The sequence below is a fragment of the Schistocerca nitens genome, chromosome 1 (assembly GCF_023898315.1).
Source record: "Schistocerca nitens isolate TAMUIC-IGC-003100 chromosome 1, iqSchNite1.1, whole genome shotgun sequence".
Classification (NCBI taxonomy): Eukaryota; Metazoa; Arthropoda; class Insecta; order Orthoptera; family Acrididae; genus Schistocerca; species Schistocerca nitens.
The window spans coordinates 944,411,497-944,988,212 of NC_064614.1; the positions used below are offsets into that span (position 1 = coordinate 944,411,497).

Here is a 576,716-nt window from a genome sequence, read left to right on the forward strand (position 1 = left end):
TAGATTTGAATGTCAGGAAGTCGTTTCTGAAAGTATTTGTATGGAGTGTAGCCATGTATGGAAATGAAACGTGGACGATAAATAGTTTAGACAAGAAGAGAATAGGAGCTTTCGAAATGTGGTGCTACAGAAGAATGCTGAAGATTAGATGGGTAGATCACATAACTAATGAGGAGGTATTGAATAGAATTGGGGAGAAGAGGAGCTTGTGGCACAACTTGACTAGAAGAAGGGATCGGTTGGTAGGACATGTTCTGAGACATCGAGGGATCACTAATTTAGTATTGGAGGGCAGCGTGGAGGGTAAAAATCGTAGAGGGAGACCAAGAGATGAATACACTAAGCAGATTCAGAAGGATGTAGGTTGCAGTAGGTACTGGGAGATGAAGAAGTTTGCACAGGATAGGGTAGCATGGAGAGCTGCATCAAACCAGTGTCAGGACTGAAGACCACAACAACAGCCTGGTAGTGCATGAAACTGTCGATATCTACTCGGTGAAATATATGTAAGCCAGAGCTTCACCCGAGTTCTAGACCCGAGATATGAATCGGGTAGGCCGGCCTCAGTGGCCGAGCGGTTCTAGGTGCTTCAGTCCGGAACCACGCGGCTGCTACGGTAGCAGGTTCGAATCCTGCCTCGGGCCTGGATGTGTGTGATGTCCTTAGGTTAGTTAGGTTTCAGTAGCTCTAAGTTCCTGCTGTTAAGTCCCATAGTGCTTAGAGCCATTTGAACCATTTTTTTATGAATCAGGTTCTTTGCTATCGAAAACAGGTGTAAACATTGTTAAAAAAAGTGGAAGCGAAGATTTCCGTAATCAAGAGAAATTCCGTAAGATTCTGACTTACATGTATGAGCTCACTTATCAGTAAGACGTTTCGCCTCCTCTGGCCAGAATATATGCACTGATTCGGTTTGGAAGAGTGTCACAAATCTGGTGCAACTCTCGTGAGACAAACTGGCTCACAAGTGTTGCAGACAGTCCTTGATATCGTGGATAATGGCGCTGGGACGAAGCTGACACCCAAGCTAGTGCTATACATGTCCTATCAGGGACAGATCGAAGGAACTTGCGGGTCACGAAGTATCCCAGTATCATGCATACAGTTCATAAAGACACGTTCCACGTTTGCACGAGCATTGTCATGTTGAAAAATAGTATCTAGGTACTGAAGCATTAGAGGTAACACGCGATGAAGCAAAATGTCCGGGACGTACCGCTGTCCCCCTAGAGTTCCTTCAGTCACTACTAGCCGTGACCAGAAGTCATACGTGTTGGCTCCCTGCAACATGACACCAGTAGAAACACCGGAGTACTTCTCCAAAACGTTGCAAGAATGAGACCTCTCTACGTGTCGCTGCCATACTCGCCTACGATGGGTCGTCCAGGATTTTGCGCTACCGCAGTTCATTTCCGAACAGAGTGCAATGCCTTTCATCAGCAGTCGAAGCTTCCCAGTTACGACACCAGACGCAGCCATTTGTGTTGTGGTGTTTACGGCAGCCTACGCATGGTAAAGTAATTCCCTAGCTCGGCTTCTGCTAGTCCCCGACCTATGGTGTGAGATGTCACAGAATGTTGCGCAGAGTCCATTGCCTGCTCTCGGACTGCTGGCTTTGATGTGAAGATTTGACGTCGTACTTGGTGCACAATAGGTCCCTTGTGGCGCTCAGGCGTGGTCCACTGGTACACTGACGACAAGTATTCTTAACCAAAAAGGTCAATTTTCGATTTATTTTTTATTTGTTAGTACAGCTCATGGACAATAAGTTCCCAAAGTTTCAATGTTGAAATCGCATCCGAAGTGCCTGACAATTAAATAAAAGTTTGGCGCGGCCTCCATGCCACGCCCACGTTTTGAACACCACTTCAATACTAGCTCAGTGAACAACGATTCTGTGTATTACTTTCAACCAAACGTGTGCGGGATACATCTAGAAGGCCGTGATACATACTCTTTGGCTTTATAGATCATCTTTGGCCGATCCTGCACTTCCCAAAAAGTCTGTTCATGGCAAAACCCAAAATCCAAATGAGACTCTAAATTCACTCATGTGGAAACGATGCCCTAAAAACACATTTGCATCTACTACAGTTGTCAGAATTGCAACTTATGATGCAGTTATTGTATTTAATGATGGAAACGTCGGGAGGATGAAGGTATTAGAAAGAATGGGCTTCAAGATAGGAAATTTTACTCAAGACATCCTGAGAAAAATAGATTTACTGCGCGTCTCTGCAGCTGGAAAGTCAGCTGAAGACCTGGTAAAGGAATGAAGACAGACATCAAGAAACCAGAAGAGAAGCCTTGAAGGGAAAGACGACCCAGAGTACAAATGTGGTGCCTTCTGAAGAAGTGACATAGGGAAAAAAGTTAGGTTGAACTTTAAATTGCGTTTCCTGAAAAGTTTGTTTCTTAAAGTTTATGTACCTTTTCCTCAGATTCTATGAATGCTAGAATTAAGAAATTTTGGACACATATTTCTGTAAACGTAATAAACGTTGTCTCAAGAGCAAATTTTGATATTCTGATTGCAAGCTGAGATACGGGGCAAACTGCATGGAATTTTGCATGAATTTAAAATTGTACTTGTGGAATTGTAATTAAAAAATTATGAAAATTCTCCGCTTTGACCTATTCCAAAAACCTCATGAGAGAAGCTTACAACATATAAAGAGATGAAACAGAGAAATTTTTGTAGAAATCTCTTGAATACTTTCTGAGAAAAAGGAACATACATTATTTTTTGAAAATAATGTACATATAATCAAAGGATTTTATATATAAATGTGTTACTTTCAGTCGGCGGGAGTGGCCGAGCCGTTGTAGGCGCTACAGTCAGGAACCACGCGACCGCTACGGTCGCAGGTTCGAATCCTGCCTCGGGCATCGATGTGTGTGATGTCCTTAGGTTAGTTACGTTTAAGTAGTTCTACGTTCTAGGGGACTGATGACCTCAGAAGTTAAGTCCCATAGTGCTCAGAGCCATTTAAACCATTTTTGTTTTCATGTAAAGCGTGGTACAAAATTTATTCCCATATCTCCAAAACTGTGGATTTGGTGCATTTTTGAAATAGTGTGTGTTTATCATCAAACGTCTCCCCTTAAGGCCTTTGGAAAGGCACGGCCGACTTACCCCTGAAAAGACGCACATGGGTAAGGAGTACAGTGCCACGAGAACGCTGACCGGAAATTGTAACGTGTTGAAAGATATGGAGATCAGTACGCCCATGCAACCTCCCCACACCATAACACCTGCACCACCAAACCATGCAAGTTCGACACTGTTCCTGGGTGCATTACTTGTTCCCAACTCTCGCCGTATCAGTGTACGACCCAGACTGAATCTGCTCTCATCCGAGCACGCGTCCCCAATACTCGTTGATCGAGTCTCTCTGCTCTCGGCACAATCGCGATTGATGTTCGGCTGTCAACGGAACACAACATTTTGATCGTCGGGCAGAGAGACCACCCCACCCCCACGCAGATGCCGTGCCACAGCGGTGTGTGAAATTGCGTGCCTTGCAGTACGGTTAATGTGGTTGCAATTGCACCAGCTATTTGACGTGGAGTTCTTCTTGCCTGTTGCACGACTTAGCGGTCACCTGCTGCTGTAGTTGACCGTGACCGACCACGTTCTCTCCTTCGGGCAACACTGCCTGTTGTTCGGAACGGTGCCCATGCACGTGAAACAATGCTGTGAGCAATACCAAACTCCTGGGCGATACTCGTCGATTCTTCCCCATGTGAAGTCATCGAGATATTGTCTCCGGGCCGTGTCGTAATGAAGAACACCACTACAAATGGTTCAAATGGCTCTGAGCACTATGGGACTTAACATCTGTGGTCATCAGTCCCCTAGAACTTAGAACTACTTAAACCTAACTAACCTAAGGACATCACACACATCCATGCCCGAGGCAGGATTCGAACCTGCGACCGTAGCGGTCACGCGGTTCCAGACTGAAGCGCCTTTAACCGCACGGCCACACCGGCCGGCGAACACCACTACAGTTCGTGTTAACTGCTCGCTGACTGACACACACAGTCTTTTCCCTTCCCCTCAAACGTCTCGTGTTGCGAGGCGCTATAGTCACATTGACGTCACGGCGTGTGACGTCCAGTTTTCTGTGCACCGTCCGCCTGCTTATATCGGTGCAAACGTGCTTGCCTCCGAGGCAAGCAGGCCCGGGTTCGATTCCCGGCCGGGTTGAAGATTTTCTCCGCTCATGGACTGGCTGTTGTGTTATCCTCATCATCGGCGGACAAGTCGCCCAATGTGGCGTCAAATGAAATGAGACTAGCTATTGGCGGCCGAACTTCCCGGAATGGGGCCTCCCAGCCAACGATGCCATACGCTCACTTCCATTTTTTTCTGTGCACGACTGGGAATCGTCTAAGAACATGCTCCCGTATTTTCATTAATATTCAGCAAGCAGTTAGTACGTTACCTTACTGTATCTAGTTCGTCCTTAAATTATGCAGAGCAGAGAATTTTACGACCTGTTATTCTGTTGACATGAGTCCACATTAACAATAATTTAGTAAATTTTCCCTGTATTCAATGCATTCCACAGGACGACGGTTCAACTTCCATCCTGATTTACGTTTTCCTTGATTTCCCTAAATAGATTAAGGAAAATGCCGGGATGGTTCGTTTGAAGAGGCACAGCCGACTTACGTTCCCATCCTTTCTTAATCCACGCTAATGAACACGATGTCAACGAGATGTTAAAGACCAACTTCCCTGGCTTTCCAGCTTCGCGTAGTGCAATCGTTACATAGCAAAAGAGAAGCAGAGTGTTTAATCTTTGTCCTATAAGAGCCAAGAAATAAAACTTAAGTATGATATTCGCCCACAGTCATATTCTTCCAGAGAAGAGGCCACAACAAATTAAAAAAAAAAAATTATATGTGCCGTCATTCAGCAGTGAAAGTAACGAGTAACGAATACTTCGTACGGGAATGCACGTTTACAGTACCGAATGCATTCGGTACAAAATTTAGCTGTTACTTTTAAAGCCTTAAGGGGAACTTATCTGTTATTCCACAGTAAAAGCGAAGCCCTACACTACACTGAATACTAGCAAACATATTCTAAAAAAAATGGCTCTGAGCACCATGGGACTCAACTGCTGTGGTCATAAGTCCCCTAGAACTTAGAACTACTTAAACCTAACTAACCTAAGGACAGCACACAACACCCAGCCATCACGAGGCAGAGAAAATCCCTGACCCCGCCGGGAAAACATATTCTCATATTATAGTTTGACACTGTTTTGAAAGCTCTTTATAAATAAGGCAGAAATTTAAGGGGAAGTGTTCTACTGGATCATGTAAGTTTTCATGTTTTTATTAAGAAAAACAGTAGCCGTTCAAATGTGTGTGAATTTCTGAGGGACCAAACTGCTGAGGTCATCGTCCCTAGTCTTCCACACTACTTAAACTAACTTATGGTAAGAACAACACACATATTCATGCCCAAGGGAGGACTCGAACCTCCGGCGGGAGGGGCCGCGAGTTCGAGACATGGCTCCTCAAACCGCGCGGCCACTCCGCGCACAGTAGCCGTACGTAACTGGTTACAAACTGCTTGGGAGCCCGAAAGGACAGAAATAGTCGTCAACGTGGATCAAGGATTCCCTTTCGCTACATAAGACTGGCGGCCCTTTAAAATGGTTCAAATGGCTCTGAGCACGATGGGACTTAACTGCTGAGGTCATCAGTCCCCTAGAACTTAGAACCACTTAAACCTAACTAACCTAAGGACATCACACACATCCATGCCCGAGGCAGGATTCGAACCTGCGACCGTAGCAGTCTCGCGGTTCGAGACTGTAGCGCCTAGAACCGCTCGGCCACTCCAGCCGGCTTGGCGGCCCTTGCCCGTTATTTTGATGTGACAGGAATAAAATGAGTGGACACACATTTATAACCGATTTGCATATGAGTACATAGATAGTACGGTGCCCTGCCACCGTGAGGTATTTCCAGCGGGTCCTTTGGGTCAGCGTCCTCTTCCATTACACACTCCATCTTTGAAGCAACTAAATCCACGACCAAACAAGACCCAGGCTCGTCTGAAGGAGCTGGGCTCTGCATTTTTGTTGTTCTTCTCTTTGGAATACTCTGCTTATACATTCGTGCGCATTTTTTATAATTCTCGTTTTACTTTGATTATACATCGGACAATTATGACCAAACAGGGAAATTTTCAAACATTGCAAATTCACAACAGCTTATCTACTTTTTGAGATTCGTACTCGGTGTCCAGAGTGACGTATAACATGTACACTTCTATTCATAACAAAAGGTCGTGCTGCAGAGTCTGTTGAATAATCTCATGAGATGCGATCCTATTTATTGACATGTGTCGAATTCGCAAAAGTCAAAAATTTTTGCACTACTCTTATCGTGCTCAGTTCGCGATGCTTGGCCATCATCAATGTTAAATTCAGTCTGTTATAAAATTTCGTCATTCCTTTCTCGAGCGAGGCAAAGACGGCAGCACTGTGTCTTAATTTCAACCGAGCTGTCAAAATTTGACCAGAAAGAGGCTCTCATTTGGATGCAATTATTTTTTCTCACACATCGGCATTGATTTTAAAGCCGTTTCCACGTCAACATGGCCTTAATTTTGCTGCAGCATGTCAATATCTCGAAGTACATCTTTGACTGTGCATTAAAGGAGAAATACGAGCTACTTTTGGGCTCTGCAGCATCGTACGGCCAAATGTGTGTCGCCAGCTGCTGTAGCAAGACAGCAGGTTTCTTGAATCGGGGCAAGGCCAGAGACGGTGTACAAGCTTAGTGTGTGGATGGATAGGGAAGGTATTCTATCGAGTTTGTTGCAAGGCAATCGTCCTGGCATTCACCTTAAGCGAATAAGGGAAACCGCGGAAAACTTAAATCTGGATGATGGGGTGAGGATTTCCTACATCACTTAGCCCTTGCTATGCTTTGCCGGAAAGCAGCATAAATTTGCAAAGTTTTACAGTACACATGTGTCGCTTCAACAGGGTTTGTCAAGAATACAGAACGTTCGTAAGTGGAGCTGAACACTTCCGCTCGTTATTACTGCTGGAAACGTGATAGAATGCAATAAGCACTAAAAGGCTTGCATACTTTCGCTGATCGCAGTGGAGACTATGCGAAAAGGTGATAGCATAATTTCTGTCCTGGTGTTAATACCCCATGAATTAAAAACAAAAAGAAGACCGGCTCCAGACGTATCTGTCTAGATCGGGCAGACGCTGCCTGTGATTCATTGCCGGAGGCCGCTCCCCGCCACCAACCGTGTTTACGCGCTGCTGCCTGTTTACACGGTCCGTGTCCCTGGCCGACACGAACGTGTTTGTTTACGCGCCCGCCTGCAGAATGTCCGTCCTGTTCCTAGCGCCTCTGAGAAGCGTGCTTGTTGCTCTTCTGATGACGAGTCTTCACCACATCTCGTCGCGACTCTTTCCCGGTTCGTTAACCGCCGCGCTAACTTTGCTCGTGTCTCACTACCAGCCTGCGACGTCGTCTTATATATATATTTGTACCCGTGGCCAAGCTCAGCTACCGTGGCACCACAAAGCATCGGCACAACTACCATTACGCAGGGTGACAATTATTGAACTATATGAAAGAAACGTAAATTAGTTACAAACTACGGCGTGCACACACTTTATGCAACGTGTAAAAGTCACTACAGATATTCGGATGTAGGTAAAGAGTCGCATGTATTCATATCCGGAGAATATGGTGGCCAATCGAGGCCAATGCCAGTGGCCTCTCGATACACCAGAGTCATAATGCGGCCCCCAAAGTGCTCCTCCAGGACACCAAACTCTCTCCTGCTTCGATGGGGCCGGCTGAAGTGGCCGTGCGGTTCTAGGCGCTGCAGTCTGGAACCGCGAGACCGCTACGGTCGCAGGTTCGAATCCTGCCTCGGGCATGGATGTGTGTGATGTCCTTAGGTTAGTTAGGTTTAACTAGTTGTAAGTTCTAGGGGACTAATGACCTCAGCAGTTGAGTCCCGTAGTGCTCAGAGCCATTTGAACCATTTTTTGCTTCGATGGGATGAACCACGTCGTGTCGAAATTAGGGTAAATTTGGATAATAGGGATAAAATCATCTTCCAAAACCTTCACGTACCGTTCGGTAGTCACCGTGCCATCAAAGAATATCGCAGTGATTATTCCGTGACTGGACATTGCACACCACACAGGCACCCGTTGAGGGTGAAGAGACTTCTCCGTCGTGAAATGCGAATTCTCAGTCCCCCAAAAAAATGGTCCAAATGGCTCTGAGCACTAAGGGGCTTAACATCGGAGATCATAAGTCCCCTAGACTTAGAACGACTTAAACCTAACTAACCTAAGGACATCACACACATCCACGCCCGAGGCAGGATTCGAACCTGCGACTGTGGCGGTCGCACGGTCCCAGACTGAAGCGCCTAGAACCGCTCAGCCACACCGGCCGGCCTCAGTCCCCCAAACTCGCCAATTTTGCTTAACGACGAACCCGTTCAAATGAAAGTGATCATCGTCGTTAAACCGAACCACGCACGCGAATACTAATCCCCATCATGCTCCGCGGCCAACCGTGCAGTTTGAAAGTCCTAACGCAAACCTTTCAGAAGTTACGACGATTTTATTTTATATAGTTCGCCCTGTATATACTACTTTACAAGTACAAATGGTGCCAAGACGCTGTTATATTTATTTTAAATGTACGATAGTAAACATAAGGTTCTTCTAATATAATTGTTTTCTCACAACAACAGAAAAATAATTTACAAAAAGAAGACATTTGCTGTACATATCAAGAAAAGTGTTGGCACACCTACACAAAAATGAAGTTAAAGTCTCTCTAAATCGCGTAACTCAGTTCTTGTGGCCTGTGTGCTTACCGTTGGCACTGATATTAGCTTGCAGACGTCTTGGCATAGAGTGAGCCAAGCTGCGTGTAACATCAGCTGAGATCTTCGACCACACATCTAACAACATCGTCTGAACCTGCTGCATCCCTGTAGAACGAGGTTTTGTATCTAGGTGTGCCCAGCGCTGTTCTGTCGGTTAAGATCAGGGCTCTGTGGTGGACTGAAAATCCTTCTTGGAGCGTTATATAACAACCACTCTCGAGTTCTCCGAGCCGTATGTTTTGGGTTAGTGTCTTATTGACAGTAAAAGACGTTATCAAGACCTAGTTTCTGTGCGCTGCTACGTAAATGGCCTCGCAATAGACCGACGTATTTACAGTGATTTATGACACCTTCAATAATGGCCAAGTCACCAACACCAGAAGATGCTGTGCATCCCCAAACTATTGTTCTTCAACCCCCACGTTTTACTGTAGGTATGACATGGTATGATTGATGCTTTGTATTTGGTTTGCAGCACACTTTTCCCTTTTCATCAGATCCAAACAACTTGGATCGTCAAAAAATAGCACAGTAATCCAAAATTCAATCGATTATTGACATAATCTTTGACGAACTGCAAGCGCTTTCTTCGGTTAACTTCCAAAATAAATGGTTTCTCTCTGGTAGATCTATCATGAACATCTGTGTTCAAGATATTCCTTATAGTTTGAGCACAGTAATCCAAAATTCAATCGATTATTGACATAATCTTTGACGAACTGCAAGCGCTTTCTTCGGTTAACTTCCAAAATAAATGGTTTCTCTCTGGTAGATCTATCACGAACATCTGTGTTCAAGATATTCCTTATAGTTTGAGCACTGACCGGTTTGTAGGACGTTGACTGGATGACCGATACAAACGGCCCTGCACTTTTGGAGGACTGTTTCTGTGCAAGACTAACCACCCTTCGTCGCTCCCCGCATGTAAGAACTCTTGCACGTCCGGATCTGCATTTGCTGTCTGTTGCACCAGTCTCTTGAAACTTCTTCATGACTGCCCGCATTTTTGTGTAATTAACAGAAGTTGCTTAACCAACCTGACGGTAACTCTTACCCTGCGGATGCAATAAAACCGCCTTGTTGCGGAACGACACGGAATGCTCCTTTTCCTTCGGGCTCATCGTGACAAATGAATGCCCCTTACACCGGCCGTCAGGCAAGCGACTGAACCGCTTGTCAACTCCGAGCTAGGCATGGAAAAAACTGACCGCTTAATTTAGTTATGAATAACCGGCATTTTTCGATATTTGTTCGGTCTCGGTTATAACAGATGTTTTCTTGTTTTTTACTAATAACAAGGCCGAAATATCAATGAGCCATATCAGCAATGCTAAAATATTTCATTTCTAAATAAAGTTTTTTTTAAAAAAAAATCGGAGTAGTTTTTACGCGCGAAATTGACATTGGTTTGAAATATTGCGTTATTATTGAAAACAGGAAAAGGAATCAGTGCTATTTTAGTAACAATGTCGACAGAAACAAACAACAAACACATGGCTTAAGAATTTTTACAGGACTGCCGAGACAGTAACGTCCCTGTCACGTGTGACGTGACTTATCGTACACGTGTACGTGCAGTGTGCAAGGTTTGCCTCCACTTCATCTACACCATGTGATCAAAACAATCCAGACATCGGGCTGAAAATGACTTACAAGTTCGTGGCGCCCTCCAACGGGAATTGGTTCAAGTGGCTCTGAGCACTATGGGACTCAACATCTGAGGTCATCACTCCCCTAGAACTTAGAACTACTTAAACCTAACTAAGCTAAGAACATCACACACATCCATGCCCGAGGCAGGATTCGAACCTGCGACCGTACCGGTCGCGCCCAACGGTAATGCTGGAATTCAATATAGTGTTAGTCCAGCCTTAGCCTTGATAACAGGTTCCACTCTCGCAGGAATACGTTCAATCAGGAGCTGGAAGATTTCTTAGGGAATGGCGGCCCATTCTTCACGGAGTGCTGCACTGAGGAGAGGCATCGATGTCGGTCGGTGAGGCCTGGCACGATGTCGGCGTTCCAAAACATCCCACAAGTGTTCCATAGGATTCAGGTCAGGACTCTGTGCAGGCTAGTCCATTATCGGGATGCTATTGTCGTGTATAACGACTGCGCCGCACGCCGTGTATTATGAACAAGTGCTCGATTGTGATGAAAGATGCAATCGCCATCCCCGAATTGCTCTTCAACAGTGGGAAGCTAGAAGGTGCTTAAAACATCGATGTAGGCGTGTGCTGTGATAGTGCCATGCAAAACGGCAAGGGGTGCAAGCTCCCTCCATGAAAAGCATGATCACACCATAATACCACCGCCTCTGAATTTTACTGTTGGCACTACACACGCTGGCAGATAACGTTCACCGTGCATTCGCCATACCCACACCCTGCCATCGGATCGCCACATTGTGTACCGTGGTTCGCCACTCCACACAACGTTTTTCCACTGTTCAATTGTCCAATGTTTACGCTCCTTACACCAAGCAAGGCGTCGATGGGCATTTACCGGCATGATGTGTGGCTTATGAGCAGCCGCTCGACCATGAAATCTAAGTTTTCTCACCTCCCGCCTAACTGTCATAGTACTTGCTGTGGATCCTGATGCATTTTGGAATTCGTGCATGATGGTCTGGATAGATGTCTGCCTCTTACACATTACGATCGTCTCCAACTGTCGGCGGTGCCTGTCAATTAACAGACGAGGTCGGCCCATACGCTTTTGTACTGTACGTGTCCCTTCACGTTTACACTTCACTACCACATCGAAAACAATGGACCTAGGGATGTTTAGTAGTGTGGAAATCTCGCGTACAGGCATGTGACACAAGTGACACCCAATCACCTGACCACGTTCGAAGTCCGTGAGTTCCGCGGAGCGCCCCATTTTGCTCTCTCACGATGTATAATGACTACTTGGGTCACTGATATTGAGTACCTGGCGCTACGTGGGAGCACAATGCACCTAATATGAAAAACATGTGTTTTTGGGGGTGTCCGGATACGTTTGATCACATAGTGTAGCTGCGAGGCTCAGCAAACTGTGGCAGATAAAACATTTTTGATTTTCTCTGTGGTTTCCATTTAGCGATCAATCGTTACTTACTTTGCGAATAGCCCTCGTACAGGTTGACCGCAATTTTTATAGAGGTAGCCCTAGTGGCGTTTACATAAGCCTTTTTGTCCTCTTACAAGGTCGTATTAACGAATTCCATTAAACCTGTTTGATGGCGAAAATACAGGACATTATACCAAAAAATCACCAATAGGCCTATGATATCGTACAAAAAAAATTATATATACGAAGACAGTAACTTGTTCTCGAAAGAACAGTTACTGTTGATGACCGTGCAGCTTTTCCATGGAATAAATGATGACTAACAACCTCAGCTGCCGACAGGTGTTGTTGATATACCATGTAAGCAGGAGATCCCAGGTTCGAGTCCCGGTCGGGGCACACATTTTCAGCTGTCCACATCGAGGTATATCAACAACACCTGTCGGCAGCTGAGGTTGTCAGTTAGTCATCATTTATTCCAAAAAAAATTAGACATAGACCTAAACATGAAGTAGGTCATTTTTAATATCTTTAACTAGCTGTTCGCAATGCTGGACGCACTGTATCGGAAACAAAACATTGAAAATGTGAACATAATAATGAATTAAAATAGAATAATAATAATAATAATTGTGTTAGTATAGGCCCTCAAAATAACAATTTATTGCATTCTCTCGAAGCCCTCTGCTCTGTGAAGGATGCTACATCGGGAACACCATAAGGAAAACTCGGAATGTCGCTTGATGAAATCACGAAAAATATATTTCCTGCAGTTTTCTTGTTGTAATTGAAGTGTTGTGAGAACCTGATATGGTCCGAAAACTGATAAAGAAATTTTAAAAATTGTTTGTGTACAGCTGCTTATACAGTGTAGCCTACCAGGTCGGGTAATGATACCAGTTCACTCTGGTGGCTGCGATTGCTCTCAAATACACTCCTCGGGTTTGCCAGCTGGATAATAATTTGTAAGTCCCAAAGCAGATTGTTACGGTACTTATTCCTGCAAGACGTTATTCCAAAAAAATATGCGACTAACACATTGTTCTGCGACAAACAAGAGAAGTTAATTTGCAGCAGTTTTGCAGGGAAAGCCTGAGAATTCACATACGCAGACATATTTCGAAAGCAGGCGAAGAAATGAAGGACAGCGTGAAAAAGTGGTGAAAAATGGGTGAGTGTTGAAAAACAAAATTACTCGTATTTCGGCGAACTTGTACTATTCTACCCTCCCATCTCTGTAGTAAGTGGTACAGCTGACTCGTCAGCTCCTCTACAGTGCTGATTTGGCAGTAGCTTTGGACAGCCTCAGAAGGGCGGCGGTGAGTCATGGATTTGAATAAGCACTTACCACGAGTGACTACGTTAATGAGGAAGAAGAGAACTTCTCAGAAGCGGCCATCATTTATTTCGGAGTCGGGTGACGGAATTCCGTGAACAGTTCGCCACGCACCGAGAGCCAGAACGTTAGTAGATAGCAGATGCCGGGGAGAAGCGGCGGTTGACGTGGTGACGCAGTAACTCAAATTTGGCTGCTCGCCCGTGTGGCGATTGTTGCTTGGTACCGGCGTGACTCAGACAGCGCGTAAGCTGAGTCCGTATCTTACAATTGTAATCAGGGCCGTACTGAGAGGTGGCGAAATAGGCCACAGCCAATGGCGCCGGCACGGCCACAGGAGGGCGCCGGAACTGAATAAAGAAAGGGGTTCAAACTTGAACGGTGTAACACTTCTGCTGAGAGACTTTTCTGCGGAACGTGGGGCCCTGGCTGGGATAAGCGGCTTTTCACAGCTGGTATACATAAACTCTGTCCGGACAAGCCTCGTATGGTTGACGGTACCGACCGACAGCCGTGTCATCCTCAGCAGACTGGCGTCATCGCATGCAGATATGGAGGGACGTGGGGGCAGCGCACTGCTCTCTCGACGTCAGTTTCCGTGACCAGAAACCACTACTCCTCGGTCAACTAGCTTCTCAACTGGCTTCAAAAGGCTGGCTGGACGCCGCTAGGTCAACAGTGCATGGCTTCCTGGATGGTCACCCATCCACGTGTCAGACATTGCTTAACTTCTGTGATCTGACGAGAATAGGTGCATCCACAGTGGAACGACTGTTGGTCAGGTAGCATACAGGCACACAGAGAATTTGCTTCCTATCTAGCAGTGGAGCACAGCGTGCTGCGGTCTACGATATGTGTTACTATCAATTACTTTAATATATTCTGACAGTTTAAAAAACTACGACCAGTCACATGTTTTTTATTACTCTGCCTTTACTAGTTTCAGGCTGGTATACCAATCTTCAGACGAAGTCTAGGTTAGGTTGGAATGTGACAGTTTGGTTGTGAGTTGACGAAACCAACGAATTTGAAAGCAAAGAATCTGGTTGCTTAACCTGAAGTCTAAGTGAGGTTGGTATGTTTCAGTTGGCGAAGCGAAGCGAACGAACGTAAAATCAAAAAAATTACCGGTATTGTTCTGTTCTTTGTAGAAATGCCAACACACTCCATTCTCGCCCTAGTCCCCTAGAACTTAGAACTACTTAAACCTAACTAACCTAAGGACATCACACACATCCATGCGCGAGGCAGGATCCGAACCTGCGACCATAGCGGTCGCGCGATTCCAGACTGTAGCTCCTAGAACCGCTCGGCCACCGCGGCCGGCTTTCGGTCGGTACGATCTCCTGCGTACATGACAAAGAATTCAAGAATAATCCTTCTATGGCTTGCAATAATATTGTTTGTTGGTCACTGTGCCTATAGACAGGTAACTCTGTGACTCTAAGTTTAATCCTCGTGTAAAAAATAATAATAATAATAATAATAATTCTCTGTCAGTGGTCATCGGTTGCACGAACCAGATTCCTGGTGTCGTAAGACCATTGGAAGTAGGCGCTACTTAAGTGTTAGGTATTCAGTTGTTACTCTAGCGATAATCTTATCTTGAAAAATACGAAGCTGATATTGGTGCTAAATGAAGCAGTGTGGAATTAGTTAACGAAATAGCTGCTTTAAAGTTCCAGAACTGTTGTAGAAGAACACTGACACGGCTTCCCATCTGGATATTTTGGAAGTTTTTTTAAAAGTGTAGGTGAAGCGATGCTTATCCAAATATCGAAATAACTTTGAGGATGTCTATGACAATGCCAGTGTCTGCAGCATCTTGCGAACGCAGTTTCAGCGAATGCAGAGGCTAAACACTACTTGGGGTCGAGTGCTGGTGACGGCAGATTGTCAAATTTGGTTCAAATGGTGCAAATGGCTCTGAGCACTATGGGAGTTAACTTCTGTGGTCATCAGTCCCCTACAACTTAGAACTACTTAAACCTAACTAACCTAAGGACATCACACACATCCATGCCCGAGGCAGGATTCGAACCTGCGACCGTAGCAGTCGCGTGGTTCCGGACTGAGCGCCTTAACCGCGAGACCACCGCGGCCGGCGATTGTCAAATTTACCTATCTCGTTAATAGAATATGATATAGTTTATAAGCTTGACTTCAATGATGTAATCAGTGAGTTTGCTTCGCCAAAAGCAAGGAAATGCAAAGCATAAAAAAATCATTTCCTGGAATGTGGTACTATCTCACCTTTAATTATCACTCTTTTTCGTTTATTTCTAAGTATTAATTTATCCCCTAGTCATAATTTTTGAGGAGCAAATGAAATCCGCTCTTTGATACACGTCACACTTAAGTCAATATACAGTAATTGTCAGTGACAGTAAGATATAGATTTTGTTTTACCTTCAATTTTTAGTAAGCTTATGCTACCTGTAACTTTACCACGATGTTGCATAGACTTTGTGTGAAGTACGTTTCATCACTATAATTCATTTTACTGTTCTTTTTTTATAATGCTTTTTTGTAATTAAAACTACGCAGAAATTTATAAAAATTGCTAGACCTGCGCATAAAAAGTTCCTGAAAGGTAGTTCTACAAAAGAGGCAGATGTGTTTAGCGGCGCATTTTGTAAATTTGTGGTTGCCGTTGCTACTGCAAAGTTACAAGATCGACCTTCCTGCTTCGGTACTTTTATTTTATTTTATCCGCCGTCTTTTTCTCATTACGTGGAACAATATACCAACACGAAGCTGCACCATTTGACTAAAACAAAGCCGGCCGGTGTAGCCGATCGGTTCTAGGCGCTTCAGTCTGGAACCGCGCGACTGCTACGGTCGCAGGTTCGAATCCTGCCTCGGGCATGGATGTGTGTGATGTCCTTAGGTTAGTTAGGTTTAAGTAGTTCTAAGTCTAGGGGAGTGATAACCTCAGATGATAAGTCCCGTAGTGCTCAGAGCCATTTGAACCGTTTTTGACTAGAACGAAAACAACTGCCGATACTGATCCCATGCTCTCTTACCTACTTAGAGTAACACTGTAGCAAACACACAACAATTGTGTTTGATGTACTTTTCCTATTTTATTATGTTTTTGAAGCTGGATCGCAGTACATTTAAACTACCCATTTTCTAATCCTGTAATTTCGTTTGTTTCAGGTGAGCGCAATATCTGCAACTGCTGCCTCGAAAAGATGTCTGCCACCCGACACGTATGTATCATACACCAGCAGAAAAACAAGTCGTTCCATTGTGGAACAAGATTATTATTACAAGTTTGTCACCTTCGAAATAACTAGAAAATTGTCATCATCAGCAGTATCAGACTCAGCAATCGTCAATTTGTGAGCGAAATAGCCAAATTTATGCACATTTACTGTTGCGCCTAGCTGCTGACATGGACGGCCTGCCCGCCAAGCAGATCAGTGCAGCGCGTTGCCAGCAATCATGGCACGCCGCATCAGGAACGCAACCACCCCTTGTCGACGCAGTTTATAATTCTGTCATACTTGAGCAAATTTCACGAGTTGGACAACAGCTTCACGGCACCGCAGACGACTACAGCGTACGTATATATGAAAGCTGCAGCCAGTGGAATTGCTCTCGGACAAAAATGTGTGATACTTGCGCCCGGTCTTCCTGGAAACTACCTGGTTCGACGTCACGGCCTACCTGTTACCCGGAAGCGATGCTCCATCGGAAATGCCGTATGCCTGCAATGAGGCCCTGTCCCAGCCGCGTCGAGGCCGCTGTGCAAATGATCAGCAACATCCTGCTACCGAAAGAAGACCATGAATGGTCGACATAGTGTTCTGCGATAACGCGTGTTGCAGTGGTTTTAGGTGTTTGCATTCTGCTTTTATTTCTTTTATGATGTATCCTCCGCCCTAATATCGTCTTATTCATTGTCACTTTAAAAATTCTTTCTAAGTTATTACTTGCGATATTTTATGATGCATACTGTATCCTTCTAAAACTTATATTAATACACAATTTTATAACGTTCACATACCCTGCACTTGGCAATAATGATACACAGAGTTATACTTACAAAGGAAACTTTTTTGAAGTCACTTAGCGCTGGGAGTGAGAAAAGTATTATTACAGGTTATTTCACCTACATGAACTGTCGGAAAAAATGCAAACCCATCAAGGACAAGGTTATTTTATAGACAAGTGAGGTGACAGTTAGTTCATGATTGTAAGAGAATATTACAACAAATTCAGACAAAGTGAAACACATTTGTCACATAAAAAGGTGTCCAAAGAGTGGTATCAATAGACGCTGTAGTCCCCCAGTGGTGGCAATGCAGGCTTGTATTCTCGCAAGAAAACGATCATAAAGGTGCCGAACGGCATCCTGCGAGAGATTATCCCAAGCGTCTTGCGCCTTTTGATGCAGTTCGGCAATAGTCCTTGCAGGTCCTGGTGAACAAGTAAGTTCCCACTTCATCATGACCTTACGTATTCAGTTGACGAGAGATCTGGCGATCTTGCTCGTCAGGAAAGGTGTTATACACAATGAAGAGCACATTGCGCCCGGCATCAGTATGTGAGCGTGCATTGTCTTGCAGGTCCTGGTGAACAAGTAAGTTCCCACTTCATCATGACCTTACGTATTCAGTTGACGAGAGATCTGGCGATCTTGCTCGTCAGGAAAGGTGTTATACACAATGAAGAGCACATTGCGCCCGACATCAGTATGTGAGCGTGCATTGTCTTGCTGAAAAAGCACAACGCCTTGCTGTCGAAGAAAAGGCAGTAGCATACGGATAACAACCTGTTCAATGTAGTGGGCACTGCTTACTTTGCCCTGCAGGGACAGTAAATGTATCCATGACTTGTAACTGATGCTCCCCCCCCCCTCCCACATTATGAAGCCTGAAATGTGACATGAGTGTCATGGGCGAATGCACTCCGGAACAGGCAGATAAGTAGATATACGGCATACACGTGTACGTCCATCACTAGCATGCAGACAGAACCAACTCTCGTCACTGAAGACAACAGTGTGACATTCCACTCTCCAGTCAAGTCTTTCACGAAACCAGAATAGCCCTGCTTGGCGGTGTCCTGGTGTCCAGTGGCAGTCTGGCCAACAGCATACCTCATCTTAATCCTACTGCAAACAGGTTGTTCCCAGTGGTCCCTGATGACACAGGAGGTAAAACGTGTGCCCGGATTTCGTCCCTGGATCATGATTGGTCGGCCACCGCTGCTCGCACAAGGAGACAGTCTTGACGTGTGTCTGTGATACGCGGACGTCGAGAACCTAATCTATATGTGTGGGATATCCCACAGGCCAATATTGAAAACAGCGACAAATCACCGATACATTGTGCCCAACATGTACAGCAATGCGTCAATACGTCCATCCAGCTGTCGATGATGATGATGATGATGATGATGATGTTTGGTTTGTGGGGCGCTCAACTGCGCGGTTATCAGCGCCCGTACAAATTCCCTCCAATCTCGTCACTTTCGTGAATGATGATGAAATGATGAGGACAACACAAACACCCAGTCATCTCGATGCAGGTGAAAATCCCTGACCCCCTTGGGAATCGAACCCGGGACGCCGTGCTCGGGAAGCGAGAACGCGACCGCGAGACCACGAGCTGCGGACTTCAGCTGTCGATGGCCCACAGTGCGACCCCGTTCAGATGGCTGAAGCTATTCGACAGGAGTATGTGCTCGTCGCTGGGGCATGGCTGCAGCATACGATGAGTGTTGTAAACACTGTCCACCTCTGAATTGCTTGTAGAATCAAACCACAGGGTGCACAGACAGGCCACCTGAACACCACGTGATCGCCGATGACCGTGACAAATCAATTACTAACAATACAACACCTCACTAAGCACAGGCTATGTCCCGGTGCCACTAAATATAGTCCTTGAAGGTGTTGCATTTCTTGCGGCAGCGTGTGTACGTAATCCTGGCCTTTTAATTAATATAACAATGCACCTCATTGACGGGTATGGACCACTTTTTTACTTTACATTTATTGTACAGTATATTCGTTAAATATACGTTAAAGATACGATTTTTAAATTCCGTTCTTTTTATTCTTATATTTTCCGTTCAAATTTATAAAGCAGCATTCGTAAGTGAAAATTTTGCGAATGCGGCTGACAATAAATAAAATAAATTATGATCGCTTCAAATGGTTAAAATTTTGCATTATCGTTATTATCCGAGCACCTCCAGTCCTCTTCATCAGTACACCACGAAACAGACCTCGGCTCTCCTACCTGCGGGTAGGAAGTTGCCGGAACCGCAAGACCGCTACGGTCGCAGGTTCGAATCCTGCCTCGGGCATGGATGTTTGTGATGTCCTTAGGTTAGTTAGGTTTAACTAGTTCTAAGTTCTCGGGGACTAATGACCTCAGCAGTAGAGTCCCATAGTGCTCAGAGCCATTTGAACCATTTTTTAGGAAGTTGCGTAGTTCGGACATTCCCTCGACGCTTTCTGGGTGCCAATTCCACTAAGCGCGGTTCACAGGACACCGTAGTGTACGCGTGCATTTGTTTATCCTTCGCCTCCTTTAAGCCTTTATTTTTTTGGATTCTGATTCACTGAGTAGACTCAGGCACAAGCTATAAGGAGTCTTGGGGAGCCTAAATGTGTACGTAGCAATCTTTCTCACCACTGTGGGGAAACGCTTGCCGTAGGGTCTACGTGGCATCTCGCGTGCCGCCGTTAGCGGAGAGTTTACGGTGAGGCGAGATGAGAGCACCGGTCGGCCGCCGGCAGCTGCGACGTGTCGTGGGCGCGCGGCCGCGTGCAGCGGACGTCCGCAGGCCTCGCTTTACGGCTCCGCAAATAGACCGCCATCTGCAGGGGGCTGCGCCACGTGCCACTGACCGCCGGTGGACAGAAATCACAGGACTGTGGCCGGCAGCTCCTCGCGCCCGTCGCGACAGGGGTTTCGCATCCGATGCGAGAAAGGACGCCACGGTCGTAGGTTCGAATCCTGCCTCGGGCATGAATGTGTGTGATTTCCTTAGGTTAGTTAGGTTTAAGTAGTTCCAAGTTCTAGGGGACTGATCACCTCAGCTGTTAAGTCCCATAGAGCTCAGAGCCATTTGAACCATTTGAACGAGAAAGGAAAAAAATCCGCTGTTTCTTCTCTTGGGTTAGAATATTAGGGAAATACTCTGTTCCGAACTTCACCATAATAAAGGGAAATGTGAACGTATTTCTTGAACGTGATATCGGAAACATTACAGATCGAGGTAAAACTGGTCGATTTGGACCACTGCAGATGGTGTACAACTGGAACTAGGGGGTGAAGTAACTCTCTCCCGCTGACGTAACTCGTAGTAGTGAAGAGGCGCGTATGCGCCACTCATTGGAGAGGGGGCAAAATTGCAGAAAGGAATTGCTGTGTTTCGACGTGACCACACGGTGAATGAAGATGCCCGTCTGCAAGAATGAATTTTCACTCTGCAGTGGCATGTGTGCCACTTTGAAATCGTTAAAAACGAGTGTCGGAACGGTACTCGAACGTGGGACCATAAGTGTATGCTCGAGAATTTCTGCGAAATTTTGAAGGTTGAAAGAGTGGAGATGAGGTACTGGCGTAAGAGAATCTGTGAAGGGGCGTCGTGTGTCGCGATTGTATAGCTCTTGTGAAAGAGCACTTAATCGCAGGTTCGATTTCCCGTCCCTGGCAGACAGTTTTCCTCTGCCGAGCAGTTTCATGCCAGATTTGTCGGTATATCAACGCAGGCCATCCAACGCCTTTACAACGAATGGTGTATCACTCGCCGCAGTTTAATGCGGCGCAATAACAATGGTCGTCAACACATCTCCTAAGATGGCAACAGTGTATTCAGACGTTTGCACGCGTATTTTCCAGGGCTGTGAACTCTATCACCTAGTCACATCTCGACTACCCCATTTAACCACCCGATCATAATTGCACAGAAAATGTCGGGGATTATTTGAGGAGCGCCGGAACAAAACCCGATACATCCACTTTTGCTGTATTCGCGTGTTTGAGCTGTAGGGGGGAGATACGGGAGTAATAATACACGCTGATACAAAATAATTTTCAACACAACACGACATCAAGTGTTTTCTGATGCGTTTCTTCTTTTTATAGCTTGTGGAGCCATTTAGAGATCACTATTTCTTACTTTCTGTATTAACAGCAAATGCGGATTTATCAGTTTTTGTTCCGGCGCTCCTCATTTGGAACTGTGGCTCAGTATTATCAGTCACATCTTCTCAATATGGTACTCAACGCGATCTAACCAACAATGAGCGGCTTCGATTGGAAGTATGATACTTGAAGGAACTAGAGGACTCTTTCTCCGGCGAACTGTGGCGACTTTAGACGGCAGTAGCTTGATGTCTCCTGAGGCTGACAAAGTCTAGTGTGCTTATCTGGCACACAACAGTGTCGAAAACATGGAAACAGGAACCTTGTGAAACCAGAGATACACAACATATAACAGAAACTGCAATTACCCGTTTTTTGTTGTTGTTGTTGTGCTCGTCAATCCGAAGACTGGTGTGATGGAGCTCTTCGTGCTAGTCCAACTTTTCCAAGCCTCTCCACATCTGCGTAGCTACTGCAACATACATCCGATCGGACCAGTTTGTTGTACTCAGGCCTCGGTCCTCGTCTACAATCGTGACACCCCGCACTTCCCATTTTATTATTCCTTGATGGCTTTGATTGTGTTCTATCTCTTCTTTCAGCCGAGCTATGCCACCACTTATTCCCACAAGTCTTCAAACAGCTCGTTAGTGGCTTGGGCTGCTTTCGTGAGAGGTGCATTTTGTTTTGCTACGAACTCAACGGCATTCCCATGCTTAGGCAGTAAACGTGGGGAAAAGTGCGGGAATCCTTCTTTGCTGCCTCGGCCAGGACCTGTAGCCATAGTCTGTCATTGTCTTCTTCCGACATGTTACAAGTGCCAAAAATGTTTCTGTACAGTGTTTATGAATGTTGTCGGTATGTGTTCAATATAGTCTTGTATTCGTGCAGTCGTGTGTGATCGTTGAATGAGAGAAAAGGAAGCGGTGAAATCCAGTGCTGGCACATTGCATACACGACATCATTGTGGCGGCAGCACTTAACGTCCAAGTTTGACAATCGGATGACCATCATAAGCGTAACATACCCTCACTCCATGATACACGGCGGAGAGGCCTGGAACTTTACCCAGGACTTTGGCCCAAAGTGTGGTAGCCACGAAGCGTACGGCACCACAGGTCTCCTTCGCTTGCTGGCCACATATTGACGGTAGGAAAAATTCTTCCTACACTGGGATTCGGGCCGTCTTCCTTCCTGTGGCGCGTCGCCGCACTAGCGATCTCAGAAAGTCGTTTGTACAAAAAAATGGCTCTGAGCACTATGGGACTTAACTTCTGAGGTCACCAGTCCCCTAGAACTTAGAACTACTTAAACCTAACTAACCTAACGACATCACACACATCCATGCCCGAGTCAGGATTCGAACCTGCGACCGTAGCGGTCGCGCGGTTCCAGACTGTAACGCCTAGAACCGCTCGGCCACGCCGGCCGGCAGTCGTTTGTACAACCATTATGTGTGTTACCCTTTCGGTATTTAGCTATATTTATGTATCCTCTGAGGCCCCCCAGAAATAGGAGATCTTAATACCAGGTAGTTACAACTAAAATGCAGAAATTATGATTGCGAGGATTGGTTCGAACGTAGCTACTCACACAGGCCCAGCATGGGTTGTAATTATCATAAGGCAGTGAAACTTGGTAGATATACTAACGCCGGCCGCTGGTGGCCAAGCGGTTCTGGCGCTACAGTCTGGAACCGCGCGACCGCTACGGTCGCAGGTTCGAATCCTGTCTCGGGCATGGATGTGTGTGTTGTCCTTAGGTTAGTTAGGTTTAAGTAGTTCTAAGTTCTAGGGGACTTATGACCTCAGCAGTTGAGTCCCATAGTGCTCAGAGCCATTTGAACCATTTAGGTATACTAACGCGTTAATCCGGAACCGATTTTCTACGGAAAAAATTAGTTCCACTTTTGGCCACCAGGTGCAAATCTACCGCTGTGAATGCAAGAAAGACATGTAGAAATGTTTAAATATGCAATGGTTTAGGAATGCGACGTCAGCATAAATGGTCAAACAAGTAAGAAAGGCATCATGTTGATTTTATTATTAACCGTCGCTCTGACGATTTGTTCAATATGAGCACCGGAGACTCCGACGAGATGGTGTACAGCGCCAGATTTGCACTTGGTGGCCAAAATTGGAACTAATTTCTTCCAGCGTAAATCGGTTCCGCATTAGCGCATTAGTATATCTACCAGTTTTCACTGCCATACGATAATTACAGCTTACACTAGACATCAGTGAGTAGCTGCACTTAAATTATAACTACTCAGTATATTCCCGGCTGCGTTTCGGTTTCATACGTAAGTCAGCCTGACAGGCATGCGTGTTTTAAAGTGTCAGAATCTCCGAAAATGAAGGGAAACTGGTTAGGTCTGTCCTGGAAGGTGAAAATTTGTTTATACAGTTGGAAAATGTACCTGTACATATCATTAGCCACCAGACACTGTTGTACCTTGGAAGAATATCCAGTAATTGGTCAGCGCACGTGATAAAAGTCTTGTGATAGTATTCCAAACAATTCGAGCAAATACCTTGGAAAACTTGTTGCTCTATTTATGTACATACCTCCAACCGAGGCATGTAATCTAACTGCTGCCACCTTCATTTCCGAGATGAATTCTAGATTTCCAATCCAGTTATCAACACCCTGTATTCCACCGCCCGTAGCTGATAATATGGCTTCGGCTGATGGCCTCAGCCATTACTGATGGAGCCACGCCTGCCAGTAACCATTACGAGTATTGCGGCGGCAGTTACGTAGCGTGTACGCGGCTTCGTTACGCAGATAGCTGAGGGACGGTCCAGGCCAGTAATCACGTTCCCGTGGCGCAGTTACGTTACGGAATAATCAGAGCAGCTCATCGCAGGAGCCATAACGATACAGATAACGACGAGGTGAGGAGGTGCTGCTGTTAGGACACCGGTCGCTCATTATTCGGGACTAGGATTCAGATACCATTCGGTGGTCTTCCTAAATCACTTGAGACTAATTGGATGGTTCATTTGAAAAAGACAGGGCCGATAGCCCTCCCGATTCTTCTCCTGTGGGAGCTCATGCTCCGTCTCTAATCTAGATCTACATCTGTACACCGCAAGCCACCCCATGGTGTGTGGCCGAGAATATTTTGAGTACCACCGTCACCTCGCTGTCTACCCTCTTCCTGTCGCGAATCGTCTGCAGGGAGAACGATTGCTGGTAAGCCTCCGTTTGAGACCAAATCTCTCTATTTACACCTTTCTGCTGCTTTCTTGAGATATATATAGGGTGTTACAAAAAGGTACGGCCAAACTTTCAGGGAACATTCCTCACACACGATTATGTTATGTGGACATGTGTCCGGAAACGCTTACTTTCCATGTTAGAGCTCATTTTATTACTTCTCTTCAAATCACATTAATCATGGAATGGAAACATACAGCAACAGAACGTACCAGCGTGACTTCAAACACTTTGTTACAGGAAATGTTCAAAATGTCCTCCATTAGCGAGGATACATGCATCCACCCTACGTCGCATGGAATCCCTGATGCGCTGATGCAGCCGTGGAGAATGGCGTATTGTATCACAGCCGTCCACAATACGAGCACGAAGGATCTCTACATTTGGTACCGGGGTTGCGTAGACAAGAGCTTTCAAATGCCCCCATAAATGAAAGTCAATAGGGTTGAGGTCAGGAGAGCGTGGAGGCCATGGAATTGACCCGCCTCTACCAATCCATCGGTCACCGAATCTGTTGTTGTGAAGCGTACGAACACTTCGACTGAAACGTGCAGGAGCTCCATCGTGCATGAACCACATGTTGTGTCGTACTTGTAAAGGCACATGTTCTAGTAGCACAGGTAGAGTATCCCGTATGAAATCATGATAACGTGCTCCATTGAGCGTAGGTGGAAGAACATGGGGCCCAATCAAGACATCACCAACAATGCCTGCCCAAACGTTCACAGAAAATCTGTGTTGATGACGTGATTGCACAATTGCGTGCGGATTCTCGACAGCCCACACATGTTGATTGTGAAAATTTACAATATGATCACGTTGGAATGAAGCCTCATACGTAAAGGGAACATTTGCACTGAAATGAGGATTGACACATTATTGGATGAACCATTCGCAGAAGTGTATCCTTGGAGGCCAATCAGCTGCTGATAGTGCCTGCACACGCTGTACATGGTACGGAAGCAACTGGTTCTCCCGTAGCACTCTCCATACAGTGACGTGGTCAATGTTACCTTGTACAGCAGCAACTTCTCTGACGCTGACATTTGGGTTATCGTCAACTGCACGAAGAATTGCCTCGTCCATTGCAGGTGTCCTCGTCGTTCTAGGTCTTCCCCAGTCGCGAGTCATAGGCTGGAATGTTCCGTGCTCCCTAAGACGACGATCAATTGCTTCGAACGTCTTCCTGTTGGGACACCTTCGTTCTGGAAATCTGTCTCGATACAAACGTACCGCGCCACGGCTATTGCCCCGTGCTAATCCATACATCAAATGGGCATCTGCCAACTCCGCATTTGTAAACATTGCACCGACTGCAAAACCACGTTCGTGATGAACACTAACCTATTGATGCTACGTACTGATGTGCTTGATGCTAGTACTGTAAAGCAATGAGTAGCATGTCAACACAAGCACCGAAGTCAACATTACCTTCCTTCAATTGGGCCAACTGGTGGTGAATCGAGGAAGTACAGTACATACTAACGAAACTAAAATGAGCTCTAACGTGGAAATTATGCGTTTCCGGACACATGTCCACATAACATCTTTTCTTTATTTGTGGTGAGGAATGTTTCCTGAAAGTTTGGCCGTACCTTTTTGTAACACCTTGTATACAAGGAAGCAACTTACTGGTTGACCCTTAGAGGAACGCAGGCTGTGGGGAATTGTAAGAGTAAATCGCACCGTATGTTGTGTAGTACAAAGAAACTGGTATAGGCATACGTATTCAAACACAAATGTATGTAAACAGGTAGTATACGGCGCTGCGGTCGGCAGCGCCTGTACTGTATAAGACAAGTGTCGGACGCAATTGGTTCAAATGGCTCTGAGCACTATGGGACTCAACTGCTGTGGTTATCAGTCCCCTAGAACTTAGAACTACTTAAACCTAACTAACCTAAGGACATCACACACATCCATGCCCGAGGCAGGATTCGAACCTGCGACCGTAGCAGTCCCACGGTTCCGGACTGCGCGCCTAGAACCGCGAGACCACCGCGGCCGGCCTCGGACGCAATTGTTATATCGGTTACTGCTGGTACAATGGCAGGTTATCAAGTTTTGAGTGAATTTGAACGTGCTGTTATAGTTGGTGCACGAGCGATGGAACATAGCATCTCCGAGGTAGCTCTGAAGTGGGGATTTTCCCGTACGACCATTTAGCGAGTGTACCGTGGATGTCAGGAATCTGGTAAGACATCAAATCTCCGACATTACTGCCGCCAGAATAAGATCCCGCAAGAAAGGGACCAACAACGACTGAAGAAAATCGTTCAACGTGACAGAAGTGCAATGCTTCCGCAAATTGCTGCAGATTTAAATGCTGGGCTATCAACAAGTGTCAACGTGTGAACCATTCAACGATACATCATCGATATGGGCTGTCGGAGCCGCAGGCCAACTCATGTACCCTTGATGACTGCACGATGCAAAGTTATACGCCTCGCCTGGGTCCGTCAACACCGATATTGGACTGTTGATGACAGGAAAGATGTTGCCTGGTCGGACGAGTCTCGTTCAAATTGTATCGAGCGGATGGACGTGTACCGGGTATGAAGACAATCTCATGAATCCATGGACCCTCCATGTCAGCAGGGGACTGTTCAAGTTGGTGGAGTCTCTGTTAATGCTGTGGGGCGTGATGCGTCTAGATACGACAGGTGACACGTACGTAAGCACCCTGTCTGATCGCCTGTATCTATTCATGTCCATTGCGCATTCCGCCGAACTTGGGAAATTCCAGAAGGAGAATGCGACACCCCACACGTCCAAAATTGCTATAGAGTGGTTGCAGGAACACTCTTCTGAGTTTAAACGCTTCCGTTGTCCACCAAACTCCTCAGACATGAACATTATTGAGCATATTTGGAATGCCTTGCAACGTGCTGTGCAGAAGAGTTCTCCACCCCCTCGTGCTCTTACAGGTTTTTGGACAACTCTCCAGCATTCCTGGTGTCAATTCCCTCCAGTACTACTTCAAACATTAGTCGAGTACATACCACGTCGTGTTTCGGCACTTCTGTGTGCTCGCGGGGATCCTATGCGATAATAGGCAGGTGTACGAGTTTCTTTGGTTCTTCAGTGTATAATACTATTATGCTAAGGATATTAGTAACTGACAGTCGTATTTAATTCGTAGTAAGTTGTGTTCGGTTCATTATATGGCGATAGGGATTAGCACTGTTATCAAATAACCACTTACAGAAATGAATGCAGATGGTCTCTTCTTCTGGCATCAGTTGCTTGCATGAACCTGTGTAGTCAAAGAAGTAATGCGTTTACTGTGGCTCGGTGTCCTCAGCTCTTGGAACTTAGAGAAGAATGTTCGTCTGTTGAACATGTCTTGTGATATGAACAAAGAATTTTAGCTGACGGACAAGGTTTGTGACACTCGGAGTTAGTGGAATTACTAGTACGAAGGATTGCGTTATAGATTCTATCCTGGTGAAAGGCGTAGTTTGAACAGCCGAGCAGTGGGTGCTTTAAATCTGCCCGTTCTCAACGGTGGTCTTCGACAAATGGAAAAAATTATAACTTTGATTCTTTGGTGATATGGAGGATAGCACATGTGCCCATTTCCCATTCTTAGTATGACGATGTATGATGTGAATGTTGTAACTCTAAATACTGTGTTCTCCTAGGACTGTATGGTTGAATTGCTACAATATTTTGTCCACTCGTCTGGTAGATTTCCGAGAATAGTTTTTGTTTCTTCATCAGTCTTCTGTCTGGTCTGATATGGCCGATCATGATTTGCTTTCCGGTGCTATCCTCTTCATCGCTTTCATCTAACACCTCAATTATTTGATGCACGTATTCTAATCTCCATCTTCATCCTACAGTTTTTACCCTTTACAGCACCCTCCGGTACCATGGGAGTTACTCCTTGATATTTTAACTCGTCTCCTATCGCGCTTTCCCTTCTTCTTGTCCATGTTATCCATAGGTTCCTTTCCTCCCTATTCTGCGGAGAACTTGCAAATCCCTTATCTTATCATTTGACATAATTTTCATCATCCTTCTTTATCTCCACAGCTCATGCGCTTAGATTCTCTTCTTCTTGCCCATGATTCAGTTCCATAGAATGCTATGCAGCAAACTTACATTCTCGAAAATTTATTCCTAAAATGAAGGCCGATTTTTAATCCTTTGAATACCAATTTTATTCCACAAACATTAATTTATTGTTATTTTAATTAATGTCTTGGTCAGAAGTAACAATATCAAAAGAATATTTCCCGCCGTTCTTTTTGCAGTGGGCTTCGGAGGGTGGGGGGGAGGGGAGGAGGGCAGGAGAGGAGAGGAGATGCAGGATTATTCGTAAGTACCTCCACGATTTCAGATGACGACTGCGCAAAACCTGCAAGACGTACTGAAAACACACACACATCAGTGGACAGTGTGTCTCTCCGAGTTTATAACTCGCACTTCAGGTGCTCGATATGTGCTTCGTTTGTGATACGACAAGCGTCAATTGGTGGGTACAAGTCGTTGACGCAATGTGTCGGGGAAGGCAGCATTGTTTGCGAATCTGGTAATTGGATTGCCTATCTGCAGGTGCGAACTAATTCGATGTGACGATACGGTGACGGGGGTTATACAGTGAAACTTAAGGGCAGCACAACGTACAGATGCAGTCTGTAATTGTATGAATTCCGCTAACAATTAGTTCCCTTTAGAGTGGGATCTGGTAATAACATGCAACAAATTCCATTTGGTTCTCCCACTAGCTATCGCGAAACACATAATGTCTCGTTGGTAGTTAAAGGGTTAACGTAATAGACTTCTTTTTGCCAGGACTGCCCTGTTTGCCCGTGCTAGTCTAAGTCTTTATGTCCTTGTTTCGTCCGTCATGAGCTATTTTGTTTCATCTTCTTTGCGATCCCCAGTTTTAATGTTAAGTTTATCGATAATTCTATCCAAATTCTGTACTCATTAAACTGTTAATCCCATTCAACAGGTCGTGTAAGTCTTCCTCACTCTTGCTGAGAATAGCAATATCATCAGCGAATCTTATCCCCGTTATCATTTCACCCTGAATTTCAATCCTACTCCGGAACCGTTCTTTTGTTTCCTATCTGTTCCATCCCTCATATGCCTCTTTCACTGCAGTAGATAGAAAACATGTATATGACGGACGCACAAAGAGGGGTATCCCTTCTGTGATGTCAGTTTTTGCTGCACGGTCCGGTGTTTCGATGTCTTTGGTCCCATGCTGCCCTCTCACCCAGGGAAGCGGAGCAGACGGCGGTATTGTCCAGCAGGAGCCGGCGCCCTTGGCTGTGACCGCCACCGCCGCCGCCGCCGCCGCCGCTGTCCTGTCTGAGGCGGGCGAGCCCTCCACGTGCCGTTGACCCCGCGCCCGTCACGCCCACGCATCCTGGAAAACCTGCTGCCACCCACCCTGCTGTACTCTCATTGCCGCTCGTAAACAGACCGCAGCTGAGACGAGCAAAGCCATTCACAGCTATCGGAGAGCTGCGTGGAAAACTAAACATCAGTGTTGGCAGTCCGAATTCGCTAGCTCAGTGAAATATAACTCCCCTCCCATAATCGTTAACACACGTTATACATTTCTTGAATGATACCAATTTGTCGCGCTGCCTGTTATTGTTAAGCTTAAAGGGGGACGTTCGTGGAAAACACGCACTATTTGAAAGATGCACCTAAGCTACAATTCTGAAGAGACGGCAATGAAAGTTTGTACCATGCTTTACATGAAATTAATAGATTTATCGTTAAGGTCCTTTAATTAAGTATATGTAACTTCTTATGTAACATTAAAATTTTATTTTCAAAAATGATAGGTGTATCGCTTTCTCAGAAACGTTGGTTTGGGGTTGGGTTGTTTGGGGAAGGAGCCCAGACAGCGAGGCCATCGGTGTCATCGGATTAGGGAAGGACGGGGAAGGAAGTCGCCCGTGCCCTTTGAAAGGAACCATCCCGGCATTTGCCTGGAGCGATTTAGGGAAATCACGGAAAACCTAAATCAAAAAATGGCTCTGAGCACTATGGGACTCAACTGCTGAGGTCATTAGTCCCCTAGAACTTAGAACTAGTTAAACCTAACTAACCTAAGGACAGCACAAACATCCATGCCCGTGGCAGGATTCGAACCTGCGACCGTAGCGGTCTTGCGGTTCCAGACTGCAGCGCCTTTAACCGCACGGCCACTTCGGCCGGCAAAACCTAAATCAGGATGGCCGGACGCGGGATTGAACCTTCGTCCTCCCGAATGCGTTTCTCAGACACGATTCAAAACATATCTACAAAATTTTCTCTGTTCATTCTCATTCATTTAGTAAGGAAGTTCCTCTCATGTGCCTTTTCTCTGTATTGATAGTGAAAATTGTAATTCTGTAAGTATAATATAAAATTTGTACAAAATTCCAAGCACTTCGACCCATATATCAGCTTACACTCAGAATTTCAAAATTTATTCTTGAGGATACATTTCTTCGATTTACAGAATTAAGTATACAAAATTTCACAATTGTAGCCGTCATATATTCCGAGAAAAGCGTACATAAAGTCAAAAATGGATAATTTTCAGGAAATCCAATTTAAAGTTCAACCTAAAGATTTCTTAAGTCGCCTTTGAAGAGGGCCCGAGATTTGTACTTAGGGTCCTCTTGCCCTTTAAGGCTCGTTTCTTGTCTACCGTCTGCTGCCTTTACCAGGCCTTCAACTGACTTTTCAGCTGCAGAGAGGCGCTGTAAATCTATTTTTCTCAAAATGTTTCGAGTGAAATTTCCTATCTTAGAGCCCGCCCATTCTCTCCGTTAGCTTCATCCTCCCTACATCCTCATCATTAACAGTCTAAATTCGCTAGCTCACTGAAATACCTCCATTATAGCTCTCCTCCCATAATCGTTAACACACACTATATCTTTCTTGAATGGTACCAATTTGTAGCATTGCCTGTTACTGTTAAGATTAAGTATCATAAGTTGCAATTCTGACAACTATAACAGATGAAAATGTGGTTTTAGAGCATCGTTTCCACGGGAGTGAATTTAGAGACTCATTTGGGTAGTGGGTTTTGTCATGTACACACTTTTTTAGAAGTTCAAAAAACCTGTAAGGGAGCTTGACAACATCCAGGTTACAATATGGCAGCCTCTTGTTGTGCACGTAGAACTTGTTATCCCTCTGAGCCTGTAGATAGAAGTGTTGTTTCAAAAAGTGGACGTGACATGAAGATCGTGTCATACATTTAATTATTTTTCAGGCACTTCGGATGCGATTTTATCATTGAAACTTTGGGAACTTATTGTGACCTCTAGTAATAGATAAAAAAATAAATTAAAATTTGAAATTTTCGCTCAATTCCATGAACGTCCGCCCTTAAAGCATCCTTTTATTTCAACTTCTTCACTACTGCGTAATTTCGACTGTGTAGCCATTCTCAAGCGTGTGCAATAAGTATCAGATATGCCATAATTAAAATACGAAGGATACAGAAAACATTCCTTGTTTAGTAGACAGGATAAAAAGAGAACGTCCAGAGTAGGTATACAGAAAGGTAGAACGTCATACAATACAATATTTAACTAAATTATCGGTCTTTAGAATTATAGACTTGACACCAGGTCTTACGAAACCAATAGTTACACAGCTATAGTCACAAGTGCAATACTGACCTATGACAGCGACACCTCGTGAGTAACTGGTCAAAGGTAAAACAGAGAAAGAAGTAATTGTTACAATAACATTTTTTTGAAACGCTCGTTTGCACAGTGTACTGCAATTAGATCTATGACAAGACGAGCACAACCTCCCATCTATTTTACTAAGGACACCTACAGTAAGAAGCATCCTGATAGAATGATAAAAATATTAACTAAATAAGACAATATTTTTGAAACATTTTTTGTTTTACGTGGTATGCAGAAACGGAGGCAACACAGGTCCTTGCGCCGTCTCTTTTCTCCTCTTTATCAACAACAATCATGAAAGAACTTCTGGATGACAAACATGAACAATATATATATATATACCCTTACCCGAGGCAGGAATCTCAGCGCAACTAAAATATTGGACACATTGTAAACTGATGTTTTGAAAAATTTAGCGCTCGCCTGAACTGACCCAGAGGAACCGAAACTCATAGTGCGGCGCTAGTTGATTGTTCAGGTGGCAAATAGATGCCTTACACTCAGGCCCAGCCGCGGTCTCTGTTGCACCGCAACTAAGTTTACCGTATTCCAGTCTGCGCCAAGCACGGAGTCTGTAGCCAATGTGTACTATCATTTCCACCTTCTGACAGATGACAATTTTGTAAATTCAAAAACATTCCGAAAATCGTGGGTGTCCAACGGCCAGTGGATAGAAGTGCGTTGTGAATAACGAAGCGAGAGTAACCAATATCAAGTCTCAAAGTGCTGCCGGGGATTATTATCCAGTGTATGTTGTCCAGCTGTTCAACTAGTGAGCGGTAAGATCCTGTCGTAAGGTAGAGGTACAAATAAGTGGTCATATAAACTGATTTAGCCAACCGGCTATTCAAACGCTAGTGTTCCTTCTTGTTAATGTGTTCCCTTGTCTTCATATCACATCCAGAGTAGAAAACTTGTTCTTATTCTCCAGAATTGACCATGTAGGAATTTAATTAAATTTGGCGTTATCCATTTAATTTAGGCTCAGAGGTGCCTCTCAGACAAACGTTGCGTTTCTTCGGGGAATGCTGCATGGCTCTGTAGTTGGATGAGGACATCTTTGTGCGACAAGAGATATTCCGAATATGTAGCTGTACTGTCGATTACAATTTAGTTCACAATAATGGAATTGAGAATATGTCAGTCGTCATAACCAGACGAAATCAGTCGTCTGGCCATAACTGTGGGTTCTTTGATTGCTCATCTGAATGACAACATATGAAATTTAGTTCACTTTATTACATGAATGATGAAAATATTTACTTAACTTGACGCGATCCTTTGGCACAGGAGTGCTCGATAATTTACAACTGTCATTGCCTATTACAGCATCACTAGGTGCGCTAATTGACAAACTGTTCTCTTCAACTACAATGTTCAGCATTTACAAAAGTACATTTCCATCTGAGACTTGAACAATACGGTAGTCCTGTGCGATGGTATTGGCTGTTTCAGCTGAGTTCACAAACTGGGGAAGCGCTTCCGCGCTCGGTTTTAGGGCAAAGACGCTGCTATGCCGAAAGAGACGGTGTGTTTTCTTTCGTCTCTTCCATTCGTCGTCGCAGATTGCCGCGAGACATCGCTAATATCTGTCGTTTCGATGTGCGTTGCCGACTTTGTTGTGATGCCAAGTTCTTTGGACGATACCACATCAACTGTGCATCATTCTGGGAAAACCTCCAATATTATAAGTGGGCTTCTGACATCCCTCTGGCTGCTCTGCTGCATTGTTGTGCGTCTGTTCCATGTCTCAGACGTGTATCTCGCGTAGGGACCATCAGACCAAAATAAAGGCAATATTTGGCTGAATACAAAAGCATACAGAGTAATATACAGAGCTTAGGCAAAATCATGTGAACAGTGGTAGTAATGGGATGGTTGTGTTTTACGGTCAACAGCGCAGATAAGGCACGTGTCGCGCTGGACTGTACGTGTTCAGTACGGACTAGGAATCAGTGCAAGTTCTTTACGAGTAGTGCGCACTTCGTATTTCCATTCAAAGGTCGAGGTTCACGTACAATGAAAGACCTAACGGTAGGAGACGAGATACTGGCAGAAGTAAAGTTGTGAGGACGGGCCGTGAGTCGTGCTTGGGTAGCTCAGATGGTAGAGCACTTGCCCGAGAAAGGCAAAGGTCCGAATTCGAGTCTCGGTCCGGCACACAGTTTTAATGTGCCAGGATGTTTCAGACCCAACAGAGTTCCAAAGAGGGCAGATTGGGGGCCAGTTTAGGTGTAGCATTAGTAGCCAAGACAACCAATTTGTTTCAAGAGCCACTGTTTCACCACCCGTGACAGCCTACACAAAACATGGAAAGACATCATCGCGTAAACATGATAGTGGGTGCAAATCAAAACTAAATGAGAGAGAGATCCTGGTACGCTAACAGGAATTTTGTCAAAATGACACAAAACTATGGCGGCTAAAGTGGCAGCAGAGTTCAAAAATGGCTCTGAGCACTATGGGACTTAACATCTGAGGTCATCAGTCCCCTAGAACTTAGAACTACTTAAACCTGACTAACCTAAGGACACCACACACATCCATGCCCGAGGCAGGATTCGAACCTGCGACCGTAGCGGTCGCGCGGTTCCAGACTGAAGCGCCTAGAACCGCTCGGCCACTCTGGCCGGCAGCAGAGCTCAGTAGCCACCTTAGAGGCCCCGTATCTGTCGACACTGTCCGCCGAGAACTCCGTAAAGCGAATGTTCATGGACGAGTTGCTATACTGAAGCCATTAGTGACGACAACCAACGCAAAGAAGCGTAAAACATGATGGCAGGGGCATAAATCCTGAACGGCTGATCAGTGGAAACACGTCATATTGTCAATCGAGTCAAAGTTTTCATTATTTCCAACATCGGGCCGGGTTTACGTCTCGAGAACGACAAAAGAAGCGTACAATGCTGACAGCTTGATTCCAACGTTTAAGCATGGAGATGGAAGTGTGATGGTGTGGACAGCCATATCATGGTATTATGCTGGCCCCATCATTATTCTCAATAGCCGTGTTACAGCCAACGATTATGTCAGCATTTTATGTGATCAAGTGCGCCCCTGATTCAGATGATGTTCTCAAACAATGACGCCATATTTCAGGACGATAATGCACCCATTCACACAACCAGGAGAGTACAATCGTGGTATGAGGAGCATGCAGCTGAACTACAGCGTCTTCCTTGGCCAGCACAGTTCCCGGACTTGAACATTATCGACCCCATGTGGGCGGTATTGGATCGCAGACCCCGTAGCAGATTTCCGCCTTCCTCGTCACAACAGTAATTGGAAGAGGTTGTGATTGAAGAGTGGCATAACATATCATTGGAGGCTATACAAAAATTATATCCTAGTATTCCAAGACGAATCGCAGCTGTATTACGGGCAAATGGGGGTCCAACCCCTTATTAATAAACCATTCCCAAGTAAGTACAGGTGTTCACATTATTTTGCCTATCCCCTGTATTTCCTCATTCTATAACCACAGGCAATAGGACAGGAGACAGCTAATATTGTAATATTCTTCATCACGCATAGTACAGAATTTGCGTAATATATAAGTACTCATAGATAGTGGGTTTCGTCCTACACTGTAGGTTCCTTCTCGGAAGTTATACCCTCGTTATCAGCTACTTCAATTTCTGTATAACTCGTCTAGTCATCGTTCCAATACTTCGCAGATCAGCTATATAGTGCATGCCTAGGTTTCTTTCTATGCCCATCTCTTGTGTTATAGAAAAGGAGGAACGCAGTTCCTCTATTTCAGTTACCATATGTCGCTTATTTTGTCTAAGGGCTGTGAAACTTGTTCTTGCATCCAGTTGGTTCCATACTCGTAGAAACTTAACTCTGGATTAGCGTTTCACATTCGACACGTTCGAGATTATCAGAGTGAGTAGGCGATGCAGTCTAAATTTTTCTCTTGATAGATAATTTGAACAACTTCTTTTAGTGTGTAGTCATTAGCACACGTGTTTCAGGGATGTTGGGCGTTTTTTCCACTTGAGAACAACGTGGTGATCTTACCGTATTAATCAAGTTGATAGTCTGTGGTACTGACATGTAAATTAAATCACGTCCGCGATATTATTTAACTTTTCTGTTTTCCACTACTGAGCGTTTCCGTCTTAGCTTGTGGGCCAGCCATTCAGTCCGTCCGCCTCTTATACAGGAGACTGGCGAGAGCTGTAACGTAACAGTAGAATCATCAGCGTTTAAGTGAACCTCAAGCAGTGAGGTGGCGCGGTGATCAATGCACTAGACTTTCATTCAGGTGCACTGGAGTTCGAAACCTCGCCCGGCCGTCGATATTGGCATGTACCATCGTTTCCAAAATTGCTCTATCCGAATGGTGAGGTCGTATCTCCGATTTGATGATGGATCGTTTTCTTCTTCATCCTTGCCAGCCGTGAGCTTGCGTTCCATATCTAATAACCGTGACACCAGCATAATACTAAGTTCCACCCTCAGTTGCGTCTGTCACCTAAGTGGACCCGTCTGCTCGACTTGCATCCATCTCGTAGTGAGCGTGACCGGCTGCGTTTTTTCTTCCAGAAGTGTAATTAAGCAGAGCGCGTTGTGAGTCTGCAGTAATTGAATCGGCGGACAATGGCATACAGCGGCCCCTGCATTGTGCCCAAGCGTTAAGCCCAGCCGTCGCTCGTTTTAATCTCCTCCGACGCGGTTTATTAATAAAGATGACACTGCCTCCCGTCTGCTTGGACACCGTGCCAGATTCCTCGGCACTTCATTCATGTCTCACTCGATAACTCCTTTCTCCAACTGAAAACATGCACTCTCCTCTCCATTTCAGCTTGCTTGTTTTCGCATCACACCCTTTAACGGCGTTAACTGAATGGTGAAATAAATGAAAGGAGACGGTAATTGAACCCATACATATTATGAGGATCGATGTACGTATATACACTGATCAGCCAGAACACTATTGTTATAAACACCGTCCAGGCGATAGCAGTGTCACCTGGCGAGGAATGGCTGCTGATCAGAAACACGCCGCGCGAGGTAGCCGCGCCGTCTCAGGCGTCTTGTCACGGTTCGCGAGGCTGCCCCCGTCGGAGGTTCGAGTCCTCCCTCGGTCTTGAGTGTGTGTGCTGTCCTTAGCGGAAGCTAGTTTTAGTTAAATTAAGTGCTGTATAAGCTTAGGGACCGATGACCTTAGCAGTTTGGTCCCATAAGATCTTACCACAAATTGCCAATTTTTTTTCAGAAACACGTATGGTGCATGTAATATTAACGAGCGTGTTGTCCGTGTGTAGAACGGGGAAGGCGTGCGATCTGATTGTCGCCGAGGGCAGATTGTGATGGCCCGGCACGAGCATTTCGGGAACTGCACGAATTGTCAGGAGTTCGAGGATTGCTGTGGTGGATGTCTTCAACACGTGGCGAAACCAAGGTGAAACCACGTCCAGGAGTCGTGGTGTTTGCCGGACACCCCTCATTACAAATGTCGGACGTCGTACGCTGGGTAGACTGGTAAAACAGCACACGTGGCGAGTTGTGGTAGAACGAACACCGGGCTGGGCAGAGTACGAGTTTGTCTGAACACACAGTTCTCCGAACACTCCTAACGATAGACCTCCGCAGCCGACGACTCATGAATGAGCCAATGTTAACACCACGACATCGGCACCTAAGAATGAAATGGGCACGTGACCATCGGCACTGGACGTTGGTACAGTGGCAGAGCGTTTGCATGGTCTGATGAATTCCGATACCTTTTTCATCATGCCGATGGGAGGGCGCGAATCCGTCGTCTTCCAGGGAGACAGCTCGTTGACACCTATACTGCAGGACGGAGACAAGTTGGCTACGGCTCCATTATGCTCTGGGGAACATTCACGTGGGCATCCAGTGGAGATCTTGAAATGCAAGGAGTATCGTATACAGGTTCCAGACCACATACAGCCCTTCATGACGATCATGTTTCCCTTTGGCAGTGGCATTTTTCAGCAAGATAATGCGCCACGTAACATGGCAGGGAGTGTGATGGAGTGGTTCGAGGAATACAGTGGCGAGTTCCAGTTGATGTGCTGGGCCCCCATCTCACCCGATAGAACACATCTGATATGTTACTGATCGTGGCGTCAGAGCTCATCGCCACCTCCCCGGAATTTCCGGAAATTAGGTGACCTGTGTGTGCAGATGTGGTGCAAGCTGCCTCCAGCGACCTATCAAGGCCTCATTGCTGCCATGCGGCGAAGCGTCGCCGCTGTTATCGGTGTCAGAGGTGGGCATATCGGCTAATAGGTCGGTGATGATAATGTTCTGGCTGATCAGTGTATACATGTACTTGTATGGATGGATGTACGTTCCACGTCTCCTTCTAAACCACTGGATCGATTTCAACCAGACTTGGTGCACATGTTACTTACTGTCTGGAAATCATCGCTGTGGGATAATAACCACTTACCTATCGCAAGTGTGGGGGTGAAAAAGTAGAGTATCCCACGGCACGTGAATACCCTTACCTTAGCATCCAATATTTGAGAATGATAGCACTTGCAACAAACTTTGCACATAATTGCAAACATTTACGAAGCTTTTTCTCGCTGACGACCCATACAAAATGATGAAAGGAGAAAATTTCATCGCTTTACTACATTTTCGCTCTTCGTGCAATAAAACTACCGCATGAAGAATGGCGTTTTAATTTATTTCTTAACTAATAACTGTATTCGCGACACTTTTGCACACAGTATTCACATACCCCACTGAATGTACCAGAAAAATTACGTCATTGCACAAAGCGTTCAGGAGATATGACGCCATAAACACTGAGGTGCATGAAAAACTGGGCGCGTCATGAGGACATTTAAATTCATTACTTTGTCGCTACTAATTCTATTTGAAACATTTCCCATAGACACACTCTATAGCTGCCGCTGAATGTACGTACAGAAATATTGTAGGTACAGCTCTTAAATTTTTCTCTTTTACATAGTAATGAAGATAGTAATACCATACGTATAAATCCTGCAACACTTTAGTACACACATTTGTTTAAATGATCTAAATAACGAATCATGAAATGGTTGGAATCTGTAAGTAGATGGTTCAAATGGCTCTGAGCACTATGGGACTTAACTGCTGAGGTCATCAGTCCCCTAGAACTTAGAACTACTTAAATCTAACTAACCTAAGGACGTCACAAACATCCATGCCCGAGGCAGGATTCGAACCTGCGACCGTAGCGGTCGCGCGGTTCCAGACTGCAGCGCCTAGAGCCGCTCGGCCACTCCGGCCGGCTTCTAAGTAGAATTAACCCATATAGGTCAGTTTCAGTTACCCTACTTTTTGTCAATTTTCGTTACTTGTGTACTCGTCCCGTTATATTTAACAATTAGTATTAAAAGTTATCGCTGATTCATAATATTATGACTTCATCATGCGCTATACTCTACTGGATTTAAAGGTTCACTTGTGCTTTTCGTACTCGCATAAACTACGATAATAATTTATTTCAGTCAGGTATACTTCTCTTTTTCTGTTCTTATTTATTTTCGTTATCTTTAATTCTTGTCGATATAATTTGAGAGTGAGGAAATAATCACGTGAACTGCGTTTGTAATTTTATCGTATGCTACATTCGTTTGTTTACGAATATGATCAGTTGCTTTCAGAGATTGCCCCTGTTAGCGTTTCTGCCTTGGGAGTGACGTCATTGCTCAAAGACGACGAGTGGAATCGGACACTAGAATTGACCCGATTACGCTGTTCCCATTGAGACGTTTTACAGGTGGCCGTTACTATAGTTGAACTCAGGCTTTGCTCGAAGTTATCATCGTTGTGCTTACAGAATATCGGGATTTATAAAAGGCTGGGAGAATTAGATGACATTTGCAATAATTATAATGTCTGAGTAAATAAGAGTAGTATGAGGGCAAAATCTTTTTAGATAATTAATTAAAATTTGTAATAAGAGTTACGTGGCTACATCAGTCGTAAAATAGATAGAGTGGCGTTTTTAATATGTCTTTTCCCTGTAACGTGCAATATCAATATTCGTAAAAGATTTGGGAAATAATGTAAAATATGAAAAAAGTGACGGAGCCAATTGGAAGAAAATGAAATACGTAAAATCTAATATGTCCAGTGAAATATTTTTAAAAAATTTGTTATGTAAGCTTATTAAATGAGAATAAGAAAAAACAGTTATCTTCCATTCCATTACTTCTTTCAAAGAGTCAAAAAAGGTTGTTTCGTGAAAATCTAATTGTTCACTTAAAAGAATTAAAGACTTTTTTTCATAAAGTAAGATCGCGTTAGCTGCAGCTGAGGTAATGCTAAAACTGTCGGCTACAAAGAACTGCTTAATTCGTGGCAGTACAGCCACTAGGAGCAGCTATCCTCTTGACAACAAACAGCTGCTCCGCATGTCGCCAGCTCCAGAAAACGGGTAAAACAATACCACTTTCTCATTTAATCTTCGCACATTTTATGCAAGACTAATTCCCTTGACTACTGTGCACGCTTATAATCTTTACAGTGCAATCAATCTGAAGATGGCCTAATGTATGTGCCGAAACCGGACATTTGAAATAAATGATATTTTGTGATCGTAACTTTTCATTCAGAAGTAAAAAAAATTGGTACACATGTTAGTTAATACCCGGAAAGAAATACTGTGGAGGTAGGAGATGGGCAGAGGGAGAGTAAAGGAGGAGATGAGTAGCACAAGACTAAGCCGGGTACTCACCTATTTTATTAATAAAACGGCAGCTGGGTAATGAATGAAAGTGAAGACGTTTTCATAAGAATTCCCTGTCAAAGCGGTACAAATCTAGTGAGTCCAACGTCTGCTTATTTAGAATTCGTAGCACGTACGTGACGTTTCACTTTCGATACACTGAAATCTTACTAATTCGGACTAATGCGATTAGGTCCAGGAAGAATTATTGAAAGCGCGGATTATAGAAATGATTCCTAAAACAGTTGGAGCTATAATTACGAATGTAACACACAGTGTATGTAGTAGTTCAATGAAAGCTAGATGAACTGTCTTTACGGTGGCCAGTATATTGATGGGGATGGATTTCCACAACAAGCCACTTTCATCTGCGTTGTAGACCTGCGCAAAAAAAAAAAAGACCTAAAAGGAGTCTCATTCTTGGAAGTATCGAGGGTCGGGGTTTTCTAACTAGATACAAATTTTGTTTAATACTAACGCATTTAGTGGGAATAAACACTGCTTAGGCGTGTTAGTGCAGCTCGTTGCAACTGATTTAAAAGGCACATTGTGGAAGGCTTGTAATATTTCTTTATATTCGACGAATTATTCTGATACAATTCTACCCTTGAATGACGTTTACTAATTTTCTATCTTCATACTCTCAGAATCCATGCGCAAAGTAGTTTCATACAGTAGCTATGCCATGAGCGCATAATTATTCTTTGTAGTACTCTCTCTGGTGGTTGTTAGAAAAAAGCTTCCGAGATTGTCTTCGTGCCGATTAGCCTGAGCATTGTTTGAAGAATTGTAATCTGAATATTGAGATTTATGACAAAAGATAACTGATACGAAATTGTACGATTAAAAGGGAAATGTATATATCTTGCTCCTTCATACAAAAGGTGTGTAACAATTTACATTATTTGACAATTGAGAATTAATGATATTCATCGATATATTGTGTAGTTGTTAATCAGAAGGGAACTTGCGAAAGACTGGATACGAACCTGCCTTTCATAACCCAAGAGCTCCATTACTTCTTGGGAGTGTTAAACTTCATCAAAGCCAAATATCTGCTTGATCTGAGGTTTCCCGACTGATTATACAACGCTCCCAAAAATACGAGGCATTTTATTTGTACAGATTAGCAGACTGCCGCAAAGCACGAACCTGCAGGGAAGAAGAACCATCGCCTGATTTCATTCTAACAAGTAAAATTTCTGAATCATTTTGAGTGACTGAGTTATGACTGTGTCTCCTATTATGAATGATTGATTGCTCGAACGAATTGAGAACTACATAATTACATAGATAGGAGGAAAAATTACAGGCTCAGTATAACTTTGCGAAAACAGCCTGTAGTTGCTCCTTGTTGTTTCAGTGGGTGGACGCAGTGGGCACTCGCCTGCTCGCTCTTCAGTTTTCCAGGAAACGGACGACGCCACTCAGACGAATTACCGGAGCTCGTAGCTGCTGTTTACTCGCGACGCGTTTACAGCAAGCACCTTGTCAGGTAGTGCTCGAACCAGAGCGGCAGAAGCGTCCCATTACCGTGTCACGTGGAACGGATCGGCGCCAGTGTGGGTGGGACGAGGACAGGCGGCAGCCAGTAATTAGCCGCGGCCGGCCGCCGCGATTGGCAGGAATGGAGGAGGAGTGCCGGCCAGGCGCTTGCAACGCGGCGCCGCTTCCGCCGCCAGCAACAGGTGGCGAATGCAGAGCGCGCCCCGTCTCGCCAGACTTCGCGGAACCGCTGCTCGTGCTGACCTCACCAGAACCGGCCGAATATCGGGTTACTGTGTTCGCGTAAACGCAAAGTACTCGTATTAACGTAGAAGCTCTACGGAGACTTAACAATTCGCGTTATTCAGGTCCTCAGGCGAAAGTTTGTCGGTATAATGTTGAATGTTTGGGTTCTACTTAAGTAGCAGCAAACTAAGGGCTAAACAGTCTCACTTTTTTTCCTTCTACCTGGTCTGCGGCAGCTAACGGCTATTTAGCCATCTAAAGGTGAATAATTGACATGCAGTACAAATGAAACACTGAGGTGACGGAAGTAATGGGATAGCGATATGCGCATACACGGATGACGGTAGTATCGCGCACACAAGGCATAAAATAGCAGTGTATTGGTGCAGCTGTCATTTGTACTCAGGTGATTCACGTGGAAAGGTTCCTGACGTGATTGTGGCCGCGCGACGCTGTAGGCAGTTCACGAATAGCAAGTGGATGGGAGCTCCGCCGTGTTGTGCTGCTTTTAATTCCAAGTCCTTCAGCACGCTTACTGGTCATTTGCAGGGTAAACACATCACTAACGCAGTAACTGCAGCACGTGTTTCCCTTCGGGCTGATGGGCGATCATAGCGGGGCGGGGGCATGCGAGAAGTATTTTTCTCGCACGTTATCGTCCGCAGCTCGTGGTCTAGTGGCTAGCGTTGCTACCTCTGTATCACGGGGTCTCGGGGTCGATTCCCGGCCGATTTGGGGATTTTCTCTGCCCGGTGACTGGGTGTTTGTGTTTTCCTCATCATTTCATCATCATCATCCTTATCATTCGTGGCAGTGCCTAGATTGGACTGTGAAGAAACATGGGACTTTCTACGGCCGCTGATGACCCAGCAGTTGAGCGCCCCACAAACCAAACATCTTCATCATCCCACGTTACAAAAATCTGCCGAGTTAGTGGTTCCTTACCGAACAGTCACGAAACCTATCCATCACCTGTGTCATATTTTTCGTTGTTGTGCTTCCGTTCGTGGATCGACACACTTGTCGTTAAGCAGTCCTCGAAATTGAGGTCGCTAGTATCTGTCATTGTTGTTCACCAACTACGGAAAAATGACCAACAAACTGGTCAACGTACAGAGTTCGTACTCCTCCCTGGACAGTCAAGTGGCAGTCACGTTGCAATTCACATGAGAAACACTGTTGCCATATGAGCGATCTTCCACTGTTACAGATGTAAAGGGACTCTCTGGCCACACGACATATGGCCTGCGAAAAATGCAGTTCTGTTCCCCTTTTGTGCACAATAAAAAACCTAAACTTCGCCGGACCAGGGCATGAAGACCCAACGGTACCGACCGGCCGCCGTGTCACCCTCACCCACAGGCGTCACTGGATGCGGATATGGAGGGGCATGTGGTCAGCACACCGCTCTCCTGGCGGCATGTCAGTTTACGAGACCGGAGCCGCTACTGGTCAATAAAGTTTGCCTGACAATGGCTGAATGCACCCCGCCTGCCAACAGCGCTCGGCAGACCGGATGCTCACGCATTCCAATGCTAGCGCAGCTCGACAGCGCTTAACTTCGGTGATGTGACGGGAACCGGTGCTACCACTGCGGCACGGCCGTTGGCCTTTTGTCCACAGTGCTTCAACGTATTTACTCTGAGGGTGAAAAATCAGTCTCTACACTTCATCAGTCTACTATCCGCTCCGATAGCTGACTGATGTTCTCCTCGACCTAAAGATTTTTACACCCCACTGCTTCGTTCCATATCCAGCAACAATATCGAACTGAGACATCCGTCCAAGCGGTGGCCCACGGTTTGGCGTCATATCCACCAGCCTTTTCTTCCCTCCAACGTGCAGGCAACATGGTACCAAGTCGCAAATGAAAAATTGGCCACAAATCAACGTCTTCACGCCATCGGACTAACGGACTGTCCACTTTGTTCCATTTGCCACCTCATGGATGACGATGTCCATCAACTGACTTGTGCTGCCACCAGTGACGTCTGGAAAATTGCCCGACAGTTCGTTGCCTGTTACCTCCGCGTTCCGCCGGATTCGATTGACCCACGGACTTTTATCCATCCTCAGGATACTTATTTCCCCGCCACCAAAAATCATGCGATTGTATGGGTGAAGGGATGGACGATCACCTACATGTACGTATAATGATGGCGACAAATCACGCCTTGGCTTCTGGCAGTACTTACAAACTGCCCACAGTGAAGTTGAGCACCGACCGCGCTACCGCGCCTTCTTCGCCGATTACCTACATGCGATCTTTACGTCACCCCCGCTCAGTTGGATGGTGCCACACGCCGACAGCACTCCCGGCCCCCCCCCCCCCCTGCTGATATCTGGGACCCCCCGAGCTACTTTCTATATTGTAACCCACAGTGGAGTAGGCGCATGTACACGCGCCTCCTTTCTTTTATGCACTATACCAGAACACACTGGTTTTTCCCCCACTCCACTGTATATTGCTTCACACCTTTTAGCTTACATCAGTATTATTATTCCTTTTTTTCCTACACCTTGTTCATAAAAAAAATTGCTCGCCTTGTACCAGTGTAATGTCTTGTGTTATTTCCGCCTGAAGGATGGCATTTCTGTTGTATTTAACTTTGTACCAATAAAGATCTTTTGTTCATTTACCCTGTTCCTGGTAAAAAAGTTCAAATGGCTCTGAACACTATGTGACTTAACTTCTGTGGTCATCAGTCCCCTAGAACTTAGAACTACTTAAACCTAACTAACCTAAGGACGTCACACACATCCATGCCCTAGGCAGGATTCGAACCTGCGACCGTAGCGGTCGCGTGGTTCCAGACTGTAGCGCCTAGAACCGCTCGTCCACCCCGACCGGCTCCTGGTAAAAAAAAAAAAAAATTTAAAATAAAAATAAATCAAAAAGCTACTTTGAGGGAGGGATTCAGGGTCGGGAGGGGGGAGACATCGCGGCCAGGGCTCGGATTGCGACCCCTGGCCGCCTTGTCTCCACCTACTCATAACGGACCACTATAAACAAAAAAGTGAAAAAAAATTAATTAAAAAATTTAAAAAACATAAAAATATAAAAAATGAAAAAGAAGTTGGTAGGAAAAAAGCCCCACAGTCGTAGGTAGTTGGTCGCTGGAAATAATAATAAAAAGAAAAAAATTGTGGTCAGCATGACGGATTGCCGTCCTACGGTCCGGGGTTCGATTCCCAGCTGGGTCGGGGATTTTCTCCGCTCAGGGACTGGGTGTTATGTTGTCTTCATCATCATTTCATCCCTATCCGGCGCACAGATCGCCCAATGTGGCGTCGAATGTAATAAGACCTGCACCAAGGCGGCCTGACCTGCCCCGCAAGGGGCTTCCCGGCCAATGACGCAAAACGCTCATTTCCACCAGTCATCTGAAAATGTCGACAAATACCCACATTTTATGATTCTGGACGCTTAGTAAACGTTGCAATATTTAAAATTCTCGATTCGAGCATCATCAAATGGTTCAAATGGCTCTGAGCACTATGGGACTCAACTGCTGAGGTCATTAGTCCCCTAGAACTTAGAACTACTTAAACCTAACTAACCTAAGGACATCACAAACATCCATGCCCGAGGCAGGATTCGAACCTGCGACCGTAGCGGTCTTGCGGTTCCAGACTGCAGCGGCTTTAACCGCACGGCCACTTCGGCCGGCTCGAGCATCATCGTGGCAGTAGTTGGCTACAGTGGAAGCTCTCGCCTTTTCCCAGACTGCGAGATTAGCCTAGTTTCGCCGTCAGAAAGCGAGCGTTAATTGCGCAGCTACGCGGAGCAGGTAGTTAGGTTTCCGAACAATGCCGGTGGGTCCCACGGCGTTTGTGGGCGCCGGTCCGCGGACGTGAGTCAGTGGCCGGCAGACGGCAGAGGCGCCGCTGCAGGCTCATCGCGAGAGGAAGTGGCACTTGGCGAGCGGCAGCCGGCAGTCGGAGCCAGCGCCGGCAGCCCCAGTGCAGTGCAGCGGCCGCCGCTGCAGCCAGCCGCCATGATCCGCTCGCTGCGCACCACAGTCCTCCGGAGCAACTCGGACCGCGCCGCCAAGTGGCTGCGACGACAGGTAGGCCGCGGCCACAGCTGCTATAAGGCATCTAGGTCAGGGGTCTCCGAACGTTTCAGTCTGCGGGCCACATTGATTCCTCCACGAAGTCGTAAGGGCCAAGATCTACCTAGTGGGATTAAAGAACCCTAGCACTCCATGATCACCGTAATGTAAGGCTAAAGGAAAGATGAAATCGCAAAAATCTAAGGTTGTGGGAATAGATAGCACTGAAACGACTACGATTTTTATTTATTTACATCGTTTTGATTGGTGGACGTACCTGACCGAATTTCTTACTTATTTTATTCTGGCGAATTTCACCGACAAAAAAGTATGTCACTGCACATTCTTCACGAAAGCTTCCTGCAAAGTTAACGAAATCTCAATCATTTTTAGCAACACTATTACTACAAGACGTTAACAGAGGTAGAGTATGTCAACGCATTGTTATTTCAAGCAGCGCAACAATAAGTTTACTTATGTAGTATTGTAGTGAGTAGCAGAGCCAGAGCATATATTTGAAGGTTCTGTTGCGTGATTGTGTCTATGTTGCGAGTGTCTCACGAGTTTTTTAGTGTCTTATGCGCTTTACTAGTAGGTGTGAGACAATTCAAAGTTTGAATTCGAAGAGACAAGGAAAATCTGAAAATCGAAATACGTAAAGAAAGTGAAACCTTGCTTAAGAAATATCTTCCATAATGATTGATTACTAAGGCTAGTCGTCGAAGTGGCGTCCATCTGAAAGACTTGCACTTGACTCGAGAGTACAATAAAATGCAAAGAATTTTTTTACTTAAAATGTTTTCGCCAAACTAGTCTGTTAACCTTTTATTTTCATTATCGCACGGAGAATGGTCTGTCTGTTTATTGTGGATGGCCACAAGTTTAACCATGACCTTTCGATTTGTAAAGATAGAACTCCGACAATGTCGCGGTGTATTGGTCACGATAGGCATCGAAACTCAATTGCTGGCAGTATAGACACCACCTCAAATATTTGGCGGGCCGGATACCAGGGATGTCCGGCCAGCTAACGCGGGCCGGTTTGCCGGCCCTCGCGGGCCGGTTTCGGCCCGCGGGCCGTAGTTTGGAGACCCCTGATCTAGGTCAACAGGTACAGTCCGCCTTTGTGTATTTTCGAAAGGCGCCATACTCTTCTGGCTGGAGGGAGCACTCCGTCATCAGGCCACATGCGGCCTACCGGGACCATCCGACCGCCGTGTCATCCTCAGGTGAGGATGTGGATAGGAGGGGCGTGTGGCCAGCACACCGCTCTCCCGGTCGTTATGATGGTTTTCTTTGACCGGAGCCGCTACTATTCGGTCGAGTAGCTCCTCAATTGGCATCACGAGGCTGAGTGCACCCCGAAAAATGGCAACAACGCATGGCGGCCCGGATGTTCACCCATTCAAGTGCCGGCCATGCCCGACAGCGCTTAACTTCGGTGATCTGACGGGAACCGGTGTACCCACTGCGACAAGGCTGTTGCCGGCTGGAGGGAGGAATCCTCGAAATATTCCCTGGGTAAGGGTAAGCCGTCTCCACCAGTTCCTGCTTCTAGTAGTGCTAGTCTAGCAGTACGCCATACACTTGCGTTGAAGTCTGCAAGAACAAGAGAGAAGTATTGAAACAGTGAAACGCTTGGTCGGGTCGTGAAGCTTGGTAGGAAAGCACAGGGCGTATACTGAAGTTTTGCTGCCATGGTCTTCAGCCCGAAGACTGGTTTGATGTAGCCGCTTGCTACTCGAATATTGCGACCAACATCGAATTGAACCTATTCATGCCTTAATTAGAATTATACAGGGTGTTACAAAAAGGTATGGCCAAACTTTCAGGAAACATTCCTCACACACAAATAAAGAAAAGATGTTATGTGGACATGTGTCCGGAAACGCTTAATTTCCATGTTAGAGCTCATTTTAGTTTGTTCTTCCACCTACGCTCAATGGAGCACGTTATCATGATTTCATACGGAATACTCTACCTGTGCTGCTAGAACATGTGCCTTTACACGTACGACACAACATGTGGTTCATGCACGATGGAGCTCCCGCACATTTCAATCGAAGTGTTCGTACGCTTCTCAACAACAGATTCGGTGACCGATGGATTGGTAGAGGCGGACCAATTCCATGGCCTCCACGCTCTCCTGACCTCAACCCTCTTGACTTTCATTCATGGGGGCATTTGAAAGCTCTTGTCTACGCAACCCCGGTACCAAATGTAGAGACTCTTCGTGATCGTATTGTGGATGGCTGTGATACAATACGCCATTCTCCAGGGCTGCATCAGTGCATCAGGGATTCAATGCGACGGAGGGTGGATGCATGTATCCTCGCTAACGGAGGACATTTTGAACATTTCCTGTAACAAAGTGTTTGAAGTCACGCTGGTACGTTCTGTTGCTGTGTGTTTCCATTCCATGATTAATGTGATTTGAAGAGAAGTAATAAAATGAGCTCTAACATGGAAAGTAAGCGTTTCCGGACACATGTCCACATAACATATTTTCTTGATTTGTGTGTGAGGAATGTTTCCTGAAAGTTTGGCCGTACCTTTTTGTAACACCCTGTATATTAATACCTTCAGCTGCTGACCGGCGTTGATATATATCAAAGGAGACAGGTGAAAATGTGTGCCCCGGCCGGGACTCGAACCCGGGGTCTCCTGCTTACATGGCAGCCGCTATCTGAGCCCCCGAGGGCACAGTTGATAGTGAAACTGCAGGGACTATCTCTCACACGCCTCCCGCGAGACCCACATTCTCACCTTATATGTCCACACACTACATTCGTAGTGTCCTTGCCGGGGCACACATTTTCACCTGTCCCCGTTGATATTATATCAACGCCCATCAGCAGCTGAAGGTATTAATATATAATTCTAAATTCTTTCTAGACGGCTGCAGGTCATCAATGGTGTCTGTTCTTTCGGGCATGTCCGAAAGAACAGACGCCATATCTATATAAGTATATTCATGCCTTCGTATCGTTATAATATCTCCGCCTCTTCTTTCCCTCCAGACACACTTCGCGCCATTGCCAATTGTGTTACCATTCCTTCTTTTAGTGAAGTTGCCTCATAAATTTCTCTCCGATTCAGTTCTGTATCTGTTCATTACTTAATCGAAATGTCCATCTGATCTATAGCAGTCTTCTATGGTACGCCACATTTCAAACGCTGTTGTTATCTTCTTTTCTGTACTGTTTATCACACACGTTTCATTTCAATGTAAGGCTACACTGAAGGCAAATACTTTCAGAAAACAATTTCTAACACACATAAAGGGTGCTCCATATGAAATGTTTTTCTCTGTAACTTGCAAAATGATAAGTAAAAGGAACGTGTATCTATACTTTCGCTTTCCACCGTAGCGGATGGTGCGAACACAGCCGTCAGATGATTTGCAGTTACAAATAAATACGAGTTCCGAAATCGATTTTGCAGTAAAGAGAATAAGTGAGGTGTTCAAACGAGTGCCCATTTGCAGGGCGAGGTGGCGCAGTGGTTAGCACACTGGACTTGCATTCGGGAGGACGACGGTTCAAACCTACGTCCGGCCACCCTGATTTAGGTTTTCCATGATTTCCCTAAATCACTTCAGGCAAATGCCGGTATGGTTCCTTTGAAAGGGCACGGCCGATTTCCTTTCCTGTCCTTCCCTAATCCGAGCTTCTGGTCCGTCTCTAACGACCTCGTTGTCGATGGGACGTTAAACGCTAATCTCCTCCTCCGAGTGCCCATTTTACTGAATACATCGATGTGTTTGGCGAATATCGAGGCTGTGGCATCATTACAGAATTGTTGGATAAAAATTCACGAACAAGTAACTAAGTGTGCGCAGGTTTATTACTGTGCTGCAGAAGTCAAGATTCTCTCGCGACAGCTATTTTGCGGATTGCTTCACGCAAACGGCATTGAACTTATAGGTAGTGTTGTTTATTGATCGTTCAACCCTTTGGTAAGAAGCCGCAGTGCACCAGGCCTTTGAAATCCAATAACTTTCATATTTGAAGGCACCTGTCGAATTTTTTTCGTTCTTGGCGATCCAGAATGCTGCCACTGCGACGACTGACCGTTAGCTTCGGCATCATATTCGTAAAAGCGCGTTTCATCACGTCCTATTACGAAACGCCTCTGTAGTTCTGCGTCGTGTTGACTTCATGTAGCGTCCCGTTAGCTATATTCATTCGCCGCTGTTTTTGTTCGAAATTGACTCATTTTGGAACAAATTTTGTTGTCACTCTTTTCGTATGCAATACACACGACAGATTTGTGGCATGAACCAGTGGACATGCCTACATCATTACCGACTTCTTTAATTGCGGCTGTGAGATGGTGCGATGATCAAGACTTAAAGAGCACGGTCCGCATACCCATCCGAGGTTTCGGTAAACCATTGGAAGCGCAAGCAAGAGTGATTTCTCCCAGAAGGCCCAGGTCTATTTTCTTCCCCATCTTACCTCTAGTGAACTCCGCGGCGACAATATTTTGATCTTCATCTTTCCTTCCTGAAAACATTACAACACTATTTTTGCCATGCAGTTAACTGTTTTCCTTTCTTATCATTAACCCTGTAACCACTACGACAATACTTTTGCCACGCGGTTAACTACTTATCAGGCAGATGCAATACTTGTTAGAAGCTCAGATGTTGTTAGTACTTTTTTAGTTTATATATTTTTATAATATATTGCATATGCCTGTTTCAGTTGGTAAGGTACCAGACAGATTATTACATTCCGGCGAGAGCCGAAGACATAATTAACGACACACAAAGGTTGCCAAATTTACTTCCATGGCCACACAAGCAGTACTTTTTATGTTTTAAATTTTCGCACATAATAGCTATCAAACTATTTTAAATATTTCCATATATCCATTACGGATGTACCCAAGTAAGTCGCCAATTTTAAATATTACTTTATTTTCTAACTTAAGATCTTACATAACATAATCAGCATTTAGTATCTCTTTCGTATGCTGTTCTGCAGCTACAAATTATATTAAATGGAATGAAATAGTAGTCCACCACAGCTGCATTTTACATCCTTCTTAACTTATTGCCACCGGTTTCGAGCATTGCGGGTTTTCAAGTGGTACCTAAATATAATCAATCTGTTACCAGTACATAAAAACGTATAAATGCGTAACATTTGGCTGTCTTGTAATTTCTTACTTACGCAATAATATCGTGAATGCTATGTTTCAAATAGGATGTAACTTCGTCCTGTATATTTGTAAATGGTGTTTATACTATCGATGTATGTGCCAGAGATACTGTTTCTTTTCAAATACTTATCTTTGATGAACTCTATTTATAGTGCGTAAAAATTAGGATTGTAGTTGTTCTGAGTAATCGGTAATAGATTTGAGTTTTTTCAGGAGTTCTCAATATATTTTTTATTCCTTAGTTCTGTTTGCTCACTTAGGAGGATGTTATTTGCATTTTTTGCCCGACTTGTATAGATTTCTATTTCCTCTAAGATGCTCGTGTAGCTTCCATTTTCGGCTCTCGGAAGAATATAAAGATTAGTACTTATGTCTACCCGACCGCTACGGTCACAGTTCGAATCCTGCCTCGGGCATGGATGTGTGTGATGTCCTTAGGTTAGTTAGGTTTAAGTAGTTCTAAGTTCTAGGGGACTGATGACGTCAGAAGTTAAGTCCCATAGTGCTCAGAGCCATTTGAACCATTTTTATGTTTACCGTGATGTGTTGACTTCGCCGAAGATGCATACTAAACATGGGGACGTTATTTTCACTTTTCTTTATAAACTGTTTGTACCTTATAGTAAATTTTTCTCCTGTTTGTCGGATGTAGAACGTCTCACAGCCACTGCATTTAATTATGTATTTTCCTGATCGGTCGTCTTCCTGAGCTTCGTCTGTTTTGTGTATTATCCTCATTCCTAGTTTATTCTCTGTGAAAAAGCTAATTTTAACATTACTATTACGAAATGTATCACTTATTTTTGCGAAATATTCTCCGTATGTGGTAGTGTAACGTATTTTTCTTTCTTCTTTCTTTATTTTTTCGCTAATGTTACTTTCTCATTTTCGTGTGCATATCTGGCCCTATTTTAATATCTCAGGAGTCTGTGCTCTTATTTCTGTCATACTCGGTGGTAAAGTTGACGCTGTTACGCGTTTTGTTCATTTATAGATGAAATTTGTTGATTTCTACGCTGTTTCCATTAAAAAGAATGAGGGTATCATCAACATAACGTCGCTGATAAGTGAAACTATCAGGCCATTGAATCTGTTCACTAAAAATCTATTTTCTGATTTATCGAAAAAAATATTTCCAGGATTCCTGCAAAACAGCTTCCTACAACCATCCCATCATTATCTGTCCTTCGAAGGACCATTTCTTGGAGAGTGACCAGTTTTATGCTTGGCTAATGGTAGTGGTACCCATTAATTCGACTTATTTTGTAAACCAACAACAAGTAACATAACTCATTATGCCACCCGGCTGCTAGCACGCTAGAACGAGGTATTTTTACGCTATCATAGATCGAGGGGTTAGAGTTCCCCTCACTGAAGAAAATATGAAGACAGAATTGGATATATTTAAAACTGTAGCTGCAAATAACAGCTATTATCATAATACAGTCGATAAAATATACAGAAAGGAAATTAGGGCCAAATGCGGAAACAAATATGTTGAAGTGAGTTCAGTGAAAATAGAAAGAAAGAAAGAAGAAAGAAAAATTCATTACACTACCATGCATGCATGCATGCAAAAAACAGGTAACGCATTTCGTAATACTAATGTTAAAATTGGCTTCTGCACGGAAAATACGAGGTGCATTCAAGTTCTAAGGCCTCCGATTACTTTTCTCCAGACTGGAAAGAGATAGAAACATGCGCATCGTTTTAAAATGAGGCCGCGTTCATTGTCAATACGTCCCAGAGATGGCAGCACCGTACGGCAGATGGAATTTTACCGCCAGCGGCGAGAATGAGAACTGTTTTAAATACTTAAAATGGCGACGTTTTCCTTACTTGAACAGCGTGCAATCATTCGTTTTCTGAATTTGCGTGGTGTGAAACCAATTGAAATTCATCAACAGTTGAAGGAGACATGTGGTGATGGAGTTATGGATGTGTCGAAAGTGCGTTCGTGGGTGCGACAGTTTAATGAAGGCAGAACATCGTGTGACAACAAACCGAAACAACCTCGGGCTCGCACAAGCCGGTCTGACGACATGATCGAGAAAGTGGAGAGAATTGTTTTGGGGGATCGCCGAATGACTGTTGAACAGATCGCCTCCAGAGTTGGCATTTCTGTGTGTTCTGTGCACACAATTCTGCATGACGACCTGAAAATGCGAAAAGTGTCATCCAGGTGGGTGCCACGAATGCTGACGGACGACCACATGGCTGCCCGTGTGGCATGTTGCCAAGCAATGTTGACGCGCAACGACAGCATGAATGGGACTTTCCTTTCGTCGGTTGTGACAATGGATGAGCGTGGATGCCATTTTTCAATCCAGAAACAAAGCGCCAGTCAGCTCAATGGAAGCACACAGATTCACCGCCACCAAAAAAATTTCGGGTAACTGCCAGTGCTGAAAAAATGATGGTGTCCATGTTCTGGGACAGCGAGGGCGTAATCCTTACCCATTGCATTCCAAAGTGCACTACAGTAACAGGTGCATCCTACGAAAATGTTTTGAAGAACAAATTCCTTCCTGCACTGCAGCAAAAACGTCCGGGAAGGGCTGCGCGTGTGCTGTTTCACCAAGACAACGCACCTGTACATCGAGCTAACGTTACGCAACAGTTTCTTCGTGATAACAACTTTGAAGTGATTCCTCATGCTTCCTACTCACCTGACCTGGCTCCTAGTGACTTTTGGCTTTTTCCAACAATGAAAGACACTCTCCGTGGCCGCACATTCCCCCACCGTGCTGCTATTGCCTCAGCGATTTTCCAGTGGTCAAAACAGACTCCTAAATTGACTTCGCCGCTGCCATGGAATCATGGCGTCAGCGTTGTGAAAAGTGTGTACGTCTGCAGGGTGATTACGTCGAGAAGTAAAGCGAGTTTCATCGATTTCGGGTGAGTAGTTAATTAGAAAAAAAAATCGGAGGCCTTAGAACTTGAATGCACCTCGTAAATTAGGAATGAAGATATTAAGCAAGATAGAGAAACTTCAGAAAAACTACCAATCAGGAAAACACAAAATTAAGTGCTGTGACTGTGACATGGTCTACGTCGGACGAACGGGAACAAAATGTACTATAAGATAAAAAGGACAAGTAAATAAAGATGAGAACAAGCTCTTGACGCTCATCTTCGACAAAATCGGCACTCTACAGCAGATTTAAGGACTCATTTTTATATTCTTCAAAGAGCTAAAAAAGGAAGCTACATGGGCATCTTAGAGGAAATAGAAATCTACACACATTTGGCAAGAAATCCAAATAACATCGTAAATGAACAGATAGAACTCAGGAAACAAATGTATTGAGAATTCAAACAAAGTTCTTATCGATGAGAATTAATTCAGAACAAAGCACAATCCTGTTTTTTATTTACATATAAATCGATGTTCATCAAAGATAAAATTCAAAAACAAACCTTATCTCTGACACACATAGCGACCATGTCCAAATATTTTAATAAAAGTACGTCCTGCCTGAAAAATAGCATTTACAATATTATTGCGCAGTAAAAAATAATAATACGACAAAATATTACATACATAGGGATGTATGGAGAGATAATAGGCTGATTATGTTTTGGCATCATGCGCAATGCTCGAAACCTGTAGCAATAAACAAGAAAGATATGAAAAAGAAGCTCTGTCGGACTGTAGCTCAAATACATTTAATCAGCACTTAGCCTGTAACTGCAAATGAAACGGGTTCACAGTTACAGAAAGATACCTTTCGCTAGCAGAAAGTGAGAAATATGTTAGAAAAGTAAGAAATAAATAAGAGCGAGAGAGATAGAGAGATGATGATGATGGCCATGATGAACAATTGGTCCTTCTATGTGCTGACACTTCCCTTGCAATGATTGGGTAATACTAAACAATCGTCCTAGTTACATATTTGATAAACCACACAGAAATTGAAAAAGAACTACAGTAACACCCTTCTAATATAGTAGGATAAAAGCAAGAAAGCCAGGATTCACCTGAGAATGGATGCATGTAAATCGTTTATGGAGGCTAGTGGTAAGTTAACCCGCTGCTCGTCAAAATCTTGTTCCAATCTCGCGACAGGTGCACTAAGAGTTTTCAGTATGCTTTAACGTTGAACGTATAAATTGAAATATTATCTAACTGAAAAGTGTGGCAGCCTTTTTCAGTTGGTCCTTATCGGCAAAAGTTCTATATATGAGGGGAAGGGGGATTCTGTGTTCTGTTGTTGCTATGAGTGGACCAATCAAAAATTATCGGTGAAGGCGTGACCGTTAAGAAACAACTGAAAAGTTTGCTGGAATAATTGCCTGCGACGCTGGCACTGATACCCGTCCACAGCAACAAGTGGAAGGCGAAATGAAACAATGATTTGCATATTAATGGACTAGGAAATTTTTCACAAGGGCTTCTTTAAATATTTATTACTACCTGTGGCTCTGGAGTCGTATTATGATTTAAAGGACTTAAATTCTAGAATACTTTCAGTTACAGAGTGGTTCATACGTTTCGAGGCGGCGAAAAGTGCAGTAACTTGGCCGCATTTTGCATATTATGGCGGGCAGCAAGAAGATGTAAAGAAAATAGGATGTGATGTCTGCGTCCTAAGACAACATTTTCCTCCTGCTGGAACTGATAAATGTGGACTGCGTTTTATTTGAATTTGCAGCGGGTGCTAGTGCATCCGGAGTAAAAAATGGTTCGGAGCATTTTTTTCTGTGAGATTACGTCATCTAATTCAAAGGGATTACATCGTTCTCCCACATTATCGTACTCCCTTCAAGTACATCTATTTTTAGATGACTGTTGTGAGAGTTTTTAGAGTACGTTGTTGTTGTGTGTACTGTTGGTAAAGTAAGTGAGACAGAGAAAGCTACAGTCTATACATATACAGTGGCTGGAATTAAAAGCCCGCATCTCGTGGTCGTGCGGTAGCGTTCTCGCTTCCCACGCTCGGGTTCCCGGGTTCGATTCCCGGCGGGGTCAGGGATTTTCTCTGCCTCGTGATGGCTGGGTGTTGTGTGATGTCCTTAGGTTAGTTAGGTTTACGTAGTTCTAAGTTCTAGGGGACTGATGACCATAGATGTTAAGTCCCATAGTGCTCAGAGCCATTTTTTTGGAATTAAAAATGAGACAGTAAGAGCTATCTATGCAACTGAGTGCCCTTTCACGCCGAGACAGGTATGATTTATGAAGCCCAATAAATCATGTTAATGATAAATGGAGTCCAATTCGCTGTTGCGTGTCAATCGCTTTTTACCGCCTCGCTCCCAAAATATCGCTTATTAGAAGCATATCTCTGTCAATGCGACAACCTAACAATCATTGATGTCAATCACATCCTCTTTCAAACAAATGATACGAGTGAAGCAGAGTTAATATTTTTAAATGAACTCATGAATATCGGTTGCTACCGACCGTTTTGCACTAAGGGATTATTCTTGAAATCTGCCGTATCCATGCATTTATTAACCGTTTCAATTTCAGAGCAAATTTGGTGTTCTATTAACTGTTCTGTTTTTAGTTACATTTATGTAGGCTGGTATGAAATTGTGTAGTAGTGTTTAACTGAACGTCCGATAATAATAGGATAGAATGTCCAAAATAAATCTAAAAGTGTGTTAATAACCGTAACGGTACACTCCAAAGTTAAGAAATGTTATTTCGCTATATTTAGAGAAGCTCCTAACTTATTATAAATAAAAAGTAAGGTATCTTAAATAAAAATAAAACGTCAGAGAAGCACCGAAATCTACGCACTCGAGCGACTGATACATTACTATCATTGGTATCGTGTTTTCTTGCGCGACAAGACACTCTGAAGAGATTTGGACAAACAATAAAAAAAAAATTAAAAACATCTTCGGATCCACTAAACATTAAGGAATTCACCCAGAAAATATCTAATTTTTCAGGGATAGCCAAACTACAGATTTTTTTTTTTTTTCTGGCCCATTTGATATGGAACGACCCGTAGAGGATCTCACTGGCCCGATGCGACTAGCGCCCGAGTGGACAAACGTATTGTTCTTCCGGCCGAGTAGGATCACACAGCCATGTGACGAACCTTGAGTGAGGAAATGGGCTCGTTCGCGTCAAGATAAAGTGTCCATATGGACAGCGAGACATTTCCTGGAACACCACGATCTATCAGCACGATGAATGTTCTCTCGGCTTGTTTTGAAGCCACAACAGAGAGAGGTGCGCCTACAGTGTTGCATCCAGCAATACTGGACTCAGGGGTACCACCATAATATTTTTTTTTTCAGACGATTGCGGTTCTACGCACAGAGCTATGATGGACATGTCCGTGTGTGGAGGCTCTGACGAGAACGAACGTCGGCAGATATCATTCGTCAAAGTCAACCGGGCCCGGTAACTCACCTGATGGTGTTGGGTGCCATTGGTAAACAACACAATAGCCTCCGGTTCGCATGGCCGATGATTTGGACAGCAGTCTTCAGGTATCTGAGATATCAACGAACAGTCACTGTGCTCTGTCTTCAAGGTCTTTCAAACAGACAACGCAAGAGTGCATGTTGCCAGTACTGTCCTGATGTACCTCGTTACACAGCAGTTCGAATGTTGCTTAGCCAACACTTTCTGAAGATCTGTCAGCAACTGAAAACATCTGAGCGTGCCCTGCTGAGAGACTGATTCGCCACTCCTCGCAAGCCACTACGATATATGAAGTCGGTATAGAGTTGAAGTAGCATGGTATGACGCGACCGTATCTGTCATGAAATACGAGTTTGACTCGATACCTAAGAGCGTTAAAGCCGGTTTGCTGCCAGAGGTGGCATCTCCTGTGTTTTAATTTCGCACCTCTGTATACACTCAGGTCAGCTACAAATTATACGCTGTCTCTTCCCACCGCAGACGGCCGCTGTGGCCGAGCGGTTCTAGGCGCTTCAGCCCGCAACCGCGCTGCTGCTACGGTCGCAGGCTCGAATCCTGCCTTGGGCATGGATGTTTGTGATGTCCTTAGGTTAGTTACGTTTAAGTAGTTCTAAGTCTAGGGGACTGATGACCTCAGATGTTAAGTCACATAGTGCTTAGAGCCATCTGAACTATCTTCCCAGCAAACTATACACGCACACTAAGTAAAATTTCGTTATTTGTAGTGTCACCGCCAGACACCACACTTGCTACCACGGTCCGTTAGTATACGTCGGACCCGCGTGTCGCCACTACCAGTGATTGCAGATCGAGCGCCGCCACACGGCAGGTCTAGTCCAGAGAGACTCCCCAGCACTCGCCCCAGTTGTACAGCCGACTTTGCTAGCGATGGTTCACTGTCTACATACGCTCTCATATGCAGAGACGACAGTTTAGCATATCCTTCAGCTACGTCATTTGCTACGACCTAGCAAGGCGCCATATTCAGTAACTATAATTACTTCAAGAATGTATTCTGAACAGATAATAATGTGAATCATGTACCGTCAAGAGCGACGTTCATGATTAATGGGTTGCTTTCTGAATTCTCATTCCTTGTCATGTTCCAGACCTCACGTCAGTATAGTTCTTCCCTCCTCACGCCATCCTGCGTAAGCTAAAACGCGTGCATTTCGGCCTCCACTCGTAACACGGTGTTAGCTCTTCTGCCAACACAAAATGTTGTCCTTTCTGGTGTTGCTGTTTGGGGACCAGGAGTGTAACGTGGAAGAGACGTCAGGAAAGTTGTATGTGCTAAGTGTTAAAAGCACTTTCAGGAAATGTACAGAGAGGCTCAAAACAGGGCCGGCTTGTAGGTCTGGTCTCTTCTCAGCCCGCGGACGTGTGTTTGATTCTCAAGGAGTTCTGCCATCGGAAAAGCGGCCGCTAGGTATGCCCAGCCTTGGCGGAGAGCTGCCCCGTGGGAGCGCTTCCCGCGCCGGCTTGCGCCATTTGTCTGCAAGTGCTCGGTCGCTCCGGGCCCGCAAGAGGATTCGCTTGCTCCAAAAAAGTATCCTGTTGTAAGTGGCGCTTGACTGCCACAGGGGGTATTCCAGCCTCGTGTTTTGGCTATTCTGCGTTTGTTAAGGCCGTGTATGTTATTGCGTAATAATAAAGCGAAGCAAACGCATGATACAGAACAGTAGGCAGAATACGCAATCCAGTGCAAGTTTGCTCCTAGTTAAATCTGCATTCAGCAGACAGTATCTCCTTCGCCGAGTGACATAGTGGCGCACGAGAAACATGTGTTTGAAAAAGTAAAGCCAGCCCGCATCTTGCTCATTGAGTCGTTACACGAACTGTTCCTTTACACTTAGCGGTCGCTGCCAGCCACGTTGTTCTCGGTGGCTGAGCTCGTTACAAGAAAATAAACGGAGAGGTAGCTTCGGCTATGGGAGTGGAAAGCTACCATACGACATCCATAAATATTATAAAAATGGATGTATATCTGTATGTGTCCTGTATGTGTCTGTATGTTTCTCATCTCCTTACAACAGGTACAAATATTCCTTACTATCAGCCCGCATCTCGTGGTCGTGCGGTAGCGTTCTCGCTTCCTACGCCCGGGTTCCCGGGTTCGATTCCGGCGGGGTTAGGGATTTTCTCTGCCTCGTGATGGCTGGGTGTTGTGTGCTGTCCTTAGGTTAGTTAGGTTTAAGTAGTTCTAAGTTCTAGGGGACTTATGACCACAGCAGTTGAGTCCCATAGTGCTCAGAGCCATTTTGAGCCTTACTATCAGGCAAAAATCGCAGTGAGCCCAAGAACCAGTTGCCTATCACAGTTCAGGAGATATGTCGTCATTAACAGTGAGATGCATTAGAAACTGTCGCATTGTGCGTGACGTTTAAAAATTTATTATTTCTTTGCTACTAACTCTATTCGCAACACATTTTGCTAACAGCATCCACATCTGCTGCTGAATGTACCTACACGTGTATATCCTGGTACGACACATAGCTCAGCAGATATGATGTCATAAACAGCAGGATGCGTGAAAAGCTGCCGCATCGTGCATGAAGCTTTAATACATTTATTCTTTACCACTGAGACACTCCTGTAGCCCTGTCACCTTAAGGAAATCCGTGACAATTCGCAGCGGTTTTGACAGCTTTCGACTGCGAAGCTGAAACGGCTGAAGGCGAAGACAATAGCCGTCTGTAGACCTACACTATGTGATCAAAAGTATCCGGACACCTGGCTGTCAATCTCGCGTCCGGCTCTCCTGATTTAGGTTTTCCGTGATTTCCCTAAATCGCTCCAGGCAAATGCCGGCATGGTGCTTCGAAAGGGCACGGCCGACTTCCTTCCCCGTCCCTCCCTAATCCGATGAAACTGATGACCTCGCTGCTTGGTCTCTTCCCCCAAACAACCCAATCCCAACCCAACACCTGGCTTAAGTAGTTCTAAGTTCTAGGGGACTGATGACCTCAGAAATTAAGTCCAATAGTGCTCAGAGCCATTTTTGAGTAGCTATAGTAGTAAGGGCACAATAATTTGCCCCCCCCCCCCCCTCCCCCTCAGTACTGTTTGTTACTCGTTAGCACCAGTCGGAATTCTTTGCGTCGACTTTTCTCTGTTTCAGATTGCTGCCAACATCAGCGACCCCAAAGTTAGGACATTGTAATTGCGTGACGAAGTGTTTTTGTGTTGCCTGTGTGAGCCGGTCAATGATCAATAACTGGAATTGCACTTATATTTAAATGCATTACAGTCAATCTGGGTAACTTTGTACCTCTTTCTCCTATTTTTGTAAATACTGGTCGCAAAGTAGGTTAGGTTAGGTTAGTGGTGTTTAACGTCCCGTCGACAACGAGGTCATTAGGGACGGAGCGCAAGCTCGGGTGAGGGAAGGATGGGGAAGGAAATTGGCCGTGCCCTTTCAAAGGAACCATCCCGGCATTTGCCTGAAACGATTTAGGGAAATCACGGAAAACCTAAATCAGAATGGCCGGAGACGGGATTGAACCGTCGTCCTCCCGAATGCGAGTCCAGTGTGCTAACCACTGCCCCACCTCGCTCGGTACAAAGTAGGAATTACACCTCTTAACAGACAATGTAACATTTCACATCTACAATTACTGAGTGCTGTTGACAGTGACAATGTACGCTAATTATGCTCTATTAGAGTAAAATTTCATTTTTATTACTGGTACATAGTTACACGGTTATTTAGGTCAACCTAAGACTAGTTTTTTTCTGTATCGAACGCGCTGAGTAACTTTACATGCGTCAAAAGGACATAAGCTGTTAATAAGAAGCAAACACAAAATGTTTATTCAGTATTGCAGGTTCAGTTTGAAATAGGGTATTCATATCGACCAGGCATAGTTCGATGTCAGTCATTATCGTTAGAAGCTCTCTTGACAGCCAACGCATTTAAAGAATAATGAGAAGCCTAAAAGTTTGTAGGAACGTGGAAAGACAATTAAAATACGAATTAAAAGTCACAGAGTAGTAGTTTATTTTAGTGTATTTCAGTACAAAATAATGCAAGTAGATGGAGCAGCAGCCATTTGAAACAAGAGTAGTTGATCCTAATTGACTGAATGGAGTAAGAGACACGATCAGAAATGCTTATTAAGTATTTTGATCGTCAATTTTCTTTTGCTCACCACGTTGTACAACAACATCCCTAATTAATTTAATGTTCCTTGCTAGAAATAAATAGCTCATTTGAAGATGACTATCTCTATAATGCGCATTAACGAATCCGTGTTACTTCCGTGTCAATATTTACATCGTAGCAGCTGATTGCTATGAGTCGCGCACGCCCGTGAGTTGCCTTACTGGAAGACAAACAATAAAACGTTCGACGCGTCACATCCTCTAAGCCAACAATTGCCGCGCTGCTTACCGCCCTATCTCTGTGGTAAGCGGCCAACTTTACTTAGGTCATTGCCGAATTCATCAACGCCAGTCAAAATTAAGTACATCATAAAATATTGCAGTCTCTGTCAGTACTCCACTGAGCAAGAAAACTGCAATGTTAAGAAGCTCTTAACGTTAGTTGACGTTTCAGTATTCGACTGTCAGTTGCCAGATGCATATCATTATAAAATGAGGCTGAGAACCGCGGACCGCAGTTTGACGACCACTGGACTAAATATGAGACAGAGACTGCATTCCTGTCATAAATCATTTTTAATCCGAGGACTCCGCTCTTGACCTCCTATTACTATTGTTTCCTCTTGGTCTTTGTTCACAGCTGGCATCCATTTTCCTGAGAGGTTGCGAATGTCTTAAAACGGTATTAGCGACGCTTTCCCAATCCGAAAGCACACAGTCTGCGGAGAAATGGAGCGAGAAGCCACCTTCGCTTTTTCCTCTGTCTCTGAGGTAAATCGGGACTCCCTCGTTACTCTCCAGCGCTCGCGAAACTAGGCCTTGCTTTACTTTTTTCTAGCCAACCACCGGAGAACTGAATACGAGCGAGGCTTCGTACTTTCCCCGCTGCACCAAACAATGATCTGCAGAAATGCAAATGTGTAGACCGCTGCGAAGGAGGCCACAAACCTCCCTCCGTTCCTTTCTTTCTCATGCGCCTTCCGCTGGAAACAATGCAGGCCGCTCTTGCTTCTCGAGAAGTAGGAAAGCGAGTACAAGATAATTATACCCTCTGCTGTTCCGAGCGAACTCGTTCCTCATGCTGTACAAAAGCGAAGTCCTGAACCGTTCGTTGTGAAATCTCCTTGCGAATACTGCTGGAGAGGAAGGACCGAGGACGTGAAATATTAACCTGCACTGCTTGCCCTGTACCGTTAAAATACCCGGTGACCACGACGGAAAGTAGTCTGTAGAGCTCCAGCGCGCCGCGGTATGTTTGTTTTGTGGCTGGGTATCGCGTGACTTTGCTACTGCTGTTGAACACGCTACGGCCTTTCTTCCTCACGTAACTCGTACATCACGGTGTTTAACTCATCTGTAAACAAGACTTCTGCAGCGCATAGCAGGTCGTCTGTTCCTTCGTGAAATCCACGAGAAGGAGAAAATATTCCAGAATAACGAAATAGCGGCTTGAAGCTGTCTCCTTCAATGATTTTTTTTTTTTCCTGTTGTCAGAAGATCACGCCAAAAGTCTGTTAGCAGCGTCGATAAAGAGTCCTCGTCAACAGCAGGATTTTCGAATAAAAAAGAATGTTTGAGTTTAGTCCATATGAGATGATACCTCCGCTTTAATTGGCAAGGAATCATGAACTAACCGTTACGACTGTCAAATCACGCAGAACCTTGTTCAAAAGAACACCTTAGTTGGGAACAGAAATGTGGGTTCTGGCTTGGAGCTTCCAAGAAAAAGCTGAAACCTGCTTCAATAATTTGTCTGAGACGGGTGAACGGCAATTGTGGGTGACGGGTAAGGGTGAGCCCGCCAGTTTGGCCGAGCGGTTCTAGGCGCGTCAGTCTGGAACCGCGCGACCGCTACGGTCGCAGGTTCGAATCCTGCCTCGGGTATGGCTGTGTGTGAGTCCTTAGGTTAGTTAGGTTTAAGTGGTTCTAAGTTCTAGGGGACTGATGACCTCGAATGTTAAGTCCCTTAGTGCTCAGAGCCATTTGAACCATTTTGGTAAGGGTGAAATTTCGTACAGATTTCCCTCGAGCAAGAACTGACAAATTTATGAAGGAAAACTCTGTGACCGCTACTCGCCGTGAAACTCAGTGCCGCCTGGCAATGTTGCCAGTACGGAAAGGTACACTGATGAACCAAAACATTATGGCCACTGACCACCGCGACGCTGGATACCGCCTGCTGCACGTGACGCGGTAACAAAAACATGGAAGCGGAGCAGACGCGCACGGGTTATCACCATCGTGAAGATATGGGCTGAAGATGGGGAAATCCATTGAGATAAGCGACTTTGACAAAGGGCAGATTATTATTACGCAGAGCCTGTGAACGAGTATCTCGAAAACGGCGAAGCTGGTCGAATGTTCACGCGCTACTGTCGTGAGCTTCTACGGAAGGACAGTGAAACTTCCACTAGGCGCTAGATGGTTGGACGTCCACGACTCTTCACAGAACGTGAGGTTCGGAGGATTGTCAGCTCTGTAAAATAGGATAGATGATGATCTGTGGCATCTCTGCCGTCCGACAACATCGTCAATTACGATTGCAGTGGGCACGGAACCATCAGGATTCGACCGTAGACCAATGGAAACGTGTTGGTTCTTCGTCATCGAGGTGTACGGCGGTTGGAAACATGCAGCGAGCCACGGACCCAGGCTGCTGGCAGCAGTATTGTGCTATGGGAGACATTCTCTTTCGCTTCCATGGTACCTGTGGCAGTAATCGAAGACACGCTGACAGCTACGAACCACCCGCAACCCCTTCGTGCTTGACGTCTTCCCCGAAGGCGATGCCGTCTTTCAGCATGGTATAATTGTCCGTGTCTCAGATCCAGGATCGTCCTATAGTGGTTTGAGGAGCATTATAGTGAACTCATGTTGATGTCTCGGCGACCAAATTCGCCTGATATAAATCCTACGGAACCCATCTGGGTCGCTATCGGGCGCCATCACCACGTACACAGATCAGCGGCCCATTATTTACGCGAATTGCATGACCTGTGCGTAGACATCTAATGCTACATAACTCCACAAACCTACTAACAAATTGTCGGATCTCTGATAACAGGATTAGTTACGTATTTCGTTCCAAAGCACAAACAACAGGTGGTAATAACGTTTTGGCTCATCAGTGTATAAGCAGAGCAGAGGCGAATGGATAAACTTCGAGCGACGATACTGTCTGCAAAAGGACAAATCCACTGACATAAGTGACTTCGACAAAGCACAAAATGTTATGGACCGATACCAGCGAACGAACATCTCGGACATGACGGATTTGGTCAGCTGTTCGTGTGCCACTGTCGTGGGCCGCTGTGGAAAGTGATTGAAGGGCGATGAAACCATAAGTAAACAACAAGGTGTTGGACGTCACGAAACATGGAAGTCAGAGGCTTGCGCGGTCTGCAAAGTTCGATAGAAGGCGATATGTGGTAGATCTGTTGAAAAACTACAGCGCTAGTCGAGGCACAGGTGTTTCGGAGCGCAACGTTCCGCGCACATTGTCGAATAAAGAGCTCTGCAGAGGAAAAGCCCATGTCTACCCAACGACCTCATCTTATGACGGCAGTGCGGACGGCATCATCGATCCCGGACGGTGGATTAATGGAATCGTATCGCTTGATCGAATGAATCACGTTTCTTGGCGCATCAGGTCGATGGTCGTGTTCCGATAGGACTTCGTGCCGCGGTGCAAGATCCGAGCCTAGATGATTGTGCATCTGGAAATTAAGAAACGTGATTCATCCGACCTGGTGACAAGTTTCCATTGATTCTGTGGCCCAGTATCGATGATTCTGTGCCCTCTGCAGTCGTAATTGACGATGTCGTTGCATCAACATGGGAATGTGAACTATGTGCTCCGAAACACTTGTGACTGCGTCAGCATTGGACTCTATCGCCACATGTCCACGAGCTCCTCGTTATTTCTTGAGGCTTCGATGCCCACCCAAAACCTCCTCACCTACTCGTGATTTCACCATCCTGCAGTCACTTTTGACAGATGCTCACGACAGTAGACCCTGAACAGCGGACCAGCTACACCGTTTCCACGATGCTCGTTTCCAGGCGCCGCGCCATAGCAATCTGCCCCTTATCAGGGTCGCTTATGTCAGTGAATTTTCCCATTTACGGGCCGTGTCGACGCTTTTATAATTCTCCTTGAGTTTCTGGTCCACTGAGGACACGAATGTCATAGGATGATGCATCTAGCGTAGAGGAGCAATTCGACTTGGCATCGAGTTAACAAGTCGTTGGAAGGGCCCTGCAGAAATATTAAACCATACTGCCTCTATAGCCGTCGATAATTGCGAAAGTGTTGTCGGTGCTTGCTTTTGAACACGAACTGACCTCTCAGGTACGACCCATAAATGTTCGAAGGGCAACCAAATCATTGTCTCGAACTGTCCAGAATGTTCTTCAAACTAATCGCGAACAATTGTGGCCGTCAGTAAAAAATCCGTCATTTTGTTTGGGGACAAGTGGCCTAACACAACCATTTCCAGTCAATGATGAGTTCAGTCGGACTAGGGGACACAGGCCATTCTGTGTAAACACATCCCTCACCATTATGGAGACACCACTAGATTGCATAGTGCCTTGTTAACAACTTGTGTCATTGGTTCAAAATGGTTCAAATGGCTCTAAGCACTATGGGACTTAACATCTGTAATCATCAGTTACCTAGACTTAGAACTACTTAAACCTAACTACCCTAAGGACATCTCACACATCCATGCCCGAGGCAGGATTCGAACCTGCGACCCCAGCAGCAGCGCGGTTCCGGACTAAAGCGCCTAGAACCGCTCGGCCACGGCGTCCGGCAGGTTCCTTGGCTTCGTGGGGTTTCCGCCACACTCGAACTCTACCATCAGCTCTTACCGATTGAAATCGGGACTCATCTGATCAGCCCATGATTTTTCATTAGTATAGGGTCCAACCGATATGGTCAAGAGTCCAGGAGAAGTGCTGCAGGCAATATCGTGCTGTTGACAAAGACACTTGCGTGGTCGTCTGCTGCCGTAGCCCATTAACGCCAAATTCCGCCGCACTGTCCTAGCGCATACGTTCGTCGTACGTCCCACATTGGTCTCTGCGGTTATTTCACGCAATATTGCTCGTCTATTAGCATTGGGTCGTTAAGTGAATGCCGTCGGCCACTGCGTTGTCTTTGGTGAGAGTTAATGTCCCAAATGTATCCTTGGCACCACTCTTGACATTGTGAATCTCGGAATATTGAATTCCCTAACAATTTCCGAAATGGAACGTGTGATGCGTCTAGCTCCAACTACCATTTCGCGTTCAAAGTCTGTTAATTGCCGTCGTGCGGTCGTAATCGCGTTGGAAACCTCTTCACTTGAATCAACAGAGTACAGATGACAGCTCCGCCATTGCACTACCCTTTCATACCTTGTGCACGCAATACTACCGCCAGCCTTATATGAACATGACTTGTCAACTCGGTGTATACTTTGCTTACGGTGTCGCGTGCCTGTAGTACCAAAAGACGGCATTCGGTTTCGCGATGTGCAGTGGTCATACCATACCATTTTGGCACATCGTTGTGGGTACGTAGTTTCATCCAAATACGTGATCCGCAATTGCCGATGTCCCATAGTCGCGGCTGGCATTCCGTGAGCTGCGACGCGGCTGCGGCCAGCCATTTGGCACCTGCGCTGCTGTAGTTGCGGGAGCGGCACGCAGACAGCTTGTCGCCCGCTTCCGGCAGCGATGGCCGAGAGGAAGTCGCTAATTAGAGCCGCCTCTGGCTCTGCTTAATGAGCAAAGAGGGGTTGGGGGGGGGGGGGGGGCTTCTGCACAGTGCGACACTCTCCTCCGCCCGGACGTCTCGCTAGGGAAAATGTCCCGCCAGCTGGCAGTGCTCTCAGCTCTGCTCCGGTGTTTGGCTTCTTCAGCAATTCATTTCGAGCACCGCTAGATAGCTCTGGTGCTGGTAACCGGTGCCGGAATGCGCTCACATCGTGTCACTTCTCAAATCCCGCAAAAGCATATGCCGGATTTATAGTAATCAACAGTTAACTAGTGAAACGGGCAGCAAGAAATGAGCAGCACACCTGTGGAGAGCCTCTCGATCACGGGGTCTCGGGTTTGATTCCCAGCCGGGTTGGGGCTTTTCTGTGCCCAGGGACTGGGTGTTTGTGTTGTCCTCATTATTTCATCATCATTCGTAAGCGTGGCGAGATGGACTGTGTAAAGATTGGGACTTTCTACGGACGCTGGTAACCGCGCAGTTGAACGGCCCACAAATTGAACATCATCACCTGTGGAGAGCAGCAGCTGCAAGCACAATTAAACAAAACGGTACTGAGCTCAAGATTGCCGGAGTACATCGTGCAACAGTGAAAACGGAAATTCCATGAAGCTAGCTAATTCTCGTTAAATCCATTGTGCTGAAAACGAGTGTCACAGAGAAAACAAACTTAGCTCTGGCTTTTGTTTTACAAACATTTTCATCCACACATAAAAAAAAATTGCATCACCTCGGTTCCTAGAGTTCCGGAACCCGTACAGAAAATTGGAATAGAGATCAACATAAACATCATTTCCGCCCTTTTTATTGCTAATGAAAACCACGCAGTGCATGTCTTACGCGACACAGTCCCTCATTCTCATCCGAAACATGTAGGAGACCACTGCATTTGTCTTTCCCAGGGTTCTGGAATGCTTTTAGAGAAAGAGCATAGTCGCAGGGGAAAATTAAACTTGCCTCACTCTACAGCTATAAGTAATTGCATGCAATGCTGTAACTTCATCAACTGGTTCCACTGTCTGGAACATTTGTTACAATGTCGAATCATCTTCAAAGGAGCGTGGTTCTTCCATCACCACCTTCTTCAGATTTATTCTTTATTCTCAATTGTACAGCGCTCCAAGCTTTACCGCTGCAACAATCCTCTCCATCACATCCCCGTTTTCTTTTAACGGGCGCCTGTAAAAATCTTCATCGTCAGCATTCCCGTACCCTGAAATTAACTTTCATACTCAACTACATTTCTATAAAATCATACGTTACCTCTTCCTCTTAAGTCTCCAAATTTGCAGTTACCATTTTGTTCTTCATAGAAAGGCATCAGCAATCTCTTTCAGATATATATATATATATATATATATATATATATATATATATATACAGACGACGAAGTTTTGTAACTGAAACACAAGCCGTTTTCCATTGCGAAGGAAAAAAAATAAAAGAATAAAAAATAAAAATAAAATGAAAACTGCCTACCAAAATGTCGACAGCCCTCGATCAACAGACTTTCCAGAGGAACTATCGTATAAGTGCAACTGCATTTAACTGGTAGCAGCAGCGTCTTGTGGTCGCGGTAAATGGCTTATGTGGATTCCAGTGTAGCTACACGATAAGGCAATGAATGCTGAGATTTGCGTAAGTACAGAACATCTTGAGTGGCAGAAATGCAGTAAGACTAATGCAAGTAGACTAATTTTGGGTTGCAGCAATAAGAAATAAACGTGCTGGCGCCTAAGTCGTGTAAATTGCAATTTTTTAACTTTTCCCCATTTCGTGACTATGAGTTCCTTCCCAGAGACTTCACGTTTCCAGCACTGTTAGTCACATGCTGGTTTCTGTGACACCATTTGTATGACACCTAGCACCACGAGAGCCTCCAAAAATACAACTCAGTTGTTTGGAATCATAAACTGTGCCTGGCTAAAGACAAGAGACAACAAATCAGACTATTTATTGCCGAAAATGCACATCATCATTTGCTTGGTGAAGTAATTTTTAATGACAGGATGGCAGTATCAATTAGAAAAGCGAAAAGATTATGGCAAAGTTCTCTTCTTTTTGTTTCCAAGTAAGCTCAAATGCTTTATTGCTAAAGTGATCCAATAATTTTAAGTCACTTCGCTGCAATGTTTGTTCTTTGTCGTGTGTTTTAATTTTTGTTCAGAACAGTAATTATGCAAAACGCATTATCGAAGATACGTAACTGTACCTGTATATATACGACATTGTAGTGCCTCTGTTATTCTGATTACGATGCAAAGTTCCTTTGGACATACATGTCCAAAGGAACTTTGCATCGTAATCACAATAACGCAGGCACTGCAATATCGTATTTATCTCCGATATCGGGCAAGCGACTTTCGTGTAGAACCTCTGACCTGTGCGGGAATATACATAATACATGCACCAGTACAGGTAGTAGACGCATGCTTGACGACACCTGAGAGTTTGGGTCTAGCATTTAGTGGTGAACGGATAGCCAAACGGTAAGGCGATCGCTCGCGATAAGCGACAAATCCGGGTTCGAGTCTCGGTCCGGCACAAATTTTCATTGTCGTCATTCCATTCTACAGCTGATGGTTTTCCTTATTCGCAATTGCGAATACATTTAATATACGACAGTACCTTGTCTAATTCGTTAGTATTCAGGCATAGATCAATCATTAAGACACTTAGCAGAGTTCTAGAAGACGTGCAACAATATGGAACACAAAGACTCGAAAACAATAACGTCTTAAATAATCGTTAAATAAATTGCGCTTATTATCCGTTTGGATTTTAGACGAGTCGAATATTTGGCACAATCATTTTGTTCTACGATCCTTTTTCTTTTAGGGGTGTATCAAGAGACATGTTTCCAGCACACTCGTAACCCCGAAACCAACCTTGTGGTTGAATTTCCGTTGTGTTCGTGAAATTTTCTAAGCCAAGTCGGTGTTACCGAACACGTGTGCAAAGGAATGATTAGGTTAAGTAGCATTTGAATTACAGCAGATAAAATAATTTGTCGATGAATATCTTACCTAGTTGGATATCTAAGCAACTGGACTAAACTTTTTTTTGTGCTTTTCATTCTCTACACCAAGAGAACTACGATCACTTAAAGATCGTTGGGTTCTTTTCAGCCAAATACAAGGCGAACTGATAATGATTCCATCAGGGAAGTGGGAGGTATTACCTATTTCCAGCGCTCACTTTACAACCAAAGCAGACGTCCTGAAAACTTTGGTCAGAACTGCGGGACTGGAAAATTTTTAATTTATTTTGTTGTTTATTATCTCTGACAAATATTTAAAAAAAGAGTGCCCGTGGACAATTTTAATGCGCTACGCGACGTAAGTGGATAAAAGTTTAACATTTGAGCCTCAGAGCCCTCTACAATGTTAAAAATATGTTAAGAACGTTGACCTCTAACTTCACGCCACATTTGTGCCGTAGACCTAATGCTGCGCTATTTTTTTTTTCCCACGTGTAATTCTCCTTTCGCTCTTTAGCTGAGGGGTCATTGGGTCTACTACACAGAGGGTCCAAATTTGTAACCCTAGTGTTGCCAAAGGAGGGACTGGAAATGACATGTCTCGTGAAAACCTTGGAAGTTACATTCTGGCAAAACAATGGCTCCGTTTTAGAGAATTTTCATTAACGGTTGTGCTGGCTGCACATGTCTTCTATGATGCCATCCAGCGACACCTGAAGTGGTGCGTGAAGGAACAAGAAAACATACAGTCTATACTGTGCATACAGTGGATGGATCTTACGTGTTTTCTCATTTGGTATACGCGATAAATCTAGAGATAATTAATAACAGCAGTCGCCTGGAGCTGTCCTTCCTCGTTAGTCGGTGAGGATTGTCTGCCAGCTATAGCAGTGAGCCTCTGCAGCATTCTGCGGTCGCAGTCGATCAGCGGGCTGACGGCTGCTGCGACCGCATCGACGGCTGCGAGTAATCGAGTTGAGCGCGGCGCGGCCGCAGACAGGCGAGTGTCAGCTGCACAGCGGTGGCGGTCGACCACCGGCCGGTCGATAGCTGTAGCCGGGCGACGCGCTGGGCACCGGCGTGCCTGCACAGCGCGGCTCAACAGCTGGATCGACATTCCAACATGGAAAGCGTGTGGACTCTGGGAAGATCCTCGACTACGTGGCTGATTGGAGTGAGCTTTATTTTCTGATCTGATAATACGAGGGGCGTCTAGTAAGTAATGCGACACATTTTTCCTGAAAGCAGGTTGGTTTTGTTCGGGATCCCAGTACGCCCTATTATTCCCCACTCTTTTGGCTACGAAACCCTATGTTTCAACACAATTTCCATTCACAACGACAGCCCCCGTGATCCTATCGGGGAAAGTGGACCAACACATTGAATCCGAGCCACGTGTCGTAGCTGACGAATCTTCACATCATTGAGAGGTGAAAGTTGCGAACACCATGTGTAGTGCATCTACGTACAGGTAAAGAGTAATGAGACGCGAATATAACGACCGCTGAAAGTGAGAAACGGGGGTTTTGAAATTATTAAATATACTGTTTTCTGTTGATACTATCTGACCGTACTATGCCGGCCGCTGTGGCCGAGCGGTTCTAGGCACTTCAGCCCGGAACCGCCCTGCTGCTATGGTCGCAGGTTCGAATCCTGCCTTGGGCATGGATGTGTGTGATGTCCCTAGGTTAGTTAGGTTTAAGTAGTTCTAAGTCTAGGGGATTGATGACCTCAGATGTTAAGTCCCATAGTGCTTGGAGCCATTTGAATTTTGACCTACTACCGCTAGTGTAAAATATATTACCCCTTTTACTGATACGAACTTGAAGGCAACAGTGCATTTGGGTTGTGAACAAGCGTCAGAGCAGGCTTAGTGGGGAGAGGGATGGGGGACATTTATCGCACTCTCAGCGTGTGCAATGTGGAAAACGCTGTTAGGTCGCCCACACTGCTCAAGTTTAAATCTGAATCAGCACGCAGAAACAGGTGGACCTTGTTTGTGCTTAAATTATATGACACTATAAATATCGACTTTGTTATATTTGTCCGCAGCTCGTGTTCTCGCTTCCCCGGCACGGTGTCCCGGGTTCGATTCCCGGCGGGGTCAGGGATTTCCACCTGCCCCGAAATGACTGGGTGTTGTGTCGTATTCGTCACCATCATTCATCCCATTACAGTCGGAGGAAGGCAACGGCAAACCACCTCAATTAGGACTTTGCGTAGTACGGCTGTGCGGGTCTCCCGCATCTTTCCCCTACGCTCTGTCAAGAAGCATGGGACTTCATTTCCAATGTTGCATTTACGCATACTGTGCACGCTGAAGGAAACAGGAAATATATTGCGATATTGCAGAAAGACTTCGGAGGAATGTAACCATGGTACATGATGACTGGCAGCAGTGATCACGAGAATGTATGTTTGCAAGAGCACCGGTCCCCGGACTGCCATGTGGCTCTATCGAGAGAGAAAGCCATCACGTTCGGCGTATGGCTCGGTCGCATCGTATTGCGTCTGCAGCATCAGTTCGAGCAGCAGTTGACACCACATCGAAACATCGAATTGTTACAAATTGGTTACTTTAAGGGGGGTCGGACGTCAAACGGGCCGACTTGGAGCATGAGAGGCACCACAGGACATTTTAATTTCCACTGTCTATACTTTTACAAATAAATTCATAAAACTTTAACAGCATGACCAGGATGGATTCAGGATTCATACTCATAGCAGTGGAAGCTCAAAAAACGTAACAAAACACATTTTTTTTACATGTGAAATTTTATCATTTTTTCACTTACTACTGGATGCATTTGTTGCTATAGGTACACTTCTCTTCCTAAGTAAGAGAGATTCTTCTATGACTTTTCCACAGCATACAAACCATAGTTACAGGTGTATGAAACTCTAGAAGTTATTTAATTTATGAAAAAATGAATGAACTGTTGCATTTTAAACTTCATGTTTAGAAAAAATTCAAGTTTTATAGTTAATTATCTCAATTTTTTCCACAGTTTTTTAATAGATTTGAAAAATTCTAGAGTTTCGTACAGCTGTAACTACTGTTTGTATGCTATGAAAAATTCATCGAAGAATCTCTCTTATTTAGGAAGAAAAGTGTACCTATAGCAACAAATGCAGCCAGTAATAAGTGAAAAAATGATGAAATTTCACATGTAAGAAAAGGTATTTTGCAACGTTTTTGAACTTCCACTGCGATGAGTGTGCGTCCTCAATCCTTCCTGGTCATGGTGACAAAGTTTTATGAATTTATTTGTAAAAGTATAGACAGTAGAAATTAAAATGTTCTGTAGTGACTCTCCTGCTCCAAGTCGACCCGTTTGATTTCCTACCCCCCTTAAGGACAGCTCCGAGTCAGACCCCTGTAGTGTGCATTGCACTGGCCCCAAACCACCACCATTTGCGACTTCAGTGGAGTCAAGCGAGCTTACTGGAGGACGCGGTGCAGGTCTGTTGTTTTTTCTGATGACAGCTAGTTCTGCCTCTGTGCCAGTAACGGCCGTCTGTTGGTGAGAAGGAGGTCAGTTGGATGAGAATGAGGCCACTTGAGGACCTGCAACCAATCTGTCCGCGTGCTAGACACACGAGACCTACACCTGGAATTATGGTCTGGGGTACGATTTCGTACGAAAAAATAAATGGTTCACGTGGGACTTAACATCTGAGGTCATCAGTCCCCTAGACTTAAAACTAGCCGCGCGGGATTAGCCGAGCGATCTAAGGTGCTGCAGTCATGGACTGTGCGGCTAGTCCCGGCGGAGGTTCGAGTCCTCCCTCGGGCATGGATGTGTCTGTTTGTCCTCAGGATAATTTAGGCTAAATAGTGTGTAAGCTTGGGGACTGATGACCTTAGCAGTTAAGTCCCATAAGATTTCACACACACACACTTAAAACTACTTAAACCTAACTAACCTAAGGGCACCACGTACATCCATGCCCGAGGCAGGATTGGAACCTGCGACCGCAGCAGCAGCGCGGTTCCGCACTGAAGTGCCTAGAACCGCTCGGCCACATAGGCGATTTCGTTCGACAATAGGAGCACTTTTATGGCTATCCCACTCACTCTGACTGCAAATTTGTACGTTAGTCTGGTGATTCGACCTGTCGTGCTGCCATTCATGAGCAGCATAACAGAGGGTGTTTTCCAACAGGATAATGCTTGCCCACATACCGCTGTTGTAACCCAAGCTTTACAGAGTTTCGACATGTTGCCTTGGCATCGGATGATGATCTGCTCGATTGGATGATGTGCTTCAACGTCATCCACAACTAACATTAACCGTCCCCGTATTGACCGACTAAGTGCAATAGGCACGAACTGACATGTACAACATAATCCTTGCACGTTTGCGTGACTGCATTCGGAATTCTGGTGGTTACACCGGTTATTACTGTACCAGCATTTCAAATTTGCAATGGCTTTCTTCGCGCTTACGTTAACATGTTATCTTGCAATGTTAATCACTTAAATATGTTACCTAAATAAATGTATTCCCCGAAATTTCATTACTCTACATTGAGTATAACTCGGTGTTTCGATTTTTTCCGTCAATGTAGTTTTAATAAACAAGAGAATATTCCATAGCTGAGATGTTGCTTCTCCGAACTGCTTTCTCATTCACATATATTCGAGTGAATGTAATAGACTTTTTCTGAAGCTCACTAATTTATATTTGAGAAATAAAATTTGTGGTACAGCTGAGCGAGCTGTTGCGTCGCGTTTAACAAGCAACTCCACTTGGCGTGGTGTGCGCCAACTAACGCCTATTATTGTGCACTATGGGGCTGGCCTTGGACCTAATAAACAGGCCGGCTGTGCACACGCGCGTGCGCCGCAGAACGCGGGTCACGCGTGTTGGCAGCATGCACCTAAATGTATAAGTCACCTCTACAGCTTCCACTAGCCTTTATCGCGGTAGTGGAAAGCTCAAGTCTGATACAGATTTCAGACAAGGTAATTCCTCATCACCAGAACAATTGTCAGCAGTATTCGAAAAACCTTGCAGATATAAATGCATAAAACTGTAGCCACTCACTTTTTTGAAATATTTATGTCACGAACCGGTTTTCGAACCTTTTCAGGCTAATTTTCAGATGGTGTACGGGAAGTTCCATAACTATTTCTAAGCGCAATGCTGGGTGCTGGCTTGCGACAGTATGGGCGGCTTTTGTTGCTAATATCCATCTGTTTCCTTCCATAGTGATAGCCAGTTGGTACCACATCACTCACTTTTACAGAATATGTATGCATGTACTGTGGTGGTAGCCTTTAAATCGGCCGCGGTCCGTTAGTGTACGTCGGTCCCGCGTGTCGCCACTATCAGTGATTACAGACCGAGCGCCGCCACACGGCAGGTCTAGAGACACTCCCTAGCACTCGCCCCAGTTGTACAGCCGACTTTGCTAGCGATGGTTCACTATCTACATACGCTCTCTTTTGCAGAGACGACAGTTTAGCATAGCCTTCAGGTACGCCATTTGCTACGACCTAGCAAGGCGCCATATTCAGTTACTATTAGTACTATCTTCAAGAATGTATTCTGAACAGATAATATAGTGAATCATGTACCGTCAAGAGCGACGTTCATCATTAATAGATTAAAGTTAAGTATCAAACTAATTACGTCCGCTTTCTGAATTCTCATTCCTTGTCATGTTCCAGACCTCACGTCAGTATAGTTCTTCCATCCTCATGCCAGCCTGCGTGAGCTAAAACGCGTGCATTTCGGCCTCCACTCGTAACACAGTGTTGGCTCTTCTGCTAACATAAAATATACACTGTGTTAATGAAACTTTGCCAGCACCCAGCATGTAACAGATGTATAGCGCACTCTGGATGCTGGCGAAGTTTCGTTACCACAGTGTGCAATGATGACAAATATTAAAATCATATAAACTGTCAGCCCTTTTTATTTGTGCGAGCTCCTTGGTACAAATGGCTCTGAGCACTATGGGACTCAACTGCTGAGGTCATCAGTCCCTAGAACTTAGAACTACTTAAACCTAACTAACCTAAGGACATCACACACATCCATGCCCGAGGCAGGATTCGAACCTGCGACCGTAGCGGTCGCGCGGTTCCAGACTGAAGCGCCGCTCGGCCACACCGGCGCGAGCTCCTTCCCCACAGCTGCGTGTTAATGATGTCGCCAGAGCAAGCAGTATTAAATCTTAAATATGTGAGAGACGTGGCGCCAAAACCTACAGGTAACGGGATTTAGGCATTGTAGATAAGTTTCGTAACACTCTCGAGACAGACTGAGACGAAACTACATGCAACAAATGGTGGGAAAACCTCAATTTTTAGCTGAGAACGCAAAAACGAGAAACGAACAAACCCATGAGTCGTCCAACGTTCGCCAGTTGCGAAGTGACATGGAATGGATCGAGGACGTAAGGTAGCTAGTAGGAAAGGCGAATGGCCGCCTTCGGTTTCTTAGTAGAATTCTAGGAAACCGTACCTCACCTATAAAGTAGACCGCGTGCCGAAGGACCACCACCATATCAGGTTAGAAGAACAGATCGAAGCAATTCAGAGGAGTGCTGCTAGATTTGTTGCCGACAAATCCGATCAGCACGCGAGTGCTAATGAAATGCTCCGTGAACTGGAATAGCAATCCTTGGAGGGAAGACGACGTTCTTTTTGCGAAACACTATTGAGAAAGTTTCCGGTACCAGCATTTGCGACAAACGGCAGAACAATTCTACTGCCACCAAACTATATTTCGCGTAAGGACCACTAAGACAGGATACGAGAAATTACGGCTCGTATAGAGATGAACAGTCAATAGTTTTTCCCTCGGATAATTTACGAGTGGAACAGGGCGGGGAGTGATTAGCTGCGAAACAAAGTACCCTCCGTCATAAACCATATTATGACCTCAGTAATATGTTTGCAGATGTAGATTAGGATGTTGGTGGTAATATTTTATTTAGTGTGATGCCTGACGAATTTATTCGTTATGATAGAAAAATAGCACATAACAGCCGTCGTCATCTCTTTGTCTTCACTATTTTTACGAACTCACTGACGCGTCTTCTCTCGCTAGAAAGCTTTTCACAGAACGCTCTGCATATGTCTCTAATGGGAATAGCCAGGAGCGATTCGCCTCCCTGCTGTAGAAAGAATTCTTTAGAGGTTCCGCCATGTCGTAGTGTGCCGTAATAGCACTACGAGGAGGAGGAGAACGACCTGTATTCCTCGTGAAAGCTATGACGCAAATATTGAAATAATATTTATGGCGAGATGACGTAGCTGATACAAAATAAACAGCTTTAACCAAAGTGCCTTGTGTTCGGTTCGTAGAGTGTGCTATCTGAAAATACACGAGCGCTATTCGGAAAGTAGGGTCCGTAGGTCGCGTAATGGGAACCACAGTGAAAATCAAAAATGTTTTATTTGCAACGGTTAGCTACACCTTCCAGCTACTTCTCTGCACAGTCGCCGGTCCGACTTAGAAAACTATCGTAGAATTGTAGCAACTTTCCGATACCCTCGTCGTAGAAGGCAGCTGCTTGTGCTTTCCGACAATTTTCTACGATGGACCACAGATCGTTGTCTGTGCCAAAATGATGCAGTCATCGTAGCCAACGGTTCACTTGAGCAGAGATGAAAATCAGAGGAAACCAAGTTCGAGATGTACTGTGGATGAGCAAACACTTCGCACTGAGAACGCTCCACGAACGCCTTCGTTACTGCTATAGTGAATGGCTAAGAAGTGTTAGAAGAAGGACATGCATAACAGTTAAGTATTGTAGGCTGTATGAAATCAGGCGAAATCTCTCGGTAGGCACACATACTTGGCGAGAGAGGTTGTTTTCTAGGCATCTTTACATGCTCACTGTGCGCTCAGAACTGAAAAGAGCTACGAGGTGCAATCGACGGACATACTAGAGACACTGCCCAACACAGCTGTACAAAGCTTCATCGGATTTTCACTGTGGTTTCTATTTCGCGCCCGATCGGACCTTACTTTCCAAATAGCCCTCGTAGAACGGAGGTTCCCAAAAAGCTGGAGTTCAGCCACAAAAAGAACTTGAGTGGAGGAGCCAATGTGTTTCAGGTATTCGGAGATTAGTCACTCGTACTGTATAACGTATGGCTGGACTACAGTCACGCGAAATCTCTGTTCGTTCACGAAGCCAGTTGATACCGGCGCCCAGATTGCGTCCGTGCTCCTTGACTTCGGTAAGGCGTTAGATATAGTAGCGCACCGTCAACTGATGAACAAAATATGAGCGTACGGAATATCAGACCAGCTTTTCGATAGGACTGAAGGGGTTGTCTAGAAAACAAAACAAAGCATTTCATTATTAACTGGTTGGTTCATTTGGGGAGTGACCTAACAGCGAGGTCATCGGTCCCATCGGATTAGGAAAGGATGGGGAAGGAAGTCGGCCACGCCCTTTCAAAGAAACCAACCCGTCATTTGCCCGAAACGGTGTACGAAAATCACGGAAAACCTAAATCAGGACGACCGGACGCGGGTTTGAACAGTCGACCTCCCGAATGCGAATCCAGCATGCTAACCATTGGGCCACCACGCTCGGTCATTACTAGCTGAAAAGTAACTTTTGGCGTACCCCGAAAGAGTGGTACTGACCAGTATTTTCACAAAGTGTATACCAGGCTGTTCGCAGATGGAACTGCAGCACACGGGAAATTCACAACAGTAAAATTATGTAACGAAATATACGATATTGTGTGAGTACACGATCGTAGGACAATCACTGCGAGCATCTATTGAATACCTGGGAGTTTGCGTACGGATCTGTTTAAAATAGAACCATGTAAAACTAATCGCCGGTAAGACAGATGCCAAACAGATTCGTTTGGGAGAGTTCTCAAGAACTGTGGCCCACGCACGAAGCAGGTAAGTTACTAAATACTCGTTTGCAAGATATCTGAATATTGCTCGTCTATTAGGGACCCTCACCAGACAAGATTGACAGAAGAAACAGGTAAGTTACTAAATACTCGTTTGCAAGATATCTGAATATTGCTCGTCTGTTAGGGACCCTCACCAGACAAGATTGACAGAAGAAACAGAGATGCCAAGAAGAGCAGTGTGTTTCGTCACAGGTTCGCTTAGTAAGAGTGAAAGCGTCACAGAGATGCCCATCTCATTCCAGTGGCAAAATACACAAGAGAGTCGTTGTGTGTGGCGATGTGCTGTATTGTTAATGTACGTTCATACGAGTAGAAGACTCATCCAACATACTGCATCTCCCGCGAATACATCGCGAAAAAACCAAAAAGATAAACTAGAGAGGTTCGAGATCATTCTGAGGCTTACGTGCAGTCGTTCTTTCTGCCCGCCATTCCGAGTGACACAGGAAAGGAGGGATGGTGATACACGAAATACCCTCCACCACACACCATCAAGTGTCTCGCGGAGAGTAGATGTAACGTAAAAACTTGGTGACGCTGCAAAAAAGGGCATCCATGCACATTGCCCAACGGTCATAACGGCAAAATGAGAAAAAATGTGGTTCGCACGGAAGTTGCCGGCAGTCTTTCCTCCTGCCTACCTTCCGCGAATGGAACAGGAAAAGAGGAAAATGGAACTGGTGTACTGCGTGCCCTTGGTCACAAACCGCAAGATGACCTGATGTAGTTGAGGATGTAGCGCGGCTGCCTTATAGTGAAACCTACGAATTTTTACTGGGTAGTGTGTTTTAACTGGTGCTGTCGAAAGTAAGAAAAAAATATTGATTAAAAATGCTCAAATATTTTGTTAAATGATTTGTTTTACTTTAGAAATAAAACAGATTAGAGAAATATTAGACGCGCCTTTGACTGATGCTCATAATCATCCACAGGAAGTGAGGTGCCAATAGAGAGTATAAAGTTCAATGTTTAACTTAGAATTTTAAAGATATATTTCTGATGGGCTGTGTAGAGAATGCAGGGTGCTTTTGTGTGCCCTTTACATATTTTTTTTCATATATGCCTGAAAGTGTACAAAAGTTATCTGTAACAATACAGGGTGATTCAAAAAGAATACCACAACTTTAAAAATTGTGTATTTAATGAAAGAAACATAATATAACATTCTGTTATACATCATTACAAAGAGTATTTAAAAAGGTTTTTTTTCACTCAAAAACAAGTTCAGAGATGTTCAATATGGCCCCCTCCAGACACTCGAGCAATATCAACCCGATACTCCAACTCGTTCCACACTCTCTGTAGCATATCAGGCGTAACAGTTTGGATAGCTGCTGTTTAATACACCACCTATCAGGAGGTTTAACACCATACTTCGTTCGAAATGCACGCTGAACAACTGTCGTCGATTCACTTCTGCCGTACTCAATAACACAAAAAGCTTTCTGTTGAGCGGTCGCCATCTTAGCATCAACTGACGCTGACGCCTAGTCAACAGCGCCTCAAGCGAACAAATGTACAACTAAATGAAACTTTATAGCTCCCTTAATTCGCCGACAGATAGTGCTTAGCTCTGCCTTTTGTCGTTGCAGAGTTTTAAATTCCTAAAGTTGTGGTATTCTTTTTGAATCACCCTGTAGTATCTGACCTGGCAAGACATTTTACCGATTTACTTCACACAGAAATAGTATCTCAAGGACACGGAACAAAAGACTGCATGGTCTACATAGTCCAACTTGCTTACGCCCAGCATAGTGCAGTAACACGACGTGGCGTGAACTCAACAAGTCGTCGAAGCACCCTGCAGAAATACTGACCCGTGCTGCCTCTACAGCCGTGCATAATTGCAAAATTGTTGCCGGTGTAGAATTTTGTTCACAAACTGTCCTCTCGATGATGTCCCATAAATGTTGATGGCATTCATGTCGGGCGATCAGGGTGACCAAGTCGTCCTCTCGAACTGAAACGTTCTTCAAACCAGTTGCGAACAACTGTGGCCTGGTGACAAGACATCATTATTTGAGAAATGTAGTCCGCGAATAGCTGCGAATATTCTCCAAGCAGGCGAACATATCCATTTCCAGTTCAATGATATGTTCAGATGGACCGGAGGATTCAGTCCATTCGATGGAAACACAGCTCACACCATCATATTGCCACCGCCAGCTTGTAAAGTGCCTTGTTAACAACTTGGATACATGGCTTCGTGGGGTCTCGCCTCGCTCGAACCCTACCGACTGATATCGGGACTCATCTGACCAGGCCACGGTTTTCCAGTCGTCCATGTTTCAATTCCATACGTGACTACACTCTATACAAATACTTTCAGAAACGACTTCCTGACACTTAAATCTTTACTCGATGTTAACAAATTTCTCTTCTTCAGAAACGCTTTCCTTGCCATTGCCAGTCTACATTTTATATCCTCTCTACTTCGACCATCATCAGTTATTTTGCTCCCCAAATAGCAAAACTCCTTTACTACTTTAAGTGTCTCATTTCCTAATCTAAATCCCTCAGCATCACCCGACTTAATTCGACTACATTCCATTACACTCGTTTTGCTTCATTAACATAACTCGAAAACAAAAACAAGAAAAAAAACCGTCAAATGTTTTGTACACTAATTTGACTAAAAGTAAGAAATAAAATAGACTAGGAAAACATTTGACGCACTTTTGAATCATGCTCGAAATCATTTACAACAAATTTGGTGCCAATTGAGAATTTAAACATTTTACTTATAATTTTACTCTGAGGTGACAAAAGTCATGGGATAGCTACATGCATGCATATAGATGGCGGCGGTATCACGTGTAAACAAGGCATAAAAGGCCAGTGCGTTGCCGGGGGTGTAATTTGTACTGAGGTGATTCATGTCAAAAAGTTTCCGACGTGAATATGGCCACACGAACGGATTAACTGACTCTGAACGCGCAATGGTGGCTGGAGCTAGACGTATGGGCATTCCATTTCGGAAATCATTACGGAATCCAATATTACCAGATCCACCGTGTTAAAAGAGTGTGCCGAGAAAACCATATTTCATCACGGACAACGGACCAGCTAGCGACATTCACTTAACGACCGAGAGCAGTGGCGTTTACGTAAATTTATCAATGCTAAAAGACAGACAACACTATGTGAAATAATCGTAGAAATCAATGTAGGATGTATGAGAAAAGTGTCCGTTAGGGCAATGCGGCGAAATTTGGCGTTAATTGGATGTGGCAGCAGACGACCGACGCCAATGCTTTTGCTAACAGGACGACATCGCCTGCAGCGCCTCTCGTGGTCTCGTCACCACATCGGTTGGACCCTCAGCAAAGGATCACCAATTTAGTATTGGAGGGCAACGTGGAGGGTAAAAATAGTAGAGCGAGACCAAGAGATGAATACGCTAAGCAGATTCAGAAGGATGTAGGTTGCAGTAGGTACTGGGAGATGAAGAGGCTTGCACAGGATAAAGTGGCATCGAGAGCTGCATCAAACCAGTCTCAGGACTGAAAACCACAACAACAACAACAACATGTTAATAAAGAATGCAAAATAATATTTTAAAATATCGATAATTATTCTAGTATCGTTAAGATTATATAGATGAAGGGAAAATACAAAAGTTTCGATTTATGCTGCGATGTGATAGTTATTTGACACTTTATCGACGTAGGAAGCAGCAGCTGTTCGTGAAACATTTGCATTCTCCTGAAATCATTAATTAAGTCTTTCTTAATTGCCCTCATTACTATCAAGCAAAGCCATTAAATATTCATTTACAGAACTAAACCGCACGCTGGATTATTTGATTCCCTATTTGTCCATTTCCCACTCTTCGTCTGGATAAGAAAAGTTTGACAAAAATACAATGTGTAATTTGTAGGCGGTCTTGTTTCCGAACCTCTCAGGTATTTGATCTTGCATGTCTCCGAGACGGAAGAGTGTTGTTCAGTGTCAAGTGGTCAGAAGTTTCGAGTCGGATACGTGTCCTTGCCATGGGGCAGATACGCCTCACAGCAAATTATGCGACTAAAGTTTAGCCCTTACCCTCTCTCTCCGCAGCACCTTTCCCCGTCCCTCCCCTACCTTCGCAGTCCTTAACCCCGACCAGGCCCTTCATTCCCCCCTTACTTCTCGAATCCCCACCCCTCTGTCCCTCACCCCTATCTGGACAGCACATTCTCATTTTTACGGCCTCCAGGCCGCCGCTATAAATCGAGGCGGTCGCGCCTTTACAGCGGCACAGCCAGACAGACGCCAGTGTGTCGCTGCGCGGCGTGCAGGTCGATAACCGAAGAAGCCCGTCTTCTCGCTCCGGCCAGTCTCTCCTTTCAGGGAGAGACAGAGAGGTGGTGGTCGGTAAATCACCGTCCGTGCCGCACCAGGCTGCCGTAGTTACGGTACCACAGGTTGCACGGGTGATCTCCACTCCCCTGCTCTTCCATTCTCGGGCCTACCGGAGCTTTTCGAGAGGTCCGCATCGGTTACGCTCCTCGTGCAGTGGTTTGGCGTTCTCTGCGTTGAACAGTGAAATATTTTTCGCACTCTTAATGACAATGTCATTGTTCTAATATTATTGACTTTTCCGTACGCTATCTTTCTGATGACCATTCTGTTCAACCAGTATATTGAGGAAGCAATGAAATAATAATGTAGCAAGAAAAATTTTTTTAAAAAATGTTTTGAAGTAAAAATAAAATTGGTGGTGAAAGGATATCAAAGATGAGACTTATTGATGGCATGGCAGTTATCCGGGAAACTGATATAGAATTACAGGACCTGTTGAATGGAACGAAATGTATACTACGCACAGAATACGGCTATAAATAAAAGGAAGACGAAAGAATTGAGGAGCAGGAGAAATAAGATTGCCGACAAACTTAACATCAAAGTTAAGGACCACTTACAGTGTGTATGTGTGTGTGTGTGTGTGGGGGGGGGGGGGTTAGGGTTCCTCAACATCTAGTTTATCAGCACCCATACGAACATTATTAGAAACGAAGGTGGTTAAAGCGTATAAAATGCGATAAAAGTGGCACAATCACATGTGAGATAGCGTTAAAATAGTGAGATGGTATGAAATTTTCAATTGAAACACAATAAGACAGGAGAAAAACTAAAATATATTCACAGGAATATGTGGATGGCTGATCACTTACAAAAAAACAGATGACCCAGCCACTCTGTAAAAACATTAAAATTGTCACCCTAAAATTTTAGGGGATAAGTCAGACATTATACAAAACTTAAAAAGGCGTGCCATATTCATGTCATTGCCATTGCTACTGCGCGGCTGCAGTGCGGGTATATAAGCACCGATATGTAGGCAAGGGACTAGAGTGGCATTCGTGTCTGTCCCACGGTAGTGCAGTAAATGAGGAAATGTGAACTATGGCGACTTTATTACCAAATGCATCCAAAGAGGACCAAAGGGCTGTTATTCTTTTCATGGCTGCCGAAGGACAAAGACCGGTAGACATCCATCGGAGAATGAAGAACGTGCATGGGGCAGCACATCTGACAAAAACCATAGTTGTGGAAACGTCCGGGAAAACAGCGACAACGGGTGCTGCTGTTTCATGATAACACACGTCCCCCCCATATGGCAGATGTCGTAACGCAAAGTTACGCCAACTCAAGTAAGAGCCGCTCGAGCACTCGCCCTATAGTCACGACCTCCACCCATGCGATTATCACGCCTTCGGTACCTTAAATTAAAAAAAAAATAAAAAAAACCTGGAATGGTTGACAATTCCTGTCGGACGAGGATGCGCGGCAGGCAGTTGCGGACGTATTCACGCAGGGGGCATGATGTTTTACCAAACAGGTATCTACAACATAGTGCGCCATTAGATGACTGCCTCAATGCTCATGGCAATCTTACCTCATTGGCCTTACCAATTCTGGACTGTGCGGCATTCGAACGTCCGGTAGAGTAACCCCTAATTAAAAGTAACACCAGAACTAGGGAGCACAAGAAAGGCGTATCTGTGAATGAGAGTTTCGTAGATCTCGCGTGGGGGTGTTGGAAGAGCGTGAGGTCGTCGTGCCAAAGGTCCCGCGTTCAAACCCCACTGATAATTTGTTTTAACTGTTTACTCGTGGAACTGTTATATCGGTTGACATTTTCCTGACATATAAAAGGACTTTTCTGAGTTTGTAGTAAAGTTCTTTTGGCAGTCTGCTTTCGCTTCGTTAGTGGAAAGTAGCAAACCTATAGACTACTTTTGTACAAATAAGTGTGGTGTTCTGTCGAACATGTACGACAGAACAAACATCACTCGCAATGAAGCAGCTAATGCATTTGTAGTTTCACAGAATAAACATAAACAATTGGAACAGTAGAATAAAGAAACAACTGCATCACACGTGCGGAAGTATTAATAGTCCCATCTAACCCTTCCACGTGTAATACAGAAAAAAAATTGTCAGCTTTGAGGTATGAACCCAGGACCCTTGGTACGACGATCTAACGCTCTATCAACTTCCTCACAGAAGCTGTACATATCAGCTACTCATAGTTTTGCTTCTCATGTTTTTGGTAGTTCTGGTGTTACTTTTAATTACCGTCTACGCCCGTTCTGCTGGACGACAGCACATAGTACGAACTAAATAGAAGTTCTAGTTGATACTCTATCGACATACAACGTGTGGTACCGATCTGAGTGTCTGACATCTGGAGGTTTGGGTGTCAGCCACACTTTTGTAATGGATGAAAATTGCTTCACGTTTTTCGATATTACGAGCTTTTCGAAGGCTACAAAGAAGTATATACAAGGTATCATAAATAGGTAATGGTTACATAATGTTACAATGACACTGAAAGGTTATTGAGAATTCTTACCAAATTATAGCCAGCCGCTGTGGCCGAGCGGTTCTAGGCGCTTCAGTCCGGAACCGCGCTGCTGCTACGGTCGCAGGTTCGAATCCTGCCTCGGGCATGGATGTGTGTAATGTCCTTAGGTTAGTTAGGTTTAAGTACTTCTAAGGCTAGGGGACTGATGACCTCAATTGTTAAGTCCCATAGTGCTTAGAGCCATTTGAACCATTTTTGAACCAATCTCATAATATATCTCAGATTAAAATTATTTACAAAGACATGCATCAGACTACAAGTACAAAAAGTTCAGTGATGAAAAAGTAAAATTACTGCACACTGTTCATTAACAGATTACATAGTTCGTCATGCGACGCACATGAGTATCACAGCGCAGAGCAGATACATAGCTGGTGACTTTACTTCTGAGTCGCACACGGACGCAGCCTAGGGTGCAAACATTGAATACAGGAGCTCCTCACGGATACACTACGAACCTAACTGAATTACATAAAATTCAATAAAAGCACTACAATATGCATGTATCCCAACAGATGTATATAAATCTCTATGTATATTTTTATATATACCGTTGTTCACATATAGATGAAATGAAGCGAAGGGAAATAAGAACGAATCATTACGATGACTATGTGTACTGGGATATAAACTGGGGGGGGGGGGAGAGGAGGGGGAACAAGGGCGAAATTTGGGTGGCGGTGAAGTGATAATGGGTATGGAGGATTGTAGAGGGTGAGGGAAACGTCGACAGTAGTGAGGAAGAGGACCGAAGAGCGGGAAGGGCTAAGAGGAAGGGGGAGTTGAGTTTGTTATCAGTTGGGAGCCACTGTAATTCACTTCCGGCTTGCCACCACCCCTCCCATCCCACAGTCTTAAGATTGTTGCGTTGACTTCTTTTATATTGTTTTAAAATTTTCTGGACACATACATAACTAATTGGCGGATTATCGGTACATTATCGCCCTCTTGTGACTGACTTGAATTAACACCAGGTAGCATTACGATCAGTTTGCACTTGGCTGTGGTACACAGCATGTGACGAGGCATAATGTACCCATATGTCAGAATTGTCAATAATATTTTAGCGTGAAGATTATTTATATTTTAAAAATTTGCATGTTTTCTCAATAACTTTAGGAGTGTCATTGTAACATCTACGTAACAATTACCTATTTATGATAACATTGTACATACTTCTTTGCAGCATTCGAAAATGATGAAATATCGAAACCAGTACAGCCATTTTCATCCAATAAAAAAGTTTGGTCGAGACAAGTGGAGTTCCAAGTTGACGACATTAACGGCATATATTGTCAGAGACCACTATCCACGCTTGCATTGCTAGGCAACAACGCACATTACTTTTTTTAACTGTAACGTGGTTCAACCTAGTACCCACTGAGGCCGGTTCCACGGTTCACTTTGTCGAGTAACATGTTGCCACGTACAGATGGTCGTCAGATCTGCACCTAAGCTGCGCAAGGCACCTCATGCCCCAAAATATTTTGTGTACAATTGACACTTCCGCCCATCCTGTTCCAGTGGTGAATGACCCGCGTGGAGAACGATTGGTGTTAAATCTCCTTGTGAGCTCAAATCTATCAAATTTTACCTCAGTGGTCTTTCCGCGAGATATACGTAGAGAGAAGCTCTCGCAATTCTAACAGTACTCGTCTGCGTGGCGCACAATTCATGTCTTGCAGAGTCAGCGACTGGAATTGGCTGAGCATCTCCGTGAGACTTTCGTGTTTACTACCTGAATCTGTGCAGAAACGCCCTGCTCTTCTTTGGATGTTCTCTACATCTTGTATCAATCGTATTTGGTAAGGTACCACGACTATGCGGAGTATTCAAGTATCGTCAAACTAATGTTTAATAAGCTAAATCTTCTGAATCGCATACGTTTCTTGACGATTGTTCCACTGAATCGACAAGACGACAAGTGTCAGGCGCAGTTGTTAGGTCGGCTACGTCTGCTACAATGACAGATTATCAAGATTTGAGTTAGTTTGAACGTGGTGTTATAGACTGCGCGCGAGTGATGGGATACAGCATTCCGAGGTAGCGATGAAGCAGGATTTTCCTGTACGACCATTTCACGAGTGTACCGTGAAAAACAGGAATCCGGTAAAACATCGAATCTCCGACATCGCTGCGGCTGGAAAAAGATCCTGCAAGAACGGGACCAACAACGACTGAAGAGAATCGTTCAACGTGTCAGAAGTACAACCCTTCTGCAGATTGCTGCAGATTTCAGTGCTGGGCCATCAACAAGTGTCAGGGTGCGAACCATTCAACGAAACATCGAGGATATTTTTCTTTCGCAGCCGGAGCTCTATTCGTGTATCCTTGATGACTGCACGACACAAAGTTTTGCACCTCACTTGGGCCCGTCCACACCGACATTGGACTGTTGTCTATTGGAAACATGTGCCCTGGTCGGACGAGCCTCGTTTCAAATTGTATCGAGTGGATGGATGTGTACTGGTTGGAGACACCGTCATGAATCCATGGACCCTGCATGTAAGCTGGGGACTGTTCGAGCTGGTGGAGGCTCTGTAATGGTGTAGGGAGTGTGCAGTTGGAGTGATATGGGACCCCTGATACGTCGAGATACGACTCTGACAGGTGACACGTACGTAAGCATCCTGTTTGATCACCTGCATCCATTCATGTCGATTGTGCACTTCGGCAATTCCAGCAGGACAGTATGCAAGATCCCCCGCTTCTAAACTGCTACTGTTATTACTCAGCTTAGCCGCGAGTCCGTAGAGGGTGGTATATGTGACGTACAGTATAACTGGTCAGCATTATCACCCGGAATTTGCGAGTGTAAGTCGGACCTTCCATTATCCGTCTTGGTGGGTCGTGTCGTCGGATTTCCTCCTACCTATGCGCGGTGCAGCTCTCGTAGATGTCGTCCCGTGCAGATTCTTCATTGGCGCATTGGATATCTCTGTCGGTGGAAGCTAATTATCTGAAATTGCTGTCGATCAACTTTGGTGTATCTATTTACTCAAAATTAACATTCAGAATACCGTAATATCAGTTTTATTCGTATTAGATCAATAATGAAACACTCATGTCACAAACTACTCGTAACCGAGAGCATGGCTACCATCGAACAAGACAGGAAGAGCTCTTAACGCCGACTGCCGACTTTGGAGCGCAGCCCGTATCTCTTACTAGTTTCGTCACAGTTCGTGGATTTCCGATCAAGTTCGTACTTACTAGATATGTATTTGTTAGTGAACGGGTGTGAGTTTTAACGAGGCAAAATTATGATACATAGTTTTAAACATCCAGAGGCTCCTCCTAGTATTCATGTTGTCATAAATGACTTTAATTATTAAATATATATAAACAATATCGGTGACTTTGGCGCCAAGATGGCTGTACTTCCCGTCATGTATATTTCCCAGGCTGACGCTACAGTCCAGCGCCGAGCCCCACCCCACTATGCGCGACATATGGTCGCTTCGTCACCTAGCCAGCCAGCGTGGGAAATGCTCTCCGACTCATGGCCGGCTACGGACTACAGCACTTCCTAAGTATCGTGAATACATCAATAAGAGACAATAATTCATTAAAACTGGTAAAAATGTCTTCCTCACGTAAGATGCACCTTACAAGTACGACACCCTATACGTTCAGGACTGCTGCAGAATGGCTCCAGGAACACTCTTCTGAGTTTAAACACTTCCGCTGGCCACCAAACTCCCCAGATATGAATATTATGGGATGCCTTGCAACGTGCTGTTCAGAAGAGATCAACACCCCCTCGTAGTCTTAACGGATTTATGGACAGCCGTGCAAGATTCATGCTGTCAATTCCCTGCAGCACTATTTGAGACATTAGTGGAGTCCATGCCACGTCGAGTTGCGGCACTTCTGCGTGCTCGCGGGGCCCCTACACGATATTAGTCAGGCGTACCAGTTTCTTTGGCTCTCCAGTGTATATTTATTGTGAACAATAATGGTCCTAAAACAGTCCCTTGAGGTACGGGCGATGTTACCTTCACTCCTGGAGTTTTTTCTCAGTGAAGAACGACTAGCTGCAATAACAAACCATTCTTTCGGCTGCTTTGCGTGCAGCCGTCGTAGAGGTGTTGAACTCCAGCCACGCTTGAGTGTGCTGGCAGGCGATGAAAGCAGGCGAGGAGCTAGCAGCCAGCTCGCGCTCTATTAAAAAGAGCCGCCAGCGAGGGCGTCCGGCACAGTGGGAATGATGACGCGGCCGTGGGCATTAGTATTCCGGGAATGGCGGCGTTACGTCAGAAACGAGGCTCCCTCCCCGCTTCGACCCGCCCGAGCCGCGGCTATAGCTAGCTGTATGCCAAGGCCGGCGCCTTGCGCAAACGCCGGCCGCGGCTGCGGCCGTACATACCGGGCAGCCGCTCCCGCCTCCCTCGCCGGCCGGCCCAGTCCCAGTTTCCGTCCGCCGGTCGTGAGATCATTCCCAAAGCTGGATACTACAGCTACCTGCCCGGCCAGAGATGAAACACGCAGGCTGTGGGCTGCGTAACCTCTCTGAAACAGGCGAAGGACGCCGCGCTGCATTCATAGTTAACGTCGGCTCAGGCGAAAGGCTCTAGCTCGGCGTAGTCTCCGGGACCTCTGATGTGTAGGGTGGATCGGAGGAATGAGGGAGAGTGTCATTGCGCGCAGTTCATACAACAGCCTGTCAGAGCTGTGACAGTTTTGTTTAAAACGGCCACAACGTTAACTACAGCAGTTTTTTAATGTTATGAAATCGAACTTCCTAGCGAAGGCAGCTTTGTATAAAACATTCTCAGTTTACTAGCCGCGTCAAGTCTCGAGCCTTCGACGAAATCCTGAATTGTGTCTGACAGAAACTACTGACTGGCATGGCTGCTGGTGTGGTTACCATGTACAGCCCATACAAGGGCTTGTGATTGGTCGGTCTACGCCATCATTACGACACGCTTCCAGAGTTTGTGTCAGTGTCTGCACTTGTGGCGCCACCGCATTCGTAGGAAAGTAAACGATTCAGCGGCTTTCTCTATCTGACCGTGGAAGCCAGCTCTGGTCTAATAAGGTAAGAAATGAGGAGGTTCTCGGCAGAATCTGCGAGGAGAGAATTATATGGGAAAATCAGCAATAAGAACAAGTGACAGAATGAAAGGATGTGTTCTTAGAAATTTGTGAATAACTTACATTGTGCCTGAGGGAACCGAAGAGGGTACAAACTGTAGGGGAAGGTAGAGACAGGAGCACATCCAACAAGTAACAGAGGACGTTGGCTGCAAGTGCTGCTCTGAGCTGAAGAGTTTGGTACAGGAGAAGATTTCGTGGTGGGCGGCATCAAACCAGACAGTACACTGATTAAATTTGTAGGAGGGCGGAAACATTTACGCGGACGGAAAATGGGATGGAGATACCAGGTGGCCAAGGATCATCAGATACTTGGAGCAAAGGGAACAGAATGTCAAGGACTGAACGCTGTGGAGGAGGCTGCTTGAAGAGGCGTTTAATCGACTCGGTTTGTGGAGCCAGGAGGTTAAGAATGTACAGTGTCTGTATACATACTGGCGCTAGTCAAACGACAGACAAGCATAGTATTATCCTACTGCTAAGGTCATCAGTCCCTAAGCTTACACACTACTTAACCTAAATTATCCTAAGGACAAACACACACACCCATGCCCGAGGTATGACTCGAACCTCCGCCGGAACCAGCCGCACAGTCCATGACTGCAGCGCCTCAGACCGCTCTGCTAATCCCGCGCGGCTACTCATTCACATTCCGTCACTAGTTACATCACACATTCACACACCTCTCTCCCTCTCTCTCTCTCTCTCTCTCTCGTCCTTTCGGCTGACTAGGACACCATAGCGTTAGTTCCGCACATTACCCTCTTCATATTTTCTCATATCTGTGTCTGAGAAACTGAGTCAAAATCGCTCCGTATAAAAAGAAATCTTGAATTCAGGAAGCTGAAACTAGATCAGTATTCCCATCACAGATATCGAGTCTTCAGTTTTCCAGTAACACAAATTACTTTTTACTGTAAAATGACAGAGGCGCTTACATGTTTACAAACACTACTGCGTGCTAAATAATATTTGACTGTATAGGATGCATTATGTAAGAGACATGTTTTAACCAACATTTTAAATATGGTGAATTTAGTGCGCTTTTATTTCCTTGCGCAGTCTGTTATACGGTTTGATTATCTAGGAGAAAATAGTTTTTTCCCCCCTAAACGTAAAGTCAGTTCGTTTCTTGTTCCATGGTCATGGATTCAACTGTTAGTGCCACTATTACTAACGCTTTATTTAACGTGCACAATGCATTCGTTGACGTGCCTACATAATGCGATAGGAATACCTAATTTTTTTAACACGTGGTTATAGCGCGCCAGATTTCTATTTTTGATTATAATTATTGTCTCCCTTTTGAATAATTTATTATTTTGCGCCTGTTCTGTGCATTTGGCCGCCGAAAAGCGATTACTTAGCACGCTAAAATAGTACCGGCGTGTAATGAGAGGAGTTGTAGTGCATTGTTTTCGACACCTCACCCACTGGGCCTGATTTAAATATTTTCAAAATTTACAGACGTATTTCATGTGAACAGCATCTCAGTTTCCCAACAACACCCACTTCCAGTTCAATACGTTATTTAGCGTCCATTGCTACCTCCCTCACACCTCTTACTGAATCTGAGTAGAGAAGCCACTAATGAAGATCTCGTCTGCAGAGAGGTAGCCAAGCACACTTCTACCGCTCTCCGGCAATTACAGTTCATTGGACGTGACAGGAAGAGCTGAACATCCCGCCACTGGTCGGAGAATACGACTGGAAGAACGTGTTCCGCCCTATGAAGCCCACTGGATAAATTAGTCAGATAAGAGCAGCGGCTGCCGGTCGTCCTTAGGGGACGGCGTGCTTGGAGGTTACCGGGGACGTCTTTTATTGGCTCGTCAGCCCACTTTCACCTTCAGAGCAGGTGGCTGGATTCTCGTTCAGTGCTACGAGTCTGTTTGCGTTCTGCCGTCTCGCACAGCTAAAGGCGGGTGCACACTACACCAACAAACGACAACCAATCTCTTCGTTATTAGAATTATATTAATACCGTCAGCTGCGCACGGGCGTTGATATAGATCAACGGGCACAGGTGAAAATGTGTGCCCCGACCGGGACTCGAAGCCGGGATTTCGTGCTTACATGGCAGACCCTCTATCCATCTGAGCCACCGAGGGCACAGATGATAGTGTGACTGCAGGGACTATCTCGCGCACACCTCCCGCGGGACTCACATTCTCATGTCCACTAACTACATTCGTAGTGTCACCACCCCAACACACTCATGACTCGTGGAAGACATTCTTCCAAGTCCCGTAAGAGTTTGGGGAATATATGTGCATCCGCACAGAAGAAGGAGGTCATGGCCGGTATCGCCAGAACTATATACTTATATGGATATGGTGCCTGTTCTTTCGGACCGCTACGGTCGCAGGTTCGAATCCTGCCTCGGGCATGGATATTTGTGATGTCCTTAGGTTAGTTAGGTTTAAGTAGTTCTAAGTTCTAGGGGACTGATGGCCTTAGAAGTTAAGTACCATAGTGCTCAGAGCCATTTGAACCATTTGTTATTAAAATGCTTCTTTTTATTTTATTTATTTATTTATTTATTGTTCCGTGGGACCACATTTAGGAGAAGTCTCCATGGTCATGGAACGAGTCAATACATGAAATTATAACACGATTGTAGAAACAGAATGAAATGAAATATAAGAAACATATTCAGGCGACAAGTCGTTAGTTTTAATAAAGAAAATCAAGAATGTAACACTGGAATTTGCTTAATTTTTTAGCTCTTCCAGGAGCTCCTCGACAGAATAGAAGGAGTGAGCCATGAGGAAACTCTTCAGTTTAGACTTAACAGTGTTTGGGCTACTGCTAAGGTTTTTGAGTTCTTGTGGTAGCTTACTGAAAATGGATGCAGCAGAATGCTGCACTCCTTTCTGCACAAGAGTCAAGGAAGTGCATTCCACATGCAGATTTGATTTCTGCCTAGTATTAACTGAGTGAAAGCTGCTAACTCTTGGGAATAAGCTAATATTGCTAACAACAAACGACAAGGGACCGATGACCATCGCAGTCTGGTCCCTTTAAATCCCACAAACCAACCAACCAACAAACGACATTAAAGAAAATACATACTGTGAGGGCAATGTCAAAATTCCCAGACTATTGAATAGGGGTCGACAAGAGGTTTTCGAACTTACACCATACATAGCTCGAACAGCCCGTTTTTGAGCCAAAAATACCCTTTTTGAATCAGAAGAATTACCCCAAAAAATAATACCATATGACATAAGCGTATGAAAATATGCGAAGTATACTACTTTTCGTGTTGAAATGTCACTTATTTCAGATACTGTTCTAATGGTAAATATAGCGGCATTTAGTTTCTGAACAAGATCCTGAACATGGGCTTTCCACAACAACTTACTATCTATCCATACGCCTAGGAACTTGAACTGTTCCGTCTCGCTTATAACATGCCCATTCTGTCTGATTAAAATGTCAGTTCTTGTTGAATTGTGAGTTAGAAACTGTAAAAACTGAGTCTTACTGTGATTTAGCATCAAATTATTTTCCACAAGCCACGAACTTATATCATGAACTACATTATTTGATAATGTTTCAATATTACACACAAGATCCTTCACTACCAAGGTGGTGTCATCAGCAAACAGAAATATTTTTGAATCACCTGTAATACTAGAAGGCATATCATTTATATAAATAAGAAACAGCAGTGGCCCCAGCACCGACCCTTGGGGAACGCCCCATTTAACAGTGCCCCATTGGGATTGAACATCATTACCACTCTCAATATTGCGGAGGATTACCTTCTGCTTTCTGTTCTTAAAGTAGGAGGCGAACCAATTGTAAGCTACTCCCCTTACTCCAAAATGTTCCAACTTCTGCAGTAATATTTTGTGGTCAACACAGTCAAAAGCCTTCGTTAAATCAAAGAAAACACCTAACGTTCGCAACCTTTTATTTAATCCGTCCAAAACCTCACAGAGAAAAGAGACTATAGCATTTTCAGTTGTTAAGCCATTTCTAAAACCAAACTGTACATTTGACAGCAAATTATGTGAATTTAAATGCTGCAGTAACCTTGTATATACAACCTTCTCGATAACTTTAGCAAACACCGATGGCATAGAAATAGGTCTATAATTGTCAACATTATCCCTGCCTCCCTTTTTATAAAGTGGCTTCACTACCGAGTACTTTAATCGGTCAGGAAACCGACCACTCCTAAAGGAAAAGTTACAGATATGGCTAAGTACTGAGCTAACATACGTGGAACAGTACTTCAGTATTCTGCTAGATACCCAGGCATATCCATGAGAGTTCTTGGTCTTTAGTGATTTAATTATTAACTCAATCTCCCTCTTGTCCGTATCATGGAGGAGCATTTCAGGTAACAGCCTCGGAACACTTTTTTCTAAGAGTGCTATATGATTCCCAGTTGGGACTAGGTTTCTATTTAGTTCACCTGCTATATTCAGAAAGTGATTATTAAGTACTGTACATATATGCGACTTATCAGTAACACGGACATCCCCACTACGCACTGATTCTATATTCTCGACCTGTCTCTGCAGACCAGCCACTTCCTTTACGACTGACCATATGGTTTTAATTTTATCCTGAGACTTAGCTATTCTATCTGCATACCACATACTTTTTGCTTTCCTAATAACTTTTTTAAGCACCTTACAATACTGTTTGTAATGGGCTGCTGCATTTAGATTGTGACTGTTTCTAACGTTTTGATATAATTGCCACTTTGTTTTACAAGATATTCTTATCCCTTTAGTCAGCCACCCAGGCTGCCTGTTTGTGCTAGTACCCTGTTTTGAACGTTCTAACGGAAAGCAACTTTCAAAGAGCACGAGAAAAGTCTTGAGGAAAGCATTATATTTATCGTCTACTGTATCAGCACTATAAACATCTTGCCACTCTTGTTCCTTGATAAGGTTTACCAAAGTCTGTACAGCAACTGGATCAGCTTTCCTAAAAAGTTGGTAACTATATTTAACATGTGTTGCAGCACAAAAATCTTTTAGACTTAAAATTTGTGCATCATGATCTGAAAGGCCATTCACCTTTTTGCTAACAGAATGCCCTTCTAATAATGACGAATGAACAAAAATATTGTCTATGGTTGTTCTACTGTTCCCTTGCACTCTCGTTGGAAAGAATACGGTTTGCATAAGATTATATGAATTAAGGAGGTCTACCAGCATCCTTTTCCTTGCACAATCACTTATACAATTAATATTGAAGTCACCACATATAACTAACTTTTTGTATTTCCTATAAAGTGAACCAAGAACCTCCTCTAGCTTTAGCAAAAATGTTGTGAAATCGGAGTCTGGGGATCTATAAATAACAACAGTAAGAAGTTTAGCTCCACTAAATTTAACCACACCTGCACAACATTCAAACACCTTTTCAGTGCAGTACTTTGAAACATCAATTGACTCAAATGGGATACCGTTTTTCACATACATGGCTACTCCCCCACACCGCAAAGAGCTCCTAGAAAAGCTGCCAGCCAACCTGTATCCTGGTAAAGGAAGCCTCTGAATTATCTCCTTATTTAAGAAGTGTTCAGATATACCAATAATTTCAGAGTCAACATCTATAAGCAGTTCACTAACTTTATCTCTAATACCTTGTATATTTTGATGAAATATACTAATTCCCTCATTAATCGGATACCCAAGCTTTGTAGAAAGTGGTTTCTTTGTTAGAGAGACTTCCCTTAAGCAGGAATACCTATCAGCTGACTTCAATCTAAAAAAGGTACAGCTCTAACACCCACAACTACCGGAATTTTCCCATGAGTGATCCCACCACCCCCACCTATGCTGTCACCTATAAGTTTTGCCAACCTCCCCTTCCCATACCTGTTGAGGTGTAGGCCATGTCTAGTGAAACCCGTCCTGCCGATAGACTCCACCGACACCACTGAAATGTGACTCATGCCTTCTGTCATCAGCGCACCCCCAAGTCTCATGTTATTACGCCTGACGGCTGTATTAAGATGAGGCCGATCGTGACGCTGAAACAGTTCCACGAAATGCACATTCGTGTTGCCAGTCTGAGTGGCTATCTTTTCCAGGTCACCATCTATGTCATACTCCCCATCCCTATCAATACTATTACCAGCCCCACCCACAATCACTACCTGATCCTCTTTAGTAAAATCCCTACATAACCCCCCCCCCCCCCCTATGTTAAAAGTCACCTGAGCCAATCCTGCATTAGGCTTCACAATGCTGGTGACCTGGTACTCACTCCCCAAAACTTCCTGCAACTGCTGGCCTACACCTCTACCAAGAGAACTACCTAACAGCAGAACCTTCTTCTTTCTCTTAGACTTTGCAACTGTCCTAGCCACCGTAACTGCTGAGGTCTGCTGCATACTTCCTACATCTACAGCTACTAGAGATTCCTCTCCACTAGACTCTGACAGTTGGTCATATCTATTACAAACACCAATAGTAAAACTATCTGAAAATCTCATTCTCCTAGCAGATCTCTTGCCAACAGCCAGCTCCCATTCCCCAACACCCTTCTCCCTCCTCATCCTACCTAGCTCCTCCTGTGCGTTTTTCAACTGCACCTGAAGGGCACAGATCTTACGCTCCTGCTCCTCTATCAACTTACTCTTGCTACATAACCTGCAGTTCCAGGAGAGGATCTCACCAGAATGCCCACTGGCTTCCCCACTGCATTCCCCCCAGTGAAAATACTTCGAACAAGTCTCACACCGCAATCCACTGCTCACGAACCTACGGCAAAGCCCACACTTTTCACTCATGGTAAAATTTTACAATTATTGAAACAAGAAAACAACTTTATCTAAGTTCCGCTACTACAATAAGAAGATGTTAAAAACTGACTACAATAATCACAAACTTGCTCTAACAAGGGAAGTAACTACTATTATTGACAGTATTAATCAACAACAAATGAGAATATAACAAAATACTAACACAGAAAGAAAATCAAACGTCTAATGACAGTAACGAAACTGAAAGTAGTTCGCAAAAATTTCTTCTGAAGTTATTTCACCGGAAAACACCAAGAACACCGGTTGAAGACTACTAAAGTTCCTAAATAAACTACTATACACAAACAATTAATTAGTACTTAGCTTTCGATGCGCCGCTACAGCTGCAACTGGTCAGCGCGGAATGTAAACACGGGTAAGAGGTTAAGTTGCTCGATACGAAACACTCACAAATATCAGGCCACAACACCAGAAATGCAGAGGTGAATGAAGAAACCACTAATAAGTCACTTATATAGTAAATATTATCGCAAAAACAGTTAAAATATATATCTGAAACCTAAAAATAGATGAAAACTTAGAGAGCGATCTCACACGCAGTCACGCGCTTATGACGTCACACCAAAGAGTGTTATTTTTCATAACACTATTGACATGGGAGCAATCTCGACAGGTTATTAGAGCTAACTACAATTCCAAATGGCTGAATCCTCGAGTCCCAGCCACCTGGTTTGCTGAGAATGACAGCGCGAACGCCAACGCACTGACGATCAACGTCGGCCGAATACAAAGGCTGCCTTCTTTGGCATAGTGTATAGCTGTCCTAAAAGTGACAAAACAGCACTTTTATTTTTCGCGGGCGTTTTGTTATATACCCCTTAGATATTGTCAAGCACATTCGAACATACATTGTTGCACATGGAAGTGAGACTGTGAAGTGTAGCGGTTTTGAGTGCAGTATGTAATTATTGTTAGTTACCTTTATGTGAATACTTCCGTTATTGTACTAGAAGAGAAAAAAGTGGTCAGCATAATTTCTTTATTTACTTATTTAAATGTTAAGAAGGAAATTCGAATGTAGTTAGTCCACGTATCTCACTTGCGCAGATGTGTAGTAAACTATTTACAGGTACATACTTATATTGGGGGAATATCATACGATGCCACGGACTTATAAAAGGAGGCTTGGTGTTCTTCCGACGTGCAGTTATGACTCTCAGAATCTTGAAAAGGCGGCTGCTGCTATAAGAGCAGGTGGAATTTCGTGCAGAAAGGCATCAAGCAGATTTAAAACACCACGTTCGACAGTAGAGAATAAACACATAACTGAAAGGAAACAGCTAAATAGACAGTTTGTGGGAATGTAACGGAAGTGTGTAGAAAGTAAGTGGAAATCAGGTTTCTCTGTCCATATCAATACAGGCAATTTATGTTTATTTTTCCTGAGATTCCAGATGATGATATCGTAGACTAACATCAAATTGGCCAAGTGTTACAGATTCCCAGAGAAGAAAAGGCTAAGTTTTTATTCAAAAATGTTCAAATGTGTGTGAAATCTTATGGGACTTAACTGCTAAGGTCATCAGTCCCTAAGCTTACATACCACTTAACCTAAATTATCCTAAGGACAAATACACACACCCATCCCCGATCGAGGTCTCGAACCAACGCCTGGACCAGCCGCGCATCCATGACTGCAGCGCCTCAGACCACTCGGCTAAACACGCGCGGCTAAGTTTTTATTCGTAGAGAAGATATTGTAGATTTGTGATTTATGCTATTAGTAGATTGTCAGTATTAATCAAATATTTTCTAAATATGTGTGTCAAAGTTTTTCTGAACATGTGTCTTATGCTTTCTGAACACGTGTAAATTATTTTTTTGCCACGTGTTAAATATTTTCTAAACATGTAAAAAGAATTTCTGAGCATGTGTATTTTATAAAAAATGTGTATTATATAAAAAAATGGAGTAATATGGTACTTTGTATGGAAATTCAATGAACGTCTGAAATTACAGTATCAGACAGGGTAACATTGGACAGTTTTAGCTGTTAGGAACTGGTTACTTAAATAATATTTATCATCATATTCTTTGATTACATAAGTTTTCAGTGTCATCCCAAATCTGTCGCAGTTTTTGTTGCGTGAATTTAGTATTCTTTGTGAAGCTACCTGAAATAATATTAAAATTACGTCTGATGTTACCCCACGTTACGGTATTTGTGTTCAGTTAGCTGCTACCACGCAGGTTGTTGTTATCAGTTAAAGCAAGTTATGTACGACTATTGTTTGAAGTGCGTGAGAGAGCACTAACGGACATTGGAAGATCCACAGAACAGCAGATAAATCAAACTGTGTATTCCTTCTTTCCTGCGACCGGCATCTTTGTCCAGATACGCAAATATCTGAAGCCGCATTCCGAGCAACGTGTCGGTTTGGAACGCTTCACTTGTTATCGTCCGTGGCGCTGCTGCTGCTGACGCAAGCAGGCGTGTCCAGGAAGGGACGCAGGGCGCGGCGCTGAAGGGCTTGAAAGGGCTGGGCAGCTGATAGGACCGACTGGCAGCCGTCGGAAGGGCGAGCCGTCCCCTGATAGCGGTATCTGGCCACAGGGCCGTAGGGCGGGGCAGCAGATGCGAGGGCCGAGCCCTGCGCCGCTACACTGTGCAAACACCACACAGCCTGTCCTCTGTACGGGAGCAATCAGACTGCGGAATATCTAGAGTTGTGGCAGACGCCTTGTGTGTTGAAACTTCCTGGCAGATTAAAACTGTGTGCCCGACCGAGACTCGAACTCGGGACCTTTGCCTTTCGCGGGCAAGTGCTCTACCAACTGAGCTACCGAAGCACGACTCACGCCCGGTACTCACAGCTTCACTTCTGCCAGTACCTCGTCTCCTACCTTCCAAACTTTACAGAAGCTCTCCTGCAAGGCTCGCAGGAGAGCTTCTGTAAAGTTTGGAAGGTAGGAGACGAGGTACTGGCAGAAGTAAAGCTGTGAGTACCGGGCGTGAGTCGTGCTTCGGTAGCTCAGTTGGTAGAGCACTTGCCCGCGAAAGGCAAAGGTCCCGAGTTCGAGTCTCGGTCGGGCACACAGTTTTAATCTGCCAGGAAGTTTCATATCAGCGCACACTCCGCTGCAGAGTGAAATTCTCATTCTGGAAACATCCCCCAGGCTGTGGCTAAGCCATGTCTCCGCAATATCCTTTCTTTCAGGAGTGCTAGTTCTGCAAGGTTCGCAGGAGAGCTTCTGTAAAGTTTGGAAGGTAGGAGACGAGGTACTGGCAGAAGTAAAGCTGTGAGTACCGGGCGTGAGTCGTGCTTCGGTAGCTCAGTTGGTAGAGCACTTGCCCGCGAAAGGCAAAGGTCCCGAGTTCGAGTCTCGGTCGGGCACACAGTTTTAATCTGCCAGGAAGTTTCATATCAGCGCACACTCCGCTGCAGAGTGAAATTCTCATTCTGGAAACATCCCCCAGGCTGTGGCTAAGCCATGTCTCCGCAATATCCTTTCTTTCAGGAGTGCTAGTTCTGCAAGGTTCGCAGGAGAGCTTCTGTAAAGTTTGGAAGGTAGGAGACGAGGTACTGGCAGAAGTAAAGCTGTGAGTACCGGGCGTGAGTCGTGCTTCGGTAGCTCAGTTGGTAGAGCACTTGCCCGCGAAAGGCAAAGGTCCCGAGTTCGAGTCTCGGTCGGGCACACAGTTTTAATCTGCCAGGAAGTTTCATATCAGCGCACACTCCGCTGCAGAGTGAAATTCTCATTCTGCCTTGTGTGTTGTCTACCCGCAAGAGCTGCGCTCTACCAAAACTGCGGTTCAGTATTTGATACACTATACAAAAGACGCAGTAAATGTTAGGAGCAACGGTAGTATTGGTAGGGAAAGTAACATAAATTAATGTGTAAGAAAGAAACTTCTCTCTTTGTTTGCATATAATTAGAACCACACATCATTCAGTAATTGTACTTTGTACCCTTATAGTATATATATCGCATTTTATAGGTAATAAAAATTAGTTCATCGCGTAACTGCTGCGCTTTTATGAAGCGAAAACAGTTAACTTTTGATGCATATACAGTTTACTTGCACAAACGTTGCAGATTTTATATAATTATTGTTGTTAATTTGTAAGGAGTTTTGCTATTTGGAGAGCAAAATAACTCATGATGGTCGACGTAGGGAAGATATAAAATGGCAGGGAAAGCGTTTCTGAAGAAGAGGTATTTGTTAACATCGAGTATAGATTTAAGTGTCAGGAAGTCGTTTCTGAGAGTATTTGTATGGAGTGTAGCCATGTATGGAAGTGAAACGTGGACGATCAATAGTTTGGACAAGAGAAGAATAGAAGCTTTCGAAATGTGGTGCTACAGAAGAATGCTGAAGATTAGATGGGTAGATCACATAACTAATGAGGAGGTATTGAATAGGATTGAGGAGAAGAGGAGTTTGTGGCATAACTTGACTAGAAGAAGGGATCGGTTGGTAGGACATGTTCTGAGGCAACAAGGGATCACCAATTTAGTGTTGGAGGGCAGCGTGGAGGGTAAAAATCGTAGAGCGAGAAGTATTGAAGCGATGTTTGATACACTTTTGTTTTGCGTTTTTTTTATTTTACCTTTTGTCCAGAAAATTGCGTTTTCTAGCGTTACGTGATAAATCTGTATTGTTTTTCTTTATTTTTTCAACAACTCTTTTTCATGATACAAATCAAAAATTTTTGAATAAAACCTGACAATTTCGATTTTGCTATAAATACTGTTTACTTTTAAGTAACAGACAAGAGGATGACTATGGGGATCAAAAATGTTCCTCACGTGAAAAAAACGATCGTTATAAGGTAACATCCGACAGGTATGCAACACACACAATGTGTGAGTGATATGAGTGCAACCTTAATTGAGGAAAGCTGCTAGGAGAACTACCGTAGCCCACGCTTACTTTCCATATTCTACGGTAGTCAACAATAATTTTACAACTCCACTATCCGTAAATTCTGAGTGGCACACAATTTATAGAGATCAGATGTCCTCTACGTTTTATCCACGATGGCTTGGAAACTCGACAGCTGCGTACAGGTTGTCCCAAGTCCTTGGCTTCAAATGGTTCAAATGGCTCTGAGCACTATGGGACTTAACATCTGAGGTCATCAGTCCCCTAGAACTTAGAACTCCTTAAACCTAACTAACCTGAGGACATCACACACACCCATGCCCGAGGCAGGATTCGAACCTACGATCGTAGCGGTCGCGCGGTTCCAGACTGAAGCCCCTGGAACCGGTCGGCCACCCCGGCCGGCGGCAGTCTTCAAAAACAGTTTCTGACACTGATGAACGAAAGTCTAAATGACAAGATTGGTCTTTGTGTTGGGCGGAGACGCGTGAGGGGGAAACGCTGGCGTAATCGGCGCTCGGCGCTACCAACAGAAACGGCAACGTTTAACTTCAGCACGCAGTCTTGACACTACGGCTGCTAAGTCGCTGGCGTTTGCAGAAATGAAAAAACAGCGAAATCTACATGAAGTATTCCAGACAAATCCGATATATGACGAAACTGAACGACGGACTCATCGGTCACCTTCTGTTGTGCGAGTTACCTGCAGTTACCATTGTTAGGAAAGTGGTTACCGCCAAGCGAGAACGTGCATCGTTTTCCGTTCAATTCTTGCTCTAAGGGGGACAAACAGGCCGCCTTCTTGTTGATGTCCAGAATATCTAATAATAAATCAATACTTCAATATACAGCTCTAACACTGTCAGCATATTTACAACGTGCAGCTGATATTTTTGTAGCTGGTACGTCGATACTTTTCCGTCGTAGTATCGATAATGTTTCTCGATATATCAGTGCCGATAATGATACTTTTTAAAATACCTATGTATCAGATTACCGATATTTTTAAAAATATCAACAGTCCTAGAGTGCGTGACTAAGTAGGTGCATAAGTAGGTGCTGTCGTGTATTATAATGTAAAGCGAAAAACACTTTATTTCAACGTACAAACCCAATCTATTGAGGTATTGAAATTGGTGGTTCAGAAACGAACAAAGACGATACAATACAGTGAGAAGTAAAATATGTAGACTTCGTGTACTAGCAAAGTTTATGTGACATTGTGTTAAAAAAAAATCTAAGATTCCAGATAAAGGTTTTGTAATGCAGCAGCAGCAGCACAGGTGTGCATTGGCGCTCTCTCTCTCTCTTTTTCTCCTTTTTTTCAGCTGGGACCACCTACAGTATTATCCACGCCTTAAGAGAGCCTTCCTGGCGCGTGATGTAGGCCGTATGCACGATGTTGCATTAGCGGTTTATGGAAACAGAATAAGCTCTTCTGCAGCTATGGTAGTGTTAGAAGGACTGTGCTGTTATAAACCTAATTGTGGTGAGCTATTAAGTCTTTTTTGGGAAAGCTACGAGTAACTCGTTTTTATCCCAAATGCCCATATGCGTCGTTATAGCTATTTCTACAAAAGAATCGCTTTGTATAGCCCATTGCGATATGAATATTAGAACCTCCATAATCCGTTAATAAAGTCGCACAGAGACAGTACTAATTCCTAGAATACGGCCTCTCAGATAGAGAAGTGTGTGTGTGTGTGTGTGTGTGTGTGTGTGTGTGTGTGTGTGTGTTTGTCAAATTCAAATGGCTCTAAGCACTATGGGAATTAACATCTGAGGTCACAGTCCCCTAGACTTAGAATTACTTAAACCTAACTAACCTAAGGACATCACACACATCCATGCCCGAGGCAGGATTCGAACGTGCGACTGCAGCAGCAGCGCGGTTCCGGACTGAAGCGCCTAGAACCGCTCGGCCACAGCGGGCGGCGTGTGTCTGTCGTGTAGTAAAATGTCACTTCACACTTCCCATAATTCCTTTCCCAGTGAAATGCGAATAGCAAATTTCATTAGCAGTAATTACGAAACCAAAAATGCCAACAATTGTTTAACGCCCATTTGAAGATTAATCTTGTATAACACGAACATGCGATTGTAAACGCATCACTGAAATCAGTCTACAATACCGAGACTCTCATTGAAACGCGTTTATCGGCTTGACCAGCTCTTCAAGCACAAATAAGACTAGCGTTCTCATTAAGATGTTGAGGCGGCCGCCATATTCATCCCCTGGGCTGTCATTCCTCGTTAGTGCGGCAGTGGTTTTGGCGCGTGTGCGCAATGAAGTGCGTGCGGAGCGGTGACCCAGTATCTGCGCGTGGGCCCGCGCCTCTAATTCGCCGTCGCATTCCGGGCACTTGTCGCGTGGCGTCACATCCGGCCGCCGGCCGCTGTGGCAGGACGACACGCCGGCTGCTCCCGAGGGCCTGCCGAGAGACTTCGCCTGATGTCATGCAGCCCACACAACATAACTGTCACGCATTTCCTTCTTCATGCCGATTCTCGACCGCAGTCAGCCGGGACAATGAAGATGCTCCTACAGCGTTATCGATGGGAAGTGTTCGATCACCCACAATACAGCCCGTCGTAATTGGCTCCCTCTGAGTTTCATCTCTGCTCACACGAACCGCTAGATATGAAGACAACGTTTTGGCACAGACAACGAGCTGTAGTCCAGCGTGGGGAATTGGCGGAAAGCACAGGCGACTGTCTTTTATGACGAGGGTGTTGGAAAGCTGGTACAACATTATTACAAATGTCTAAGATGGGGCGGCGACTCTATAGAGATGTAGCTGGAAGATGTAGCTAACTGTCGCAAAACATTTATGATTTGTCACATTGGTACCCATTTCTTGGCAGATTAGACCTTACTTTCTGAATAACCCCGTATAAAAAGAAAGAAGAAAGGAAGGTTAGGGTTTACTGTACTGTCGACAACGAGGTTATTAGAGACGGTTGTATTACTACGGTAGGTATTGTTTGTGCTGCAGAGATCAATGACTTTGTGCCTGCTGACCCCTCGACTCCCTTTATAACCATGAAAAGTACTAAAATCCAATTGCAGTGTCGCTAGTTATTCCAATTCACGCAATAAGTGCGTGTGATCAGAAATCTTCAGCTGTTTAAAGCAGGAGGTAGAGAGCGAGAGAATCATTAACAAGTATTTTCACTTGACTAATTTCTCGTTGTTTATTGTCGATTCTTCCTTTTCTTGGAACAGTAGTGTAGCTTGTTGATACCTTCACGCTTAAGTTGCAAAGAGATGTCTGGGTATGATTTATCCATACATTAAGTCAGCAATACCATGAAGCAGGAAAGTAATTTCTCTTCAAACTTAATTTGTTTTACATTTCGTTGTCTCCAGAGTTTAACACACTCCTTTTGACTCGCCATTACTGCATACAACAGATTTGTTATAAGGATACGATATTGCAGTGCCTGTGGAATGAAGAAGCACGATAATGTCCAAGAAGGAGAGTGACTGCTCCTTCAGACATGCATGCATGTCTGGAAAAAAAAGGTACTGTTCTTTCTGGACGGGAATATACGTAACGTACCAGTGCAAGCCGTGACGCATGGGCGACGCCATATGGAAGTTTGGGTCTGGCAGTGATTCGTACACGGATAGTCGACGCAATTAAGGCAACCGCAAGCGTAAAACAGAAATTCGGGTTCGAGTCCCAGTGCGGCACAAGTTTTCAGTGTTGTCATTCCGATATACAACCCATGGTGGCTCTTATTCGCAGTTGGAATACATTTCCTGTATAACTTGTTATATCTCACTATAAGAATTTCTTTATAATTCCTTTGCACCAAAACGTGACATACACTTCCAGTGGAGAACAACAACGATATAACAATTTCAGTACCAACACACGATTACATAATTGATACAATCAATGCCCTTGACCAAAGAACTGCTTAATATTTCATGGAAACAGTAAGGAATACAGTCTTCTGTTGATTTTGTCTTTTTGAAAAATAGTGGAAAGCGTGAAGTATTAGTATAATTCTAAATCTAAATATCCTCGATTTTAAAAAAATGAACGAAACTGTGAAGTACGTTAGAAATAAAAAATAATTATGTTATTAATAAATCAGTTAATCTTATATCAGCATGATGCTTCATAAGTGTACAATCACGCCGGCCGGATTGGCCGAGCGGTTCTAGGCGCTTCAGTCTGGAATCGTGCGACTGCTACGGTCGCAGGTTCGAATCCTGCCTCGGGCATGGATGTGTGTGATGTCCTTAGGTTAGTTAGGTTTAAGTAGTTCTAAGTTCTAGGGGACTGACGACCTCAGATGTTAAGTCCCATAGTGCTCAGAGCCATTTGAACCATTTGTGCAATCACATCAGAATGAGAGAAAATACACAGTTTGTAATTTCGACCTCTGTGGACCGTGTTCTGAATTGCAATGTATCAGGTTGTGCGGTAGTTGATGAAAAAATAGGTATATTAACCATTTCCATTGCAACATACATCTACAGCTACCCTCTGCAAACTAACGTACGGTTTATCGCGAAGGCTACATAGTGTTTCAGAACCATTTACCTCCTTCCTATTCCATTCATGAATGAACCCCGCCCGGATAGGCGAGCGCGTTAATGCGACGCTTCCGGGTTCGGTGAGAAGAGCTAGTCCCGGATCGAATATGCCTCGGGTATTAACGACGAGGGATGGTGACCCAGCCAGCCTGCATGTGGGTTTTGTGGGTTGTAGGAGTTTTCCCACACCCAGCTACTGGAGATAAATACCTGGCTGGTACGCACGTCCTGTCTCAGTTACGCGCTACGCAAACATTTAGAAAGCGTTTTTACACTTCCACTTGAGATTTGCTCCAGACCCAGACAGATGAGGTACACAGATTCCGTCCCGGGGGGAGTGTTGGCGTCAGGAAGGGCAGCCGGCCAACACTTGTCACTAACACCGCCAGCAGTGGCTAGCACACAGGACTCGCATTCGGGACGGATCAAATCCACGTCCGACCATCCTGATTTGGGTGTACCGTGATTTCCCTAATCGCTCGAGACGGGATGGTTCCTCTGAAAAGGGCACGGCCGATTTCCTTCACCTTCCTTTCGCAATCCGAGTTCTTGCTGCGTCTCGAGTGACTTCGCTGTCGATGGGAAGTTAACTAAACTTCCCTCATCAACATTCTCCAAACCCAGCAATAAGTACCTGACATTGTAAGAAGGACAGCGACCTCTACATCAGTATCAAAAAGCTTCCACAATAGACGTTTTATTGCACGCATCTCACTTCAGACATATCCTGACTGCTAGTTTCAGCAAGGTCATATTGTCATTTTCAGATCATCAGATATGGGACTTGTAAACCCCCTATGCCTGGCACTTTACCATCAGGCCATCGGAAACATGGACGTAAACGCACATAAAATTCACCCCCATGCAACACCAAATACATTAAAATAAAAGCCATACTGTATCAGTAAGGCACAGAGGTACCAAACAAGTCAGAGGAGGGGAATGTGCTTGTATTTAGTGTGGCATGGGAGTGCCTTTTCTGTGACTTTACCTCCATGTTTTCAGCGGCCAGACGGTAGTGTGCCACACGTAGTGACTTTCTAATTCTAGTATCTAATGATCTGAAGATGAAATATAACTGTGCGGAAACTAGCAATCAGGATATGTATCACCTGCGATGTGGTAATAGAAGTTATATTTCGACATCCTTTTTTCACCCATATAACAATGCCGACTTCGTAGAGGAAGGAGGACGTCAAGGTAGTGGAAGAAGAAGAAGAAGATTCCATTCATGAACGGTACGTGGGAGGAAAGGTTACCGGTACGCTTTTGTATAAGCTGGAATTTCTCTAATTTTTGCGTCTTGGTCTTCACGCGAAGTGTACAGGATGTTTCTGGAAGACCAGTAAACATTTTAAGAGCAGCTATTTTTAGCTCAACATGAGAATGATTGCACACTTTTTCAGTCCTCACAAGAAAAAATCAGTGACAGTACCTGGATTCGAATCTTGGTCTACCGCATGGCAGACACGCTTACCACTCAGCGACAGAGGACTACTTCGGACGTTAATAGGATACTTAAGAATAGTCTACGGACGGGGTCTTACCTTGGTGCAGTTTCCTAAATAGAACCAGAATCAGATATTCGTATTATCGGCAGTTTTTCAGCCATTTGATTTGCTATATTGGTTTACGCGTGTAAACTCGAGTGCATTCTCGAGACACTGTCCACGACGCTTTCACCTGGCAAGCATTCGCGTGTCTGCTAGGAGACTTTATTTCCTCTACGGACGAGTGTAGCAATCTTGCGTGGTTTATAGCTCGTAAATCACTTTTATTTCTCACCACAAAAAGCCTTTCACTAATTTTACGCACGGTGGGAAGCACGGAGAGGTAATATTAGCTTCGCTTTTACTTTTCATAAACGTCAGGGCAGTGGACAGTCACTTTTAAGTTGGCTAACCGCGTTACTGATAGCGAAGCGAATGCTGCGCCACAGTCAGCCACACTTCCTTGCGCACGAATAAGTCGGTATTCCTGTTTGTGACAATTTGAGATTTCTACAGGTCAGCTTTAAAATGCCTGCAAATTGTTACCGACTGCTATATACTGAAAAATTGGAATATAATTTTCGAATGCTAAAAGTAGTTGCAAATTGGTGCCTCGCGTCGCAAATGGCCCGTAATGAAGTAAGAACTATGAATATAGTCAATCAATGCCACTCGCAGCTTGTTATTATGGGATATTAAAAAAAAGAGATTAACATATGACACATCATAGCCTACAAAATTTACTTAGCCAACATTGGTCAATTATTATATAGCAGAGAATATCTGTATTACAAGGTTAACTGGTACTTTCCGTAAATTTCCTCTATAGGCTTTACATATTTGATATATAACTGCTCACCATAAAAAGCACTACATGCTCTTATTTTAGGATATTACTTAATTTCTGAATTAGTTTCAGTCGATTAAGAATCTACTAGTCGACACAGATTCAAAATTACTAACTGCAACGGTTACTGTTTATCGATATATAATAGTCGAGCAAAAATAGTCCACAAATAAAATTTCACTCAGAAACAGCAGCCTGTAGTGGTTTTGCGGTGAAATGCTGTTCATCAAGTTAATTGCTGCCTCTTAGATTTACGGACTGAAAAAGAATTGCTTTCAATGTGATTACGTTTCTGCTTACATCAACAGTAACCAAAGAGGAAGAATGTATCCTAAATTGATGAACAGAAACCAAAGAGCAATAACGTAGCCTAAATTGAGAACTTAATACTTGCAAAGAATTTAAGTAAATAATTGTTGTAATTGGTTGCAAGAATATGTTCAGTGCATTGGAAGCAAAAAATGGTTCTGAGCACTATGCGACTCAACTGCTTAGGTCATCAGTCGCCTAGAACTTAGAACTAATTAAACCTAACTAACCTAAGGACATCACACACATCCATGCCCGAGGCAGGATTCGAACCTGCGGCCGTAGCGGTCGCTCGGTTCCAGACTGTAGCGCCTTTAACCGCACGGCCACTCCGGCCGGCCCGGAAGCAATTTTAGTAGAACGTATCACGTAGAACTATGATTTACCAGTGAGTTATTGAAGAGCGATGTGTAATACAGCTAGAGCATTGTGAATTGAAAGTGACAGACTGGAAGGATTCTGCCTCGTGCTTGATGTACCACAGGCCCTAAGAGGGTACTCACGCGCTGCCTAGCGTTAACGCGGTCGTTGATTCGGGTTCGTTCATGAATCGAATAGGAAGGCGGTAAATGAGTCTGAAATACTATGTACCCTCCCCCACACACCGTGGGATTGCTCGCGAAATGCAGCTGTAGGTGTAGGTGCAAATCCGTTGATCTTCGTAGCGCAGTGAACGTCTGCTGTAGCAATACAATGCTGTCAGATGACGGATCGAATCCGCAAAGGGGGTGGGGGACGAGACACGGTGCTTGTCCTCTCCCTTCCTGGAATATGGCGCGCAGGTTTCTTACTTAACACGGAACTTACACACTTCTAGTAATGATTGACTTTATTGTTACTATAATGCCGATTTTGCATTGACGGGTGCAGCGGGAAACAGGAACACGGGGCAGTTCAAAGCGAATAAATATAAGAATCACGCATAAACACCATATTCAAAGTTGTACGGAAAGAAATGAAATTCATTGGCTTTAGTCGAAACCTCGCTAAGTCTGTCTCGTTCGCTGAACACCACCGTGAAGTTAGCTACAGGGCTCCACATCCTACTATGAGGTCTGGGATTGGTAAGCGTCTGAACAGTAACACATGCCTATAAAACCGGATTGTCCCAAAGTCTAATCCAAGTCATCCCACAGCTTCGTCGTTTTAGAATCGCTCAATTTTCGATACTTTCTTAAACAAGTCTTATGATCACCTTCTCCCGACTACGAATACACCAATTCAGCTCCAGAGAGCGTACGAGTTCATCACTCCAGGAGGGCTGCCGGGCCGGCCGCGGTGGTCTAGCGGTTCTAGGCGCGCCGTCCGGAACCGCGCGACTGCTACGGTCGCAGGTTCGAATCCTGCCTCGGGCATGGATGTGTGTGATGTCCTTAGGTTAGTTAGGTTTAAGTAGTTCTAAGTTCTAGGGGACTGATGACCACAGATGTTAAGTCCCATAGTGCTCAGAACCATTTGAACCATTTGAGGGCTGCCGGCTGACTCAGCACCATGATTTTTTTTTTTCCATTTACACATTCGAGCCCATCAGGAGCGCTTCCTTTCATGCCCTTTAGAAGCTTGTCTGCGAAGGGTGTTGGAAAACATTGGGTATCATCTACGGACGGCTGTCATCGCTGAAACAACCTATTTTCGGTTATGTCAGTTTTTATTCACGCTGGTTTAACCTGACTGTTAAAACCGCTCATATTAACCGGTTTCTGAAATAACCGATTTTCTGTTTTTTTTTTATTCCTATTATTTCATGTAGTAAAGTAGAAATCGAACAGATTTTTACTCTGTTCCAAGATACATAGAATCAGAATATTAAATTACATAGGCAAATAAAAGTCTATCCACCGATCGCTGCTTTTCATACTAAAAAGATCACCAATTTCTCCTATTGATTATAATTTTATGGAATCTGTGCTCAAAAATCATGATAACACTGTTTGGGCATTACGAATAGTTACTGCTAAAGGGTGAAAAGTGAGGTTCAAGAACTCTGTTATTCGTGTTAATTTGTCCGTTTTCAAGGGCAACCATCAGATAAAGGAATATTATGTAGACCAGGCAGCAGAACAGCTACTTCCCATTTTTGTTGAATACTATGAATGCGTTGTTGTTAACTTTTTAGTTTATTACTGTTACCATAATTTCCTTTATTTTTCACTATTTCCTAGATATGGCAGACAGTTCTTTAATCTTTTAAAGCAAATGAAGAATCGTACTCCATTGCTACGTCACTTCGTAAAAATATTCCCAGCAATTCTGCAATATAACGGATGTGCGACGACGATAGCGACAAACTACCGTATAGACCAAGTGGGGACAAGTCTCGCACGCTGCACGTACACGCGTGCTTTAAGCCACGACCCACGGCAACAGAGACATTATTCTCTCAGTAACGCTCCACCAATTCTTATGCCATGTGTTTGTTGCTCGTTCCTGTCGGCATTGTTGATAAAATAGCCCTGATCGCTTTTCCCATTTTCTGTAGCAACACAATATTTCAAAGAACACAGATTTTAGAATTGAAGTCACTCCTTAAAAAAAGTACTTAAAAACGAAAACTTTAGCACTGCTGCTAATGCCGACTGATATTTCGTTTATTTACTCGGTTATTAGTAAAACGACAAAAACCCGTGTTACTACTGAGACCAAACAAATACACCAAAACAGCGGTTATTCAGATCTAAAATACCGGTGTCGGTTTCAGCCGGTCGGTTTTTCCCATCCCTGGCATCATGGAGAAATCACTCGACCTTGAGCTGGCCCCGTATGCGCAGTCCAGTGCCCATTCAGAAGGATTAAGGGAAGACTGGCCCTTCACCTAAAGGCTGGAGAAACCTTTTTCCCTGGGGTACAGAGTAGGCACAGAAAGGTGCAGATATGTGCGATCTGGAACTGATATGTTACAGCATGACTGCAGTAGACCTGTCCCACATCCGACCCCCAATTCTCATAGGACACCCCTTAACCTGCTGCATTTTTAATGATACAAGTTTATTTCCTATTTCTCGATTTCGAGGAGTATTTATCGATGGCACTTTTTCTAATTAATTTTGTAGATACCCAACAAGATTTCTTCACTGGGTCTGATTTTGTTTCCATTATCTTCATTTGTATTTATGTTATAGCTTTATTATCTAACTCGTTAGATATTCTGGATGTAAACATCTGAGCATATGATTTCAGGTCGTTAAATTAAAAAGTCAACATCCATACTCGCATCAATAATATCAAAAAACGTACTTTGCTTTGATATGTAAAAGGTAAGAAGATTTAATTTGTATACGCAATCAACTTTCAAAAAATAATGTGTAACTGTCATACGTTTGAGATAGAATACGATTTGCACATTTCTGACAAATCCTTTGGGCACGAAACGTTCTCAGATACACCGAATCAGTTATGTCAAAAATGGTAATTTTAGAATCATGCCCTCACTTGGACGGATTTCTGGTGACAGCCCATGCGGTCTACCTACTTCGGTGTGACTTGCTTCCCACACCACCTCCCACGCAGTCACCTCACAACACTGACAACGTACAGCCAGTGTTTTGCTTCCCACGTACTTTCATTGCTAAATTGTGTCCTTTCCCAGTGTTCTTCAGTGCTGAGTCACGATGGGTACCTGGCACCCATTTTTGTAAAACGCTATTAATGAAGAAAAAGAAAATGGAGATTGTCCTTGGTGACGAACAATTTGGTTGTAGGAAAGGCAAAGGCACCGGAGAAACAGTTCTGATGCAATGTAAACAAAGAGTTAAGAAAAATCAAGACACCTACATTAGATTTGTTGATCGAGAAAAGGCGTTCTATAACGTAGAATAATGCAACACGTTCGAAGTGCTCAGAAAAATACATCTAAGCTTTAGAGAAAGACGGGAAGTATACAGTATGTTCAAGAACCAAGAGAAAAAAAAAAGACAGAACGGAATTCCAAGAACGAAGTGCTATAATTAAAAAGGGTGTAAGACAGGGATGCAGTCTTCCTCCCCAAAATTCTTCTGGATTGTTGACCGCATTGTCAGTAGGCCTATATAAAATTGTCTGATTTTCTGAAATTTTATCGAAGTGACGAAGGCCGTGGAAGCCTACGCTTACATTCCTCCCCTGCTGTTCAGTCTCTACGTCGAAGAAGTAATGACGGAATCAATAAAGGTTCAGGTGCGGCATTGAATATTAACAATAAGATTCGGTGACGACATGCTATCCTCAAGGAAGTCGAAGAGTTACGGAACATACTGAATTAAATGATTGACTTTCTTGTTACTATAACGCCGATTCAGCATTGACGAGTGCAGCGGGAAACAGGAACATGGTACAGTTTAAAGTCAACAAATATAAGAATCGCAAAAAACACCACATTCAAAGTTGAACGAAAGGAAATTAAATTCATCGGCTTTAGTGGCAACGTCAAGTCCGTCTCGTTCACTGAACACCACCGTGCAGTTAGCTACCGGTCTCCACACCCTACTGTGAGGTCTGGGACTGGACTGAGTATGGATCGAGAGTAAACCGGAAACAGACGAAACTAATTAGGAGGAGCAGGAATGAGATTAGTGGTTAACTTGATATCACAATTGCGGAGCACGATGTAGACAAAGAGAACCAATTCTGCTACATTGCGTGTTCCGTAAATCTACCAAGGAATTGTCGAATACATACCAAGTAGAATCGCTGCTGTACTGCTTTGTAAAAGTGGGCCAGTATTGTAGAACCAGTTAGTCATTATATTTTGGCTCAGCATTGTAGGTGGCTAATGGGACTGCAATCACATTTGTGGAAGAGTCCGGCGTGTTCTGATGGTATTGGCCCTTAAGCTGACGATGCTGTTGTGTTCAAGCTCCATCATTCCAGTTGTTTGTTGGTGACAGAGAGCATTGCTGTTAGTCTGTAGCTTACTCCACGCCCCAGGGTGCTTATCAACGTCTCTCTCTTTAACATACCTTGACATGTGGATACCATACCAACGAAGTTTCTTGCTTTTTGTCGCGCTTCACCGCTGTCGTCGGTACTCCTGTTCCCTTTGCGTTGTAATGTTGCCGGTGTGGGGAAAATGTTCCAGTGCGTTGTTGCGCTGGCTGCAACGCGTCCCGAGCTTCCACGGGCTAGCAGAGCGCCGGCTGCGCGCGGCTGTGCATCGCTTTACGAGCGCGCGGTCCCGTTTTACGAGTACGACGCGCTGCCAGCGAAGCACCTTCGACGAGGCACAACCAAGTCAGGCCGCTGACTGGCAGAAAGCCTCCGGATTCAAGGCACCGCTGTTTGCGACTCGTCGGTTTCATCAATCTATTTGCCAGTTTTTGTAATCAATACTAAGAACAAATCGTGAAGTGCTGTATAATTATTCCATAAACTATCAGGTGTATTCAGGTTCCAAGACCTCGTAACTACACTGGCGGAAAATATCCTAACACCAAGAAAGAGTCGTGCGTGAAAAACGAAAATTGATAGGCTTGTTTGTTCATCAGAAATATGATTTTTATGATTTCTCGTTCGATCTGCCAGATACATTTTACAAAGAACATATAATAAATGGCTCTGAGCGCTATGGGACTTAACTGCTGAGATGATCAGTCCCCAAGAACTTAGAACTACTTAAACCTATCTAACCTAAGGACATCACACACATCCATGCCCGAGGCAGGATTCGATCCTGCGACCGTAGCGGTCCCGCGGTTCTAGACTGTAGCGCCTAGAACCGCTCGGCCACCCCGGCCGGCAAGAACAGATAAGATTAATAAAAATCACAATAAACGTTTGAAACTTACAATGTGGAAACAAGTTATATCAGTTATTATATTACAATTATGTCAGGGAAACTACATTATTACATTAAATGGAACAAAAATCACATAAATTGAAGACAATTAATTACACAGTAACATTAAGATTATGGAGCCATTGCCTGGCATTGTCCGTTAACTTGTGGAGCGACATCAGAGAGCCGTCTCTGAAACCATGAATGTTACAAATCAGAAGATGGTCCATTGTTTGTACCTCGCCACAGTCACAACACGAATCGTCTGTATAGCCCCATTTGGTTGTTTGCTGTCTGCATCGTCCAACTCCCGTGCGAAACCGTTTAGAGCCGACCAGTGTTTCCTGTTGAGATTGAAGCCTTCAACCCTTTTGGTTGGGTCGTGGATAAGGTGATGGTTTTCCACGGCGTCTCTTCTCAGAACCTACCATGCCTTCTTCCATTCAGCATCGAGACCCTCTGTGTCCAATGTTCTGCTCCAGACGATAGGTTTCCTGGACTTGAGTCTCGTGGCATATATGGGTAGCCATGGGTTTGCTTCAATTTTTTCTACAATGTCCTGGGTTGCTTTCTCTCTACGTATGGAAGCAGGAGTGATGTTTGCCAGCACCGGAAGCCACTCAACGGGGATTGGCCTGAGAGTGCCGGTGACGGTTCTCAGAGTGGCATTTAGTTGTACATCCACTTTTTGAGAAATATGATGTCCATTCAGATTTCGTGGCAGTGACATAAGAGAGGCGTTAGTGACGCCAGTGTGCGGTAGCAAATCAGTCTTTGAGCTTTAGTTACCTTTGATTTTGGACGTACGGAGTTGCTGGCAGTCAAGACTGTCTTTCAGACGACGAAGACACCACTATCAAAAAAATGGTTCAAATGGCTCTGAGCACTATGGGACTCAACATCTTAGGTCATAAGTCCCCTAGAACTTAGAACTACTTGAACCTAACCAACCTAAGGACATGACACACACCCATGCCCGAGGCAGGATTCGAACCTGCGACCGTAGCAGTCCCGCGGTTCCGGACTGCAGCGCCAGAACCGCTAGACCACCGCGGCCGGCACACCACTATCAACATCTCACTGAGTTTCAACAAGGTCCTATAATAGGACTACGAGAAGCTCGATATTCCTTCCGGGATATTGCAGAAAGACGTGGCAGGAATGTACATGACTGCTGGCAAAGGTGATGCGGAGAATGTACGGTCGCTAGAAGACCGAACTCCCGGACGGCCACGTGGCACTACCGAGAGAGAAGACCACCGTGTTCGGCGTATGGCTCTGGCGCATCTTGCTGCATTTTCAGGAGCAATTTGAGCAGCAGTTGACACGACCTTGACACAACGAACTGTCACCAATCGGTTACTTCAACGGCAGCTCCGAGCCAGACGCCCTGTAGCGTGCGTTCCACTGACCCCAAACTGCCACCATTGGCGACTTCAGTGGTGTCAAGAGAGAGCTCATTGGAGGGCAGAGGGGAGATCTGTTGTGTTTTCTGATGAAAGCTGGTTTGCTTCGGTGTCAGTGATGGCCGAGTGTTGGACAGAAAGAAGCCAAGTGGGCGCCTGCAACCAACCTGTCTGCGACGTAGACAAACTGGACCTGCATCTGGAGTAATGGTGTGGGGTGTTTTTTTAAATGGCAGCAGGAGCACTCTCGTGGTTATCCCACGCACTGTGACTGCAAATTTCTACGTCAGTCTGATGACTCGATCCGTTGTGTTGCCATCCATGAACAGCATACCAGAGGGTGATTTCCAACAGGATAACGCTTGCCCACATACCGCTGTTGTAACCCAACAAGCTGTACAGAGATTCCACATATTACCTTGGCATGATCGATTACTGGATCTGTTTCCAATCGAGCACATATGAGACAACATCGGACGAAAATTACATCGTCATGCACAACCAGCATTAACCGTCCCGGTATTGACCGACCAAGTGCAACATGCATGAAACTCCAGCCCACAAACTGACATCAAACACCTGTATGACACAGTGCATGCACGTCTGCATCTCTGCATTCAACATTCTGGCTGCTACTCGTGTTACTGATATACCAGCATTTCACATTTGCAATGGCTTTTCTCGCGCATGCATTTATCTGTGATGCTGCAACGTTAATCGCTTAAATATGTTACCTAAACAACTGTATTACAGACATTTGATTACTCTGCATTAAGTACTTCTTGTTGTTGGGATTTATTTCCATTAGTGTATATCTCTTGGGACTGTCTGCAGATCGCGGTTGAGTTTAAAAACACGCCGGCCTTCCTTGAATGCGCGTACAGGGGCGGCAGAATCGTACACAGCTCAACTCCAAAATAAATAGAGAGAAAAACGTAAAAAGAGAGACACTAGTTCTGTCACGGTGGTGTCCAAAAATACATTTACTAACCATTTTAAAAAATGCCAGAATTTAAAAGTTCCATTTGCTTATATGTCTTGTGCATATTACATAATATTTTTCATGTAGAAAAAGGGTATTCTCTCTAAATCAATACGAAATGCTGTCTTCATATATCGTTTGACATGACATTGGCATTAATTTACAAATAGCAAGCATTCTGTGCACGATAAATCTTTTGGAATGCTTCCCCAACCCTAGCTTATGCACTGTATCCAATGACTTCGCCATCGACAGGACGTTAAACCCTAGCTTTTTTTCCTTTGCTGAGAAAAACTACACGACCCTTGTAACCTCAGGAATGTTTCTATAAAATATGTGTTTGAAAGGGTGTATGTTGCTCCATATACGAGACCTTCACACTTCCTTTTATATATTTGTTAAATGTACTCAAGATGTTCAACGAGCTGTAGCGTCAGCGTTCAAAACATGCGATCGTCTTCAGTGGGGGTATGTTAGGAAATGCAAGAATATGGACCTTTTGTAATCTCGTAGTTCGTGAAAATAAAATAAGTAGAAGACTATGGAACTGGACAACACGTCGTTGTGTTTGGGAGGAGGGGAAGGAAGGAAAAATCGTACCCTTTACTGTAGAGAATAGAGAACGCATGGTTTCCGTGAAATGTAGCATGTATTGTGACATAAGAAATTTCTGTTGATTTGGACAAGGTAATGTAAAATCGACAACAACATGTTAAGATGGTCTCAGGCGAAAAATCACTAACATAAAAATAATTCATTGTTTACATGCAACTGTGACTGTTCAATTGTTTTTTTGAAAAAATTATAATTACACAATCCTTATTTTTCATTTTCACATTTTTACATATTTTGGTGTGTTTATGCTATCGTCAGCGGTTTTCTTTTTATTTTAATTGACAGCATATTTAGTTGCTCATTGTACTGGCTACGTTGTCTAGAACAGGTGTTATTTGTGTATCCTTTTTCATTTGCAGTATTTCAGAAAAACTGCCATTACTGCGATGTTTACTCATTTTCAATCATGCGTTTCCTATTAATTTTGCGATTGCCTGTGAAAGGGAATGCGTGTTGCATACGATGTCGCCGTTTTATACCACGCAGATTTTACCTTTTTCATTACCTTTAAAATCATGCTTTTCTTAAAATACAAAAAAGGGAACAAAACAAGCTCGGGATGGAGAAAGATGGGTCTGGAACTCGGGAATAGCCAAGTTTATCGAACTCACACAGCATTCACCTTAAATTATTTACGCAAAACCGAACACATAAGAAACAGTAAGTGGGAGTACGTGCAGTTGAGAGGTACCATCTGACAGGGGAGGATATGGAACTAAGACCGGTACCTTTTGAAGGAAATAAGTGTCCAAGGAACAGAAAAGCAACTGGAATCACTCAGCAAAGGAAAGTCCACTGGACCTGACGGGATACCAATTCGATTCTACACAGAGTACGCGAAAGAACTTGCCCCCCTTCTAACAGCCGTGTACCGCAAGTCTCTAGAGGAACGGAGGGTTCCAAATGATTGGAAAAGAGCACAGGTAGTCCCAGTCTCCAAGAAGGGTCGTCGAGCAGATGCGCAAAACTATAGACCTATATCTCTGACGTCGATCTGTTGTAGAATTTTAGAACATGTTTTTTGCTCGAGTATCATGTCGTTTTTGGAAACCCAGAATCTACTATGTAGGAATCAACATGGATTCCGGAAACAGCGATCGTGTGAGACCCAACTCGCTTTATTTGTTCATCAGACCCAGAAAATATTAGATACAGGCTCCCAGGTAGATGCTATTTTTCTTGACTTCCGGAAGGCGTTCGATACAGTTCCGCACTGTCGCCTGATAAACAAAGTAAGAGCCTACGGAATATCAAACCAGCTGTGTGGCTGGATTGAAGAGTTTTTAGCAAACAGAACACAGCATGTTGTTATCAATGGAGAGACGTCTACAGACGTTAAAGTAACCCCTGGCGTGCCACAGGGGAGTGTTATGGGACCATTGCTTTTCACAATATATATAAATGACCTAGTAGATAGTGTCGGAAGTTCCATGCGGCTTTTCGCGGATGATGCTGTAGTATACAGAGAAGTTGCAGCATTAGAAAATTGTAGCGAAATGCAGGAAGATCTGCGGCGGATAGGCACTTTGGTGCAGGGAGTGGTAACTGTCCCTTAACATAGACAAATGTAATGTATTGCGAATACATAGAAAGAAGGATCCTTTATTGTATGATTATATGATAGCGGAACAAACACTGGTAGCAGTTACTTCTGTAAAATATCTGGGAGTATGCGTGCGGAACGATTTGAAGTGGAATGATCATATAAAATTAATTGTTGGTAAGGCGGGTACGAGGTTGAGATTCATTGGGAGAGTGCTTAGAAAATGTAGTCCATCAACAAAGGAGGTGGCTTACAAAACACTAATTCGACCTATACTTGAGTATTGCTCATCAGTGTGGGATCCGTACCAGATCGGGTTGAGGGAGGAGATAGAGAAGATCCAAAGAAGAGCGGCGCGTTTCGTCACAGGGTAATTTGGTAACCGTGATAGCGTTACGGAGATGTTTAATAAACTCAAGTGGCAGACTCTGCAAGAGAGGCGCTCTGCATCGCGGTGTAGCTTGCTCGCCAGGTTACGAGAGGGTGAGTTTCTGGATGAGGTATCGAATATATTGCTTCCCCCTACTTATACCTCCCGTGGAGATCACGAATGTAAAATTAGAGAGATTAGAGCGCGCACGGAGGCTTTCAGACAGTCGTTCTTCCCGCGAACCATACGCGACTGGAACAGGAAAGGGAGGTAATGACGGTGGCACGTAAAGTGCCCTCCGCCACACACCGTTGGGTGGCTTGCGGAGTATAAATGTTGATGTAGATGTAGAAGGACTATAAGTTCAGTTTCACTCATCATGATCTCAATTTCTATCTTATTGTCACTTTCAAGTGAAAGATTTCGTGCTTACACGTTTCTTCCGGCATACTCAAGCCTTTCGCGCTAAACACGGTTCAGTTGTTGTAGCCCAACTACGTTTCTGCGCCATCCTGTTGCTGTATTCCACTACGTGAACACTGACTGTGGCAGCAAACATTTATGTGTGCCAGAAGATCCTTCAATCTTCTTTCTCTTGGCGTAGGCGCGAAATTTTTTGCGTGAAAATTGTCCTGTGCTTGACTTAGCTCCAATGGTAACTGAAATTAAACTGACAGGCAAAAGCAAAAATATTGTCCTTCAGATAGTTCGATGAGGCAGTGAACCGTACTCACGAAAAGATAATCTGAAACTGGTGCTCCTGGAATAACTCAGAATGCATGTAAACACAAAGACATACATAATCTGATTAAGGGCACTAGCAGTAGCAGCCGAAACGGTGGTTCATCATTTTAGAACAGAAGACTTTTATGAAAAAACATGTAGTTGCTTAATAGGACATTTGTTCGTGTATATTCGATGCTGACAGTGTCGTTAAGGTCCTTCTTACTTTCACCTCAGGACACAGAACTAATTGCAGAGGAGATGATGACGAATTTCCTTTGGTCTTATAAGCAAAGAGTGTGACCCAAATTAGACCAATTGTGACAGCAGTTTGCCGCTGTGTATTTCCCAACAGAAGTGGAACACGGAGCTGTTAACACTGGTGACGAGGTCTCTCATCTCTGGGAGAAGTGCACAGTTTATAGAGCAAACGTAAAGCACTGTATAACCCACAGAAAAAGGAAGCAACAGCAGACTGATGTAGATCACTATAAACTTTACGCATTGCTACAAATGTAAAAGTATCGTTTTCCAAGCTCCTATAAAGACAACAAAAAATGGCATTACTCATTCTAATAGTGAAAAGTCGTGAATAATACTGGAATGAGTATGTAATGGAAGAGCACCAAACAACTTATTAAATAGGAAATAGCTCGCTATGGTATGCTCAGTTACTACAAGTCAAGAAAATATCGTAGCACTCACCTCAACTTATCAATACAGGAATTAAGTTCTCTAAAAAAAAGTCTGCGATCATTGCGAATATATTATATTTCATTATTTATAACGACGTTTCTGTTACTACGATCATCAGATCTGTAAAATCGGTTAAAGGAAGATAAGACTGAAAGGTGCGAATTATACATTATCAGGCGACAAAAGATAAAAAAGTAAAAACTTAAAAGCGGAAAAAGAATCAGTCACCAAAACTTGGAACTCGTGAAACGAAGTTCTGCATGCTAGCCGACAGATCGAGCTAGTGCACAATAAGTTGCTTTCATTTCTTCGTGTCATATACATATAAAATGCAAAAATTCGCAAAAAACTCACATTAACTGTTGGAGGGCAATCAAGAAAATGTATATCGCGATGTTTCAACTGAATTTTTTGCTTGATGTTCTCGAATATGTGACTAGTGCTTTAACGATTGCGCTACGTCGATTGGTGGAGATCGTTATGTGTATTACAGTATTACTACTGACATGTAGGCCTATAGCACTCTGGAACACACGTTTTTAATAGGCTCTTGCAATTATTGAAAGTTTCATTCATGAACCGCACGTTAACAAACTTCAGGTTAAGGTTTCCGTCTTGACAGACTGTTGCAGTCCACTTCATGATTAGCCGGCCGCTGTGGCCGAGCGGTTCTTGGCGCTTCAGTGCGGAACCGCATTGTTGCCACGGTCGCAGGTTCGAATCCTGCCTCGAGCATGCATACGTGTGATGTCCTTAGGTTAGTTCGGTTTAAGTAGTTCTAAGTCTAGGGGACTGATGACCTCGGATTTTAAGTCCCATAGTGCTTACGGCCATTTGAACCACTTCATAATTACTTTACATTGCGTTGTAACTGCAACACACTTAAATGAACCAGGAAGTACAGAAATAGGCGACTTGGTTTCAAGCTTATTCACCTGTTCCACACGTCCTGAGCTTTGACAGATTACTCAGTCAGATGCTGAGCTAGCTCCATCAGAATGCCTGGGGCCAACATCTATCTCATTTGGTGCTCATCATATAGCTTTATAATCTGCCTTCAAGTAACAGTGGATAGCAAAATGCAGCTGACAGTGCAGGTACAAGATCACATACAACTAATTATCTTGATTATTTACAGTAAATATACGAAATCGCTAATCGCATTTAGAACTAACGACAAAGTGTCATGATGAAAACAGTTTTCTAAAGTAGTCAGGCTTGTATGTGGGTTATTTTTCTTCATCAGCACCTCTATGACGGCTGTTATGACACATTTCAGGCCAACAAAACAGGGCTCCATCACAATCAATGGAAATCCGCTAACAGACACACTGAGTTTGGCACTAACTGCAGAAGACTTTATACAAAGATGTTCCGTAATCTTGGAAATATTTCAGGTAAATACTCTATGCAAATGTCGGCTAACGAAAGCAAACTAACAGCCTTCTGTCGCAGACTCCTTACTGAACAAAATCTGTGTAAATAAGGGAACCTTAAACACTGAAATAATTTAAATATTTTGGTTTTAACCTAAGATTCATGGCAGATGTAGACAGTTCAGAAGAAAGTTGTGAAATTCAAGAATAATAAACAATGCATTGAATGCAAATCTTGTGAAACACTCGTATCGGCCTATACAATATGTTGGCAAGCTATGTTGTTTGTAATTGTAGCGTGTGATGGACTTCACAATGAAGGGACTAGAGTAAACAGCTAATGACGCCCGTGCGCCAAACAACACGCTACAAAGAATGGGTCGGGGAAAGAAAAGAAGGGCTTCTACGTGGACTTGAAAGTACAACCAGTATTGGTCCTCCTACAATAATATTAAGAAAACTTCGCAACTAAACGCTCAAAACACGACTCTCAGAATCAGTTCTTAAATGGTAAGTTATTCCACAGTTTGGATTACACATTAGAGAACAGATTCCCTTATCATTAGCTTAGTCGGCCAGCTCACAAGTCGGAGAAAGATGATCGCATATTAACAAAACAGTGTGGCGCTCAAATTATCCCACTTAAGCCTTAAGAACACTTTTACTTTCTAAGATACCGCTTCACAATAGGAGCGTGGCTAATGGTGTCCCAACTATCAGCCAGACTGAGGTTACGCAGTGTACCAGTAACACTGATATACATGTCAGTATGTACATGATTTTGCGCTACCGTTTTATCGAAATGGTAACACTGTCATACATAATCGTTGAGCTTGTGATGATTTCTCAGTTGTAACAACGGCGGCAGCAAACATATTCCTTTGTTTTAGGTAACCTGGTTATGGTCGCTTGTATATCGTAATTACATTTGACAGCGGTGGTAGTAAACTTCCTCCTTTGAAACTTCCTGACACATTAAAAATGCCTGCCCTTTCGAGACTCGAAATCGAGACATTTGCCTCTCGTGGCAAGTGCTCTACCGACCGAGCTATCCAAGAACGACTCACGACCGGTCTTCACAGCCTTACCTCAGCCAGTACCTTATCTCCTACCTTCCAAAATTCGTCTCTTGAGTCATGCTTGGGTAGCTCAGTCGATGTAGAACTAGTTTTGCCAATTATTTAGAAGCATTATTCGAAGATCCTCTTGCTACTTGGAGTGTTTCAGGTGCGAGACGGGTAGTATGAAGATAACGTTCAGTTAAAACGCTAAATTTATGCCAGAGGTACTCAGGGGACTATCCTGATATTTATCAAGTAGACACTCTGGATTCACCCACTGGCTCTTTGCAGGCCCCTGTTTTTCTTGTGCTTTCTTACAATGAGCCGGCGATGTACGTCTTGTTTCCCTCTATTTTCTTTTCCGTTAAAAAAAAAAGTCGCTAATGCGCTTGCAAAGGTCCCGAGTTCGAGTTTTAATCTGCCAGGAAGTTTCGTATCAGCGCACTCTCCGTTGCAGAGGGAAAACTTCATTCTAGAAACATCCTCCAGGCAGCAGCTAAACCATGTGTCCTTCCTTCCAGGAGTGCTAGTCTTCCAAGTTTCGCAGGAGAGTTTCTTTGAAGTTCGAAAGGAAGGAGGTGAGGTACTGGAGGGAGTAAAGCTCTGAGGACGGGTCGTGAGTCGTGCTTGGGTAGCTCAGTCGGTAGAGCACTTTGCCGCAAAAGGCTAAGGTCCCCAACTCGAGCCTCGGTCTGGCACACAGTTTTAATCTGGTAGGTAGTTCCATATCAACGCACACTCCTTCGCAGAGGGAAAATTTTGTTCTCCTTTGTTCTGGTATCCTGGTACATTTACCTGTATACCCTAGTCACACCTGACAGCGATGGTAGCAAACATTCTCTATAGTTTTAGGTTGCCTGGTACATTTAAACTTGTACATCTGAATCACGTTTCACTATAAACAACTTACAAGATGGGGAATAACTTGTGGTTTTGTTTTTCATTAATCTGGTTATACATCTGAAATGGCATAATTCGGCCACAAACCATTTATCACAGTTACATAACCATACTGTTAATTTCGTGACGTCTCAGTGTTTAGCCATCAGCAATATGACAAGCGCTGCAGTTGGGTTCCTGGCCAAGGTGCTGCGCACTAGAGTCCCGAGTTGAGCCTCTGACCTGTCCCCCAAGTGCCTCATGGTGCGCAGGCTGCGGCCAGTTACTGCACATCGTGCAGTTTGACCTTGCCCAAGGATGCGTCATATGCAGCGCCCGTCATAATATCGCTCGTCATACGTAAACTAAGTTAAGTGGTAGGAATTAGGATCGTAGCGTGCGATCCTGGTGTGTTTCAGTTTGACGTCCTTCTCCGACCTCCCATCTTCTCATATGATAGAATTTTCTCATTTTGTGAATACTGAAGGAGCAATCTGTTTTACTTGCTAAAAAAACATGCAACGGCCTAGACCGCATAAAATATTTCTTTATTTAAGACAACCGGTTTCGATAGTTTTTGCTGTCATCTTCAGGTCTTAAAACTCGTTTTGTTGTGAAACGTGTACATTTTACGTTGAACCACACGCCAAATTGCCAAGTGGGTAAAAATCAGCTCATTATAAAAGGTATATCAAAATTATTTTAGTTCTGACAAATCTTATATAATGTGCTGTCGAAACCGGTTATCTTAAATTTAAAAAAGAAAATATTTTATGCGATCTAGGCTGCTGAATGTTTTTTAGCAGTCTTCCCATATCTTATCCGGCAGAATCTACACTTTAATGAATGACAGGCATGATGGTTCAGAACCATTCTCGTAGACGACTTCCTTTAGTATTAGCGTTGCTGTCTCGTAAAGCGGAGGACGTGAGTTCGATTCCCACCACATGCACGGATTGGTGGGTATCCCCGAAATACATTTGAATGTAATTCGTAGATCATAGCGAATTCAGGTATCAAATACTTTGTCCTCGGAACTCATCATAATGCGAATCGTAGAAAATGTTGTATTCTAACTTCAGTTCTCGAAGGCTGGCTGCATAGATGTAGGGAAAAATGTGTGTGTGTGTGTGTGTGTGTGAGAGAGAGAGAGAGAGAGAGAGAGAGAGAGAGAGAGAGATTGAGAGGAGGTGGGGTGGAGTAAGGTAAACAAAACCGTTTACAAAATTATTTAAGACGAATGTGCTAAAAACCTGTAAACTTAAAAAGGCGTAAAATGCAAATTCACATAGGCTCACACTCATTCCCATTTTAGTTCACGTTCATCGTTCATCCACACAACCGTGCTCTTACTACCGAAACCATAAACTTGAAATATGCCACATGCTCCAGAACCCACTAATAATTGGATGAAGTAGTAAAGAGAATGTTAAAATGACAGCTCAGGAAAATTGTAGTTGCCTGACAACCTACAAAGTAAATGGCTGAGCCAGCGACCCTAGACCTTTGACACACAGCGTAAACCATGAGTCGAACGTAAAGCACATGTAGCATAACAAATAAATTTAAGGTTGGTTGAATGCCAGACTGTCTCACAAGTAAATATTTACATTCAGGCAACGATAAAGTAACTGCCTAAGGAACATAATACATTGTCCTGTTAACACAATTTTATTGCTTGTTGGTGATTACAGTTTTTTCATTAGTTGTATCCTTCATTACAGAGGAAGTTACGCTGTTGAACTAAACTGCTGTTTATGATACTGTCACATGGAATCCGGAACCAAGTACCATTTACGAGAGCAGGGTCGTCGACGATACTTCACGCTGAAAGCAAGTTTATTAAGCACACTTCGATCTGAACTGCCTGCTTCAGCGGACAGCTCCAATTTATACATATATAGAATTTTCTAAAAAAATCCAGTTTTTCGTAAATGAAAAACTCCAAGTCGTAGAACCCTCAGAAATTACAAATCTTGAGTTACTGCAGGAGATGCGAATCGAACCGGTGACCCCTCCTCGCCAGCCTGTGCACACCTGCATACAGAGCCCACAGGTCACCGTACGGCGAATGACAGAAAGTACATCGTACCACTACTAGTCATTTCCTTTCCTGTTTCACTCGCGAATGAAGCGAGGGAAAAACCATTGATGATTTGCCTGTGTAAGGGGGCTAATTTCTCTTATCTTTCTTCGAGGTCCTTAACACAAGATATACAGTATGTTGTTGGCAGTAGAATCATTCTGCAGTCAGCGCAAATGCCGGTTCTCTGAATTTTCGCAATAGCGTTTCGTGAAGTGAATGTCTTCTTCCTTCCATGAATTCTCATCACAGTTCACGGAGCGTTTTTAACACTCGTGTATTGATCGAACCTACCTCTAGCAAATGCAACAGCACGCTTCTGAATTGCTTCGATGTGTTCCTTTAATCCGACCTGCTGGAGTCCCAAACCCTCAAGCAGTGCTCAAGAATGGGTCACACGAATGTTCTATAGGCGGCCTCCTTGATGAGCTAAACTTTCCTAGAACTTTCGAAGTAAGCTGAAGTCGACCACTCTCTTTTCCTTCAACCGACCTTATGTGTTCGTTCCATTTTATATCTCTTTGTAACTTTACGCCTGTATATTTAATGTATGTGACTGTGTTGTGCCGCACACCACTAATACTATATTCGAACGGCCGTACCACACTTACCTGGGGCACGCCTGACGATGCCCTTTCCTCTGATGTACAGTCACATTTCAGGGCATCTTACTGAGCCGCATTGCCTGAAAGTCTGCGAGCTATTCACCTATCTGACAACATATTCCGCATGCGTTAACAGTTGGCAGTGTGACATCGAGTTACGCTCATACCGGAAATTTAAAAATATGGTTATCTGGCTGTTGCCCATCATCAATGGTTCGCAGGATATAATGCGAGAAAAGAGCAAGCTGAGTTTCACACGAGCGATGCTTCCTAAATAACTAGGTGCTGATTAGTAGACAGGATCTTTCCTGTCTCAAAGAAATTTATTATATTCGAACTCAGAATACGCTCAAGAATTCTGCAGCAATCCGATGTTAAGAATATTGATCTGAAATTTTCCGAATCAGTTCTTTTAATGTAGGGATGCCTACTTCTATGTCTACCATATGGAAGTCTGTAAACGATTGTAAGCCTGTGAGATCATCATATGTGCATGATTTTTTTAAACTTGAAATTTAAAAGTCAGCTTTCTTTTACTGTGTTCTATGGCCACACCAGACTGGTTGACGAGTGACTGGATAAAACCCTTCGACCCACTTAGCGATTTCACGTAGATGCGGAATTTTCTCGGGTGCTCGGCAAGAACTTCCGCTACCGAATGATAGTAGCTGTTGTATACCTCGCGCCTCTATCTTTTTATAGATGCACGTATTTCCACTAACTTTTACCTGTCCACACTTCTGCATTCTTTTTTGGGTCGTCATTACAGAAATCTCTATTTCATCTTTTACCGAATTTTGTTACTAACGCGCGATGATTTTTTTCTATTCTTGGATTAACTTGGCACGTACTTCTCGTAAAGAGCCTGATCTACAATGTTTAAACGTTGCCCATAATTCACCTACCTCAGTTGTATTAGACATACACTGTGTAAGTAGGCTGCTAACGACTGCGTATTTGCTCTTTCCAGTGTAAGAACTCTCTGAGCCTTATTGATGGATTTATTAACTTTAGATGTTACGACGACATCGTGATCACTAATACCTGTCTGTACGGTGACCTCTATTTTTTATTATATATTCGTGTAGTACGTAAAGAAATATGAATGTTTTAGTTGGCCGCTGTATTGGCGCTCGCTGTATTGCAGTAGTTCGAGTAACGAAGATTTTTGTGTGGTAAGTGATTCATGAAAGGTATAGGTTATTGTTACTCAGGGCCATTCTTTTTGCAGTGATTATTGAAAGTCTGATTGCGAGAAGTTTACCAACCGTCATGCTTAATTTTTCAAAGGGGACGTTTCAATATGTGTAAGAACTGTTCGTTAATGACATCGGGACAGATCCGGGTGTGGGAGATGTAATGCGAGATTTGAAGTGTGTCCAAAAGTGGTCTCTTCGTGTCCGCTTCGCGACTGATCAGTCTTCGCTGCCAAGCGGAGGACCCACTTTTGATTTACCGGAACCGTCACGGAATTTACCTTGATAGCTGCATAGAAACTTCGGTAAATAAACTTCGTGAGAACAATTGACAAGCTCCCGAAACGGGAAGAACCGGTTCCCAGTGTGAAAACCGACGTTTATGTCCATATGAGGAATTATAATACTCATCTTCAACACTGCAGTACAACGGTGGTTTAGGTCGGCCCATGGAATGAAGGGGGGAAAAATTAAGATTAATTGTAAAACCTCGTCGACGACTAGCAACACAAGTTTCGGTTGGTCAAGATGGGGAAGTAAGTCGGCTATGACCTTTTTATGTTTTGATATCATTAAATGATTTAATGAAGCTGCGGAAAACTAACGTCAATCCAACTACTTATGCATAGGATTGGAGTGCTGTAAACCCTGTGACACCTGCTTCCGTGCAGAACATACACTAGTGAGCCGCTTAATGGTGTGTTGGTCCACATTCGAAACGCAATACAGCGGCGATTCTGCGTGGCAGGGAGGTATGCGGACCCAATGCTCACTTACAGGTACTGCGTGTCATCCAATACCTGTATCTTACTGGCTTCATTATTCTGTAGGTGCGGAGCTGGCGCCCAATAGCGTTTCAGATGTGTTCAGTCGAGTTCAGTTCACGCGAATTTGTTGGTCAACAAATGAACTTGAATTCACTTTCACGCTAATGAAACCAATGTAGCACGAAAATTCTGACGTACATTTCCCCTACTAGGAGATGCCGTCGCAGTCGGGGAAGATATCCAGCTTGAAGGGATGCAGGTTATCCGTAATAATGTTCACGTTGCTCACAGCTGCCATGGTGCCCTTAACTACCACCACTGATTCCGTGGAAGCTCAACTCAATGTTCTCCATAATACTGCGCGATCGGACTGCGTCCAAGGTACTGTGCCTACCTCGTGCAGCAGTGCACTTGGATGGCGATGTCTCCAGACACGATCATTTCATTATATCGACGTGATATAAATCGAAACGTGATTCAGTGGACCAAGTGATACGTTTCCATTGATTCACGATCCAATCTCGATGGTCCCGTACCCACTGCATTCGTAACTGACGCTGTCGCTGGGTCACCATAGGAACATGTACAGGTCGTCTACCGCGGAGCCTCGTGTTCAACAATGTGCACTGAACGATGTGCTCCGAAACACTTGTGCCTTCAAAAGCGTTGTATTCTGTAGTAAGTCGTCCTGCGGATCGCTGCATATTTTGATTTACAGAGTGGACAAGACGTTCTGTGAGGAGGCGTGTACGTCCAGTGCGTCGTCGCCTACTCGTCGTTTAACGGTCCTTCTTAGACGCTCACGACAGTAGCAAACGTACTTCACCGTGTCAGAGATACTCGTTCCCGCCGGACCGCAACAATCTGCTCTTTGTTAAAACTGCTTAACTCAGTGGGTTTCTCCATTAGCTGTCCGCGTCGTCGCTAGAATGATTCCATATTCGCCTCTGCTCCGCTTGCAAAGGAGGGACGTTTGAAAAGTCCGTGCAAAGTCCAAGAGATGGCACCACCGTCGCGTATCGAGGTCATGTTTAGTTAGTAGCATCTTTGGAAAGAATGCACACCAAGTTTCAGCCATATTGGTCTATTTCTTTGTGTTTGGCATTCGTGTGAATCAAGGAAGTCGAGTGATTGTCAAAAAATGGACGAAGAAGAATTTCGTGTGGTAATTAAACATTACTTTATGAAACGCAAAACGCCTCAAGACACTTAAGAGAAGCTTGATAAACATTACGGTGACTCTGCACCTTCGATTAGAACAGTTTATAAGTGGTTTCAAAATTTTCGGAGTGGCCATATGGACACAAGTGTTGCTGAACGTTCTGGATGCCCTGTGGAGGTTACGACTCCAGAAATCATTTATAAAATCCATGATATGGGTGATGGATGACAGAAGAATTAAGGTGCATGAGATTGCTAGTGCTGTGGGCATCTCGAACGAACGGGTACATAATATTTTGCATAAACATTTGGACATGAGAAAGCTATCCCCAAGATGGGTTCCGCGTTTACTCACACTTGATCAAAAACGGAATCGTGTGAAGTGTTGCAAGGATGGTTTGCAGCTGTTCAGGAAGAATCCGCAGGACTTTATGCGTAGTTTTGTCCCTGAGGATGAAACATGGATAAATTGCTATACGCCTGAGACCAAACAACAATCTAAACAATGGGTTACCAAGGGAGAATCTGCACCAAAAAAGGGGAAGACCAGTCCTTCGGTCGGAAAGGTTATGGGGACTGTGTTTTGGGATTCTCAAGGGATAATCCTCATCGACTATCGGGAAAAGGGTAAAACTATTAGAGGTTCATATTATTCATCGTTATGGGACCGTTTGAAAACCGAGCTGCAAGAAAAACGCTGGCGATTGGACCGGAAAAAAGTCCTTTTCCATCACGACAATGCACAAGCACACACCTGAGCAGTTGTGGTCGCAAAAGTAATGGAAATAGGATTCCAACTCGTTTCACATCCCCCCTATTCTCCAGATTTGTCTCCCTCGGACTACTGTTTGTTTCCCAATTTGAAGAAATGGCTGGCGGTACAAAGACTTTATTCAAACGAGGAGGTGATTGCAGCAACTAGTAGCTATTTTGCAGACTTGGCCAATTCCTATTATTCGGAAGGGATCAACTAATTAGAACAGCGTTGGACGAAGTGTATAAGTCTAAAAGGAAACTATGTCGAAAAATAGAAAAGGTTTACCCCAAACACGTAAGTAGTGTTTATTTTTGCACGGACTTTTCAAACGCCCCTCGTACCTTTCTCATAGCATCACGTGCCCGCTACGCTACCAGGCGGCATCCAATCTCGCGGTGGGCAGTGGCGAGGCCCACAAAAGAGAGGGAGGCCGTGGTGCGTACGTCACACCACGTGACTGCAGGTCTTATGAGTGCAAGCAGCCGTCTCCGGCCGGGAGTGAGCAACTATTTCAGACGAGTTTAATAATTCTTGACTGCGTTTTTAAATGCGTACAAGTTCTCGACAGAACACGACAAAATTAAGACCTTTAGTGGGTACCTTTTCAATTACATGTTCATTTCCTGTTCGCGTTCGCGAAGTGTGGCGAAGCTGACTCGAGGCCTACGAGAAAGACAGGCCGCGGCGCGCACGTCACGAAGGTAGTTCTGAGCTCGCTCGCTCAACTCAGCAAACTACGTTTCTACACCTGTCAACTCGTAACTAGGCGTGTCTGTACAAACGAAAATTGAATCTTCTACTGGAATCCGCTGTTATAGAATCTTATTGTTATTAGTCCTATAATGGTGGGAAGTCCATGGGCCTACTTATAATTTGTTACGGCTGTACTGGCGTACAATAAAATAAAATCATGGTAAAATGATTCAATTGCATAAGGCACCACTTCCAGCATGTAATGAGTACTATTAAGCAGAAGAGACTGAATGCTATAAACAAGCCATTATACCATTTATATCGAGTATTGATCTTAAATTAAATTTTGCTGTGATACTGTTAATCAGTTAAGACTTAATAATAGCAGAGTCCAGTGGAAGATGCAATTCTCGTTAGTACTGACACGCCCAGCTGCGAGTTCAGAGGTTTAGAAACGCATTTTGTGTGCTGAGCTGAGCGAGCGAGCTAGTTCAGACCTACCTTCGTGACGTACGCGCCGCGGCCTGTCTTTCTCGTGGGCCTCGAGCCGACTAGTATGACGTCACAGATTCCTTACAAGGCCTCTATATCTCGTTGGCCCAGGCAATGACCATAATGTTTTGATTCATCAGTAATTATTTGTCAGTCGGCAAGCCAGTGCCTTGCGGGATGACAGCACACTGAATTCATCTTTAGCTTAGTACCTACCAAAGTATTTTTCGTACTGAAGCTTAATGTATTTTCAACCGTGATGATATTATCTGTATGTGAAAGATTTCGCGCCGCAACTGTTTTAGTATTCCATATTACACTGCAGATTCCGTTGTTCCACACATTATACTCATTTCGCACCACTATATTTTCGTGCAAATACCAGTAAAATGACCTTGCAGAATGGGAAACCGTGTCCACAACGAGAAAAATCATCCATTATCTGGAAGATCTAACACAGAGGTCTCGTTGAATAGTAGGCAATTAGAAGAGAATGGAAACGGGTAGGGGGGGAAAGGTTATATCGCAAAGACAAATAAATAAATAATATTTTTCTCGCCCCGTTTTACACTGTCTTTTTACTCGTCAAACTAATCTAGGCGAATTGTACACTGTACTCATAACACAGATAAGGTGATTGTGTCCATTCCGTACTGTGGTGGCAGTCATTGAAGAAGAGTGTATTTTAGTTTCCGCTAATTTAGATTTCATTGAGATTAGCATCTTCCTGCTCTGCTGGTCTGCCCATTCGGTACTGTATTCATTTGTTCCTAACGTAGAGGAGCGATAACAGCTATCACGAGAAAAGGAGATCAGAGCCAATGCGTTTAACTTTTTTGTTTAGAGAAGAGGAAAACAATGACAGTTCCCGAAAATCAGAGGACGTGTGGACGCCGGATAGCTGTGGCAGGGCAGCTAGTGGGGCAGCAGTACTTGCAAGCCGAGCTTCCGACAGCTAACAGTTGCCTAGTGGTGGCAGCAGTTGGCAATTGTCAGATGAGACTGGGCACACACAGTACGTCTCACTGCAGAGTGTCATCAGGAACACTTGGGCAGTGAATGTTATTCGCACTTAATTCAGTTGATCGCTAAGAAAGCCGGTTTACCCTAATGTCAGCGTAGTCATCAAGGTCTGCAAGTGATCTCATCATGAACTTCAGTATCTTCTTCCAAAGGTCGGCAGGTTGACGATCCGGTTCTTTACGCAACAGAATTAATAGTCAGGGCAGTCACAGTCTGGATATATAGTTCTGAAGATAAGACCTCTTCAGCTGCTAGCCTTTTTATTTATAGGAACTGCCGGTTTCGCAGCATTTTAACTGCATCATCTGGTGGAATAAAATCAAGTCATATTCCGAACGAGATTTTATGTCGGACGTCCCCTACTTAGCGAAAAACTGCTGACTATGAACGCTGGCTTATCCCATTCTCTTTTCTCAATCGGAACACAATTTGATTTTATGGCACATGATAATGCAGCTAAAATGCTGCGAAACCGGTCGTACCTATAAGTGAAGGACTTAAAGCAGAAGCGGAACATAACACTGAAAACTTAAACGTGGCTGGATGCACTAAAGAATACCTTCCACCAATCAATCTGTGAGAACGTCATATATCATACAGAAGTCAGTCTTCAGTGTGGCGAGTGGATTAAAAATGTTGAAACTTTCAGTATGATACTGCCTAAGTTCCTAGCTTATTCCGTCTCTAATGACCTCGACGTCGATGAGACGTTAAATTCCCCTCCCTACATTATTTTTGATATAGTAATTAGCGTTTGTCCCAGATTCATCATCTTGAACAGGGCAAATTAAAGTTTTGGAAGAGAGGAGATCTCAATCGTATCTATAAAATTACCATAGTCATTGATATGTTCAGAAACCTTCTTAATGCTGGCGTGCCATTTTAAGCAGATTTTGTGCTTCTGAAATAAGATACTTTTTGTGAACATTTCGAGCAACAATTCATTTCCTTGATTATGAATTTCTTCGATTAATTGGCTTACGAGGAACAGCCATAATACTTTTTGCGATAGTGTTGCATGACTGGACTTTGGGATAATTAATGATCTAGCTGACAAGTATTATTTATTTATTACTAGGTCAGTAACCGACGTTGTCCATTATTCTAGCCGGACTTGATGGCCGAGCGGTTCTAGGCGCTACAGTCTGGAACCGCGCGACCGCTACGGTCGCAGCTTCGAATCCTGCCTCGGGCATGGATGTGTGTGATGTCCTTAGGTTAGTTAGGTTTAAGTAGTTCTAAGTTCTAGGGGACTGATGACCTCAGAAGTTAAGTCCCATAGTGCTCAGAGCCATTTTTTCAACTGTTATCCAATTCTATTAGTATATCTGCTCCTTCCCTTTTCCCTCTGTCCGTCTCCTCCACCACCTCTTCCTCCATCTCCTTCTCTCGGTCTCTCTCTCCAGCTCCTCCTCCCCTCTCTCTCTGTCTGTTTCCTCCTCTTCCGTTTTTCTGTACATTTCCCCCTCCTCCTCTCTATATCCATCTCCTCCTCGTCCTGTACATAAGTGTCCGTCTCCTCTTTCCCCCTCTCTTCCATCTCTCCCTCCTCCCAATCTCTCTACACGTTATCACTCCCACCCCAATAGGATGTTTCTGGTTCTTGCCACCACAGCACTTGTTCCAGATACTAAGTTATATGTGTACCAAGTTTGGCTTAAACCGATCCACGGGCTTAGGAGGAGTTTATTCGCAGCTTTGCCCCATACACACATGTCACACATACTTCACAAGTATTTAACATATTTCACACATTTTGTGAACATTTTTCAAGTGTATCTGTAGCGAATTTCGCCCGGCAGTTTTTTTTTTCCACGCAGCTCAATGTTTGTTGCATCATATGTCCTGAATATTTGTCGTCCAGAGATATAAATTTGTACGTATATTCAGCGGCATATGTGAATACTTTCTGCAAAATATGCTGAGAAGTTAGCAAGAAGTGATAAATTTAAACATCATACATGACGTGGTAGTTTGTCACGCATCTCAGTGTTTATGGCATCATATCTCGTAAACTATTGTTCCGCATACTGTCTGAAAAATGTGTTACGAATACAGTTAATAGTAAAGAAATGACATATTGAAACGTCATTGCTGGTGAGGAAGTTTTACTGCAAGAACATCGAAAATATATTAAGTGTTAAACTTTTTTCCTTTCATCGTGTCATCTAGAAAAAGTTCCGTAAAGGTTTGAAATCATGTGTAAAGTTTGCTGCAAGTCACTGCTCTCATTCTCAGATACTGGATGAATAAAGTCTGATAGGCAGAATGGAAAAACTGGTAGAAGCGGACCTCGGGGAAGATCAGTTTGGATTCCGTAGAAATGTTGGAATACGTGAGGCAATACTAACCTTACGACTTATCTTAGAAGAAAGATTAAGAAAAGGCAAACCTACGTTTCTAGCATTTGTAGACTTAGAGAAAGCTTTTGACAATGTTGACTGGAATACTCTCTTTCACATTCTAAAGGTGGCAGGGGTAAAATACAGGGAGCGAAAGGCTATTTACAATTTGTACAGAAACCAGATGGCAGTTATAAGAGTCGAGGGGCATGAAAGGGAATCAGTGGTTGGGAAAGGAGTGAGACAGGGTTGTAGCCTGTCCCCGATGTTATTCAATCTGTATATTGAGCAAGCAGTAAAGGAAACAAAAGAAAAATTCGGAGTAGGTATTAAAATCCATGGAGAAGAAGTAAAAACTTTGAGGTTCGCCGATGACATTGTAATTCTGTCAGAGACAGCAAAGGACTTGAAAGAGCAGTTGAACGGAATGGACAGTGTCTTGAAAGGAGGATATAAGATGAACATCAACAAAAGCAAAACGAGGATAATGGAATGTAGTCAAGATAAATCGGGTGATGCTGAGGGAATTAGATTAGGAAATGAGACACTTAAAGTAGTAAAGGAGTTTTGCTATTTAGGGAGTAAAATAACTGATGATGGTCGAAGTAGAGAGGATATAAAATGTAGACTGGCAATGGCAAGGAAATCGTTTCTGAAGAAGAGAAATTTGTTAACATCGAGTATAGATTTAAGTGTCAGGAAGTCGTTTCTGAAAGTATTTGTATGGAGTGTAACCATGTATGGAAGTGAAACATGGACGATAACTAGTATGGACAAGAAGAGAATAGAAGCTTTCGAAATGTGGTGCTACAGAAGAATGCTGAAGATAAGGTGGGTAGATCACGTAACTAATGAGGAGGTATTGAATAGGATTGGGGAGAAGAGAAGTTTGTGGCACAACTTGACTAGAAGAAGGGATCGGTTGGTAGGGCATGTTTTGAGGCATCAAGGAATCACAAATTTAGCATTGGAGGGCAGCGTGGAGGGTAAAAATCGTAGAGGGAGACCAAGAGATGAATACACTAAGCAGATTCAGAAGGATGTAAGTTGCAGTAGGTACTGGGAGGTGAAGAAGCTTGCACAGGATAGAGTAGCATGGAGAGCTGCATCAAACCAGTCTCAGGACTGAAGACCACTACAACAACAAGAGGCAGATGGTTCTTACCCTCACAGCGATTCTTTCCAGACAGTAAGTGGTAAGAGTACAAAGTTTGGTTGAAATCGGCCCATTGGTGTAGGAGACGATTGGAACATACACACACACACACACACACACACACGCACACTCACACGCACATACATAAATACATACATACATCCCTCAATTTTTATAGTATGCGTGGATTTAAAGTATGGCTGATATTAGATCACGCAAAAAAAATTTTGCTTTAACGGTACATACGCACTCATATAGCATCATAACTATAAGTTAATTAAATTTACAGTATCGACAAAGCACGGAAAGCCTTCAGACATACCCAACTGCCGAATGTATCTAAGTGTTGTCCTTGTTGCCTTATGCAACTCTTTCAGATTCTCCGGATATGATCATATTTGACACGCACGTATAATATGCTGAACAGTTCGTCGTTCCGCACTGCAGTCACACTTGGGCCATCTTGTTGATTACCATTTGTACACTGAGTCAACACACCTTCTACTATGTATAATTCTGTTGAGCTCTTCAAAACATGGTACCCTGGACGAGATGCAAAAATGGTTCAAATGGCTCTGAGCACTATGGGACTTAACTTCTGAGGTCATCAGTCCCCTAGAACTTAGAACTATTTAAACCTAACTAACCTAAGGACATCACACACATCCATGCACGAGGCAGGATTCGAACCTGCGACCGTAGCAGTCGGGACGAGATGCAGGGCATCTTATGCGGTTGTGGGGTATAATAGTTCTGCCACATTTCTGCCCGTCGGTCTGTTACTATTACTCCGTCGTCTGTCAAAAATGTTGTACCTAATAGAGGTGGAAGCCGGGTGTAAATTCCACTTTTATTAAGTGCAGGAACGTCTTCATGCACTGGAGGATAAGGATTATCAGTTGCTTTTGTTAACTCCTGCTTGAGAGCAGATTCTCGGCGCACAAATGGGAGGGGGAGGAGGTAGCCATGTGGTTGAGACCAAGCAATCGGGAAGTTGGAGCCTTTCTGATTGTTTCTATGAAGATGCAGCGCAATATTCTGCGACAGGATACACCACTCCAACAGCAGAAGTGTTGGAACAGATGAACCACGCGTCGTACCACAAAGGTTCTGCAAGATGTTATTTTTTGTATTTATCTTTGTGACTGTTAGCAAGCACTCTTTAAAGCTGAGCGTCGTGTCAGGAGCGACTCATAGTTAAAATGGAGTTCTGTTATGCCTCAGCTATTCCTTTTTAAAATATACCTTTGTATCTTTGTTCGCGAGTTGTTATTAAGGTACAAACTGGTGACTACTGATTTTGGCAGCACTTGGCTGTAACGTCCAGTTGCGAAAGTATTCGACAATAATTTGAAGGTCTTTAGTCAAGACAGATTCAGTAACGCTCAGAACTTCGTCGCTTCCAGCAAGAGCGCAATCGTGCTGATGATTATTTCAGCATTATTAAGACTTGCACTGCATTAATGGGTAGAGCTGTAACGGACGTAGGATTGTTTTGTTTTGCCTCCTTTCAGATATGTCAACGCGTTTCACTGATCGATGAAGTTCGAGTTAACCATTTACCCAAGTACAAGAAATAATTAAAGACACTGGGTGCAAACGCTGTTATGAGATGGAGTGATTTCCATGGGAAAGGAAATCGATGCGAGCCATATCAAACCCGTCAAAAGATTGATAATTCAGGAAAAACAAACATAAAGAAAGAACAACTGTTAAAGTCTCAGCGTTACTGAAGGTCGTTTTGAGCGATTTTTGTGTGCTACCTTCAGTTCTCAGCGCATGTGATAAGACAGGGGGCCGGTTTGTGGAAAACAGGATCGTTACGGCAATTTGAAATTGAGAGAGGGAGAGGGCGATATATACACGTGCTTATTATAAATCCTTTGTCTCGAAATATTGCACCGAGCGAGGTGGCGCAGTGCCTAGCACACTGGACTCGCATTCGGGAGGACGACGGTTCAGTCCCGGGTCCGGCCATCCTGAGTTGGTTTTCCGTGATTTCCCTAAATCGCTCCAGGCAAATGCCGGGATGGTTCCTTTGAAAGGGCAGGGCCAACTTCCTTCCCTAATCTGATGAGACCGATGACCTCGCTGTTTGGTCTCCTCCCTCAACCAACCGAACCGAACCGAACATATTTCTCTCCTTCGTAAATACTCTGTGTTACCTCAGATGACGCGTCACTGATCTCATTTATACTAAGATTGCAGTACACGCGAGGTGCCTATTTGCTTCCACCGCCCTGAGTGGAATGCGTAAGTTCTAATAAATATTCATCAACCTGCAGTCTTCTATAGTTATTGCCCCCTGCGCAGAAAACAGCACTCAAGTCTTAAATCCTTTATCTTGAGGCTGTAAGAAACTCTTAGCGCGAAACTGATATTACGTGATAATTAAATTTACAATTGGATTGTTTATATGGGTTGTCCCTCACGTTTTATTGGTAAAACACGAGAAACTGCACAAATACATTCCATTTTAGTGTCACAATAATTTCCATTCTTCAACAAAATAATGAACTGCGTATTTTGTAATTACAGCTCCGATATTTACAAATTAGGCATTACTAAATCAAGTCTTATCTGAAACCGCGGCATACAACGTCTGCTCTCTGACACAGCCGAACCAGAGATGATATTTACAAACCATAGATTACTAATAAAGCCTTAACTGACACCGACGGCGGCAGATAACGTGTCTGTCCTTCGACACTGCCGAGTCAACTATATCTTTCGTACAGCAGAACCATTTCTTCCGCCATCCTAGTTAGGTATGATCCGAAGATCACCTAAGTGCTTCGTCTGCCTTTTCGTTTAGCAGTTGTCTATTATTCTGCTGGTTATTAATACTTGTAAAATAATGGAATGATCGCACGCTATTGAGAGACGCTTTAATCTGAAACACAAGAAAAGACGCTGTTTAGTTTGTCTAATATTAACCCTTTCGGGACGCGAGGCCCGTATACGTGGCCCGATTGTCACGTCACACACCCAGCGCTGTATCTGGGGACTGGCTTGCAGTATCGAGACGAGACGGGGTGCATCCTGACAAAAGGTTAATTGTTCTGTCTAATTTCAAGTGGGGATCGTCAACACTTACTTGCTATATGTCATCATAGCAAAGAAAAGAGGAGAGACACCAAAGAGTCATTTGCAGTTTCGGAAGAGTCTCGTACAGGAGCTTGTGGGCGAGGTCAGGGTTCAACCAACCCATCGAGGAACAGGCCACGCTCTGAGCATGGTAACCTACACAGGATGGACGGCCTGTACCATGTTCAGTGATCGTTCCAAGCCAGGAGGGCGAAAACGACCCCCCTTTTTTTGCGAAACTTGTCCGTCCAACCCTTTTCTTCATGTTCCTGAGTGCTTCAACAGGTATCACAAAGTAGCAAAGTACCGAAATCACTTGTAAAATATGGTTGCCTATCGAAAAATCGATATGCCAAACTTGTAAAGTTTGTTTTAAGCAAATTTTATGAAATTTTGTAGTTTATTGACATAAATCAAATTTTTCAACCATCAAAATGAACTTTTTATTTTTCTTCCCACGGACGTCCCATAAGAGAGAAAATTGTATTTTATATGTCGTTTTAAAACTACAACTGATTTTAATATGTCTAATTCAATGCATCAGCTCTCAACTAAAAAAAGAGTAAAAAATCAAATTTTTCGTTTTTTTTTCCTATTTTAACACCACTGCCAAGTCAAAAAGTGCGCGATATGGAATAATGAAAATAGTATGCCAGTAAATAGCGTGTTTCAAGCTTCATTTACAAAAAAAATTACACCGATACGTCAAAAACTGTAGATTTTAAGAGCGACGAAAGAAACCTAAGAGATATGGAACCCGTAAAGCACCGCCGAATTGCTCCGCTTTGGGGAAACGCGCTCCGTCCCGAATCGGTTAATAACAGAAGATCACCATTTTGGCGCACAACTTCCGAATGCAGCAGCCAATCGCGGAAAAGGACCATAATTTATGCAGTCTTTCTTACGATACCCATACCGAACAAACCATTTGTTATCAGTACCTCACACCACATTACGTCATTTTCCCACTGCTGCCTTCTCAACGGCCAGAAATATTACGTCCTTTGCCGCGAGGGGCTCATTAGCCGCAAATGTTGTAGAGCGAGGGATGGGGACAGATGGTGGAAGCTGCGCTGCGGAGACACATTCGACTGCCAGGCTAGGTTCGGCGTGTGGTCTTGCCAGCGCTTTGTTGACGGGCTTTGTAGCGGCGGCACGTGCCGGAAGCGTCCACAATGGGGCAGCCACCGCGGCGTTAATTGGCGACCAACAGACCCTCCGCGGTCCGCCGCAGCCTTTCTGGCAGAGTCGCGCAGCCGCCCCTTCCTTCGTCTGCGGCCCTTGACTGCCGGCCGTGAATCATCAGCTGGAGAGCCCTCGGTCTCGGAAGGGGGGCTAGCAACCGTGTTTGCTGGCTTTGCGTTGCTCTCCTTACTGAATCGTCTGCTTCGATTGCGACGGCAGCGTTGCGCCCTGGGCGACAGTAGGTTGACATCCTGACGCCTTCGGGAAATTATTTCGCAGCCCACGTGCATTACCTCCCATTGTTGTCCACATCATGCCCAGGAACTCTGAGATCGACGGAATTGCACCGACCGTGTTGTTACACATTGATCAGGTATGGAATGGCGTCATGTTGTAAAAGCGTTAGTTAGTTAGTTAGTAACCGTTATGATGTGGAACGTGTCAAGTGCGTAAGAAATGCACACATGAAATGTATGTATATATTAAGCTTAAAATTTTTATTACGTCGTACCCCATTCCCTTAAACGGCACAGAATGCATATATTATACCTATAGGTTTATTTATTACTATTATTCAACAATTCATCTATGTCAAGGAGATGCGATACCAATTTATTCTTAAAACTGTTACTGCTGCCTGTCGGACATTTTATTTCATATGGTGATTCATCGAAAAGTTTTACAGCGGCATATTTTACCCCTTTCTGTGCCAAAGATTAGTAGAAGATAGTGTAAGTATTTTTTTCTTCTGCTATTATAATCAAGAATGTTCAAAATGTTTCAAATGGCTCTGAGCACTGTAGGACGTAACATCTGAGGTCATCAGTCCCCTAGACTTAGAACTACTTAAACCTAACTAACCTAAGGACATCACACACATCCATGCCCGAGGCAGGATTCGAACCTGCGACCGTTGCAGCAGCGTGGTGCCAGACTGAAGCGCCTAGAACCACTCGCTCACAGAGGCCGGCAATCATGAATGTCACTGTTGTTTTTAAACTGGTCCATGTTGTTGTGAACTTTTAAAAAGATGCCTACAAGATGTATGACTATGAGTCCCACACATTATTCTGACCAATTTTTTTGAGCAGTGAATACTTTTTGCCTAAGAGTTGAGTTAACCCAAAACATTATTCCGTATGACATCAGTGAGCGAAAGTATGCAAAGTATGTTAGCTTGCAAATTTCTGTATCCTCAAAATTAGCAATTATTCTGATTGCAAAAGTTCTAGTCGCTTTAAGAGATCCAAAATATGAATTTTCCAAGTAAGATTCTCATTTATATGTACACCCAAAAGCTTAGTATGCTCTACCCTGGCTATTGATTTCTGCTGATGAGTTATATTTTTTGAAGGAACTGTACTCCTGGCAGTAGAAAACTGGATGTACTATTTTTGTTCTTTCTTTCTTTTTTTCGAAACTTCAGAGCAAGCCCATTCGCAGAAAACCAATGAATAACTTTTCCAAACACATTATTTGTATCATTCTCTATTGGAGTTTCTTTTACTGAATTAATAATGATGCTTGTATCGTCAGCAAACAGTGTCCGTTCAGCTTCTTGTTTCAGATAAGAAGGGAGGTCATTCACATATATCAAGAACAGAAGAGGACCCATGATCGAACCCTGTGGAACACCTAATGTAATTTCATCCCAATTAGATGCTGTGGAAAACTTCCTTAAATCACTTAAACCATATATAGAAATTTTTTGCTTCCTGTTCTGTATGTATGACTTAAACCACTCATACGCTGTTCCATTTATACCATAGAATTGTAATTTCTGTAACGTAATATCATGGTTCACTCAATCAAACGGTTCAGATAAGTCACAGAAAATTCCTATTGGTGATATTTTACTATTTAAAGACTCTATTATGTGGGCAGTGAAATTGTATATTGCTGTCTCAGTGGAACAGCATTTTTGAAATCCAAACTGTGATTTACTAAGTATTCCATTACTGCTGCGATGGCTAACCAATCTTGAGTACATTACTTTCTCGACAATTTTTGAAAAATTTCTCCACTGTTTTGTCGCTTTCACGAAGAATACTGTTCTACAGTTACATATACCCGGAGTGTGGTGGAAGGACTCCGTAATAGTATTAACCGTTTTCTGTTGTAACTCCATTCTCGTACTTAACGAGGAGGAAATGAATGTCCATAGGAAGGTTACTTGCATATTGTGCACGCCCATATCAATTCACGTGTTCGCCAATTACAAAACCTCTATCATGCAAAAATTGCTGTGGGTCTAGAAAATACATAACGCCCTGGATATTTAGAATTTAAATATAACCATACTAACTACTTGATCGCGATAGGATGCATAATCTGTTCCACCTCTGCAGTACATGTGTCGTCGTGCAAACATGTTACAGCTCTCAAAAACTAAAAGGCCACACTTCATGATAACACTGGACACTACTGTAACAGACTGAAAACATGGAACTTCTGATCAGGGCTCTTTTTACTCTAAGATCATATCTGGATGCATTTGTGAGATGCACTGGCTGTGTGCATTGAATATCACACATGGACAAAGAGTTTGTAATGGTAGAATAAGTAAAAAGTATTTGAGGGTAGAATATATATGAAGAGATTGATCTTAACTTGCACGGACAACACAATGAGCAAGATGGGCATAATGCAACAAAAACTGTGTCAACAATATAACGAGCCGTCAGCTCAGACCTAGATATGTTTCGGGTAATGCCTGGAATGGACTGGGGACAGCAATTTCAACCCATCAGCCACTAATAACGGCTCTTTAAGACATACGGTAATTTTTTCTCGAATATGCGAGTGGCTGCCAACAGACCTCTCGTAGTACCTCACCGCCTCACAGAGAGAATGTTGCAAACATGAGTGGCAAACAGGGTTGATTATAAAATGGACTTCCTTGCTGTTACGGGAGAGAAGTTCTAATTTTGTCCAGTATTTACCATGTGTATCTTCAGTTTCAAAACACCCACGGGAAGACTGTAGTTCTGACGCAGCCATTGACGAAGCATTATTTTTGGGATATTACGAGGCGTGTTTTTTGAGTAAGGTCCGTTTTGTTGTAGACACTAGTAGTTTAGGCGCATACCACAAGGAGTGCGTGCATCGTGTACCGGCATGCCTCGGGAACAACTGTGCTCAGTGTCAGCTCTGTAGCTAACCTGTACGGTTCTGTTCTATGCTTTGAAAATGTTTAAGACTATTAACTCGCCCGCCGCGTGTGAGGTTCGCTCAGTGATACAGTTTTTTTCAGCAAGGAACCTGTCTGCTGCAGAAATTCATCGACAAATTTGCGAAGTGTACGGTGATACTGTTATGAGTGATAGCAAAGTGCGTTGAATGGGTATGAGAATTTAAAGACGGCCATGACAACGTCCATGATGAGGACCGCTCCGGTCGCCCTTCTTTGATGACAGACGATTTGGTGGCTTCAGTTGAAGCGAGGATTCGTGAGAACAGGCGCTTCACAGTAGCAGGTCTCTCAAACGAATTTCCTGACATGTCGAGATCAGTGCTTTACGAAATTGTTTCTGAACACCTAAAGCTAGGAAACTGTGCTCCAGTTGGGTCCAAAATCTCCTAACAGGGACCACAAAAACCAAAGATTTGAGTGTGCAATGAAGTTCGTGACTCGTTATCAGGAAGAAGTGATTGCTTCTTGAGTTAGATCGTAACTGGAGCCGAAACATGGGTTTCGCATTGTCACGCCCGAATCGAAGCAACGGAACATGGAATGGAGACACACACACTCGCCTGTAAAGGTGAAGGCCAAACAGACTCTGTCCTGGCGCAAAATCATGGCGTCGGTGTTTTGGGATAGGCATGGTGTTTTGTTGGTCGACTTCATGCAATGAGGAACCACTATCAATGCAGAAGCATATTGCCAAACCCTGAGAAAGCTACACAGAGCGATTGAAAACAAAACTTGCGGCATGCTGACAAAGGGAATTGTCCTTCTCCATGACAACGCAAGACCTTACACTGCAGGTCAGATCCGCGATTTATTGGACAGCTTTGACTGGGCAGTTTTAGGCCACCCCCTACAGTCCTGATCTTGCGCAGAGCGATTACCATCCGTTCCTCCACCTCAAACGACGACGTGAAAACGGCAGTGAACTCTTGGTTATAGGAGCAGGCGGCAAGTTTTTATGAAGAGGGTATTTTAAAACTGGTTGAGATGTATGATACGTGTTTGAACAAACTTGGCAACTATGTCGAATAATAGGGTGAAGTATGTACTTTCTGAAAATAAGTTTACTTTTTTGAAATAACCTTTCGTTGTGTACTTATGTTCAAACGGACCTTACTTAAAAAAACACGCCTCGTAAAAATGAGTAAGCAGTCAAAACCGGTACAGCTACTGTGAAATAAACTTTGTAGTGCTAAGCTTTAATTTGTTGTGTAATTTTTTCCAAACCCCTGTTTATGGATCCTAGTCTTATTTCTCGATTGCCCTAACTTTTGGAATCTTAAGTCTTTTGGAACGTAGCACACTAGTCAGTGATAGTGGACGACAAAGTATCTTCGCCGTGTCACGGACACAGAACGCAGATAGAATGCGGACGGAATGAGAACGCGCTAGAAAAGTGCGTGAGCAGTGAGTGACGTGGCGGCGTTTCTGTGTGTTGCAGGCGGACCCCAGTGCGGCGTTCCTGCGCGCAGCCCGAGCTGGTCAACTCGAACGAGTACTCGAACACCTCGACAACGGGGTCGACATCAACACGTCCAACGCGGTGAGTACGCGGGCCGCGCTACGGCGCTACTTCCGTGTCCTTGCTTCGCCTGCGTTTTAACACTTTCCTGCCCGACGGGACTGGAAACCCCGTCCTCTTTCTTTTGTCATGAAGCAACATGGCGTTGGATTCGCGCCTTTGAATTCTGTGGCGGCAGGACCGCCGAGAACCAGCACTGGGCCCAGGACGACGTATCATTGGTCACAGTTTCCAAATATAGCAATCCAATTTTATAGTTATTTTAAAGAAGGTTTAACATGTTTTAAACATAACATAATTGGGGGAGCATTGAAACTACACCTAAATACTCATTAGGATGAAATATAAATTTAATTTCTTATTAAACTGTCAACATATGTTCACAAATTCAATTTATACTATGGTACTACATGTCCCACGAGATAATGCCTGAGGAATTCGAACGGACTAATAGTTAGTTTTTATAGCGTAATAGGCTGAATCAGAGCACGCACTAGTATAAACGCATGTATCGTCGAGTCACAATTAACGCCAAAAGTTCGCTTTCGAGTGTTACAGAGCCCGTAAAGATTAGAGAAAATTATACAGACTGTAATACACTCCTGGAAATGGAAAAAAGAACACATTGACACCGGTGTGTCAGACCCACCATACTTGCTCCGGACACTGCGAGAGGGCTGTACAAGCAATGATCACACGCTCGGCACAGCGGACACACCAGGAACCGCGGTGTTGGCCGTCGAATGGCGCTAGCTGCGCAGCATTTCTGCACCGCCGCCGTCAGTGTCAGCAAGTTTGCCGTGGCATACGGAGCTCCATCGCAGTCTTTAACACTGGTAGCATGCCGCGACAGCGTGGACGTGAACCGTATGTGCAGTTGACGGACTTTGAGCGAGGGCGTATAGTGGGCATGTGGGAGGCCGGGTGGACGTACCGCCGAATTGCTCAACACGTGGGGCGTGAGGTCTCCACAGTACATCGATGTTGTCGCCAGTGGTCGGCGGAAGGTGCACGTGCCCGTCGACCTGGGACCGGACCGCAGCGACGCACGGATGCACGCCAAGACCGTAGGATCCTACGCAGTGCCGTAGGGGACCGCACCGCCACTTCCCAGCAAATTAGGGACACTGTTGCTCCTGGGGTATCGGCGAGGACCATTCGCAACCGTCTCCATGAAGCTGGGCTACGGTCCCGCACACCGTTAGGCCGTCTTCCGCTCACGCCCCAACATCGTGCAGCCCGCCTCCAGTGGTGTCGCGACAGGCGTGAATGGAGGGACGAATGGAGACGTGTCGTCTTCAGCGATGAGAGTCGCTTCTGCCTTGGTGCCAATGATGGTCGTATGCGTGTTTGGCGCCGTGCAGGTGAGCGCCACAATCAGGACTGCATACGACCGAGGCACACAGGGCCAACACCCGGCATCATGGTGTGGGGAGCGATCTCCTACACTGGCCGTACACCACTGGTGATCGTCGAGGGGACACTGAATAGTGCACGGTACATCCAAACCGTCATCGAACCCATCGTTCTACCATTCCTAGACCGGCAAGGGAACTTGCTGTTCCAACAGGACAATGCACGTCCGCATGTATCCCGTGCCACCCAACGTGCTCTAGAAGGTGTAAGTCAACTACCCTGGCCAGCAAAATCTCCGGATCTGTCCCCCATTGAGCATGTTTGGGACTGGATGAAGCGTCGTCTCACGCGGTCTGCACGTCCAGCACGAACACTGGTCCAACTGAGGCGCCAGGTGGAAATGGCATGGCAAGCCGTTCCACAGGACTACATCCAGCATCTCTACGATCGTCTCCATGGGAGAATAGCAGCCTGCATTGCTGCGAAAGGTGGATATACACTGTACTAGTGCCGACATTGTGCATGCTCTGTTGCCTTTGTCTATGTGCCTGTGGTTCTGTCAGTGTGATCATGTGATGTATCTGACCCCAGGAATGTGTCAATAAAGTTTCCCCTTCCTGGGACAATGAATTCACGGTGTTCTTATTTCAATTTCCAGGAGTGTACATCATTGCGTTGTATCTAGCAAGCAGACGCCCCCTGAAGAAATTTCTCGAATTGTTCCGACGCAGAGCAGAAATTTTTTTATCCAGTTGTGTCACAATAGCTGGTCCTAATTTTCTGATGTCTTAGAGGACGAGAACATAAACATTACTTATCAGTAATACAGTGTCTGCAGATGCGACGTTCTCTATACAAAAGTACAAAAGTCATTGCTCATCACGCGGAGCCTAGATGGTTTTCTTTCAGCTGTGGTTCTTACCACTGAGACAATAACCCACCGAAGTTACTTTGTTATAATAAGTCACAGAACATCTTCTGTGAAAATCAAAATATCCACGGGTGTACTGCCGGTCTACAGTGTCCAACGGGCACAATATTTCGGCGATCATACATGTCGCCATCATCAGGTGAACTGACGGACTGAGCTCCTGTGAACGTGCCGGCACGGAGATCCGTACACTATGGCTGCTCAGGGGGAACTGGGTTCGGTCGCGGCGAATCCTGCCTCGGGCATGGGTGTGTGTGATGTCCTTAGGTTAGTTAGGTTTAAGTAGTTCTAAGTTCTAGGGGACTTATGACCTAAGATGTTGTGTCCCATAGTGCTCAGAGCCATTTTTTTTTGTACATTGACTAATGTCTGGTGTCCATAATGCTGCGGTTATGGAGTGCTCCCTCTCTGTCGTTTTACTGTTAAAACCAACTGATTCCTATCCTTGAAACAGTTTTTACCTAAGAGTATGAGATCTGACATAAAATGTTGTACCTGGTATGTTTGTTCAACACTATTTTACCAGGCTGCCAGTCAGTACGATCTTAACATTGCGTGGCACTGCAGTAGCCACTACGCAGTGAACCGCTTATTGTTTGACCTTAAGCTGTGGTTTTAATTTCACTTCATGTTCATTGTTACAGCCAAGTTTAACATGTGAACACGAACATGACTGTTATGAGCATCCGCGAAATCTGGTTAATTCCGTGTGTCGTTTCCATCACAGTAAGTAGTCACAAAGTTGCACTAGCTGGAATGTCAGCACCGCGTGAGATTTTCCTCATCAACATGCCACTCCCTGCGGCGGCTACACTGCTAACCCCTTTGTTCCATGCGCAACACGTTGCTGTAGCTAAAGTAAAAAATAAAAATAATTAAATAAATAAATGCATTTCGGCCGCGACGGCAGCTGCCTGACAATTTCGTGTCATACCGATAACTTGCCGTGGCAGGAATGATGCGTGGAAGTAACACTGTTTCGTGAAACCGCATTACAGTAACACTGTTTTCGTGAAAGCGCTTCACTCATGGCCACTCACCTTCAATCACAGTACAATGAATCAATACACTGGTAATAACACAGCGCTACCAACTACTACTTTGCATATGTTGGCATTTGTTACGCCGACGACCGATTCCGGTATCTACTGATAAATATTGGATCAGAGGCTACTGCCAGACAATAAAAAGTGATTTATCCTTGGCGTTTTGCAGATGTTCACCTTCAGCACAATTCTCATTAAATTCGAAGCAAGCATCAACATCAGTTGAATGACTTCTGTTCCCGCATTGCCATTGGAAACTGTTTATCAGTCAGGCCATAAATGGAAGATATATACAACGGTGAACTTGAAGAGATACATTCATACGAAATGACAATTTAAGAAATAGTAATTATTCCACAGTCACATAAGAGATTTATCTTTACCGTTTTCCACTGCTGCAGCTAGATCATCAGGTGTTTTCCACTGCTGCAGCTAGAGCATCAGGTGATTGGATTTGTCGTTTTGCTTATCACTGTACACTGAGACTGAAACAAATCCGAGGCTGAATGAACTTATCTGACCTTTCTCCCTTTCCTCTTTTTTATTTTCTCTACATTGTCCCAGACTATTGTTTAGATTCTGTAATCTTAATATCACTTAAATCAAGCTTGCACTGTGGCAAACTCTCGAGACGAAATGGAGGCGCTCCGCAGTCAGCTCTTGGTGTCCCTAAGTACAAAACGGTGGGCATTACTTTTACACTGGTGTCCAAAATTAAAGCAACAAACAGAAATTTTGCAAAGTTGCGTTCATTTTGTCACAAAACAGTATAAACAAGTGACAGTAAAGTAGAAACAATGTAAAAAATACAGAACGAAAACAACTGCAACATGCATAAGGACAGACAAATATGTTCTTTGTTTTTTCCAACTTACGGGTTTTAGACACACATTCCGACAACTGGTTAATGTGTTCAGTGTGGAGTGTGACCACCTAGGGCAGCAGTACAGGTCTGACAACGATGGGGCATACTGGAAATGATGTCATCAATCTCATGTTGAGGCAATAACGTCCATTCTTTCTACAGAGCTGCTCGCAAGTCTTGGGTAATGGTTGGTGGGTGCTAACGTGGTGCAACCCGTGTCCCTAGTGCATCCCAAACTTTCTCTATGGGATTCAAATCAGGAGAGCGAGCAGGTCAAGCCATGGATGCAAATTCTTCCGTTTCCAATAAAATATCAACCACCTGTGCTCTATGAGGTCAAGCATTACCGTCCATCAATACGAAGCCTTGGCACTCAGCACCTCGCAACAACCCCACATGAGGTCCAGAGACCACGTCACGATACTTGACAGTAATTAAATCTTGCCGATTCAACCGTACAAGTTCATGAAGAGGTGTTCGAATCGTAAACATAATAGCTGCTCACACCATTATGGAACCTCCTCAATATCGGTCTCTTTCCACAATGTCTGGGTCCTGAATTGTGTTCCACGTTCCCTACAGATGCGAATCCGTCGAGAATCACTCTCTAGGCCAAATCGGGACTCACCTGCGGAAAGATCATTGGCCCACTCTATGATTTCGTCAGTCATACGACCCCACCGCCGCCTGAGAGATCGATCAGCGGGATGCGATTCTCTCGATAAGCGGTACAGAAGAACGGCTGTGCTAGCCAAAGAGTACACAGCCAGTCGCAGTACTTAAGCTCGCTGAGAGGCCACTTCACGTGTAGCAGGAGTGTAGTGCAGTTGTGCCAGTCTACAGTTCGTTACCGCGCTCAGTGGTCAGCCAGCGCCGATGTTAGTCAGTCATCGTCTGCAGCTCAGTCATTGCTGCCATGAAGTCTTTGTAGCCCAGTTCATAGTTAGTCTTCAAATTCACCGGATTCGACATTCAAGATTACGAGAGATTAATTCGTCACTGCAAGGTTTGTGACTTGTAAATTATGTCATTCTACGGACGCTTAGTCTAGTCGCGTCTTCTATAACTGTCAACCAACAGATCATGGACTACAACAAAGGTAAGTAATAAATACTTTCTTATTTTTTACTCCTGCTAATTAATTGTGTTTTCCTGTTGTAGTTACCAAGCAGTCTTGGCATAGTAGAACCCACGTTTCCACCTCCTTGGCTACCTCGTATTGATGGACTCGGTTATGGTGGAAGATCGAGAGCCATCACACTGTTCGACTGTCCAGGTGGCGTGTTGATGACTCCATTCTAGACGTTCCCTTCTGTGAACACGCGACAGAGGTACACATACAAGAGGTCTCCGGCAATAAAGGCCTTTCTGCAGAAACCTTCTGTACCCCGTTTGTCTCGATGCAACACGCCCAGTGGATGCTGCGATGTCGGATGCCAGTTGCCGTGCAGTACTACGGTGATACCGTCGTCCCCTTACAGCCAGATAACGCTCCTGTCTTTCTCATGTCTCACGTGGTTGGCCCAGGCTCTGGTCTTTGGGATACGGTTCCGGTCTCTATAAAATATCGCCACATCCGAAGATCAGCAGAACGATTCGCGTTAAGCCTTCGGGCCATATCAGTTTGCGATGTCCTGCTTCCATTCTTCTTATGTTCCTCCGTCGCAGAGAGTCTGGTAGCCGTCTTCACTGTGCCTTACAGCACCATCTATGACTGTGTGCACAGCGATTATGGGTTTGGACTACGTGGCAAACACTACCTCGTATGACAGGTGCTCTGATGTCATCGCTGGCGTGGTTTTTCGTTAACTGGAATGCTATCTTCCGTGCAGAATATGATAGCACGGGCATCTGTTGACAGTTTGTACGATTATATCGTGAATTAGACACATGGCAGAGAAATAGTGGTTTGTTGCTTTAATTTTGGAAACCAGTGTATATAACTACTCCCCGGTAGATATCCGTTCTGGGCGCAGCTGACGGGTAACAGGTGTGCGCTAGGACGGTGGTTTTTAGAAACAGAAAGAGGAATCTCAGAGACGGCATAGTTACAGTAATTCCTGCAGTACTGGTCGATGCTCTCTGCTGTTGACGCGAAGAGAAATGGAAAATAGTGATGGGAGGATCCAATCGATTTTTTATCTTATTATTTTCGATTGTTTATTGGTCCCAGTTATAATCGCTTTAAAAAATTATATAAAAAAGAGACCTGACAGATAAGAAACAGGGGGAATGAAAATGGGCAAAAATTCACTTTGCCGTATCAGTGACGCTAAAAATTGCAGAAAGTTTTAATGGTAAAATTCCCATTGATTTCAAGTACATGATTAATGAAAACAAAGTGAAACAAGCACCGCTCGGTTAATAGCAATCTCGAGCAACAGCCACGTAACACTAGAAGCGGTACAGCACTGAGCTAATAACGTTGTCGCCATATGGCGTTCATACACAGGATGTAGTAAAAGTCTGGATGCACCCCTAAAAGTGGATCGGTATGAGGCATCATAATAGCGGGTATGGGGTATCTGTAGTTGAGGGCACAACTTGTAGGAGCTAGTCCGACAGCGGCGGCCATCTTGAAATCCGTTATCTGTGATTTGGGTTACGTATTTCAAATGGCACATAATTTTGATCTGCCTCTGTCTCAGGAATAGTCATGTGGTACCTGTTTTTAAGACATTTGTATGTGTGTTGGGCTGAACACCTGTTAAAAGTTTGGGACACTTGCCAGAGTCGACATTATGGCATATGCTATACATGACCTCCATTACGCTGGACACACAATCGAACTCTCTTTTTTTTCCAGTCCTGTTTCACACGTTGCAAGATCTGTGGGTCAACAGAGGCACATGCCTCCTCAGTACGCTGGCAAAGATGGGCTGCATTGTTGGTTTTTACCTCATACACAACTGATTTCGAATGTTCCCACAGATAATGGCTCTGAGTACTATGGGACTCAACTGCTGTGGTCATCAGTCCCCTAGAACTTAGAACTACTTAAACCTAACTAACCTAAGGACATCACACACATCCATGCCCGAGGCAGGATTCGAACCTGCGACCGTAGCAGTCGCACGGTTCCGGACTGCGCGCCTAGAACCGCGAGACCACCGCGGCCGGCCCCACAGATAAAAGGGAAGAAATGTAAGGTCAGGGGAGTGTGGTGACTATTCGATAGGACCCCTCCTATCGATCCAGTGACCTCCAAACTGTTCATCCAGAAACTGACTTCAGTAGCATAGCGGGAGGTGCACCGTCTTGGAAGAATGTTGGAAAATCACCCTACAGATTCAACAGCGTTGGAAGCACATAATCACAGAACATGTTAAGATACCTCTCCCCATTAAAGGTTTCACCAATAAACACCGGACCTATGATTCTTGTGTCCCAAAGCCCACCAAACCATCACTTTTCACCACCAGCACCTTTTCAGGGATTCATCCACGAAGGGTTTGCATCTGACCAGTAACGACGATTCTGTTTGTTTGCTTCTCTTTGCACATAAAAACTACGTTGCACTGATCCAAAGCACATTTTGAATCAGCCGATCAGGGTCATTCTTCGAGAGATGATTTTGCAACTGTAATTTGTGCGGGTGCCATTGATGTGTATGCAAGACATGCAGAAGTGAACGTTGCCTGACACCGGATATTCCTAATTAACTGGTGCTTACTGCGATGCAAACTTCTCACAAACAATGCCACAACTGCTGTTGCAGTTTTCTCATTGGTGACTCTTCTTGGACGTCCACCACATGCCTTGTCCACTACAGAACCTGTCGCACGTATTTTTTTCGAGTAACTTGGATACTGTTTCAGGACATCGGGCATTGAAGTCAGCAGCAATCACTCTGGTACTTCGTCCATCACTCACAAACACAATTTCAATGCGTTCCTACTTTGTGAGTGCCATTGTGACCTGCAAGAATATATAGAATTGATCGCCTCCTTGTAATTTCAAATTTTAACAGATCGTAACTCCTACACAAATAAAGATATCTTAAAACAGATTTCAATTTGTATTCCTGAGAAAGAGGCAGTTCAAAACGATATGCCACATGACCGCTTTCCCATTTGAAGCACGTAACCTAGATTCAGGATGGCGGATTTTAAGAGGACCATTGCTGTCGCCATAGCTCCTATAAGTTGCGGCCCCTCCTACAGATACCCCATACCAGACGCCATTATGGTTCCTCACACCGTTCGACTTTTATAGGGCTGTATCCACACTACACTTAAAACTAGCATATTAGACGGTACTTCGTGCATGCATTCTTTTATCGTTCGTAGGACAGCCAATTTAAAAGTGATTTTCCATGTGCAACCTTATGCTGGTGGAAATGTAACTATATTATTGATGATTCGGCAACACTGATGCGGTAGCGTTCTCGCTTCCCACGCTCGGGTTCCCGGGTTCGATTCCCGGCGGGGTCAGGCATTTTCTCTGCCTCGTGATGGCTGGGTGTTGTGTGCTGTCCTTAGGTTAGTTAGGTTTAAGTAGTTCTAAGTTCTAGGGGACTTATGACCACAGCAGTTGAGTCCCATAGTGCTCAGAGCCATTTGAACCATTTTTTTGGCAACACTGATCTCTATTATCAGCCTTTGAATGATGAATGTTGCCTTCTTTGGACATGTTCAAAACCCATTATGATTCAAAATGTATTTATTTTACAATAGCAGCCCGATATTTTCCAACTGGGCACCCTTTCAGATCCGAACTCTCCCCCCCCCCCCCCCCCCCACCCATCTCCCCCACTCGACGGCCCTCTGCGGCGGCGTATGTCCCCCTATTACAGCACAGGAAAATCTATGGCTGTGATACTTCAGTTTTTCTGCCCACATATGGCAGTAAAAGACAGATTGTCGTATAGAGCCTATATAATACGGAAACCGTAGGTAATATTCACAGGTGGCCGCCATTTTTGCTAGAATTCGTGCGTGAAATATTGTCACGTGCTGACTGTCACAAGACATGGATTTGACACTTGCACCACAGCAGAAATTCGAACTTGTTATTGAGCATGTGGCTACTATACCTTTAATGTGGAGTAAATTAAAGTCTCGCATGAAGCAATGTATATTTATTGCAACTTTTCGGAAAGAAATGGGCAGTCGACCAGGAGACAAACGAGTTTCATTTCTATTGTTTCAAACGCTCTGAAGTGAATTCAGAGGTTTCTTCCTGGATTTTCATTGTTAAAATTAGTAGTCTCTAAGCTTTATGCAGTTTTTCCCTTCCCAGCGTAAAATATTTTAATGACTATGTCTTACATTGGGAAAGCCAGAAAACATAGTTTCGTAATGTTGTTTATTAAGAGTGAAAGTACAACTATATAGTATCTGTTTTGCTGAAACGAAACTCACGTTATTACAAATACTCGCGTTTTTATGTGATTAGTTATTAAACACAACAGATAATTATCAAGATTAATTAATTGACACTTATATTGGATGAATGCAATTAAAATAAAGTAACAAATAATAATACGGGTACAACGAGGATCGAACCACAGAAAGCACTATTTATAGTCTAGAACGCTACTTACTGATCTGCATGCGATTTTGTGATAAATCAGCGGAATGTTTTGTTCAAGAAAGTGCTCAGAAATTTTCGAAGTTGGTTTTTTTATTTCCAAGAGAAGAAATGTGTAGACGTGGCAGGCTATAGACTGATACAGTTTGCCAAGAAGATTTCTTCAACAGCTAGACTTTTTTTACTGTGAATAATGCTGAAGCATCTTAACTACAAAAACGAAAAACATGTGCTAACAACTCAGATCTGCTGTGTGATGCGTACAAATATGTGAAGTTTCAGGTTAGTCACTCCCTCTTGACTGGATACTTTAGAATGCAGCAAGAAGGTACAGATTTTAGACAAGAGTTCGATATTGACAAATTTTTGTTGCGTCTCGTACAAATCGAGGGCATACACTTCGCTTTGCTACAGGATGTGAAACTCCAAGTTGGAAGCACCCGTGAAGAATTGCACGGTCCAACTGATCTATACAGTGGTCTGTAATTTTGATAAGCTATTCTACTCATTACTATTCTTGTGGAACATTAAGGTGCTGTTAAAAACGAATCATTGCGCTAAGAGACATAATTGTGAAGCATTTTCAGCGTAGAAGAATCCGCCCACATTTGATGTTTAGAAGAATAAGATATGCTATTAAAAAAGTTGCACAGAGTCAGTTTACAGGCCAAACGTCATATGTCACAATAACTACGTTGCCACTTGTATTACATGCAGATGGAAAGCAAGAACGACTTAACTTCGCATAGATGAGGGTACTTCGTCTGTTTCCCAGTGTTAATTGTATCTCACCTGTTCATTGCAACTGCTTTCTTCTAGTCTTATTCCGTGGAAATTTGAGCATTCGAAATCCTTCGCTTTTGTTGGAATGTCCGTAAGCAGCAGACTGGCAACGTTTCTGAACGTCTGCAGAATGAAATACAGATGGTCAAATACATATGGTACAAATGATGTCAATCTTACTTCAAAATCTGACCTCGTATTTAAGGTCGTACGCGTAAACTCTACGCAAAAAGCTGTCTGACTAAAGTTCAAACATCGACAACTAGGTCAATACGTATTTAAGGTCTTACGCGTAAACTCTACGCAAAAAGCTGTCTGACTAAAGTTCAAACACCGACAACTAGGTCAATACACAGTAACTCAAGTTCCATGCATCGACATCGGTCTCAAACGCGTAAACATGTCGAGTTTTGTGCTTACGAACTACAATTTGCAGACAGCATTGATTTTCCGTTATCATTTGAAGAAAACTGCTGCAAAATCGCACCGAATGATTGTCGAAGCTTTCTGCTTTAGAGTGGTTCAAAAATTCAAAAGTAGTGATTTTGACGTGAGAAACGACGAGCGCGGGAAACCACCGAAAAAGTTCGAAGACAACGAATTGCAGGCCTTATTGGATGAAGATGATACTCAAACTCAACAGGAACGCGCGGAACAATTGAATGTGACGCAGAAAGCCACTTCTCTACGGTTGAAAGCTATGAGAAAGGTGCAGGAAGTGGGAAAATGGGCTTCTCATGAACTAAACGAAAGACAGCAAGCAAATCGAAAGACCACTTGTGAAATGCTGCTCGCAAGATACAAAAGAAAGTTGTTTCTCCATCGAACAGTGACAGGTGATGAAAAATGGATATGTTTTGAGAATCGTAAGCGTCGTAAATCATGGGTGAAATCAGGAAAACCATTGACATTCACTGCAACACCAAATCGCTTTGGAAAGAAGATAAATGTTCTGTGTTTGGTGGGATCAGAAAGGTGTCATCTATTATGAGCTGCCAGAACACGGTGAAACCGGTAACATTGATCGCAACCAACAGCAAATGATCGACTTAAATCGAGCATTACGTCAAAAACGACCAAATATGGTAAACAGCAACACAGAGTCATATTGCTCCATGATAACGCCCCATCATACACAGCAAAGCGGGTCAGGAAAACAATCGAGGCGTTCAGCTGAGAAATATAGGGCACGTGGCTTATTCTTCAGACTTTGCTCCGTCCGATTATCATGTCTGCATCACCGGGACGCGCTCGTTGAACAGTGCTTCATTTCGTATGAAAATGTACGATAATGTCTCGCTAACTGGTTCGCTTCAAAAGAAGAACCTTTTTTTGCGTGGCATTTATAGCCTGCCGGAGAGGTGGGAGAAATGTATAAAATATTGTTTATCAGTTTCAAACAACAGACGTCTAATTATTGCAACCAAATTCCCGTTTCATAGCTCTGCACCTGGTACAGAGTGCATAGCAAATAACTCAAATACATTGTAATCGTTTCCAACTTCTGAAAGCATTGCGAACATGCGACTCGAAGAGCCCCGTGGCGATTCCATATTTTTGTTTCACATAAACAAGCTGGATTTTTCGGATATTGTTCTGTGGACATTTATACTAGCCAATAATCCGTCAGTGAATTGCTAGATTGTAAATGTATTGCTCGTATTCTACATTATTTAGTTCGCATCCGTTTTTCGTACTTTTTCGCATTTAATAGAGAACTCCATGTTAGCAGCTATAAACAGAATCAGTATTCAACTTTATTACGTCTTGTTATAGAATGAGTATGTATTTCTACTTTGAATGATGTGGCTTCTAGCAATTGAGTATGCTTTGTAGTATTCGTGACAGAGTACTTAGTTATTGTACCAGTTACTATTACGGAGCAAATATATTCTACGTCGAAGTGCACATTTATACTGTCATGAGATTGCACGGCACCGATATGATGTGAACGTACTTCCTCTGTCCTCAATGCTACTGCATTTAGTTAACTCTAGTTGTACAGAATTCACTAGTAGATCCAATGATGAAAGCATGACACTGTGTATTATTTGCTTTTAAGTTTTCATTGGACTGGGAGGCTGACTGAAGTATATTGATTTCTGTTAAAATATATTGTTTTGTAGTACCTGTTACTAACGTGTGAACACATTTGGGTAATTACTGTTTTAGTTTTAGCACTCGAAAGGGAGAATATCTTAGTCAATAAGAATACAAAGCATACTCAGTTGCAAGAAGCAGCACCATTAAAAGCAGAAATACATAAGCCCTACTCATTCCATTACAAGATGTAATATACTTAAATACCAATTCTGTCAAAAGCTATAATATGAAGCTCTACATTAAATGCGAGAACGTACGAAAAATGGATGTGAACTAATAGAAGATAATCCGGTACAACATAAAAGCCGTGGATCGATGGTTCAAATCTCACTTTGATCTCCCATTTTTTCGTTCAGTTTGGAATACCTCTACCTTTTAAATGTAAAATTTATCAATATATGATAATCAACACATATCTAATCATCATATGCAACGAAATATACACGTCGTCTTGTTTCTAATCTTCTTCACGCAATATTCCAGTTTTCAGTGCAAATATAAATTATTAATTAATATTTTATTAAAGATTATTAATAAAGGTTGCTTAAATTAAGAAAGCATAACAAATCAATTTTTAGGGCAAAAATGAAAAATCAGTTACTCTTTATTTGGACATTTGTTTTACAACACAGAAGTGGTCTCACACGAACCAGATTGATTGGCATCATGGCAACACGGAAAACAGTAATTTGCACAGCGTCGAACACACCATATAGACGTCGCACATTTACAGTTGCCACTATACCACTGCAATACAAACCCAAAAGAACTGATCTAGGGCAACATTAACGGATTTGTCGCGAGAAATAGTTAGGCATTTAAGCTAATATATCTATCCAATTACGTTATATTTTCAAGGTGTTTAAACTGCCAGACGTATTGGAATGAATGCACGAAGCGTTGTCACACGTCACTGCCGAACACCGGCGGGATACAGAACGGCACGTCATAAAAGGAAGAGACAATATGACGCAGCGATGCCTTCGTGGATCGTTGTAACAAAAGACAGTTCCAGTGCAGAAATGTATTTTTCAGATATTGGAGGAGCTCAGAGATCACCACACTACTTACTGCAAGTAATGCCTTCAGTGGCCTCAGTGTTTTATTATACGGTGAAATCCTTGCAATACGGTTTTGTCACACATGTCTCCCGCAGAAAAGCTACCATATGTCAGGGCGGATTAACACATTTGCCGAGAGTAGGCTATTCAAATTTTATTGATTGGCGACTCCATGTTGTCTTGTGCACTACGACCAGATAACAGGTATACTTGAAAAAAGAGACAGCATTGGTCGTATATTTTTTACTATTGCAAAATTTCTTGTAATATATTATGATTACTTTCCTACTATAAGCTTGCATGCACGCATGCACCGGTGATGTTATGTTATGAAATTATTCATGTAAGTCACGAAACACACTGAAAAATTGCAGCAAACGACCAGAAAAGTGTGCCAGAGAAATACTCATACTTATTATTTGGTTATGGTAGCGTGATTGCGTTTGTGCTGGCATAAGCAGAGAAAATATGCCATGGTTGAAAGATATTCACTTATCTCCGTGCGCTGCCAACGTTAAGCTGCCCGTAGATGTGAAGTGGTAGTGTACTGTATACATTGTTAAGGGTAATGGTGCTCTTATTGTTGCAAGCAGCAGACGCTGCCTTGTACTTACCACCTCTCAGTTGTACAGCTGTAATGTTGGGGCTAGGCCATTCCCAGCAGCCACCACGCGAATCGTCAAGTTACCGTGGCTAGATGGTATTGGAAATTAAAGGACGCAATCAACCGAGGCGGTTTTTCTTTTCTTTTTGTAGTAAATGTAGGGCGGGACTTGCCCGTTAGCAGTGTTGCCAATTTAGCGACTTTGTCGCTAGAAATGGCGACTTTTTCCATCATCTTAGCGACAAAAAAAACTTTTTAGCGACAAAAATTATTTAGCGACTTATCTGGCGACTTTCGGAGTACTGACGACTTTTGAAGTACTAATCAAAACTATTTTGGGCCAGTATTTTCATTAACAAAACTAAGATTTTAACTATAGAATGGATACGGCACTGACTTGGTTCTGGATTTACTATGTTAAATTAAGTTCTTAGCAGATCATGTAGCATTGTTCAGCATTTAGTAAACCGGAATGTGGGAATTGCCTATAGAGTAAGAAAACCTTGACCATAGAACAATTCATTATTCATCACCCACTAGCCTGTTATCGTCGATAGCGTATCGATCTACAATTCTTCAAGTTTTGAACTCCCTTTATTTTTCGAATTGACAAAAAACATACGTAATATTAAGTATAATAAAATACATTTCTGTCCAGCAACCTCTAATTTTTCAAAATGTTAACTCGCATTCAAACTATTATCACATGCACAGTGGTAACGCAAGAACAATTCGGTAGGGGTATCTCAGACATTATTACGTTTCAAACAAGGAACAATAGGACTGATATAGAGTTATCGAGTGAGTAGATTGTTTCATGACCTCTAGTTCGCCTGAGTTTTAATGTATTTTCAGTGATTATAAATTGGTGAAACTTAAGTTGTGGTGGCTTACATAAAGGATTTACCGCAGAAGAAGAAGCAGTACGCTCAAAAATATCGGGATGCGTGGGAAGCAGAACCTGAATTCAATGGGTTGCTGAAACCAGTCATTGGAGACTTACCCAAGGCCAGATGGCAAGTATGTGCAGCAGAGGTTTATGCTAAATTGTGTGATATTAGAAAGCATTCTAAAACTATTAAGCATAAACAAAAAATTTATTTAAAAAAACACAAACCACTTTACCTATGAAAATTGTTCCGAAAATTACAGTTAGAATAGCAAGCAGAGCGGAAGGTGCCCTTCCTTTATTTATTGCTGAACATTGTTCTATTTTAGCTGTAGATCATTTAGGAATACTGTGCAAGAAGGTGTTTTCCGGTGATGAGGGCGCTATTTCTCAAACTCGCTGTTGTCGAAACTGCAGATGCAAGAAATCCGGCTGCTGTTCTTGTGAATTCTTTGAAAGATTTCAAACTCCCAATCCCTAATATGGTAGGAATTGGCACAGATAATGCTTCTGCAATGGTTGTAATAAACAATGGGCTTTTCGAACAACTGAAGGGAGAATATGGTTTGAGGCATTTGGTATTGATCCGTTGCATTTGTCACTCTCTTCAGCTTGCAGTTTCGCACGCCTAAGTGAATACCATACCTAGAAACATAGAGTTTCTTGTACGGGAAACCTACAATTGGTTCTCCATTTCACCCAAAAGACAAGAGGAATATAAAAAGGTTTATGAGACAGTAAATTGTGGAAAACAGCCACTAAAAATTTTGAAGGTCTGGGCAACACGTTGACTTTCAATTGAACCAGCAATACGATGAATTCTGGAGCAGTGGGAAGAACTAAAGCTACATTTTTCCCTTGCCATGGTTCAAGACAATTGTTACACTGCCGATCTTTTGTACAAGATGTATTGTGGCGACTCAAATCATCTTTACATGTTTTACCTTATACACGCTTTAAAAGACGAAAAAATAGCAATAAAAGCTTTTGAAGGAGAAGACAATGACCTCACTAAATTACTAGATACACTTGTATTTCTCATGCAGTCACTCGGACAAAACAAAGTTTTTCCAACTGTTGATTTGTTGACAACATCAGTTCCAAGCGAATGAATGTACGCAAATCCGAACCTTGGCTTCATGTTTGAACAGAAATTGTCTGAGTCAAGTTTGTCTGAAGAAAATAAAGATTATTTGAAGAAGAGATGCATTCAGTTTAGTCTGAAACTCATAAAAGAAATTCAACAAAGACTGTCAAGTAACGTTACGATCCTGAAAAAAATGTCAATGTCGAATGTTGAAGAAACACTAAAAGTGATAATGCTGTAGCGGATGTAGCCAAAGAATTGGGTTATAGTGGTGATTTCATAGACGGTATGCTGCAAGAATGGCATAATATCAACTTCATTAGGTGGAATAACACTACGAACACTGTTCGATTTTGGAGTGAGGTTTTGCAGTGTAAAAATGCCGTTGGGGAGAATCCTTTTTCTTTGTTTTCACAGCTAGCAATGACTGTTCTATGCCTACCGCAGTCAAATGCAGGAGTGGAAAGAATATTCAGTTCTATGAACATTATAAAAACCAAACAACGTAACAGATTATCGTTAAAGAAAAATAATGCTTTGATCATATTGAGAGACCAGCTGAATAAACAAAATAAAGATTGTGCATCTTTTGACATACCGTCAGACGTATTGGAGCTTATTGGAACGAACAAAAGTTACTCTTTTGCGACAAAACCAGTCGAACTGCAACATCATCTTTTGAGCGACGTTCAACCCTCTACATCAACTACAAATCTGCCAGAGCATGAAACAGAAGAGTTATTCGATCTTCTGAGTGACGACGATGAATACCTCACATACCTGTATGTATATATTATGTAACCTAATTTGAGTTCTTGCTTTCTTTTGTTACAAATATAGTTGTATATTTCTATATATTTGACTACTGTGTTTGAAACAATAATTTATGTGTTGCGTCAATTATGATAACATGTTTAATTAAAGGTTAGCGTATTTTATATGTATGTTGTTGAAAGCGATGCGTCATTTCATTAAGACAATATAGCAATTACATATGAGACAATTTTTAAATTTTTATTAATATTTTATTACCCACCCACCCTCACCCCCACTGGCTAATTGCACCGTTCACAGCACGAAATTTTCAGTACACCCCTACTAAAATCAGTTTTAGCGACTTTCTAGCGACTTTTGATATTGAATCTAGCGACTCGGGATTTTTAGAGTTGGCAACACTGCCCGTTAGTATCGCCGTTCTATATGAGCCGCTGACAAGGGAACCTCCCCATCGCACCCCTCTCAGATTTAGTTATAAGTTGACACAGTGGATAGGCCTTGAAAAACTGAACACATATCAATCGAGAAAACAGGAAGAAGTTGTGTAGAACTATGAAAAAAAATAAGTAAAATGTACAAACTGAGTAGTCCATGCGCAAGATAGGCAACATCAAGGACAGGGTGAGCTCAGGAACGCCGTGGTCCCGTGGTTAGCGTGAGCAGCGGCGGGACGAGAGGTCCTTGGTTAAAGTCTTCCCTCGACTGAAAAGTTTACTTTCTTTATTTTCGCAAAGTTATGATCTGTCCTTTCGTTCATTGACGTCTCTGTTCACTGTAATAAGTTTAGTGTCTGTGTTTTGCGACCGCACCGCAAAACCGTGCGATTAGTAGACGAAAGAAGGCGCCTCTCCAATGGGAACCGAAAACATTTGATCGCAAGGTCATACGTCAACCGATTCCTCCACAGGAAAACACGTAAGATATATTCTATACGACACTGGTGACGACATGTACGTCACATGACAGGAATGTGTTGTCGACCCACCTAACTTGTACACTTCGCGAATGGGTAAAAAGATTCTTCTACCTTGTCCGATTTAGATTTTTTTGTGGATGTGATAATCACTCCCAAAAAAGTGATGAAAACATAAGAGTTTGTCACATAAACTGCAACAAATGAATGCAACAGTTTCACAGTCGCACAGTTTTCCCTGTGCTCTGTCAAAACATTTGTTTTTAACGTTTTCAAATTTTTCCGTTTAGGTGTAGCGTCCTCATACTACGGCGCAGTTACCTCACATCGGACGGACGGACGGACAGATAATAATTGTCTGAAAATAAAAAAAATAAACTTTTCACTCGAGGGAAGACTTGAACCAAGGACCTCTTGTTCCGCAGCTCCTGACGCTAACCACTGGACCACTTTTTCTTGATGTTGCCTATCTTGCGCATGGACTACTCAGTTTGTATGTTTTTCTTATTTTTTTCGTAGTTCCACGCAACTTCTTCCTGTTTTCTCGATTGATCTGTGTTCAGTTTTTCAAGGCCTATCCACTGTGCCAAATTATAACTAAATCTGAGGGGGGTGCGATGGAGAGGTTCCCTTGTGAGAACCAAAGTGGCCTAAGTGAAAAAATTTTAGTTTTTGAGCCATTCAGTTTACTCACAATGCACAGAAATTTGTTGTGGAGAAGTGGTATAACGATAACTCCCACAGGAACCACTTGGAGCTCCAAATGGATTCTTCCTCTCGTAGTCATGTTGTTCTTCATTGTTTTGCGTGTTTATTTACGCTCTAAAATCAAAAAGGTATTGTAGCAGTGCTATAACTATCAGCATTTTTTTCTTTCTTTAGATTTGTTATATACAGATCTCATTAAAGTAGAAATTGTCTTTGTAAGGGAAGTTTACTCTCCATTTTGAAGTCTAGGATGAAGCCTACACGAATCAAGTAGCAATGTCTCACATTAAATACTGAAACCATAAAGTTCATCCCTCTCAACAATGCTGTCCGTCTTGTCGCCGAGACTAAAGGGAAGGACATGATGACACTTCTCCCTTACATCCCTCCGATGCATCATGCTGTCTTCAACCAGCTGACAACTGCAAGTTCGGTTGAGGTATCTGACATGTTGACCCTTTGGCAGAAGAAGATGATGTGGACGGTGAAATCGAGTAAACAGACATACTCAGTTATAAAGCCTCTTGATATATCAACATGACAAGAATTACATTTTAAGAAATTTCGGCATTTAGAAACAACAATTTATGTATAATCCATAGATGAATGCACTGCTGAACTATTGGAGAGCTCGGTAGCTAGCATTCCAGTAATTAACAACAATAAAACAATTATTTTAACTCAGTTTGTGAGAGAAAAGTGCATAATGGGAACAGTAAGAGCAGACTCACATTTATTGTATCACATTATGTTTATGTTTTATAGACAAACTGCATTTATGGGGATTAAAGACAGCGTATTTCTTCTCAGGTATTAACCTTCACCAAAAATGATTATAAGGGGAGTGGTAAAACTCTTGATTTATACCACTTTACTTCTGAGAGGAAAGTGGTACTCCAACTACAAATTTATTGCACTTGTAACAGTACACGTTTCGAAAAATGTGTCGTAACATCTAGCGAAACATGTATCGGCAGTGCTCTATGTGCGGAATGAACACCATAATTAGTCAACACACTAGGTTGATAGTGGACTGTGCAAATGCATATTGCTAAAAAATAGAAAAGAACATTAGTTATTATATGACCACTGAGTAAGGTTCTGTTCAGCAAAATGTAGTGACCAAAAACCGGTTTTAGCAATTTTATTGACGAAACTTTCATAAATGTAGTGAATATTACTGAAAGCAGTTCTGTGATAAGGGAAAACCCTTGATTGGATACAAATATCGGTAACGGGTTTATATAGAAAAGTCACATTTCGTGCCACTGTGGCACAACAAACTTTACAAAAAAATATTCGTTTTAGAGAGATCTTTGCTGCAGTATGTTATTGAAATTACTTATTTTCTTAATACGCTTGTATGAATACGAAAAGCTTTGGTCAGCCAATCACAGCACAGGACATAATGTATAGTCAACCAGTCGTACCAGACCTCGGGCAAAGCAGAAAATCAGTCTGCCACCACAACAGGGCCACCCCCCTTCCACCCTTCCCCCATTCGTTGGTGGTGTGGTGTTGAATCCAAACTGTCACATTCCAACCTAACCTAGGCCTTGGGCTAAGCCACAGATCAGTCTGTCATCACAACCAGGTTTCTTTCAGAAACAGCTAAATATGTGTGACAAGGAAGAATATATACTATGATTGGCTGACGAGATCACATGTCCTATGCTCTGATAATCTGACAGAAAGAAGGTGATTAGAGGAATCACCTTAGAAGCAAATCGAAAAGCCGCCATTCGAATTCAGTGCCTGCAATGATAACTTGCCATATTTTGTGCTTTTCATATTTATACTTGTGTATTACAAAAATATGCAGTTTCAGTAATATACTACATTAACGAGCTCTCTAAAATCCATCATTTTTCGTATAGTTTGTTGTGTTGAAGTAGCAGGGAGTGCACCCTTACCTTAGTATCAACCAGTCAGCAATTCCTGTATTCAGTTACTGGTTATCTTAATTCATCTCATTACTTGTTATTATATCTCTGTTTTGGAAGTGTTCCTTAAGTCCTGGAAGGATGTTTTTTCCCGCCCAGCGTTTCTCACTAGTACTTTGATTCTGATACCATTTTATTATCCGTTTTGCAGAATGGACTAAATGCTCTCCACTTAGCAGCAAAAGATGGCCATTTGGAAATTGTATCAGAGCTACTCAAACGAGGAGCAACTGTTGATGCAGCCACGAAGAAAGGCAACACAGCTCTTCATATCGCATCACTTGGTAAATGTTACTTGGCTCTTAATGAATTAAAATATTCACTCATTGAATAAATTTAACCTTAAAACATTGAGTTACATTTAGTCTAGAGTTTGTAATGTTTTCATATTATCAAATTACCATTTTCATAATTACTACTGTAAATAAGAGAGTAAATATTCCTATCCTATATCTGCACTCTTCACCCTCATACAGTATGTGACATAGGGTACTTAGTGAGCCATAATTATTTTGCCGCCTATCGTGGATGTTGTGCGAGTAAAACACCTGTTGGTACAGCTCTCTGTAACCACAGTTACTGTGATTGTACCATCAGTAACATGAAATGTATGTTGGGGAAGTAATGTTTCAGGCTTTACCTTGGAACATCTCACTTAGAGTGTTAAGAATAAGACTGTATATGATACACTGTCTTTCCTGTAGTATCTATCTCTAATGACCTTGATGTTGATGGGATGTTAAACCCTACTCACCCTTCAACAGTGGAAAATCCGGAATGGGATGTAACAATATTATGAAAAGGGTAGGTGTTACCCACTATATAGCGGAGATTGTGAGTTGCAGATAGGCGCAACAAAAGGACTGTCAGAAAATGAGCTTTCAGCCAAAAAGGCCTTTGTTGGAGATAGAATGTACAAACACACACACACACACACACACACACACACACACACACACACACACATTCTCACGCAAATGCAACTCGCACACCTCTGTGTGTGTGTGTGTTTTACTTAAATTTCCTACGTTGGCTTTCCCTGAATTTGAAGTGGAGCATTTGTAAAAAAGTAAATAAAAAATAGAGATATCTCTTGAAACAATAAGAAACTGCTTGTGAAAGTTGACAGCATGTGAAATTGTAAGGCACTGCTGTATGTTTAGATACTCTCAAAGGGGGAGAAGGGAACAAGAGAAGGCGGTTGTAGTAGCATGGTTTTGCGGTACCATAGGTGTGTCATCTGTGGACCAAAATGCATCAGTAAAATAGAGGTGGGAAAAAATGCAGAGTTTCATGGTAGAAAGTTTCTCCTCTTTTAGGAATCAGGACTTTCTCAAACTCTGTGTGGAGTGCAACACAGCTCTTGACGCAGTTATAGAATTACAGATTCAGCAGTCTGTGTTCATGGCTGCAAAATAATGTGTCAAACTGGGAAACAATGACCATCTAAGTTCTGTCCTAGGTTGTTAAGAGTTCTTTGTACTATCCAATTTGAGGATGTTTTGGGAGGTTTCCCCCAATGATCTCTTTGAATTCTTACCCAGGTAACACTACACACAAATGTCCCTAAAAATCTAGCTTTGGAAAACAATTATTTAAACTTAAATTATGTAAAACAGCTATGAAAAAACTCATTATGTTGATTGATGTGATGTGTGAAGTTTTGTCTTGAAATATAATTTCATGTTGTTGAATCAGAAAGGTGGTATCTATTTTTATAAAATAATACAGAAATATGTACTTTGGTTATATCAGTGAAGTACCTTTTATGTAGCAAAGTAATCTCCCTTCAAAAAATGTTGAGTTAAAACTGTCAACTATTTGCTGTACAATATCTTTAAGTATACTTTCTGTCCAAATTTAGCTCCCAAATTCACAGAATCAGTTATATGAAAACGAAATTTTCAAATCCTGCCACCTCTTGGATAATTTTATTTGGAGCCTCATGGCTGTAAGAATGTATTGTAACAGCAAGAGAAAGAAAAGAGTTAAGAGTTCATATAATATATGCAAGACACTCTGGAAAAGTGTGAGACCCCAGATTTAAAGTGGGTGTTAGCCTTTCAGCACTTTTTTCAACCAATCTTTGCTTTGTGAGCAGAAGAGTTGGTGGTTTGTCAGTGAATGTTCATTATGAAGCTCCCTTAGTTTCTTTTGTTGGAAATATAATATAATGAATGTAATGAAGTGGCTCAGGGTGAAGAACCACTTGTGTATTTGGGGTGGAATGTGGTGGTGAATTGCGGTGAGGGTGCAGGGCATTCATAGCTCAGGAAAACAATATCAAAAAGTAAAATATTTTGTTGACATTCAAGCTATTATACTACTAATACTGCAGCATAGTGGCCGTGCCCCCTTTAGCACCTAGCACGATGGACTTGTGGTGCGCTGTGACAGCCAGTTGTTGACCTAGGAGCAGGCCAGCACATCTGCACCCAGGAATGCTGACACCCAGAAGATCGCTCAACAGTGCACACTCCACTTAGATGCAGCATGGCTACTTGTGGCAGCAATGCAGAAGCCTGCCTGAGCCACAAGATGAACTCTCACCTGCGAGCGAAGGTGCGAGGTGCCAAGCCAGCCCCACCAGCGTAGGAGAGTGGCGGCTGTACTTTATCTGGTCATGATTTACTTGCTGCCCCCCAGGACAGGAATCTGGCTACTGCTGGAGTGAGCCTGGAGGTGGTTCACTGGTAGAAAGGTGCCAAGTTCTGGGAAGAGGACTTGGTGTTGGATGATGATTCGGTGGTTGCAGAGGTCCAAACTCGTGGTGGCTGTTTCCTGGCCATAGCCATCTGGCATCTGTTGTACTCTTCCCATCATAATAGATGCTGTTTGACTGCAGATATCTCTGCTAACATAGATAATTATTTACAGTGGTTAGAAGATCATTTTTTGTGATCATGTTTTATTTGTTATACCTGTCCACCATCCAAAACTTGGTCTGCAAGGAGAGTGGAATTTTCTTTTAAACATATATTTTCCATTCAGATCCATCCATTCTCATTACTATTATTCTTATTTGTTTGTTTCAGCTGGGCAGGAAGAGGTAGTGAAACTGCTGGTTAAGAGTGGAGCTGCAGTCAATGCACAGTCACAGAATGGCTTCACTCCATTGTACATGGCTGCTCAAGAAAATCATGATGGTGTTGTAAAATTCCTTCTAAGCAAAGGAGCCAACCAGAGTCTTGCCACAGAGGTATTCAGCCACAAAAAATACGTATTTTATTTTATTATTATGAGTAATTAATTCTGTACTATTCAAAAGGAAAACAGAAAACAGCTTAATTATTAGCCAGGTGACAACCACTGCTGAACTACTGTCTTCAGATACATGTGTAGGTGATTCTCCAACCTGCTTTCTAATGCCACCTAACCACTTTCCACTAGCCCATCTACTCTGTCTTTTCTTATCTCTTGAAATCCATCAAAGAACTTCCTTGGTCTATTGACCATTCAATATTGACTGTGTATTCCACTCACCTTCATTTAATTTTTACAACAATCATAAGTGCATCTTCCACTGCAGTTTATTTGCTTATCTGTTTGTTTGTTTTCCTGTTTCTTGTTGTAATTGTCAGAGTGCATTTCTCCATTGCATGCTGCTCTGCTCGGCCCTTCAATTTTTGAATGTTTTTCACATTAAAAGGCCATTGTCGCTGCTGTAAATCAAAGTTTGTGACACACACTGATTGTAAACTTTCTGTTTCAGACACAGCAAAGCTTATTTTGAAAGCTGTATAACACTCGAAGTCGTTTTTACTCTTCTGTTATTTTTATTACATCCATCTAAACCTGCTCCAGTTGAACAAACTCATCAACTGACTTCATAGCTGATGTATACTATGGTGGTTATACCTTAATTCAGTCATATTGTCATTGATTTTCAGCTTTACTTTCATATTTAATTTATGAAGGTCTTGATTTCATTGCTGACATTTATCTGCACATGAGGCAAATGGTCCATTGCCATCAGTAAAATGAGGGTGGTTCAGATTTGATTTATTAAAGGACGTTTCTTCTTTATTTTCAAAGTTTAAGGGTCTGAAAACTTCCTTGCATGGCTGAGAATAGTTTTAGTCATAAGGAATTGCATTACCAGACTCTGTTTGCAATTGTGAATTTCATACTCACTTAATGAAGTCTGATGGAACATGTAGCTGGGAGGTATATAATCAATATGCTAACATATTTTGAGCCAGTGTACTTTTTCTCAATGCCTTTAAGTTCAGCCTTTGTTGAATCTCAGTCTAAAGCTTTCTCAAAATCTGTTAATCCAAGGAAAAGCATTAATTGATATTTATTATTCTGTTTTGTAATTTCAGTCATAGCTTGCAAGTGTTCCTTTGTGCTAAATCCTCTTCCAAACACAGCTTGTTCCTTTGATTGGTGATAATTTTAGTGAATATTCTGTACATTACTGAGAGGATGCATATTGTTTCAACCACTATAGTATAACATGTTCTTCCAGCATCCGGTGCTGCCAACTTTTGTTCTTTTCTTTTTCATTTGCCTCTATTATGCCAGTCCTTGTCTGTATTGTTTTGTTCTTGCTACCATCATTATACTATCAGTCTTGTCTTCTTGCTTTGATTCTTCCTGTGAAATTTTGCGGTAAGAGCTACTGCTGTTAGTCTAACTCTGTTTTTGGGAAACTATCTTGTAGGTATGTGGGCAATGATATTCTGGATGTAGGAAATGAAGTAATTTGCTGGAACAGAAATAAAACCTGTCACATGTACATTACAGGATGGTTTCACTCCATTGGCTGTTGCAATGCAGCAGGGCCATGATAAAGTTGTTGCTGTACTTCTTGAGAATGATACAAGGGGTAAAGTGCGCCTCCCTGCCCTTCACATAGCTGCGAAGAAGGATGACTGCAAAGCAGCAGCCCTTCTGTTACAGGTATGATTAATTAGTGTGCTGTAAAAGTAGATGTCATAGATATTTATAAAGGAAATAATATTTTTACGCCCCAAATTCTTGAACCTCAAACATAATTAGATTTGTTGAAAATGTACATGTAAGTTCGATGAACTGTCTTGCCAGGAACTTGTTTATAAATTGCAGAGTAGTCGTGTTCATGTTGAAGTTTTCTCGAAGAGTGTAACAATTTGTCAAGATGTCTGTACGAGAAACTGTACAAACTTGTAAGATATGGTTGAAAATGTTAACTGCTCTACCAGTTTAAGAACACATGTTTTGACTGAGTAGTTACAGTAATATAATAGCTTTATGATAAAATGATAAACACATTATGGGATTTCCTTGAACAGTTTTCGGAGTTTGTTTAGTGGTGAATGTTTGTTAATGGAATTTTAGTATAAACTGTGTGCAGAAAACATTGGTTTAGGTATACTTCATTTTACTACCAAATATAAAAGTTTGAATCATTTCGTGTATTTATATGGCTTTAAAGTTTTGATGTGTTCTGTGTATTAAACTAACTTCATAATTTCAGAACGATCATAATCCTGATGTTACATCCAAAAGTGGATTCACACCACTGCACATTGCAGCTCATTATGGAAATGAAAATATTGCCAACTTGCTGTATGAAAAGGGGGCTGATGTGAACTACTCTGCAAAGGTAAATAATTTGAAATCCCTCCTGAAACCTTTAAGATTGTTACTTTTCCATATGTTATGAAATTGAAGGCAAAAGAAAATCAAGACAGCACTCCTTGCACAGAAGCGAGTAGTTTATTCTAAAACTAAAATTTGATATAAATCTTTGGTGATATTTTGTTTGAGATACTGTTTTCATATTTTATGAAGATTGACTTAAATGTGATGTATCTTCTGTTTCAGCATAACATCACTCCACTTCATGTAGCCTGTAAGTGGGGGAAGATTAATATGGTGTCGCTATTGATCGACAAGGGAGCCAATATTGAAGCAAAAACTAGAGATGGGCTGACACCACTACATTGTGCAGCTAGGTCTGGACATGATCAGGTCGTGGATCTGTTGTTGGAGAACAAAGCTCCTATACGTTCGAAGACTAAGGTGGGTGTCCTGAGGGAAGATACTTTTCATCTTTGTCTGGGAGGTCTAGAAAATACTTATCTACATTGCACTCAAAACATTTTCAAGCTATAAATTTTGTTATTAGCTTTCATCAGGTAGACAAATTTTTATTGAGCATAAAACATCCAAAGCAAACAATTTTATACCTTCACAATACTCTGTTTATGTACTTGAACTAAAAACATGCACCACTTCAGTTTTAAAAAGCCACATAAAATAGCAGTGCAAGTATCACAGAAGGGAAATACTAATTGGAAGTGTGAGTTGAGATAGATGTACAACTACATAAAAGTTGCCAGAAGTTACAGTAAAATTTGATGGCTAGGAGTCTGATTGCAATATACAAGTGTTAGTGTTTTCCTTCAGGTGAGAGTTCCTGCCCAATCTCTGTTCAGGGTTTGAATCTTTGTTTGCAGAAATTAACATGCAACAGCCAAGTTTAACTGTCTATATTGTTTGTAGAGATTGATTACAGAGATTGTATTTGATCATTACTCTTTTATCAACCTAAATTGTCTATTTCTGTTATAATTATTGCGTTTAACTTTGTGCCTGAAAGGTCTCCACCAGAAGAACACAAATTTCAATCCTGAGTGGTATCTTGAAAAGTTGTAGTGGTTCTTGTTTTGTAAGACAGCAATAACAATCAGAAAATTGATGTATTCAGCAGATGCCACTCTAATACAGCCACCCAGTAATTATTCATGCAGAGAATGAAGCAGCAGTCTGTTGACAAGCCCCTGAACGCTGTCCTAAATGGACTGTACCACTAAATTAAATCTATTTTAGTTTACATCTGTTGTTATGTAAGAAGTACACACATTACTGCCGGTACTTATAACAATTACTCAATGTTTATGCTTTAGAACGGTCTTGCACCACTTCATATGGCAGCACAAGGAGATCATGTAGATGCGGCTCGAATCCTCCTATATCATCGGGCTCCTGTGGATGATGTGACTGTGGACTACCTGACAGCATTACATGTTGCTGCGCACTGTGGTCATGTTCGTGTTGCCAAATTGCTTCTAGACCGGAAGGCTGATCCAAATGCCCGTGCCCTTAATGGCTTCACACCACTGCATATTGCATGCAAGAAAAACAGGATAAAACTTGTTGAACTGCTTTTGAAGTACAATGCCTCAATTGAAGCTACAACAGAGGTAATGCTTTTTAGTTCTTTTCGGTACAGGCATATTTCATTTCCTTGAGATGATTTAAAGTTCTAGTTATAAGCAGATTGTCAAGCTTATTATAAAGTGCTCCATTGTTTGTATTTACATTAAAAAGTTCTTTTGTGTATATTTAATTGGAGGTAGATAACTAATATTTGTGCAAATATGGTGTCCCCCCCCACCCCCCACCCCCACCCCACCCCAACAGTGGTCTGAGAAATCATTGGGCAACATATTCAATATTGTAGTCTTAGCAAGGTTGTTTGATGTTTATTATTATCCCAATTTCTCAGATACGAGAGAAGTAAATAGACTTTGTTCTGTCATGTGACAGCAGTTGTAGAACCTGCTAGAAATTTGTGAAATTTTATGTCACCAGCTGCCTGAATAAGAATTAACCATTATTGTGACGATGAAGCTGTACACAGTTTATGGTAAATGATTAACATTGCATTGACGCCAGAGAAGAAGTGATATGAGAAACTTTTAATACACCCACTCAATTAGTTTGTTTGAAATGTTTTTCAAGCGAGAACCAGTTCAATTGAAATTACCCTAGTGTGCACAATTGTAACTAGATACATGGATTTATTGAGTTTGCTATACTTTTCAGTCACCAATAAATAATAGATTATAACTGTATGCAACTGTCAGTATCATACAGTTGACAAATGAGATTTAGGATGAATTTTCTTTTTTGCAACTATATTCGTTGTGCATCAACTGTCACTGTGTGTCATCAAATAATTATCATATAATTTTTATGCATATACACATTGCTCTGATGTTTGAAATTCATTTATTTTTTCCAGTGAATCGAAGCAGAAATTTTTTTTGGCTCTAATTGAGTAATATGTAACTTTTGATCACTATATTTCAGTCTGGTTTGACACCTCTTCATGTGGCAAGTTTCATGGGCTGTATGAATATAGTCATTTATCTTCTACAACATAATGCAAACCCCGATATCCCAACAGTTCGAGGAGAAACTCCTTTGCATCTAGCAGCCAGAGCAAATCAGACTGACATAATCAGGATATTGTTACGGAATGGAGCTCAAGTAGATGCCAAGGCTAGGGTAAGTGTTCAGACAGAGAAGTCCAATCAGTGGACTCGTTTTATGACTGTTTTCACATGTAGTTCACAACACTGACATTATTAACTACAATTTTTTTTTTTTTTTTTTTTTTTTTTGGGCATGTACCCAACTACTTGTGTGGCCTTTACCTCCATGTGTGCTTGGAATCAGTTATATGTTGATGTTCAGTGTTAATGAATTATATTCATTTGACTGTGTTTTTATTAGCTGCTTGATGTAAGTTGTGTGGAAAATATATGTTTGTGTGCAGTCAGTTAGAGATAGGCACTGTGTTGAGAAAGCATGCTCAGGTAGCCACAGGGAATGAAATAGTTCAGTGGATTACCTGACTGAGATGTTGTCACTCCCTGTACCAAGTGTCTATGTGACAATGAGCATACCAGGGGCAAGAAGCACCAATTGATTGTGGATAGGTCACTGGTTTCCAACACATGAATAATTCCCTCTCTGAAGTAATGCCCACAGTGAGATATTAATTTGCCACCATGTCAGAGATACACATTGAGTACCACAATTCATGGAAAAGTGCTCTATCAGTAGGGTTAATTGCCACGGGCACTGAAGTGTTGATTAATAGTGTTGCTACTGACTTGCATATTTTAAAAGCAGATATAGTGGCTACAATACAGCAAACCATTTGCTGCTTAATACTGAACAACAAGCAACTAGTGAGCAGCCATACCACCTAGAACCAACTGCTTACTGTGGGGCATCAAAGAACGGTGCTTCTTCAGAGCTATAATATGCACATGCAGCTGTACAGCTACACTGTCGTAGCTGACTACATTTTGTCAGCACTGCAGCTTGACTGTGAGCTAGCAACATTCTCAGTCTTGTTTACGTGCTTATTAATGACCCAGCACCTCAGCTATTCATTTGGTGACCCCACAGCATGGTTCCATATGTTACATGTCTATGTACGTATTAAGGCATAATAGACTACTTGTAATAGTGGAATATGAATACAAAGGTGTAGTTTCTGCAGGGCAACGATGTCTTCAGTGAATATGATTTTCATTGGATACAAATCAGCTTAAGATTGATTATTTTATGTGGAATGGATGTATCTGCGTGTGTGAAAGGTTATTCACAAATCTTATTTTCTTTATATTTATAGCAACTGGAGTGAATATTTTCTGCATAAAATCATCAGAGTAAGAGAGAATGGTCTTATTGCAATTGAATATTTTTTAATTTTTTATTATTTTTATCTATTTATTTTTATGGAAGAAACAAAACTAAGAGGCTGAAATAACATTTTTGTTTTAGTATACCTGTATTGAAAAAATAATAGTTCCCAACTAGTGTCATTCAAACAGGCAGTTCCTGTGTATGAGTCTTAATGCCCAGAATTGCAACTTCTTAAACTTTTTGCTGAAGTGTTTCACTTCTCTTACCCTTCTCCAGTTTCTTTTTAATTATCCAAAAAGTTCTATTACTGTAGTGATTCATGAACTTAACTCATCAGCTCATTGATATTAGTGTCCATTGTAATGTAGTATGTGTATTTCATTCTTTACGTGAAGATCAGTATCAGTTATTAAATAGTATCAAGATAATCTTTTGACAAAATAAGATAGTAATCAATTCATTTATTCACCACTTTCAGATGATGTTACAATCACTACATAGGATAAGAATCATGATGCCATTCATGTGCACATAGCTGTACTATAGTGTATGTTCATTCATGGTTTTTTTATATGCTGTCCTGATGAATTTTGTAAAATACATAGATAACTTTCAGAATTGTCAACAGAGATAACTTTTATACAGAGTTGAAGTCACAAATTGATGGATGAAGAGGCTGATTTGTTTATCTTTGCTCATCTCCCATCTTTGGAAACAGCTGTGTACTGGTGCTTATAATCCGAAACCTGTGTTGTACAGTAAAAATAATGTTTACAAAAAAGGCTAAAAAGTGTTTTGTGTAGTTAATACAGTATATTTTGTATAATTTATGGTTTCTTTGCTTATCACAATACAGTAATTAGAAATAAATGTCACTTTAATTATTAATTTATCACACAGAAGTTCAGTTATCTAAAAATATGAAATGTTTTACAGAATATAAATTATGCACATTTATTCTGTTTTCAAGAAAAGTGAAACAATCCTTGACCTTTTACAGGAAGAGCAAACTCCACTCCATGTGGCATCACGTCTAGGAAATACTGATATTGTTATGTTGTTACTACAACATGGTGCAGCAGTTGATGCCACTACCAAGGATCTTTACACACCATTACACATCGCAGCAAAAGAGGGTCAGGATGAGGTAGGATGTCCTGATCAGTCCTGTCACAGATTCTATTCATCAGAATGTGGACATAGCTTGTTTACTTTTTTTGTAGGGAAGATATGAATATGGATTTATTATATTATGAGTTGAGGTGTTAATGAAGGCAACAGTGTAATTGGATTGACAGAAAATGAATTATGCTAATTAATAAAAATGCATGAAATAGTAGTTAAAATGGTTTAAATTCAGAGCTCTTTATAAATGTGGAAATTCGTAAGCTTTTAGTTCCTTTTGAATTTTTAATCCTTGTTTTCTCTGTTACATCATGTCATGGGTTTTTCTTTACAGCAGGTCCCCTGTCCCTCATATCTCTTTCTCTTTTACACTCTTAGTCAGTTAATAATAAATTTTAATGAATTGTATTTCTTCACACCAGTCTAATCTTGAACATTAGTCTGACCTTCCCCTTAATTAAATTTTACTTCTCATTATTCTGAAACAAATACAAAGGATGGAAGGAAGATTAGGGTTTTACATCCCGTCGACATTGTGGTCATTCTGGGTAGAGCACAACCATGGAATGTTTCACAGAGTGAAAAGGAAATCAGCTGTCTCCTTTTTAAGGAACCATTAGGGAAATTAGGGAACCATTTAGGGAAATTGTGGAGAATCTAAATCTGGTTGGCTGGATGCAGATTGAACAATTACACTCCTAAAGCAAGTTCAGTGTGCTAAAAACTGCGTCACCTCATTTGGTTCAAAACAAACAGTCAGATCCAGTAAATACTTATTTGGAAACTCTGTTGCAGCTGTTATTCAGGCATGCATTGAGGCCAGCTTTTTTCTTTCTTCCTTTCTTCCCCCCAGCACAGGCTCCTAGCCTCTGCTAATTACTAGGCTCTTCGTCAAAACTTGGGTGATTTTTACAGAACTAGGAGGGGACATACTAGGTCTGTTCTGTCAACGTATCAGGAATTCCAGTAACTGTGTGAGCTAAGTGCACAGATCTAGATAAACAACAAGGGTTTCTTCAAGCTTTGCTATTTAGTGTGTCTTCACGAACTTAGATTCACATGTATTCTGTTATTACAATTACAACTTTTAACCTTCCATACAATGTGCACTTCATTTTTCCACCTCTGCCAGCATTCTGTTCCTTTTTCTACCCATGTCCCCATACCCATTACCCCACGCTCTCTCTCCCTCCCTCCCTCTCTCCCTCCTTCTCTCTCTCCCCCTCCCCTTTCATGGTCACTGTTTGCATATTTATCTCTCATATTGGTCTGTATGGAGTGCTGAGAGAACTGACCAGCAATTTGCGAAACAAAAATTTCATGACAAATATTTTGTGTTGCAGTTAATGCTGTCATCAAAAGTAATTTTAATCAAAATTCATTTTGTATCCTTTGTAGTATGAGGGGTGTTCAAAAGAAATGGTACGAAACAATACTGTAGATATAACTGAAGTTTTTATTCAAAAGTAATCACCGGAGGCCTGAATGCAGGTGTCCCACTGTTTCACGAGCTGAAGGATTTCATGTTCCCAGAATTCTTGTGGCTGTGACGGGAGCCAGTCCTCCATTCTGTCCTTCACTTCATCATCTGTGTTGAAGCACTTCCCTTTGATATGTTTTCTTAGTGGATGAAATACATGTAAGTTTGCAGGGTGATGTGTCCATGCTGTAGGCTGGATGCACAAGCTGCTCCCACTTGAACTTGGCCATTACGTTTCATGTGCACATGGAGACTTGAGGCTGCATGTCATTGTGGAGCAGAATCACTCTATCCAAGCACAGCCCAGGCTGTTTACTCATGATGGACTTGTGTAGCATATGGAGCTTCTCACGGTACACATCACTGTTAATGGTTTTTTTGTGCTCGAGGAATTCGATGAGTATTGCTCCTTGGATGTCAAAAAAGATGGTGAGCATCATGTGGCCTGCTGAGACCAGAGCTTTGAATTTTTTATGGGGAGGTGACGACACTACATTCAAGTCCCTAGATGTCTCACTATGTTACCCCAAAGCAACATATACAAATTTCAACCAATTTGGTTGTATGACATTTCATATCTTTTCATTTGAACACTCCTTATAACTGTCAGTTTTAATAAATATGAAATTTCAGATAAGTATTGTTTTATTGATGTATTTAGATTGTTGCAAGTAATATGTTGAAATAATTCCTTTTTTAAATTAAAAACGTTGTACGTAATCAACATTTACAGTTCCAACACTGTCAATCTGAAAGGAGAAAATATAAAAATGAAGCAGACAAAAGAGCATACAGACAGACATCTAAAAAACAATACAGACAGGAAGTGTAAAATTGCAGACCAGGAATGGCTAGAGGATAAATGCAGATCTGTAGAAGCATGCATGACAATGGAAAAGACAGATGCCATTTACAGGAAAATTAAAGAACAAAGGAGAATCTTTATGAATATTAAAGAGCTCAGAGTGCAAGCTAGTACTGTGCAAAGAAGGGATGGCTGAAAGGCATAAAAAATACAGAGGAAGCAGATGGAAATCATTTGGAAAATATGATACTGTGAAGAAGAATTTAACAGAGCACTGAAAGATCTATTTGAAATGAGGTACCTGGAATGGATAAGATACTCTCTGAGTTTTTGGATCCTTGGGAGAATATAGCATGCAAAACTATTCTGCTTGCTACACAATATGTATGAGACAGATGAAATACCCACAGATTTGAAGACAATTGTAATAATTCCAATTCCAAACGAGGCAGGAGCTGATAGTTGTGAATATTACTGAACGATCATTGTAATACGTCATGGGTGGGAAATACTGACACAACTTATTTACTGAAGAACGGAAAAATTTATTGAAGCTAACCTATGGAAAATGTAGGAACATGGGAGGCAGTACTGGGTCTATGACATACATCTCAAAAGAAAGGCAAACCTAGATATCACATTTGTAGATTTAGAGGAAGATTTTTACAGTGTTGACTGGAACACACTCTTTGAAATTTTGAAGGTAGTAAGAATAAAATAAATGGAGCAAAAGGTTATTTAAAACTACAGAAACCAGACTGCAATTATAATTTTGAAGAAGAGAAGGGAATGACAGAGTTGTGACCTTTCCCTGATGTTATTCAGTCTGTACATGGAGTAGGCTGTGAAGGACACCAAGGAGAAATTGGGAAGAGAATTTTAAAATCCAAGTAAAAAAAAATCAAAATTTTTGCTTTGCCGATTGCATTGTAGTTCTGTAAGAGTCAGTAAAGGATTTAAAAGAGCAGTTGAATGGAGAGGATAGCATTGTGGAAAAAAAATCATCAAAAATAAAACGTGGACAGTGGAGTGTTGGATTAAATCTGGCAATGCTGAGAGAATTACATTAGGAAATGAAGCACTAAAGTTAGTTGAGTGTTCTTATTTGTTCAAGAATGTAGTGACATTGATGAAATAGGAAGGACGTTTAATGCAGACTGGTAATAGCAAGAAAAATATTTCTGAAAATGAGAAGTTTGCTAAAATCTACTATAACATCAAGTGTTAGGACGTTTTTTGGAAGCTATTTGTTTAGGTGAAACATAGAAATAAACAGTTCAGACAAGAAAAGAATTAAAGCCTTAGAAACGTGCTGTTACAAAATAATGCTGAAGATTAGATGGGGAGATGAGATAACTAATGTGGAGGTAGTGAACTGATTTGAGGAAAAAAGACATTTTTACCACAACTTGACTGACAAGGGGGATCATTCGACAGGCATCATGGAATCATCAATTTGGTAATGGAATAGTGGTGGGGCAGGGAATGGAGGGAGAGCAAAATGGATGTAGGTTGCAGGCAAACTAGTCTTCAGACTGACGGCCACAGCAACACTGTCAGTCAATGCCACAATCAGATGTATTTTCCCTTACAGACTAACATGTGTAAGTTATTTTGGGGATGTGTTATTAATATTAGTACTGTTGTTTGTTTCAGGTTGCTTCAGTCTTGCTGGAAAATGGTGCTTCCTTGACAGCAACAACCAAGAAAGGATTTACACCACTGCATCTTGCAGCTAAATATGGAAACCTTAAAGTTGCAAAACTGCTATTACAGAAGGACGCTCCTGTTGATGCTCAGGGGAAGGTATAGCCATAAATTTCTAATGAAACTGTTAAAGCTATATGAAGCTATGTAGTTGTACTCTCTGTGCCAGTCAAAAGGAGTATCTGTTCATACTTCCACAAGAGTGTTGCCATATTTTGTAAAATAAAAAAAAAGGTGTGACTCATTATTTGTTTATAACAGTTTTTCAAAACTAAAGTGCATGTTTATATTACATCACACAAAAAAATCACGTATTTAATAGAGTGCACAAAATATTAATAGTGTGGAAGTAAACATCCAGAGAATACAAAAAGTAAGTATTTATCATTTTCAAGGGCTTGTTAGTCAGATTCAGATTGATTCTAATTGTATTTTAATGAGATTCTAATTGTATTTTAATGAGCTTTTGGCACTTTTTAATAACTGAATATCACTCTTTGCAAATTTAAAAATTTCTAAGCAGGGCATGCTTTCTTAGTTCACTGCCACGTGGATTCTGCCTTAATTAAATCCGTTGAATGCCTGTTTCTTGTGTCGCATCACTTGTTCTCTGGGAATGAAAAGATTCACTCAACAAGGGCTCTGAAGCCAAGGATACTGAACAAACGTCTGACCACTTTGTAAATATTTTATTCATCTTGCTTAGGTATGGAAGAAAAGGTTTTAAGCCAGTTTGCAACATAATAACCATCTTCATTCCCACAGCTGCGAAGGTAATCTCAGTGACTGCTAAGCTCCTCATACAGGTCATCTATAAATATTTTCATTTGGGTGAAACAGTTCTATAGCCTTTGCAAAATGTTTGAGTTCAGTACCTTCCGGTAGAGAAAATGCTGCAAGGGATACGTAGGAGTTGTCCTCTGTCATATCATACGTTTTTTGCAGACACTGAAGCATATTGTTATAAAACCTGTTACGGTCTTCAGTTCCCTTTTCCTGTAATTTCATAGACAATCCATTTAGGAGTTCATTTGCATTGTGCCAAAGAAGTTTTCTTTTCTTCCCTGCTAAATTTTAGAACTGAGAAGTCTAATTTGTTTGTGTGTCTCTAGTAGACTTTACACCTTTCTAGTGTTATACCTACCATTTCCAGCTAACTCCTAATGAACTCCAACATAACCAAAGAAACAATAACAAAAGTTGTTATTCAAGAAGATAAAGTTTAAGATTGTATTTATTCCATAAAATATAATTCATAATAGAATTAAATAAAAAATAAGGACTTACTAACTCTGTGTAAAAAAAATAAATGAAGGAAGAAAATTTTGTAAAAAAAATGGAAGAACGTGTTAAAAATGGAGTGTATGGTAACCCAACTTCATAGTAACAGCTTAAATCAGATTTCTAGAGACAGTGATCTGAATACAATCCTCTCAGTATAATCTACAAGAAGGGCAACAGAAGTGATCAACAAAACTACTGTCCAATATGGTTGACATGCACCTTAAAACTTATTCAGAGCTCAAATATAATTTGAACAGAATGAGCTCTTTTGTGGCATCTAGCTAAGATTTTGCAAAGACCACTCAAGCAAAACCCAACTCACTTGCACTTCATATGATATTCTGAAAGCTATGGATGGAGGCAATCAGGTAGGTAAAGTATTGTACTTCTTAATATCTGAAAGTCAATTGACTGTACGTAAACTACGGTATGATTGTATGGGATAACAAATGAAATTTGTGACTAGATTGAGGATTTTTTGGTTGGGAGAACACAACATAGTATCTACATTGGGGAGTCATCGAGAAATGTAGAAATAACTTCAGGTGTCCCTCATATATCAGTTACCTGGGAGTCAATATTAATAATTATGTCAGACTTTTTGTAGATTGTGGAGTTAGTTATTGTGAATCATATCTTGAAAAGATTTTAATGTGGTTGGAAAATTGGCAGCTTGCTTTAAATGTTCAAAGGTGTAAAATTACACACTTATTCAAAATGAAAGAAAAACTTAATATCCTATGAATACAATTTCAGTGAGTCACAACTGGAATCAGTCAACTCATATAAATATCTGGATGTAACAATTTCTAGGGATATGAGATACAATGATCACATAAGCTCAGTTATAGGTAAAGGCAAGTGGTAGACTATGGGTTGGTTGGTAGGATACTTGGGAAATGCAAAGAGTCTACCAAGGAGATTGCTTCCAAAAGACTCTTGCAATCCATCCTAGAAATTTGCCCAAATGTGTGGGACTAAAAAGTGGTATTGAATGTATACAAATGCACGCAGTATGAACGGTCACAAATTTGTTTGATCCTAGGGTGATCTTCATGAGATGCTGAGAACTTGGATTGGCAGATGCATGAAGGTAGATATCACTTATTTTGCAAGAGCTTACTTACAAAGCATCAAGAAAGAGTATTAAGTGAGGGTTGTAGGAATATACTGCAACACTGATATACAGCTCACATTGGGACTGCAATGACAAGAATAAACTAATTACAGCATGAGACACATTTAAGTAACCATTCTTCCCATGCTCCATGTGAGAACGGCTTGAGAAGGAACATTAATAGAATGGGAAATACCCTTTATCATGCACTGCATAGTTTTTTGCAGAGTATGGGTGTAGATGTATACTGTATCACTGAGCTATCCATTGGTTATAGGTTACTATACTGACATCAGTATTTAAGAGACATATCAAATTCACATACAGAGACTATATTTGCAGCAGTAAGTTAGTCACAAGAAATATATGTTTAGTCATTACTCAGTGAGTAGTGTAATGTAGTACCTCGTGTGCCCTGTGATGGCATCATATTATTTAGTTTCTAATTGAACTTGTTTAAAATAGGATATGTAATAACTGTAGTGATCTACACTAAGTGATCAAAAGAATCTGAACCCCCCCCCCTCCCCCCCAAAGAAAAAAATATGTTTTTCATATTAGGTGCATTGTGCAGCAACCTATTGCCAGATACTCCATATCAGCAACCTCAGTAGTCATCAGACATCATGAGAGAGCAGAATGGGGTGCTCCGCGGAACTCACAGGCTTCTAATGTGGTCAGGTGAATGGGTGTCACTTGTCTCATATGTCTGTATGTGTGATTTCCACACTCCTAAAGATCCCTAGGTCCACTGTTTCCAATGTGATAGTGAAGTGGAAACGTGAAGGGACACGTACAGCACAAAAGTGTACAGGCCGACCTCATCTGTTGACTGACAGAGACCGCCGACAGTTGAAGAGGGTCATAATGTGTAATAGGCAGACATCTGTCAAGACCATCACACAGGAATTCCAAACTACATCAGGATCCACTGCAAGTACTATGACAGGTAGGCAGGAGGTGAGAAAACTTGGATTTCGTGGTTGAGTGGCTGCTCATAAGCCACACATCATGCTGGTAAATGCCAAATGATGCCTCACTTGGTGTAAGGAGTGTAAACATTGGACGAGTGAACAGTGGAAAAATGTTGTGTGGAGCAACGAATCAGTACATAATGTGGCAGTCCGATGGCAGGGTGTGGGTATGTTGAATGCCCGATGAACGTCACCTGTCAGCGTATGTAATGCCAACAGTAAAATTCGGAGATGGTTGTGTTATGGTGTGGTCGTGTTCTTCATGGAAGGGGCTTGCACCCCTTGTTGTTTTGAATGGCACTATCACAGCACAGGCCTACATTGATGTTTTGAGCACCTTCTTGCTTCACACTGTTGAAGAGCAATTCGGGGACGGTGATTGCATCTTTCAACACAATCGAGCACTTGTTCATAGTGCACCGACTGACTTTGATACCTCTCCTCAGTGCAGCACTCCATGAAGAATGGGCTGCCATTCCCAAAGAAACGTTCCAGCACCTGATTGAATGTATTCCTGCAAGAGTGGAAGTTGTCATCAAGGCTAAGTGTGGGCCAACACCATATTGAATTCCAGCATTACCGGTGGAGGGCGCCATGAGCTTGTAAGTCATTTTCAGCCAGGTGTCTGGATACTTTTGATCACATAGCGTAGATTACTAATTGTGGCATTTAGGACAATTTAGTGTGGAAGAAATGAAAGAATGTTATAATGAGGGTAAACTTACTTTAACTGTGTAAAATCTATAGAGGCAAATGTGTTGGCAGTGAGAAAAGATTTACACTTGATCAAACAGCCAAACACCAGCTTAGAGTGATATATTGTATACTTACTGGGTAGTTTCACATATTGTAACATGGCCACAGGCAGTTTGTTGCCAACTTTTCAAATTTGGGCACATAAGCAATTTTTAATACTGTCCTCTCTATGCTTCAAACTAATATCAATTGTTAAAAGTCTTTTTAAAGTGTTACCCAAGGATACAACTGAAACATATCTCTGCATATACTCCAGTCTCGTCCCCTTTGTCCTCTATGAGATGGCTTTGCTTAGAATGTCAGTTAGCTTGCATCATAAATGATATATTCCCTATGTATAAAAGAATTAATGTGTTTTGCAGAATGGTGTTACTCCTCTACATGTCGCAAGCCACTATGATCATCAGAATGTGGCACTACTACTTTTAGACAAGGGTGCTTCTCCTCATGCAACTGCCAAAAATGGACATACTCCACTTCACATAGCTGCGAGAAAAAACCAGGTAATATGCTACTGTAGGCAGATATAAATTATTATTCACTATGGTAGCATTGTTAGAGTATAGTTAGTGTTTGAATGGCACTATCACAGCACAGGCCTACATTGATGTTTTGAGCACCTTCTTGCTTCACACTGTTGAAGAGCAATTCGGGGACGGTGATTGCATCTTTCAACACAATCGAGCACCTGTTAATAGTGCACATTATTAATTATTTGGTATTACATTTTATGATGATAATTTGAAAATGACGCTTTCAGAAGTGTGCTGAGACTAGCTACAAAATGCACTTGCATCCATAATCATATGGACAAGTTGCTTTGTAAGGGAATCACTTTACCAACTATGTTTTTCTACATTTGTTAAGGGTCTGCATTGTTAGGGAAAAAGTCAGATACTTCTCATGACTTCATATTGCAATTTGAAGTATGTATCTTTCATTTAAGAGTAATGTTTTTTTATATTTCTCCATTATTTTACTTTGAGTTTGATGTAAATTAATTGAACATTTTCCCAATTTTTTGTTGAATAATAGAGAAGTGAAACTGACATTTATGTGCAGGCCCTGATTTACTGTTTGATTATAATTGCCCCATTATTTATTATAGTAGTGTATTTCAAAACCAGTCTGGATTGGAAACTGATTAAATCAGAGTAAATATTCCCCGATTGAAGAGGTCAGTGTAGCAAAAAATGTGGCCATTCACCTCACCTACTTTTGGTTCCACTAAGCAATTCTTATGCAGTTTACATTTATACTTTGGTGGTATACACAAAATATCTGTGAGTGTTTATTAGACTGTAATACTGCACATCTTTCATTCAGTTGGATCTAAATTTTTACATTCTCAGGTATTTCATTCTTTTATAAAATTTATGTTCAAAGTCAGGGCATTGATGAGGCTGTTTAGTTTTGTGGAAAATGACAATTCTAATTATTAGTCTGTTGCATGAATGCATGTCATCATTCGCCTTATGAATAAGGTAATGAGTGATCAGTGAAACTATAATATGATACATGGCCACTTATTCATTTTGTTTACAATGACATTATTAATTATTTGGTATTACATTTTATGATGATAATTTGAAAATGACGCTTTCAGAAGTGTGCTGAGACTAGCTACAAAATGCACTTGCATCCATAATCATAATTGTAGTATGTGTTAATACTGTGGTGTTCAGATTGTTGGTTCTTGGTTGTGGAAGATGTGTTTAAGTCAAGTATGTGCTTGCAAAGGAGATGTAGTAGGATACAGTTATTGATCACTGAAATGTGGACCAATGTCATTAGTTAAATTCCAAATCTGTTTATGGAGTTGAGAACTTGTGGCACCACCATTGATGAGTCATTCATCTGAATGGGGCATTAACCTCACCAGCCTCACTGGTGTTAAATGATATTTGATTAGACTGTGTGCTGGCACTGGATTACTCTTTCTCTCTCTTCCTTAAATTTACATCAACTTTCAGAACAAAAGCAATGAGACATTGTACTGCACAGTCTATCATCATAGTCATGCACACAGTGAAGTTACATATATGACATTCTGTCCACAGTTGGCAATAAAGCATGAAAAATCACTTCAGTAGGACCATATTCAGGCAGTAATATTGAGTGTATTAATTAAACAGCCAGTTAATCAATAAAACAGTCAATTAATCAGATTAAAACTGGTTAATCAAAGAGATAAAGTTTGCATATTTTAACTTACCAAGTGTTGGGTTCTTTCTTTATACCTGTATTTCAATGAGATTGCTGCTAAATTAATGCCTTGCTTATTCTCTTTTCACATCTCCTTGGGCTTCCTCACTGTTTAGCATGTTTATACAGCTGAAAGAACCTTCCTATCATCGTCATTTTGGATCATTAAAATTGTTTTTGTTGAGACTGTTCTATACATTGCAACATTTGAGAAAGATCAGAGCAATACTTTATTTCTTCTGTGTTGAATTAGTGTTTACAAACAATTTTTATATCTAACAAGAGAACTAGAGTTATGCATGTATATAGTAGGTATATGTGACATTATCTGAATCCAGTGTAATAGTGTCACCACCTATAGGCCTGTATTGAATCAAGCTTGAAGCAGACAATTTTTAATGAAGGTATGTGCAAAGCTTACACTCTTGTTGCTGTTTTATCTGTCTCACAGTGTAGAAGAATCTATTTAGATGCTATAGTGGATTTGTTGCACTGAATTTAGGGTTCCAGGGAACACAAACTCAGTTAATATATAAAAAAATCTGTTGTTGCACTACACTTTATGTTATGTAAAAGAACCAATAATGAGTTTTCAAAATCTTGTATTATAAATTCATCCTCACTATTTGTTACTACTGTGCTTTCGTTGGGAAGTGTATCTGCAACTTTTAATAATTTTCAGATGGATATTGCGACCACTCTCTTAGAGTATGGTGCCAAGGCAAATGCTGAGTCAAAGGCTGGTTTCACACCCCTTCATTTGGCATCACAGGAAGGCCACACTGATATGGCATCACTGTTGATTGAACATCAGGCTGATCCTAACCACAAAGCCAAGGTACCAGTCACAATTAGTGTAGCTATTATGTTAACATTACTGATGATGTGCAAACACATTTTGTCACTCTTCTTTTTGTTATCAGAATGGTCTCACTCCCCTCCATTTATGTGCCCAAGAAGATAAAGTCAATGTTGCAGCTATATTGGTGAAGAATGGTGCTGAGGTGGATTCTACAACAAAGGTGAGTGGTGATATGAATGATAATTATTAACTCCCTCAAAAGTCAAATTTGTGTCACACATATGTAGTATTTATGCATTAAAACGCGCAAAAGCTTCATGCTATTTTTTATTGTACCACACCACGAGTAGTGTGAAAACAGTTGACTTCATGACAGATGATAGTTTCTGGGCATCTACTGTCAGAATAAAAAAAAGCTCTTGTGACACAAAGCTCAAATGAAAGTTAATACTGGTATTGTATTGTATTTAACATTTTTAAGTGCCTTCAACTGTTTCTTTTCCTTAATTGTCTCTGTCCATCTTTCAGTTCAGTACAGTCCTTTTTGTGCCAAAGTAATATAATGATATTAATGAAGGCAAACGAAATACAGAAATATTAAAGTTATGCAATGAAAAATGCTGTGGGCAGTACTTGCCTTCAGAAACTTCAGTTCTTTGTACAACAAGCAGAAAGAGAGACAGCACCACATAAGGGACACTTAACTTTCAGAGCTTGATTCCATTACTTTGCTTCCTTGAAATGTTGATAAATATTGTTATATTTTGAAGTTGTTTCTTTGGATTTGGCTTTTATATAGGTTCAACACTGCTATTGTTTTCACTTAAGTTTGCTTGTATAGCTTTCTGATATGTAATGCTAACTTCAGTTGGTGATTAACAGCAGATTTAAAAAAAAAATTAAAAAAAGGGGGTACAAGTTAGAACACTGTGAAGACCCCTTGTTGAGGTTACAGTGAAGACTTCAATGGGAGCGAAGGTGGACAGAATGGCTCTCGGTACAAAAGAACTAGTGGAAGAGGCATTGGGATGTAACAAAAGCCACTTTGCATCTGACTTGGATCAAACAGCAATATGATCAACTTCTATTCATCAGCTGCAACCGATACTTAAAATTGTGAAATTAGCCCCTCCAGTGTTAACCACTGAATTTTGTTTATAAACTCAACCTTATAATTCCAGCTACAATAGTAGAGTGGTTTGATAACCACATAATTACCCCAGGAGATAACAAATCTTCTACTGTCATGGCACAACCAGTCTGTCAGATTCTGGGGAGACTACGCTGAGACGTTATGTCCCAAACCAGTGAAAATCGGAGTCCTTTGGCCAACTCAAGCCCAAAATCAAAACTATGTTTGGCACACTCAGCATTTCACTCCTGAAGCCAGGAATGCTCTACAAATGAAGAAAAAGCTTAAAGAACAAACAATTAAAATTTTAGCCATGCAAAACACAAAGCTGCCACTTGAGAACGCCATGGATTTTGGAAATTCCAGACTGTTCAAAATTAAAACAGACAAAATAATCTTTAAAAATACACATGTAGTTGTATTCACAGTTTCACTAGACATTCTGAGATCCATAATGGAATTAAAATTTGTGAACAATGGATTAGTGACAATTTCCTTGAAATATGCTGATAAAATGTACACAGTAATTAATGCACATATGCTGATCAACCAAGAAAAGAACCCAGAAAAAATAAATAAGGCATGGGAGGTGGTAGAAAACACCTCTAAAATTTCACAAAATCATATCAAAATTCTAATAGGCAATTATAGTGCACTGTTAGGGAAAGGGAGAAAATCCATGAAAACAGTTAATGACTTCCCTGTGCACAAATGAACTAGTCAGAATGGTTAGAGACTTGCAGCACTGTGTAGAAATTTCAATGTCAAGATTATGTCAAACCATTTCAAGAAAACCCATAAAAAGTAAAACCATTGTAGTTATGCAAAAATGTTGATGAATTTCAAATTGATCATATACACAATCTCATATCATCATCACATCTTCACGAGGTTTTAACTATACAAATATGCAAACATTACCTAACCCAGGTGAAACCGAAGCTTAAAATTAATGAACCAATCAAATTAAGAAGAAATGATGCTAGGATAGACTGCTTAGTTTTTTGTAGATGATTTGATGATTCTGTCTCAGGATATTGAAACAGTGCAAAACAAAAAACAAATTTAAATTCTTAAAGAAACAGCGGAAAGAGTAAGGCTCTAAGTATGATTTGGGGGGGTGGGGGCGGTGGGGGTGGAGGAGGTCTGTAAAGATCTAGCAGCTACCTGGAACTGAAAATTCTAAAAAACTAAAAACTGAAAAATCGAGAGAGTTTTCCCAAGTCCAGTATTTAGGTAAAAAAGTTCAGGAAACTGGCTTGAAAAAAATTGATTATGAAATTCATTATCTCAAAACAGAAAACTTTCACGCTTACAAAAGACGTCTGTAACAAAAATTTATCTCAAAATACATCAGAGATACTAGAACACACCAGTGTATTCTTACGGGGCTGAAACACTCATTTTTAATAGAAAGCGGGAGACTGAAGTAATCTGAAAGATATAATGAAAAGTTATCAGGAAAATTTTAGGTCCAAATTATGCTGAAGAAGGAACATACAGCTAGGAGGAAATAGACAAATTTAAAATTATACTAACATGTATTCAGTTATGTGAACACACATTTTAAAATTGTTGTGTGTATTAAAAGAAAGAGACCAACCAGGTTAATTAGATGGGTTGTGGAATTCTATGAAACATGCAATGAAGTTATCTGGACATATATAACAGGTCTAGGTGAAACCAAGTTAATTGTTGAATGTTTTTATTAATCACCTGATTCTGCTGTGACAGTTTTTATTGGCATTAGTTGACAGCCGAACTGCACAGACTCCTGAGGTAAACAAAACACTGACTGACTGACCTCTTTGACTGACTTCCCTGCAGCCTCACTGCGTCACTTTAAATACAATTTTTAACCATTGCTACATTGTTAATTTATTACAAAAGTAACTTACAATTAAAAACAATTTCATCTAAACTAACTGCTGTTAAATTTGTACAGAGTATAAAATATAATTTAGAATAACATATTATTTATTATTATTATCTTTGCTCTTTTGTGTGAAAATTGATTTATAGTGTGATTTCAACAATTATTTTGATTTTACTTTAATTTAGTAATTAGTGATTGTACGAATTTTGTTGCTAACATTAGTTCAAAGTATATACATCGTGCTTCACCAGATTACATAAATTAAATTCACACTTGTTGTCTTATGTGCCGGAGCTTTGTAAATTTGGGTAGTGTAACTAACCTACGTAATTTACAAGCACCATTAATTACAATGAATTATGTAAAAATGAATAACGAATTAATTTGCATCGCTGAATGATAATTGTTATTTTCATTTTAGTTGGAATGATGTTTTTTGTGTTAACTAATGTGCCAGTTGCAATTATGCTAATTAGAGGCATTAGTTATTTATGCCAACATTTCCACAGACTCTTAATATTTGTTGCTAAACATTTATTACTTCAATTTTTCGATTTGATATATAATCTGGCATATGTACATAATTTTGTTAAGGAGATCAATCTATTGACAATCATGATAATGTACATCATTCCAGAATATTCTATATATATTTACAGAGAATAATAGGTTTTTTGGCAAATTGAACTGAATGATACACATAAAAGGCCTTAGGGAACAATGAATCGTACAATACATACACGGATGCATATAAAAAAAAAAGTAGTATGAGACACTTCATAATAATCGTGGGAGAGGCTGTAGCATTATAAGTTCTAGAGTCATTCAAAGAATGTCTATGATCAGCAGTGCGTACATACCCAGATCATGCATTACTAGGTGGAGGCAACTCTTAACCTAACGAATATAGACTGGATGTCTAGAGATTCATTGCAGCGGGCTCAGACACAGATATACAAAGTACTTTTGGATACATTTTCTGAAAACTGTCTTGGGCAGCTAGTTCAGCATCCCACATGCAGTCGGGATATCTTAGACCTTCTAGCTACAAATGGGCCACACCTTATCGACAACATCTGTATTGAAATGGGGATTAGTGATCATGATGTCATTATAACAACAATAGTTATGAAAGCTAATAAATCAGTTAAGAAGGCTAAGAGAATGTTGCTACTAGAAAGAGAAAGAAGCAGTTGTCAGCATCTTACTTAAGACAGTGATTTGACATCTCTTAGTTCCAGTAAGATGGATGCAGAGGAATTATGGATGAAGTTTAAATAGATTGTAAATTAGGATCTGGAGAATTATGTGTCTAGTAAGTGGATTAAGGAGTAAAAGAACCATCATGGTCTAATAATGAGGTTCGGAAAATGTTGTGGAAGCAGAGACTGTTGCACTCTTGGTTCAAAAGGGAATGCATAAATGATGACAAGCAAAGGTTGGTAGAGATTTGTGCGACTGTGAAAAGACCTATGCCTGAAGCATACAACTGTTACTGCTGTCATAAATTAGCAGAAGATCTGACAGAGAACCTGAGGAAATTCTGGTCTTGTGTAAAATTGCTAAGTGGGTCTAAGGCCTCCACCCAGTCACTTGTTGGCCAGTCTGGTGTGGCAGTTGAAGATAGCAAAACAAATGCCAAAGTTTTAAATTTCATGTTCAATAAATCGTTCATGCAGGAGAATTGTACAAACATACTATGGTTTGACCATCGAACAGACTCCTGTACGAATGACGTAGTAATGAGCACCCCAGGCATAGAGAAACAACTGAAGGAGTTGAAAACAAATAAGTCACCAGGTCCGGATGTAATCGCAGTTCGGTTTTTCAAAGAGCACTCTATGGCATTGGCCCCTTACTTAGCTTGCATTTATCGCAAATCTCTCACCCAGCATGAAGTCCCAGGCGACTGGAAAAAACTGGAGATGACGTGTATAAGAAGGACAAAAGAATAGATCGGCAACATTACAGATCAATATCCCTAACATTGGTTTGCTGCAGAATCATTGGACATATTCTCAGTTCGAATATAATAAATTTTCTTGAGACTGAGAAGCTTATGTCCATGATGAGCGTGGTTTTAGAAAGCATTGCTTGTGCAATACTCACTTTGGCCTTTTCTCGCATGATGTACTGTGAACTATGGATGAAGGGCAACAGGCAGATCCCATATTTCTAGATTTCTAGAAAGTGTTTGATGCAGTGCCCCATTAAATCTATTAAAGAAACTATGAGCATGTGTAATAGGTTCTCAGATATGTGAGTGGCTCGAAGACTTCTTAAGTTATGGAGCCCAGTATATTGTCTTCAACAGCAAGTGTTCCTCAGAGATAAGGTTTTCATCAAGAGTGCCTAAGGGACGTGTGTTGGACTGCTGCTAGTCTCTACATGTGTAAATGATTTGGCAGCCAGGGTGGGCAGCAATCTGCAGTTTGCTGATCACACTGTGGTGTATGGCAAGGTGTCCAAAGTTGAGTGACTGTGGGAGGAAACAAGATGACACAGACAAAATTTCTAGTTGATGTGATGAATAACAACTGTCTCCAAGTGTAGAAAAATATAAATTAATCCAGATGAGTAGGAAAAACAAATTCGAGTGGATACAGTTTTAGTAGTGTCCTATTTGACACAGTCATGTTGTTTAAATATCAGGGCATGATCTTGCAAAGCAATATTAAATTGGTTGAGCATGTGAGTATTGTGATAGGAAAGGCAAACGGTCGACTTCAGTTTATTGGGAGAATTCTGGGAATGTGTGGGTCATCTGTAAAGGAGACTGCATATAGGACACTAGTGCAACCTGGTCTTGAGTACTGCTCAAGTGTTTGGGATCCATACCGAGCCGGATTAAAGGAACATATCAAAGCAATTCAGAAGCGGGCTTCTGGGTTTGTTACTGGTATGTTCGAACAACACGCAAGTGTTACAGAGATGCTTTGGGAACTCAAATGGGAATCCTGGAGTGAAGGCAATGTTCTTTTCAAGGAATGCTATTGAGAAAATTTAGAGAACCAGAATCTGTAGCTAACTGCAGAACAATTCTGTTGCCTCCAACATATGTTGGGTATAAGGACCATGAAAATAAGATACAATAAATTAACACTCATATGGAGGCATTTAGACAGTCATTTTTCCCTTGTTCTATTTGTGAGTGGATCAGGAAAGGAAATCACTAGTAATGGTATGGGGTACCCTCTGCTATGCATGGTAAGGTGGATTACAAGTGTTGTACAAGTGAGAAAGAGCCCATTCAATGAGAGTTGAAGTGATATGAGCACAGGTAAAAGCTAAAACAAAAGCTTGAAAATTGTGCATCGTATGGTCCAGGAGGGTCCAAACATGAATATCATCTATATATAATTTGAGGATGATCACTATTATTATTATTATTATTATTATTATTATTGTTGTTGTTGTTGTTGTTGGTTTGCTGTTGTGTGTTGTTGCTGTTTTTGTTTGAGTGAGTTTGTTTCTATATTGATTTGCAGGCAGGCTATACCCCTCTCCATGTGGCATCACACTTTGGACAACTCAACATGGTCCGTTTCCTATTGCAACATGGTGCAAATGTGGACAAGAGCACAGCCGTCGGATATACTCCATTGCACCAGGCTGCTCAGCAGGGTCACATGCTTGTTATTACATTACTTCTGGAAAATAAAGCCAAGCCAAATGCTCTCACAAACGTAATACTCTTTTTTACTGATTTTAAATGTTTTGACTAATTTAACTATTCTTGTTCTGTTCATTGTCTTTGAAGTATTAATCTAAATATTTAGTTTTTCTGAACTATGCAAAAAGTATTGACATTGTCCAAAGATACTGACATTGTTTTGAGTAGGTAAGTAGGTCGTCATACAAATGCCTTGATTACAATCACATCATAAGTACAGACTCTTATCTACTCAATCACAGGTCATTTCTGAAGTGTCTGACTCCATTTATCGCTGCACTGATAGCCAAGTACTTGTGAAGTTTTCTGTCAGTGATCACTATCTCCCAGAGTACTTTATCAGCCATTGCGTAAGATGAATTGATGAAGGAATGCTTTGGGTCCTCCCAGAGTACTTTACCAGTTGTCGTGTAAGGTGAATGCACGAAGTGATGGTTTGGGTGGCTATTGGACATCACAGATGATGCTATTTTCTCTATATTGTGGGTAGTCTTCCCCTTGATCATTGCACCACAGAAAATGTGGAGCTTGAAATGATAACTTTTCTTCAAACAATTTCTGGAGCTGTATTTCTACAAGATAGAGCTCATCCACATTCTACAAAGATTGTTCAAGACTTTCTTCTCTGCACAACATATACTGCTTCTTCACTGCCCTGCTCATTCAGCAGACATTTGTACCAACAAAGGCATTTATCTTGAAGCTGAAAATTGAACTAATTTCTGGGGAATATTCTAAGCATATTTGATTTGATGCAATGTGTAAAGGGTTTTGTCATGCCACATGATGTATCTTAATTAAATACTGATCTGAGGCTTGCAACATTCCTTTATTTTTCAACCACATTTCATTACTTTGAGCCACTATGCCTTGTATAATTACTTCATGGTGTTGCAGTTTCACAAACAAAGGCACATAATTCCTTAATTCAGTGAGAGGAATGATAGATTGGATGCAGAAGTTTGAACATTATGGAATTGTCAATAGAAAATTGCAACATATGACAAGGTTTTCTTCTTGTTATTCTATGATAACACTGTCTCTCAGTAATCTAAATTACAATTGTATGACCTATTTCAGACTTTTTTAATTGGTTAATGACAATAATCAGTTGTATTAAGAGAATGTAAAGTTGACTTAGTAATTAATTAAAACACGAAACAAACACATGCCATGTTGCCAGGAACACAGATTACCAAATAATTTATCCTCTGATAATCACCAGAGAATTAAAGATAAAAGCAACAAACTACTGCAAGATGTCAGCACAAAAAACACAGTTGTTCCCAATCATCCCACAAGTTCTGAGATATTAATTGATGAACTCTGAAAGCACCACAGCTTGACTGTACCATTGATGTTTAGTCTTTGGCAGTGTCTTTGTCAAAAAAAAAATCAGTTTCCTGCTTGTCTGTGGTCATGCACTTGCAGCTGAACTTTCTCATATTAATCAGCTCACAAATGTAGTAGTACTGCAAATCAAATTGTATCATTCAAACATGATGCAGGCAGTTGCATCTGCAATCACAGATCACACTTATTGGTTTTTAAAGGTGTTTATCTTACGAATCAGAGCAACCTTGAAGGGTAAATTACTTCTTGAGCAGCAGTTGATAGGCCAAGTTTTCAGCTTCTGTGGTTGTTGGTAGCACTGCCATTTATTGCTGTTCTGAATTCCACGAAATTGTTGCCCCTGCTAACTTAAAAATGAAAGACCATTATTGATAGAGATCTGATACATAATCAGTGTTGGAGAAGCCTTGAATTTCAGTTACTCCACTTTTCAGAAAGTTAGTCCTATGTTGACTTTGCCATTTGAGTATCTCATAATTCATTTGACTGCTTCCCTACGGTTTTTTGATAATTGACATACAACCCATACACAATGTACAATCTCTGGTCTTGTGTCCTAAGCCTAATATAGGAGTGAACCAACGGCTTGCTGGTAAGAAATGTGATGTAGCACGGGTTCTTAGTCAATTTTTCCCCATTTTTGTAACTTCAAACCAGGTTAGAGTGGTTGTGCAACAAGGCTGTAATAGACCTTACCATATTTTGTATGTACACTGGACAGTTACTTTGATCAGTTATTAAAAATGTGCATTTTTCTGTCTCATTTTAGCCTCACACCAAATGAGTTCACCAATGTCTCTCATCTTAAAATTTTCTTTAATTTGTTCTTTAATCCTTTCATCCACTTTTTGTTCTTATTCAGTAAGATGATCTAATCATCTACATAAGTGGCCAGAAAGAGTATATTTTGCATCTTCATTATGCAATAAATATGTGGATCAGATTATGACTTTTTCGTTCATTTTATGTAATGTTACATCTAACTTCTAATACAGAACATGTGAAACCTGTTTCAGACCATAAACTGCCATATTTAGTTTGCAAACCTTCTTCTTCTCTCCCTTCTTCACATGTCCTTCACCTTTATGATTGTAAATTTCTTCATGGAGATTGCCATATAGGAAAAAATTTTGAGCATTAATGTGTTCCATGTGAAGATCAAACTGAGTTGTTGAAGCTAACAAGGTATGAAGTGAAGAATGATGAACACAGGTTAGAACATCTTGTGGTGTCACCGCCAGACACCACACTTGCTAGGTGGTAGCTTAAATCGGCCGCGGTCCATTAGTACATGTCGGACCCGCGTGTCGCCACTGTCAGGATCGCAGACCGAGCACCACCACAAGGCAGGTCTCGAGAGACGTACTAGCACTCGCCCCAGTTGTACGACGACGTTGCTAGCGACTACACGTAGCTACGTTCTTTTCTTTATCACATTCATTACGAATCCTGTTCCAGACTTAACGCCAGACGGCGTGAGTTGACGCGTGCCCTTTCGGCTACTTCACTGTGGACTGGCTGCCTTAACAGTCCACAACACATCTCATCAAAGTAGTTCACACCTGGTTTCTAGGAATAACTTTTTGTGACAATATGAACTGCGTAACAATCATAACAATGATACAAATTGCTGGATGGAGCAAAAGGTAAAATAAGGGAAAGGCAACCACTCGCCTATAGTGGATCAATGCGTGGAGCACAGAAATGTGTAACAGGAAACAGTATTCATACTACTTTTTTACCACTAGCATATATCTACCAATTGCACTCACACACACAACCACACAGTCACCCAGACACAAACACTCCTAGGGTCAATCATACTAGCCATGGGAGTGTGTGTTTGGGTATTTGTGTGGTTGTGTATGAGAATGTGTGTACTGTTCCTAGAAAACAAACTAGTGTGTGAAGACTATTGTAAATGCAATTTTCTGTTGTGTGTTTCTGCTGCTCTATGCATTCATCTGCTACTTGTAACATTCAATATCATTAGTGACCCCCCTCCCATTTTTAGCACCCATTTCTAATTAATTACCTTTCTGTCCAAGTCACATTTTCAAGTAATGACTTACACTAAAGTGCCAGAGAAATTGGTATAGGCATGCGTATTCAAATACAGAGATATGTAAGCAGGCAGAATATGGCGTTGCGATCGGTAGCCCCTATATAAGATGACAAGTGTCTGGCACAGTTGTTAGATTGGTTACTGTTGCTGCAATGGCAGGTTATCAAGATTTAAGTGAGTTTGAATGTGGTGTTATAGTTGGTGCACGAGCGATGGGACACAGCATCTCCAAGACAGCGATGAAGTGGGGATTTTCCCGTACGACCATTTCATGAGTGTACTGTGAATATCAAGGATCCAGTAAAACATCAAATCTTTGATGTCACTGCAGCTGGAAAAAGTTCCTGCAAGAACAGGACCAACAATAACTGACGAGAATCGTCCAGTGTGACAGAAATGTAACCCTTCTGCAAATTGCTGCAGATTTCAATGCTGGACCATCAACAAGTGTCAGCGTGTGAACCATTAAATGAAACATCATCGATATGGACTATAGGAGACCAAGGCCCACTCGTGTACCCTTGATGACTGCATGACACAAAGCTTTATGCCTTGCCTGAACCTGTCAACACTGACATTGGATGGTTGACGACTGGAAACATGTTGCCTGGTCGGATGAGTCTTATTTCAAATTGTATCAAGGGGATGGAGGTGTATGCGTATCGAGACAACCTCATGAATCCATGGACCCTGCATGTCAGCAGGAAACTGTTCAAGCTGGTGGAGGCTCTATAATGGTGTGGGGCATGTGCAGTTTGAGAGATATGGATCCCCTGATACATCTAGATACGACTCTGACATGTGACACGTATGTAAGCAGAACATTGTTGAGCATATCTGGGATGCCTTTAAGCATATGGTTCAGAAGAGATCTCCTCCCCCCTGATACTCTTACGGATTTATGGACAGCGCTGCAGGATTCAATAGTGTCAATTCCCTCCATCACTACTTCAGACATTAGTTGAACCTATGCAAAGTCATGTTGTGACACTTCTGTGTACTTGCAGGCGCTCTACACGATATTAGGCAGGTGTACCAGTTTCTTTAGCTCTTCAGTGTGTATTCATCATTTAAGCCTTGCTTCCATTTTTCACAGTTGCCACAACTCTTCCTTACACAAATTTGGTTCTTGATCTCTAGGGAAACAGCGATATCATTGTTAAAATATTTGGGATTATTTTTTTTTTCTATGATGTGATGATTTTTTAATATCTGGCACCACATCACTGTGATTTTTGACTGGTGTCCCTATTGACATTGACAGTCACTGCCTGCTCAGTGTCACTTTGTGCCAACTCAAGATGACCTAAATTGCAATTTACGTAAGTTGTATTGGTCCTGTTGCTTTTTCAATAATGTTTGTTACTGCTGCCGGTTGAGCACTGCCTGTACCATTATTTTCAGTCTTATTATCTAGAAAATACAAAGCAAAAAAATTGATATATTTGTTAATTGTAAGTTTATTGATATTTGTGATGTCGTGATGTCTTTCACACACTTTTTATTTTGGATTTGTGGTGAACTCTGCATCATAGATCTTTGTATTTGATAAATATGTGTCAGTTAGATGGTATGCTTTAAAACCTTCACAATATTCAGTGAGAGTAAGTTCTTTGTACCTATCTTCTAACTGTGTTCGTTTCTCTTTAGAAACGTGTACAAATGCTTGACATCCAAAGATTCATGAGTGACCCAGGTATATTTGATGACCAATTTCTACTTCTTCGGGAGTAACATTTTGAACAGATTTTGTTGGAGATCGATTTTGCAAATGAGTCCGTGTAAGAGCATCAGCCAAAAACTGTTTGCTCCATTCTGCATCTGCCAGCATTGATCTTATTTTTTTCAGTGCTCATCCTATTCAGCTATCATGCAACTACATTTTGATCTTGTGGGTAGGGGATTGTCATCTCACGTTACAAGACACTCACTTCCTGAATGTCGAAATGACTGAAAGGTATAGTGTCTTCCTCACTTGCCACCCACATGGCCAAAGTGTGCTGACCCGTGCTCACAATTTTCGTGCTAAGTGAAATACTGATAATAGTGAATACATATGTTGCTTTATATAATGTAAATTTTGGTACAGTAAAAGTCAGTACATATTGTTACTATTATAGTTCTTCAATTAATTATATGACATCTTTACTTCTCAATGTTTTGGACCATTGCTTTTATAATGACTTTAATAAGTGAACTGCAATTTTATGTAAGTTGTGATGCAAACAAATTATTATAATTTTGATTGAATTGTCTCATGTTGAGAAATTAGGAGTAGTGATCTGTATTACTTGGTAAAAAATGTTCTATTGCCAAGATCGCATAAATTCTTCTTTATTTGCCCATATACTTCTTCTAAGGTGGATCATCAATGTATGGAACATGCCATGCAAACATAAAGAAATGTACAAATTTGAATTTTATTGTGTATGGTGGTTTTTAAGACTTCCCAGGCATCTGTGAGTGACGTGTATTTGGACATGGCCATGTGCAGAAGGTGCTATTTAATTGTAAATGTTTCATTTCTGACAAACCTCTGAATAATGTGCTACATTTTATCCACTATTATAACAACATGGTGTAAGGTTCTAACACACATTGTAACAAAAATTTTTTGAGTACCAGAAGATGACAGTTATGAGGGGGTAAAAAAAAATTTAAGCTATATATTTTCAAATTGTTTACAAAACAACCTTATTCCCTTCAAAATACTCTCCATTACAACTAATACATTTGGCCCACCAGTGCTTCCACTGTTCGAAACATGTTTTGCAGTCATCTTTAGAAATGGCTGACAATTCCTCCCTCATTTTTTTCTTGACTTCTTCAACATTGTCAAATCGGTGTCCTTTTGTGTCCCTTTTCATGTGTGGAAATAAGAAAAAGTTTCACAGAGCCAGGTCAGGCGAGTAAGGTGTGTGGGGCAGTGGAACCATGCCATTTTTAGCCAAAAACGGTCTAACAGAGATGGCTGCATGTGCAAGTGTGTTGTCGTGGTGGAAGAACCAGTTTCCTGTCTGCCACGAATCAGATTTTTTTTTATGAACACTGTTGCGCAATCTTCATAAAACTTCCAAATAAAGGTTTGATTAACTGTTTGACCTGGGGAACAAACTCTGAATGAGCTATGCCCTTGGTATCAAAAAAGCAAATCACCATTGTTTTGATGTTTGATTTGACTTGACGTCATTTTTTTTGGATGGGGTGCTGATGACGTCTTCCATTGGCTTGACGTTTGCTTCGTTTCTGGGTTGTAACCATAGCACCAGGACTCATGATCTTTGACAGAAAATGTGTATCAGTTTAAAGGTGTTGTTTCAAAGCATGACTTGTTTCAACTCAACATTCCTTTTGATTATCAGCCCAAGGAACAAACTTAGCAGCAACTCTTTTCATTACCAAATCTTCCATTAAAATTCGCTGACCAAGCTCCAAGATAACCATCTAATCTCTGACAGTTGATCAGTTGTCTGTCGATGGTCTGTGAGCACAATCTCTCAAATTTTTTCACTATTTTTTTTTTTTTTTGATTCGGACAGTTGATGGATGTCCAGAATGAGATTTATCATTAATCAACATGTTGCCATTTTTAAATCAAGTAACCACTCATACAATTGAGTTTTTCCCGTAGTGTCATCTCAGTAAGCTGTTTTCAATATTAAAACAGTTTCAGCAACATTTTTACCAAATAGAAAACAAAATTTCACAGCTGCATGTTGTTCACTTAAACTTGCCATCATAAAAGAACAAAACAAGAATATAACAGCGCTAGCAAAAACAATCACTGTGGATGAACAGAACAAGACAGGTCAACGACACAGGCAGCACTGACTTGGCAGTGAGTTGCACTATACACGCTTAGCGGCAGAAGTGTGTACTACACAAGCTCTGCCCACTGCAATGTAACTCGTGGTTTTTTTTTTTTCCCCCTGTCGAAACTGCTTATTGAAAATGAAGAATAATTTATGCAATCTTGGCTATAGAAAGTATGTTTTAGAATATTATAATTTTATTAACTGTTTTTTTTTATTATATTGTTACCATTCTTGTGATGATAAGCATCTGTGGCACAATAAAAGGGGGAGTGACGGCAAGTTAAACTTGACAAGGAGGCTGCTGTAATGAGCTGTGACTGCCCTCCCCTATCAAAAAATAACATGAAATTGTAAAAAAATAACACAAAAATTGACAAAAGTAATTGTCGTACTCAAGGGCGTACCCAGGATCTGAACTGGGGGGGGGGGGGGGGCAGGTCATGCTAATCTCAGCAAACAAGGACTCGAGACAACATACAGCACTTCTTATTAAATAAAACAGTAAACCAGTGAAAAACTGCTTTTAATAAACATTTTAAATACAAGAATGCACTTGTACAATCCGCGAAAACATACAGCGTTTCTTATTAAATAAAACAGTAAACTTGTGAAAAACTGCGAATATCTTCTGGGGGGAGGGGGGCATCTGCGCCTCCCCCCCCCCCCCCCCGTGCCCCTCGCTGGGTACGCCCATGGTCGTACTGTATTGTATAGGCTCTTGTAAATAAACAAGAGCAAAAGAATTAAATTAAGAATGGGAAAATACCAGATGATAACTGTTAAACTGATGGTGTTCCGAGTGCTGAAGGGGGGCTTTATACATCACAGATGCTGAAACTTCGAAGGTATGTTCATTATTTGGTGCGCTCGCAAAGTATCCTGAAAAAAAATAGTAGTTCTATTTTCTGCTACCAGGTGAAAAAATAGCTCTGTAAGCAATCAGAATGTGTTCTGGATGCAGGGAAAGGTGAGGAATGGTTAAATAAATGAGAATGGTGGTTCTGGCTCATTTATTAGGATATGATGATAAGTTACAATAAGTGTTCATATGGCTTCCTGACTCAGCAATGTGCTGCATCCATAACATGGCATTGTCAGCAGTTGCTTGCAGTATATCCAGTGTAATCAGAGTGATGTGTCCTCATATGCCATCCTTTAGGATACTTCATGATAGACATTCTGGAAGGCAACACATCTTGAAATTGCCTAGAGGTGAAGCAGTTGTTAACAAATCTTTCACTTGGCAAGCGACATATGTTGTTGCCCCATCTTGCATGAAAATAGTGTGAACGCAGTTGTGTTCTTGCAAAGCTGGAATCACATGTTACTTAAGGAGGTGCTTATAACATGCAGATGTCAGTGTACAACTAACAGGTGCACAAGATGTCATCTCCTTGAAGAAAAATGGACAGAGAATGAAGAAGCTTGTGGAACCACACTACATAGTCACACAAGATGAGTGCAGTGAATGTTCCTTCACAACGTGTGGTGGAGTAGGGCCCCATATGTGACAGTTCTGACCATTTGTGGCACTGTGGAGAGTAAAATTTGCACCTTCTGTCCAAAGAATATTCCGTGGGCACATGTTATCCATTTCCATGCTCGCCAAAAAATGAATGGCAAAGTCTTGGTGTTGTAGCCTATCTTGGGGCTTCATTTGGTGCACGTTCTGAATAGGAATGTAAAATGCATGGCAAAATCTTTTTATCTTTTGACCAGTGGAGAGAAAATTCCTGTGATGCAGCATGAGCACTTGTATAATTTGAGGCATGTGCTGCACGGGTGGCTATAGCTACAGCAACTTCATCAACAAATACCATGGAAATGGTTTGCCTCCCTCTCCTTGCTGCACCACATAATTCATGCATTTTTTCAAATTTCGTGATCGCATTCTTTAGCCTAGTTATTGACATGGGGCCTCATTGCATCTGTTTCTGCTGGCGATATTCTCAAAATGCAGAATGATATTGCTGTCATTCTGACACAACAGCTTCACCAGCAGTGCACTGTCATTCTGATACAACAGCTTCACCAGCAGTGCACTATCTTTCTTGTCAATAGCCATTCCATTTCATACAGAAAATGTCAACCTTCATTACCCTTTACACCAAAAGTGACTTCAGAAATGTAATCAACATGCCTCACCAAGCGACCAACAGCTTACTGATGTCAAAACAATCAACTGCTGCTTACAGTGCCATATTTTCACTTGGTGGCAGAATGTAGAACTATTGTTATTTTTTTCCATATTCCATGAGTGCACTGATCAATGGACGTACCTACAATGTTTCAGCATCCTGTGATGTATACAGCCTGCACTGCGACCAATCAGTTTAATTATAACCACCTGGCAGTCTGCTAGTGTGAGGCTTTGCCATTAAAAATACAAACAGTTGAAAAGGGTCACAAAAGATGAGTTTACATTTCAGTTTCTCTCTCTCTCTCTCTCTCTCTCTCTCTCTCTTCCCCCATTTATCTATGCATTTCTTTCACACACAAGCATGTAACTGCGCCCGATAAATTATGCACGCAACAGACACATACTGGTAGCATTTTTGAATGTCCTTATAGTAGGCCTGATACATTAAAATAATGGAAACAATAATTCTTTTATTGTATTCCAGCAAGGACAAACTGCTTTGTCAATTGCACAGAAACTGGGCTATATCAGTGTTGTTGAGACACTGAAAGTTGTGACTGAAACAACAGTAACCACCACCACCACTACTACAATCGAAGAAAAGTACAAGGTCGTAGCACCAGAGTCCATGCAGGAAACATTCATGTCTGATTCTGAGGATGAAGGTGGTAAGTTGTTGAACAATATTTCTCTTTTACATGATTGACTGTTGGAGTCAGAAATAGTATGTATATTGGTTGAAAAGAAGTTTGATATACTTTCAAGTAAAATTGATCTATAATTGCTGCCTGATTCTTGTTGTAAATGACAAAAGGAAAAGCTGTTTCTTCAGATGTGTTAGAGGAAATAGTGGAAAAAGAAAGCAGAAGTTCACAGCCGTTGACAGTGGTTTCAAAGGTGAATTGCAGCACAGTGCTTAGTTGTGGAAGGAGACTGAAATTGACATCAAGAGGTAGTTTGTGGAGAGAGAGAAATTTCAGGAAGAATTATGAAAACTGAAAAGGGAAAATATCTAATAAGAGTTAACAATAGTTTATTTAGAGCTTTCAGCCAAGTATTTTGTTTTCTCATAAGTTCGTTCACTTTTCTTTACAATGTAATCACAACGAATGCCTGGGAACATATCTCCCTACTGCACAGCTACAACAGAATGATTGCTGGCCTGCCTGCTTACACATATCATACACAAAGTTGATCACAATATAACTAAATAAGGTGGATTGGTTTTGTAAACTAATTTTTTCCTGCAGTATACACCATTATTGTCGACAATATATTGCCATTTCTCAGGAAGCTTATAAATGACATTCTTCCAAAATGTGGGGATTTTCAGGTTGATGAACTCTGCAACATTCAATCTGCAGTACTCCAAGGAGGTGAGGCACATGCCTTTCAGGAAATTCTGCATGGAATGGAATAGATACAAGTCAGAAGGGCCATGTCTGCCAAATACAGCAGTCAGGGTAACACATCCAACTCAAAAGAGCACAGCTTTTAATGGGTCACTATAGAAATATATAGTCTGGTGTTGTCATGGTGAAATACACCATGTCCCAAATCTAGTCACCTTGAGACGATCCAACTGCAAACAGTATGTCTTGGAAGTGATAGTCTCATTTGGAAGAAGTTTATAATATAGGATGCATTTGCAATTCCACTAGGTGCATAGCAGCACCTTCCTCGGATGCAGCCGTGGTTTAGGAACCGATATTGGTGGCTGTCGTGCGCCATGATTTCCTCTTCCGGGTGTTCTTGTGTACACAATCCACTTCTCATCTCCAGTTATCAGCCTTTCCAGAAAAGCAGCATTCTGATTGCATCTCAACAAGGAATTATAGATGGACAGACACTGAATTAAATTTATTTCACTCAGTTCATGAGTAATCAATATGTCATGAATATTTATGTAAACCAGCATGAGTGACATTGAGCTCCAATGCAAACAATTGCATTGTCACTTGTGAATTGTTGACTATCATGTCATTAAGCCATTCCTTGTTTGTAACTGTAGGTTGTCCAGATTGAGGTTTGTCTGTTAGGGCAAAATTCTCAGCTCGAAACTGCCTAAACCACTTTTGACATGCTCCAGCCATTACTGTATCGTTCTGTATACAGCACAAATCTGCTGGCAGTGTGGGGTGATTTTCCCCTTATGATAGTAAAACTGCATAACATGTCGGAAATGTTTCTTCGTCCTTTCCATAGCTTGTAGACGCATGTTCATGCTGTTCCATCCAAAACACACTGACATATCCAGCAGTGTGGCAGGTTGTCAATCTCTATGTCATAGTGGCGGTTAGGCAACTGTGTTACCCTGGTGGGCACTGTGGGTGCAGGGTTTGCAGGTGCTGTAGATGGAAGGTGTGAGAAAAATGAATGAACTTATGAGACAACCCAATACTAAAATCTGAATAATTATACACTGGAATGAGAACGTCCTCAATATCTGTAGGTACTTGTCATCTGGTCCAGAATACCTTCTCAAATTTTAGAATGTACTCGTATGTTTTCACAACATTTTGAATGACAGTTATACAATTCACAGAATGCATGTTTCTTCTGTGTGTTCAGTTGAATTAAATATGAATGAAGAAGAAACCATTGTTCAATTAATAGAGCGTAGTCCCATGACAAGCATACTCTGCAGTTTCCTTACATATTCATTTAGAAAAGTACACGAACATTGACATGGTTTCTAGTCTTTTTATCATCAGCAGTTGAAACACTTTCACACAGGTGTTGAAGCTCAATGCTTTAAATTTTGTTTGTGGATAATTGCTGTTTGCCAATAAATTGCATTCATGCCCTTCACTGGAGATGTTATCCTCTCATATGACAAATCAAGAACTCACAGTAGTAGTGCAATGAAAACCCACATACCACTGTGAGAGACAAATAGTCAGTTATGCTTATTGTCCATTGTCAATTAATTATATTGAAATCATATCTAGAGTCTTTTTATTACAATTTTTTTGGAGGGGTGAGGGGGCGGGGGGAAGATGTGGGGGGATGGAGGGTGTGTATTGGTTTCCTGACAGACTCAATGCAGTCTGCCATGAATTCCTCTCTCGTGCCAACCTCTTCATTTCAGATTAGCACTTGCACCTTAAATCCTTAATTATTTGCTAAATGTTTTCCAATGTCTTGTCCTCCCTTACAGTTTTTACCCTCAACAGCTCCCTCTGGTACCATGAAAATTATTCCTTGGTGTCTCAATAGATGTGGCCTATTATCCTGTTCTTCTCGTCTGTATTTTACATATGTCACTTTCTTTGCCAATTCTGCGAAGAACTTCTCATTCCTCATTTCATCGGTTCACCTACCGTATTTACTCGAATCTAAGCCGCACTTTTTTTCCGGTTTTTGTAAACAAAAAAAAACCGCCTGCGGCTTAGAATCGAGTGCAAAGTAAGTGGAAGTTCTGAAAGGTGCCGCCACAACTAACTTCTGCTGTCGAATATATGTAGCGCTACACAGGCATGCTTTGCAGGCACAAAGATAAATACTGGTGCCAAACCCTCTGCGTCAGAAAAAAAAAAAAAAAAAGGGTGGAAGACGAGCTTTTTTTCTCCGCCCCGAGTTTCGACCACTGCATTTTCTTACATTATCCAACAAAGTAAATACAAATTCCATATTGTTCATCTTCGAATGTAGCGGCATTTTGATGTACTACGAAAATCCAACTGGCAAGACTGTTTGGGATGTTTGTCAATATGGCCAACTCTACGTTCTGAATTTTTTCCTACCTGTGAGAAGACGCGATTGTTAATAGGAACTTTAATGAATTGTTAATCACATGCAATATTCTCTTCACCATAAGAATAATATGAATATAAACATTTTGTCATGTATTCTTTCGTGTTTGCTGCTATCTCATTTAAATCCTATCTACCTAATAAACTATGAAACTAGAGTGAGAAAACAGCAAATGCGAAACAATATACATATCACGTCATGTTTATATTCATATTATCCGCCTAAAAGTGATACAGTCAGTAATGAAGCAGGGCAACTGACTAGATTTTTAAATCTAAGATGACTAATTTCTGTGCAGAATGTAATGTACTAAAGAGGCATCTGCAAAGATTTTCAAACGGAGAAAAATTTTCGCCAAACTCTCATTCAGAACATCTTCTATCATACGCAGTCTATTATTTGGTTCTTGTTGATCATTATCAAAGAAAGCAGCAGTGTAAGTAACAACAAGTAGCAGTCTCTTGCCATTGTTTCGCTAATAAGACGATTCCTCCTTTTTTTTTTAATTGTAAGCGCGGTAGCATGCACAAAAGCAAGCCATGCCGTGAATGGCAACAAGCCGTAAACACTCATTATCTGAGTGCGATGAACAATGCATGACACAGTACAGAAATGCATTTTCAGATTAGAGTGACGAAAACACCTATAACAAAGAGAACGGCACTTATCAGATCAAAGAAAAAAAGCAATCAATTCAAACCAGATGAAGCACGTGAAAAAGGGAGGGTACCCGTATAAATATGGACTGAGCGCCTGACACGTAGCAATGGCTACCTGGTAAAACTGAACTGCTAAGCTTACGAATCAAACCGAACTACTATAGTTGTATCGTCATTTATTCGACCTAAATTGTGTCTCATATTTGAATGGACCAACTTTGTTTAGATTTGGAGGTGCAGCCTAAAACTTTTCTCTCCCCTTGAATTTCGAGTCTCAAATTTCAGGTGCGGCTTAGATTCGGGAAAATTTTTTATCCTCGATTTCGAGACTCATTTTTCAGGTGCGGCTTAGATTCGAGTGCAGCTTAGATTCAAGTAAATACGGTAATTTTCTACTTCTTTCTGTAGCATTGCATCTTAAACACTTAACTCTTCATCTTTTCCAGTTTTTGAGCAGTCCATACAATGATTGACTAATTAGACTGTCCTGTAATTCTTCGTCACTGAGGTTATTCTTCTTCCTCTGATGATAACAATTTCATCAGTGAATTTTATCATTAACATTCTTTCACCCTGAATTTTAATCCCACTCTTGACGTGTCTTTTATTTCCATCATTGTTGCATCAGTAGTCAGTTTGAACAGTACTGGCAAAAGACTGCATTCCTGTCTTACACCCTTTTCCATCTTTGCACTTAATTCTTGATCTTCAGTTGTTATTGTTCCCTCGTGGTTCTTATATAAATTGTATGTTATCTGTTTCTCCACATAGTGTACTTTTATTTTTCTCAGAATTTCAAACATCTTCCACCGTTTTACATTGTCAAACATTTTTTTTTCTAGTTGACAAGCCCTGTGAACATATCTTGATTTTTTCTTGCGTCCATTATTAGTCACAACTTCAAACTGCCTCTCTGGTGCCTTTACCTTTCCAAAAGCCAAACTGATTGTCATGTAACAGATCGTCACTTTTCTTTTCCATTATTCTGTTTATTATTATTGTCAATAAATTGAATGCATGAGCCATTAAGCTGATTGTGTGAGAGTTCTTCCACTTATCTGCCCTTGTATATTCGGTATTGTGTGGATGATATTTTTTTGAAAGTTGATGGTATGTCTCCCTGAATAGTTGGTTGGCTGCCACTTTAAATTGTATATATTTTGAAGAAGTGTTATCTCACCCTTCCACCTTATTTGACAGTAAGTCTTTCAAAGTTCTATTAAATTCTGACTCAAATAGTAGATACCCTATGTCTTCCTCATCGACTCCCATTTCTACCTTAATCAAGTCATCAAGCAAGTCCTCCCCCTTAAAGAAGCCTTCAGTGCACTCTTTTCATCTGACCTCTCTCTCCTTGACACTTTCCAGTGGAATTTCATTGTTAATTTTACACCCTTACTTTTAATTTCACCAAAGGTTAATTTCTGAACATTTTTCCTGCAGCCATTTCACGTTGGCTTTGCTGCAATTCCTTTTTATTTCCTTCCTAAGTGACTTATATTTCTGTATTTCTGAATATTTTTGTATTTCCCCTTCCATCAATTAGTTGATGTATTTCTTCAATTACCTAAGGTTTCTTCACAGTTACTTTCCTTGTACTTAGTTCGTGTGTCCAATTCTGGTCATTGCCCTTTTTAGAGACGCCCATTCCTCATCAACTGAACTGCCTTCTGTGGTGTAACTGTATATTGTTATAAAACATAAAACATCTCATTTGTCAGTACTTCAGTATCCCACTTCTTTACACATTGATTCTTCCAGATGAATCTCTTAAACTCCAGTCTACTCTTCATCATCACTAAATAGCGATCCAACCTATATTTGCTCCTGGGTATGTCTTACGATCTCTGTCTGCCCAATGTGTAATTCATCTGGAATCTTTCTACATCTCCAGGACTATTCCAAGTGTACCTCCTCCTCTTGTGAATCCTATTCCCATTGTACCCCTTTCTGCTGGTGGTGGTATTACCCTTTATTCCTCTGGCCTGAAATCCTTGTCATCTTTCCATTCATTGACCCCCCCTTTATATCTAGACAGAGCCTTTACATTTCCCTTTTCAGATTTTCTAGCTTCCCTATCACATTCAGACTTGTGATCCTTTTATTCTTTTTTTTTGGGGGGGGGGGGGGGGGGGCGACCAGACAGCGAGGTCATCGGTCTCATCGGATAAGGGAAGGACAGGGAAGGTAGTCAGCCGTGCCCTTTCAAAGGAACCATCCCGGCATTTGCCTGGAGCGATTTAGGGAAATCTCGGAAAACCTAAATCAGGATGGCTGGACGCGGGGTTGAACCGTCGTCCTCCCGAATGCGAGTCCAGTAACTTGTGACATTCCATACTCTGACTTGTAATATGTTACCTTTTTGTTGGTTATTGAGTCTTTTTCTCATTGATACATCCCCAGTGGCAGTACCCTCCCAGATATCTGAATGGGGGCTAACCCGGAATCTTTTGCCATTAGGAGTGATCATCTTGACACTTCTCACTTTCAGGCCACATGTCCTATCAATACACACCATTTGTCTTTAATACAATTGTTTCCATTGCCTTCTGCATCGTCATGCCATTAACTATTGCTGATTCTTTCATTTTGTAGCAGTAGTTTCCAGCCACAAGGTCAAGAGGATGACCTGAAACTCTGTCAGCTCCTCTGCCAATCATTGACTTTGTTAGTAGAATGAGGGTAACTCTTTACACTGGGAGTCCTTAGTCATCATTGCTGATGATTTTTATTTAGAATTTAAGCAGCAGCTGGGATTGAACCTGGGGTCCAGAAGGTTTTTATTACTAGGTAAAAAACACTACCCCAAGATCAGGAGTCTTATAGACTGTTACTATTATTGAAAGAGGTTCCTGTGGCTGGAAAGTATCTTTCTTTATGGTGAAGCCATATATCATTCTCTCATCACATAGCACATAATATAAATTTAAATTTTTGTGACTGATGTGTTAGCTTCAGTGGTCAATTCTTTGATTACCAGTCACAAGATATCACCCATTAAGTTTCTAGTCCATAAGGGTGGATGAAAACAGTGTCTAAATAGTCAGTAAACACACATGATAAATTAGTTCCTCACATTGTAAGCAACGGTGCTCTCTTTTGTAAAGCACTAAAGATATTGTCAAAACAGTTGCTGCTGTATAGAGGGGAAAGCTGTAAAGTAGTTGTTATTGGATATTCAAAAACTCAAATTAAACTATTGAATGGTACTAACTTTTTCATCACAAATAGATTTAATTACCTATGTGTGTGCTCTTGATTCCAGAATGAGATATTCACTCTGCAGCGGAGTGTGCGCTGATATGAAACTTCTTGACAAATTAAAACTGTGTGCCGGACTGAGATTCGAACTCGGGGCCTTTCCAAACTTCACAGAAGCTCTTCTGCGAAACTTGCAGAACTAGATCTCCTGGAAGAAAGGATATTGCGGAGACATGTAAAGTTTGGAAGGTAGAAGACAAGATACTGGCAGAAGTGAAGCTGTGAGGACGGGGCGTGAGCCGTGCTTCGGTAGCTCAGTTGGTAGAGCACTTACCTGCAAAAGGCTAAGGTCCTGAGTTCAAGTCTCGGTCAGGCACACAGTTTTAATCTGCCAGGAAGTTTCATATCAGTGCACACTCCGCTGCAGAGTGAATATCTCATTCTGGAAACATCCCCCAGGCTGTGGCTAAGCCATGTCTCCGCAATATCCTTTTTTCCAGGAGTGCTAGTTCTGCTAAGTATGCAGAAGAGCTTCTGTGAAGTTTGGAAAGTAGGAGACGAGGTACTGGTGGGAGTAAAGCTGTGAGGACAGGGCGTGAGTCATGCTTGGGTAGCTCAGTTGGTAGAGCACTTGCTCGCGAAAGGCAAAGGTTCTGAGTTCGAGTCTCGGTCCGGCACACAGTTTTAATATTTATAATTTTTCAAGAATCACATTATATAATATAACAACAAAAATAATCAATTGTTGATAATATAATGTAAACAGACTGGTGTAATGAGTAGATTTTTTATCTGTCCATTTACATTACATAGAACACACATATGTCCCTATAGGCAAAAGAATGAAATCTCTTAATTAAAAGGAAGGGATGGGTGCTGTGCTAACAGTTACAGTGGTGTACTCCATTTCAGACTAGAAGCTCCATGTTAACAAAAGCAGGATTATGAAGTGCACCTGCTCTACCGTAATACCCCAGATTTACCTAGATATTTCTGACCTATGTCATGCAGTTAGCGTTTTGTATAAATAATTTTGACTGTGTCACTCATGTTATTATCTTTTCTCTACTCTTCCATTTCTTTTTTGTCTGTGTCTTATTTCTAAATTCCACTAATCTAAGATTCATTTATTTTCCCCTCAGTTGTATTGTGTCTGTTATTTTCTGAATATCCAACATTTTACTTTTACCGTATGCATACTTCAGTTTCGGCTGTAAGGGTTTTTTTTTTTTCTATCCTGAGTCCTACTCTGCTCAGTAACCAGGAAAACAAAAATTAAGATTTATGTCTGAACATCTATATTCCTTAGTCCATAAAACATGTGAAATGTAGCAGCATCAGTAATAGGTGTAATTTTATTTTTTCAACTTTTGTCTGCTCCTCTACACTGATAATGAACTACAACTAAAGAATGTGCTTCCAAGCTGGATACATGACATGTGAAGTATTACATTGGGACCCCACATCACTTACCACCTTAAAATATTTTGGAAATGTGCATAAACTAATAATTTTACTGTAACTGAAAATTAAAAATTCCTAAGAATTAAAAATTATAACATACAAAACAGTGTTGTCTTTTTTGGTCTTTAACAGTAACATTCCACTTAGTTCAAATCAGGGAACTTTTTGTAATAATACTTAAGCCTTGACATAGTGAGTACGGTTTAATTGTGGTCTAGTATCAGACATTCAGTGATATAAGATTAGCAGATCTTATCACACGAATACTAGTGTGATATTGTTTTTGCTTTGCCAGTGAGCATTTTAACTGCACTGTGGCTGATTGTGGTTGCTTCCGAAGGCTACTAACATTTCTAACACATTCTTGTTGATAGAAATAAAGTTACTTATCTACATAAACCTGCTCCAGCTTCCTGTGTCTGAGGCAAATACTCCTCCCTCAAAAATATGTCTATTTATGTCTTTTTTGTGTCTGTGTGTCTCAATTAGTTGGATAAGTATGTGTACGCCAGTTATTTTTCTTCCTGTTGTTGCCATGTCTCTTTAAGGGCAATTTATAATAGTGAATCTCTTGCAACCAACAGAATTGTTATGAAAACTAAAAACTTGTATGAGAAGTGCAGCTAACAAGGATGTTCTACATGTACAAAGCAAACTTCATTGTGATGACCTATTAATATAACACTGATAAATGACATTTTGCATTCAACACTCACACATACTTTGAAAAGAAAATAATCCACAAATAGCGAATGATTCATAATGTAGGGACATTAAAGTTAAAATAAGACATCAATGAGAGCATTGCAGTTTTCTGTATTCAAGTCACATATTGACGCGCAGTTTTAATTTACCAGGAAATCCAAAAACATTACACACTCTGCTGCAAAAGAAAAGATCCATTCTGGAAAGAAACCTTAGGATAAGGAGAGTACTGTGAATATAGATGGTAAGAAGAAAAAGAATAGATGGACAAATTCATATGTTTTTCTTAATTGTGAAAAGTTCATATAAAAATCTTTACAACATTACTGAAACAATAATTGATTTAGAGTGTACTGAACAGATCTGAGTATACATTTTGACTTTCCTAACTCCTTAAACAGAGTAATTTAGGATATTTTTCTGGCTCTTTTGATGCAGTACAATTGCAATGTATAGAATGCAAATTTTTGAAAATATACATATCTCTAGTCTAAATGCTTAAAACATATTATAAAAACTGAAAGTGAGAAACAGTGTTTAGAAATGAAGGAAAAGGGTGTTGCGTATCTGTCTGTACTATTCACTTACTATATACACACTAGCTTAGCACAGAACTAGCATTGAAAAAAGCTCCTCAATATGACTACCTTTCTGTACGAAATGATAATTAAATCAAGGCCCTAAGCTGTCAACAGGCATCGATATACATAAACGGGGACAGTTGAAAATGTGTGCCCCGACCTGGACTCGATACCAGGATCTCCTGCTTACATGGCAGATGCTCTATTCATCTGAGCAACCTAGGGCACAGAGGATAGTGCAACTGCAGGGATTTATCCCTTGCACGCTCCCCGTGAGACCCACATTCCCAACTTAATGTCCACATACCACATTCGTAGTGTCCCTGCCCATTACACTCATTACCTGCGGCAGTCAATCTTACTGCGTCCCGTGAGAGATCGAGCAGTGCGTGTGCATCCAGCATAGAAGAAGGAGGTCAATGGCCAGTTGGCCTTAACTGTATGAAGATGGTATCTGTGTCCGAAAGAACAGCAATGCTGTTTTTAAATTTGAAGTGGCATGTCAGGCTTGTTATGAACATTGATTGAATAATAATCTAAACGCTAACTTATTAGGTACTAATGGATTTTTAAGTCTTAGTTTTTACTAATATAGTTTTATATGCGATAGGCGCAACAATTTCTGGCACAAACCTAGCATTATGAAAAAAAGTTGGGGAGTGGCTCCTGCAGTTAGCAATGAAAATCCAGGACCTATCTATGGGTCATATTGCAAAATGATCCAGTAGAACTAAAAGCTGTCTGGTTCTAACAGACAGTTTTACGTAAGTCTTGATTAGTTCTTTACTTTATTCTCTTCTTTAACTGGTAATGATTGGCAGAATTATTATTTCATAATTTTCAGGGATACAAGTTCTGAAATTTGATTGGAGTTATAGTACGGGCACGTTTCCCAAGTAGGCTGAATGGTAGCAATAAAAATAATCTTAATCAATTTTTAGAAAGTTATGTGGCTTGTAATTAATTTTTGAACTTAATCTTCAGTCTAAATTGGATCCAAAAGACATTAAGAAAAGGCTGATTATTTATATAAAGCAACAGAAAAATTCCAGTATTATTATGGTTGAAAGCAGACCATTACCATAAAAGGTGAATTAATCAGCCAACTTGCTTCCAAGGAAGAGCTATTCAGCTTGGAAGCTAAGAGGCGAGGAAGTAGTCAGTTCTGTTAACTGCATTGTGTTTGTCATTTTGAAGTTAACATATATGTGAGCATTATGTATTCCTTCTTATAAATTTTTATGATTCCTTTATCCTTTATGTATTTCATAACACTTATTTACCATTCGCCTTGATGAAATCTTAACTGTTTGCTGCATGCCATGGAATGTGTTGGTGTGCATTGGAATGTAGATTGATCTAACTGTAAAATTGTAAGATTTTAACATTGGCCACTATTGAATTATGATGCACAGCTCCCTTTTGATATTTATAACATTTCATAGAAAGAGTAAACTTCATGGAAGGTTGCATTCTGTATGTCATAAAATACTAAAGATTGTTACCTTTCTTCTGATGTTTCTTTTTTGAGCTTCTGCATATCTTCTCATTAATGACAGTGACTCTTTCCCTTAACTAAACTTGGTTTGAATTTAACCGCTCCTATTGTGGTCTAACACAAGTGCTTCTGAATTTCTGTTTTATACATTCAGTACTAACTATTCTGAGTATGCTTTTTTATTCTACAGAAGTAACTGTCTAATCATGTACCTTATTCTTTTATATTGTTGCTGTGTTCAGAAGCCACAAGAATGAATTAACTCTTAGTGCATTCAGATAACATATGTGTCGAAGTATGATGACACATGCCAACTTTAGTTCTTTCTGTACACCTAAGAGTTGATTTATTCAGATTGGGATCCCTATTTACATCCCGGGCATGGTAGTTGACTGCGGGTCTTTCTGTCTTCTTTATCCCAAACTCGCAGGTGGTGACGAAGTGTTGGATATGGCGATGAATGTTTACGGAAAACCTACCCATGCCCAACATGTCTACTTGCCTTACTACCAAGGTCAAATGCAGTATACACGTAAGTGTAATTGTCTTCCATCTTTTTACACTATGTAAAGATATATTTTTAGAGAATTTTCAGTATTTTAGTAGATGGTTATGGATAAAAAACTTACGTCTGTAGAAACCATGTAGTTTTGCTGTTGGTATGTACTGATTACTATTGTTTAATTATCCACTTTCTGCTTGTGATTATCCTTGAACATATTTGTAGACTGTGTAGTTATTTTTTACATAATGGCTTGTGGTTAGAGGTGTAATCATTTTCATAGCTTGCTTGTTGCTTGTAGTCAGATATTGCTGGGTTGTGTAGATGCTGGCACTGTAAACATCATTTTAGGCCAATGTAGTTCCCAAATTAATTATTTTTTAATCAAATAAAGCTTTAAAAGTTCTGTTCATAACAAGCAATAAATTGTTTATTTTGAGTGGGCATCCTTAGCAAAACGGATTCCGTGAAATAAGAAAATATACTTAATCTATGATGTGTCATCACTTAACCATAGTATATATTACAAATTATCTGATGCAAAGGGTGAGCAGCAGAAAACTTTTAACTTGTCTTCTACTTATTGCTCATTTCACAGCATTATCAAATAGTTGTTTAGCCAGACATTGTCTCTAGTTACTTCTAATTATTAAACTTAAAGCCATAAAAATATCTTCTGCATGTGCATAAATCATGTTTAAAATGTTTATATTGAAGTCACATTCCACACTGTTGTAATTGGTGTAACAGGAAATAGAGCACTTTGACCACAGCTGTATTTGGGAGAACCTCCACTTACGCTCCAAACATAGTGTTTCATATGAGAATTATTTCCTTCTGTGTGTATTTGTTTTCTGAGTCAAAATCTGTCTCATTTGAATACAGAAAGTTATTGCACAATATTAAAGCTAAGTTATGGTTCTACAGATTATATAACAGTGTAATGATTTATAGGTTGGGCACTATTTTGTCTGCTGAGTTTGTTTCGTGTAACAGTATTTCTGTGCACGTATGTGATGCTGTTGTGTTTGTGTGCATCAGAGATAATTTCCTGCTTTTGCCGACTACATTTCTTGATTTGTTCCATTATCTAATAACTCACGATCAGAGTACAAGAACAGGTAATTATGCTGTTATTACTTGTGTTAACAATTAAGAAATTCTTTTTTGTGTGTTTCTAAATCTCTCAATCACTTGCAGATTTTCTATTTTGATAAGTTCTATTGAAGATGTGTTTCCTGTCACAAGAATATGAGTCTATTTTCTGAATACTGAACTGTGCAATGTGGGTTTCAGTTAACTGTGTCTTGATATAGTACACTACTGTGGCTAATTTTATGTTTTGATTACAGTCATGTTATGTGACTCCACCTTTTACTTAATTCATAAGGACCTTTTAATGCTAAAGAAGGATGCAGCATTCACTCAAGCACGGCACTTGGCAGGTTTCATTATCCAGTAAGACGAAAAACCAGTCCAAGTTGCAAATATTTTATTTTTCATTCACTGAGTTGTTTTAGTCTGAGACCCATTTTTTGATGTCTTCAGTAATGCCATTTTTGACTTTGTTACGTTGATTACTTTGTTATGTTGATTTGAAAATGGGTCTCAGCCAAGAACAAGTCATCAAATGAAAAATAAAATATTTGCAACTTGAACTGTTTTTTGTTCTATTGATTAACAGAAGTTGCTGATCCAAGTTACCCCAGCATGCTGGAAGTTCGTAAAGTTTTCATTATATTCTTCTACCATGGGTCTGTGTTTTATATATCTAATAGTGTTGTTGAAGTTATGCCCTCTAATGCCCCATCCTTTGTTTTAAGGCAATTCTCTTGAGCAACATACCCCAGCTGTTACATTTCACTCATGAGCAAAATATAAGTGAAGTAGAACAGAATCATGGTAAATTGAAGCTTTTAGTTGGCCCACAAATGAATCATTTGGTAGAATGTTTTCTGTGAATGACAAACATTTAGGTGAGGCCCACCATATTATTTTAATTTGCTGTGAAATGTCATTACGGTGTGCAGTTCATTGTAGAATGAAAGTTCCATGCTGAAAAATATATAGTGAGGTGAGATGTATTTATTTTGTGATGAAATCAGATTTTTTCCAATATTAGTACACAGAATTATGAAAAGTTCATAACATTGCAAATCCTTGGTAGGCGAAGACATAAATATAGGAAGACAGTCTCCCAACAGATTATGCACTTGTCATCTTGAGGAGATTTATAAACTTCAAAGAAATTTCATTCAGAGTGACCACTGTCATCTTCTTTTCCCATTAAATAAAGAATATTTGATCAGTGTGTCTCTCACTTTACTAATCTAAATATCAAGAATGTCATTTAGTTGTCAGGCCATTAATTGTTTTTCCCTTTATTCTTCTGTCTTATTGTTTTAAATAAAATCTGTTCTCTAACTACTGTTACACCACAGCTGATGATATGTTTAACCCTGAAGTCATGGTGCATTACCTATTTACTGTCATGAAATTTGCCTGCTGGGATTAATCCTCCGTTTCTGCTGAAACAGTTATAAGGATTCTGAGGTAATGTCATTAGTATCAACTTCATTGCACCACTTATACCAGTTATTCTCAATCTATAATAGAAACATTTTCCTAAAATAGCCATTACAAAATTTTCATCTGGGAGTGGTTTCGGCATCTGTCCTCGTCACCTGGTAAGAAGTCGTGTTTGCCATATTATTTCCTTTCTTCCATAGGGCAGTAAATGATGAAACTATTCACGCTTTCGAGACATTTCCCCAACGTGTAAACTGGAGTTCTGTGTGTGATTTAGATTATTTCAGTTCTAAGTGCTATTTGTTCAGTAATGAAGTGACTTGATATTTGAAAGTACCTTCTCAAAAAGGATATGTGAGGTTCAAACTAAAGAATCCTCTAAAAAGATATCAGTCACAACTTCTATAAAGACTTCATGCTAAAGAAAGTGAGAGTTGTACAGTGGATCAAAAAATTCAGATAACCACTCCCAGTTAAGTCATCATAACAGTATTGTAAAACACTAAGTGAAGTTATTCAGAAGTCAAAAAGTTTGTATTTGTCCTCCAGAATTAATAAGTTTAATAACAATATCAAAACAGTATGGAAAGTGATAAGGAGTGAGGCTAATGTAAATTGCTGCAGTAGGATCCAAAACCTAGTTCTGAACATTGAAGATAAGCAAGTATGCAGAGAGATTGAGTCAGTGGCAACAATCTTTAATGGGTGATTGTAAGTGATAATGGTTTCTTAGAAATGGTGATTAAAATACTGAAAGAACATTTCCTTAAATCTGTAGAGATGATAGGTATAACCCCTAAAATAGTACAGGAATTAAGAAAATCCATCATTTCATTAAAAAGCAAATCTCAACAAATGGTGACAATATTTCAGTCAAGCTGCTAAAAGACTGCTGTAATCAGTTAAGTAAAGTTGTAGCTCATATATTCAGTGCCTCCTTCAATCAAGGTATGTTGTCCAACAGGATGAAATATTCTATTGTGAAATCCCACTACAAAAAAAGGCAATGCAATAGATGTTATAAATTATTACCCTATCTCCCTTTGACTGCATTTTCTAAAGTCTTTGAAAAATGAATGTGTGCCATAAGGATTGTAAGTCACTCTAACAACTTTGACATTATTAGCAAAGTATTCTGAACATGTATCTCTGCAACTAAAGCCAGGTTTTCATTTAAAAATAATGTTTTGGTTGCCTTGATAAGAATATATTGTTGCTTGTTGACATATTTTGTAACCTGTCTAAGAATTTTGACTATATTGATAATAGGATACTTATAGAAAAAGTGCACCATTATTGAATCTGAAAGAAAGTGGGAGATTAGTTAAAATCCTATCTACAAGACAGGAAACAGAAAATAGTGTTATATGGAAAGAACATGCAGATTTGAGGGATAGAGCCCAACTGGGGAATGTTATGAAGTCTCACAAGGTTTTGTCCTTAGTTACATGATATTTCCTGTATGTGTCAATGACCTACCTCTGTCCCCAATAAAACAAATGACTTCCCAATGTTTGCAGTTGACACAAGCATTCAGATAGACAATAAAACATCCATCAACTTAAGAGTTTAATGGCCAACTAATTACTTGTAGATGTTCTGAACTAGTATGAAGTAAATTCTCTAGCAATTCTCTGTCCATATCAAACCCACAAACAAACAACAGTACCTTCACTTTGATAGCTGCCATCCATTCTACATCAAACGCTCCCTTCCCTACAGCCTAGGTATTCATGGCAAACGTATCTGCTCCAGTGACGAATCCCTCAACAATTACACCAATAACCTGACCAGTGCTTTCTTCTCCTGCAACTATCCTGCAGACCTTGTCCACAAACAGATCTCCCAAGCAATACATTCCTCCCCGTCCAACAACAATGTTCTTACCCCCAGACCACACAGAAGCATCCCCCTTTACACCCCATATTATCCTGGCCTCGAATACATCACCAAATTACTCCGCCAGGGATATGACTTTCTCAAGTCAACCCCTGAAATGAGATTATCCCTTGACAAAATTCTCCCCACACCACCCAGAGTTGCCTTTTGTCGCCCCCCTAATCTCCGTAACATCCTTGTTAAACCCTACAATATTCCCAGACTACCTTCTCTACCCAGTGGTTCCTACCCCTGTAACCGACCCTGCTGCGAAACCTGCCCCATGCATCCCCCTACAACCACCTACTCCAGCCCCGCTACTGGTAAAACATACACAGTTCAAGGCGGGGCCACGTGTGAAATTACACATGTCATTTATCAGCTGACATGCCTGCACTGCACAGCCTTTTACATCGGTATGACAACAACTAAACTGGCTGAGCGCATGAACGGACACAGACGAACTGTCCGCCTAGGAGATGTCCACTACCCTGTAGCGGAGCATGCCCTCCAGCATAATTCTAGGGACCTAGGAACATGCTACACCGTATGTGCCATTTGGCTTCTCCCACCCAACACCAGTCCCTCTGAACTGCGGAGATGGGAACTTGCACTCCAACACATCCTTTCATCCCGCCATCCCCCTGGACTGAACCTACGTTAAACAACCTCACTCCCATTTACTCTTCAGTCTTGTCCTCTTTCTCTTTCCTCTTTAGCCACTCATGCATCTTTTCATCCTACATAGTTGTGTTTATCTTTATACTATATACCTCTTTACTTCTGTATGCATCCTCTTTGGTTTGAAGCTGGCACAGTACTTACAGTAGAATATCTTTGGCATCCCTCTGACAACCATGCCTCCATCCTTGCTACCCTCCCTGTTTTCCTTTCCCTGTTGCTTCATAACCTGGGTTGTGAGTAACAGAATCCACTTTCCCTTCTTCCCTTTCTTTCCCCTCTCTCCTCCCTGATGAACGAACATTTGTTCTGAAAGCTAGGAACGTAAATTTTCGGTTCTGTTTTTTGTGTATGTATCGGATGTACTGTGCTGAGGTAAGTACTGGCCAGCCCCTCTATCTCTTTGTTAGTATTTGTTTCAGAATGAAATAACTATCTGTTATCCAGCCCTTCATCTTAAACCATTGTAAGATTCCTGGATACTTTTCTGGGGAATGATGCTATTGCGATTTGTGTGTTCTAATGTTCAGCATAACACTTATGAATTGAGGAAAAGCCTTTGGATAACTGAAAGTTTGGAATGTGAAATACAAGATACTACATTTAAACTTGCATTGGGGAAGATTTCCCACTTTATTAAAAGTCAGCTTTCCATTTCCATATGAAATACCTTTGGAATAAATGCTGAAGTAATTGTTATTCAGATCATTTTCATGTGTTATAAATGATAAAAATGATTTTCCAAAACTGTGCTCTCTCATCTGCCATGTATGTTAATTATTACAGTATGACCTAGATTTTTGCATTAGTATAAATAAAACTAGTTTTCTGTATTATGTCATTATTTTTAAATCTCATAGGTGAAGATCCAGGAATGAATGATCATCAGCAGTATCGTTACATGACAGTCGATGACATGAAATCACTTGGTGATGATTCTTTGCAAATTGATGTCACTAGGGATGAGAGGATTGATGCCAATAGGATGTCAGTTGGTAAGTAATTCTACTGTAACTCTGTGGGATCCATGTACTTGAATTATTTAATATCATTCTTCTTCCATCTCCAGACAGTTCCTATATTTCCAGTTAGTTATTCTGGTCCAGTAGCCTCCACAGTTTACAGTATATTCTTGTTTTCTAAACCTGAAATTAATACAACATACATTAACTTCCACAGTCTCCCTGCATCCGTGCTTCAGGTAATTCTTAGTTGAAAAGAATTTTGTGATACATTTGTAGAACATATTCTTTCTGGTCACACAGCCTGTTAAACGCTTCCTTGCCATGATATTTTGTAACAGAATTTGTTGATGAAATATTGTGGATAAACAATGTCTTTATCTGTCTTAAACACTGATGAATTATATAATCTAACACGAAGATAGGTCATTGCTTGCTAAGTAGAGGAGACGCAGGTGTATAAAAAAAATTCTTGTTTTCTGAACCTGAAATTAATACAACATACATTAACTTCCACAGTCTCCCTGCATCCGTGCTTCGGGTAATTCTTAGTTGAAAAGAATTTTGTGATACATTTGTAGAACATATTCTTTCTGGTCACACAGCCTGTTAAACGCTTCCTTGCCATGATATTTTGTAACAGAATTTGTTGATGAAATATTGTGGATAAACAATGTCTTTATCTGTCTTAAACACTGATGAATTATATAATCTAACACGAAGATAGGTCATTGCTTGCTAAGTAGAGGAGACGCAGGTGTATAAAAAAAATGGAAAAGTGCATAGCTTTCAGACACCTTCTTTAAATCTAAAGCACTTTTCTTGGATGGGGTGTGTGGTGGGCATAGAGATGGACACAGATATTGCATAGGTTGTGTTGATGGCAGAATATTGCTTTGGGGCAGATGAGATTGATGTAGGAAGAAAGATTATTTCATGAAGATTGTTACCGAAGATCTAATGCTGCTGAAAGCAGTTGGATTTACAGAGAATCAAGAAAAACATATACAACAGCCTTGTGGAAAAGAATCGTTATTATTTTAAGAAAATCATGTAAGAAAAATAGAAAAATTATGAGGGGACAGGTTTTTGGCATTACTTACATTCAAGAACCAAAATCTCAAGTACTGTGAACAGAAACATTTAAAAATACAAAAATGTGGATAATTATAAACTAGTTTTCTCTACTTTTAAATGTGTATTTTGACAGCTCCTGAAGGTCAATTATTAGTGTAATCATCTCGTTTCTTTGTAATTTTACAGTTTTTTCTTGCCAGCTTGTGTATTTTAGTTAATTAATATAATGTAAAAGTAACTATCTTAGTACTTGCTGCTCTTTACATTAATTAAGGACTTAATTCAGCTAGATTTTTCAATTAATTTTATTTTCTTATCACGCATACCAAGAAACTTTAATTACAATTACCATGGAATAATAAACATCTTTTTTCATTTTGTTCCAAAGAATAATAATATTATTACGCCAACATTATCAAATCAAACACTTTTGAAACACATTAAAAATACAAATAGTAATTTGCCATGTTCTCACATCACCCCCTTCATAGTAGCATAGTGAGTTTAAGACTATAACTAATCTTGCTGGAAACCGAATTTCACGGCCAGATCATTGTTCTGTTTGGTTTTTCATATTCTGTAGAGTCTGGTTGTTGGTTCTGTGCTGAGGGTTCAACCAGAATGTCTCCAGGGTGTTTATTATTGTCATTAATCAGGTAGGCAGGTTTTAATCAATCAGTGGAAATATTCTTTATCTGGCCTTTCATTTTTAAGTCCAAAAAAATTTTGATTCCTTTCAATCACTTCATATGGGCCTTCATATGGAGGCCATAATGCCTTCTTCACTTGGTCAGCCCTTACAAACACATGTGTTATGTTGCTGAGGTCCTTATATGTGAATGGGGTTCCTTTTGCTTTGTCAGTATATTGCACAGGTTTCAGATGATTCATATACCGCTTCAGTTGTGACACAAATTGGCATAAATCTGAAGCCCTTTTTTGTGCCATACCCTTGACAAAAATCACGTAGTATCCTGATGTGCAAACCATAAACCATTTTTACAATTGTAGCTTCAGAGTTTTCTCTAATTCAACATCAAAGACCAAGAAGGATCACAGGTATTACTGGATCCCATTTAGCAGCTGTATGACCATGGATGGCTGCTTTGAGTGTCTGATGAAATCTTTCAATTTTTCCATTTGATTGAGGATGATATGGTGTAGTTTGTGTTTGATTACAACCACATATTTTTGATAGCCTTGGAATAGCTTTGAGTTAAATTGTCTTCCACAGGCAATCACTATCAAGTGATCCAACAACTGAAAAATGCTCGTGCTATTGCTCCTGCTTGTATGTCTCGAAGAGATACTACTTCCATCCAATTTGTAACTTCTATCGATGCATATTGAACAATAAGCATATTTATCCGAAGGAGACATTGGTCCTATCAGGTCAAGGTGAATTGTTTTGAAGTGTTCATCTCTACAGGGAAATTGTCCTAATGACTCTTGAACATGTCATGATACTTTATTTTTCTGGTAAGCAGTGTATGTTTTACGTCAGTTTCTGACCTCTTTTCATGTGTCAAGTGGGTATTTTATTTTAAATGATGTATGACCACTGGAGCATAGTTGATGAAGCTCCTAGCCATCTTCTCGTGCCTGGGCTATATCTTCATAGTTACCTGGAACTGATTCTTCAAGCCTTGATAAGCTATCAGCAACAACATTTTCTTTACCAAATATATGTCACAGGTCTGTAGTAAACTGTGAAATATGCTGAAGTTAACGTAATTGGAATGGCATTGCTTTCTCTTTCTTTTGCTTGAATGCAAACGTTAGAGGTGCGTGGTCAATATAAATATGGAAGTTTCTTCCTTCTAACAGATATTTGAAATATTTGACAGCCATGTATAAACAAGAAGTTCTCTGTCATACATGGAATACTTGTTTCGTGCCATTGTGAACTTTTTTTGAAAAAAATCCAATCGTTCTCCACAATCTATCTTGCCACTGTTGCAGTGGAGCAGCTGCCGCAGCGTCTAATGCACCTACAAACAATGAAAGTCAACTGTGCAGCCCAGGAAATGTCAAAATCATAGCATTTGCAAGATCTTCTTTGCATTTTTGGAACTGAGCAGTTGCTTCTTCCATCCAGTCAATATGTCTTCAGTCATTTTTAGTCGTGCCTTTCAAGTAATCATTCAGCAAAGCTTGATTTTCAGGAGCATGTTCCAAGTGCCGATGATAGAAGTTGATGATGATCCCTAGGAATGTTCTAAGATCATGAACTGTTTCAGGTCATTTGTAGTTCATTATTGCCACAACCTTTTCTGGATCTGCCTTTGTTTCTGTAGGTGTAATTAAATGTCCTAAGAATGTTAGCTGTTGTACATCAAATATTGATTTTTCAACATTTATTACAATATAATATTAATTAAGCTGTTTAAAGAGTGAGTTTAGATGTTCAACATGTTGCTCTGGAGATTCTAATGCTATTGAAATATCATCCAAGTATGGGAAACAGAAATCTAGTTCTCTTACAACTTCATGTATAAATCTATGAAATGTGCTAGGTGCATTAAGAAGTCTGAAGACATATAATTAAACTCATAAAGACCAAAAGATGTAATAATAGCTGACCTTTGTTTATCCTCTACTAGGTCAGTATTGAGAATATCTTTCTATTTTGAAGAACAAAATTTACATCATCAACTCGTGGAATTGGGATACCTGTCTCTGAGAGTCCTGTCATTCAGACAGTGATAATTTCTGCACTCTCACCACTGATCATTTGGCTTCATAACAAGGTGTAGTGGACTAGTCCGTTGTGATTGCATGGAAGTGTAATATGAAACACAAATTGAAATTATATTTTTGCAACTTGCAATGTATGTGGGTCCAACCTACGAGCCTTATTGTATGCTGGTGGACCAGTCAATATAGTGATGTAATGCTGTACTTCAACATCTTTGGTGCTATGGTAGATTTTGTTAGTTTAGGAAATTTTGCCAAAAGTTTAGAAAACTGGCATGCTACATAGAGTGAGCTTTGTGAGTCTTTAGCATTCATAGTGGTTACTTCTGCTGAGATCTTTACTTTGGTGATATTGTTTATCAACTTTTTATTTTTGAGATCAATGAGTAAACCATAATGATGTAGGAAATCAGCCCCCAGTATTCCTTTTGATATGTCTACTGTCATGAATGGCTGTTCAGAATTATATTTAAGGCCTAAATCGAAGGTTAATAGCTTGGAACCGCAAGTCTTTATCTTGGAATCATCATAAAGACTGAAGTCAGAGGGTTGAACTTTCTTGCCTTTTGAAACTGGTATAACAGACAAATCCCACCAGTACCTACCAGAAAATAACTTCCACTGTTCCAATCTTTAACAAACAGGTGATATTGGCAGCTTGATGTGAGTACTGGGGTAGAACACTCAGCTGCCGTTATGTCTATCATTTCTAGTTTTCCTTGTTTGGCCACTGATAAGACTGAACACATTTTTCAGGCTTACAACACGTGTCAAATTTAAAATGATGATAGCAGTATTTTCCGTTTTTATTGAATTTTGCTCTACTTCTACTACGCGATCTTGCATGCTTGCTTTGCAAAGCATTTTTATCTCATTTTCCATTTCTTCAGTTGTTAAGAGATCTTGGACTGACATGGATTATGATGTTGAAAGAATGGACTGAATTGATGCAGTTTCAGCCTCCTCAACAGAGTGCATTTCAGTCATATGATCTGTCATTTGAGCAATCTTATCCACTGTTTCGTGAGATATAACTGAAATACATTTTATGCTACTAGGAAGTTTGTCAAGCCAAAGGTTTTTCAAGATCTTGTTTGACACATTAGTACTGGCAAAGCCCCGGATTTTACTTAATAATTAGCTAGGCTTCGTCACACAGTTCTAAACCACTCAAGAGTTTTTTTTTTTTTTTAATGCTCTTCACTTTCTTTAAAGATGGTCAAAAGTTGTTCTGTTGCAAGAGAATATTTATTGTTCTTGTCACTTGTAACTAGATCACAGATATTTTCAACAAATTTCGACTACAGCTGAGCAAGCAAATAGTTGACTTCGTCACCTCAGTAATTATACCAGCAATTGCAGATTGTGTGTTGGCTTGACAAAAGTGGATGTCTGTTTTTCCATCCAATATGATGGTAGCTTAATGCTTACCTTATCAATTTCCAGTTTGCATTCAGGATTATGACCTTCAGGTTCATTTACTGTTGACATTTTGCATATTTTTCAAACACCGTATGCGATGAATTCAAGTTAAAAAATTCGTGAAAATTTTACCGCAGTTACTTCGAAAAGTTATTGTCTTACTGATCATGTTGGGGTCACCAGTTTCTTGCTCTTTGGATTCATTAAGGACTCAGTTTAATTAGACTTTTCAGTTTATTTTATTTTCTAATTTTGCACATCAAGAAACTTTTACTATAATCACCATGAAATAACAAACTTCTTTTTCTTTGTTTTATTCCAAAGAGTTATAATTTTATTATGTCAAAGTTATCACAGAAAACACTCTTCAGACACATTAAAAACAAAAATAGTAATTTGTCATGTTCCCACATACTCGTTGTACAGACATCAGTGATAGAAACTGCATTATTTCCTGGAAGTGAACTCAGATATTTAAGATGCCCATTGAACTAGATAACACAAATAGACCACTCTCTGACACTTCAGTTAATAACAATAAAATGAGAGCTTAACTTATATATAAATAAAAGTGAGGTGGACTGTGATACTCTCTAAGGCAATGGAGGTTTTTTAAAAAAATCATACATGACATCAGCGTAAATACATGATCTTCAAGCACAGAGGCAGGAATTGCCAGCAGTACCATAGAGAACAAGAGTAAATATGGCTTAGATAAAAACAAACAGTGGAAAAGCCAGAATGGATTGTAACAATATTATGAAAAAGATAACTGCTACTGAGTTGCAGATAGGCACAATAAAAAGACTGTTGGAAAGTGAGATTTCAGCCCACAAGGCCTTCATTGGAAATGGACAACATGCGCATGTGTGCCCCCCCCCCCCCACACACACACACACGTGACACAGTCTTTGGCAGTGAGGAGGAGGCTGGGGCGGGAGGGGGAGGATAGCAGGGTAGGAGTGGGGGATGGCAAAGTGGTGCTTGTGGGAGTCTACAGATGCGAGGTGGATAGAGGGTAGTGAAGCTAGGTGCAGTCGGGAGGTTAGAGAGAGGGTGGGGGGAAAGGGGTGTAGCAGAAAAGGAGAAAAGTAAAAAGACTGAGGGTACATTGGTGGAATAGAGGGCTGTGTAGTGCTGGAATGGGAACAGGTAAGGGGCTAGATAGGTAATGACAATGACTAATGAAGTTTGAGGCCAGTAAGGCTTCAGGAATGTGGGATACATTGCAGATAGAGTTCCCATCAGTGCAATTTATAAAAGCAGATATTGGTGGGAAGAATCCAGATGGCTCAGGCTGTGAAGCAGTCATTGAAATGAACATCATGTTGTGTGGTGTGCTCAGCAACGCGGTGGTCCAGCTGTTCCTTGGCCACAGTTTGTTGGTGGTCATTCATGCGGACAAATAGCTTGTTGGTTGTCATGCACACATAGAATGCAGCTCAATTGTTGCAGCTTAGTTAATACATCACATGACTGGTTTCACAGGTAGCCCTGCCTTTGACAAGATAGATGATGTTTGTGACTGAACTGAAGTAGATGCATGTGAGAGGATGTATGGGACAGGTCTTGCATCTGGGTTTATTACAGAAATATGAGCCATGAGACAAGGGGTTGGAAACAGGGTTTGTGTAGGAATGGATGAAGATATTGTGTCGATTGAGTGGGTAGCAGAATGTCACTGTTGGAGGGGTGGGAAGAATAGTGGGTAGGACATTTCTTGTTTTAGGGCATGACAAGAGGTAGTCAAAACCCTGGCAGAGAACGTATTTCAGTTGCTCCAGTCCTGGGTGGTTTTGAGTCATGGGAGTGTGATGTTCGCCTGCTTAATTTCTCTGTTGATGGTCCTCGGTGTCGATGTACTGTGTTGTTATGCTGGCTGAAAAATAGTGGGATGGAAGTTCAGCACTGACTACTTTAAATGTTGTAGCCAACGATTGCACAGTTGCATTTCATAGTTCTTTACTTTCTCTGTTCACAACACCCCCGCCCCCTCCCCCAATAATACACATTTATATGGCCAGTTAACTTTTTTGCAAATTTTAATATGCCTCATTAATAGATTGCAGGCAAACATCAGCAAACAGCTTCAATAGTTTACTGTTGAATATCTATGAGCGGTAAAAACCAAACCACACAGTTCTTGCAGAATAATACGGTACGTGTTGAACAGGCACTGTCACTGCCTATTTGAATTACACTTATTTCACAGTTAAGTTGATGCATTGTTGTTGACCTCACCAGCAAGGGTTTCTTGTCTGAAAATCGGCTGTGGACTGACTGACTCGAGACGAAAAATTGGGCCTTTATATATCATCACAGTAATAGGTACTGAAACTATAACATTGTTTGATGTTTAATTTACAGAAATTACGATTAAAACATAACTCTTTAATTAACTGAATACATCGAAAAATTGGCTCTTTTCAACAGTTTCGTCTACCATGAGGGTTAAGCCAAATTATTCGTTTAAATGATGAAATTAACAGATATAGTTATACAAACAATATTTTTGACAAAACTGGTAATTACTTTGGAATTAATTTAGAACTGGCTTTGCTAACATGTTTTCAAATAGAACCAAATAAATACTTTAAGAATCCTAGTGATTCTTTTTCCAAATGTTTTATCATTATTACAGAATTTATATTTGTTTGTAAGTCAACAATAGAATTTAAGTTATGAAAAAATTACTGATTTCAGCCTATAATGAAAGATATTAACTAGGAATAGTCAAAATAAATCAGGAAATTAATTACATACACAAAACTAAGCACAAAATTAGATCTGGTGCTATATTCTTGAAAACTGAGGGCCAAACTTTCTCTTTCATGAAAATGCAGATTATACTCACATATGTTAATGATAATTAGTCAAAAATGAAAAAAATGAATTTAAGGGGTCAGATGGCAAAACAAGAGAGGAAGTGAAAAGATCCCAGCTTGCTTTGTCACAAGGGGAATGCTCCTCTGTGGATGGAGAGTGGGAATTTGGAAGGTGGTTGGCGACAGGATAGATGAGGCACAGTAGATCTGTTTTTGTACAATGTTGAGAGGGTAATTACAGTCTGTGAAGGCCTCAGTGAGACCCTCAGTGTATTTTGAGAGGGGCTGCTTGTCACTACAAATGTGGAGGCCAGGGAAGGCTAGGCTATATGGAACGGACTTCTTGGTATGGAATGGGTGGCAGCTATCGAAGTGGAGGTATTGCTGGTGGTTGGTAGGTTTAGTAAGCACAGAGGTACTGATATAGCCATCTTTGCTGTGGATGTCAACATTGAGGAAGGTGGTTTGTTGGGTTGAGTAGGACCAGGTGAAGTGAATGGGGAAGAAAATATTGAGTTTCTGAAGAATGTGGATAAGGTGTCCTGGCCCTTGATCCGTATCATGAAGAAGTCATCAGTGAATCTGAACCAGGTGAGAAGTTTGGGATTCTGGGTGTTTAGGAAGGCTTCCTCTAGATGTCCCATGAATAGGCTGGCATAGGATGGTGCCATTCAGATGCCCATGGCTGTACCCGGAATTTGTTTGTAGGTAATATCTTCAAAGGAGAAACAATTGTGGGTGAGGATATAGTTGGTCATGGTGACTAGGAAGGAGGTTGTTGGTTTTGAACCCGTCAGGCATTGGGAAAGGTATTGTTCAACAACAGTAAGGTCACGGGCATTAGGGATGTTGGTGTAAAGGGAGATGGCATCAATAGTGATGCTCAGGGTGTTATGCGCTAAAGGAACAGGAATTGTGGAGAGTTGGTGGAGGAAATGGTTGGTATCTTTCATATAGGAGGGTAGGTTGTGGGTGCTGAAAGTGTTGGTCTATGAGAGCAGAGATTCTTTCAGTGAGAGCAGAGTAAATGGCCACAAGGAGGCATCCTGGGTGGTTGGGCTTATGGACTTTTGGAAGCACATAGAAGGAAGGAGAGCAGGAAGTGGTATGGGTAAGGACAGAGATGGGCCTAAGGATTTGAGAAGAGACTGGAGATTCTGCTGGATTTCTGCAGTGGGGTCACTTGGCAGGGTGTGTAGGTGGATGGATTTGACAGCTGGTGGGGTCCTTCTGCCAGGTAATCCTTGCAGTTCAAAACAAGAGTAGTGGAGCCTTTGTCAGCAGGTAGAATCATAAGGTCGGAATCAGTTTTTGGAAGGTGGATTGTGGTTCTTTCCACAGATGTAAGGTTAGTTTGTATGGTGAGAGATTTGGGAAATGATGGTGAGGCAAGGTTCTGGAAAGTTAACAGGGGGTGATTTGGGGGCAGTGGGGGTGGATCACAGTTGGATGGAGGAGCGAACTGAGGCAGTCAGGATTTAACATTGGTCATTGATTGATTCTGATTGGCAGGGTTGATGGCGAAAAAGAGTCTCCACTGTAGGGACTGGGAGAAGGAGAGAAGTTCTTTAAGAAATCCTGCATCATTGAATTTGGGAGTGGGGCAGAAGCTGAGGCCTTTCACAATGATTGATACTTCTGTGGGGCTAAGGCTTTTGGAGGAAATGTTCATTACTGTATTTCGGGTCTGTTTATGTTCTGGATTCTGTGTTGTTGTGGGAGGGAGTTTTGGAGGGTGGGCTAAATGTAGTAGGTCTGTGAGACAGGATTTGTCAGCTATGAGGGGCAGTGGGGCAGATTTGGAGATTTTGTAGAGGTGGTGGATAGTGGTAGTCTAAGGCGGGAGTAGGAAGTGAATAGCGTGGAGAGCTTTTTGAGGTGGCATTGTGCATGCAACTGTAGTTCCTGGAGGGTAAGAGTTTCATTGTGTGCTATAGGATCCAGGAATTGGAAATTGCATAGCAAGAGAATTTTGCTACCTGTTAAATCAGTCACGTGATCTGCAAGCTAAGCTGCAACCGCTGAGCTGCATTCTATGTGAGCATGACATCCAACAAGCTGCCTCTCTGCATGAATGGCCACTGATAAACTGTGATGAAGAAACTGCTGGATCATACCGTTGCTGAGCATACCACCCAACTTGCTGTTCTTCATTTCAATGACTGCTTCACAGCCTGAGCCATCTGGATCCTTCCCACCAACACCAGATTTTCTGAATTATGCAGGTAGGAATTCTCCCTGCAATATATCCTATGCTCCTGTAACCCTCCTGGCCTCAACTTTTGTTAGTCATTTTCCGTACCCCTAGCCTCTTCCTAGTTCCCATTCCAGTCAGTGCACCCTAAGTCTTCGTACTTCTCTCTTTTTCAATTAACCCTTCCCCCTCTCCCTCTGTCTAACCTCCCGACTGCACCTAGCCACCTTACTCTCTCTCCACCACCTCAACTCAGCACGCTACCACAACTGCACTTCACCATCCTTCAGCTCTACCCTGCTATCCCTCCCCTTCTCTGCCCCAAGCTCCTCGTACCCCCACCACCCGATTGCCTCTCCCATCATGTGGTGCTGCTTGCAATCAGAGACTGTGCTCAGTGTGTGTGTGTAAGTGAGTGAGTCGTGTTCACGTGAGTGTGTCTGTGTACATTGTCTATTTTCAACAAAGAATACGTTGGCTGAAAACTCACTTTCTGACAGTCTTTTCTTTGTGCCTATCTGCGACTCAGCATCTCTGCTATATGGTAAATAGCAGCTATGCTTTTCATAATATTAAGGCTTAGTTAAATCAGTTCTGTGGTTCAGTGTCATGTGGATGTATTTAATCATATGTAGGCAAAAATATTAGGCAACAGAGTTTATGGTGAACTGGTACAAGTACCGTTATATTTCCAGAATGAGATTTTCACTCTGCAGCGGAGTGTGCGCTGATATGAAACTTCCTGTCAGTTTAAAACTGTGTGCCTGACCGAGACTCGAACTCGGGACCTTTGCCTTTCGCGGGGAAGTGCTCTACCATCTGAGCTACCGAAGCACGATTCACGCCTGGTACTCACAGATTTACTTCTGCCAGCATTTTGTCTACAACCTTCCAAACTCTACAGAAGCTCTCCTGCGAACCTTGCAGAACTAGCACTCCTGAAAGAAAGGATACTGCGGAGACATGGCTTAGCCACAGCCTGGGGGATGTTTCCAGAATGAGATTTTCACTCTGCAGCAGAGTGTGTGCTGATATGAAACTTCCTGGCTGATTAAAACTGTGTGCCCGATCGAGACTCGAACTCGGGACCTTTGCCTTTTGCGGGCAAGTGCTCTACCATCTGAGCTACCGAAGCACGACTCACACCCGGTACTCACAGCTTTACTTCTGCCAGTATCTCATCTCCAACCTTCCAAACTTTACAGAAGCTCTCCTGCGAGCCTGCAGAACCTAGTTTGGAAGGTTGGAGACGAGATACTGGCAGAAGTAAAGCTGTGAGTACCAGGCGTGAGTCGTGCTTCGGTAGCTCAGATGGTAGAGCACTTGCCCACAAAAGGCAAAGGTCCCGAGTTCGAGTCTCGGTTGGGCACACAGTTTTAATCAGCCAGGAAGTTTCATATCAGCGCACACTCTGCTGCAGAGTGAAAACTCATTCTGGAAACATCCCCCAGGCTGTGGCTAAGCCATGTCTCCACAGTATCCTTTTATTTCAGGAGTGCTAGTTCTGCAAGGTTCGCAGGAGAGCTTCTGTAAAGTTTGGAAGGTTGGAGACGAGATACTGGCAGAAGTAAAGCTGTGAGTACCGGGCGTGAGTCATGCTTCGGTAGCTCAGATGGTAGAGCACTTGCCCGCGAAAGGCAAAGGTCCCGAGTTCGAGTCTCGGTCGGGCACACAGTTTTAATCTGCCAGGAAGTTTCATACCATTATATTGCTTGACTCTGTGTGGGAGCAGTAATAACACGTCAGAATAATGAAGTGTCAACTATTAACATAGATGTGGTAGTACAAATTGCTAGGGAAAAAATGCTGTTAAACCATAATCTTTCCATCCATTTTTACCAGGCTGAATCATAACTTTTATTATGACTGCAGTCTGCATACCTCCTTTAAACCATGGATAATTTATCTTAACTTGTTCAGAATTTTTTAATTTTTATGAATTTAAGTCAACAGTCTCCATTTCAGCTCCTGGTGGTATAACTGAAGTCATTTTAGCACCACAACACACAAAGGAGAGTTATGTTCAGGCCGTCAACCAATATAACACTCTGCACGCACCAGACAATGTCGATATTGCACGCCATCCTGTACACATGGGGTAAGTACTTTTTTTAGTCATGCATCTGATGATATTTCAAGTTTTGATTTCAGTGCACATTATAATTGTCCTGCATGGAGCTGTATCTGTGGGTGTACAGACACACTCTAGTTGTCTTCTGTATGGTAGTTCATGCTACAGAACTTTATTTCATATAGAATTTTTGGAATCTCACAACACATAAATTACGGAGTTGCTAAACTATTGTGGTCTATGTATAACTTGAAACAGTTGTGCAAGATGACCACTGATTGTTACAGAGACACAGCACTAACTTTCTGGGCTTGTAATTAAGGAGAGTAGCTTCAACCATCTATCTATTCATCTTAATTTAAATTATTGCCTCTTATTTGAACAACTGGAAGTAAATAGGTGATCAATTATACTAGTGATACCATGGTCAGCTCATGTTTTGTGCTTGTCAAAACTGAGCCAGTGCTCCATGATCATGCCATTGATGGAACAAGCGGTGGAACATGCTGGGTAGAGTTTTCAGCAAGCTTTCTGTGATGAACACAAGATATCACCAACAACATTGCATGAAGAAGGAAGACAGTAAATAATTTAAATCAAGTTAAGTGCATGGAATGTGTAATAAAGCACAGATCTACATCTGTGTCTGTATTCCATAGGCCTCGAAGGCACATAATGCACTAGCATTGCTGTTTCATCTTTTGTATTCCACTCAGTGTGAACGAGTATATTTCCGTATTAGGCAATATTTATCTCATCTTATCTTTATGAATTTTACATGAGATGTTTGTGGAAGTAAGTAATACATTTGTTGGCTTGTCTTGAAACATGAACTCACAGTATTTTGAAAATAAGCCTTTATGCGAAGCACAGCGTCTCTCTGGTGTAACTTTTATTACAGTTTTTTTAGTCTTTCTGTGACACTCTCACACTGTAGGATAATACTGGGAAAAATGTACATGTCTCAAAAATTGGCCTCAGATTAAAGGAAACGAATGTCAAATTATATAAACTCGTTCAGAGAACAGTATGAAACTGAAACTCTGGCTGTAGCAAAATGTGAAAAGGTCAGCTGCAAAATGGAAATGTGCTGCAACACAGGTAAATAGAAAATGAAGTAAACAGAAGAAATTTAAAACAAATATATTTTGTAAATAACCCTGAAGAAAATCAGCACCCAGTCACACTTTCTGAATGAATGATTTATTTCACCGTAACTTGTGTAAGACCTACTCCCATTGTCAGACAGCAGCAATCATTTCTCGTGCAAATCTTATATTTTTGTCTTGAGCAAAAGTTTTGCTTTATACAGTACGACATAGAGATCTGCTTCATTGATGGATAACATGCTGAACCATCCTCACTGCCATCTGAAGATGGGGCTAGGCTCGAAACTAGTTACAATGAAACAAATCATTCATTCAAAAGCTATGGCTAGTTGCAGTTTTTTAATTAGCAATATGTAGAAAAATACCTACAATGTCTTAAAACAATCATGGATAAAATAATTATATATTGTAAACAGAGCAGAAGGGATGATGCCTGTGCAAAATCACACTAAAGGACAGCCACTGAAGGAAGGTACAAATGCATCAAGAATTGAGTAATTTGGCTGTAGAAGTTGCAGTAAATTGTAAAAATTGATGGGATGATGCAAAGATGGGAACAGCAATCATCACTTGAAAGAGAATTAACTTTTCAGAAGGATGTAAGTGAAGGAATAAATTAAGGAAATGCACACCAGGAACAGAAACCAGAATGAACAGAGAAAGGAGTGTTATCAACTAGAAGGTCACTGAGCAGCTGCACACACTTGATAGAGATGAGATAGGAAATGTTTATTGATTTCAGTTACACCACTTGAACTAACCATGAATATCTTCCATCAACAAGGCCATCTCTCTCTCTCTCTCTCTCTCTCTCTCTCTCTCTCTCTTTCTTTCTCTTTTTCTTATGGTTTAGTTACACAGGATATAAAATCTTTGAAAATTTAAAAGAAGAAATACTTACTTTCTGGTGCCAGTCATCCAGCAAATGCGTGGCTGCACAGCTGGGACTGATATGGTTCTTCTCCACGTTACACAGTGAACTAAACATACCCTCCTCTCTTGGGGAGGAATCTGTTTTTCCCATCTGTCTGTGTCTACTGTAATCACATGGTCAAATGTGATGTTGTTTTACAAGGTGCTGTTGCATATTGTGTCTGGTTTAGGAAATGGGAACAAGCTGGCTGTTTATCTAGATGGGTGTGAAAAACTGCCTAAAAACCACAGGAAGGCTGTCTGGCTCAGTGACTCCTGTCATTAATCTACAAGGCAGATCCAATCCAGGGCTGATGTACCTCACTGTGTCCTGGCAGTGGGTGATTCAATGACCTTGGCTGTCCAAGCAAGTTAATAGAAGAAATGTCAGTAGTTATTGCTCCAGCCTTCAGTTATAACATTAGCGACAGAAAAACATATTTTCATTTGTGGCAATGTCTCTCAAATATCATGTCATTATTATGAAACAACTCTGTTTCTCAATTCACATTTATATTCTGCTCTTCTTTCCCACATTGTTGACACTTACGCATTTCTGTGTCTGATGTTTTTATTTGTGACATATCTTTTATCATACTTGTTATATGGTGTTTGCAGACAAATTACTGGTGTGTGTGGTGGAAAGTGTTGGGATAGTATAGTCTAAAATTTATTGCAAAGAAATGTGCAATGATGGTAACAATGAGAAATAAGAGTTGAATAGTAACAGATATCAGTGTTAGAGGACAAGTACTAAAGAAAGTGGAAAGTGGAAGGTTTCTAGTGCCTGGGGAGTGTAATAGAAGACAGGAGAAATGAGAAGAGTATCAGTAAAAGGGGAATGCAAGCCCATGGATTACTGCAGATTGTAAGAGGTCTTGTCTGGAGCAAAGATGTACCATCAAAAAATAAGCAAATGTCATACCAGGAATATTATGCTCCAGTGCTTATGTGTGCATAAAAATATGGGTAATGAAGAAAAGGCAGGTGAACGGCATAGAAGCCTGTGATAAGAAATGTCAGAGAAATGGAATAGGAGTTATTATAATAGATAGAGTAAGGAATGAGATTAGGAGAGAAATAGTGAAAGAGAAGCTCATAGAAAAGACAAGATTAATATGCTATGAACATGTCAAAAGAATGGGAGTTGGCAGCGTACTGAGATAGGCTCATGAAATGACAATAGGGGGCAAGAGACCTAGGGAATGAGTGAGAGACAAAATGATGGTTGAACTGAAGGAATATGTGATGAAGAGAAGAGAAGCCTGGGACAGAGTACAGATATAAATGTTGTGGGAGGAGAGGAAAAGATGGAGAGGCTTATATTGTAAACAGACCCAGCCAGGGTCTGTAAACTGTAGATGATGATGATAAATATGATGGTGATACTAGTTTTGTGTGTATACTCCCCATCACTGTGTTAATTTCTTGCTGCACATTGTTCACAATTATAGTCTGTACACATGAATATCATATGGACATATATAGATGCTGGCTACTCAGTTGAGTTCATGGAGCAACTCAGTCCCCCATAACTAATCTTCCTCTTTGTTTCATAAAAGCCTTTCATTCTACAACTAAATTCTTTTTCCCAAAGTAACACAAGAAAGATCAGCTTCCTCTTATGTGCTCACCAGCTAATTTGCAGAAATCCTAATTTTGATTTATCATTTTTGTAGACTAATTTCTGACATTAGAGGAGGCTTAACTACACTGGTAGGTCTTATGTCTCCACTCGAGTGTATTGGTAAACCTTGAATTACAACAGTGATTGCAATGAGTAATGCCTTGTGTAATTCATCAATCACCTTGTCCAAGCTAATGTGAGAAGCTTCAAGTGTATTTATATTATAATTAGTTTTTAGGGGCAGCAAAAGGTAATGAAGGTGTATGACTGAGAAAAGTGCAAGAAAAAAGGGGAGAGGCTTTGAGAGTGGGGGAAAAATATTGGAAATAAATTTAGTTTCAACATCTTTGTGTTGTAGTTGATGTCATAAGAGACAGCATTTGCTCACAAGGAGGTACATAGGGAAAGTTATACCTTTATGTACTTGAAGTGATTGAGGGAAGTAATAGAAAATTAAATTGCATTGACTCTTATGGGGGCAGGGAATCCCACTTCTCCCGAATACAAGCCCAGTCTTTTAAACAATATGCCATTTCTCTCAGTAGGTAAGTGTTATATACTGTGACTAATGAAAAAGTGCTGTTAACACATTGTGGATGTCTCATAAGTTCATAGCACATACATATAATAATTTCATTATTAGTTTATTTCATGCTTATTATTGAGTAATTTTTGTAATTGATTCTGTGGTGTGGCTGCAATAGTAAATGCAGATAGATACATAATGATAATTTTTATAAAATTTATTTATTAAATTAAGAACACTGAAAAAATGCAAAATTTTAAATGAGATGTGCCTATCAAATAATGGAAATGAAGTATAAAACTATGTTAATATTAAATGCTGTCAGTATACTTTTGACTCTAGGGTGTTCAGAAATACAGAAAACAATCAGATTAGGGATGACGCTTAAGTTGGTATGTCTTTAATACTAGTAGTTGTCTTCCTCTACTAATTTATTATTTTCTGTTCGTTCATGCATCCATTTACTTTTCCTTCCGAACAAATTCTTATAAACCCCAATTTGTGTCAGTCAATCCTGAAATATGTTCATCTGAGCACCATTAGATAATTTGAATATGTTTCATGCCAGTCTACAATTAAGTGAAAACCCTATTATGCTTAGTTATTTTCAATTTCTTCTTTAATTCTTTTTCAGTTTGATTGCCAGTAGTGTATTATGTCACTGTCTATGATGTTTTTACCTTTTCCTCCATGGTTTTCCTTAAGTGTACATAGTTTTAAACTTTAAGCCTGGTGGCTTAATGGATTAAGTGATTATTAGTCATTTACATGTAGTGTTAGCTAATTGTTTTCATTTGAGGCTTTTTGTACAATTGCTCATTGTTATGATTGGAATTCTTTAAGTACACAAAGAACATGTGTAATACTTACTACTGTTTCAAATTTTCAGAATTATCTGTCCTTTTGGATGTTCACTTGTATCCACCATGTACTGAATATTCAATACCATTCAATATACATATCCCCATCTGTACTGCATACTATTAAAAGTTTTCATGTTGCAGATTTCTCATCTGACAGGACAAGTACTTGTTTACATCAGTGTTACACAATGTTATGTAATGTGTTCTTGAAAATCACAATTGCAAATAACTCTTAATATGAAACTTGAATGTCATAGTTCTTAATGCTTATTGTTCATAATGATATTCAGTCATTTCGGACATAATGAGGGGGGAATTAAATATATTTCTTGATTGGATCCTCCAGTCAACTAATATTTTTGTACTTACACTATTAAACTCACATTGGATCAACAGGAATCATATTTCTAGTAGTACTCATTGTTGTCAGTAGGAGAATTCCATTTGTTGGACTCTCTCTCTCTCTCTCTCTCTCTCTCTCTCTCTCTCTCTCTCTCTCTCTATCTCTGTGTGTGTGTTCTTTTGTGTTTGGGGTGACAGCTACCCAGTGGTTTTGCAGTCAATTTTGAAATAAATATAGTACTGTGACCTAAAAAGAAATTGGATTGTGTTATTTGAGATTTGATGTTTTTTCTGAATTCTCCAATTGCTAGTTTTCAGTTTGTCTCTGTAAGGTGCTGAAGCTCAAATATTCTCTGTGGTTATGTCTTTAGGGTAATTGCATACCAACTGCTGATATATGATATTTCTTATATTACTCAGTTCTGCAAGTCATCATTTGGAGAAACAGTCTATTGGTGTACCAGTTCGTTTAATGTAGAAGCAGTGAAACAGTAGCCTCTAATGACTATATTCAGAGAATGCCATTATTTTATGGGTACATCTCATGTGGCTCTTTTTTGTGTATTGCTTCATACAATTAATGTTCCATGTTCTAATTCAGAAAGTGACTGCATGATAGGCTACACTAATTTTTAATGTTGTCATGAATGTGACCATGTGTTTTCTAACAGTGGAACATATTTGGTTTTCTTTTCTTTGTTTGCTGTGTGATAACAGTCATTTTTAACACGTATAACATCTTGCTTGAAAAGTTGTTAACTCACAGAACTAAAATTTTTATTGTATGTGGATCTTGGGACATATTTTTTCTGTTTATGGAAATCATTACAGAATTTTAAAAATGACAGTCTTCTTCTTGTTCAGTGCATATCACACATTTACTTCCTTGTCTTGGAAACAGGGCAAATTCATCTCACAAGTCATATTTCACCTAGATGTCATCAATGGGTATCTAAATAATTAGAATTGCATATCTGTGAGAGAGGTAGAATGGCAACCAGAGTGTATTAGTTTTGTTTGTGTTCAGTGTTGTTATCAAGTCTGGTAGAGTATAGCAGAGGCATGAACACAATCTGATGTTGAGCAGTCATTTTAAAGAACTCAGAGATGCTACATAGTCATGTGAGACAGCTTTATCAGCATCTGACAGAATTTGAATGGGGCCTCATTGTGGGTCTCCATTCGGCCACCTGGTTGAGTCTTGCAGTGACTAGGTTTGTAAGGCATTTGGATGTGGCAGTGGCCTGATGTACAGCATGGGAATGTGAGGACAAGCATACTCATTGTTAAGGTTCCAGTTGACCATGTCTGACCTCTACATGGGGAGATTGCCATATTGTGCACAAAGCGCATCCTTACCCCTTCACATCTGCAGCTCCCATCCAAGAACAAGTAATGGACTCCCTTTGACAGGATCATCCCACTCCATTGTTTGGAGACTAGCAGTCATTACTGTCCTGGGCATAGGTTGCTATTAACAACACAACACAAATGGCTACATTTGAAATAATGTTATGGCTCGGAATCATGGACTGCTGATGAATGGTGTTGCAGTGTGTCCAGCAACGAATTGTGGTTCTGTGCTACTCGGATGACCATTGTGGGCAAGTATGACAGCAAAATGGAGAGATATCTCAGTCTTCCAATGTTTAGGAGAGACACAGTAGTGTTGCTCCTGACATCATGGTGGGGGGAGGTATTGTGTATGACTTCAGGTGACAGCTGGTAGTGAGTAAGTGAACTCTGCTGACACATCAGTAGGTCACAGACATCCTGAACCATCACATGTTACCGCTCACATGACAGTACTGTGATGCCATTTGTAACAGTACAATGACCATCCACTCATGGTACTAGTCTCTATGAATTATCTGTGTGATGTTGAGGTACTCATGTGGCCAGCAAGATTCCTAGATCTGTCCTCTGACTTCAACTCCATCCTGGAAGTTAAGGATCAGATACAACAGTTGTGGGCCAGCTTGCCCCTGGAGAGAATACAATGGATTTATAATACACTTCACAGCTGAAACAGTGGGTGCACCCTGGCCAGAGTGAGTGCAATGCAATACTGGTAACTAGGCTAATACTGCCAAGTTCTTTATAAATTTGATTCAATAGCATAATCACTGAACTAACAATACATACCCTCTCAACGTGTGAAGTTTTGTTTTCTTCTATCCTTTTCGATGCTTCACTTTTTTTTCCCCTCAATCACTATAGTTATCAAATATTGTGAAAGCTGTTGTATAATGTGAAGTGAAAAAACCATTGTGTTTGATGTGAATTGTCTATACTAGTTCATTTTGACTAAAAGTGATTGACAGCTCTTATTGGCTGATGTTGATGTTTATTGCTTTGCACTTTTTAGTAACTTTACATTAAGATGGAAGTAGTGCCAAATACTGGGCATATAAGTAGCAAAACTTACTTACATCTAAGACATTTCTCAAAATAGTATGAGCATTGCAGCTCCAAAATTTGAATTCAGTACATCAATGATTGTGCACCGTCAGACATTTCTTATAGACATAAATGAACTGAACTAGTTATAACCAGTGTGGAAACCTTTCATTCCATGCAGTGCTCTTGCGTGATATTTTTCTTTCATTAAAAACTTAGAAGCCAAACTTACAGCAATCTTTATATGCTGAAGCAGCAGCTCATTCTCTTTATTGCATAATTAGTTATTGTCTAGTTTTAGTTTTCTTAAGTGTATCAATATATTGAAGGTATGACTCATTAGCAGTTTCATCAGTTCAAAAGGAGACAACTGTCTTATTTCTCTGCAGTCATATGTCACTTAACTAGTATAATGAAAGCAATACATAGCTCACACTTAGAAGAGGTGAACAAGTGGGATTTTGAAATGTAAACACTTTTTGGCAGAGCAGATAAGATACTGAACTAACTTGTGGAAGGTCATCTAGCCCAGATAACTTGTGTGAGTGTTAGTAAAGAAGTTCCAGTCAGGAGGAAGAGTTTGACAATAATCAGATGGGGAAAGATAAGAAGTGGGAGAAAATGAGAAACAGAGAACATCACAGGTGAGCATATAATAAGAGAACAATGTGATGTGATGTGTACTGGGCAAGTGGAAGATGGCAGAATTGAAATCTTCCTAAAAGACCTTTCCATCTCAAAATTTAACACACAATTTTTAGTCTGTAATTTATGCATATTCTGAAGAATGTTCACACAGATTTTCCTGTAGAATTGTTCCTGAATTTGTGCTCTTATGTATTCATTTCTCTATATTTCTTGGCCTTTGTAACATAGTTTTAAACCAAATTAAATAAAATAAGAAATTATTGTAATTGTAGAAGCAACTTGTTTACTCAGTCAGAGAACAAAATATGTTGGTTGTTGAACTGTTTATTGTTGTGTATTCTTAATATGAAGCCCCTGTGATTTATTCAATAATAAGTAACTATTTTGAATTGTCCTTTTTTATTTTTGAGTTAAATTATTCTTTCTAGATAAAGAACAGAGTAGCTCTGTGTACTTTACATTTGTCAATTCTTACTGATTGTGATATGGTGGATGTTCACTACTTGTATCACTACATAAATAATTTGTCAGGTAATTTGTTATTTGGTTTTGGATCATAGGACACAGTTCTTTTTAATACTAATATTGAGTGGTCTTAAGTGTAAATAGTAAAGAAAAAACACCTATTTTGTTTTTGGACTTCATAGTCATTACATTCTTTAAGCATTTACAGAGATATAGTGGACATTTGAACTCTCACATCCTTCCAAAATATTTACTTGTAAAGGGTGGTGCAAGAAGAATGTGTGGATTTCAAACTAGTATAATTGGTTCTGTTTTGATAACATACAAAATGTACTCACATCACTACAGTTGGTAATGTATCCAATTTATAAATTGGCACTATTTCACATATTAAAGAGAACGTCAGGCAGATAGCAGCCTTCTTTGTGAATACACATTAAAAGTCTGCCTTCAAAATTCGCCGTCACTTTCGATAACATGTCATGTGAAACAGCAGCAATTTCTTGGCATATTGCAACTTTCAGGTCACTGAGTGTATGAAGTTGGTTGCAGTACACTTTACTTTTTAGGTAACTCCATAAGAAGAAGTCGCAAGCCAACAAATCTGACAAGCATGCTGGATAGTGAGCATCACCAAAACTTGAAATCAAGTTTTGGGGAAACACTTCTTGAACAACTACCGTAGAATCATTAGCCATGTGAGCTGTGGCTCCATCTTTTTGGAATCACATCTGCCACATTCATCCCTATAGTCTCCAGTTGCAGCCACATGAGACTGCGTAGCATTGAAATATAATGTGTAGCATTCACTGTTACGCTAACAGTGCCTTCTTGTGGATTGTCTGCTGATCAATAGCAACTGTTTTGTTTATTTACATAACTGCCTAAGTGAAAGTGTTCTTCATTGTTCATCATCAACACAACATCATCAGCAACTTAATCAGAGTCTCAAAGTCAGTAACATTTATTTTTTGCTCTCTCATTTTTCAGACAAATAATTGTTTACATGTGTAGATGATTGTTATTAGGCATTAGGTTAACACAGAAAAAAGTCAGTGTCTCCCTCCATCCCACTCTCAGCCTCTTCATACCCAGTAAACAAAGAATTAACTGTCTTTTGTTAGCATAAGCTGGTTTTTGTAGCAGCACTAATCAGTACTGCAGCTAAACAGAGAACACCACATACTGAATAGCTTTCCATCTGTATGGACATACTTTATGTTTCTTTTAACAGAAAATTTTTCTGGCTTTAGAACCACATCATATTGTAAAATAACTGTCACTAATTGGATAAAACCAACATTTCAGCCACAGTTGTAGTGAAGTATCTCCAGACGACGGAGTAACCAAAGCCAAAACACGTTTTATCTATTCAGCGATAGCTTTTTTACAACATGACACAGCTCTACACCCAGAAAGCCTTTATTGTAAGTGATTCCCATTGTGGAAGTCCACCAACTTATAAAATTATATTTTGGTTGCTGTGATCATTATTCTTGTTGGTCCAAAGATAAATATCTGTATGGTGTGTGTATATGTAGATGGATCTCACAGAAGTTGACACACACCCTTAGGTACTAAAATTGATAAGTGCAAGTTTTGAGGAGGTACATAAACAGGGTGTCTACGAACCGGGACAACCGGGACATCCGGGAAAAACCCGGGAATTTTTTCATCCGGGAGAAAACTGGGAAAAAGCTGGGAATTTTTTAGAATTCCGGGAATGTTTCATTGTTTTAGCTTTCAGTTAAATTTTTGTGTTTCTGACTCGTAAGAACCAATACTCCAACAAAGGATATTACTGTATCCAGCATCTGCAGGATAATATTGCAGCAACAAAACATTAACAAGAGGAAGAGAAAACGAAAATAAAACTTAAGTCCCCAAGGAAATCTGCCATATACAACAACAAAACATAGTGCTTATACAAGCGTCTGCCAACAGCAAAGTGTGTCAAAGGCTTTAGAAAGACTGTGCAATGATTCATAATGACAAATTGCCTCCGATGAGCGTGATGTGACAGCTGTTGACATTAGATTCGTTTGAGCAGTTGCGGGCGGGCTCTTGTGCATGTGCCATTGAGTAGCGTATGGGTAGTATCTTCTCCCGCTTCTGGCTATGGTTGTGACTAGGCGCCTCTATCTAATATTGCCCCGGTTCGGAAATATCATAGATCCAGGGCTGATGCACAGAGCAGTCTGAGTTGTGGTGGGGAGATGGGTCACAACTCCATGTGACCTGCGTTTACGTTTAATGATTTTGCTGTTTCCTCTTCATTTATTACTCTCACATCAAATGAAAACAAGATGGATTTCTGTGGCCAGGAGCTATCAAATGAATTGAAATACGTTCATTTGCATAATTACGGAAGGCTAAAATATGTTATTATTTTCAGGTTTTATTTCCACCTTTCTGACAATCAAGCATTAATCACCTTGGAGAACAATGCAGTTATTTTTGTCGCTTTGCTAAAGAGATTTGGCTTTTATTAATCTTTTGCGCTGAGTCAGTCCATTTATTTGAAACGAAGTGTTTAATTTCACACTGTTGGCTAGTTTCAACTGTTTGCTGCATTTCAAGTCCACGTTTTCCATCTTCTAGCTCGCATGGCATTATGCCATAATAAAGAACCAAACATGAGATAATACAGTACTGGTACTCAAGAAAATTTACATCCAAATCTGGACATACAAATGTACACTTTAAGCCCAATTATGCATTTTAGTATGGTTCACGAATTCCGATTAACTTTAAGTGCCCTCTGTTGTCTTGTTTCTTTTGTGACATAGTGCAAGATCTTTTAATGTTTTACACGTATGAACATATGGGCTTCCTGTGTCATCGTAGCTGCGCAAGAGCGGTGGCGCCTGTTATCTGGTGCTCTCTGGCAACTGCTGAAATGAATCAGTTTCTAACACGTCACAGGAAAACATTGTGGTTTGAAAAGCGTTACTTTCAAAGTAAATTTCCTTTTATACAAGATGAACTATATGCAAGAATGTACGATGAATTTCTTAAATCACAGAGCGTTTGACTCTCAATTAAAAATCAACCCTTTGAGGACGACCATCTAGAAGAATTTTGAGCCCAGAAGATCCGACACTTACATCGTTATTAAAAATTTTACTGGCACATTTGTGTGATATATCATAAAGTGTAACACGCGCAAAAAAGATCAACATTATATGTGGAAGCATAGCTTGTCTTGCAGCTTATTAATCTTCGAGACTATTATGTTTTTCTTGTAGCAACTCTATGTATATTAATTTAAGCCATCAACTTTTCTTATTTGTGTGTTCGCGCTACTTAAGAGTGATCTTGCTATTGGCTCACTACATCACGTGTCCTATGCTGTCATCAGCTGGCGGGTTCACATGACTGGCTTAAAAGCACGTCGCAATCTCGATTTCAATGCCTTGGAAAGTAACATGCGGTGTTTGGTGGAATTCGAATTTATATCTTTGTAATGCGAAAAGTATGCAGCGTACATGTTGCTACTGCACATCAAAGATCTTTCCAAAATGTGTTTTCCCCTCCCTGAGTTTCACTTTCTAAAGTGCCGGTAAATTCTACGTCGGCGTATAAAACCATAAACATTCAAAAGACTGATAAGTTTTACAGTGCCAAGGAAAAGTGTACTGTCACATAACAGGGGGAAAAAATGTATTTTCACCCAGGAGAAAGTGTATTTTCAACCAAGAAATCCGGGAATTTTTTTCCTTGTCCATGTGTACACCCTGATAAATGGAAAACACAAAATTGTGAATGGTATACAGCACTAATTTATTTTGTTACAGTAACAGATTTTCAGCTTATTGCAAGACCATTAGTTGACCTACCAAGCAGTGACAGAAGAATAAATTAATGTAATATATTTATGAGATATGATTTCTTCACAGTTGCTATTAAATGTGAATCTTGCATGGTTGTGAGTAAGAAGTTACTTGTTTGAGAAATGAGATAGCGAAAGTGACACTAGATCAAAGGAAACTTAGTTACACAAGATGAAAGGGAAGTTAGCAGTGAAATGTCAAAAAAGGAAGAGACCTGAAAACCAAAAGCTGCAACTGACCTACAGATAATTAGCAAATGAGAGGTAATGGAAGTGAGACTAAGAATATGAGAATACTACACACAAAGGAAGACAGAATCAGAGAAAACAAAGTAAGAAACGCACAGTGTAGGAGAGAATTTAACCAAAGAAAAGATGAGATAAGAATAGAAACCACAGATATGAAAGAAAAGAATGATGGAAGTAATAACGGACTGACTGAATAAATAAATGAATGTGAAACAGATAGATTGGGGAGTATAAAAAGAAGTCAAATGCAGTGTACTTGATTTGACAGAAATGAAGAAGACAGGGATAGATGAAAAAAGTGAAAAGGAAGTAGGAAACAAAACCAATGACTAGCATAATTTGGGTATTGAGAACCAAGACTTGGCTGTAGAGCAAAGTTTTAGTTATGTAGTTACGAAGTACTGTTGCTGGAAGGAACAATCCAAGACATTTGCTTGACGAAACAAGCATCAATATCGTTACTTTTATGCTGCAGAGAGTGTTCTGCAAGAGTGTGTTTTGGACTGTGATTTTTTTTCTTTTTTTCCCACCTCTGAGGGAGGAGGACAGGCTGGGGAATGCTGGCGTCCCGTTTCAGCCATTGTGTTTCAGTATCCTGCATTTTTAAATCATTTGATTCACTCACCCACACTGGCACAGTAACTGTTGTCAAGAAACACAAAATGCTTGTGTATCATGAATCATCTTGTAAATGGCTGTCCCTTCGATAAGAAGATCTTAACCTGTAATGCTGCTGGAAGTGTGTAGGACAGGTTTTACAGCAGGAGTAATGAAAAGCTCATGAACCATCCAGCAAGGTAACATGCTGTAAAAGTGTGTGTTTTCAGCACTGGAAGACAGGCTTAAGAACACTGCAGCAGAGAAGTAAGTTGACACAGGTGTACTGCTGCAGGAGAGGAGTGGTGTCATGGGAAGTAGCATTGACTCTCCTCACAGCAGTAACATTACCTGCATTTTGTATTTCTGCAAAAGTAGAAGCAATAGGTTTCAGTTTTTTATATAGTTTGTGATGAAATAGACAAAATCCTGTGATGGGCCAAAGGATGGTGCACTTACTCATAATAAAATTTGAATTGTCACATAAACACTGTACAGTGCAGTAAACTGTAAACATATCTTTACTACCAAGTTCTACCACACACAGCATGTTTGCTGGCAAACATTGCCAGCAACTGGAATAAGCAAAAAGCTGGGCAATGTCAAGCAACTCATGCTCAATTTCTCCACTACTAGTAGGCTTCTTATTGTGAACAAGCTGTACTCCAACTTCAAACTTCCTGGAAGATTAAAACTGTGTGCTGAACTGGGATTCGAATCTGGAACTTTTTACCTTTAGCCTGCAGTGCCGTTACTGACTGAACAATGACCTGTCCCCACAGCTTCAATTCAGTCAGTATCTCTCTCCTATTTTACAAACTTCAGCGAAAGTCTCCTGCATACCTTGTATGACTAGCATTCTTGGGAGAAAGGAGACAGAGACTATAGACACCTATTCTCCTGTGGAAACCTACTTACACCATTTCAGGAGGCAGTATTACCTGAACAGTCAAGGAATATACTACAGTCCCACTTATTACTCACATAGGTACCACAAAGACGCAGACATGCACAACAAAAGACAAAGCTCACACACACACACACACACACACACACACACGACCAGAGACGGTGCTCAGTTTGTGTTAGCTGCATTAGCATGTGTGCGTGCGTGTGTGTGTGTGTGTGTGTGTGTGTGTGTGTGTGTGTGTGTGTGTTTTGTCCAATTCTGATGAAGGCCTGTTTGGCCGAAAGCTTTGTTTGACATTCTTTTTATACATCTTACAGCCATTTTCATATTGTTTCAAAGTGCTTTCAAAGGCACTGTATGCAGTCTTTATGTTTTTTGTTGTGTTGTAACCTTTTAAAGTCTTCCCTCTATTATTAAGCAAGAAACAAACAAAAATAACAATGCAAATGTAGTATAGTCTCCAGAAAATAGCTGTGGAAGAAGTGACAATGTACTGAAAACAAATGACATCAGATTTAATTATTACTTACAGTGACAACAAACATTGCACCACTAATAAGCAAATAAATACAAACAGACTGCTTTTTCAGGCACTGGTTCATCAGATCGCAAGAAAATAGTGATACTGCTCGCTTTGGTGGTATTTCTAACAGTATATTAAGATCTTTTGCTGACTTGATGGGACTACCCCTAAATTACCGTTTATTAGTCTATGACTCAGGGCACATTTTGTGGAAGATTTAAATACGATGTAGTAACACCACCTGTAAAATTTGAGATAAGTAAAGCAGCTACAATTACAGAACCATTTCATTCTGTCCAGTTTCTCAAAAAAATTTTGAGGAAGTGGCCTCTGACACTATTCTGTCTCATTTATCTTAGCAGATATTGTTACCTGTGTCTTAATGTGGCTTTCATAAATTTTCTTGTACAGAAAAAGCCATACAACACCTAACAAATTAAATCTTGGCAGACCTAAACTAGAAAAATTACACTATTGGTGGCATATTATATGGATGTGACAGAGTCTGAATGAGTGGACAAGAAAATTCTACTTGATTGTTGAAGATTGTATTAGAAACCTGTGTTTCACCAAGATTATAATCTAGAGAACACTGATTACCAGTTTAAACCACTTAAATAGTCATCTTCAAATCAGAATACAACCATGCAGTGTCTAAATCGAGGGAATAACTAAGACTCTTTGTCATTACAGTTTTGAAATCCATAAGGAAATGCCACACAGGCAGTACCAGTTAGTCTGGCTGCTATTTCACTTCAATAGTGTGGTTGAGCGTGATGACTGTACCCCTGTCATACACAACAGTGCTGTTTGTGCTGTGTTTCACATACATGTATTGTAAATATGACTGTGAGTAACATTTCCTTAATGATGTTAACATGATAATGACAAAGATATTGTGATCTTAAAAGTTTTTAAACAAAACATGCAATAGTCAAGTTCATAGACTGACATATCCATCCTCTTCATGTAATCATAAAATTCTACTTGGCAAACTCATGTATTATGGCAGTCTTCATGCTTGGATGGAGTCTTTCCTTCATAACAGAAAGCAGAGAGCTGTAAAATATGGCCACTTCTTGTCTTCAAGAGTACTGCAGTTAGACCTACATAAAAGTACATAACTTTGTCCTAACTTTCAGATCTCTTAAGTTCTTTCCTCAAGGAGGAAATAGGAATTGGTTGGGCAGGTTTAAAAGGATGCCCACACCTGAAAATGAGAGGTATCTTCTTATGAGAATGAGGTGAGACAAACTTTCCTTTGGATACAAAGTAGAGTGTTACACACTGTGTCACAGAAATGAAGCTAACATCAGAATGGAGCAACATAACATTGGTTCTGATCCACTCTTGTTCTTAATGTACAGAAATATCTTCCAGTGATTTTAAAGGGTAGTTCAAAAACTTTTTGTTGGTGATATAAATGTAATAATCAAGAGTCCAAACTCAGCCGTAAAAGATACAACTCAAATGATAGCCGAACAGGTAAACAATGAGTTCACAGAAAATTGTGTAAGACAGAATTTCACCTAGACTCTTAGTAAGTAGTTTTAGACAAGCAAGAAAGACCTTATTTTCATATAAAGTGCCTCTTTGTCTACAGTTCAGAGTGGAGTTACGTACTCTGGTGCAAATGTACCCAATATGCTCCCATTTAACGAAACGGAAAGCCCTACAATTCAAAAGAAAAACACACTCCCTTTAGCCACTCCTGTTCTTTGTCTAATTATTTATATTCCAGGACTGAACATATGTTATATGGGAAGCTGAAGTTTTCATTGTAGAGCTGGATGACTAACAGTTGTGTATTGTAAACTGCTTTCAGAATTTATACACTGACTGGCAGGAAAAATGCAACACGTAATAAGTGATGTGTAATTATCTGTTTGATTGGAGTGTAGCTCTTTATCCTAAGGTTTTGGGTGAAGTATGTTATTGTTATGTTACTGGCATTTCATTTCAAGCAAACAATGAAGTGCTGATTGTTTACTGCATTAGCCTTAATTTTTTCCCCCTTGTGTAATGCCCGTTTCTAAAAAACTATGTTTTGTGTAAGACAATTGTACAATGATTATGTTCACAGAATTCAGACTGTAATGTTAACAATTTCATTTTGAGTTATTTAAGTGTTTTTTTTCGGATCAATCATCCAGTCCACATGTTTAATTTGATTATTCATTGTATCATTATTCATTGTGTGATCTAACAGGGAAGATGCATCTATTTTATTACTAATTTATAATATCCATTCTTATTCATTATGTGTAGGAAACGTGTAATCATTCAGAAAAGAAGTCTTGTGTTTATTCATATCAATCATACAGCATGGAGTGACTACTGAATAGCCATATTCTAAATTCTATCAGTCCACATCCTCTGTTGCACTGCTCCCAACAGCAGTCTGGGACTACAATCTTTATTCTGGTGATGAAATTCTAAAATATTTGTCTTGATGGAGAGGGGTGTCCCACAACCTGTAAAACACATCACTGGAAGTGAGGCAGTAATGTTTTCTCGCACTTTTAGCACTTATTGTTGTATATTCTATTGTTCACATTTCAATCACATATGTTTGTGTGATTTTTCTGTGATTATTGTAATCAGCTTTCTGGAGTAAACATACATTAGCCATGAAGAGGTTGCAAAAGCTGTTGCTTTGATGGAATTTGGTTGCAGCATGCATTACATTGCAAAAATGTAGTGAACTACACCTTCCACAATTTCCAGAACCATAAGAAAGTACAGGGAAATTGGGGACTATGCAAGGAAACCAGTATATGCCTCCAGAAGAACTACATCAGCAAGACGTGACAACTTACAACTTACAGCTTTTTCACACCATCACTACTGAAGAGCAAAATCAACACCACCAAGTTCAGGAGGTCAATGTTAGTGAGGGAGCAATCTGAAGAAGGCTGGAAAATGCCAATCTTCAGTCTAGAAGATCTGTTACCAGTCCAGAACTTAGAAGAGAACATCACACAGCTCAACTACATTTTGTAAGGGAATATCGTTGCTGGAGAATATAAAAATGGGAGAAAGTGTTGCTCACCAATGAGTCACAAATTGGCCTGCAATAACCTGACAGTAAAGAGACTGTTGTAGAAGGCCTGGGAATACGTGTTCTCGCTGCACGTTCTCATCCAGGGAGGAAGGGAGCCTTACAGCATATCTGTATGCAGAGAAAAACGTTTTGGAGCATTTCGTGCCTTCCACTTTATTGTTCAGTCTTGTTGTTACACTAATGCATGACAGTGCATGTCCATATATTGCAAGAATTGTGGGAGGAGGAGGAGATTAGTGTTTAACGTCCCGTCAACAACGAGGTCATTAGAGACAGAGCACAAGCAAGAATTGTGCAAGAGTGCTTGGGTGAATTGGAGGTTCATGCTACGGCTTGGCCTACTCTGAGCCCTGATTTGAATCCTGTTGAGCATATACTGTACCACACGGGGAGAAGTGCATGTCAGCACTATTCAGAATGCCGCAAGACCTGTGGGAGGCACTCCTGAAAAAGGACATTACAGCCTTAACCTGGAGCTTGCCTGTAATATTGGATGCTTTTGTTGGTGCAAGAGGAAATAATGCATACTTTTGAAGCTGCAAAGACAGATATGTGAAGTGAAGTGTAGAAAACCAAAAGAGGGGCATTACCTTCATGAGTTTCCACAAAATTTATGTGAAGTGTGAGTCCACTTGTATTACTTCTGCATCTCTGACTTAATTTGTTTATGATTGTCTATTTTTCATTGTTAGAAAGTTAGATGGGACCACACAACACCATTTTATTATAAAATAATAGATTAGTATCATCATTCAAGCAATATATTACACATACTAAAGTTACAGAAAAGAATAATAAGGAAAATGTGTACTGCCCATCGAAGGACATCATGTCACCCACTATTTGAAAAACAACAGTTATTAACAGTTCCCTCCTTATACATCTATGATATTATCATCTTTCTACACAGCAATTTAGAGTTATTTGAGAAAAACTGTTTCAATAACACGTATAACATGAGAAACAAAGACAATTTTATGTTTCCCACTCATCGCTTAAACCTATATGCGCAGTCTCCTCAGTATATGGCAATGAAAATTCATAACAAGCTAAAAGGAAAGAATGTTCTGAGTATGAACCTAGAGACACTGAAAACAAAGCTATATGATATACTTTTCAAATGCTGCTACTACACTGTTGAGGAGTTCATGAATGATGAGCTGAACATTTGAGCAGGATAAATTTACACATAGTCTTGTGTGTAAATGTAGCTGTCCTTCACAAAAGGGAGGAAAGAAAAATAAAAGTTTATATTAATATTAAAATTCTTTTTACCAATTAGGCCTAAGTTGTGTTATCCATTTCTTTTGACGTGTCTCCATATGATTAGAAATTGTATGTTATGAGACGAATAAAACACTATTCACTGTTCACTATAATAGCAGCTGAAATTTAAAATAAAAACATGCAGAAATTGAAGTGTTGTGTTTTCCATGCTGGTCAGTCTAGATGTAAGTAATTATTTTATTTGAAAAATACCAATGTAATCAAGTAAATATTAAGCTACCAAAGGGAGGTAAATGGTAGATAATGAACATTGCTGAGGAAGCAGCAGCTTTTTCAAAATAACAGTTTTCTTTCTAATTTTCTTTTTAATTTAGCTGATATAATGACAGATAGTCCTAAGGAAGTACAAGGATAGTTAATTGTTAGTACAGTGTGTAGTGTCACCGCCAGACACCGCACTTGCTAGGTGGTAGCTTAAATCGGCCGCGGTCCATTAGTACATGTCGGACCCGCGTGTCGCCACTGTCAGGATCGCAGATCGAGCGCCACCACACGGCAGGTCTCGAGAGACTTACTAGCACTCGCCCCAGTTGTACGGACGACATTGCTAGCGACTACACGTACGAAGCCTTTCTCTCAATTGCCAAGAGACAGTTAGAATAGCCTTCAGCTAAGTCCATGGCTACGACCTAGCAAGGCGCATTAACCATATCTGGAGAGAGTCTCATTTGTATTATCAAGAGAAATGTACCACAATGAATTAAAGTTAAGTATACGAGAAGCTCCGTTCTTTTCTTTATAGCTTTCATCATGTATCCTGTTTCAGACTTAACGCCACTCGGCGTGTGTGTAGGCGTGCCTTTCGGTTACCTGTCACTGTGGACTGGCTGCCTTGTCAGTCCAATACACAGTGTATTTTGTTGAATTATATCTTGACTCGCTCCTCACCCATAAAGATTATCCTTCTGAGTTGTACCTGTGGAACATATTAAATGAATGAGTGAATTAATTATATTTATCTTTTTCCATGTCCTATACTTTTTCCTGACTTTTTGATTCCAGATATAGCGAACATGATCTGAATGACCACAGCATATTGTAGAAAATATTCCCAAGATATGTGTCAGTCATTTGAAGGTTGTTTCACTGCACGATTTTTATACATTGTTCTGGCTCCATCAAGGGATACCTGTGAACCACTCATAACATAATACCCCACAACTGATTGAAAAACTTAAAAATTTTTGAGGGGTTCTTACTATCATGTATGAAATTTTTGAGAGGTTTTCTTAAGATGCTTACTATCATGTATGAGAATTTCTTGTGGTTTTGTGGTCTTCAGCCCATAGAATGGTTTGATGCAGCTTTTTCTGCCATTCCATCCAGTGCAAATCTCTTCATCTCAGCATAATTGCTGCAGCCTACATTCATTTCAACCTGATTACTATATTCAAACCTTGGTTTCCCCCTACTACTTAACCTGCCATAGTTATCTACATTACAAAACTGACATTTCCTTGATGCATCAGGATGTGTTCTATTAACCAATCACTTCTTTTAGGCTGGTTGCATCATGCATTTCTTTTCTCTCCAGTGCTATTCAGTACACCCTCATTATTTACTCTTACTCAGTTTACCCATTGAATCTTCAGCATTCTTCTATGACACCACATTGAGACAACACTTCAGATAAACACCTCCAGAAAAGGACTTTTCACGCTTAAATTTATGTTTAATGTTAACAAACGCTTCTTCTTCAGAAATGCTTATTTTACTATTGCCAGTCTATATTTTTTATTGTCTCTTCTTCAGCTGTCATTCATTATTTTGCCACACAAATACCAAAACCCATCTATTACTTTCAATACTCTCAATTCAAAAACTAATTCCCTCAGCATCCCCTGATTTAATCTGACTACATTCCATTAACCATGTTTTACTTTTGTTGATGTACATCTTATAACCTCTTTTCAAGATGCTATCCATTACCATTCCTTTGCTGTTTGTGACAGAACAGAATTTGTTATATTGCTTGTAAATGCAGTGAGGTGCTAAGTAGTCTGTATGGTAGTTCCATATAATACATTTTATTCTTTTAATTTTATTTCTTACTATGGCTACTTTATTTCATATCAACTTGCCACCTATTTTTCCCCTCCCTTTAAAGGGTTGTTTGTGTTCCACATTCAGTTTAAAGTTCTTTCACTGTTCATCAAAAGCAGTAATTGAAGCATTATCTCTTATGTATGTAGCATGAAGAGATTCTCCAGACATCACAATTGAAATATTAACTGCTGCTGTTATCATATCTATTGCTTCTCTCATTATGTGTAATTGTTATAGTCTTGCAAATGGACTGGTCCACAAATCAAGTCTTGTGGGCATCCCATCATTATACTCTTAGAAGAGAGATTATTAATTGCCGAACTTAAATGTTTATTGAATTTGATCAACTTATAGTCATAAGATATCAACCACTGGACATGGCTGGAAGCCCAAGAAAATTTTGTCAGTATACTCATAAGGATTACAGTGCTCAAACCAGGCCACCACTTGTGTGTGTGAACGTATTTAACAGTCTTGTTACATTTTTTGAATATCAATTATTTGGAGAATTAATCTGCATAAAAACGTCAGAGATTCAAAGGCAGGAATGTGTTATGTGTACAGTTTTAATTAAATTCACTCATCAATTTTGACCACTAATAAACGAAAGAAGAGGGGTTATAGATATAAATCTAATTATATGTTAGTAGATCTTATTTTGTATGAGGTATATTTGATGATTTTTTTCTGTGAGATATAGTGGGAATTAGTGAAGTTCAGTGGCAGGAGGAACAAGACATCTGGTCAGGTGAATACAGGGTTATAAATACAAAATCAAATAGGGGTAATGCAGGAGTAGGTTTAATAATGAATAAAAAAATAGGAGTGCGGGTAAGCTACTACAACAGCATAGTGAACGCATTATTGTGGCCAAGATAGATACGAAGCCCATGCCTACCACAGTAGTACAAGTTTATATGCCAACTAGCTCTGCAGATGATGAAGAAATTGAAGAGATGTATGATGAGATAAAAGAAATTATTCAGGCAATCAAGGGAGACGAAAATTTAATAGTCATGGGTGACTGGAATTCGAGAGTAGGAAAAGGGAGAGAGGCGAAACATAGTGGGTGAATATGGCTTAGGGGAGAGAAATGAAAGAGGAAGCTGTCTGGTAGAATTTTGCACAGAGCGTAACTTAATCATAGCTAACACTTGGTTCAAGAATCATAAAAGAAGGTTGTATACATGGAAGAATCCTGGAGATACTAGAAGGTATCAGATAGATTATATAATGGTAAGGCAGATATTCAGGAACCAGGTTTTAAGTTGTAAGACATTTCCAGGGGCAGATGTGGACTCTGACCACAATCTATTGGTTATGAACTGTAGATTAAAACTGAAGAAACTGCAAAAAGGTGGGAATTTAAGGAGATGGGACCTGGATAAACTGAAAGAACCAGAGGTTGTACAGAGTTACAGGGAGAGCATAAGGGAACAATTGACAGGAAAGGGAGAAAGAAATACAGTAGAAGAAGAATGGGTAGCTCTGAGGGATGAAGTAGTGAAGGCAGCAGAGGATCAAGTAGGTAAAAAGATGAGGGCTAGTAGAAATCCTTGGGTAACAGAAGAAATATTGAATTTAATTGATGAAAGGAGAAAATATAAAAACGCAGTAAATGAAGCAGGCAAAAATGTCTCAAAAATGAGATCGACAGGAAGTGCAAAATGGCTAAGCAGGGATGGCTAGAGGACAAATGTAAGGATGTAGAGGCTTATCTCACTAGGGTCAAGATAGATACTGCCTACAGGAAAATTAAAGAGACCTTTGGAGAAAAGAGAACCGCTTGTGTGAATATCAAGAGCCTAGATGGAAACCCAGTTCTTAGCAAAGAAGGGAAAGCAGAAAGGTGGAAGGAGTATATAGAGGGTCTATACAAGGGCGATGTACTTGAGGACAATATTATGGAAATGGAAGAGGATGTAGATGAAGATGAAATGGGAGATATGATATTGCGTGAAGAGTTTGACAGAGCACTGAAAGACGTGAGGCGAAACAAGGCCCCGGGAGTAGACAACATTCCATTGGAACTACTGACGGCCTTGGGAGAGCCAGTCCTGACAAAACTCTGTCATCTGGTGAGCAAGATGTATGAGACAGGCGAAATACCCTCAGACTTCAAGAAGAATATAATAATTCCAATCTCAAAGACAGCAGGCGTTGACAGATGTGAAAATTACCGAACTATCAGTTTAATAAGTCACAGCTTCAAAATACTAACGTGAATTCTTTACAGACGAATGGAAAAACTGGTAGAAGCCGACCTCGGGGAAGATCAGTTTGGATTCCGTAGAAATGGGGAACACGTGAGGCAATACTAACCCTACGACTTATCTTAGAAAATAGATTAAGGAAAGGCAAACCTACGTTTCTAGCGTTTGTAGACTTAGAGAAAGCTTTTGACAATGTTGACTGGAATACTCTCTTTCAAAATCTGAAGGTGGCAGGAGTAAAATACAGGGAGCGAAAGGCTATTTACAATTTGTACAGAAACCAGATGGCAGTTATAAGAGTCGAGGGGCATGAAAGGGAAGCAGTGGTTGGGAAAGGAGAGAGACAGGGTTGTAGCCTCTCCCCGATGTTATTCAATCTGTATATTGAGCAAGCAGTAAAGGAAACAAAAGAAAAATTCGGAATAGGTATTAAAATCCATGGAGAAGAAATAAAAACTTTGAGGTTCGCCGATGACATTGTAATTCTGTCAGAGACAGCAAAGGACTTGGAAGAGCAGTTGAACGGAATGGACAGTGTCTTGAAAGGAGGATATAAGATGAACATCAACAAAAGCAAAACAAGGATAATGGAATGTAGTCGAATTAAATCGGGTGATGCTGAGGGAATTAAATTAGGAAATGAGACACTTAAAGTAGTAAAGGAGTTTTGCTATTTGGGGAGCAAAATAACTGATGATGGTCGAAGTAGAGAGGATATAAAATGTAGACTGGCAATGGCAAGGAAATTGTTTCTGAAGAAGAGAAATTTGTTAACATCGAGTATAGATTTAAGTGTGAGGAAGTCGTTTCTGAAAGTATTTGTATGGAGTGTAGCCATGTATGGAAGTGAAACATGGACGATAAATAGTTTAGACAAGAAGAGAATAGAAGCTTTCGAAATGTGGCGCTACAGAAGAATGCTGAAGATTAGATGGGTAGATCACATAACTAATGAGGAGGTATTGAATAGGATTGGGGAGAAGAGGAGTTTGTGGCACAACTTGACTAGAAGAAGGGGCCGGTTGGTAGGACATGTTCTGAGGCATCAAGGGATCACAAATTTAGCATTGGAGGGCAGCGTGGAGGGTAAAAATCGTAGAGGGAGACCAAGAGATGAATACGCTAAGCAGATTCAAAAGGATGTAGGTTGCAGTAAGTACTGGGAGATGAAGCAGCTTGCACAGGATAGAGTAGCATGGAGGGCTACATCAAACCAGTCTCAGGACTGAAGACCACAACAACAACAACAACAACAACACAGAGAAGTTACTATTATGAACTTTTGTTACTTATTTTAGTATATTCTTAACTTGGAAGTCATCTGGAAAAATAATCATTTTTTTTATTAGCACACTTCATCAAACTCTTTAAATCCACTTTTTATCAGCTTAAACTTACAGGACATAATTGTTCCATTATATATATGATATCTTTAAAGAAAATAAGATCATTGTATTAATATAAACCTACAATAATATGTAAATTACAATTGTCAAATATTTATTGAGCTCTATTTAATTTTTTGTTTATACCAACTAACATTGGTGTGTGTGACTCAAACCCTGTCATGCATGTCAAGAAAACATGTCTTGCTGTAAAACTACTTCTTGTGTACTGTAATTGCAAGGATAATAAGTGTTACTGTTTACTGAATGCCATGACTCAGTTGTACATATTTCTAAACATTGCTAAGTAACTGTTATTGGACACTGTATGTTGCAGTGTGAGCCTGAAACGCAAACAAAGACCTCTTTAACAAAAGCATGATGTGTATTGTAATTTACTTATCACACCAAGCTATTTTTGTGCAGTTCCGTTATAAATTTATCCTTTAAATTAATACACAAACTATGATTTTGGAATTACTGTATTTACAATACGGAAGTGTCAAGCATGCTCAACCAATAGTGTTACTTGGAAAGATTTTAAGCAACTGCATCATGTTTGCAAATCGTACAATTTTTGTTCTGCACCTGCCTGTTGCCTGGAAGCATGCCACTCACAGACTTACTCAAATATCAGGCAGTTTTAATACCACATGATTTTTTTTCCTTCATCTTGTGCAGCATCATTTTAAACAGACTTGATGATTCTTTGGCTTCCCTTGGACCAATTCCATTATCAGCAGCGATGTGGCGTGAAAGGTATTTCATTGACTAGAGATTCATATAATTGTGTTTTCCTTGCCATAAAAATATTCAGTGTTTAGGTTTATAAACTGTACAGCTGAGCTGTGGCCATATTTTTCTTTAAAGAAAATTATATACTTATGTTGATCATATTTTTATTTTGAAATTTAGTTGCAACAGTAATGAAAAGGTATTTGTGTTAGAATATTAAATCCTTGCAAATGCAATAGTCATCACAGATTGTTCTATGTATGTGAGATATTTCTTGTAAGGATTGAACTGTTATTCATAATTTTGCCATAAGTCAGCACCTAGTGTACTGTATCTGCAAGACAAGTTTAGGAACAATAAGAAATAGGTTAAAATGTTTTTCTGCCATACCTGTACAGTTTTAACTGCTTTCCCTCCATCTTTACAGAAGGCTGCAGAGTTATTTTGTTGATGAAAGTTATACACTTTCTTCTTCTCTGTCTTCTCAGGAGTGAATAAGTGCTTTGTCACAAAGGCCCAATAGATTAATGTATTTCATTATGCAATACTTTATGTTATTAACGTATTTTATATAATTTTTCTTAAATTTACTTTATAGCAGCTATTTGTAAAATTCTTTTGTGACTTTCAGAAGTGTGTATTTGGTACTAATCATTTTGCAGTGAATGTTTGAATATGTGCACTGTTTCATGTTCATTGTGTGTCTAATATTCCAAACCGTCTCATTAACTCTCTTTGAAAGGAACTTACAAAGAAACTGTCGTTTCTACAGAATTGTACATACAGAAGGTACATTGCAGGGCTTTGTGAATGGATGAAATTACAAGATTAAGGGATTTTAAGTAAACTGAGACTCGGTAATGTGTAAGCCTCACAACTTGGAAAATACTTCGTGTGTCAACATATTATACTGCAGAGCAACCAGTGTGTGATATTATGACTTGGATGGCATGGTGATGAGCTCACAGTGACATCAGCTGTGACATGTCAGTGGAAACATGGTACACTGCTGTTTTTGAACATTTTTCTCCACAATAGAACTGCCAGCCAGCCAAACCACACTTCTGCAGAATACTGAATGATAGTGTTGAAGATTTAAATATACATTACTTCTGCAATTCAGTGATGAAGAACTGAGTTATGAGTACTTCAGTTCCCAGACTTGATTATACTTACACATACCTATGTGTATATGCTTCGGGCTATAATGATGTGTAGCATGCGCTACATCGTGCACCAAAATCAATTTTCCTTTTTCAGTCCCATGGGACACTGGTAAAAGAATCTTGATACCTCTCAGTAAATCACAAATTTCAGTAATTGTACCATTGTGGTTATTATATCAAATGTATGTTTGAGAAAGTAGCATGGCACTTAACCCCTCTTGGAACATGGACTGTTGAAATTCTGAGAGTTAGGTTCTCTGTGATGGATAATTACGTATTCTGTCTCCCCCTAGTATTTGTTGGCAAAGCTGTTGCGTTCTTGCACTGTCTAATGAAGTAGACCTCAGATGTGAAACACAGTGCTCATGTATTTTTGCAACTAAATTGTTTTATTGTCAAAATTTGGCATCTGTTGTTACTAGGCTCATATGTTGCTTATCTAATATATGCAGTAAATAATTTAAAATGACTGTTTTTTACAAAATGAAAATATTTTGGAGAGAAAATATATTATGACAGAAAATGTTGAAATCAGAATTCTGTTTGAAATTTGAGCAAAAAAATTACTGCATTTTTGAATTTTTTTAAAATTTTATTGACAATATTCTGAAAAGAGTTGCAGACAGCTGCAATGAAAGACTGTTACACACTTGGCTTTCAGCCAAAGTTTCTTCAGGAAAGAAAACACACACATCCACCCAACCAAGTGCACCTCACACACACATCCACCCAAGCAAATGCACATCACACACATATATATCAGCACTATCTCCCACCTCTACAGTCAGAATACAACAGTCGCATCGTTGAACACAAGCACAGTCATGGGTGGGGTGAAAGGAGGAGGAATAGTAGGGAATGGTGGGAGGGAGGGGGGGGGGGGGGAGAGCACTATCTGGCAGACTGTGCAGGGCTAGATTGCAGCAGAACAGAGTTGCCAGGCACAACATCGGGAGGTTGTGGTGGTGGGAGGTATAGGAGCAGAAAAGGAGAGGGGCAGAGAAGGGGAAAAGAGTGGTGCACAGTACCAGTGAGAGGACTTGAATTGGGAGGTGGTTTAGGATAGAGGGGGCAAAAATAGTTGGATAGAGGTTGTATGAACAATATGTTACCGTTGGTTGAAACTGGGATAGTTTTGGGAGTGGAGAATGTGTTCTATAACTCCCCTCTGCACAGTTAAGAAAAGCTGGTGGGGAAGGGAGAATTCAGATGGCTCATATTCTAAAGCAGCCATTGAAACCAAGCATGTTATTTTAAGCTGCATTTTGTGTTGTAGTGTTATCCACTTTTTTCCTGGCCACAGTTTGGCAATAGCCATTCATCCATGTGGATGGCTGTGCAATGATTGCAGCAGAGCTGGTATATGACTTGGCTGCTTTCACCAGGGGCCCAGCCTCTGGTGGGGTAAGATAAGCCTGTGATAGGACTAGAATAGGAAGTGCTGGCTGGATGGAGTGGACAGGCCTTGCACCTGGGTTTTCCACAGATATATGATCCCTTTGTCAAGGGGCTGAGGTTAGGAGTGGCATAGGGATGGACCAGGATATTATGGAGGTAGGTATGGTGATGGAACACCACACCTCCACAACACCTGAGTGTGCTTGAGGTGCCTTTGCTTGAATGATTGTGAGTGTTTTCTTTTATAAGTAGGCTTTGGCCGAAAGGTAAATGCATAACAGTCTTTTCATTGTACATGTCTGTTACTCAACAGTTCATCTTTCAATGTATCAATTTCATAATACTGTTGATGTTCCCAACTGGACTTCCCATTGTTTGTTATTTGATTCATTATTTATGAGTTATGGGGTTAGTTTCATACATGTATTTTAATGATATTTATGTTACATAGATTTACATTAAAGGTCCTATTACTTCCTTATAACACTGTGAACTTAAATTATTAAGATTTTACATCAGATGTACACCTGCTTTAAATCTAAGTCCGAAACTGGGGAGAAGCTGACCATGGCAAAGTGGTCAAATTAATACAAGCATGTATGAGGGAGGAAAAATGGTGTGTTTCCTATTAATGGGCATTGGTCTCAAATAAACACATATCACTTATCACAGTTACCTGTAGTTTACATTATACATTGCATCTAACTGTTTGTGTGGAATTCCTATCAGTGTAGTGTTTAATTAACAAAGAGGGCATGACAGATTGTGAGTTTTTAAATGTTTATAAATTATAGAATAGTAAAAGTACCCTTAGAAACTGACTAACATTTTTCTTTGATTTTTTGTTTGTTTGGTGAAACAGCATTCCCCATTGGAGAAAGTAAGTGCAAAACTATGTGTTTTACATCAAGGAATGTTGGTGTTTGCATGCTGTTTGTGGTGGCAATAAATCACATTGCACGTCATTCTGTTATCTTGTATTCTAGAAAATGTTTTGAGTGGTTCATGAGCTTTGAGACTTTAATAAAGCCCAAGCAACAGAATATTTGAAAATTTCTTCATAACAGTGCTACAGGAAATTTGTTTATGAAATTCTGTGTGTTTTTGTTGGGATAAGACAAATGGATGTAGTGATAGACTGGATAACTTCATTCATTAGGTACTAGTGGGTGTGTTCAGAATAGAACACAACAACTTTATGATGTCTGTGCTCTCATGAAGCAAAAAAGAGAATGTTTGTGCAAATGAAACATGAAATAGTGGAGAACACATCAGGTAATTTCCTGAAAATAACAATGAGCGTTATTTAGAAAGGTCATATATCATATGCCATATTATGGTAACATTGACGATAATCACTGTGAAAATTACCGAGTACACTTTTTGTCTAAAGAATGAGAGATGATTAAATACCAAAATTAATAAAGCAGCATCATCACATCAGTAAACAATCACTAGGTATACAATAAAACTATGGAGAGAACAGTGATGAAATCAAGAAATTTAATACAGATGTATGAAAGAGGGCACAACAAGCAGAGGTTTAACACAGTAACAATAAGAGGAAGAAAAATAAGTTAAGAAGGATAGAAACATTCCACAATTGACTAAGCCTCAGGTAGTGCCTCTGATCTTAAAATTAAAAAAAATTAATAAATAACTCATTTCATTGAACACCAGGGGCTCATGAAGTAGTTGACTGATTTAATGAAAAACAGCTGAAAAGTGAAAACTGCATTGAGTTTCAAGTGCATGATGCTTGTACAGAATTGGGCATAAGTCTTGGTGCAGTTGAATTTTCACCCTGTATTTTAACTTGGAGATGGAAACAAAATTTGGATGGATAAACAAGTCAAAAATACTGTAATCAAATTGTCATTGATGACATTTGCATGTGTGGAAAACTAGTACATTTTTCCACACTGGAAATGCAGTTCTGCATATATCACCGTATTGGTCAATGAATTTGTGACACATGATTTACAAACGTCATTTTACTGCCCTTTACGTAACAGGGCTGAAAGCAGGGATATCTTTTCTGTTTATTAACTCTAAAATCAGTGTGTTGTACCACATATCTTACAGAAGAAAATCTTTCCAAAATTACAAAGCACCCATTTCAAAGCATTTTAGCAGTTTAAGTGGTAATTATGTTTCCCTTTATGGCTTTGTTAGGTGAATCAGCTTTTAAAGATATGAAAAACATCAGAACAAACAGCAGACAAATAATCCCCATCCCCACAACCTCTCATGTATTCTGGGCAGGAACAGACAAATGAGATTACAATATAAAATTATGAACCATTTGGTAAAGCTCTGAGGGTTCTGTTGTAGCAGTACTCATTTATTTTGGTGAAAGTAAATGTTGTTGGAATATAAGTAATTAGAAACTCGTGTGCTGTTTCAATTTTTTTTATGTATAGTAGATATCAGTCATCAGAGCTTGAGGAATATGCCTCATCTTTCAATTTCAATTTAGTTTTGCTTGATTTTCAAGGACTTCACTTAACTGATTATTCATATTGTTTATGTTATCCATTTTATCAGTGTAGCATGTACTTTATGAATTTAAGAAAATGTTGTACCTTTCAGTCATATTGATGCACACTGACAAGTTCTATAGTAAAATTTACGAATTTGTGAGAAAGGAATTGTTTATTGTAGAGTAAGAGTTCAGAGCTTTGTTATGTTTTGTTATTACATTCTTCAGTTTATATTCAGAAAATTATAGTAATCTCTTCCTTGCATGTATTGGAATGCAGTAGTAGTTACTTGTGTACAGTAAGTAATTTATATCTGAGAAAAAATCAGTTCATTTATAAGTTTCTGAAAAAAGGAATCAGTTTCCAAATATCAATAACAATTTTCGTTCTACATATGGTTATAACTTTAAAATGAAAATGCATGAAATCATTTAAACACAAGCTGTAATCCTCAAACTTCTGTTAAAAAGCAGAATGTGAAAGTATTAAACAATCACATAGGCTTGCCTTTCATGATTCATGTCTGTCAGGCATTACTAGTCATAAATTGCTACATTGTAATGTGCTGCCTGTTAACTCTCACTTAGATATGAATTACATTGCACCTTCTAACTCACATTTCAGTTATTAAGAACATTACTTTCTGACTATGGTGCCATTACTCAATACAGATTAGTCAAATTCTGGGGGAAAAGAAAGATATTATATACAGCACCTCAAAATATTTAGTTTCAATGACCAGGACTTCCCACCTCTAAACCAATGATATAATTTGTATGTATTTCATTACATACTGTAGTAATCAGCTAACACAGGAATAAATCATGTATCCTGTTTATTGTGCAGTCTCTAGAGAAATAGCGGTTAAGTTTAGGAATTATATGAATCATGGAGGAACTTGGTGGTTTTGGATATGTCTCAACATTTTTCTAGATTGGGTTGGTGAAGCCAGTAGGAAATGTGAATAAGGGCAGCTGTCATGCAATTCAAACAACATCCAGTCCAAGTATTATTTGTGGATTTCCTCTTTTATCTTCTATTTTGCTCAACACATCTTCTGTAATAATCAAAAAAGAAAAATAAGAATTACAGCAAGCATAACTGCTATGTTAGTTTCCATGAGTTTTTCTCCCCTTCCCTCTTTTTGTATTTTTAAAACATAAGTCACCTTTTCAATATAGTAAAAATTGTAGTTCTGATCTCTTGCTAAGCTTTTCAACTCTTTATCTAGTTCAGAATTATAAGTTTAAAGGTATATCAAACCTCCGATGTAATAATGTAACCGATGGTACAGGCCAAATAGTGATGTCACAGGCGGAAGAGGGTGGAAATATGGGAAGACTGTAATTATGAAAGATGCCAAAAGGTGCTGGCTTAAAGGGAAAGTGAGACAGGGACACAAATAAATTGAATGCTTCCAGCATGCACGTGTTGCTCAAATGGTGCCTGTTGACTCTGAATCCTTATACATGGACCTTTTGGTAGCCTTCACAAGTAAAAGTGAAGGTGTGAAATTCAGTGATCAGGTGGGCCACAAAATTAGACCTTCTTCTGACCATCTTCTGAGAAGATTTTTGTTGAGCTCTTTGTGAGCAGTAATATGGTATTGACTGGTGTTCCAACATGAAACAACCACATTATCTGTCATACTGCCAGTGTACATCTTCTAGTGTAAGAGGCAATCTGTTTTGTGGGAATTCTAATGTTAATCCATTAAAGCATCCCTGAAGAATACATTTTCCATGTAATGGTTACTAATAATACCTGCCTAAAAACTGTATTGAATTGAAAAATCCTGGCATACTAAAACTGTGTGCAGGGCTGTGACTCGAACCTGGAACCTTTGCCTTTCCAAGCACTACTCACAACTCACTCTCACAGCTTTACTTCCACAAAGAATGAGGTACCATAAGAAGTAAAGCTGTAGGATCAAATTGTCATCCAATATACCCAAAACATTGTTTTATGTAGATCGAGAAAAGTTACATTTGTCTCTGTAGATAGTTTCTCAGTGAACCTTCAACTTATAAGTAAAAAATTAAAAACCATTGTTTAGGATTTGCACTTTTTCTCTGCTATGCAGTCTTTCTCATTTGATTTTGAGGAAAGTACCCCGTAAAAGACGCCAGTTTTTCCACATCTTATAGTCTGACAGCTTGATAGTGAACTGCTTTTATTTTCATTGTTGCCCATAGTTATGGTGATACTTCGCAAATATGTGAAACACCAGACTTATTTTGAAAAGTCTGCAGTGAAAAATGTACTCACTGACCAGCTTACATTTGCTGGGGTTTAGGCCATAAATTGCTGCATACAAAATATACCTAACATATCAAAATTCTTTTTAATGATGGAAGGAGAGTAATACTTCTTTCCATACTGAGTAAACAAGTGATATATTTTGATGTTTCAGTCCGATGAGCTACAGCACGTCACTTTCAACACTATCGCCGCATGCTGTGGAGATTTGTGGTTTTGTTTCTCTTTCATATGTGGTTTATGAAGTCAGCTACAGTCACATTTTAAGTTAACATTGCATTATGAGTTACTTTCATTTTGAAACTAGAGGTAGACAATTGCAGACTGAGCAGCAGAGTTAGCTATATACTGTATACACACACTAACAGTTTCATTTACAAAACATTTAATAACTGTTTTTGTTTACATTTTGTTGAATAAATGATGGGATTTAGCTACTGATAAAACTAAAGTATATTGAGTTCTGGGTGTTTAATGCTTATCTTTTTGCTTACCGATTTTGAACTTACTGATTTGGGTGTGCATGATGCAGGCAGTGCAAATGAAGTGAAGTGCCATTTTGCATATTTTTGTAACAGTTATTACACAATTATTTATGTTATCTCTTGAATGTGTACAGTTACAGTGTTGTGTGCTGAAACACTGGTTTGTCCGTCTTTCTTATTTTGAAAAAGTCCAACAACATGGGGTGAAACACACAATGCTAATTGCAATACAGATTTGCACAAGCAGCAGCAGAAGATACAGAAAAATTTAATACTATTCCTGTTGCAATTAGACTAAAAATGTACAATCAGAATCACATTCTCTGTTCTCAGTCAATGGATTTTGCCAGACAGATATGCAAATCTACTATTCCCGTGGTACTTGATCGTAGAAATTCCGTTCTTCAGCTGGGATATACTGTCATATGCCAAGAAAGTCTTTCTTCCTGGCTTTTTTTACTGACTTAAATTTATCATACAAGATAGGAAAAAGCTGAAGTGTAATCTCACAGCAGATTTCTTTTCCCAGTACCTCTTGGCTTCTTTGCAATTCTTTAACAAATCCACAGTTTCTGAGTGTTCTGACTTTTTCTTCTGCTTTGTATGGTAGGGCTGTCAGATGAACTGAGTAGGCAGACATACTCGGTTATTTTAAATGAGACTCTGTGCAATCCTTGGTCTAGTGCACTAAGGCTCCTTAAATCCTTTGGTTCCATCTTTCATAAAAGGAATTCATTGTCCTTAGTGTTGGCAATGAATGGAATCTAGTTTTTTGGGTGAAAGGATATTCTGTTCCTCTCTATAAGGACAAAATATCTATGACATGGTAGGAAACTATGCCCTGTAATGAGGAATTTCTGTTCTACGGCAGTGAAATATATACAGATGATCAAATTTTGGAAAAATTTCCTAATATTTTGAATATCTCTCACAAAATCTGCAATATTTAGGCTTACATTCAAATGAAAGTCACATGAAAAATACGAATTATTATCAAAATATCCTAGTTTCACAGATTTTTTCTGATTGCTGCCCTTCACTTTGTCTAATGCAGTAAACATTTTGTAAAAGTTCTGGAAACAGTCGGAATACATGTTCAGCTCATTCATTACGTTGAATGTACCTATGTCTTACCTCCCTTCAACCATTATAGATGTGTGCAGTGTCTTCTTCGCTGCTGAACATTTACGAGTTGCAGAAAATCCAGTGAATCAATATCTTCATCTGATGAAGATGACATTTCTGATCCATTCCAGATGTGTCTGAGAACACCACTTCGGTGCACATTGCTAGAGACATGCCAGCACCATGCTCCAGACTAACTGCCACCAGGTATCTGTGCCATGCCATTTCTGTGTGAATTGGGCCCTAGGCAGTAGGAAGGGATAGTATACTGAACTGTAATGATGCGGAAGGAAGGATCCATGCTAGATGAATAAATGGCAATAAAAAAGAACAGCAGCAAAAAATAGATGCCAGAACATAAACAGTGATAATGAGAAATGTGTGCAGTGTCTTTCTATACGAAGTGTGGCTAAATTTTTTATATAACAGACCTTAGAAACCCTCATACTACTTTTTTATGAACATTAAATTGCAGAAAAGTGAGTTATGAAGATGAACTAGTGAGGTAGGAAAAAACAGACTAAACTAAAACAGGAGATATGCTGTACTACACATATTGAAGGAATCTCAGACATGGTAGCGAGACACATGAAAAAAATTAAAAAAATAAAACCTTATAAATGACCAAATCATGCTACATGAGAATCAAATGGCAATTTTAATGCTACAAAAGTGAGATGGAAACTAAAGAATGATTTCCCAGTGAGAAAGCTTAGAAATTATATCCGAAATGATAGAGGTAACACATTAGTGAAATTTGTCAAGGTCAACAGTATATTCTAGAAAAAAGCCAAAAATGGACTCCTCTCGAATAGCACATGGCAATAATTAACGCTTAAACCCTTCTGAATGAGCTCTGATTTCTCTTATTTTATTATGATGGTCATTTATGCCTGTGTGAGATTTTTACATTTGGGGTTATTGAAATTTTGTGAAAGATTTCGCCAGAACAGAAAAATGCCTTGACACTCTCTCACCTGTTTCATGATAATGCAAAATAAGCTTCCTTTCTATGAATTTAGTAATTTGTTTTGATCTTCTGATGATGTTACTAAATGGTGAACAACAGCATCATCTGCAAACAATATTATAGGGCTGCTCAGATTGTCTCCTAAAACATTTATATAGATTAGATATAACAGAGGGCCTATAACTGTACCTTGGGGAATTTCAAATATCACTTCTGTTTCACTGGATGACTTCCTTTCAACTACTACAAACTGTGACATTTTCTGGTAGGAAATCACCAACCCAATTGCACAACTGAGACAATACTCCATAGGCAGTTTGATTAGAAGCTGCTTGTGAAGAACAGTGTCAAAAGACTTTTGAAAATTTACAGATATGGAATCAATCTGGGATCCCTGTTGATGGCACTCATTATTCATGTGAATACAGAGCCAGTTGTGTTTGACAAGAATGATATTTTCTGAATCTGTGGCGGCTGTGTGTCAATGCTAAAAATCGAGCTATTTCGTAGCTTACTTAGAAAGAAACCTAATTGGTATGCAGTCTGGTCCAGAGGACCTGCCTTTATTGAGTAACTTAAGCTGCTTTGCTACACTTGGGTAACTACTCCTAAGTTATTCATGTTGGCAGCTGTACTTTATGTGATGTGAGAATATACAATGAAAATGTGGTAAAATAAAACAAATTAAAATAATAAAGAGTATGAAGAATACAAGACACAGACATAGATTTGGTAGATATTTTGTTTTAAGATAGCAGATGGCATAGTAACTAACAATAGATAGAAAACTGGACAAATATTCAAAGATGAAGTAATGTCAGATGAAGTGTGTAAAGTTGTTTGAAATATGAAGTTGGTGGCATTTCAATAGAAATGTTTAAAGCTGGAGACAAAATATTACAAAAGGAACTTGCAGAATAGTTCACAGTATGTCTGTAGAGAAGGTGGTTCCCCAAACAGGAATGGCTGTGTGTGTGCATAGGTTCTGGAGGAGTGTGGGACCGCAAAAGCACTGAAGGAAGACTTCACAAGAAAGCTAAGTAATTCTTCATCTTTTATATATACGTAGCTGCTGCTCAGGGACACCTCTTATTTGGTGCGTGTAACTGGTCTGGATTTTCAATCCATGTACACTATATGATCAAAAGTATCCGAACACACCCAAAACCATACGTTTTTCATATTAGGTGCATTGTACTGCCACCTACTGCCATGTATTTCATATCAGCGGCCTCAGTAGTCATTATACATTGTAAGAGAGCAGAATGGGGTGCTCTGTGGAACTCACAGACTTCGAATGTGGTCAGGTAATTGGGTGTCACCTGTGTCATACGTCTGTACGCAAGATTTCCACACTCCTAAACATCCCTAGGCCCACTGTTTCTGTTGTGATAGTGAAGTGGAAACATGAAGGGACATGTACAGCACAAAAGCATACAGGCCGACCTTGTCTGTTGACTGACAGAGAGCGCTGACAGTTAAAGAGGGTCGTAATGTGTAATAGGCAGACATCTGTCAAGACCATCACACAGGAATTCCAAACTTCATCACGATCCACTGCAAGAACCATGGCAGTTTGGCAGGAGGTGAGAAAACTTGGATTTCATGGTTGAGTGGCTGCTCACAAGCCACACATCACTCCGGTAAATACCAAATGATGCCTGACTTGGTGTAAGGAACGTAAACATTGGACGATTGAACAGTGGAAAAATGTTGTGTGGAGTGACGAATCAGGCACACAATGTGGTGATCCGATGGCAGGGTGTGGGTATGGTGAATGCCTGGTTAACGTCATCTGCCAGCATGTCTAGTGCCAACAGTAAAATTCGGAGACGGTGGTGTTATGGTGTGGTCGTGTTTTTTATGGAGGGTGGCTTGCACCCTTATTGTTTTCCATGGTACTATCACAGCACAGGCCTACATTGATATTTTAAGCACATTATTGCTTTCCATTGTTGAAGAGCAACTTGGAGAAGGCGATTGCATCTTTCAACATGATCAAACACCTGTTCATAATGCATGGCCTGTGTTGGAGTGTTTACACAACAATAACATCCCTATAATGGACTGACCTGCACAGAGTCCTGACATGAATCCTATAGAAAATCTTTGGGATGTTTTGGAATGCCAACTTCATGTCAGGTTTCACAGACCGACATCGATACCTCTCCTCAGTGCAGCATTCTATGAAGAACGGGCTGCCATTCCCCAAGAAACCTCCGAGAACCTGATTGAACGAATGCCTGCGAGAGTGGAAGCTGTCATCGAGGCTAAGGGTGGGCCAACACCATATTGAATTCCAGCATTACCGATGGATGGCGCCATGAACTTGTAAGTCATTTTCAGTTAGGTGTCCTGATACTTTTGATCACATAGTATATATTAACATGTCCCTGATGTAAACATTGCACTATTATGCTGGACTTGAATATGTTCACATCAAAGACAAACTGCAGCAGAAATCAGTGGAAGAGCGAAAATAACATTGCTCCCATCTAGTCTGGAAACAATGTTTTTCCTGAATAACGTTGGTTTCCTCTCTCTTTTCTTTCAACAACAGCCTCATAAAATTCATACTGAAGGATAATAGTCATGCTGTATTGTGCTATCTGATATTCCAAAATTAACAATAAGTACTGACAGTGCATGTGACATATAAAGTAAATACAGGGTGGAGAAAAATTGTGACATGAAATTTTTACCCTGGATGGCTGATACCAATAGGAACCTTTACTAATTACACTCTGCACAATTTTTAAACTACGCAAACATGGTGGCACACACTCTCTCTCTCTCCATCCCTGTGTGTGTGTGTGTGTGTGTGTGTGTGTGTGTGTGTGTGACAGAGAGAGAGAGAGACCGCACAAATATGCTCATAAAATAATGTATTTTGATATTAGTATGTCCCAGAGTATTCAAAGTACTGACTTCTTTTGATCAGTTGATAATGAATTTATATTACTAAAAGTTTTACTTGTTTTGATAGTTTTCTCGTGATAACACATGACTGCGAATGCTTTGCCTGCCGGAGATTGCAATGTATCCAAGGCAGCCTGCATGCTCGGTGGTAGCAAGCCAGCCTTCCACTCTGGGGGCCTGGGGGCGAATCCACCAGGGTCCCGACACATCCATGGTAATTTCATGATAAGACGTACCGGGAACAAACCTGTCAACAGATGTTAGTTTGCATACAGAAAGTCTTTTACAAATTGTGTTAGTCGTGAAAAGGGCCTTTTCTATAGCTAGGACGTTGTTTAGTTTAAGCAGGTGCCCGAACTGGTGATCCTCTGACGTGACATGAGGTTGATAACAACAAATGGTGTTTTTCTGAACTCTTTCAAAATTCCCTGGTATTGTCCTGATGTGATTGGCAGCATGTTGAATGCAATCCATTGATTCCTCTTTGTTTCAAGGTGGTTTGCATCTGGGTGGGTGAACTAGAAGCCTGAAGAATCCCCATAGGAAAAAATCTGATGGCACGAGGTCTGGTGATCATGGGGGCCATATCCTATGAGCACCTCTGCCAATTACCAGGCTGTCCAAAAGTTCATTTAAATATCCACACAGAGCACAACTGTTGTGTGCGGGCGCCCCATCATACTGCAACCACGTGCATAGCCATATGTCCAGGGGAACATCTTCCAGCAAGCCGGCTAGAGTTTGTTGCAAAAAGTGAAGATAATTTGCCCTGGTAAGTCGGGGAGGCAGACAGATCAGCCCCCAATCAGATGGTCACCCACAATGCATGCTCAAATTTTGAACAAAAATCGTTTCTGGTGTCCATAGACATGAGTATTTCCCTTTGCCCGATAATGAACATTTTGAGTGTTGTAAAGACTGTCCATGTGGAAGTTGTACTCATCGGTAAACAACACAATAGCGGGGAGGCAGGATTTCGTGCAACATGTCACAGAAACCACCAGCCAAACCCTAGCCTGTGTTCATAGTTCGCCACAGGATTTAGGTTATGTACAGGGTGGAAACTAAGTGGATGCTAGCTGTCATCCCTCAAAACCTCCCAGACTAACCAATGAGTGACCCCATGTCGTGTCCAGCTGCTTGAGTACTTGTCGTAGGTGCTTCCTCGAAGCGCTTGAGAACATTCTCTTCAAATTCAGTATCCTGTCGTGTTCGAGGTTTCCAAGCATCACCATGATATCCCCCTAATGAGCCTGTTTCACCAAGTTGCCAGTGAATTATGTAAATGTTTGTGGGTGTGGGTGGCGTCTTGCTGGATACCATTCATCATACTATCATCGAGCTTCATGCACGCTACCGTCAGCTAGTCCATAAACAAAAACCATATCTCGCTGTTCTTCAAACAAATACTGTACCACCATCCTTACGGTATGACTAAAGTGCAGGTGACGTGTATGTGCTCTGAAGCTAAGCTTCTGTGTGAGGTGGAGACAAACAGTGACACCTATTTGACACATGTGCATATCACTTTGGGGCAGTGACGGGGCTAGGGATGTTTGTATGTGTGAACTGACAACCATAGCACTGCCCATCAACAGAATAATGAAAACAGGGCAATCCCATGGCCAATCAGAGTCTGTGGTGCCAAATTTCCATAGTTTAAAAATGGTGCATTGTCGACCTGCACAACATTAGTAGTTCTGGTTCCTACTGGTGTCAGCTATCCACGGTTAAAATTGCATGATACAATTTTTCTCCACCCTGTATACTATACCATGTCATGAGAAGTCTTAGCAACCTGATAGGATGTCATCAACACTGATTTTACAGGCTGAACTACCACCATGAGTCCGCTTGACACACTGATAGGATATAGCTAACGTTTGTCGTAAGGACTTCACTCCTGAGACTGCATAACAGCAAAGGGCAGTTACCTCTTGCCATATCCCTCACCCTTCTGACAGTGGACATCTTGTAATATGCCCATAGAACCTTGAGAATTTTATTCAGTGTGAAGAGAGAAAAACTAACCCCATTTTTCCCCATTAGAAGTGGCAGGCTACTGGCATTACTTCAAAGGGGAAGAGAGCCCGGAGGCTAACCTATGTGCTGTCATTGTTATTTATATGTTTTGCACTTCAACTTTGCTACACAAAAAGATTGATCTTCTGTACTTGGATTTTGTCTATGCATTGTGGTTGATTGAAAGTTCTTGCTACATACCTATTTTGTGATATTTTGTTGCCACTATGTGTTACTGTGAAGAAAATGTAGGGTTATTTGTCTGTCTCAATAAAATAAAAACACAATATTATATTGTTTTACTTGAGATTAAGAAGTATAAACGTGTTAATGTAGCTATGAAGCAAATGAACATTCTTTTTAACTGACTAATAGTATGTGCAAATCTCTCTCTCTCTCTCTCTCTCTCTCTCTCTCTCTCTCTCTCTCCATCCCTGTATATGTGTGTGAGTGTGTGTGTGTGTGTGTGTGTGTGTGTGAGAGAGAGAGAGAGAGAGAGAGAGAGAGACTGAGACTGCACAAATATGCTCATAAAATAATGTATTTTGATATTTGTATGTCCCAGAGTATTAAAAGTACTGACTTCTTTTGATTGTGTGAGTGTGTGTGTGTGTGTGTGTGTGTGTGTGTGTGTGAGAGAGAGAGAGAGAGAGAGAGAGAGAGCTCAAATATGCTCATAAAATAATGTATTTTGATATTAGTATGTCCCAGAGTATTCAAAGTACTGACTTCTTTTGATCAGTTGATAATGAATTTATGTTTCTAAAAGTTTTACTTGTTTTGATAGTTTTCTCGTGAGCTTCTTGGTGGATGCTCGTGGGGGTGCAATGCGTGGATGCAGACATTCCGGAGTGCGTGTAATTGTTCCACCACGTAAAGCGGCAATGCCAATGCGCATCACATGCCGCTATCTCCGCAGGGACAGGTTATCAAATCCACCTCCCTTAATGGAAGGTGAGGCACTTGCTAGCAGAATCCTTGAATTAGGACCTGTTGGAGCAAAATTCCTTGGGTAAGTTCCCATTATTCTGTAACTGCAGTGTTGGATTAGATTTGTCATCTACTTTATGACAATATTTTTATCTTTGCTTGATGGTGTCAATTGCAATCCTTCATGAAGGAAACTTATTTGTAACAGATAGAGTTGAATTCCACTTTTAAATCCCATAAACAGTATGAAATTGAAGCTGACAAATTTGATTGAATTATTATAGATATATGTGTATATATAAGCCTCAGATTGTGGAATGCTATAGTTTAACTTTACATCTTTTTATGTTTTTCAAAGTTCACAACAGTAGCAGCAAACATTTAGTAGTTCTGAAAATTTTCAAATTTCCTTTGCAGAAAATGGATGATGATTAAAAAATATCTGGCTTTAATTCTTAATCGCTACTCATAATTTCTCTGTGCCCTAAAAAGGTCATATTTGTCTTTTCAAGGTATTGCTGTTGAACAATCATATAATTTAGTTTAATTATAAACTGTCAAACATCTGACTATATGGAAGCTGTTACGAACATGTGATCAATGTGGTGTGTAGTCTGATCAAGCGAACTGTGTGGTTGGAATCAATTATTTTATTCTTTGTAATCCATACTTTTGAGCATGAATAATGTGTACTGTAATGGGACTAAATGTAATGTTTCATTTTAATTTTATTTGGAATACATAAATTACTTTGCCTTTTTCCATCCAAAGTACAGCTTGGTCAGGCATACTAAGAGCTGTATTTTATTATTGTCATCATAAGTTATTGTCTAACACATTGTTTTTTGTATGTATTCAGACCTGTGATTATAGAAGTTCCTCACTTTGCCTCACTTCGAGGCAAAGAACGTGAGATTATAATTCTGCGTTCTGACAATGGAGATACATGGAGGGAGCACACACTTGAAGCGAGTGAAGAAGCTGTTCAGGATGTTTTGAATGAAAGTTTTGAAGGAGAAGGCAAGTATACTCTGCTGCAAAATGAAACTATAAGAAAGATAAAATAATGCCTTGCTGTAATGCTAAGTAGTAAGTTCATTTCTGAGAGGACTCTGTAAAGAGAAAGACAAAGTAACTTATTTACTCAGCAAGCAGGAGAACAGTCCTCAGGGTGGAATCTGCAAGGTAGAGGTAAAATTGGTGGCATGCAAGAAATGCACAAATGTTGGTGATCAGTACCAGACTCATTTCAGCCATACCTAAACAAGCATCAAGAAAAAATGTAAAATGCAGCCCTTGAGGAACAAATATTGGGAAAAGGGAAGAAAAATCAATAGTGTGTTCTGCATATAAAATATGATGTGAACATAAATATCGATGGAGGTGGGTGTGTAACAATGAAAAACAGCAGGACTCTATGGAGTTAAACATCTAGTTAGGGGATTAGGCATGCAGAAGGTGGTATACTTAGGGAGAGTAATATAGTGTCAATTTTTCCTCCAGCTGTATATTCTCTGTTCTGATTACTGATTTGCTTATTGATATTTTCGTTGCTGAATGGAAAAGACACTGTATTATCAACAAAACAACTAAGAATTATTTCACTAACTGCTTTTACCCTTATTTGTAGTGCACAGACTGTGAAATATATAATTCCATAAAAATAAACAAATTAATTAAAATAGGAATACAGTAATGAGATTAAATACATTTTTTAAACTTTTTCTTCTTTTGCTAATAAGTCATTAATGTTATTCTTGAATATATGGTTCTCAGACCTGCTGCGGGTCACATTGTGTAAATTTCCTCAAGGCAACTACTTGACATTGCCAAGTTGTTGGTACGGTTTACCACTCGCAAGTACGTGTAGTAACATAGTTCAGCAGTCCAGCAGCAGAGCTGGGAACCATATATTCACAGATATGCCAAGAAAGCCTGAAGAATCACATATACTCTTCTTGTCTTACTTGTAGCACAGGCAAGATCTCAGAGGGAAAGAAATATTGTTTTTAATCATAAGGACTCTAAATTTCAATATGATCTGTTTTTATGACTGTTATAATCATGAAGTCACTTTTTTCCACCACATATATGATGAACATCTTGTTTCAGAAATGAGCCAACTTGAAGATCTCCATACAAATCGTATAACACGTATTCTTACGGTTGACTTCCCACATTACTTTGCTGTTGTATCTCGAGTGAAGCAGGAAGTGCATGCTATTGGTCCTGAAGGAGGCATGGTGTCCTCAAGTGTTGTTCCCCAAGTACAAGCAGTATTTCCACAAGATGCCCTTACCAAAAAGATCAGAGTTGGAATTCAGGTATGATAACAAATACCATGATGAAATTTTTAGAATGCGTTAAACTGACAGCGAAAAACTAATGAAAATCCCATGCTATTTTTTCACTTTGGCAATAAGTAATGCAACACATTTTTTTCTGAAACAGGGGTTGTTTTATTCAGCATTGAAATACACCAGGTTATTCCCCAATCTTTTAGCTACACAACACTATTTTTCAACGTAATCTCCATTCAATGCTACGGCCTTACGACACCTTGAAATGAGGGCCTGTATGCCTGCACGGTACCATTCCACTGGTCGATGTCGGAGCCAACGTCGTACTGCATCAATAACTTCTTCATCATCCGCGTAGTGCCTCCCACGGATTGCGTCCTTCATTGGGCCAAACATATGGAAATCCGACGGTGCGAGATCGGGGCTGTAGGGTGCATGAGGAAGAACAGTCCACTGAAGTTTTGTGAGCTCCTCTCGGGTGTGAAGACTTGTGTGAGGTCTTGCGCTGTCATGAAGAAGGAGAAGTTCGTTCAGATTTTTGTGCCTACGAACACATTTAAAATGTGTATGAGCCATCTAGGAATAATTGTGTCAAAAAAGTGTTGTCTAAGTTAAGAACATTAGGGAGCTAATACTATAATATTTTATTTTTAGATTCTAAAACATTTTTGTCTTCAAAAACAGGCAAATGAAAGGCTTTTTGATGAACATATTATTCTCTAACAGTTCCTTTCTTACTCCTTTTGTGTGTGTTAACAGTGACCTCTTTCTTTGTTAGTACTTTTTTCCCATATTACTTCCTATTTCTTATTTAAAATTACTGACGGGATCTTTCAGTTTTGGATCGATTAATTGGCAGAATTTTGTGTAGTAATATTTCATAACTGTGATAAATGCATGCCACTAAAAACACACAATAATATGAGTTCAAATGAAAAGATTTACATGGCAGTTTATATGTAATTAATGTTTACAAATCTAACATTGACGAAATCTTTTTGGGCTTCCATCCTGGTTGCTTCATTGAAATTCTGCGATGTTTCAACAAAGCCTGAAAAGATTTCATCACAGTATACTCTGGACATTTTAATTCACATATAAATCTAACTTTGATCTTTGTTTCTACCACTTTTTCATTATTCTATATCGAAGCTGCCTTTTGATCTGCAACTCTCAGTGGTCTTACTTTTATCTAGTATTTTCCATCTTATTTTTTCCATTCATGTGTGTTGCGAGTTCTGGCAGAAAAAAACCATGTGTTTAGGAGTTTGAAATAGAGTGTATATTGATAAGTATATCTGTCAGCCATTCTGTAACTTTCACTTGATTTTGTTAACTGTTAACTTTCGATTTTTGTCATCTTTAATATTGACAAAATAGTTCATGGGTAAATAGCAAGATGTATGTGTCCAGTGAGCACAATATTTTGCCAAGTGACCATGTTGCCATCATCAAGTGCACTGACAAGCTGTTCTTCAGTGCACCAAATGATGACAACGTGATTGCTTGCCGAAATATTGTGCCTTTTGGATTTTAAAATCCAGCTGTTCACCAGTAAACTATTCTGTCATGAATTATGCCAGGAGAAGCTGAATAAACTCAATTTTATTGTTTGCTGCTGCCTTCTTCAGGCTCAACCTATCTCTGCTGATTTGGCAGCAAAACTCCTTGGGAACAGAGTTGCTGTTTCACCTATTGTCACTGTTGAGCCAAGAAGACGAAAATTCCACAAACCAATCACACTGACAATACCTGTTCCACAAGCAGCAAATAAAGGGATGATAAATCAGTATTCTGGAGATGCACCAACACTCAGGTTGCTGTGCAGCATTACAGGTAAAGCATACAGAGGATTTCTGTTTAACGTAAGTATACTAACTGGCTGTGAAAACCTTCATTGTATTTTTATACTGATTATTATTATTATTGTTATTATCATTATTATTATTTGTATTTAATGTTCATTCTGTTGTTAAAATCATAAAACAACATTTTCTGATATTCACAGGTGGAACAACAAGAGCGCAGTGGGAGGATGTTACTGGTTCTACTCCTCTGACATTTGTGAAGGACTGTGTTACATTTACTACAACAGTTTCAGCACGATTTTGGCTAATGGACTGCAGGAACATAGCAGATGCAACCAAAATGGCAACTGAGCTATATCGTGAATCTATACATCCACCATTTATGGCAAAGTAATACTATCTTATTTATGAAATTTCCTCATTTTTCCATTACTGTCCAGGAGTAATCTATTGAAATTCTCCTATTTTACAGATTTGTTGTATTTGCAAAACGAGTTGATCTGTTAGAAGCAAGACTGCGTGTGTTTTGTATGACTGATGACAAAGAAGATAAGACACTGGAACACCAGGAACATTTTACAGAAGTGGCTAAAAGCAAAGATGTTGAGGTAGTGTGTTGGACCTACTGCATGTTACAGAAAATAACCAAAATAATCTTGATGTTAGAAATTCTGTTGGATTTTTTTATTCTTCCTTTATACAGGTGCAAGAAGGGAAGACAGTATACATTGAATTTGCTGGTAATCTGGTTCCTGTGATGAAGTCTGGTGACCAACTACAAATGGGTTTCAGAGCATTCAAAGAAAATCGTTTACCTTTCACTGTACGAGTAAAAGATCCAGATGAAGATACTGTTGGTAGAATACTTTTTATGAGAGAACCAAAGGTCAGCTATTTCACTAACTTAATACATTTGCAGAAAAATATCAAGAATTACGAATGGCCATGTTTTTGTAAGATATTTCATGGTAAAAACAGATTTTGTTTGATTTTGCAAGGTTTTGTCTGTAAGATTTAATATGTTACATATCCCTTTGTGACTCTGCTTTACCATAGGAATATTTTCTTTTCTCTTTAGGTTGCTAAAGGGGAACCAGCTCAAACACCTATTTGTACTCTCAACATTGTGCTACCTGATAATGTTATTCCTGATGCTGGACCATCAGAACCAGACTTGCTGGAACTAGAAAAAAATTACAGTTTCCTTAGAGATGGCATTAGTAAGTAAAAGAAAATGGAAAAATGTTCTAATTGTTGCACATGTTGTGGGTTTATTCCATTCTGCCTCTTACTTTGTTCCTGCAGGAGAATGATGTATAGCAGGGCTTCCCAACCTTTTCAGCTGGCAGACCCCTTCTTCAGTCGAAAACCCATGACGGACCCCTAGTCAGTCAAGAGCACAGTAACTTTAAATTTCAGAGCTAAGCCCACGGGAACTGAAAGCTTCTTAATGCAAGTGCCATGGTCCCAATGACCCCCGCTCCACCCCCACCCCCCGTCCCCCCCCCACTGCCCCCTTCCCCTCCCTGTAGTATCAATAGTCTTTGGTTTAGAGATGAATGAAAACAACTTGAAATTAACGATCCAATTTGAATTCCCACTGTATCCAGACACTTACAAGTGGATTTACTCCCTTTGTTCAACACACTATTGCCTGATTAAAATTACTTGCTAATTGAAATTTCACACAATGGAGCTATCTTCCTTCAAGAGCAATCAACGTCACGTCTAAACTGTTCGCTGTTGACAAGCTGCCACTTATGGTCTGTTCACTTCCACTATTTGGCTACTGTTGTGTAAGGAGCATGCATATTTCGTAACAGTCGTGTGTGTGTGTGTGTGTGTGTGTGTGTGTATGTGTGTGTGTGTGTGTGTGATTTTTCGTGAAATCTGAAGAAAAATGTTCAAATGTACGTAAAGTCTTCCTTTGGTCGTCCTCCCTCCTCATTCATTTCAACTGGAAACTTCCCTTGTTGTGAAAGCGATGGGGAAATTGCACCCTTCTTCAATTATCCTGACTTCAGCCACCAATCCATGTTAGAAGTAATAAAGTGGTCAAAAATCGACTTATGAAATAGGTAGTGCACTGACAAAGCAAGTTTAACATTTAATGATGCCTGGGGCCGCATACGTGCCAGCGAGCGCTGTGACTGGTCGACAAAGCTCGCTCCGCGCATGCGTAAAAGGTTTCAGTGCATCTAGCGCCGTGAGCCGACGCACAAATGACCCCTGTATTGTTGCGAAACAGTCGATCAGAGGAGCTGCATTCTCCGGCACTAAACTGTGTATGCGTTCTCACTTAGGAACAGCAAAGGCTGCTTGGGGATACGACCTGAAGTAAAAGTACACATGTTTTTCACACGAAAAAAAATAGTGATGAATTTGATTTTCACATTTTTATTCAATAATTTTACTCATTATTTTACACGATTTGGTGAAAGGGGCCGCGGACCCCCTAGAAAGAGCTGGCGGGCCCCTAGGGGGTCCATGGATCACACGCTGGGAAGCCCTGATGTATAACATTCTCATTTAATATGTACTTTGTATGACGATGATCACTAGTTATGTTGATTTGTGAGTCAGTGTGTGCCCAGTTTTTCATTGACACCTAAGAAGACTCCAGTTTTTCTGACTTGTTGCTCTGTGAAATCTCTTTTCTTCTTTTCTGTCTCATTTTCCCTGCAATTGCTCTGAACAACCTCTCCAGTAACTCATGTCTTGACAAGAGCAAAATATTGTGTGTGTTATTCTCAGTAGTTATGTCTGGTGCCATTATTCAAAAACATCAATTATTTCTTACTCAGCCCCTCCCACAGCACCGATCTCAAAGTTGTATGTCAATAACATAAAAACTGTCACTTTGACTATCAGGATTTTCAGCTGCAGGGAAATATTTCTACACTGATTGTCCTATAACTTATCATTGAGCAAAATGTCTTCAGGTGATTAACATGATAACACAATTTCATAAAAAAAATCCTTCTATCATTTTGGAGACTGACATGTTCCTGCTATGTCCTGAGATATTGTATTGAATCTTAAACTCAAATTAATGAGAAAGTTGCAGAAAATGTGGAAACAGGTATGCTACACATGCATACTACCATACTGGCGGTGCAGCTTCTAATATCTGCACCATGGTATTTTCATGGTAATAACAATCTCAGCAACTTGTTTTAATTTCTTTGATGTCTTATATCAGTGATATGCTAGCTCCAGTTGAGAACCATCAGTACACATGACACACCTTCTTCGGAACTGAACTACACTGAGGCTTATCAAAGAATTAAACAGCTCTGCTTGAGTACTTCATGATGTTCCTTCACCTATCAACCTTAGTTACATGAGAATGATGGTGGTCTGATCTCCTGGAAGTGCTGTTGGTTGTTGAAAAGTGAGTTGACAGTTGCAGATTTACTCTTGGTACACTCCAGTCTCATTTGATGCCACACCCATTTATTAACAGTATTTACAATACCAGCTGCTTCCATGCCATTTCAAAATACATGGTTCGTTATTTTCATGTTGCATGGATCATTTGCACAATAATAGTTTCATGTTGCATGGATCATTTGCACAATAAATCATTATGAAGTGGAATGAGGCACTTTACAAACACGTGACAACTTAATTTTTAAATATGGCTACATACTGAACATTTATAAAGTGGGTTCTGTAAAAAATAATCTACAGATGTCAGTTAGTTAATTCCTACCCACCATATTTTACACATTACAGCAATAGAAATTCTTCTACAGAATAGAAAGAGTTGTTAAAGATAAACTTGAGTTTGCTTTCAAATTTTACTTTGCTATCTGTCGGACATTTTATATCCTTGGATGAATTATTAAAATTTTTTGTTGCAGCATTGTGCAGCATTTTTTGTGCTAAAGGTAACCTTAGTGTGGAGTAATGATAGTCATTTTTTCTGCTGCTATTGTAATTATGCTTATCATTGTTCCATTTGAACTGCAGCAAATTATTTATGTTAGACTTTGTGGGGGAGTAGGTATATTGTGCAGCAGTAGTCAGAATGCCCAACTCTTTAAATAGATGTCTACAAGATGATCATGGGTGTACAACACTTACTACCCTTATGCACATTTTTGAGCATTGAAGACTTTCTTTCTTAAAGATGAGTTACTCTAGAACATTATTCCACATACCATCATTGAATGAAGATACGCAAAATATGTCAGGTTACTGATTTGTCTCTCCCCAAGATTTGCAATGATGCTAAATGCAAATGTGGCTGAAGTAACCAGCGAATAGTCCAATAAGACATGTCAAAACCTAACCTGAAATTTTGAACACAGGAAGAAGACAATGAAAGAAATGCACTGCCAAAATTTTAGCTGCTCAGAGGCCTGCAAGTATTTTGTAAAAAATGTTAAGTTACACATTTTGCCACATGAAGAACAGCTTATAACAGTGGATTGTACCGCTCTGACCACACAGCACGTGACTTGGCGAATTCCTCATGCAGCGCCGTGCAGCGGGATTATCCGGAGTTCACAGATACCGATTTTAAGCATCTAAAGCCTGGTTTGCAATGGAGCAAATGGAAGTGAGCACATGCAAATGAGCATTTGCAGAAAATTCACTACCATTCCCTTGTATATGGGTAGAATTATTTATACTAGAGGGAACAGAAGAGAGCTCAAGGTAGCAAACATTGCCCATGAATGCTGTGTTATTAATTTTTAGTTTTTGGAGCTAATATTTGCGGCATGCAGAATGCAATTCTATCTTGTTAGAGCCACAATACGAAACTTTGCTATTCAGTGAGGATTATTTTCCATGGCAAGTGCACTGTTATTGAAGGAGTGTGCAAAATGGTGCAGGGAAGGAAGAATTTAAGTGCCTCAATTTGTATGGAAGTGTGACATGCATGGAGATTGTGCACTTTACATGGAATTGCAGGTCCATCCCTCCTTAGCACTGGTCCAAACTTTTCCTTGTATGTCAGCTGCTATTTTTCTCTGGCTTTGCATTACCATTGAAGGGAAATTTATAAACAGAACACTAATTATCGACATCAAGCATAATCTTGAGGCAACACAGCTAGTGTTTCCACTAAGCACGTAAGATCTAATGGTCATTTTTTTTCCTAAAGTAAAAATTGTCTAGTTGAAAAGTGTGCACTTTGTGATCCAAAGATCATGGAATCAAATCCCGTTCAGACCACAACTTTTTCACTATGATTTTTAATGGAGCACTCACTTCTCACAGATGTTGGAGTGGCCACGAAAGACATGTGGTTCAGATTCCATGTTCCCAATTAGGTAACTGGTGAAGGTTAGGGACATGTAAATAGCTGCAATGACACCCAGCAGAAAGACCAGTAAGAGGCCTACCAGGTACACTAGACAGAATTCTCTTTTGCTCGTGTTTGTTAGGTAGTTTGCTCCAACAAAAACCTGGCTTAAACTAATAACTCCATATCAACAGCTCAGTTCTTGCACATGTAATGCTGATAAAAGTGGCTAGCAGAGAAAATAAAATCATGGCAGTGTTTGGTGTCACAGACTACTTCCATCAATGAGGACTTGTAATTTGTTGAAATGAAATGCGTCTTGCAGTACTACATTTTGTAACAATTCCTGTAGGTCATTCCTTATAATAATGTTTGAAGTTGTACATTTGACTATCAGTGAAACAGTTCTTTGTTTATTCCCTGTAGTTGTCATAAAAATGAGAAGTGTGTTTTGAATGGGGGGGGGGGGGGGGAAAGCATTTTTTTTTTTTTTTTTTTGCACCAGGCACATTGGACAAAGGAAAAATTGATGCAGTCAGGCTCTTCGCAGTAACCACTAGTTTTATTTAGACTGAACTGGGATGGAGTCAGAAATGGTCTTGGCCATTCTTCTGCATATTGCGATGCATACCAGACATACTTGATCAAATTCGTAAAATGTGGCGAAGAAAACTGGTAATGCACAAATGACTGTAGCTTAAGAATACCATTCTGCTGATAAACCTGAAATGAGAGAGAGGATCAGAAATTACGTTGTCTGATAATTTTCTGAAAAATGCTTTCCACTGTAAAAAAATTCTTTATCGGGTGGTTGAATCGCACTACTAGTTCCAGGCAGAGTCCACATGACATTTATAGATTTTTTGTTGTTATCCACAAAATTAGAGGCATAATTATGTCCAGACCATGAATCCAACAAAAGCAATGAATTAGTTTCTGCAGCTGGTAGGAATATGTTTGGAAGGAAATGTTGAAAATTATTTTTTTCCATTTTTCTTGGTTTTGATATGTCGATTACAAGATATAATTAAACAATCCATTCCTTATTTTTGGTTCTAATTTGCCTTGCGGTTCTTGAAGACAGACAATAAACCACTCGTACTTATCACTGGCATTATCATATATGAATGTGTCATTGCATTCATTGATTGGTCAACCGACTCCATCTGTTTTTCACCCCAAAATGATAAAGTGCAGTGTGCATGCAGTTCTTCCATGACACCTGACTGATCAGTGTTATAAACAGCAGTTACGGGGATAACAGCAAGTTATGTCCTAACATCAGCTATGTATTTCTCTTTAGCATTGTCTATCACTGACAGCTGCTGTACATGTTTACGTGATGTAAACTTGGTAATTTTGCGACTTCCTGTTCTGTACGATTTTGTGAACCTGTGTAGCCAGGTCAACAAAGCCTGACTGATGAGCTCAGAAGTTAAGTCCCATAGTGCTCAGAGCCATTTTTGAACAAAGTCTGGAAATTAGCGATATTCATGTGAGATGCAAATCAGAGTGCCCAGTCTCACAGATCTCCATCAGTAACGGTGCACAGCCTCTCACGAACAGCTCTAAATCTTTTGATCAATTTTTCATTCAGATGGTATCAGGTTTCCGTTTGGCGCATATTTCTTACTTCAAGTAATTCATTCTTCCATTTCTACAGTTCACACTCCGATTTTGTGAAACAGAAATGCCGTTGCACACTGCATAACTTCAAGCATTTTTTCTGTCCTTCGTTTAACCAAAATTTCATTGCCTTTTCTTTATTGCTGAAAGCTGTTGCAGTACGTGTTCTTTTTAGGCATGAAAGGTATTCTTCTTCAGAACTGTTACTGACACAAATGACTTTGTCCGAACCACAATTCGTGGAATCATCTCAGTTATTTCCTATTTCTTCTAACGTATCCACAATTTCAAATGAAATGTTGATATCATTCAAATGAATGTCAAGGAAATCAACTAACAAATGACACATTTGACATCCTCAGGAGAAGTAGGTGATTTTGGCTGGGAACCACATTCTTCATATTTCATCATTGCTAAATTGAGAACATTAATTGGATTCCACATTATTGTGAAACTGGAAGAAAAAAAAGGTACTATTGGCAGGCATGCATTATGAAGGCACACTAAACATTAATTCAGCTTTATCTGTATTGTCAATACTTACCAATCCTGCAAAAAGCAACTGATAATTTGTAATAGATGTTACTTGAGATGGTGATTCGAGAGAATTGTAACTGTGTACTGTAATGTCAGAGAAACTATCAGAGAACAGTAACCTGAAATGGCCTTTAAAAATTACTGTTGAATCCTTCCTAGTCGTCGAATATGGGGTGTCTAGGAAACCTACTTCCTCGGATTGCTAGACAATGATTCAGGCAAATTGTATTAATGAGTTTTATTACAAAATGAACAATTACACTACGTAACTTTGTGTCATCTATATGTGTCACAAGCAAAGGGCGACAAGCAAAATAAGCAAGGTTCTTCAGCATAACCAATCCTAATACAAGTGAAGTAATACAGTTGATTCTTCTAATCAGGTCGTTTGTCTTGAAGCTTCTGTAGAACTGTGCCACGGCCAGTCGGGCATGGCACTTATGTTCTCTTCGCATAGAGGCTACTGCTGTCATGTTGTTGTCCTGGAGAGGGGTCGGTCAGCGTTCAGTTGGCTGATGTCTTCTTCACAGCCCTCTCTCCTCTCTCATTCCCGACTGGCATGACAGCGCTTGACTTTACATCATAACAATTATGATCAGGTCATGCCACGTTTCCTGTATACAAATGTACTGCTGACCTCGGCTATGAGTGTGCCTAGTTGTGCATGCGCAGTTGCTACAGCGCCAGTAGTGGTGTACATTTGTACTTCCACCTGGCACACTATGAGTTTGGCACTTTTCAGCTATTTTTTTTAATACTTGCAGTGCTTCTTAGCAGCTAATATTTTGACAGTGCGTTTCTTTCGTTGACTTTTTCATGTGTAAAAAATTTCAGGGTATGTTTCAACATGTCTTACAGGACCATTCCATTGTAAGTTATTTTAGGAGTTGTAAATGTGCTTTTACCAGTTTAATTCCATCAATATGAACATCTAAGAATTTAGAAGTTTCGCCCTATTTGTATTTCCTCACTGCTTATCATTGGTATAGTACCCCTATATGTGCAGAACTGAGTATATTGTGTCTTTTTAAAACTGAGGGTGAAACCATTCACAAAGGCCAGTCAGTGGTACCTTTAAGAACATTGTTTACCATTTCTTCTGTTTCTGTATGAATGCTTGGATTTATTATAATACTAGAGTCATCTGCAAAAAGACTTAATTCTGCTTGTTGTATATTGAACAGAAGGTTATTTACATACACGAGGAACAATATTGAACTTAAGATTGAGCCTTGGGGAACCCCATATGGGATTTCTTCACAGACAGTCCCCGGACTACATTGATTAAATTGCAAAGTACAATTTTCTGCTTTCTTTTAATCAGATGTAATGTTATCCACTTGTTGGTTACAGCATGCAACCCATAAAACTTCAGTTTATCTAGGAGATTACTGTGATTCACACAGTTAAATGCCTTAGATAGGACCGAGCGAGGTGGCGCAGTGGGTATTCACTGGACTCGCATTTGGGAGGACGACGGTTCAATCCCCCATCCGGCCATCCTGATTTAGGTTTTCCGTGATTTCCCTAAATCGCTCCAGGCAAATGCCGGGATGGTTCCTTTGAAAGGGCATGGCCGACTTCCTTCCCCATCCTTCCCTAATCCAATGAGACCGCTGACTTCGCTGTCTGGTCTCCTTCCCCAAACCAACCAACCAACCTTAGATAGGTCACAAAAATAGCAACTGGTGCTATTTTATTATTTAATGCTTGTGAAATTTGGTGAGTGAATATGGAATATGTCAGTGGCATTCTCCGTAGAACAACTCTTCTGAAATCCAAACTGTGATTTGCTGAGGATGTTTTTGTTGCTCAGATGAGATACTATTCTAGAATATGTCACTATCTCAAAAATTTTGGTAAATAATGTCAGCATTGAAACAAGTCAGTAGTTATTGGCATCTCTCCTATCCCTTTGTTATGGAGTTGTTTGACAGTGGCATATTTAAATCTCTCTGGAAAAATGTCTTGAGTTAGTGGTGCATTACATATTTTTGATAAGGCAGGGCTTACTATACAAGAACAAATCTTTAGTACTCCATTGTAAACACCGTCAACACGAAATGAGCTTTTATTTTGGAGAGAATGCATAATTTTCTTAATTTTAGAAGAAGTTGGTGATAGATTCACTTGACTGAATTTCATTAGAGTTATTTTTTCAACATACTGCTGTGATTTTTCTCTTGAACTGTTTGCACCGATGCTTTCTACTATATTTAAGAAATGATTATTAAATATATTTGCTAACTTTGACTCTTCATTTATAGCCCTTCTACTCAGTTTAGTAGTGGTGTTATCCTGTTCTCTGACTGCTAGTCCTGTCTCTCATTTCACTTCATTCTGTATAGCCTCAATTCTGTTGTCTGACTTATTGACTTCTGACATAATGAGCATGTTCCTTCATTTTTTAATAATCTTTCATAGTAATTGTGAGAGTTTTTTAGAGCACCATTACTTCAGGATCTCTATTTGTTCTTACCAAGAGATACATTTCACTTTTCCTTCCACAGGATACTTTAATTCCTGTAGTGATCCCTAGTTTTGTACGTGGCGCACCAGTACTAAGTTTCAATGACACCAGGAGCTTGAATACATGATCAATTACATACTTACCAGTCACATACCTACTCAGAATGTATAGGTAATGGAACTATGTTTGTCTTTTCTTTGTAGGTGTACTGGCAACTACATTTTGATCTTACTGAGCCTCATGTAGATCTGTATCAGTACAGAAAGTCGTTTCAAGTTTTGTGTGTATTTTCATGGTAGCTACAATGATATTCACATAACAGAATACCCCTGCTCCATCTCTCTATTACAAAAACAATAAATGTACAGAGAAGAAGCAATATTCACAAGGAAATAGTACAGAAACATACTGACTCATCTACTGTAGTTACATTCTTTTAAAGATGGTGTTAACATGGATTTAGGAACATAGCACGGGGTACTAATAACAGTAAAGTGGAGGTTGTGCTACTGGCGAGGGATGGGGAGAGGAGAGAATAAGAGAAGGGGAAAATGATATCCTACATTTCCGTAACCTGCCTGATCTCAGCCATTGTTGGTCCAAGGTCTGGTACAAGATCATTTTTCCATATGAGCAACTTATCATTTGTTCCACAAAATTTCGGGAAAACTGCCAGATGTTTGTAACTTCTGCTACAATATTTCGGCACAGACTCTTCTGGCCATCTTCAGGTGATACTGGCGAAATTGCACTGAGCTCTGATATTTAAGGCCCTGGTGGCACATGAGTGGTGAATTCACTTGGCGTTGTGCATGCGCAACTTGAGTGCATTCGATTCCGCTGCGCCATGTGCCCTCCATGATGAAAACTCGCCACATTGATATAAATTTGATTGTCTTCCTGCTGTTCCATCACAGAACTACACTGGCTACGGAGGACACGGATTTTTTCAATGATTGATTCCATGCCAGATTCAATTGAAAACCGCTGTGTTGATTAGTAAGAGACTCACTATAAGGCAGTTGTATTTCCACAGATTCATTAATAATACAACTCCAAAAGTTAGACATATGGGCAACAATTTTTGTCTCACTGTAATTTATGACATGACCAGTGGAAATATGTGTTCAGCGATGGCAGACTTACAAGGCTGAAGAAGATGAGTATGCCGCTGATGTTCTACAATGCAATCCTGCACAGTATGTGTTGTTTGCCCTAAATAAGATTTGCCGCATTCACACATAATCCTGTAAACACCTGCCTTGCACAGCTCTAGGTTGTCTTTGACAGATCCCAACAGCAACGAAATTTTTGCAGGAGGGTGAAAGATTGCTTTCACTGTATATTTTCTTAGTATTCTGCCTATTTGTGCTGAAATATTACCAATATATGGTAAATAGGCAGTCATTTTAAAGGCCTCTTCCTCTTCTTTGCTCTGTCGTTTACAGGTCTGCATCACTTTTTCCACTTGCTGGTATGAAAACCCATTCTTCAGAAATACAATCTGCAGGCGCTCCAGTTCTGTTTGCAAACTATTGGTGTCATAGATGACGTGGGCTCAGTGAATCAATGTCTTCAAAACACCTATCATTTATGCCGGATGGTGGCAATTAGCGGTTTGCAAGTAAAGATCTGTGTGAATGGGCTTTCTATATACGGAATGACCAAGCATGCCATCGCACTTACATCGCACTGAAACGTCTAAACATGGCAGGCAACCCTCCTTCTCCAACCCCATAGTAAATTTTATGTTTTCATGTATAGAGTTGATGTTGTAGGAACGCTCGCAGACAGTCCAAACCATGGGGCCAGACTATAAAAGTATTATCAACATATCGCCAAAATATTGTTGGTTAAAAATTGGCTGAGGTGAGTGCTTGCTCCTCAAAATCTTCCATAAAAAGATTGACCACCAAGGGAGACAAAGGACTCCCCATGGCAACACTGTCTGATTTCTCATAAAACTCATTGTTAAATAAAAAATATGTAGAGGAGAGGGCACACTCAAACAGCACTGTAATGTCAGCTCCAAACCTATTGTCAGTGAGATGTAGTGAGTCCACAAGATGTACATTTGTAAAAAGTGAAACTACATCAAAACTGACCAACAAGTCATAACTTTTCAGCTGCAGTAACTTAAGTCTGCTGATGAAATCACTAGAATTCTTTATATGATGTGGACACTTTCCTACCACTGGTTTGAGCAAAGACGCCAAGTACTTTGCTAAGTCGTAGGTGGCTGCTCCAATATTTCTAGTGATTTACTATTTTTCTCCAGGTCTTCCATGCTCTTTCCTATCACCACAATATCATCTATGAAATCCTGAACATTTATCTTTTTCCCTATGGTGACTCCTGTACAGTCTTGTGTTACTCTCCTCAGGGTCTTGTTGAGTGCCATATTGAACGTGTTTTATGATGTATCTCCCTGTCTTTTGTTTTTACCCCAAACGTTTCATAGAGCTCCCTCCTGTACTTTCTCTCCATGCTTGGATTCCATCACACATTTTAGTTAGTTGTCTGGTATCCCACACTCTGCCATTATCCTCCACATCTCCTCTCTCATTATTCTGTCATAAATGCTTTGCTGAAGTCTATAAACATACAGAAGGTATCCTGGTTGTGCTCCCAGTTCTTATCTAGTAGTTGTCTTTAGTGTGAATATTTGGTTGGTTGTTGACTTACATTCTCCGAATCCTGCTTGTGCTGTGTCTAATGTTTCTTCAGTGTAAGAGTAGAGTCTTTTCAGTTTAATTCTTGATGTTATTTCATAGTATGTGTGTAGTAGAGATATACTTCTGTAGTTCTGTGTCAACATTTTGTCTCCCTTTTTGTTCATGGGACACACAGCAGCAATTTTCCATTCCTCTGGCATTGCTTCTTTCCTCCACACCTCTTTTTATCAATTCAGCTAACCATTCATATGTCTTGTCTCCTCATTCTTTGAAGAGCTGTGCTGATATCACGTCAATGCCTGGGCTCTTCCCATTTTTCAATTTTTTTATTGCCTCTTTAACCTCCATCAAAGTTGGTTCTTCAACTAATGGTTGTATGTCCTGATTGTTACGTGCCCTGTACTCATTGTTGTAGGTGTCTACTGGGCTGTTCAGCAGTTCTTTGAGATATCTCCTCCAGTTCTCTAGATTCCCTTCATTTGTAGTGATCAGTTTTCCATTATCATCCTTCATTATCATAGGCTTAGTCGTGTACTCGTTTCTGCAGCTTCTCATTGTCCAGTATTTTTCTGGCTGTAGCCCTCCTTGCCTTCTCTGTTTATTTATTTATTTATTTGTGAATGATCTTTTCTCTTCAGTTCTCTTGTGACTATTTTCATATTTGTTATTGCTCATCACTGCCTGTCTGGCTGTCTTCCTGGCCTCAACTGCTTTTCTACATGATTCATTGAACGATTATTTGCATTTGATATTGTTATTATTGTTATCTACTAATAGTTCCTGCTGTCTCCTTTATAACTGTTATTGTCTTGTTCTGTTTTGTATCGAGATCTTCACCTTCTTTCCTATTGCTTTTGTTTTCTAGTTCTGTTAATCCATTTTTAATCTTTATCTTAAACTATTTCTCCACCTCCTCTTCTTTTAACCTACTCACATCTTCTCTTTGTGTTCTTTTGCCATTGTTGCTCTTACTTGGTTGTTTTGGTAATGGTTCTTCCATTAAAATGAGATATTCTCTGTGTAATCTTCACACCTAATAACACATGTGTGTAACATAATTTTTATTTGTTAATTTCTGTAGGTCATCCAGATGCTATTCATCGGGCTGACATACGCCTCTCAGATATATCAAACCTTCTTGGATCAGACTGGGTGGCCTTAGCTGGTGAGCTAGGAGTCTCAACTTCAGATGTAAATCTAATAAAGACTGAATATCCAGACAATGTGAATCAACAAGCCATGGTGATGCTGCGATTGTGGCTTCAGACATCGGGTAATAAAGCAAATGGTAAGTTAGTAATCTCCAAAAAACAATGTATTTCTGGTATAGATGATATTTTCTGTACATTCAGGTATTCATTACAATAGTTTGATGAGTGTAGAGGTGAAATTTTCATGTCTCAAGTGATATTTATTTGTTCCTTACATTTCACATTCATTTATCTGTGTAAGGTAGCCCCAGAAGTTGTAAACTTTGTTGCTAGTGAACATCATAGAGGGGGATTGCTATTTATATCACATGCTATCAGTATCATTTTAAAAGTGTAGTGCCTCTAAGTGGGTCGTATCAGTATGAAAGGTGCTGTTCTCTAAAAAATATCACTTTTAGAGTCAGAAACTTTGGGGCAGTGTTACACTTAGTATTAATTCTTTATCCTCAACTGCAGACATAAAACATTTGTCAACTCTCATTTTCAGAACTGTCTTTGTGTCTTACTGTGACTTCCACCATTAGGTATTTGCAGTATTACAAAGTATATTCAGTAGAAATGTTTCTATATTGATTATCAGTTTCTGATCCCACAGGTGTTACTTTTTGTCTCTACCTGGATATTGTCTGAATTAATCTTTTTCCTTAATGGTTTCCTTTTCATCTGTATGACAGTGTAGCTTATATTTCTGCCATATTATATTTTGATTTGCAATGTGGGTTTGCCTAGTCAAAGTTCAGTGCGTATATGAATGTAGTTAGTGGTTTATTGGTTGTTTTTCATGAAATTATATTTTATTGCATTTCAAATTAAATTACCTACATATGTTCATTCCCTTTTTTAACCATGTTTCTGTACGTAATACTGAAGCTACACAAAGATTCATTTCCATTTCTAATATCTAGTTTAATGAGATATGTAGAATACTGTGGAGATAGTTGCTATAGATTGGTTCATATTCTAGGACAGCAGGGTCAGTTTGTCTGTATATTTGTAACTACTTGGCATGCATTGACCATTTCAGTAAAGTACTAACAACACATTGCCCACCATATTTTTTTCCTATTGTGGCCAGTCATTGATGCCATAACTCCAGTTGACCTCCTCCATGGAAACTGTCCAGACATCAGGGAAGTTACATATTTGTTAGCCACACTCATAGTGTCTGGTACTCTCTCTCTCCTCTCTCTCTCTCTCTCTCTCTCTCTCTCTCTCTCTCTCTCTCTCTCTCTCTCTCTCTCTCTCTTTTTTTTTTTTTTTTTTTTTTTTTTTTTTTTACAAAATGGCAGAGCATTTACAGTTCCTTTACACATGCACAAATTAAGTTCATTAATCGACATTAAATATTAGGGTGTTGCATAAGTTTTGTAGCATTTTTCTGTAGGGAAGCACAACAGGTGCATGTAACAGGACTTCAGTCATCGCTACTATATTCTTCTACACTATTATGACAGTCTGCTAATGCTGGGGTAACTTTTCAGTTCCAAAACTGTAGAAGTCATGTGGTATTGAGGTGAAGAACTCGTTGCACCATGTTTGGAGTGCATTTTTATATGGAAAGGAAGTTCTTGGTAGGTTGTTGATAGGGAGCAGAAATGGTGAAAATCTGAAAGTACAAGATTAAGTGAATAAGATGGGTACACAATAGCAGTTGCTGCCAATAAATGTCAGAAGTGTTGGTCTTCATCTCGGGGAACCAATTTGTGGTACACCAAACGTCACTATTCCACCAGATTCATAAGGTTATCTTTTGTGAATGTGCACAGGTCTTTGTACAGGGAATCGTTGCTTTGTTCAGGCTCAACCATTGCTCTCTTTCCCTTGTGTAAATATAAAGATGCCATTTCTCTTGACCGGTAATGATACAGGACAGGAATGTTTAGTGTTGTTCATGAGCCAATTAATGATGAGCAAGCAGAGATGCACACATAGCCACGTACTAATTTTTGTGATTTTGGCTTAGAGCATATGGTACCCATACACCTACTTTTTGAATCTTCTCCACTGCATGCAAATGTCACATGATGGCGGGATGATTACAGTTCATCACATGTACCAGTTCTTGAGTACACTGATGTGTATCATTGTGGATTAATGCGCTTAAACGATCTTCACCAAACATGAAGGTCTTCCTAAACATGGAGAGTCACTAATGTCAAAACGTTCCTCCTTAAAATGAGAAAACCATTTTCTTGCCATACTTTGTTTAATGGCATTATCCCCATACACAGCACAAATGCTTCTGGTTGCCTCCACTGCTGTCAGCTCTCTACTGAACTCAGACAGAATAGTATCTTGGAAATGTGATGATTTCTCCACTAGGCACTCCATTTTCTATGTCCACACTCCACTCACTATCTCCAAATGACAAAATGATGATATGTAAACTCAAATAGCAACAGTGTACCACAAAATAAAAAATGACACTTTATAAATAAACCCGTAGCAGCTGGAATACCAATATGAAAAACAAAAATGCTACAAAGTTATTCATTTCACAGAAATATTCTCTGTACTTTGAAGAAATTTGAGTTTGTCATGTTCACATAGTTAACATTACATAAATTATAATACTATATATGGCCTCAAACTGACAGTCTTGAATATTGCACACAAACAGGCTTAATGAAGAAACTTAGCAAAGTCTTAGGAAGTTGACACTACAGACTGAACTCAGTGCCTATGTGTCTGCTATTTGGGTCATAATTGCATTATTGATGGGAATGATAAAGCAGAAAGATTTAGGACTTCCATGTGTACTTTATACAAGAGTTTATATGAAAATCAATTATTAATTTCCAGGAAATGTGTTGGAAAAAGCACTTCGAAAAATAAATAGGGATGATATTGTAAACCAGTGTGTCTTTAATGTGGAGCTTGTGACAGATGACATGGAACGTGCTGTAGCTAAAGTTCATCTTGACCAATCTGGTTTTGACAACCTCCGAGAGGAGCTTGGACCATCTCGAGATGCAACCCTTCGACGAAATACAAGTCTTGATCCATCTTACACAGAGCAAGATTTAATGAAGGTACTTACCATTTCAGTTTTTTATATAATTTTATTTATTCTATTTTTTATATTATTAAACAATTTCTGCTTCTACAGGAGTCTGAATCTGTTGAAGAACTGGTAAACTCCGAGAAACAGGCCAAAGATAAAGGTAAAATTTGATAGTGTTTCCATATATTTAGTAGAAAGGCCTCAATTTAGTAAATTGTCAGCCTTTTGCCCATTTACAGGTGATGAAAAAATGGCAGGACTTGAGCGGAAGGATTATGTAGAAGGTGAGGAAAAGTATGCAGCTGAAGAAAAGGATGTTAAAGGAATTATGGAAGATTTTCTGTCTCATGAGAAAGGACAGACATATAGAAATGAGATACAGAAAGTTTCAGATCAGTTAGAGAAGCTAGATGTTTCATCACCCAACATTGTTGAGACAACTGTAATAACAAAGAAGGGTGAGATGATGTATTCGAATCCACAGTTATAATATAATTAATTGGCTTCGATGTCAAATCATTTGAAGCCTATGTATAAATACACATACTGTCTCTAAAACATCTGATATAATACTGTCTTTATTATTTTCAGAGATTCACTCACCAAAATCATCCAAGACACCACCTCCAAGTCCAGCAGAATTCCAAGATAATTTAGGTATATAACCCATGTAAATATTGTAGAATATATTTTAAAAATATTTGTCACTGTTTTACATTTTTCAAAACCTGTTGCAATACTAGTAATGGAGTGCACATATTAGGATTGAAGGTCTTTCAGGGTTGCCACAAGTTCTGGAAATCAGGGAATATCAGGGAATTTCAAACGTGTCAGAGAAATTTCAGGGAAATTTGAAAAAAAAAAAACCACTGGGAAAATCTCGTTTTTTGTCTCAGAAATGATTTTTTTATGAGATGTCATGCATTGTCGCTGGCTGGGTGCTGCTTTCCTACTTCCTCATTCTTACTGCTTCTCTCCTTCCTACCACTCCCCTCAGCTTGCAGTCAGTGCTGCCACCACTTCTTGCCACTAGCCTAGCAGCTGCCGATGAGAGGCAGGGAGGCTTGAGGAGTGGTTTGTTTGGATCTGATTCTCAGAGATTGTTGACGCAGCAGCCAGAGACGGCAGTCAAGTATGCATGAGTTGTGACTGTGTATGTGCACTCGTTTTCTGACAAAGGCTATGGCCAAAAATTTAGTTGTGAGACTGTGTTTGTCTTTTCTACATGCCTATCTGTGGCTCAGCGATCATCTTTATGGTGAACTGCTACCTATCTTCATTAGTACTGATTCTCAGAATATTTGCTCAAGTTATCTGCTGCATACATTGATCACTGCAGGCTCATTTCATCAACATGGTGCCTTTGACATGCTGGCCACATGAGTAGACTTTCATGATGGCCAAAACTGCACGCCATTTCTGCATATCTGAAGCCCATCGTTTCCGACTAATGTGCAAGCCCCATCCATTGGATCTGGTCTCACTGATCTACCTGCAGGCCCGATCTGTTTGTGTGTGGCATAATGTGGCAGATTTTCATGGTTTATCCGTGGACCTACGACTGCAGTGCTCCTCGGCAGGCCAGAGGCCGTGGGCGATGGAGTTTAGGAATTGTGACTGTCTCACCACAAGCACATTGTACAGTACGGTGTTTTATAGACTTTTATTTATTCTAGTACATTTTGGCACCTTGAAAGTAGTTTATATATTAGAAAGTATGAGTGATAACAAGAAGAAAATGGTGGCAGTCACTGGCAGTTTGTTCACTACGTACTCATATATTTCTTGAAAGAAAAATAGAACCAACATTTTATTGGTGGTCACCTATGGTGTTGGTTTACACACTTCTTTCAAGACATCTACATTTTTCTGAGCTTATTTCTGAGATCAGTGAAGATATTTTAAATCTGTCTTGTGACACCAAGGAAATGCGTAGTTTTGTCACCAAATGTGTTTCATTTTATTGAAATAAAATAGCAACAGTGGCCTTAATGAAACACATATACCATTTGGCTTGCTTTCTCCATCTAAAAACAGTTCATTACAAAAGATGTTCATTTTAGTACTTAAGATTTTTGCTCACATTGGGGAGAAATATGAAAGTCCTTACATATTTTTTTTTTTTTTTTTTTTTTTTTGTTGTCAATTTATGTCTTTACTTACCCTTGAGATCACAAAATTTATCAGGGAAAAATGCTAAAACTTGTCTGGAAATCAGGGAATTTCACTTGGGGAAACTTATGGCAACCCTGTCTGTATCATCCTTTTGAATCACATCAATATTTTTTTAGAGTAGTTATGTTTGTGTGTGTCAAAAATCATCAATCATTATCATGGGTGAAAACATGGTTCATTAACTATAAACAGTCAAGAAGATGTCCCAGGCACTGGAAGAGAATAGTTATATTTTATGTTTATATACAGTATCTTAAAAACATTATCTGTCTTTGAAAAGGAAACCACATCAAAATAGTATGTTATCTAAGAAACAAAACAAGAAATAAATTTTCACGTCAATATGTGAAGGAACCAGAAAGTCACGCTGTCAAAGTGAGTTATTGTGTTTCAGAGATATCAGTGATCAGATCTTGTGCTACACAAGAAAATTTTAATACTAGCCAAAAATGTGATTAACAGCTCAGAATATATGTGACTCATGGTTATTTATATCACAACAGGTAGACAGTCAGAAAGAAATGTCTCATATTTGTCGTCTCATGAAGAGTTTTCCTGTGGCCCCAATGACTGAGCATTGTTTCATATTCTTTGGCAATGTCACATGTTATGTTAAGAGATAATAGTGCTGTCACGTGTGAGAAAATGGCTGACATGTGTGTTAGACTGTGTGTGGTAAAAGAAATCTGAAAAACTGAAGTTGAAACATGATTCATATTGATGGGGTGCTACAGTGGGTATAATACAGCTGCACTCTGTGTTTGTCATCAATTAAAATTGTTGGATGAATGCTGTTGACTAATCAGACCACCAGATAACATAGGGATGCAATGTAATGCAAGATTTCCATTTTTTTTTTTTTTTTTTTTTGTCAATTTATGTCTTTACTTACCCTTGAGATCACAAAATTTATCAGGGAAAAATGCTAAAACTTGTCTGGAAATCAGGGAATTTCACTTGGGGAAACTTATGGCAACCCTGTCTGTATCATCCTTTTGAATCACATCAATATTTTTTTAGAGTAGTTATGTTTGTGTGTGTCAAAAATCATCAATCATTATCATGGGTGAAAACATGGTTCATTAACTATAAACAGTCAAGAAGATGTCCCAGGCACTGGAAGAGAATAGTTATATTTTATGTTTATATACAGTATCTTAAAAACATTATCTGTCTTTGAAAAGGAAACCACATCAAAATAGTATGTTATCTAAGAAACAAAACAAGAAATAAATTTTCACGTCAATATGTGAAGGAACCAGAAAGTCACGCTGTCAAAGTGAGTTATTGTGTTTCAGAGATATCAGTGATCAGATCTTGTGCTACACAAGAAAATTTTAATACTAGCCAAAAACGTGATTAACAGCTCAGAATATATGTGACTCATGGTTATTTATATCACAACAGGTAGACAGTCAGAAAGAAATGTCTCATATTTGTCGTCTCATGAAGAGTTTTCCTGTGGCCCCAATGACTGAGCATTGTTTCATATTCTTTGGCAATGTCACATGTTATGTTAAGAGATAATAGTGCTGTCACGTGTGAGAAAATGGCTGACATGTGTGTTAGACTGTGTGTGGTAAAAGAAATCTGAAAAACTGAAGTTGAAACATGATTCATATTGATGGGGTGCTACAGTGGGTATAATACAGCTGCACTCTGTGTTTGTCATCAATTAAAATTGTTGGATGAATGCTGTTGACTAATCAGACCACCAGATAACATAGGGATGCAATGTAATGCAAGATTTCCATTATTAAAAAAACATGATTATCATTCTTTTTAAACAATGTTATTCAAAGGTTTTGTACATGCTGGGTGTCACAAGCATTAAAAATCATAATAAAGAGGCAAGGAAATAAATAACCACCAACTTATGTACATTTTCAGAGTGGGAAGAGAGGAGGTCTTAGAAAATACTGTGACAGCATGTAGACGTGGGTTCGTTTCTTTTAGTCTGAATTTGAAAAGGGAGTTGAAGGAATTATACCACATAGTGTCACTGAAGAAGAACATTTCAGAACTGCACAATCCTCAGAGAAAGTAAGGGTGAGTGCCTTTTGTGATCAGCATTGTATGGGTCTGATGAATATTTGGGAAAAGCAGCAAACAATCATTTGTGGGAATATGTCATCACCAAGTTTGCTAATAAAAACTTAGTTTTGCATTATTGTGCAATATCACTCACAAGATTAAAAACCAATGCTAAGATTGCAGGGGAAATCGTGCCTCACTGCCATACATCACAAACCCAATATATGCAAAGTTTTCATCTGTTCAGGCCTCTGACAGAAGATTACCGTACGTGCTATTTTGAACATTTTTCATGTTGGAATAGGGGCCTTTGTTTAGAGATTAATAAAAACTGTTGAGATGGATGGAAATGATATTTAAAAGTGCACCATTTTTCGTGAATGTTGTAGCTACATGACATGTAAATTGACACTGATTCGTTGAAAGTAAAACAGAAAAAAATGATAAGGTACTAAGTTCTGACTGATTCTTTTATCTAAGGCATATTGAGAAAGCAAGGGCTGTTTGCTTTTATATAAATGTTACCATCTCAGAACAGTGTTGGACAAAGCAGCATCATCTATTGATTGTTTAGAAAGTTACAGAAGCCTTTGTGTCGTTTCAGCCATATTTGTTATGGGTGAAAGGAAACAATAATGACTTCAGAAATTGTTGCTTCTGTCAGTTATGAAGAGCATACTCTTGTTAGATTTTTATGTACAAAATTATCTACAGTTGCTTAATTTCATCAAATATTGTGCCTGATTTGTGGGACAACAGTATTGAATGAAGGAAGAGTTAGGCAAAGTGGATAAAAAAGTAGATACGATGAAGAGTGGATTGGCAGGCCCAGACTCTAGACCATGAAATCATGCAACAAGTGGACCAAAGAGTGCGATCTGATGAGCAAATGATGATTGATACTGTAGCTACAAATATCGTGTCAGACACGCTGCTATTTTGACAATTGCACGGAAAATTGTGTGCATGTTGATGGCAAAGATACTAATCAACTAACACAAAGAGCAAATAATACCAAGCAATTGAGCATTTTTGAACTACTATTGACAAGATGGATATGATTTGTTTTCCCACATTGATGTGGGTGGCAACACACAGGTAACCTGCACCAGGCCAGACACACCTGGAGCAGAGCCGAGTGGGTCTAGCACTTCAGCTTCCCTCAATACTGCATTGCTCTGTGCTGGTGTGTCAGTCAGATGGTTATATGCTAAAGGCAGCACAAATGACAAACAGGAAGACTTGTTTGCAACACAGTGGGACTATTTCCAAGAGGCAAATATTGTAGTGTACTTTTATAAGCAGGATTTTATCACTAGCATTTATTTTCATCTTTTTATCCTTCTGCCAAAGCAATAACTATATTACTTAAACATTAAGTTGTGATATTTATAAATTTGTACATTTCAGTTTTATGATATGTAAATGTCTGGAATTATGGTTCCATGATATAGCCAAAAGTGTGAAAGCACTCAGATCAAAATGTAACAATGGAGACTCCAACTTGGAGTATCAACAACACCCCTTCCTAAAGTGGTGTTCTGTTGCCCATCCAAACTCCACAGCATCCCAGTCTATCCCTATGCCACTCCCAATCACAACACCTTGCCACAGGAATCATATCCCTGAGGAAGACATAAGTGCAAGATCTGCCCAATCCACCCATCCAGCACTTCTTATTTGAGTTCTGTCACATGCTTATCCTACCGCATCAGAGGCTGGGCCACATGTGAAAGCAGCAATGCCATATACCATCTCTGCTGCAATCGTAGCACAGCTTTTTATATTAGACTACCAAACCAGATGTCAACCTGGATGACCAGCCACTGCCAAAGTGTGGCCAAGAGCAAAGTAGGCCATCCTGTGGTGCAGCATGCTGCCGAACATAACATGCTTGATTTCAGTGACTGCTTCACACACTGGATCCTCTCCTCCACCACCAGTTTTTCTGAACTGCGCAGTTGGGAGTTATCATTAAAATATGTTTTCTGCTCCTGAAATCATCCTGGCCTCAGCCTCGTACGTATTCTCTTCTCCACCTTCTTTGTATACTTCCCTTTGCCAACACACCCACCTTTCCCCTTTCCTGCTCCTCTCCTTTTTTGCGCCTCATTCCTCCCCCCTCCCCTCCCCACTTCCCTGCCTCACAGCTCCCTGACACTGCACCCTGTTGGCAGTGTAGTTCCTGCATTCCTGCATGCTCCGTCAGACAGTACTCCTTTCTCTCCCCCCCCCTCCCCCCCCCCCCCCCACCATGCACCCATAACCTACTATCCCTTCCCCTTACAGGTTGCTGCTTCTGTTCTACATGACAGTTACAGTCCAGTCAGAGTTGTCACTGATGGCAGTTGTATGTGCGTGAAATGTGCTTGCTTGTGTGAATGAATGTGTGTGTATGTTTCCTTTTGTGATGAAGGCTTTGTCTGAAAGCTAATGTGTAAGTGTCTTTTTCTATTGTGCCTGTCTGCAATTTAACATGTCATCTTTACGGTAAGTAGCAATCTTTCCTCGTACTGTTCAGATTAAAATGTATTAGTCCTGAATGTTGGCAGGACTTTGTCAATATCACAACAGAAAAAAAAGTCCGTACACATTGTTGAAGCAGACATCGAAATAACTTTTCTGAGCAGTCGAAAATATTGCTCTGGGAGTAACATTTTATAAAAATCTTGTAAATTTGTGGACTGGATAAAGAGGTAATTGAGATCTATCAGCTCAAGTTGAAAGTAATGATGTACATCAGCAGTCAAAAATGGCAACAATCTGACATGAGAACTCATCATGATTTGTTCTGATTAATGAAACTTATGTCAGTCATGTCTTGCACACAACTGATGTCTTGGGTTTCAGGAAATGCTACATGTCATGAACCTGAATTTGATTTTTTCATAGTTTCAGCTTTTATTTGAAACCACCAATCTTGTCCACAATACCTGTTACCAAATTATTCTCCTCTTGCACTGATAGATTTAATGAATTGAAATAATTGATGGCATTGAATGTACAAACAAGGTCAACAGTCCAATCAGGATCACTCATATGCTTATCCTCTGGAATGTTGTGAGTTCTTCTTGCAAATTAAGGAACCTCTTCATGACTTGGCCATGCCACCTAACTTTGTAGTGGAATGAAATATCGGGTGACATCAGCCAGGAATTCTTTAAATGTAAGAAGTACTGATCCGAGTGACTGAATATAGTTCACTGTGTGAACAATGGTCCTCATTGTATAGTTTTCCTTATTGACTTAGTTCATAGTGCCTTTTGACATTTCAGGCAGTGAGCTGCAGCTGTCAATGGGGCCTTGACAGATTCCAGTTTCTCCACTATCTAGCTAGCAAGACCATTTTGCACTTGCTGCATTGATGATGCACCATTTGTTGTGCTGCTGACCATGTGTTTCCATTCCACTCCAAAGGAATTAATTATCATCTCCAAAATGTCAAAATACCTGTGCCAGCAATAGTGTTCTCCTGTGAGATGAAACTCAGAAGCTCCTGTGTCACCTCTAGCTAAATGTTAATTCTCTCATGAAACTCCCCAACTGGGCTGTGCCTGACATGTTGATAGGATCATCAAGTGCAATGAAAATTGCTGTGAAGTTGGGTGCCCTTTTCTGTCAGCTGATGGTGTACTGTATGACGAGAAAGTATTCAAACTTCTGCTGGATACAAACCCTGCTTCGTACTCTCCTTCAAAAAATGTCTTCCATTCTGTAGGATTTTGAAAACTGTTGTGCAGCTCACTTGTACTGATGGCCCCTTGATGTCAATTTCTCACAAAATGGTTATTGTATGTCATTCATATTGCGCATTGGTAACTGTTACTACTTAGCTATCTAGATAGGCACTTCTTTCTTAAACCTTTTTAACATGTTATTTATAAGATTATGTTACATCTTTACTTTCTCTTTTACATTTTTTCTGTAAAGGCTGCCTTCAGTTCAGCCACCATTCTCTCTCTTTTGTCAGAAGACAAGTGCATCATTTCATCTTTGTTTCAGTTGTAGTGGCGTACCAGTGATTTTTTTCCAGCTTGTAATAGTGCAGTTGCATGTTAAGCACTTTGCATGGCATTCAAATGATAAAAAAAGTAAAGCAGTTCCCATTTCGCATTTAACAATGTGATACCTCCACTTTTTATTTTCTTGGACAATTTTGTGGATCCCATAGTACTCTTAATGTAGAATATAAAGATATGCCTTACTCCAGCCAGCTTTCCTTTCTCCTGTCAGCTCTCAGCCACAATCACCAGGGATTTGACTAATAGATACTAATGGATAATTCTCGAGGAAGGTTTTTGGTATGTAATTTATAAAAATTTCACACAAATGGTTTGAATTACAATGAATTAAAGTTAAGTTGGGGAAACAATGCCTTTGCCATAAGATTGAATCCCAGCTGGATCAATTTTTTTCATGCTGCCTGTTAACAAGGCATTCACCTCTCAGTGAGATGGAAATGTGGCTCAGATTCCACATTACACTGTAGCTCCCCTTTTCCTAGTTGGATAACTGGTTTGGGGACATGCAAGTTGCATAAGTCACATCTGGCTATCTTTTCAGATGAATGGGACTCAGAAATTTCCTGAGGACGAATAATAGGATTTTGAAATACTTCTAGAGATGTTTGAGGGACATGTATCAAAATATGACAACACTTTCAGACTGCCAATTTTTGCTTCTCTTAGATTACTAGCTGCAATTCACACTCTTAATTCACTGCAAATTCTTTGAACAATGGGCAGTGAGTTACTCAACTTTTAAGTATTCTAATGAACATGGTCAATAACAAAAAGATAACCACTTCATCGTTGGGCAGTGGTGAGAGCCTTACAATTTAAAACACTCAAATACTTTTACCCATAGTTTTGCTGCAGTCATTTGAGAAAATTGCATAGTGAAGAAATATGCAAATCCTAAATATGTGGTGTTTTATTTTTTATGCCTCAAGTAATACATTTTCTGAAAAACTTCTTCAGCATTACATTATTTCAGCAGTGCAGCAGATGACTCAACTTTGTTTTCTTTGAATCAAACTTAGATGCAAACATGATTCTTTGCATGGTACAGTGAAAATAGCCTGCCATAAAGAGTCCATCACAAAAAATTGTGGCAGTGAGTCTCAACAATACATCACAATCTGTACTAATCTTCATAGGAGAAATGCTGTAACTTGGTCTAAACATGTGCATCATGTCCCCCCCCCCATCCACACACCCCACCCACGCCCCCGCACCCCCACCTCCCACCCCACACACATCAGCCAGCCTCCGTTACATATTGAATCACTCACTCACTCACACTCATAATTCAGATACAATATTTACATTGTTTGTAAACTTATTTTTATGAATACATCCCAATGTGCTCCCTTCATTGCCGTGAGATATCACTCCAAACGCCAATTCTTTCTGGAACACAGAACAGTAATGCCTCCACACAATTTTCCTGCCATGGCCTGCATAATTTGTATGAAAGTATGAAAGTGATGCTAGTCACTTACTTAACATTGTTGTTTGAATTTGATTCATGACCCACAAACAAATACTCTACGCCATTCAAATTGTCTGGCTGCAGATACTTATTGCTACATATGCGAAGCCAGGCGAAGTCACTAGTACATACATAAATTGAAGTCTTGTGTCACAGTTTATGTACCTTCAGGCTAATGTCAGGAACTACTGTAGGGATTTTATCTGTTTATGACTAAAAGATTGATTCATGAGGATGACTTCTGTATATAATTTATAAATATTTAGTGGAAATTGGCTAGACTATGATGAACCAAAGTCCCCCAACACTGTGAAAATAATGCCATTGCCACCTAGTGGTACAGCTGTCACAATTCTAGAGAGCAGCAAAGCTTGACTGAGATCTGTGTCGAGCCTGGTGGTGTGGAGGTAAAGTGTGTGTCTGGATACCAAAAGGTTATGTGATTGTATTCCGGATGGCCCACAAATTCGTAACTCTACCTTTTAACCTTGTATTCACCTCTCAGTGATGTAGATATTCGCCATAACAAATCATGCTTCAGATTTGGTGTTAAGCTGTAGGTCCCCATTCTGCAGTTGGATAACTGGTTAGGTACATGCAAGTCACCAGAGTGAAGTCCAATTGAAAGACATGCACCAGGCCATTGAGCCACACAAAATTACTATAATCTATACATATTTTCTCCTTGCATACATATTATAAGTTAAAGTCCCCCACTGCCATTTTCTGCCTGTATGTGCAGGCCACTCTCAGGAACTACTGTAGACTTTTTGATACTCATGCCAAACTAGCACTGGAGCGAGTAAGTTCTCAGATGGCCCAAATGTTACCTATTCCATATTTCATTGGTGTTTGCAGTGGCAACTCATGGCAGTGATGGGAGTTGCGACAACCATGCTGGCTGCAGCAGCGTGGCATGTTTGATGCCCATGCACTCACCCGTAAACAAAATTATCGCTACACCAGATGAATCATCATGCTTAGTGTGACCCATGCAAATCTGGGGTGGGCCACTAGTGCTTTGTATATAAATATTTTTTTTTGGGGGGGGGGGGGGGGAGGTGAGAGAGAGAGAGAGAGAGAGAGAGAGAGAGAGAGAGAGAGAGAGAGAGCAGTTCTTTTGTTTTGTGTTGGTTCCTTATGATGTGAAGGTGTAGCAGAAAATCATTTTTTGGAGATGAACAAATCTCTGCATGTAATACATTGAAAGAAGAATATATGTATATTAATAATGAGGATACATGTCTGTTTAATATGTACAGTCTGAATGAACAGCTCTCTGCCACCATTGCAGTGTGTACGGATGTATTACTAATGACCAAACTAAACAGATGCAGATGCATACTGTTCAATATTAAAATAGGACAAGCTACCATAGGCCAAGTAAGTGCATTTAAATATCTTGGAAGCACAATAACTGAAGACTTGAAATGTCACCAGGAGGTGAAAACTCGAATTGCCATAACGAGGGAGTCATTCAACAGAAAGAGGAGACTGTTATGTGGCAAATTAGATAAAGGTCTAAGGAAAAGGCTTGGAAAATGTTTTGTCTGGAGTGTGGCACTATATGGGGCAGAAACATGGGCACTGAGATGAGAGGATGAAAAAAAGGTTAGAAGCATTTGCGATGTGGATGTTGTGGAGAATGGAGAGGATAAGCTGGATGAAAAAAGTGAGTAATGAAAGAGTATTGGAAAGTGTTAGTGAGAGAAGATATCTGCTGAAGGTTATAAGAGAAAGGAAAAAGAACTTGTTGGGACATTCATTGAGAAGAGAGTGCTTGCTAGCAGATGCTTTGGAAAAACTGGTTTATGGGAGAAGACTGAGAGGTAGGAGATTCAAGACGATAGACGACATAAAGGAAAGAGGAAATTATGCGGACCTGAAGAGGATGGCAGAAGACTGGACAGCCAGGAGAACTACCATGTGAAAACCTGCCCTTTGGCAGAACATTAATGATGATTATGAATTGAAACAGAATTACAACCAGAAATAAACTCACTTTGCTGTTGTGATCTTACATCAACATATGTCAAGGTTTTTGTGAACATTTGTGGTGCGGAATATGGCTTCAGAGTTACTGCTATTGTTCTCCCATTACTATTCATTTACAGCACTTGAATAACACAAACAATGAGCCAGATGAGATCTGCAAAAGACTTAAAAACTTATTTGCCACTGCTGTTTAGAGTTGACTGAGTCATTATATACATTATTTTTATTTGTTTTGTATAAAGTGGTACTGTTGCAGCAGTGTGAAAAAATATCAGATGTAAGATAGAAGTGACACTCTGGCTACATAAGCTTTGTGAACAGAATAAAAACTAGTGTACTATGGGAAGAGACTTTTTGTATCAGTAGTGGTCAGATTTTTTAAAGATTTGCTTTAATAGAGAATACACCTTCATTGGCCCATAATAATTTTTTTAACACACTACCTGGAAGTGAGCTTTAAAATGAACAAACTGTAACATAAATGTTATGTATCAGAACCAAAGGTCAGATAGGATTGGATTCAGCAAGAGGTTTCAGAGGAAAGTGGCCCATCAGAAGAGACACAGTTGGGCAGTGTCACAGGGATATCAACAATAAAATGCCAACAACAGATGAGATTTGAAGCTATGGGAAGGTGGAAGAGAGCAGATAGGACACTTGAGAAGACAGTAATAAGAGCATGAAAGGGAAATTTGAAGCAAGTTGTAGAGAAAGAGGCATAAAGAAGGAGATTCAAAGTGAATAGTCACATGCGAAAAAAAGGTGTCATCTCCTTCCTCTTGTTTTTTGTCAATGTCTTTCCTTCCCTTTACATATTTTCCCTCCTTCATCATCCACTTTTAAAATGAATATAAATTACTCCTCATTTTGTGGTCCCCTTCCAGTACATGATTATTCTTGGCTTTTCTCTCCTCTTTATTGTTGCCTCACTTGCACCTGTAGTTCCAACGTGTTGTTGCTTTTTATCTCTAACACTTCTCTGTTACTTTACACTTCTCTGTTGCTTTCTCTTTCATACTGTCTAGCTGTGATTTCTTTGATCTAAAGTTCTGGATAATTTTAATGTGCTATCACTGCATAGTCCTGATTCTCTAACATGTTACTTTTTTGGACAGAAGCTACGTTCTCTCTAATTTTCGAACTGTTTATTACATTGTGATTATCACAGATCATTGTCATAATTTTTATTTTTCAATGATTATTAAAGAGCTATAAAGAATAGTCCAGTTGTTTGCTAACTCTTTTGTAATCAATAATAAATATAATTATTTATCAAAATATCTTATATAATTATTTATTTTCATATGTGTGTAACTAGTTTACCAATATTTTAGTACATTTCTGTCAACCTTTGAATGGTACAGAGTATATATGTGACTCATTCTGTGAGAAGAATGACAGGAAAGCTCATATTTAGTATGGCTGAAATCCAAGTTTAATGCAAGAGAAACTCTACAAGGAAACACTGATATATGAATTAGGAAGGTCATCTTGTGTATTTGGTTAATATGAGTGTATCTGACAAGTGAAAAGTGCTGGCGACCCAAACAGAAAGATAAATAACATTGAAATCTGTATTTAAAGAAACATTTAACATAGAAATGAGGTAGAAGGAAAATGACTAACAGGCTGCTTTACAAGAATAGTTCCCTGTGTAACAATAGCACCCAACTGTCGTGATCAGCTGAAGATTCGCACCTTCTCTGCAGTTGAACTCTCACCTCTCTTTTTGTCATTTTTCACTTTCTATAGGACTCAGTAGTTGTGGTACTTGATAAGATGGTTGTTATCCCTTTTTGAACAGTATCCACAGTATCACTGTATTTGATGCTTGCTGCATGAAGTTCTGTATTCAATGCATGTGATCAGACATTCTGTCATGACCCATCATATTGAAAGCCACTGCCATCACTAAGTGTTGTTGCTGTGAAATTTTCTTGTCTTCATTGATTTTTTCATTGATACATTGTTTCTGAAAACTAGAAATTCACCATTAATTTAGAATCTTATAAAACTTTAGTTTGTAGTGATGAAAGTTTTTTCTTCCTGTGATTGATGCAGTCATCGATCCAAAGACTGGTTTGACCCTTTTGGTCACAAATTATTTTTTTTTCCTGAAAAAATAATTTTTTCCTATCCAGACATAAGTAAATGTTACATTTTACACAGTAAAATTTGCCTTTGCCTTTGCAACCCAGTTTGGTGCACCTGTCGAATGGTTTTTTTTTTTTGTCACTGACCACTGGAAGATGCTCAACGTTGTCCAAACGGACTTCAGCTTCTGGACGAACTACCAATTAGGACATTCAAAGCTACCTTCCAGTCTGTTACAATTAGAATGGGTTTTTCTCTTATTCAGCTTTAGGTTGGCTGTGCTGTAACAAATTCATATTCAACAATAATGTTCTTTTTGCCAATGGATTGTCGTTTGGACGGGATGAGTGTTACGTGATTATCTCAGTGTCACTTTATCATGCAGTTTATGGGCTCTGCGTCTAGGCTACTCAGCTTACAATATACCGTATGATGTAAAATGTCTAACATTACCTCCATCATTGTCCTCTTGTTCAAAATTATTGCCAGGATCATCAGATAGATCAACAATTCCAGATGAATTAAGGAGCTATATAACTTCTTCTGTAAGTGGCTTTCATCTGTCTTGGACATGGGGCATTGTGAAGTCACCGTAAGATGACTAAAAAGACAGCAAAATAATGTCCTAAATTTCTGTGCTATTACAACCTTTCAATCACACTGTCCTCATTTGGAAACATGTATAAAGTTATAAATATGTCACTTACCTTTCATTCTGAAAGACACATATATTTTTACTTTCAAGAATGCACTCCTCTATGCACAAATAATTTTTTTTTTTTTTTTTTTTTTTTTACTTAAATTCAGAATATATTAACCGGTTGATGGGAGGTACAAAGATTACTGGGAAGCACCCATGTGACTGTGCACATTCAGCTTTGTATTGTAGTACCACAGATTGACAGGAGATGTCGACACTGTTCTCAAATAAACACACTGCTTGTGACAATATGAGGACAACAATTACAAATTGTAAAATTTAATGAATTTTTATATACTAAGCATTTATTTAGTATGTCCTTATATGAGGAAGCCATGACCGAAAGGGTTAATGCAGCTCCCCCCCCCCCCCCCCCCCAATCCCCCGTTCTCCCCTCCACTCATGCACACACTCTTTCCTCCATTACCAAATTAACTATTCTTTGTTGCCTCAGGATGTATTCAATCAATCTATCTCTTCTTTTAGTCAAGTTGTGACATAAATTTCTACTCTCCTTGATTTAGTTCAGTAGTTCTTTATTATTTATCTATCTGACCTCCAGCATTCTTCTGTAGCAGCACATTTTGAAATCTTGTCCTCTCTTTTCATCTGTACTGTTTATCATCCATGTGTTGCTTCCTTATAGAGCTGCACTTATTTTTTAACATGTAAGTCTAAGGATAGATCACTATTCACTGTAAAAATGACATGTTGAGTTGCAGGTAGGCACATTGAAAAGACTGTTGCACATTGAACTTTCGCCCAAAGCCATCTTCAGAAAGAAAAAGACACACAATTCACACAAGCAAGCACACCTCACCCACAAATGACTGCTATCTCCAGGTGCTCCCTCTTTAATTCTCTCTGTCCCTCTCCCCCAAACAATTATTTTGTTTCTCATACGTCTACACTCCATTACAAATATTTTACTTTTGTTGACATTTGTCTTATAACCTCATTTGGAAACACTCTTTTCAGTTCAATTGATCTTACAAGTCCTTAGTCATGTGTGACAGAATTACAGTGTCATCGACAAACCTTGAAATTTTTCTATCTCTTCTCCATGGACATTAATTCCTTTTCTAAATCTGTCCTTGGCTTCATATACTGCTTGCTCTGAATAAGAATTTGACAATATGGAAAGAAGGCTGCATCCCTGTAGCCCTCTCTTCTCTGTTACTGCTTTCATTTCATTCCCTTTGACTCCTATAAATGCAGTGTCATTTCTGTAGAAGTTTAGCATTTCCACAAAAGTTGAGCATTACAAATTTCTTTGTGTATTATATTTATTATTTATACTCGTACTTTCAAAATATGCTTTGTTTTGTGTTAATTTATTAAGTTCCTGAGATGAGTTTCTATTATTCCCTATGAAATAAAAAAATGTATTATATCACTTTCTTTCAAGAGTATTGTGTCTTGCATTTGGAAAGAGTGCTCCATGAAGATGCAAAATTTGTTTCTTATGGTTGACAATATTCTTGACAGATGTTTATCACAGCACATTTGTATAAAAATGAGATGCCAAGCATTACAAACTCGTCTTTAGAAAACAGTGTAACATCTGATTCTTTGCTAAACTTTTTAGCTTCAGTTTTGCCTTTATAATGTAAATTAAATTACAGAAACTGCATCACCTTTTTTTAAACTGCCAGAACATTTGTTTTGATGCATATAATTCATGGCACTGCATGAATCCTGACTTACATTTTTCTCAATTAAACTGTCAAATTTAATAAATAAGGTATAATTTGCACAGTATTTTATGGTAGAGTGTGACATTGCTTAACATTCCTACTTATTAAGTATTAAGTAGCAGTATATTTCATCCTGTAATCTTTTTTTTCTAATCTGTATCTATCATTATACTCTTGATTAAAAATGTACAGAGTCTAGTAAGTATGCTGACTACATTTGTTATGTAATATGCAAATTTTTTTGAATTAATTTCACATATTTGTTGTTCTATCACTCATTTCCCATAAAGGTTTCTCGGACGGCAAACCACAGCTATTTGGGTCGCATGCTGAAAGTCGCACTGCACTTGACACTAGCATAGATCTTAGTTCGCATGATGGCCACATTCCCACTGTCAGGCTGCATGAGGAAGGTCCAATTGTCACCTCCACGCCACAGCAACGCTTGAAACCTGTGCGCAAAGCATCCAGATCTTCCCATGATGACCCTTCTACAGCTGTAATGGATGATGTTCAATGGGACTTTGGTTCTGACAATGAGACACAAGGAAATGTTATTGTGAAAACCATCAGAACTATATATGGGGATCCAAATGCCATTGAAAATGAGAAATTCATCCAAAATGAGGCTACAGTGAGTGGTAAAGTTGCTTTGAGTCCATGTGACAAGCTTGAAGATAAAGAATGTTTTAGCCCCACTAAACAAAATTCAGAAAGTAAAGAAGATGTGGAAGAGCCACAATTTAGTGCTGTGTACACACCAAAACCAGCACTTCGCTTAAGCAAGGTGTCTGGAAGTGTTACAGACAATGTACTTGTAAATGTTGGCAGCAGTGTTCCAAGTAAAAATGCCATCTATGAAGAAACAAAGTCTGTAACACATTCGCTGCAGTCTTCTCCTGGTGACAAAAGTGCTGATGGTGATGCAGTTAATAGCCTTGCTGTGAACATGAACGATGAGAGGTGCAGCACCAATTCTGTGACTGTGAACAGTGATTCGGATGTGGAAACTGACAGTATGGCATCTCCACTGTCAGGGATGAGGGTATCCATCAGGAGAAGGACCATTGGCAGCTCCAGTGGCTCCGATGTCGCACTGCATGAAGGCAACGACCTCTCAGATGATGACCATCCAGGTACTGGAAGCTCAGCCTACTGAGACAAATTAAATGAATGGAGGAAAACTAAAAGATTCAAATTACTATGCAGTGTTAGATGTGTCAGTGATTGAAACTAGTTAATTGATTTTTTTCATTGATACCTACTCTGGAGTTACATACTGGATTACACCAACACTGCATACTTAGTTTGCAGCCAGATGTTCTCTTGTCACAGAGTTTATTTATTAAAAAGAACAAATTGAATGGGGGATATCATAAAATGCTCACAGGCAAGAAGTTCCAAAGCTCTTGTGGAGCTTAACGTGTGATTATAAATATCTTGCTAAATTATTTTTTTGCTCATGGGAAATTTATTAGTCAGGTTTCAAATGCTGTAAAATATCAAGCATTAGGAAGTCAATCTAAATATTTAATCTGTTGAAAACCTGAAAGCTTATATAGTGTGTAGTGCTCTTAATGTAATAACAAACACGTTTTCTGTTTAGCAGTGTGTTAGTTTTCTGGCTGACATAGAAATCTAAATTAGTGACATCTTTTAGTTTCCTACCATTTATTTATTTCTATTTCATGCATTATTACCACAGATGTGTAGTACAGAGATTTTATTTCTTTTGTTGAACAATTTAAACAATTCCTTCTGTCACTTTTGTATATATTATCCTGTATGCTTCATTTAGCATGAAAACTAACTGTTGAAGTAGTAGTTTGCTTTTTTCACTGATTTATAATTTTGTAATTGACTAACTCAGACTGAAGAGCTGTGACTCCTCTTTCATTGAAAGCAATGAGCTTGTAGCATGATAAATGGCTTTATGTCAACTGTATTATATTTGTTTTATTTTGTAGTGTAAAATTCACATAGCTTTGGCAGTAATAAGAGTATCAATTGTTTTTTATCTTCTGTTTACAAACTTTTATATATAATATTTGTATTGAATTTGCTTTTAACATATGCATGTTCTTTTAGTGTGATGGTGAGATGTAAATAATTTCTTAATACATTTTTTTGCTGATTTTTAGCAGAAACATAATGTATGAAAATTTTTATGTGGCAGGACACCATCATATTTCGTATAAGATTTCATTGTGTTACTAAGCAGCAACATGAATTTTTCTGAGGCTGCCAGTGCTGGATTGTGAATGCTCCAAGTAGCAGCTCTGACTCTTTGTATTATTACTACAGTGTTTGCCAGTAGATGGTATGGCTTGAGTCGACGCTGGCTCATCCCAGCTTGCTTCCTGTTGGCTCTGTTAGCCTGTGTCGCGCTGCATGGCTGTGCCTCCCCATACACTCTAGTGATGCACCGCTTCTTATCCCATGTCGTTGCTGCTCATGGTAATATACATCCTCCTATAGCACATAGCAGCACAGTTGTTACAAAAGGTCATTTTTAATTTCCAAGTTTTCTGTGTACTAACCCAAACAAAGGAACTAAATTACAGCAAGAATGAATGCTGCATGTTAATATAATGTCTTCATTCTTTAAACTGTCTGTAAAATGCATGGAGACTTATTGTAGCAACTGTGATGCATTTTACTTTTAGTTTCCTAAGATTTGATCTTCTTCTAGTACCTTTGTAGTTTGAATACATTAGTTTTATTTTTAGTTGTAGTTGATTGTTTTGAAAACTGTAAATAAGTATTAACACATGAGAACTTCCTTATTATAACAGGGGCATGTGGTCAACTAATCTTACTTGGGGACTTACTGCTAAATTCTCAAAATTTTCATCTCATTACAGGGTCTGATTACTTTCAAGGAACAGATCAACAGATCTTCTCTGAGACAGTCACCACTGATTTTGATCCAGCAACACAAAGAAAGTAAGCTGATCCTCTAATCATGGAATAGTATTATAACCTTCAGTGTATCTGAATAGTAACTTTTGATTACTGATTTTATTAGCTACCGTCTTTTTGACAGGAACCTCTCCCTGAAATCTCAGAGATTAAATCTTTTGTCCTTCATGGATAATTTTTATCACCGGAAATGGAAAATCACCATAATTAGAGAATGATTCAAATTTTGGGTTCAGTTTGTAGAATGATCCAGGAAATTAAAAACACAGCTTGTCAGAACAAGAATTTGTTTTTCCAGTTCAGTGGGAAACCTTGAAATGACCAGTTGTCTCTCAGTTCCCATTGGATGTTTCTGTCAGTTCTGAAAATTGTAACCCAGCCATTCGAGCTACTTTTCATAGCTTGTAGTGTTCTTTCTTGGCGCTCATGATCATATTTGGTTCTCCTGACCATATTTATGTTGAAGGAAGACAATCTGTATCAGCTATGTAGGAAAATCAGTTTCACTGAAGAAGTAAGTTGACTGACCTTACTACCAAAATAAAGTGGGGAGGGGAAACACATCTTACAGTGAGCAATGGTGGAAGAAGTTGCCAGGAACTCTCAGAAGTAGAAGAAATAAGGAAGCATATAAGCAATAGAGGCATTGCCGTAGCATGCCTACCTGGCACAGATCATTTTTACATTTTGTATCACCACTGTAGCGTTTTATCATTTTCTAATTACACCTGTTAGGCCAGTATTACACTATCATATTTCTTTGTCAAAGTTGATATGTCAAATATCTATGTGAAAGAAATTTGATGGTGTAAGAGGGAACTTCATCAAATCTCACCTGTCATCAAATAAATATGATAAAATCTAGGGCCTCGCAATAGATTTGATCATAAAAGTTGCTTGTCTTCTGTTCACTGCAATGTGAAATGTTACCACTTGGAGCAGTAGCATCGCTGCATCATTCTGTCCCCAGTAGTGTTTGTGTAAACATGACTGCGAAGTTTAATTTATGTGTGCTGTCAACTACAAAATTAATAGAAATATATGAAGCTGATGATGTGCTTTACAATGTAAGGCACAGTGAGTACAAAAATAGGTTAAGAAGACTGGAGAGCTACAAAAAAAAAAAAAAAAATGTGGAGGTCATTAACCGTGATATACAGCCCAGGTGCAGGGCTGACAATACAAAAAAGAAAATTATTGGCCTCTGCTCACACACACACACAACCCAAGGTTGCTTCATCAGGAAAGAGGGAAGGAGAGGGAAAGACGAAAGGATGTGGGTTTTAAGGGAGAGGGTAAGGAGTCATTCCAATCCAGGGAGTGGAAAGACTTACCTGAGGGAGGAAAAAGGCCAGGTATACACTCACACTCACTCACACACACACACACACACACACACACACACACACACACACACACACACACACACACACACACACATCCATCTGCACATATACAGACACAGACAGATGCCTAAGGTAAGTCTTTCCACTCTCGGGATTGGAATGACTCCTTACCCTCTCCCTTAAAACCCACATCCTTTCATCTTTCCCTCTCCTTCCGTCTTTCATATTGGAATGTTTCCCTCTATTATAATCATATATATATATATATATATATATATATATATATATATAATAGAGGGAAACATTCCACGTAGGAAAAATATATCTAAAAACAAAGATGATGTGACTTACCAAATGAAAGTGCTGGCAGGTCGACAGACACACAAACAAACACAAACATACACACAAAATTCAAGCTTTCGCAAGGGATCCTAATCCTACCCCTAATGATCCAACTCCCCAAGACACTATCCAAATTGAACCCTGCCTGGAACAGTTCCGTCCTCCGTCACAGCGGGACCCACCTCCTCTTCCTAAAAATCACCCTCTCCAAACCTTCCAGGGATTTCTGACTTCCAGCCTTGCCTCTCAATCCTTCTTAAAAAACTTTAATCCTACTCCCAACATCACCACTGCTGAAGCCCAGGCTATCTGTGATCTGAAGGTTGACCGGTCCCTTCCCTACAGCCTAGGTCTTCGTGGCAAACGAATCTGCTCCAGTCCGGAATCCCTGAAGCATTACACCAACAACCTGACCACAGCTTTCGCATCCCGCAACTACCCTCCCGACCTGGTACAGAAGCAAATAACCAGAGCCACTTCCTCATCCTCTCAAACTCAGAACCTCCCACAGAAGAACCACAAAAGTGCCCCACTTGTGACAGGATACTTTCCGGGACTGGATCAGATTCTGAATGTGGCTCTCCAGCAGGGATACGACTTCCTCAAATCCTGCCCTGAAATGAGATCCATCCTTCATGAAATCCTCCCCACTCCACCAAGAGTGTCTTTCCGCCGTCCACCTAACCTTCGTAACCTCTTAGTTCATCCCTATGAAATCCCCAAACCACCTTCCCTACCCTCTGGCTCCTACCCTTGTAACTGCCCCCGGTGTAAAACCTGTCCCATGCACCCTCCCACCACCACCTACTCCAGTCCTGTAACCCGGAGGGTGTACACGATCAAAGGCAGAGCCACGTGTGAAAGCACCCACATGATCTACCAACTGACCTGCCTACACTGTGACGCATTCTATGTGGGAATGACCAGCAACAAACTGTCCATTCGCATGAATGGACACAGGCAGACAGTGTTTGTTGGTAATGAGGATCACCCTGTGGCTAAACATGCCTTGGTGCACGGCCAGCACATCTTGGCACAGTGTTACACCGTCCGGGTTATCTGGATACTTCCCACTAACACCAACCTATCCGAACTCCGGAGATGGGAACTTGCTCTTCAATATATCATCTCTTCCCGTTATCCACCAGGCCTCAATCTCCGCTAATTTCAAGTTGCCGCCACTCACACCTCACCTGTCATTCAACAACATCTTTGCCTCTGCACTTCTGCCTCGACTGACATCTCTGCCCAAACTCTTTGTCTTTAAATATGTCTGCTTGTGTCTGTATATGTGTGGATGGATATGTGTGTGTGTGCGAGTGTATACCCGTCCTTTATTCCCCCTAAGGTAAGTCTTTCCGCTCCCGGGATTGGAATGACTCCTTACCCTCTCCCTTAAAACCCACATCCTTTTGTCTTTCCCTCTCCTTCCCTCTTTCCTGAGAGGCAACAGTTCGTTGCGAAAGCTTGAATTTTGTGTGTATGTTTGTGTTTGTTTGTGTGTCTGTCGACCTGCCAGCACTTTCATTTGGTAAGTCACATCATCTTTGTTTTTAGATATAATAGAGGGAAACATTCCACGTAGGAAAAATATATCTAAAAACAAAGATGATGTGACTTACCAAACGAAGCGCTGGCAGGTCGATAGACGCACAAACTAACACAAACAAACACACAAAATTCTAGCTTTCGCAACCAACGGTTGCTTCATCAGGAAAGAGGGAAGGAGAGGGAAAGACGAAAGGATGTGGGTTTTAAGGGAGATGGTAAGGAGTCATTCCAATCCCGGGAGCGGAAAGACTTACCTTAGGGGGAAAAGAGGACGGGTATACACTCACACACACGCACATATCCATCCACACATATACAGACACAAGCAGACATATTTAAAGACAAAGAGTTTGGGCTCTAGTTAACTTTTCCTCCAAACCTCTCTCCCAATCTGAAACCTCTGTCCTATCCAAAGGCCTCACCTTTAGCCCCACTCCCAGATTCAACCAAACAGCCCTCGTCAAAGATTTACTGTCCTACACTCGTACTCTCTGCTGGAAGTATCACTTTGCCACGAAGAAAAATGATCCTAATCCTACCCCTAATGATCCAACTCCCCAAGACACAATCCAAATTGAACCCTGCCTGGAACAGTTCCGTCTTCCGTCACAGCGGGACCCACCTCCTCTTCCTCAAAATCACCCTCTCCAAACCTTCCAGGAATTTCTGACTTCCAGCCTTGCCTCTCAATCCTTCTTAAAAAACCTTAATCCTACTCCCAACATCACCGCTGCTGAAGCCCAGGCTATCCGTGATCTGAAGGCTGACCGGTCCATCGTCATTCTTCCGGCGGACAAGGGTTCCACGACCGTGGTACTTGATCGTCGGGAGTATGTGGCTGAGGGACTGCGTCAGCTTTCAGACACCACCACATACAAAGTTTGCCAAGGTAATCCCATTCCTGATGTCCAGGCAGAGCTTCAAGGAATCCTCAGAACCCTAGGCCCCCTACAAAACCTTTCACCTGACTCCATCAACCTCCTGACCCCACCGACACCCCGCACCCCTACCTTCTACCTTCTTCCTAAAATTCACAAACCCAATCATCCCGGCCGCCCCATTGTAGCCAGTTACCAAGCCCCCACAGAACGTATCTCTGCCTACGTAGATCAACACCTTCAACCCATTACATGCAGTCTCCCATCCTTCATCAAAGACACCAACCACTTTCTTGAACGCCTGGAATCCTTACCCAATCCGTTACCCCCAGAAACCATCCTTGTAACCATTGATGCCACTTCCTTATACACAAATATCCCGCACGTCCAGGGCCTCGCTGCGATGGAGCACTTCCTTTCACGCCGATCACCTGCCACCCTACCTAAAACCTCTTTCCTCATTACCTTAGCCAGCTTCATCCTGACCCACAACTTCTTCACTTTTGAAGACCAGACATACCAACAATTAAAGGGAACAGCCATGGGTACCAGGATGGCCCCTTCGTACGCCAACCTATTCATGGGTCGCTTAGAGGAAGCCTTCTTGGTTACCCAGGCCTGCCAACCCAAAGTTTGGTACAGATTTATTGATGACATCTTCATGATCTGGACTCACAGTGAAGAAGAACTCCAGAATTTCCTCTCCAACCTCAGCTCCTTTGGTTCCATCAGATTCACCTGGTCCTACTCCAAATCCCATGCCACTTTCCTTGATGTTGACCTCCACCTGTCCAATGGCCAGCTTCACACGTCCGTCCACATCAAACCCACCAACAAGCAACAGTACCTCCATTATGACAGCTGCCATCCATTCCACATCAAACGGTCCCTTCCCTACAGCCTAGGTCTTCGTGGCAAACGAATCTGCTCCAGTCCGGAATCCCTGAAGCATTACACCAACAACCTGACCACAGCTTTCGCATCCCGCAACTACCCTCCCGACCTGGTACAGAAGCAAATAACCAGAGCCACTTCCTCATCCTCTCAAACCCAGAACCTCCCACAGAAGAACCACAAAAGTGCCCCACTTGTGACAGGATACTTTCCGGGACTGGATCAGATTCTGAATGTGGCTCTCCAGCAGGGATACGACTTCCTCAAATCCTGCCCTGAAATGAGATCCATCCTTCATGAAATCCTCCCCACTCCACCAAGAGTGTCTTTCCGCCGTCCACCTAACCTTCGTAACCTCTTAGTTCATCCCTATGAAATCCCCAAACCACCTTCCCTACCCTCTGGCTCCTACCCTTGTAACCGCACCCGGTGTAAAACCTGTCCCATGCACCCTCCCACCACCACCTACTCCAGTCCTGTAACCCGGAGGGTGTACACGATCAAAGGCAGAGCCACGTGTGAAAGCACCCACGTGATCTACCAACTGACCTGCCTACACTGTGACGCATTCTATGTGGGAATGACCAGCAACAAACTGTCCATTCGCATGAATGGACACAGGCAGACAGTGTTTGTTGGTAACGAGGATCACCCTGTGGCTAAACATGCCTTGGTGCACGGCCAGCACATCTTGGCACAGTGTTACACCATCCGGGTTATCTGGATACTTCCCACTAACACCAACCTATCCAAACTCCGGAGATGGGAACTTGCTCTTCAATATATCCTCTCTTCCCGTTATCCACCAGGCCTCAATCTCCGCTAATTTCAAGTTGCCGCCACCCATACCTCACCTGTCATTCAACAACATCTTTGCCTCTGCACTTCTGCCTCGACTGACATCTCTGCCCAAACTCTTTGTCTTTAAATATGTCTGCTTGTGTCTGTATATGTTTGGATGGATATGTGTGTGTGTGCGAGTGTATACCCGTCCTTTTTTCCCCCTAAGGTAAGTCTTTCCGCTCCCGGGATTGGAATGACTCCTTACCCTCTCCCTTAAAACCCACATCCTTTCGTCTTTCCCTCTCCTTCCCTCTTTCCTGATGAGGCAACAGTTTGTTGCGAAAGCTTGAATTTTGTGTGTATGTTTGTGTTTGTTTGTGTGTCTGTCGACCTGCCAGCACTTTCATTTGGTAAGTCACATTAGCTTTGTTTTTATATATATATATATATATATATATATATATATATATATATATATATATATATATATATATATATATATATATATATATATTCTGAGCTCTCCAGTCTTCTTAAGCTATTTTTGTACTCAGGATGCCCCACATTGTAAAGAGCCTCATCAGCTTCATAAATTTCTATTCATTTGGTTGTTGTGGGCCACAAAATGTAATTATTACTTCGACCTACAATAAAAATGGTTCTTAATGCACATAAAGTGCATTGAACATTTATTTACTTTCAAATATTGGTCCTTTAGTGCTTTATAAATTGCTTCACAAGTTTCAGGTATTATTTTAGTTAATGTACACTGTGTATTATAGTGCTGTACTGGAAGCTAGAGTAACACTCTCTCCTGCAGCAAGAAATCTGAATCTTACTGAGTCTGTCTTCTGCAGATATAGCAGTTCGTAAGTGAGTATTGTGCTTTGTGATATGATGAGATACTTCACTGTGCAAATACTGAAATGTGCTCTCATCCGTTCTTGAGTAATTTATGTACAACTTATGTCCTACACTAGAAGCTTGCATAACAAATTTTGTTGAATGCTTCAATCGTTTCCTTGTAAAACCCATGGCTTCACCCAGGTATGTTTCTTTTTTCTCCCCCCCCCCCCCCCCCACCCGCGCTTCTCTTCCAAATGCGCACACAGTGCTATTATGGCACATGCAACTGCTGTGCATAATAACAGGTTGTTGTCAGCCATCTTGAACTTTGACGAAAAATATGATGACAGTGTAATACCCCTTTTTAGTGCCATGTCAGATATCTTTGTCAAACAAATTTGACAAATATTTGATCATATCTTTGATGAAGCAATATGATAGTGTAATACCGGCCTTAGCTGAGTGTCTTGTTCAGAGTAGAAGGGGCACCAGAGGCCTGTGACCTGTTCTACCACACTCTTCCCATTGTTGTTGTTGTTGTTGTTGTTGTGGTCTTCAGTCCTGAGACTGGTTTGATGCAGCTCTCCATGCTAATCTATCCGGTGCAAGCTCCTTCATCTCCCAGTACCTACTACAACCTACATCCTTCTGAATCTGCTTAGTGTATTCATCTCTTGGTCTCCCTCTATGATTTTTACCCTCCACACTGCCCTCCAATGCTAAATTTGTAATACCTTGATGCCTCAGGACATGTCCTACCAACCGATCCCTTCTTCTAGTCAAGTTGTGCCACAAACTTCTCTTCTCCGCAATCCTATTCAATACCTCATCATTAGTTATGTGATCTACCCACCTAATCTTCAACATTCTTCTGTAGCACCACATTTCGAAAGCTTCTATTCTCTTCTTGTCCAAACTATTTATTGTCCATGTTTCACTTCCATACATGGTTACACTCCATACAAATACTTTCAGAAAAAACTTCCTGACACTTAAATCTATACTCGATGTTAACAAATTTCTCTTCTTCAGAAACGCTCTCCTTGCCATTGCCAGTCTACATTTTATATCCTCTCTACTTCGACCATCATCAGTTATTTTGCTCCCCAAATAGCAAAACTCCTTTAATACTTTAAGTGTCTCATTTCCTAATCTAACTCCCTCAGCATCACCCAACTTAATTCGACAACATTCCATTATCCTCATTTTACTTTTGTTGATGTTCATCTTATATCCTCCTTTCAAGACACTGTCCATTCCGTTCAACAACTCTTCCAAGTCCTTTGCTGTCTCTGACAGAATTACAATGTCATCGGCGAACCTCAAAGTTTTTATTTCTTCTCCATGGATTTTAATACCTATTCCGAATTTTTCTTTTGTTTCCTTTACTGCTTGCTCAATATACAGATTGAATAACATCGGGGAGAGGCTACAACCCTGTCTCACTCCCTTCCCAACCACTGCTTCCCTTTCATGCCCCTCGACCCCAATAACTGTCACCTGGTTTCTGTACAAATTGTAAATAGCCTTTCACTCCCTGTATTTTACCCCTGCCACCTTCAGAATTTCAAAGAGAGTATTCCAGTCAACATTGTCAAAAGCTTTCTCTAAGTCTACAAATGCTAGAAATGTAGGTTTGCCTTTCCTTAATCTTTCTTCTAAGATAAGTCGTAAGGTCAGTATTGCCTCACGTGTTCCAACATTTCTACGGAATCCAAACTGATCTTCCCTGAGGTCGGCTTCTACCAGTTTTTCCCATTCTTCTGTAAATAATTCGCATTAGTATTTTGCAGCTGTGGCTTATTAAGTTGATAGTTCGGTAATTTTCACAACTGTCAACACCTGCTTTCTTTGGGATTCGAATTATTATATTCTTCTTGAAGTCTGAGGGTATTTTGCCTGTCTCATACATCTTGCTCACCAGATGGTAGAGTTTTGTCAGCACTGGCTCTCCCAAGGCTGTCAGTAGTTGTAATGGAATGTTGTCTACTCCCGGGGCCTTGTTTCGACTCAGGTCTTTCAGTGCTGTGTCAAACTCTTCACGCAGTATCGTATCTCCCAATTCATCTTCATCTACATCCTCTTCCATTTCCATAATATTGTCCTCAAGTACATCACCCTTGTATAGACCCTCTATATACTCCTTCCACCTTTCTGCTTTCCCCTCTTTGCTTAGAACTGGGTTTCCATCTGTGCTCTTGATATTCATACAACTGGTTCTATTTTCTCCAAAGGTCTCTTTAATTTTCCTGTAGGCTGTATCTATCTTACCCCCTAGTGAGATAAGCCTCTACATCGTTACATTTGTCCTCTAGCCATGCCTGCTTAGCCATTTTGCACTTCCTGTCGGTCTCATTTTTGAGACGTTTGTATTCCTTTTTGCCTGCTTCATTTACTGGATTTTTATATTTTCTCCTTTCATCAATTAAATTCAATATTTCTTCTGTTGCCCAAGGATTTCTACTAGCCCTCGTCTTTTTACCTACTTATCCTCTGCTGCCTTCACTATTTCATCCCTCAGAGCTACCCATTCGTCTTCTACTGTATTTCTTTCCCCCATTCCTGTCAATTGTTCCCTTATGCTGTCCCTGAAACTCTGTACAACCTCTGGTTTAGTCAGTTTGTCCAGGTCCCATCTCCTTAAATTCCCACCTTTTTGCAATTTCTTCAGTTTTAATCTACAGTTCATAACCAATAGATTGTGGTCGGAGTCCACATCTGCCCCTGGAAATGTCCTACAATTTAAAACCTGGTTCCTAAATCTCTGTCTTACCATTACATAATCTATCTGATACCTCCAGGATTCTTCGATGTATACAACCTTCTTTTATGATTCTTGAACCAAGTGTTAGCTATGATTAAATTATGCTCTGTGCAAAATTCTGCCAGCCAGCTTCCTCTTTTATTTCTTATCCCCAATCCATATTCACCTACTATGTTTCTTTCTCTCCCTTTTCCTACTGTCAAATTCCAGTCACCCATGACTATTAAATTTTCGTCTCCCTTCACTACCTGGATAATTTCTTTTATCTCATCATACATTTCTTCAATTTCTTCGTCATCTGCAGAGCTAGTAGGCATATAAACTTGTACTACTGTAGTAGGCATGGGCTTCGTGTCTATCTTGGCCATTATAATACGTTCACTATGCTGTTTGTAGTAGCTTACCTGCACTCCTATTTTTTTTATTCATTATTAAACCTGCTCCTGCATTACCCCTATTTGATTTTGTATTTATAACTCTCTATTCACCTGACCAAAAGTCTTGTTCCTCCTGCCACCAAACTTCACTAATTCCCACTATATCTAACTTAAACCTATCCATTTGCCTTTTTAAATTTTCTAACCTACCTGCCCGATTAAGGGATCTGACATTCCACACTCCAATCCGTAGAATGCTAGTTTTCTTTCTCCTGATAACGATGTCCTCTTGAGTAGTCCCCACCCAGAGTTCCGAATGGGGGACTATTTTACCTCCGGAATATTTTACTCAAGAGGACGCCATCATCATTTAACCATACAGTAAAGCTGCATGCCCTTGGGAAAAATTACGGCTGTAGTTTCTCCTTGCTTTCAGCCGTTTGCAGTACCACAACAGCAAGGCCGTTTTGGTTATTGTTACAAGGCCAGCTCAGTCAGTCATCCAGACTGTTGCCCCTGCAACTACTCAAAAGGCTGCTGCCCCTCTTCAGGAACCACACGTTTGTCTGGCCTCTCAACAGATACCCCTCCGTTGTGGTTGCACCTACGGTACGGCTATCTGTATCGTTGAGGCACGCAAGCCTCCCCACCAACGGCAAGGTCCATGGTTCATGGGGGGAGGACTCTTCCTATACCCTCAGCTAATTACCTGTCCTTGTCATAGTTCCAGGCAATGCTGTGGCAGGGGATCTGCACCTCTACAAAGCCTCACTTCCAACAGATTGTATTTAAGTGAACACATTTGGACAGGTATATGAGAACACTTTGCCAGTGTTCCCTACGATTGCTTGTAGTTGTGAGGAATGATTTGCAGTGGAAGGAATGGAAGAGAATACAAGAGAATAAGCACTGAACCAAGCCAACCATACAAAGTTTGCCTTTTTATTTTATTTATTCTTCCGTCTTCATTTCCCCTCTAAACGCATGGACATATAAATTTAACTCAATGCAACACTAGTTTAGTTCTGATATTCATACATGATTATTTGGTTTGACAAACTCACTTTTGATCACGAAGCAATCACAATGGCTTAGGAAAAGGAATATATAGGAGTCTGAACTTTAATGCAAGTGTGAAATGCATTGTGTCAGAGCACTTATTACTGAATTGTAGCCTTGTCCTATCATCTGTAAAATGTGTAGGCTTCTCTCTTCAGTTGAGAAGGCAGTAACTACTGTTGAGTTATATCACATTTCTTGTTTAGCAACTTGGAAGTGACTACAATAGTCTTCAGTAATTGTTTCACATTTCAGTTGTTTTCCATATCACCACTAGTTACTGATGTATGTAGTACCAAGTGTGAGTTACTCTGTGATTTTATTAAAGTGTAGCTATGGGAGGTGATGCATGATTAATCCAATGAAAAAATATAATTACAGTGTGTTGCATAAGCTGCTTGATGGAATTTGCTACACGTATATAATTTATTGAAGGTGAGATAGTGTGATACAGAGATTTTTTTAAATTTGGTTATTACTTTAAAACCTCCTAAATTAATAGTAATACATCTATGACGTATAACAGATAGTTTCAACATAAGTCACGAGAATAATCAGCTCTTTCCTCCATTTTTAATTTTACATTTATTAATATAAAAGATTAAGTGGATCCCAAGCTTTCCTTAATTTGTAATATCTATTTGAATTGAGAAGACTGCCATCTTGATATTTTTTACAGTCTTTAATAGGAAAAAGTCCTGTACCAATCTTCTTTGAAAACTTGAACTTTGTAACAGTAAAGATAATGCACAGTGGTGGATTGAACAATGTGGGCTTTTTATGAAACAAGATATTGTCTGGTGTATGAACAGTCAGCACACAGCCTGGAAGATGCTTTTTCATTGTTGAGCCTGTTTCCTCAAAATTTCATATCCATGTGTTAACTGAAAATGTAATGGAATGTGATCGTGGTGTCACAAAGTGATGACAAAATTCTCCAAGTGGAATCTTCACACTATCATTGTCATCACAGAACTAAATCAGGCAGTGTGAATCATATTTGGAACTACTAGAACAACTCCGCTCCAGTGCCTCCCATTACTGAGTAATATGGTACCTCCCCAGACTAGACGGCAACGACCCTGCCACAGTGGATACACCGGTTCCTGTCAGATCACTGAAGTTAAGGGCTGTTGGGTATGGCCAGCACTTGGATGGGTGACCATCCAGGCTGCCATGCGCCGTTGCCATTTTTCAGGGTGCACTCAGCCTCATGGTGCCAATTGAGGAACTACTCGAACTAATACTAGCGCCTACGGTCAAAGAAAACCATCATTACGACCATGAGAGAGGTGTGCTGACCACATGTCCCTCCTATCTGCATCCTCAGCTGAGGATGACACAGCAGTCGGATGGTCCCGATGGGCCACTTGTGGCCTGAAAATGGAGTGCGGAGTGCCAGACTAGATGACTGGCAGCCCTCAAATCACAGTTGCCAAAATGTGATGCCCACTCGTCCCCTTCCATTCATATTGACACATGTTTCATTAAATGACAGCAGCTAAGACTGTAGCTGTCGCCAACCAACTCAATGACTTGTCCATTAATAATTACTGGACATCACTTTTGGAAGATCACAACATCAAAAACCCCCACCTCATGGCAAGTTCAACTTTGAAGGCTCCATTTTCCCAGAAGACAGTGGTGTTACATAAATATGATTTGCAGAATCCATGGTATCTGCAAAATAAGCCTTATTCAGTGAAGAGCTATTCAGTGGAGAGCTTCAGCTGATGTGGAACCGAAAAGCAAAAAATCGCCCACCTGGCCCTGGCTTGCCCCGATACATCCTTCAGGGGCGAATTGAAAGACATCCATGGCCTCACCACCAAAGCAATGGAATGGCTGGTCCCAGTGACGTGTGTGTGATAAAAAGTGCAATGGACAAAATAGATATCTGTTTTCAATAGTGTGTGTGTGTGTGTGTGTGTGTGTGTGTGTCTGTGTCTGTGCGCACGCACGCACGCACGCACACACACACACACACACGAATGAACTTACACATTGTGGTAAAAAAAAAAATATTTATTCTGTCCAATTCACTTTTTTTTTATCACAGACACAGGTCACTGAGGCCAGACATTCCAGTGATTTGGTGGTGAGGAGGTAGTGGACATTTGGTAATGCATCCCTGAAGGATGTATCAGGGCAAACCAGATGTGTCTTCGATGGCAAAAGTATGTTGTGCACCACACCAAGTGTCCATGTTAACTAAATGGCAAGACGGTATGAGTTGGTTTCTATATGTTACTCAGCATTAACTACTGTCCAGAGCTCCACAAAAATTAAAAAAAAAAAAAAAATTGCTTCTCTGAATCATCCTGTAGTTTTGATCAGATTGAGTATGGAATCTATTTCTCTTTTCTGCCTGTCTTGCAGAGCTGCAAGTTACAGCACTGAAAGTTTCTCTACATATGTAGTGTATACTGTACCCTACAGCCTGTGATAGAGCATACCCTTATAATTCTTATAACATTCTAATGAATGTACAACTACACTTAAACGATAACATTTCTGTTTGAGGAAAGAGCAACACCAACACCATGAAAGATGGATGTTTGTGTGTGTATGAGTGTGTGTCAACTGTACAGATCGACTGATTGCTTGTAAATGTCGCATATGAGATCAGTATGCTTCACAGATGCCAGAATACATCAGATAATGAAGGTGAAGAGTTCAAATGGGTGAGTGGTTGACTTTTATGGATGTGGTTTGCCCACTCATGGAATTTTGACCTTTTTAGTACACAGTATTACTGACATCTGAATACATCTTCTTGAGTCCTCAGTTTACTGCACCTTTTTTGGTAGAAACAGAAAACTTAAAAGTGGCTAGTATTTCTTTCCAGTCACTAGCAGTTATAGTTTAATATTGCTGTAATTCATTGAATGTACACCATAAAAGGGCAGCATCAGCAGTCACAAGTTTGTTTGACTCATGGGAGGGAATCAAGGACATTCTGAAAAATCTGAACTGGATGATGCTTGAAGATAGACACCAACTATCCAGCAAAAGCCCACTCACAAAGTTTTGAGAAACAGTATTAACTGAAATATCTTCAAAGAATTTTTGATATTCCCTGAAAAATAAGTGTAAGCTGTAGGTAAAGGCGAGTTATATGCATTATGTACAAGGGGCAAGAAGGAATGATACAACAGAAGACCTGGAGTAGAAAGGGTGAGAGGTAAAGATGAAATCTTTGTCCCTGTTGTTCAGCTTGTACGTTGAAGAAGCAGTCCTTGAAAATGAAGAAGGGTTCAAGAGTGAGCTTAAAATTCAGGGAATTGAGTGAAGTGACACAATGGTTAGCACACTGGACTCGAATTTGGGAGGACAACAGTTCAATCCCATGTCCAGCCATCCTGATTTAGGTTTTCCATGATTCCCCTAAATTTCTCCAGGCAAATTCCAGGATGGTTCCATTTAAAGGGCCCGTCCGTCCCTAATCCAATGAAACCAATGACCTTGCTGTCTGGTCTCCTCCCCTAAAACAACCCAACCCCAAAATTCAGGGTAAAAAAATGACATTGATATAATTTGCAGATGTAATTGATATCATAAGTGAATTTGAGGTAGAATTACAGAACTTGTCAGATAGAGTGAATAGTCTAAAGAGCACAGAATATGGATTCAACCAGAGAAAGATGAAAGTCTGAGGAGTAGTAGAAATTAGATCTGTCATAAACTTAACATCAAGATGCAGGACAACATAGTAGATGAAATGAAGGAATCCTGCTACCTTGTAAGCAACATAATATGTGGTGGATGAAGCAAGGAGAATATAAGATGCAGTCTAACACATGCAAAGATGGTACTGCTCACTAGAAGAAAGTCTGCTATTATCAAACATGGTCCTTAATTTGAAGAAGAAATTTCTGAAAATGTACATCTGAAGTGCATCATTGCACTAAGGTGAATAATGAACTCCGGGAAAACCACCAAAGAAAATTATCAACGCATTTGAGATCTGATGGCACAGAAGAACTGAAAATTGATTGGACTGACAAGACAAGAAATGAGGAAGTCTTGTGAAGAATTGAGGAACAAAGCAATATGTGGAAAACAATCACTAGAATAAGAGACACGAAACCGTAGAGGGCATAAACAGTGAGGAGTGACAGAGATGGGTGTATATCCACAAATCACTGAGACATTGTGCATAAGTGCTATTCTGAGATGATGAGTTATGGTGGGCCACATCAAATCGGTCTGGAGAATGATGACAAAAAAAGTGAAGAATATATTACAACCCTTAAAAACCACTTCTGTAGGGACTGTGAAAGCAAGATTATACCAATTGCAGTGTGCACATACACATTTTAAGCTATCATTCTTCCCACACTCCATGGGAAGCACCGTCTCTCATGCACTTCACAGTGGTTTGCATTGCAGTGTGCACATACTCATTTAAGTTGTCATTCTTCCCACACTCCATGGGAAGCACCGTCTCTCATGCACTTCACAGTGGTTTGCAGTGTAAGTGTTGGTGTAGATGTTGTAGTTTTGGTAAATATTACACTTTATTTTGCTATGCTGTGTTTAAATTCTAATTGGAACTGTTCATAGCCTGGCACAAGTGCCACCTACAACATTCCATCTTAGTGTCACTTTTATTAAATACTTAAACACATGCTCACTATGAAGTGTCTAAGTATAAATGCAAAATATCTTGTGTTCTCCATGTAACTTACTGTTTCTGTTTTGTTCCACTGCCCATATTACTTTATGTGCATAACAGAGCTTGCGTACTATCCTCTGTGTGTCCCCCACTATACGTGAGATTTATGAACCAAGGGGACTTGTATAAAATGTAAACCAGGCAGTAGGTCATAGAGTGCCACATTGCAAAGAGGGTGGTTGTTGCATCCATATGACACTCATGAGCTGTCTAGCTTCTTATTAGAGTGCTGCTATGGATGTACAATTGTCTCTCTCCACATTTCACTTGTATCTACCATGTTGACTGTGTTCACTCATTCATTTGCTCAGAACACCAGTAATGTCAAATGAAGAGTGCTTTAGCTGGAATGGTCTAATAAGTATGTTCTTACTTTAGTTAATGGTTGCCTGTGTGTGAGAAGACATTGATATATCTCTCTAATAGGATGGTCCAATTTCATATTAGATAAAGACATGATGCAATCATCTGATGCACCATAAGATAATATAACATTCAATGTTCCAATTGCTACATTATGAAAACTGGAGAGTGTCAGATGTTTCCCTCCTTTTGATGCATTCATGGAAGTGTATTCTAGAAAACCAATGCATGTCCACATGTTCTGCCCAGTAGAATTTGCCTGTCAGTAACTCACTCATCATACTCATCTTGTAGCCAATATAGGAAATCAATTCTAATGAAATAATGTATGATTCACTGCTGTAACACATTGATGATTGTTCACCAAATAGTAATTTTAGACAAATAACATTATTACATTACTTGTGTGTTAAGTCATTTGATAAAAGTCACATGTAAATCAATTATTATTTATTTATTATGATTCCTTTATAGTGTTGCAATTATCATGGGCAGCAATGTAAAATATTTACAGTACAAAGAACAAACAGCCACAATTTGATTTTAAATAACTTTTATTTTAACTAATGTTATAGATTTCAAATTTTGATAATAGATTGTTAGAATTCTTACAGGCCCTTATATTAAAACTCCATGATGCATTATTTTATGGGTGGCATGTCCTATGACAAATAGAAATTAACCATTTGAAACATGTAAAAATAATTATGGGAAATTGAGCTTGCATTTCAGAACACTTACTAAAGAGTAACTAGGGCCAGTTGTAGAACATATTTCCATAAGAGTGACTTATCATTTGGCCCCCTCCCTCCTTACCTCTTGTACACTTCACCTATGTCAGTTGCTAATTGTGGTATGTGCTGTAGGCAAATCTTGCACTAGGGTTCTCCTCTCAGCTTGGCACCCCCAAGATGCTGCTACTAATTGTGATACATCCTACATAGAAATCTACAAAAACTAATTAGGCCAATACCGCCTTATTCTTTTGTTGTTCAAATTACTAATTCTGCAGTCCTGTGTATCTTCTATGTATCTGCTTGTAGTTATTCCATTAAATAGTTATATATTAATGAAGTATATGTCCCACCCGAATAGCTGTGCATGCAAAATTGTCACTTCTGGGACAAGAAGATGCGCCGGCCCTGTATCAATCAGCAGATCAGCGAGCCTGGATGTTGTTTTTAGGCAGTTCTCCATGTCCCACTAGGTGAATACTGGTCTGGTACCCAAGTCCTGCCTCAGTTACACAATTTGCAAACATTTAGAAAACTTTTGCTCTCTTTTACATGGCTAACACTACACACAGACAGTTGTGGTACAAATATTCTGTCCTGGGATGGTAATAGGGTGGCAACAACAAAGGGCATTCAGCCTCCCCTTAAATTAAACATGCCAAATCTGTTAATAACCTTGCTGACCCTGTGCTGTTGCAGGAAAAGGCTCAAGGAAAAGAAAAAAGAAAGATAATAATGAAATATAGTAAAGTATTGTTAAATGAATCTTTTAAATAGCACATTCGTTTTTATTAAATTTTCAGTCAGAGTTTTTGGCCATGACTTACCTTCAGCAGACTGACAGATGTAAAAGTAAAAATACATGATACTACTCTAGCTTTTGGAGCTGTCAATTTTTTTCTCGTGGAGGAGAGAGGGGAGGTTAGGGAAGGTTAAAAAGGAAGGCCAGGTCACTCAGACACCAGGATGGAAGAGACCCACCTGTGTTATTTATCCTCTGATTATGATTCAAATGCACTGTCAGTGCTGTTGTTCAGTCTTACCAAAATAAATTTTGTTGCTGCAATCCTAATGTGCTGTTGGAGATTATATCTCTGTCACAAATCTGTTTTTTTAACTAATCAGTCCAATCATCCTCCCTTAAATGAACAGCTGCATGTGTAAGCCATTCAACATTAGCATGCAAAGAGGTTGTATTCCTATGTGCAGTATCCTGATATTTTTGGACTAACATCAGTTCCATTGGATTATATCTACAGTGATACAGTGGAGGGCACTGTAAGTCATGTCCCCATTCTTTTAAAATCTATTCATTTCCTGTACAGGATGTCCCACATAAAACCAGTTTGCGTCATGCCTGAGATTCAAATAACAATGAACTTACTAAAAAAGAAAAAAACATGTTATTACCTGTTTATAAGAGATGCTGGTAGTGGTGGCCACGAGCATCCAGGCATCGCTAACTTCACGTGATGCCATTGCCAGCAACATGCTGTAATTCTGCAGGCGAAATGATATTTATTTCTCTAAGAATTTTCTGTTTAAGATCATCATTTGTGCCTGGGTTTGCAGCATACACTTTGCTTTTTAGTGTGCTCCATAAATAAAAATCACACGGTGTCATGCCTCTACTGAGAAGTCTGTCTTCAGGGAACACTTTAGAGATGTGGGCCCTGCTTTCTGTGGATGTGTGAGCAGTTGCTCCATTTTGTTGGAATATTATATACAACATCTCTGTATCTGTTAATTGTCCATAGAAAGAGTATCTGTTAATTATCCATAGAAAGAGTCAAAGGTCTCTAGATATCTGGTAGTGTTTATGGGGTAATTGAAAAATATGGGGCCAGTAATGCACATGCCAGACAACACACGCCGAACACCTATCTTCTCTGAGTGGAGAGGTTCCTTATGCAGAATATATGGGTTGCCCTGTGACCAGTATCTGTAATTGTGGGAGTTTACATAACCTGAAAAATTAAATCAGGCCTCATCTGATATGAAATAAAGCAAGGGATTCAAGTAACTGTTAGTAATTTATGTTAACAGCCAGTTACAATAATGAACTTGTTTCTTTTCCTGATCCTCAAATTTCAACTCCTGCACCACACTCACTCAATAGTCTTTTAATTTCATATCTATTAGTATGAAATGACATGATTTACACCAACCTGCTGTGATAACCTCCTTACTGAATTGCGATGACTTCTCATAATAACCATGGGAATTCTGTCTATAGTTTCAGTAGTCCTCACTGTTGGTTGCCCATTCCTGTGCACATTTTGAATGGATCCTACAGCCTTCCATTCTGGTCAAGCAGAGTTTCCTACCAGGATATTTCACCTGAAACATTTCTTTACTTTCCTTGATGGAACCTTTACTTTCCTTGGTGGAGCCTGTGGGATGGAGCATGTCTTTACGTAACACTTCACAAGATCAATTTGCTGTTCTAATGCAGACTGCCCCATTTCTGAAACAGCTCAACAATATGAGTTTCTCACAACAACTGATGCACCAATACACAGCTGCACTCAACTTTATGGTAAAATGCAGTGTAGCCAACTTTCGAGACAATTTTATCACTTCACAAGAAATTCCACTAGAGATGATTAATTCGTACATGAAGAGTATTGGTTTTATGTGGGACACCCTGTACCTTATTTCCAGCTGGTATCTGTTGCTTAAATAAAATTCATCCTTAGTTCCAGCAGAGGAAAATGGAACCTTTGTCTTACGCAAAAAATGTACAATATCTGATTTATATCAGTTTGAAGATAGTGAATTGTCAATTTGTATGGAATGGATGCTGGTTTTATCCATTAGAATAATGCAGTCTTCTTCTAGTTGTTTAAATTGTTAAGAAAACACTTATTAAAAATAATGCTGTTCATTTCCAAATGATGATCGATTTCAGCAGAACAAAGTCCTGTTATCCATTCATGATATGCAATAAATGCATTGTCTGTGAAAAGAAGTTGAGCTCTGCTTTTAGTGTAAACACCGTTGTTACAGGACCAGCATGAGCCACTGTGGTCAGCCACTTTGACCTCTAAGTATCATCAGGTCACCATTTGCCTAGAAGTGATGCCAGAGATACTTTTTGTGTCATTCTGCAAACTGTAATTTTCATTCAGATAAGCCACAACTTTGAAAAACTTTGAGGTTTGCCGATGATATTGTAATTCAGTCAGAGACAGCAAAGGACCTGGAAGAGCAGTTGAACAGAATGGACAGTATTTTGAAAGGAGGATGTAAGGTGAACATCAACAAAAGCAAAATGAGGATAATGGAATGTAGTCGGGGGACCAAGAGATGAATATACTAAGCAGATTCGGAAGGATGTAGGTTGCAGTAGGTATTGGGAGATGAAGAAGCTTGCACAGGATAGAGTAGCATAGAAAGCTGCATCAAACCAGTCTCTGAACTGAAGACCACAACAACAACAAGCCAGAGTCCTGTTATCCATCCACAATAGGCAATAAATGCATTGTCTGTGAAAAGAAGTTGACAAATGCAACAATTTGTAAAATTTTAATTTTCAGTAAATGTAGGATATTTGTCAAAAATTGCAGCTCTTTGATGATGGTCATCATTAAGCCAAACAATAATATTAGTTAGCATATTTGTAAGCACTTTCAATTCAATTGTTTATACTTTCCATTTACATTTTTTCTATGACAGTTTTACGTGAATTTTCAGAAAAAACTGTGGAAAATATCAGAGCATTTAATTTAAATATGTTCACTACATAATTTTTCATTTTAGTTTCTTTGTGTACTACACCATAAAATTTTGTCAGTATTGCCTCAGCAGAATAGAATCACCAGTACATTGTCAAATAATGTGGTCCTAAACATTTGAAATGGTCATGGAATGCAAGTGCTTCTCTCATCCTTATGAATAGGACACAGTCCCTTTATTCATAATTTCCAACTCAAGCAGGATGACACATCAGTGTGAAGTCCCCATGCCATACAGACTGCATGTGGTACTGTATGTTTTTATTGATTGTCTTCTGTAACTGGGCAAGAATATAGAGCTTTGTTTGTCAGCCAATTTGTCCTCTATTTTAGCAGCTGATAAGACAAATATGATATGAACATTAAGACTGTATCTGAATAATGAAATGCGTAAAGGTAAAAGCTCACCTCATAGTTGAGGCCTGGATTGTCATTATATACATGAACAAGGCTGAAAACATTACTAAGTTTTCAGATCAGATCTTCTTCAGAGCTAATGGAATACACATACACCAGCATAACTATATTATCTTGGCTGACTACATTGTACCGACTATGCTGTTTGACTGGTTTCAGGGTTGTATTGGGTGGAGGAAAAGGAGGTGGGGAGTAGGAGGCAGCGTTGGTGGGAAGACTGCCTTACCACTGGGAGGGAGAGATAGCGACAGGAGAGAAATGGTAATTGTACAGGAGAGGAATGGCACACCACTGGGCTCCCTGTTCATTATTTATATTCCCCGAAGGAATTTCAATTACCAAGGTTGTGTCTGATCTGCTTGTGTGTCCCTAATTACTATGGGAATTAATTCTATCAAAGGAAAAATCAACGAAGGAAACTAATAAATTATGAGACAGAGTTACTGGTCGGTACTTACTTTCAGGAGATGAAATGTGTGATCCTGCACGTGAAAATAAAAGCAATACATTCCATAGCTTTCAGCACCAGTAGTTCCCTTCCTCATGGAGGACAGAGGGGTAGATTGGGGAATGTTAAAAAGGAATGGCAGGTCACTCAGAGCTCAGCAGTTGTGAGGATGAGAGTAGTTCCGAAAGCTAGGAAGGGTATCACTTTTAAGTGTCTATCAGCAGTAGCATGTATTTCCCCTCCAGATTGTAAGTACTGGCCAATAATTCAATATCGTAATGTATTAAATTATTGATGTAATGTTCTATCAGGAGGACAGGCACATGTAATAGATTTTGTAAGTCATCAGCCACTCACATTTCTCATTTTAGACTTTATTCTCGTAACCTGTATGGTTTTCAATAGTACCTTTCGAAACAAATCATACCTACAATTTTAAATTCTGTTGGTCGGTTAGGTTAATGTGATTACAACTGGTGCAACAAGTGCATCATTTCACATTATTTGAACAAAACCACTAATAAATATTGTGTTGATCAACCTATTTTCTTAGAACCACACTATTTTATATTCGTAAGCCAGTTTGATATCAAGTAGATTTCTTCTGCAAAGTTTTGCTCTGTTTGTCAATAAAGTCTCATGGTTAAGATAATTATAAAGTTGTGTTCCAGTTGCAGGAATTCTGTAATGTTAAAAATACCAGATTTTTAATATCTGAAGTCATTGAATCAATTTTGTATTTCTATATTTAATTTTCCTATAACAGCTTTTTTACATTACAGGACAGTGACCACCCGTACAGTAACTACGTCATCCACAGGGGAACCAAGTGATGGCCTAAGACAGTCAATGCAAGAAATAGTTGATAAATTCATGCAAGATGAACGTAAACAGCCATAAATTTTAAATGTTAAAAAAAACTGGTATTTTCTTCTACAGAAGATATACTGTAGAAGACAATTTACGTTTGATTTGGACTGTAATTATTTATTGTGAAGTAAAGCATATTGCTTGAGGATGGTGCTGCTTAAAATTTTTCTTAAATATTTCATTGCTCTATTTCACTGTGGGATTTATAAAACTTATAAACAGAACATTCAGAGAAATCTTTCATGTTAGACTTTGAGGAAAATAAATACAGCAAATTATTTTCAGATATTTTGAGCTTTGAAGTCTTTTGTATGAGTTGTGTTCATCAAACTGGACTGTAATATATATTTGTGAAATAACATGTTATTTGTGACTTAAAATAAGTTCATTGATGTGCAAAGATATAGAAAGAGAAGAGTGTCAAAATCTCAAAAATTAATTTTGTTTTCTTCTGTTTCCTTTTTAAAATATTACTTTGGATCTGTAGTTGCAAATGTAGAGTCTACATTGTTTTGTCTGACACACTTAAACTGGAAAAGTAAATTCTATCAGATTAGAAACTGAAGGTAATATTGGTTCAATGATTTTCTTGTTGCTGAACATGTCTAGCCCCAAAGAGCAAGCTAACAGAAAAGCATTGTTGACAAGTGAACAGCTGATATTAAAATTGTGATAATTTGTGCTTCTGATTGCAAACAAAATTGAAAGGTATTAATTTTTGATGTAATTTGTAAATATTTTGAATAATGGAAGTGGCTGTTACAGAATTTTGACCTGCCCTTTTTTTCTATTGTACTTATTGGAATAAATATTTTGAGAAATATGCACCAGCTCATTTATACTATGCTTTTCACAGCACAAATTACTACACTGCCTATTGTGTGGTACTATGTTAGTGCCACAATAGTAAAGGATGTCATAGATTATCATGCATTTCTCAGCTTGTTTGTTCCTCAAAAAGTTATAGTGCAGGAATGAAGAGACTAGTTGATGAATTTGTAACAGAAGCTAATTGAAAACAAGTATATGTTGTAATAATGGAATAAGGATAAACTGACTATTGAAGCAGCACTATAAATTAATTCATAGAGTTGCATAATGTATCAAAATAGAAGTGTGCCTAATTTTTCTCAATGAAATTTGTCTTTCTGAGTCACTGATCATCAGCTCTTACATTGCTACTTGACAGAAGATACGTGTCACTGTTAATAGGCCTGTTGTTTTGTATGCCCTACCTGTTCAGTTTTGAATGTAATTCTTAGGAATAATGGACTTGTGAACTTCCAATTACAACCAAGAAAGCAGAAGGAGCTAAGTGCAATTACAACTGTATTTTTCTTGTTCAAGCAGTACCAGTATAATTGGAATGTGGCCAATGCAAGGTACAGTTTTGTGAAAATGTTTTCTGCTGTGGAGATTGATTTGGAATTCCTTGTAGAAGCTCTAAATGATGCATTGGTGCATGTATCATATTTTCTAATGTCCTGGAATAATGTATTATTCTCTTAAGCAGTCTATAACACACACACATGCATGTGTGGCCGGAGGTGCACACACACACACACACACACACACACACACACAGATGTGTGCTTTAATAGATGCCTTTCGCAGACATAATAGACAGTGATCTCAGAAATGCAAATTATTGAAACAATAAATGTAGATACCTGTAGAATTATTAGGAGAGTCATATTTTGTATGTGGCAATGGAAGTTTGTTTGACTGTTAGCTAATTTGAAACTGAATTTTCAAGCCATATGACTTGCAGAAGCTAGTTACTGTTGAATATTGAAATTTTTAATAAATAGTTACAAGAAGAATTCATAATATTTTGTATATATAGAATATAAATTACATTAAACTTTATTGAAGGTACTTCAAGATAAACGCCAAAGGCAAGATTGATTCTCATGGTCTTCGATGCTGAAGGTATATATTGATGTAATGGTACAAAATCATTTTGACTTTCTAAAATAATAACTTAACCTAATGTTGCTTGATTGGTGGAGACCTAAGTTAACAGCACACAGCATTATTCACAAGTGTTGTTAAACAGCTGTTCATCAACAAAATATTTGCATCCAATACTTGAGTGAATTGGTGAGTGATAGGTAGTTGGTGTTGGAAATACATGCAAATTTTTAGATCAATGTTATAAAATATGTGAGATAAAATTTCTTGAAAGTCATCAAACCCATTACACTGCAGCTTTTACTAGTAATTCAAGACCAAGTATTTTCTAAATTGTATTCATTTTGCTCCATTTGGAGTACCATCGTTTACCATAAATGGTGCCAGATACTGCATGGGAACTATTTTTTGCACGGGTACAGTCTCTGTTCTTCTTCTGTGTTTATCAGTAGGTTATGTTGTGGTGACTTTTTTCTTTCTTTTTTTTGGAGGGGGGATCTTTCATAAGCAGACATTTTGTGGTTAGTGACTGACCTTAAATGGAACTGTCAGTAATGATGAAACTTCCTGGCAGATTAAAACTGTGTGCCCGACCGAGACTCGAACTCGGGACCTTTGCCTTTCGCGGGCAAGTGCTCTACCATCTGAGCTACCAAAGCACGACTCACGACCGGTACTCACAGCTTTACTTCTGCCAGTATCTCATCTCCTACCTTCCGAACTTTACAGAAGCTCTCCTGTGAACCTTGCAGAACTAGCACTCCTGAAAGAAAGGATATAGCGGAGACATGGCTTAGCCACAGCCTGGGGGATGTTTCCAGAATGAGATTTTCACTCTGCAGCGGAGTTTGAGCTGATATGAAACTTCCTGGCAGATTAAAACTGCCAGGAAGTTTCATATCAGCGCACACTCCGCTGCAGGGTGAAAATCTCATTCTGGAAACATCCCCCAGGCTGTGGCTAAGCCATGTCTCCGCTATATCCTTCCTTTCAGGAGTGCTAGTTCTGCAAGGATCGCAGGAGAGCTTCTGTAAAGTTTGGAAGGTAGGAGACAAGATACTGGCAGAAGTAAAGCTGTGAGTACCGGGCATGAGTCGTGCTTCGGTAGCTCAGATGGTAGAGCACTTGCCCGCGAAAGGCAAAGGTCCCGAGTTCGAGTCTCGGTCGGGCACACAGTTTTAATCTGCCAGGAAGTTTCATATCAGCGCACACTCCGCTGCAGAGTGAAAATCTCATTCTGTCAGTAATGATGTTTTCACCTATCTCCTGGCATTTGTTTGCATTCCATATCAAAATGCAATACTACTCTACTATTCACAAGAGAAAAATAGTATGCCTAACAAGAAATAAATACCTCATTCCAATTAAATTTTGCATAAAGAATAATACTTTGACTAAACAGTAATAGTAACAATATTAGTAACTCCAAGTTTTCTAAATTTAAAAAAATGTGGAAAGTAGTTTGTCTACTGTTAATTGCTTGAGAAGTGCAACAAGTTTTGAGATATTTTATGACACTTTGTTTTATTTTGTAATAAGAAGTGTAAAGAAAATATTTTAGTCCATCTGAGAACTGTTGTATAATATTTCTGTGATGTTTGAAATAAATGTTATCAATGGAAGATGTGAATTACTAAACAACACTTTCTTATTTAGGTTATGCAATGTCACCAGAGGTTTTGTATATATTGTAAAACATTAGTAGAATTATTATGCTTAGAATAACTTCCGTAAGCACAGATTATGAAACACTGCATAGATATTTTCAGAGATTTTTATTTTCATATAGCAAAACATTGTCTGTATAAAATATGTTCATTATGTATGACTGTCATGGATTCCTCTTTCTTGCTATATTCTTGTCACCTTAAACATAAAGTTTAGGATATTGGTGACATGAAGAAATACTGTGGGACAGAGTGTATAAATATGTCAAGTTCCAGGAAGGTGGAATGGTGGGATTTAAAATATTATTTTATAATACTATCAGCAATGGTCATTTCAATATAAGTTTTTAAAAGTTATGGGGCCACTGCACAGAAGTTGCACTGTAGCAGGTTAGCACCAATCTGTTACCTTATGTTATGTTAAGGACAAACTATGAACTATGTAATGAAAATATATGTCTATCAGAAAACAGCTAAGTGATTAATGTTTGTGTCTTCACAGTAAAAAGCTTGATTAGCTTGTAAGAAGTAAGAAACTGTGTGTTTGTAATTTCTGTCATTGTGTGTGAGACTTTTTTTTTAATTTATGCAGCTAAAGTTTAAAATGCTATTATGATGCATCTATAGCTTCTAAGAAGTGTCAGTAATGTAATATAAATAAAATAAAGCCACCTCTTATTTGTTTAAATTTTGTTTGATGTGTTGTGTTGCTTCTCTATTTGGCGTTTTCTCCTCCTCCTCTTCTTCTTCTTCTTCTACTTCTTCTGTATCCATCCTTACTTCTAACTTCATTTGGTACTGGTATCATGTCTGTACTGAATCAGGATCAGTGCTTACTTATACACTGTATTTTACATCCATCTCCTTTTGATGGTGTTTCCTATGTCAATGGCTCCCTTCCTCTTAGCCTTGGTTCTGAGTGATCTGTGCCCTTCCTCCCACCCGTTTTCTTCCAGGATCTAAAAACAGTCAAAGTTTTAAGTATCACCTTGAAAAAATAAAACAATGGAAAATGCAGGATGGAATGTAACAATACTATAAAAAGGAATGTTGCCACTCACCATATAGCAGAGACACTGAGTCACAGATAGGCACAACAAAAAAATCATAACAAATAAAGCTCTCGGCCCCTAAGGCCTTCATCAAAAATAGACGATTGACACTCATGCACGTGCACTCACTCACACGCACACACACATTCAACAACTAGCCAGAACTCAGTCCCACATACTGTTCCTGCAATGTTTCTTGGCTCATAGAATCCCCCCAAATTGCCTTACCATAAAATTACCCATCTCCGGCTGCCAAACCTCCTTCCACAATGATCTCCACCTGGTCAGATTCCGCCAGTCCTTAGCCCTCACCAACATAGTCCTGCAAAACCCTATCAGCCAAACTCAAACCTCATTGCAGTACCTTCTCTCCATCTGCAAAATTCTCTTGCTACGCAATCCCAAATTCCTGGTACCTATAACACGCATTGAAACACTTTCCCTCCCGGAACTCGAACAACATTCACAATGCCACCTCAGAAAGCTCTCTACCCTGCTCACTTCCTACTCCTGCCTTGAAGTACCACTGTCCACCATCTCTATAACAATCTCCAAACATTCTTCACATCCCCTCATAGCTGATAAACCCTGTCTTGCAGACCTACTACATTTACCCCACCCTCCAAAACTCCCTCTCACCACCACACTGAATCCAGAACCTAAAAAGATGCTAAACATTGTTACGAACCTTTCCTCTAGAAGCCTTAGCACCACAGAAATGTCAGTGCTTTCCAAAGGCCTCACCTTTTGCCCCACTCCCAAATTCAATCACGCAGGATTCGTTAAAGACCTCTCCTTCTCCCAGTCCCTACAGTGGAAACACTTTTTTGTCACCAACCCTACCAAGTAGACCCAACCAAAGTTCAATGTTGAATCCTGCCTAACCCAGTTCACTCCTCCATGCAACTGTGATCCACCCCCACTACCCTCAAATTAACCCCTGTTAACTTCCCAGAATTTCTTAATCTCGAACTTTGCCTCACCATCATTCCCCAAGCCCCTCAACATGCAAATTAATCTTACATCTGCAGTCCAATGTCTAAAAACTAATGCCGACCTTATAATCCTACCTGTAGACAAAGGCTCCACCACTGTTGTTTTGAACTGCAAGAATTACCTGGCAGAAGGACTGAAGTTGGAAAACATACTGCATTTCAATTATTTGTCTGAAAACCGTTTTTTTTACGTATAATTTCTTCTTTCAGAATGAAACTGAAAATAATAACCTAAGCCCAAGCACTTCAACTATGAGAAAAGGGGCTGCTGGAAAATCAAAAGTAGAACCTAGACAAATGTTTTGGAAAAAAAGGATCTATTATTGATCACACAGCCGATATCACCGAGAAGGAGTGGTCAGTGCATGACAGGGCACTATGGACACCACTAAGATATTTTGAGCAGTATTTCGGAAATGACATGTGGCGTCTCATTGCTGAGCAGACAGACATAAAGGTGCCTCAGGATAACCAGGTTCCGTTAAATGCAACAGCTACAGAAATTAAGAAACTCGTGGGTGCACACATAATAACAGGTTTCATGAAACTACCAAGACTGAGAATGTATTATCGCAGTAGAATGAGGGACCCTGCAGTAACTACAGTTACAAGGAATCGTATGTTCAAATTGGGGAACTACTTGCCTTTGTGAATAATCTGTGTGTTCCAGATGGACTCAAGAGAAATAACAAACTATGGAATGTGCAACCAGTCCTTGACAGTATTAGGAGAAAATGTCTCTCACTGCCAATTTCTAGCCACCTTTCGATAGATGAACAAATGATTCCTTTCATGGCAAACATCTCTTAGACAGTATGTCAAGAACAAGCCGAATTCCGTCGGTCTGAAGAATTTTGTGCTGACAACTTCTGATGGGCTAGTACTTGACTTTTTCATTTACCAAGGAGCAAGCACTTGGCCTTCTGGACAACCAGAGCCAGATCTCGGTTTGGGAGGTTCTGTGGTGAAGAAGCTGGTGGAGAGTAGGTTTTCCAGTGAGCATGTTGTGTGTTATGACCGATGTTTCCCATCAATTACACTATTACAATACCTGATGGAAAGAAAAATATATGCAGTAGGAACGATTTTAGTCAGCCATATTCCATCTGCTCTCAAATCGAAACTCACTGCAGACGAGGAATTGATGAAGAGAGGGAGAGGTTCCTTCGACGAGTTCGTCAGAGAAGATGGAAAAATTTCTATTTTGAAATGGATCGATAATCGTTCTGTAACAATAGCATCTATGTTCTCTGGTGCTTCTCCTTCTAATGTAGTGAAAAGATGGGACAGAAAAGCAAAAGAGTGACTATAACAAATCAATGGGAGGTGTGGATCTTTGTGACAGAATGATTTCCTACTATCGAATCTCCATATGCATGAAGAAGTGGCCTGTAAGAGTCTTCTTCCATTTCATTGGCATGGTAATTGTGAACTTGTGCATTCATCACAAAAAGGATCAGCAGGCACTAGGTGTAGGAAAGATATCAGTCATGGATTTACTAGATTTCAAGATTTACATTGGTGAATCACTGAGTCCGCTGCAACTGTTGCAAGACAGGACATTGACTCATCTGAATCTGAATTTCATGAAATGGCTCCTACAAAACGTGCAAAAATAGTTCAAATTACAAACAGGGATGTTAGGAGAAGTGAGAGCAAACATTTACCTCTGCCCAATTACAGACAAAAATAAATGGATGAGATGCTGTAACAAGGGCTGCAAAGCTGAAACCAAGTTCATATACTCAAAATGCCAAGTATATTTGTGTATAACTAGTGACAGAAAATATTTCTTTGACTTCCACAATTGAAATCGAGTATAATGTACTACCACAATTACAGAATATCTATGACAAAACTGTTTTTCTTTTGTCATAATTTTGTACCACTCTGTAAGTAATGTTTCTTAATGATAAATAAATAATATAAAACTTATACTTGTCTTCTTCCTTGGATGACCATGTATCATCAGTAGTTACTTTGAGTCCCAGTGTTCAGCCGGCTGGACATAGGAAAACCTCTTCCCGGATGAACAGTAACAAAAAGTTACCATTACAATGCTCATTCGTGATACTCGTATGCAAGGCTCTTATAATAAAATATTTGAAAAAATAGAAAAATTTTTCTTGGGACTGAAGAGGGTATAGACCACCTGGATCAGGATCTTTTAGTTGTAGAGCATTCAGACAGAACTTGCAGAATGTCATTAGTAATTTTTCTGATCATGCCGTTGTAATAGGGGGTGACTTCGACTTGCCAGTTATAGATTGGGAGTGTTATGCCATCAAAACTGGTACCAGAGACAGGAATTCGTGTGGCATTGTTCTGGATGTCTCCTCCGAAAATTACCTTGAGCAGATAGAGAACCAACTCGTGAAGCTAACATCTTAGATCTCCTGGCAACAAACACATGAACTTACCGAATCAGTTAACACAGAGGAAGGTATCAGTGATTATAAGGCTGTGACAGCATCTATGACGACGGGTCCTACAAGGAATATTAAGAAAGGCAGGAAGATATACTTCCTCAGCAAGGGTGACAGGATACAAATTTCAGAATATCTTAGCAGTCACCATCAAGTATTTGGTGACGAGGACGAAGATGTAGAGAACAAATGGAAAAAATTCAATATGCCCTAGACAAGTATGTTCCGAGTAAGGTTTTGAGGGATGCGAAAGATCCACCATGGTGTTAGAAAAGCGCTACGTAAACAAAGAGCACTTAATCTCAGATTCAAGGGAAGTAAAAACCTAGCTGACAAACAAAAGCTGAACGAAGCGAAAATGAGAGTAAGGAGAGCAATGAGAGAAGCGTTCAATTATTTTGAAAGTAAGCCGTTGTCAAGCGGCCTGAGTAAAATCCCTAAGAGATTTTGGTCGTATGTAAAATCAGTAAGTGGGTCAAAATCATCTGTTCATCTCTCAGCGACCACACCGTCACCGAAACTGAAGATAGGAGAGAGAAGGCCGAAATACTGAATTGCTCTTCCAAAGTTGTTTCACCGCGGAAGGACGTAACACTGGCCCTCCTTTCAATCGTCGTACGAGCGTCGAAATGGCAGATATTGAGATAACCGATCGCGTAACTGAAAAACAGCTACAATAATTTAGTAGTGGAAAGGCATCAGGACCAGATGAGATACCTATAAGCTTCTGTAAAGATTATGCAGACGAACTTGCTCCCCTTCTAGCAGTAATTTAACCTAGATCGCATGAGCAATGAAAGGAAAACAGCGAAGGTCATTCCCGTTTTTAAGAACGGCCGTGAGTCAGATCCACACAATAAATGACGTCAATCTGTTGTAGAATTATGGAACATGTTTTATGCTCAAGAAGTATGGCGTTTTTGGAAAATGAACATCTCCTCTATAAAAGTCGGCATGGATTCCGCAAACACAGATCCTGCGAAACTCAGCTCGCTCTCTTCCTCCACGAGAGCCACAGCGCAGTGGACAACAGCCCTCAGGTTGATGCTGTGTTCCTTCATTTCTGTAAGACATTTGACACCGTCGAGCATTTAATGAAAAACAAAATACGAACTTGCGGAGTATCGGAGCAGACTTGCGACTGGATTCAAGACTTTCTTGCAGACAGAACTCAACACGTAGCTCCTAACGGAACAAAATCGACACATGTAGAGGTAATATCCGGAGTGCCACAGGGAAGATTGATAGGACCGTTACTGTTAACTATACATATTAGAAAGAGTTGGATGCTCTTTAATGCTATTCGCAGATGATGCAGTTGTCTATACCAATGTAGCAATGCCAGAAGATAGTAAGAATTTGCAGAACGACCTGCAGAGAATTGATGAATGGTGCAGGCTCTGGCAGTTGACCCTGAACGTAAATACATAAAATTGTTGTGCATACATAGGAAAAGAAATCCATTACTGTACGGCGACACTATTGATGACAAACAGCTGGAGACAGCGTCTGCTGTAAAATATCTAGGTGTAACTATCCAGGGCGACCTTAGTGGAATGACTACATGAAACAGATAGTGGGAAAGCAGACACGAGACTCAGATTCATCAGAAGAATCTTAAGGAAATGTAACTTATCCACGAAAGAAGTGGCTTATAAGGCGTTTGTTCGCCTGATTCTTTAGTATTGTTCGTCTATCTGGGATCCCTAAAAGGTAGGACTGATAGAGGAGGTAGAGAAGATCCAACGAAGAGTGGCGCTTTCCGTCACAGGGGATAGTTTAGCTCGCGAGAGAGCATTATGGAGATACTAAACAAATCGCCGGCCGAAGTGGCCGTGCGGTTAAAGGCGCTGCAGTCTGGAACCGCAAGACCGCTACGGTCGCAGGTTCGAATCCTGCCTCGGGCATGGATGTTTGTGATGTCCTTAGGTTAGTTAGGTTTAACTAGTTCTAAGTTCTAGGGGACTAATGACCTCAGCAGTTGAGTCCCATAGTGCTCAGAGCCATTTGAACTAAACAAATTCTACTGGCAGACGTTACAAAAAGAGGCGTTGTGCATCATGGAGAGATTTACTATTGAAATTTCTGGACAGCCCTTTTCAGGAGGAGTCGAACAACTTATTACTTCCCTCCCCCCCCCCCCCCCCCCCCACATACATCTTGCGTATTGACCACGAGGAGAAAATTCGAGAAATTGGAGTCCATACAGAGGCTTACTGACAACCATTCTTCCCACGTACACTAACAGGGTTGGAGAGATCAGATAGTGGTACCGAGAGTACCTCCCGCCACACACCACTACGTAGCTTGCGGAGTCTGATGTAGATGTAGATGGATGATGGGAAGGTTATTTATGTGGCTCTGACGTCAAGCAGTATAGTGGTTCCATGCAGACATACATGTCCTCCCAATTAGGTGGTGTAAGACCATCGCATTGAATGGAGATTATGTTGAAAATAGAGTTTTGTAGACAAAAGAATGAGAAATAGTATCGTGTATTGGAATCCTGAATAAAACCGACATTCTTACCGAGAAAAAGGTGCTGGATTACTTACTTACCGAATGCACCTTTTAGTATGGTTTCTCTCATGGAGTATACTACCCAATGCCATCTAGCAGCGCCACTGAGTGGTAGGACCCGGCCACCATCCTGGCAATTTGGAGTGGAACAAAACAGTAACAATACATTGCAGTAAATAACAATTTTCTATATTTCCTGTAAGCTGTGTACAAATTTTACAACTGCTTCTCTTAAAAGACAGAATTGATCAATACGAGCGGTAGTCATAAAATTTTTAATATCACGTCGAAAAAATAAACTTACGTAAGAAATTTTTTGTTTGTTTGTCGGTACTTGTCCGCAGTCCTGGTATGCACTGAAACACACAGTACTGTAGTACACTGCTAAAGGATCCAAAACAATATGGCGCATCCCATCTCCACTTTATCAAAGGTTTGCGCCATTTTTTTTTTATCGTCTGGCCATTTGCTGGCTTTCTACAGTACTTCGACGACGGGATTTCAACGCGTACAAGGCCAGCAAACATGCGCCTGCAAACATACGAAAAAATTATTATATAACTTTATTTTGTCGAGGTGACAACGAAAATTGAGGACTGTCCCAAGTATAATTAGCTGGATGCACAGCAATCTCATCAGATTTACAAGTATCATATTGTCAGACATATTTGATATGTATATTTCCTGCAGGGCAGACATGTGACTAGAAGTACATCGTGCCTGCTTCCACGTTTTTAAATCAGAGCAGATATCCTCGGAGTGCATCATATACGTCCACGTTCTTAGATATGCGCAGATGGGTTGCTTTGAAGTATCTCTACGTGTTTGACACGAATACTTTAACTATTTTAGTCAAGTAGTTGGAGCGTATTGTTATATAAAAGACGGAATGAAATGAAAGAATGAAGAAAGGAAGATAGAGTAAACATCTCGTGAACAACAATATCGTTACAGAAAGGAAACAGCTCACTTTTGACCAGTATTTATTTTTGCGAGTTGGTTACTTCTCTTTAAGCCATTTCTCGCAACCTAGAAAAGAAATCTTTAGATCCTTGCATAAATCTTCCTTCGAATTTCTTCTTTGCATGTCCTCCACCACTTGATTTGTCCTTTCTGCACAGAATCTTCCCGTTTTTCTCGTGTATGGAGATTGCTAACAGTACGTTTTTTTGGCCATGGTTCATTCCCTGCCTCATCACGTGCCCATACCATTTTGAACGCCGTTTTTCCAACTCTTCGATGATGAATGTACATTGGAGTTTTCATTTGCTTCATTTCTTTATTTGGGATCTTCTCTCGTCTTGAAATTCCACAACTTCTTCTAAAAAAATCCATTTTCAAGGCTTCAAGTCTTTTATCTCGTTTTGTCATTTTCCAGGATTCCGCTAAATATAAACAGATACTTTATATTATTGCTTCATATGACCTCTTTCATTTTCGCTTCTTTGAAGCATAACTCTTCTAATGAACAAATGCTCATAACTTTTAAGATATGCATCATAGGGCACATGTTTACTGGACATTTTTTCTTGTTTTGGTCCATACTACCACTTCACAAAAATATGGAAAGCAAAGAGCGTGCAGTAGAAGAAATTTGTTTCACAGTATCGAAGATGAAAACTTGCTCATAGCTCTTAAGGTAGGTATACATTTTCGAGGCTATGTTTCCTGAGACTTTTTTGCTTCTAGTATTGTGTACTCTCAACTATATGTGTTTACGCCATTAATTATGATACACCCTGTATATAACATCAGCCAAATGTGGAGTTTCAGTAAAGTGATTAAAACACAACGCAAGGAACAGCACAAGGGAAGAATTTGGAATAATGAGATTACTGTGGTTTTTGATACTGGACTAACAGCAGTTTGGGTACACCAAAAATGATGTAGCATATCCATACATAGCCACACTCAAGTGAGTGTATTGTTCGCTTCCCCTGCAATTCAATCACTTGATTATAACTTCACACTTAGTAGCAGTAGTAGTTGTTGTTGTTTTATTCATCCGTAGATCTCTTTTTACAAGGATATACGAGGGTTGGAACTTTAATAGTGGCAACTATTTATTTACAGCTCGTACAAAATAGATACGCGTTTCGAAGTTTTACTGACCTTCAAAGTAGTCACCAGCATTGCGTAAAACCCATTGTCGCCGATATGGAAGTCGTAGGATACTCTTAGCAGCGCCAATTGTGTTGACAGTTCGGGTGGCGCGGTCTATTGCCTGACAAATTTGTAGCAGTTCTGAAGCGAATGCCATGAAGCGTTTCCTAAGGCTTAAGTCAGGGGAGTGCAGTAGGTGGTATAGCACTTAGCAGCCCCATCAGTCAAACAAATCAGTAACAGCTTGCACTGTACGTGCTTGAGCATTATCCTGCAAAATGATGGTCAGGTCCTGCAGAAAGTGTCACCACTTCTGTCTCTATGCTGTTCATTTTTGGAATACGACCAGCTTAGAGACAGTTAAACTGCTGGTGATACTCTTTAGGCAGGGGAACCTGTTGTCTGGATTTATCCTAAAAAGACTTACTTTTCCTACCCATGAAAACATGTATTTGACCACGTGTGGCCCAAGATCCCCCCCCCCCCCCTAATCTTTCATGAATCAGCTGTACAAATCTTCCCTTCCTAGTTCTGTTTAGGTGTAGGCCATGCCTAGTGATACCCCATCTGTTGATAGTCCCGACAGGCACCAGAGAAATGTAAGCAAAGCTGGCTGGGCTCAGAACCATCCCTAAACCCACATTGATTCGCCTCACAGTTCCATCAAGGTGTCGTCGATCATGACGCCGGAACACCGCAATAAAGTGTATGTTGCTGCCATAAGTCAGTGAAGCTATCTTTTCCAGGTCACCAACGATGTCATATGCCCCATCCCAGTCCAAACTGTTTCCCGCCCCACCCACTATAACTACATGGTCCTCTTTTGTAAAGTCCTTACATAAAGACCCTAAGTCCTCTATCACATGAGTTAGCTGTGCATTTGGCTTGAAGATACTGGTGGCCTGGTACGCTGCCCCTAAGCTTTCCGCCGGCCGCTGGTGGCCGAGCGGTTCTGGCGCTACAGTCTGGAACCGCGCGACCGCTACGGTCGCAGGTTCGAATCCTGTCTCGGACATGGATGTTTGTGTTGTCCTTAGGTTAGTTAGGTTTAAGTAGTTCTAAGTTCTAGGGGACTTATGACCTCAGCAGTTGAGTCCCATAGTGCTCAGAACCATCTGAACCATTTTTGAACCTAAGCTTTCCTGTAACTGAGGGCCTACACGTCGCCCATGGCTACTACCTAGCAGCAGCACTTTCTTCTTCCTAACACTCCGTACATTCCTAGGCTTTTTGGCATCGTTTGAAGTGTGCTGCACATTTCCTGCTCATCGTTCTATCTGAGGCTCTTCTCCACTTAACTCTGGCAGTGGTAGATAGATACCTGTTTCTGGTGTTGATGATAAAACTGTCAGATTGCATTCTCTTTCTTCCTATCCACCTACCAGCTGCCAGTTGCCAACAACCCACCTCCTCCCTGTCTCCCTTGACCCTTATCAGTTCCTTCCTTGCTTCCTCCAACTGTGCCTGAAGGGCACAGATTTTCTTTTCCTGTTCCCCAATCAAAATGTGCCAACTACATACTCTGTACCCTGCAATTCTAGGAGAGAGCCTCTTCTGTTCTCCCAACATCCTCCCTATTATATCCCCCTCAATGAAAATATTTACTACAAGATTGGCAACAAATCCCTCTACTCACTACCCTATAACAGCTCTCACATTTCTCACTCATGATCAGTTTCGAAAGAATAATTAAGTTTAAACAATATTTTAAATTTGTCAAGAACGGCACAAAGGTCTTATGTGCGGTTGTTGTTGTTTTTGTACTGATTTAGAGATGCAATGACAGAAGAATGAATTAGTAATTCTTTGCTTTTAGAGCATCTGCGTTATCAAGCGTATTTGGTCAGGTTTTTAAACGTTTATAACTCGAAAAATTTAGGCCTAGTTCGCGTCTATCTTAACTAGTAAACAATACGAAATGTGTTAGGTAAATACGATTTCGAAACGTTTAATTACACTTTTATTGCGACAAAAGACACTGATGAAACTAGTAACTGCCTTTTCTTATCAAATTTTGCACTATCAAGAAAACGCGAATAGAATTTTTTGTGTTTATGTTACGCAAAATTTCGGGCTATGTCGCGACTATCGGTACTTCAGATAACACGAAGTTTTTTCAAGAAAAAGCTCTGCTGGGACGCTAATATTCAGTTGTGTGAGAATAACAGACACTACAGCAAGTATACGAAAAAAAGAAAATTTAAATTTGACGCTATTTCCTCTTAAATAAGTTCTTTTAATGGACAAAGAAAATATCTTGATTTCACTCGGCGGCCATCTTGCCCTTCAATGACGAAAGGGGGAACAATGTACAACACAGCAACTTCCATATTGGTGAATATGACTCTGTAAGTACGGATTTTAGTATTTTGCTGGATTTCTGAAAAGTTTTAACGTATTAAATGACTAAACGTAGGTTACTTTGATAGATTTAACTTCAGTATTTTTGAATATGAAATGAACTTTGTTCTGTAACAATTCCTTGCCAAGTGAGCCTCCTTAGATTTTGCCCCAGTTTTACCCCATAGATTGGGGTAATGTTGGGACGAACCATTTTTCAGGCAAAAAACAATATAGAAAAAGGATTGTCCAAATGTTAGCCTACTAACTCTTTATTTGTACCAGTATTGGCTCTACCACAATGACTCAAAAGCAATTGTAACATAGAAATTCTGAAAAAATGATAGATCAAACACATTAAAGAATTTGAGAAATAAATGCGTAACTGCGAACAGATACAAAATGATGACAAAATGCAAATAACCAAAAAATAAAAAAAGTGGCATCTGGTAAAACTCAGACTAGCACATACAGTTCTGACTCCTTAACAATAAAAATACCTTGACAACCACTTGCTCCAGTGGGCTGATGATTTGGACAATGTCTTGTGCAGCCTAGATATAAAAGATCTTATTTCTAGGGCTACTTCCACTTTTTTCCACATTTTTCCACAGGGAAGACAATGTAACCCTTCGTTGTTCTTTTTGTGACTTGTCTTGAATGCGATTTACCTTCATATGTGACAAGTACATACATCCCCTCACACACATTCTCTGTTGGTTCTCATCGCATCTCTGTTCGATGCTTCTGAGTTGCTTCATTTTTCTTTTGCACGAGTTGATCCATGAAAGTGTCACTGATGATTGCAGTGAGGTTTGTTTCCCGGACCATCATGAATGATGGAAGCCTTTCCAGCAGGTTGGCGAGGGCTCATCAGTGTCTTTGGATCCATCTTCTTCGTCCTCAGCATCCATGGTTACACTGTCATCTGATCCTGGATAGGGTACAGAAGATGAGCTTCGTTAGTATCGCTGTGTGTATCCTCTTTGTTTACTGTTGTCTTTGTCAGGTGAGGATCACTCCTTGCAGTTTTAGTTCTTTCTCTCGAAGTGGATGGCTCATTCCTCCTGGCAGCAAGAACGTCTTCTGCAGAAATACTCTTTCCTGTGGAAAATATTTACCCTTTTACGCATCACTGTTCGATGCTTCTGAGTTGCTTCATTTTTCTTTTGCACGAGTTGATCCATGAAAGTGTCACTGATGATTGCAGTGAGGTTTGTTACCCGGACCATCATGAATGATGGAAGCCTTTCCAGTACAATTTGGTGATTCAAGGGGAAGGTGCCAGTTTCCCAGAAGCATGCTTTGACATTATGTCCTCTTGAAGTCATGCACTCCCACGGCTTCTTGCGCATGGTGGGAATTGGTTCTTGGGCATATAGCAGCACCTGTTGCCTATTGCCATCTGTTTCCAGGGATCTTTTGCCACTGTACTTTCAAAAGCCTGAAAGTATGCAATGTCAAGCAGTTGCAGAAGCTGGGCTGCATTTCGTGGCAATGCAATGAATTTTATATTGTACTCTTCACACAACCGCAGCATTTCGAGATTGAAATGTGAGCTCAGGTTGTCGCATGTAACAGGCTTAACACGATCTTGGCGCCTCAAGAAAGGTAGGAGTAACTGAATAAGCCAATCCTCAAATCACTCACTGTCAAACCACCCACCTTTGTTCTGTTATACCTAGCTCCTGGTGGCCAATTTTCTGTCCATGTGTCACACAATTTTTCGGCTTTGTAATTTATGTAAAGGGGGACAAGTGTTCCCACTGCATTACCACACACCATTATGAGGTGCAAGCTTTTGACGGATTTCATATTTGTTCAGTATACTTTGGTCCCCTTGCAGTAATTACTTTCGAACACACTGGATCACCAACTAAAGTGGTTCATCGTAATTCAACACATTCTCAGGTGGAACACCTCTGATCTTTATCTCCAAATTGTCAAAGAATGCATTCACGATTTCTTCATCATTTGCTGGTCTTGCGTATGTGATGTTTTTCACTGCCCTTTGTGTCAAAACAGCATTGTGACATTGCATAAACTGTTTTGCCCAGTCTATTCCAGGGACGGTATTTCTAAATCTGGCTTCGTGCAACATCTGTCAAAGTTTGTCTATACCATAAGTAGTACAGCAAAGAGAGTTCTGGCGCATTTTTGTGCAGGTTGCATACATTCAGCAGCAAGTATACATTCATAAACATATTTTCCCCTCACCCTCCACTTAGCCTGTTGTTATGTTAACTAATTTATGACTCCCTGGCGGTACTCTGTCCTTCTGTGAAACCCCCACCACATCCCTCTCCTTCCTCACACCACTGGGAAATATCCAATCCCTCTTCTCCTCGCCAGTATGAGCACACATTTGTTATCAAATTAATTGACTAAGTCATTAAATTGATCATTTGTCACCCCCTCCCACCCCTGGTTAATCCCCAGCTCTCCTCCCCATCTGGAAATTGGCGAGAAAAAGACTCAGTTTGTGCTGAGCTATTGGAGAGGAAGGACACAGGGTAGTTTATTTTCTTTCATTTTGAATACTACCCTGTTGGAAATTGGTGAGAACAGCCCAGCCCTTCCCTTCCCTCTCCTCACCCAAGTTGGAAAAATGGTGGGATATTCTCAGTCTGTGCTGCACTGTTAGACTGGAAGATGCAACTGTTACCTTGTGCAGCAACTACATGTCCTAATTATGTAATTACACTGCTGCAGACAGGTGTTGTCTTGTGGGAAAATTTTCTTGTGTGTACTCTCCTTGATGTGCAGGGACCAACTGATCTAATGCACACTGCCACCACCAGAGAATGTCCCACACCACACCCTTTCTACCCTCTGTCCTCACCCCAAAGTTTATGGGAAAAATCGCTCAGTCTGTGCTGAGCTTGGGACCTGGAAGGATCTCACAACAAGAAATTCAACGGCATTACAGAGGGCATAATAATATATTGTTTATTTAGAAAATTAATTTGCATACCAATTTGAACAGGTTGGGTCTCTATATTCGGCAGGAAATGCTCATCATTTATGGCTATTTGTTTAAATTTGGAAGATGCAGGTCTTATAAAATACATCAAAAAGAGGTAATTAAATACACAAACACTTCATTTTTTTCTGATCACACAAGAAATACCGCCATGAAATCGACATCAACATAAAATACTCACCTCACCTAATTACAATGTTATATATCACCCTAACCATATCTGGCAAAAACATTCCCAACCACATCTCTATAAGTGCTGCACCACAAAACACTTGGCATCCAAAGTGCTCGAGTGGGAGGCACCAATTACCTGTGGAGGAATGAGTCATACCAGATATTAGCTTCCCCTGAAATCTGATACCAAACTCATTTTCTATTTTCTTCCCAAGCACACATCTTCCACATAATGTCAGTGGAAGCAGCTGCTCTATGTGCTTGCTCTGCTGTGCATGTCCCAACTGAGTTAGTTCATGATGCCACCAGAAGAGGGCATCGGGAGAAGCAACCTCCTCATCTCTCCTCCCTCCAAATCCCTCCCTGCTTGGTCCTCCAGTTACTTCCTATCAGACAAAGCATCAGGTGGCGGCAATTCTTTGATATTGATATCTGGAAAATTCCTACCAAAACACATGCTCTCCTTCTCTCTCTCTCCCTCCTCTCCCTCTGCCTCTCCCTCCCTCCTTCTCTCTCTCTCTCTCCCTCTCTCTCTCTCACGTGGCTACTTCCTGCACAGTGAGTGCCTGTCATGTGACATCATAGGTACAGCTGTACTCCTGAAGAAAGTAGTGAGTATATGGTAAATCTCAAACCCTCTCCAAAATGCTGGGCTGTGGATGTCTTGGAAATAGTCCATTCGCACTACACCCACTCAATCAAATTGATTGACTAACAGTTAAATCGATACTCTCTGTGTGGGACAGTTTTTCCTTGCTTCCTATTGGTCAGTACAAGAACTGACATATTTGGTGGGAAATTTTGGGGCTATCAGGGATTTGACCCCACAACTGCCTGGTTTCCAAACCCTACTTGACACTCATACAATAAAGGCTTTCACGACCGGATGGTACTGTTGTTGATAATTCTTCTGGGTTATATGGCCGTGGTCCATGGAATACTTCTATTCCTAACGTTTCGTCCAATACTACGTTGGACATCCTCATAGGTATGGCTGGTCCTGTTGAGTCCTGCCGACTGACGAGTCGGGCGTCGGAGAGCGGCCTAAATACTGAGGGAAGTGGGCGTGGTCTAGCTTGCACATAGTAGCAGAGAGAAAACTAGTCAAAGATAAAAATGTAACTATCGATAATAATCCGTCATAGATAAAAATCACTCATCGATTCTGTAACGCCACTGTCCATATCTCGTTTAATTTCAAGGCCTCTTCTTTTGTATTAAATCATGAAGATAATTTTAATAGAAAAGAAGAGGCCTTGAAATTAAACGAGATATGGACAATGGCGTTACAGAATCGATGAGTGATTTTTGTCTATGACGGACTTTTATCGATAGTTACATTTTTATCTTTGACTAGTTTTCTCTCTGCTACTATGTGCAAGCTAGACCACGCCCACTTCCCTCAGTATTTAGGCCGCTCTCCGACGCCCGACTCGTCAGTCGGCAGGACTCAACAGGACCAGCCATACCTATGAGGATGTCGAACGTAGTATTGGACGAACCGTTAGGAATAGAAGTATTCCATGGACCACGGCCATGTAACCCGGAAGAATTATCAACAACATCTACTTGACACTGTTTCTGGATTTTTCTGGCATGCTGTTGGCGTATATTGGCACAGTTAGGTTGTTTGGTGGGAGGTAGCTGAAAACGGTAGTGAAAATTTCAAATTTCAGCTCAATTGCGCTATGTCCTTACATAATTAGCAGGACACAGCACAGTGGTTTTACTGGAGCAGGCTCAGAATACCACTATCAGAAGCAATAAATTTATCAATCTGGAATTTGATGTCACAAATGGAAGCAGTGCTGTATAAAATGATAGTTGTAATTTCATATTTCAATGGGAATTTATGCCATCATGGTTATAAAATGATAATTGTAATTTCATATTTCAATGGGAATTTATGCCATCATGGTTATATAATTCCTGATCACCTGCAGGTCTGCTAACTGTACTTTTTAAAGCACTACAGAATTCCCGAGTTGGTTCTCTCCGCTACAGCAGGAAGAAGAATGAGGGGACCGGTCTGCCAGCTGATAGGATAGTAACAACAACAAGTCCACTTCTATTTAAACAAATACTACTCCACCTTTCTACAGGAAGACAGCGTCCACTGGGATATACTGAGAAGCCACACACAAAAGCCAGCACCAATTGGACAGACCACTTTGTAAACACATACACTTAAACCCCAATCCTTTCTTTCCATAGTAGCCGTCATAGTTAGGTGTTGGAGATCGCAGAAACTTCCGTAGGGCACCACCGCGTACTGGGGAAGCCACCAGCTGCACACTCGTCTCCCAGCATCCACACAGCAGCTGTTGCAGATGCTCAGAGGCTGGAGAGAGTGCCAACGCGACTGCCCGGCTATCAACCATCAGTTTACAATTGGGGGAGGGCGGAGGGAGGAATAAATGTCCAGCATAAACCCTCGCAATCGTGAAGACTGCACAACAAATCCTGAGTATTAGTTTGCTATTCACCCTCCCAGATGGAAATACAGTTAGGTCAACTGCAGCCCCGTGCCCCTCTGAACCAGTTCAGGAGGCTCAGCAGTGGCTCGCGCCTTGACCTGGAAATGTCCATTCATTCTGGGCATTAACTAGCTCCACCATGGTATGTCCACACTCACAACGGCTTGGTGTTTCGATTCTCATCAGTTCTAGGAAATTATTTACCATTTAGGTCTCCCAGCGAATCAGATTCGAGAGCAGATTGCACGTATTTTCAGTCAGCGCTTCTGGAGGGTGCTGCATCCCACCAAGACTCTCTGTAAGCCGAGCTGAGTCCTCCTAAGAAACCAGCCACATATTTTTCGGTTTAATACGATTAAATATTACGATTGCAGCACCAATCTGATGACATTTTAGAACTGGAAAAATATCGGAAATACCTTCTCTTGATGGTTGTGGCTCTGGAAATATCAATTTTTCACATAAATCTATGTCCTCCTTATCACTGCACATAATTTCCCCCATGAAATCCTTCATAACCCTTACGGCTATTAATGTGCTGAAATCACAGCTTTCCGTGCCAAATCTACATCCTACCTTATGATAGGACATATTCTGACCAACATTGTTTTCTTTGCATATGTCAGAACACTGACCTCAGTAACTTTACACTTGAAGATATACACATTTCAGACAAGCGGTGCGAATATCGTTTATATGTGTGTAGCGTCCGAAAAAAATATGGTATGTCCACACTCACAACGGCTTGGTGTTTCGATTCTCATCAGTTCTAGGAAATTATTTACCATTTAGGTCTCCCAGCGAATCAGATTCGAGAGCATATTGCACGTATTTTCAGTCAGCGCTTCTGGAGGGTGCTGCATCCCACCAAGACTCTCCCAAGCAAGTGCTATAAAGCACAGGCGTCCAGTAGTATGCGATAACTAGCAGCGCTCTCGCAGAGGAAAGTGTTGGAAAGACATCACCGATATGGGTTGGTGTACTGTAACAAACATCTCAGTCGATAGTGCGACAAAGAACATGTAAGGATATGCTTAGGGGAGCTGATGAGAGGATGTTCTACAATCCATGATGTTACAGACTGATTGCCTGCCCTGTCTGCACACAATGGCAGACCCAGTTGAATCTTGGATTGGAATACTGTGCAGGCGTTTACGAAATGAATCTATCACCCCTTATGGTCGGATATACTCGTCAATGCGTTGAAATCACAATTCCCTACTTCAAATGAATCCTCCCCTTACGGCCAGTACCCTGACTACTTCCCACACACGTCTGGTGATATGTCGGAACACCGTCCACAGTAGCGTTACGTTCCAACAGCGTAGCATTCCCGACAAGTTGTGTGATAAAATGTAAATGTCGTCTGACTAGGGCCTCCCGTCGGGTAGACCGTTCGCCGCCGGCCGCGGTGGTCTAGCGGTTCTGGCGCTGCAGTCCGGAACCGCGGGACTGCTACGGTCGCAGGTTCGAATCCTGCCTCGGGCATGGGTGTGTGTGATGTCCTTAGGTTAGTTAGGTTTAAGTAGTTCTAAGTTCTAGGGGACTTATGACCTAAGATGTTGAGTCCCATAGTGCTCAGAGCCATTTTAGACCGTTCGCCAGGTGCAAGTCTTTCGATTTGACGCCACTTCGCCGACTTGCGTGTCGATGGGGATGAAATGATGATGATTACGACAACACAACACTTAGTCCCTGAGCGGAGAAAATCTCCGATGCTGCCGGGAATCTAACCCGGGTCCTTTTACGATTGACATTCTGTCGCGCTGACCACCTTTTCTTCTGATCCTTGTGTTTGGTCGTTGCGGACGCCACATGACATCCGTTCAAGTTCATTTGTTGATCCTTCCACTCAGTTTTTTTTTTTTTATTACAGAGGCCAACTAGCTCTCTGACCGAACACGCTGAGCTACCGTGCCGGCGCCACTCAGCTACCTGGGGTGCACAGTTGTGTGATTATCATTTGTAGCTGTATAGAGCCCGAAAAATTATGGTGTATCCACACTCACACCAGCTGGGCGCCGGTTCGCACGGCCTACCATAGCTTCCCAGTAAATGCATTCTGATTTGTGCTTACAAATACATTTCCAGTCACATTAATGTGATCACATGTGAAAACACCTGAATAACTACATTTTGCAACACAGACTGCGGCAAGACGTGAAGACATGCAAGATGATAATCAATGATGTTCTGGAAGGTACCGATAGGAATGGGGAGCCACGAAGGCTCCAAGTGCTATGGCCAACTGCACTACTCTTCTCGGTTGTGGATCCATAGCACGTACTACTCGATCGAAGTGGTCTCACAAATTGTCGATTGGGTTTAAATGCGGAGAGTTTGGTGGCCAAAGGAGTATGGTAAACTCATTCTGATACTCTTCATACCACGCATGTACACTGCAAGTTGTGACACATTGTATTGTCCTGCTGGTAGATGCCATCATGTCGAGGAAAAACAAACTGCATGTAGGAGTGGTCATCGTCCCTAATGGCAGATGCATACTTTTATTGAAATGTTGAGCCTTCCAGAATGACGAGATCACCCAGGGAATGCCATAAAAACTTTCCCCAGACCCTATCTCTTGCTTTCAGACATTTCACACTGTACACGCTGGAGGCGTGGTGTGGTGGCCCTCAACTACGTACCCTCTGACTCAAAGTTGAAATATTCAAAGTTTGGACTGGTTTCATTGTCTAGGGGCTGGGATATGCAGTTGGCGCATTACATACCAAGCAGTGCTGAATCTACAGTATACAATATGAATATACACATGAATCGAATGGTCGAAGGCTCCTATCACTCGGCATTCGGCAAATACTAGTAAAGTGAGGGAAGAATTCTTCTCTTGCATTTACATTCACTATCTTTCCTTCTACCTTCTCAGTTTACTTTCTTATCCACCTCCACAAACGGAGTGGGGAAGAATCCGTAAACCATACAAGCTGATGAAAGTGATGTTCACTTGCTATTCAATGTCTTTTGTAAAAGATTAAGTAAAGTTGTTAAAAAAGCAGGCACATCTAACTGATTCTGGCTCACATTGCACAATATATGAACTAACATAAAATGCTGATAATATACGAGGGTTATTCGGAAAGTAAGGAACGATCGGTCGCGAAATGGAAACCACAGTGAAAATCTGATGACGTTTTGCACAGGTGTGTTGGGCAGTGTCTCTATTATGCACGTCGATCGTGTTGCATCGTTCTTTATAGTTCTGAGCACACAGGGAGCTCATAAAGGAACCTAGAACAATAGCGTCTCCCGCCAAGTACGAGGGCCTGGTAAGAAATTTCGCCTGAAGTTGTGCACCCAACATTACATAACTATCGTGCGTTTTCTTCTTCAAGACAATTTTCAGACGCGTTCTGCAGGGGCAATGAAGATGCTCCTGCATCATTTTCAGTTGGAAATATTTGATTACCCACAATACAACCCGTAATTGTCTCCCTCTGAGTTTCATCTCTGCTCACATGAACCGCTGGCTATGAAGACAACATTTTGGCACAGAAAACGAGCTGTAGGCTATCGTAGAGAATTGGCGGAAAGCAAAGGCGGCTGCCTTCTATAACGAGGGTATTGGAAAACTGGTACAACGCTACGACAAACGTCTAAGTCGGATCTGCGACTATAGAGGTAAGTAGCTGGAAGTTGTAGCTAACTGTTGCAAATAAAACAGTTTTGATTTTCACTGTGGTTTCCATTTCGGGACCTATCGTTTCTTACTTTCCGAACAGCCCTCGTATTTCAGTAATGGTGTACTGGTATTAGGATCATCACTACGAAATACGAAAATAATTGATTACGTTATAAAAAATCGTTGCGTCAAGAAGAAATAGTATTCATAGTGATTAACGGATTAAATTCCAACCGTCAGGTAGCATATGTTCCTCAAAGAAAGTGTGTGAAGTAGAGTCCTGCGTGACCGAGTAAGCGAGCACAAAATACGAGATGGGACGAGCACACCCTAACTGGATAGGCTGCCCGCACTAGCGCTAGTGACCGAGCATAAAAGCCGTGACCGAATACGTAGCACGTTGCTTCAATCGCATTACACGTGTCATTATACGTGTGAGACTGCAGCCAGTACGGGCTTCTCATTTGTAGTGTGTGTCTCTCTCTCTGTAATCAAGCAGCGCGGGGAAGCCAGTGCAGTAAGACGTAAGACTGAAACCAATGTTTACACATTGAAGAAACGTGAAGGTCTAAAAAGCCAAGTATGGAGCACATTTTTGTTGGTTGTAGACGAAAACAGTGCGTCTACTGGGTACGTATCGTGCATAAACTGCTCCACGTTATTATGTTTCCAGTCGGGAACCACTCATTTAAAGAAACCCAGTTGCTAGAAACCTCACAAAGATACAGCCCCTTCAGGCATACAGGCAGTAATAAAAAATAGTATTACAGCAAAGTGTGTTGCAATGTGTGCTATAGATATGAAACCTTTTAATGCTGTTTCCGGTGACGGTTTCAGAGAACTAGGCCAAAAATTAATACATCTAGGTGCGCATTATGGAGACGTTAACGTGGCAGATGTCATGCCACATCCCGCTACTATAAGCAGACATGTCAAAGAACAAGCTGATGCAATACGAAACAGCACAATGCCTTCTGTTATTGTGTAAGTTATTAATAAAACATGTGCTGCGGCAGTTGATATGTGGACTGGTTCGCATAATCAGGTGCACTATTTCACGCTGACAACACATTACATTAACACAAAAAATGGTTCAAATGGCTCTGAGCACTATGGGACTCAACATCTTAGGTCATAAGTCCCCTAGAACTTAGAACTACTTAAACCTAATTAACCTAAGGACATCACACACACCCATGCCCGAGGCAGGATTCGAACCTGCGACCGTAGCAGTCCCGCGGTTCCGGACTGCAGCGCCAGAACCGCTAGACCACCGCGGCCGGCTACATTAACACAGATTGGTCACTTGTGAACAATGTTTTATTTACAACAAAATTCCCGGACATTAAGAAGATGGGAGTAAACATTATAAAAGAAAGTGCTCTATGAATTTAGCTGTGTTACGTACCCGTTCTTGGAAACGTTACTTTTGTATTAAAAGAGAGAGAGAGACAGAGATAAATACATTGTGTGTGTGTGTGTGTGTGAGAGAGAGAGAGAGAGAGAGAGAGAGGCGTTGGATTTCTACAGTACACTGCAGCGAGGCGGGGCGAGGTGAGACGTCAGAGGTGACCGGTCATGCTCGGTTATCGGCATGTCCGGAATCCGGACAACAGACATGGGGCGAGTACGTGACCGAGCCGAGTCGTGTGGGGCCGGACACGAGCGGCTCGGTCCCCCTGTCAGCAGGCAAGCCGTGACCTGTCAAATATTGAGCGTTGCAGCACTCTAGTGTGAAGCACCTTCCAACAGCTCTGGCAATGTACGGATTGAAAAGGTGACACTTGTTTGCATCTGCACTTTCTTCTCCATTGTCAGAATTAACCGCCTTCTGAATATTTACCCTAATTTCCAAAATATACTGTTTATGATTCGGCAGCTGTTGTGAATGTTGTGAGGTAAACGACTAAACTAGTGCACAGTCACACCCATCCCAGTTACAGCTTGCTCATCTAACAGCTTCAACGATCAACAAAAATTTAATTTTCAGTGTTTCATACAATTATTGACAAAATTTAACAATTTAAAATGTCATCATGATCTACCCATTAAGATGCATAATCTTATGCTAAAGGTTTAAAGCAATGAGACAAGCATTAGCAACTGGCGGCAAGCTAACACCCAGACAATGTTCACCCAGTACATAGGAATGAGAGCACTTAGCAGCTGCTAAGTAACTTTATACACAATTTCAAACACTTACGAAATTTTTCTAACTGGTACCACGACAAAATGATAAAGGAAACAAGTTTCTCGCGTTGTGCATTTGCGCTGTTCATGCAGTGAAAATGCCGCATCAGGCATGATGTTTTAATTTATTACTCTTAACTCCATTTCAAATATATTTTTCATACTGTGTCCACATATACCACAGAATGTGCCTCCGAAATTATATCATTGTACGACACATAGTTCAGGAGATATGACATCATAAACAATGTGATGCGTGAAGAACTAGCTTTCGCTTAAAGCGGAACACAAATTACCCAGTATTTGGTAACGAGAGCGCTTTGTGATTTCGAACAACTTTAAACACAATTTCAGACCCTTTCTAAGCTTTCCTCGGCTTTCATGCTTAATGTCAACTGTGTAATACATTAACTCATTTGTAAAGTAGTCACAAGTTTGAAGCTGTTTTAGATATGGGAGTTCGTTTCTTCAAGGAATCGGGGATTTATCGCTTGTCCCTAGAAGAATTCATTTAGTTCTTGCATGGACTTGGAACGCAGTCTGAAAATAAATATCAAAGTACTGTTCATAGCCGGCCGCGGTGGTCTAGCGGTTCTGGCGCTGCAGTCCGGAACCGCGGGACTGCTACTGTCGCAGGTTCGAATCCTGCCTCGGGCATGTTTGTGTGTGATGTCCTTAGGTTACGTAGGTTTAAGTAGTTCTAAGTTCTAGGGGACTTATGACCTAAGATGTTGAGTCCCATAGTGCTCAGAGCCATTTGAACCATTTTTTGAACTGTTCATAAATCTAATAGTACTTGTCAGTTCTACATCTACATTAGACTTTGCAAGCCATCTAGTGGCGTGTGGCAGAGGGTACTTCTGGTACCACTAACCGATCTCCCTTACCCTGTTCCACTAGCGAGTGGCGTGTGGGAAGAATTACTGTCGGCAAGCCACTTTACTGGTTGTAATTTCTCGAATTTTCTCGTCATGGTTATTAAGCGAGATGTATGTTCGAGGAAGTAATATTTTGTCCGACTCTTCCTGGAAAGTGCTTTCTCTAAGTTTCAATAGCAAACGAATCCGTGATGCACAACGCCTGTCTTCCAACGTCTGCCAATGGGTTTGCTGAGCATCTCAGTAACGCTTTCGCGCCGACTAAACGATCCCATGACTAAACGCGCCGCTCTTCGTTGGATCTTCTCTATCTCTTCCGTCAGTCCTATCTTGTAACAATTCCATATTGATGAACAGTACTCAAGAATAGATTGAATAGCCTTTTTATAATACACTTCCTTCGTGAATGAGTTACATCTCCTTAGATTTTTTCTTTGAAGCTCAGTCTGGCATCTGCTTTTCCTACTATTTGTTTTATGTGGTCATTCCACTTATGGCCGCTCTGGATAGTTACTCTTAGAAGTAGTAGTTTCCTTTTTCTATGTATGCGCAATATGTTACGTTTACTTACGTCCAGCCGGCCGGAGTGGCCGTGCGGTTCTAGGCGCTACAGTCTGGGGCCGAGCGACCGCTACGGTCACAGGTTCGAATCCTGCCTCGGGCATGGATGTGTGTGATGTCCTTAGGTTAGTTAGGTTTAATTAGTTCTAAGTTCTAGGCGACTGATGACCTAAGAAGTTAAGTCGCATAGTGCTCAGAGCCATTTACGTCCAGGATCAACTGCCAGAGGCTGCACCATTCATCAATCCTCTGCAGGTCCTTCTGTAAATCGATGCTGTCCTTTGGCACTGATGCTTCGTTATAGACAACTGCATCATCTGCGAACAGTCTTAAGGGAAGTTGAAATGCCCTATCCCGACAATGTTAAATTTGGTGACTTGGCTTCCCTGTATTTCAGGAACCACCGTAGCCATTAACATACATTAAACTGTATGTTCTGAGTCTACTGAACTACAATAATTGCATTTCAGCCACAGCTATCGGAAATACAATTTTTTAATTACACGGTTAAAATTTGTGTACTTTTTGTAGGTTATCATAAATAATTTTAATTATACATAACTTTATGTTCTTCTTTTAGTTCAGTAGACTCAAGATATGTATCTTATTACTCCCAAAAGATCTGAATACTCTACTCGAAGCGGTTTCTGAGATTTAGGGAAAAATGCAACAGAAAATATAAATTCTCAGGAACGGCTTCTAAAGTTTCAAAAGACTGTAACTCACTTAATATCTGCTCAGTTTTTTTATTTTTAGTCACTCAGAAGCACCCTGCACCACACTGTATATCATCCTCTAGATCTTTTTCCAATTTTTTCTTCTTTTCTTCTTTCTGGACTCCTTAGTGGCCAACTGTGCTGCATACTCTGCTTTATCGATGCGAACCTTTTCCATCCATTCAAGTTCTCTGATGCATTTTACTTCAGGATTAATTCCCATATGGTGTAGCACTTTCATCCTACCAATGCTGCCATCATTAAAAGCAATAACAGCATCACTGACCCCCCACTTTAGTGTCTTTATTCCAACAAAAACATTTTTTGGTAAACGAGTCCATATAAGATTATTGAATGAATCATTGGTATTTTGAGTCTGACCATGCAGACACTTCTTCAGTAATTCAGGATTTGCCTGGTATCTGTAAATAGGTTTTATGATACCCATGACTGCTGCTGGAATGGAATATTTATGGCTGTATGAACTGTTTGAGTACTGGGCATTGCAGTAATTGCACCATGAATCATGTCCAGGAGGGTAAAGGTGGTGTGCTGGTTTTTCAACAGTTGACAGTCTGTGGAAGAAGGAAGCCCATACTGTCTGCTTCATTTTCAACAAATCCTCTGTATTATTTCTAATGGCTATCCCATAGTACTGCTGTAGTTCATCAATCATTTTGTCTGTCAGCCTGCCTCTTATGGTTTTACCATCAGAAAGTTTCTTGTCTCTCAAACTTTGTTTCAACTTTCTCAATCTAGTGCCCATCCTCTTGTGGACATGACCAATACATTCCAGTTTTGTGATAATCTTCTCACCACAAGGCTGAGCGGCTACTATACTGTTATATGCTTTTGAGTCTCCATCACCTAAGAACTTAGAGTAACACACTCCCCTTTCGTTCACAGATCGACTAAAAATTTCTATACCTGCAGAGGCCTCCATACCACCACTTGTTTCTTCATAATTTCTGTCACAGATACGCTCTTCTTCATTCCCTGATTTACACTTATAACAATGTTTGGTTAAAATCTGGAAATCTGTTACTTATCCAGTATCCACACAGGTCACTGTAGACACAGAATTCTTAGAATTGTAACTGTGGTTCTGCCAAGAGCCATAAAAAGCAACTAGTATGTCAGTCATACCATCATTTATTTCAACAGCTTCGTTTGCAGCACCCTTCATTGACTCACATGCAACAGATTCCACAGCAGCTCCAATAACTCCTGGATACTTGTCGATTTTACAAGGTGGATGTGGCATATTCATTACGGGACACATTGTTTCTGCTGCAGTGTGTCCTTTGTCAATGGCTCTCAATCCATAAAACCACCTAACAGTTACTTCAAAATAATTATCTTTACACTTATCAGAATTCCAAAATGAATGAGTATATTTACAACTGGCACAATTAATGATAAGTTTTCTGGCTAGTCGATTTGATACCTCACTGTCTTCATGTAAACTAACTGACCCTCCACATATTTTACAACACACACATTCACCTAACACCCTTGTTAAGATGTGTAAAACTATCAGAATATAACCCAACCTACCATTTACATCACTTTTGTTTTGAGAAAACAGTGTATCACAATGTTTTATTTTAATCTTGGAAGCACTATAATGGGTGTTTCTCTAGACACTGACGAGTTTGACTGTATTTCATTGTTCGTAACCTCACACACCACAGATTGAACACAATGTTTCCCTTTATTCTAAAATCTATCACCATGAAACCCGCGTTTCTTAAAAACACTTCGTTTTGGCGTCATACTTTACTTTTTGAGAGATTTACCAATATATTCGTCACTTTTTCTCGGAAAAACGTTAGCACTTCCGCATACAATGTGTGTTTATACTATGAAACGATACGATACTGTTTTTGACAGTACTACCAATACAACCACATAATTTAACCTTAATAACACAGCAATCCACAGCCGTCTATACAGGGTGTTACAAAAAGGTACGGCCAAACTTTCAGGAAACATTCCTCACACACAAATAAAGAAAAGATGTTATGTGGACATGTGTCCGGAAACGCTTAATTTCCATGTTAGAGCTCATTTTAGTTTCGTCAGTATGTGCTGTACGCCCTCGATTCACCGCCAGTTGGCCCAGTTGAAGGAAGGTAATGTTGACTTCGGTGCTTGTGTTGACATGCGACTCATTGCTCTACAGTACTAGCATCAAGTACATCAGTGCGTAGCATCAACAGGTTAGTGTTCATCACGAACGTGGTTTTGCAGTCAGTGCAATGTTTACAAATGCGGAGTTGGCAGATGCCCATTTAATGTATGGATTAGCACGGGGCAATAGCCGTGGCGCGATACGTTTGTATCGAGACAGATTTCCAGAACGAAGGTGTCCCGACAGGAAGACGTTCGAAGCAATTGATCGGCGTCTTATGGAGCACGGAACATTCCAGCCTATGACTCGCGACTGGGGAAGACCTAGAACGACGAGGACAGCTGCAATGGACGAAGCAATTCTTCGTGCAGTTGACGATAACCCTAATGTCAGCGTCAGAGAAGTTGCTGCTGTACAAGGTAACGTTGACCACGTCACTGTATGGAGAGTGCTACGGGAGAACCAGTTGTTTCCGTACCATGTACAGAGTGTGCAGGCACTATAAGCAGCTGATTGGCCTACACGGGTACACTTCTGCGAATGGTTCATCCAACAATGTGTCAATCAGTGCAAATGTTCTCTTTACATCTACATCTACATCTACATTCATACTCCGCAAGCCACCCAACGGTGTGTGGCGGAGGGCATTTTACGTGCCACTGTCATTACCTCCCTTTCCTGTTCCAGTCGCGTATGGTTCGCGGGAAGAACGACTGTCTGAAAGCCTCCGTGCGCGCTCTAATCTCTCTAATTTTACATTCGTGATCTCCTCGGGAGGTATAAGTAGGGGGAAGCAATACACTCGATACCTCATCCAGAAACGCACCCTCTCGAAACCTGGCGAGCAAGCTACACCGCGATGCAGAGCGCCTCTCTTCCAGAGTCTGCCACTTGAGTTTGCTAAACATCTCCGTAACGCTATCACGGTTACCAAATAACCCTGTGACGAAACGCGCCGCTCTTCTTTGGATCTTCTCTATCTCCTCCGTCAACCCGATCTGGTACGGATCCCACACTGATGAGCAATACTCAAGTATAGGTCGAACGAGTGTTTTGTAAGCCACCTCCTTTGTTGATGGACTACATTTTCTAAGCACTCTCCCAATGAATCTCAACCTGGCACCCGCCTTACCAACAATTAATTTTATATGATCATTCCACTTCAAATCGTTCCGCACGCATACTCCCAGATATTTTACAGAAGTAACTGCTACCAGTGTTTGTTCCGCTATCATATAATCATACAATAAAGGATCCTTCTTTCTATGTATTCGCAATACATTACATTTGTCTATGTTAAGGGACAGTTGCCACTCCCTGCACCAAGTGCTTATCCGCTGCAGATCTTCCTGCATTTCGCTACAATTTTCTAATGCTGCAACTTCTCTGTATACTACAGCATCATCCGCGAAAAGCCGCATGGAACTTCCGACACTATCTACTAGGTCATTTATATATATTGTGAAAAGCAATGGTCCCATAACACTCCCCTGTGGCACGCCAGAGGTTATTTTAACGTCTGTAGATGTCTCTCCATTGATAACAACATGCTGTGTTCTGTTTGCTAAAAACTCTTCAATCCAGCCACACAGCTGGTCTGATATTCCGTAGGCTCTTATTTTGTTGATCAGGCGACAGTGCGGAACTGTATCGAACGCCTTCCGGAAGTCAAGAAAAATAGCATCTATCTGGGAGCCTGTATCCAATATTTTCTGGGTCTCATGAACAAATAACGCGAGTTGGGTCTCACACGATCGCTGTTTCCGGAATCCATGTTGATTCCTACATAGTAGATTCTGGGTTTCCAAAAACACCATGATACTCGAGCAAAAAACATGTTCTAAAATTCTACAACAGATCGACGTCAGAGATATAGGTCTATAGTTTTGCGCATCTGCTCGACGACCCTTCTTGAAGACTGGGACTACCTGTGCTCTTTTCCAATCATTTGGAACCCTCCGTTCCTCTAGAGACTTGCGGTACACGGCTGTTAGAAGGGGGGTAAGTTCTTTCGCGTACTCTGTGTAGAATCGAATTGGTATCCCGTCAGGTCCAGTGGACTTTCCTCTGTTGAGTGATTTACGGATGAGGCTTCATTCCAGCGTGATCAAATTGTAAATTTTCACAATCTACATATGTGGGCTGACGAGAATCCGCACGCAATTGTGCAATCACGTCATCAACACAGATTTTCTGTGAACGTTTGGGCAGGCATTATTGGTGATATCTTGATTGGGCCCCATGTTCTTCCACCTACGCTCAATGGAGCACGTTATCGTGATTTCATACGGGATACTCTACCTGTGCTGCTAGAACATGTGCCTTTACAAGTACGACACAACATGTGGTTCATGCACGATGGAGCTCCTGCACATTTCAGTCGAAGTGTTCGTACGCTTCTCAACAACAGATTTGGTGACCGATGGATTGGTAGAGGCGGACCAAATCCATGGCCTCCACGTTCTCTCAACCATCTTGTCTTTCATTTATGGGGGCATTTGAAAGCTCTTGTCTACGCAACCCCGTTACCAAATGTAGAGGCTCTTCGTGCTCGTATTGTGGACGGCTGTGATACAATACGCCATTCTCCAGGGCTGCATCAGTGGATCAGGGATTCCATGCGACGGAGGGTGGATGCATGTATCCACGCTAACGGAGGACATTTTGAACATTTCCTGTAACAAAGTGTTTGAAGTCACGCCGGTACGTTCTGTTGCTGTGTGTTTCCATTCCATGATTAACGTGATTTGAAGAGAAGTAATAAAATGAGCTCTGATATGGAAAGTAAGCGTTTCCGGACACATGTCCACATAACATATTTTGTTTCTTTGTGTGTGAGGAATGTTTCCTGAAATTTTGGCCGTACCTGTTTGTAACACCATATATATATATATATATATATATATATATATATATATATATATATATATATATATATATGACTGATGACCATAGCTGTTAAGTCCCATAGTGCTCAGAGCCATATATATATAAGGGGGGACCCAGAAGAAACCGGACTCCAAGGGCGCTGCCACTCGTAGACGTAGTGCAGGGTTCTCACGCTAGATGGTGTAAGTAGAGACCTTCATCAAACAGCTGTGCAGATGGCGTCAGTGTAGAGCTGAATGTGCAAGTGTGGTATTGTGTTTCTCTGACTGTTGGCGGGTTACCTCTGCGAAGTCATTATGGCAACTTTAAAAGAACAAAGAGAGTGTGTGAAATTTTGTTTCCTCCTTTAAAAAAAAAACTGCAATGGAGACACACCAAATGCTTCAGGAAGCTTTCCAGGAGGGCTATGAGCCGCACACAGGTTTTCGAGTGGTTTCGGCGCTTTAAACGTGGTGAGATGTGTGTTGAAGACCAAGCTCGTTCTGGACGCTCTTCAACACCGCGAAATGAGAAGAACACTGAAAAGGCCCTCCAAAAGATCAACGAGGATCGTCGCCAAACGATCGACCAAATTTCAGCAGAGACAGGAATCAGTTGGAGCTCGCGCCAGATGATTTTGAGTGAGGATTTGCACACGAGACGTGTTGCTGCTAAATTTGTTCCACGCCTTCTCACACAGGAGCAAAAAACCATCCACATGAATGTGTGTCAAGACTTGAAAACAGAGACTGCACGTGATCCAAACTTCTTGAACAAAGTCATTACAGGGGATGAGATTTGGTGTTACGGGTATGACCCAGAAACCAAGCAAGCGTCAAGCCAGTGGAGGACTCCCAACTCTCCCAGACCAAAAAAAGTAAGGCAAGTGAGGTCAAATGTGAAGGCGATGATCATTGTCTTTTTTGATGTTCGCGGAATTGTGCATCGGGAATTCGTACGCCCTCTCCAGAGTGTTAACCAGCACTTTTACTTGGATGTTTTAAGACGTCTGCGAGTGGATGTGAGGAGGAAACGCCTAGAACTTTGGCGATCAGGTGACTGGTTTCTGCATCATGACAACGCTCCAGCACACATGGCCTTACGAGTGACCCACTATTTGGCATCTCAGAGGTGGTCTGTCTTTCCCCACACTCCGTATTCGTCGGACATAGCCCCGTGCGACTTTTTGCTATTTCCACGAATGAGAAAAACGCTAAAAGGGGAGCGTTATGACGATGTGTAGGCGGTAAAAACAGCTTCGCAAAGGGCACTGGACAATATCAAACTTGAAGAGTTCCAAACATGCTTCCAACAGTGGGAAAAGAGACTTGACAAGTGCATTGCATGTAATGGAGAGTATTTTGAAGGTGACTGAAGTAATTTTGTAAAAAGGTTCATCAATAAATGTATTATGGCAACAATTCGGTTTCTTTTGGGTCCCGCCTCGTATGATGGGAGCACGTCTCCCCCCATTCTCATGGTTCCCCCCTCTGAGATGTCAGTGTCTGTCGGTGAATCAGTATCGGGATGACTTGGGATGGGTCATTGGCCATGACCCAATAGGTTTCTTTTTTACTGTCGTGTAATATTTATTATTATTTTTTATTTTCCCAAGGAAAGGACAGGCACTTTATTTCAATTTCTGTAATAATGCGTGACAATACCAACAACTTTAATCTTTGCACAATTTTGTGCACCTTTAACCCATACGGACACAGTCTCTGATTCATTTTTTCTTTCCGTTCTTTCCGTTGCAACTCCCCTTAAAGAGCATCCGATGCTGTCTACTAGATCATTTATATACATTGTTATCAGTAAAAGTCCTATCACAATTCCTTGGGGTACTCTGTATTTTCGGGTAAGACATTCAGCGCAGTGACACAGAAACCCCTGTCTCAAGCATCTGTTTTGACAACATGACTCTCCCTGTGCATACCTGGCAAGTTGAAGTCATCCATCACTACAACAGAATGATCTGGAAAATTGTTAACGATAGCCTGTAATTATTACTAATATCAGTGAGCTACACTGCTCTTTAAATGGTTTTTATTTAGAAATTATTCACGATGAGCCCATTTCGGCACATTGTCATCATCAGGTGCTCTGTAAATACATAAGTAGGCGATGGTCTTAATGTAATGGTCTGTACTTATGACCACAAAAGTCATAATACATCGTTAGGTGTTTTTACCTTACATGCAATAACGTCACTGCCATGTCCTGTCTTTTTTAGAATTATTAGTTTCTCTTTAGATGTACACTGGAGATGCATATCTTATTTTAGTTGGTATTTATGTACGCTATTTTTCTTGACAGAATGGATGAAGTGGATCAGTGATATTACACATTTATATAGTTGCCATTATAAATAAGTAGTGGGTGGAAGTTCGTTTGTTTTTTATAGATTTGGTGTTAGTTACCTTTTTGTCTGTAATTTGTTTTGGTTTTATTTGAGATTTTTATTTTATATTTTTAGTTTTCTTAGTAATTTTGTTATTGTCTATGATTTATATTTGCGTTATGGCTTTGCTTTATATTCTTCATGTTGTTATCGCTGTTACTATAGCTATGTGTTGCTTAGCGTCTGTGATTTAATTCTTTACCCGTTTTCTTGATTTATATTGTGAATAAAGTTTTCTGTGTACTTTTTTCGCTTTATGTCAGTTTGTTGGTTCAGTAAATTTGTAGGATTGCTATAGGCATGTGAATATATGTCTATTTCCTCAAGGAGGTTCATGAATGCTCCCTTCTGGGTAATATGGAGGATTTCTAGTGCTTCGTTTATGGGTTTTACATTCTATTTTCTGTTTGTAGATGTTGAAAACATATGGATGGGATATTTTCACTTTTTCTGGTGTGATCTTTGTATCTAATTATGAAGATCCTACCGGTTTGTCCTATGTAGAATTTGCGGCATGTGTTACATAAATTTTTGTAAATGCCGGGTTTGTTGTGTACGGGAATTATCGAGATGTCTTTATTGATTTTTTGTTTGAAGCTGTGTGTATTTCGATAAGCAATAGTTTTATTGAATAATTCGTAAATTTTGTTTGAAATGTTTCCTAGATAAGTAGTGATTACGTATGTTGTTTCCTTCTTTTTCGTTTTCTGTATGTTTAGTTTTATTTTTTCATGTAGTACATTGTGCCTCTCTGATTGTGTTTTATTCTAGTATAATTGTGTTACAATTTTGGGCCATAATCGTTTTCCTGCGCTATGTATCCTAAGGTTTTTATTTCCTTCTCAATTGCATCATCTTCTAGTGGCAAATTATCAATCTGTAAAGCATTGTGTGGAAGAATGCGAAATTGTGGGCTTTTGGATGACATGAGTGTGCATTGATAATACAGTATGTTATGGTAGGCTTTCTATAAATTTCGAAGCAATGTTTGTTGTTAGCGTTCTTAATAGCTGGGTCGAGAAATTTAATTGTCTTGCTTGTTTCGTGTTCTGTGGTAAATTTCATTTTCGGGTGTAACTGATTCAGTGCTTTATGTACGAGGGTTGTTTTTTAAGTAAGGGCCGTTTTTATTTTTAAAAAAAGATACAAATACTTTTGTAAAAAAACTTTTATTTTCTGATTCTACACACTTTTACCTATTTTTCTACATAGTTGCCTTGTTTATTTAAGCACTTGCCATACCGTACAACTAAGTTTTTAATTCCCTCTTCAAAGATTTCGGCCGCCTGCTCCGACAGAGTTCAGGCCGCTTTCACTTCATCGTCGTCATTGAAGCGCAGCCCGCCAAGATGGTGTTTCAGGTACCGGAAAAAATGAAAATCGCTAGGAGCAAGGTCGGGGCTGCTTGGTGCATGGTCCAAAACTTCCCAGCCAAAAGAATCAATCAAATCCCGTGTCTTTTGAGAGGTGTGAGGTCTAGCGTTATCGTGCAGGAGCAAAACTCCTTTTGTCAGCATGCCACGCCTTTTGTTTTGAATTGCTCTGCAGAGCTTCTTTAGAGTTGCACAGTAGGCATCTGAGTTGATTGTCGTTCCTCGCGGCATAAAGTCCACTAGCAAAACACCGCGCCGGTCCCAGAACACAGTTGCCATAATCTTGCTCTTTGACAGCGTCTGTTTGGCTTTGACCTTGACAGGTGAGGTTGCGTGACGCCATTTCATCGATTGTCGCTTGCTTTCTGGAGTGATATGGGATACCCATGTTTCATCTCCAGTGACAATTTGACTCAACATGTCATCCCCTTCTTCCTCGTAACGAATCAAAAAGTCCAATGAAGTGGCAAATCTCTTCCCTTTGTGGTCCTCTGTGAGGAGTCTGGGTACCCACCGAGAACACAGTTTCTTAAAGTTTAGGTTTTCAGACACAATTTTGTACAAAACCGATCTTGAAACTTGTGGAAATTCCAAAGAAAGAGTGGAAATTGTGAATCTTCTGTCCTCACGAATCTTTGTTTCGACTGCAGCCACCAAATCATCAGTGATCACAAAGGGCCGGCCTGAGCGTTCTTCGTCATGGACGTTTTGACGGCCATTTTTAAACTCTCTAACCCATTGACGCACTTTACCTTCACTCATTGCATTCAAGCCATAAAGTTCTGTTAACTGACGATGAATTTCTGCAGCTGATAGGCTTCTCGCGGTCAAAAAACGTATCACTGACCGTATCTCACACGCGGCGGGCGATTCAATAATCGTAAACATTATAAAGTAGCACAGCGATGCGTACACGTCAGCTACAGAGCTGCAACTTGCATCAGTGTTAACGGGAAGGATGCCGGCAAGTGGCGCGGTGGCTTGTTGCGGCGTCCGCGCGAACTACGGGACTATACGCGCGAACGGCCCTTACTTAAAAACAACCCTCGTATTTCGTCCATGTCATTAAGATTACCTTCTATAAGCATTAAAGTGTCATCTACGTATCTGTAATAATATGTGATTTTTTGATTAGTTGCATTTTTTGTTTCGAAGAACTGTTCTTCCAAACTGTTAAGGAAAATGTCAGCTATGGTTCCAGCAATGCTACATCCCATCGCGACTCTCTCTTTTTATGTGTATGTTTTACTGCCAGACTCGAAGTAATCTGTAGTGCCTGGCACTGAGATTCTCCTAAATTTGAGTAGGTTTTGTTCTATGATATCTATTGTTCCCTGGACTGGGATGTTTGTGTATAGGCTAGTAATGTCGAAAGATATGTACTCGTATTTATAGAGCATCTGATGATGGAAATATGCGGAAATGGGCTCATTGTGAATAATTTATAAAATAATTACCATTTAAAGAGCAGAGTAGCTGGCTGATATTCGTAATAATCATGCCATTACAAGATACTGCTTGCACTGTGGGCCCCAAAGAACAAAAGATAGTCTCTAAGTTCTCTCAGAAGCGCTGTAACACTACAGCTCCTAATCCAAGGGGTATATAAAAGCATCCGATTACTATTTTTCACCGACCTTTAGCGCTTAACTTCAGCTGGATTAATTCACACTCGAAATACATGATAATCTCGATAGATATTATCGAGTTCTTTACCGCAATAAATACACCGACACCGTTGTTGACTAACCTATCCTTACCGTAAATTTGTCAATCAGAACTTAGGAGATGGCCACGGTGGCCAAGCGGTTCTAGGCGCTTCAGTCCGTAACCACGCGACTGCTACGGTCGCAGGTTCGAATCCTGCCTCGGGCATGGATGTGTGTGATGTCCTTAGGTTAGTTAGGTTTAAGTAGTTCTAAGTTCTATGGGACTGATGACCTCCGATGTTAAGTCCCATAATGCTCAGAGCCATTTTTTTGAACTTAGGATTTCGTTCCTCTTCACTTCCGTTGTCAACCAACTTTCTATTCATAATATTGTCTGGGCTTTATAACCTTCAATAAACGAAACTAATTATGGGACGTTTCCCTGGATGGTCCTACTAATATCATATCAATCATTTCTGTATAGTTACGGTAACAACTGAGCGAAAACGAAATGTCAGAACTGACTGCATTTACTAGGGCGAAAGAGATTAAGCGCAGCAGAACAATGTAATAAGATAATTTGTGCTTTTGTAAAACTCAACAAGAATTTCTACCTTGATTTTACCTTTCGCTAAGATTCCTTTAGTAAAAATAGCACCATATGCGTCGCAAGACACGCGTGAAACAGTTCTTTGATCTTTGAACACCTCAGTATCTTCTGTATGCGTTTAGACCAATGGTACAATAGACTTAATGTTTACTAGCTCTTATCTGGAACAGTGGGAAAGGAAGTCAGATTTGTTGTCCACTCTGTTATGATAGCAACAATATTGTAAGAGTTAGACCTAGCAGGTTGAATACGCTAACGCCGTAACTTTCCAAAAGCAAAGAGCACTTCGTATTTAGATCCGAAAATGATATTTGGAGGTGATGAAACACCGATGTTCTGTGTCTAAAACTCTCCTGTTTATCAATAAATGTATGAGGCTGTCCAATACAAATAGAAACGGATCACTCTTCTTAGGCTGACGCTGACGTTCCTCCTTCCGATGAAATTAGAAAAATGAACACACAAATGTGAACGTCACGGATTTCCTGGAATGTGCGTGCTTCCTCTTTTTAGTTGCCTGTCAAATCACTCAACGCCTATTTCATACGTCACCATTCCTTCTCCAACTTGCAAAATTACTCCTGTTCTCCCTCTTATATATATATATATATATATATATATATATATATATATATATATATATATATATATATATATATATATATAGCTGCTGCCTCCGTAACTGAGCGGTCGTCGCGTCTGCGTGCCATGCGGAGGACCGGGGTTCATTTCCAGGTACTACCACGATTTTCCTGAATGGAAGAACTGGAACAGGGTGCACGTAGCTTCGTGCGGCCAGATGAAGAGCTGCTTCAATGAGAAGCAGCGGTTCTTAAGGTCTGGTAAGCTGACAGCGGCGCGGTGTGCTTCAGCCATCCTCCATTGTTGTTGTTGTGGTCTTCAATCCTGAGACTGGTTTGATTCAGCTCTCCATGCTACTCTATCCTGTGCAAGCTTCATCATCTCCCAGTACCTACTGCAACCTACATCCTTCTGAATCTGTTTAGTGTATTCATCTCTTGGTCTCCCACTACGACTTCTACACTCCACGCTGCCCTCCAATACTAAATTGCTGATCCCTTGATGACCCACAATATGCCCTACCAACCGATCCCTTCTTCTCGTCAAGTTGTGCCACAAATTTCTCTTCTCGCCAATTCTGTTCAATACCTCCTCATTAGTTATGTGATCAACCCATCTAATCTTCAGCATTCTTCTGTAGCACCACATTTCGAAAGCTTCTATTCTCTTCTTGTCCAAACTATTTATCATCCACGTTTCACTTGCATACACGGCTACACTCCATACAAATACTTTCAGAAACGACTTCCTGACACTTAAACCTATACTCGCTGTTAACAAGTGTCTCTTCTTCAGAAACGCTTTCCTTGCCATTGCCAGTCTACATTTTATATCCTCTCTACTTCGACCATCATCACTTATTTTGCTCCCCAAATAGCAAAACACATTTACTACTTTAAGCGTCTCATTTCCTAATCTAATTCCCGCAGCATCACCCGATTTAAATCGACTACATTCCATTATCCTCGTTTTGCTTTTGTTGATGTTCATCTTATATCCTCCTTTCAAGACACTGTCCATTCCGTTCAACTGCGAACTTCAAAGGTTTTATTCCTTCTCCATGGATTTTAATACCTACTCCGAATTTTACTTTTGTTTCCTTTACTGCTTGCTCAATATACAGATTGAATAACATCGGGGATAGGCTACAACCCTATCTCACTCCCTTCCCAACCACTGTTTCCCTTTCATGCCTCTCGACCCTTATAACTGTCATCTGGTTTCTGTACAAATTGTAAATAGACTTTCACTCCCTGTATTTTACCCCCGCCACCTTCAGAATTTGAAAGAGTGTACTCCAGTCAACATTGTCAAAAGCTTTCTCTAAGTCTACAAATGTTAGAAACGTAGGTTTGCCTTTCCTTAATCTATTTTCTAAGGTAAGTCTTAAGGTCAGTATTGCCTCACGTGTTCCAGCATTTCTACGAAATCCACACTGATCTTCCCCGAGGTCGGCTTCTACCAGTTTTTCCATTCGTCTATAAAAGATTCGCGTTAGTATTTTGCAGCCGTGACTTATTAAATTGATAGTTCGGTAATTTTCACATCTGTTAACACCTGCTTTATTTGGGACTGGAATTATTATATTCTTCTTGAAGTCTGCGGGTATTTCGCCTGTCTCACAAATCTTGCTCACCAGATGGTAGAGTTTTGTTAGCCCTGGCTCTCTCAAGGGCCATCCTCCATCCCGCAGCCAAATGTCGCCAATAGGCAGAGGTTGGCTCGATGGCCGGTCAGCACAGTGCCGTTGTTATTTCTTTTAATTTATGTAGATATTAACAGCCTGGTGATGAACCAGAAATGCCACTGTAGTGAGCTGATTTGCAACCTGTTAACACGTTGACTGCCGCCTAAAGCCTTGTGCCCGCCATTGCATGGCCGTGAAACACCTATCAGTCGAGCGACAGACAACATGTGAATTATTCTCCGTTTGTCATAGCTTAGAAAATCCTTTATGAGCGTCCGATATCATCTACAATAACAAACCCACCTTCCCTCGGCATATTCACATGGTTGACACTGCCATGCGCAGCATGTAGCATATGCTCATCATCAGTGAACACCAGACCTATTGCTCAGAGTTCCTTTCGGAGTCTGCTCGCTCTTCTACATCTACATTTATACTCCGCAAGCCACCCAACGGTGTGTGGCGGAGGGCATTTTACGTGCCACTGTCATTACCTCCCTTTCCTGTTCCAGTCGCGTATGGTTCGCGGGAAGAACGACTGTCTGAAAGCCTCCGTGCGCGCTCTAATCTCTCTAATTTTACATTCGTGATCTCCTCGGGAGGTATAAGTAGGGGGAAGCAATATACTCGATACCTCATCCAGAAACGCACCCTCTCGAAACCTGGCGAGCAAGCTACACCGCGATGCAGAGCGCCTCTCTTGCAGAGTCTGCCACTTGAGTTTATTAAACATCTCCGTAACGCTATCACGGTTACCAAATAACCCTGTGACGAAACGCGCCGCTCTTCTTTGGATCTTCTCTATCTCCTCCGTCAACCCGACATGGTACGGATCCCACACTGATGAGCAACACTCAAGTATAGGTCGAACGAGTGTTTTGTAAGCCACCTCCTTTGTTGATGGACTACATTTTCTAAGCACTCTCCCAATGAATCTCAACCTGGTACCCGCCTTACCAACAATTAATTTTATATGATCATTCCACTTCAAATCGTTCCGCACGCATACTCCCAGATATTTTACAGAAGTAACTGCTACCAGTGTTTGTTCCGCTATCATATAATCATACAATAAAGGATCCTTCTTTCTATGTATTCGCAATACACTACATTTGTCTATGTTAAGGGACAGTTGCCACTCCCTGCACCAAGTGCCTATCCACTGCAGATCTTCCTGCATTTCGCTACAATTTTCTAATGGCTATAAGACTCTTGCAACTACTAGGCAAGTTAGAGCTGGTGACTCAGATACGTTTCTGTACTACTGAATCCGCCAGAAAAACGTATGCACACTTTAAAAATACGAAAAGTATTACTTATGTGTTTATTTTACATTTAATAATTGATCACACATGCTGTACAACCTTCAGTTTAGCACATGGTTACTTCAAATGTTCAAAATGTTCACCGTTGGCGGTTATACACATATCAGTACGACGAGCGGTCGCTGCAGAGTCACTGTTAAGTGGAGATCGCTGCACATGTCGCTGTAATCTCCTGGCGAAGTTCCTCCAGCGTGCGTGGCTTACGTCGATAGACGTTATCTTTCGCAGTTACCCACAAGTAAAAGTCCACACATGTTAGATATGGCGACTGTGGAGGGAACTCAGTGGGTCCTCTTCGTCCAATCCAATACCCCTAAAAACTGTCATCCAGGAAAGCTCGTACGGCTAGGTGGTAGTGTGGTGGCCCCCCATCCTGTTGGTAGAAGACCACTTTATCAGTTCCATAAAGTGCACGTATTCCTGGCAAAATTGATGTGCTTAACATTTCCAGGTACGCTTCTCCAATGACAGTAACATCAAAGGAAAAGGCTATTACTAAGCCCCTAGATGATAGTTCACACCACACATGAACTCCTGGTAGATTGACCGCTTTATCCACATAAACATGCGGATTTTCCGGTGCCCGGTACACGCTATTATGCCGATTCACGGTTCCATTAAGTTTAAATTGTGCCTCATCGCTCCACACTACCTTCATCACAAATTGTTCCCCATCAGTTACTGTTTGCTGATATCATTCGCAAAATTGCATTCAGCGATCAGGATCGTCATCATTAATCGCGTGCAGTAATCGTGGGATGTAAACTTTCCACTTTGCAGCGTTCAGAAGTCTCTGTACACTTGTACTGCTAACTCCCACTTCACATGCACATTGTTCAACAGACTTCTGTGGAGTATTAACAAACGTTTCCAACACGAGAGCCGATGAAGCGGGACTTGTAGCTGTACGCTGTCTTCCTGATCTTCCTTTGTGAATATCAGAAATCGTCCAATGCAGTTCAGACTTTTCAATGACGCATTTAATTGTTAAGCGGGTTGGTGGTTCTGTTTCAAACTCCAGTCTTCACTGACGGTACACTTCAACGGCATTATCAAACTTGAAAAACCACTTCACAATACATTTTCGTTGCTTGAATGTCAAGCGTGCTCCAGCTTTCTTGTTTTCTCAATACCGAAACTTCGACCATAAATATAATAGACTAGCCCTGACGTCGTTTTCGTGGCTCCAACATCTATGGGCTGAAGTCACGTGAATGTTGGCAAAGTTGCGCTTATGGCTGAACTCAGCGTTTTGTCGGGGGAAATGGCATTACATTTCACGTGTGTTTCTATGATAGTGCAGATGCGTTTATTGAAATCTGCTGAAGTGACTTTTATATGTTTTTTACAATTGAATAGAGTATCACGTAAATTAAAGTATTGAACGTGATGTCTGTACAATCCGACTTATATTACATTTTGGAAAGTATCTGTGATAATTCGGTTACAGAAGTAAGTATAATCGTTTCTCGTTCCTACTTATAGGCTCCCTAAGGATGAAGACCGAAGGCAGCTTTGGATACAGGCCATGAAACGGAAAAACTTTACGCCATTTGCACATACGCACCTTTGCTCGAAGAACTTCGCGGAGAAGTGTTTTGATAGGTTAGTTATTATTTACAATGTATATCTATAATTTGTATTTACAGTGTCTGTCATTTTTAAACCTAGGCTCCAAAATTATTTTCTGAAACTTCAAAGTCTCACCTTTCATCTAAAATATCATTTTTTTAAAAACTGATAGTTTAAACTTTTGTAAAAATAGTGGGAACTGAACCTTTGAAGTGCACCTAAAATTGATACTCTAAAATGGACCTGCTCCTAAAGTCAACAATTTTGACACCTATAGTTGACATAATTCCCATATCCCATTTTCTTTTATAAGTGACTAGAGCTCAAAACGTGGCGAATCCAATGTTTAAAGTCTTGACACGAGCCCACTCTTACTGCTTAAAAGAATTTTAACGACATTTTACTTTAATTGATATTTATAGTAATTTCGTCCCGCTGCCCACCAGAGTGGCGCCCGATGTATTTGTTCGATTTTATAAATGGTACTGTGAACAAATCCAGGTCAAATGTAGTTCTGGCATAATTTTCACAAATAAAAAAATAATTTTTGTTGGAAGCGTTTGGCAGTCAATTGAGAAATGTGTGTAAAATACGATACAAACCTAGGATGGCAGGCCGCTGATTTGAAATCCCGCCACGTTTTGCCAACAGTCACGTGGTTTATGTTGGAGCCACACTAGCCCCATAGCTTCTGCACAGCAAGGCCAGTCTACTAATATCTATGGTCGAAGTACCGAAATGAAAGTACTAACATCTTTTAAGCCAAAGACCATACAACAATATACTCGTAACTCGAATCGAACGGCAATATCGATATCTCGATAGAGCCTGACAAGGAGTATATACATTTTTCTGGCGGACTCTGTATTTTGGCATAGGTAACTTTATTTTTTGAATTATTTAGATATCGTATTAAATAAAATTGGGATAGCAAATTCCCTTGTTGGAATTCTGCTTTTTTCTCGAAATGGTAGATGGATAATCTTGGTACATTTCTACGAAATAGCGGGAAATTTTGTTGAATGGACTGAAGGTTGATAAGCGTTGTTCTCGCAACGGCTTTTCCCCAATCCATCCAATACTTGGAATGAACAGTTGTTTGTTGGCATCTATACGTGACTGATGAACCACTTTTGTACAATGAAAAAGGACAAATTTCATACTGTGACAAAAATAGAATAAAATATGAGAAGACTTACTTAAAAAGCGGACTGTGGGTCGTATACACACTGAGCTGAAGGACTGTGCACCATCACTCAAGACCGTTTGTTGCTGTATAAGTTACAAGTACTTGCGTTAACACTTTCTTTCTGACACCCCATTAATGTTTCTTCCAAAGAAATAGTTTTAGAAGAGCATCGCATTACGATTCGCATGATTAATGACTTGGAAGGCATGACAATGTGGGTGCAGTTCTGCATTAGAAGAAGTTTTGTGAGCAAGGAGTGCAGCGTTTGTTGATTATAGACTAACGAGTGTCTGGCTAAGGTGAGGCAGTATCGTTATGTTACTGTGCATGAGTGAATTCTCCTCAGACAGAATTTAGGAACCAGCAAGTATTTAGACAATGTAATCATCGCATCTCCTGCTCTCTCAGAGAATCAGTACCTGAAGTATCAAAACCTATAAAATTAATACATACGTTTTTGGATGGGATCCACCTTTAGCAAACACAATTTGTTTTTTCGCAAACATGTTTCACTGCAATTGCAGCATCATCAGTGCGTTTTTATTTTATGGGTGTTAAACATAGAGAATGTTCTTTACTGTTTGTATACATGTAAATATTAGTTTTTAAATCATAAATTTTCACGTGTTCTTGCGCTGTTACACAATAGTCGCCACTGGTAATAATACTAGGGCGTGATGCGACGCAATGACTAATAGTCGTAAACAATAACATAATAGTAATAATAATAATAATAATGATAATAATAACGACAATACTGTAAAAACTGTCAGGTCACGATATGAAACACGTAGTTTGAGTGCAGGTATGACATGGTACTGTAACTGACCTTCTTCATTTCCCAATAACCAGGAAAAAGAAAGAAAAGAGAAGTATAATAATACTGTTACAGTTCTTCCCTATTAGTTTCAAAGTATATCCCAGCTCCGCTCAGAATCTTACAATTTTTCGCAACATTCATCCCAACGTTTCCCGAAGGGATGCCCATCGTGGGCGAAACGTAAGGGTCTCCTCCTGTGTGTGCGTACGAAGTGCAAACACAGTGGCGACTCGTAGGTATACATCATGGATGTTCACAAATTTTTAAACAAAGATAAATATCAGAGTGCGAAATTAATAGCGTCTGCTGTGTAAAGTTATGCTTATCAACATATTTATAAAACTTCAGCTGCTGTTAATGATAATAGTAATAATAATAACTGGTTCAAATGGCTCTGGGCACTACTTAAACCTCACTAACCTAAGGACAGCACATAAATCCATGCCCGAGGCAGGATTCGAACCTGCGACCGTAGCGGTCGCGCGGTTCCAGATTGAAGAGCCTAGAACCGCTCGGCCACAGCGGCCGGCAGTAATAATAATAATAATATACATAACTTGTCTGAAAAGAGAAAGAATTGTGTTTTGTGAAATTTTGTTGTTTTGTACATAATTAAGTACAGTTTACCGCAAGAACGAAATAATGTTTAAGCTTTCGCTACTCTCCGTTTCGCTTTTTGTGTGAGAGTTTTCGCGCCTTTCTGTTTCCCAGACAGATATACAAGATCCCTAATTCACGTATTGGTTAACGAATAAACTTCCGGGATGAAAATCAGACGTTTTTACACTGCACCCACCCAACAACTTACACTTGTTTGCGGCTAATTTTTCCTGGTAATTTTCTTTTCTGTTAGCGTTTAATACAGGTTCAACAGAGTTCGTTTTGGCACAGCTCAGGAAAGTCGATTACTGCACAGTAAACAACCAACTCCAAACAAAGACTGCCGTTGCGATAATTATTAAATTCAAATACTATTATCTACCAACAAGGTCACTTGATTAGAAAACAAATCAGGCACTGAGAGCCATAAGGATAAAAAGCAACCCTCTTCGTTCAGATATACGTATAACTTGGGCCTACAGTACAGATAAACCTGAGCCACTATAACATCAACAGATGGCAGAGGCATGAATAAATGTTACAGTCTCACAATCGACGATGATGCACTTATGGTTCTCAGCACCTCAAATGGATCCCTGTATGATAAAATCCGAAACTTGATGTACTATGTCTGATTCAGAATTCCACAAAATTGGTTTATAACATATACTGATGACCGATCTAATTTCACTATATAGTGATTGAATTGGCATATCTGTGGAGTGTGCTACTGCCTAGCGCTATTTATGTCAAGCGAACGTAATAAAAGTCTCCTGGAACGTGCTACCACCTGGTGGCATTGACATAAACTTGTAGTTGAGTGGTAAGGACTAGCAGTGCACGACGCGAGCCACACACATTGTTTATCAAATCAGTATGTATTTGGTCTGTAAGACAATTACGTTATGCCAGTTGCGCATGCACAGAAGCTGCTTAAAATGTGCACAAGTGGAGGTGTGGTCACGAGCCTGATGCCAAGTTTCATCGAGTGTAGAGGAGCAAAGTTGAACAACGCGGTAGATTTAATGTAGTGTATTTCAGATTATGGCATCTACATTACGTTTAACAGTGTTCAAAGAAAAATAACCAATAAATGTGCAAGGTGTCAAAAGTGACGGTGATCAAATGCTCCTGTGCTCTTTCACAATAGGTGCCACTCTGTAAACATTAACACGTGCTGTATTTTGCCACACCAAAGGTTTCGATTGCAATGGTTTTTCTCTCTGTGCAAGATAACTGTGCATAATCAGGCAATACCCTGTATTTAATTTGGTTAAAGTAAGTTTTTGCCATATGCTAATCATCAAGGCTGGAAATTTTGTTTGTTATGTTCTTCATACAAGAGGATGGAATAATATATCACGGTGTGTCGCGTACATATATATTTCGACACTGTATCGGCATCACCAGTGTCCTGGATAGCTTTTTCGTTGAGTTGTTCTCTGTCTTTACTGTGGTGCTTAACTCACTGGTTAAGACGAAATTGCCGGAGAGTGGATCAGTGTGACATATGTCCTTTTCAAGTCCTATGTTATTGAAAATTCAAAAATATTCTATGGCACTCGAAAATATACGTTGACATTCTAGATTGTTTGTAAAGGCTCGTGAACATTATAGAACAATCTCGAAATTTTTGCGTTGAAAAACACATTGCTGCTAAAGAGACAGAAGATGTCCTGATGACCACAAGGATGTGATTTCGACCACTTAGATCACACAACTTCACCTTTAAACACTTTTATGCAAAGATTTATCGGGCGCATTTTATATTGTTTCGACAGGTATTTGCAATTTCGTTTTTGCAACGTATAGCTTGAATCCGCCCAAGTGAACACGACTTTCACGCGATGCCCAGCGTCGACGGAAAACATCTGACTGTGCCCCGTTACCAACAAAATAGTTTTTAAATCGGAATTTTAGGTGTCCATTCGATAGACCAGTCGTAAATTACTCTATCGATATGGATTAACAGAAACATTAAAAAACGATGAATCGGCAGCATTCCATTAGCGAGTGGACGGACCTACTGCATAGTGGTCACAATCAGCGCGGGCTAGGGCGATGCTGAGTGTTGGTTATTCATCGTGTACCACTTTCCCACCGTCGCGGAGAAGCTCCACGTTATAGTGATAGCACTGCCTCAGTTTCAATGTGCGGCCCGCGAGCACTGCAGTTACTAACAAGACATCGTACCGGGCCGGCCTTGTGGCCGAGCTGTTCTAGGCGCTTCAGTCCGGAACCGCGCTGCTGCTACGGTCGCAGATTAGAATCCTGCCTCGGGCATGGATGTGTGTGATGTCCTTAGGTTAGTTAGGTTTCAGTAGTTCTAAGTCTAGGGGAGTGATGACCTCAGCTATTAAGTTGGTCGGTTGGTTGGTTTGGGGAAGGAAACCAGACAGCGTGGTCATCGGTCTCATCGGATTAGGGAAGGATGGGGAAGGAAGCCGGCCGTGCCCTTTCAGAGGAACCATCCCGGCATTTGCCTGGAATGATTTAGGGAAATCACGGAAAACCTAAATCAGGATGGCCGGGCGCGGGATTGAACCGTCGTCCTCCCGAATGCGAGTCCAGTGTCTAACCACTGCGCCACCTCGCTCGGTAGCTATTAAGTCCCACAGTGTCAGAGCCATTTGAACCTTTTGAATCATCGTACCGGACGTAAGGAAATCCATGTGGTAGCGACACTGGCAGCCCCCCACCCCAACCAAGGCGCACAGAAGAACCAGACTTCACAGCTGTGGACTTTCATCTCCGAGATAAACTGAAATAAGAGATGTACAAGGAAACACCGACGATCTCCAAAGTCTTGAAGTGCCGTATCACATGGGCCTGTGCTGTGGCAAGTCCAGATGAAATTCAGTGTGATGCATTATCTGTCCGGAATCTCTTTATAGCTAGAATCAGTGTTTAAGGTCAACGTTTTGAGCACTTTATACGATAGTCATAATGATAAACACACGAACTGTATCCGAGTTATGTTTTTGCTCACATTTTGTACAAAAGGGTAGAATTTGGTAGCATCTCTTCTCCTGACGATGGGACAGTCAAATGGTTCAAATGGCTCTGAGCACCATGGGACTTACATTTGAGGTCATCAGTCCCCTAGACTTAGAACTACTTAAACCTAACTAACCTAAGGACATAACACACATCCATGCCCGAGGCAGGATTCGAACCTGCGACCGTAGCAGCAGCGCGGTTCCAGACTGAAGCGCCTAGAACCGCTCGGCCACAGACGCCGTCTTATTTTTGGTATTCAAGGGAAGTGATATCAGCTTTATATTTTCATTGGATCGTTATATTTCAAAGCTGTAGACTAAAAATTTTTCAAACAGTAGTTATCAATAGTCGATATGTTTCGCCACATAGTTTCTGAGTACAAGCACTGTGATCTTTAGTTGCTAGTGGTATTGTTGCAGCAGCATTTGAAAGGTGGCTACACTGAGCCACAGCGCCAGAGATCGCTAGAGAGCATTGTTCCGCCGCCTCCACGGGCTGTCATTATTGAGATGTGCGAGTAGTCAGTGCTTGGGGAGAGCTCGTAGTAGTCAGTTCGTGTTGAGATGTGCTAGTAGGGAGTGCTTGCTGAGATGTGATACTGAAAAATTCTTGTTGAGATGTTGTAATAGCGAGTCGGTGTGGAGATATATTGTAATAATTTGAGTGCTTGTCATCAATATATGAAGGTAACGAAACTTGATTTATTTTTCATTATTTCCATGTTTTAAATAATGCGTCATTACAGGTTCAGTCAACAAAGCATCTGGCTTGTGTTCTTGGATTAGAGTGTAATTGTGGTTCTCTTGAGTAATTATGGTATTTTTATTTCCTTTAATTAATTCAGTATAAATGTTATTTAAAAATTCTTGTGTTGTTGAAGAAGAACCGTGCCAGATGCGTACGTTGAGTCACACTCCCACACACAGAACAGTTACTCTTGTGCTTGTTGTTGCGTTGGTTTTATAGTTGCTGGGGACTTAATTAATTAACTGTGTTAATGAAAATTTCCATTTCATTCATTGTTATTGTTCAATGCAGTCAGATTGCGTAATAATACGAGTCAGGGCCAACCGTTCACGAGACTTCGTAATCGGACAGACAGCTGCTAAAGCAAGAAATCAAAATTATTTTCATTGCATTCAATTAAGCCCCCATGCACGTGGCGACCGCTGCTTCGGATCGTCCCTTGGAATCTTCTGATTGTAGAAATAGTAGACAGTAGGATTGTTGTAGCAATTTGTAGTTTAGTAATTATAGTCTGTTTTGCATGTGTAGATTTGGTAATTGTCATTCTTATAATGGTATTTTTTTTCAGAATTTAATTTTGTTGTCTTGTATACGCGTTTGACAATTTAGTGCAATTATTTCAATTGTTCGATTAATCGTGTTTGAGGGAAACATTTCGTGTGAATGGTATTGTTGGAGATAAAGTGTCATTGTGTGTAATTTTCATATAGTGACGAGTTTTGTATGTTTTGTAAATGATTACGCGATCGATGATAAAGGCAAAAATGATGGATAGTGAGAATGACGAAATTGTTAACATGGCGAACTCGCCAACAGAGGAAAACAGTATCATGAATAATGGAGTTGAAAACAATGTAATAAGTCGGGAAAATAGTCCGGAACCACTTCAAAATTTTTCTCAATCAGAAAATTCACAGAATCCGAGATTAACGGCAGAAGATTCTGGAATTGTATCGAACACAGATAGCTTTATGGCTATGCAGAAGGAAGTTAGTTTTGCGGGAAATGTTAGGGGCGAAAAGAATTTTGAACCATTTAATACGGAGCAGTTGATGAGTGCAATATTAAATTTTCGATCTGAATTTAAAACACAAATGGGAACAATGGAGCAGTTTCGATCTGAATTTAAAACACAAATGGGAACAATGGAGCAGTTTCGATCTGAATTTAAAACAGAGATAGGAACAATTAAAACAGAGATGGGAACTTTGGGATCTGAATTAAAAACTGATATGGGAACAATGGAAACACGGTTAGACTCACTGGGATCACAGTTAGGATCTGAACTGAAAACAGTGGCAACACGGCTAGAAACAGAGATAGAAACAATGGAAACACGGTTAGATTCACGAATAGGGACATGTTTCAAAAACATGAAAGATGAATTAAAGAAAGAAATTAGAGAGGAAGTACAACCGATTTTGAATTCTCACAATAATAGATTAATTGCAGTAGAGATTAGACAAAGGGAACAGGATAGAGAACAGGAAGAAAGAGATCGCGTGATAGTACAAAAATTTTCAGAGCTAAATTTACAATGTGCACACGATAAGGAAGAGATATTTGAGAGAATCGAGGAATCCGTACCAAATGACAGATTAAATAACCTAACACAACAATATGAACAGTTAACTACCAAATGTGTCAACACTGAAACCCGAGTCGCGACACTTACGGAAGACGTAGGTAAACAGAAAGAAAAAATAGGTGACTTATCGGAAAGAGTTGAGGAGATTTCAGATAAATTGACAAATCTTAGTTTACATGGGGACAGAGATTCAGATGATACAGCTCCATTACCATTTGCAGAAACCGAAGAGTACCAGAACATAAATAAGCATGTTGAAAATCAGGGAAAATTTAATGAACGCGTTAAAAGGGAAGTTGAGGCATTACGAAAGCAAGTCAAACAAATTGAAGGCGAAATCGTAGGAAAAGACAGCAGAAGAAATTTAGAATCACAGATAGCAGAGGGCTTTGAAGAAGATAATTTGTTTCATTTACGGGACGCAACAAGAGAGCGCCAGGCGCGCGAACTTGACAATAATCGACATTCAAACTGGGACAGACGCGGTAGGTCTTTGTCGCCACGAGGCGAAAACTTTGACTATAAACACTTTTTGACTGTTCGGAAATTTAAGATCTTCCGCAATTCTAAGAATGACATACATCCATGTGCATGGTTAGATCAATTTATGTATGCACTCCCACCAAATTGGCCACTAAGTCACAAACTGGAATTTATGTGTGGATATTTAGAAAACGAACCGGCGATGCGGATGCGCGCACTCATTAGAGATTGTAATAATCTGAATGATTTTTATCATGCATTTCTATCGGCATATTGGTCCGAAAACACACAAGACAGAGTCAAACACAGTCTGATTATGCAGCGTAATTTTAAACAGTCTGAGTTCCGCACGCCGGCAGAATACTTTGAAGACATGATTCGAAAGAATCAGTTCTTGTCCAACCCTTATAGCCCGACTGAATTAATTCGCATTTGTTTAACTAAGATGCCACAATCCATAAGACAAATTGCTTTAGCCGGAAGATGTAAAGACGACATTGAGACTTTTAAGACTTTGCTACAAGAACTTGAGTATGACAACGACGACGGGACTTCTTGTAATTTTTTCAGTAGCAGTAATTACAATACATTTTCAGAGAAAAGGGATAGTGATCGGAACGGACGTTATTTGGGTAACTTTGAGAATGACAGACGTAACAGACAGGACAATAGATACCAGCCTTATGACAATAACAGACGTTCTAACAGAGATTACACAGACAATTATAATAGCGGTAATTCTTACCGGAATGATCAATCATACGGAAACAGTAATCGGTATCATCAAGACAGAAATTATTCATACAATAATAGAAACTCTTACTACAGAAATAACCAGGGTAGTAGGTCTAACAATAATTTCAGAAGTGACAGTCGAAATTATACAAGAAGTAGTTATGCAGACAGACAGGAAAACAGAAATTTTAATAACAGACACAACCAAGAATTTGCATCTAACAGACAGGAAGGACCTAATTGGCATCCTCCACGTGACAGAAATTCAGAGAGACAAGTGGAAATAGTAGAAATTGATCCGCGAAATGTCGGGAATAATCAAAGACGTGACGCAAACAATCGACAATGACTAGCAGCTTCGGCTTCTGGCAGCAATATAGACGGTTCAGAAAGTAATGACACTACGACTTTACACTACGTACGCCTGGAAGACATGAGAGACATTTTGCTAGATGAAAAGGAAAATAATGTAGACGCATTTTTACATCCTGTTATTGAAGTATGTGTGGGTAAGAATAAGTTCACTGCAGTTTTAGATTCTGGGAGCCCATTGAACGTCATTAGTGAATCAGTTTTTCGTATATGTGAAAGAACTATTGCCTGTCCTGTGTTACCTATTTCTAAAACTACAATTCGAGGAGCGATTTCTGGAAAAGGTGTGGAAGTTAAACAACAGACCAACCTAAATTTCATTTGTCAAGGATACGAATTTTCGGCTAATTTTATTATTGTTCCATTACTCAGTACACAGATTATATTAGGTATGGAGTTTCTTAACACACATAAGGCAATTTTGAACTTTAAAGAAGGAAGTGTGAATTTGACTGTTGCCGGAATGCCGAAATGTTTGAAATTTTTCGAGTGTTTAGCAATATCTGAATCAGATACAAAATGTTTAAGGTTTCTTACTTCTGATGCTTTCGTTGAGCATTATGACGACAGTGTGTTTATTCATGACAATGACAATAGATACAGAGACGCGATGGAGGATATAATTAGTAGCGAAGAATTAATTAATGAAAAGGTTAAAAAATCTGAAGTGCCAGATGACGTTGCAAGAGAAGAGCTGCACCATATTTTGACTTCACATGCTACAGTGTTTAGTCATCACACAGGAACTATACAAGGCTTACAATATTTATTTAAAGTAAAAGAACACACACCATTTCGCGGGAAAACGTACGCTATTCCTTTGGCTTACAGAGACAAGGTTAAGAATGAACTTCAATACATGTTAGATCAGGGCATTATTGAGCCAGCAGTCAGCCCTTATACCAGCCCATTACACGTTGTTCTTAAAAAGGATGGGTCAATTCGTTTGGTTCTGGATTCCAGACAGATAAATAATATTATTATTCCTGAAACTGACCGTCCACAAAATTTAGATGAACTTCTTCAACATTTCCATGGAATTAAAGTTTTATCCACGATTGATATGCGCGCAAGTTTTTGGCAAATAGAACTCCACCCTGATTGTAGAAAATATACTGCCTTTTTAGCCTTTGGTAACTGTTACCAGTTTCGGAAATTACCGTTTGGACTTACTGTATCTTCTGCAGCATTCATTCGTAGTTTAAATGAAATTTTACCTGTTTATCTTCGTGACAATATTACTTTATATGTTGACGATATTCTTATTGCTAAACGTTCTTGGAGTGAGCACAACAAAATTTTGGATTCATTATTACGTATTTTTGCACGAGTTGGCATGACAGTGAACTTGGAAAAATCTGAATTTGGTCGATCTCAGGTGAAATTTCTCGGTCACATTATTTCTACAGAAGGTATTCTTCCTGATCCAGAAAAATTAGACGCTATTCGTAATTATGCTGTTCCTACCACAAAACGTGATGTACGTAGTTTCCTTGGTGTCTGTAATTTTCTTAGACGCTTTGTTAGATTGGACAATTTGGCCACACCTCGTTTATGTGAATTATCTGGAAAAAATTCTAATTGGTGTTGGGATGAGGAAGCTCAGTCAGAATTTGAACAACTTCGTGATGCTTTAGTTGCTGCCCCACTTCTTTCACATCCGGATTTATCTAAAGATTTTTGTTTGGCGACGGACTCATCATACAAAGGCCTAGGTGCACATTTATTTCAAGAGATAGAAGAAAACGGCGTTGTAGTACAGAAGACTATTGCATTTGGAAGTCGTGTTCTCTCTAAATCCGAAAAGAATTATTCGATTACGGAACTTGAAGCTTTGGCTGTTGTTTGGGCTGCCGGCCGAAGTGGCCGTGCGGTTAAAGGCGCTGCAGTCTGGAACCGCAGGACCGCTACGGTCGCAGGTTCGAATCCTGCCTCGGGCATGGATGTTTGTGATGTCCTTAGGTTAGTTAGGTTTAACTAGTTCTAAGTTCTAGGGGACTAATGACCTCAGAAGTTGAGTCCCATAGTGCTCAGAGCCATTTGTTTGGGCTTTCACAAAATTTCGCACATTTTTGTTTGGCAGACATACTAAGGTTTACACCGATCATCGAGCTCTGGAATTTCTTATGTCGACAAAATTAACTCATGGCAGATTGTCACGATGGGCGTTGTACCTACAGGAATTTGATTTTCGTATTGTTTACATACAGGGATCTTCAAATATTGTTGCTGATGCTTTATCACGTGCACCTATGGGTTTGAAACAATGTGCTGAAGAGGACTGCAAAGAAAACCATTATTGTTTGATGTACATTCAAGGTGTTGCGTTTGAGAACTTTATTTTGTCTTCGCTCCAGGACATCGCTAAGGAGCAAAATAAGGATCCAATCTGGAAGGACATTAAGGAGAAGTGGAGGAGAAAGGAAAGCGTAGCGATTAGACAGCATTATTTAGTTCGCAATGACATTCTTTTCAAACGAAAATCGGTCGACAACTCTGTTTGGTTAGTTTGTATTCCTGATGAGTGGGTCAATAAATTGATTTGGTACACACATTTCAGTTATGCGCATTTTGGTCCCAGAAAATGCTTTCATAAATTACGAGAAAATTGTTACTTCAGTAATATGGAAAAACGTATTCGATCTGTTCTTGCCAAATGCAAATTATGTCAAAAGGCTAAGCCGCCAACTGTTTCTCACAGAGCACCGTTGTTTCCTATCATTCCAGCGAAATTAAAGGAGATGGCTGCAGTCGATTTGTTCGGTCCAGTGGTTCGTTCTACTAATGGTTTTGCGTACATTTTCGTAGCAGTGGAGTTGACATCAAAATATGTGTGTTTTACACCTTTACGCAAAGCAACAGCTCGTTCAGTATCTAACGCTTTCATCAAACATTTTCTTAAAGAAGTTGGTCATGTTGATAAGGTTATATCAGATAATGGATCACAGTTTCGCTCTAAAATTTGGCTTCGTACTCTACGGCGTCGGAAGATTAAACCAATTTTCATTTCACTTTTTCACCCTCAATCTAATGCTTCAGAGAGATGGATGAAGGAAATCAATAAATTGTGCCGTCTTTATTGTCATCAGAATCACAGAACTTGGGATCAGTATCTTCATATTTTTCAAAACATTCTGAATGAACTTCCTAATGATTCAACTTCTTTACCGCCTATACTGATATTAAAAAATAAAGTACCAACAAATCGCATTTCTGAAATCGTTCCTTTTCCGCCTTCACGGAAACTGCGGCATTCAGAAGTTGTCAACCTGGCTCTACAAAATATTGCATCGGCGGCTGCTAGAAGAGAGAAATCAGCTAAGCGTCCTGGTCGTTTAAAAATCTTGTCAGTTGGCCAGAAGGTGTTAATTAAGTCCCACCGTTTATCTCATAAAGGAAAAGGCTTATGTCGCAAATTTTTTCTGCTTTATAACGGTCCGTATAGAGTTCGCAAAATTATTCATGATAACACTGTTGAAGTAGAAACTCTTAAATCTCGGCGCTCTAAGGGAATACATCATATATCCAACGTAAAAATTTTTGTGGAATGACATACTTTTGAGAAACCAACAGCTACATGTAAACACGAAGAGAGTACAAGGATACCGCGCTGTGTTTTGGGGGCGGCACATACTCAAAGCAACAGTCAAGTCGGCGCGCCGCACAAGGCAGTCGTTAACCGCAAACAATCACTTTCTACGTCACGCGCCTACAGCTGATCGAGCGCTCAGTGCGAATGCACTGACAGACGTAAACAAATACACAGTCTAATTTCTCCGACTAAATTCTGTATAAAGCTATGGTGAGTTTATAAATTATGTTATTAACGTTCAGTATTTTTCAGGATACGGTTGTGTAAAATATTTAAGACCTTCAGGTAAATTCTGTGCATGTCCGACGTTAAGACGACTTACTATGGAGAAAATTTCAGGAAGAATGTAATTTCGAAAAAAAAAAGGTAATAAACTAAAAAGGGTAACTATTGATTGAGTTTATTTTTCAGGTAACATAATTCCACTTAGGTACGTACTTTAGACGTAATTTGCTGCTTGCGATTACGTGATTCATACTTTGTGCTAAATTTCATGTTCTATGAATTTACTTGTGAAGCGACGTGCTTGTGTACATTTGCTGATTTTGACAATTATTGATTAATGAACAGTGTTATTACTTGTGTATATTATGCATCGCTTGGCTGCTATGCTTTTTCACTGATGTCATATTTTTCTATTATGTGCCTGCTGTGCTTATTTATTTAAATTATAATTGTCACCTGATTAATTGTGCTGATGTGGTTAGATATGTAAGTTATACTTTGTGATTTATCTGCTTGCGCCTTCATGTGTACTTATTAAGATTACATATGAACATTTATTTGCTTATGTCGATGTGATGCTAATGACCTGTTTATTGTGTAAGGCATGTTTGCTGCTGTGCGTATGGATTGCATATTTACACATTTCTGTTTTGTTGTCATAACTACTCTTCAATCTAGTATATAGAAATGCTGATATACTGTGTACAAATATAGAGTTTAGGTTACACTGTGGTATTAATTATAGATTGTTCGCTTGGCAGAGCCTCGTTGTAGGGATTGTGCTGCATCCACTTGTTGACATTCTGTTCTCTACTGGTATATTTACTCGCTATTGCTTGTTTTGCTTACGCTCAGTGCCTTATATTTTTAAGATAGGAAAATGAACTGCTATAATTCGACGAACGACATTAGTACAAGAAACTTCATAGAAGTCACATGAGCTGAGGTTTTAGGGAAGCTGTATAAATTTATGTTACTAGGAAGGAAGCTAACGACATGACATACCGAAACTAGGTATAGACTATTGACAGTCATTACACTGCATTTTTCGTGAGCAATTGAAATAGGAAGTGACACTTGACACAAAAATACTCCACATGTTTGCTTCTGCTATGATTCTTGAAGTGGTGTACACACTGTGAAATATGATGATCATTCACACTCCGTAATCGTACTTAATTACTGAGAGTTAATCGAACTGAAGTCTGTTAGAGGTCATGTATGCATTTCTTTTATTTAACGATGGACAAGGAACCAAAATGTATCTTATAATTTATAATGAGTAGAAAATTTGGGTCAGATGGATTACACAGAGGTTGTGTGTGGACACTGTGTCTTCGGATTGTATGGGATGATGAATTGAAGTTGCACTAGGATTTTGTCTGTACTTGTTCGAGGAGACTGACTAGAGGAAAGAGTTGTTATGGAAGTGAAATGATATTGGTGCTGAGGTTTATATGTATCGACGTATTATTGAGGTATTGAGTTTAGGTGAAGTTGATGATTATTGGAGTTTTGGTGGATAAGAGGTAAAGTAAATGAGGAGCATATTGTTTTTGTTGGTTTATATGGAACAAGGAGGATGAAGATGGCAGACTAGAACACTAAAGTGGAAGGAAGATTGTCTATACACACACTTGTTAAATCACTAAGCAGTATATACTTTTTTTTGAGAGAGGAAGCATGTGCATATCTTGGCTCACTGACAGTTGTTCAGCAACCGTACATTTTGATCTGGCTTGGCAAACATTGGTCTTGACATGATGACTATGACGTTGACTTAACTATTATTGACTGTTATACATTGCTGCCACTACTACTTGATACACATGATGAACATAAAATTTTGACAGAATTGCATTTACACAGTTAACACTATTCAATTACACAGTAGCACTAATGTGGATGAAAGATGAGTGAGTGTGTTTTGTGTGTTTTCCTTTTATAATCCCAGAGAAGTGATCCCAACCTATCTCCTAAATATTATTTCACTTGTTTGTTGTGGCTTGCACTGACACCCATAAATATTATAGGTTAACTGTTATTGTGTACTGTAATAGTTAATGTGACAATTAACTGATATCATTTGTGTGTTTATTATGATTTGTATGTTTAGTGTAAGAGCATTGATTATATTTTGTTAAAGAAATTGTATGTGCATTCAAACTATTGTTCATGACTGAACTGTCTCAGTAGTTATGGTGAATAGTATGGACTGTTACTTGCACCTTTTCTACATGATTGGTGCTACAAGGATATGTTTAATTTCTGCTGATGAACTGTGTGATCAGTGATTGTAAAAAAATTATGGACTGTTACTTGTACCTTTTCTACAATATTGGTGCCACTAGGACATGTTTAATTTCTGCTTATAAACTCTGATGAACAGTGTGATCAGTGACAGTGTATTTTATGGAACTGCTTCTGCTGAGAAATGTGACTTGTTGGTGTCTGCACCTACTCAACATTGCTGGGTGCCACTGATGGACTGCTTCTAATGAAAAGATGTCACCTGTTGATGTCTGCACCTGCTCAACATTGCTGGGTGCCACTGATGGATTGCTTCTACTGAAATGAAGTCACCTGTTGCTGTGTGCACCTGATCAACATTGCTGGTGCCACTAATGGACTGCTTCTACTGAAATGGTGTTACTTGTTGGTGTCTGCACCTACTCAACATTGCTGGGTGCCGCTGATGGATTGCTTCTACTGAAATGAAGTCACCTGTTGCTGTGTGCACCTGATCAACATTGTGGGTGCCACTGATGGACTGCTTCTATTGAAAAAATGTTACTTATTGGTTTTTGCACCTGTTGACCATTGCTGGGTGCTATTGCTGGAACTGTCAACTGCTTATTCATGGGCTATGGAAAGCGTTTATGTGAATATTTGTATAAACTGATTTTTTTTGTGTATTACTGTTTGTGGAAAGTTATGAGACTCTTACCTGCACATATTCGTCATTGCTGACGCTATTGATTGAACTGTTTAACCACATAATACTTGTGTAAACTATTATGTAAAGTCACATGCATGAAAGAATTTGTATTGCTTACTGTATTCTATATAATAGGTTATTGAAAGGTCAGTGCAAAGCCAAAATTTTATCTAGTTATATGGTATTTACGTATTAATATTATCTTTTATTTTTGTCTGTATTTTTTTGACGAATTTGGTGGTATTTTCACCACCAATGCTGGCAAAAATACCATCAAATTCTAGCCGTGGAGGAAGGGCATATGAAAGGTGGCTACACTGAGCCACAGCGCCAGAGATCGCTAGAGAGCATTGTTCCGCCGCCTCCACGGGCTGTCATTATTGAGATGTGCGAGTAGTCAGTGCTTGGGGAGAGCTCGTAGTAGTCAGTTCGTGTTGAGATGTGCTAGTAGGGAGTGCTTGCTGAGATGTGATACTGAAAAATTCTTGTTGAGATGTTGTAATAGCGAGTCGGTGTGGAGATATATTGTAATAATTTGAGTGCTTGTCATCAATATATGAAGGTAACGAAACTTGATTTATTTTTCATTATTTCCATGTTTTAAATAATGCGTCATTACAGGTTCAGTCAACAAAGCATCTGGCTTGTGTTCTTGGATTAGAGTGTAATTGTGGTTCTCTTGAGTAATTATGGTATTTTTATTTCCTTTAATTAATTCAGTATAAATGTTATTTAAAAATTCTTGTGTTGTTGAAGAAGAACCGTGCCAGATGCGTACGTTGAGTCACACTCCCACACACAGAACAGTTACTCTTGTGCTTGTTGTTGCGTTGGTTTTATAGTTGCTGGGGACTTAATTAATTAACTGTGTTAATGAAAATTTCCATTTCATTCATTGTTATTGTTCAATGCAGTCAGATTGCGTAATAATACGAGTCAGGGCCAACCGTTTACGAGACTTCGTAATCGGACAGACAGCTGCTAAAGCAAGAAATCAAAATTATTTTCATTGCATTCAATTAAGCCCCCATGCACATTCTAAGAGAAGCTATAGAGTAAGTCGGATGATGATTATACTACTGAGTTGTCTGAAACAGCTTGCAGTGTACAGAGATAAATAGAGAGAGGATGATGAATTTTGGGATATGATTTTGGCAAAGAAAAATTTGACAAATGAAGATATGAGATAATGTTGTTGCTGCACCGCTTGCTTGTGCGTAGTTATGTTGTATTAGAATAATGGAAGATATAAAGGAATTTTTTTTTATTTGTTAGGGTTAGTTAATTTCATTGCTCAGATAAGATTAAATGAAGTTAGATTAAATAAAGTTATCAACTCACGTGGCTTGCACTTAGAGGTTGTAGATTTACCACTCCTTTGCCAATTCAATAGTTAATTTCATGGCAGAGTAACATTTGTTATAAAAATTATTTTTTGTAAATATCTTTATAATTGTCAAAAGATGAGTTTTGGTTTTCGCAATACAGTTTTGTAAAGTTTAGATTTTTTCAGTCATTAGCAAGTTGAAATGCCGCCCTTGTCTCCTTAAGAAAGAATTTCTTTTTATTTGATTGTGTGTCACCACATTGCACTCTACGGAATACAGTGGCTAAACTCCAAGCATGATCTACTTAGAACAGTCACATGTCCTCGCATTGCACTGTACAAGGTTTTGTTTCCTTTTATCTAGCTTGCTGCTGCGCTATATTTTTTGTTTTCACTTCGAACAGTTCAGAGTTTTCTTTGCACAGGTGAACCGTATCAAATTTATTAGGCAGATTTCAACATCCATTCACATTGCAGTTGGGCTATTCTCAGCCAGCTTTGGTTTTCAAAGTTCATTATCAGTTCAGTTAGGAAAAAGTTCACTTCAACTTATTTCTCACAGTGCAGAGCTACATTTTCATGTTTGTCACTTAGTGTTTAGATGTTTGTTTAGCGAGCTTGCGTGTGTGCTACGTAAATCACAGGTCATTTTTATAGAAATATATCTGTCATTTATTGTTTGCAAATTCGTTTGGCAAATTTATGTGTGATTCTAAAAAATTCTATTAGCTTTTTGTGTGTTGGCATTGCAAGACACGTAATGTGATGGCACACGTTATAGCACTGCTCACTGTAGTGCACACAATACAGGTACACAGGACAGCGTGTTTAGTTTACAGTTCCTAATGTAATTGGTTGAAGTTAATTAAAATACAATTGTACAATTTCACTTTTGGCGACTCATTTATCAGACAGCGTTTCCGCAACTACACCACTTGCATTATTCAGGATTACAATACAGATACACAAAGTTAAAGATAGGAAACTAGTCCAGTCCAGGTTCATTTCACAAGACAGTTGACACCCCGATTCGAACTAGGTTTTATTGATACCAATACGGAATGTTGTTTTATGTGTTCTGAGTTTTGGTAACCAAACTTTTAAAAAAATAACATTTTAATTTTTTATATTTTGCACCTTGGTAATGTATAACAAACGCCTCTCGTTCTTTATGTTTATTTAATCTCAACTACAGAATTGATGGTGGCAGTAGCGGAAACGATATAAAACATTACTATTTTATTAAGCGAACTAGACGGTTTTACTCACAAAATTTCCACACAAGTTGTGGAAATTCTCTTTGGAGTCGCTTTACAACGTCACAGAGTACTACAGGGCTACATTAAAAAACAGTAGTCGGTGTCATAATCCGGCAGCTACAAGCGATAGGAATTACTTCTGTGGGTCGTAAAAGTCGTTGCATTGTCTGTTGTAACTTGGTGTAAAGCGCACGTCCATGTATTTACTCGGCCTGGGTATACACTAGTGACGAAAGCAACCTCTGCATGAAGTGTCACTACCCAGTAACATAGTTTGATGAAACGTGAACCATACATAGAAAGAACTGTTACAGTACAGTACAATACAGAAAGTACCCGAAACAGGTAGGCAATAAGACTAATAGAAATGACACTTTTATTCAAAGACAATAATTAAGCTGAAGACACTGTGATTCATGATGGTCCACCGAGAGAGGTGGCGCAGTGGTTAGCACACTGGACTCGCATTCGGAAGGACGACGGTTCAATCCCGCGTTCGGCCATCCTGATTTAGGTTTTCCGTGATTTCCCTAAATCGCTATAGGCAAATGCAGGGATGGTTACTTTGAAAGGGCACGGCCGACTTCCTTCCCCGTCCTTCCCTAATCCGATGAGATCGATGACCTCGCTGTTTGGTCTCTTCCCCCAAACAACCCCAACCCAACCAACTCATGATGGTCCCCGGACATCACAAAATGTGGGACATAGTTCTCAATACGGTGTGTGATCACCACGCTCTGCAACGTGCTCCCATGCTGGGCACAAGTTTGGGAGGGAGTTATTCTGGCAGGACGTTCCGTTACGCCAACAGCGAGGTTGGCAAATGATGGATGGTCGTTGGTGCATGTGGACTCGTAGCAATACGTCTCCCCGGCGCATACCACACGTGGTCGATGAGAGTTAAGTCGGGAGAACGCGCAGACCAGTCCACTCACCAAATATTCTCTCTTTGCAAGAGCTCCTCCACCCGTGATGGTGAGCTTGTCTTCCAAAAATATGAAGTCAGGGTTGAATGCAGCCCTGAAAAGGCGCACGTGGTGAAGGAGTGCAGTGTCACAATAACATTACTGGCAAGCGTACCGTGTTCTCTACACAGTGATTCCCAACAGGTGGTCCGCGGACCCCCAGGGGTCCGGGAGCTATGCCAGAGGGGTCCGCTAGATGCTATTAGATTAAAAAATATATTAAATATATTTCGTATGATAACAGATGTTTTGTTTTGGCCGCTTCGTGCATGAGCAGAGCTTTAGCGAACGCTACCTTCTGCGTCTAGCGTCTTCCTAGAGCCAACTGACACTAGCACACACTAGCGCAAAACTAGAAGTAGATAGAGGCAAATAGTTCTGCTGTATGCCGTTAGGCAGCGCGCGCTGCCTCTTTGCAGCTGACAACTGACAGTCACTTTACACAGAAACTCGCATTTCAGATGACAATCGGTCATTGTTAATTTATTGGTTCAAAATGGTATGGTTCTTCGACGACCAATCCACTTGTCATGAAATATGCTACACAATACCGCTTCAGCCGGCCTGAGTGGCCGAGAGGTTCTAGGCGCTACAGTCTGGAACCGCGCGTCCGCTACGGTCGCAGGTTCGAATCCTGCCTCGGGCATGGATGTGTGTGATGTCCTTAGGTTAGTTAGGTTTAAGTAGTTCTAAGTTCTAGGGGACTGATGACCATAGATGTTAAGTCCCATAGTGCTCAGAGCCATTTGAACCATTTTGAACCAATAAATTAACAATGACCGATTGTCATCTGAAATGCGAGTTTCTGTGTAAAGTGACTGTCAGTTGTCAGCTGGAAAGAGGCAGCGCGCGTTGTTCCATTTTCGTAACACGCAACAAAACACTGATTCACTGATGCTGCTCTCAAAAATCACGTGGTGGCTGTACGGAGCTGAAACTCGGACTGAGCCTCTGGAAGGGATGAACACGCCGGTCTACACAAGTAGCACAAAGCAGCGTTGCTACATCGCTCGCACTTTTGTCAGTCTCGTTACTTTTCTATACAAATATAGTCGCCAGAAAAAACATTTCCGGCTTGTGACATGATCTGAGGCATTGTTGCCTAAGCTGTTATTTGTCACCACCACGGGCACGAGGCAGTCAGCGTGTGTCTGGACCTGCGTGAGCAAAAAATGGTTAAAATGCCTCCAAGCAGTATGCGACTCAACTGCTGTGGTCATCAGTCTCCTAGAACTTAGAACTACTTAAACCTAACTAACCTAAGGACATCACACAACACCCAGTCATCACGAGGCAGAGAAAATCCCTGACCCCGCCGGGAATCGAACCCGGGAACCCGGGTGCGGGAAGCGAGAACGCTACCGCACGACCACGAGCTGCGGACGTTAATTTATTGCCAGTGCTTTCAAAGACGGTGTTGTTTACGTATTCAATATTCTGTATTAAAACAGTAGCGTTCGTAAAGCGTTGTTTTTCGCGGAAGCTACAGTTCGCGTAGTTAAAAATGGACCGTTGGTTAAAAAATGGTTCGTTAAAACGAGAAAGGCCTACAGAAATAATGGACTCGAAGGTCAGATTGAACTCGTCTCATTAAGAACTGAAAATTAAAACTAACTATACACTGATGGAGTATTCTGTTGTAACTGTATTTTTTCAAATAAATAATACCTTGTATGAAATTAGTGTTTTCTTATTTTTCACACATGTCTACTCAATGCCATCTCAAGTGTAGTACACTTGAAAGACCAGTACACTCAGTTTTAATTTTTTCCTGTCATTTTCAGTTCATACTCAATTTTTATTTTTTTAAGGGGTTTGTTATACTAAAAACCCAGATTTGAAGACAAAGATTTTGAGCAATAATCAAAAATTTAACAATAACAATGATGGCTAAATTGAAAAAGTTTTAAGCTCAATATTTTTTCAATAACGAATGAGTCAATGTTTTTTCTAAGTACCAAAAATAGAAAACGTATAAAAAGACTCTTAATTTGGCTTTCTTAGGTACTTGATACTGTGATATGACAAGGTACCAATCATGCTCGATGAGGGAGTCATCGGGAAAATTTTTTTGGGATCCCTTGCTCTACAGAGCTGCGGCAATACTGAAGCGTAGCCATAGAGACGTATACAAGAAAGGAGTTACGCGATTGGTGAGGACGACGCGCGAAGCAGCCACACCCAGCCCATTGTAACTGTCAAGAGTTCTTTCAGTGACTCTGCTATAGCCGACATTGGTGGCTTTAACCCTCATATACCTGCATTTAATGATTTATTTGTCCTATAACTGAAAAAATCCATTATTTTTGCTGTGTAGTGATCTCTTTTACTGTACAATCAGTATCGAGGTGCAGAAATGGGTGTATAAACAAAAATTATGTCGTGTATGTGCACGATTTCATCTAAAACTGAGGGGGCGTATTCTTAAGTCAAAAAAATCGTTATATACGTCGCTATATGTTAATTTGTATGTAAAGTGATTCTTTTATTCCAGAGGCTTCTGGACAGTCATCGAGAACAGGTGCTGATTGAATCGCAAAAGATGCGGGTCTTTTACTGTAACTTGGATCGCCGCTGAACTGTGCCCAGAACGGTTGCTAATAACTGCTTATAGATATTTTGTTCTCTATCCACTATTTTACCACCAACAGGTTATATATTTATTTTTACCTAGTTGAGTTTCAAATGTGAAATGTCAATCCTGTAAAGACGCGGCTTCATAAACATGTCTAAAGATTTTATAAATAAATGTTTCCCTGAGACATTTAAGTCTCTTTTTATTATCTATGATAATGATCGAAGCAGACGAAATAATTAAAATTTGTACTGCAAGCGGGACTCTATCTCGGGTCTTCTTGCTTGCTAAGTAGAAATGCTAACCATTGCACTTCCACAGCACGGTGCTCAAGGTCGCTGCACGAAGCATTACGTCCAATGCTGGGGTCCTTGCCAATATCGGAGACCCCTGGCAGTAGTGACAATATGTAAGGGGAAAATGAGCCGGCCGAAGTGGCCGTGCGGTTAAAGGCGCTGCAGTCTGGAACCGCAAGACCGCTACGGTCGCAGGTTCGAATCCTGCCTTGGGCATGGATGTTTGTGATGTCCTTAGGTTGGTTAGGTTTAACTAGTTCTAAGTTCTAGGGGACTAATGACCTCAGCAGTTGAGTCCCATAGTGCTCAGAGCCATTTTTTAAGGGGAAAATGAATTGAAGTTTGTGTTGGGGAGAGCACTCAGGTTAGGTACTTTGAGCAGCAATGATGTCTAGCGAGCTGTGGTGGTTGCCGGCACGGTAACTTACCGTGTTCGGTCAGAGGGTTAGCTGCCCTCTGTAATAAAAAAAACTGAGTTAATCGATCAACAATGAACTTAAACGGATGTCTTACGACGTCCGCCCCGAGCAGATGGAACGAACATAAGCGAACAAAAAGAGGGAGGAAAAAAATGGTTAGCGTTTATGCCTCGCAAACAAAAGACCTGGGTTCGAGTCCCAGCCGCAGTACAAACTTTTATTCATTTCGTCTGCTTCGATCATTGTCTAAAGATTGTTAATCAAACTAAGTATTCAATAATTACGAATCTGTAACTATGTTGCGACAGAAGATGTAGAGAAAGAAGAAGAATGGCTACCAATTACAATTTTTTATATAGGAAAAAAAGTGAAGGAAATAAGAGCATGCAACACACATCTGTGCTCAATTTATGAAAACCAAGTGCAAGAGAACGTTCACTGTTTTTAAAGATGCAGCTTTCGCCAGACATATATCGCTGGTCATCATAATTAATACTGTCTGCAGAACTGTACACAAAAAAATCGGGTAAAAATTTAACTACTGAGATTAGTGGGATGTAATGTAAAAGGTAAGAATTTATTTAGTCTGCAAGAGCAACATTTGTAGTAAACATTATGTCCATAAGCTACTTTACGATAGGTGGATTCACCGAGTAGTTCACTGCAACCTGTCCGCCGTTTCAGTGAAGAGACCACAATGTGTCGCCTAACACGCTGCACACTCCATTCCTTCGTAGATAACGCGACGCAGGTTGAATGCACAAGTAGCCTGGGCCACGATATCATACATCTGGTTCAGCCCTCCACGACTTGTGGTTTGCAGCTGACCCTTCATATAGAAGGACTAGTTATATACAGCCGTTAAACAGAACACATTGCCTGCAGTACGAGGGTGCAGTGAGCACCCAGCGTCTCCCGACAACATTATTATTGCTAGTTTGCTATTTCACATTATTTCTATACAGAATAAACAAAAAATATATATAGAAAACTATCCTATGCAAAAGATATAAAGTTTCAACCATTATTACAAAAGTGTTTACAGGATGATTATGTGTACAGCTTATCAATGTTCAAACAGAGGAACAAGAGTGTAAATATCACAATAAAATGGTAACAGAAGTAGTAATTAACATTACCGCTTGTTTCCTTGCGCTTGAATGACTGTTTAAAAAAATACTGAACAAATCACATGAGTACAAAATACTGAGGACACGGAACAGTAAATTTTGATCAGTCTGCTATCGTCAATCGGGGCATATTTAATTAATTGTTAGAACTAAGCAACACAGCTATTTCAGACAATTTCGGTGTGAGATGAATTTGTTCCTTCTTCGAAAGTAAAGCAAGTTTCCGGACTTAGGGCAACGGAAGAAGGAGGAAAGGGAACTTTACAGTTCGGAATACTTGACAATTCTCAACAGAAAATAAACTAAGTTTCAAAAATTTCTCGGTCAACAGTGATGTGATGCATGTTTAGGCTGGAAGAACGTGTCCAGAAGGCGAGAGAGGGAATGTACTGTGCGGAGCAGTTAGTGTGGGTTGCTGGAGAAGACGCTGGGCGCGGACTGGATGAGGCTGACGATGTCCTGCTGGAAGGAGAGCGGCTCCGTGCTCGGGTCGTACCGCTTCACTGGCTGGCCATCCTTGGACACCAGGAACTTCTCGAAGTTCCAGCGGACGTCCGACAACAGGAATCGGTTGTAATCGAGGCTGTGCTTGTCGGAGAACCCAGTGCGGGTGGAAGGGCACCGACTCTGCGAAAATCAGCACGTTCCACTGGTTAAACATTTAGCACAAACTCTATTCCATGACTTGAAATAAAACAGTCTCGGTTGCTGTCTCATTTCAACAAATTCATAACCGGTTGCTGTGCCAGGTGCCTAGTACGGAATGGAACCAATTTTACTCTATTCCATGAGATGTTTTATGAAGCAGAACGCGAGAGGCACTTTTATACAGGACTAAAATGAGCTACTAAAAGTCTCTGAATAGACAAAGGGACATACGTCTGTTGAATTCCCCTTGAAATGGGTGAACGAGGGCTTACCTCCTTGCTGCATCTCCATTTCGTTTAAGTAAAGGGTTGCAAAACAGTACTTTCCTGTTTTCCTAAATTATGTTTCATTACCTTCAAATTTGTGAGGGAAAATTTGTCTATTTTTAATGTAAACTGAGAGGTGATATAAAGAAGTAGCCTTGTGAAAGCTCCAATGAAACAATTTATCTGTGTCAGCCACTTTTTATTTTCTTCCATGACGCGTTTCGTAGGTTTATACTCTTATCTTCAGGTGGAAAACAGCGATATATTCTTACGTGTGTATCGGCTGGGTGCACTAGTTATTTGTTTCTATTTCATTTTGCGACAAAAAGTGTAACAGGCACTTGCTATCGTCATACGACACGAAGATTATACATCTGAAATGGTGATGGAATTACTTACAATCTGCTCCAGTGTACAGAGCCCAGCAGTTCGTCGTAAATGAACATCATTGACTTGATTTTTCACACAGATACACAAACCACTAATATAAACACACCAAAGATTGTAGCGATGTAAAGATATGGTACTTTGCCTCATGGATCATTCGTAGTTAATTTACATTGTGGATCAGAGGTACATATTGCAATAACAAAATTATTTCTTTCTTTATAACATCTTATTAAAAGTATTACATTGCAATATATATATAAAACTTGCGGACTTTATATATATACACCAAATCTAAAAGTTTATACATATCTATAGAACTTCGAGACTTGGTGTACTATTTCCTGTTTCTCTACAATGTTTTGGGATTTTTCATTGATTTATAACTGATTCTGGAAGAAGAAGGTAGAAAGAATTATAATGAAAGTGTACCTGGAAAGCTCTTAAAGAAGCTCATTGCCACTGTCTCACCTTTTTCTTTTAGTGTGTTCTGTCCATGTTTTCTGTTGTGAATGAAAATTTCCAGCTCTACATAAAGGTCGACTTTGCGGGCTTTATTCATTTTGTGAAGTATTACTAGATTGTCCTCCATGTTACCAAACAAATGTCCGGTGTCTTGAATGTGTGTAGCTATAGCAGATTTGCTGGGTGTGTAAGCTTTGTCCAGTCTGACCTACATATTGTATAGAGCACATCTTGTATTCACCTGAGTTGGAGAATTGATCTTTATTGATTTTTGTATTGTGTGGCATTATATTACCTAATTTATTGTTTGTGGAGAAAGCAACTCTTACGTTGTATCGTCCCAATACATTAGCAATTTCTTGTGATACGGTACCTAAGTTGGGAAGGCATACTATCCAGGCATCTGCCTGTTTGTTGTTATTTATGTTTCTGTGTATTCCTTTCGTAACTTTCTTAGATATTTTCTCTATGGGTGTAGGTTGAAAGCCATTTGCGGCTGCTATCTGTCTGATGGCATCAATTTCATTTTGGAGTGTTTCCGTATTTAATGGCATTTTGTGTACTCTGTGCAACACGGATCTAAAGCTGCTAATTTGTGTGTGTGTGTGTGTGGGGGGGGGGGGGGGGTTGCATGAAGAAGCAGGGAATTTACATCTGTAGTCCTGGGTTTTCTGTAAATAGGAAGCATGTGTTTACTTTTTTTTTTTTAGTGATGTTGAGAAGTTCAAAAAGTTTATTGACTTCTGACTTCCATATTCACAAGTGAACAGAATGTTCTTATGCAAGATGTTGAATGCCTGAATTATTGCCTCAACATTTTGTTTGCCTCCCCCCTATGTTATTATTAATGTGTCATATCTTTTGCAAAACTTAATGTGTTGTACATTTGGGCTGTTGTTAGTGAACAATTTTTGTTCAAGCTGGTTAATGAATGTCAGCTATGGTCCCTGATATACTACTGCCCATTTCTAGGCCATTCAGTTATTTATATTTTTAATGTTGAAAATGAAATAGTTTTAATTACGTACCAATTCAAGCAAATCTATGAATTCAACTACTTCAGCCACTTTTTGAGACTGTGTTTGATAACTTCCACTGCTTCATCTATGGGAATTTCGGTGTACTCATGACATCTAGTGATATCTGGATTTGTCAGGAGCAGGAATCAGGAATGTTTAGTAGCTCATGCGCTAATGTAAAACTGTCTTCGACAGATCAGTCTGTTTCAAATGTGTAGTTGTTCCTCAGAATCTCATTTAGTTTATGTGTCAACTTATAGCCTGGGCTGTATCTAGAGTTAACAGTAAGTCTAATAGGACCGTCCTCCTTGTGAATCCTTAACTATGACCCCAGTTCTGTTGCTTTTGGGTTCATGGATACGCATCTGTATTTCTCCTCAGTAAATAAGAAGTCAGTTTTCTGTAAGAGTGCCTTGATCTCAGCTTGAAATTTGTCTGTTGGATCTTTATTTATCTCTTGAATATTGTTTTGTTGAAGAATTATAACGTTCTCTCAATTTAAGTTTGTTCATGTACAGTCATCAATGTACTGCCCCTGTCTGCTTTTGTTGCTATTGCTTCTTGTTCTCCTCGTTTCTTGTTTGTGGATTTGAGTGTTTTACGTCCTTATTGGATTTATTTGAGTTTTTTACTGTCCCTATTGAATTTAGAAGTCCTGCATTTTGTGCCGCTGAGTTCTCATTCCAATACATTATTTACTTGTGTGCTACTGAATTTTTTGTATTATTACTGCCGAGGTTGACAATAACACAAAAATTTCAGTGACCCAGAAGGTGGTGTATTAGAACGAGAACTTAATGGCACAAAATGCAGTGCTTTTAAACCCAATAAGTACAGTAAAACACTAACCCAATAAGGACAGCAAAACACTCAAAACCATAAACAAGAAACTAACAGAACATGAAGCAATTGCAACGAAAGTACTGACACAGATATTACTTTATTTGACTTTTTTTTGACATAACAGTTGTAGTTTCCTTTTAAACAGTTCAGCATGGGCGACATAAGGAAGTAGCCTCACAGTGAGGTGAGAATGTTATGGAATAGTAATATGCTATAGATGGCGGCAGTATCGCGTACACACGGTGTAAAGAGCAGTGCACTGGCGGAGCTATCATCTGTACTCTGGTGATTCACGTGAAAGTTTTTTTTCGACGGGATTATGGCTGCAAGACGCGACCTTAGGACCAAGATTTGCAACTGACTGCAGAGGTGGTCTTCTGCGTTCGACGGTCATCTTGAGTGCATACCGTAAGTACAACATAAGGCTACGTTCACACGGAGTGGTTTGTATCGGAGATTTGTGTCCGCCAGAAGTCGCGAAGAAAAGTATCTCGGCTCATGTACTTGTATATCGCGACTTAGTTCAGGGACCAGAGCCCGGCAGAAGCAGCCAACGTGAGCGTTCTGACTGGCGACATGTAGCCAGTCAGTTTCACGGAACATGGCGTCCGGTGCAAAACTTCTATTTCTTTACGCTAGCGCTGCGAATATAATTGCAACAAGGAGGTATAATCGGAGAGAGGAATGTAGGTGGTGGGTGCGCAACTTTCTCAGTAAACTGTGTACTCATAGATCTTACAGTTCAGTGATGAGTGACCTAAAAGTTCAAGACTACAGGGTTTCAAAAATTTTTTTCATGTACCTATGACGGACTTTTGAAGTATTACCAGATATGACATCTAAATATTAAACATTACATGATACAAATTTTCGAGAAGCTGTAACCCCTGCTGAACAACTTGCCGTTACATTTCGATTTTTAGCTACGGGAAAATCATACAGCTTCTTCTACATCTACATCTACACAGATGTACGTACGGTGCGTGGCCGATGGTAACCTGTACCACTACTAGTCATTTCCTTTCCTGATCCCCTCGTAACAAGAGCAAGGGAAAACGACTATCTATATGCTTCAGTATTAGCCCTAATTTCTCGCATCTTATCTTCGTGGTCCTTATGCGCAGTGTATGTTGGCGATTGTAGAATCATTGGGCAATCGCTTCAAATGCTGGTTCTCTAAATTTTCTCAATAACTTTCTTCGAAAAGAATGTCGGCTTCCCTCTAGGGATTCCCATTTGATTTCCCGAAGCATCTCCGCAACATTTGCGTGTTGTTCGAACCTACCAGGTACAAATCTATCAGCCCGCCTTTGAACTGCTTCATTGTCTTCTTTTAAGGCGACCTGGTACGGATCCCAAACACTCGAGCAATATTCAACAATAGGTCGCACTAGCGTCCTAAATGGAGTCTCCTTAACAGATGAACCACACTTTTCTAGAAATCTCACAATAATTCGAAGTCGACCATTCACCTTTCCTGCTGCAGTCCTCATATGTTCGGCCCATTTCATATCGCTTTGCAACGATAGGGCCAGATATTTAAACGACGTCTCGAGCAAGACAGTACTAACGCTGTATTCAAACATTACAGGTTTGTTTTTCCCCACTCATGCGCACCAACTTAACATTCTTCTACATTTAGAGCCATTCGTAACATCAACTATAAATTTTGTCCAAGTCATTTTGTATCCTCCTACAGTCACCCTACCGTACACCACATCATCATCATCAGCAAACAACCACACATTGCTGCCCACCCTGTCCGTCCAGTCATTTATGTATATAGAGAATAACAGGAGCCTATCACACTTCTCCGGGGCACTCGTGACGATAGCCTTGACTCTGATGACGTTCGCCGTCGAGGACAACATATTGGGTTCTGTAACATACGAAATCCTCGAGCCACTCACATATCTGTGTACGTATTCCATATGTTCGTACCTTCTTTAACAGACTGCTATGGGACGCCGTGTCATACACTTTCCGGAAACCGAGAATTATGGAAACTGCCTGTTGCCCATCATCCGCAGTTCGCAAATACATCATGTGAGAAAAGGCCAAGCTGAGTTTCGCACGAAAGATGCTTTCTAAAACGATACTGATTCGTGGACATAGTCTTCTCGGCCTCAAGAAAATTGATTATATTCGAACTGAGAATATGTCCAGTCCAAGGATTCTGCAGCAAACCGATACGGTTCTGTAATTTTGCGGGTCCGATCTTTTGTCCTTCTTATGCATAGGAGTCGCCTGCGCTTTTTTCCAGTCGCTTAGGACTTTGCGCTCGGCGAGAGATTCGTGATAAATGCAAGCTAAGCAAGGAGCCAAAGGCCATAGACTACTTATTGAAAAACTGAATTAGGATTCCATCCGGACCTGATGACTTATTTGTTTTCAACTCCTTCAGTTGTTTCTGTACACAAGGGACGCTTATTACTATGTCGTGCATTTGGGAGTCTGTTCGATGGACAAACGACGGTATGTTTGTACTATTCTCCTGCGCGGACTTCTTCTTCAAGGTGAAATTTAAAACTTCGTCTTTCGCTTTGACTTCTTCAACAGCCACACCAGACTGGTCGACAAGTGACTGGATGAAAGCCTTAAATCCACTTAGCGATTTTACATAGGGCCAGAATTTTCTCGGGCAGATCTTTTCCTAAGTTATGACGTTGGTAGTAGTTGTATGCTTCGCGCATAGACCTTTTCATAGATGCAGGAATCTCCATTAACGTCTGTTTGTCGTCATTTGCGTGTTCTCCTTTGAAGAGAGTTGGTTCAAATGGCTCTGAGCACTATGGGACTCAACTGCTGTGGTCATTGGTCCCCTAGAACTTAGAACTACTTAAACCTAACTAACCTAAGGACATCACACACATCCATGCCCGAGGCAGGATTTGAACCTGCGACCGTAGCAGTCGCACGATTCCGGACTGCGCGCCTAGAACCGCGAGACCACCGCGGCCGGCTTTGAAGAGAGTGCAACAGCCTCTGCTTTCTCAGCAGTTTCCGAATCGCGTTATTAAAGCATGGTGGGTCTTTATCGTCCTTAATCCACTTACTAGGTACATAATCCTCCAGACCACGATTTACAATTTCCTTAAACTTTGCCCATAATTCCTCCACGTCCATCTTACTTGAACTGATGTCAGTTCACTGTCTAGGTGCCATGCAAACAACTGCTTATCTGCTCTTTCTAACAGTAACACTCTCTAAGCCTTCTTCGCTGACTTATCAGCTTTCGTAACCATAGTTGATATAATGACATCAAGATCACTTATCCACTTTTTAATACTGGCGTTGTCGATAAGGTACGGGCTATTTGTAGCTACGGGGTGTAAGATATTTCCACTGCATATGGGCTGCCAGGCTAGCTGTTCAAGACAGTTTTCTGAAAATGTGTTCAAAAGTATTCCACACGACTGTGTCTGTAGCACCTGCAATGAATCCGCAGACATCCCAGTCTATACTTGGTAGGTTAAAGTCGCCTCCAACAAACAATGCATGATCTGGTATTTACGCGCTACTGAAAGTAGACTTTCTTTGAATGACTCTAGAACTGTCACAGCGTAACGGCTGGCCGGTAAAAACATCCAACAATTAACTTGTTTTCAACTACACCTTTTGTATGAGAGTAGATAACTCCACTGCCGCACTTCACTTCGACCTCAACCGAGACTATATTTTTGTCAACTACAATGAACACTACCCCTCCTACGGCCTCTAATCTGTCTTTCTGATATACGTTATTACACACATAGCATTTCCATATCCAGAATCAGTGAATTAATACCAAAACTGTTGGTTTGTTTACATCCTTCAGGAAGAGGAGCGAATCATAGGCGTACCACTTCCCTGTTCGATCGTGGTGTCTTACAGGATCAACATTTGTTAAATTCACGGAGGAATTGTGACCTCAGATTTTGAATTTTAGTGCCTAATTCTTTATCGGAAACGTCGAAAAAAATGCTAGCTGGTGGACTGCAACTCGTTTGGCGATGCGGTTTTTGAATTCGAGGAATGTAGGATTCATAACTATCGCCTTTCGCGAAATTCTTCTATTAGTTTAACGGTATTATTTTTCGTCCACTCCATCTTCATAAACTGCTACTGGAAGTAGCACCCTAGATACAACCCACGAGTCTACCTGTGAAATGACTGCGCATGCGCAAGCGCAGTAGAAAGTTTATGAGGGATTTGTGCTGTTTTCTATGAGCGAACGGATACAGACACATTGCCTGCTAAATGTGCCGGGCACAATTCTACGCAACCAATTTCTCAGTGTGAACCTAGCTTAAGAGAGATTAGGACTCGTACAGAGGTATACAAACAATGATTTGTATCTCCGCTACGGTCGCAGGTTCGAATCCTGCCTCGGGCATGGATGTGTGTGATGTCCTTAGGTTAGTTAGGTTTAAGTACTTCAAAGTTCTAGGGGACTGATGACCACAGATGTTGAGTCCCATAGTACTCAGAGCTATTTGAACCATTTGTATCTCGCTCCATTTGCGAGTGGAACGCGAATGAAGCGATCTACATCTACATTCTACATTTATACTCCGCAAGCCACCCAACGGTGTGTGGCGGAGGGCACTTTACGTGCCACTGTCATCACCTCCCTTTTCTGTTCCAGTCGCGTATGGTTCGCGGGAAGAACGACTGCCGGAAAGCCTCCGTGTGCGCTCGAATCTCTCTAATTTTACATTCGTGATCTCCTGGGGAGTTTGCCACTTGAGTTTGCTAAACATCTCTGCAACGCTATCACGCTTACGCGCCGCTCTTCTTTGGATCTTCTCTACCTCCTCTGTCAACCCGACCTGGTACGGATCCCACACTGATTAGCAATACTCAAGTATAGATCGAACGAGTGTTTTGTAAGCCACCTCCTTTGTTGATGGACTACATTTTCTAAGGACTCTCCCAATGAATCTCAACCTGGCACCCGCCTTACCAACAATTAATTTTATATGATCATTCCACTTCAAGTCGTTCCGTACGCATACTCCCAGATATTTTACAGAAGTAATTGCTACCTGTACAAAATACGATCCGCCAGGCACTGTACATTGGCTGCAGGAGTATGTAAGTAGATGTATACGAGGTGCGGCTAGAAAAAAACCGGACTGATGCTGGAAAAAACATTTATTTACAATTATTTACAATTTTTATGTTATCTCCTTCAATGTACTCTCCTCCTCGGTCTCTACACCGTTCCATACGAATTTTCCACTGTTCATAGCAATGCTGCAGATCATTTTCGGTAAGTCCATACATTACTTCCGTCGCTTTTTCTTTTACTGCTTCAACAGTCTCAAATCTAGTTCCTTTCAAAGCTGACTTGACTTTAGGGAAAAGAAAAAAGTCACAGAGGGCCAAATCAGGTGAGTAGGGTGGATGATCTAAGATGGGAATGTTGTGTTTTGCCAAAAAAGTCTTCACTGACAACGCACTGTGAGCTGGGGCATTGTCTTGGTGAAGGATCCATGACTTTTTTCTCCACAAATCGTTCCGTTTTCTCCGTACTCGCTCACGTAGGGTAGCCAGGATGCTAATGTAGTAATGCTGATTCACTGTTTGTCCCTCTGGTACCCAATCAATGTGCACAATCCCTTTGATGTAAAAAAAAAACAATCATCATTGCCTTGAATTTCGATTTTGACATTCGTGCTTTTTTTTGTCGTGGAGAACCAGGAGTTTTCCAATGCATCGATTGGCGTTTAGTTTCGGGATCGTAAGTAAAAAGCCACGATTCATCGCAAGTAATAACATTTTGTAAGAAGGTGGGATCACTTTCAATGTTTTCCAGGATGTCAGAACAAATCATTCTTCGGCGTTCCTTCTGTTCAATTGTGAGACACTTTGGAACCATTTTTGAACACACTTTGTTCATGTTGAAACTTTCATGAAGAATCTGCCTAACACTTTCCTTGTCAACTCCTGTTAACTCAGACACTGCTCTGATTGCTAAACGGCGATCTTGTCGAACAAGTTTACCGATTTTTTCAATGTTTGCATCAGTTTTTGCTGACAATGGTCTGCCAGTGCGAGTGTCATCACTGGTGTCTTCGCGGCCATCTTTAAATCGTTTAAACCACTCAAACACTTGTGTTCGCGATAAACAATCATCGCCGTACACTTGTTGTAACATTACAAACGTTTCACTTGCAGATTTTCCTAGTTTGAAACAAAATTTGATGTTAACACGCTGTTCTTTCTGTACACTCAACATTTTTCGACGCACAGACAAAACGTCAATTACTTAAAACAGACGCCACGGGCAGACTGAGTGCAGGAGGCAGATGAAACTCGAGCAGTAGGCGGAGCGAGAGTCAGGTGACAGGCCACGCGACTTTCAGCCTTATTGCATTCGTTTTATTGTTTCACCAGTACTAGTCTGGTTTTTTTCTAGCCACACCTCGTATAGCACGTAGCGCTGAATTTGTTGACAGTAGATTCGCTCTTCCCCTCTCACTCACTCACTCACTCACTCACACACACACACACACACACACACACACACACACACACACACACACAGAGCCTTTGCCTGCAGCTCTGGTGAACAAGAACATGCCGTTTTCCACATGGCGCGCACCTTGAGGAATGTGAAGAGCGGGTGCTCTTTGTCTCCGTTGACGTCCGTCTTGGCGAACATCTGGAAGTTGGGCTGGAAACCGCTTCCCGGCCGCACGTAGGCGATGCCGTTCAGGATCTCCGTGGCATTGGCGCCCGGCTCTTGCTGTGGAAAACACACTCAAACTTAGTACCTACCTCTGGCAATGAGAATTTTGCAAAATGATTCAGCCGATTTCTCTTCCACGTGAATAAAGCTTCAAACTTGGGGTGAATTTCAACTTATGTATCGAAACTAAAAGTCTACTTTGGTACCGGTTGTAAGTTGCTGGGCCATGTTGTACTCGGTAATGGTCTCACTGGTGCAGCTAGCTCTGTCGGTAGTTTGCTATCAAATGAGATTCGATTCAAAAGGGCGATAACACAACAGGAAGCGTTTTGCATGATTAGTTTCAACAGACGCAATTCAGTAACATCTGTGAGGTGTGATTTTCATCGAGAGCGCACCGCTGCACATCGTACAGCTCATATCATTCGACGACGGTACCGTAAGTTTCAAGACAGGGTAGGTAACGATCCCTGAAAAGGTTATATGCACATCTGGCAGGAAATGCATTCCATTGGAGGTACGCCGTCTTGAAGATGGAAGTAGAAGATCTTTGACAGTGTGGACGTCAGTGATAAAGCACACACGAGAAGACACTAGGCAAGTGGTAATGTTGTGTCTGTACTAGTTTTTTAGCTCCACATTGAAGAAGCGGTCGCCGACAATCCTCGTCCACACATTGTCTAAAATTGTGCTGAAGATTTGCTGGAACCGTACCATGGGGATTCTCCGTACCCCACAGGCGAATATCGAGAACGTTGAAAATACTGCCCCTCATAAAGGTGGCCTTATCTGTGAATAGGATGGACGACAGAAATCCCAGCCACCGTGATGGCCTGAGCCACAAACCAGTGACAAAACCGTCGCCGCGGAGGCAAATCCATTGGTAACATAGAGGTCTGCACACATTGTAAGGATTGCAGGTAATGACAGTTATCGTGGAGAATATTCCTCACGATCCTATCACTTAGCCTATGCTGGAAGACCATCTTCCTGGAGCTGATAGCGGGGTCATACTCCAAAACCTGTTATCTCTATCTTCAAGCGGTTGTACTTCTCTTGAAACGCGCAGTTCCGACCATAGGTCATTTGACCTTTTTTGCTCCTTATCCTCTGAGTAATCGTTTGTTGCCGTTTGTCTTCATTTAGCAAAGTGAACCTGTATAAAGGGAAATCCACGTCTCCCCCGTGTTCTCGTTCAAGATGTAGAGCACGTTTAACAGCGTTTCCCGTTAGTTCACAGAAATCCACTCTTCGTTCCAGCTGAGAGTTAAGACATTCCTTATGTGCTTGTCTGGCATGTTTATCGAAGACGTTTGTATTTCAAACCATACGCGATGCCCTTAGTACAAGCTCTTTGTGATGCTGGTAAATAACAACATGAAGTGATGGGCTACGTTCCGTTTAAGTGAAAAGATAAACTGCCGCAACCTAAGAATATCAGATACACGACAGTCACATACTTTAGTCGAGTAAGAGAGAGACACTATAAAGTTCACGTATTTTGTGCCGTTTCCAGAGAAAAGATTTACGGCCTGTTCTTCTCCGTGGAAAAAAAAGGTTACAGTAATGATCCGCCTGGAACGTTTCACATTTGCGACTACGTAAAAAAATTTCATTTTTCATCAGGACGGAGCACCATCGCACTGGCACCTGCATGTGAGATAATTTCTTAAAAATGAACTGCCTGAATGATCGATGGAGCGTACGGATATCTCAGTCCACCGTTAGCCTGCAAGGTCCCATGCATAAGTAACAATTCACCCCAAGTTTCTGTCTTCACTCGTACAGAAGATAAGGTCTTGTCCGACCAGATGAATATTTTTATAGGACCCTGTACTAGCGAGAGTTAGTAAGCGATGCTTCAAAAATGAAGTAGTTTAATAAGCTAAAGGTAGTGGGCAATCATATTTGTAATAGCTGAAATTAGTAATATGTGTTCTAATTTGTACTCAAAGAAATAAAGGAAATTTCTTTAATTTTTGTCCCATTTTAACTTTAATAATTAGTAATCACAAAATAAGTATGAAAGCCGAGCTCGGCTCAGTTGTCACTCACCAGACCAAACTGATTACAAGGAAAACCGAGGACAGCGAGATCATCCCCCATACTGGATTGTAGTGCATTCAGTCCATAGTAATGGGGAGTGAAACCTCAGTAAGTCGCCACGTTGACGACTAGCACCACCTGTTCAAGAATAAAGACAACAACGTTTTTCGAAAACATGTGAATATTAGTCTGATTATGAAAAATAAATGTTAATGAGGTAGTTAAAGTAAGGCTCGAACAAAACAACAGTTCTGTCTGTGACAATATCAACCTCTCTGTTAAGGGTTACAACTATCAGGTGAATATTTGAACTTTTCTTTGTTAATTATTTAAAACAAATATTAAGAGTTAGGTTTGCTGAGCTTATTTGAGATTTTAACTCTTTTCTGAGTCTAATGTAGCCTCTAGATGATGACTCCAGCACTGGAAGACGGAACGTTAGGCAAAGAAATGTCCTTTGGACCGCGGCCTAATGCCCGTAGAGCAAAAATCTGCATGTTCTTAGAATTTTTCGTTCAAAGTATGAACTAAGTTATCCATCGATTTCTTTATATTTCCAGTCTTCCCTGCTTGTAGACTGGTTTCTCATGTTTGTAAGTGGGAGTCGGTTAGTCGACATGTGACATCGCTCCCAAGATTCCTGTACTCATTACGTTTCTTAGTCACTGTGTGTTTTTAGCTATTTTCGTCAACCCTCTTAGCTCGTCTTCACCAGAACATCTCGAATGGGCTCCCGCTGAGTGGACAGCGCAACAGTAGCTAACCTTTTGAAAGGATCCACATTCCATTCCGCATAACATAACCTATCTGTCTGTGGGACGCTAATATGTAACAGTCCTTGTTTCGCACAAGAACATCGGGAGCACGATCTGGAGTTTTCCGTTGCTCCTGTCACGTGACTAGACTCAGTGCTCCTTTTTCCTTCTTCGCAAGGTTGGTTTGTCTTTTAAGCATTTTTCCTCCGAGCAATATTTCTGAAGTGACAGTCATTTCCTCCAGCGATGCAATTATTGTTGATTTTCCAATTTGTCCGATTTCAGCTATTATGTCATTTTAAAGTTGTCGAAAGCTTTACATTTGCCCTCCATATCCTGGTAACTGGAAAGCTTGGTGACTTGTCCTCGTTCACGCCCTCGCACGATCTCTGACACTGAAACGGGGTTGCGTGTTTGCACTGCTTAGTTTCACTCTATTATCTCGTATGGTGTTGCATTCTGTGCGACACCGTGCGCTCACTAAGCCTACGAAAGGGCAATCTAACAGACCTATTGCGCCAGTTCGCGAAATTTGTAGAGGCCGTTGTTCAGATGTCCTGGAATTCCAAGTTTGGTAGCCCTGTGCAAATATCCCATTATGGGATCAGTTGTTGACAACACTGACTCATTCAGAAGAAACTGCAACATTAATTCGGCGGACATTAGGCAGAAAAACGATGTGCACTTGGGTAACATTTGCTTGAGAGTGATACAGAAAGGCGCTCATGGTCCCAAGGAACTCGATAAATACATTGAAAAAGCGCAACACCAAGAAGAATTTGTGCGACATAAACGAAAATTGGTAGGCGTGTTTCTACATCTGACAGACGATGTCTATTCAAATTTCACGCCAATCGCATAAGAGGGGGCTAGTGGCGTCACTATGAGGATGCAAATCAGCTTTGCTTTAAATACACCCTTTAACAGTGTTGAGCGTTAGTTACCTTTGAGATCGAACGTGGTTAGTTGACGTTTGTCAAGAATGCTTTTCAGGCGATGAAGGAGCTGTTATCAACATCTCACTGAGTTCGAACGAGGAACTGGATGTTTCTCCTACGATATTGCAAGAAGGCTTGGCAGGAATGTAGGCACTGTACACGATTTCTGGGAGCAGTAGTGAGGAGAATGTAAGGTCGCCAGAAGACCGGGCTCCGGACGGCCACGTGGTGCTACCGCGAAAGGAGATCATCGTGTTCGGCGTATGGCTGTGGCGCATCGTACTGCGTCTGCAGCAGCAATCTGATGAGTACATGGCACGACAATGACAGAACGAACTGTTGAAAATCGGTTACATCAAGCATAGCTCGGAGCCAGAAGTCCAGTTGCGTGCATTCTACTGACCCCAATGCATCGCTATTTACGACTTCAGCGGTGTTAGGAGAGGGCAGGGAGGTGGTCTGTTGTGTTTTCTGATGAAAGCTGGTTCTGCCTTAGTGGCAGTGATGGCCGTTTGTTGGTTAGAAGGGATCCAGTTGAGGGCCTGCAACCAACCCGCCTCCGTGCTAGACACGCTGGACCTGCACCTGGAATTATGGGCTGCGGCGCGATCTCGCATGACAGCAGGAGCACTGGCGTGGTTATCGCACGACCGTGATTGTAAATTTGTACGTCAGTCTGGTAATTCGACCTGTTGTGATGCCATTCATGAACAGCATTCAGGTACAGGGTACCGTTCACCCGTATTCCGTCAATGCCACCCAACATGCTCCGCAGAGTGTCGACATGTAGCCTTGGCACAGTCAATCACCAGATCTATCTCCATTTGTGCACGGGACATCATCGGACAACAACACCAGCAACCAGCGTTAACCGTCCCTGCACTTACCGACCAAGTGCAGCAGGCATGGATCTCCATCCCATAAACTGAATACGGCATCTGTACAACACAATATATGCACATTTGCAGGCTTGAATTCAACATTCTGACTGTCGCATCGGTTATTAATGTAGCAGCATTTCACATTTACAATAGCTTATCTCGCACTTACATTAACGCATGATCTTGCTATGTTACTCATTTAAATATATTAGCCGGACAAATATATTTCATTACTCTACATGAATTATTATTTGGTTTTGCGGTTTTTTCCGTCAATGTAAGTAAATACAGGATGGCGCACGAAATGTGTTACCATTTTGTTTTTGAATATAAACTTTATTGTCAATACAATCTGAAAGGACCATATACTACAATGAAGAGCCGTCCATGGAGATCTGTTCTAACTCAGCACATGCTCAATATGTCCACCATTTCGTTTCCTAACTTCCTTCAAACGAACACTGAAGTTAGTGATCACCCTACGGCACATGTCTTCCGTAATTTCACTGCAAGCTTGAAGAGCTCCATTAAGTCACGTGGAAATTTCAGGAAAATTTTTTCCTTTAGGTACCCCCAAAGAAAAAAGTCACATGGATTGAGGTCTGGACTATTGGGGGGCCAATTTTGTCCGTCATTGAAGCGACCTGGAAACCTACGTGAAATGATCCGCATGTTGAAATGCTCGTGTAAAAACTCCAACACAGTGTTTGCAGTATGTGGCCTTGCTCCATCTTGCGTGAGCCACTACGTGTTGAAGGGCAAGGCAGTAGCAAGAAGCTGTGGAATGAAGCTATTGCGAAGCATGCTCAAATAACGCTCGCTGTTCACAGTTTCTTCAAAGAAAAAGGGTCCAATAAGTCTGTGACTGGAAATTGCTGCCCACGCTGTAATCCTCGGAGCATAATGTTGTCGTTCATGAAGCACTTGTGGTTTTTCAGTGGCCCAGAAGCGTACATTTTGTTTGTTAAACCACACCGTCTAAATGAAAATGCGCCTCGTCTGAGACCAAAAGTTGTTGAGAGTTTCTGCCCTATCCTCCGCTGCTTGTGTTCTTCAGTGACTTCTGTGCACAGGTCATCTTGTATGGGTACATATGGAGGTCACTTTCAAGAATGCGTTGAACGGAGCGTCTGGATATTCCCAGTTGCACTGCTGCCTTTCTACACGATTTCCCGGGACTTCTCTGTACAGCAACTCGTACTGCTTCAGTATTCTCCGGTGAACAAACAGGCTTAGCCCGGGGTCGCTTCGCTTCCAATACTGTTCCTTCCTGTACAAATTTATTGTACAACCTGTGGATGGTCTTCTTGCAAGGGACCTATTGTGTGTTAAACTGTTGTAGAAAACGCCTCTGAGTCACAACAAGGCTTTTCCGTTTCATGAAAAAGTAACACAATTGCCGATCGTTGCTGTGTCGTCTGTCTTCCATTGTCAGCCATTGCTGCTTACTAGTCTCCTAGCGGCAGTATCGTGAATTACACGTCATTTCGTAACTCACTTGTTTTTCCAAGCTCTGCTGGCACTGCTGTAGAGATCCCAGAGGGATATCTAATGTGCGTCGTAAATTGTGAAAGAAACAATTGGTAACACATTTCGTGCGCCACCCTGTAAATGTGAAACTTTCTGGCAAATTGAATGAAACTGTGTGGCAGACTGGGACTCGAACCTGGGAGCACTTCTTTTCGCGGGCGGGTCCCGTACCGACTGACGACTTCAGCGTACAGTCCACTGCAGAGTGAAAACACATCCTGGGAAATAAATATGAACTGGACAACGCTACCGCTAGTGCTTTCTTCTGCAGCACAACATGATAATGCTGCACTTATTGCTGAGGCAGATACCTGGCTTAATCGGACTATAGCGAAAGGATTCGTAAGGTTAGTGTCAGTGAATGCTGTCGACCTTGCCGCGGAACTTGGAGAGGCTAATGTTGCGCTCGCCCCAGATGTCCTCGGCGGTGTAGTTGTAGATGGAGTCGCCGTCGTTATAGTCGTTGGAGCACTCCATGGAGGCGACCCGCTGCACCGCTTTGGCCGCCCCTTCGCCCACTGCCAGCGCCGCCAGAAGCAGCAGCACCGGCCCCATCTTCTGCAACACAAGTGCACATTACCTCACCACATGCGCCAAATATGTAATAACATTCACTGAAGAGCCAAACATGAAGGCAACAGTCCAATGTTGCCTCGTGGCGTTGTTGCCACGTGACGCGTTAAAGAAAGTATACGCTTGTAAACGGAGCAGAGATGAGTGAGGAATCATTCTAGCGACGATACGGGGAGGGGGAAAATGGGGAAAACAACTGAGATAGATGAAGTGCTGACTGCTATGGCCCAACGCCTGGGAACGGGCATCTCGAAAGCGGCGAAGCTGGTCACTTGTTCGTGTGTGCTGTCCTGATCATCTGTGTAAAGTGGTTGGCGGAAGACGAAACGACGAGTAGGCGACAAGGTGTTGGATTATCACGCCTCATCACAGAATATAGAGATCTGAGGCCTGCCCACTCTGTACTGCAGCTTAGGCGACGTTCTGCAGCAGGCTTGACTACAGAGAACAGTGCTTACGCAGGTACAAATATTTCGGGGCGTACCGTTCGGTGCAAGCTGTTGTTCATGGGGCTTCTTAGCAGAAGACTGCTACACGTTCCTATGCTGACCCAACGACATCGTTAGTTCCAACTACGTTCCGGGTCATAGAGATGGGATCACGGATCAATGCAAACGCGTCACCTGGTCGGATGAATCACACTTATTGTTACACGAGGTCGATCGACGTGTCCGAATATGCCGTTATCCAAGTGAACGGCTGACGTGAACCGCGTGAAGGACGCAGCCGTTCGGGCAGTATTCTGATAAGTCGATCATTCATCTGGGTATCCATAGGTTCTATAGTAGTAATGCGAGAGTCATTCCATATGTCATGGCAACTATGGTATATCTTGTGATAATGCGACAACACGAGAATTCTGTGATGTGCACTGAACCGCTACGGCAGTATCTGAATGCCAACATGAAACAGGGTACCAGTACAGGAGATCACAGTAAAGTTTGATATGAAACACACTCACTGAAACTCTGTAAATTTATTGTGCACGAGTACAAATGGAAATAAAAAATAAATAAAATCAACTGTTGTGCTTCAAAACAGTCCCCCAGGGCATATACACAGAGTTGCCAATGCGGGGGGGGGGGGGGGGGGGGAGGTGTTGAATGCCATTGGCATTGCTATCAGTCTAAAGCCGAAATGCCGTGAGGATATTCACCCTGTCTGCAAAGCGCCTCCCACGCAATGGTTTCCTTAGTTGTGGAATGAGGTTTAAGTTGCATGGGCTGTGATCTGATGTGTAGGGTGAGTGAGAGAGGATCCATCTTCTAGTACGGCCGATCTCACACTGGATCTTTCACACTCTGGTACCGACCCGTCCTCGCAGGCGGTCGCAATCTGTAGGTTGAGTTTGGTAAGGATTACCACAGCCTTTCGAATGCGTTTACGGTGTTGGCGCATATTCCCGAGGTATGACAGTTTTCACGACTTACGGAATGACTCTCATATACGTCTACGTCTACGTGATTACTCTGCTATTCACAATAAAGTGCATGGCAGAGGGTTCTATGAACCACCTTCTAGTTGTCTTCTACCGTTCCACTCAAAAACGGCGCGCAGGAAAAACGAGCACTTACATTTTTCTGTGCGAGCCCTGATTTCTCTTATTTTATCGTGATGATCATTTCTACCTATGTAGATGGGTGCCAACAGAATGTTTTTTACAATCAGAGGAGAAAACTGGTGATTGAAATTTCGTGATAAGATCCCGTCGCAACGAAAAACGCCTTTTTTTTAAATGATTGCCACTCCAATTCACGTAGCATGTCTGTGTCACTATCTCCCCTATTTCGCGATAGTACAACACGAACCGCCCTTCTTTGCACTTTTTTTCGATGTCATCCGTCAGTCCCACCTGATGCGGATCCCACACCGCACAGCAATACGCCAGAATAGGGCGGACAAGCGTGGTGTAAACAGTCTCTTTAGTAGACATATTGCACTTTCTAAGTGTTCTGCCAATGAATCGCAGTTTTTGGTTTGCTCTACCCAAAATATTATCTATGTGATCGTTCCAATTTAGGTTATTTGTAATTGTAATCCCTAAGTATTTAGTTGAATTTACAGCCTTAAGATTTGTGTGACTTATCGTGTAATCAAAATTCAGTGGATCTCATTTAGTACTCTTGTGAATAACTTCACACTTTTCTTTATTCAGGTTCAATTGCCACTTTTCGCACCACGAAGATATCATTTTGCAATTCGTTTTGGTCATCTGATGACTTTACAAGACGGTAAATGACAGAATCAACTGCAAACAATCTAAGACGGCTACTCAGATTGTCTACTATGTCATTAATATAAATCAGGAACAATAGAGGGCCTATAACACTTCCTTGGGGAACGCCGGATATTACTTCTGTTTTACTCGATGACTTTCCATCTATTACTACGAACTGTGAACTTTCTGACAGGAGATCACGAACCCAGTCGCACAACTGAGGCGATACTCAGTAGGCACGGAGTTTGGTTAGAAGACGCTTGTGAGGAACGATGTCGAAAGCCTTCAGGAAATCTAAAAATATGGAATCAATTTCACATCCTCAGTCGATAGCACTCATTACTTCGTGAGTACAAAGAGCTAGTTGTGTTTCATAAGAGCGACGTTTTCTGAGTCCGTGCTGACTATGTTCAATGAGCTGTTTTCTTCGAGGTAATTCATAATGTTCGAACGCACTTTGACCTGAACGTGAACGTTATTGCGGACCATCTGCATCCATTCATGCTTGATGCCATCTTCTAGAAGATAAATGTCCGTGTCCCAAGCCCAGAATCGTGGTACAGTGCATTGAGGGACATGATTGTGAACTCACGTTGGCGTTTTGCTCACCAAATTCGCCTGATCCCATAGTGCTCAGAGCCATTTAAACCTGATCTGAACCCGATGGAAAACGTCGGAGACGCTGTCGTGGACCAGCTCCGAGCCCATAAACACCACTCACCTGCAATTTACGGAAGTTTCGTGACCTGTGCGTAGACATCCGGTGCTACGTACGTCTGTAAACGTGCCAAGGTTTTATCGAGTCCACGTCATGTTAAATCGCTTGTGTACTACGTTCCAGAGGTAGACTAACACTATTAAGGAGGCGGTCATGTTTTGGCTCATCGACGTAAAATCGCATGAGGTCCAGGAGTGTGCCCACTAGCTGCCGTTTCATCGTCTTCCTAAAACGCCGTTGGACAACAGCACCGGGGAAACAGGAAAGCCGTCCGCTCTTCCGGCTGTTGGTGAAAGGAAGAAAGTAAGACTAGAGTTTAATGTCCCGATGGCGACGGCGTTACGTTCGAATTGGGGTCGGAAATCGGCAATGCCCGTTTAAAGAAACCATTGCAGCATTCATCTTAAGCAATTTAGATAAACCACGGGAAATCTAAATCAGGAGGTCCTGGACGGGGAGATGAACAACCTCCTCGTGAACAGACACCAATGTCACTTCTGTGCCACTTCGCTCGGTTTCAGACTGTTAATGTCGGATTTGCAAAGCGGACCACTATCCTTCTTTAAAGTCCTTCTACTGCCGCAAGGAGACTAAGTAGACATGGTTTCTCTTATCCAGGCAGAAGAAATCCTTGGAAGTGCCAGAAATGCGATCTAGGTACTCGGAGACACAAATGATCCTATAGAAACAAAGACAGACAGGCATTTATGTTTGCTACTGAAAAGTGATTACTTCCGTTTGTACTCTACACGTTAATGAGAAGCACCTAGGCGATCATGGTTGAGAGAGATCGTCTACTCTACAGAGAAATTTGGAAATATTTGCAAACTGACCGTTGAAAACTTATTGCTCGAAAAAAATCTTTTCTCGCGCACTTTTGATGTATAACTGTGATTTTAGTAGTCAGCTACGTTTATGTAATGAAAATTGATTGTCGGTCGGTTGTTAGATATTCTTGAAATCTACTACATAGATGCTAAATACATATCGACTATTACATTTATCGCTAATCCATTTATGTTATTTACATTAAGATACATGGTTTACGATTGACAAATAATTATAACATAGATTAAATGTGCAACATTCACTTCAAATTACTTTTGATATTTCCAGAAGAGCATGGAAGACAGTTACTGAAAGTAGGCGACAATGAGTACTTTTTATTACACCTCAATTTAAGTTTCCTTATCGTTGTATTCGCGGATAGAGTTCGGAAATGAGACTGCTTACGTGTCTCTGTGCATGGTATGGTTAATATATTATTGTATTCATGATCCGTATGGAAGCTGTAGATAAGAGAAGAGGCTCCGGCATATTCATAGACTGTACGACGAACTTTTATTTTTGGATTCTTCTAAGTAGATTCTCTTGACTTTTTCAGTTGTCCGCTCGTTCAGATTGTACTGTACTCGAAATTTCTTTCATACTCCCCTACGAGGCTAAAACTCCTTTGAACATTTGCGCAATTCCCTTTTGTATGTGCTCAATATTCTCTGCTAGGCCTAATTGATATGGGTCTCACACGCTTGTGCAGAATTCCGAAATATGTCTTACATTAGCTTTCTAGCAATTTCTTTCGTCGATAAATGAAATGTTAAAGAAGATGAAATATTCTAATTAATATCGATTGCGCATCGTCTTTCTGTAACGAGAAAAATCTACTTTGCAAAGATTATATTTTAACAAGTCAATGGTATAATCTAAAAACATCTGGAACTCAAAACACGACAGAAACAGGATTAATTGTTGTACCGACGTTGCCCTCTCGTTGTTTTATTATTGAAATTAACTGTAGTTTTAAATAAGAGACAGGAGCAGCTTATTGGAGGCGCAGATAAACTCCTATTACAGCCATCTAAGGGAGGTCAGACCAGCAGGTGTAAAGACGTTCAAAGAAACTTCATACGTGAAACGCACGACAAGGATTCAATGGAAATGTAAGGGTATTTAGTTAATGTTTATAGACAACTGGTCCAAAAGAGGTTTGTGTAATTACGATGTAGAGTTAAAAAAGATGATGGTCCCTGAAAGACAAAGGAAATGTGGAAACCATAACAGACAATAAATTGGAAAAAAATGAAAAGTGAAGCGTGAGAAGAAGGAAAAGAGATGAAGAAGAGGGGGATAAGGAGAATATTTGTGTTTCTATAGTTGTACGCCCTTTGCCGGCCGGTGTGGCCGTGCGGTTCTAGGCGCTTCAGTCTGGAACCGCGCAACCGCTGCGGTCGCAGGTTCGAATCCTGCCGCGGGCATGGATGTATGTGATGTCCTTAGGTTAGTTAGGTTTAAGTAGTTCTAAGTTCTAGGGGACTGATGACCTCAGATGTTGAGTTCCATAGTGCTCAGAGCCAATTTTGTACACCCTTTTTAAGAGGAACTTACGGATTTTTTTATTTGGGTTTGGAATTTTTGATACGGAGAGATGTGGAATATTCTGTATTCGCTTAGTATTAACAAACTTTTCTAACAGTGTTAAGCGTAGTGACAAAATTACGCGGACCACATTCTCGTTGTGTGACGTTAAGCCCATCTTTGTGTTTACGGAAGAACACGCTTTCACCCTCAAAGCACAATACCTCTCAAGAAGAGGTCCTGAGCACGTCTAGAAGTGAAAAACTATGCAGCATGCTTTAACATGATAACGCAGGACACCAATGCAGGGGCTGTAAACTATATATAAACTACAACTACCTGAATATGACGCTTAAAAGCCCGAAACACGGATTCAATATTTACATAATCACTTGTGTCTGGCCATATACGTCAATTTGTTTTCTTTATTCTCAACAAATCTTGTAACGTATTTTGATGTTACCAAAAATTCTATATGAAGTACAGTGTTACGTTACTAAGCAATAAGTTTCGTTCAGTTACGGCATACCAGCAATTATTGCCATGTAAACTAAGCCATATTTGAGTTTTACTTCATTTACTAGAAGAGCCTACCTTATCTGAAACAATTTGTAGCCTGCAATGAATCTGCACATAATTCAGAGACTGGTTCTCAAAATGACTATCTGTTAAAAATGAGTGACTGGCACATGAATAACATTTCTTTTCTCAGATGGGAGCTTGTCTGATGGGGGTCACATTAGGCACGTATCCAGGGTATTAGTTATTGGAGGGAAGGGGGGGGGGGGAGGGAGGGAGGGAGGGAGGGAGGACTCACATGTTACTGTTTTCTCCCCTTCCCCTCTCCCCTAGATATAAATCTGCGTTATCATCACTTTTAATGTGCCACAGATGATTTTGATAGTAACAACAATAATAGTATCTTTATTAGAATAAAATATACAAAATGTTTTAATATAATAATAATAATAATCTGTTTATATCTGTGCTTAGTATTTCGTTTTAGCACAGCTTCCGACAAATCGCAGTTCTGAGAAATACAGCATTTGAAAAGTACTAGTCTGAAAATCTAAGACGTACGCGTAACATCATAGTGTGCGCTTACCACTGTCAATTTTTTCACTTAGCACTACGATGGGAACAAAGGTGTAGATGAGAGGATTGCTGTTTCTTTAATCGTTTCCACCTATGATCAGAAAGTGGGCCCTTCTATTAGTTTTTCCTAGTGGACGGTCTTTGCCTTACTCAACTTTCTGCACTTTACCGGATGTACAGTTTGGTCAGGAAAAGTCTGAAAAGCTTGTAAGGGTGGTCCTGGGTTGGTAGCGCTGAGAAATAATTGTTAACAAAAAAATCCGATACGCTGCGTCGTTTCTGAGTTCATTAGCGCTGAAGTTAGCCAATCAGGCACTAAGCGCGCAGTTCAAGCGGCTCCACGGATACAATCAGTGCCAGTTGTTCTCGTAGCTTAGATGACAGCGCAGGAGGCTGCTCAGCCTTTCGCCCGGATTCGATTTTTACTACCGTCCTACGGCCAGTTTTTATGTCGCTCTCTTGTTCGGCTTTAGGAAACAAAGCGAAGAACTCGTTTGCGGCACCATCTCTGGCGTGCCGCTTGAATTTGCTTGTGCAACGGACTGTTTCGCTAACTTGAATGTTAATTAACACTGAAACGGCGCAACGTCTCGAATTTTTTTCTTAACAATTATTTTTCAGCACAACCTAGCACGCTTTTCAGACTGTCTCTGATCACCCTGTATATATATGGACTTCCGAACCGTGTCTGATTTGTTGCTGACAGCAGGTACGATCAGTGTGTGAATATGTTTTACCTAGCTAGGCCGCAAACCTATCCACGTGCGTAAGCCCTCACACAAACAACAGAAAAGCATCCTGTGTCAAAACGTGGTGCGTGATTTCTAAGGTTTGACTCTGAGCACTATGGGACTTAACATCTGAGGTCATCAGTCCCCTAGAACTTAGAACTACTTAAACCGAACTAACCTAAGGACATCACACACATCCATGCCGGAGCCAGGATTCGAACGTGCGACCGTAGCGGTCGCGCGGTTCCAGACTGAAGCGCCTAGAACCGCTCGGCCACAGCGGCCGGTTTCTAAGGTTTGGTTGCCATTTTTGAGACTCTCACTTTTCATACTACTTTACTCTCTGAAAGTCAGGTGACAGATTTTGAAAGTGTTACACGTAAAAACAGACAAACTTTGACTAGGATGTTTTTAGTTGGTCATAACCCCATGACCTGGTCATTTGTTAGGCTCCTGGCTCGCATGAAAGACAATACTATACACTGTCGTATTAATCTACCTTTCACCATCATCGCATCGTAAGTAGTAATTCCCTTCATTCCAACGAACTTGCTGTAGCAGCAGCCATTTGAGGATTCCATACATGCCACAGTAGTTTATGTTAAAAAAGTTCTGCTCGCGTAAAGTGCAGTTCTGCGTCGCAGACGAGTTCACGAGCCAAGGCCTTCCTGGCCTTTCGGTTACGGCACGGTAAGAGGTAAATACGTTAAACGCCGAAGGCCTCGCGACAAAACAAGAGTTGTTCTCCGTGACAGGTTCGGTCACAACTGCCTCCTTGACTCAGCCAGTTCCTGGAAATACGGTTCGCTTCCGGTTTGTGAAGAGAGATCGCCGTCCCCTTTGCAGACTGTAGTACGCCGTGCCCTTGCTGTTTCTCTCGTCTTGCGACAGGCGAAGCTTGCCATACAGACAAGATTTGTTTTCACCATCGTTGACTGAAGGTCAGTGTGAGGTGAAGCAAAGGATTCAAGAACGAACAAATAAAGGTCATAAAATACAGGAAAGTACCCATACTTCGCCTTCCATCATTGGTAATCGCTATCCGGAATCCAGGGTGGATTTTCCAATAAACAGTTTTCCTTATAAATTTATTTTGAGGTTTATAGCTGGCGCGACAGTAAAAAAATATTTATTTTTCAAGCGCATTTATGCGCGATAGTTCGCTTTCTGAAAAAAATCAACTCCCGACGACTGTAATTTTTTCCCAAGCTTGTTTCCAACTGAGCGCTGCACACGATTTTGTTGACGGATTCTCGATAACCGACAATGTTCGTAGTGTGGATGAGTGTGGCAGAGAGCTGATACTCGAGTATGATACCTATGGGTACCACGTCGCCTGTTCTTGCTTGGAAACTTCGACGGAGACGTCAGTTTTAATTATTCCAAAAGACGAATTATTTTTAGGCTGATCCCGCAGTGCCCAGCTGATGACCATGCTTGACATTTGTCTGAATGGTGGGGAGGGATGGGGAGGGGAGGGGCGGGGAGGGGAGGGGAGGGGAAGGAGCGGGAATAAGAAAAGGAGGGGGCCTTACCTCGTCAGCGTGATGTAGATACTTTGGGCGTACAGGATTGCAGGATTGTACGGGGGCTGCTACATGAGCATTAACCTTCTTAATAATCCTCACTTGCTTTATGTTTTGTGATGATAAGTTGATTAGTTTTACTTGCCTGTATGTGGAAAGAATCAACGAAGAAAGATAGAGCCGTTATTGGTTGAGCCCCATTTCGATGGGAAAACGATCATTCGTGCGATGGGCTGTATTCTGTTTAAGGAATCGTTCTGACGCTCGCCTTAAGTTATTTATGACAGCCACGGAAACAACAGTGTCTCAAAAGGTATGCTACGTCTTCAGTGTGTTATAGCACCCAGTCTAACTAAAATATTCACACCGTGTTTGGCTTACGTGACAAACAAAGTTTCGTCTGTGTGTTCCAGGTTTTCATGAGTGAAGCATAATGACAATGGTATAAGAAAAGGCTCAGAGTGTGGAATGGTTATTCAGGCCAAATCTGACACGCAGGTTGGTGATACAGGATTTCTATGCAGACAGAAATCGTTGATGTGAAGCATCATACTGAACGCTCTGGAAAAAGTGAAGCCGACACAGAACGAATACCGTTGGATTTTTAACGCCCACCGTAGAGGCCTGTTGGAAGGGTTTCAGAGAAACCCCTAGGGCGACTACGCACTGTGTCCTTCGGAAACATTTAAATATGTATCCGTACCGATTGGAACTGTTGCACGCAGGGAAACCGGACGGCAGGCCATAACATATGCAGTTCGCTGTGGATGTGGAAGTTCTTCACTGTTTAGAGGCCGGCCGGGATGGCCGAACTGTTCTAGGCGCTACAGTCAGGACCCGCGCGACCGCTACGGTCGCAGGTTCGAATCCTGCTTCGGGCATGGATGTGTGTGATGTCCTTAGGTTAGTTAGGTTTAAGTAGTTCTAAGTTCTGAGGGACTGATGACGTCAGAAGTTAAGTCCCATAGTGCTCAGAGCTATTTGAACCATTTGAATTGTTTAGAGGAAGAGGAAATTTCCTAAAGAACCTAGCGTTTTCTGACGAAGGAACATTCTACTTGTATGGTAAGGCAAACGAACACAATGTTCGCATCTGGGACACAACCAAATCACTTATTGTGACGGAAGAGATACACAATTGATGCGGATACATTGCGATGAGTATGGATAGAGCTTCAGTATAGATTGGATGTTGTGTGTGCCTCCAAACGAGCACATGCTGAAGTTGGCTGAATGGCATAAAAACTTTGTGAGATAGGGCATCACATAAGCTAGACATGGTGTGAATATAATTAGTTTGGATGCAGTACAACTTTAAAGTTGTATCGTACCTTTTGAGAGAACCTGCATTCATAACGGTAGATGGACGGAAATTCGGTACCCTGTTCCTTCTGAATATGGATCTGGTGCCACACCTGTGAGTAGTAGGCTGCTTTACTTCGGCGTTCTGTAGAAAGCTGCGCTAAATACAGGGTGTTTATAAATGAATATCGGGGTTTTAACGCTATGTAATATTTATTACATTAAACTAAATGTTCAATGTGAGCACTGGCATAGCTAAGTACGCGATTGGTTGAACTTCACTGTACCCAAGCGCTGGGTAGGCCGCAAGGGGCCCCAATGACAGGGCTTGCTTTGCGTGGCCTCCACGTTCATCCGGCCTAGCGCCATGCGATTTTTGCTTTTGGGGCTTCATCAAAGATCGTGTGTACGTGCCTCCGCTACCAGCAGATCTCCTTGAATTAAGAAACCGGATTGAAGCAGCTGTTGCTACAATCACTGAAGACACACTCATCAACGTTTGGGAAGAACTCGGCTATAGACTTGATGTGTGCCGTGTGACAAATGGTGCTCACATTGAACATTTATAAGGTTCTTGGTAAAACTGTTTGAGTTGCTCTTTCATTTGACATATCATTTATAACTGTAAGTTTAATATGATAAATATTATAAGCGTTAAAACCCCGATATTCATTAATAAACACGCTGTATATACACTCAGCCTGAATGGAAGTTTTGCACTGTTTGACAAAGTATTTGCCGTAGCACTCATGAAGAAGCAAGGGACGAGCTTAAAGACCTTTGGACAGTGTGGTCATTAGACCATGAGCAGTTGCACAGATGGAAGAGACGGGAAAGGCGTCTGAACTTACTTATCATAACCGTGGAACACACAAATCGTGGTGAGAGGACAGGGCTATGCACTCCGCTACTGCGTTTTATGAATCAGTTGTCCGCTAAGCTCAGAACGAACGATTTAAGATCGCGTGGTTGGCTTCTAGTGTTAAAATCGCAGTATTCCTGATGCATAATCCTGTACCCTGTGTACCAGAATCGAGTTGGCAGTACATCCCGCTTATCCTATGATTAGTTTTGGACATTCGCCAGTTTGGGTACACAGTTTCTCGAGGGATAACACCTAGCACATTTTATTGAAAGACGTCGACTAGAATATCGGAAACAAAGCTTTTATTTTACTTGGCATATCTCTGAAATAGTAGGACGAGAAAAGTGAAAGGAGTGATTAGAAGTCCCCAAAAGTTAACGTCAGCGATTATTAATTGTTTTAGTAAGAATTTCATGCCTAGCACTGTGGGATGTCAGTGTGAAGTGGGCGGCTGATTGTAGTTTCGACGACACCGAAGTAACCTGTAAGTAGATGATCAGCAGAAGATACCCTGACATCCCGTTTTATCTAACCGATAGACAAGAAATGCAGTTCACTACGTCCCGCCGATTTTGTAATTCTATACTACTTATTTTTCACAGCGTGGATTCCATTAGCAGCGACACAGTGACGACACTAGCTTAGGTTCGGAAAATTTCTACAGAATTTTTAATCAACGCATACTAAAACAAAATTGCGGTAGTAACTGTTTAAGTGTCTATCCTGACTGATGCAAAATCAGCTAAGTGACTACGGTGCCTGTGTAGCGGTGTTGGGCTCTGATGAGTGAAGCGATTCATCATATTTTATTGTACACTCATGGCAGCTTAGCGCCAGCATCGTCTCTCGTATTGTGCATATTTCTATAAGAGGACGACCAGAACAGCAGTTGGAGGAAGACAGAAGAAATGTTAGTGTCTAGCGTCCCGTTGACCTATAAGTCATGTGGTGTCACCGCCAGACACCACACTTGCTAGGTGGTAGCTTAAATCGGCCGCGGTCCATTAGTACATGTCGGACCCGCGTGTCGCCAGGCAGGTCTCGAGAGACGTACGAGAACTCGCCCCAGTTGTACGACGACGTTGCTAGCGACTATACTGACGAAGCCTTTGCTCTCAATTGCCGAGAGACAGTTAGAATAGCCTTCCGCTAAGTCCATGTCTACTACCTAGCAAGGCGCCATTAGCCTTAGATAGCTTGTATCTAAAGAGTCTCACTTGTATCGCCACAATCTCCAGATGTCTCATCAAGAACGATGTATACAAAGGATTAAAAGTTAAGTAGTCCAGAAGCTACGTACTTTTCTTTATAGCATTCATTAAGTCTCCTGTTTCAGACCTCACTCCATCCTTCGTGAGTTAGCGCGTGCATCTTAGCCGCCTCTTTCAATTAGTGTGCGTAGTGTTGGCAAGTCTGCCGACACTACAAGTCATTATTGATTGAGAACTTAGTTGTAAATGGCTGGGGGAAGCAATTTTTCGCCAGAGGAACCATCCCAGTATTGCTTGAAGTGATTTAGAGAAGCCACGGACAATATAAATCTGGACTGCGAATCCCGTGTGTTAACCAATGCGCCACATTTTTCGATTGTAACAGCCGACTTGCTACTAAAATTCATATGGAAGAAATATTTCAAAATGATTTCGTAACAACAATACACAATACTATAACAGATGACAAGAAAAGTATGACGAGTATTAAAAGAAGAATTACAATGACTAAACAAGCCGTCAGAAGTAAGAGTAATTTTGCTAACAAGCAGCCTCTTTAGTACAGGGACAGGGAAAAAACATTAATCAAGACATGTATGTTGAGCATTGGTTGTGATAGGCGGACTATGGGGAGACAAGAAGAGAGAAAATTAGAAGCAATAAAGCAGTGGATATGAAAAAGAATCACAAAAACATCCTGGACTAAAAGAAAGTCTAATGAACACATACTAAGACAGTAAAGAGAAAAGGACATTGATACACAGAAGAATTGATACGAAAAAGAAAATTGGGGAAACAAAGAGACAGGGCCAGAATATCCATAATGCGAAGTGTCATCAGTGGAATGAACTGAAGCAACTAAAACAAAATGGTAAAAATTGCGAGGGTCAGAGAAGGATGGATACAACAACAAGGCGTTGCCTGTAGTGTTGAGTGATGAATAAGCCTCTGCGTCAAATGTGCGAACAATGCGCAGTATTACACGCACGTAAAATGATTCTACAGTACTTTGGGAAGTATTTCTATTCCTTGGAGACATATTTCTCTATCTCGCCTCGAAGATTGTGAAAACAAACAATGGACGATACATCGGCAGCCGCTTATAATAGGAGAGAAAATCACTGTACAGAGCAGTAACTATGTTACAGGTGTCGCCACAAAGACTACTTGTCTGACTAGATGAGGAAAAACTGAACGAGCAATAAAATATTTCCTGGAATTATGTTCGCAACAACACGAGTTGAAAACTTCACTTGCCTGATTAGACGAAGAACTGAACGAGTAATATAGTATTTCTTGGAAGTTATGTTGCATAGGTATACAGGGTGTTACAAAAAGGTACGGCCAAACTTTCACGAAACATTCCTCACACACAAATAAAGAAAAGATGTTATGTGGACATGTGTCCGTAAACGCTTAATTTCCATGTTAGAGCTCATTTTAGTTTCTTCCACCTACGCTCAATGGAGCACGTTATCATGATTTCATACGGGATACTCTACCTGTGCTGTTAGAGCATGTGCCTTTACAAGTACGACACAACATGTGGTTCATGCACGATGGAGCTCCTGCACATTTCGGTCGAAGTGTTCGTACGCTTCTCAACAACAGATTCGGTGACCGATGGATTGCTAGAGGCGGACCAATTCCATGGCCTCCACGCTCTCCTGACCTCAACCCTCTTGACTTTCATTTATGGGGACATTTGAAAGCTCTTGTCTACGCAACCCCGGTACCAAATGTAGATACTCTTCGTGGTCGTATTGTGGACGGCTGTGATACAATACGCCATTCTCCAGGGCTGCATCAGCGCATCAGGGATTCCATGCGACGGAGGGTGGATGCATGTATCCTCGCTAACTGAGAACATTTTGAACATTTCCTGTAACAAAGTGTCTGAAGTCACGCTGGTACGTTCTATTGCTGTGTGTTTCCATTCCATGATTAATGTGATTTGAAGAGAAGTAATAAAATGAGCTCTAACATGGCAAGTAAGCGTTTCCGGACACATGTCCATATAACATATTTTCTTTCTTTGTGTGTGAGGAATGTTTCCTGAAAGTTTGGCCGTACCTTTTTGTAACACCCTGTATGTCCCGGCTACACTATGCATACTGAAAGCAAACTCCAAAGACAAAATTTGTAGTTCGTTCAGGGACATTTTCTGAGTATCTAATGTAAGGGGCCGGTGGTCTCCGGTGGCTTACTAACGAGTAATAATGTAATCATAATTAATCATGATTTATACAGCTTGTTACCCTTATTACTCTTTTTTGCGTTAAAATACCTTCGCGACAGTGAAAAAGCCTGAAACATACCATCATTCCAATATGGAAGTAGTCGGTCTGTCGTAGGTGCCTATGTGCAGATGCAACAGCGTAATTCGCAGTGCCGCTCTTCCATTGCATTAGGTGACCCAACACATTTTCATGTCGGCTAACTCTTCATCAGTAAACCGATTCATACTGCTGTGTATCACTGCTAACGTACAACGCTGCCAGAAAAACAAACCAAATACATAATCGGAAAGTGCTGAATGCAATCTTGAGAGGAAGTGAGCAATATGTTGTCAACAGCAACTACTGTTAGTAAATGGAGCAAGACTGTTTCCAAATAAGATAAACATCGCACTTTTGCGCACATATTTGCAGTGGAGTACAGATACAAAGACAAATGGGTGTAAGAAATAAAAAATGCAATCATTCTATAACGAGTCATAAAAGGCTACGGATCACTTGCACCAAAATAGTTAGAAATTATCACTCAGCACCGTCCAGAATTTTGTAGGCAGAGTTAGGGTTTACCCTGTACATTCGACGTAAGGGCGATTATAATTCCATGACATGTGCTATGTGGAACAAACTTTACATGGGGATATACATTAAATTTGAAAGTACAAAGAACATTGTAGAAACAATGTTCGTTGAAACCCACAGTACGTAAGGGCCGTGATTGCCAAACGTTTCATTTGATGGAATCTTAGACTCCTGGTATGTTTATTTTGAAGGTTAATAAAACTTTTAAAATGAAAAAAACTTCTCACGCAGTGAATACTTACATTTTAAGTCATAACTAGTACCACAGGAATCATAACAAAGTTTTAAAAAATTACTGTCGTCAAAATGTCCAAAAGAAAAACGCCATAATATTAATAGTTTTTCGTGGAACGCTTATTTTTTTCCCGTGGACCACCAATGTTATGCTGAACGGTTTGGGAAACCTCGTACTAGCCACACATTTGTTACAAGTTCTTGACTTTTCCTGTAGGGCACATCGTGAATGCGCTCGCTTGAGGTTTGCTGCTCTCAATGCAGCTGTCTATCCATATTTCGAAGACTAAAATTAATAACATTCTACAGGTAACAAACAACGGGAAAACGTTATTTAAACCTACGATCCAAGGCGTGTAATTTTATTTGACTACCACTGTAAATATCTACAATACTTGCTGTGGTAGCTTCCACACGTTAAAAATCTACGAGCTGCACAGCACTGCTTTCCTGTCCTTAATGATTAGTTCATAATAATTAATTTTGAAATGATTTTTTTTTTACCTTACGTCGTTCTTACTCTGACTCACAAGCGAACAGGCAACCTTTCCCAGCCGATCCTAAATGGCGTTATGAAACAATCTTGACAATACCTGCTTTAAAGTTAGCCGTTGTAAAATTCTACCGGTATTTCCTTTTGTCCTTTCATTCTGCAATATTTACTTCACGGAGTTTTGTAGTCGTTGGCCTATGCCTCTCAGTAGGAATATCTCTGGAGAAGGCTTAGCGTTTTGAGAATGTGACCAACAGTAAACATTAATCGTCACGTGATTCACGTATAACGTCACAAGTTTACATTTTGTGCTAAGAGTGAAACCTCAACTGTACTCTAATTTATCCTGTTTTTAAACAAGTAATAGCAACCGTGAATAGTTGTTGCTGCTACGGATGAAATCGGAATACGTCAAAGGAGGAAAAGCTGCCTCTCATGGGTAAGTACTACAAATACGTAATTATATTTTTATACTAGTAGGAGGTACTTTATTTGTTTAAAAATATCGAGACGGCGTAATTAATGTTGTAGGGCTAATTTATGTCACTGTATTGCTATATATCTATGACAAGTGCTAGATGAAATCGGTAGTGAGGGATGGTGCTGCCATTCAGTCCGCTGAATATATACAAACTTTGAGAAATGTTAACCTGTAGATAAGGATTTAACTATCATATATAAATCTTATCTCCAGATTATGCAGATTTCCAAAGTGATATTCTTGTTTGTAGTTGTTACAACGGTAAACTGTAGCTCTAGTTTCTATGATGTGTGTAATGAAAACGTTTGCTAAATATTTTAGTTTTTCTAACGATGAAGAAAGATTAAGCGCTTGGCACCATAAAGTGAAAAAGGAGGGATTCCATCGCAAAAAATTTCTTTGTTTGATAAATTGCTAATTTCCTGTATGTCATAGTTCCAAATTCGATGTTTCTCGTGACGCTTTCACTTTGGCACACAAGGATGCCATTTCTCAGAACTGCCGCAGCGTAATTTATTAAAACGGAGACTTGGTATTAATCGCGCAAACAGTTGACACCCTTCGCGGTCGCTTCCATCAGCCACCGCGGTGAGTGTCAACTTTGTTTGCGCTTGCAATAAATAATTAAGCACCGCGCAAACCGTAAACAAAAAAAGAAGAAAGTGGCGCGGTTCTGCCTTCTTTTTCTACACCAAAAATATTAGCGACATGTGAGATGTGACACTTGACGAAAACAAGCGAAATTTCCTTCCATTTATATCTTCAAAACTTTAAGTCAAGATCATGCCAGATATCGGATGCTAATAATTATGCCTTTGAAACCCACAGTAACTTTGAACGGCATCACTGTGTACTGGCGATGCATTGTATGTGCACTATAAGTTGACGATTTGCGTGGTGGCTGCTTAACTGACAGTTCCCTCGGATCGGAAATGATCTAATTTGTTGACTTATTCATGCTCGAGAGTCTTACCTACAGTTTATGTATTATTTATCGACAGTAATAAAAAATTAAAGTAGATAAATTAACGACTTAAGACACTATGAATCGAATGTTAAAAACTGATTTTTGGAATATGTTTGCACATTGCATTTATTAAACACAGCATAGCAGTAATGTTAACAAAGTGTAATTAAATGTGTCTGAAAGAAATGTCAAAATGACGTTCGCTAAAGATCACTGTCATCCGTGTTTGATTCGAGATCATTATTATCATCATTATCATAGTTTGAGGGCGTGGTATTGCTGGTAACTTAATCGACGACCATTTCCATTATTCCTTATCGTGTCCAATATTCTTGCTCCAGCTGCTGCACTTACCTGCAGTAACATTGCCAGTCCTAGACAGTAACTCAGAGGAAAGCAGTATCAACAAGATTCTGCTATTTTTCTTCGACATGTCCCCAGTGACATTCTTTTTCGCGAAATTGTGTTTTATTTTGACCCACGCCAGTTCTGTCTGAATTAGATCGCTGTTGTAGTGCTGTAAACGGACTGCTTTGTGGTCTCTGCTCTGAGCGATTTTATCCACTACGTACACATTCACGGCTGATTTGTCTTCTTGTATTCTAGATAATAGTTCGGCCCTTCTCATTGAGTAGTTGTAGTTTATTTGCCTGTCTCGCAACCACTCTAACATCGCAATTCTGAAATCACATTTATTAGTCATTCTGTCGAACTTCCTGCTGTGGTATGGCGCAATATCCACAGAATTGGGTGGAATATTGCGAACCACCGTGTCTGTATCCCCACGTCGACGTCCGTTAGTTTAATACACTTCAAAAAATTCGCGACTTAATAGAAACAGTTTCTTGCATGAAACTTTGTCAAATTAAAACTGTATGCCAAACCGGGTTTCTAGGTTCAAGTTCATAGTTTCAATTTGTCAGAAAAGTTAAAATCAGCACGCACTCTGCTGCTGGCTCAAAATTCGTTCTAGTTTCTTGCATTTTCCTGTAAGTACTTGCCGAATTTGTCATTTCGTGGAAGTTTTTCTCAAACTTACGGAAGCTGTGTGTGTTCAGAACCAATGCGAAAATATCAGTATCGAAAAGGAGAATGATACAAAGACAAATGGGCCAAAAAAAAAAGTACCATTGGAATCCATGATCACATGTAATTGGCACCATCAGTCAAGGAAATGCGAAATGAGTTTACCAATAAATTTGTTTCAGAAGAAGAGAAAGTAGAATGGCAGTACAGAAGTTTTTAAATTTTAGCTGATTATTTAATGTTACGGCAAACATTAATGCTTTACATTTTTGATAAAAGTATAAATACTACTTGCATCGAAGAGTAATGAAAATGCAGTCTCTTTGTGTCATATTACGCTTATCTTTATTTCCTAAGAAAAAGAAATAATGGTTGGTAGAATACTGCCGTGGCACTGAAAAGTTCAGATAGGGACGTGAGACAGGCGATAAATTCATTAGATGCTTCCATCAACTGGGAGCGGAGTGATGAAGCACAGCCTTTTACTACTTTTTATTAAAATGGGGAAACAAAAATCTTTGAAAGTAAACAAGTTCGAATGTGTGTTTATTGTGCTGATTAAAATAGAAATATACGAAAGACCTGATCATTTTTATTACTTACGTTCATGGTATCTGTAATTATATGACTGATTCGTCACAATTAACGTTAGATATTTTTGTTGATAGATAAAAATGATTTATCCGGGATCACGCTATCTACCGCTTAACAAACTGCAGAACACAGCACATTTTACCAAGTTGCCTATTTGGAAGGTCGTATGTGTATTTCACATTTCAATAATAATGTTTTATTGACGTTATCTTCCTTATATATTCTTCAATAAAATCCCTTAACTGCTTAGCATATCCCAATGCAGATATCAGCAACTATCTGAGATATTGCAGCTACTTAAATGGGAAACAATCATTAATATGTTTCTCCAGTTCCTAAGAAACATAGTGTAAATGTTAATCTTTCTTCGTGTTAGGTTGGTCACTGGTAATCAGCATTCTGTTGTGAAATTTCCTCGACTGTAATTAGAAGCCAGCAGAAAATGTCAACCGACTAATGCGCGAAGTTTTAGAATAATGATAGGGAAAGCTGGAGCTGTAATTCAGTGTTACGTGCACTGTCTCTACGCATTTCACGCGAACTGCAAATCCAGACGCCGACCTTCTTCCTCTACGCTATTTTGCGTAATTAGTCAAAAACAGTGCTCCCTCCAGGCAAAATAAACCTCTGAATATCAAAGTTTTATATCGTGAGTGTAGCCACTATAACAGTTACAGTCACGATTCTGCTCACTTTTGTTATACTCTGCGACAGCGGCGCCCCAGGCGACCAGCAATCTATACTTAAGAATTCGATATCAGATGAATGCGAATAGTATAGTCTCTATTGACTTGTAACACAGTTTTTTTTAACGGAGAGCGTATGTTGTCATAAAAAAGACAATAATTAAAAAATTATACTACATCTGCCTTCTTTAGTGTCCTAAGGGCCCAGGGAGGTATGAAACGGTATATTACAGAACAGCTTATTTACGATTCTCGTGTAACTACAGATATTTATTGAAGAATTTCGTTTTCTTGTAAGATACAATAAATGGCTAGTAAACAGCAGAAAACTTGACATTTGCAGGAAAACATCGTATGCCTACTCAAAACGTGAAGTTCTGCTCTCTACGCTTCCACCACAATCAGTGAATGAGTATGGAACGCATTACCTACATCATTTCACGTACCAAATAAGCCACCACAACTGTAGATAAAAGGAAAAGAACACAGACGAAATAATAATACGTCAAAAGCACTAAAGCTGTTTTTCAGCACATAAAAAACAATTACTCTGTTGTTGCTATTGAGCCACAAACGGCAAGTATCTTTAACACATTCGCCTTTCAAACAAAGTAGTTACATTTACAGAAATATAGGTGCGTTGGAAAGCAGAAGGAAGTGTAAGAAGTTATAAATCATTAGACTCCATACAAAATTGTTGCGTGTCAAGAAAAGTAGCCGTTCTATATTCTCCTGATTTCAACGATATAAGCTGCAATTATAAACATATTCGAATGCATTTCTTCGCCAATAGGCTATGTTGTAGCTTATGGCACCGAATCAATGAGATTCGTCTGTTTTTCCATTTATTTAACAATCATTCATTTACTAATGCTTGGAACGGAAAAATATAACAACTATTTCGTTAATTAAGTAGAAAAATATTAAAAGCGAACGTTAATCGTACGGATGCTTTCTCGTCGCTAGGGGCGCTGGTGTCGTTCCGACTTTCAGAAGGTACAATTTTCACACCAGTGAGTGTCGCGGCTTTATTTCTTAGTCTAGTTGATGTAACTATATAGTGTTGTGTCATGTGTGCCAATTATTAATGCCAAAAATCAAAAAAGGAACGTTGATAGACTATGCCGGTTATCTGGTGATCAGAATGCTCGTACTGTATAACCTACGCGGGAGATATTGCAATTTTTGAAGGTATTTATCGTTTACTGGGAGTACAGATGGCCTGTTATCACTTTCGTTATTTAGAGACTCAACGCCTTTTTTAAACATTCAAAAACTTAATAAGTAATTAACAACAACATTATATACAACGAGTCTGTGATTTGCCAAATACAACGGTATGTGTGACCAAGTGCACAATCTGAAGAACAGTTCTACAAAAACAACTAGCAAAATATTTTTATAGCTACCTTTCCTTCATCACAAAACGAAACAAAATATAATCTTATAGAAAATGATGTACGTGTCTGTCAGACGTAGGAAAACTAAAGAATTATGCTTCTAGAAAACACACACACACACACACACACACACACACACACAGTGCTCCCTCCAGGCAAAATAAACCTCCGAATATCAAAGTTTTATATCGTGAGTGTAGCCACAGTATAATAGTTACAGTCACGATTCCGCTCTCTGAAATATCTAGAACCATACCTCAAAATCTCAAGATGGTATGGAACTGCACATACAGCCTTGAACGAGGAAATTATACGCAACTATGCAGTATAGAATAATGATATCAATAAATTATTTTAATCTCTACCAATTGGGTGTCTGATTAATCTGACATCAACATATTTCAATCTCGTTTCAGATGGTGTTTCGCATGTAGAATGGTTTGATATGTCTTCTATTAAGATTAAGGCTCATAGTGAAAATACTGGTGGTAAAAAAGCCCAATCATCCTGTAGCAGTATGGACGTACAGTTTCCTGTGGTCTGTCAAAAATAGCTCCTAGAAATAGGAAGGTTTATGCTTCGGTATGGTTAAGAGAAAATCTTTTGCACTTTGTGTCTGTTCTGTAGTTCCGAAGGTCCTCAAAACAGATCGACCCTACTTAATGGCAATCCGTTTTCAAGAAATTACTTATTTTTTTAATTCTTCGTAAAAAAAATTCGAAATGCGTTCATATTGATGTTTCACCGATCAGCATTTTTTACTAGTTTCTGCGCCCTGTTGAGGAAAAATGGAAACTACAACAGAAAACGACTGATCTTTCGAAAATTATGCCCAGAAATATACATAAATCGCCCCCATGAAACTGCTCTTGTCGTTTCTCTGCCTACCTGCAGACATGTAAATATTTTGGTCAGATGATGCGACAGTTGGCTATTTCTCGCCACTTGCAGAATTTCGTCCAAAACTATTTGTGTAACTCGCGATAAGCAGGGAGTTCGCGAGCGCGTGTGCGTGCGTGTCTGCTAGCATGCAGTATGAAATCTCTGGTGACGCAGCTTCAGTTGTCTTTGATATGAGCAACGGACACCCACAGAAAGCGAGCAATAGATTAGTTTGTAGCGTCAATGTCATAGCGAGCGTGATGGTACAATATCACAAACTCAGTTATTTGAAGAAGTCTTCTTCAAACTCCAGTCCAGTTATGTTTATCTGTCTGGACTGTCTCTCCATCGGACAGTTCTGGGCAATTTTCCAATGGATCCTGCAGAGTATTATCTTGCCTAGATCAGTAAGAGATTCTTCTTTATAAGGAATATGTTGTCAAAGGATTGCACAGGATTGGATACGCCTTTATCGTGACATAAATAAAGATGCATAATACTATGCACAAACGCCGTCAGGCAGTTATTGAATCACTGGTACACTAGGGAATGTTCTGGCCTGCATGTCACTTGGAAGAGCGTGTCTGGGCGGACTCCAGGGGTCCAAGTTTATCGTAGCCATTGAACGGGTCGGACAGTTCAAGGAGCATAGATAGCGGGGAGCGCCGCGTGTGAGACCTGGTTGGATATCGCTTCACTCTTTTGTCGTTCACTAAACTCGCAGCCATTTACGGATGGCAGCCCTCAGTACACAAATCTTTGCATATCACTTAGAAGTACATTACTATAAATGTGAGTCGAATTTCTCGTTATACGTGGCAGTGATGGACTGTTTCTTAGATTATTAATTCACTAATATTTCCGATTTAGTCGCGTTTCACCTCGCGTAACATTTGTCCAGTGGGTATTCTAGAAAATCTGCAAAATATTTATCTGTGGTTGCTATAACTTCATGGACTCAGGGTTTCTTCTAACAACACAGTTCTTCAGATGTGCAAAAAGATGGGAGACGAAGCATCTTTGTGGGAACTCGTATTGACTAATAAAACATTTTTTTCTTTTGCAGTGCAGGACTCGTCTCACATATTTTAACACGTTTTTATTAGGTCCTTTCTTCTTCGTTTGTCTGTTTATTAATTTTGCAATTAGTTTTAAACTAATTTCGCCATAAACTAGAATCTCGAAACTTTTAGCATAGCTCAGAGCTGGATGACAATGCAATAAGAACTCACTTTCTTGTCTGGTGAGGGCTCAAGATAATTTGTGTACCATTGCTACTTCTCTCTTTCCCTGTGTCAGTCGCGAATTTTTCGTAGTAAGAACGAGTGCTTCGCGAATGTCTCGCAGTAAGAACGATTGTTTATGAGCCAGTGTGTAAGGTCGAGGGTGTTTCTTTTTTACCTTCAGCTCTTTTCGAGAGATACAAGTGAAGGAACCAATATACTGTTGGCTCAGCTATGCCTGTTGTAACCTGAACAAATTGTCTGAAATCGATTGAAAGATTTCACACACATGAAACCTAATAGCACAAAATTATTATTTAAATAATTTTGTAACATAACACGTTTTGAAAACGGATTAAAAACTATAAAATAAATTATTCTAGTCCCATACTCATTTCTAACACAACACAAATATTCCTGAAAGTGTGTGCTTGTGAATTTTTAATAGCTACGAAAAAAAATTGTAAAATTTAAAACTAAAAGCGTGGGGTGCATGCATTAGGTAATAGGCGTGTAGAGATTGGCTATCGTTGAGAAAAATCACTCAGCTGTCTATATTATTTGCAGTGCTATAGAATTGTTAGTGACTTAGGTGACCGGTTTGTGCGGATCAGTTATCTGTTGCATGCGCTCCAAGTTTTTCGTTTTAAACTTTACAAGCACTGTCATAGTTGTTAAAAACATACAAGCGCAAATTTTCAGGGCTACCTGTATAGTGACAGTAATCTGTATGAGGTTTGGAGAAATTATTTTGTAGTTTTTAGTGCGTTTCAAAAATCTGTTACATTAAAAAGTTTATTTAAATAATTATTTTCCATTCAGTTCATCCATATTACCTATACATTATTCGCAGTTACTGTTTTGCCATTTGCAAGATAGTTACACTGACGGAAATGGAAAATGATTACCATGAACAACTTGAACAAACGCTATCAAAGTAATGCTCTCAAATTTCCATGGAATTGGGATGGGCCGATTAAAATTTCGTCCTCATGCGAGCTTGTTGTCAGTACAGAAAAGAGCCATTGCCACAGATGAAGAATGGTGTGAATACACAATGGCTATTGCGTGTATCTAACGTTGCTGGAACTTTTGAAGTAGAAATCGCAATACAGCCTGCGCAGAGGACATGCGCGTGCTGTTTATTGCCTTCTTTCGGATTTGGTGGAAGGTAAATCATTGCCATGAGGGACAAGGAGACATCATACTGACCCTAGTTCAGTGCCTGCATAAGGAGCGGTGACGAGATGAGCTCTGAACAAGAGTGGTCCAGTGACAGTTGGCACAGGTCCTTCCAGAAGGACGACTTGGCGAGGAGGTAGTAGGCTTGTTCAACGGACACTGGCAGATAGGCTGATGACAACAGCTGAAATCCGGCAGAAGTTATAGGCAGTGTCCCGTGAACCATGTCCGCCCCGATAGCTGCATGGTCAGCGTGACGGACTGCCGTCCTAAGGGGCCCGGGTTCGATTCCTGGCTGGGTCGGCGATTTTCTCCGTTCAGGGTCTGGGTGTTGTGTTGCCTTCATCATCATTTCATACCCATCCGGCGCGCAGGTCGCCCAACGTGGTGTCGAATGTAATAAGACCTGCACCAAGGCGGCCGGACCTGCCCTGTAAGGGGCCTCCCGGCCAACGACGCCAAACGCTCATTTCCATTACCATGAACCGTCGGGAACAGAGCACTGGAAGATGGATTGAGATTTCTGGTTGGCATGCGGCGTTTACCGTTGACGTCATACTCTCGCAAGATACTGCAAGACCCTACAATGTAGTCCACATCACGAACGCCTTGTGGAATATACGGATCCTTGACTGGCCTGCCAGATCCCCTGATTTGTCGCCCGCTAAGTACGCCTGGGATGCGATGCCAAGCCGTATATTTTCATGCAAGCCACCAGCCAGGAATCTGAATGAACTGATACTGCACGTGTTTCAGGCATTGCAACAAATTCCTCTTGACGACATTCGGAGGCTGTTTGATTCCCTGCCACAACGAATGTAAGAGTGATTTCGTGTTATTGGGGTCACACTTTTAGGTGTGCATATTATTTTAGTCACTCTGTTTCTTACGTAAATATCGATATGTGTAGCTCACACAGAGCAGAACCATGTAGCTGGATAATCTTTCACAGGTGCTACAATATCCTTGTGTTGCTTCACCGGCTCTGCCTGAGAACGATAGCAAAGTTATCGATTGGTGGAATTGGATTATGAGTACTCTTGATGCAAATATAGAGAGAGAAGCTAAGGAGATTATTTGTTTTTTCGGGAATGTTGAGGGATTTAGATAAGCGTGCAAGCACGTAGCATTGTTTTGTGTTATTAAGTTTGTGGGAACGAACAGATAGTAGGATTGTTATATGGATTGCTCTAGTCGGAAGACGAGATTCCCCTTGCTTTACCTTATTTATTAAGTCATGTTATGTATATACTATTGTGAACATTCATTTGATTTTTGAAGCATTATTTTGAATACAGAGTTTCGTGTGAATTTTGTCAGAAGTCACTTATTAGCAGTTAAAGTTTCCACACTTCATTCAGTTTGTTATGTACGTACGCAGATTGCACTTTGCAGTACGGGATTTTCGGTCTTAGTTTTTTAATGTTGCTTTGCTGCTGTATGCTGCTTTAGAGAACTCTGCAAAAATGTTTGTCAAGGCACAAGGAAAGTGAAAATACAGTCTAGGGCCAGGAATTTCTTTTTTAAGTTCAGTTGCGTATTTGTCAGAAGTCAGGTTACATTCAGGGTATCATTTCATTTTTATAGAAACATTTAGCTTCAATTTGTAGTGTTGAACAAATCATATTAAGTCTTTCAAAAAAATGTTCAAATGTGTGTGAAATCTTATGGGACTTAACTGCTAAGGTCATCAGTCCCTAAGCTTACACACTACTTAACCTAAATTATCCTAAGGACAAACACACACACACCCATGCCCGAGGGAAGACTCGAACCTCCGCCGGGACCAGCCGCACAGTCCATGACTGCAGCGCCTGAGACCGCTCGGCTAATCCCGCGCGGCTATTAAGTCTTTTTACAGTTCATTATAGCCAGAGTTTTGCACAGGGCACGAGTTTAAGTTAAGAATTAGTTTGTTCGGTTTTTTTTTTTTTTTTTTTTTTTTTTTTTTTTTTTTTTTGAGGAATTTTGTTTGACAGTTCTAAGAAGATTCATTCAGACAGAGAGAATCAGAAAAGTGGTTAAGTTACAACACGTCAAACTCGTTATTACGGATATCGATTCCGAACGGAATTAAACATTTAATACCCGATACGTGATGAATATTTTCACAAAGTTTGATAAACACTGAACCGATGCTTCGTGGTTCACACTTCCTGTTTCAATTTTTTTTAAAGAAAATCTATTCTCCATTCCAGAAAACACCGGGCATAACATTTCTAGCAGATGAAACCGACTTCGCCTTAATTGAAGCACGAGTTTCTTCTACTTCTCTTATTGTTGCTTCTTTTATAGAGTGAAATTATGAACCCAAAATCTCAGCCACTGTAGCAAATCAGCGTACAAAATCAATTTGATTATTTTTAAAACTGTGTAAATAGTGCAGAGAGTTTTTGCGTTTCCTTTTGTTCAGCATTCAACAAATGCAAAGATAATTATTCACGTGCAATGTTGTGTACGCTTTCTCAGTTACCGGCCTTAGCTATTCTTTACACCATTAATTTTCGATTCTTCAGTAACATATTGTGCACTTTGTGATGTTCTCTTTTGTAGTTGCAGTTTTGGGGAGGTTCTTTTTCGGTATCGTTTTCAAGAACATTACGGTTGTATTTCAATACACCCGCCCGTTCCGTAAATAGAGAAAATGAAGGAGCCGACTACCTATAAACCTTCACGCACTTCCGATGAATTTCTGTAGGCAGTGTATCGCAGGAGGGAGGGGGGGGGGAACTAAAATTATATATAAAAATCCAGAGCGGTATTTCAGTCAGTCTACTGAACGAGACAGGCAGAAAACCTCAAATTTTTATCCAGTAGCAATGGTTGGTCTATTTATAACTGCTTTGTTTACTGTGACTAGAGTTTTGGGGCATTCTTTACCGGGATCATGCTCAAGAGGCAAAAGAAGGTCGTCCTACACTGAAGAGCCAAAGCAACTGGTACACCTGCCAAATATCGTGTAGGGCCCCCGCGAGCACCCAGAAGTGCCGCAACACAGGTGGCATGGACTCGACAAATGTCTGCAGTAGTGCTGGAGTGAATTAACGAATCCTGTAGGGTTGTCCATAAATCCGTAAGAGTACGAGGGGGTGGAGATCTCTTCTGAACATCACGTTGCAAGGCATCCCAGATATACTCAATAATGTTCATGTCTGGGGAGTTTGGTGGCCATCGGAAGCGTTTATACTCAGAAGAGTGTACCTGGGGCCATACTGTATCAATTCGGGACGTGTGGGGTGTCGCACTGTCCAGCTGGAATTGCCCAAGTCCGTCTGAATGTGCAATGTACATGAATGGATTCAGGTGATCAGGCAGGATGCTTACGTTCATGTCACCTCTCAGAGTCGTATCTAGATGTGCCAGGGGTCCCATATCATTCCAACTGCACACGCCTCACACCATTACAGAGCCTCTACCAGCTTGAACAGTTTCTTGCTGACATTCAGGGTCCATGGATTCATACGGTTGTGTCTACACCTGTACACGTCCGTTCGCTCGATACAATTTGAAACGAGACTGGTCCGACCACGCAACATGTTTCCAGTCATCAACAGTCCAATGTCGGTGTTAACGAGCTCAGGCGAGGCATAAAGCTTTGCGTTATGCAGTCATCGAGGGTACACGAGTGGACTTTCGACTCCGAAAGTCAATATCGATGTTTCGTTGAATGGTTCGCACGGTCACACTTGTTGATGGCCCACCACTGAAATATGCAGCAATTTGCTGAAGGGTCGCACTTCTGTCACATTGAACGATTTTCTTCAGTAGCCGTTGGCCCTGTTCTTGCAGTATCTTTTTCCGGCCGCAGCGATGTCGGAAGTCTGCTGTCTTACCGGATACCTGATATTCACTGTACACTCGTGAAATGGTCGTACGGGAAAATCCCCTCTTCTTTGCTACCTCGGAAATGCTGTGACCCATCGCTCGTGCACCGACTATAACGTCACGTTCAAACTCTATGAAATCTTGATAACCTGCCATTTCAGCAGCAGTAACCGATTTAACAAGTCCGCCAGACTCTCGTTGTCTTATATAGGGGTTGCCGACCGCAGCGCCGCATTCTGCCTGTTTACATATCTCTGTGTTTGAATACACAAGCCTATACAAGTTTCTTTGAGACTTCAGGGTATATACTTGAATTTGGAGTACAACGTTAGTCAACTAAAGCCTGACTCGAATAAAACATTGCTTAACTAGGTATGGTCTTATTTAAGGTGGTGTTGCCCTTACCCTTTGAATTTGACTTACGGGATGCTGTACTGTCAATATTGTGCTCATTTGCAACTAATCGCAGAGAAGAAAACCTCGCCATCACACTGTACTGCGACTATTCACGTGAAATGACGCTTTCCATAAGACTAACGATAACAATGATAGTAGCAGTGAACCCATTCTGTATTCAGTATTCCGAGATTCACATCGTCAAGAAAGTGCCGAGAATACCACATTTCACGCAGAAATCAATACGGGTCGTACGACGAACCTATCCTTTAGGACAGTGCGCGAAATTTGGCGTTAATGGATTGTGGCAGCAGACGACCGACGCGAGTGCCTTTGCGAAGAGCACGACATCTCCTGCAGCGCCTCTCCTGGGTTCGTTACCATAACGGTTGGACTCTAGACGAATGGAAAACCTTGGTCTGTTCAGATGAATCCCGATTTCAGTTGGCAAGAGCTGGTGGTTGTGTTAATGTGTGGCGCAGACCCCACGAAGCCATGGCCTCAAGTTGTTAACAAGGTACTGTGCAATCTGGTGGTGGCTTCGTAATGGAGTGGGCTGTGTTAACGTAGAATGGGCTGGGTCCCCTGATCCAACTGAACAGATCATTGACTGGATATGGTTATGTTGGGCTACATGGAGGCCATTTGCAGCAATTCGTGGACTTCATGTTCCCAAACAATAATGGAATTTTTATGGATGACATTGCACCATGTCACCGAGACACAGTTGTTCGCGACTGGTGTGAAGAGCATTCTGGACAATTCGAGCGAATGATTTGGCCACCCAGATTGCCCGACATGAATCCCATCGAAAATTTATGGGACACAGTCAAGAGGGCAGTTCGTGCACAAATTCCTGCACCGGCAATTCTTTCGCAATTATGGATAGCTATAGAGGCAGCGTGGCTCAGTATTTTTGCAGGGGATTTCCAAGTACATTTTGAGTCGATGCCATGTCTAGTTGCTCCATTATGCTGCGGAAAATGAGGTTGAACACGATATTAGGAGTACCCCACACTTTTTCACTTTAGTGTAAGCAGGAATTAACAATTTTCTACAGTAATCGTATTGATTTATAAAATACAAGACACGGGAAGTAAGAAGATCGGATCAGATATTAACATCGGAAATTCCGAGAAGTTAACTTCCAGATCCTTTGGGTCATGGGGGGGTGGTGGTGGTGGGGGGGGGGGTGTAATGTTTGCTTGTCGGAAACATTCTTCTGAAGATAATAAATGATGAAAGGACAGCATACATTTACGAACTGTAACAAATCAGTTACAAATACCTCAAAGAGATCTCTTTGCAAATACTGCTGTGGTATCGGTGACTCCTGGCAACAGATCAAACTTCCTTAATACTCTCCGGAGTCCCTGGCAAGAAACGAGAGCCCTTCCATTCCAGCACTTTGACAACTGCTCCAAGGTAAACGTCTTTGTCGTCCTTGGAACGCAGCCGGCGCTACGTCGACGACAACTGGTGCGGCTGTTTCTCAGCAAACAGCTAGCCGGCATCTCGCATTAGCTAGAGAACAATGTTTATGTCGCTTCAGTGGGCGGAAATGGCGGGTGTTGTTGCTAGACTGAAGCAGCCATTTGCATCATTTCTCATTGTTGAGGTTTTCCATTGCGAGTGGCTGCTGTCCTTCAGCATGAGCGGAAACGATTTTGGAAAACCACGACGGTCTGAATCGGGAGGACAGGGCGGAACTTGGAACATCAATCCTCTAGAATTCATGTTCTGTGGGTCTATGCCCAGTACCACCTGAATAAACAAGTTCAAGAAACACAACAGAGGTATGTGTAGACATCATTTATACATTCTTTGCTAAGATGATATGTACTGAGCTGTAATAAAAAATGTCTGGTGAAATTTAAAATAGAAAAATAAAGGTAGATTTTGGTAGTTACTGAATAACGCAACCAGCTGGTTTCACACGCGTTACCATGTAATATCCCGTATGTTCCCCGCTTTGCATCGTGGTCAGAAATTATAAGTTTTTAGTGCAATATTAAGCAGTAACTCAATGAGTAACCTCGATTGGAGATTAACTAATATCACAATGAGTAACCTCGATTGGAGATTAACTAATATCACAGACAAGGATCAAATACACATATCTGCCTTTCTGCTTACGTTTCCCCTTCCATAGAGGAAGACAATGTGTATCCATTTTAGGACTCAATCCTACCATTAGAGAGAAGCATATGCAAATAGTGTATTGTCGCCATTGTATCGAACTCTAGAACTGAGGGGTTGAGAATACAAATGGTACAAGCGACATTTCACAACCAAAGCTAAAGTGAGGATCTCTTGTGAGTGAAAGATGTACAAGCTCTACTGTATTCATGACGTCGCCTTTCCGGCTTAGATCTTTTTTAATATGTGACTTGTAAGTACTGCATCTTTTTCCAGTCAGTACAAACTTTAATTTTATTAATGTGTTATATAATTAATGTTTTAGAACAGTTAGTCTAATCCTGAAGACGACGCTCATCGTAGCGTCGAAACCTGGTCAATTTTGACTTAATATTTGTGACCGAGGGCTTATTTGTTCTAATATAATTCTGACACGGTCACTGATGTTCAAAGTTTTTTTATTTTATTTTTTATTCAGGCATGTGTTTTTTTTGAAAGCACAGCAATAGCTTAATGTGTACGCTTTTAAGAGAACTTATAGTAATATTTAATATATGTTTATATTGCCCAAATTTTGAAATACCACTGTACATCTTGAGACAAAATCAGTATACTGACACAATACACCATAGCGTCCTTGAACCTTGCCTTATACTTATGGAACGCAACAAAGATTTTGGCTTGTGTGAAAAGGCAAAGGAACTCTTCAAACAATTATTTGTTCATCAAAACAGGATGGAACCAGTGAAACAGGTCAGCAGAAAGTTTTCCGCAATGGAAACGAAAACAGAAAACTTTCTTTCAATTAAAGCAACGGAGGGCCACAGCAAAGTTGCTAAAGATACAGAAGGAAACAAAAGACAGTGGAGGAATATCAGGTGGATTTGAAACAGCAAAGAAAATCCTCTGACAATGCAGTTCATGTGTTTACTAAACGATGACCTTGAGTTTATAGTAGCGGATTTTAGGAGGCCCAAGACTTTTCCCATGTCAGTACCTCTTCCTCAATCTTTGCATCAAGATGACTTTGAAATAAAATTTGAGACATGGAAAAATATCCGGGAGATGTAGAACTACATCCCTCCACTATATCACGAGTTCTATAAGAAAATATCACATTCCCAGACAGTAGTTACCAAGGGTGTAAGAAAAGGTAGTGGAGAAAGATAAGGACGTGGTCAAACAAGAGGACGAGGAAGAAATGCGAAACACAATGGCACAGCATCACCAGTATTGCCCAGGAAGGACGTTCTTCTGCAGATACCATGAAAGGAAATGGTTATGGTTCTGTAGACACTGACTGTGATGGGATTGTGGGAAGTGACTATGAAAGATCTCTCGTATCTGTTGAACCCCACCAGTATTTTAATTTAATTTGCCATTTATCTATTGTTTTTCAGCTTGTTATATTAGTTTTGCTTTAACAAGGTTATTTGAAAATATCCTTGTTTCATAGTGAACATTTATTGTACTATGTATATCTTGCACCAAAAAATTTCAAAATATAGCACAGTAAATAAAATGTTTTTGCTTTTTTGCCTGGTTTTTGTATACAGAGACTAACTGGGCATTACGAAAAAATACCTTATGTTCGATAGTAACTCACATAATTTATAAACAGCCATTTAACTTTGGTAGTCAGTTATTCTATTAGCTTCAGCAATCACTTGTACCACTTGCACTCTCAGACCCTCAATTTCGCTGATGTGTTTGAAATTCATTAAGACTGATTAAATTAATTAAGAGTAGATATGGAGTTGTAGAAAATTAAAGATGTTATTTGATAAGTAAACGTGGAACATTCACAGGTCTTGCAGAGAACAATAAAAACAAAAAGGTGTATAAAACATCGCAGTTATTATTTTATAAATGGTACTAATCCTATTTAAAGTTTTGTTCACAGATCCTGTCTCTATTCCGTGATCCAAATTATTTTTTTAAATGTTGCCCCATATTTCATTGCCTTCCCTGAGGGCACGAATAGTAAACTATAATATTTCATGCTAGCGGGATGTAGCCTACAAGCAGAAGCATTGTCTGCTTGAAGAATACAGAGCGAGATGGCGCAGTAGGTAACGCAGTGGACTAACATCGCGTGGAGCAAGGTTCAAACACCTGCAGTCAGATAGACTTAGGTTTTCCATGGTTCCCGAAAATAGCTGGAGCTGAATTACAGGAAGGTTTCTTTGAAACATATTCGACCTACTTTCTCGTCATTCATTCCAAGCTTATGCTAAATGTCAATGGAACTTTCAGCCATAATCTTCCTTCTGCATATAATAATCGCGCATGCGTCATCGGCAAGGATATATATGGACGTCCAGGGCACATTCGAACCCATAAGTGCACGAATGTATGATCAGAATTAATTACAGTTACAGCAACGAAAGCACGTCCATTAACAGATTCAAAAGTGTCACAGGATACTAAACTGAATTTCATATAGTGAATATATGTAACTATATGTAAATTGACTGGTACCAGCACAACAAATTAAAAATATTTACAATCTATCCCATTAGATATTTAGAGTGACTGTAACCAGAGGTTTCGCTGTAGACGAAAGACAATGCAATTTAATTACGAATTACACCTGTGAAGCCGGCCGTGGTGGCCGAGCGGTTTTAGGCGCGTCAGCCTGGAACCACGCGACCGCTCCGGTCGCGGGTTCGAATCCTGCTTCGGGCATGGGTGTGTGTGATGTCCTTATGTTAGTTAGGTTTAAGTAGTTCTAAGTTCTAGGGGACTGATGACCTCAGATATTAATTCCCATAGTGCTCAGAGCCATTTCAACCATATACCTGTGAAAATATATTTCAATCAGATTTAATTTGTGACAGGAACTGGCAAAGAAGGTAACAAGAAACCAAGTATACAGACGAAACAGAAGACATTTAGCATTAGAATGCACGTGCAAAAGTAATACTGTATTTCTAGAATACTGAATCTCAATTTACAGTGATGGAATAAGGTGAGAGAGTAACAAACAGTTATGGTGCAAAAGGGATACAAATTATTAACCAGAGGAATAGTGAACAAATTGTGAAATTAGTGAGGTACTAGTAGGTGATGATGATCTCGTGTGTCGAAAAAAGTTTTGAAAACTGATAAATAGTAGTAGAATAATCATTATTTTATCCTGTATTATTAGAAAATGGGTTTGAAGCGTTTCTGATACCATTAATTGGTTTCAGTTTGGTCCCCATTAGTTTTTCTTACTATTTTCCATCTTAGAATTGTCTTGCATTCCCAACCTCCTTTGCTCATAGATCACCTCAAGCAGTCGATTGTAAGAGTAGATTAGACCTCCATGTCAACAGGAGACTAAACCTACCTCCTCTTCCCTGTAACACGAAAGACGTTGGGAAGCATGACTCGTAATTTTATAACTACTCTTTTTTGTATTTCCTGGTGGTCGCTATACTCTCCATAAAGCTGTTTTCACGCCATTGTATCGAGATGTTACGCGAAGGGCGAGAGAGAACTGAGCAGCTATCGCTAGCGTCCTCCAGACCTTGGCGCTTCTTCGCAGTGTTCTACTGCCAGTGGTTACGCAAATGGTTCATCAGCGAGAACGCGACTGCCGCCATAAGGGTAGTTATTACTTGCGGTTTACTACTTCCGTTCGCTAAAATGGCAAAGATACGCGCACTAATTGCCATGTGAAGATACAGGTCTGTAATACCATAAAGCTGACTTCCTCTTTTAATTCACTTTCACTGTGATTGCCTGGTGGTCTGGTACGGGTAGTAATATGTTCTCCGCGTCTACACTAATAGTACTCGGACACTGCTACGTAATGCGGACCATTATTAGATGTCACCAGAGGCGGACACGCCAGAATGAAAGAAGGCGGGCAGTATAGTGTTGTCAGTAGAGAAGCAATAACAGGCGAGTGGGTCTGCCAAGACAGCTCAGTTACTTTGAATGTGGATAAGTCATTGGATGTCACTTGAGGACAGTCCCGCAAGGGACATTTCAGCCTTCTAAAGCTACCCAAAAGTCGACTGTTGGTGATGTCATTGTGAAGTGAAAAAGCCAAGGAACAACTACATCTAACTCAAGCCAGGCAGGACTCATGTAGGTCTACTGACGGACAGGGACGGTCGAACATTGCGAAGGTTGGTTATAAAAAGTCGGATGAAATCAGGACGACTCACTCGTGAGTTCCATAGTGCTACTAGTCGTCCAGCTAGCACAATAACTGTACGTAGGGAGTTAAGGGGGTTAGGACGGACCGACTTAGAGCAGGAGAGGCACCACAGGACATTTTCGTTTCCACTCTCTATAATTTTACAAATAAATTCATAAAACTTTGTCAGTATGACCACTAAGGATTCAGGATTCACACTCACAGCAGTGGAACTTAAAAACCATAACAAAATAAATTTTTTTACATGTGAAATTTCATAATTTTTTCACTACTTATTGGCTGCATTTGTTGCTATAGGTAGGCTACACGTTTCTTCATAAGTAAGAGAGATTCATCGATGAATTTTACACGGCATTTTTACACAGCATTCAAAACATACTTGCAGGTGTATGAAACTCTAGAATTTATTTAATTTATGAAAAATATAATGAGCTGTTACGTTTTAAACTTCTTCCTTAGAAAAAAAACTCAAATTTTATAATTAATTATCTCAGTTTTTACCACAGTTTTAACAGATTTGGAAAATTCTAGAGTTTTGCATTGAGGAGTTTTTGCTTGATAAACATACCAAGTTTGAAAGTAATAGGATATTTATTTTGGGTGTTACATGTACCTAAGTACAGAAATATGTGTTTTGCAGAAAATGGCCGTTAAAGTTTCTGCTTGTATTTGGCATTCTTTTAAAACTGTCCAGCACTATTAGCAGGTTATTTTCATATTCTAAATCAGTTTTCTTCCTTTTCATATTCCTGTGATGCACTCTTCTTGACTTTAGCACCACCAAAAATGATTTATCTGCTTTCACTACACGCTGTCTATCCTTGCAAAGCTTTGATGCAGTTCACTCTGGGTTTAATTCCCATTTCCTCTAAAATATATTTCTTGCTTTGCACACCATCATTAAAACACGAAACTGCATCATAAATACTAACAGCAAGTGCATTTCTTTCCACAACAATGGTTTTTGGCAATCTTTCAAATACACATTGGTTAGAACTTTCATTTGTGTTTTTGGTACCGCCGTGAAGACATTTCTCTAATGATTTTTCATTTGCAAGGTCGCTGAATGTAGGTTTGATGGCGCCAGTATAAACATTCGAATTATGCAGAGGAAAATACACTCACATATGACAGAAGAATACTGTGCAGAAGGGGTGTGACGCTGCTTCTCGGTACACTTGAGACCAAATAACGTGCCTTATAATCTCTCAAATATATATATGTTTTACACATCATACTATTCAGGAAGATGTGCGCTACAAAATAGGCATAATTTGGAAAAATCGATTTTTTAAAAAATTTCGATGTCTTACTCCCCCTTAAAAGAACATGGTACAGTGGAACCTCGCATAGCGAGCATAATTCGTTCCAGTGTCTTACTCGTAGTGTGAAACACTCGTTAAGCGAAACAATTTATCCCATATAAATTAACGCAAAATACGATGATGCGTTCCACGCAGAAAAAGTACTAAAAGTTTTTTCTTACTCATGCAATTTATTCAAAGAAAATTATACATACAGTATCATTCACGATATATAACTAACTCTTTTTTACTAGGAAGCTATCTGTAGTCATTTGTTCGACACTTCAACAGTTGGCGAAAATGCGACACAGCATTATTGTCAAATAAATTTATAGCGCTCGTAGCCACTGCTTAATTGGGGTGATGATTTTCAATGTACGATGCAACTGATTCCCACACTTTCAGCATTTCTGTTATTGCGCCAGAAGATTGCTACTTTGCTGTTAACGCCTCCTCCTCCCTCCCTCCCTCCCTCCCTCCCCCCTGAAGAAGTACTCTCCCCTGCTGTGAAACACACTGCAATTCCGTAAGCCCTTTGGTGGTCATGTTTTCGCTGTGATCTAAAATGCCTCTCAGTCACATTCGACAACACATCCCGGCCAAAGCTTCTTCCAAGCAGAAGTCAGAGTTCTCTTGGTAACCCCTTCCCACGCCTTTTAGATCATCTTGATGCAGGCAACGAAGTTGAAGTGATATTTCCAAATCTCTCTGAGAGTGAAATTGATAGGTTCAGTCAACTCAAAGCAATGTCCGAAGAGTGCTTTAGTGTGGAGCTTCTTAAAGTTACAAAAGCAGTACAATGGTCGACCACCTCCTCGTAAGCCATATGTTTGTGTACTTAATGCTAAGCGAAGCTTGTGGTGGCGTAAAGAGAGACGCCACTCGACAGTGGATGATTGCAAACGAGTGACTGGAGCGATGAATCGCGCCATACTTTGTGGCAACTCGATGGAAGAATTTGGGTTTGAACGTTATCTCCAATAATGAGTATTGTCAACAGTGAAGTGTGGATGAGGTGGTGTTACGGTATGGGGGTGTTTTTCGTGATTGGATGTGGTCCTCTTACTGCCCTTAAGAAAGCGCTAAATGCGGAAAACATTCTGCAGCATTGTGGTGTGAAAAGTTCGCGGAACGGAATAGAAAAAAAAGGTACTTACATCACTGATTTTTTAAATTTTTTAATGTAGGCTCCTTGTAGATTAATACACTCGGTCCAACGATGTTCCAGTACCGTGATGCCATCTCGAAAATGAATTTCCTCCAGGCCTGCAAAATAATTGTAAACTCCGGCTATCAATTCTTCGTTTGAAGTGAATCTTGGTCCACCAAGAAAAATTTTCAGTTTTGGGAATATATGGAAGTCTGACGGAGCCATATCAGGTGAATAAGGCGGGTGTGGCAACAATTCATACCTTAGTTCGTGTAATTTTGCCATGGCGACGGCACATGTGTGCGGGCGAGCATTGTCTTGAAGGAAGATGACTCTTCCTTGCTAAACCTGGCCTTTTTTCGCGTACCTTTTGTTGCAATTTGTTTAGGAGGTTAGCATAATATTCTTCAGTAATTGTTTGCCCAGTGGGGAGATAATCTGCAAACAGAATCCCCTTCGCATCCCTGACCTATCCCCCAGAAGGAATTGTCTTCGCTTTCTTTGGTGGGGGAGAATCAGCATTTTTCGACTGCTTTGATTGTTGCTTTGTCTTTGGGGTATAGTAGTGCACCCAAGTTTCATCTGTGATCACAAACTGGCGCAAAAAATCTTGTTCGTTTCACCTAAAACGGGCCAAACATTGTTCCAGTATGTCCATGCTCATGCATTTATGATCCAGCGTCGAGTCGCGGCACCCATCTCCCAGATAATTTTTTCATTTCTAATTCTTTAGTCAAAATGTGATATGCCCTTTCAGATGACATCTGGCAAGCGTGAGCAATTTCATGCACTTTCAATTGGCGATCTTCCATGACCATTTTGTGCACTTTTGCAATGGTTTCTGGAGTAGCGACACATCTAGGCCGACCACTGCGCGGATCATCATCTAAGCTCTCTCGACTAAATTTAAATGAATTTGTCCACTTGGAAACAGTTGAATATGAAGCAGCAGAGCCCCTCAGTGTATTCTGGAAATCGGCATGAATATCCTTTGCTTTCATACCTTTCTTTACGAAGTACTTAGTCACTGCTCGAATCTCGATTTTTTTTTTCCATCTTCGCAAATCACTATGCAGGAACAACAGAGCCACGTCACCGCCACAGCTCTATTCCAAGAGCACTGACGTGGCACGTGATTACAGGCAACAGTCCAATGAATATCACGTGAACAAATCGTTGCGCTAGCGCTGACCTCTCATGGTGATTCTGAGAACTTATCAAACCACACTCGTAGTAGTGGAACAGGTCGGAGATGATGTTTGTTTTTATCAGCATGACAGTGCACCCTGTCAAAAAACAGCATCTGTGAGGCAATGGGTTGTGGACAATAAATCCCCGAAATGTACTGGAATGCCCGAACTGTCGACGTGAACCTAGTGGAACACCGTTGAGGTAAGCTGGAACGTCATCTTTGCGTCCATCATCACTGCCTTCTTTGGTTTCGGCTGTTGAGCAGACTGGGCTGCCATTCCTCCATAGACGCTCACTGGAAGTGTCCGTAGCAGAGTTCAAATCGTCGTAAAGGCAAAGAGAGGACAAAGAGATTTAATGTCGACTAACGAGGCCCACAGATACAGGGTAGTTAAAATGAATAGAGTAATTAAAACGGCTATAAATATGTAATTCATGTCGATGCATCCGCAAGAACAACGGCGAATGTAAAAGAAAGTTCAAAATATCGATCGCTACGCAATCGCAGTTAATGGGAAAAAGAATTAGAACGTATGATGCCGTCTTAAAACCCAGCCTGTTTTATTCTAGCGAGACACGGACATAAAGAGAACGAGATGGGGGAAGATTAGGAACGTAGGAGATGAAAGTTTTACAACATTGGCCTATTGTAGGAGCGACTTATACCGGGTGATCAAAAAGTCAGTATAAATTTGAAAACTGAATAAACCACGGAATAATGTAGATAGAGAGGTAAAAATTGACACACATGCTTGGAATGACATGGGGTTTTATTAGAACCAAAAAAATACAAAAGTTAAAAAAATGTCATCTGATCAGAATAGCAATAATTAGCATAACAAAGTAAGACAAGGCAAAGATGATGTTCTTTACAGGAAATGCTCAATATGTCCATCATTCCTCAACAATAGCTGTAGTCGAGGAATAATGTGAACAGCACTGTAAAGCATGTCCGGAGTTATGGTGAGGAATTGGCGTCGGATGTTGTCTTTCAGTATCCCTAGAGCTGTCGGTCGATCACGATACACTTGCGACTTCAGGTAACCCCAAAGCCAATAATCGCACGGACTGAGGTCTGGGGACCTGGGAGGCCAAGCATGACGGAAGTAGCGGCTGAGCACACGATCATCACCAAACGACGCCCGCAAGAGATCTTTCACGCGTCTAGCAATATGAGGTGTGTTTTTTTTTTTTTTTTTTTTGTTCTAATAAAACCCCATGTCATTCCAAGCATGTGTGTCAATTTTTACCTCTCTATCTATATTATTCCGTGGTTTATTAAGTTTTCAAATTTACACTGCCTCTTTGATCACCCGGTATATTATGTATTAAATTAGAAACTGTGGTCTCCACAACTGAAAAATGACAATTTGATTAAGGAAGAACAAAACTAAGAAATGTAGTGCATCTTCTATTCACAAATGAACCGCTAACGGCTACGGTAACATACACTTTTTAAACGTCCCAGTGGAGAACTAGATGATTGTGAACGTCAGGTGAAAGGACAACAACTCCTTTCGATTTGGAACGAAATTCATCCAGCCTTGTGCTTAAGATGATTACGGTGATGGTTGGATTGTTCACGTGCAAAACTTCGAGATATTTGACAACCATACTAAAATATGGTGACTGAAATAAACGAGTACACACACACACACACACACACACACACACACACACACACACACACATATATATATATATATATATATATATATATATATATATATATATATATGGCCTACGCAGACGCACACATACACGTTGAATAAAAATATCCTTAGCCAGTTCTTAAATATTTAGTTTACATAAAGATTTGTGCATATACGCTCACCCAACGACAGTGGCAGACGCTGCAAGAGAGTCGTTGTGCAGCACTGCGGCTTACTGATAAAATTGCAAGAGCATAAGTTTCTAGGACAACCAATATATTTCTTCCTCCCACGTAGGCCTGTATATAGCGAAAAGACAATGAAGGCAAAATTAGAGAGGATCTATCTCGCGCAGTGCCTTAGCAACAATCGTTCGTTCGGTGCACCGTTCGCGAACGGAACAGATTGGGGGGAGGTGATAGTGGTACACAAGTGCCTTTCGCCACACACCGTAAGGTGGCTTGCGGAGTATCAATGTATGTGTACATGTAGATGAAAAAGAAGGAGAAAGAGACGTACGGTGACTTGAGTTACACTTATTTTACGTCTTACCTTCTCTATGCTGATCTGAACAAAGTGAGCTGAAGTCAGTGGGCTGTACTCAGATAAATGTTAGACGTATCTCGAATAACACACACAGATTGCGTCACGCGGTGAGGAATACAGCGCACAATGCCGTATAGACAGAGAGTAACCTGCGTCAGAGGTTAAGACGGGACAAGTGTGGCTGAGATGACTGGAGGCCGAGGTCAGTCCCCCAGAGATAGCCCGTTGTGAATCGCACCTGCAGACGTCGAGGTGAGCTCACGGCAGAGTCACGTATGCTGCGGGTGGCGGGCTGGTGGGCACGTTCAACAGCTGTTTATCTGCCGCCGAGGTATCCGACGCCACTTTCTTCTGTTCCCGGTCATCGGTACGGGACGCCGAGCACGTCAGCTGGTGGCCACTGGCGTTGAATCACAGTAACCGATAGTGAGAGGCAACAAAGGCGGCCACCTCCCCACTGCTTTCAAGAGCAGCATAGCAATTAGAAAAGTTCGTCACAGTCAACGTTCATCAAATCGAAAGCTTATTCTGGCCGTTGAGAACTGTAGAACAGCGCCCTCGCGGACAAGGTTTTAGTTAATTTTGGCACCTTTGTGGTCGAATTAGAGTGATAACGTTACTAAAACGAGAAGTGGATGTTCGAGAGAATTTTGGAACAACCGATTATGAGTAATCGATAATTTCTGGGGTATCACGCCTTTTGGAACGGCAGCAAGCCTTCCTTACTTTCAGACTGATCGTCAGATTCAAGAAAGCGACGTTGTTGCGTTGCTGTAGTTAATTATGAACTATGCAGGGTGAACCAAAATTCGAGCTTTCGGGCGCCACAGAGTAAACTGTTAAGCAGTCCTGGCAAACGCTGAAATGTTGTGTAACGTGGTTGTGGTGCACTTAGAAGACCTGTTTAAATTACAAACTTTATAAGAGTAAACTGTTGTTTAAGGTATTTTAGATATTACAAGGTCTGTGTTGTTAAGAAGAAAGATACAGTGCTCCTTCGAACAGCACAGGTCGTATGTATCCACCGATACCAGACAGCTACTTTCAATTAAAATGTCCTCCCCTGCACGGGAATTACATTAGGGGACCTCGTGGCGGAACGGGATACTTAATGTTTAAAAATTTCTATAAAATAAGGGAACACAAGGAAACACTTCTTAAAGTGATAAAAAACACCTTGTAGTGTAACCTAATGTACCTTATTTTAAAATCACTTAGAACAATACAGTTTGCATTTTTTACAATTTTTCAAAGAAAGTCTTGCATATTTCCCGTTCCACCCCACCTACGGGGCAGAATGGGATAAGGGTATGTTTTGTTAAATTATTGCATAAACGTTGAATTTGAATTACGAATATCGTATTAAACTATGACAAAGTGTTGTATAACAGGCAATTCAGACTAATGAATGTGTAATTTAAACAATTAAAAAGTCATTCTTCAAAACAAGAAAATATTTTAATGTCATTCTGGAAAATGTACATTGCTTAATAACCATCAAACTACTAACTACTAGCCCTTTCGACAATAGTCACAAATCAGTATTTCCTCTTCATCTTCACTGTCTATGCCAGCACATGAATTGTGTGCCCACTCTGGCATGCGACCCAGCCCTCATTAGAAACGCAGTAGAAGTCCCCACAGTAGAGACACTCGGCATCCTCTCTCTCTGATTCTCTCTTCTCCATCATCTTCTTCCTTTTATTTTTCTTAAGGTCTTTGATGTCCTCTGTTTTGGTTTTTTTGGGTGCACAGTTTGATATTTTTGTCGTAAGTTGCATTGCACCTGACGTCTCTGTCGTGACATTGTTCGTATTTGTGCACCGTCCTTCTTCTGTAGGCCTACTTTACGTGCGACAGCATTCTGCAGTTCCTTCTTATAAGAAGAATCTGTTAATACGACGGTTTTTCCTTTTCGTCTTGTAGTCCGCCGAGTATTTTGACTGATTAGTGGGATTGGAATGACAGTCTCGGGCGATATCTGGAAAGCTGAGTTGTTCGGCGAACATAGCTGGTTGGGAGAGTCTGGCATCCATGAACATCCAGGCTGGGTTTGCTTTCTACTTGCATTAAAATATGACGGGGCAGAATGGGACACTATCCCATTCTGCCCCGTCCCGTTCCGCCCCAAGGGCATTTTTGAGGTTAACAACTTTTATGCAGTGTAATAACTGACGTATTTAAACGCATTAAATAACTAAAGTATAACAAATACCATGCACTTTAAGGGAATGTGTCATTTTAGGGTATACAATTAACAGCTTACCTGGCGTTGAAATTCACCAAACGTTAGAACAACGCAAGCGGTAACGCGACGGACAACAATTCGCTTAGATCTCGCACTTCAAACTAAATCAGAATTGTTGCCTTCACTTCCCTTCCATTCGGAGAAATAGTTAACATGCCCATACAACAGGCTGCAACACTGTCCAGTCTAGAAAAGAGCAATTTCCCATTGTGCCCCGCTATCCCGTTCTGCCCCGAGTTCCCCTATGTGTATACGAGTACAGGTTGTGACGCAGGAACGATGATATACGGAAATCTGGGTCTGGCCCCTCAGCCAAAGCGATTAAGGCGACCGCTCGTGTGAAACGGGAAATCCGGGTTCGAGTCCCGATCTGGCACTGTAGTTATTCCATTACACAGATGATTTTGGTATTCGCAGCTCCGAATTCATTTCATGTATATTAAGGTATTTAGTCAAACAATTACCTGTATTATGTTCGAAAGTACAGGAAGGAAAAGTAGGTGGAAAAACCTCTTCGTTTGCGCGATAATATCCTTACTCTGAAAAATGACAGAAAAACCTAAGGAGTCTATGCGTTGTCAGGTGGCAGACAACCTGAGTAAAGGAGTCCGACAATACGATTCCCAAGTAAGCACTCAACTGAGAAGAAAAGACATTGCAAATACGCAGAAAAAATGGAATGGGCAACTGAGACCGAGATGTTTCGAAAAAACTTGAGAGTGAGAACATTGGATCTGTTCATGAACGAATGCTGTATGCGATCGAGTTTGTGTATGTTAAGAAGATATTCTACGGAATGCGATTGTGATGTTTTGTTCCTTTATCAATTTTAGAAAAGTCTCAGTTTCAACATACTGGCGCTGTGAGAATGTCATGATTGAGACTCGTTACCCTATTAAAATACAGAAGTTAATGGGAGAGTAGCTTAGCGAGCTGGTTGTATTGTGATCGCATCTCGGATTATGAGTTCTGCTGCATAAGGGCGACGTCTGAGAAGACGCACGTTAATAGTGCCGACATATTAGGGCTCATGTCTGTCGGAGAGATGGTGGGAGACAGTCCGAAAATGTTGGTTTCGATTGCGTCGATCATTGTTGTAGGAGTAATTATCATTATCGTTGTAGCCACAAAAACTCATTGTACAATACATTCAACAGGTTTTAGTTATGTCTGCTAGAGATGTGCCAGAGGTCGACTGTTACCGACCACGCTAGTCAGTGGACTTCGGGCTTTAAAGAGACATAGCAGCGGAAACATGGAAATGCAGCACAAAGATATTCAGTGAGCTCCACATGAACACCAAGAGAGAAAACCAACCGAAGCAGTCATCAAGTACGTAGCGTATTCTAGACGTTCAGTACGGTAGGTCACGATTCGATTTGCATTCGTGATGAAAGACGTAGTAACGCGCCGGTGAAGACCAGTCCGCAACTGTTACATAATTTGTGATGCAACATCCATGAGGAAATGTAATTACACGGATAACATCACTTTTTCTGAGCCTCGGGTACAGATCTTTGCTGACATCTGCTGGTACTGTGTCTTCATGGTCTTCATCAGCTCGTTAATCTCGAAGCAGCTCGGCGCAAGTGTTAAGGGTGTCACGGGAGAAAGTTTCTACGGTTTACAAAATATACAACAGCTGATGTTAAAGTAAAGAAGGTGACGCCAACCCAAGGCAATGACACGCCTTTTCGCCACTGATTGTTGATATTCTCTGTTTCTGGCCCGTTGTTGAACAGCACAAATTAATAAGGAAACATTGTTGAATGCTTTTAGGTGTCAAATAAAGAACATGTAGCGTATCTGGTTTAAATGTCTTACAACGTTTCAATAATATCTTTAACACCTAGCAGACAGCATCCCTGAAGACCTGAAAGACATTAGGTACACACGTCAGTTGTTTCCAATGATAATCTGATTGTGAGCGTATTGCTATCCGTAAGCCATGTATTGCGAAAAATTTCCCCATTGAGATTAAATATATACACGTTGTTGAGGAAAATTAAAGTTGCCATTTAAAATCGTAGTAATTCGTTTGAGAATGCCAGAATACGTGAAATTTGCGACTATTTTATGTGTTGGGAATGTGGCGCAAATAAGTAGACTGCGAGGGTCCCAGGCAAATGTTACTTGGATCTTGCCGTTGGAGCAGTTCGGACGTGCAGTCGTTATGTTTAGAATAATGTGAAGTGTGTGTTTTAACAGTGACAATTCTTTGCCGAAGAAGCTGTATACCAACCCAAAACTGGTACTTTCCAAACGGCAAAGTACTGAACATCAAATCAACCCCTACAGAATCAAAATAAACAGTAACCTTTTACGTGAAGATTTCGTAGCCCCCAGCGTTGCTTAGGTTATAATCTCTCATCAGTACCTTAAATTAAAAAGAAGCTTGATATGAAATTTGTCAGATAGAGCAAATATGGGAGTGGGCAAGGCGTTTAATATTTTCAGAAAGCTGTTTTACATCTTTCGAGACAGTGGACAGTAAACAACTATATACAACTAGATGCAGTTGAATGAGTTACGCTGTAATTCGTAAAAGTACAACTGAACGTTCCATTGAGTCCGGTAATGATAGCACTTGTGTAACCTGAGAATGAAATAGATTTTAACTGTTTTCACGACGGTTGCTGTCTCCCTTCAGGTAATACGCCTACTTTGCATGAAAATGTGACCTGAATAACATATATGTATAGCAGTGGGGTAATGTTTTGGATTGTATGTGTGAGATGTTTTGTAATGTTCTATTTCATGAACTTGCTTAAATTTCAGAATGCTGTTTGTCGTAGTATTACTACCAAACTGAAATATAAATCGTTAGAAGTTAGATGCAGAGGAAATTGCGGACTGTCACATACGGGATATATTTTGTACAAATGCCGCAAAGTAATTTTGCGCTTCGTTAGAGAAATTAGGTCGGGTTTGATCATCACTACCACTAGGGACTACGACATTGTTAGCCTCAGTAAAAGGGAAAGGATTACAGGATATGTTGAATAGAACGAACAGTCTAAATTGAATTGGGTTGAGAGTAAACCAAGGCGGAACTAAAGGAAAAGTAGCAACAATGAGTTTAGCATCAAAAGTGGGTACCACGTGGCGGACGAAGTGAAGGAACTTGGAAGCCAAATAACGAATGGAGCACGAAACACGTAGCATATTAGAAACAGAATAGTACAGGCAATGAGGGCATTTTTCGTAGAAAGAAGTCTATTAGCGTCAAACGTACACCTCAATTTGAGGGAGAAAATTCTGAAAACTACGTCTTTGGCGCAGCATTGAGTCATGAACAGCGGAAAAATCGGAAAAGAAGACATAGTTTTACATACAGATGCTGAAAGTTTTGTAGAATGATAAGAAATTAGGTGATTCCTTGAAGAATCGATAAGAAAATGAATATATGGAAAACACTGACTAAAACAATTGAGAGGATGATAGTAAGTTTCTTAAGACATCAGGTAATAACTTACATGGTACTAGAGGGAGCTATAGTGGGCAAAAACTGGAGAGTAAGACAGTGATTGAAGATGTTGAGTGCAAGTGCTATTCGGAAGCTGTCACAGGAGAGGAAGTCGTGACGAGTCGCGTCCAACCAGTAAGAAGGCTGTTAAAACAAAAAAAACAAAAAAAAACAAAAAAAAATTCATAGACGTGGAGGAATAGGGTATGATACACTTGCCATCCGGTGGAGAAATAAGGTAATTCTTGAAGAAATATCGCTGTGTTGTTTACATGCCCCACCAGAACTACTGTCCAACGGTGGGTAACGCATTGCATGAACCTGCTGTCTGTTAGGAGGCCAAGGTTCTGTGTAGGCTGTAGCGCAAATGAGTGCAGTCAACAGGAAGGAGTTGTTACGTGTGGCACACAATATCTTTCTGGAGGAGAAAACGTAGGCAGCACATTTATTCAGCGCTTTGGGTCGAACGTAATCATTGTCTAGCGGCAGCGGCCAACAACCCAAAACGTGCAGTTCAGGAAGTGCGGCACAGTGTCAGTTCAAAAATGGTTCAAATGGCTCTGAGCACTATGGGACTTAACATCTATGGTCATCAGTCCCCTAGAACTTAGAACTACTTAAACCTAACTAACCTAAGGACATCACACACATCCATGCCCGAGGCAAGATTCGAACCTGCGACCGTAGCGGTCGCACGGTTACAGACTGTAGCGCCTAGAAACGCTCGGTCACCGCGGCCGGCTAAGGAGGATATTTGTCATGTAGTTAAGTAAGTAATGTGCCAGTTACGAGATAGATTCAGTAACTTGGGCTCTCTGTTATCTTAGGAACTTTCAAATGTAAATAATGTTAGCCTGTACCTGCATTACAATCACTAAAATACTGCTATGTATAATTTTTTTCTGTTTAAGTTAGTGGCTGCATGTATTTCTGGAGAAATGCTTCGTAAAAGTGTTGGTGAAAAAATGGTTCAAATGGCTCTGAGCACTATGGGACTTAACATCTATGGTCATCAGTCCCCTAGAACTTAGAACTACTTAAACATAACTAACCTAAGGACATCACACAACACCCAGTCATCACGAGGCAGAGAAAATCCCTGACCCGCCGGGAATCGAACCCGGGAGCCCGGGCGCGGGAAGCGAGAACGCTACCGCACGACCACGAGCTGCGGACAGTGTCAGTGATTATGCCCATATTGCCAAGGTCATCATAAGTGTCCCGAGCAGTACGCGTAGATGCAAGTAAGTATACTCACCCGACGACATTTCCCTTCCAAAGTGTGGCGCGGTCATTAAATTACTTAATATTTTTTGAGGCGTAGAACCCAGATACGACAGTAGCTAACGATAAAAAAGTCGTGGTTCTAAAAACTGGGAACGAACCAGTTTCTGCATTAACATCCCGTCGAAAAAGTCGTTAGAGATGGATAAAGGAAAACGTCCTTCAGCGACGAGGTCACTAGAGAATAAACAGAAGCTCGAATTCACGGAAGGATGAGGAAGGAAACCGGAATCATCTGACTATTAGCCTTAAGCGATTACTGAAACAACAGAACGATTAAGTCCTGATGGTCAGACAAGGATATGAACGGACATCCTTCAGAATGCGAGTCCCCAGGAATGGCGGAGAAAATCGCCCATGACCTTTTCAGAGTTACCTGTAATTCGCCTTAAGCGATTTAGTAAAACCACAAAACACCATTCTCTCTTTGGGCAAACGTCGATTTGAACACGACATCCTTTTAGTGCCTTAACTCCATCTGCTGCCTCATATCTCTCGAAATCTGAATGTTTTGACTGAAATAGTAGAATTTTCGTAAAGGGCTAAAATTCACCTTTTCACGGTATAACAAATATTGCGTTACACTCTGCACGAGTATGTGTTATCATCTTACAAAGAAACAATAATTTTTGTCATCATTTGAAGCGTAGTAGAAGGTTTTAGTAATATATTTTTTGCATATGTATGTAAACACCTGTAGATGAAAAGCCGGCCGAAGTGGCCGTGCGGTTAAAGGCGCTGCAGTCTGGAACCGCAAGACCGCTACGGTCGCAGGTTCGAATCCTGCCTCGGGCATGGATGTTTGTGATGTCCTTAGGTTAGTTAGGTTTGACTAGTTCTAAGTTCTAGGGGACTAATGACCTCAGCAGTTGAGTCCCATAGTGCTCAGAGCCATTTGAACCACTTTTTGTAGATGAAAAAGTATCTCGTAACCGAGAGTCAGTAGACGAAAGAATCCTAATGGAAGTATTTGGTTGTCACTAATTAAAAAGTTCTCCAAACAAAGTAACTGTGACTAATTTATTACTGGATGTTTTGGAGAAAAATCTAGGAGCTTGTTATGAAGATTCCATGGCAAAGAATATCGAACTAAATTTTCAAACATTATTGCGTGACCCTTTCAGAGTCAGGCAGTTATGTAAGAGTCTAAAAACTGTGTACTTGCTCACCACTTATATTAAAGCGGAGAACAATTTACCAGTTTCCTCTATTACGCTTGCATGATTCACTGTCAGGAAACTAATGTAAAACGCAGAACAATAAGAAAAGTGACACAGACTGTAGCTGAAACGTGGTGGCGAACACTCCCTCGCTGCATCACATCTTTTGATGCATTGAAGACCATCCCAGGTTATCAGAATCGGAATGCTGCAGAATCCCGACGGCGTTTAAATTTACGTAGCTACTCCTTACGCATGATGAGAGTATTGAGGTACCACTATAATAATTTCTGACAAAGCGTAATCTTTGGCTCAGACAGTAAACTTCAGGGAAATCCAGTCTCACAAAACTTCAGCCACAACATTAATACTAGTGGCATAAATATACATTTCGTGAAGGCACCGAGACTTGCAACAAGCCATGCTATGTACTCTGGCAACGTATCAGAGAGGTACTGGACGCCCACTTAGTTCAAATGTTAAAATGTGTGTGAAATCTTATGGGACTTAACTGCTAAGGTTATCAGTCCCTAAGCTTACACACTACTTAACCTAAATTATCCTAAGTACAAACTCACACACACCCATGCCCGAGGGAGGACTCGAACCTCCGCCGGGACCAGCCGCACAAACCACGACTGCAGCGCCTCAGACCGCTCGGCTAATCCCGCGCGGCGCCCACTTAGTATTTTGTCTAGGAACCGGTATTGTTCACGATCCGCTGCCTAACTTCTGAAAGTGAGAGGGCTTAGATGTACGGAGCGATCATACCCTGATGGTCGAAACCATTATCACCACCTGAGTGATAGCGAATTGGTCCACCTTGGGAAAGTAACATAGCCGCGATTTCAACGAGTCCTTGGAGATATGTGGTACCAGATATTCACTCATGCTCCATTGGCTTCAGATGGCATGAATTTTGTGGCCAAGGTAAGCATGTAAGTTCACTATCATGCTCCTTAAACAAATGCTACATGATTTTGGCCTGTGACTTGGCGACACATACTGCTATAAGGTGCCATCACTGTCAGGGAGGACATTGCTGATGAAGGGATGTACGCGACCAACATAAGGTTCTCGTAGTCTACATCTGTCTTAGTGCCTTTGATTTCTACATCAGATCACAAGAAAACTCAAGTGAACACCATCCATAGCGTAATGCTTCCACCATCAGCCCGCTTCTGTGTAGCGGTATTTTATGAGAGCTATCTGGAGAGTAAGGAATGATCGTTCGCGAAATGGAAACTGCAGTAAAAACCCGATGGAGGTTTGCACAGATGTGTTGGGCAGTGTCTCTAGTATGCACCTAAATAGCGTCATGTCGCTCTTCCCAGTTCTGAGCGCACAATGAGCGCGTAAAGATGGCTAGAAAATAGCGCCTCCCGCCAAATATGAGTGCCAGCCGAGATATTTCGCCTGATTTCACGCAGCCCCATATGCATTTCCTTCTTCATGCCAGTTCCCGGCCGCTCACTGCTACGGCAATGAGGACGCACCTGCACTTTTTTCAACGGGAAGTGTTTGATCGCTCACCACAGAGCCCAGACTTGGCTGCTCCTGATTTTCATCTCTGCTGAAATGAACCGCTGGCCATGAAGACAACATTTTGGCACAGACAACGAGCTGCAGAACAGGAGGCGTCTTGTATGAGGAAGGTATTGTAAAGTCGGTACAACGCTACGACATATGTCTAAGTCGGAGCAGCGACTATGTAGAGAAGTAGCTGGAAGGTGAAGCTAACTGTTGCAAATAGAACTTTTTTGATATTCACTATGTGGTTTCCATTTCGCGACCAATCGTTCCTTACTTCCCTTCTTTCCGAATAGTTCTCGTGCTCCGTGCAGCTATTAATCAAGAGACGTGATTCTTCTGACCCGGTGGTCTGATCTCGATGATCCCATGCACACTGTAATCTTAACTGACAATGTCGTGGGGTCAACAGGGGAAGACGTATGGGTCGTTTGGCGCAGAGCCCCTTGTTGAATAATGTGCGCTGAACGGTATGCTCTGAAACATTTAACCGAGTGAGGTGCCGCTATGGTTAGCACACTGGATCTCGCATTCGGCAGGACGACGGTTCATATCCCCGTCCGGTCATCCATTTAAGTTTTCCGTGATTTCTCTGAATCGCTTCAGGCGAACGCCAGGTTGGTTCCTCTGAAACGGCACGGCCAATTTTCTTCCCCTATCCTAACCCATCCGAGCCTGTGCTGCACCGATAATGACGTCGTCGTCGACGGGGCGTTAAACACTAATCTTCCTTCCTCCCGAAACACTTGCGCCTGCACCGGCAATGTACTCTATTTCAGAATTGCCACAGATCGCCACCGATTCTGCTTTACATAGCGGGCGAGCCTTCGGCCTCCACGTTGGCTTGAGGCGTAAACGTCCGACACCTTTCGCCTATTCATACTTTCACCGTCGCTCAACCACTCCACAGGTGCTCACGATAGCAGTATCGCGAACGGTCTACCAGCTTCGCCGTTTCCGACGTGCTCGTTCCCAGGCCTAACAATCCGCCGTTTGTCAAAGTCGATTATGTCAATGGATTCCCCCATTTGCGGTCCATTTCTTCGCTAGAGTGATTCCCCATTCATATTTCTGACCCTAAAAACAGGGTGAAAAGTATTTAAACCGACAAATTCTGGGAGGTTGTAGGGGACATCAAAACAAATATTTTTCCCAAATGTCGTTTTTTTTCCTATGAGGATTATTTAAACCGGTGCAGGCCGTATTACACTCTTCAGTTGTTAGAGGCCGTATTACGATCTTCGGTTGTTAGAGGGCGTATTACGCTCTTCAGTTGTAGGCAACTGCTGTCCACCAGTGTAGTAGTGCATTGTCTCTGTTTACTAATGGAGCGATACACCTGGAGTGAGTACACTGAGATGGTTGGTGCGTAGGCTGCTACGTAGCGCACCACAGTGGACGAGCTGCACAACGGGTTTATCAACAACAAATCCTAATCGCCGTATCCCGCATCATACGACCTTTGCTGCTGTGTACCAAAGTCTGCGTGAGACCAGGTCATTTAGCAGATTACCTGGACAGGGACGCCGTCGCACGGTAAGAACGCTGCAATTTGAGGAAGCTGTCTAGCAGCATGTGGAACGGGATCCTTCAATCAGCACTCGTGCAATTGCACGTAACATGGGGACGAATCAGACGAATGTAAGAACAGTCCTTCGAGAGCAGTTGTTACGTCCATTTCACTTACAGCGTGTCCACAACCTGGAACCAGTTGATTATCCACCCAGAGCACAGTTTCCGCAGTGGTACCTGGAACAGTGCGTAATGCATCCTACATTTCCATCCTCTGTGTTGTTTACCGATGAAACAACGTTCGCGCGTGATGGAGTCTTCAACATTCGCAATTCGCATGTTTGGAGTGGGGATAAGCCACATGCCACAGTTACTAGCGCTCATCAAGTGCGGTTCTTCGTTAATGTGTGGGTCGGTGTTGCTGGGGACTGTTTAATTGCACCGTATCTGATACTTAGGCCATTACGTGGCTGGCACTATTACAATTTTCTCGCCAGAGCATTGCCAGAATTTCTGGAAGACGTCCTGCTCCCTACAAGACAACGCATGTGGTTCCAACATGACGGGGCGTCGGCACATTTCAGTCGTCGTGTGCGTCGATTCCTGTACCGACGGTTCCCAGAAACGTGGATTGGCAGAGGTGGTCCTGTACCATAGCCTGCTCGATCCCTAGATATGTCCCCTCTGGACTTTTGTGTGTGGGAAGAGATGCGCAACCTTGTTTCTGCAACTCCTGTTGCATCAGAAGAGGATCTGGTTGCCCGGATAGTAGCAGCAGCAGGAACAATTCAGGATACCCCGTGTCAGACGGAACATGATCCGACGGTGTAACCTTTGTTTACTTGTCAATGGAAGCATTTTTGAAAATCTGCCGTAATTGAAACAGGGTTGCGTTAATCTGTTGTCTCTCGGTCATAAAAAAAAATGTAAATGTGTTTGTTGGTTTAATTGATTTGCAGCCAGAGAAATCTTCCTCTACTGGTTTAAATACTCCTCATAGGAAAAAATGACATTAGGGAAAAATATTTGTTTTGATGTCCCTTACAACTTCCCAAAGTTTGTCGGTTTAAATACTTTTCACCCTGTTTACTTTCTTTAGCGCTTCACGTGTCCGGAATATCAGCCGGCGGCATTCAGTCTCGCAGCGTGCAGTATTCATAATGTTTTGACTCATCAGTTGATACTGTTAACGCCTGAATGACAGGCATCTGCTGTTTGTTGAAACAAAATGCCTCTAGCGTTCTGAAGGATTGTCGACTTCATGCTGTGTGATCTTCTTGTTACGGATAAAGGTAGCCATATCGGCATTAGACGGTATCTCTTGCTGCTAGATGAATGCGATGGTCCAAAATGCTTGTTATAACGTGACAGGTAGCTAAATTTCGTATAGCGTTCTGGTGCGCGTGCGGGCGCTGTGGTGGTGTATGCTAAAAAGAATCCTGTCAGGATCCGTGGCCTGCTGCCAATACACACGGTATTTCTGTGCCCACGTGCCGAACCCTAGCGCGGAGCGTGCAAGGCTATGGGCTTATGTCTCCACCCACACATTTTTGCACACCCCAGGGACGAACGGCAAGTCAGTAATTTTAGATGAGAACTCGATGTGCAGTCTTAGCACTAGGTTCCAACATGACAAAACTCAGTTGGTATCTTCACATTCAATACGACATGTCAAGACGTAAATTGATTTTGACAGCCCCGAGTAACTGATTTATACGCGTGACCTCTGAAAACCAGCTGTTCGGGTCCCGATTTAGTCAGCACGATGGCCGACCCTCTTCAATTAAATGCAGAACGTGGGTAACTTCCTACTCAGTCTAATGTTTCTTCTCATTCTCTGCAAAAAATACTCACTCCGACCAGGTTTACCAAAATTTTTAAGAACAAGTAGGAACCCGACTACTAAAGCACGTGTGTCTAAAAAAAAGTAGAGCGTTTACAATGGAGCCAACGTCGATCGTGGAACAGAAAATGCGGCAGCTGGAAATGCAGTTGCAAAAACGATTTTGGAATGTTTTCTTGACCATCCACAAGCGGTATTGCAAAATCGGTTTACGAAAATCTGATTCGGTCGGTATATGTAAACGATGAAACGAATCTCTGGATCATATCCAAACTTCAGCAGGTATTAGCTGATCTTTAGTTTACCCTATCCTCAGGCATATCGCCGACTGAATAAGTATGCAACATTATCAAATTCAAATGGTTCAAGCACTACGGGACTTAACATCTGAGGTCATCAGTCTCCTAGACATAGAACTACTTAAACCTAACTAACCTAAGGACATCACACACATCCATGCCCGAGGCAGGATTCGAACCTGCGGTTCCGGACTGAAGCGCCTATAACCGCTAGGGCACAGCGGCCGGTGTGACATTACACAGAAACGAACGAGGCAAATTCGTATGTTGTCCTATCTAACTACTGCAAGTTCGTATAGAAGCAAATCGCCTGGCATTAGCGCGGATAGTCATTCAACGTCCGCTCTTATCCAACACTTGGTTTCGCTGCAGCCTATAAGCATACCGTGGCCAGGATAGCATTTATCTGTGTTTATTTCTTTTATTGAATTAAAGCTGTGCGCCAATTGATTCCACGCAAGCAGAATATCCCAAAACAGCACAATTACAGTAAGCGCTGCTAACAATACGATATTCTTTTTTTAAAAATAACCTCATTAATGCGTGCTTTACTCCTCTGTCAAGTTCAAGGTTTGGCCTGTTTGTTGTAATTTTGTTCCATCTTTAACTCATTTTAATATTATAGTATCGACTTTCATCGTTGGCTGTGACATCTGGGTACTCTGTAACGATTCTACCGCCTTAGGATAACTGTTTCTACCATTTCTAAGTGCCTGATTGTGACTGGATTTTCATCTATTTCAGTGAGAAGTTTGGTTGCTCTGCCTTCAATGTTCTCCTTTTTTTTGGTATTATCCCATGAATTTCAGATGCCCTAATCCAGAAAGTTACTCCTGGTGTCTAATTTAAGCATTTGTTTCGTAGTGTTTCTAGTTGGTTTACTTTTGTGTTACGGGTTGTTCCACATACCACACTTCCGTGTACTTGTGTGGGTTCGATGGTCGTTTGGTATAACTAAATCTGTTGTTGTATTTAGATCTTTGCTTCGTAACATTCGGATTATTTTGAGTGTTGATTTTTTTCTTGTTAAAATTTGATGGGTGAATGTCATTTCTTTGTAGAGCCGGGCTCAGAAGTGTTTTGTTTTTCTTGCGGACGTATTCGATCTTCGTAGTCTTGCAAATTCTCAATACAATACGAACCGTTTCTTTGTAAACAGTACAGTCGCTGTTTTGGTTGCGTTGATGGTGATTTTTTTTAATATGCGTTCGGGATTGTGATTTATCCAATTGCCTTTGAATGTGGTCTATCATTTGTGATACATTTCTTTCTGAAGTGGAGAACTCTGCCTCGTCTGCGAATAACTCGTACAGACGTATATTTCCAGTGTTAAGTCATTTATATAAAAATTTAGTTAATAACGTTGAGATGACTGATGTCTCAGGAATTGCTGCTGTTATGAACTTGATTTTTTACATTTTGCCTTCTGTTTGGACGATTATTCTTCAATATTGAAGGCAACTATCAATGATCTTGAGCCAGCTGTCGATGTCTAGCGATCTCGCGATTTGGCAGAATTTGCGATGTTAATGTGATTTCGTACCATACACATATTAGTCAGGGAAAGTAATCATAGTATGGCACAATGTAGTCTCATTCGTGTTTTTTTCCCTACGTGAATTTAATTGACGTTTGTAATTTTATAAATTGACATTGTTAAGCGAAAATTACGTTTGACATTCAAGAAGGTATTTTAGCAATCTCCATACATATCCCAAAGAGAAGATGACATTGATTAGGAAGATAACCGAACTTTGTAAAAGTGCCGCATTTGATAGGATGGCGTTTCAGATTTACTCACAACTATCCTGTTTAGGCTTTACGTGGTTTCTCTAAATCAATTGAAGCAAATGGTGGGACAGTTCCCTTAAAAAGAACAAAACGGATTTGGTTCCACAGTTCTAGTTTGTGGTTCTACATCTACATATATACTCATCAAAGCACCTGGCGGTGTGTGGCGGAGGGTACTTCTGTTACCGCTGGCTGATTCATCCTTCCCTGTTCCATTCCAATTGGTGCGTGAGAAGAATGATTGTCGGTAAATCTCTGTATTAGTTCTAACTTCTAGAGTTTTCTCGTTTTGGTCATTTCGCGAGACGTCTGTGGGCGGAAGAAGTATGTTGTCCGTCTCTTCCCGGAACATACTCTATCAGAACTGCAATACTAAACCTCTCCGTCGTGCACAACGCCTGTCTTGTAACACCTGCCACAGGAGTTTGTTGAGCATCTCTGTAACGCTCTCGCACCGACTAAACGATCCCGTGACGAAACGCGCCGCTCTTTGTTGGTTAGTTTCTAACGACATGGTCATGGACTGAACTTTAGAGTCAAATCTTCACTTACTCCTTTTCGAACAAGCTTACGATGGTCATTTAATAATTAAAGAGACAAATTGATTTGGAGAAAAAGCTTTTATTTTTACAGAACAATGCTTTTTCTATTTTTCACATAATCCCCTTGAACAATTAAGCACTTGTTCCAACGCGCTACAAGCTTTTTTATTTCGGCTGCAAAGAACTCTTTATCATGGCGTTTGAACCAATTTCCCACAATTTTTTTCGCGTCCTCGTTGTCCTGGAATCTCTTCCCATGTAATGCCTCCTTCAGTGCACCAAACAAATGGAAATCACTATTTGCTAAATCAGGACTGTAAGGGGAATGAAGCAGTACTTCCCAGCCCATTTTGTCGATGGTTTCAAGGGTTAGTTGAGCAATATGAGGACGTGCGTTGTCTTGCTTGGAGAATCACACTTCTCCTCCGAGATCCACGACGTCTCTCTCTCTCATGGATGGCTTCACCTTGTTTAAAAGCAAATCCGAGTAGTATTGGCTGTTCATTGTACGCTGCTCTTCGAGATAATCACAAAAAAACTTACCTTCAGCATCCCAAAACACCGTCAACACGAATTTTTCTGCTGATACTTGGGTTATGAATTTTTTCGTGACAGGTCTTGTATTTTTGATTCTGGCTCATAATAGTGAACTCAAGTTTCATCACAAGTTAAAATTTTGTTGACAAAGTACTCACCTTCTCTTTCATAACGATCCTTTAGCTCTGTGCACACTCTCAACCTTGTTTCCTTGTGTAGCCGCATTAACTCATTTGGGACCCATCTTGCACATGTTTTGCAGTACTTCAGCTAGTTACAGATAATGTTATGAACTGTACCAACTAACTTGAATATTATCAACTATGATTTCCACAGTCACATGGCGGACGGCACGACTAATGTCATCAATTCGAGTTTAGAGCGAGGGAGCTGAAACTGCAACTGGTCGGCCAGAACGGTGTTCGTCAGTCACTGAGCCGGGACAATTTTTGAACTGCTCTACCTACTTGTAAAAATTTGCACGTTCGTTCAACCTTCACCATAAACTTTAGACATTTTACAGTATATATTCACTGGTTTCTCGCCTTCAGCGAGTAAAAAACGAATAACATAACGTTGTTCAACTAATGAGGACGTTTCGAGCGGACTCACCATTTCGAAATGTTTTTGAGGCTATGAACAAAACAATGTTCAAAAAATGGTTCAAATGGCTCTGAGCACTATGGGACGTAACTTATGAGGTCATTAGTCCCCTATAACTTTTAACTACTTAAACCTAACTAACCTAAACACATCACACCCACCCATGCCCGAGGCAGGATTCGAACCTGCGACCGTAACGGTCGCGTGGTTCCAGACTGTAGCGCCTAGAACCGCTCGGTCACCCCGGCCGGCAAAACAATGTTGATACATCAGCTGATCAGGGTTCATCCCCAGTGATGCCAACTTAAAACCATAAAAGTACCAAACTTAGCCTACTAACAGTTTTTTCCCCAGACCAATTTTGTTGTTGTGGTCTTCAGTCCTGAGACTGGTTTGATGCAGCTCTCCATGCTACTCTATCCTGTGCAAGCTTCTTCATCTCCCAGTACCTACTGCAACCTACATCCTTCTGAATCTGTCTAGTGTATTCATCTCTTGGTCTCCCTCTACGATTTTTACCCTCCACGCTGCCCTCCAATACTAAATTTGTGATCCCTTGATGCCTCAGAACATGTCCTACCAACCGATCCCTTCTTCTGGTCAAGCTGTGCCACAAACTTCTCTTCTCCCCAATCCTATTCAATACTTCCTCATTAGTTATGTGATCTACCCATCTAATCTTCAGCATTCTTCTGTAGCACCACATTTCGAAAGCTTCTATTCTCTTCTTGTCTAAACTATTTATCGTCCACGTTTCACTTCCATACATGGCTACACTCCATACAAATACTTTCAGAAACGACTTCCTGACATTCAAATGTATACTCGATGTTAACAAATTTCTCTTCCTCAGAAACGCTTTCCTTGCCATTGCCAGTCTACATTTTATATCCTCTCTACTTCGACCATCATCACTTATTTTGCTCCCCAAATAGCAAAACTCCTTTACTACTTTAAGTGTCTCATTTCCTAATCTAATACCCTCAGCATCACCCGACTTAATTCGACTACATTCCATTATCCTCGTTCATTCAGTAATTAAACAGACCAATTTGTCTCTTTAATTATTGAATGAACGGGGTAGTTCTCTGTCCACGAGACATTAAACCAAAGTCTTCATTACTTAACCTGTCGCTACGATAGCCAGATGTCTATACTGCAGCAAGCGGTAAATTCACAAAATACTAATTTTGCTATAGAGGAAAGATACTTCGGTTAAAATATTTTTTATCATTATTACTCATACGTGGCAAAAAGTTACAGGCGTTGTTGATGATGAGCATGTGACGTTACTCTTAACTACAGTGAAAATGCTGCTTTTTTATCAATTCCAGTGTAGAAAAACAACAGCCTCCCAACAGAGCAGCTGTTCCGGGATATCAGTGATACGAACACAAACAAGCGTAATGCAACCTAGTGCGCCAAAGAGCCATTGTGTATCGCTGTGGGAGCGCACTTCCTGTCTGTATATCGCTTTCCGGCTACGCGTTCACACTTGGCGTGTCCCCGTCAATCATGCTTTTTACGCCAGTCACGGTGGAGACTCGTAAAACGACACAGCCTGTAGAACTGACACTTTCAGTGCCCTGTACGTGACATCCGACGAGACGTTAGCGATAACGTGATTCACTGCCATATGACTACACAACTCACTTGCGTAGACCGCAGTGTACACGACAATAGGCGGGCAGGACAAGAATGAACGTTAGCACCACCATTGTTACTGCCAAACCACGTTATTATTGCACTTGTCATGCCGTGGCCGTGATCGGAAACTTGCAGCAGCGTTACAGTAAATAAAAACCAATCTCATTTTTTCGACTGGCGTATACACTGTGGAAGCCCGAATAGCTTCACGAGCAAGTTGTCTGGTGGTTAGAAACGTAGACCACATTCTGGTAGGCATTAGTAAACAAACGAAACGAGCGAAGCACTCTCACTGCATGGTGCAACAATATCGTGGTCAACTAATACTGTATCACAGGATTACTGAATCGCTGAGCAAACGAAAAAAACTTGTTCGCTTCGGTGTGAACGAGCCATTCGTAAGTCACTGTAGTAACTCACACCAGTCCGCTCAGAGGAGAGAGTTCGACAGTAGCAACGTTGTTCGAAGAGCAACGCTCAAAATGCAACAGGAAGTCACTCTGAGGTCCCTAAAATCTGTCGCAAGTTACGAAGACATACAGAACTACTAACGTTCCGGATACACTAACGATTTATCGCGCAGGGTCTACATTAATATCACATATTTGCTGACGATGCTGTTGACCACTGATGGTATCGTTGTTGATGATCGTAGGGGAAAGCTCAATGACGTAGACAGTATTACTGCATGAGAGCTCTCTTTAAATGAGCAGGATGGTGTCGATAATAAAGAGAAAGATACCGATAATGTCTGATTATAAGACTAGTGGGAAATTCCTGAGCCAGCTCCATCGCTGAATCCTTCAATCACGAGGTGTGGTCTCTCAAACCACGCGATAATTTTTCGAACTCACTCTCAAAGGTCAGTTCTAGCGGAATGTTTCTATATTCCCGCTAACCGTAAAATGTCATGTTGTTGGTAGTGTTATCCCCTTCTTTGTACGTTGTTGTTGACACACGTTATTGACACGTGTTGTGTTCTCCTAGAACACCCCTCGTGAATAACGTATCTGATTTTTTTTTCAGTATAGTATAAAATGTGTTCGCAAGACCACGTCAGTTTTAACGATCCTAGATTTCATGAAACTGTTAATTGGTGGATGGATGAACATCTACAGTGATGTAGATCAAGAAATAGACGAAAAAGACGATTTTACAACAGCGAGTGATCAAAAAATGGTTGTAATGGCTCTGAGCACTATGGGACTTAACAACTGAGGTCATCAGTCCCCTAGAACTTAGAACTTAGAACTACTTAAACCTAACTAACCTAAGGACAGTACACAAATTCATGTCCGAGGCAGGATTCGAACCTGCGAACGTAGCGGTCGCGCGGTTCCAGACTGAAGCGCCTAGAACTGATCGGCCACAACGGCGAGTGATCACTGTTCTGCTAGCGAACAGGACGGTAATTCAGAGGAACAACTTAGGACAGTCGTGATGGGCACGTCGCTGTCTCTCCAGTAAAATATTTAAAGTGTTAGTTAAAAATCAAATTTGTTCTGTGTGGTGATGAAGACAAATGTATATCCCAGCACTGAATGTTAATTTTGTAGACTTTCTTTTTCTACCTATCGATTGAAATTTTTATGTGCTAGTTTAAACCCTGAAATTTAGTATTATGTGAACATTTACTTGCTAGAAACGTACTGTAATGTTTCAGAATTTGAAATTCAGTCCTCTGACAGTTCGTTTATTTGTACTATTAAAATGAAACGCACTGAAGTATGTGATTTTGTGTGATGAAAACTAAAATATTGGAGGTACTACGTGTAATAAAATCAACAAGGAGTATTTAAACAAAAGTGATTGTAAAAACAATTGCTATATGTTGAGATTCAGCTGCGAATTTCTTAATCAACCGTTGATCCTCTGAAGGTGTCACCGCATTTCGCTACAATTTGCTAGCTTTGCGACTTCTCTGTATACAACAGCATCATCCGTAAAAATCCTCTTGGAACTTCCGAAGTTATCCAGTAGGTCATTTATATACACTGACGGAAAAAAATCGTAGCACCAAGGAGGAGTTTTGCGACGTAAAGGAATCTTGGTAGGCGTGTTTCTACATCTGAAAGATGATATCTAGGCCTATTTCAATTTCGTGTCAGTCGCATGAGAGTGGCGCTAGTAACGCCACTATGAGGATGCAAATCAGGTTTGCTTCAAATACATGCTGTAAATGTAGTGAGCGACAGTTACCTTTGAGATTGGACGTAGTGAGTTGATGTTAGTCAAGAATGTCGTTAAGGTGACAAAGACGTCTTTATCAACACCCCACTGAGTTTGAGCGAGGTCGTGTAATGGGACTACGAGAAGCTTGATGTTTCTTCCGCGATATTGCAGAAATACTTGGCAGGAATGTAGTCACTGTACATGCTTGCTGGCAGCGATGGCCGCGAGAATATGGGGTCGTAAGAAGACGTTGAGCCACATGGCACTACCGAGAGGAAAGACCATAATGCCCGGTGTATGGCTCTGGCGCGTCGTACTGTATCTGCAGCAACAATTTGACCAACAGATGGCACAACAGCGACACAACGAACTGTTACAAACCGGTTACGTCAAGGGCAGCTCAGAGCCAAAAACCCCGTAGCATGCTTTCTACTGACATTAAACGCCGGCCGCGCGGGGTAGCCGAGCGGTCAGTGGCGCCTTGTCACGGTCTGCGCGGCTCCCCCGGCGGAGGTTCGAATCCTCCCCCGGGCATGGGTGTGTATGTGTTGTCCTTAGTATAAGTTAATTTAGGTTAGATTAAGTAGTGCGTAACCTTAGGGACAGATGATCTCAGCAGTTTGGTCCCATAAGACCTTACGACAAATTTCCAATTTGCCAAACCGCCGCCATCTGCGACTTAATTGTTGTCAAAGAGAGCTCATTGTAGGGCGGAAAGGAGGTGAGTTGTATTTTCCGAGGAAAGCTGGTTCTGCCTCGGTGCCAGTGATGGCCGTTTGTTGGTTAGAAGCCAGCCAGTTGAGGGCCTGCAACCTGTACACCAATCTGGTGGTTCGACCTGTAGTAATGGCATTCATGGACAGCATTCCTGTTTCTTTTTTTTCCAACAGGATAACGCTCGCCCGCATACTGCTGTTTTAACTCAACATGCTCTACAGAGTGCCGACACATAGCTTTGACCTGCTCAATCACTAGATCTCTCTCCAGTCGAATACACACGTGACATCATCGGACGACAACTACAGCTTTATCTACAAACAGCGTTATCCGTCCCTCTACTGATCGACCATGTGCAACAGGCGTAGAGTTCCATCCCACACACTGACATCCGGCACCTGTACAACACAATACATGCACGTTTACATGCTTGCATTCCACATTCTGACTATTAACCGGTTATTATTGTACCGGCATTTCACATTTGCAGTTGTTTATCTCTGGCTGCCCGCCCCCAGTAGCTGAGTGGTCAGCGCGACAGACTGTCAATCCTAAGGTCCCGCGTTCGATTCCCGGCTGGGTCGGAGATTTTCTCCGCTCAGGGACTGGGTGTTGTGTTGTCCTAATCATCATCATTTCATCCCCATCGACGCGCAAGTCGCCGAAGTGGCGTCAAATCGAAAGACTTGCACCAGGCGAGCGGTCTACCCGACGGGAGGCCCTCGTCACAGGCCATAATTATTATTATCTCTGGCTTACATTAACCTGTGATCTTGCAATGTTAATCACTTTAGTATGTCAACTAGACAGATGTACTCCCGAAATTACATTACTCTGCATTAATTTTATTTAGTGTTGCAGTTTTTTTCCGGCAGTGTATGCTGTGGTAAGTAATGGTGCCATCACGCTCTCTTGGGGTACCCCGAAGTTACGTTTACGTGTGAGGACTTCTCTCCGTTGAAAATGACATGCGTGTTCTCTCTGCTACAACTCTTAATCCAGTCATACAGCTGGTCTGATCACCCGTATGTTCGTCTTTGATCATTGAGGGCAGAGCAGAGTGACTTTTCAGTCGGCGTCGTATTTCCCCGACGCCTGTGTCACTAGTCGCAAGGCTCAGAAAGGCGCCTGTAGGACGACGAAGGTTAATTACAGCGGCAGCTCACACGCGCAGTAGCCGCCGTGACGGGATTTCCTCGGCCAGGTAGACGCCGTTTATAGCTAATCTAATATGAAGCGATTGCCATTTACTCACTTTAACGCGATGGCAAATGGATACTAGGAAACCCGCCTTACAGTCCCGGCCGCGCAGAGAATCTCGTGAAGCACTTTTTAAAGCTGTAAGCACGTTGAGACCACTGTCCTATCAGTTCTTCGGTAACAACTGTGGGATGGCGCGTATTGCATCGACCAACTATAAGCGATAGCAGAAACATGATGAATGCAAGTAGTGCTTAATAAAATTACGAATTCCGTGTACATACACGATCTGATCAAAACTATCCACGCACCAGTATGTAATGCGTATTTAATTACTAGAGTCTCGAGAGACGGAGCCACCGGTATAAAATGAGGCGAGGAGTATTGCGTTGTCAGTGGAGAAGCAATAACAGCAGATTGGTTCGGTCAGGAGAGGTCAGTGACTTCGAACGTGGACTTGTTATTGGCTGCCCATGTGAACTGCTGCTGATGTAACATTGACGTGGAAATGCGAAGGAATAACCATAACTAAACCGAGACCAGGCAGACAGCATGCACCGACGGACAGGCACGATCGAGCATTGCGGAGGGTAGTGTAAAAAATAGTATGCATCAGCAGAAAGAATCACTCGTGGATTACAAAGTGTTTCCAGCAGTCCAGCTAGCACAATAAGTTTGCGTAGGAGGTTAAAAAGAATGGGCCACATTGGCCGAGCAGATCCTTATGAGCGACTATTTCTGTAGTGAATGCTAAGCGACACTGTAACGTCCTGCCAAAATAATATGTCTTAAATGTTCAGGCAATTTGATTAAGCAAATGCGAATAAGTTCTGAGGGGCTGTATGGGTTTGACAGATACTGATTCTTATGCAACATGTCTTCAAAATATTTCACAAGACTGGAAAATTCAGATTGTTCGAAATGTTTCATCATTATGATGCTATGTTTTACTCGGTCTTGCATAGCTTGAGACCAATATGCTGAGAAGAAGGCAGGATAAAATTCTCCTTCACTGTGGCAATCGCGAATGATCGAACGCATTCTTACAGCAGGTTCATTTTCCAAGTAGCCACACACAAATTCCAATCTGTGCTCTAATGACCAGTTGGGAGGTAAACAATGAGCGAATTGATGAAGCCACGCTTGTGGATGACTGTCGTTGCCAGAAATCTTAAATGTTTTGAATTTACATGTAGTAATAAGCAGCTTGTGGTCAAAATCATCATGTCGTCGAGTCGCATATCGGTCACTGTTACGTCGTGTCGGCCGTTCCATCTCAAAATTCGGTGCACCATGCCAATTTCTGTCATAATTTCCAAAATACCCTGTGTTGTTACTTTGTGACTTTTCCTTATTTCTGAATCCCTCTTTCCGTGTCGGAGCGTGAGTCTCCACTGAAATATGTAATTCTTGTATTACCTGTGTCAACTGATCTTGTACTTCCTGGATGTATCTTTTGTACTGTGTATTGATTTGATTCTGATTTTGTTTAAAATTCTTAATTTGTTCATACTCTTCTGTGTCAGTGAAGGCTATCGGTCGTGTGTCATTCAGATTACCATCTACTTTTGTAGATAAGTTAATGAACTGATCCGAAAGTTCGGCTACTTTCTCCGATAATGAAATGATTTCCTCGTTGTGTTTTTCTGAATCAAGTTTCAACACTTGAGATGGTGTAAAGAGCAACGACGCAGGACACGGGTGACAGGAAGCGAGTGAACTGGAGTGATAAACGCTATACCCTGTGGCAATGCGATGGAAGGGTTTTGGGCTTGGCGAATGCCTGGAGACCGTTATGTCCCATCATGTGAAGTGCCAACAGTGAAATACAGAGGAGGTGGTGGTGTTACGTTATGAGAGCGTTTTTCGTGTTTACGTTATGATCCCCTTATTGCGCTGAACAAAACGCTACATGCGGAACGACATGGCTGTTTACTGCTTACAGTATGGGAACATTTCGAAGAGGATGATCGTAACAGCATGACAATCCACCCTGTTATGGATATGAGCGTTTGGCCTTATTGGCCGGGAGGCCCCTTGCGAGGCAGGTCCGGCCGTCTTGGTGCAGGTCTTATTACACTGGACGCCACATTGGGCGACCTGCGCGCCGGATGGGGACGAAATGATGATGAAGACAACACAACGTCCAGTCCCTGAGCAGAGAAAATCTCCGACTCAGCCGGGAATCGAACCCGGGCCCGTAGGACGACAATCCGTCACGCTGACCGCTCAGCTATCGGGGCTGACCACCCTGTTACAAAACAGCATCTGTGACGCAATGGTTCGTGGACAGTGACATTCCTGGAGTGTACTGGCGTGCCCAGAGTTCTGACCTGGACCCATTGGAACACCTCTGGGATAAGTTGGAGCGCCGTCCTCGCTCCAGACCTCAACGTCCAACATCACTACCTTCTCTGCATTCGGCTCTTGAGGAATTATGGGCTGCTATTCCCCAACAGATATTCAGACACCTCATTGAACGTGTCACCAGCGGAGTTCAAACCGTCATAACTTCGACGCCGACGAACGACACAATAACCCTGGGTTCGGTGTGCAGAGAGACTTGGCAGGAATGTAGCCACTACACTTGCTTGCTGGCAGCGGTGGACACGAGAATGTACGGTCGTAATAAGACCGGGCTCTGGACTTCCACGTGGTACTACGGAGAGGGAACACCACTGTTCGACGTTTGGCTCTGGTGCATCGTTCTGAGCAGCAATTTGAGCAGCAGTTGGCCTTACAGTGACACAACGAACTGCTACAAATCGATTACTTCCGCCGAGCCAAACGCTCTGTTGCGTGCATTCCACTAACCCAAAACCACTGCCATTTGTGACTTCATTGGTATCACGCGAGAGCTCATTGGAGAGCAGGGAAGAAGTCTGTTGTGTCTGATGAAATCCGATGAATAACTAACATTATTGGTACTCTATATAAATACAATTAATTCTAGTTAATAACTCGTTGACCACTGTGCATTTAATCATAAGATGGATGTAATTTTACAACGTACAATCAAAATGGTGGCATTGACATTTATGACAAGAAATAAAAACCTGTACTTAGCATATACTGATGAAATATTATTACCATTTCGGTATCAAATTAAGTTACCAATAATAAAAAAATAAGAAAATCCACTCCGACTGGATGCCTGTTAATCGTTTGAGATGCAATAAGTAAGTTTTAGTAAATATAGCTTCTGGGTCTCTCAGCTGTATCAGAATTGAAAATTTTAGGATTTGTCCAATCTTGGATAAATTTCTGCGGACGTCCACGGTTGTCACCAATTTACATCGTGCTGATCCTAAAAACACTAAAGAATGAAGACTAAAGCGATATAACGGATGTAACTGGCGCGTGACCCTGTAAGTGAGAAATAAAACTTTTTTCCAAGTTTTACCAGATAGGACTGACGAAGTACATCGAAAAAGTTCAAGAAAGGCAGCACGTTTAGTATTGTCGCGAAATATGGGAGAGAGTGTCACAGAAATGATGCAGGATTTGGGCTGGACATCATTAAAAGAAAGGCGTTTTTCGTTGCGACGGAATTTTCTCACGAAATTCAAATCACCAACTTCCTCCTGCGAATGCGAAAACATTTTGTTGACACCGACCTATATAGGGAGAAACGATCACCACGATAAAATAAGGGAAATCAGAGCTCGTACGGAAAGATATAGGTGTTAATTCTTTCCGCGCGCTATACGAGATTGGAATAATAGAGAATTGTGAAGGTGGTTCGATGAACCCTCTGCCAGGCACTTAAATGTGATTTTCAGAGAATCCATGTAGATATTATACGAAATAGAAATTGACAGTGTAGTTGTTAACTGTACATCCCAATACGTTAGCTTACAAGCGTTTTTGTAGACACAATGCTATCTGCCCCTTGATAACTCGCCAGAAGACGCAGTCTCTGGACAAACAGGAACAGCGTAGTGGTGATGCAGCACGAGGGATGATATTACTGGTACATGTGGAGTTCTCAGAGTCTGCGTTCAGCCAAGTACCCATCTGCCAACGTCGTAGTTGCTTCAATTCTATCTTCATGCGACGAGGCGTATATCTTCAGTGATTGGTTTAACTGCCTTCAGGTGGGATTTGTTCTCTAGAAGCTTTAGCTGCACCTGTGTGAACCGAACAACGATTTTCCGTTTTGAACCTGTTGTGTATTTTTGCCTTCATTTAGAGGAAAAAGAGCTAGATTACAGTGTTCGTACACAGTTGTTTTGGGCTCACACAAATCTGTTCTTAGAAGAGCTTCAGTACTCCGTAATAGTGAAATCTTCCCGAACTACTCTTTCCAGGCCGGCCGCTGTGGCCGAGCTGTTCTAGGCGCTTCAGTCCGGAACCGCGCTGCTGCTAGGGTCGCAGGTTCGAATCCTGCCTCGGGCATGGATGTGTGTGTTGTCCTTAGGTTAGTTAGGTTTAAGTAGTTCTAAGTCTAGGGGACTGATGACCTCAGATGTTAAGTACCATAGTGCCTAGAGCCATTTGAACCATTTTACTCTTTCCAGGAGAAACCACAATTTATTCAACTACCGCTAGTCAGAGTCCTTAGGGTTATATATTAAAGGGTAAGCTCATGTCTATAAATACAAATACACAGTTGGATTCACGTTATTTGTTCTAGTTTGAAGTATGCAGATATAAGTATTCAACAAGTAATTCGCTGGAATAGGATTTCGGTATCCTAACCTCCCTTTCCTGTCGAGCTGAAATTTTAACACAGTTTCTAGTGTGAGAAACCGGTGCCGTCTGTGTGAGAAGCACGTGGTTCGCAACACTTGTTAGCGTGGTTATAAAGGCGAGACCATCAGCGGTGATATCAAAGGTCGGCGCAGCATCGTAACTGCCGCAGGCGTTAGCGCTGCCTGTGGAGGAGCGTCCTACTTGTTGGCTGCACACAGAATAGGCGCATCGGGAGAAAGCGACCCAGGCGGGCTGTTATGTGAGAGCAACAACCAGCCTGCCGTCACACCTCTGCAGGGAGAACCGGAGCTTCACCGACGTAGTTTCTTAGGTTGTTCAGGGATATTTACTGAGTATTTTGGTACAAGCAATCCGTAGACTGCGGTGGCTCATTACAGCATGTATACATGTTACTGAAAGTCCCCCGCTGTTTTTTTCTGCTCAGGAAATAGCGTAGGGGTTTTGATACGGTTTCTACCAAATGAAATACAGACTCACGATGAAGATTTGTGTATATGATTGTAAAATTGTAAATTTGTGGCAAGATCTTATGGGACCAAACTGCTCAGGTCATTGGTCCCTAGGCCGGCCGGGGTGGCCGAGCGGTTCTAGGCGCTTCAATCTGGAACCGCTAGTGGGGTGATTCTCGTTAACGAAGCAACGTAGATGACTTTGAGACAAGAAATTTAATATGACACATGGGACGGCAGATGTCGGGAAATTCACCAGAAGTGGATGGCAAATGTTGAACATTTGACGTCACCAGATGACTTACCTCGCCACACATGCAGCGGTTGGGCTCTTCGAGTCTACCCTCGTTTATAAGGGGCTGTGTTGTACATCGCTCCGCAACGTAACTCTTCTTTCGAACCTTTTATAAATACGGTCTGTTGTAAACGTGGAAGTACAAAATTATTTTCGTCGCTGTAACCAAGCGAAAACCGATCTTATTTTGTGATTCTTTCCTTTCGTCACGTCTTTTTTTTTTTGCCAACGAACTTTATTTAGTAAGAAAAACGCACGTCATTTACTGACAACTACGCTATTCGGAAGCTTATACTCATTTACTTGCGACACAATACGGCAGGTTTTTGTTGTACGGTACTGTATTTTGCAATAAACCAGCGGACACCGCGAGACCGGCAAATAAAATAGCAAATATTACGTCAGTGTAAACAGATAATTGTCTAACTCATTGCAAAAAATTCTGCCTGCCACACACAAGATCCGAACCGTGAGCCCCGCGCGCTGAAGTCACGCACGTAGGCACAGAGCCACACCGACGTGAATGCTTGACTTTGGGTGGGATGATCAGGTGCGACAGACCAACATGCTCAACCGCTGCACGTTCGGCGAGGTACGTCGCCTGGTGACGTCAATTGTTCTACAGTTGTCATGCACTTTTGAGGGGTATTTCCGGATATTTGTGGCCCCATGTGTCTTATATTAAATTACTTGTCTCAGCATCTACGTCGCTTCGGGAAATTTCAACCGTTAATAAGAATCGGCCTGCATACTTAGTGCTACCCGTACCGAGCTTGGGCGGGTCGCAAGTAATAATGTACACTACTGGCCATTAAAATTACTACAGCAAGAAGAAATGCAGATGATAAACGGGTATTCATTGGACAAATATATTATACTAGAACTGACATGTGATTACATTTTCACGCAATTTGGGTGCATAGATCCTGAGAAATTAGTACCCAGAACAACCACCTCTGGCCGAAATAACGGCCTTGATACGCCTGGGCATTGAGTCAAACATACCTTGGATGGCGTGTACAGATACAGCTGCCCATGCAGCTTCGACACGATACCACAGTTCATCAAGAGTAGTTGGGTTGGGTTGTTTGGGGGAAGAGACTAAACTGTGAGGTCATCGGATTAGGGACGGATGAGGAAAGAAGTAGGCCGTGCCCTTTCAAAGGAACCATCCCGGCATTTGCCTGGAGCGATTTAGGGAAATCACGGAAAACCTGAATCAGGATGACCGGACGCGGGATCAAGAGTAGTGACTGGCGTATTGTGACGAGCCAGTTGCTCGGCCACCATTGACCAGACGTTTTCTGTTCGTGAGAGATCTGGAGAATGTGCCGGCCAGGGCAGCAGTCGAACATTTTCTGTATCCAGAAAGGCCCGTACAGGACCTGCAATGTGCGATCGTGCAGTATCCTGCTGAAATGTAGGGTTTCGCAGGGATCGAATGAAGGGTACAACCACGGGTCGTAACACATCTGAAATGTAACGTCCACCGTTCAAAGTGCCGTCAATGCGAACAAGTGGTGACCGAGACGTGTAACCAATGGCACCCCATACCATCACGCCGGGTGATAAGCCAGTATGGCGATGACGAATACACGCTTCCAATGTGCGTTCACCGCGATGTCGCCAAACACGGATGCGACCATCATGATGCTGTAAACATAACCTGGATTCATCCGAAAAAATGACGTTTTGCCATTCGTGCACCCAGGTTCGTCTTTGAGTACACCATCGCAGGCGCTCCTGTCTGTGATGCAGCGTCAAGGGTAGCCGCAGCCATGGTCTCCGAGCTGGTAGTCCATGCTGCTGCAAACATCGTCGAACTGTTCGTGCAGATGGTTGTTGTCTTGCAAACGTCCCCATCTGTTGACTCAGGGATCGAGACGTGGCTGCACGATCCGTTTCAGCCATGCGGATAAGATGCCTATCATCTCGACTGCTAGTGATACGAGGCCGTTGGGATCCAGCACGGCGTTCCGTATTACCCTCCTGAACCCACCGATTCCATATTCTGCTAACAGTCATTGGATCTCGACGAACGCGAGCAGAAATGTAGCGATACGATAAACCGCAGTCGCGATAGGCTACAATCCGACCTTTATCAAAGTCGGAAACGTGATGGTAGGCATTTCTCCTCCTTACACGAGGCATCACAACGACGTTTCACCAGGCAACGCCGGTCAACTGCTGTTTGTGTATGAGAAAACGGTTGGAAACTTTCCTCATGTCAGCACGTTGTTGGTGTCGCCACCGGCGCCAACCTTGTGTGAATGCTCTGAAAAGCTAATCATTTGCATATCACAGCATCTTCTTCCTGTCGGTTAAATTTCGCGTCTGTAGCATTTTGCGTCTATAGGACGTCATTTTTGTGGTGTAGAAATTTTAATGGCCAGTAGTGTAATTATGATTTATGCTCACGCAACGCGCCGGCTGCTGATGCCACGACACCGTGTGACATTCTCTTCCATATCGGAGGACCTCACACGGTCGCTTTCTTACATTCGAACACGAAAGGATTCTGTTTTCCGTAGACTCTTCTGTACAGAGGCATAGGTCGTGGTTGCCGTCGGTGCGAGAGCCGTGCAACAGTGTAGTTGTGCCGCTATTCGATAGACGAGGAGCATATAGGCGAAATCGTCGTTGCTAAACCTGTCCATACTGCTGTATTTTATCGTTAACATACAAATGACACTGCGCGAGGAACAAACCCGAGACAGGACCGAGCAGTATTGAATGCAGGCTTGACGGCGAAGAGTAATACGGGCATTACTGTTACCAACAGCAAGTACTGTGACTGAACACAATAAGTTTGTATTGAAACAAGGCACACAGCGCAACCCTGTCAACTTTTGCACTGTTGTACACATATGCCAGTGCAATAGAGATATGAAGATAAATCGAGAAAAAACCAAATGCAAATACTCCGTAACTACCTTTATACCAAAATATCCAGAAAAACCTCAGAACAACATCGGAAATTTTTCTTGGTGCAGTTCCGTTCAACACAGTGTATTGTCTGACAATAGTTGCAGGTCGATTATCAGGTACAGTACCTCGTTCCACTGTTATTAAAATCGAGTTTACTGTACCTCCCTAGTGATATGCTTGTCCAATTACGCTCAAGAAACTCATCTAAGCAAAATACATCCATCTGTGCCACATAAGAAAGAGGACATCCAGCTTTTGGCGGCGACAACTAATCCTGGAGACTTTTCACGAATACCATCTCATTACTCAATGATGCAAAAATTATGAATAACCTTCTGTTGTTACGATCAGTTTTGCTGGGCTCTGTTATCGAAAACCGAACTTCCACGAGATTTTATTTTAATTTTGCGCAATGACAGAGCTCAAATTGAATAAAAGACTGTGTGTGTTTGTTGCGACAGTTCTGGACTGCACTCATTCAACAGGTCGTCGTGTTTTGTTTGGAATGGACGGTAGGAGACCATAGCCATTCTTCTGCTGAAAGAGTCATCTTAACATTCGAGTGAAACTGTAATGCATTAAGAGGCCCAAATCTACGTCTAAACATTGAAAGGGCTTAAACATCACAACAATACGACTCCGTTACTTTAATTGCTGTGCTATCTCGCTTTGTTTTCGACATCGAAACGATAGTTCTTCTCGTGTACTAGTGACTGAACGATGTGGCTCATTCTAAGGCACTGGATTCGTACTCCGGAGAACGGCGGTTCAAAACCTTTCCGGCCATACAGGCTTAGGTTTCCCCTGATTTTTCCTAAGTAGGTTAGGACGAATTCCGGTTTTGTTACTGTGAAAGAGAATGATCTCTTTCGTTTCGTATCCTTCTTCAACCTCAGCATGTGCTTCGTTTCTAATGACTTCGTATTTGAGTGCGCGAACAAGTCGATGTTTCGCTGTAGTTAACACTGGACTCTTATTTGAGAAAACATCATTTCCAGTCCTCATACTGCCGTACTGGTTCAAATACTCGTAAGGCTCTTCAACAATGTATCGGCTGAGTCCTCCATCCAGCTTCGTTCAACAGAGCGATTGTCTAAACGGCTTCGTGACTGATGGGATATCAAATTAAAATTGACTTTCCACGATTTCCCTAAGTCACTCCGGCAAATGTTGGGGTAGTTTCCTCGCTCATAGTGAAGGCACAGTTCCTGTCTAACGGCAGTATTGAGTGAAGAGGCACATTGTCTAAGAGAAAGGACTCGCATCCCAGAAGACTGGGGTACAAAATATACGTGGGCCCAATCAGATTAACTGTGTGGATGGAAAAATCCGAACGGTTAAAAGCACCACCGGTATTTTAGTTCTGAATAACCAGTATTTTTCGGCATTCGTTTGGTCTCGATTACAATTCTTTTTCCTTTTTAATGAAAATCAGGTATAAAACCGATATAGCAATTTGCCATAGCAGACATGCTACAATTTTTTGGATTTAGATAAAACTTCCAGAAACTTTTTTAAAAAGCGAGTTTGGTAGGACGTTATGTGACTTCTGAAAGACTGATATCGTCTTTGAATGATAAAGTTTTTGATTGAAGGGGTCAACTTACAGATCACCTCATTATAGAACAAGTACTTATGAACAGATTGGACAGTAAATATTTCCCACTGGATAAATTCATTATTGACATGCTAGCTATTGTCATAATTGTTCCTGGTAAGTGTTACATTTTGCCTACAATTTAAATAATTCATTTGAATTCTTTTGAAAGAGCGTTTTTGGTTTTTGAGCAAAAGGTCAACTATATTCAAATTCCCATTAAAAAGTGAAGATGTATATTTGATTAAACGGGTTTTTCCTTCGAAATAGTTAAGGAAAAAGAACACTGCAAATCTTGCACAAATACTTATTATTTGTCTGCCATTTCTATCAAATAATAAAAGAGAAAGGAAGTTACAGCAACAGCAATAAATTAAAAGCTTGTCAAGACATTCATAGTTTAAAATAAAAATAGAAAGTTGCTGATCTGCTGTCTGTGAAGTAGTATGCCTCTGTTGTAGCCCTTGGGAACGGACAGCTTAAAACGAAAAATAAATTTCTCCAACCTTAGTTTTCATTCTTTGACATGACCCATTTCCTGCACCAATTTTGTGCAATGTGTGTTTGTTCCATTCTCTGTAATGACCTCAAGATAGACAATATGAACGAGATACCAAACTTGAATCTTTCTTCCCAACTGTTAGGCGGGAAAAAAAGCGCTGTTATTCCACTAATAACTTCTGGGGCAGAATTTGTGGACGGAAAAAGCCACCATTCAGAGAGAATTTTAAAGGTCAAGCGAGAGGAGCATCGTAACAGTAGATATAAATACATATGACTTTTTGTTGTTTACCGTAATCACTGTGTACTGGTGACGCAAAAGTTCATGTCCGAGAGCTATCGCGATAGGGCTGGAGGTTATCCCATTTACCCAATGGAAGGCACATGATCTATTGGCTTACATTTTTGTGCTTTCTACAACACTTCATTCGTAATAGCCTGATTTACGAGACGTGTAACATCTTAGATAATGCACAAATAACTTTTATTCTGGTTTATTCAATGATTCTTTAAATTCAGCACGTGTTCGATGGTGATGGTATCTTATTTTCAACGTCGTCGTAAACAAATGGATTGCACTCTGTTTACATCTTAGATTGCATTTGTCGCATGTACGTACATGACATCTTTTTGGCAGACAGCGGTGAGATGAGAAGTTTGTGCGTTGCCTTCACTACTGGGGAAACATTTAGTTGACCAAGGCATTGCAAGGAATTTTACACATTTGTATCCGTATGTAGAGACTACTTACGTTGTGAAAACATAATAATTGGATCCTTTTACCGACCTACCAATTAAGATGATACAATTGCTGAAAGGTTCAAAGTAAACTTTAGTTTAATCTCAAACATATACCCGACTCATACAATTATAGTTTGCGGTGACTCAAATTTACCCTCGATATGTTGGGAAAATACGTGTTTAAAGCCGGAGGGCCGCGCGGGAGAGCCACGCGGTCTTGGGGCGGCTACCCCCGTCGGAGGTTCGAGTTCTCCCTCGGGGCATGTGTGTGTGTGTGTGTGTGTGTGTGTGTGTGTGTGTGTGTGTGTGTGTGTGTGTGTGTTATCCTTAGCGTAAGTTAGTTTAAGTTAGAGTAAGTAGTGTGTAAGCCTAGGCACCGATGACCTCAGCAGTTTGGTCCCAAAGGAACTTACCACAAATTTCCAATTTTCCAAATCCGGAGGTACGCATAAAACATCGTCCGAAATTATCCTAAATGCATTCCCTGAAAATTATTTCGAGCAGTTAGTCTATGAACCTACACGAATAGTAAACGGTTGTTAAAACACACTTTATCTATTAGCAACAAATAATCCTGAGCTAATAACAAACATCAAGACGGATACAGGGATTGTGAACACAGGGTGCTCGTAGCGAGATTGAATATTGTAATCCTCAAATCCTCCAAAAATAAACGAAAAATGTACCGATTCAAAAAAAGCGAATAAATGTTCAGTTGACGCCTTCCTAAAGGACAGTCTCCTCCACTCCTTCCAAATTAACAATGTAAGTGTGGACCAAATGTGGGTTGAATTCAGAGAAATAATATGGGCAGCAATTGAAAGATTTATACCAAACAAATTAACAAGCGACGGAGCTGATTCTTCTTGGTACACAAAGCGGGCCAGAATACTCTTGCAGAAACAACGAAAAAAACTTGCCAAAATATACGGATGCAAAATCTTCAAAATTGTAGATCTTTTACAGAAGCTCGAAATTTAGCACGGACTTCAATGCAAGATGCTTATAAAAGTTTCCACAACGAAACTTTGGCTGGAAATCTGACAGAAAATCCAAAGAGATTCTGGTCATCTGTGAAGTATGCTAGCGGCTAGCCCGACCGGTTAGCTGTGGGGTCTAACGCACTGCTTTCCGGGCGGGAAGGCGGATCGGTCCCTCACACGAATCCGCCAGGCGCATTAGTGTCGTGGTCCGGTGTGTCGGCCAGTCTGTGGATGGTTTTTAAGGCGATTTTCCATCTGCCTCGGCGAATGTGGGCTGGTTCCCCTTATTCCGCCTCAGTTACACTATGTCGGCGATTGCTGCGCAAACACTGTCTCCACGTACGCGTACACCATAATTACTCTACCACGCATACATTGGGGTTACACTCGTCTGGTCTGAGACGTTCCCGGGGAGGTCCACTGGGGGCCGAACTGCGCAATATCCGTGGGTTCGGTGTGGGCGGCGGTGGGGTGAGTTGACTGCTGTAGCCTGTTGTGGGCTTGTGAACCACTGAGGGCTACGGCGGGGACGAAGCCTCTCCGTCGTTTCTAGGTCCCCAATTCCATACAATACAATACAATACAATACAATGCTAGCGGCAAATACTATCAGTGTCTTCTCTGCGCGACAGCAATGGAAAAACTATCGACGACAGTGTTGCCAAAGTAGAGTTACTAAACACAGCCTTCCAAAATGCCTTCACAAAAGAAGACGAGGTAAATATTCCAGAATTCGAATCAAGAACAGCTGCCAATACGAGTAACGTAGAAGTAGATATCCTCGGAGTAGTGAAGCAACTTAGATCACTTAATAAAAGCAAGTCTTCTGGTTCAGACTGTATACCAGTTAGGTTCCTTTCAGAGTATGGTGATGCAATAGCTCCATACTTAACAATCAAATACAACCGTTCGCTCGACGAAAGATCCGTACCTAAAGACTGGAAAGCTTCACAGATCAAACCAATATTCAAGAAAGGTTTGTAGGAGTAATCCACTTAATTACAGGCCCATATCGTTAACGTCAATGTGCAGCAGGATTTTGGAACATGTTTTGTATTCGCACATTGTGGATTACCTGGAAGATAATGGGCTATTGCCACACAGTCAATACGGATTTAGAAAACAACGTTCTTATGAAACACAACTAGCTCTATATTCACACGAAGTGTTGAGTGCTATTGACAAGGGATTTCAGATCGATTCCGTATCTCTGGATTTTCGAAAGGCTTTTGACACTGTACCACACAAGCGGCTCGTAGTGAAATTGCGTGCTTATGGAATATCGTCTCAGTTATGTGACTGGACTTGCGATTTCCTGTCAGAGAGGTCACAGTTCGTAGTATTTGACGGAAAGTCATCGAGTAAAACAGAAGTAATTTCAGGCGTTCCCCAAGGTAGTTTTATAGGCCCTTTGCTGTTCATTATCTATATAAACGATTTGGGAGACAATCTGAGAAGCTATCTTCGGTTGTTTGCAGATGACGCTGTCGTTTGTCGACTAATAAAGTCATCAGAAGATCAAAACAAATTTCAAAAAGATTTAGAAAAGATATATGTATGGTGCGAATCCTAAATAACGAAAAGTGTGAGGCCATCCATATGAGCGCTAAAAGGAATCTGTTAAACTTCGGATACACGATATATCAGTCAAATCTAAAGGCCGCAAATTCAAATAAGTACCAAAGAATCACAGTTACGAACAACAAATTTGAATTACCAAAATAGTAAATTTACGGATTGCTGATGGCTAAAGAGATAGAAAACTTTGGTACAAGGCTCCACCGTGATTTTATGTCAACTGAAATACTTAAAAGGTACAGTGCCAGTCCGGTGATTAGGCTTGCATCCCAGTTGAGAGAACGGAAGTAAGTATTTCGAGTATATTGTGGTCCAAGAGAATTACGCTCGGAGGAGGACTGTGGAAGACGTTCAAAACATTTCCTCTGCGGCAACATCTCTACCAGCGGCTTTATGATAAGTAAACCAATCGAGAACTCGCTAGTAGCAACTATATTAAAGGAATGAAAAAGATGTAAGGAATTGACTCAGAATTAGAATTGTTTTTATTGCTGGCGTGGAATTAATTCTCACATTTTGAAGAGCAATGAAATCAAACGAAGTTAGAAACACTATTTCATTACCGTTTTTAATAGTTTCCTTAAATCTCTTCGGGGGTGAGAGAGGGGGAAGGAGTTCGGACAGTACGTTGAAAAACGCCACACCTGACTTCTACCCTACTATGATCCGCGTAAGCCAATATTCGGTACGCTAGGATGCCTTTCAAAGGGCGCGGCCGATTTCCTTCCTCATCCTTGAAACCTTCCGAGCTTGTGCTCTGTCTCTAATGACTTCGATGTCAACGTGATGTAAAACTCTAATCTTTCCCCCTTGCTTCTAATATTGCGTCTCCAATGACTTTGCCATCGACAAGATATTCAGCGTTAATCTTCGTTTCTTCCATAAATCAACTTATACTGACGATTTCGAGTACACCTTGGATTTGGGGAGAATTTTAGACTGTCTATCCTTCACCTATGCGCGGTTCTAGGCGCTACAGTCTGGAACCGCGCGACCGCTACGACGACAGGTTCGAATCCTGCCTCAGGCATGAATGTGTGTGATATCCTTAGGTTCGTTAGGTTTAAGTAGTTCTAAGTTCTAGGGGACTGATGACCTCAGAAGTTAAGTCCCATGGTGCTCAGAGCCATTTGAACCATTTGAACCTTCACCTATGCAATGATCAGTGTTATAAACCTATTACAGCATGTTAAATATAAATCGCATAACAAGCGTCAGAAATCTGTTATCTCAAAGCTAGTAAGACAGTAATTGCAGTTGCGGAATGAATAGTGGCAGTTACGTGCCCTAGGTAGCTTAAAGCAAAATCTTTACGGTGATTGCCTTTCATGGTCGCAGTATCTGAACAATCATAAATTTCCTAATCGTTTCAGAAAAAAATCAACTGCACGCAAGAAGAACCGTTTTCTAATCCTGTGATGGGGACGGACATACGAAAATGTTTATTGAAATGTAATAGCCCGCTGTAAGGCAAGCTATCGCGATTCGTTGGTGCAATGAATATCTCCTCAAAATACAGTACGTTAGTGCCTGTTACTGAAGCGGGGACAGGATTGGATTCTTCATTAGTGCAATTCCTGTACGTTTCTCGTTGTAATATTATGTGCTACTTTTCGTTTTTTACCCGCCTTGGGTTACGCAGGGGAAGGTTTGAAATGTGGAAGTCTTCCAATTTCAAGATGAGCCATTGGACTGTTCACAGAGAAGAGACGATCTCTCCCCAACTCTATCTCCAGATCACAACTCTTGAAAGAAAAGAAATTTGGATTTACCGTCTCATCGATGACGACGACATCATTATAGACGAAGCACAGGCGCGGACTGGGAATGAGATGAGGAAGGAAATCAGTCTTGTCGTTTCAAAGTGACACTCCTTTTCATCGCCTTAATCGATTTTGGGAAATCACGGAGAACGTAAATCTGAATCACCGTCGTCCGGAATACTACTACACCACCTCTCTGGGTCAGAACAGCTTGAGTTGACCTAGAGCCAGCGTGTGAAATGTCAGGACAGTGCGACCTAGTGAGAGCGGAACGACCTTGAATGCTTTACCTCAGCATCACCTCGCTAACAAGTCGGCAAACAACCCTTTGTGTCGTCCCTGTCACCGCCTCGTACCTACTCTTACATACGCCAGTCGTCCTCAAGTACATTATCGGACAAAACAGCAGGAAAAATCCATCAGCATAGGACGAAACAGCTGTCACATAAGCGATTAATATGTGAGTAAGTAATAGATTTAAGTTACGGAACAATGCGAAAAGTACCACTGATAACTGAACGATGCAAAATAATTGTTTTCTGGAGCTACCACAGGCTAGAATATGGGTGTTTCATGTATCCCCTAGATATTCAACGAGGATACTTTGAACAGCGTACGCTGTTCGACAACAAGTGACCATGTCGTAAAAGAACGCGTTATAGAGCACTAACGCCACACACTTTTAAGACGAAATGTGAAATCTGGGGTAACGGAGCAGTAGGCCAGATTATAGGTTTAATAATTTATGAGTGCTAGCCAAAGAATGCACTATTTATAGAAGGAAAGCCCGGGAAGCAACTGGAATCTCTAAAGAATGAGTGTGTTTTCGACAGAGATGAAGCTAATGGCTTCTGGCTTCGTGGTTCCCCACCATCAAGGACGCAACTACTCAACCACAGCACTCGTGTAACATAAACAACTACCAGGAAGCAATCTTAACAACATCGAAACAATAATATTTTGATAATATATCTGATCTGTTTCGGTTCCTACTGTTAGTATGTACCCAAAGATGATGTCTCACCCATGGTATCCTGAAGATTTTTGCCCAATAATAGTTCCACTTCATTAAAAAAGCTTTGGAAAGAATTATAAGTGTACGCGACATTGATTTTTCGCCAATTTTCATCTACCAGAATACTATTGAAGACGATCCCAGCAGAAAGTTCGAAGCGTCGTATTTTGAAGAAGTTTGTAAAGCAATGTGGCGCGGCCTAACAACTCAGAAGATTTTACCTTCTGTCGATATGCATTGTGGAGCCAAACTCCAACGACAAAATATCTGAGATTGTTACGAGTACTTACGTATAAGCGATTTGTGGTCTCCGGTATCCCTTTACAATTTAATTATGATTTAATCCGTTTGATACCGCAATTATCTTTCACAGTAGTGGAAAAGTATATAATTTGCAAGCACTAAAATGTACAGCAAAAAATCCAGGGTAATGCAGCAGTCATCAGACGAAACACGTAGACTCCTATCACAGTGGGTTCAGTCTGGTATGCCAGTATATGTAGTGTAAGGAACAGGCTCACAATTGAAAATAATTTACATTCGGCACAATTACACCAATTTCAAAGCGAAATGACTGGTTTCGGCCGTCGTCGACCATGTCAGATTTTAAAACACATTGCGTGGTTACCTTCGACCACTGTGGGAAGCACACTATCAATTGAGTGTCATTTAACTCTGAAATAGTATAATTATGTTGGGCAATAAATTATTTTCAAAACAAAGTGTCATTGTACATAGGCAGTTCGACTGAGAGGTTATTCTTTCCAAACACACAACTGTTCCATTACAGGTATTCTTGAAAATGTGGACTACCAAAGTCACGGCAGAGTCTACAGTGACGCACCATCCACTGTCTTATACGCACTATTTCCGCAGTAGCAACAATACGAATAGCAAGGTAAACTGGCTGCGGGACCAGAGTCTCACTATGTTCTTCACACGTCCCCCATAAGGAGAAGTTAATCCGTGTCGTATCTGGTGAGAGAGCTGGTTAACAAACTGCACCACTACGACCAAGCCATTGTAATCCGGTCGAAATACAATTACCCTTTAACGAGCCACGTCAGATTATGAATCCCTTACACCAAAATACTCAGAAAATATCACTGAGGAGCTTACGAAATATTTCCGGTGAATTTCGGGTTCATCTAGGAGCAAAGCCTATCCACAATACATCAGTGATTACAGATGTTGATATCCATATAACAGTTCTGCCAACTCGTAGCAGTCATTTGAGTTTTGCAAAGAATGCTGTTTTTGGTGCAATGAAGGCCTTCTCGGAACCAAGCGATGAAATTTCTTTGGCCAGAATTGTAAATACGACAGACGTGCTACGTGGAGGCAAAGCAGGCGCAGCTACGCAGTGGATGCGGTTAAGTACTCCACGCGCTTGCGTTGCACGCGTGCGTCGATGACGCATCGAGCCGACGACGAGTGTTTTGTGTGACGATGCGGCCTTGACGCCGCCCACGCGCGGGCTGACCACATGTGTGTCTCGGACATTTACGCAAGGCAGCTACGCTCATCTCGTAATACTCTGAGCATGTCAAGGAACTTGGATATGCAGGAGGTGGTATGCTAATAGGACACATCCAGGCCACAACAATGTGCTAGAGAGGTCACATTTCTGCTCAGCAGCTGCATAAATACGAGCTTTCCACGGTGGACTGCAAACTGGGGATGCTATTTGTTGTAAAGTATTGATGGATACACTAATGAATACATATTAATAAGCTCTTTAGGTAAAATACTGGCAAATGCAGATCCCAACAGTTCTTTCAAGTAAAGACGTCGCTTGTCGTACTGTCTGTTAAAAGTGCGACCCGCTATGGAATAGTCACTTTACGAAAATGTGGAGCCCACATGAAGTGGGCACGTAGGCGGAGAGCACCCTTTCTTTGACTAATGTGGAAGTGACAGAAAAGATGAAATATTTCCGTTAACAGAGACATAAAGACTAACATAATATACAAACAGTTGGTTAAATTGCAACATAAAGAATTATACATGAGATTCAGACTGAACTACCAAGAGACACGGAATGGACATGAATAAGGAGAGTGCTTTTGATCGATGGCTTCTTTTATTCGTGCGGCTGTGACAGAAAGGATGAAATATAATTAGGGAAGACGCAAAAAGACGAACGGGTAATATAAAAAAAGCTCGATAAATAGCCATGAAAAGAAGTGTACATGTGACTGTTTTGGAATTTATTGCACAAATTGATGAGATACCACTAAAAATTACAGATTTGCGAAACTGTAGACGATTTATGACTTTGTGAATTTCGTATAATACCGCTAAGTGCAACACTCAGTTTCTAAACGACATGGCGTGGAATCAAAGAGACCTTGGATATAATAGGATATCTATCTGCATGCTGCTTGAATGCCATAGAATCAGCAGTGATCGCTGCAAAATTGTGCCGAACAAGTCACTGACCAACGATAACCCAGAGGAATTCGACGGTTAACACGTTGGATTAAAGCGTGTGGCAGGAAGCACTAGTACCCGTCATTTACGACGGAAGCTTACACATTCCTCGTAAAATGTGGCAGGACATTGTCCTTATATACGAAGGGAAATACGTGTGTTTACTTTGGTGCCGGAGAGAATGTAGCCTGTCAGACTTAGGTCACCACGACAAGGTCTAACACGTATGAGTCGATCAGTGTGGGATGGGTTCAAGCATGACTCGTCCATGACACAACATTTTAAATATGTTTTGTTAGTAGATGATATTTTACACGTTCCGTGTTCTACGGTAAAATACGTTTTATTTTGTCTACTAGTCACCAAATAAAAAAAAGTCTAAAAGATTTTATTATTGCTTGCCATTAACCTTTCAAACGTTTTGTTCATCAGATGGTTACAATGCATGTTCAAAATGGTTCAAATGGCTCTGAGCACTATGGGACTCAACTGCTGTGGTCATAAGTCCCATAGAACTTAGAACTACTTAAACCTAACTAACCTAAGGACAGCACACAACACCCAGCCATCACGAGGCAGAGAAAATCCCTGACCCCGCCGGGAATCGAACCCGGGAACCCGGGCGTGGGAAGCGAGAACGCTACCGCACGACGACGAGATGCGGGCAACAATGCATGTGTACGACGAAGTATTAATCAGTTTCTGAGTGTTTACAGAGCCATAATGCCAATAAAAATATCCCACTTATTTCAGAAAACGTGCGCTTTCCATTTAACGCTAAATACATCGTAGACTCGCTTGTCACTGTTGTATGTATTGCTATCAGCGCCATCACAGATGTTTCGAGTGAATGGGTCGCTGTTATGACTGTGACACTGAGCAGTCTGATTTCACGTTGTACTGGTAGTACATATTAAAATTTGTGTGCACTAATATAGGTATTAAAAGTTGTCATGCATTCAAAGTGCGTGTTAATACTTGTGATGTTAGTGTGAAATCGAGTTGTTCGGTATCAAAGTGCTAATAGAAAACGAATGTTCTCGGAAATGACGTCAACATTTTATTACTATCATGGCAGTGTAAACGCTCAAAAACTGATAAATACTTCGTCACGTAACTGTATTGCAGCATTCTTAGGATGAACGAAATGTTCGAACCTGTAACGATAACGAAAAATAAGACGTTTTAAAAATATACCATTTATTTAGTTATTGGTAACGGTTGTAAAAGTATTTTACACAAACGGAGGGCAGATTACGGTTTAACGTCCTGTAGACAACGAACTATATAGAGAAGGGAGCACACGTTCGAAGAGTGGAAGGATGGGGAAGGAAATCGGTCGTACCCTTTCAAAGGAACCATCCCGGAATTCGCCTTAATCGCTTTAAGAAACTCACCGAAAACCTATATCTGGATGGCCGGATTTGGATTTGAACTGCTGTTCTTTCCAATGAGTCCGTGTCTGACCTATGCCCCACCTAGGTCGGCTGTTTTTTTTTCCCCATAACATTTTGCCGAATAGCACATCATAACGCCGTTTAATCTGAGGCATTTTTTGTTCCTAAACAATGGAAACACTCTGCGCAGATTGGTCCATAACTGCTCAATCGCCCTTTCAACATTGCGGAAGAATGTATACTGTTCCTTACGGCCTTGATCATAAGATGGCGGACATCGCGAGTTTGGATTATGTTGTGTCGTCCACTACCCACCAGTCGCAGCAAACGACCCTCTTTTATCCCTACCGCTGTCGCAATTACGCGTGGAAGCCGGCATGTCACGGTATCAAAAACAGATTTTCTGGAGATCAATCATTCTGAAAAGTACGCATTATTCCATATAATGTTTCAAGAGGAATAGTACATATTTTTGGAGGTGGTAGCAAATAACAATTTGAGTAAAACATTCAGAAAAACCTCAAAGAGGGGGCGCTTAAGATATCTTGAGCTACCTTTACTTTCCTCGTAGTAAAAAATAATTAAGTCAGAGGCAAAGTTTAAGAAAGTTTTATTTAAACTGATTATACGCATATGCAAGACAATGCCATCGTATAATATAAAAAAGTTACAGTTTGGTTCTCTTCCTTGATGAATTCCATGCGCCTATTCTTTCTGGCAAATTGGTTAATTACGTCGTCAATAGGACAGTCAATGTCAGGATGAGTGTTCAACAGAGCTAAGCCATTAAGTCGATCCGCCTTCATTGTCGACCTCAGCCATGTCTTTGTACGCCGCAGTGTTGAAAAACTTCTTTCTACTGTAGCAATAAACGCAGACAGTCAAGCAAATATTTTGTGCAGCTCTCTCTCTGTGACACACACAAACGAAAAAATGCGATGACGCGGACGGGCGTGATACATAGGAAAGTACAACTACTCGATAATTCGATTCAGTTGAATCGACTGACGAAAGAAACGAACGAATAGCATGCGGGCTGACTGTCGGGGGCGACGTGGGTGGCAATGGGGGCGGCCCCGAAGGGGGCGGCGCCCTCCCCACATATGTATCCGCCACTCTATAACGATCGTCCAACTTAATCGGTTCCAGAGAAATACTGGTTACAGAAATACGTGTTCACTTTGAGTGTTGGTACTCCAGTTGCTATCGATTGTCATTTTTGTTTTCAAGTTGTGAAACGGTTGTTTGAGTTGTATAATTTAATTTTTCAGCCGTGATTGTGATTTGTTAGACAGTTCTTGTATAACGTTTAAACATGCTGCACTATTTAAAAATGCTGATTATGGCGATATGGTATTTGTACAGTGTTTTTATAATGGAAACGCTGCTGCTGCTTGTAGAGAATGCGACAGACGATTTCCTTACTGCAGAGTGCCAGATTCAGGAGTGTTTACACGTAAGTGCGTGAGGATGATGTAGTGTCCAGCAGCTATATTTCATCAAAAATGGTTCAAATGGCTCTGAGCACTATGGAACTTAACTGCTGAGGTCATCAGTCCCCTAGAACTTAGAAATACTTAAACCTAACTAACCTAAGGACATCACACACATCCATGCCCGAGGCAGGATTCGAACCTGCGACCGTAGCAGTCGCGCGGTTCCGGACTGAAGCGCCTAGAACCGCTCGGCCACCCCGGCCGGCTATATTTCATCCTTACGTGCAAATTAACAGAGTGAGGATGAAATGGAAGACATTATTCAGTTGTTAGAATGTAGCCCCTCAACAAGCACAAGCAGAAATTCTACACGTTGTGTCGTTCAGCGTTTCGTTGTGCCAAATACAAGAGTGTTGTATCTCGCCGATTAATCCCATTAGACTGTTTACTGATGAACACCTTCACTCGTAACTCACATCGGCGATCCGAAAACCCACATGTGTTTTTTGGAGACACATAATCAAGAACGCGTTTCTGTAAATGTGTGGTATGGTACGATAAATAATCAGTTGACTTGGTCCCTTGTGTTAGTGTTCGTCATACAGGACCCCGTTATCTAAATTTTCTTCAAGACAAGCATTCAGCGTTATTGGAATACGTTCCTTTGGCTACAAGGACGTGTATGTTCTTCCAGCATGACGAGGCCTCTGCACATTCTATGTACTCGTCGTCAGCTGACACGTCACCTAATCCTAAAAGTCCCAGGATGGTGGAAAGACGGAAATATTCACTTTTTTGGCCAACAAGGTTTCCATGTATCACGCCTTCACATTTTAGGTTGAAACGTGTAGAAAGAAAGAGAAAACACCAGAGATGAATTTATTACTTGAGTTATGAACAGTGCTGCTTTCGGAAAAGTACGCCAAGAGAACATCAGAGGAGCTACATGTGGTGTCGTCAAGACAATTCGAAAGTACATTGACGTTGAAGGTGGCATTTATTAATATCAACTTTGAAATTAGTTATTCGCACCTCTAGTGAGTACTTGGTTTGGGTTACATTCTAATAGCTGTGTCTCTATAGTAGCTAAAAAAGTGGGCACTTGTTATATGGAATGTTGTTCTTGAATTAGTCTATATTGCAATCTCCTAAAATATTAACTATGCCTGAAACGTTCCATAAATGAATAATATGCAAGAAGTATGTAGTTTTCATAGAACTTAGGATTACCATGTTCTTTAAATTTGTTTCAAAATGGTGCAATCAAATCATAGTGTTAATAATAGAGTCTGGAAGACGCAAGAAAATCTTGACTTATGTGCTGCTGCCTTGGATTAATAAAAAGTGGCGTGATTAGTTTCTAAAATGAAACACGTCTTTATGATGGAAGTGTGAGCCTGTGCCCTGTTTAGAGAGCGGAGGCGCTCGTGGCTCAAGCGGCACTTAACCAGCGTATATGACCTGCAGTGCTGCCAACACACGGCTACTGATCAGGGCATGTGATCAGATGGCAGCAAGTCCTCGGCCAATGGACCTCAGAGAAGCTAACAACGAACAGCACTGATAATTTCTTATTTGCCAGAATAATGAATGATCTTTGATATTTTCCAGTCAACGCTAGTTATACTGTAGTCCTTTGGTAACTATGATGATATGTTACTTACGATATGGCAAAAGCCTTTAAACGGCGTTTACCTCTATTTTTTACATTATATGAACATTGTCTTGCTCTTCTTATAACATTATTACTGCACGACTCTATTTCATCACCACCACCCTAAGCATACGAAGAAATTTTGAGACCGAAAAGCAGAGACATGAAATGCTTAAACAAATATTGTCTTCACGGGATGTAATTTTTTCTCTTTTTGATACATTTTCTTCTATTTATTGAGATGATTACTGCAATGTTGACAAGGAAAACATTGTTTCTTGTTAGTCCGTCAGGTCAGCACCGAACATATTACAATTCTTTGACTGTTTAACTCAAAACGGCTCATCAAGAGGAAAATCAAATTATGACAGTCCACTAAGTTATATGCACTTCTTGAATTATATTTCAGTATAGTTAAAAAGGATATCAGGACGTTGGTGCTTACTTTTTTCAGCGTGCAACATTCTGCTCGAAACTATCGTAATGAACTATGTACTCTCTATGACCGGGCAAGGCTAGGAGATGATATTTTGACAGAATTGTACAAGGGACATAGTGAATATTTGACATATATGAAAACATCTCATGCTCTTTTGCTTACAAGTTGGCAAGGATACCGAAAAACAATTACGGTTACGCATTAAATATGAAGGCGTATAGAACAGTTTTCGGAAGAATTACAGTGAACAAGCTACATTTCAGGAACATAACTGGACAGATTGGATAGATTTTGGTTTAATCTAAACCTTGATTAAAGCTTCAGTTTCTCGATATCACAGTATGGAAATATTATGTAAGGTTGTTTAATGGAAATTGCAAGTGAAAAGTATATGTGCTGCAAGCATAAAGGTGACGTTAATAATTAAGAAAGTCCACATCAGACACAGAAAAATACAGACAGGTAGTTCAGGAGGAACGAAAGGCTTGTATAACACCATCCGCAGGATAGCAGCTGCACAGTCATTATATACAGCTGCAACTGGCAATATGCTAATGCTAGGCCTCTGCTTCCGTTAGAACCACTTGGGAAACAGTGAAACAGTGCACGTGGACCTTACACCAAAATACACACATTTAAATTCTGAATGTAATCTACATCTTCATCTACATGGCTACTCTGCAAATCACACTTAAGTGCCCGGCAGAGGGTTCATCGAACCAGCTTCACAATAATTATCTATTATCCCACTCTCGAGTAGCGTGCGGAAAAAAAAGAACACTCGGATCTTTCCGTGCGAGCTTTGACTTCCCATATTTTATTATCATGATCATTTCTCTCTATGTAGGTCGGCGTCAACAAAATATTTTCGCATCCGGGTAGAGAGTTGGTGACTGAAATTTCGTGAGAAGATCCCACCGCAGCGAGAAACGCCTTTGTTTTACTGATGTCCACTTCAGATCCTGTATCATGTCAATGACACTCTCTCCCCATTTCTCGACGATACAAAACGCTCTGCCCATCTTTGAACGCCGGCCGTTGTGGCCGAGCGGTTCTCGGCGCTTCAGCCTGGAACCGCGCGACCGCTACGGTCACAGGTTCCAATCCTGCCTCGGGCATGGATGTGTGTGATGTCCTTAGGTTAGTTAGGTTTAAAAAGTTCTAAGTTCTAGAGGACTGAGACCTCAGAAGTTAAGTCACATAGTGCTCAGAGCCATTTGAACCATTTCTTTGAAATTTACGAATGTTCTTCGTTAATCCTATCAAGTAAGGATCCCGCACCGCGCAGCAGTACTCCAAAAGATGACGGACAGGCGTAGTGTAGGCAGTCTCTTTAATAGATCTGTTGCATCTGTTAATTGTACAGCCAGTAAAACAATAGTCTTTGGTTCGCCTTTCCCACTACATTTTGCAATTTAAGTTGTTCGTAATTGTAATTCCTAGGTATTTAGCTGAATTTATTGCTTTTAGATTTGGTGAATGAAATGAAACAATAAAGAAAGGTCACCAGAATGAACCTTAATTCATATAACTCATTCAAGGTGAAACTTACATATTCGGGGTTTACATTTTGTACTGTAATAATTTCGAAAGAATCACGTTTATTAACATAGTATGCTGTTCATTATATTTTGTTATTAAATTTTTAATCTCTGTGGGCAATCATTGAAGAATAACTCTTCTGATGTTAGCTTTGTCAGGACGAATTGTTGGACATCCCCCTATTCACCAGAATTCCCATTCTTTAGCTTGTAGGTATTCCCACGAATTTGTAGCCGGGAAACGTTTCATATTCAAAGATGTAGTATTGAAAGATGTACATGGGTCTTTATCAGACATTTTGAATAACTCTTTAGAATTCGAACTTAATCACTGGAGACCGCTGAGCAAAGTGCTGTGACTTAAAAAGTGATTACATGGGAAAATAAATGGATTTTTTATTTTAGAAATAGCTTCACTGCCATGCTGAGGAGAGTCTCCTTGGCCTCGTACAAATCATGCGCGTTCTCTACTTCCCGTTGATCGGAGGTAACCGAAGCCAACAGGTGTTTGACCTGCGTCAACGCGACAGAACAGGTTTCAGAGGAGATGGCGAATAGCTAATCAGGCGTAGAGGGGCAGGGCAGAACCCCGATTCAAGTTGGCGGACTGGTTTTGATGCGAAGGAGGCCGCTGGTTTTTCGCGATTCATTCATTCACCGCCGCTCAAAGTCGTCTCGGTCAACGCTCCTGCCAGCACGAAAGCTGGGACCGGTTCCCGATCAAGGTGTGTGGGTCAACGCTGCTCGACAACTTGTCTCAGTGATGCGCATTTCTTCTTTGCGCTGACGAAGACCACTTACCTTGGTGCTGAAATGTTGGAACATTTTACAGTATGCCATGATCATATACCCAGAATTCTATTACTGAAACTGTAATTGTCCACTAATACACAGAACTGGGAGAAAATAAAATGGAGACCACGGTATACCCCTCATTTGCGGATCCTGTTTCCTGATATTGGCAACGAACAGGTGATTATTTTTGTGTTGTAACTAAGTGAAACAAGAGTTGGACAAAAATATGGAAACAGCAAATACACAATATATTACGCTGTAGAAAAAACCCCTGTCACTCAAAACAGCTTCCAGTCGCCTCAGAATGGATAAATACGGGTCCTGAATGGTTTTAAATGGAATCTTACACCATTCTTCCTGCAAAATAGTGACATGTTCAGGTAACGCTGGTGGGGTTGAATAGCGATCCGTACTCTCCAAAGTAGACCACAAAGGCTCAATAATATTGAGATCCGGTGATACACTACTGGCCATTAAAATTGCTACACCAAGAAGAAATGCAGATGATAAACGGGTATTCATTGGACAAATATATTATACTAGAACTGACATGTGATTACATTTTCACGCAATTTGGGTGCATAGATCCTGAGAAATCAGAATCCAGAACAACCACCTCTGGCCGTAATAACGGCCTTGATACGCCTGGGCATCGAGTCAAACAGAGCTTGGATGGCGTGTACAGGTACAGCTGCCCATGCAGCTTCAACACGTTACCACACTTCATCAAGAGTAGTGACTGGCGTATTGTGACGAGCCAGGTGCTCGGCCACCATTGACCAGACGTTTTCAATCGGTGAGAGATCTGGAGAATGTGCTGGCCAGGGCAGCAGTCGAACATTTTCTGTATCCAGAAAGGCCCGTACACGACCTGCAACACGCGGTCGTACATTATCCTGCTGAAATGTAGGATTTCGCAGGGATCGAATGAAGGGTAGAGCCACGGGTCGTAACACATCTGAAATGTAACATCCACTGTTCAATGTGCCGTCAATGCGAAGAAGAGGTGACCGAGACGTGTAACCAATGGCACCGCAGACCATTACGCCGGGTGATACGCCAGTATGGCGATGACGAGAACACGCTTCCAATGTGCGTTCACCGCGATGTCGCCAAACACGGATGCGACCATCATGATGCTGTAAACAGAACCGGGATTCATCCGAAAAAAATGACGTTTTGCCATTCGTGCACCCAGGTTCGTCATTGAGTATACCATCGCAGGCGCTCCTATCTGTGATGCAGTCAAGGGTAACCGCAGCCATGGACTACGAGCTGATAATCCAAGTTGCTGCAAACGTCGTCGAATTGTTCGTGCAGATGGTTGTTGTCTTGCAAACGTCCCCATCTGTTTAATCAGTGATCGAGACGTGGCTGCACGATCCGTACAGCCATGCGGATAAGATGCCCGTCATCTCGACTACTAGTGATACCAGGCCGTTGGGATCCAGCACGGCGTTCCGTATTACCCTCCTGAACCCACCGATTCCATATTCTGCTCCATATTCTGCTAACAGTCATTGGATCTCGACCAAAGCGAGCAACAATGTAGCGATACGATAAACCGCAATCGCGATAGGCTACAACCCGACCTTTATCAAAGTCGGAAACGTGATGGTACGCCTTCTCCTCTTTACACGTGGCATCACAATAACGTTTCACCAGGCAACGCCGTTCAACTGCTGTTTGTGTATGAGAAATCGATTGGAAACTTTACTGATGTCAGCACGTTGTAGGTGTCGCCACCGGCGCCAACCTTGTGTGTATGCTCTGAAATGCTAATCATTTACATATCACAGCATCTTCTTACTGTCGATTAAATTTCGCGTCTGTAGCACGTCATCTTCGTGGTGTAGCAATTTTAATGGCTAGTAGTGTAGTTGTGGCCAGGAAAGGTGTAGCAATACTCCCTCGTGCCCGCATAACCAGTCTTGGACGATGCGAGCTTTGTAAATAGGAGCCCTGTAGTCTTGTAACACAGCCTTACCATTGGGGAACAAACATTGTACTATGAGACGAACCCGACGAGCCAGAACGGTCACTTAATGCGTGGCAGTAATGCGCTCTCGAAGAGCAACCATGTGGCCTATGGAATACCACTGCATGGCTGCCCGAATCATCACCGAAGCCCCGCCATGTTTGCGAGTCGTACACAATCCGCCAAGAAGCCGATTCCAAGTTTTACAAAATCGTTCTTTGCACCGACGTAGCGACTGTTAAGGTTAATGGCAGAGGGAACAGACAACTGTGTCTACGCGGATTCTAGAATCCCCGTGTGGCGATGGAGACAGAGAGTTACACTCCTTTGGTGTGAGGGAACAGACAGGGTCTTGCAGCGGTGGGCTGTTTTTTTAACGTTACTATCAATTCTGTAACTTAGCTAGGTATGCTTTAAGCAGTGTTGTTAGAATTGGAAAATATTCACTTTTTCAACATCTGCGCTGGTTAAGCAAAAGTTGATATGGCAACAAGATGGAGCATCTCCGCATTATAGAGTTAATTCGAGAGACTGTGTAAATTAAAAGTTTGATGAATGGTTTGGCAGAAGAGACTGGCCTCCACGCTACCTATGTATCACACCTATGGATTTTTCAGTCTGAGGTATACTAAAAAATGTGGCTTATTGAGTGAACATAAGTGATGAACATTTGAAGGGACAAAATTTGAAAAATACAATCCGGGAAGATTTGGGACAAAATTTGTAAATCTTTGTTGAAAAGATGCAACATGGAAACCACTTTGAGCATGTTTCGTAGTTTCGTTGAACTCTACACGTGTTTCTGTATTGATAGTAAATTTCAATTTTCATTTATTTGGTTTTATTACACGAAATGCATTTTTGACAGTTGACTTACGGCGCGTCCTGTATACGCTTTGAGAAGTCAGTCCGAACGAAAACCCTGCGGCAACTGCACGAACAAACCGTTCATGGTAGCACCATAGTGAAGGAAGAAAGACTAGGGCTTAAGTCTCGTCGTTGTCGAATTCATTAGAGACGGGGCGCAAGTTCGGATTGGAGCGTTCGCTCTAAATGGTTTATGGGAATCACGGAAAATGTAACTCTGGATGGCCGAACGTATGGTTGAACCACTGTCCTTCCAAATATGAGCCCACTGTCCTAGCCCTGCGCCACCTCGCCCGGTAGAACTGTTTCTGCCAAACGTACTATAAACTAGGCGAATGCAAAGATTTGTTGAAAGCAATACCGCCCAGGGGGAGTGCAGTCTGGTCTGGCGAGTCTATTTTTACTTTGTTTCCAATCGCAGGAATTAATGCGTAAACACTACGGGAAGCAAAAATATGTGGTCCTAATAGTGGGACATGACGGTGGTTCTGTCATGGTTTTTTCCTTGATTTGCAGTGGGTACTATCGCCACACTGAAAGATAGTTGATAAGGCTTATATAGCCGTTCTACGTCATCATGGTTGTTCAATGGGCAGACATTATTACTCTCAGGGAACAGCTTGTTTCGAGATGAACATGCTCCTACGAACATGTAAGAAAATGACCAAGCCTGTTTCTTTGAGAGCGGGAGCGAAATGAAACGTTTCCCTTAGGTTTCCCAAAAGGTTAATCTGCTTGGGAAAAACGATCTCTCAAGCAAACAGAACAGTTTCCATACACGAAATGCCACCGAACAATATTGATTATCATTCAGAGTTTCAAAGCTTCGATTCTCAGGTAAATGAAAACCAAGTTATTCCCTCTACTATATTAGATGTATGATTATTATTTTACCCATTCCCTTTATTTCGAAATACGTAAGGCCAGAAATATCTCAATTTCCTTAACAATGGTAAGACTGTTGTACCTAAACGGCAGCAGCACAAATGCTAATCAAATTGTACGACAACAAAGCAATCAACCTACAGGCAAGACGTACCACCCTCCTGTATTATACTTGCCGTAACCGTGATCTCTGTGTTTCCTGGTGAAAGTTAGCTTCACTGGGAATCTCTCTGCAAACAGACACATTTACTCCTGCAAAATAACGGGGAAATCCCTGGACCTGCCTCATTTCGCTCACTTTCTCTGCTACCGATGAACCGCCATTAGCGTACAATTTGTGTAAATTCCCATCTTCTTAACACACTTTCTGCGAACTGCCTATCAATTTTTTTTCTAAGACAGTCACTGTAATATCGCCGAATAAAACATGCAAACATAAAAAACGCATTCCCTTTATGGACGTCATGCCACTTTCACGCATATGCATTTTGATCTCTCTCTATCACAGTCGCTTAACGTGTTTTTGTCCGATGTAACTGCGCTTGTTTCGAAAGGCTTTCCGGTATACCAAACTTCAACTTTGTGTTGCTAAAAAAGTAAAAATATTCCTATCCTATGAAGGCAGTACGGTGGTACAGTTCTCATCGAAGATAATTTTTTAGAATGATAACACAGCACCTGTAACACGCTGAAAGTAATGAAAAAATAGTTGTTACTGTGCAACACAATAAGTAAACTGCACATGGCTGGTATATACTTATTTTTTTGTAAATCACAACCTTGGAATCTGTTTATTCAGCCGTTTTTCTCTGAGGAAATCTCAGCATTTTTACGTACATATTTCAGAAATTTGCATTTATTTCCATCGAAGAATCTGCTTACTTTTAATTTGCATTCTACATCTGCAGAAGAGACACTCCATAAAGTATATGTACTACCCACATCCATGGCCGATGTAGCAATCGAACACTCGATCTCCGCTACGTTTTAATTAAGATGTGCAACAAATGGCTGACGAAAGAAAACCGACAAATTATTCCTAACAAATGGAGGAAAACAAGACTACATTAAGAACTTCTTCGGAATCTGTTGGGTATTAGTTTATTGTTCTCTCAGTACATCGCAAACGGAATCAGGTGAGATTTATTGTCATTTTTCTGATAACTGCAATTTGTGTGTACTTTGATACTTTGAACGCAGGTTTTAAAAAAATTGGCAAAGAGAGAAATGGAGAGACTGAAACTTGGTAAACAGATGTCTTTTGTTCTACGCGATAAGCTACACCGGAAGAAAAAGTATTTCAAAAAAGTGAAGAAAAGAAGTCTACTGACGCTTAAAATTACCATTAAAATGGGAGACGGCTGCATTCCACCTCTCGTCGATGTCGAATATTTAGAGATGTGACACCAGTTCAGTTGGAGGACAACAACCTTGGCCCTGTTCGCATGAAGCGATGTAGGAAATCAGAGATGGAAATGGAAATGCCGTGTGGTTAGGGCCTCCCGCCGGGTAGACCGTTCGCCTGGTGCAGGTCTTTTCCCCTGGTGCAGGTCTTTCGATTTGACGCCACTCCGGCGACTTGCGAGTCGATGGGGATGAAATGATGATGATAAGGACAACACAACACCCAGTCGCTGAGCGGAGAAACTCTCCGACCCAGCAGGGAATCGAACCCGGGCCGTTAGGTATGACATTCCGTTGCGCTAACCACTCAGCTACCAGGGGCGGACATCATAGAGATCTTAAATCAGGATAGTCTGGCAGCAATTTAAACTACCCGATGAGCCCAATACCTTAACTACGACGCCCCATCGCTCGTACAACTGATTAATTGTGGTATAAAGTTTGCGGCGCTACGACGATAACACCATGAAATAAGCAATGTAATCTTAAATCACCATGAGGTAAGATAATAGACTCTCCAGTAAAGATTGTGAATCGGTGTGTAACTGATGAACTGGCGGGAAGGAGATGGCTTTGGCTTATTTGCCTCTTAATTTACTCTGTAATTTATAGAATTTTAAAAACTTTGTTAACAATTGGGAGTGAATCCAGTTCGTAGTGCTTTTGATCGTCGGTGAAAACCATAGCCCAAGCCTAAAACTACAATAGCGGGTAGGCGAATACAAAGTACTTAATGAACAAGTCAGCACTTGTCATTATTCGGTTTCTTCCGACGTATTTCTTGCGCGAACAGTCCACGGGTGTACTGCCGGTCCATAGTGACCAACGGGCACAATGTTTCGGCGATCAGACATGTCGCCATCGTCATCGCCGAAATATTGTGCCCGTTGGACACTGTGGACCGGCAGTTCACCCGTGGACTGTTCAAGCAAGTCAGCACTTGTTTGCTTCAATAGCAATTTCTTTAGCAAATGGCTCAAATGGCTCTGAGCACTATGGGACTTAACATCTATGGTCATCAGTCCCATAGAACTTAGGACTACTTAAACCTAACTAACCTAAGGACATCACACAACACCCAGTCATCACGAGGCAGAGAATTTCTTTAGCAGATCAGTGTATCTTAATCATGTTCTGCCCGAGAAACTGTATTCGACCATGACACAGAGGAGAAGGAAGTGAAACCTTTGGTGCGTAATAACTCTTGTTTTACTCTAGTTTCAAAAAAGTCTTCACTGACTTATTCACCAACAGGGTATACAGATATCTGCGCGTATCTTCTGTTTACTTTGTACCATTCTTAATGTTATGTCTGTCCCTTCCTTCAATGAACTTTTGTATCATTCTTGATGATAATAATGGGAGTATGCTGCGTGTGTTTTTTACTAGTAAGAAGAAATCAGCAGAAATTTTACTTCTTATAGTGAATCAAAGAACAAATTAATGTCATACATTACGCGCATAGCCCCTAATATTATAAAAAATTTCCATATTATTAACAATAATATTTTTTTCCGAGACATAACAACAGTCAACAAGATGCGTGGAGTTTTTACGGAATCAGAATCAACTTTAGCCAAGTCAGCAACTAGGCTGCCGAGGAAATTGGCAGAGTTGTAAGACAGTGGATTCTTCACATTCTAGAGGACAGAGCTTCAAATCTCCGTCCAACCATAAAGACTTAGGTTTGTCGTTGGTTTCCTCCAAATAATTTTAGACAAATACCAGGATGGCTCCTTTCAAAAGGGCAGCCGATATCCTCCCTCAGTCTGGGCATGTACTCCGTCTCTAATAAACCAGTTGTCGACGGGACGTTAAACTCTTGAATCTTCTTACCTTCCTTTTTCAGTAACTGGCGTGAGCGCGGGCCTGTTTAGCTTTGCTTAAAATTATACACACATAGGTATTAGGCGACTAATAAGTAAGTCTGCACACTTTCCATGTCCCCTGATATGGGTCCTGACAGATCACGGAAAGTGTTAACGCATACAGAAAAGAAAACTTGCTGTGGCCTCATGCATTGTGTTAACGCTCGTCGTTGGTGCGGTCAACCACTCACGCGCCATTCCCGCACAAATCGCTCCCTTAAAAGCTCCCAATTGACCTTGTTTGCATCCTCGTCGGTCGTGTAATGTCATCGTGGCGCTTTGCCCTCTACCTCGACCTTCCTCAGTGCTCTCCTCATACTTACCTCCCATTTACATTTCACTATCTTTGAACGCGTGAAGACCTTCTTTTTCTTCTTTTTTCTTGGCAACTGTTTTTCATTACTTCTGTCACTCGCAGTCACTCATTGCTGTTACTCTTTGAGTAATTCCTGTTGTTATTATACGAGAAATAACTCCAACGAGCTAACTAGTTTCTGTGGAACTTTCTGACAACTATGCGCCAATATGAAACAGGAGATATAGATTGTCTTTTCTTAAGAAAGATGCAGTCCGTTGTCATGATGCATTGCAACTGCTAAAAAACACTTAAGTTCATCCGTTGTAAATACACGTCTGTCGATACGTCCAACAGGATAAAAATAGACGAAACATCCTATCATTAATCAGCTACATTCCTTACAGTTCAAAAACTGGACAGTGTGTGCTTTAAACGAACTTTTAGTGGAGCAGAGTGCTTTGCATCATTTTTGTGGCGTATGAAGAAAGAGAAGGCAACACACTGATGTATCATATCGTGTTACGTATTTAAATTGATTCTCGCTGTTTTTTGGACAGAAAATACATGTTTATTTTAATAGAATGGTGTAAGATAAATGACTCAAAGTAGTGTCCTTCCGGAGCTACAACCTTTGCCCTTTATAGGTGATCCCCCAATGGAACCAGTTTTAGAGACCGTTAAAAGATGTGCAGTATTGTTTAGAAAGGCCATGCTGCATGGTCCAAAACAAATGGTAACTGGGAGGGACGATGTCTGGTGAATATAGTGGGTAGGGTAAGACATCTCATCGAAATCCCTTCAAGGTCTCATTCACTCGGGTGCAACATGTGATTTGGTATTGTCATGAAGCAGAATAACTCTGTCATATCTATTTAAGTGCGCGATTCAGACTGAGTAACTGTTATTCATAGCGTTCACCGTTCGAGCCGGTATAAGCAGCCCACCACACCGACCAGCAAGCATTTTGTCACTAACTTCAAAATCATTGTCTTTGAATCGTCGAAACCAATCTCTGCACGTTGTTTCCGACAGAGCATGTTCTCTATAGCTCCCGATAGCAAGCGATGACTTTGCGTAGCATATTTCTTGACAAGAAAGTGGAAGAGTAACACTTTTCGCAAATTCTGTTTTGTATGCGCAAAACCCGTATTGAAAGCACTGAATAGGTAGATTCTGTTAATTCCACTAGAAAGAGACGCATTGATCTGAAAGCCTGATGTTTCTACTGTTCAGTAGCTCTCGTGTCGCTGTGCTGTACTGGTAGAACTACTACTCTCTCGTCGTCAAGAACGACAGTTAATTCAAACTCCCCACAGTTCCACCGCCCTCTGTTGGCATTTAAAAGCATTGAGCAAAGGCAATAATCTTCTAAGAATCCAACACTTAGTGAAAATAAGTAGTACCCTATTTATTAACAACAAACAATTACCGAAGTGCTAAACCGTAGAGACTGCTTCATTTGGTTCGTTGGTAAAAACGCTTCAATATCTCTTTCTTCTGCTATTAACACACCTGAAGTTGATTTTACTTACTAGTTTGTGATTATTCTTAAAGTTTTGTTTTATATACCGTTTAAGCCGTATTTGTGTAAAATATAAATATAAAAAAGCGCAGTGGTTACGTTCACACGTTATTTGGGAAACTGAAGTAGTACCTGAATCCGAAAGAAGTATGAGAGAAAAATTTCAAAGCATGTGCGACTACTGGTTTTTGGCAATTAACAAAAATTTTTGAAAACAACATTGGAAAAACGTAGAGCTTAAATTAGGTATTTTGCTCAATCATCACCGAAGATGAAATTAGGAACCCTAGTCTATTTTGAGACAAGTACCTGACGTTGGGATGATTATGAACGAGCAAAAAGGTTCGAACGAGACGAAACAGTTGACAGGTGGATGGCCGGATCTGTGTCCCACGTGCACAATATTTTGGCGCGCGACCACGTTGCGGTCATGAAATGCGCTGATGTCCAGCCGTTCACCCATGAACTATATGGTCATGAATTGCGCCGAGAGAAGTTGAAGAATCACAGATTGAGACGTAATGCTGTAATATAGTCAGGCATCACGACGATGCAAACGGCATCGGAGAGAGCACCCGTGCTGCACCAACCCGATCGCCTAAACTTTGCCTTCCCGAAACAGTAAGCGACAAGAAGAAATTTTCCAACTACGTAAAATTAATTCAAGAAGCTTTGTAGATGAAAAAACTGTATAAATTAGCCAACATCCAGCCAAAAGGGGAATTAAGAAGCAAAAGAACGCATTAATAATTGTATAGTAGTACCGTTACATGCTGATGTAAAGCCGAAAGAAAATGAAACGTTGTTCCATATGAAAATCTCTAAATACATTGATGTTTTGTTTAGATGCAAAGGTAATTTATTAATGAAATGAAGACCCAGTCATAATTATTTACACCATTTATTTTGGAAAAACAGTGCTGTTATTCATTTGATGTTTCTTCATCAGACGGCAGTACGCTGCCTCACATAGATAAGTTGATCCAAAAACCGATAAAACATATCACGCTACTTTTACAGTGTTAGAGTAGGTTTTTACGCTCACTGATTCCCAAAAGAAAAGTCGTCTTAATTGCATTCTGACTTAAGAAAACGTCATTCTGAAATCGAATTATTTCCTTGTCTTGTTCAGTCTAACTACAAAAGAAAAGAGTACTTATTTTAGTTGGACTATCTTACCTATCTTACACAGGCACTTTTTGGAAAAGTTGAGCTATGAAAGCTAGTATAGGTTTCATTGGCTTGAAATCAGCAAATCGGTTTTCAAACTTTATCTTCAATGCTGTGAGATTGGCCGTATATTTCTTTGAAGTTTCTTGATCCAGTGATGTTTGTTGATCTGACGTTTCAAGATGGTTCAAATGGATCTGAGCACTATGGGACTTAACATCTGAGGTCATCAGTCCCCTAGACTTAGAACTACTTAAACCTAACTAATCTAAGGACATCACACACATCCATGCTCGAGGCAGGATTCGAACCTGCGGCCGGCCGAAGTGGCCGTGCGGTTAAAGGCGCTGCAGTCTGGAACCGCAAGACCGCTACGGTCGCAGGTTCGAATCCTGCCTCGGGCATGGATGTTTATGATGTCCTTAGGTTAGTTAGGTTTAACTAGTTCTAAGTTCTAGGGGACTAATGACCTCAGCAGTTGAGTCCCATAGTGCTCAGAGCCATTTGAACCATTTTGTCGAACCTGCGACCGTAGCAGCAGCGAGGTTCCGGACTGAAGCGCCTAGAACCGCTCGGCCACAACGACCGGCTATCTGACGGTTCTGACTGTTGTTGTTGTTGTGGTCTTCAGTCCTGAGACTGGTTTGATGCAGCTCTCCATGCTACTCTATCCTGTGCAAGCTTCTTCATCTCCCAGTACCTACTGCAACCTACATCCTTCTGAATCTGCTTAGTGTATTGATCTCTTGGTCTCCCTCTACGATTTTTACCCTCCACGCTGCCCTCCAATGCTAAATTTGTGATCCCTTGATGCCTCAAAACATGTCGTACCAACCGATCCCTTCTTCTAGTCAAGTTGTGCCACAAACTTCTCTTCTCCCCAATCCTATTCAATACCTCCTCATTAGTTATGTGATCTACCCATCTAATCTTCAGCATTCTTCTGTAGCACCACATTTCGAAAGCTTCTATTCTCTTCTTGTCCAAACTGGTTATCGTCCATGTTTCACTTCCATACATGGCTACACTCCATACAAATACTTTCAGAAACGACTTCCTGACACTTAAATCTATACTCGATGTTAACAAATTTCTCTTCTTCAGAAACGATTTCCTTGCCATTGCCAGTCTACATTTTATATCCTCTCTACTTCGAGCGTCATCAGTTATTTTGCTCCCCAAATATCAAAACTCCTTTACTACTTTAAGTGTCTCATTTCCTAATCTGTATTTAATCTGTATTTAAGGACAACTTCACACATTTAATTTCTGTAGCAGTGCTAGTCAAAGATCAAGTCCAGCAGTAAGCCCTCGGTGCTCTTCCCAATCAGCGCAACCCCCTCTCACATCGCGCCAAATTACAGTGCACAACGCAGAAGGAAAGACTGTGACTTGTCGTGAGCTTTACCATCTACAAATACGGTGCGAAACACTCATTGTCAAAAAGATGCTATTTTCAAAAAGATTTTAGTTAAACGGATTTCGGCCGGCCGGAGTGGCCGAGCGGTTCTAGGCGCTACAGTCTGGAACCGCGCGACCACTACGGTCGCAGGTTCGAATCCCGCCTCGGGCATGGATGTGTGTGATGTCCTTAGGTTAGTTAGGTTTAAGTAGTTCTAAGTTCTAGGGGACTGATGACCTCAGAAGTTAAATCCCATAGTGCTGAGAGCCATTTGAACCATAAACAGATTTCTTTCAAAGGTACTGAAAGGTCGATTCATAAAGCTGTGGCGATCGACCGGTCGATCACGACGGGTTGTGCATCTCTGCAATATATGTACGTCTGCTACCACCTGGTGGTGATCCACCTAGTTTTAAAACTGCGAGAAGACAGCATACGATTTGCAAAAGATCTTCAAAAATGGTATAAATTATCGTCTCAGGATAAAAATTGACCAAATTGCCTAAGCTAAATATAATTATGCAACAGTGTAAAGGCAGCCGCGCGGGATTAGCCGAGCGGTCTCAGGCGCTGCAGTCATGGACTATGCGGCTGGTCCCGGCGGAGGTTCGAGTCCTCCCTCGGGCATGGGTTGTGTGTGTTTGTCCTTACAAGGGAACCTCCCCATCGCACCCCCCCTCAGATTTAGTTATAAGTTGGCACAGTGGATAGGCCTTGAAAAACTGAACTCTGATAGATCGAGAAAACAGGAAGAAGTTGTGTGGAACTATGAAAAAATAAGCAAAATATACAAACTGAGTAGTCCATGTGCAAGATATGCAATATCAAGGAGATTGAGATCTCAGGAGCGCCGTGGTCCCGTGGTTAGCGTAACGAGCTCCGGAATGAGAGGTCCTTGGTTCAAGTCTTCCCTCGAGTGAAAAATTTAACTTTTTGTTTTCAGTTTGTGACAAACTCTTATGTTTTCATCACTTTTTTGGGAGTGATTATCACATCCACAAGAAAACCTAAATCGGGCAAGGTAGAAGAATCATTTTACCCATTCGCCAAGTGTACTAGTTAGGTGGGTCGATAACATATTCCTGTCATGTGACGCACATGCTGTCACCAGTGTCGTATAGAATATATCAGACGTGTTTTCCTATGGAGGAATCGGTTGACCTATGACCTTCCGATCAAATGTTTTCGGTTCCCATTGTAGAGGCACGTCCTTTCGTCAACTAATCGCACGGTTTTGCGGTGCGGTCGCAAAATACAGACACTAAACTTATTACAGTGAACAGAGACGTCAATGAACGAACGGACAGATCATAACTTTGCGAAAATAAAGAAAGTAAAATTTTCAGTCGAGGGAAGATTTGAACCAAAGACATCTCGTTCCGCAGCTGCTCACGCTAACCACGGGACCACGGCGCTCCTGAGCTCACATTTTCCTTAATATCGCTATCTTAAGCATGAACTACTCAGTATGTATATTTTGTTTATTTTTTCATAGTTCCACAGAACTTCTTCCTGTTTTCTCGATTGATCTGTGTTCAGTTTTTCAAGGCCTATCCACTGTGCCAACTTATAACTAAATCTGAGGGGGGGTGCGATGGGGAGGTTCCCTTGTTAGGATAATTTAGGTTAAGTAGTGTGTAAGCTTAGGGACTGATGACCTTAGCAGTTAAGTCCCATAAGACTTCACAAACATTTGAACATTCGTAAAGGCAACAATAACACTTTTTAACGAGCACAGCCAGTCACAAAAATTTGCAGTTACTAGTATGATGAGTTTTGAAGCCTTAGCTTCAGAAGAAAATTTTAATGCAGGAAAACTCTCGGGAAGGCAACATCGTTAAGAGTCCTGCAGTTTTGTCAGGTTCGCGAGGTGATAAGTTCAAATTTAGGTCTCACCAGGCTAATGTACAACGCGCATGGAACTGTAGAACTTGACAGTTAAAAACAAACACACGGACGCGACCAATACAGTAACTGTGACTGATTGCCGACTTCATTGGTATATATAAAAAAAAAAAAAGTTGAGTCATTCCTCCTGTTACCATATAATTGAAACGTCAGCATAGAGACAGGAACCCCAGCAGTCGCGTGGCTAAATGTTGGCGCCGTGCATTAGCAGCGTACAGTGAGCGTACTTACCGCGTCGTCCGGCTGTGTCAGCTAGCTGGGACGCTCGTCGCGCTGCGGTGAGACGACGGCAATGTCCGCCGGCTGAGTACTGTTGGCGGGGGCCCCGCCGCGCTTATAACGGCCCCGTCACACGGCCGGCGTGGGGGGCAGCAGCAGCGCTGCCCTCTGCTCTCGCCTGGCGCGGCGCGCATCTCTCATATCCAACCGTCGGCAGTCTTAAATACACTGCCGGAAAAAATTAATACACGCGGAAAGAGGACGACAATTTTGATCCGGTGATGGCATGTGCCACGTGAGGGATAGCAGAAGCACTGATAACGGTTTCAGCGTCGTCCGCCAACAGATAGCGTAGTGGCACAGATACCAGAGCAGCATCTGTATGTGCCCTTTGGTAGGGTATGCTCACAACCAAAAGGCTCAGTGCAGTGCAAACATGTGAAGCAAGCAGGCAACCGTGCCATGGACATGCAGTCGTGCTTCCTATAGCCAAATGAGCTTGATAGAAAGGGGACAGTTTGTGGCCTTTCAAGGGACGGGATGGTCCTTACGGAAAATTTCTACGCCTGTAAATGACGTTCTGGACGTTGGCACAGCACAGATGCCCGCCAGGATTGTCCTATTGTAAGAGCAGCGATGGCAGATCGCACAGCTACACAGCACAGATAAGAGTGCCCGTGAGCCCAGGCGTGTCAGTACGTACTGTTGTGAACCGTTTATTAGCAGTGGGACTACGGTAGGGTGACCAGACGTCCCGGAAAACTGGGTTTGTCCCGGTTTTCATCCCTGTGTTCCGGTGTCCCGAAAATTTGTTTGGGGACGCTCAAAAGTCCCGGAATTCAATTTTTAAATACATTTCGTGAAACTTTCTCAAATTTTTGGGATTTCGCTATATTAAAGGAAATACAACACAAGAAATTAATATATTTTAGCTTATTTGTCTAAAACCTCCATTGTCCCCTACTAGTAATCACAGTATCAGTATTGATACACTCAGGCAATAATTAACTTTGAGCGGTACTTTGGACAACAAGTAGTAAGTTGTATTATTGTAACAGAGCTATGAAACCGTCCGATTGTCGCACCACTTACTCACACACTCATTGCCAGAACAGTGTAGTAGTTGATGTTTTGTCAGACAAACTGCAATAGTTTTTTCTCATATTAGTGGTATTATTGCTGCAGTACTGTGAAACGCAATGCCGAAACGTACCTGCAAGTTCAGTGACTGTTATCCCAAGGAATGGAATTTCATTAAGAAAGGTCGTTTTGATTACGAAGCAGAGTGTTCCGTATGTAACTGTTTTATTAGTATAAGTCATGGTGAACGTTCCGACATAGTTGATCACATCAGGTGAAAGAAACACATTAACAGATACAGTGCACCGAGCTGCAGTAAAACTCTACAAAATTATTTTGTGAAACATCAGTCAAGTGAAGAGACGAAAGTTCGAGCAGCCGAGCTTATACTAGCCTACCACACGGTAAAACATCACCAAACTTATAGATCTAGTAATTGTACTAATAAGCTTAACAGCATTATGTTTGATGATTCTTCCATTGCAAAAAAGTTTAGTTCAGCAACAACTAAAGTGTCAGCCAGAGTGTAAAGGAAAGCCTTGAATACATCAAAAAGTCTTTCTACGGGATATCCACTGATGCCAGCAATCATAAGGCCACTAAAATATTTCCGTTTGTTGTTCAGTTTTTCGATATTAATCAGGGAATTCAGACCAAACTTTTGAAGGTGAGTTCCCTACTTAATGAAACATCTGACGAAATTTCAAGATTTTGTATGAATACTATCGAAATGTTTGATCTTGAGAAAAAAAAAATGTGGCATTTTGTGGAGACAACACCAACACAAACTTTGGTGGTTTGAAAAGACAAGGCAAATGCAACGTGTTTACCAAATTAAAGGCAACATTGCATGAAAAAAATTGACGGCATAGGGTGCCCTGCACATGTTTTACACAATAGCGTGCAGACGTCTGCTGACAGTTTAAGCTGTGATGTTGAAATTATCGTCATGAAGATATACTCACACTTTTACATATATACTGTTAGAACACAGAGGCTTAAGGAGTTCTGTGATTATGTGGGAACTGAATATACGAATGTAATGTGTCACTCGAAAACTCGCTGGTTATCACTGTTTCCAACAGTTGAAAGAGTAACCCGCCTGTCTGAACCGTTAAAAGATTTTTTCCCAAATGAAGACAAAGCCACTAAAATATTGGTTCAGTTTTTCAGTAACCCTTTAAGTGAAGCCTACTTTGGTTCATTCACAGTAAGCTTAACACTTTGCAGCATGGGATAAAGGAAATTGAAGGAAGCACGAAAAGTGTAACAGAGGTAAATGATGTTTTGAAAAATACTCTGGAAACTGTTACTAAGAGGAGAGAACAGCAGTTCATTTCTTTTAATGTTAAATCTGTCCTTAAAAGAGCAGAAGTATCAGAAGCAGCGGAAAGGAGTTTTAGAGAAGAAGTTAACAAGTTTTATGACACTTGTAAGAATATCTCAGCAAGTGGAGCGCCTCATGTTTACCCTCATTACCGGTGTTTGATTGGATGTTACTGAAGAGAGTGCAAAAATGGGAAAGTGTTGAAGAGACAGTTTCTTATTTGAAGAGTAAAGAGATTGAAATCGATGATTCCATTCTCTGTGATCAGTTCGGCATACTGACAAATTTTGTTGAAGAAAGTCTTCACAAGTGGAATGATGAATAAAAGAACACCATTGGAATGTCATGAGAGGTGGGTAGTTTTTTTAAAAAAAATGTGACTGTCTTCAGCATTACTCTGAGTTGCTAGGTATTTATCTGCAATCCCAACCCATAATGCCAATGTGGGAAGAATATTTTCGTTCATGAATATCCAGTGGACTGATGAAAGAAACAGAATGGAGGTGGACTCTCTTGAAGCAATCCTACAGATCCTGTACAACTACAAAATGGATTGTGCCGAGTTTTATCACTGTGTCTCAAAGAACAGACACATGATCAAGAAGGCTGGAGGCAGTGAAAAATACCCTTTTCTCCAAGGACAGTCAATTCCATCTACAAGTGCTCAGTAATATTAAAGCTCATGTTAATATTAATTGATTAAAAGTTGAATGGCTGTAAAATTTTGTAAAATCGTAGCCGGCCGAAGTGGCCGTGCGGTTAAAGGCGCTGCAGTCTGGAACCGCAAGACCGCTACGGTCGCAGGTTCGAATCCTGCCTCGGGCATGGATGTTTGTGATGTCCTTAGGTTAGTTAGGCTTAACTAGTTCTAAGTTCTAGGGGACTAATGACCTCAGCAGTTGAGTCCCATAGTGCTCAGAGCCATTTGAACCATTTTTTTGTAAAATCGTAATACATTTCTTTATTACTGTATACTTTTATTAAATGTCATTAATTATACATATAATCTAGATTATATCAATCTTTTGTATCCTCTTATTAGTTATAATAATCGGGTTAACAAAATGTATCAACAAAACATTAATATTTAAAATTAAGAAACCTGGGTATATGTGGAATGAGGTGTCCATTGGCACCCGGGTGAATGTGTCCGGGTTTTCACCTAAAATGATTTGGTCACCCTAGACTATGGGTACGCACACTTCTAGCCCGTCTTCCACTCACGTCACAGCATCGACGTGCACGACTCGACTGGTGTTGTCAGAGAATTACTTGGAAGATGGAATGGCGAGCCGTTGTCTTCAGCGATGAAAGAAGATTTTGCCTGCACGTAAGTGACGGTCGTTAGCGCGTGCGACATAGACCTGGTGAGCACTGTCTCGTAGAGCATATTTATCCGATACACACTGGCCCCACCCTTGGACTTATGGTCAGAGTGCGATAAGCCACAACTCTCGTCCACATTGGTGTTTCTGGGAGGGAAGCTAACAAATGCTCAGACCGTGCAGAATGTCGTTGGACCCGTCCTTTAGCCATTCTTGCAACAGGAAGATGATTTTTTTTTATTATTTCGTATGGCTAATAGAATACAGCAGTAAGTAAGTAGTAACACAAACAACGTATAAAAACAATGAATGCTCAATGTTACAGGCAACGAACAATTATTAGATCTAAAAAAGGAAGTAAAACACAAAATACACAAAATACATAGAAATTATAGTAATAGTATCTAGTAATAGGTTTTTCAGAAGGAGAAGAGTAGACCAGACTCATGGTTGTATGTCCAAGTCCCTCAGCCAGCCAGAAGCATCTCCCTCCAGGAGGTGCAGCTCCTGCATTGTGCCAGGGAATCTCCTCGTAGGGCAGTCCATTGCGATATGATGTAGAGTTTGTGGATTCCCACAGTCGCAGTTGGGTGAGTCAGTCTGTCCCCATTTGTGCTTCCAGTAATTACATCTACCATAGCCTGTTCGGATACGATTTAAAGTTGTCCAAGATTTTCTGGGAAGACCGAAGCCCTCGGGCCTTACGGTTGGGTCCGAGACTAAGTTAAGGTGATCAGGGTTAGACATATCCCATTCCCGACGCCAGGCTTCGTCGATATCATAATTGTCCTCGATCAGCTGTTGCCCTAATCTCCATGATGGCTTACGGGACTTGAGCCTGTGGCTGGGATTCTTGCAGTCTTCGTGTAAGGGTAGGTCACGGTTGTTAGCGCACTTTTGCGATTCCCTTTTCAGTGCAGATCTTCGCCTTAGATGAGGTGGGGCTATGTTAGCCAGTACCGGGAGCCATTGGTGGGGCGTCGGTTTAATAGTGCCTGAGGTGAGCCTCATGGTGTCGCTGGGTGTCCACCGTTGCTGTATGAGTGCTGTTTAGCCAGACCGGAGCGCAGTATTCAGCCACCGAATATACACTCCTGGAAATGGAAAAAAGAACACCGGTGTGTCAGACCCACCATACTTGCTCCGGACACTGCGAGAGGGCTGTACAAGCAATGATCACACGCACGGCACAGCGGACACACCAGGACCCGCGGTGTTGGCCGTCGAATGGCGCTAGCTGCGCAGCATTTGTGCACCGCGCCGTCAGTGTCAGCCAGTTTGCCGTGGCATACGGAGCTCCATCGCAGTCTTTAACACTGGTAGCATGCCGCGACAGCGTGGACGTGAACCGTATGTGCAGTTGACGGACTTTGAGCGAGGGCGTATAGTGGGCATGCGGGAGGCCGGGTGGACGTACCGCCGAATTGCTCAACACGTGGGGCGTGAGGTCTCCACAGTACATCGATGTTGTCGCCAGTGGTCGGCGGAAGGTGCACGTGCCCGTCGACCTGGGACCGGACCGCAGCGACGCACGGATGCACGCCAAGACCGTAGGATCCTACGCAGTGCCGTAGGGGACCGCACCGCCACTTCCCAGCAAATTAGGGACACTGTTGCTCCTGGGGTATCGGCGAGGACCATTCGCAACCGTCTCCATGAAGCTGGGCTACGGTCCCGCACACCGTTAGGCCGTCTTCCGCTCACGCCCCAACATCGTGCAGCCCGCCTCCAGTGGTGTCGCGACAGGCGTGAATGGAGGGACGAATGGAGACGTGTCGTCTTCAGCGATGAGAGTCGCTTCTGCCTTGGTGCCAATGATGGTCGTATGCGTGTTTGGCGCCGTGCAGGTGAGCGCCACAATCAGGACTGCATACGACCGAGGCACACAGGGCCAACACCCGGCATCATGGTGTGGGGAGCGATCTCCTACACTGGCCGTACACCACTGGTGATCGTCGAGGGGACACTGAATAGTGCACGGTACATCCAAACCGTCATCGAACCCATCGTTCTACCATTCCTAGACCGGCAAGGGAACTTGCTGTTCCAACAGGACAATGCACGTCCGCATGTATCCCGTGCCACCCAACGTGCTCTAGAAGGTGTAAGTCAACTACCCTGGCCAGCAAGATCTCCGGATCTGTCCCCCATTGAGCATGTTTGGGACTGGATGAAGCGTCGTCTCATGCGGTCTGCACGTCCAGCACGAACGCTGGTCCAACTGAGGCGCCAAGTGGAAATGGCATGGCAAGCCGTTCCACAGGACTACATCCAGCATCTCTACGATCGTCTCCATGGGAGAATAGCAGCCTGCATTGCTGCGAAAGGTGGATATACACTGTACTAGTGCCGACATTGTGCATGCTCTGTTGCCTGTGTCTATGTGCCTGTGGTTCTGTCAGTGTGATCATGTGATGTATCTGACCCCAGGAATGTGTCAATAAAGTTTCCCCTTCCTGGGACAATGAATTCACGGTGTTCTTATTTCAATTTCCAGGAGTGTACTAGTGCAAGAGCAGATGTTCTGAGAACTGTGGCGCTTGCTCCCCAGCTACTTCCAGTGAGTTTGTGTAGGACATTATTTCTGGTTTTGATTTTTGCTGCGCATTTGTATAAGTGCTCCTTGTACGTCAGAGATCGGTCCAATGAAATTCCCAGATACTTTGGGAGGGGATTGTAGTTAAGCAGCTGGCCTCTGAACTCTACGTGGGGTGCATAGTTTGCCTGTCTGTTGTTGAGGTGGAAACAGGAGACTTGGGTTTTAGAAGTATTAGGTCTGAGCCTCCATGTTTCGAAATATTCATCCATTTTGATAAGGTCTTCCTCAATGATTCTTTCGGAATTGTGGAAGTCTTGATGTTGATATGTGAGAGCAATATCGTCTGCACTGATAAACTTCTTAGTAGATGTCTCTGGTAGGTCTGATGTATATATATTAAAAAGTAATGGAGCTAGCACGGATCCTTTGGGCAGGCCATCATTTAACCTATATTTCTTACTTATCTCTCCACCTAGGTGTACTTCAAAAAATCTATTTGAAAGCATATTGTTGATTAGGGTAGCCGTTTTCTTGCAAGGAATAATGCGTTGGAGTTTAAGAATCATTGCCTCCCTCCACACTGTGTCATATGCTGACGATAGATCTATGAACACGGCGACTGTCGTTTTCTTCCTTTGAAATCCACTCTCAATATGTGTGGTAAGAGATAATACTAGATCACAGCAGCTCCGACCGGGTCTAAATCCGGCTTGTTCAATAGGAATGAAATTCTCAGCAATGGGTTTTATTCTGTTGAGAATAAGTCTCTCCAATAGTTTGTAGCATATACTTAGAAGAGCTATAGGTCTATAGTCCTCTGGGAGCTTTCCATCTTTGCCAGGCTTAAGAATGGCGACGATCTTGGTTTGTTTAAATAGTGGTGGATAGTGTTTCCGATTGTTGGATGTCATTGTAAAACTGAGTTAGCCACAGTAGAGCTCGAGGTCCTAGGTGCCGTAAGAACTCGGGGTAGACCTCATCTAAACCAGCCGCTTTACCCATTTTCATTTCTTTCAGTGCTTCTGTGATCTCTAGGATGGTAAAGGTTTTTGAGAAATTGTTGTCGGGTGTGGATTGTCGGAGCTTGGTTCTCAGTTCTTTCTTTACTTTCATAGTCTTATCCTTGTTGCTGCGTGGTGTTTTTCTCGTAAGGTTAACTATTCTGTTTGCTACCTCTTTGGGGTGTATGTTGCCACCCATACAGGTTTTAATGGAGCTTTCACCTAGGTTTTTCAGAAGGCACCAGGCTTTCTTGCTGGAGTGCTTGAAGTCCATATTTTTCATGAGAGTGTGCCACTTTTCTCGTCTTGCTGAGTCCAGGCATTGGAGAAGCTCGTCCGCAATTTCAGGATCGTTGTTTTGCGAATATGCATTATATAGGTATATGCATTCTTGGCTCCATCCGGGAATATAAGTTTTCCTGTAGCCTCTGGGAATGTGTTTTTTGGCAATGGCTAGGAGTAATCCCACAAAGCGGTTGTAGTTCTTCGATGCGGGTGGGATCCATTGGATGTTGTGGTCCATTTCGGCGGTAAAGGCTTCCCAGTTGGCTTTGCCAAAATTCCATCGAGGTTTAGGTGTAGATCTCACTATTGGAATCTGTATACCGACATGTAGCGGGACGGGCCTGTACTGGCTACGAGGAAAATCAGGCAAGATCTGTTTATTGCAGCGTAATGGTAGCTTTTTGGCGTCTCTGGAAACAAAGCCCAGATCGGGGTTGTAGTCTCTTTTCCATCTAGCCGAGTGGAAAGTCCCTTCATCCTTTAGATCACGGATCAAGAAGACGTCTTCTATGTCCGCCCATTTCATTACTCCCTCCCCATCCTCATTGGTGTTGTTATATCCCCACTGGGTACTGTGGCTGTTGAAATCGCCCATTATCACTGTAGAATGTTGTATGTTGGAAATAGCAGAGTCATTCCATGACTGAGTTGGGGGTTTGTAGAGGTTGATGACTTCAATATCAGCAATTTTTGTTCTTATGACGTAGGCGCTTGGGTCAGTGTGTGTTTTTATATCGTGAACCTGGTCAGTGTTGTTTTTAAAGTAGGTGGCAGTGCCATAGTTAGCGTGGTAAGTTGCTGCAGCAAGGGAATAACCTGGAAGTTTGCATCTATTTTTCAACTGCTTTTCGTCGGCGCAATGTGTTTCCTGGAGCAAGACAGCATCCACTGAATGGTTGTCCAGTACTGTAATTAGGTAGTCAGATTTAGCTCTACTCATTCCTTCTACGTTGAGTTGTAGGATTTTAAGGAAATCTCCAAAGTCCTTGGTCAACGGGTTCTGAGAGGAACCGTTGTTTCGGGTATTCGCGTTCATGTCTGTGCTGATGCCGTAAAGCTGGGAAATCCTCACAGGTCCAGCAGCCAGATTTGTAGACTATTTAGCCGTGATAAAAAATCACGTTGCCCAGGGTGCACCACGGGGAGGCTAGTCTACATGATGTGTCGTTCCAACAAATGCCCACTCACACGCTGCCCGTGAAACTCAACGCGCTCTGCAAGATGTACAGCAGCATCCCTAGGCTTGTCCCCAGTCGAGTTTGTGTGGGATATGATGGGACGAGAGGGGATTTGTGCGGCTCGCCAACCAGCAATCCTTACAGAATTTTGTGCACAGGTCGAGTGGGACATGGCATAAAGTACGCCCAGGACAGTATTCGCCATTTGTACATTCGACTGGATGCCACAGTCAGCGCCTGTATTACCGTCAGTGGAGGCAATATCACATAGGGGAACTCGTGGCGGAACGGGATACTTAATGTTTAACAATTTCTATAAAATAATGGAACACAAGGAAACACCTCTTAAAGTGATAAAAAAACACCTTGTAGTGTAACCTAATGTACCTTATTTTAAAATCACTTAAAACAATACATGTTGCATTTTTTACAATTTTTCAAAGAAAGTCTTGCATATTTCCCGTTCCGCCCCACCCACGTGGCAGAATGCGATAAGGGTATGTTTTGTTAAATTATTGCATAAACGTTGAATTTGAATTACGAATATCGTATTAAACTTTGACAAAATGTTGTATAACAGGCAGTTCAGACTTCGGAATGCGTAATTTAAACAATTAAAAAGTTATACTTCAAAACAAGAAAATGTTTTAATGTCATTCTGAAAAATGTACAATTCTTAATAACCACCAAACCACTAACTACTAGCCCTTTCGACAATAGTCACAAACCTCTTCATCTTCACTGTCTATGCCAGCACATGAATTGTGTGCCTACTCTGGCATGCGACCCAGCCCTCGTTAGAAACGGAGTGGAAGTCCCCACAGTAGAGACACTCGGCATCCTCTCTCTCTGATTCTCTCTTTTCCATCATCTTCTTCCTTTTATTTTTCTTAAGGTCTTTGACGTCCCCCCCCCTTTTTTTTTTGGGTGCACTGTTTGATATTTTTGCCTTAAGTTGCATTGCACCTGACGTCTCTGTCGTGACATTGTTTATATTTGTGCACCCTCCTCCTTTCTGTAGGCCCACTTTACGTGCGACAGCATTCTGCAGTTCGTTCTTATAAGGAGAAGCTGTTAATACGACTGTTTTTCCTTTTCGTCTTGTAGTCCGCCGAGTATTTTGACAGATTAGTGGGATTGGAATGACAGCCTCGGGCGATATCTGGAAAGCTGAGTTGTTAGGGGAACATAGCTGGTTGGGAGAGACTGGCATCCATGAACATCCAGGCTGGGTTTGCTTTCTACTTGCAGCAAAATATGACGGGTCAGAACGGGACACTATCCCATTCTGCCACGTCCCGTTCCGCCCGAAGAGCACTTTTGAGGTTAACAACTTTTATGGAGTGTAATAACTGACGTATTTAAACGCATTAAATAACTAAAGTATAACAAATGCCATGCAGTTTAAGGGAATGTGTCATTTTAGGGTATACAATTAACAATTAACAGCTTACCTTGCGTTGAAATTCACCAAACGTTAGAACAACGCAAGCGGTAACATGACGGACAACAATTCACTTAGATCTCGCACTTCAAACTAAATGAGAATTTCCCATTGTGCCCCGCTATCCCGTTCTGCCCCGAGTTGCCCTACTAATTTGCGTGTTTCAGCGTTGGTCGGTACCTGGTACCTCAGAAGCACTTGGACGATTGATCTGCAAATGTAATCATTTTATGTACTCGATATGCACTGTTCTAACAATAAATGTTCAGTGAATTGGAAACCTCTAAAAGAGTGTGCTAATTTTTTCCCAGCAGTGTACTTCACACAATATCCCTTCAGTCTGAACAGATTAAAGTGATGTAAGCCTAGTGAGGAGCGATCCCAGGTTAGTGCTTTGCACTCCCGTATAATCTGATCTGTCTGGTTGTCGCAAGTAGAGTGCCATGGTCAACATGCTCTAAACCGTAACGAAACACTAAACATGGTATTAAAGCCACTATTATAAAAAATCACAACAGTGCACCCAGTCATTATTCCGTCACCTCCCACAATACTCTTTCTCTTTCAAATGGCTCTGAGCACTATGGGACTTAACTTCTGAGGTCATCAGTCCCCAAGAACTTAGAACTACTTAAACCTAACTAACCTAAGGACATCACACACATCCATGCCCGAGGCAGGATTCGAACCTGCGACCATAGCGGTCGCGCGGTTCCAGACTGTAGCGCCTAGAACCACTCGGCCACCCCGGCCGGCACTCTTTCTCTTTTCTGAAGTCTTATCCTCCCTGCGCAACATCATTCTGTATGTTGGTTTCTGTCCAGAGCTGAGTGGCGAAACAGGCCCTCGGCAAGGGCACAAGTGCAGAGAGGGCACTGAAACTGACCAAAAAGAAGGAAAAAAAAAACCAAGAAGTAAAGACGATGTAACAAATGATCGGACGTGGTACGTGATATCTTTCCCCACATTCGTATCTTCTGCGTACGAGAATAAGCATTTCCCTGTCTGCGACAGTAAACGCATGGGGTTGTCTAAGTGCAGTTTCGTGGAAGTAGCGTCATAAAAAAAAAGCCTGCTACCGAACAGACGTCGATCGCCAACACGGTTTATATGGCAACAGCGTGTTTTGTGCAGCTGGCTGCCACATGCACAACACGCTCATGTTGAGCAATGGAATTCTTGCTACTACTTCCGTACTGTGTTGTAGTGTGTCATACAGTGAGGTGGCAAAAGTCACGGGATAGCGATATGCAAATATACAGATGGCGGTAGTGTCGCGTGCACAGGGTATAAAATGGCCGTGCACTGGTGGAGCTGTTCTTTGTACTCAGGTGATTCATGTGAAAAGATTTCCGACTTGAATACGGTCGCATGATGGGAAATATCAGACTTTGAATGCGTAATGTTAGCTGGAGCTAGACGCATGGGATATTCAATTTCGGAGATCGTTAGGGAATTCAATATTCCGAGATCCTTAGTGTCAAGAGTGTGCCGAGAATACCACATTTCAGGCATTACCTCTCACCTCGGACAAAGAGGCTGACGGCCCTCACTTAACGACCGAGAGCAGCATTTGCGCGGAGGTTGTCAGCGCTAACAGACAAGCACAACTGCTTGAAATAAACGCAGAAACTAATGTGGAATGTTGCACGAACGTGTCCGTTAGGACAGTGCAGCGAAATGTGGCTTTAGTGTGCTAAGGCAGCAGCAGGCGGATGCGAATGCCTTTGCTAACAGCACGACATCGCCTGCGGCGCCTCTCCTGCGCTCATGATCATGTCGGTTGGTTCCTAGACGATTGGAAAACTGTGGCCTGGTCAGATGAGTTCCAATTTCAGTTGATAAGAGCTGATGGTAGGGTTCAAGTGTGATGCAGAGCCCACGAGGCCATGATGGACTCCAGTTGTCAACAAGACACTCTGCAAGCTGCTGGTGGCCCCATTATAGTGAGGGCACTGTTTACATGGAATGGACTCGGTATTCCGATCCAATTGAACCGGTCATTGATTGGAAATGATTGTCAGGCTATCTGGAGGCCATTTGCTGCCTTTCATGGACCTCGTGTTCCCAAAGAACGATGTAATGTCATGGGGCCACAATTGTTTACGATTTAAAGAACATTCTGGACAATTACAGCGAATAATTATAGGATGTAAGTTTCCGCCTTTTTGCAAACGCACAGTTTTTCCATTTTACCAAAACATATTTCGGTACCTCTGTGCGATCGTCAGTGGGCTTCTGTTTATTGAAAGCTGTAAAAAGTGGACATATTTTAGGTTATAGCTGATCGAACAGTGCGTGGCCTAAAGAAAAATTTCGTTAAGTTTTGCTTCTTACCGTGATTTTAAATTATACGGTTTTTCAGGACCATTTGTATGGTTTCCTGCACTGATAGCTTGTCAACTGAAAACAAAACGATATAAATGTGAATTTCATCAGCGAGTTAACACATCCCTTGATTTTTTTAAAAAACGTGGCTTTTAGCTTGTCAAAATGTTTTTGCATATATGTTTGTTACTACTCACGTTTTGTTGTGATGGATCCTTCTTCTTTTTCATTCTGAGGACGCTGCACAAACATTAACATGTTTGTGTAATTTCGTTTTTTATAAACACCTTTTTGCGCAAAACGCGTGAGTACTATGTTGTGTTTCCTATACCCGTCGGCATTCATTTGTTCCCGAGAGAGTTTGGCGCTGAATTTGAATTTTGTTTTTATTTTTTTCTTCGTTCCTGTGTGTGTGTGTGTGTGTGTGTGTGTGTGTGTGTGTGTGTGTGTGTGTGTGTGCAAGCTCGTTTAGCTGTTTGTGTTGCCTTCTCTGTAAAGCTCCTTTAATGTGTAAAATAAACGCAAACCTATATCCTAAATTTAACTGCAAACACGGAAAGGAAGACAAGAGCTGCAGATCCAAAAGAAGAATAGAGCGAATAATTTGGGCACTCAGATCGCTCGAGATGAATCCCATCCAACAGTTATGGGACATAATCGACAGCTCAGTAAGTGCACAACACCTTGCACCGGCAACACTTTCGCAATTACGTACGGATGTAGAGGCAGATTGGATCATTATTTCTGCAGGTAACTCCCATCGATTTGATGAGTCCATGGGATGTCCAGTTGCTGCACTACGCCGCACAAAAGGAGGTCCAAAGTGCTTTTAGGAAGTATCCCATTACTTTTGTCATCTCAGTGTATCGCACATCGGCGAACGGGTGCTGAAGCAAATAAGCTACTTCCTGGGAGGCTTTCAATGTTTGTCGATTTCTGCCGACTGAGGTCCGAAGTGAGGCGCTATGGTAGAGGAAGCAAGCAGAAAAGATGGAGGAGTATGTGATTTACTTGCACCCGCTCCCCCCCCCCCCCCCCCCCCCCCCTAGCCAGTACTTCTGCTGCACCCAAATTTCGGTTGGAACGACGTGCTGTGAAATAAGAATTGAAGACTTGCCCTTCTTCGGGTGGTTATTTGTGTTATGAGAGGTGTGATACGTTGTGCCTATAAGCAGCTATAATCTGTTCATCTAAGAAGGAAACAGTTGCCAACTTGACCTCATATTTTAAGGAGAAAAAAGTGTAGTTGCAAGATATCAGCTCCATCAATCGATCCCGTGCGAAAATTTGGGCCGTAATATTGACAGTATGCAGTTATGACCTCCTGAATGTACAGCTTTTAAAAATTCGCACGTACCGGTAGTCACTCGGCCTCCCCATTGCAGCTGTTTGAGGCCGGGGTGCGCGGAATACTTTATAGTGGAATGATTAATAGGTTCGTGAAATACGGTTTTCACAATATTAATATGCGTAGTTCACCTCACATTGCACTACCAGATTTTCACCTTTTCCCCTCTCTATCGAAAAGCCTTCAAGGAACTTTCTTTCCGGGTGAAAATGCTCGTCGCCTAAAAACCACTTGATTTCTACAGTCGCGAAATCAAAAAAGTTATCCCAGCGGTGGCAGAATGTTGTAAGTACGAGGTGAAGGCGAATATAGTATGGGTGACAGAAGTCTCTGTTATGTGTGTTTCTTGTGTTTATTAAACATACGAAAAAACGGTACGAACTTATGCATCAACCCAATATCACAAATGTTATTGTTCGTATAGTATATTGTTCATGTAGCTACCAACGTTTATATAGGTCACATAATAAAAGAAATCTTATCCACACACTCCTATATACTTTGTCTGCGGAGTCGCGGTCCATTAATATTTACGTACTTGGTGAGAAAATAAGATCTTACACGAGTGACATTGCGTACACCGAAACGCGTAGCCGCCACTAGGTGCGCGCTCACCCGACCACATCCCACGCTCGACTTAAACTGTAATATCACCCCAAACACTTTGTTCGGCTCTTGTTGTATTGTTGGCACGCTGAAGGAACATGAAGTGCTTCGTCTGAATTGCATCATGTTAACGGTATGAAAATAATGTAATGAAAATAGTATAATGAAAATAATTTGAAAATTATGTATGGTCAGTTGCTATTGATGGTCTCTGCTAAAATGGTTGTCAATCAAATCAGAATTTAGATATTAAAGACTACTAATAAGCGAAAGTTATCTCTGCCTCATTCCATCACTTACGTCATATCGGGTAAAATTAGCCTGTCCAGTTGCTAAGTGAGGTAGGAGAGTGAACGCTATGGCTCACAGAGACAGTATCGCAGAACATTCCATGCTAATTGAAGACGATAATTCACCCTTTCCTCTCCTAGCTGGCATTACACTCCTATCTCAACACCTGCACCGCATCTATCAGTTCCTTCTGACAAAGACGACCCTCGTCCGTCTCCATCCAATACTCTCCCCAATGCCTCCATCATCCCAACCCACATTCACAGTTACGAGGAGCCCATTTCACATCACCGTCATTATGATTTTGGATGTACATCACATCACCATTCTCTTAAGATTTTATAATGTATCGGTCGAAGGCATGACATAATTCGAAACCAGTAGCGGTTTACTTATTTAATCGTGTCAGAAGTATCGTACATAAAATCAGAATGATTAACACATACATATCAAGTATACAACAGATACAAAAAGAGTATAAAAGTATACAGATATATAAGCAGGGTCAAGTAGTTTCTTTATTTTATGAAGTCGTGGACCAGAACCTGGCCACGTCCAGCGCTTCCGGCGTGGCATTCATGTTGCAGGTGCTTGGTCACAGCACACACTGCGTTACGTGGACGGTGGTTTGAGTGTGTCCACAGTCACACAGCGCCGGTTCATTTGAGAGGCCCCATTTGCGCATATTCTCTTTGGATTGTGTGACACCAGAGCGCAGCCTATTAAGAGACTTCCATGTCGTCCATCCTTCCATATGGCCGGGAGGGAGTTCTTCGTTTGGGACTAACCATTCCCCAAGGTGCGCGTTTTCTTCTCGCCACATTGCCAGCCTCACTTGCTGCGGTGTCCCGACGATGTTTTGTGCTGTGTGCAGCAAGCTTTTTCTAGATTTTAGTCGACGGCGGGCCGGCTGGTATTTGTACAGCGGGTGGGCAGGTGAGGTCAACGCCTTTGTCTTTTCCTTCCTGGCCGCTACTTTCCTTCTAATATCTGGTGGGGCCACGCCTGCCAGGCAGTACAATTTATCAGTCGGGGTTGGTCTCAGACAGCCTGTGACGATGCGGCTGGATTAAAAAAAAAAAATGGCTCTGAGCACTATGGGACTCAACTGCTGTGGTTATCAGTCCCCTAGAACTTAGAACTAATTAAACCTAACTAACCTAAGGACATCACACACATCCATGCCCGAGGCAGGATTCGAACCTGCGACCGTAGCAGTCGCACGGTTCCGGACTGCGCGGCTAGAACCGCGAGACCACCGCGGCCGGCAGCTGGATTCATTAAGCGGTATGTCCAGTTGCTTGGCGTGGCTAGAATTGTACCACACTGGGCACGCGTACTCCGCTGTTGAATAGCACAAAGCATGAGCTGTGGTTCTCACTATTCCAGGCTGTGCCCGCCCCCCCCCCCCACCCCCACCCCCACCCCCACCCCATGTTGTGCCCGTTAGTTTGCGCACAATGTTGTTTCTCGCGGTTACTTTGTGTTTAGTGTTCATGCAGTGCTTTTTATAGGTGAGTGCTCTATCCAAGGTGACGCCTAAGTATTTTGCTGTTTCGCAATGTTCCAGGGGCACTCCTTCCCAGTTATGTCGCTCTACTGTGATGCTTCTGGTGTGAGAGAATCTGCCGGCTTAGAGCCGTTGCCCAGGGGACGCCCGAATGTGTTATTAATGACACATCCTTCGTGGAGGCTTCTCTCGTGTAACCCCCCCCCCCCCCCAGTAGCGGTAAAAGAAATAAAATGTTACTACAACAACAGTACGCATTTCACTCATCCGTGTCGTGATGAATTTTGTATTATTGAGTTATCCATAGCGTTACCAATGTTAGGTGCGCAACGAGTGAAGTGTTACACACTAGTGTCAGGTCTCACATACTTTTAATTAATTGTGATTTGGAGAATTACAGATAATAAGTGGTGTTTGAACTGTTATAAACATTCGCACTAGGTGGGGTGCCGAACAAATACAATTTTCTGTAGTGAAGTACGTCATTTATATGAAACCTCAGCGCATCCACAGGAAAAGCCAATTATTTGCTTATTTTCATGAGTAGTTAGGCTGCCAAAAGCAGTGAAGCTGGTACCGGCTAGTAAGTAGAGAATGATAGGAATGATTCACTACGGAAGACCCAGACGGTTATTTATGAACCGCAGCTGCCCTGTGCGCCACTAGTTCATGTGGCGTAGTTCACACTGTATGGTGGTTGCAAGACCTTTACTGCAGTATTATTTCTAACGAAGAGTAATGTTGCAGGCAGATTTGGCTCTCTGGCCTCCCATTATTCCCATATTCAAAGAAAACTGTTTGGATACAATAAAGAGATTATTACTGCTGCGTATGGGTATTTTGCAGAGCTTCTAAAATGGCGCCTTCAGAGGTGGAATTCATTCTCTGAAACGCTTAGGCCTACTGAGTGGGAGAAATGAAGATGAGACAGAGCCGGCAGCTAATCCGTCTAGATACAACGAATCCCGATGTTTTAATGTCCATTTTACAGTTTCACATCTGTAACCAAAGGACCGTGGAGAGCGGCAGTCAGACCCTGGATGGACACACCCACGTTGGTGCCAGCGAACAACTTCAGATACAACGAATGCTCCTACGGCATTGATTATTGCTGCCTCAGTCAAAAGCTAGAGACTGGTCGGTTTCAGAATGATGTGGAAGATTTCATAGCTTACTAAGAAATGATGATAAATAATACCAGCAATAGACATATTTTGACTGCAGATCATTCATCCATACAGATCAGACTGTGGTTTGTTTTCAATTCGAACTGAGAACGTTTCTACAGTTCCGCAGCCATAAATTCTACTGTAAGTCATGTCGAATTACATTCGACCTAAAGAAGTCTGAATAAAAATGCCTTCTACACAAATTTTTGCTCGATTTCTTTAAACAGAAGATATATTTCAAGCCGTGTGGGTCCATCGTCAGATACAAACATTCTTTATACATAATTTAGTTCTGCTTTTGAGAGAGTTGAAATGTACTGAAATGGCCAGTGTGCTAGGTGTTTAGAGAGTGGTTGTGCTAAGCTGTCAAATAAACATTTTATTAAAATACTCGTAAAGCAGCACCGCTCTCATTAAGTAACGAAATACTGTATGTTGCCGCACGTTCCCAGAGCAATCATAAACGCCAACAAGGGTCCAGCAAGCTTCCTTTTACAGTCATCTGAATGTAGGCAGGACTCAAAACCGGTAGCAGTTTATAGTACTGGGAGCGCCATTCAACAGAACGCTGGCCAAATAACGCAATTACTGCTACTTCTAAAAGATGTACATAAAATACATCTAACAAACACACATTAACCAATCTTCAAACAGCGGACGGCTCTTCTAAGTATCACAGGATTACACATTCCATTGCCAGCGCCCAGAAATATATTTAAAATAACCTCTCACAAGACAAATAAATAATTTAACCCTACAAATAAGTTAAAGCAATTGTGTTTCTGTCGAACACCAATAGCGATTAACTCTTGAAAGCCGGCCGCTGTGACAGAGCGATTCTAGGCGCTTCAGTCAGGAACAGCGCTGCTGCTACTGTCGCAGGTTCGAATCCTGCCTCGGGCATGGATGTGTGTGATGTCCTTAGGTTAGTTAGGTTTAAGTAATTCTAAGTCTAGGGGACTGATAACCTCAGATGTTAAGTCCTGTAGTGCTTAAAGCCATTTTTTGAACTCTTGAAAAATATACCAAGAATAACAGGAAAACCCGGTACAAGCGTAATACCTCTAGACTGAAACTTGCAAGAAACAGTGCCGATGACGGAAGACTAATCGAATAGCACTAAACAGACTGGACTGTACGTTAAAATCAGCTCCACGGCGCAAGCGCACAGAAACAGGAAATGTTCTGAAAGATGCTCATCATATTCACCCCTTTTGTTAGTTGAACCGGGTCTGTTCCAAGCGGTAACTGGTACACCATTCTTCCTTTGGTCGCGCCTCTACGATTCCTACGCCCAACGTACAGCTGCCCACTTCGCCTCTTGACTGCGCGCTCATATGGAGACCGGGCTGACGTCGTGCACTAGCCCACACACTGCTCTGGAGGCGCCTACTCAGCCTGTCTGCTTGAAATGGACTCTGCGCTCCTATTGCCAGTTGGAACCTACCTCCTTGACCACCAGACAGACGGGACACTCTGCAAGCCCGGTATGCCAGTAAAAGTCTCGGAAGTCACGGCGCACGCCCTGTCAGGCATTGATGGGTAACCGCCAAAGGGCGTAATCACGCGCAATATCAATAAGAGTTGGCATGGCTCAGTCCTTAGCCCTTAACCTAAAGCACCCTGGGATTGCGTTTACAAAATTTTAAGTACCAGGAGCAGTCTTAACGTGGTTTATGGTAACACCGTAACTCCAATGCTCTACTGATTTATTTTGCTTTTGTTTCATTTAATGTTACATCGTTGAGCTTCTGTAAATGTTGTTTGATTGAATCGATAACACAAAACTGTATACTCCTTTCTTTGTAAAAACTTTGATGTCATGGTTTGATTCTATGCAATGTAGTATATCTGTCATTTAAATTCTTTGTCCCAGTTGGAGGGAGACAAAACTTACTGTATATATTTGGAATTTGTTTAAATAATTTTGTTTAGAACTAGCTATATGTGCAAATGATATGTTTTATTTAAAATGTTCGTTCTCTGTTATGTAAACTGCTGACCTTCACTTAGGGTTCTTAGCTAATTTTTATGTAAAAGTTGTTGTGGTTCCCCTCGGCAACGGAACTGTGTAGCGCGCGCAAATTGTGGTTGGCTAGGTAGAAAAGGTGGAACCAAGAGTCAGTCGGGGACGAGCTACCAAACTGTGCACTGCCCATGTAAAAGTTATATATTGTACTGGTTCCGAGAGAGGCTTTTCCTGCCGCTTTCCAATGCCTCGGATGGATGGATAAATAGCTGGAACTATTCTGGAATTGGTATCTATCATCGCCACCAAGAAATGACAGAGTCCAGCAATTCTACCTGCAATTCCACCTACCAACATGCAATCGCCACCACATTGCGCAATCACTATAATGGAGCAATATAGTAATGTACAGTGAAGGGTCAGCTCACTGGATGTTTTAGTGTGCACAAATATAAGGTAACTTATAACTGAATTCATGTTCCTACCTTGATTTTTTTTCCTATCACAACACATCTCAGGTTCCTCTCCATTTGAACTATGATTACCGAGTGTCCTAGATTGTGGAAAAATTGAAAGTCTCAAAGCCAAATAGGTAATTAAATAATGTTGTTTGATCTTTGGTAAGAAGGGAGTATTCAGATTTACTGTGGATTTAGTGAAATTGTGGGAGGTAGTAAATGTAGCTTTGTGAAAGCCTCCCAGTGATGGAAGCAGTCCAATTTAAAGTTTTGTGGGGTTTCAAAGACACCTATTTAATCATTTACTTGAAAGTAGAAGACTGTGGTAATAACGACAATTTGCTGTTTCTTTTAAAGATTAAAAGTTCTTAAAACTGAGGCTTATAAAGTTTTGCTTAGTTAATGATCGTGGTGCTGCCTGTAGTAAATTTTAAAAGGTGAGTCAGTTTCTTGCAAATTTGTCATCATTGTGTCTCACTGTAGTAAAAGTGGAAAACTGCAATAGTGGAAAGTTATATACTCATGCTTGCCAAGTACTTGTTTCTTTTGGGTAATGAAAGTGCATATTAATAGTGTAATAAGATCTATAGGTTATCCTTTACCACTATCTATGAAAACAATAATTTCTTTATTCAAAAGGCAGTGAGAAGTAACCTGTTAGTGAATTCCATTTAACTTTCATTCTAAATAGAATAGTATTTAGTTGAGAGATATTTAACCTGTGACCAGTTCATAATTTTGCAGTGAACTACATTTATAATATTATGTCAGCTAGGAAAATGTTGGAACAATAATACTGAATCTATGTCCAATTAATGATTCTGCAGTGAATATTAATAGTGATGTTATAAAAACCATTCAGTTTGAATAAGCCCTCAAAGTAATAGTGTGTTTCGTTAACTGTTATATTTATGCAAATAGTTTGTTCTGCCCTGTCAGCTCAAATCTTACCGTGTATATATGCAGGTGTCAGAGTTCATTGTACTCGCGTGTGGCAAAATATAGGTTTTGTTTGTCCGTTGAAGTTACTCATACCTATTTTCTTAAACAAGAAAGTTAATCATTCTCTTGCCTAATTAGGCTGGCGACCGTTTTCTTTATTCTTTAAACAGTGTAGATAGGCAAAAATATTGTTCGTTACTGTTCGAAAATTTACGTAATTCTGACTTTTATTTCCGATAAGCCACCTCCGTTAGGTACAACACCGTCAACATAACAAAATTCCGTTCAGGGGGTAACACTGCTCTGTTGCGTTATACCATAATTGCTTTAATAAGATCGTTTTTTTTTCACAACCTGCCTCCAACTTTAAGGTTATGGTACAGCAATAGCAGACGGTAGTATTGTACGTGGCTTTTCCGTGACAGGACTATTTGTTCTGTTGGGGCATAGTACGTAACAAGCCAAACTTGGTATTTGATTATATAAGCTACGTAAATCCAGTTGCAGTGTTATGTGTACTCAGTGTCTTAACTGTGGGTTGGTTCTCAACCAGAAGACTCACTGGAGTTAGTGTTTTTACAGTCTTACAAGGTCCCACAGAACAGTGTAACTACTTATTAGAGATTTCCTATCGACCTTCCCTTGGGCACTGAAGTTCTTAATGTAAACTACATCTCCACTGTTCAATTGGGTGGAGCACCTGCCCTAGTAGCATCGCTCCGCTTCCCTATGATGAACATTGTCAATATTATTCTTTGCCCATCTCCAGTTATCCTGAATGATTTCAGGGGTCATCTGCTCTGGGAGGAGGTCATTCACTGACCAAAGATTTGACAAAGGAAAATTGACAGAATAAGTGAACATTAAACCCGTTGGGATTATTTATGGTCCTCGCGAGTTGTAGTATTCAGTGTTGGATACAACCAAGGAACAGAGATGCCCCATTTTGTCTCGGCTCTAGAATGGAATATTGTTAGATCAGATTTCAGATTACTGTCCACCCTCGCAGCGAAAAAAGGCTGAGGGTAGTATTTAATTGTTATTATGAGATACAGCATTCTGAAAGCATAACTTATTGAATTCCCTTCAAACAAAGACAAGTGAATCTTCACCAGCTATACTCTTATTTGGAACAACTATCTAAAATATTCTGGTAAGATGCCTAATCGTTAATCCAGCTGGTACTCCTCCGCTAGGAGTCATCTATCATAAACGTGAAAAGGGAGTAAAGCATATTTATTATCCTTCCCTGTACGAGGCACCGGCCCTACATGATCAGTAAACATCTTGTCCATTTATGAATTTTTCTCAGGCTTCCAGCCGCGTCAGGTGGTTAAAATCCCACGAGCTTTCGACCGAGCTCTCCTCAGTCATTGTCAAGTGGTAAGACTGCTGTGTCGCCGTGGCCGCGTGGTTATACAGGGTGGTCCATTGATCGTGACCGGGCCAAATATCTCACGAAATAAGCGTCAAACGAAAAACCTACAAAGAACCAAACTCGTCTAGCTTGAAGGGGGAAACCAGATGGCGCTATGGTTGGCCTGCTAGATGGCGCTGCCATAACTCAAACGGATATCAACTGCGTTTTTTTTTTTAATAGGAACCCCCATTTTTATTACACATTCGTGTTGTATGTAAATAAATATGAATATTTTAGCTGGACCACTTTTTTCGCTTTGTGATAGATGGCGCTGTAATAGTCACAAACATATGGCTCACAATTTTAGACGAACAGTTGGCAACAGGTAGGTTTTTTAAATTAAAATACAGAATGTAGGTACATTTGAACATTTTATTTCGGTTGTTCCAATGTGATACACGTACGTTTGTGAATTTATCATTTCTGAGAACGCATGCTGTTATAGCGTAATTACCTGTAAATACCACATTAATGCAATAAATGCTCAAAATGATGTCCGTCAACCTCAATGCATTTGGCACTACGTGTAACGACATTCCTGTCAACAGCGAGTAGTTCGCCTTACGTAATGTTCGCACATGCATTGACAATGCGATGACGCATGTTGTCAGGGGTTGTCGGTGGATCACGATGGCAAATATCCTTCAACTTTCTCCAAAGAAAGAAATCCGGGGACGTCAGATCCCGTGAACGTGCGGCCATGATATGGTGCTTCGACGACCAATCCACCTGTCATGAAATATGCAATTCAATACCGCTTCAACTGCATGCGAGCTATGTGCCGGACATCCATCATGTTGGAAGTACATCGTCATTCTGTCATGCAGTGAAATGTCTTGTAGTAACATCGGTAGAACATTACGTAGGAAGTCAGCATACATTGCACCAATTAGATTGCCATCGATAAAATGGGGGCCAATTATCCTTCCTCCCATAATTCCGCACCGTACATTAACCCACCAAGGTCGCAGCCATCGTGGATTTCCCGTTGCCCAATAGTGCATATTGTGCCGGTTTACGTTACCGCTGTTGGTGAATGACGCTTCGTCGCTAAACAGAACGCGTGCAAAAAATCTGTCATCGTCCCGTAATTTCTCTTGTGCCCAGTGGCAGAACCGTACACGACGTTCAGAGTCGTCGCCATGGAATTTATGGTGCATAGAAATATGGTACAGGTGCAATCGATGTTGATGTGAAACGTCCCCTTTTAACAATTAGAAATGACTGTGCTTACACTGACACACAGTATTTTTTAGCGCAACGCAATCTGACTATCAAAGATCCCTGCAAAAGAATGGCCCTGAGTAACATTAAACTATACCTTTCACAAATCACTTACCTCACAAAAATCTTCATTACTCGAACTACTGCAATACAGCGAGCGCCACTACTGCCAGCTAAATAAAAGATTCAAACTACGGAAGGCACTAACTACTGATAGGGATAGTTAGCAAATGAAAGATATTAATAGAGAACAAACAATGTATTTACCTTAATAGTCATAATATATATAGCAGTTCATGACAAATTACAAAACTCCGCCATCTCTCTCCCCACATCCACCACTGCTGGCGGCTCACCTCCAACTGCGCAATGCTACGCGCTGTTAACAGCCCAGCTGCCCAACACTACAATGGCAGACAACAATGCAAACTAGCCACAGACTGCACACAGCACAGCCAGTGATTTTCATACAGAGCGCTACGTAACGTTGCCAATAAGAAAACATAAAACAGCACAGCCAGTGATTTTCATACAGAGTGCTACGTAACGTTGCCAATAAGAAACCATAAACAGCCTACTTACATAGCCCCCATGCTCCCCACAAAAAATTTTACAAATTGTTTTGGGCACTGGCCAATACAGAATTGAAAAATTTTTCATAATTACAGTAGAAAGATATCAAATGCACACACTTCTTGATACAATGTTGGTCAAAAGCTAAAATTTTCTCACAGTCCATAAAGACAGTCCTGATCATTCATCACAGTAACATTGCAGTGTTTTTCTCAAAGTCTGAGCAGTAAAAGAAAATGCACACGGAAGTAGTGGATTTCCATGCAATCTTGAAGAAGTAGTGTTGTCCTTCCAACGGAAAGACAGTGCTGACTCTTGACATGCAGACAGGTATTGGTCCACAACAGAGCAAACCCATAGCAGAGTCAGTCGAAATTTTGAAGAGTATTGCTAGGTAGGTCATCACAGAGCAGACCCACTGTAGTCCTGGTAGAGATTACGGTATTGGTGGGCCACCAGAGGCACAGACCCACTGCAGTCCTTGTAGAAATAATGGTACTGGTGAGTCAACAAAGACGCAGACCCACTGTAGTCCTTGTAGAAATAATGGTATTGGTGGGCCATCAAAGATGCAGACCCATTGTAGTCCTTGTAGAAATAATGGTATTGGTGGGCCATTAAAGATGCAGACCCACTGTAGTTCTTGTAGAGACGGCCAGCAACCATCTGCTGCGACTGTGCAGGTGCACAATCACCATCGAAGAGTCTTGCGGACAATATAGCAAGTCCATAAACCACCACTTGTGCACTCACAATTTTTTTTTTTTTGAAATATCCTTAGAACCAGCAATGCTGTTATCCAGTCCCTTGCTGAATTATTAACACACGTGCAAACACTAACAGTCCCAACTGCTCACATATTGTGCATATATTATGACCAACAAAAACGTGTGCAGTGAAATGATACTTAATTTGAAGAACTGGTGTCTGTACAATTATAAATTTACAACATAAGAATACAATTACAAAGGTACAAAATACATTATTAAAGAACATAACAATACAGATAACATTTGTAGTAATAGGGGCTTTACAAAAGAATAGAAATAAACACATACATCAGTGTTACAGGCATTATGACATAAGTAAATTTATAAAATAATGAGAACAGTTTTCGAAACATTAATTTCATACATGAGCATTAAAACAGAACAGAATTAATAATGTCTAACATCTTTACAAAGCAAATAACATATTATTAATGCAAATTATATTTGAGGATAACAGTATTCTTCATCATCGTTCATGTAGCTGAGTATTAGAAAAATTCTACAACATAAGTCTTATCAGATAAACATATAAAGACAGGAAAAACATAAATACACAAGGGTACACAAACACATAGTGGGATAACACAAGGAAAGGACAGGGTTTGTTTTACTGCAGTATTTTGCAAACAAAACTTCCTTTACTTCTCGGAGATTTCCCTTCGTTATTCATTATTTCCAAAAGTCCTATCTATACCTGCTTTCTGTACTTTTCTCGTATAGCCTCTCAGTGCATTTCATCAATTCATCGCAACTCATTCTCTTATAGGCTACCCCCTCTTAAGCTAACTTAAATCTACTGAGCTCAGATGCTAAACTAAGGGACGAGGCAATGCAGCAGCACAAAACAATTGACACAAACAGCAATGACAAAAAAAAATGGAAAATTGCAAAGGAAGCAGCATAAATTAGCAAATAAAATGGAATATTACAACTAATATAAGGCAATGCGCAGCAAACAAGAAAAATAAATCAGTAGTAAAACTAGATTAACAGAGTAATACAAAGTGAAATTTAATAACACTATGCCTGGCAAACAGCAGAAGCAAAAGCAATAAATTATATCTAAACATGACAAAGCTCAAGCAAAAAAATATTACATTAAAGACAAAAATGCAGACAAGGGAAATGTATATTCACATCTTAATGTCTATGTAATTAAAGTGGTGCACCACAACAACTTATTGTAAAAAATTATTACCATATACTTGAAAAGAAAATTATGTGTGCAGTTACTGTTACTAGTCCCTTCTTATTGTTCTTTCCTTTCCAAGTGCTCCTTTTTTTAAGAATGTGGATTACAAAATTATTATTTAATAGATCTGTTGACAGAAAGTGTTCACATTAGCAAATGTATTTTATTTTATAAAAGCAATGCAGCAACACAGCTGGAAACTAGATATCAAATGAAATAAGCAACTATGAAAAGCAAAGCATAAAAATATCATTCAACAGTCATGTGACATTTCATAAGTTAGTAGAAACTCTCTCAGCTCTCGTAGAAAGACGCTTGTCATAATCAGGTGTGCAGATGTATCTTGCCAAGTAATGAACGTGTCATATTTGCGATGCTTTCTCTAAAGGAATGTCAATGGCGAGGTTAATGGCCTCTTTTTGTTTTTATTTTTTTTCAGCTAATGGCTTTCTTTTGTCAGACGACTACCTCTCAGCTGGGCGCCAAAAACGCATTACGTCAAGGTCACTTACCTTTCTTAACGAAATATTTACGACAGCAGTTTCCGCTACAGTGGCAGTCTCATACAAAAAATTTCACAGGTCAAGAATTTGCGTTACAAATCTGTGGAAACAAAATCTTATTGATATAACAGTGTCCAAAAAAATTTTCATCGGCATTGTGATACATTCACGCATTTACGCACATTTCATAACTCTTAAAGTACGATTCTTGGTTTCCAACATCCTTTTCCACAAATCAGAGTCCCTAACCACTACTCATTACTCATATACGTATTCGTCGACACTTCTTCAATATTTCATCATAATAAATACGTAGCATAATCAAATTCCTTATATACGGTAGCATCATCTTATTGATCATAAACATACCTCAACAGCATAATACACATCGTCGTCGTAAAAATAACATCATAACACCTCAGTCAAATCTCAAAAACGTCGTAGCTTTCTGCAATAATGTCAAAACCTAAAAAAATTGTCTGCTCATTTCAATAGTGTCATCTACCTCAAACGTACTTTAAAATCATGCTCCCTTACCAAATACGTCATTCAAAGGTCTCATAGTATCACAATGGTTCCGAAAAAATATGAACAGTTCACAAAGTACAGACAAAATACAGTTTCATAAGTGTGAAGTTATCCAACTGTGTAATTGCGTAAACATCTGTCACTGACGTAGTAAAAAGAATGTTTGTTTCTCTGTCAAATAATCAGATAGCTGTGTAATTCTGTGTTAGAGAAGTATGGCACCGAAGTGTAAAGTTGTATAAGCAAATACCATATTAGCTAGGGCTCCTTGTGCTATCCAAACACATGGTACACAAAGTAAGCATGTACCCCCCCTGAGGATTAATGTAATTATACCCTCAGGGGTTACAGATTATTGCAATGGAATAAAATATATCACGGAAAACTTTCTTTGTAATTCAAAAACCTTTAAAAATAAATGTTTTAAGTATAAAATTAATCACTCAAATACATGTACTGTAGCGCTAAACTGTGCGTCTTGTTGTAAGATAATCTCTGTGGAAGTGTCATAGTTGTCGTCCTCCGAAAGCTAAGTTCTGCAGAATTCAATGTACTTACCTCATGATAAACAAAAGTGAAATGCTTTGCGTATAGATATCTTAGTTATTACGCTTATTGCCATGATGAAGAAAGTACTGTGCTGTAACGTATTGTTGTGCTATGGAAAAGGCAGTCTCATTGTATCTATACCACAGAAGTTACTACTAAAACATGTTTTACTTTCCAGAAGAGTTCAGAAAAACTGTGCAGATATAAAGCAGATACAGCACAAAAGCAACAATGTAAATTGTGTCACACATTAGTAGCATCGTGATATAATTGTGTAGCTGGCAAATAAACCAAGTGGTAAGTCATCTTTAATCCCACAGAAAGTACTTCAAATAAAGAATGTCTTTTCAAGTAAACCAAAATGTTGCATGAAAATCTCATTAGCAGTGCCAGTATATGTTCTAAGTATGTGAGCCTGATAGTTGTTACATAATCGTGCAACTAATAAGCAAGAATGTACACATAACAACACTGTGTCGTCTGTTCACTATAACAATGCATTCGTAATTCCTGTTGAAATAAGTTCTCTTGGTTCTTGACTGGATATTTAACTTCAAACATAGTTGCATGTTAACAGTTTCTCAGTGTGACAAGCATACTAGTAATGTAAAGTGAAAAGTTTTATGGCAAAGACTAAGTTAAAAAACAGATTATCTTTCAATAAACGGTTTTATATGTGAAATGTGGTGTAAACCTTTACTCTTCCTAGTACGCAGAGTTTCAACTTCAACGCAATTATCATGCAGTATACGTCGGTAAAGAATACTGGAATTTTTCTCAAGGTTAGCGTCTATGTTATTTTTCTCTGAACCAGCCGGCGCATGCGGTGCGAGTCATTGTCTGTCCCTTTGTTGGCGCGCGTTGTTATTGGGATTAGGAGACCTAACTTCTACAAATTCACCTTGCCGAGAAGGCCCTGCCCTGTTTAAATCCCGCCAGTTCTGATGCAATTCAGGTCTGTCGTTACGAATATATCGTCTGTCGTCATGTCGGTAGGTTCCGTAGTTTCCTCCTTGTCCGTCACGTGGTGGAGAATTTCTCCCTGAATCGTAACTGTGCGCCGAACTGTTGCGTCTGAAGTTATTCTGTCTCCCTTGATAAAAATTGTTTTGGTTCCCATATTGTCTGTTTCTATGGTAATCTCTGTCATATTCGTTACTACGGAAATGCGATCTTTCTCTGTAACTACTATTCTGCCAATGGTTGGCATACGGGTGGTGTCTGTTTTGGTCACGATTTACGTTGTAAGAATAGCCTTGTCGTGTCCAGTTATTATTTCTTTCATCGCGGAATTGCGACGGATGTGACCTGTAATTGTTGTGTTCCTGTTTTCGCGTTCCGCGATTGTCAGTGTCAATTTCTAATTCTTGTAAGAGTCCCTGAAAAGCTTCAATGTCGTCTTTGCAACGTCCTGCCAAAATAACGTGTCGTAAATGTTCAGGTAATTTGATTAAGCAAATGCGGATGAGTTCTGAGGGGCTGTATGGGTTTGACAGGTACTGATTCTTGTGCAACATGTCTTCAAAATATTTCACAAGACTGGAGAATTCAGATTGTTCGAAATATTTCATCATTATGATGCTATGTTTTAGTCGGTCTTGTGTAGCTTGAGACCAATACGCTGAGAGGAAGGCATGATAAAATTCTCCTTCACTGTGACAATCGTGAATGACCGATCGCATTCTTACAGCTGGTTCATTCTCTAAGTAGCCACACATAAATTCTAATCTGTGTTCTAACGACCAGTTGGGAGGAAAACAATGAGAGAATTGATGGAGCCACGCTTGTGGATGAATGTCGTTGCCACAATTCTTAAATGTTTTGAATTTACGTGTAGTAGTGTACAGATTATAGTCAAAATCATCGTGTCGGCGAGTAGCATATCGGTCATTGTTACGTCGTGTCGGCGGTTCCATTTCAAAATTCGGTGCACCTTTCCAATTTCTTTCATAACTTCCGAAATGCGCTGTGTTGTTATTTTGTGGCTGTTCCGTATTTCTATGTCCCTCTTCCCGTATTGGAGCGCGAGTGTCCTCTGAAATACGTAATTCTTGTATTACCTGTGTCAGCTGATCTTGTACTTCCCGGATTTCTCTTTGGTGTTGCGTATTAATTTGATTCAGATTTTGTTTCAGTTTCCTAATTTGTTCGCACTCTTCTGTGTCATTAAAGAATACAGGTTTTGTGTCATTCAGATTATCATCTACCTTCGTAGATAAATTAGTGAACTGATCCGAAAGTTCGGCTACTTTCTCCGATAGTGTACTTATTTCCTCAGTGTGTTTTTCTGAACCAAGTTTCAGAGTATCTACTGTGTCCTTTAAGTTTTCCTGAGTTTATGCAAGTTGCGTAACCGAATCGGTAGATGCAACTGAGTCAAATTTAGCTTGCAAGGTCTCATGATTTTCATGAACAATAATTTGCAGTTCTTTTATGGCTGCTTCGTGATTCTGTAATGCATTTTCATGCCGCGAAAAATAGGTTGAAAATGCTCACAAATTTGTGTTTTTACGTCATTACAGACTTTTTGACATTTCTATTCAATGTTATGTAACTCAGTAGTTAAATCTTCACGTGTTTGTTCAAGCGTATGTTCCACTGAGTCTAACTTTTGAAGCTTTTCTTCCATTGCGTCTAACTGTTGCTGTGTTTGTCTCTGGTGTTGTTCCATTGTGTCTAACTTTTGAAGCTTTTGTCCCATTTGTCTCTGATTTTGTTCCATTTGTTGCATTAATTGCAATAATAATGTATTAGTGTCTGGAATCTGTTTCTCTATGCTTTTTGGCAGTGCATTTTCACCGGCAACATTCACATTTTGACAAGCAGAAAATGTGTCTTGACTCATTTGAGAAAACGGTGAGGACCCAAAACCTAAGTCTACAGTATTTGCAATATTGTGTTCTGTCATTTCGGAATCCTGAGGCGAGCTGTTGCCGACCGATCGATCAATAATGCTTCCCTGTTCACTAATTGTTTCACTGTCTACACCATTGTTTGCAGCCCGCTCCATTTCCCTATGCACAATTACCAAATTACTACTTTGAACATCAGTTAATTCATTACTCGGTGGCGCTAACACACTGCTTTCGTTTTCACTGTCATTTCTCAGTTTACTTTGGAGCCTAGTATTACGTTTTTCACACGCCATTATTGTCACAATATTTCACACGATAACACAGAAAAGCACAATTTGAAGAGCAAAATAAGAGAAGACATTAACATAAGACTGAAAATAATATCCAGTTAATTGCAGCTGCGAAATACTTGGTGCAAATCTACATGCATGCCACAAATGTTTTACTGTACAACAATGAAAACCTACAACTACAATGGAAATTCTCTCTATAATTACGCGCTGGCAATAAACAAAAGCTACACTAATTACACAAACTACAAGAAATAAATCAGAAGATTCCAGTGAGGTATCCTCGGCTAAGGGTCGACATATGAAACGTCCCCTTTTAACAATTAGAAATGACTGTGCTTACACTGACACACAGTATTTTTTAGCGCAACGTAATCTGACTATCAAAGATCCCTGCAAAAGAATGGCCCTGAGTAACATTAAACTATACCTTTCACAAATCACTTACCTCACAAAAATCTTCATTACTCGAACTACTGCAATACAGCGAGCGCCACTACTGCCAGCTAAATAAAAGATTCAAACTACGGAAGGCACTAACTACTGATAGGGATAGTTAGCAAATGAAAGATATTAATAGAGAACAAACAATGTATTTACCTTAATAGTCATAATATATATAGCAGTTCATGACAAATTACAAAACTCCGCCATCTCTCTCCCCACATCCACCACTGCTGGCGGGTCACCTCCAACTGCGCAACGCTACGCGCTGTTAACAGCCCAGCTGCCCAACACTACAATGGCAGACAACAATGCAAACTAGCCACAGACTGCACACAGCACAGCCAGTGACTTTCATACAGAGCGCTACGTAACGTTGCCAATAAGAAAACATAAAACAGCACAGCCAGTGATTTTCATACAGAGCGCTACGTAACGTTGCCAATAAGAAAACATAAACAGCCTACTTACAGATGTAGCATTCTCAACACCGACGTTTTTGAGATTCCCGATTCTCGCGCAATTTGTCTGCTACTGACATGCGGATTAGCCGCGACAGCAGCGAAAACACCTACTTGGGCATCATCATTTATTGCAGGTCGTGGTTGACGTTTCACATGTGGCTGAACACTTCCTGTTCCCTTAAATAACGTAACTATCCGGCGAACGGTCTCGACACTTGGATGATGTCGTCCAGGATACCGAGCAGCATACATAGCACACGCCCGTTGGGCATTTTGATCACAGTAACCATACCTCAACACGATATCGACCTTTTCCGCAATTGGTAAACGGGCCATTTTAACACGGGGAATGTATCACGAAGCAAATACCGTCCGCACTGATGGAATGTTACGTGATTCCACGTACTGATACGTTTGTGGCTATTACAGCGCCATCTATCACAAAACTAAAAAAGTGGCCCAACTGAAACATTCATATTTCTTTACGTACTACACGAATATGTAATAAAAATGGGGGTTCCTATTTATAATAACGCAGTTGTTATCCGTTTGATCTATGGCTGCACCATCTAGCGGGCCAACCATAGCGCTACCTCGTTTCCCCCTTCAAGCTAGACGAGTTTCGTTCTTTTTAGTTTTTTCGTTTGATGCTTGTTTCGTGAGATATTTGGCTCGGTCACTATCAATGGACCACCCTGTATAGCCGCACTGCTGGCTGTGACGTCACCGGGGCTCTCTTCCTCGCCATATACGGTTATGTTTTCATCCCGCGTCCGTCGCTCCCGTTTTAACATCGCGATAGCCGGGACCCAGGCTGTACTAAGCTGCAAACCGCCAAACCGCCGTCCTTTGACAGCACAATTGTGGGACTGTTGAACATATTGACATCGTCGCACTTCCTACAAGGCTGCCAGTGTTTCGACCAGTTGGACGGCGTGCCTATGGGAAGCCCATTAGCTCCATCCATAGCCAACCTTTTTATGGAAAAATTTGAAGACATCGCCTTGGACACGGCTCCAGCTAAGCGAAGTTGCTTTTATCGTTAAGTCGATGACACTATCATTTGGCCCCATGGTCGTGAAAAACTGGGAGAAATTTTTACTAAAACAGCATTCACGGCCACATCAAGTTTACGATGGAAGTCGAGAGAGATGGTGCGTTGCCCTTCCTTGACGTCGTCGTTCGACGGAAAACGAATGGGCACCTCAACCACAATGTCTACAGGAAACTGACACACACAGATCGGTATCTGCACGCTCTCAGCCACCACCATCCGGCACAAAAATGTGGCGTTCTGAATACTCTCGTCCATCGTGCTAAAGTCGTCTCGGATGCAGAAAGTCTGCGACTAGAACTGGGCCACCTCACGAAAAGTCTTCCGTGAAAACGGGTGCTGCCACGGACAGGTGTCGCAGGCTATATCTGGTGTGACAAGCGAGAAACACACCAACAGAGAACACCACCGAAGAAGAAAGCAAGAAACTTGTGTTTTTGCTCCTCTGTGGTACAGTGTCGGAAAAGATTAGCCGGCTCCTGAAGAGTTTAACATTTCATCGGTGGTCAGGCCCCCAGCAAAAATTCGTCAGTTCATGAGGCCTGCGAAGGACTATCTAGGGCTTAGAACGCCTGGAGTGTACAAGATACCATGTCAGTGTGGCTGTTACTACGTCGGCCAAACAGTACGCACTGTGGAGCAACGCCGGACGGAACACGAGAGGTTCTTACGCCTACGCTATCCAGAAAAATCAGCCGTGGCAGAACACGCCTATTCGACGAAACATCTGTCGTTATGAAGACGAAGAGATTTTGGGATAGCGTCATAAAAGAAGCTATTGAAATAAAAACCTCTGAAAACACCATCAACAAGGACGGCGGTTTGCAGCCTAGTACAGCCTGGGACCCGGCTATCGCGATGTTAAAACGGGCGCGACGGACGCGGGATGAAAACATAACCATATATGGCGAGGAAGAGAGCACCAGTGACGTCACAGCCAGCAGTGCGGCTATATAACGACGCAGCCACGGCGACACAGCAGTCAGTCTTACCACTTGACAATGACCGGGGAGAGATCGGTCGAAAGATCGTGGGATTTTAACCACCTGACGCGGCTGGAAGCCCGAGAAAATTTTATTAAACTTGTCCATTGGTCTCTCAACCTGTATGGACTAAAGAAAACTATGGCGTGTGTTGTGATTCGGTTTGGCAAACTTATACGTTTCACAATGATTCTCCAACCTCATCACGTCTTTGTTTATGAATGGCCAAGAATGATATTCCTTAATTTTCTGAATTGACCAAGCATGTACTCGTGAAAATATTTGAAAACTGCCGGCCCTAACTTCTTCGGAAGGCAGATTTTGAACATGTTATCCCTACGAGTAAGATACCAGAAGCAGCCCTTTTGCGGATGGTGACCCGAGACTTCCTCAGCAGCGACAGATCTCTGTTTCACCTCCGGAAGGCTAGGAACTTGTTCTTGTCTCTCTCTGAGATCTCCAAATGACGAGTATCTCGGCTAATTCAATGGAAATCGAAGTCCCACCCTCGGTGTCTTTAGGATTACAAGATCCTCGACATCCTCTTCAAACATGCGGCTTAGAGTATCGCCCACAGGATTGTTGGAGCTGCTTACGACTTTGATGGAGAAATGGAATGTTGAGATATGGATGATCCAACCGACAAAGCGACGTATTTTAAGTTTCTGCGCTACAACATAGTTTAAAGTCTGATTATCCGTTTCAAGGTGCTCAAGATCGAACATAAAGTTTTCTAGTGCGAAAAAGACCACCGAAGCCTCCAATTCGTAGACCTAATATTTTCCCACGGCAAGACAAAGGCTTGGATACATGCGCAACAGAATGTCCATCACCGTTTTGTTCATGCAGCAAAGCTGCCGCCACGCATGAATCAGAGACATCGGTCTGGGCTATGGATAGCTGATAAAGTGCGGGATAGCCGAGGGGGGGGGGGGGGTTGCTTAAGTCGGATTTCAGTGGATCAAGTGGCGCCTCAGTTTAATAAGTCACAGCTGCAAAATACTAATGCGAATTCTTTACAGACGAATGGAAAAACTGGTAGAAGCGGACCTCGGGGAAGATCAGTTTGGATTCCGTAGAAATGTTGGAACACGTGAGGCAATACTAACCTTACGACTTATCTTAGAAGAAAGATTAAGAAAAGGCAAACCTACGTTTCTAGCATTTGTAGACTTAGAGAAAGCTTTTGACAACGTTAACTGGAATACTCTCTTTCAAATTCTGAAGGTGGCAGGGGTAAAATACAGGGAGCGAAAGGCTATTTACAATTTGTACAGAAACCAGATGGCAGTTATAAGAGTCGAGGGGCATGAAAGGGAAGCAGTGGTTGGGAAAGGAGTGAGACAGGGTTGTAGCCTCTCCCCGATGTTATTCAATCTGTATATTGAGCAAGCAGTAAAGGAAACAAAAGAAAAATTCGGAGTAGGTATTAAAATTCATGGAGAAGAAGTAAAAACTTTGAGGTTCGCCGCTGACATTGTAATTCTGTCAGAGACAGCAAAGGACTTGGAAGAGCAGTTGAACGGAATGGACAGTGTCTTGAAAGGAGGATATAAGATGAACATCAACAAAAGCAAAACGAGGATAATGGAATGTAGTCAAATTAAATCGGGTGATGCTGAGGGGATTAGATTAGGAAATGAGACACTTAAAGTAGTAAAGGAGTTTTGCTATTTAGGGAGTAAAATAACTGATGATGGTCGAAGTAGAGAGGATATAAAATGTAGACTGGCAATGGCAAGGAAATTGTTTCTGAAGAAGAGAAATTTGTTAACGTCGAGTATAGATTTAAGTGTCAGGAAGTCGTTTCTGAAAGTATTTGGAAGTGAAACATGGACAATAACCACTTTGGACAAGAAGAGAATAGAAGCTTTCGAAATGTGGTGCTACAGAAGAATGCTGAAGATAAGGTGGGTAGATCACGTAACTAATGAGGAGGTATTGAATAGGATTGGGGAGAAGAGAAGTTTGTGGCACAACTTGACTAGAAGAAGGGATCGGTTGGTAGGACATGTTTTGAGGCATCAAGGGATCACAAATTTAGCATTGGAGGGCAGCGTGGAGGGTAAAAATCGTAGAGGGAGACCAAGAGATCAATACACTAAGCAGATTCAGAAGGATGTAGGTTGCAGTAGGTACTGGGAGATGAAGAAGCTTGCACAGGATAGAGTAGCATGGAGAGCTGCATCAAGCCAGTCTCAGGACTGAAGACCACAACAAGTGGCGCCTTATGGCTTTCAGTCTAGTGCAGCGACTCTCCTTTCGAATGTAATTGGTTTCAAGATGCAGCCAGCTGGGTATATCTAGATACGAAGGGGATTTCGTCATGTGCCTGTAATATCCATTGGCCCGCGATGACCAAAGGGAGTTATCGGTCCAACCAAGGTTATTTAAAAGGGAGGTTGGGCCCGAAGCTAAATCGGCTGTGATTGACTGGCGCAGTGACGTCACTGTAGGATCAAAGCGAGGCAGCGGCTAGCACAGCAAGCGACTCTTATTAAAGACAAGCAACTACTTATAAGAGCAATAAGTTCTCAGATATTATTTAAAACAGTTGATTTACCTGTTTAGATGTTTGTAGTGGAAGAAGAGTGCCACTGTCTTGATTTCCGCTTCTGTGCTGCTACTACTGCTCCTTCTGCATTTTGTGCTTCGTATTGTGGAACCGTATACGAATGAAAAGTCGTGTTCTGACATACAGTTTTATAACTTGTGAAGAAAACTCCGGAGCCGGCCGGAGTGGCCTTGCGGTTCTAGGCGCTACAGTCTGGAACCGCGAGACCGCCACGGTCGCAAGTTCGAATCCTGCCTCGGGCATGGATGTGTGTATGTCCTTAGGTTGGTTAGGTTTAAGTAGTTCTAAGTTCTAAGGGACTGATGACCTCAGAAGTTTAAGTCCCATAGTGCTCAGAGCCATTTGAACCATTTTTTGAACCAAAAAATTTTCCAAAATATCCTGGTTCAATGTTGCAGTTAAAATGTATGTCGTTTGTAGTGGCTGAAGATCTGAAAACAGTCCAAATAATGACCGAACAGTTGTCATTATGCCTTTCTGGAACGGGAACAAGTGATTTGTATTGCCTACGCGCATTTTTTCAGCACACGTATACAGTTCTCTTAATATTCTTTCTTGAACAGCCTTATGTATCCCATAACCACATGATAACGCATTCTTGTTGTACCTCCGAGCATTCAGAATGTAAAATGCGTCGTTTGCTAACTGAAAAAAATTTGCTGCTTCCTCTTCTTCAGGCATTACATACTTTAAAGCTTTAGCTGTAGCACTCAAAAATGGTTCAAATGGCTCTGAGCACTATGGGACTTAACTGCTGTGGTCATCAGTCCCCTAGAACTTACAAGGGAACCTCCCCATCGCACCGCCCTCAGATTTAGTTATAAGTTGGCACAGTGGATAGGCCTTGAAAAACTGAACACAGATCAATCGAGAAAACAGGAAGAAGTTGTGTGGAACTATGAAAAAATAATGAAAATATACAAACTGAGTTGTCCATGCGCAAGATAGGCAACACGAAGGCTAATGTTAGCACAGAAGCGCCGTGGTCCCGTGGTTAGCGTGAGCAACTGCGGAACGAGGAGTCCTTGGTTCGGAACCGTGCGACTGCTACGGTCGCAGGTCCGAATCCTGCCTCGGGCATGGATGTGTGTGCTGTCCTAAGGTTAGTTAGGTTTAAGTAGTTCTAAGTTCTAGGGGACTGATGACCACAGCAGTTGAGTCCCATAGTGCTCAGAGCCATTTTTTTGAAGTCCTTGGTTCGAATCCCACCTCGAGTGAAAAGATTACATTCTTTATTTTCGCAAAGTTATGATCTGTCAGGTCGAGCATTGACGTCTCTGTTCACTGTAATAAGTTTAGTGTCTGTGTTTTGCGACCGCACCGCAAAGCCGTGCCATTAGTAAACAAAAGGACGTGCCTCTACAATGGGAACCGAAAACATTTGATCGCAAGGTCATATGTCAAACGATTCCTCCACAGGAAAACACGTCTGATATATTCTATACGACACTGGTGACGGCATGTGCGTCACATGACAGGAATATGTTGTCCACCCACCTAACTTGTACACTTGGCGAATGGGTAAAAAGATTCTTCTACTTTGCCCGATTTAGGTTTTCTTGTGGATGTGATAATCACTCCCAAAAAAGTGAAGAAAACATAAGAGTTGGTCACATAAACTGAAAATAAAAAAATTAAAATTTTCACGCGATGGGAGACTTGAACCAAGGACGCCTCGTGCCGCAGCTGCTCACGCTAACCACGGGACCACGGCGCTCCGGAGCTGAGCTTATCCTTGATGTTGCTCATGATGCGCATGGACTACTCAGTTTGTATATTTTGCTTATTTTTTCATAGTTCCACACAACTTCTTCCTGTTTTCTCGATTGATCTGTGTTCAATTTTTCGAGGCCTATCCACTGTGCCAACTTATAACTAAATCTGAGGGCGGTGCGATGGGGAGGTTCCCTTGTTAGAACTACTTAAACCTAACTAACCTAAGGACATCACACACATCCATGCCCGAGGCAGGATTCGAACCTGCGACCGTAGCGGTCGCGCGGTTCCAGACTGTAGCGCCTAGAACCGCTCGGCCACTTCGGCCGGCAGCTGTAGCACTCGAAAGAAGTTGCATTGCCAGATAAATCCTTTGACGCTCTCTCCCCTTAACACTGAGGTGAAGCTGTGAGTTTAGGACACAACTTCATTTCACACCTATTACTGCGAGCAGTCTTTCTATAATAGATTTATTAACAATTTTCCCACTTGGAAGCCTTAGTCCGTCATCCACAAAGTGGTTCCTCATTAATTTAAACAAATTTGGAACATCTGAAAACACCCAGATTTGTTTCTTTTCATAATGCAGATTGGAAAAACAGGAATTTGTTTCTGTCACATCAAAATCTTTCTACACAGATCGATTTTTTGTTCCAATGTCGCACACTACCGCAACAACATCTTGTCCAGAGCAGATAATACTGTTTAACTGATCAGCTATTATTTGTGTGTCAAAATCATAGTAAATGGGTTGCTTCTATCCAGAAAACAAACCACGTACCATAACAAATAACACGTTAGTGTGTGACCCTACAACACGATCTTCAACAGGATCATAAGTAATATTGCTATCTACATTTATCTACATTCAGTCCGCAGCTCGTGGTCGTGCGGTAGCGTTCTCGCTTCCCACGCCTGGGTTCCTGGGTTCGATTCCCGGCGGGGTCAGGGATTTTCTCTGCCTCGTGATGACTGGGTGTTGTGTGCTGTCCTTAGGTTAGTTAGGTTTAAGTAGTTCTAAGTTCTAGGGGACTGATGACCATAGATGTTAAGTCCCATAGTGCTCAGAGCCATTTGAACCATATCTACATTCATTTCGTCGAATCATAGCGCACACACACACGTTCGGGCTTTGTCAATACAGATGAGTGGGCTTTCATTAATTGCAAAACATCTGTCAGCACACCAGGAAAGCATCTGAAAGAGCGTGACGTCCATCTCTTAAGTGTTGACAGTCCTGGAAGTGAGAAATCGACCTGATTCCTTAAAAACAAACAACACTTCCTAGACACAGCACGAAGTGTAACCGCTTTATAAATATCTTCCCTTTGCCACTTTGCTCGTTTCTTTCCACTCAACAAGCAGTTTATCTGTGTTTTTGAAAACAATTTGCCTAATATTTGAGTCACTTTCTCCTGCACTTACTTCTTTTGACACTTTTGTTGATATTTTATTTTCTCACCACAGGTTTTCACTTTGAGTTTCAAGCACTTCTCACTATACTTGAGGTTTGCACACACAGCTGTCAGCCTGCAGTTCCTGTATTCTAATTCGTCTTTAAGTTTACAGAGTTCGCTGATCTGTTTACCATCAGTCTCACAATCATCTTTCGCTGTTGACTGGTCTATTTTTCTTTTTTTCGGAGACACACAAGCCAGGTGCTCATTTGAATTTTTCATTGTCTTTCTTGGCTGCAGCCGGCCGTGGTGGCCAAGCGGTTAAAGGCGCTACAGTCTGGAACCGCGCGGTCGCTACGGTCGCAGGTTCGAATCCTGCCTCGGGCATGGATGTGTGTGATGTCCTTAGGTTAGTTAGGTTTAAGTAGTTGTAAGTTCTAGGGGACTGATGACCTTAGAAGTTAAGTCCCATAGTACTCAGAGCCATTTGAACCATTTCTTGGCTGCAACCTGTCTGCCCTATTCGGAGAAACTATATCATCAGCGCCGGAATTTCCACTAACTCTGGGAACACTTCCTGGTATATTTACACGCGACACTGCGTCTGGTTTAAGTGTTTTCTTCGGCAGTAGATTGAGAAGTTCTGCTCGCAAGTTACGGAGATAATCATATGATGTGAAATGTAACTAACAAACAGTTGACGTCGCAACATTGAAGCGATCTTTTCGGTAGCACTTCATCATCCAGTCCTTCTGCACTTTAACGTCTTTTGGGAACGAATGATAAAATTATAAATTATATCCGTGCCTTTTCTCTTTCTGCTGTACGATAGACGCCCTGTTACAGCACACCCAGGCATTTTGCTAGGCTTTTGGCGCCTCGACACGACGTACTTCTATGCTGGCGTCATGCGCAGGACGACGAAATATTCGCCGAGCTGCGCGAGCCATTTGGACCCCCCTAGGTCCGACATCATACGCGGAGCGACGGGGTATTCGCCGATCTGGCTCTCGCTGGGTTCGCCGATCTGCGGAAGCCATTTAGCTCCCCTGGGTCCAGCAACCTTCTTATTGTTATCGGTTTAAAGTGAATATGTACCGCGAGGTGGTGCGTTTGTCCTGCGCGAGCGAAACATATTGTCTCTGATATCGCGTTACTACACGGCGAGTGAAGGAAAGTAAGAAAACCGGAATGTGACGGGACTTTGTTACGAGACAGAATAACGAGAGGACTTGCAGGAAATGTGCGCAATGAAACAGCCTTTGTTAGCCGCCATATTATATATTTTGTGTTTTTGAGATTCACAAGCAATATGTAATGTTAATGTGGACTTCAGTAACGGCCAGAATACAGTCTGTTGCAGTTTAAAGGTAACTGCGCGTATTTAATTTTTATCAAAGGATTCTGTGAGGAACTATTACGCACTACAAGCTTTTATAGGACTTCTAACATTTGATCGTAGATGTTTGCGGTAGAACTTGCTTCTATCACGCGGTCAAAACATAGAGAAAGTTTTCTCTGATAAAAAGAATTCATTTCACTCGCAGACAATCATCGAATGACCAATTATGCAAATGGCAGAGTTCCAGTTCGAGAAGATACTATAGAAGTTTTCTTTCTCTCACATCTCAAGAATTGTACAGGCAAACGTCGGAGTCGGCAGTTGCTTCTCCACCACGAGAGAAACTTGTCTACGTGTACGAAATTGCGTAAGCTGTGGGGATCTTCGCCGCCGATAGAGATAGTGTTCTTCACAGACATACAAAGACACTGCGCAGGCTAGTTCAGTAACAACGAGTTTAATATTACCAGCGGGGAAAACATTAATTTATTCTTTTCAGCAGTAGTAAAAATATACAATAGGCCTGATTAACCTTAGACAGCTTTACTGTAAGACCAGAGCTACACAGATGTGCCAGTACCTGGCAGAAGTATTGGAGAAGCTCAGAAAATGTGGTGTTGTGTATCACAACGTCGTTTAGATAATTATAAACAAATATAAATTTCAAAACCCCCAAAACAGAGTTCAAATGCCTCGAAAGTACAGGCCCCCCAGTAGATACACGAAAGGGGACCGGGTTAAACTTTCTAAGTTACAGTCAGTGCAAAAGGCGGTAAAAGGCTTCGATACCATTAGCCAAGGGAATTTGATGGTAAGCTTGGTTGGGATGTAAAACAGTTAAGTGCCATACCCAACGAACCAAGCGAAGCTGTTTTGGAGATTGGGCAAGTGAACCGATTCCAAAATGACCGTTTGATTTGGGACCCTAATCCATTACTGGATTACATCTTGTGCGACAAACCTTGGGAACCAGAAACATTGTTGATGCAAAAGGCAAGGGTGATGGACTAATCACCCTGTCATGTAACTCCTGGACAATCAATTGGCTTATGATCATTTTCGGCGGCAACAGCCGACAAGATGCTTGGTGCACCGATCGGTACCTAATCTGACAGCTGTATCCGATACTTTATATTGTCCACTACCCATGGCTTATCACTCAAAACATCAGGAACTCCGTAAGCTCCTTGAGCGATAGCTGTCCCTCACACAGTTGCAAATGACCACGTTCAAATTCGGTAGACTCGTTAGACATGTCATACACGCCTTGAAAACCACTATGTACACTCAACTTATACAACTTATTGGACCGGAATTTAAAATAAAATTTTGTTAACTGCATAATTTGAAACTCGTCCTTACCCTAAATAATAATAATAATGTCGTGTGGCTAGCGCCACCCGTCGGGTAGACCGTTCACCTGTTGCAGGTCTTTCGATTTGACGCCACTTCGGCGACCTGCGCGTCGATGGGGATGAAATGATGATGATTAGAACAACACAACACCCAGTCCCTGAGCGGAGAAAATTTCCTACCCAGCCGGGAATCGAACCCGGGCCCTTAGGATTGACAGTCTGTCACGCTGACCACTCAGCTACTGGGGCGGACCTTACCCTAAATAACATCAGATCTCAGCAACAGTTCTGTGTTTAGTCTCTTAACCACGAATAAACTCACTGGCCACGACAAACCATGAATTTTACAACAGGCTAGTACCCAGCCAAATAATAGTAATAACTGACCACTGATGGTGCGACAATTATCACGGATTTCAATGAAGAAAATTTGTGTATGACGCGAGTCCTCAAATACCAGTGTAAGTAGGCTTTTTAGGTTTTTATATTGGTAACGCCACGTAGCGCTCTGTATGAAAATACTGGCTGTGCTGTGTGCAGTCTGTGGCAAGTTTGCATTGTTGTCTGCCATTGTAGTGTGGGGCAGTTGGCTGTTAACAGCGCATAACGTTGCGCAGTTGGAGGTGAGCCACCAGCAGTGGTGGATGTGGGGAGAGAGATGGCGGAGTTTTGAAATTTGCAAGACTGGATGTCATGAACTGCTATATATATTATGACTATTAAGGTAAATACATTGTTTGTTCTCTATTAAAATCTTTCATTTGCTAACTATGCCTATCAGTAGTTAGTGCCTTCCGTAGTTTGAATCTTTTATTTAGCTGGCAGGAGTGGCGCTCGCTGTCTTGCAGTAGTTCGAGTAACGAAGATTTTTGTGAGGTAAGTGATTTGCGAAAGGTATAGGTTAATGTTAGTCAGGGCCATTCTTTTGTAGGGATTATTGAAAGTCAGATTGCGTTGCGCTAAAAAAATATTGTGTGTCAGTTTAAGCACAGTCCTGTATAATTGTTCAAAGGGGACGTTTCATATGGCGACCCTGCCAGGATACCTCACTGGAATCTTCTGATTTTTTCTTGTAGTTTGTGGTAATTAGTGTAGATTTTGTTTATTTCTAGCATGTAATTGTAGAGAGAATTTCCTTTGTAGTTGTAGTTTTCATTCTTGTACTGTAAAACAGTTGTGGCATGCATGTAGATTTGCATCAAGTATTTCGCAGCTGCACTTGAAATTAATGAGATGTTATTTTCAATGCTATGTTAATGTGTTTTCTTATTTTGCTCTTCAAATTGTGCTTTTCTGTGTTGTCTTGTGAAATATTGTGACAATAATGGCGTGTGAAAAACGTATTGCAATGCTCCAAAGTAAACTGAGAAATGACAGTGAAGACGAAAGCAGTGTGTTAACGCCCCCGTGTAATGAATTAACTAATGTTCAAAGTAGTAATTTGGTAATTGTACATAGGGAAACGGAGCGGGCTGCAAACAATGGTGTAGGCAGTGAAACAATTAGTGAACAGGGAAGCATTATCGATCGATCGGTCGGTAACATCTCCCCTCAGGATTCCGAAATGACAGGACACAATCTTGCAAATACTGTAGATTCAGGTTTTGCGTCCTCACCGTTTTCTCAAATAAGTCAAGACACATTTTCTGCTTGTCAAAATGTGAATGTTGTCGGTGCAACTTCACTGCCGAAAAGCACTGAGGAACATGTTTCAGACACCAGTGCATTGTTATTACAGTTAATGCAAAAAATGGGACAAAGGCTACAAAAGGTAGACATAATGGAAAAAAAACTGCAAAAGTTAGACACAGTGGAACAAAATCTTCAAAAGTTAGACTCAGTGGAACATACGCTTGAACAAACATGTGAAGATTTAGCTACTGAGTTACATAAAATCGAATCGAAATGTCAAAAAGTCTGTAATGATGTAAAAACACAAATTTGTGAGCATTTCCAACCTATTTTTTTGCGGCATGAAAATACATTACAGAATCACGAAGCAGCCATAAAAGAACTGCAAACTATTGTTCACGAAAATCATGAGACCTTGCAAGCTAAAATTGACTCAGTTGCATGTACCGATTCAGTAACGCAACTTGCAAAAACTCAGGAAAACTTAAAGGACATAGTAGATACGATTTCAACACAAATGGACACTCTGAAACTTGGTTCAGAAAAACACACTGAGGAAATAAGTACACTATCGGAGAAAGTAGCCGAACTTTCGGATCAGTTCACTAACTTATCTGCAAAGGTAGATGATGATCTGAATGACACAAGACCTGTAGCCATCACTGACACAGAAGAGTATGAACAAATTAAGAAATTCAAACAAAATCAGAATCAAATTAACACGCAACACAAAAGAGAAATCCGGCAAGTACAAGATCAGTTGGCACAAGTAATACAAAAACTACATATTTCAGAGGACACTCGCGTTCCAGTACGGGAAGAGGGACATAGAAATACGGAGCAACCACAAAATAATAACACAGCGCATTTCGGAAATTATGAAAGAAATTGGCAAGGTGCACCGAATTTTGAGATGGAGCCGCCGACACGACGTAACAGTGACCGATATGTGACTCGCCGACACGATGATTTTGACTATGAGCTGTTCATTGCTACACGTAAATTCAAAACATTAAAGAGTTCTGGCAACGACATTCGTCCACAAGCGTGGCTCCATCAATTCTGTCATTGTTTTCCTCCCAACTGGTCATTGGGGCACAGAGTGGAATTTATGTGTGGCTACTTGGAGAATGGACCAGCTGAAAGAATGCGATCGGTCATTCATGATTGTCACAGTGAAGGAGAATTTTATAATGCCTTCCTCTCAGCATATTGGTCTCAAGCTACACAGGACCGAGTGAAGCATAGCATCATAATGATGAAGCATTTCGAGCAATCTGAATTTTCCAGTCTTGTGAAATATTTTGAGGGCGTGTTCCACAGGAGTCGGTGCCTGTGAAACCCATACAGCCACTCAGAACTCATCCGCGTTTGCTTAATCAAATTGCTTGAGCATTTGCGACATATTATTTTGGCAGGACGTTGCAAGGACGACATTGAGGCTTTTCAGGGACTGTTACAAGAATTGGAAATTGACACTGACAATCGCGGTACGCGAAAACAGGAGCACAACAATTACAGGTCACATGCGTCACAATTCCGTGACGACAGAAATAACTGGACACGACAAGGCTATTCTTACAACATAAATCGTGACCAAAACAGACACCACCCGTATGACAACCGTTGGCAGAGTAATAATAGTTACAGAGAAAGATCGCATTTCTGTAGTAATGAATGTGACAGAGACAACCATAGAAACAGACAATATGGGAACCAAAACAATTATTATCAAGGTAGACAGAATACCTTCAGACACAACAGTCATCCCCACAGTTACGGCTCAGGGAGAAGTTCTCCACCACATTACCGACAAGAAATTAATTACAGAAATTACCGACATGACGAGAGACGATATAATCATAACGACAGACCTGAATTTCATCAGAACTGGTGGGATTCAAACAAGGCTGGGCCCTCTCGACAAGGTGAATTTGTAGAAGTTAGGTCTCCAAATCCCAATACCGACGCAAGCCAACAAAGAGACAGACAATGACTCACACCGCAGGCAGCCACGTGCGCCGGCTGGCTCAGCGAAAAATAACATAGACGCCAACCTTGAGCAAAATTTTAGCATTCCTTACCGACGTATACAACATGATAATTACTTTGAAGTTGAAACTCTGCGCACTAGAAAGAGAAAAGGATTGCACCACATTTCACATGTAAAACCGTTTATTGAAAGATAATCTGCCTTTTAACTTAGTCTTTGCCATGAAACTTTTCACTTCACGCTACTAGTACAATTTGTCACACTGAGAAACTGTTAACATGCAACAATGTTTTGAATTTAACTATCCAGTCTAGAACTTAGGGAACATTTTTAAACAGAAATTATGAATGCATTGTTATAGTGAACAGACGACACAGTGTTGTTATTTGTACATTCTTGCTTGTTAGTTGCACGATTACATAACGACTATCAAGCTTACATACTTAGAACATATACTGGTACTGCTAATGAGATTTTAATCCAACATTTTCGTTTACTTGAAAATACATTCTGGATTTAAAGTACTTTCTAAGAGATACCAGATGACACAGTGGTTAGTTTATTTGACAGCTACATGATTATATCACGACGCTACTAATGAGTGACACAATTTATATTATTGCTTTTGCGCTGTATCTGTTTTGTATCTGCACAGTTTTTCTGAATTCTTCTGGAAAGTAAAACATGTTTTAGTAGTAACTTTTGTGGTATAGCTACAATGAGACAGCCTTTTCCGTAGCACGACAATACGTTACAGCACAGTACTTTCTTCATCACGGCAATAACTGTAATAAGTAAGATATCTATACGCAAAGCATTTCACTTTTGTTTATCATGATGTAAGTACACTGACTTCTGCAGAACTTAGCCTTCGGAGGACGATAACTGCGACACTTCCACAGAGACTATCTTACAACAAGACGCACAGTTTAGCGCTACAGTACACTTATTTGAGTGATTAATTTTGTACTTAAAACATTTATTTTTAAAGATTTTTGAATTACAATGATACAAAGGTTTTCTGTGATACAATTCATTCTGTTGCTGTAATCTGTAACACCTGGGGGTATAATTACATTAATCCTCAGGGGGGTACACGCTTACTTTGTGTACCATGTGTTTGGCAAGCACAAGGAGCCCTAGTTAATATGGTATTTGCTTATACAACTTTACACATCGGTACCATATTTCTCTAATACATAAATTACACAGCTATCTGATCATTTAACTGGGAGAGACAAACATTTATTTTACTATATGAGTGACAGATGTTTACACAGTTAAATAACTTCACACTTATGAAACTGTACTTTGTCTGTACTTCGTGAACGGTTCATATTTTTTCGGAACCATTGTGATACTATGAGAGCTTTGAATGATGTATTTGGTATGGGGTCATGATTTTTAAAGTACATTTGAGGCAGATGACACTATTGAAATGAGCAGAGAATATTTTTTAGGTTTTGAAATTATTGCAGAAAGCTATGACGATTTTGAGATTTGACTGAGGTGTTATGATGTTATTTTTACGACGACGATGTGTATTTTGCTGTTGAGGTATGTTTATGATCAATAAGGTGATGCTACCGTATATGAGGAATTTGATTATGCTATGTATTTATTATGATGAAATATTGAAGAAGTGTCGACGAATATTGATATGTGTAACAAGGTAAGGAACAATGAGTAGTGTTTAGGGACTCTGATTTGTGGAAAAGGATGTTGGAAACCAAGAATCGTACTTTAAGAATTATGAAATGTGTGTACATGCATGAATGTATTACAATGCTGTCGAAAATTTTTTGGACACTGTTATATTTATAGGATTTTATTTTCTACACATTTGTAACGCAAATTCTCAACCTGTGAAAATATTTCTATATGAGACTGTCACTGTAGCAGAAGCTGCTGTCGTAAATATTTCAGTAAGAAAGGTAAGTCACCTTGACATAATGCGTTTTGGGCGCCCAGCTGAGAGATATTCGTCTGACAAAAGAGAGCCATTAGCTGGAGAAAAAAAAACAGAGGCCATTATCCTCGCTATTGACATTCCTTTGTAGAAAGCATCGCAAATATGACACGCTCAAACTT

General features: G+C 41.2%; 2 protein-coding genes across 2 annotated transcripts; one reads left to right on the plus strand and one right to left on the minus strand.

The window, feature by feature from the left end:
- Positions 1 to 46,731: 46,731 nt before the first annotated feature.
- On the plus strand, positions 46,732 to 340,973 carry LOC126213607 (ankyrin-3-like). The gene is made up of 37 exons (XM_049941464.1): positions 46,732 to 46,803; positions 147,449 to 147,550; positions 168,279 to 168,411; positions 171,163 to 171,326; positions 172,877 to 173,032; positions 173,589 to 173,717; positions 173,939 to 174,136; positions 175,024 to 175,320; positions 176,213 to 176,410; positions 178,563 to 178,709; positions 182,629 to 182,778; positions 187,173 to 187,313; positions 189,698 to 189,853; positions 189,939 to 190,037; positions 196,314 to 196,511; positions 206,356 to 206,539; positions 218,166 to 218,267; positions 224,186 to 224,320; positions 236,468 to 236,600; positions 262,253 to 262,330; positions 277,921 to 278,145; positions 278,923 to 279,083; positions 280,176 to 280,387; positions 281,995 to 282,199; positions 282,372 to 282,561; positions 282,644 to 282,779; positions 282,875 to 283,057; positions 283,250 to 283,391; positions 295,818 to 296,024; positions 298,750 to 298,979; positions 299,057 to 299,111; positions 299,191 to 299,409; positions 299,543 to 299,608; positions 315,430 to 316,275; positions 317,444 to 317,596; positions 318,004 to 318,085; positions 340,061 to 340,973. Exons 1-37 carry the CDS (start codon positions 46,732 to 46,734, stop codon positions 340,176 to 340,178), a joined length of 6,402 nt encoding a protein of 2,133 aa, XP_049797421.1. The 3' UTR covers positions 340,179 to 340,973.
- A 67,700-nt stretch (positions 340,974 to 408,673) lies between these two features.
- LOC126194090 (glutathione peroxidase-like) lies at positions 408,674 to 529,134 on the minus strand. Its single transcript, XM_049932738.1, has 5 exons — positions 528,979 to 529,134; positions 426,072 to 426,257; positions 421,605 to 421,733; positions 419,463 to 419,606; positions 408,674 to 409,872 (listed from the first exon to the last, which is right to left on the minus strand). Exons 2-5 carry the CDS (start codon positions 426,252 to 426,254, stop codon positions 409,648 to 409,650), a joined length of 681 nt encoding a protein of 226 aa, XP_049788695.1. The 5' UTR covers positions 426,255 to 426,257; positions 528,979 to 529,134; the 3' UTR covers positions 408,674 to 409,647.
- Positions 529,135 to 576,716: the final 47,582 nt, after the last annotated feature.

Bases quoted from the DNA above. Each gene is read 5' to 3' on its own strand.
- LOC126213607 (XM_049941464.1), top strand. From the start codon at position 46,732: ATGATCCGCTCGCTGCGCACCACAGTCCTCCGGAGCAACTCGGACCGC. The intron at 174,137-175,023 runs GTGGGTGTCCTG...TTTATGCTTTAG, and splicing joins CTATACGTTCGAAGACTAAG to AACGGTCTTGCACCACTTCA. The intron at 278,146-278,922 runs GTAAGTTCCCAT...GTATGTATTCAG, and splicing joins GTTGGAGCAAAATTCCTTGG to ACCTGTGATTATAGAAGTTC.